We start from the raw sequence: 570,327 nt of genomic DNA, 5'->3' as shown, positions 1-570,327 counted from the left end.
TCCTGTTATTTTATTGCTGAGTAGTTCATTGTATGGTTACACCAGTTAGTCCATCCATTCACCTATTGATGGACATTTAGATTGTTTCATGTTTTCAACTCTTAAGAATTAACCAAAGATGCAACATGATACTCAGAATAGCCAGACATAAAAGACTCCAAGACAAAGTGTTGGCAATGGTGTGAGAAAGCAAAACCTTCATACACTGCTGGTGGGGGTATAAAACAATATGCAACCACTTTGGAAAAGAGGTTGGCAGTTTCTTCAAAAGATTAACAAGAACTGACCACAGGATTCAGCAATTCTCCTCTTAGCTATATGCCCAAGGGAAATGAAAAGTGTCTATAAAAGCTTGTATACCCTGCTCATAAGACCAGTTTGATGAAGGTTTGATTTGTCTCTGCTTCCAATCTCTGTTGTGAAACTATGATCTGAGGGTCATAGAATAGGAAAAAGTCAAAAGGAGAAACCTGAGGGGGTGTATCCATACATTCTTATTCTTAAAAATCTGCTCAGGAGTTTACCTTCATATGACAGAGTCTGGGAACCCATGTGAACATAAGACTTCTGATTTGTCCTTATGTAATCTCTGGGTCACTTAAATTTAAATTGTATGGCAGAAACCAACAAAACATTGTAAAGCAATTTTCTTCCAACTAAAAAGTAAATTAAAAAATTAAGAGCAGGGTGTTTCATTAAATATATGTTATTGTGACCTTCAACCAAACATTTTGGATGAAATAATAGCACTGGATTCCTTGCTATTGTTATCTAGTCGCTAATTCATATCTGACCCTTGCATTGCATGGACTGTAGCCCACCAGGCTCCTCTGCCCATGGGATTTCCCAGGCAAGAACAGTGGAGTGGGTTGCTATTACCAAATAGGAAAAGGAGGACATCAAGGCTGTATACTGTCACCCTGCTTATGGTATGTATAGGCTTTGGATGCCATGATCTTAGTTTTCTGAATGTTGAGCTTTAAGCCAACTTTTTCACTCCCCTCTTTCACTTTCATCAAGAGGCTTTTTGGTTCCTCTTCACTTTCTGCCAAAACGGTGGTGTCATCTGCATTTCTGAGGTTATTGATATTTCTTCTGGCAATCTTGATTGCAGCTTGTGCTTCTTCCAGCCCACCGTTTCTCATGACCTGCATATAGGTTTCTCAAGAGGCAGGTCAGGTGGTCTGTTATGCCCATCTCTTTCAGAATTTTCCACAGGTTATTGTGATCCACAGAGTCAAAGACTTTGGTATAGTCAATAAAGCAGAAATAGATGTTTTTCTGGAACTCTCTTGCTTTATTTAATGATCCAGCAGATGTTGGCAATTTGATCTCTGGTTCCTCTGCCTTTTCTAAAATGAACTTGAACATCTGGAAGTTCACGGTTCACGTATTGCTTAAGCCTGAGTTGGAGAATTTTGAGCATTACTTTACTAGCGTGGGAGATGAGTGCAGTTGTGCAGTAGTTTAAGCATTCTTTGGCATTGCCTTTCTTTGGGATTGGAATGAAAACTGATCTTTTCCTGTCCTGTGGCCACTGCTGAGTTTTCCAAATTTGCTGGCATATTGAGTGCAGCACTTTCACAGCATCATCTTTCAGGATTTGAAATAGCTCCACTGGAATTCCATCACCTCCACTAGCTTTGCTTGTAGTGATGCTTTCTAAGGCCTACTGGACTTTGCATTCCAGACTTATATCTATATCTACTACTATGGGCAGGAATCCCTTAGAAGAAATGGAGTAGCCATCATGGTCAACAAAAGAGTCCAAAATGCAGTACTTGGATGCAATCTCAAAAATGACAGAATGATCTCTGTTCATTTCCAAAGGAAACCATTCAATATCATGGTAATTCAAGCCTACGTCACAACCAGTAATGCTGAAGAAGCTGAAGTTGAATGGTTCTATGAAGACCTACAAGACCTTTTAGAACTAACACCCAAAAAGGATGTCCTTTTCATTATAGGGGACTGGAATGCAAAAGTAGGAAGTCAAGAAACACCCAGAGTAACAGGCAAATTTGGCCTTGGAGTATGGAATGAAGCAGGACAAAGGCTAATAGCGTTTTGCCAAGAAAAGGCAGTGGTCATAGCAAACACCCTCTTCCAACAACACAAGAGAAGACTCAACACATGGACATCACCAGATGGTCAACACCGAAATCAGATTGATTATATGCTTTGCAGCCAAAGATGGAGAAGCTCTATACAGTCAGCACAAATAAGACCAGGAGCTGACTGTGGCTCAGATCGTGAACTCCTTATTGCCAAATTCAGACTTAAATTGAAGAAAATAGGGAAAACCACTAGACCGTTCAGGTATGACTTAAATCAAATCCCTTATGACTATACAGTGCAAGTGAAAAATAGATTCACTGGACTAGATCTGATAGAGTGCCTGATGAACTATGGACGGAGGTTCGTGACATTGTACAGGAGACAGGGATCAAGACCATCCCCATGGAAAAGAAATACAAAAAAGCAACATGTCTATCTAAGGAGGCCTTACAAATAGCTGTGAAAAGAAGAGAAGCACAAAGCAAAGGAGAAAAGGAAAGATATTCCCATTTGAATGCAGAGTTCCAAAGAATAGCAAGGAGAGATAAGAAAGCCTTCCTCAGTGATCAATGCAAAGAAATAGAAGAAAACAACAGAATGGGAAAGACTGGAGGTCTCTTCAGAAAATTAGAGATTCCAAGGGAATATTTCATGCAAAGGTGGGCACAGTAAAAGACAGAAATGGCATGGACCTAACAGAAGCAGACGATATTAAGAAAAGGTGGCAAGAATACACAGAAGAACTGTACAAAAAAGATCTTCATGACCCAGATAATCACGATGGTGTGTTCACTCACCTAGCGCCAGACATCTTGGAATGTGAAGTCAAGTGGGCCTCAGAAAGTATCACTACAAACAAAATACTGTATAATCATAGCTAAATATGAGTGTGTACTGGTTTTGTATATAGCCATGAATTGGGACTTTAAAATTTTTTGCTCCCTGTTTATCATACCTCTTTTCCAATTTTCTTGCTTTTTTGTGGGTTACTTGAACATCCTTTAGAATTCTATTCTTAATTATTGAAAGTATTTTTGAGTGTCTCTTTACAGCTTTTTTTTTTAAGTGCTTTCATTAGATATTATACACCCTATTTAACATAGTCTACTGTTTTTTTTACATTTTCCCATTTGAGTGAAGTGCAAAAACCATACTTCCCTCCCCACTCACTAATATAACTACCTTAAGGGTTTCCTCAACATGCATTGGATTTCCACATCAGATAGTGGTGTAACTTTTTGTTTCAACCATCAAATGTGATTTTAAAAACTCATGAGAATAGTCCATTACGTTTACCCTTACTTCTACCCATTTCACTGTTGTTTTTTCTTTTGAGGCTCTAACCCTCTTCTTGTTACCAGTTCCTTTATAATCATAGAACTTCTTCTAGCTGGTATTTATAGTTAGGCCTTCTGGTGACAAATTCTTCATTTTCCTTCCTCTGAAGGTCTTCATTATCTAGAGGTCTTTATTTCCCCTTCATTTCTAAAGGGAGTTTTTGCTAGATGCAGAATTAGGAGCTTACAGTTTGGGTTTTGTGTTGTTTGTTTGTTTGTTTGTTTTTTCCAGCACTTGAAAATTACTGTGCCATCTCCTTCTGGTCTCTGTGGTTTCAGAGGAGAAATCCATGTTTCAGATGATAAATCCATGTTATTTAATTGTTCCCCTACAAGGAATACACTTTTTTCTCTCTTCAAATTGAATAGTCACAACCGAGTTCCTAGTGAATTTGTATAGAGAATTAGGCCAGATTATTCTAAAGTTTATCCAGAGATACAAACTCATAAGACTAACCTAGAAAAATCAGGAATTCACTCATTATCAGAGAAATGCAAATCAAAACCACAATGAGGTACCATTACACGCCAGTCAGAATGGCTGCTATCCAAAAGTCTACAAGAAATACATGCTGGAGAGGGTGTGGAGAAAAGGGAACCCTCTTACACTGTTGGTGGGAATGCAAACTAGCACAGCTGCTATGGAGAACAGTGTGGAGATTTCTTTAAAAACTGGAAATAGAACTGCCATATGATCCAGCAATCCCACTTCTGGGCATACACACTGAGGAAACCAGATCTGAAAGAGACATGTGCACCCCAATGTTCATCGCAGCACTGTTTATAATAGCCAGGACATGGAAGCAACCTAGATGCCCATCAGCAGACGAATGGATAAGGAAGCTGTGGTACATATACACCATGGAATATTACTCAGCCATTAAAAAGAATTCATTTGAATCAGTTCTAATGAGATGGATGAAACTGGAGCCCATTATACAGAGTGAAGTAAGCCAGAAAGATAAAGACCAATACAGTATACTAATGCATATATATGGAATTTAGAAAGATGGTAACAATAACCCTATATGCAAAACAGAAAAAGAGACACAGATGTACAGAACAGAATTTTGGACTCTGTGGGAGAAGGCAAGGGTGGGATGTTTCAAGAGAACAACATCGAAACATGTATATTATCTAGGGTGAAGCAGATCACAAGCCCAGGCTGGATGCATGAGACAAGTGCTCAGGCCTGGTGCACTGGGAAGACCCAGAGGAATCGGGTGGAGAGGGAGGTGGGAGGGGGGATCAGGACGGGGAATACATGTAAATCCAAGGCTGATTCATGCCAATGTATGACAAAAACCAATACAATGTTGTAAGGTAATTAGCATCCAACTAATAAAAATAAATAGAAAAAAAAAGAAAAATCAGGAAAGAGAGTAAGAGGGGACATGCTCTCCCAAAAAGTTATAGTAATTAAAACAGTATGATATGTATAAGAATAGATGAATAGGTCAGTAGGACAAAACAGAGGAAAGAGACTCAGATGTAAGGGGATTTAGTATTAGAAGAATGTAGGGTATATTTTAAAATTTGGTATGCGGAAACACTTTCTAAATGAGAGGAATTCAAAGGGAATTCAGAAGAGAAAAGACTGATAAATCTGAATGCATAAAGATTTCAAAGTACAGCATGCATGTGTGTACACACACACAAAAAAAAAACACCAAAGGGAAAATACAAGTAGTGATTTGTGTGAATATGCTGTATCTGAAACATACATGTGAATGTTATAAAATCCAACCACCTAAGAACTCCTATGTGTGTGCTCAGTCATGTCTGACCCTTTTTGGATCCATGGATTGTAGCCCACCTGGCTCCTCTGCTATGGAATAGCAGAATATTGGAGTGGGTTGCCACTTCCTGTTCCAACAGATCTGCTGGACCCAGGGATTGAACCTGCATCTTTGCGTCTCCTGCATTGGCAAGTGGATCCTTTACCACTAGCACTGACTGGGGAACCCCAAGAACGGCTGCAAATCAATAATAAAAACAGAGGGATACTAATGGAAAAATAGGCAAAGTACATCAACAGGTATTTCAAAGAAGATAAATAAGAACTAGTCAATAAACAGTTGTTTATTCCCACAAAAAAGTAAATTAAAGCAAGATATTTTAACTCATCATATGAGTATTAAGTTTTGATGATATCCTTTTGCCACTCACTGAGCCCTTACTCTGTGCCAAGCAATATGCTATTAATAGTTATGGGTATAACTCATAGTGCTTGTAGTCTAGTGAGGAAGATAATTACTAACAAAATAATCATAAATACACACAAGTAATTACAAATATAATTGCAAATTATTGTTAATGATAAAGAGAATACATATAGGATCTAAGGAGAGTTTACAATCAAAGGAACCTTATTCAGAGGTCACATTGGGATCAGGGAACACTTCTCTGAGGAAGAGTTTTTTGGGCTGCAATATGAAGCATAAACTTATGAAAGGATAGATAACCTTTTCAGGGATAGAGAAAATTAACGTGCTCAGAGGTCCGGCAACGCATGTCACATAGGAAAAGAGGGTTAGCACATTCAGAGAGGAGGGGACTAAGAAGAGCTTGAAAAGACAGGGGTAAGATCATGCAGACAACTGGACTATGCCAAGGACTATTGTCTTTAGAGCAAGCGAAAGCCATCACATTAGGTGAAACGGAGGAATATATTTTTTAAATTTGTATTTATTTGGCTGCGTAGCATGCGGGAACCTTCGTTGTGGCACAGGGACTCTCTGGGTGTGGTGCATGGTCTCAGCAGTTGTGATGCACGGGCTTAGTTGTCCCACAGCATGTGGGATCTTAGTTCCTTGACAAGAGATCAAACCGGCACCCCTCACATTGCAAGGTGGATTTTTAACTACTGAACCAGCAAGAAAGTCCCCAGAGGAATATATTTGGAATTGCTTTTATAAACATCAGGCTGACTTCTATATGAAGAAAACATTTGGAGGAAATGGATGTGAAGATATAGCAAGGTTGTGGGTGAGAAATAATAGTTTGAACAAGATTAGTAGTTGAGATTAAACATAGACATGTCAATCTCAACATGTCCCCAAACAAATCCATTTCTTCTCTCCTAAATTTGTCTTTTCATGTGTTTATCACCTTTGTAAAATATGATGATTTATTAACAGATCTGAGCAAGTTGTATAAGTGGAAATTGAAGTCATAAGAGTGGATAACAGTGGTAGCAGATGTTTTAAAGAATGAGCTTCTGGAAACATTTCACCCAAGTAAGAAAACTATTTCCTCCATCTCCCCAGACTGCCATGTCCAATTTTTTACCAGGTCCTTTAAGTTCTTCCTTTAAATATTTTCTTGACCTGTTTACCTTAGTCCCCAACTCCTAGTCTCCAGGATACAGAATCATTGCCTTCATTAGTGTTCCTGGATCAAGACATTTTTCTGTGGATACTCAGCACCACACTGTACATGGGATGTAACAGCCTCTTCAGAACTCTTCATTGTCTTCTCATTCACAGCACGCATGTTCCTTCACATGTCCTTGTGAAGGATTAACTTTTTCAGTCTCTTCTTTTTTCATACCATCTCTCCTTTGTCCTCTTTTAAATAGGCCAGTGAATTTCTTTGTTCCTTTTCTCTCTTCCAGTTTTTATACTGGACTGTAACCAAGTAGACCTTATGGGACCTCCCTGGATAGTCCCACTACCATGTTCTTCACTTGCCTCTTGTTTACAGAAAAAATTTAGTCTCAGGCCTTCCCAAAGTTCCAAAGAACAAATTTAATCAGAAAAGTAAGAAAATGCAGAAATGAAAACAAACAAGAAAAAATAATGGTTTTATCCACTAGACAAAGTAAAGGACTTTTAGGTCCTTCTCAGTGCAAAAGTAGGAAGTCAAGAGATACCTGGAGTTACAAGCAAATTTGGCCTTGGAGTACAGAATGAAGCAAGACAAAGGTTAACAGAGTTTTGCCAAGAGAATGCATTCCTCACAGCAAACACCCTCTTCCAACAACACAAGAGAAGACTCTACACATGGACATCACTAGATGGTCAATACTGAAATCAGATTGATTATATTCTTTGCAGCCAAAGATGAAGAAGCTCTATACAGTCAGCACAAACAAGACTGGGAGCTGACTGTGGCTCAGATCCTGAACTCCTTATTGCCAAATTCAGACTTAAATTGAAGAAAGTAGGGAAAACCACTAGACCATTCAGGGATGACCTAAGTAAAATCCCTTACTATTATGCAGTGGAAGTGACAAATAGATTCAAGGGATTAGACCTGATAAAGTACCTGAAGAACTATGGGTGGAGGTTCGTGACATTGTACAGGAGGCAGTGATTAAGACCATCCCCATGGAAAACAAATACAAAAAGACAAAATGGGTGTCTGAGGAGGCCTTACAAATAGCTGAGAAAAGAAGAGATGTGAAAGGCAACGGAGAAAAGGAAAGATGTACCCATTTGAATTCCAAAAACTAGCAAGGAGACATAAGAAAGCCTACCTAAGTGATCAGTGTAAAGAAATAGAGGAAAACAATAGAATGGGAAAGGCTAGAGATCTCTTCAGGAAAATTAGAGATACCAAGGGAACAATTCATGCAAAGATGGGCACAATAAAACACAGAAACAGTATGGACCTAACAAAAGCAGAAGATATTAAGAAGCGGTGGTAAGAATACACAGAACTATACAAAAAATATCTTGATGACCCAGATAACCATGATGGTGTGATCACTCACATAGAGCCAGTACATCCTGGAATGCAAAGTCAAGCGGGCCTTAGGCAGCATCGCTACAAACAAAGCTAGTGGAGGTGATGGAATTCCAGTGGAGCTATTTCAAATCCTAAAAGATGATGCTGTGAAAGTGTGGCACTCAATATGCCAGCAAGTTTGGAAAACTCAGCAGTGACCACAGGACTGGAAAAGGCCAGTTTTCATCCCAATCCCAAAGAAAGGCAATGCCAAAGAATGTTCAAACTACCACACAATTGCACTCATCTCACATACTAGTAAAGTAATGCTCAAAATTCTCCAAGCCAGGCTTCAGCAAAATGTGAACCGTGAACTTCCAGATGTTCAAGCTGAATTTAGAAAAGGCAGAGGAACTAGAGATCAAATTGCCAACATCTGTTGGGTCATTGAAAAAGCAAGAGAGTTCCAGAAAAACATCTATTTCTGCTTTATTGACTATGCCAAAGCCTTTGACTGTGCAGATCACAGCAAACTGTGAAAAATTCTTCAAGAGATGAAAATACCAGACCACCTGACCTGCCTCCTGAGAAATCTGTGTGCAGGTAAAGAAACAACAGTTAGAACTGGACATGGAACAACAGACTGATTCCAAATCGAGAAAGGAGTATGTCAAGGCTGTATACTGTCACCCTGCTTATTTAACTTATATGCAGAGTACATCATGCCAAATGCTGGGCTGCATGAAGCACAAGCTGGAATCAAGATTGCTGGGAGAAATATCAATAACCTCAGATATGCAGATGACACCACCCTTATGGCAGAAAGCAAAGAACTAAAGAACCTCTTGATGAAACTGAACTAGGAGAGTGAAAAAGTAAGCTTAAAACTCAACAGTCAGAAAACTAAGATCATGGCATCTGGTCTCATCACTTCACAGCAAATAGATGGGGAAATAATGGAAAGAGTGACAGACTTTATTTTGGGGGGCTCCAAAATCACTGCAGATGGTGACTGCAGCCATGAAATTAAAAGACACTTGCTCCTTGGAAGAAAAGTTATGACCAACCTAGACAGAATATTAAAAAGCAGAGACATTATTTTGCCAACAAAGTCCTTCTAGTCAAAGCTATGTTTTTTCCAGTAGTCATGTATGGATGTGAGAGTTGGACTATAAAGAAAACTGAGCACCGAAGAATTGATGCTCTTGAACTGTGGTGTTGGAGAAGACTTCCTTGGACCGCAAGGAGATCAAACCAGTCAATACTAAAGGAAATCAATCCTGAATATTCACTGGAAGGACTGATGCTGAAGCTGAAACTGCAATACTTTGGCCACCTGATATGAAGAACTGACTCACTGGAAAAGACCCTGATTCTGGGAAAGACTGAAGGCAAGAGGAGAAGGGGACGACAGAGGATGAGATGGCTGGATGGCATCACTGATTCAATGGACATGAGTTTGAGTAAGCTCTGGGAGTTGGTGATGCACAGGGAAGCCTGGTATGCTACTCTCCATGGGGTTTCAAAGAGTCAGACACAACTGAGCGACTGAACTGAACTGAACAAGGGTTATAGATACTGTTCTGAACCAAGTCCTATGAGCTATTTTGTAGATAGTGAAAACCTCACCAGGTAGAAGAGTTTAACCCTATGTTGCCCACCAGCATGTTAACCCCAGAAGGTTGATGATGTTGACTCCAAATTACCTCACCATCAAACAATCAGAAGAATGTCATGAGCTGATCACGTGCCCCATTAACTTCTCCCTCACGCTGTCTTTAAAAAATCTTTCCCTAAAAGTCTTCAAGAAGTTCAGGCCTTTTAAACGCTAGTTGCACTGTACTCGTTGCTTGCCACCTGAAATTAATGTTGTACTTTCCTTCACCACACCCAGTGTCAATATATTGGCTTTACTGGTCAGGGGCCAGCAGACCCAGGTTTGCTTCACATTCACTTTCACTATGAATCTATGACTAACGAAAAAGATGACTTAACACTCTCTTCAGACTCCAGAGAAAATTGGTTAAGATGAAACTATTTTGAAATACCCAAATTGGTTTTTTGTTTATACATATGAAGTTAGAGAAAGCTGACTTGATAAGATACTGTTTTTTAGAATTCTGGCTCTAAAAGAACAAACACATTCCTAGGAGAAAGTTTGAAATTAACTCATATCATATACTAGAAATATAAAAACAGCCCACTTTGCTTGAGACTTCAGCCTTAGGTTAATTAATAGAACTTCAAACCAAAGGCCTGGGGAGGGGTGCAGGATGGAAAAGAAGCTTTTTAAAACTCAAATAAGTAAATTTATTTTTGGTTTTACATTTGCCAGGTGAATTACCATTACATACAAGGTCATGATTCCTTGTCTTTCTGCTTGTCTGTTGTGTTGTTAAAAAGAGGGATCTTCGTGTGGAAAAATTTAGGAAAAAACTGTTGGACTTCACCCTTTGGTTTTTGTCCTGCAGGAATGCGATTTTGTTCTTTGTGTGTATGTTTGCATTTGTCTTGTGTGTAAGTGTGCTGGCTATGGGAAACTCAAATTCGTTTCCTGAATGCAGCCCCTTGAGGTGCGTTCTCCAGAACTGAACTACTTTTAGTTACAAGCCAATGAAGTATAAAAAGGTGATTTTCCTTTGTAATACAGCTTTGTCATAATACTCCCAAGATTCAAAGTGATCCATTAATGGATCCCTAAATTATGCATCCATGGTGCAATTTGAGTTGTTTTACAATAGAGAGGGGATAAAAGATAAAAATTACAAACTAATTGGGAACTTCCCTGGTGGTCCAGTGCTTAAGAATCTGCCTTACAATACAAGGGACTCAATTTCAATCCCTGGTCGGGGAATTAAGATCCCACATGCCTCAGTTCAGTTCAGTCTCAGTCGTGTCTAACTCTTTGCGACCCCATGAATTGCAGCACACCAGGCCTCCCTGTCCATCACCAACTCCCGGAGTTTACTCAGACTCATGTCCATCGAGACGGTGATGCTGTCAGCCATCTCATTCTCTATTGTCCCTTTCTCCTCCTGCCCCCAATCCCTCCCAGCATCATGGTCTTTTCCCATGAGTCAATACTTGGCATCAGGTGGCCAAAGTATTGGAGTTTCAGCTTCAGCATCAGTCCTTCTGATGAACACCCAGGACTGATCTCCTTTAGGATGGACTGGTTGGATCTCCTTGCAGTCCAAGGGACTCTCAAGAGTCTTCTCCAACACCACAGTTCAAAAGCATCAATTTTTCGGCGCTCAGCTTTCTTCACAGTCCATACATGATCTCTGGAAAAACAATAGCCTTGACTAGACAGACATTTGTTGGCAAAGTAATGTCTCTGCTTTTAAATATGCTATCTAGGTTGATCATAACTTTCCTTTTAAGGAGTAAGCATCTTTTAATTTAGGAACCAGATATCAAATTGCCAACATCCACTGGATCATCGAAAAAGCAAGGGAGTTCCAGAAAAAACATCTATTTCTGCTCTATTGACTATGCCAAAGTCTTTGACTGTGTGAATCACAATAAACTGTGGAAAATTCTGAAAGAGATGGGAATACCAGACCACCTGACCTGCCTCTTGAGAAACCTATATGCAGGTCAGGAAGCAACAGTTAGAACTGGACATGGAACAGCAGACTGGTTCCAAATAGGAAAAGGAGTATCTCAAGGCTGTATATTGTCACCCTGCTTATTTAACTTATATGCAGAGTACATCATGAGAAATGTTGGGCTGGAAGAAGCACAAGCTGGAATCAAGATTGCCAGAAGAAATATCAATAACCTCAGATATGCAGATGACACCACCCTTATGGCAGAAAGTGAAGAGGAACTAAAAAGCCTCTTGATGAAAGTGAAAAGAGGAGAGTGAAAAAGTTGGCTTAAAGCTCAACATTCAGAAAACTAAGATCATGCATCTGGTCCCATCACTTCATGGGAAATAGATGGGGAGACAGTGGAAACAGTGTCAGACTTTATTTTTTTGGGTTCCAAAATCACTGCAGATGGTGATTGCAGCCATGAAATTAAAAGATGCTTACTCCTTGGAAGGAAAGTTATGATCAACCTAGATAGCATATTAAAAAGCAGAGACAAAAAAAAAAAAAGCAGAGACATTACTTTGCCAACAACGGTCCGTCTAGTCAAGGCTATTGTTTTTCCAGTGGTCATGTATAGATGTGAGAGTTGGGCCGTGAAGAAAGCTGAGCGCCGAAAAATTGATGCTTTTGAACTGTGGTGTTGGAGAAGACTCTTGAGAGTCCCTTGGACTGCAAGGAGATCCAACCAGTCCATCCTAAAGGAGATCAGTCCTGGGTGTTCATCAGAAGGACTGATGCTGAAGCTGAAACTCCATACTTTGGCCACCTGATGCCAAGTATTGACTCATGGGAAAAGGCCCTGATGCTGGGAGGGATTGGGGACAGGTGGAGAAAGGGACGACAGAGAATAAGATGGTTGGATGGCATCACCGACTCGATGGACATGAGTTTGAGTAAACTCCGGGAGTTGGTGATGGACAGGGAGGCCTGGCGTGCTGCGATTCATGGGGTCGAAAAGAGTCGGACCCGACTGAGCTACTAAACTGACTGACTGAATCTCTCCTAACCTTCCCATCTCAATACAAAGCTTCTCGCCCTACGTCCCATCCTCTCAGATCGGAGCTCTGTCAGAGCTTAATCCTCAACCCTCTCTATGTGCTCGGAACCGAGCTCTCGGGGTTCCCTCGGGAGTTTCAGGGTCGAAGCCCGGCTGCCGCCTCTGCTCACGCGGACAGCTCGCCAATCCAGGCTCAGCTCGGGGACGGTCGCCGATGGCCGCCCAGGCCGCGGTGGTTGAGCTGCCACACGGGACTCCAAGATTTGGGAGTCAGGGTCCCTCCCGGAGGAGGGTCCTGCCACAGTCGCTGTCTAGGCTGCAAGTCTTGGAAGGAAAGGCAAAGGCTCCAGTCGGTTCTGGGAATAGTAGTTCAAGCGAGGATGGCTTGGACTCAGGCTGAAGCCGCAGTGGACCCTGGGAAGTGTAGTTGTTTGAGGCCCCTTTCACCGTGTGGGCGCGGGGCGTACTGGGAGTTGTCGTCTGGGGGGCTCTCTGCCCGCGAGGCGCGGAGGCCGCGGTGGGTGCTGGGAAGCAGAGCTGTCTGAGGCCCGCGGCCTGGTCGAGGTCGGTGGCTGAGGCTTCGGAAGGCGCAGTTTGCATGACTCTGGCGCGGGGTCCCCGTTGCAGAGACAAGAACTGGCCTGTACTGACCGAGGTAGGAGAAGGGCCCTGCCCGAGCCGGCCCCCGCCGGGGCCGAGGTGACCGAGGGCGGTTGGCCTCATTTTGAGCTGGGAAAGTCGTGGCTCCCCAGCCGGCAGCGCGGAGGAGACCAGCTGCGGCCCCGTTAAAGGCTGCGGAGCTGCGGCCGCGCGTCCGGCCCAGGCTGGGTGCCCCTGCCGCGGCGGGGAGGGAGCTGTCGTGGACGCCCCTGATCCTGCGTGACGAGGGCGGTGGTTGCAGAGCGACTGGCCCCTAGCCCAGCCCGGTTCGCCCGCACGGCCCCGCCGGCAGTGCCTCAGCTCCTTTCTCTCCCTGCCAGCTCCGCCCTCCACGCTGCGTTCTCAGCCGGCCCTGCCCTGAGCCATGTCGCAGGTAAATTGTGTTTCCTTTCTTCTAAGTGCAGCTGTGTTTACACGGGCTTTCCTTCTGTAACCCCCACCCCTGTACCTGCCCTGCCTCCCTCTCTTGTACTTGAGAGGACGGGAGAGGGTTCGCTGGGGGCGCGGCGCTGGGGACGCTGTCCCGATGTGGGCGGGGCCTGAACGTAGACCTGGCTGTCCGGTTCTCTTTTTGCCAAACAAATTGAGTAGAACGAGGAGTGCTTTAGGCCTCGCTCCCGCTGCCGTTCTTTAAGTTATTCGCCCTGTTTTTATTGATTATTTATTATTATTATTTTATTGATTGTTTTCGTTGAGACTAAATACTTGGCAGGCAGTTGTGCTTCAGAGGTGAGGGACAAGAAGGCCAGCAGTTCCAAATTATTCCGTCTGCAGTTTCATTTCTCTGCCCTACTTTTTTTCATGCTTGTCTCCAAATCCAGAGGCTCTCCAACTTTTGCTGGGAATCCAGTTTCCTTCTGTACTGCAGATCCCACTGCAGTATATTATATTAGGACACAGCTTCCTTTATTAGCCAAAAATCTATAACAAGTTATAGGGACTTGAATTGTTTTTTTTTAAACTGTAAAATATAACTCTGTCATACCTCTGGGACTGTTACTAGTTTGGGACTTTTAAAAATCCCGTTCATGCCTAATAGCTATGTGGATCACTCAAGTGCTGCAAAGCAGGAGCTTATTATTCGCCCAACCTGGAGGGGAGAAGCTTTAGGTTCCACTCTGGAAGTTCCTTATACTTTAGTCTTTATTCTCTTGTTCCCTGAGTTTGCTGAAATTGTCTCCAAGTTTCACAGCTATTTCTTCAGAAATGGGGATGCCTGGGATAAACCTGGGTGTGTGTCCCTTAAACAGGTGCTGCTGCTATATGCTACAGCCAGTAGTGACTATGAAGAAATTCTTGTCAAATCATTTTAAAATGTTGTTGTTGGCTTAGTCACTAATGCATGTCCAACTCTATGCAACCTCATGGACTGTAGCCTGCCAGGCTCCTCTGTCCATGGGATTTCCCCAGGCAAGATGAGTGGACTGGGTTGCCATTTCCTCTCCAGGGGATCCTCCCAACCTAGGGACCGAAGCCCTGTGTCCTGTGTCTCCCACATTGGCAGGCGGATTCTTTGCTGCTGAGCAATGGGGGAAGCCCCCACTAAAGTAGGCTGGTATTAAGGAAAATATACATTCCCTATTAAATATAAAGGGATTGTCTTCATTATTCATAAAGTGTTGTGAGATCCTAAGAATGTTTACAACCAAAGCCAGAAATACATGTTGTTCACATGTAGAGTCACAAAATTATAAATTATCTCAGGACAAAGCATTTTTTTTTCTTCAACTATGCAATAAAACAAAACAGCTAAGCTCTTACTTATATTCTTAATAATAACTTAGAATACTGAAAACTGTCATTGCACTATTTATGTACACTGTCCACCCTCCACAGTGGACTCATTTCACTCCTTGATCAGGGCCTTTGGGAACATAGATGCTGGTTGTGCAGATGTATGTATGTCATTTCAGGGATCAGTGACATTCAGAGATGTGTCCATAGACTTCTCCCGGGAGGAGTGGGAATGGCTCCAGCCTGCTCAGAGAGATTTGTACAGAAATGTAATGTTGGAGAACTATGGCCACCTGGTCTCACTGGGTAGGTATTTCCTCTCATCTCATCTCAGGCAGAATTTGACCTTTAGGATGACTGTTGTGAATCTTGATTATCTGACTGAATATTCCCAAGGAAGGAAAGTTTTTTTTGTTTTTGTTTTTTTGCTTTCAAGAGGAGGATTATAACTTCAACTAGTCCTTAGACATCTTTCATACTTATAGCTGGCATTTCTAATAATGGCCTCTTTTTTGGTAAGGGTTCAAGGAGTAATTTTGAATGTATTTCATTTTCCACAAGCAGGTCTTAACATTTCTAAGCCAGATGTGGTTTCCTTATTGGAACAAGGGAAAGAGCCCTGGCTGGGGAATGGAGATGTAAGCAGAGAGCTGTTTCCAGGTGAGTGAGTGAGAAGCTGGTAGTGAAGTTTTTTAAAATAACAACCCAACCAGTCAGTGAGAAAGCGGTACTTTTTAAAATGTTGGATAGAAAGTTTTCCTTTAAAGGTACCAGAGATATGGGAGGGGACTGTGAAGTCTTGCCCATGCAAGGGGATCACTTCACACCTACTTACTTGTCTGCCTTCAGTTCTCTTCTCATCCTTTTCCTCACTTTATTTCTCTTCTTTCTTTTTAAAAATTGACATATGTGCTTCTATTGTCTTAAGTTAAAAGGTGTATATTTTTTTTCTTTATATTGCTGTTCTAACCCTCTTGAGTAATTCATTATGCTTTGGTTAATTAATGGGTTTATTCCTTCACTAATATATTAACAATATTTATTTTTTAATCTCGTTAAGACTTTCTCTTAGGTATATGCCTCAGAGAGTAGAAGGCATGGCATAGTGAGATAGTGGATCTGTAAATAACTTGGTTAGAGGTCCTCAAGTTGGCAGTTCAACAATGAGAAGAAAGGAATTTTCAGTTGGTGTTAGGGTAATTCAAATAGGGATAGTAGTAACAGAAATAGAAAAGACAGAAAAAGGGTCAGTTTTCTAGAAAATGTGGTGAATTAGTTTGAGATATGCATGGTGTGAGTAGAGGATGGTATTTCCGAGAGGTACAACAAACTATTGGAATATGTCTTAGAAAAGAATTCAAGTTAGGAATGTAGAAGTGGGAATTTTGTATTAAGAAGGAAAAAATAGAAGCAATGAGGTTGATTGAGAAGGGCTTTGAAAGTCTTCTTCATGTTAGGTTGAAATAAAATTACTGGTGAAGCTCTTCAAAAATCAATATGGCCATGCTCCACCATTTAAGATTCTTGACACAGAAAACCTTTGGAGCCTAAATTGTATGTATTTATGACAATTTCCATAAGTTCTGTAGTTGATTCTGAAGCAGACCTCTATTGAAAATATACTGGCCTTTAGAGAGTGGTCCTCTTGAGATAACAGGGGAACACTTACGTTTAAAGAGAAGAAGCTAATGGAAGGACTAGTGACAGGACAGAAGATGCCTTGAAAACTGAGTTCTGACTTTGAGAGCAAGACTATCAGGAGTAAGGACGTGGAAAGAGAGTCCTGTATGGTTGAAAGTCACAAGGTGGGACAAGTGCCCAGAGACTTCCTCATCAAAGAATGAGTTGAAGAAAAAGCCTCTATACCACCACTTTAATACTGCTCTTGCAATTTTTGTGTGTTCCTTCCAGTACCCCCTTTTTTTGGTGAGTTAAATTTTGATTGGGGCAAAATGAGCACTGCAGCCTGGGAGACAGCACCTCAGATAGTTCTTAGGAACTGTTCCCCCATAACTTTTTTGAAAGGTGAAATAGCTCACAGAAATAAGGCATAAAACATAAACATGTAGCTTAAATTATTATAAGACACCCATTTCCTGGTGCACTGGGAAGACCCAGAGGGATCGGGTAGAGAGGGAGGTGGGAGGGGGGATCAGGATGGGGAATACATGTAACTCCATGGCCGATTCATGTCAATGTATGACAAAACCCACTACAATATTGTAAAGTGGTTAGCCTCCAACTAATAAAAATAAATGAAAAAAAAATAAGACACCCATGTCACTACCACTCAGGTCAGTAAACACAGAAGTCCTGGGTCCCTAAGAGCTCTTTGGGTGCTCATCCCAGTCACCCTGCACTCCCTGCAAAGTAATTAATTTTCTTTAATGATAGTAAGTTCCTTGGTTTTCTTTATAGCTTTTTCAACTGTTTGTGTCTCTAGTCACTAGTTTACGTCTGTATGTTTGTGAACTTTTTATATAGATAATCATAATGTGTATGTTCTAATTTACTTCTCTCAAAATTATTATAATATTCAGGTATTTTGCATATTGATCTAGGAGTTTGTTTCATTGTACAAGTATATACAACCCAGTTTATCCATTCTGTTATTGACAGCTTCTTGGGTTGTTTGCAGTTTAGGGCTGTTGCAAGCAACATTGCTGTTGTCCTTGGGTCCTGGTACCTCCTGGCACAGGGTTCCTGCGGTTTATATCTAGAACTGGAGCTGCTGAGCCAGAGAATGATGTGCCTCTTTCACATCATTCAGTTCAGTTCAGTCACACCCGACTCTTTGCGACTGCATGAACTGCAGCACGCCAGGCCTCCCTGTCCATCACCTGCCGGGGTCCAGCCCTGGCGGAGTCCAGGGGTTCCCTTCGGATGAGCGGCGTAGGCGAATAAAAGAAAGCGAGTCGAGTCTGGGTTGAGTGCAGGATCAAGACTGCTTTATTTTTTACATCAGTGCGTATATACCCTAAAACCAATAATCCTTTAAAGATGTTTAAGGAGGGGGGAATGGTAAGATTGTACCAGGTGCATAATCATGGGTTACATCATAAATAACTTTCCAGAACAGTCAATATCTACACATAACTTTTAAACAATTCAATGGCAGCAGCTAGTGAACTGTGAAAAGCCATCTACAAACCTTATCTTGGGAAGCTCAGCCCCTGGTGAACTTAGCTCTGGTATGTAATCCTAAGGGTCAGAGGTCTTATGAATTCCCTCCTGATCACACCCTAAGGAATCTTCTCAATCTCCTAATGGACTCTTATCTACTTTTGCTTATGGGATAGATAGGTCTGTTTATTGGGACCCATGTGCCCCCAGGGACTGTGTTGCTGCCATGCAAAGGTTTCAAGGAGGGAATTTAGGTAAGATTCAGACTAGTTTTTAGGGAACATAGAAGAACGCCAAGCATCAGAAGATGAAAGGACGAAGGCCTGGGAGTGGATGGTGGGGCGGTCCCGAGAAACCCCTGGAGGTCTGGACGCCTTTGTGTGTGGAGTGGTCCCAGAGGTCCGGACACCTTTGAGTGCCAGCTCCTTGAACCCAGACCTTGTCATGGGCGGGGTTTCTCTCGCCCACTCCCGACAATCACCAACTCCCGGAGTTTACTCAAACTCATGCCCATCGAGTCGTTAATGCCATCCAGCCATCTCATCTGTCATCCCCTTCTCCTCCTGCCCTCCAATCCCTCCCAGCATCAGGGTCTTTTCCAATGAGTCAACTCTTCGCATGAGGTGGCCAAAGTATTGGAGTTTCAGCATCAGTCCTTCCAATGAACACCCAGGACTGATCTCCTTTAGGATGAACTGGTTGGATCTCCTTGCAGTCCAAGGGACTCTCAAGAGTCTTCTCCAACACCACAGTTCAAAAGCATCAGTTCTTCAGCACTCAGCTTTCTTCACAATCCAAGTCTCACATCCATACGTGACCACTGGAAAAACCATAGCCTTGACTAGATGGACCTTTGTTCACATCATTAGATGATGCCAAAATGTTTTCCAGTGTTTTTACTGACTTGCACTCCCACAGACACCATAAGTGAGTTCCTCTCGCTCCCCATGTTTACCAACACCATGTAATATTAGATATCATAATCTTCATACCTGTCAGGAGATAGCACTCCTCTCAGGAGTGTGCAGTGGGAGCTTAATTTAGTTTAAATGTGCATTTCTACAATTACTGATGAAGTTGAGCACCTTTTCATATGTTTATTGAGTATTTAGATACCCTCATTTATGAAGTGCCTCTTAGTTTTTGCCCATTTATTATATTATTTTCTTTTTCTGTAGGAGTTACAAATTTTGGATACAAATCCTTTGCAATTCTATTCACTTCAAATACCTTCTCTTACATGTGACTGACTTTTCCCCTTAAAACCTTTTTTAGTGAACAGAAATTCTTAATTCTAGTGTGGTCATACTCATCAGTCTTTCCCTTTATGAGTTGTTTTTTTTTTTTTTTTTTGGATGTGTTTAAGAAATATTTCCCTACCATGAGGTCATGATGATGTTTTCCTAGATTTTCTTTTTTAAAAGCCTAGTCATTTTGTCATTCACATTTAGATCCATGGTTTACTTTGGATTTATTTTTTTGTGTCACATGACAGTGGTCAATTTCGGTGTCTTCTTTGTTGACATCCATTTCTCAAGGTACCATTTATTGATATGTCTGTCCTTTCCTTCACTGGTTACTCATAAATTAAGGTTTTGTGTCCTGGGTAGGAAGAGTCATATTGGGAAAATGATTGTACTACCAAATGCAATCTACAGATTCAGTGTGATCCCTATCAAATTATCAATGGCATTTTTCACAGAACTAGAACAAAAAATTTCACAATTCATATGGATACACAAAAGACCCCGAATAGCCAAAGCAATCTTCAGAAAGTTAAGTTTTTGTGTATGTTTCTGGGTTCCCTATTTTTTTTTTCTGTTTTTCTATCTTTTCATAAATCTATACAGTCCATTATGGATTTAATACTGGATAACATTTGATTGTATTTGCCTCACCTCATTCCTTTTTTTGCTGAATAATGTCATTTACAGACATCTTGACACTTCACTATATAGTACTTCATTATCATGTATATAGTGTAGGGATATTTTCTATACAATTGGAATATTTTCATATCAGAATAGCAGTTTTCCCTAATTTTGTTTTAATGCACTATCCATGTATAAATGCTTCATAAATGTGTTTATAACTGGATTGTCTTTTCCCTGTGGGATGGTGAAATATTCCTCTATGTCCTATAACTTTGAGTTGTAACTTTTTAAAAAAATATTAAGACTTTGGGTCTTATTTAAATCCTGTTGAGATACTAACTTTATTTAAGCAGGCTGTCAGTATGGATAAGTTGAGGCCACAAGTTCTAACCTGTTTTCTTTGTATGTGGTTCCAATGACAGTCTGATTTTCAAAGCCTTTGCAGGTCTATTTTATTTGCCCCCATAAGCACGGCTTAGTGGCCTTTCTGGAACTTAGACAGTGGGTTCAGCTTTAGATGTGCTATTTAGGGTCAGATCCATGCATGCACAGCTCAAGGATGAGCCCAGAATTTCATACACAACTTTATGAGATCACTTTCTTGGCTCCCTTTTTCACAATCTCCCCTTTCCTTTTTGGCTCCCAGCGCCCCCTCTTTCAGGTCTTCTGGATAGAAAGGTAGACTTTTAGGTTTCCCTCTGCACTTCTGTAACTTTGTCTGCCTCTGTAGCCATGCAACAAGGAGATGGAAAGAAAAAAGAAGGGTGAGGGGTATTACCCCTGTGCTCTTAGGACCATAGGTTTTTCTGCTGAGGGAGGAAATGTTACCCTGCCTTGGAGTTTTAATTGCCTATAGGAACCAGAGATCAAATTGCCAATACCCGCTGGATCATCAAAACAGCAAGAGAGTTCCAGAAAAACATCTATTTCTGTTTTATTGACTACATCAGAGCCTTCAACTATGTGGATCACAATAAACTGTGGAAAATTCTGAAAGAGATGGGAATACCAGACCACCTGACCTGCCTCTTGAGAAACCTGTATGCAGGTCAGGAAGCAACAGTTAGAACTGGACATGGAACAACAGACTGGTTCCAAATAGGAAAAGGAGTATGTCAAGACTGTATATTGTCACCCTGCTTATTTAACTTATATGCAGAGTACATCATGAGAAACGCTGGGCTGGAAGAAGCACAAGCTGCAATCAAGATTGCCAGAAGAAATATCAAAAACCTCAGATATGCAGATGACACCACCCTTATGGCAGAAAGTGAAGAGGAACTAAAAAGCCTCTTGATGAAAGTGAAAAGAGGAGAGTGAAAAAGTTGGCTTAAAGCTCAACATTCAGAAAACTAAGATCATGGCATCTGGTCCCATCACTTCATGGGAAATAGATGGGGAGACAGTGGAAACAGTGTCAGACTTTATTTTGTGGGCTCCAAAATCACTGCAGATGGTGACTGCAGCCATGAAATTAAAAGACGCTTACTCTTTGGAAGGAAAGTTATGACCAACCTAGCATTTTGAAAAGCAGAGACATTACTTTGCCAACAAAGGTCCATCTGGTCAAGGCTATTGTTTTTCCAGTGGTCATGTATGGATGTGAGAGTTGGGCTGTGAAGAAAGCTGAGCACTGAAAAATTGATGCTTTTGAACTATGGTGTTGGAGAAGACTCTTGAGAGTCCCTTGGACTGCAAGGAGATCCAACCAGTCCATCCTAAAGGAGATAAGTCCTGGGTGTTCATTGGAAGGACTGATGCTGAAGCTGAAACTCCAATACTTTGGCCACCTCATGTGAAGAGTTGACTCATTGGAAAAGACCATGATGCTGGGGGGGATTGGGGGCAGGAGGAGAAGGGGACAACAGAGGATGAGATGGCTGGATGGCATCACCGACTCGATGGACATGAGTTTGAGTAAACTCCGGGAGTTTGTGATGGACAGGGAGGCCTGGCGTGCTGCGACTCACAGGGTCGCAAAGAATCGGACACGATTGAGTGACTGAACTGACTGAACTGAACTGATATGGCCATCACTGCTGCAACATGCTTTGAATTTAGGCAGAAGAGAATGGGAAATGAACAGTAAGGTTTCTCTGTATGGACCCCCTTTCCCATTTATAAGACAGAGATAGAGGCTTCTCTTTGAGCTCTTTACCTGTTGCCCAGTTCTTGCTTTCAGGTTGCATTTGACTTTAGGCCTGGAGAGATTGGAGATGGGGAAAAAAACAAGAAACTCACCACCAGTTGTGTTACTTTGTGTTCTGGCTTCCTTCTTCAGTCAGCTTGCTACCGTTTACCTTTTAGAGTCCTCAGCTAGCTCCTTTATGCACTCTGTTCATGGTTTTCACTTGTACTCAGTGGGAGAACCAGTCAGAGTGTACTTACTCCATATGTACATGCTTGAAGCCATTCATATTTTATTAGTGAAGAAAAAAAAAAACAGTTACAGCATGCGTAAAGATCATGCTAATAAAGTAAGAGGATGAGGTTCAGTTTAGATTGAGCAAAAGTATAAAGTATAGGAGGAAAATGGTGGGAATTAAGGATGGTTATGTAAAGCACTGGTCAGATCATGCAGGTATTTTACAGGCCATATTAATGAACTTAGAGTTCATTCCTAGGCTAATAGGGAGTCATCCAAAGATATTAGGCAGGTGAACACTTTAGTGACATCCTTCTGACTGAAGTTTAGGAAACAGATTTATTGGAAGCAAGCCTAGGAAACAGGATAGTCATTTAAAAGTTGTTTCTGTAACCTAATCTAGATGTAATCATCACCTGAACCATTGGAGGTGTCCAGGGAATGGAAGAAGGTATACAGATGGCAACAAAGTAAGGAAGTGAACTCAGAAAGACCTGGTGATTGACTAGATAAATGACATGAAGATGACTGAGGAATTGTGATTAACATCACTTTTTTTTGCTGGTAAATTATTATTTCTTGGAAGAAAACAAGGATGAGCAAGTTTGAAAGAAGAAAGATTATATCAATTTGTACCTTACTAAATTTTGGGTCTTTGGGATACTCAAGTATATAAATTCAGTAGGCAACTGAATATCATATTCTAGATCTTAAGAGAGAGATCACAGTGCTTCTCAAATTTTAGTCCTCTGGATTGTTTTAAAACATACCTCCTGGCCCTCTCCAGAAATCCTGAGTCATTAGGTTTGGGATAGAACTCAAGAATTTACATTTTTAACAAGCCCCCGTGATGCTGATGCTGAGTTAAAGTACACATTTAGGAGTTAACGGTACAGCTTCTCAAGATTTTGAATTTTCTTTGTAAAATCTCTGTACCCCTGTTGTTGAATTTATTCTTAAGCAATTTTTTTAAGTTTCTTTTCTAAGAAGTTACATTGCTTTTCTATAGGAATGCTAGTGACTTTGTAGATTTATCTCTCTGTCTTTAGCATTTTAATAATATCTTAAACCTTTCCTGCAAATAATATGATTTTTCTATTAATTAATAAACTTTATTTTTTAAAAAAGCAGTCTTAGGTTCACAGCAAAACTGAGTGGAAAGTACAGTGTTCCCCTGCCCATTCCCACCCTTGTCTGGTCTTCCTCACTGACAGTATCCACAGTATTACATTTTTCACAACTGATGAACATACCTTGACATATCATTATCACCCTAAGTCCATAGTTAACCTTAGGTTCTTCCTTAGTTTTGTACATTCTGTGCATTTTGACAAATGTGTAATGACATGTATCCATATGTTAGTATGATACAGAATAGTTTTACTGCCCTAAAAATTCTCCTTCTCTGCCTATTCATCACTCTCTTCCCCTAACCCCTGGCAACCATGGATCTTTTTACTGTTTCCATAGTTTTTCCTTTTCCAGATTATCATACAGTTGAATTCATAGTGTTTAGCTTTTTCAGATTGGCTTTCTTCACTTAATATTACTCATTTAAGGCTTATTCCTTTATACCTTTTCATGGTTTGATAGCTCATTTCTTTTTAGTGCTGAGTAATATCCCATAGTCTGAATGTATCACGGTTTTCCATTCTCTTACCGAAAAACATCTTGTTTCTAAGTTTTGACAGTTATGAATAAAGCTGCTGTAAACTTCCATGTGCAGGTTTTTGTGTGAACATGTTTTAATTATTTGTGTAAATACCAAGGAATGTGATTGCTGAATTGTATGATAAGAGGATGTTCAGTTTTATAGGAAACTAACAAACTGTTTTTCAAAGTGGCTGTACCATTTTTCATTCCCACCAGCAATGAATAAGAGTTCCTGTTGTTCCATATCCTTGTCAGCATATGTTGTTAGAGAATTTTGGCTATTTTGATAGGTGTATAGTGGTGTATCATTTTAATTTACAACTCCCTAATATGACCACCCTAGATAGCATATTAAAAAGCAGAGACATTACTTTGCCAACAAGGGTCTGTTTTGTCAAGGCTATGGTTTTTCCAGTGGTCATGTATGGATGTGAGACTTGGACTGTGAAGAAAGCTGAGTGCCGAAAAATTGATGCTTTTGAACTGTGGTGTTGGAGAAGACTCTTGAGAGTCCCTTGGACTGCAAGGAGATCCAACCAGTTCATCCTAAAGGAGATCAGCCCTGGGTGTTCATTGGAAGGACTGATGCTGAAACTCCAATACTTTGGCCACCTGATGCAAAGTATTGACTCATTGGAAAAGACCCTGATGCTGGGAGGGATTGGGGGGCAGGAGGAGAAGGGGATGACAGATGAGACAGCTGGATAGCATCACCGTTTCGATGGACATGAGTTTGAGTAAACTCCAGGAGTTAGTGATGGACAGGGAGGCCTGGCATGGTGCGATTCATGGGGTCTCAAAGAGTCGGACATGACTGAGCGGCTGAACTGAGCTGAACTGAATGACATATGATTTTGAATATCTTTTTATATTCTTACTTGCCACCTATATATCTTCTTTGGTGAGGTGTCTGTCTGTTCATGACTTTTGCCTATTTTTAAATTGGGTTGTTCATTTTCTTATTATTGAGTTTTAAGAGTTCCTTGTATATTTTGGGTAGTAACTCTTGTCAGATATGTCTTTTTGCAAATATTTTCTCTCTTTTCATCCTGTCTTCTTACTCTCGACATTGGCTATTGCAGAACAGAGGTTTTTAATTTTAGTGATGTCCACCTTATCAATTACTTCTTTCATGGATTGTGCCTTTGATGTTAAATCCAAAAAGTCATCACTATAACTAACATCATCTGTGTTTTCTCCTTTGTTATCTTCTAGAAGTTTTATAGTTTTGTGTTTTACATTTAGTTCTGTAATCCATTTTGAGTTAATTTTTGTTAACAGTGTAATGTCTGTGTCTAGGTTCACTTTTATGCATGTGGATGTCTAGTTGTTCCATTACCATTTTTTGAGAAGACTGTATTTGCTTCTTGTGTTGTCCTTGACAAAGATCAGTTGACTACAATCATGCAGATCTGTTCTGCGTTCTCTGCTCTGTTCCATTTATCTCATCTAGTCCTTCACCAGTGCTGCTCTATCTTGATTACTGTAGCATTACAGATGTCTTGAAGTCAAGAGTCAGTCCTTTGACTGTTGTTCAGTATTGTGTTAGGTATTCTACGTCATTTTCTTTTTTGTATAAACTAAATTTAGAGTCAGTTATTTGAGATCTGTGAAATAACTTGCTGGGATTTTGATTTGAATTTTGTTGAATCTGTATACCAGGTTTGAAATAATTTTAAACTTCCAGAGTTGCAAATGTAATTGTCATTTTCAAGTCATTCTGACAGCAAATAAAGTTTAAATAGAGGTGAGGATGATTAGCCACCTATCCTTTACAATTATTTATCTTCCTAATAGTTTTATTTTTCCCTCACCTTCAATTACTTATTTATAGTCTCCTAATTCATCTACATCTTTCTGTTTAATGTCTTCTGAATTTCTGGATTTCTGGATATATACTGCTCAGATTTCAACAACATGACAACTATAAAAGTCATGCAATGCTAAGATTTTTTTTTCAATGTAATTCTCATTTAAAAATGGAAGAATGGCTTTTATTTTACTCAATACAGAAAATAAAAAAATATTTGCTCTTTTTCAGCTTCAAAGCCAAATGGTGAGATCAAAGAGTTTTCTCCAAAAAATGTCATATTTGAAGATAATTCATCCCAGTATTTGATGATGGAAAGATTTCTAAGCCAAGGCTCTGAGTATTCCGGTTTTAAAGAAGGCTGGAAATGTGAATGTGATACTGAGATTCTGCAGGGAAATCAGGGATGTATCAGGCAAGTGACAGTTTCCCATCAAGAAGCTCTGTCTCAGCATGTGAACGTCAACACTGTGGAGAGACCCTATGGATGCCATGAATGTGGAAAAACTTTCAGTCGGCGCTTTTCCCTCGTGCTACATCAAAGAACTCATACTGGAGAGAAACCATATGTATGTAAGGAATGTGGGAAAACTTTTAGCCAGATCTCAAACCTCGTAAAACATCAGATGATACATACAGGAAAGAAACCCCATGAGTGTAAAGACTGTAATAAAACATTCAGTTACCTTTCTTTCCTCATTGAACACCAGAGAACACATACTGGGGAGAAACCCTATGAGTGTACTGAATGTGGAAAGGCCTTTAGTCGTGCCTCAAACCTCACTCGACATCAGAGAATTCACATAGGAAAGAAACAATATGTATGCAGGAAATGTGGAAAGGCCTTTAGCAGTGGCTCTGAACTCATTCGTCACCAGATTACACACACTGGAGAGAAACCTTATGAATGTATTGAGTGTGGGAAGGCATTTCGCCGTTCTTCACATCTTACCCGACATCAGAGTGTCCATACCTCCAAAACCCCCTATGAATGTAATGAATGCAGTAAAGCTTTCCGTTGCCACTCCTTCCTTATCAAACATCAGAGAATTCATGCTGGAGAAAAGCTCTATGAATGTGATGAATGTGGTAAAGTTTTCACATGGCATGCATCCCTTGCACAACATATGAAAATTCATACTGGAGAAAAACCCTACACATGTACTGAATGTGACAAAACCTTTAGTAGGAGCTTTTCCCTCATTCTACATCAGATAACTCATACTGGGGAGAAGCCCTATGTATGTAAGGTATGCAATAAATCCTTTAGCTGGAGCTCAAACCTTGCTAAACATGAGAGAACACACACTCTAGAGAACCCCTTTGAATATGAAAATTCATTTAATTACCACTCATTCCTTACTGAACACCAGGGAATTCACACAATAGACAAAACCTAAGAATGTATAGATTTTTTTAAAAAGTAGTTAATGCCTTACTTTGACTTCAGTGAACTCTTGAAAGAAGCCTTATGTGAATATGTTGTGATTAAAATGTGGTCTATGCTGTAGTCAGTATTCTGGAGAAAACCCCCAGGAATATTTGGGAAAGCCATTAATAGCTGCTCATTCTCTTTTGTAAGAATAGAAGATGAAATCAATTAGTATTGAGAAGATTCTTCATCTGGTGGTGGTGGTGGTGGTGGTTTAATCACTAAGTCATGTCTAACTCGATCCCATGGACTGTAGCCTGTCAGGGTCCTCTGTCCATGAGATTTCCCAGGAAAGACCACTGGAGTGCTTTGCCATTTCCTTCTCCAGGGGATCTTCCTGACCCAGGGATCAACCCTGCATCTCCTGCATTGCAGGCAGATTCTTTACCGCTGAGTCACCAGGGAAACCTCTACTTTTTCCTGGAGATCAGAAAATTCATAATGAAGAAAAGTCAAACAAACACAATGGGAAATTTTAAAATACTCTTCTAAGGGGGAAAAAGCAACCCTATAAATGAACTTAACATAGGGTGACTTTCTGCAGTATTTCAAACCTACAGAATTATCCTGGGGAAAAACCACCACTGTAACGAGTGTGGCAAAATCTTAGTGTTCTAAGAAGTTATACTGGACAGAATTGATGTGGGAGTTTTTTTCTTAACGGGGATGTTTGTTTTGGCTTTTTTTAAAGCAAATTCATAAAAGCTATGAATAAATCTTTTGATTTATAGTAAATTAAATGTACTGGCTGAGTTTGTTTCTTCACAGCAAGTGTGATTCTGAAAATGCAAATATCACAATATTGACATCAACAAGAGTAGCATGCTTTTGTAAACATTATAAAGACATAATTATAGAAGCATTTTTAGATATTTTATGGTTTTAACTTTGAGTCAGAGTTTGGACCTAAGGTTATGATAATTCATGTTTACCCTTGAATCTGACTAGATGTCTTAGTCAGTCTGAAATAACTGTAAATAAGGCACATCACAGGAAAATGCCAAGGTTGTTTTCCTCTTTTGCTCCAGTTACAGTAAGAACATTTCTTTTGTAATCACATATTTGTCAAATCAGATTATGTTTTCATCTCCACATATACCTGCCCATTCTTTATTCTCCCATTTTAAAGATTACTTATCTTTGAGGCATCTGATTGCCTCCTTTTAAAGAACTTCTCTTGCATTTAGTACACAAAATATGTGATTTAGCACTCTGATAAGTGCTTCATTAATGCACATTTTTTTCATGTCCTTTCACAAGATGAGAGCTAGCATATTTCTTTTCCACTCAATGTAACAACAAAACACATAGCTGCTGTCTAATATTTACTTTTCTAGAACCATTCAAAGCCTCAAACTATTAGAACAACTCCACTCTATAAACCCCCATTTTCCCATAGTGGTGGCCAATATGACCCTTGCACCCTGTGGCAGTCTTTGATGAACAAGAATATATTTGTCATCTCAAATATATTTGTTACATTCAGAGGTATGACCATAGACTTCTCCCAGGAGGAACAGGGCTGATTAAACCCTGCCCCAAATTTTTGTATGGGATGTAATGATGGAGAATTATAGGAATCTGGTCGAAGGTGGGTACTATTCCTCCAAATTCAGGATCTGAATTTAGAAATCTGCCTTCTCCATAGGAAATATCAGGAGGTAAGCTCCAAGTTGCCTGGCTGAGTTTGTAGTCCATGTTCTTGAAGAAATATTTTAAATTGGTACAAGTTGGAAGTGGCATGCATTCTGCTTTGGTTATTTTACTAACAGCTTCTCTTCCCTAGGATCTAGGAAAACCATAATATTTCGAATTACCTGTTTTCTCCTTATAAGCAGGACTTTCTATTTCTAAACCAAATGTGATCTCCTAATTGGAGCAAGAGAGAATGAAGAATGATGGAAAAATGGGAACAGGCCTACACTCAGGTGAGTGAGGGGCACTCAGTAACAGAGTGTCTTTGCAGGTAGTCAGTTCGCCAGATATGTTGCTTGAATAATTTTATAAAAAATAAGAACTTTCCCCTAAAATTTACTTTATGCAGCATCATTCTGAACTACATAACTCATGCAAAGTTCTTCTTGTTCATTTGTGGTAAAATACTTAAGAAAATAAGAACTATGCTATTCTCTTTCATTTAATTAAAGTACAGACAATGTATCAAATACATTAAAATACAGTTAGTTCCTAAATTATACAATAAAAGATATGTCAAAATACTGAAAAGAGAAAGTAAAAGTTTGGATATTTTCATTTATACAATATGCTTTCTTTGTCATAGCAATGCAGTGCTGGTAATGTTGCTTCCACTCAATTTTAGCACAGAATGTGTTACATCTTTCCATGGTTAACATAACAATCTTTTCTTTTTTTAATAAGCTATTGCAGAGGTAGCAGAAGACTAAAAGAAAAGCTTCTTGTTTTTCAAGATGAAATTCAGTAACAATGGCCAGCCAAACACATTAAGATGATGTAAAAGAAAATAGCAGAAATAAAGTATATGATGTACTTTAAATTACTCATATATTATTTCAGTTCCAATTTGTTTGACAAAGAAACAATAGTGACATATAGTGTGACCATCTCAATACATGTGAAACAGTAAACATACAATATGAACAATTTAATCTATGTAGTATAAGGAGTTTGTATCTCAGATACACAAGCATCTTAGGTTTGCATACTCAAATGATGTGAAACACAGGAAGGAAACCATTGTAGCTCTGAAAGTTACAATATTTTTATTACTCTGTTGTCATGATTATCCAATTATCCATACTAAAACAGAGACAGAGGAGAGAGAAGGGAAGAAAGATGAGTGTAAGACACAAACATTTAGGACAAACTCAAAAGTTCTAATACATGTGTAGTTACGGTCTTTTAAGAAGAGAATGACACAGAAGAAATATTTGAGGAATTCTGTCAAGAATTTTATGAAATGATGCAAGATAATCTACAGATTCAAGAAGCTGAGCAAATTCCAAGCAGGCAACTATGCACATTGTAATAAGAAGTAAAACCTAGTTATCAAAAGCTGGTATGGAGTAGGAGAGATTACCCTCAAAGGAGCAACAATAAGACTGAAAGCTTCCTCCTCAAATGAAATGATGGAAGTCAGATGATGATGAAATAATGCCTTTAAAGTGCTGACAAGGAAAAAAAAAAAACAGAGATCAAATTGCCAACATCCGTTGGATCATAGAAAAAGCAAGAGAGTTCCAGAAAAACATCTGCCTTATTGACTACGCCAAAGCCTTTGACTGTGTGGATCACAACAAATTCTGGAAAATTCTTCAAGAGGTGAGAATACCAGACCACCTGACCTGCCTCCTGAGAAATCTGTATGCAGGTTAAGAAGCAACAGTTAGAACTGTACATGGAACGACAGAAAGGAGTAAGTCAAGGCTGTATATTGTCACTCTGCTTATTTAACTTATATGCAAAGTACCTCATGTGAAATGCCAGGCTGGATGAAGCACAAACTGGAATCAAAATTGCTGGGAGAAATACCAGTAACCTCAGATACACAGATGATACCACCCTTACGGCAGAAAGCAAAGAAGAACTAAAGAGCCTCTTAATGAAAGGGAAAGAGGAGAGTGAAAAAGTAGGCTTAAAACTCAACATTCAGAAAACTAAGATCATGGCATCTGGTCCCATTACTTCATAGCAAATAGATGAGGAAACAGTGAAAAGAGTGAGAGACTTTATTTTTGGGGGCTCCAAAATCACTGCAGATGGTGACGCCAGCCATGAAATTAAAAGACACTTACACCTTGGAAGGAAAGTTATAACCAACCTAGACAGCATATTAAAAAGCAGAGACATTACTTTGCCAACAAAGGTCTGTCTAGTCAAAGCTATGGTTTTTCCAGTAGTCGTGTATGGATGTGAGAGTTGGACTATAAAGAAAGCTGAGCGCTGAAGAATTGATGCTTTTGAACTGTGATGTTGGAGAAGACTCTTCAGAGACTGTTGGACTGCAAGAAGATCCAACCAGTCAATCCTAAGGGAAATCAGTCCTGAATATTCATTGAAAGGACTGATGCTGAAGCTGAAACTCCAATACTTTGGCCACCTGACATGAAGAACTGACTCACTGGAAAAGACCCTGTTGCTGGGAAAGATAGAAGGCGGGAGGAGAAGGGGATGACAGAGGATGAGATGGTTGGATGGCATCACCGACTCTATGGACATGAGTTTGAGTAAGTTCCAGGAGTTGGTAATGGAGAGGGAAGCCTGGTGTTCTGCAGTCCACGGGGTCACAAAGAGTTGGACACGACTGAGTTACTGAATTGATACCAATACTGATACTAATCTAGATTTCTATACCAACCAAAAAATCCTTCAAAGTTGAAATAAGGATGTTTCAGATAAACAAAAAAGGGAATCTGTGTAGCACAGCTATGACTAAAAGAAATAATACAATGAGCTCTTCAGGCAATTTGACCTGATCCTAGATGGAAACTTGCAGTACAGAAGTATTAGGAAACTAAGGCCTATGGGCCAAATCAAGGCCTGTGAGTTAAGAATGGTTTATATATTTTAAATGGCTGCTTTACAAGATGAATATGCAATAAATATAAATGAATTTGATAACACAGTAGTTTGTAGTTTAAAATATACATGAAACTAGAGAAGCATGATAATTAACACATGGTAAGAGGGGATGGATGGAGTGTAAGATTCTAGCAGCATTGGGAAAGTGGTAAATGTACTTGTTCAGCTCTCTCTCGATCCAGGGGCCAGTTAATAAGTATATTCTATTTGGGAAAATTCATTAAGCTATACACATTAAGCTATTATGTTTCAGTAAAAAAGTTTTTATAAGTCTCCCAAAAGATTATTAAGCTTCAACTTTAAAACAAGAAGTTACTACCAGAATTCCATATTGTCTTAGAAAGCAGTGACCAATGCTTCAGGGGACTTAAGATAACCACAGAGTTAAGGCTGGGTCAAGTTTTGTTACTGAGAAATGACCTCACAGAATTTTCTACTGAACATTATACAGTACATCTCAGGACAGGAAACTTATTAAATCCTTCAAAGAAATTTCAAAGCAAAAAGGCAGCAGACCTTAGAGATTGGGTGTTAATGACTTGGGAGAAAGAGAGCAAGTCTTCAGTAACACTTTCAAAAAGTCTACCTTTAAAGGGTAGGAGAGAGGAAAGGTAGTAAACAAAAAGGTAAACAAATGTTATACTTTTAAAACTATTTTAAGAAATGAATTTTTTAAAGTATTACATTCTGTATCAGCAATACTCTCAATATCACAGAGGACAACATTATGTATAAAAATGGAAATTGATCAGAAAATAGAAATTTCAGATTCAAGGTGAAATTTTGCTGACTGGTGAAAAATTAATTTTATCTGTTTGCTATGCCTTTCTTAAATTATAGGGCAGTTTATGTCATTACATTTATTAGTCTGTGAATTTCCTACTTATGTTAAATATGTTAATTACTGTCTTAATAGAACTCTTTATGCTAAGAAAATGACAATTTTCTGTAATTCAAATTTCACACATGAACTGCTAAAGTAGACTCCTAGTTTCCCAGGATTTTTACAATAGTCAGTTTAATTTTTTTAAAAAGCAATAATTTCAACCTCTGAGGAAAGATTTCTAAAAAGCTTCTGATAGCTCTTCAAATAAAATATACACTCATGCTGGAGCTGGTATGTGGCCTACATTCCAACCCAGTCTCATATACTCTTCTCTTTACCCCGTTGCCTGTCCATGTTCCAACCACTGACCTATGATTTATTTAAATAAACAAACGAGGACTTTTGTTCTTGCTATTCTACTTATAAAGCTATTCTGTCCCTCCACCTCTCCAATTCCCCATGGATGACTCCTTTCCTTTCCTTCAGGTTTCAGCTTGAATGTCACCTTCTCATGGAAGCCTTTCCTGACTGCCTTATCTAACATATGTTTCCCTATTATAACACCTCATTTGCTTCCCTTATATTATGAATTTTGCCTAGAGGTCAATTTAGATGAAGTCTAAAAAGCCCAGGCCCTACAGCAACATTTTCAAAACGTGCCTTTAAAACACTGTAGACATAAAAGTTGGCTTAAAATATGTTTTAAAAAAATTATCTGTTACTTTTAAATGGCTAGAATCTATACAAACAATGGCCTGAGAAAATCTATTTATAAGTTTGATGATATTAAAATCATGCTTTTGAAAATTATCTAAGTAGTTCATGATGGAATTGTTTACTATTTTAAAAAATACACAACTACACTACTAAAATACACAACTATTTAAAAAAAACACAACTTAGCTCCATTTACTAGGTAACCTAGAAACTGTAACAACAAAGAAGTAAAACAAAAAAATTATGACTCAGAAATAACCACTGATAATATTTTGGAATATATTCTTTTCAATGCACATAAATACACACATATTCACAATATATATTTTAACAAAAACATGGTTATACTAAACTTAAATGCAGAGGACATCATGTGAAATGCCAGGCTGGATGACTCACAAGCTGGAATCAAGATTACTGTTAGAAATAGCAACAACCTCATATACATAGATGATACCACTCTCATGACACAGAGTGAAAACTTTTCACCCTATTAATGAGGGGAAAGGAGAATGAAAAAGCTGGCTTGAAACTCAGCATTAAAAAAACTAAGATCATGGCATCCAGTCCTATCACTTCATGGCAAAGAGAATGGGAAAAAGTGGAAACAGTGACATTTTATTTTCTTCAGCTCCGAAATCACTGAGAATGGTGACCACAGCCATGAAATTAAAAGATGCTTGAATGCTCCTTGAAAGGAAAGCTATGGCAAACCTAGACAGTGTATTAAAGAGCAGAGACATCACTTTGCCGTATAGTCAAAGCTACAGTTTTTCTAGTAGCCATGTATGGATGTGAGAGTTGGATCATAACTCTCAGAGTTATACTCTCAGACCATAACTGCTCAGAGTTGGCTGAACACTGAAGAATTGCTGTTTTGTAGTGCTGGAGAAGACTCTTGAGAGTCCCTTGGACTGCAAGGAGAACAAACCAGTCAATCCTAAAGGAAATCAACCCTGAATATTCATTGGAAGGACTGTTGCTGAAGCTGAAGCCCCAGTACTTTGGCGCCCTGATGCTGGGAAAGACTGAAAGCAAAAGAAGAAGGGGGCAGCAGAGGATGAGATGGATAGATAGCATCACTCACACAATGGTAATAAATTTGAGGAAACTATGGGAGAGAGTGGAGGACAGAGGAACCTGGCGTCCTGCAGTCCATGGGGTTGCAAAGAATTGGACATGACTTAGCAACTGAACAATAGCAACAACTTAAAAATAAAAATACAGTATATTCCCAGTTGTCAATAAATACAGAACATTTTAATGACCACATTATATTCCATTTTATGGAAATACATAATTTTAAAAAAACAATTAGCTGTTATCAGGAATTTAGGAGTTTTAGTTTTTCACTACAGTATGAAACTCAGGTGACTGCTGTTACTTATACATGTTTAAATGAAGGATTCTTCCATAAAAGCTAAGAAAAAATTGCTAGATTAAAGGCTAGGAATATTCTCACTCTGCACATATACTGCTTACCTGTCCCCCAGAAAGGTTTTATGAATTTTTGCTTCCATCAGAAGCCTAAAGAACACAGCACCATCACAGTGTTTGGGTCATTTCACTCCTTTTCTATGAACAGTGACCAAAGTATATGAACTTGAGGATGGAGGAGGCAGGGGGAGAGAACATGAATAATTAAGCTACAGTTCTCTTAACAGTCTTAGTTTCTGCATGCCTGTCAATTGTTGGAATATCTTGCTATGCTGACTGTGACTCTCGTGCTTAAAGAGAAAAGAGAAAAGAAATTTTGATTTCACTCAATTTTTACCTTATACAATCACTTAAAACCCAATTCTTATTTTAAGTTCATCCTCCACTGAAACACTAAGTAAACAGAAGACACATAATTTGGGGGAGGGGGGGAGATACAAATATTTAAAAGAGTACCTATTATGGGCCAAGTACTAGGAATAAAACAATTAACAAGTTAGAGTTCCCATCTTACCAAAGCTTAAAGTTTAGTAAGATATATAATTAAATAGGAAATTCTGTGAAAGTGTGAAAAGTATGTTAGAACAGATATAGGATACAATACCTAAAGGATGAACAGGCCAGGTTAAGGTCCAGAGAGAGTGAAGAGATGGAGTAGCAAGGGATGTGGCCTGAAAAGACAAGTAAAAGTTTGAGCATAAAAGGTCTTGTAAGACATTAAAAAGGAGGGAAAAGACAGTGGAGTATTTAAAAGTGAAAAGTAATACAATCAGATTAGTACCTTACACTAATCACTCTGGGAGCAGTGTGGAGTACAGATGAAAGCAAAATATATTAACAATCTTATTCATGCAGTATTGGTTGTTATTACAAAATATCTGGAAGAGAAAATGGATTAAATGTACATTATAGTATATTCACATAGTCAAATACTAAGCTATTTGAATGAAATAAATGAAAGAATGAAACAGCCTGCCCTGATATAGAAAGATATGCTTTTTAAAAAGATATGAAAGCTATGACTCAATTTTTATAAAAAGAAAAAACCAAGGTGAAATATGCTGGGTGAGACTGGGCCTGAGTCCACAGCTGCTGGTGTACCAAGTTATTGGTGAGCCAAAACTAGTACATAAATTCCAACCCCCATTTAAGCAGACCACAACTCCTTTGCAAACATCATTTAAGAAGATCTCCTCATGCAAGGACCACATGCATTTGGGATTCTTTTCTAACTGCTGCCTGCTACTGTTATACCATGGAGGGCTGCAAATACCTAATGAACAAAAGGAATATTTGGTGCCATAGCATGGCTGCAGGTGCTCCACCTAGAAAGATTAGGTAGGAAGTTAAGCATGAGCAAGCAACAAGGGGTGTCCTAGCCAAAAAGGATGCAAGCTGATTTCTAAACCCCACCCCAGGCATGGCAAGAAGAACTCACAGATAGAAATAAACCACAGCAACATGTGCTGGAGGCACACAGTGGATACAAACTAACCACAGGGGCTTCTCCAACTCCGGCACATGCAGCTGTGTCCTCAAGTAACCTTAGGCAGCTAGGAGCCCATTAAAGACTCATAAATATCCTAAACATACATACATCTGATTATAGCAGACTGAGTTGTGGGAAAGACATGCACAATAGAGTCTTGTTATGTAACCTGCAACTATCAACTGGCCTTGAGTGTATGCCTATTTGCATTCCCTTTCCTGACTGGTGGTGGATATAAGCCCTATTTTGCACAGGGCAGAATCAAGAGGAGGAGATGGGGAGAATAAAAAGGGAAGCCAAGAGTGCTTGTGGCCAATCCTTTGGGGCTGGCCTGCTCTCACATCTAGGAAGTGTACTGTCCTCTGTCTGTTAAATAAAAGATTTGTCTGCTTGAGCTATAACCAGTCTGTTGTCTCAAAGCCTTGCTATGATGAGATAGGAGCCGAGAAATCCTGCCTGAGCTATAATTAGTCCGTCATTCCAAATCTTTGTTGAGACAAGAACCGAAGGAGGGAAATAAACCGACCTGATATTTCCAAGCTACGTGTGAATCCTATTAGAATATCTATCATCTTAGAACCTGCTAGGATTTAATCTAGGCCCCTATAAATTTTGTTTTCATTGGTCACAGCCCAGTAACAGCCTACCCTCAGCTCTGATATTTTGTCTGTATAGACATCATGACAATCTTCTGTATTCCTCATGCCACAGTCATAAACTCCAAATTCCTGCCCTTCTGGAAACTTTCCATGGTGCCCTCTGAGATTTCCCTGAGTGATAAATAAACTCCTTTATTCCTCAATAACTTACCTACAAATTCCCTTCAATTCTTTGCATTAACAAACTTGGCTATCCCCTGGCAAAAACTCTGTGTGCATGCTAAGTTGCTTCAGTGGTGTCTGACTCTTTGAGACCCATGGACTGTAGCCCACCAGGCTCTTCTGTCCATGGGATATTCTCCAGGCAAGAATATAAAGTGGGTTGCCATACCCTCTTCCAGGGGATCTTCCTGACCCAGGGATCAAACCCACATCTCTTACATCTCCTGCATTGGCATTGGCAGGCGGGTTCTTTACTACTGAGCCACCAGGGAAGCCTGGAAAAAACCTACTCAACAACAATCACACCAAAGGGCTATTTATTCCCATGTACTCTGTATCTATAGGCTGCTTCTAATCAATTGCTACCTCTTGTAAAAAACAAAACAAAAACCCCAAAAGCGAAAAACCTCTTTGAGGCTCATACCAGCTAGTTACAACTTTCTCTCTTCTTTGTTGTTATCTTCTATTCAACAGGACTCTCATCATTCACTTAGACTTTCCTATTTGTTTTACTGTCTTCTCCAGGAGAGGCCTACTGGTTACTGGAGCAGGGGTAGGGGGGATCGCTTTCACATACATAGTCTTCTTCTCTAAAGCCTCTGACCAGTCTTCCATTCATTTTACTCTTAGCAGATTATCTTGGCATGAAATCTATAGTCTCATTTCTATATTCTTTCTGTTGGCCAAGAACAGGGGGAATGACTCATCTTGGCCATGGAGCCTGCCTGGGATAAGGAGTTTTGTAACTGGACACATGTTCTATAAGCAAAACTGGGCTACTGTTAGTAAAGGAGAAGGAGGAAACATAGCAATTAGCAGTCATCTGCCACACTGGGCCAGAAAGTAGTTCTTAAGAAACCAAACAAGCTGTATTGTACAGCTCAGATACTCTTAAGACAGCTCTTAGATATAAGTAAATCAAGAGGTAATTAAAATCTTTCCTTTTGAGAGAATGGTAGAAGTATCCCTTCTGGTAGAAAGCATCAATCCTTCTATCTGTGCTCACAGATTCCTCTTTCCACTTCTCAGAACTTAATGGTACTGACAGTCCCTCATCTTATGCTGGCACATTTAATCCCTCCATACTGGATACATGACATTAAGAATTAAACATGTCCTAGTTTTTCATTATTTAAAAAATATTTTCCATTTGAAGAAGGAAAGGAGCTGGTTGCCCTGACTAGACTGACTGCATTTTTAAAAGAAAAGGAACTCCATCTTACACTCTCAGTGAACTTTGGAATGCATACCTGGGAACCCATAGAGATAAAATGCCAACAGCCGAGCAGACCTCCTGGGTGGATAAAAACCAGGCCAGCCTGACCCCATACCTAGACTTTCCAGAGCCAGAAGGAATGGTCCAGGCTAAGCCCCCATGCTCCCAATGCAGGGGGCCTGGGTTCAATCCCTGGTGAGGGAACTAGATCCCACATTCCACAACTAAGAGTTTGCATGCTGATCCCACATGCCACAATTAAAAGATCCTGAGTGCTGCAACTAAGAGCCAGCACAGCCAAAATTAATAAAGTTTTTAAAAAATAAATAAACTGCACTCCACTATCCACGCTGTCCTTCTGATTGAGTTTGCTTCCTGGAACGTTTGGCTATAACACTTTGACCAAATCTCTTTTCAGCAACTTCCCTATCTTTCTCCTACTATCCAAATTTGTCCATGTTTATTCTTTACTTCCTCGTCCTTTATCATTAAACTCATCCCAATCTACCACCCATCCTCAACATACCATTCAGTATTTACACCTAAGATCAACAATAATCTTCATGTTGTTATGTTGTTGTTGTTGTTTAAGAATTCATCTATTTAACCTCATAGTAACATTTAAACAACCAATTTTACCTTCCTTCTTCAAACACTAATTTGTCCTGGTTTAGTAAAACTCTAGTTTTACTTACTTTAGATATAGGTCTCCATGGTTAGCGGTAGACATTCTCTTTTCACACCATCTATTTTCCCTGTGCAATTTTAGTCACCTCCACAAAACCCATTACCCAGTCTATCTCCTGATGTTGCTAAAATTATATCTCCATCCTAGACATCTACTCAGGTCCAGAACAACATATAAGCCTGCTAATCTAATGTCTCATATAATGTAAGCAAGGCTAAAATTGTGACTACTGCTTTTTTTCTTCCATCATAAGTTCCTCTTTCTGTATTTTCTTAATAAATTGGAGCTACTCTGGTCAGTATCTGTAAGACCAAGTAGCAAATCTCAAGGGTTCATTCAGCATTTAAAATTGGTAATGCCCCCTTTACTTGAAGACTCACTGGTTTTCTCATGCTGAAATGTTGGGATTTCCTTCCTGCCTCTCTGACACCTGCTTTCAATGACCTCAGCTCCATCCACTCTACACTAAGCCCCAAAGTTCTATCAACATATCACTTCCACTCCTCCCTTTTCTATGTTCTTATCCAAATTTGTACAGTCAGCATAAAATATTTAACTCTACAAACCTTGTGACCTTTGCCTTTTTTAAAAACAAGGTTACTATATTGACTCTATTCCAATAAGCTTATTTTTCTCATAAAAATATGCCCAAATATAAGCAGTGTAGTGCTGGCACAACTGTTTGAAGATATCTTTGTGAAACCAGGATCTCTCTGACATCATCATTATTTATTCCGTGCTTGTCATCCTCCTGCGTCACAAGATGGCTCATTCAGCTCTATGAGTGCAAACTCCAAAGGGAGAAGACTAGGGAAGACAGAATGATAAACTGCAAAAGGCAAAGAGAAAACACTAGATAGATCTGTCCCCAGTAATACTGTCTATACTTGATTCATCAGGAATGAGGGGAATGGATCCACATGGCAGCAAAGCAGCTGAAAAGAGTTCTGTAATTAGACACATTGATATTATAACCTAAAACAGGATTGCCAGTAGGGAGGGATGAACTGAATATTCATTTGGCTACTAGCAATATCCGTCACACCAGACCAGAAAGCAACTCTCAGGAAAATGCTAGTAAAGTAGCATCATATAGTTCAGATACTTTGAACTTAAATACAGTTAACTTAAAAATCAATAAGGTAACTGCAAACATTAAAAATACATAATTTTAAACAGTTATGGATCAAAAAAGATTTAATGTCATAGTAAACATTAGACAACACTTAGATTTAAAACAAAACAAATTATCATAGACCAAAATGTGTTATATAGCTAAAGGTGTGTTTATAGTACTATTGATAGCCTCAAATGCTTATTGTAAAGAACAAACACTGAAACAATGACTTGAAATCCACCTTAAGACAATGAAAAAGGCAACCTCACATTCATAACTGTTACAGGGTTTCTCTTCCAGTATGAATTCTCTTATGTATAATAAGTGAAGAACTCTGACTGAAGGTTTTTCCACACTGAATACATTCATAGGGTTTCTCTCCAGTGTGAGTTCTCACATGTCTTCTAAGAGAAGAGGAAACACTGAAGGTTTTCCTACATTCCTTACATTCGTAGGGTTTCTCCCCTGTATGAGTTCTCACATGCATTCTAAGAGATGAGAGACCACTAAAAACCTTCCCACAGTCAGTGCATTCATAAAGATTCTCTCCAGTGTGTATTTTCTTGTGAACTTTAAGGTGAGAGCTTGTGTTGAAGGCTTTTCCACAGTCATCACATTCATAGCGTTTCTCCCCACTGTGTATTCTCTTGTGCACTATAAGGTAAGAACTTGTGCCAAAGGATTTTCCACAATGATTACACTCATAAGGCTTCTCTCCAGTGTGAGTTCTCACATGAACCTTAAGAGATGTTTTTTGACTGAAAGCTTTTCCACACTGATTACATCCATAAGGTTTCTCACCAGTGTGAGTTCTTACATGTCTCCTTAGGGTTGAGGAATCATTGAAGACTTTCCCACATTCTTTACATTCATATTGTTTCTCACTCATGTGACTTCTCTTGTGCAAAATAAGATTAGAAATCCTTTTGAAAGTTTTTCCACACTGATTACATTCATGTTTCTCTTCAGTAGGAGTTTGCTCCTGTTGTTCAAGGGATGAATGATAACAAAAGATATTGTTTTTATTACATTCATAGGAATTCTCCATGTGAAAATTGTTGCATAAAGGAAGCATATTATGATGTTTGAAGTGTGTATCACATTTGCAATATGTGTACACTTTCTGTGCTATCTGAGTTCTTTCAAGATGCCACAGAGTTCTGTCATATTTGTGACTTTCACAGACTCTCTCACTTACAGAGATATTTTCATAATTGTTTAGGATTGGATTATGCTTCAAACACTCAATATTTAAGTAACATTTATGGCAATGTTTACTGGTGGAAACTCTCCTTGAAAAAACAAGTGTTGATCTAAGTTTAGAGTTTTCCTCTAATTCATGATAGTCAAAGAATCTCTCCTGAGATGCTGTTTTCTTTTGAGTAAATGTCACTTGCCTCAAAATTCCCTCTGGGATTTTGTGCTGTTTTCTGATTCTACTGCATTCCCAGTCTTCTTTTAATGTACAAGACCAATCATCCATTGTGAATCTTATTATTTTCATGCCACCAGATGATTTTTCACCCAAAATATTCTGATTAGAAGTTGACTCTTTGGTTTTCAATTGAATCTCCCAGTCTGGACAGGTGCCTTGGGGAATTCTGCTTTTCACAGTTCTTATGTCTTCTTGACCCAACAGGGAGATCACAGGCTTGCATAATTGATATTCCACTAAGGTGAGATTTATATAGTTTTCCAGCATCACATCTCTGTACATACTTCTCTGAGCAGAATCCAGCATCATCCACTCCTCCTGGGTGAACTCCACAGCCACATCTTTAAAAGACATTGGTCCCTGTAACCAAGTTGCTGGGAATCCTGGCGCTATCTTTTCCCCCTTAGTATTTCTCATACAGAAACAGGCAGGGTCCTGTGCAGGCAGAGCCCATATTGAGGACAGGTCAGTGGCTGCCATCTTCAGCATTTGAATGTGACATCCACCTGCACAACAGGGCTGAGAGATCTGGATACTTCTTTTTTTGTTTCTCTTGTCCAAGCAGGTCAAGAATGCATTTCACTGGGTGTCCTCCCTGTAGCCAAAGAGGCAGGTTCAGGTAAAAGAAGAAAGGTAAAAACAGGGTTCCATGGGAGGCAAGGTAAAAAAAAAAAAAAAGAAATTGTAGACCCTCCCCTGTACCTTCCACCAAGTCTCATCAGTTTAACACATTTATTGGGATTTGTATTGATATGCAATATAGTCATCTTTGGCCCCTTTCTAGAACTGTCGCCTTGGTTATTTATACTGGCTTCTCCTGTAGACTACTACTCAGTTCTGGATAGAAAAAAAAGCTTTATTTTTAAAAATTGAAGTCAAAGATAATCAGTTTTAAAAGGCACAGTTTCTTGAATGTCATGTATACCTTACTACTTTTTCAGTTCACTTTTTAAAATAAAAAATAATTTTCCTGCTAATCACAACTGTTTTAGGTAAATTTATTTGTTGTATATGTAACTAGGTATTTACCTAAACAACCTCACATATAATTAACAGGACTAATGATTTGGCTGCTACCCTACTTAGGAATTTTACTGGAGTCATTAAAGGTAAATGTGACTTTGAAACAAATGTTCATTTGATTACCTTAAATTTAATCTCTGTCCCCAAAGTCCAGATCTCCTTATGATGATTCATTCTATCTAAAACTTGAATGGGATTAACAAAGAGGCATGAGCTATGCGCTAAGCTTTGAGACTGAGGCCTTTAAATTTCAGATGGTATAATACTTCCTGAATAATTTTTATAATATAAATATTGAAACTGACACATAGTGTGAATACAAATGAGGAATGCTTGGAGACTTTAAGGATCACAACAAATCATGCAATAATGTGTTATGCTAATATTTTTACAAATCTTACTTTTTTAAGGTTAGTTGATAACTTTCAAATATAAGACTTTTATCTCAGTATTGTACTCTAATAGAGTTCAGGTTTAATGGACAAAATTAGAGAACTCGCATTTTTATTTAGACAAAGATCTTCAACAGGTAGATTTTATGCACCTAATCCAGAAGTGTACAGAAGACTGTCATTTTAGAATAAATCATATAGAAATATACATCTGATTTGTTCCTTGCAGGTATCCTGAGTATCCAGAACACTCCCCATCACACATGCCCAGAACTGACTCAATTAAGAACTACAAACTGAAATTAATCACTACCATTTAAAATTGAATCAGAAGCCCAATATCTATCCCAAAAGATTTTGAGCCCAAAACTTTCACAGGAAAAATCATTTTACCAAATAGAAAAAAAAAAAAATCTGTGCTTCTTGAATTACTCATGAGACTAGTAAAATCTTGCAAAGATAGTACAAAAAAAGATTAAAGTGCAATCTTAATTATGAACATTGAAAAAGTTCTAAGTAAAATATTAGTAAATTAAATATGGCTGTGTATTAAAGTAATAATACAATGTCACATTCAAGCAGGGTTTAGCCAGGAATGCAGGAATGGTTGAAAAGCAGAAAAACTATTATTGTTATTATAATGTCAGGGTATAATGAACACTCTTGTATCCATCACTCTTGTTTTGAAGCAAATCTGGGAATGATGTATTACTCATAAATATTTCAGAATTTATCTCTGAAATTAAAAACTCATAACCAAGATATTATTATCACACCTACAAAACTAGTAATAATTCCTTAATGTCAAATACACCAGGCAGTCTTCAAAATTTTCTGTTATCTCATAAATGCTTAACCCCCCTCCCACCTCGTTTATTTGACTCATGGTTGAAATAACGTTCATATGATCTTAAGTTCTTTAATTTAAAGTTTGCCACAGAGAACAATATCTCATTACTGTGATACAGCCCAGTAATGGATTAAGGTGTGTGGACAAAGAATGTCACAACAAAGGATATTGTGGCCTTCAAGATATCAGCCACTACAGCCACCCTAGACTATGTATTCAGAGGGGATTCAGCATGGAGAAATGCAGTATACTGACCCTAGATAGATAAGGTGCATAGCAAAGGAATGATTACAATAAACCCGGACTCTGGCATCTTCCCATACACAAAAAGTGTTAAATTCATTAACCTGAGATATCTAGTTTTCTTTAATTAACAGTATTTTTTGATGTTCCGACTACCAGGTCTTTCTTATAAAAACTCCTATGTATCCTGGCTCCTCCCTTCTCTTTGGATCAATCTCTCAAAGCTATTGAGAAAATCCGCAGAATAAAATATAGTTCTCAACTTTCAGGTTGTGTATTTTTTTTCAGTTAACAGTTCTGGCAACCAATTAAGGGACCCAAAGTTGACTTCTCTCCTTCACATGAACTCTACAATGAGCCAGAGTCTTAGTACAGGCCTCCTGTGCCCATCTGCCTCCTCAAAGAGTTCAAATGAATATGGGTGAATCTCTCTTGGTTCTCCTCGTTCTCCCAACTACTTGTTGATGATCCTGCATTTTATTTGGGGGTGCATAACAGGTACTTGGCTTACCAGGTGAAAGATACTAGGGGCGCTTGGTTGACAGACACTATGAAAAAGTTACCACTGCCACCACCCCACCTGACATCCACAGTTGGAAGATTCTGGGGGACCCAGGATGAAAGACAGTGGGATTTCTTCAATTGAAAGACACTAAAAAAAAACTAAGACACTGAGTAATCTGGGCTGAGTGGTTAGGTAGGAGGTTGACCTGATGTTTTTCCTCAAAAGGCTACCTTAGCAAGAATTTGTCAGAATAAAAGTGAAAACATCACAATAGCTTTCAGCTCTGAAGAAGGGACATCTCACGGTCAGCAATGGCTTTCTCCGGCAACTGAGAAACTTGCAGGAGTGGTAAAGGCAAATCTTCATAGTGTGCAGCTGTCTCTATAGGGAAATCCATTCAATTTAACTTTAAAAACTTGCTCTCCTGGGGACAGAAATAAGAACTAGTCACTCTGTGATCAAAGCACCATGATGGTCTTCTACTACCAGAGGGATAACTGAGACATATTAGAGGAGCAGAGAAGACTCTGGGGTAAAAACCTAGAGGAATTAAGCTCATAAGCAGCACATAGGTCCAACACACAATTTCACTGGTAAATTTTATCCTCAACAAATTCAACTTTAAAATGGAAAATAGATTCTCTCAGATAAGCTAGGGGAATCAGAAAGCCAACCTCCAACTAACACCCTAGCCAGATTTATGTATATAGAGAGTTCATACTTGCAAGAATCTACTTAATTGGGGATTAAAGGAAATCTCATCCTGAAAATGACTACGATGGGGCCCTTTTATTGCATACACAGTTAAGTTAGAGAAAGTTAGTTTGATAAAACATCTTTTCAGAATTCTGACCTTAAAGATAAAAGCCCTTCTAGGGTGAACCTGCATTTCTCCTTCCTGTGTCTTTGAGACTAAACGTTCTACCTGTTCTTCTTGTGTGGTATATGTGTGTGTGACTTGAGAACTTGGTCTCTGCCATCCAAAAGGCACACAAATCATGTTCATTTGGTGACAATCAAATAGACTGGGGTTCTGATCAGTCTTTCGTCTGGCTGTACCAATTGTTAGGGGCTTTTTGCCATCTTAACCTTCATTGTGTCAGTCTGTACAATGAAGACCTTCACTTTCTTAAACTATTTTTGGGAGTAAACCTTCTGGGTCTTGCTTATGTGGCATCCTTTACATCATCTTGTAGGGAAGCCTCTTGCATCTTATTAGTTTAGGTCACTACTATCATATATTTCATTAATGGCCAGATGATGGAGCCATTAAATGGAAGAAACTTCTAAACTGGTAAATTTTTAGAGAGCTCTCATTATAAACAGTTGTTTTATTGGTACTTATGGGGGGAAATAAAACTACATTAAAAGGAGGAAAAATTATAAACTTGTTTATACACACACACACATACACACACACATATATATATAAAATGATTAACCTAAGAACTCCTTTAATTTAAAACAAGCAAAAAACCAGTTTGCGAAGTCTTATTTGTGGCCTCTACTTCCGCTCAACGGATCTTACAGATGCTAATAAAAACAAATTAATGTTAATTAGGTAAATTAACAGGAAATTTTTTAAAACTGAAGGGAAAGTCTACAAACTTTTTCCTAACAAGGTGGAAATTTTAAAGTGACTCATCCCCAAAAAGATAAATCTCTCGATGGTTATTAAGAAATGGGATAAATAAAACATACATTAAGAGAATTAAAAAAAAAAGAGAGAGAAAAAGAGAATTAAAAAGTTTTGATGTGATACTACCTCAGGTTGGATGGGCCAAAGGGACCCCCATTGGTCCCCAACATTAAAGGGCCCCAAACAAGTCCACCTTATTTACCCTGAAGCAGGAGATAGATGGCCCTCAGGGCAAACAATTCATTCTCTGTGGATCCATACTCCAAGACGAAACCAGCAGGCCAACTGAGGAGGCTGGGCCTTGGCCAGACAAAAGATAAGTGACCATTTATTTTTCATTCTTAGAATCAGGAGGATTCCCCAACTACACAAACACAGAAAAGTTCCCTAGGCGACATAAACAAGGGGGCGCCATCCCATAGCAAATGATGCTAACTACCCATAGGCCTCTGCTCTAAAGCACCTATCTTGGCTAAGAGATGCGTGGGAGGATCCTGAGACATACCAAATATGTACTCCAAATCAGGCAAATCAAAAAGGACTGACCAAAGGAAAACCAGAAGAAATGCCCCATGTAAGTGATTTAAACTGCCCCAAGGGTGCAACTCTCTGAGTCCACCCATGTGTCAATACACAAGTAATGGATTCTTTTTTCCTCCTAATAAACACTTGTTTCACTACTTTCCATCTTTGTGGGATTTATTTTCTGCAAAGCTGAAGCACCAGGGCCTTGCCACTAACCACTGGTCTAGTCCCTAGGATTCGGTGCTCTCAGTGCCACAACTCAACCTCAATCTCTGTCTAGGAACTGAAGCTGTTGCAGCCCAAGGCCACTGAGACCAAACCAAATACATACACACACACACACACACACACACACACACACACACAAAGGGCTGGAAAAAATTACACTGAGATAGCTGACCAACAATTACTTGGGGCAACAGGCCAATTAACCAAGTTAAAAGATTGACAGAAAAAGGCCTGAGTCCCTTGGTTCAACCCTTTACTAGGGACCCCAGAGCATTTTATATAAAATAGATAAAAGGTCAGGGGATAAAAGAAGGCAAAGCTTCCATGACTCCTTGTAAGACCAAGACTTGTTGATAGGCTTCCTTTACTGTTGGGGACCAATGGGTACTGTGTCCCCTGCTTGGTATTGTTATTATAAGGCAGCATGTAGATATGCCCCTCAAGAAATATTAATTAAACATACTAAAGGAAACCAATAGAGTCATACAATATAAAGTAAAAACTGGGGCCAATATTCAGGAGCTAATAAAATTAGTAACAGATTTTGTTCTGGGTCTAATCTGTACACTCAGAGGGCCTTTGTTGAATGCCTTACTCAAGACTTTGACAACAGTGAACCCCAAAGTTCTATGAATAGTACACAGAACTCTTAATTTTCAGTTTATATGGAAATCATCTCACCCCAAATCTGATTCATAGCCTACTTAAAGGTTTATTAAAGACAAACAGAAATCTTTAAAACTTTTTCCACAAATAATAAAGCCTAATCATCTAAGCAAGCAAATTTAATTTATTCCCACTGTTAATTATAAACTAAGTTTATATTGTAATATCTGATTCAGAACTAAGTTTTTAAAGTGATGCTATGAGATCTCTAGTTTTGTCTATTTATATGTGTGTGTACACATTATACATATAGATGTCTCTATCTCCAGAAAATATTATCAAAATTAAACTTATAAAGAGTTCTTTTTAATTGGCTTATAAGTAAGCACTTACAAATTAAATGTTTCAAAATATAAAAGAAACTGATCAGAATGAATTCCAGGCTCACGTGATCTAGGGGAAATACTCAATATTAATTAACATCTGGTATTAAAGCTAGCTTAAGCTTGCTGGTTTATAAAATAAGACTTGTCTTATTTTTATTACACCTAGGTTTATTGAAGGTCAATATGTTCATGTTATTTCTGTTGCAGATTTGTCAGCAAAAAATTAACTTGGTAGGACGGTATTTTCATAACTTATAAAATAAAAGCAAATGAGGTAAGAGTTTTCAAGTGAACTCTTTAGGAATAATTATGTATCTAAAATAGTTTCTCCTGATTTTTAGTAACTTGAGTTTTGCTAAGTTCAGTTAAATGATGGGAATTCATTAAATAGCCAGGTCATTTCAGGTTAAGATAAAACACGTGAACATTAATTGCTAAACAGGTCTAAATTTACCTCCTTTTGTCTCCTTATGAGACAGAAACTAAAGATGTTTGGGATTTTTAGACACATGTCTTATAAGACACTGAAGAAAGAAATCAGAAAATACATGTTACTAGGGGTTATGGGAAATTCCAAGTTTGCCAACCAGGAAATGCTGCTATGACAAACAGTTCACAACTATAGGCTGCATGACCGTTTTCCCTAGAGATGAAGGCTTTAAGGGTTAAAACTGAAATATAATTAATAAATATTAAGGAAAGCATTTTAATGTGCAAGGGAATTAGAATGTAAGTTTTCAATAAAAAGAAAGCATGAAGAACAGAAGTGATTTTGTTAGGAAAATAAGGGTGATTTTGTCCTATAGCTGGTTATTTCTTGATTAAAAAAAAAAAATAAGGGACAATCTAATATGGAAACAGAAAGTTTTGGAAAGTTTGTAGAAAAGGAGCCCTGAAAAAGTAGTTTTGTACATATCAAATTCTAACTAAAGTTCTTTAGACCTTTAGCCAACTCTGAGATGCTTCAAAGTCCTGGTATAATGTCACTAGTCATAATTCTAGTTATTAAAATGTTTTATGTCACAGAAATATGCAAGTTTCTTGTCAATTGCCTTGTAATCAGACCTTTGACCATGTCATTCTAAGAAGAATACTTTTGTAAACAGAGATAAAACATTTATCTTTTTCTCTCTACCTGATCCTTCTATAATTTGGCTTCTCCAGTTGACTGACTCCAGATGACTTGGCCTATTATGTCAAGACTACAACTAGTTATACTAACCATTGTTTTAATTTGCTGTCTCTCATTTTCAAATTATTTATGCCTGTGTCTCTCTCTGCTACACTATTAATGTTACCAGTTGTATTATATTGTTTTACAAGACTGTTGTCTCTTGCATTACACAATGTGTTACCAGGCCTCCAACAAAATTAATATCTCAAAACAGTTAATCATATGTATAACTCTACACATAATTAATGTAACAGTACAACTCTAAATACAATTAGAAGCAACAAGGGACAACATCTACTGGATCATAATAAACTAGTAATACAAGCAATCCAGAGAATTTTAGACGATCAACAAGGACTAATCCAAAAAAACATAAAGTGAAAAAGTGAGTCTTAGTCGCTCGGTCCTGTCCCACTCTTTGCAACCCCATGGACTGTAGCCTGCCAGGTTCCTCTGTCTATGGAATTCTCCAGGCAAGAATTTTGGAGTGTGTTGCCATTCCCTTCTCCAGGGGAATCTTCCCAACACAGAGACTGAACCTGGGTCTCCTGCACTGCAGGCATTCTTTACCATCTGAGCCACCAAGGACCAAACAAAAAACCTCAGCTCATCAAATGGCCTATCAACATAATCTTTTCCTGATTTAGGAACGAGAGCCTTCCCACCACAGTGGACAAAACTGGTCATGCAGACTCCCCCAATGATCCAGTGATTAAGACTCTGCATTTCCACTGCAGGGGTTCTATCTCTGGTGTAGAAACTAAGGTTACACAAGCCACAGCATAGTCAAAAACAAAATTGGTCATGAAATGTTATGACCAAGAGGAGGCGCTGTGTTAAAAGAATGTCATCTGCCATATCAGCAAAGAATGCTGCAGCCTTCAGGTGATCTGCCCAGTGCAGATCACCACGCTTGAAGAGATTCAGGATGGAGAAACATAGGATACTGTCCCTGAAGAGTTCAAATCCTTATCAGAGGAATGCTTTCAATAAGCCCAGACTCTTACATCTTCCCATACATAAAAATGTGCTAAGATCATCAACTTGATGTTTGGTTTTCTTTAATTAACGTAATTTCGTTTTATGTTCTAACTACCTGGCTTTTGTCGCAAATCTGTATACCCTGGCTTCCCCCTTACCTCTTGGGAAGGTTCCTCAGAGCTGAGAGGCTGCTCCCTGGTTTAATTTCTCAACAGTACACCCACTAAAAATATATATATAATTCTCAACTTTTAGGTTATGCTTTTCTTTTTTTTTCAGCTGACAGGTGGTAAGACAGACTGAAAAAAAGCATCAGAATAAACTAAGAAGTACAAGCTAGACACCCCTGCTCCTCTCACTCACGGAAGAAAGTCAGACCCTTCCCCAGCGCCTGGTGCTGCTCACCCCCAAACACCGACCCCGAACCTGAGTCTGTCCCAGGAAACCCGGGCCGCAAGAACGCTGCCCCTTACCCACGGCCAACGGCCTGGCGAATCCGGCAGCCCCCTTTCCCCTATCCCTACCGCATCTCCTCCGATGTCCGTGAGCCTACGCGCTCACCTGTCCTCAGGGTTCACGCCTCTCGGGTTGGAACCGTCAGGCCGCGGTGGAAAGGGAGCAGCAAGCACGAGGTGCAGGAACCCGGGCCGATGCTCTCAGCCGGGAGCCGCAGGATAGGGGCGCGCGCTCCCCTGGCCGCGGAGCCAGGGCCAGGACTACATTTCCCATGAGCCCCCGCGCCACCCTGCGGAGCGTCTCTGGGTTTTGCGTTCGGATACGCTTCTCGGCTGGTCGTGAGTGGACGTGGAGCGCGTGCGCGAGGGGCTGGGGCACGGCGTGGGCTGCGGGGGCCGGGGCAGGAGGCCGGGCGGGGCCCGCGCTGCAGCCGCCTGCCCTGTGGATCCGCGAGGCGCGGGAGCCCGGCTGTGGGCTAGCTCGCCGAGCCGCTGCCTTTGTGACGGTTCTTTTGCGCCTGCAGGTGCCGATCGTAGGTATGCACGGGAGGGCTGGACATGGTTTGCTTCCTAGCGGACCGGGCACCGCGGTTTGCTCGCCTCTTCCCTGAGGTGGACGGTCGTTTGACCAACAATGCTTCTTCCCTATGGTCTTCCTGGGCTGAGCTATCCCCGGAGCCTCTTGGATTCGCGCGGTCACGATGGTGGGATTGGACCCTGATGCCCGCTGCGCCGGGCGGTTCTGGGGAGTCCGAGCCACATAGTCTCAGACATGAGAAATAACGATTCTTCTGTTCCTGTTTCCTTTTTCTTCCCAGCTGAGGCCAGAGGTTTAAATTTTTGCATCTAGCCTTTCCAGCGTCTGCTAAACGTGATCTGATCATCTTTTTTTTGTTAGAGCAGGAAATTTCTTAACTGTGAATGTGTTAACGTTCATAAAAGAAATCCAACGTGGTTATATTGGTTTTGAAATATATATATATATATATTACTGTATTCTAGTGGATATTGTAAAAGTTATATGCTGCAAGCATTGATAAAATAGGTCTACTTTTAATAAGTTTCGTAGCAAAAAGAGCTGGGCCGTTTTCTATTTCTTACTCTGAAATATTCATTTAAAAACTTTTTACTTATTGAAATTATTTTTATCATTTATCTTCCTCAGAATTGCGTGTCATATTAGTATTTTCAGTGTTTAAAATCGAACAAGTTTGTGTTGGTCTTTTTTAAAAAAAAAAAAACTGCCTCTCTAGCTCCTTCAGTTGTTGAGTTTTCTCTTTTTGTTGTTTTAATCAGATAGTTTAACTGGAAGTGTTTATGTGTTTAAACTAGTTTTATTTTTCAGACTCATCTCATAATTATTATATTTTTTGTTTTCTCTTGACATTAGAGCACTTAAAGCAGTCAAATTTGTACATAATCTAACATCTGGTATGAATGTCAAAGAAGAGGTTGACATTCCTCAAGGGGTAGACAAAAAGGTTGACATCAAAATTATATAGATCCCACCCAAAGTATATGGGGAAGGTGACAAATATAAGTTCTATCTATACTTCACATACAGAATATACTGTTAAAGAAAAAAAAGAAGTAAAAGGGAAGATAAGTTGTCATCCAGAATGTGTGTATGCTCAGTCGTGTTGTACTCTTTGCAACTACATGGACTGTAGCCTGCCAGGCTCCTCTGCCCATGGAATTTTCCAGGCCAGAATACTGGAGTGGGTTGCTATTTCCTACTCCAGGGGATATTCTGACCCAGGGATCAAACCCATATCTCCTATGTCTCCTGCATTGGCAGGCAAATTCTTTACCCCTTCACCACCTAAGGAAGCCCATCCAGAATGCTAGCTAAAAGAGTGTTAGTCACATTAGGGGTGTCAACTAAAGTTAACTGTCTACTAAGATGATATATAATTTAAAAGATGGTATAACAAGTGTTGGCAAGCATGTGGGGAAGTTGCAACCCTTGTAGTTGCTTGTATGAAAGTAAAATGATGTAGTCACTATGGAAAACAGTTCAGTGGGTCCTCCAAAAGCTAAACATAAAGTTATCATATGAGCCAGCAATTCCACCCTTAGGTATAATCATCAGCAAATGAATGAATAAAATGTGGTGGATCTATACAGAGGAGTATTATTTAGCCATTAAAAAGAGAGAAATGCTGATTCAGGCTACAACTTGCATGAACCAAAATGTCAACTTGAAAAAATGCACAACATGAAAGTTGTGAGTTAAGTTTGGGACAAAACGAGGACTGGAGCCCGGGAGACAGCATCTGAGCTTGCTCTGAGAAACTGTTCCAAAGAAGCACGGGGGAAAGTCAGTATATTTGTGATTTTGGTGAAGGGGGAATGCATGCAATCAAGTACATATCTTCCCAAAGGTTTCTGCTAGTCTGGTGAAGCTTTTGCTAGTCACAAGGAACAATCATCAACATCAACATGAAGGATTTCGGTGCTTTCTAGATATGAAGAGAAACAAGAATTGGGCTCCTTAAATCTGTTCCTGAAAAATAGCTAACTGAAGATGTCTCCTGTCAGTTTTTGCCCCCACCAAGCACAGAGTACCTCATTTCTGCTTTCCACCCTGAACTCCTTTCAAGGGAGTGTTGAAGTTTAGCAGCTGCAGCAGCATATGACTTAATCCTTGTAGAGGTAGATGACAAGTGCCAATTTGTAGTTGACAAAAACATTTTGCTGAGCGAAATAAACCAAACATAGACATATGATTTCAATCAACTATGGTATGATTTCCTTTTAACCTATAAGGGGAAAAAATCTGAAAAAGAATATGTGTGTGTGCGTATAACTAAGTCACTTTGCCATACATCTGAAACTACCACAATGTAGAAAATCAGCTATACGTGAATAATAAAAGAGATTTTTTTTTTTTTTAAGAGAGAGGATTCAGTATAGTATTAGAACCATTCAATTCCAAATAAAATTTAACGCAGATTTCTAGAGATTGTGGAGCAGAGGCAGTCTTTGGAGCTCTTTTCTTCCTACTCCTGGGGGTTTCGGACACTGTACATGTATTTCTGGAACAGTCTGACGTCCACTGTGTGGTGTGTAGGTACATGCAGCTAGTCTGAGGGAATCTAGGCTCTTGATTAACAAGCCCCTGATCACAGCACCTCTCCTCAAGTTTCTTCCTTTCCCACAGCTTCACTTGCTCGATATCTCCTGCTTCTCAGGAAGTTCTGTCAGGAACAAGGAGGGCATGGAGGCTGAGTTGCTAACTGCCCGGTCCCACGTAAGTTGGGCTGCCTTCATTCTTTTTTGTTTTCCAACTGGGAATCCATTTTTGGTTAAGGGTTCTTAAGGGATCCATATGTTAGACACTTCCCCCTGCAGACTGGCACTATTTTGTTTGCTTAATTTATAGTTGTTTTATTTCCTTTCATATCAAAGAAACACAGCTTGAACAGAAATGTGTGGATTATCAAGGATTCTGATGAGATGCTGTTTGTCCATAGTGAGGAACTGAGCACATAGCAAGCTTTCTCCCTCAAAGATGATGACATAACTGGGGATACCGGTGCCTTTTTGAGGGATTCTCTGGTCCCTGGTGGTCTTGGGTGTGGGGCTGGCTTGTTAGTTTCTGCCTGGGGACTGAGTGTTTGGAGGAGCTTGGGGTTAAGTTGTGTAATTATCCAGGAGTAACTAAAACGAAGACAGGAAGAGCCTGGGGGAGGGTGGGTCCTCTGGGGACAGAGTGACTGGATGGGGAACCCTCCTTCAGCCTCTCTCAGCTTTTCCCCTAGATGACACCCTCATGCTTTATGTGTATTGAAAACCCCACGAGAGAACATAGCCTTTGCTTTGGGCTGTCCTACATATTTTGAAGGATTTAAGAAAAGTAGTCTACAGTATTTACCCAGATATTTACTTTTTTTTTTTCTTTTTAATTTGGCCACGCCACATGGCATGTGGGATCTTAGTTCCCTAACCAGGGATGGAACCCACACCCCATGCATTGTAAGCCCAGGGTCTTAATCACTGGACCATCAGGGAAGTCCCCAAACATTTGCTCTTTGTCTTATCTGTCATTCCTGAGATGTAAAATTTCTCTCTTGTATTATTTTCCTTGCCTAAAGAATTACCTTTAGCATACCTTTAGAGCTGGTCTGCTGGTAACAAATCCTGTTTGTTTAACTTTATTTGAGAAGGTATTTGTCATCATTCCTGAAAGATATTTTCACCTAGTATTGAAATTCTTGCATGACAGTTCATTTCTTTCAACATTAAAAAAGCCCATTATTCCACTATATTTTTATCTTTACAGATCTTTGATGAAAAACACTCAGTCATTCAAATTGGTTTTTTTCCTTTTATATGTCATCTACAGTTCTTTTTGATGTGGCTAATAAAAACCTTGCTTCTGTATCTGTTATTTTGTTACTATAAAATATAAGCTCTTTTCCATTTTTTAATGCCTACCAATGTTTAAGAAAAATGTTTTATAAATTATTTGAGGTCATGAAACATGGCTACATTGGTGTCTTAAGCGTTAAGTTGTACTTGAATTCAAGACTGTTTTTCCCTTCTTTTCCTGCCTTGTATTAGGTTCTAATTATTTCACTTAAGTGTAGATTAACTGATTCTCCTTGCTTTAGCTATTTACAACATACTTGATTTAAATGAGAGTGTTTGTAACAGTTTCTTAACCTAAAGTGTAACATGAAGCTGGTTTCTAGACAGTGCATACTTAATACCATTCCATTTAGGGCTTGACCAGAAGTCAACATAAATAGCACTCACTCCTAGAATAAATTCTGTTCTATACTCCTCCCCTACCCAAGGGCTATCTGCCTAATCTTCCTGTTAATATTTGGGAAAGTGGGGCAGCAGAGATATACATCAGGCTCCAATTTGCTTCATGTTGTAGACACTGGTGACCTTCAAGGACATACTTGTGAACTTCACCAGGGAAGAGTGGAAACTGCTGGACACTGCTCAGCAGATCATGTACAAAGATGTGATGCTGGAAAACTACAGAAACCTGGTGTCTTTAGGTGAGACCAACCTCTCTTTGTGCGGTGGATAGGGAATTGTTTTGATTTGTTGAATTTTAAGAAATTGTGTATTTTGTATATAATTATATGTTGTATATTTTAAGAAGTGTATATTTTGCTGCCTCTGTAGCCCTACCTTGTCTATTCTTCAGAGCCCCCACAGGACTGTTGAAGGGTCAGGAGTTGGGCTTGAACTGGGATGTTTCTTTGTGTCTAGCCCAGAACTCCTAACCCTTGCCCAGTAACTTTATCTTTCACTATAAACAGGGCATCAGCTTCCCAAACCAGATGTGATCCTGCGGTTGGAGAAGGGGGAGGAGCCATGGCTGGTGGAGAGAGAGATTCATCAAGAGACCCATCCAGGTAAGGACCAGACCCACTGCTCAGAGCAGGAATCACTGGTGACAGCGGTCACTAGTTTTCCACATTTCAAAGACAAGGACTGAGTTTATTTACCTTCTGTTTCCCCATTGCTCGGCTGCCTTCTTCAATCTTGTCACACTTCAATTTGCATTCATGAAAATTTTCTTTCTGTGGATGTACTTGGTTCCAGCCCTGTTCATAGTGCTTTCTTGATTCTTACCACTAGCTCTAGCATCTGCACCCTCTTGTTTATCATAAAATTACTTCTCATCTTTGACTGTCCTTTCCCTGTCCTGTTTCCCTTCCCATAGCCTTCGTTCTGCTGCTTTGTGTAAGCTCTGCTCTGGGACCTCATCACCCAGTCCTTCTCTGGGTTTGTTTTCTACCAGGTGGAAAAGTGCTACAGACAACTCACCAGTCCTTGTTGACGTAACCCTCCTTCCTTCCCAGACTTGCTGCTCTCAAAACCACCTGTTTTCTCACTGTCATCTAGCTTTATTTAATGTTCTTTTTCAATTTACTCCTATTCATTTTAATCTTAACATCTCCAATTTGCAGACCGTTATGAGGATTCCTAGCATCATTCCTTTACCCAACTTCCCTGTGTAGCACAGATCAGCCTTCTGGGCTAAGAAATAGACGGCAGTCCTCCATCTTCCTCCCGCTCTGTTCCCACTGAGTGATCATTTCCCAGACCTCTGTTTCTAAGCTCGGTGCCCTGACATCTTTCTCCTTGGCCCAGCCATCCTGGTCTGGATCATGCTGCCGATGGCCAACTTCACATGGGGCAGAGCAGCCAGGACACCTGCCAGTGACCCCTCTGCCCTTGTGGGCACCATGGCCCCCTAGGCCCAGTGCAGTCCAGGCACGCTGTAACCCTCCACAGCTGTTTCCCTCTGACACATCCACACATACCAGGCATTCCCTGCATTTCAGGCTTCCTGTGTGATGTAACCAGAGTCTCAGTCATCCTAGAAGTTTCACCTCCTTTTCTTTGTGAAAACTTTTGACTTGTTAAGTACAGGTTCCTTAAGGTTTTCTGAGCTTTCATTTTGTTTATACTTTTTAAAAATTTATTTATTTATTTTTGACTGTGCTAGGTCTTTGTTGCTGTGTTGGCACCAGTTGCAGCTAGTGGGGGCTATTCTCTAGTTGTGGTTCACAGGCATCTCATCACAGTGACTTCTCTTGTTGTAGAGCATGGTCTCCAGGGCACATAGGCTTCAGTAGTTGTGATGCATGGGCTTAGTTGCCCGTGGCATCTGGGATCCTCTCAGATCAGAATTGGACCCATGTCTTCTGCATTGGCAGGTGGATTCTTATCCACTGTGCCACTAGGGAAATCCTGTTTCTACTTTTAAATGTCATAAATTGTTTCTGACCTTTTTTACACTGGGCCTCTTAGGTGACTGTATCAAATACCTGTCTCAGGGAAGGTCTCTTAGACGTTGGAAAGTACTTGATCCCTCAACTGCTTTGGAGCCATGGCAGGAAAAACTGTTCTCTGTTTCCTTTGATTTCCCTATTTTTTCCTGTCTGTATTTTTTCCATTCCTGTGTTGAGTTTAGCAAGCTTTCCTGGATGTCTATCTGTTGACAAGTATCCAAAAATAACTGTATAACCAACAATTTACATTTTGGTGGAAAATTTATTGTCAAAGAAACACTAAAGTTCCATATATGTGCTTAATCACCTGGAATTTGAGGGAATCTACAAGCCATGGGAACTTCATTTTTTTTTTTTTTTTTTTTTTAAATTTTTCAGTGGGTTTTGTCATACATTGATATGAATCAGCCATAGAGTTACACATATTCCCCATCCCGGTCCCCCATCCCACCTCCCTCTCCACCCGATTCCTCTGGGTCTTCCCAGCCCACCAGGCCCGAGCACTTGACTCATGCATCCCATCTGGGCTGGTGGTCTGTTTCACCACAGATAATATACATGCTGTTCTTTCTAAACATCCCACCCTCACCTTCTCCCACAGAGTTCAAAAGTCTGTTCTGTACTTCTGCATCTCTTCTTGGGAACTTCATTATTAAAATGAAAAGTATTATGGGTAATGCCTTTAAAAACTCAGATGAGTTCATTAATAGGTGCTACAGATTTTTAAGATAACTCACCTGGGTTATCTCCCATGTTATAGAATACATGGAATATTTTTAGGACTTTAATACATTTGTATTTTCTGTCACTTTACTCAGACTTGTCCTTCCATGCCCAGCCCCACCCCTCATCATATGTGTTCATTTTAGAATTTTCCAGCTGGCATTTGTAGTCTGAAAAACTTATCCATGGGATTTTGATGCATGGAGTGGAAGAGAGGAAAAAGATGGCATGTGTCTATCAAAACTCATCAAGGTAGAGGTATTTGTAAATGTAATGAACTCTATTGCTGTTTGTTGTTTAGTTGCTAGTCATGTCCAACTCTTTGCAACCTAATGGACTGTAGCCTGCCAGACTCCTCTGTCCATGGGATTTTCCAGGCAAGAAGACTGGAGTGAGTTGCCATTTTCTTCTCCAGATTTATCTTCCTGACCTGGGATCAAACCCAGATTTCCTGCATTGGCAGGCGAATTCTAACCACTGAGCCACAGGGAAGCCCAATGAACTCTGTTGTTTAGCCTTTAAAAAGAAGTAAATAACTGCAGTTTGCTATAATGTGAATGAACTTTGAGGACAGTCTGCTGGGTGAAATAAATAAGTCACAAAAGGACAAATAGTGTATCATTCCACATATATAAGGTACTTGAAATAGCCAAAATCATAAAGACACAGAATATACTGGTAATTGCTGAGCACTGGGTTGAGAGGAGATTGGAGCATTATTATTTAACAGTATAGCGTTTCCATGTTACAAGATGAAAATGGCTGGTGGCGATGGCTGCACAAGATGAAGATACTTAATACTTGAATCATACACTTTAAAATGGTTAAGATGGTGCATTTTTTTAAATTTTTAATTGAAGGATAATTGCTTTACAGAGTTTTGTAGTTTTCTGTAATACATCAATAAGAATCAGCCATAGGTACATTTTATGTTATATGTATTTTTTTAATCACAATTTTTAAAAAAAAAAGAAATCAGGGTGGGGAAGAAACAAATAACTAACAAAGTTGTGATTGAAAATTATGACTGGGAATGGGGATTGGGTTGTACAAAAAAGGCAGTTAGGAGCCTGGCACAGGGATTGTTTACCAGGTGTCTTAGTGTCCTGTGGCAACCAAAACAAAGTTTCACAGACCAGGTGGCTTAAATCAACACGTTTATTTTTCTCAGTTCTAGAGGTCTGAAGTCAAGACGTGGGCAGGGCTGTGTGCCCTGAGGCTTCAGGGGAGGATCCTTCCTTCCTCTCCTAACTTTGGTGCCCCCGGGGCCCTTTGGCTTGTAGACACATCACCTCAAGCTTCACATGGTGACGTCCCCTGTGTGTCTGTCTCTGTGTCTCTTCTCTTCTTGTAAGGACTCCAGTCAGATGGGATTAGGGTCATCCTATTCCAGTAATACTTCATCTTAATTAATTACATTTGCAATGATCCTGTTTCCAAATAAGGTCATAACCTGTAATGTTGGGGGTTAAGACTTCAATAGATCTTCTTTGGGGAACACAATTCACCCCATATGTCAGGTAAGAATAGGTATTGCCCCACTTATATAGGATAGGAAGAGGTGGTGTTGGGTAAGTTGTGGATTTTTCCTAGATTTCAGAAACAAGCATTTTAGCCAAAAGGCATTGAGAAACAAATACAGGCTCTGAACCAGGGAAAGTAGCTTGTAGTAGTATGCATGTGTATAAGCAGAAGGGTGAAAAGTCCAGGAGAATGTGAATTAGGTAGGTTCTGAGTTAATATCCTTTGTTAGTCCTGTCAATTTTAGTGAAGTCTTGATGTCTCAGAACAAAGGAATCAAAACAGAAGGTAGGAATGATGACAACAGTGAGCATTACAAACTGTACTGCTTTGGTGATGAACTCCTACCTTATATGATACTCAGAATAATCTTATAGGTCCTTAGATGACAGATAAGCGATATGATTTTTGAAAAGTTTAGCACCTTGTCTAAATTCACCACTAGTAGTGGGAAAACTTAGGTTAGAAGCTGGGTAACTTCTATGCAGTTGCTCTTCCAGCCTATCACAAAGCCTTTCTGAGAGGTTCACCATGTCAGACCTGTAATTATTCTGCACTGCTTTGGTGATATAGATAAGAACCATTTCCTAAAAAAAAAAAAAAACCATTTCCTGACATACAGCTGCATTCATGGTTTAGGAATGTGAAGAATTCACGTCAGGGGAGGGCTTGGCAGCAAGTAGACACATTAGGTTCCTATATCATTATTAGTTGGATTAGGTAATGACAGTGCAGCCCCTTCTGTGGATTTCCTAAACTGACACCCCAGCACTGAATATCTTGATCCCACATGTCACAGCTAATCCTGTGACTTCTCTTACTCTCTTTGCTCCTTTTATGTGCATATTATAGCCCATCTCATTTCCTGTCAATGAGTCTTCTATCCCTTTTTCTCTATCAAAGTTATAAAACCGTATTTGAAAGCAACACTACGGGACTTAACATACTTTTTTCTACATACATCCTACCATCCTGACCTTAATACTTCTTTTAGTTATATAGGCTTTTCCATTTCTTTCAGATTTGGAAACTCCAGTTGAAATTAAATCAACTTTCAGTAAGAGCATTTCTAAAGATAAATACTCCTGTGATGTTAAAATGGAAAGAATGGCAAAGAGTGATCTCTGGTATTTGTCACTGGAAGAAGTCTGGACATGTGGTGGTCAGTTGGACAGGCCCCAGGACAGCCAGGAGAGACATCTGAGGCAAGTGGCATTCACCCAAAAGAAAGTACTTCCTCAGGAGAGGGTATATGAAAATAAGAAGTACAGGGGAAACTGTCTTCTGCCTGCTCAACTAGTACTGCAAGAGTATTTCTATAAGCATGACTCAAATCCTAAAAATTTGAAACACAGTTTGGTTTTCAGTGGTCATCAGGAAAGCTGTGCAAGCAACAGTAGTGAATCCAGTCAAACTTTCTGTCAAAACATCCACCTTATTCAATTTGCAAGAACTCAAGCAGGAGATAAATCATACAGATGCCCTGATAACAGTTCTCTTACTCATGGTACATCCCTTGGTATATCAAAGGGTACTCATAGAGAAAAACCCTACGAATGTAAGGAATGTGGAAAATTCTTCAGTTGGCGTTCTAATCTTACCAGGCACCGACTTATTCATACTGGAGAAAAACCTTACGAATGTAAAGAATGTGGAAAATCTTTCAGCCGAAGTTCTCACCTCATTGGACATCAAAAGACTCATACCGGTGAAGAACCCTATGAGTGTAAAGAATGTGGAAAATCCTTCAGCTGGTTCTCTCACCTTGTTACCCATCAGAGAACTCATACAGGAGACAAACTGTACACGTGTAATCAATGTGGAAAGTCTTTCGTTCACAGCTCTAGGCTTATTAGGCACCAGAGAACTCACACTGGAGAGAAACCTTATGAATGTCCTGAATGTGGGAAATCTTTCAGACAGAGCACACATCTCATTCTGCATCAGAGAACTCATGTTAGAGTGAGGCCCTATGAATGCAGTGAATGTGGGAAGTCTTACAGCCAGAGATCTCACCTTGTTGTCCATCACAGAACTCACACTGGGCTGAAACCGTTTGAGTGTAAAGACTGTGGAAAATGCTTCAGTCGAAGCTCTCACCTTTTCTCACATCAGAGAACCCATACTGGGGAGAAACCATATGAATGCCATGACTGTGGAAAATCCTTTAGCCAGAGTTCTGCCCTCATTGTACACCAAAGAATTCATACTGGAGAGAAACCGTATGAGTGTTGTCAGTGTGGGAAAGCCTTCATTAGAAAGAATGACCTTATTAAGCATCAGAGGGTTCATGTTGGAGATGAGACCTATAAATGTAATCAGTGTGGAATCATCTTCAGCCAGAACTCTCCACTTATAGTATATCAAATAGCTCACACCGGAGAGCAGTTCCTAACATGTAATCAGTGTGGGACAATGCTTGTTAATACCCCTAATGTTATTAGATACCAGACAAATCTTATTAGGGAAAATGCATATTAATGTCATAAAGACAGACTACTTCCCAAAGAGCAATAACTTTATTTAGCACTTGAGAGCTTCTTTAGGAGAGAAGTTGCTTTCAGTCTTGTTCCTACACTTTTGTGCACTAGAGAATTGGCCCTGGAGGGGGAAAAACACAAAATTTTCACCTTAGTATGTCAAATTGTCTTCTTTCCCCAAATTCCTACATAAGTAATTGGTCTGGGAGCATTCATGGACAAGCCTTAAATGCTAAAATCTGAGAAGGAACCATTAGGTAGGTGAGTTGTTGATAAGCAATCCAGCTTTGTTTCCTTCAAAACATGAGAGCACTACCTCTAAAAGACAAATGAAAACTGTTGCTGAGGAGAATAAAAAATGGATATAGTTATGGTAACAAACAATAGAAAATGATATTCCAGTGAATTAATATCCCATTTTTCACTTGATCACCCCTCTCTCCTGGGACACTTTGTAGAGTTCATTTAGTTTTATGCATCTAATATAAACCATACTTTGGCTAGCAGCAGGGAAGATCTTATAATGAAAAGTGGTGAAGGAAGAACTCGTTTACTACCTGTAGTACCCAGGTTAGATATATTTGCTTGTGGGCAAGAACTGAAAACGTATATATGGATAAATGAACAAAATTGAGTTGTTAGATAATGGAATTATGAATAAGTTTTATAGTCTAGCCAGTGTCACTGTAACAATTTGAAGACACTTTTAAATATTAAAAAAGTATATTGGTTTCTCTGTTCCACTATTAGTGAAGCTTGAGAACCTCCTGCTAGCAAACTTTCCCATCACTTCTAAGTGTGTGTGGAGCCTTAGAATTATGCTTCTTGGGACAAGCTGCCAAAGGCTCCAGGGAGCTTAAACACAATGCTTCTCTGGATGTTGGGACCTAAAAGAGTGGCAAACTTGGGCACACTAGAAAGGGTCTCCATTTGAGCAGGAGCGGGTGCCTGGGCAAAACCTAGCACAAGTATGCTCCTAAAATAAACAGTGTTGCCCAAGGCAACCCTCCTTCCAAAGTAGTCTCATATCTTTATGAAGACAACAGTGGTCAAGAGTGTATATTTGAGCTGGGCTTCCAAGTTGAAATCCCATCTCTGTCCATCACTTGCTGTGTGACCTTGGGCATGCTGCCTGGCCTCTCTGTGTGTGAATTACAGATGTCCTCCTCTGCAGATTAGAGATGACATCACTTACCTCATGGGATTGTGGTGAGTAGTAAATGAGTAACATACAAACAGTGCAGAATATGCCTGACATGTATGAAGTGTTTCATTACATTAGCTGTGATTATTAATATTACTTTATTGTCCCGCTCAAGTGTCTCTCATTTACTTTAAACCTACTCAATTGCTGGCAAGAACTGGCTGAGTTCTCATTTCCCTTCCAGTCACGCATGTCTTCCCTTTTACCCACATTAGAACTTATCACCCAAGGAATCACTCACCCACAGTGGGTGTTTGCATATATTTATGAGAATCAGTAACCAACTTTTAATCTTGTGTGCAAAAGCAGTCTCTTTTATACAGAGGTTTTCCCTTCAGGGAGAGGATCCTAGTCTTCATATTTTCTGTTAAGTCTATAACCCAAAAAAGATTTAGAAAGAGAACCTGTTTTAATTCTCTGTTTCATTCTGGTTCTTGTGTGTGTGTAGGGGGCAGGAGTGGGAGAAGGGACTGACCATCATTTGCCATTTTCTAGCAAATGGTACATATTGGTACATATGTTAGATGCTCAATGATTGCTGAATGATATACTATTGAGAACAACGGGATGATGTCCTTGCTTTCTCTCCCAGGACAAATCTAGAAATGCTCCTTAGACTTGAGAGACCTGAGACTTGCAGGAGTTGAGGAGAAGCAAGTTGGCCCAGCCCTCACATTTTGAGAACCTCCTGGTGCCTCAGTTATGGCTGAGTAACTCCTCAGTGATTACACACCATTCATGTGTTTAATGTAGTTCTACCAAAAATGGTTTTCATTACAAGCAGTGGTTCTCTGTGGGTGTAAAAGAGGAGCCCCTCAGCTGTGCCTCTTAGAATTTCCAATAACCCATGGCTCAATTTTCCTGAACTGTGTAGTGGAGATACTGCTGGTGTCTACCTCTGAAGGAGTTGTGTGAATTAAGTGAAATAATGTGTAAAGTACTTGAAACAGTACCTGGCACATAGGAAGTACTGTATGTGTTTAGCTATTAATAATAATGTTACTGTTATTAACACCCTAAGGAATGTATGTCTGTAGATGATCACTGAAGCATTACTTATAATAGTATAAAATTTGCAATATTAAAACGGTTAATAGAAAAGTTGTTATTTATAGACATTAAACTTTCACAAACAGAAAGTTTGATAACATGGAAAATGTGATGTTATGAAAAAAGCATGATAAATAATTGTCAATATATGGAATAAGCTCAGCTATATACAATAAATGAATTTCAAATAACTGAAATGAATCTCACTCAAAACTTTAAGGAGATTTGTCAAAAGATTAATAGCAGTTAACCTACATATTGGGAGAATTGGTGTTTGCTTCTCTTTTCTCTTTTTTGGTACTTTTCTTTCCAAAATCACTTCAAAAGAATATATATTCCTTTTAGGATCAGGAAAACAGTCTCTTCAGTGATGGAATGTTTTTTCTTCAAAAGTTCTTACCTACAAGTAATCAACTGGAACTTTTAAAAGGGATAATTGGCAAGGTTGCAGGATACTAGATCAATATACAAAAATTGATTTGTACAAGCAGTGAATGGTTTGTAAATGAAATACCATCCTATTTGCAGTGATACAAAAATATGAAATATTTAGGTATATTTAATGAATTGAGTAAGATCTATACAATGAAAGTATAAAACATTGCTGAAAGACATTCAGGAACGCAGAAAACACATAATAAATGTATTATAAGTGGAGAAATACACAGTGGTCAAGGATGGAAAAACTCAATATAGTAGGAGAGTAATTCTCCCCAGGCTAATCTTTAAGTTCAGAGGCATTTCTGTAGAAATTGACAAGTTAATTGAGAATTTGTACAGAAATACAAAGGACCTAGAATAACCAAAGAAATTTTTTAAAGAGAATAAGGTTAAACGGCCTACACTACCTAATTTCAAAGTGTACTATAGAAAAATACTAATAAAATGTTGGCATGAAGGTGGATATAAATCAATAAAACAGGATGGACAATTCAGGAATTGACCTACACAAATACTGTTAATTAATTTTTGACATGAGAACCAAAATAAATGTGGGAAAGATATTCTTTTAAATGAAGGGTGGTGTAACAACTCGATATTTGTGTGGAAAAAACCCTTCTCTTACTTCACATCACATCCAGAAATAACTCAAAATCACAAACTTAAAATGCAAAAGCTAGAACTTTTCAATATCTGGAAGAAAACAAAAGCAAATGTTTATGACCTTTGGCTAAACAAAAATAGAACAAAATGCATGAATCATGAAAGAAAAACTAAATTGGACATACTAAAACTTTAAAACTTCCACTCTTGGAAACACCATTAAGAACATAAAAAGGCAAACCATAGACTAGTGTTAATTAACAATGTATGTATCTGACAAAAACTTGTATCCAGAATACAAAGAACCCTTAAAATTCATAAGTTATATAGTAAGAAGATAAAATGTGCAAAATAATTTGCCAGATGCTTCACAAAGGAATACATACCAGTAGCCAGTAAACCCATGCAAGGACTTCCCTGATGGCTCAAATCAGTAAAGAAAGAAAGTGAAAAGTGTTAGTCACTCAGTCGTGTCCAGCTCTTTGCAACCCCATGCCAGTCTCCTCTGTTTACAGACTTCTCCAGGCAACAATACTGGAGTGGATAGCCATTACCTTCTTCAGGGGATCTTCCCCACCCAGGGGTTGACCTTGGGTCTCTCACATTGTAGGCAGAATCTTTACTTTCTGAGCCACCAGGAAAACCCCAATGCAGGAGACCTGGGTTCTATCTATGGTTTGGGAAGATCCCCTCGAGAAGGAAATGGCAACCCACACCAGTATTCTTGCTTTGGAAATATCCTGGACAGAGGAGCCTGGCAGGCTACAGTCCATGGAATCACAGTCGGACATGACTTGGCACTTAAACCAACCCCATGTAAAGATGCTCAACATCATCAGTCATTAGGGAAATGCAAGTCAAAACCAGGAAGTAGGACTTCACTGCTGGTAGCATGGCTAAGATAGAAAAGATAATGCTAGTTATTGAGAATTGGAGAGATTGGAACATTCATAGGTTGCTGGGGGCATTACAGAATAGTACAGCCACATTGAAGGAGGTTGCCATTATCTTCATTATCTCCACATAGTTTGGCCTCAGGTCATACAACAGGGAGGGAATACAGCCCTGCTCATCAACAGAAAATTAAAGATTTACTGAGCATGGCCCTGCCCATTGGAACAAGACACAGTTTCCCCCTCAGTCAGTCTCTCCCATCAGGAAGCTTCCATAAGCCTCTTATCCTTTTCCATCAGAGGGCAGACAGAATGAAAGCCACAATCACAGAAAACTAACCAATCAGATCGCATGGACCACAGCCTTGTCTAACTCAAAAAAACTATGAGCCATGCCATGTAGGGCCACCTAAGACCGATGGGTGATGGTGAAGAGTTCTGACAAAACGTGGTCCACTGGAGAAGGAAATGGCAAACCACTTCAGTATTCTTGCCTTGAGAACCCCATGAACATTATGAAAAGGCAAAAAGATAGGAAGAGGGTGACAGGCAGGAAGGCCAGGGGTCTCCAAATGGAGGAAGTAGGCTGCAAATGTCAGACATTTTTGTCTCTCTCAAGAGGCAGGAGGAAACAAACTAGTGATATTTTTTTCCTTCTCTGTACAAATTTAAAAGGAAGTTTCTCTTAAAATACTGTGTTGCCATAATGACACCTGGTTTCACCTGAAGCCAACTATTCTCAAACCTTGAGTTAACCAATGCATCTTTCTTATGGAAATGTTTGTCTTAAGCTATATTAATGTACTGTGCATTTACCCCAGACTCTGTCTTCAAGTCAGTTCCGCCAAATGGCTCAAAACCTACTTGACAAACCAGTATGTTATACTCAGATATTGTTCCCCTAATCCATGTAAACAAAACTATTTGTATGGTAATCTGCCCTTCTGCAAGATTCAAGTCAATCGTTTTATGGCCTGGGATGAATCGTCTGGTGCCAAGATTATCACAAAATGCAACTTATGGATGAGGGACCTGGTGCCATATTGAGTTTTAAGGCATTCCTTTCTTTTCATTAACAGACTGCTAGTGACTATATACGGAGAAGGCAAGGGCACCCCACTCCAGTACTCTTGCCTGGAAAATCCCATGGACAGAGGGGCCTGGTAGGCTGCAGTCCATGGGGTCGCTAAGAGTCAAACACGACCAAGCGACTTCACTTTGACTTTTCACTTTCATGCCTTGGAGAGGGAAATGGCAACCCACTCCAGTCTTCTTGCCTGGAGAATCCCAGGGACGGGGGAGCCTGTTGGGCTGCTGTCAGTGGGGTTGCACAGAGTTGGACACGACTGAAGTGACTTAGCAGCAGCAGCAGTGACTATATAACATCCAGCTGAAGGCTAGCAGGGGAGTACTCTTTCTGCCCCCTTCTGACGCCTATGTCAGAAGCTTTCTCTCTATCTCCTTTGGACTTTAATAAAACTTAATTACACAAAAGCTCTGAGCGATCCAGCCTCGTCTCTGGCCCCAGATTGAATTCTTCTCCTCTGGAGGCCAAGAATCCCGGCGTCTTATCGTTCAGCAACAACCTTTCAATAGGAAACTGAAAGATGCACTCCCTGGGTTGGTAGGTGCCCAATATGCTACTGGAGATCATTGGAGAACTAACTCCAGAAAGAATGAAGAGACAGAGCCAAAGCAAAGACAACATCCAGTTGTGAATGTGACTGGTGCTGGAGGTAAAGTCTAATGCTGTAAAGAGCAGTATTGCATAGGAACCTGGAATGTTAGATCCATGAATCAAGGCAAATTGGAAGTGGTCAAAGAGGAGATGACAGTAGTGAGCATGGACATTTTAGGAACCAGAAAACTAGACTAGGATGGGTGAATTTAACTCAGATGACCATTATATCTACTACTGTGGGCAAGAATCCCTTAGAGGAAATGGAGTAGCCATCATGGTCAACAAAAGAGTCTGAAATGCAGAACTTGGATGCAATCTCAAAAAACGACAGAATGATCTCTGTTTGTTTCCAAGGCAAACCGTTCTATATCACAGTAATCCAAGTCTATGCCCCCACCAGTAATGCTGAGGAAGCTGAGGATGAACGGTTCTATGAAGACCTACAAGACCTTCTAGAACTAACACCCAAAAAAGATGTCCTTTTCATTATAGGGGACTGGAATGCAAAAGGCGGACGTCAAGAGACACCTGGAGTAACAGGCAAATTTGGCCTTGGAGTACAAAACTAAGCACGTCAAAGGCTAATAGAGTTTTGCCAAGACAACTCATTGGTCATAGCAAGCACCCTCTTCCAACAACACAAGAGAAGACTCTACACATGGACATCACCAGATGGTCAACACCAAAAGCAGATTGATTATATTCTTTGCAGCCAAAGATGGAGGAGCTCTATATAGTCAGCAAAAACAAGATCGGGGTGAACACCTTACTGCCAAATTCAAACTTAAATTGAATAAAGTAGGGAAAACCACTAGACCATTCAGGTATGACCTAAGTAAAATCCCTTACTATTATACAGTGGAAGTGAAAAATAGATTCAAGGGATTAGATCTGATAGAGTACCTGAAGAACTATGGACAGAGGTTCATGACATTGTACAGGAGGCAGTGATCGAGACCATCCCCAAGAAAAAGAAATGCAAAAAGGCAAAATGACTGTCCGAGGAGGCCTTACAAATAGCTGAGAAAAGAAGAGATGTGGCGGTGGTAGTGCTCGGGCGCCATGTTAGGACCAAGGGGAAGGAGGAGAGGCTCTTAAAGCAGCGGGAGCAGGTGCGGGAGTGGGGTAGGACCCAGGGCTAAGGTAGGCCCCCGCCCCCCTCCCTCCCGCCTCAGTGGATCAGGCCCAGGGCGGCGGCTGGGGGCGGGGGGACAATGACTGGGCGGTGTCGGCGCAGGAGACAATGCCCTTTCCAGTAACAACACAGGGATCACAGCAAACACAGACGCCACAGAGGCACTATGGCATCCCTTCTCCCATCAGCTTAGCAGCCCCCAAGGAGACTGACTGCCTACTCACACAGAAGCTAGTTGAGACTCTGAAGCCCTTTGGGGTTTTTGAAGAGGAACAGGAACTGCAGCGCAGGATTTTAATTTTGGGAAAATTAAATAACCTAGTAAAAGAGTGGATACGAGAAATCAGTGAAAGCAAGAACCTTCCACCATCTGTAATTGAAAATGTTGGTGGGAAAAGTTTTACATTTGGGTCTTATAGGTTAGGAGTATATACAAAAGATGCTGATATTGATGCATTTTGTGTTGCACCAAGACATGTTGATCGAAGTGATTTTTTTCACCTCGTTCTATAAGTTGAAATTACAGGAAGAAGAAAAAGATTTAAGAGCTGTTGAAGAGGCATTTGTACCAGTTATCAATAACCAGATAACAGTTATCACAGTTATCAACTGTGTTTTGATGGGATGGAGATCGATATTTTGTTTGCAAGATTAACTCTGCAGACTATTCCAGAAGACTTGGATTTAAGAGATGACAGTCTGCTTAAAAATTTAAATATAAGATGTATAAGAAGTCTTAACAGTTGCAGGGTAACCGATGAAATTTTACATCTAGTACCAAACATTGACAACTTCAGGTTAACCCTGAGAGCTATCAAACTGTGGGCCAAATGCCACAACATCTATTCCAATATATTAGGTTTCTTTGGTGGTGTTTCCTGGGCTATGCTAGTAGCAAGAACTTGCCAGCTTTATCCAAATGCAATAGCATCAACTTTTGTACATAAATTTTTCTTGGTATTTTCTAAATGGTATGTGTTTAGATTATATTAAAATAAAATTGATTGTAGACACTGAAAAAAAAAAGATGCAAAAGGCAAAGGAGAAAAGGAATGATATACCCATTTGAATTCTGAGTTCCAAAGAATAGCAAGGAGAGATAAGAAAGCCTTTCTCAATCATCAATGCAAAGAAATAGAGGAAAGCAATAGAATGGGAAAGACTAGAGATCTCCTCAAGAAAATTAGAGTTACCAGGGGAACATTTCATGCAAAGATGGGCACAATAAATGACAGAAATGGTACGGATCTAACAGAAGCAGAAGATATTAAGAAGAGGCGGCAAGAATACACAGTAGAACTATACAAAAAAGATCTTCATGACCCAGATAACCAAGATGATATGATCACTCGCCTAGAGCCAGACATCCTGGAATGTGAAGTCAAGTGGGCCTTAGGAAGCATCACTACGAACAAAGCTAGTGGAAGTAATGGAATTCCAGTTGAGTTATTTCAAATCCTAAAAAAATGATGCTGTTAAAGTGCTGCACTCAATATGCCAGCAAATTTGGAAAACTCAGTAGTGGCCACAGGACTGGAAAAGGTTAGTTTTCATTCCAATCCCAAAGAAAGGCAATGCCAAAAAATGCTCAAACTATTGCATAATTGCACTCACCTCACACACTAGCAAAGCAATGCTCAAACTTCTCCAAGCCAGGCTTCAACAGTACATGAACCATGAACTTCCAGATGTTCAAGCTGAATTTAGAAAAGGCAGAGGAATCAGAGATCAAATTGCCCACATCCATTGGATCATTGAAAAAGCAAGAGAGTTCCAGAAAAACATCTACTGTTGCTTTATTGACTATGCCAAAGCCTTTGGCTTTGGCTGTGTGGATCACCACAAACTGTGGAAAATTTTTTTTTTTTTTTGTGGAAAACTCTTAAAGAGATGAGGATACCAGATCACCTGACCTGCCTCCCAATAAATTTGTATGCAGGTCAAGAAGCAGCAGTTAGAACTGGATATGGAACAATAGACTGGTTACAAATCAGGAAAGGAATATGTCAGGCTATATACTGTCACCCTACTTATTTAACTTATATGCAGAGTACATCATGAGAAATGCTGGGCTGGATGAAGCACAAGCCAGAATCAAGATTGTCAGGAGAAATATCAATAACCTCAGATATGCAGATGATATCACCCTTATGGCAGAAAGCAAAGAACTAAAGAACCTCTGATGAAAGTGAAAGAGAAGAGTGAAAAAGTTTACTTAAAACTCACCCTTCTGGGGCTCCTCCGCTCGGCTGGCCCGAGCGCTAGGTGCCCACCAAAAAAAAAAAAAAAAAAAAAAAAAAAAAAAAACTCACCCTTCAGAAAACTAAGATCATGGCATCTAGTCCCATCACTTCATGGCAAATAGATGGCGAAACAGTGGAACAGTGAGAGACTTTATTTTCCTGGGCTCCAAAATCACTGCAGAGGTGACTGCAGTCATGAAGTTAAAAGATGCTTGCTCCTTGGAAGAAAAGCTATGACCAACCTAGACAGCATATTAAAAAGCAGAGACATTACTTTGCCAACAAAGGTCCGTCTAGTCAAGGCTATGGTTTTTCCAGTAGTCATGTATGGATGTGAGAGTTGGACTATAAAGAAAGCAGAGAGCTGAAGAATTGATAGTTTTGAACTGTGGTGTTGGAGAAGACCTGAGAGGCTGTTGGACTGCAAGGAGATCAAACCAGTCCATCCTAAAGGGAATCAGTCCTGAATACTCATTGGAAGAACTGATGTTGAAGCTGAATCTCCAGTACTTTTGCCACCTAATGTGAAGAACTGACTCAGCGGAAAAGACCCTGATGTTGGGAAGATTGAAGGCGGGAGTAGAAGGGGACAACAGAGGGTAAGATGATTGGATGGCATCTCCGAATCTATGGACATGAGTTTGAGTAAGTTCCGGGAGCTGGTAATGGACAGAGAAGCCTGGCATGCTGCAGTCCATGGGGTCACAAAGGGTCGGACACGACTGAGTGACTGAACTGAACTGAACAGCCGCTTTGGAGAACAGTTTGACATGTCTTCCAAATGCTAAACATACAGTTACTATGTGACCCATCAGTTCCACACCTAGGTAAATAATCAGAAGAATTGAAAACCTGTCCATGCCAAAATGTATACCCAAATGCTCAGCATCATAATGGCCTAAAACTGGAAGAAACATGGATACAGTAAACACATGTATAATAATTCACAAGATGTGGGTAGATAAACACATTGTGGTTTAGCCCTGTAAGTCTAAGTGGTTAAACGAATTCAGACACAAAGGAGTACAGTTCATATTATATCACTCCCACCTATAAAATTCTAGAAAGTGTAACATATAAAGGAGAGAGTTAGGTGGTCACCTGTGGCCCAGGTGGGAGAGCAGCAGGCTGCAGACAGGACCACAAGGGAATCCCTAGGAATGACCTGTGTCTTGGCTTTGACAGTGGCTACATGACTGTCTTCATTTGTTAAACTCATTGAACTGGACACTTTAGCTGGATCCAGTTTGTTGTATATAAATTGTATCTCAATAACATTGTTTTAAGGAATTAGAAAACAAAGGATTTCTGGGAAACTAGAAAATCTGCTGCTCCAAGCAAATGCTAATAACAATAAAGGAATGGTTCTTTTTTTCTTTCTTTCTTTCTTTTTTTTTTTGTAACTCATCTTCATTTATAGGGTCTTCCCTATAGCTCAGTTGATAAAGAATCTGCCTGCAATGCAGGAGACCCTGGTTTGATTCCTGGGTCGGGAAGATCTGCTGGAGAAGGGATAGGCTACCCCCTCCAGTATTCTTGGGCTTTCCTTGTGGCTCAGCTGGTAAAGAATCTTCCTGCAATGTGGGAGACCTGGGTTTGATCCCTGGGTTGGGAAGATCCCCTGAAGAAGGGAAAGGCTACTCACTCCAGTATTCTGGCCTGGAGAATTCCATGGATTGTATAGTCCATGGGGTCGCAAAGAGTCAGACACAACTAAGCAACTTTCACTTCACTTCACCTCACTTATAGATAGCTTAATATGAGATAGCCGGTCTGTGAAGTCCTTTAACGCGTTAGATTATTTCTATCCATAACCCTATGAGGAGCATAATATCATTCCCCCTACAGTTAAGGGAACTAGAGTTTGGAAATTTTAAGGAATTTGCCCCAAATCACATAGCTAGTAAATGGCAGAGCTTTGTACAACAGCTATCAAGTATGGCAGGTCTCAGATAAGAAAAAGTCTAACAGGGGAGAAGTTTTTATAAAATCTGTTATTCTAACATAAAAAAATAAACACACACTACTGTTGCTATTTGCTCTTGAGACAAGTTCACTCAGACCTCTGTCAACAACATCCTCTAGAGGTCTCCATCTTTATACTGTCATTGTGTTGGTAACTTGATACTGCTTTTTTGTTTGTTTGTTTTATAGGCTGGGTTGGGTCTCTGTTGTTGCATACAGGCTTTCTCTAGTTGTGGAAGCGGAGGCTACTCTCTAGTTGGGGTGTGTGGGCTTCTCATTGCGGTGGGTTCTTGTTGCAGAGCATGGTCTCTAGGCGCTCAGGCTTCAGTAATTGTGGCACACGGACTTAGTTGTTCTGTGGCATATGGGATCTTCCCTGACCAGGCATTGAACCCATGTCCCCTGTGTTAGCAGGCAGATTCATAACCACTGGACCACAAGGAAAGCCCTGGTTTCTTGGTATCTTAAAATGACACAACTACTAAGTGGAAACTAGGTTCTAACAGGAAGAAAGTGAACTAATCATATTAAAGTATCATGGAGCACATGAGTTACAGCATATTTTGTCTTCACAGCAGTTTGTGTGTCCTTCCTTTTATCTCATGAGTTCAGAGTGGCTTGTCCCCATGGCCCAGTAAGAAGTGGAGACACCCAGATCACTTGGGCTCCAACATGAGCAGGTTTTCTGCTGCACCTTACTGCCTGCCCATCTGGCTGAGGATCCTGGCATGCTCCTCAGGGTAATGGGAAACCAAGTAATCTTAAGAAAGGCCCAGCATCTCAGCCACCAATGCTGTAGGCACATGGGGAATCAGAAAATACTTTCTTTATACTCATCCATTATGGAAGCATACGTTGATTTAATCTGTGAAATGGTTTTCTTGTTACATGGCAAGAAGTGGAAAAAATTGGTTTAGTTAACTTTGTCCTTAAACAAGTTGCAAGCTGGCCATGTGTCTGGTGTCTCAGCAGCTGTATTGGACCTGGTTGAAAAGAAAACAATGGTTTATATAAACAGCTCGTAGTTTAGGTCAGCAAGATGCTCCAATAATGGATAAATTCAGGTGCTAGAAGGGAAAAGGGATTCCACAGATTTGGGGCCTCAGAGGGCTAGAAAAGCCAGCTGCTTTTGGCTCCGTATATTAGGAATTAAGTTTTAGATATTTTTAGTGACAAAGCTCCCTTGTCACACAGCCCTGTGGATGGAGACTGGATTGAATTGTGTCCTCCCAAAATTCATGTGTTGAAGTCATAACCCCCAGTAGCAGAATGTGACCTTACTTGAAGGAAGGGTGTTTATAGAGGTATTCAAGTTATAAGGAATTCACCTTAGGGTGACCCCTGAAGCAGTATCACTAGTGTCCTCAGTTTGAAGAAAAAAAAAAGGGAGTGGGATTTGGGCACAAAGATATAGACAGAGGTAAGATGACAAGAGACACAGGTGACAGAGGGTCCACAAGTCCAGGAGGAAGGCTAAGACAGGCCCTTCCCTCATAGCCCTCAGAAGGAACCCCTCCCAGCCACACCTTGGTTTTGGATTTGCACCATCCAGAACTGGGAGACAGTAGGTTTCTGTTGCTTTAGCTCACAAACCATGGGGCTTTGTTACAGCAGGCCTGAGAAACTAAGATGCTGCTTTATTTAAAAGTGCCACCCTACAGGCACTGCTAATCCCCTTTACCTGATTCGTTTTCATTTTTCCACAGTGCTTGTTACCTTTTAATCTGTCATTCTATCTGCCTACCTGTCTATTTTCTGTCTTCCCTGCCAGCATGAATGCTTCACTTTAATTACTGATGTGCAGCTCAGAATGGGTGTTCAGCAAATATTCATTCAGTTAATTGAATGAATTGATGAAGAATCTAACATATGTCCACTGAACCTGGAAAGGGGGCTGCCGCACATGTATGGCCAGCCTGTACCTGAATGTACACAGTGTTCTTTCAGCTGAGAAGGCAGGAGGAGAGTTGTTGGATAGTGACATGGCTGTGCCTGCCCCATGGAGGTACCTGCTAACAACTGTCACTATTTATTTTGGAGGCTTTACATGGAACTAGGCAAGCAAAGCCTAAAATGTACATGCTAGACCAAAGGAGGAAGAAGAACTGAGGCCCTGTTGAAGAACAACAATAAGAAAGGGGTTTGACCTACTGCTTCTTATGGCTTGCTGTAATGACATAATAACAGGACAATGATAAAGCATAGTGTGGACCAAAAGTTGGCAGATAGCGGACCATAGGTCAAATCTGGCTGCTGTCACAGTTTTTCTGGCACACAGCCATATTCATTTTATGTGGTATCTGTAGCTGCTTTTGTGCCTCAGTGGCAGAATTCAGTAGTTATGATAAACGATGGCCCGCAAAGTCTAAAATACTTACTGATTTTTTTAATTATTTATTTATTTATTTTCACTGCACTGGGTCTTCATTGCTGCTTGTAGGCTTTCTCTAGTTGTGGTGAGCGGGGACTACTCTTCATGGTGGTACACTGGCTTCTCTTGTTGGGGAACATGGGCTCTAGGCTTAAAGGCTTCAGTAGTTGCAGCACGTGGACTCGGTAGTTGTGGCTCAAGGTCTCAATGAGTGCAGGTTCAGTAATTGTGGTGCTTGAGCTTAGCTGCTCCACATCATGTGGCATCTTCCTGGCCCAGGGATCGTACTCATACCCCCTGCATTGACAGATGGATGTTTATCCATGGTACCACCAGGGAAGTCCCCTAACTGATTGTTATTGGCTGAATTGTGTCCCCCCAAAATTCCTGTGTTGAAGTCCTGACCCCCCATAACTCAGAATGTCCCTGCTTAGGATCTTTCAAGTTTAAACTTCTTAAGTCATCAGGTGGATATTAGGTTGGGCCCTAATCCAATATGACTGGTGTCCTTACAAGAAGAGGAGATTAAGACCCAGAAATGCATGAGGGGTGGCCTATGAGGACATGGGGAGAAGTTGGCAGCTACAAGCCAAGGAGAGAAACCTCAGCAAAAATAACTCTGTCAATACCTGTACCACAGTCATTCAGCTCCAGAACTGTAAGAAAATTAATTTCTATTGTTTAAGCTACCCTCTGGTATTTTATTATGGCAGCTCTAGAAAACTAACACACTGGCCTTTTACAGAGAAAGTTTGCAGACCCCCATTAGAGGCAAAATTATCAATGAAACAAAGTAAAGAGACTAAGAAACAGAACAGCAGAGTAGTGGCCCCTGGAAGAAATCCACATCCTGATCCTGGAGCCTATGAATATATTATCTTGCACAGCAAAGGGAAACTAGCCCAGCTAGTTTCAGAGCCTTTGCTCTCAGCTCAGCTTAAAATAGATTATCCTGGGTTGAAAAAAAAAAGATTATCCTGGATGGTTGTGTGTGCCTCATGTAATCACATGAGTCCTTAAAGTGGAAGAGGCAGAAAATGAGCCAGAGTGATGCAGCATGAGGAGGACTCTGTTGCTGGTTCTGAAGATGGAAGACAGGGGCCCTGAGCCAAGAGATACTCAAGGCCTCTAGAACCTGGAAAAGGTAAGAAAAGGATCTTTCCCAAGAGCCTCCAGAAAGGAACACAGCCCTGCTCTTACTGTTAGGTAGGAAATTAGGCATGAGCAACTAGGGGTGGCTAGCCGAAATGGATGCAAGCTGATCTCTAAACCCCACCCCAGGCACGCCCAGGAGCGCTCACAGATACGCTACCAAAATAACCACAGCGACTTTTCCAACTCCTGCACCTGTGCCCTAGGCACACAGTGGATACAAACTAACCACAGGGGCTTCTCCAACTCCGGCACATGCACCCTTGATGCACAACTGTGTCCTCAAGGAACCTTATGCAGCTAGGAGCCCTAAGCATTCATGAATATTCTATACATATATACATCTGATTATTAACAGACTGAATTATGGGAAAGACAAGCACCATAGAGTCTGTTGTTATGTAACTTGCAACTATCAAAACTTTCAGTCCACCCCCAGCTAGATGAAGATGTAAAAACTCTATTTCACGTATGCCCAGACATGCCCCCTTTCCTGATTGACCATACACCCATTATTTGTGTTTTGCACAGGGCAGAACCAAGAGGAGGAGACAGGGAGTATAAAAAGGGAAGCCAAGAGGGACCGTGGCCACTCTTTCATTCTGTCCACTGTTTAATAAAAGATCTATCTGCTTGAACTATAAAGTGAAAGTGAAGTCACTCAGTCATGTCCGACTCTTTGTGACCCCATGGATGGTAGCCTACCAGGCTCCTCTGTCCATAGGATTTTCCAGGCAAGAGTACTGGAGTGGGTTGCCATTTCCTTCTCCAGATCTTTCCAACCCAGGGATCGAACCCAGGTCTCCTGCTTTGTAGGTAGATGCTTTACCATCTGAGCCACCAGGGAAGAGCCTATAACTGAGCTGTAATCAGTCTGTTGTTTTGAATCCTTGCTACAATGAGACAGGGGTCAAAAAATCCTGCCTGAGCTGTAATTAGTCCGTTGTTCCAAATCTTTGTTAGGACAAGACAAGAACCAAGGGAGAGAAATAAACAGACCTGACATTACCAACCAGGGTTTTTCGTCTCTGTAGTCAATAGAAATTGATCAGAGGCCAGGCCAGACAAGGAATTCAGGACTTCGACTGCAACAGGGAGGAGTGAGAACAGGTAATAGATTCCCTTGCTCACTCCCCCGAGGGGGGTATGAGCTGGTTCCTTATGGGGATGAGAGTAGCAGTGTGATCAGGAGTCGGGCGGGAGGGCCGGCTTAGGTGTTTTGCCCACCCCTTAGGTGGTGTTGTGAACAAGGGGCCTGAGCAGTACCCTGCTCTTGCTCCCAGCTCTTCAAAAGTGGCATTTGGGTTTTTTGGTCTCCTTGTATCATTTGTCCAGAATCTGCCCCAACCTCCCAGAAGTGCAGTTGTTTTTAGTCCTGTAGACTTTCTTTGTACCTTGTTGCTTGAGGAGAGGTGTGTCCAGGTGCAAGCATTGCAGTAAAGGGTCCCAGGTCCCAGCCTGTCTCACTGCCAACACTTTGATTTAATCCAAAAGATCTCTGTTGAAACTTTGACCTTCAGAAGTGTAAGATAATAAACGTGTGTAGTTTTAAGGCACCAAGTTTGCAGTGATTTGTTATAGCACAACAGAAAACCAACACAACATGAGAACTTAGTAGATTACAGAGATTGGTTAACAAACAAGTGGGCAAAGGATGCTAACTCCACATTTCAGCATAGTACTTGTTCAGTCACCAAGTCGTGTCTGAGACTTTGCAACCCTATGAACTGCAGCATATCAGTCTTCCCTGTCCTTCACTATCTCCCTTAGTTTACTCAAACTCATGTCCTTCCTTTCCATATTTAATAGTTAAAAAATATTTAAATGTATTGTGAGACAGCAGTCTTTTTTCTATTCTTTTATAGCAATCTCATTGTTCAAAAAGACCAGTTCACTTCTTGATGGAGCAGTGAAAATATTTTTATTAAATGTCAACTCTTGAGACCACATCTTTTTAGTATCTTTGCAACAAATATTCTGTGATGTATCCTGAAATTCAATAGTAGTCTTCAGGAAAATCACCAGTGTGATTATATGAGTTGGGAGCTGAACTTTGAGTGAAAGAAAAACTGAAAGATGAGTCAGACATGGGGATCTCAACAGTCAAACAAGTAAGCTGTCACTTAGAGAGAAATAAAGACAGGATTTTTTTTGCCAACATAAAACTAGCGTTTTCAAGTGAAAATGGAATTTTGGAAATCTTGTATCTGCCACTGTGAACTTCACAGATTCTCAGTACTTTAAGGTCAATGATGATATTGATAAATAGCAGCTTTCATATTGTACAATGAAAGGTGTCAACATCTGGAAGATACGCATTAGTCAATGAACCCATATTTTCCAAATGACCAATGTATGATGTTACAAAATCATGCCTGATAAAACTAGCCATTCAAAGTGCAAGACAGATCAATGAGTTTTGATAAAATAGAGTAGAAAAAGTTTACCTATCTGGTTTTAGATGGTATACTGCAACTGACCTATGCCTGTTCAGCTTTTACTAAGAGGTAAAATTATCTAAGTATATTAAAATACTCTGTCCTTTTCCAACGACATACTTATGTGAGGCCAGATGTTTTAATATACTTCCAAGGACGCAACATAAACAACCAGAATGAGTGCAGAAGCACATACGAGAATCCAGCCGTTTTATATTAAGCCGGACAGTTAAAAGATTCTCCCATCCCCATCCCCAAGGGAAAACAATGCCACTCCTAATTTTTCTGCAAAAAATAAATTTAATTTACATGAAAATGTCCCTTATACAACAGAATGGATCTTTTTGTTATTAAACTTTAAATTAGTACTTCTGCCCTCGGAAAGCAAGAATCTTAAAATATTTTTAAGTCAACGCACACCCCTCCCCACTTTGCGCTATTGCCATCAATTGTTTTAATCCTCTGTATTATTGAAAGCCCCCAAAACGCCCGCCCAAGGATGTGGCCGGAAACTCCGCGATTCGCGACTGCAGCGCCCCCTCCCGGCGGCCCTTGGCTGGAGCCACCCCCCGGAGGAGGGATGACCGCGGAGGCTTCTGGGAGTTGTAGTTTGTCCTGCCCGTGGGTCTCACTGACGCAATTTCTGTGCGTCCCTAGCAGCCGCCATCCACTCGGCACCGGCCGGGGAGAACCCTGTTCGGTGGGCCGAGTCTCATGCCGGTCGCGGTGACCTGGGCTGGTGCCGGCCGACCTCGACTGCCCGAGGGCCGTCGCCGAAGCGCCCAGAGCGGGTGACTCAAAGTCGAGAGGGAGAACGAGCGGATCTGGTTGCAAGATCCAGGAGGTCGGAGGGGAGCGCGTCTCCCCCGCATTCCCGCGCTACCAGTTCAGGGATCGGGGAGCGGTGTGCGCCGATTCCCTCCAAATTCAAAGGGGCGGGACTGTGCAGACTAGTCTGGCCTCCTTTACGCCTGCCCTGGCCCAGTCGCGTGCGTGTAGGTGGGGACGAAGGTGGGGAACGCCTCTGCTGCGTGAGAGGAGGGGCCCCAGCCGTGGGAAGGGAGATGCGCGTCCTCTGGGATCAAGAGGGTCCCGCGTGGGCGCGGGCGCGGGCGCGGCGGAGAGATCTGGCCCCTCACGGTTCTCTTCTCCCGCCACCATCGGGTCCTGCCATTCTCTTGCAGGGAACTCAAAGCTGGCTGTGGGGATGGCCTCAAGGGTCCGGACAGCTGCCATCTGGGTGAGTAGGAATTTTCTTTTGTTTCTGAAAAGCTCCGTAAAGACCGACCTGTGCTCATTCGTCTCTTCCAGGGTTGGCGTTTGCATGGAGTTCCCTCTCCCCACCCCGCTGCCAAATCACTGGGCCGCCTTTAGGTAACGTTAGGCCGTCCAGAAGCGCTTCTTGTCATCAGACTGTTAATTTACTTACTTAAGTCTCTTTTCTGCCAATTCTATGCCTTGAACCTTGAGTTAAACAAGACGTAATCATCCATCTTCCAGTTTCTTCAACACCCATTTTCTTATTTTTTCCCTTCTGTGTTTAAGATTTTGGGACCTCATTTGGGAAATTACGCGTTTATCTCTAGTTATTCAACAGTTTTATTGTCATTTGTTTGCTGGATCCTGGGGCAGTTGCTAAGGGTGCAAAGATAAGTCATTCTTGCCTTGGAAGAGTCATGACCTGGTGGGGTTGGTGGGCAAGAAAATGTACAAGCACAGTGACACCTTAGGGGTCCTCTGAAAGCAAGCTGTGAAAATGTGTGGGGACCTACAGCACAGGGTCAGTTTTGGAAATAAGGACACTCCAAGAAGTACCTCAAGGGTTAATAAGGGAGTCTTAAACTGTGATTTGAAAGGTAAGTGAGGTGAACAAGGGACAGCCTAGGAAAAGGAAGGAGCGTGCAAATTTTAGAGGCTTCAAGTGATCTAATATGTTGGTGAACTTTGAACACTACAGTTGCTGAAATGTAGAGTTTAGGATTTTGCGGGGGATGGTGGTGATGGAGTATAAGAAATGAGGCCAGACCCATAGGTAGAGATTGGATCATAGAGGGCTTTGAGGGTCACATTAAAAACTTGAATTTGGGGACTTCCTTGGCAATTCAGTGATTAGGGCTGAGAACTTTCATCACAGTGACCCCAGGTTCAATCCCTGGTTGAGGAACTGAAATCCCGCAAGCCACATGGTGCTGCCAAAAAAAAAAAAAATCTGGGATTTTATCCTCTAGTGGAGAAAGACTCATTGAAGTGTTTTCCAAAGGAGTTTTGGATGGAACAATCAACATCAGGCAAGTGAGGATGAGGCTTAAGTACACTAGTGGTTTTGAGAAAAGAGCCACAGAGTCCGAAGCAAGTGGACTTGGTAACTAGTTGGATGTTGGTGAGGGAGCAAGAAGAGCCAGGCATCAGTGCTGGAGGTCTACTCTGTGGGCCTGGGTTGGGAGGTTCCATTTCCTGAGTGAGCGAGAACTATCAGAGTTGTTAAGGAGGGCCGGGTGGACATTTCTGTTGGATATGGTGGTACCCTGCAGGTGCTGGTGGGCAGGTGGGTAGGCATGTGTCTCAGTTCAAAGGTCTGGACAGGTTACAATGAGTAGGTCTAGCCAGGTGAGCTCAAAGAGCAATTGTGCCCTGGGAAGAGGACCAAGGGCAGTGTGCAGGTGGTGAACAAGAGAGGGCAGTGGAGGAGGGGCTGAAGGTTGAGGAGCCCATCAGAAATGAGAGAAATGGAGAGATTTGTGTTTCAGAGTCAGAAAAAGAAACCTCAAAAATGGTTACCTATGAGATGGCCCAGAGAGGTTAAGTAATGTTACATCAGAGAAGTTCAGGTTGGATCTGGTGATGATGATAGTGGTGGGTTTTGCTGGTAATATGTCCAGAGTGGAGTGTGAGTATAGATATGTGTTGGGCAGAAGTGGATGGAGTGGCGTGGAGGGAACAGGTTGGTTGCCAAAATGGGACTCATCAGTAGACAGCCAGGTAGACTTAATTAGTGTGTCCTGTGTAGTGGGAAGAGAGGTGGTTTGAGGGAGAAACCAGTGAGGTACCATGGTCCAAAATCAGTCTAAAAATCAGTAGGCTTCCTGTTTATCAGTTAGCTTATTTACAATGGCAATAAAACAGTTGAATTACTATAAACCTAAGCAATGCAGAGTACTTACACAAAGAAAACTTTACAACTTCAGTAATACAGTGTCTGTACTTCCCAGCCATGGGTCTCAGCACTTTACAAGCTAATCCTCACAGCAACCTCATGAGGAAGACAGATGACACATAAATGATGAAGAAACTACTTAACAGGAAATGTCATTGTTATGTTATCCATGGAATTAAAATTGGTTAATGTGAGATTGGGTGCTTGGGAAAGGCCTCATGGAGGAGGTGACATTTGCCAGGTCTGAGATACCAGAGCAGGCCAGCCTTGGGAGGAGCAGGTGAATGAACATGCAGGGTGGGAACAGCCATTGCCAAGGCCATGAGGTGGGGGAGGTTTGGTGCCTTTGTAGCCAGAAATGAAAGTCCCCTGTGGCTATGGTTGTGGGAGAGGGGAGGAGAGGAGACAGACCTAAGGATGTCAGAGGCCCAGTCAGGCTGGGAAGCTGAGGAGTTAAGAAAAGAGCACATCATGACTTAACTTGGGTTTTTCAAAGCCCTTCTGGCTGCTAAGTAAAGTATAGGTGAAGTAGGGCAGAGGTGACAGCAGGGGTCCAAATGAGAGCCGGTGGGTGTGCTGCCTAGGGCAGTAGAAATGGAGAACCTAGACAAAATTGAGGTGTGTTTGAAAGTGGAATCCTCTTTTCTGAGAATCAACTTATGCTTGTCAACTAGTCCGTCGTCCCCCTTTTTTTCTTTTTTTTTAACTGTGTTGTCTTTGTTGCTGCACGTGGGCTTTCTTGAGTCTTGATGAGCAGGGGCTACTCTCTACTTGTGTTTGGGCTTCTCATTGCAGCGGCTTCTCTGGTTGTGGAACATGGGCTCTAGGGCATGTAGCACACAGGCTTAGTTGCCCTGTAGCATGTAGAATCTTCCCCGAGCCCTGATCGAACAGATTGGCAGGCAGATTCTTAACCACTGGACTACCAGGGAAGTCCTAGATGTGTCTCTTTTAAATAGCATCATTCTTTTTTTTTTTTTTTTTAAATAAATCAGTCTGTCAATCCTTGTGCTTAACTGGAACACTTCTTGATCTTGATTATTAATGTAGTTACTGATATGTTTAAATCTACTGTCTTACTATATTTTTTCTGTTTGCTGTACCTGATCTGTTTTTTTGTTTCTTCTCTGTTGCTTTTTTTATACTGATAATTTTTTATTCTTTTTCTCTCTCTAAGCAGTTTGGAAATCAAACACATTATTTCTTTCTTTTTTAGAAAATTGAATGTATTACTTTGTATTCAAGTATAGCTGATAACAATGTTGTGATAGTTTCAGGTGGACAGCAAAGGTTCTCAGCCACACACACACACACACACACACACGTATCCATTCTCCCCTAAACTCCCCGTCCCATCCAGGCTGCATGTAACATTGAACAGAGTTCCCTGTGCTATAGTAGGTTAAACACGTTATTTCTTACTTTAAAGTTTTTTTTAATTTAAGTTTTTATTTTGACATAGTTTTAGATCTTAGAAATGCTGCAAGAATAATATAAAAGTTGTTTTATACCCTTCATTCAGATTCCTCAATACTAAAATTTTACTGGACCTGCTTTATTTTCTCTCGTTCTTCATTCCTGGCTCCTCTCCTCTTTTTCTATCCATGTACATACAGTTTTTTTTTTTTCTTAACTGAAAGTAATTTGCAGGCATGATTTTCCTTTATCTCTAAATACTGCAGTTCTTAACAATGAGTAATATTTTACATAACCACTGATTCAGGATATTGACAATACCATGTTATTATTTCATTTACAGGTATTATTTCGATTTTGCCAATTGTTCTTTGTAGAAATTTTGGGAATACTGTCCTTGATAGGTAAAGAATAACTTAAAGTTTGCATTGCAGTGGGTTGTCCTGAATATTTTGTCTAACCTGGAAATGATATTTTTCAGTGAATGGTGTCGGATTCATGATCTCTGAAGAAGAAGAAGATTTAGCTTTGGGATCAGGGACCAGGCTTGATTACTCAGAGCTTTTGTGTGGCAGTTTTATTATAGTGAAAGGAACAGAGAAAGCTTCTGACGTAGACATCAGGAGGGGGACAGAGAGTGCCCCCCTCACTAATCTTAGCGAGGAGCTATATACTTTTTCAATTGGTTATTACAGTAAATCCAAAAATGTCTCAAGTTTGTAAAGGTCTTACCAGACCCACTCCCACAATTTACATTTTAAGATAATGGGAATAGAACTAACAATAGAAAGATCTTACCAGACCCACTCCCACAACATACAGTTTTATGTGACTAAGATGAAGGAATGTAGAAAAAAGTGTTTGTCCTTTTCTTCTTGAGAGCCCCAGACCCCTTTTTCCTCCCAAAGGACCCCAGACTTCTTATCAACCTACCTAAGAATTAACTCAGAAAGTTCCTCGGTCTTTCTTGTCAAGACATAATGGTTATGGAGTCCAGGGCATTTTGTGGATTATCCCTCAGTTTGGGGTTGCCTGCTGCTGCTTCTGAGGTGATGTATTCTACACTCTGTCGCATCAGGGGCACTGGTGATGCTGGTGTGAACTTGACTCATTTGGGGAAGGTGGTGTCTGTGCTTTCTCCCCTGCAAAGTTACTCTCTCTTCCACTTGTAATTAAGTATCAGTTGGGAGATAATGAGACTAAATAAGCATCTTCTTACTCCTCAAACTTTTACCCACTCATTTAGCCCCCATGCATGATTCTTGTATGAGGTTTTTATTTTTTATTTTTTTTTTAAGAAGAAAAAATAAAACTCTCTTTATTTGCTGATAGTTTGTTGTTATATATAGAAAATCCTAAAGACTCCACCAAAAGTGCTATTTACTAAATAAACAAATTTAGTAAATTCACAGGATACAAAATTAGTATACAAAAATCAGTTGGAGGTTTATACACTGACAATAAAATATCAGAAAAAAAAAATTATAATTTCATCAAAAGAATAAAGTAGGAATAAATTTAACCAGAAATTGAAAGATTTATACACTGAAAATTCTAAGACATTAATAAAAAAGAGAAGGCACAAATAATGGAAATAAATTTACCTTTGAACAACGTGAGTCTGAATTGCAGGGAACACTTATATGTGGATTCTTTTTCAATAAGTACATATGCCAGTACTACCCAGTCTTCAGTTGGTTGAATTTGTGGATGTAGAACTGCAGATACTCTGGGCCAACTGTAATGTTATATGTGTGAATTTTCATCTGCACAGAAGTTGATGCCTCTAACCCCCAAGTTAGTCAAGGGTCAACTACATATTCCATGCTCATTAATTGGAAGAATTAATACTATTAAAATGTCCATACTCCCCAAACAACCTACAGATGCAATGCAGTCCTTATCAAAATTTGTCAAAATAATGACATTTTCACAGAGATATAAAAAATTCCTAGAATCTATTTGGAACCACAAAAGACTACAAGTAGCCAAAGCAATCTTGAGATAGAATAACAAAGGTGGAAGTATCATACTTCCTGATTTTAAACTATATCACAGTGCTATAGTAATCAAAACAGTGTAGTATTGGCATAAAAACAGACACATGGATCAGTATAACAGAGTGTGTATGTGTGCTCAGTTGCTCAGTCATGTCTGACTCTTTGCAGCCCCATGAACTGTAGCTTGCCAGGCTCCTTCTGTCCATGGGATTATCCCAACAATACTGGAGTGGGTTGCCATTTCCTTCTTCAGTATAACAGAATAGATAGTCCAGAAATAAATCTATGCATATATGGTCAGTTTCCTACAGTGGAGCCAAGAATACATAATGAGAAAATAGGTTCTTCAATGAATTGAGTTGGAAAAACTGGACAGCCACATAACATAAACAATGAAACTGGACTCCTGTTTTATACCACAGACAAAAATCAACTCAAAATGCATTGAAGTCTTCAGTATAAGACCTGAAACCGTAAAACTAGAAGAAAAATAGGAATAAGCACCTTGACATTGGTCTTGACAGTATTTTGGATTTGAAACCAAAAGCAAAGTCAACAAAAGCAAACTTAACTAAGTGAATCAGTTCAGTCACTCAGTTGTGTCTGACTCTTTGTGACCCCATGGCTTGCAACACACCAGGCTTCCCTGTCCATCACCAGCTCCTGGAATTTACCCAAACTCATGTCCTTTGAGTCGATGATGCCATCCAACCATCTCATCCTCTGTCGTCCCCTTCTCCCACCCTCAATCTTTCCAAGCATCAGGGTCTTTTCCAATGAGTCAGTTCTTTGTATCAGGTGGCCAAAGTATTGGAATTTCAGCTTCAACATCAGTCCTTCCAATGAACACTCAGGACTGATCTCCTTTAGGATGAACTGGTTGGATCTCCTTGCAGTCCAAGGGACTCTCAAAAGTCTTCTCCAACACCACAGTTAATACATCAAACTAAAAAGCTTCTGCATAGCACAGGAAACCATCATGAAAAGGCAATCAGTAGTGTGCATACATAGAAGGCCACATGAGGACACGGTGAGGAGATAATGACTTTAACAAGCCAAGGAGAAGGGCCTCAGGAGAAACCAAATCTTCTGTCACCTTGAACTTGGACTTCTAGCATTCAGAATATGATATCTGAATTAAGATAAGCTCTTAGAGACTTGGCACTTCTTCAGAGGGCACTGTTTCCACCCCTTGTTGGGGAACTAAGGTCCTGGCAGAAGCACCTCTGCGCTGCTGTCTCCAAGGGCTGTGTCCCACCTTGGCCTAAGCCCAGCAGCCCCATAGTGCCCAGGAAGCCTCAGCAGCAGCCCGTCTCCTCTTGTGTGAGTTTTTTTGTACTAGTTGACAAATGAACTTAATTTCATTATTCTTTTACACTCATTAGATACCTACCTACTGTTGGAAAGTTGTGCCTCCCCTCCTCATTTTTTAATCTGTTCTGCTGTTTCCTTTTAGACTCTAGTGCAGCTTCTGATAGACTTTTCTTGGTCTGTGTGTCCCCTACTTCTCATTTGCCCACCTGTCTCTGCACACTACTTGTAGAGAATTTCTTCCAGTTTTTGTCTTTTCGTTTACTAATTCATCCTAGTCTTAGTTGCTTAGTTGTGTCTGAGTCTTTGCAACCCCAGTGAACTATAGCACACCAGCCTCCTCTGTCCTTGGAATTCTCCATAGTGGGTAGCCACTCCCTTCTCTAGGGGATCTTCCCAACCCAGGGATTGAATCCAGGCCTCCTGCATTGCAGGCAGATTCATTACTGGCTGAGCCCCCAGGGAACCCCAGTTTTTCCTAACTTGCTATTAAACAGATTTTGATTAATGTGCTTTTTTCATTCCTGTAGGTTCTTTTTAGTTCTTTTTCAAATGTGCTTGCTAAGTCATTTGTCCAAACCCTTGCCATGCCATGCAGCTGGGCTTTATGTCTTCAGATAGAATATTTGACTTATAACCAGTGTCCATCAGTGGCACTGTCTGCTGGCCTTGAGGCTTTCTGTTGTTTGTTGGTTCTTGTTCTTGTCATTGTGTCTTCTGAAAGCTTTTCTTGTGAACTGGTCATTTGTTCTTAAAAATATCTTCAAAAGGAAAAATTTAAGATGTGGGATGAGGTTACCTTACTCCAAAATACTCTGAAATATTTTGAAGCAGATTCAGTTATTTTATCTGTATGTACTTCACTAGGCATTAAAAAGCCTATGTTTTCTTAAGTAATTATACTACTACTATTTCACCTAACAAAGTAATTCCCTGGTGTCATGTAATACCTGCTCTTTGTTCAGATTCCCATTTCCCTTTTTAATGTTGGCAGTTTTCCAAATCAAAATCCAAACAAGGTACACACTTCTTACTATTACTTTAAGTCTCTTTTAATCCAGAGTAACCCATCATTCATTCTTTTCTCCCCCCATTGACATTTTAAAGATGCTAAGTAAGCCACTTGTCCCATAGAATGTCCTTCATTTTAGGTTTATCTCTGTTTTCTTGTCGTCACTTTGACATATTTTTTGTCACCAACGTTTCTGGTAAACTGAAATTTAGCTTTAAAGACTTTAGATTCATTTGTTAATGTTTTTGGGCAAGGATTCTTGTTGACGCCTTGTTTTGTCACCTCAGGAAGCACGTTGTCTGGTTGACTTGCTCTTGACGATGCAAAGATTGATTGATGGGGTCAGGGGGTGATGGTGTGGTGGTAGTGTTGGAAAGTGTCCCATCAACCTTTTTTCATAGCTTTCCTCCTTTAATAATGACCTTCCCTAAAGAAAAAAAAAAAAATGACCTTCCCTTCAGCCAGTTGTTTCACAGTATTTCTAGTTGCAGGAAGTGTGGGCTACTCCAGTTGTGGTGTGTGGGCTTCTCATTGTGGAGCATGGGCTCAGTTGTGGCACATGAGCTTAGCTGCCCCGCAGCATGTGAAATCTTCCTGAACTAGGGATGGAACCTCTGTCCTCTGCATTGACAGGAAGATTCTTAACCACTGGACCACCTGGGAAGCCTACTGATTTTCTTTTTTTAATTTGAATATGATTAAGAAACTCATTTATCTTAATACATTCCTTTAGTTTCAGTCAGTTGCAGTCAGTATTTTAGAGGGTTATGTTGTCTCAGCCTTAGCCAAAGGGAACCTTTTCAGCTTGACTCTGAGCCTTTTCTGAAAGACTGTTAGTCTTAGCTGGCTTTCTGGCTTGCTTGATTTGGGGCCCAAGAAGATGCTCAGTGCTCCTTTGAGTATTTCCTGTCCCAGATGTGGAATCAAGCTTTTCTCCAGGAACCTATACCTTTTAGTGGGGAATGTGCTTGGGGACCTCAGTTGATACTGGAGTGTCATTACCTCTAGGCTGTTTCAGTAAGGAGACCTAGGGATCTTTGGAAAGCAAAAAAATTGCAGTTCATATTGATGTTTCCAATTCAAATTATAGAGTTTTCAATTTCTTTTTTTTTAATTACTCCCTTTGGGGTGGAAGTAACCCAGTTGTTCACTGTGAGATGAATGGATAAACAATGGGGTATGTATGTGTATATTCAACCTTAAAAAGAAATTAATTCTGACACATGCTACAATATGGATGAACATTAGGGACATCATTTTCAGTGAAATAAAGCAGTCACAAAAGGGCAGATACTACAAGATTCTACTTACATGAGATTCTGTTACTGAACCAGGTTTGTTCACCTAACATGCAGTGAGCCAAATGCTGGGATGCTGAAGTTTGTAGCAGAGAGAGTTTATTCATGAGCCAACCGAGTGAAGAGATGGAGAACAAATCTCAGATCTCCCTCCTTGAAGGCAAGGAACTTGAGATATTTATGGGATAAGGAACTGGTGGTGGTGGTTTAATTGCTAAGTCGTGTCCAACTCTGCAACCACATGGACTGTAGCCTGCCAGGCTCCTCTGTTCATGGGATTTTCCAGGCAAAAATACTGGAGTGGGTTGCCATTTCCTTCTTCAAGGGATCATCTGGAAGATATAGGGAAAGATGATATTAGAGGTAGGGAGAAGATAGGCAGGCCTATCTCAGTTACATGCTTCTTTATGGAATACATGTTCAAAGATAGAAGCACTTGGCATGATCTGAGGTGGAATTTTTGGCCCTCTGATGTCCGAAGGTCATTCATTGGACATGTGTGCAGGCCCAGTTTTTAGAGCCAGTCTTGGCTGCCTTGAACTGGACGAGAGCTGACTCCAGGTTTCTGAAAAACATCTCAAGAGCTCATTACTATAAGCCATACATCAGAGGTGTTACCTAGGGGGCGATTAGGGAATCAAAAGATACTTAAGGCAAGTTTGGTCAGTGAGGGTGGCTTATAAGTAGAGGGGTTTTTAACAAGCTGTTCCCTTAGCTACTGTTCTGTAAGATAAGCTCAAGAATTTCTGCTAGTCATTTAATCCTTTCTGTTAATCCTATGGGACATGGTTTCAGTTTCTAGAGGAGTCAGAATCAGGACGTATGATCCATATTGGTTGTCAGGGAGCCATGGTAGGAGGAGAATGGGAGGTTGTTCAGAGGATGTAGTTTTGCAGGGTGAAGAGTTCTGAAGGTGAATGTGAATGCTGGTAATGGTTACACAGCACCATGAGTGTACTTCATTTCACTTAACTGTTTACTTAAAAGTGGTTAGGATCATAAGTTTTATATTATGTATTTTATGTTATCACAAGACGAGCTGTGACTCTTACCTCACCCAATACCAAAAAATTTACTCAAAATAGAACATAGACTTAAATGTAAAAGCAAAAGCTATAACGTTTCTAGAAGAAATCACAGAGGAAAATATTCACACCCGTCTCTGAGGCTAAAGTTCTTAGAAAGCTCTTTTATAGACTGCGCTTTTGGAGTTACAAATGGACAACACCAGGATAAAAACTGTAGAACTTCAGAGTCACTATTTAGAAAATGAAAAGATAAGTCACAGACTGGGAGATAGTATTATATTTGCAAATCATGTTCCTAATTACAGATATATCTGGAGTTTATGAAGAGCACTTACAGTTCAATAAGAAGACAGACAACCTAGTTTAAAAAATGGGCAAATGATTTGAAACAGACACATCACCAGAGAAGATGAATAGATGGGAAGCAGCTGGAAAGATGTTTAACTTCATGAGTCATTAACAAACTATTATCATAATGAAGCTCCACTTTATACCCTTGAGAATGGCTGTAACCAAAAAGACAAAGTGTTGACAATGATGCAGAGAAATTGGAACCACTATAGACTGCTGGTGGGAATATAAAATGGTGCAGTCACTTTGTAAAGTTTAAATATAAAGTTAAATATAAACTTACTGTACAATGCAACAGTTTTACTTCTAGGAATTTACCCATGGTAAAGGAAAACATGTTCACACAAAGATTTGTATAATAACTCAGAACTATAATCTGAATGTGGATTAAGTTGTGAATGTACAGACAGAATGGAACACTCTTCAGCAATAAAGGAGCAAACCGCTGGTGTGTCTGTAACATGAATAAACGTCCAGAGCATTGTGCTGAGTGAAAGAAGCCAGGCACAGTATCTAGTGTGGTCCCTGTCATATGAAATGTCCAGAAAATGCAGATCTGTGGACAGAAGCAAGGCAGTGGTTGCCTGGGGATCAGAGGTGAGAATGACCTTGGTTTCAGAGGAATCTTTGAGACAGTAGGAATGCTGCAAACCTGGATTAAAACTTCCATTTATTAAAAATCATTGAATTAAAAAAATACTTTTTTATAGAAGCTTTATTGGGGTATGATTTATATACCATAAAACTCACCCTTTTTTAAAAAATTTAATTTATTTTTATTGGAGGATATTTGATTTACAGAATTTTGCTGTTTTCTGTCAAACCTCAACATGAATAAGCCATAGGTATACATATATCCCCTCCCTTTTGAAACTCCCTCCCATCTCCCTCCCCATCCCACCCCTCTAGGTTGATACAGAACCCCTAAGCCATAGAGCAAATTTCGTTGGCTATCTATTTTACATATGGTAATGTAAGTTTCCATATTACTCTTTCCATACATCTCACCTCTCCTCCCCTCTCTCCCTGTCCATAAGTCTATTCTCTATGTCTGTTTCTCCATTGTTGCCCTGTAAATAAATTCTTGGGTACCATTTTTCTAGATTCCATATATATGTGTTAGAATACGGTATTTATCTTTCTCCTTCTGACTCATTTCACTCTGTGTAATAGGTTCTAGGTTCATCCACCTCATTAGAACTAACACAAATGCATTCATTTTTATGGCTGAAAACTCACCCTTTTAAAGTTTACCTTCATTTTTAGTTGTCACAGCTGTTTAAATATTACCATGTCCAATTCCAAAACATTATCATTACTTCCAAAAGAAACCCTGTCCCCGTTCAAAACCCACTGTCCATCCCCTCCTTCCCCTGTCCCCTTGTCAGCTGTTCAGTCTACTTTGTGTTTTCATGAATTTCCCTTTTCTAGACATTGGTATAAATAGAATCATATCACGTGTGTGGCCTTGTGTATCTGGCTTCTTTCATTTAACACTGTGTTTTCAAGGTGGCTTTGTGTTGGTCTCAGCCTGTCAATAATGATGCTGTGACTAGGAATGCCTGGGGCAGGGGCTCACCTGGGCCCCACTAGTCACAGCCCCTGCAGACATTTCCCTGATGAGCCAGTGCCGTGGTTGGATCTGCCCTCGTGCTTCTTCCTGTGATTACAAGATGCATCTCAGCGACAACCATCAGGAATCTTTAAAGACATAAGGTTTATTATTGAGCACCCTGGGAGTAGGTGGCACACCAGGGCCACACATCAGAGAAAGAGGGAGAATGTGGACCTGGAGTTCTGCCGATATTTGGGTCACTGGGGCTTGCTGGTTCATTATTTATTGGTGAATTTAAAATATAATTAAGAATTATAGACACAGGAAGGGAAGAGCAGGGTCACTCAAATGAGCAGCCATCCAGGTCACCCAGGGCTTTCTATGAGGGGACTGTCAAGGCCGGCAGCGTGGCTCTTTATCTAGTTGTGTGACTGGAAATGAACTTACCCAAGATTGATGCCTCTGAAGTGGTACCTCAGAAATCAGAAGCTTTTGGTACAATCAGGCATTTGCATTATGGTCAAAAAAAGCTAATTGTCAGGTACCTATACAGTGTAGTACAGAAGTTCATCATATAGTAGCATTCTTCAGTGCTTCATTCCTTTTTATGGCTAAATAATGTGTAGATCACATTTGGTTTATCCATTCATCCATTGATAGGTATTTGACTGTTAGAGTCATTAAAAACATTTGTGTGCAAGTATTTCTGTGGACATAGGCTTTTAATTCTCTTGAGTGGATACTTAGGAATGGGATTTCCAGGTAATACCATGATTCTGGGTTTAACACCTTGAGAAACTTCCAAGCTGGGTCCAAAGTGGTTGCTCCATTTTACATCCCCACCAGCTGTGCAGGAAAGTTAAAAACTTTACTCTTGTATCTTTTTGTCATGTGCTAGATATCTTGGGTCATAATAACAGTGATATAACTGTCATGTCCTATAGCAAACATAAGATGGTTTTAAAATAATAACAATTTGTTAACTACTGACAAGGATACTAAGTGAAGTTTAGTAAGTCTTTATACCTCATTTTATCCAAGGAATACATAGTTAAATACCACATATTAAGGTCAGGAAGAAATATGATTGTCTCTTATAGTTTTGTTTCCAGTTGTGTAAACAAATATATTTGTTGACATTTATTTTCCACTTCAGTGATTGCCTTCCCTCCTCCTTTTGATCATGTAAAATATTTACATGATTCAAAACTAGTAATGGAAATAAAAACAAAGGTAAACAAATGGGACTTAATTAAACTTAAAAGCTTTTGCACAGCAAAGGAAAAAATAAACAGATTAAAAGATAAACCTCAGAATGGGAGAAAATAACTGCAAATGAAACAACTGACAAAGGATTAATTTCCAAAATAAACAAGCAGTTTATGCAGCTCAATACCAGAGAAACAAACAACCCAATCAAAAAAATGGATGAAAGACATAAACATTTTATAACATTCCTCCAAAGAAGATATACAGATGGCCAACAAACACATGAAAAGATGCTCACATCACTCTAATGAGAAATGCAAATCAAAACTACGATTAAGTATCACCTCACACTGGTCAGAATGACCATCAATAAAATATCTACGAACAATAAATGCTGGAGAGGATGTAGAGAAAAAGGAACCCTCTTGCACTGTTGGTGGTATGTAAATTGATACACTATGGAGATTCCTTGATAAACTAGGAAGAGAACTACCATATGACCCAGCAGTCCCACCACTGGGCATATACCCTGAAGAAACCAAGAGACACATGCACCCTGGTGTTAATTGCAGCATTTTTTACAATAGCTAGGATATGGAAGCAGTCTAGATGTCCGTTTACAGGTGGATGGATACAGAAGTTACTGTACATACATACAATGGAATATTACTCAGCTATAAAAAGAATGCATTCCAGTCAGTCCTAATGAGGTAGATAAACTTAGAGCCTGTTTAGAGAGTGAAGTAAGTCAGAAAGAGAAAGACAGATATTGTATATTAATGTATGTGTATGGAATTCCTCTTCTTTGGAGGAATGTTTATGTCTTTCGTCCATTGTTTTGGGGTTTTTTTCCATTTATTTTTATTAGTTGGAGGCTAATTACTTTACAATATTGTAGTAGTTTTTGTCATACATTGACATGAATCAGCCATGGAGTTACATGTATTTCCCATCCCGATCCCCCCTCCCACCTCCCTCTCCACCCGATTCCTCTGGGTCTTCCCAGTGCACCAGGCCTGAGCACTTCGTCCGTTGTTTTGATTGGGTTGTTTGTTTTTCTGGTATTGAGCTGCATAAGCTACTTGTTTATTTTGTATATTAATGTATGTGTATGGAATCTAGAAAGATAATACTGATGAAACTGTTATTTGCAGGGCAGCAGTGGAGATGCAGACAGAGAACAGACTTGTGGACACAGTGGGGAAAGGAGAGGGTAGGAGGAATTGAGAGAATAGCATGGAAATATATACATTGCCATATGTAATATAGAAAGAAAGTGGAAATTTGCTTTGTAGACACAGAGAGCTCAGTTTAGTGCTCTGTGACAACCTGGAGTGGTGGGATGGGGTGTGAGATGGGAAAGGGGTTCAGGAGGAAAGGGACATACGTATACCTATGGCTGATTCATGTTGATGTATGGCAGAGGTCAGCACAGTATTATAAAGCAATTATCCTACAATTTTTTTAAAAAGTGTATAAAGTAAAAAGATGGACGCATGCCTGCATCCAGACAAGCTTCCATCTCTCCTGCTCTATCCCTTCCCTCCCCCAAAGGTAACCCAAGTTTCTAGTTCATCTTAGTGATTCTTTTGGAAGTAAACACATACACACCTGATCTGACTCAATACTTAGCCTTGTCAGGAAGCCTTTTTTCTGCCTCTTGCCCTGGATTTCCTAGAACTCAACATGCCCTGTATTCTAACGTGTTTCACCCATTTTTACACCTTTTATTTTCTTCTGGAATTCAGCTTCTGGAATGAGCATCCTCTGGGCCTTTCCCTCTGACTACTTAATGCCTTTCTGCCTTCCCTTTTCTCCCCTTTTCCTCTCTTCCTCTGAATCTCTTTTCTCTTCATCCCTTTCTTTGCCTGAATGTTTTTTTCTTACTTCTGCTGATTAATTTGGTCTCCATTTCTCAGTGAAGACCCAACCTCCTAGGAGGGACTGTTTGCCCATCATTTCTCAGTGACCCCAGCACTGTTAGGTCACTCAGTGACTTTGGGAACATCTTTTTTAGTCACCTGCAGCCCTGTGCCACAGGGGTTCAGATTCCATTCGGGAGGTGCTCTCTCTTGGGGGTGCTCATTTACTGGTGACTTTGGAGATTGGCGCCTGTGGCCCCTGCTCCCCCTAGCAATGCAGTTAGGTTGCATATGCTAGATTCTGAGGTTTGTGAGGAGCCCTGACACCTGGGTCCATTTGTGGATGTCTCTGGCTTCTTTTACTATTCTGATAGTCCTCTTGTTTCTATTGGGAGATTAAAAGACTACACTGCCACCCTGATCTCACCCTACTCTCCATGTTTCACAAAAAGTAAGACTCAATGAGAGAGATTGATTGAATTGTTCATGGACACCCAGATATTGAGAAGAAACTCTACTGAAACACAGACTATTTCATCCAAGATCTATTTCCAGTGTCCATCCAGCTAAAGTGAGTGAAAGTGAAAGTCGCTCAGTTGTGTCCGACTCTTTGCGACACCATGGACTATACATACCGTCCATGGAATTCTCCAGGCCAGAATACTGGAGTGGGTAGCCTTTTCCCTTCTCAGGGGATCTTCCCAACCCAGGAATCGAACCCAGGTCTCCCGCATTGCAGGTGGCTTCTTTACCAGCTGAGCCACAAGGGAAGCCCAAGAATACTGCAGTGGGTAGCCTATCCCTTCTCCAGTGTATCTTCCCAATCCAGGAATCGAACCAGGATCTCCTGCATTGCAGGTGGATTCTTTACCAGCTGAGCTATGAGAGAAGCCCAGAAAGTAGGGTCATTTACTCCTTAGCACCTGGTGTCATATTCTTTTTAAGTGTCTGCCCGAAGTTGTTTAAATCTCAGGGTTGTTGCTGCTCTTTTGGGGTTCCAGGGGGCCTGTGCAGAGTCTGGGTGGGAGGCTATAGTCAGTGTGCTGGATTCCCTAGTTCCATTTCCTCTCACTTCTGTCCTCTCAGCAGCACTGGCCACACTTCGCAGAACCCCAGACACAGCTGGGGTGAGTGCATTAGCCAGCAAAAGAAACCAAGGTTAGAAATGTGCTCTCAAATGTGTGCTTGCTCTTGGGTCAGGTGCCACCTCTCCAGGAACGAGACAGTTCATGCAATGTGAGCAGAAAGCTCCAAAGTGAGAAATCCATCCTGGGTCAAGGGACCCCTGACCAGAGGCCTCTCCCTGGAGGACCCCTGCAGAGGCCCAGGAGACCTGGGACAGCACAGATCCTGGAATGGCTGCTTATTTCCCAGGAACAACCGAAAGCCAAGAAATCCTGGGTGAGTCCTTGTTTGTTTATTTCCACTTCTTTTATTTATTCCTTTTTAATTTTTTTTTATAGGGAGAGGGATGAAGGTCCTTAGATGGGAGGGTTAAATTAACTTTCTCCTTAGGTCGTGGAAGGTCCCTGAAGTCCCTGTTTCCTGGTTTCCACAGACTCAATTTTCAGCTCCTCCACCCTGCAATTTTTTAAAATGCATATTCTTTTTTATGTGTTTACAAAATGTGTATCATTATTGATGTGGATGCGTTTTTAATATATGTTCATGGCATGTACATGTGTATCTCCTGCTCTATTGCTTCTATTTTTCACTAGGCACTTTGTTTCATTAAGCACCATCCTGTTAGATGACCACCAGCAGTGTCTGGGTCTTCCCTTGCCTCACAACTGTTATTCTTTTTAATTTGAGCCATTCTGGTATGGTGGTATCTCTGTATGGGTTTGCTTTGCATTTCCTGCTAGCATGTTTTTTGGATATTTTGTTACCTCATGTGCATGTTTTATGCCTTTTCTTATCCACTAAAAGGCATTCTTTATATTCTGGAAGCTTCTTAAAAATGCTGAGTTTCAGGCCCCACCTCAGTCCTGTAGTATCACACTTTTAACAAGATTCAGTGATTGATGCACATTGACATTTAAAGCAAACTTGACACCAAATCCATATTTATGTTTTACCTGCAGTGCTTCTTTCACCTCCAGTATTTTGTTATGATAATTCTCAAACACAGGGCAAAATTGAAAGCATTTTACAGTGAACATCTGTATACTCATCACCTTGAATTTACCTTTAACATTTTTATTGTATTTGTTGTATCACATTGTCCATCTTTCCATCCCTCTGCATCTCTCATCCTGTCTTATTTTTGATGTATTTCTTAATATGTTTCAGGCATCAGCATGCCTCCCTCTAATTAGGTACTTCAGTTTGCATAGCATTAACTGTTGTTCAGTATTTGTTTACAAGCTGGGTTTTTTTTTTTTATTGTTTTGCCTTTTCATTCTGTTAATGCTGTCTTTTGATGAACAGCTGTTCTAATTTTAACTTAATTTAATTTATATATATTTTTTATTACTAGTGCTTTTTGTGTCCAACCTAAAAACTTTTTTCTTATCCAGAGCTCATGAAGACATCATTCTTTGTTCACATTTATCTTTTCACAGGTAGACTCATAATACATGTAGAATTATTTGTTTGGTGTGAGTAGGAGTCAAGATGTGGTTTTTCCATCATATTGTCTAATTGCCCCAGTCTCACTGAAGTGATTGACCCTGCCTGTGTCTCTGCAGTGCCTCCTTGTTGAATATCAGGAGTCCATGAAAATGGTTTGGTTTCACAACTCATTATTCTGTTCCATTGGCCTACTTTTCTATCCTTAAGCCAGTTTCACACTATGTTTATGATGTCTTGCTATCCAGGTGCTTCCGGTTTTAGGTGGTTATGAATGCTGTCAACATGCATGTGTGGGTTTTTGTGTGAACATGAGTTTTCAGATCAGCTGGGTAAATCTCTAGGAGCTTGACTGCTGGATTGTATGGTGATTCTGTCTAGCTTTATAAGAGACTGTCCTCAGAGTGACTTTTTGCATTCCCATCTGCAGTGACTGAGAGTCCTTGTTCCTCATCCTGCCCAGTACTTGGTATTGTCAAGTTGTTAAACATTTTGCCATTCTAATAGAAGTAAGGTGGTATTTCACTGTGGTTTTAAGTTGCATTTTCCTAATGGCTAGCTAGTATTATTACCTTTTATAAGTGTTTTATTCTTTTTATATCTTTGGTGAAATATCTGCTCAAAGCTTTCCCTCATTTTAATAAAAATGGGTTGTTTTCTTGTCATTGGTTCTTTTAAATGTAATCCTTTTTTTTTTTTTAACTGAAGTATAGTTGATTTAACAATATTTCTGTTTTGTAAATAAGCTCATTTGTACCCTTTTTTTAAGATTCCATATATAATTGATATATATCTCTCCTTCTCTGACTTACTTCACTCAGCATGTCAATCTCTAGGTCCATCCATGTGGCTGTAAATAGCATTATTTTGTTCTTTTTTATGGCTGAGTAATACTCAATTGTGTGTGTGTGTTCAGTCACTCAGTCATGTCTGACTCCTTACTACCCCATGGACTGCAGCACACCAGGCTTCCCTGTCCTTCACTATCTTCTGGAGTTTGCTCAAACTCATGTGCATTGAGTCCATGATGCCATCTAACCACCTCATCCTCTGTCGCCCTCTTCTCCTGCACTCAGTCTTTCTCAGCATCAGGATCTTTTCCAGTGAGTCAGCTCTTCATATCAGGTGGCCAAAGTATTGGAGCTTCAGCTTTAACATCCATCCTTCCAATTAAATATTTGGGGTAGATTTCTTTTAGGGTTGACTGGTTTGATCTCCTTGTCCAAGGAACTCTCAAGATTCTTCTCAAGCACCACAGTTTGAAAGCATTAATTCTTTGCCACTCTGCCTTCTTTATGATACAACTCTCGCATCTGTACATGACTCCTGAAAAAACCATAGCTTTGACTATATGGACCTTTGTCAGCAAAGTGATGTCTCTGCTTTTTAATACCCTGTTTAAGTTTGTCATAGCTTTTCTTCCAAGGAGCAAGTGTCCTTTAATTTCATGGTTGCAGTTAACCTCTCTAAATATGTACATACCACATCTTCTTATCCATTCCTCTGTAGATTGACATTTAGATTGCTTCCATGTCCTGGCTACTGTAAATAATGCTGCAGTGAATATTGGGCTACATGTATCTTTTCAATTTACAGTTTTCTCCAGATATATGCCCAGGAGTTGGATATCTGTGTCATATGGTAATTCTCTTTTTAGTTTTTTAAGGAACCTCCATACTTCTACATAGTGGCTGTACCAATTTACATTCCCAATAACAACACAGAGTTCCCTTTTCCCCACACCCTCTCCAGAATCTAGTGTTTGTGGATTTTTTGATGTTGACCATTCTGACTGCTGTGAGATGGTACCTCATTGTAGTGTTGATTTGCATTTCTCTAACAATTAGTGATGTTGAGCATCTTTTCATGTGCTTTTTGACTATCTCTTGTCATTGATTTTTAAGAGTTCTTTCTTATTCTAGATTTAAATCCTTCATAAGAAAAGTGACTTCCAAATATTTTCTCCCTGTCTCTGGTTTGTCTTTTCATTTCCATGACAACTTTCACAGCAAAATATTTTAATTTTGATAGTCTGTTTTCTAAATTTTAATTTTTTTAAATGGGTTTTGCTTTTGGTATCATATCTAAAATTTCATTGCCCAAAGTGCACAAAGTGAAATTTTTTTCTCTGAAATTTGTATGGTTTTAGTTTTCATATTAAGTCTATGATCCATTAGTTAATGTTCATATGGGGTATGTTTTGAGGTTCATTTCTTATGTCTGTGGATGTACAGTAGTCCAGCACTGTTTGTTGTAAAGATGATCCTTTCTCTGTTGAAATGCTTTTGTGTCATGTTAAACAACAACAACAACAACAAAATCTTCAAGAGACAGTGTTTATGTGGGTCTATTTCTAGGCTTTCTTTTCTGTTCATTGATTTTTTTTTCATTTATTTTTATTAGTTGGAGGCTAATTACTTTACAATGTTCGTTGATTTTTGTGTCTAATTTTTCACTAATATCATGCTATCTAGATTTTATAGGAAGTCTTAAATCAGGCTAGTGACAAATGCTTAACCTTTGTTCCCTCAGAATCATTCTGGCTGTTCTAGTTTTTTGTCTTTTCATATTAATTATGGAAGAGCTTGTGGATAGCTACAGTAAACTTGTTAGTAAATCTACGAATCAATTTAGGGAGAATTTACATCTTAACAATACTGAGTTTTCCAAGCTATGAACACCCTGCATCTTTTCATTTTTTTAGATCTTTGATTTCTTAAAGCACTGTTTGTATTTTAGAGCATACATATTTCTACATACATATTTTATCATCTTAACCATTTTAAGTGACAGTTCAGTGGTATTAAATTTATTCTTTTTATTCATTTTTGGCTGCACTTGGTCTTCGTTGCTTTTGCGAGGGCTTTCTCTAGTTGGGGGCCACTCTTTGTTGTGATGCTCAGGCCTCTCAATGTGGTGGCCTCCTCTGTTGTGGAGCACTGGCTCTAGGCATGGGCTTCAGTAGTTGCAGCGCACTAGCTCAGTAGTTGCAGCTCTCAGGTTCTAGAGTGTGGTGGTCTCAGTAGTTGTGCATGGGCTTAGTTGCTCTGCAACATAGGGCATCTTCCTGGACCAAGGATCGAACCCATGTCTTCTGCATTGGCAGGCATGCTCCTGTCCACTGCCCTACTAGGGAAATCCTTAAATACATTCATAAAATAGGCAATCATAACTATCATCTGTCTCCATAACTCTTCCTCTTGAAAAACTGCAGGTCTATACCATCAAAACCATAACTCCCAACTCCCCCTCTCCATAAGCCCTGGCAAGCACCATTCTACTTTCTGTGTCTATGATTTTGACTACTCTAGTAGCACATACAGTACTTGTAGGTATACAGACATACAGTAATTGTCTTTTTGTGACTGACTTATCTCACTTGACATAATGTTCTCAAGGTTCTCCCTGGTTATGTTGCAGAACTTTCTTCCTTTTTAAGACAGAATAATAATCTGTTGTATGTATATATCACATTTTGTTTATCCATTCATCCATCAATGGACACTTGTATTACTTTCACGTTTGAGCCTCTGTGAATGAAAATGCTGGTATAAGCATGGATATACAGATATCTCCTTAAGACTCTGCTTTCACTTCCTTTGGACATATACCCAGAATTAGAATTCCAGGACCATATGGTAATTCTAATGTTTAATTCTTTGAGGAGTCATCAAACTGTTTTCCACAGCAATTACACCACTTTACATCCCTACCAGCCATGTGCAAGTGTTCCAGTTAATCTGTATCCTTGCCAGCCCTTGTTATTTTCATGGTATTTGAGAGCCATCCTAATGGGTGTAAGACGAATCTTATTAGTTTTGATTTGCATTTTCCTTATGATTAGTGATGTTCACCGTCTTCATGTGTTTATTGGCCATTTGTATCTTCCTTGGGAAAATGTCAATTTATATCTTTTGATCACTTTTGAAGAATTTGTTGTTGTTGTTGAGTTTTAGTTCTTTATGTATTCTGGATATTAACCCCTTATAAAATACATGACTTGCAGATATTTTCTCCCATTTTGGGAGTTGCCTTTTTACAATGTTGATATTGTGTTTTGATGCAAAAAATTTTAAAATTTTCATGAAGTCCAATTGATTGGTGTTTTCTTTTTTTGTTTGTGCCTTTTGTCATATTCAAGAAAGCATTGTCAAATCTAACATCAGGAAGCTTTTGTTGCTGTGTTTTCCTCTGAAGAGTTTTGCATAGTTTTAGGTTTTACATTTAGGTCTTTGATCTATTTTGAGTTTGTTTTTATATATGGTATTAGAGAAGGGTCCAACTTCATTTTTTTCATGTGGATATCCAGTTTTCCCAGCATCATTTAGTGGCATTTAGTGGAAAGACTTTTCTTTCCCCATAAATGGTCTTGGAACCATTGTCAACAATCATTTAACCATATATGCAAGAGTTTGTTTCTGGACTGTCTTCTATTCCATTGTTACCATGTTGTATGTCAGTCTTTCAGTCTTTATGCCAGTATCACATTATTTTGGTTGCTAGTTTTCTACTAAGTTTTGAAATTATGAAGTATGAGTCCTCCAGTTTTGTTCTTCTTCAAGATTGTTTTGGCTATTCAAGGTCCTTTGAGCTTTTTTATACATTTTAGGATGGGGTTTTCTGTTTCTGAAAAAAATAGCATTGAAATTTTATTAGGGATTGCATTGAATATGTAGATCACTTTGGATACTACTAACATATTATTAAGAAACATAAAGTATGTTTCTGTTTATGTCTCGTTTCTTTTAACAAGGTTTTGGTTTTCATTTTGCAAGTCATTTACTTCCTAGGTTGTTATTTCTTCCTTTTTAAAATGTATTTATTTATTTATTTTTGGTTGCACTGGGTCTTTGTCGCTGTGCATGGGCTTTCTCTAGTTGTGGAGAGTGCACAGGCTGCACCTGGTTGCAGTGCATGGGCTTCTCTTTGCTGTGGCTTTTCTTGTTACAGAGCACAGGCTCTAGGTGCATGGCTTCAGCAGTTGCAGTGTGTGGGCTCTAGATTGCGCTGGCTTCAGTAGTTGTGGCACAGGAGCTCATTAGTTACGTCTCGGGCCCTAGAGCACAGACTCATTAGTTGTAGCACGTGGGCTTTAGTTGCCCACAGCATGTGGAATCTTTTCAGACCAGAAATTGAACCAGTGTCCCCTGCACTGAAAGGCAGATTCCTATCCACTGTAACACCAGGGAAGTCCAAATTATTACTTCTTTATGATGCTGTTAAAATTGAATCATTTTTATAATTTGCTTTTCTGATTGATCGTTGTTAGTGCATACAAGCGCAGCTCATTTTGGTGGTTGACTTTGTGTCCTGTTATTTGCTGAATTCATTTATTCTAATGAGGTTTTCTGTGTGTGTGTGTATGTGTGTGGAATCTTTAAGGTTTTCTACGTATAGGATGATATTGTCCATGAACAGAGAAATAATTTTATTCTGTTTCTAATTTGGATCCTTTTCATTTCTTTTTCTTGCCCAGTGGCTCTGACTAGAACTTCCAGTGCTGTGTTGAATAGAAGTGGTGAAAGCAGGCATTGGTTCCTCATTCCTGACCTTAGAGGAAAAGCTTTTTCTTTCACCATTGAGTATGATGTTCACTGTGGGATTTTAAGATATGACTTTTATTATGTTGAAATACTTTCCTTCTGTTCCTACTTCATTGAGTGTTTTTATCATGAAAGAGTGTGGAATTTTGTCAGTGCTTCAACTGAGATAATCTTCTTTGAGATAATCATTTTTTCAACTTCATTCTGTTAATGTGATGTATTACACTGAGCAGTTTTCCAATGTTGAACCATTCTTGCATTCCAAAAATAAATCCCATTTGTCATGGTGTATAATCTTTTTAATAAGCTTCCTAAAGTTATAGCATTCTGATTTGAATTTATGCCAGCTTAACTTCAGCGACATACAAACACCGCTCCTTGACCGCTCTGTCCCAACTCCTTTTGGTTATTGATGTCACATGTTTAACATTGTGTGCCCCAAACCATAAACTAACAAGTATTTCAAATGCATTAGTCACTTATAAGTATATAGAGGACGAAATGTAGAGTTACAAATCAAAGTTAAAATAATACTACTATTAATGGTTACACAGGTATTTACATTTGTTCAGATCTTTATTTCTTCAAAACAGCTTCAAGTTATTGTGTAGTGTGGTTTCATTTCACCTGCAGGACTCCTTTGAACATTTCTTTCCAAACAGGTCTAGTGGTAGCAAACTACCTTTTGTTTTTCTGGAGATGTATTCATTTCTACCTCACTGTAAAGCACAATTTTGTCATGTACAGAATTCTTGACTGATAGTTTTTGTTTGTTTGTTTGTTTTCTTTTAGCTCTTTGAATATATGGGTTCATAGTCTTTTGGTCTCCAAAGGTTCTGATGAGAAATCTGCTTATAATGTTACTGAGGAGCTCTTGTATGAAACAAATCATTTCTTTCTTGATACTTTCAAGGTTCTTTCTGTCTCTGTGTTTATCTGTTGAAAATTTGAGTGTATATGTTTCTTTAAGGTTTCATCATTTTTGGAGTTTGTTGAACTTCTTGGATGTTTATATCCATATCTTTCATCAAATTTAAAATTTCATTTTCAAATTTGTTGTTGCCCATTTTTGAAAATTTTAGCCATTCTAGGTATGTAATGGTCTCTCACTATTTTAATTTGTAGTTCCCTAATGATATATAATGTTGAGCACCTTTTCATGTGCTGCTTTGCCATCTATGTATCATCATGCTCAGATCTGTTGCCCGACAAAGTAGCTGCTACTTACAGCTCTTGCCTTTATTCCACCAAATTTTGACATATCTTTCTTCAGTGGCGGCTCCTTTAGTCCCCTTTCATGGACTCAGCCTAATGTATCCTCCCTTATGCCTGTGTTCTCCACATGTTCTTTTGTCTTAGCATCTTTGATTCCCTATTACATCTTTACATATTTAACCTTTGTTTTTCTCTGCAATGCTGAACACTTCTTGCAGGCAGGACTGCCTTTCCTCCATTTTATATTACCTGCACTAGGTTGAATACCTGACACATGGTGTTCTCTTGTGTTGAATGAAAGGTTAACTGATTTAATGCATATTGATGGGATATTTTCAATAAATTTTGCTTTTCTCCCAAAATATTAAAGAATATAAATAATGGACAGCCTTGGCTGGCTTTTATGACAAACTCAGTAAAATGATTTGAGATTGAAAAGGGATCTGCTATTTCAGGGACATTTGTCACTCATGGATGTGTTTGTGGACTTTACCTGGGAAGAGTGGCAGCTACTGGACTCAGCTCAGAAGCACCTGTACAGGAGTGTGATGTTGGAGAACTATAGAAACCTTGTGTCCCTGGGTACGTACTTCCCCCTTGAAAGGAGTAAATCTCCAGGCTTCCTCTTCTTGGTGGCTGAAAACTGGAGCACTTTTGTAAAATACTGGGTGATTTGGGGCTTATACTTAGAGGCCAGGTTTTCTTATTCTTCTTTTGGCATCAGAATATGCTGGTTGAATGGTGTTTACTTTGCTAGGGTGCAAAAGGGCAGCTTCATCATGTCACATATAAACCAAGTTTTCTCAGTTTTTCCGAATCCCTAGGCAGTCTTGATCCAGATTGTCTATAATTTTCCATTCATAGGATATCAATACACCAAACCCAGTATCATTTTCCAGTTGGAACAAGAAGAGCTGTGGATGATGCACAGCCCAAGTCTGGACCATTCAGGTGAGTGACCAGAACATTTACATCTTTTCCTCCTTACTCAGAATCAGTGTGAGGTCTAACATTATGTTCTTTTGTGTTTGTACTTTTATGTTATTTGTAACCATCTTTTGCTCATTATCTCTTCTCTGGTATTCTCAGCTTCCTTCTTACTTTTCTGAGATAGTAGACTCATCTCATTATTCATTTAAGCACCTTTATCTGTTTATCTCATTTCATGTCACTTTCACACCCTTTCTAAATAAAGTTAATCTTCCTAATATTAGAATTGTTTCAGCTGCAATTTTTAATTAACCTTAAATCAACCTATAAGATGAAGTGATTCATTATCACACATTACAAAATGTCCTAAGGTGGGTCAGCTCTATGGATGACTAAGTGATTGACTCACTAAACTGTCATAGGTCTACCCCTTCCTTGCCATTCTAGCTATGTATTTTCCTCAAATTTCCTCCCTCATAGTCATCAGATGGCTATGACAGTTTCAGGCAATACCTGCAAATGTACCAGTGACCAGTGTAATAAATAAAGACTGTTCCTTCCCACGTGACCCTTTTTATCAGACATTAAAATCTATTTCAGGAAGCCCCAGCAGACTTAACCTTGTTCAGTAGGCTAGATTTTTATCATATACCCTGTGTAAAAAAGATTGACAAGGGAAATGGCAAGCCATCACTGTTGGCTCAGATAAATCATGCTTCTCCTTCGGCAGGGGGTATGGAGATGGGTCTCCAGTTTCCTACCTGAAGCACATGGCCTTATGGATGGAGGTAGAACATAAAATCAGGTTTCTGCCAGCCAAGAGAAGGGCAGCAGAACTGTCAGTTAGGCAGCAGTGTCCACCTTCATCTTCCTTTTTGGTGAGGATGCATCCAGTCATACCCTTCTTTCCACCCATCCATCTTCAAAAATACTCTATCCACCCCTCTTTTCATTCTTACACTATATTAGTGCAAGTCTAGATCCTTGTTTCTAATCAGAGCTGGTAGTGGTTCTTCACGGTCTGGTGATCTCTAATTAAAATTATCAAAAAAAAAAAAAGTATCCACACTCATCTCACACACTAGCAAAGTAATGCTCCAAATTCTCCAAGCTAGGCTTCAACAGTACATAAACTGTGAACTTCCAGATGTTCAAGCTGGATTTAGAAAAGGCAAAGGAGCCAGAGATCAAATTGCCAACATCCGTTGGATCATTGAAAAAGCAAGAGAGTTCCAGAAAAACATCTACTTCTGCCTTATTGACTATGCCAAAGCCTTTGACTGTGTGGATCACAACAAACTATGGAAAATTCTTAAAGAGACGGGAATACCAGACCACCTGACCTACCTCCTGAGAAATCTGTATGCAAGTCAAGAAGCAACAGTTAGAACTGGATATGGAACAACAGACTGGTTCCAAATTGGGAAAGAAGTGCATCAAGGCTGTATATTTTCATGCTGCTTATTTAACTTATATGCAGACTACATCATGCAAAATGTCAGACTGGATGAAGCACAAGCTGGAATCAAGATTGCCGGGAGAAATAGCAATAATCTCAGATTCACAGATGATACCACCCTTATGGCATAAAGTGAAGAACTAAAGAGCCTCTTGATGAAAGTGAAAGAGGAGAGTGAAAAAGTTGGCTTAAAGCTCAACATTCAAAAAACTAAGATCATGACATCCAGTCCCATCACTTCATGGCAAATAGATGGGGAAACAGTGGAAACAGTGACAGACTTTATATTTTTGGGCTTCAAAATCACTGCAGATGGTGAGTGCAGCCATAAAATTAAAAGATGGTTGCTTCTTTGGAGAAAAGCTGTGACAAACTTAGATAGCATATTAAAAACCAGAGATACTTACTTTGCTCACAAAGGTCCATTTAGTCAAAGCTATGGTTTTTCCAGTAGTCATCTATGGATGTGAGAGTTGGACTATAAAGAAGGCTGAGTGCAGAAGAATTGATGCTTTTGGACCGTGTTGTTGGAGGAGACTCTTGAGAGTCCCTTGGACTGCAAGGAGATCCAACCAGTCAATCCTAAAGGAAATCAGTCATGAATATTCATTGGAAGGACTGATGCTGAAGCTGAAACTCCCAATATTTTGGCCACCTAATGCAAAGAACTGACTCATTGGAAAAGACCCTGATGCTGGGAAAGATTGAAGGCAGGAGGAGAAGGGGATGACAGGATGAGATGGTTGGTTGGCATCACCGACTTGATAGACATGAGTTTGAGCAAGCTCTGAGAGTTGGTGATGGACAGGGAAGCCTGCAGTGCTGCAGCTCATGGGATCGCAAAGAATCGGACATGACTGAACTGAACTGCACCAAAAGAATATTTACTTAGACATGTGAAGAAGAGTCTGGGGGGGTAACTTCTAAATTCATGAATGATGACAGAGAAAACTTGGCAGCTAAGTAAAACGACTCAAGAGGAAAAATGATTTATGAACAAAAACTAACCATGGTACGCTTGCATGATTTACCTGTGAATAGAAATTGCATGGTTGTAAAGATGTAAAACCTGAAAACTGATTTAAGCAAAAATATGAAATAGCTTGATTAGGATGGTGCAGGTATGGGAAGAGAGTGTGTACACCATGGGTAATATTAAGGGAGGAGGATGAAAGGAATTAAATCTCTACCCTACACACTGAGTAATTAGGAGAAAACCAAGTAGAACAGAATAGGCTGTTATTTAGAAAATATGGAGGAAAATACCCTAAGAAAGAGCTAAGAGACAAAACTTTTTTCCTCTGAGGAGAATGAAAAACAGAAGGGCAAGGTGAACAGATGCTGTTTAAACATTAACTACCCCCTACCCCCACCAAATTCCAAAAATACAAAATAGATAAAGATCAAGACACAGGTCTGAGTTCTTATACACAATGAGAAATATTTGGAGGTTGAATAGAAGAGAGAATGGGTAGAGTTGACCTGTTAATAGATATACCAGAGTAACATGCTGACCAAGGTGAAGGACAGAGCAGGGCATTGAGAGAACACAACAGAAGGGCAGCTTTGAAGAAGCAACATCACAGGGTCTTAATCCCTCATACCAGGTTTCTCTACATCCTAAATCTGAGCCCTTATTCATTTGTACACAAACCTCCAAATTATAAATGTTCCCAAACATCAATTCCCATTTAGGGCAGTAACTACCCCCATGAGAAATGAAAATTTTAATTTTGCTCATTTTTTTCCTTGTACTTTCTTCCTTTTTCTTTTTTTTAAATTTTGGCTGCACTGCACAAAGAATCTTCATTGTGGCATTCAGTTGGATCACACAGTCTTAGTTGCCCTGCAGTATGTGGGTTCTTAGTTCCGCAACCAAGAATCAAATCAGCATCCCCTGCATTGAAAGATTGATTCTTAACCACTGGGCCACCAGGGAAGTCCCTCCATGTGCTTTCCAAAGAAGCTATTATACAAAATTTTGAAACTCAAAGCTATATTTATTGTCAGATCTCTATGCCTGTTTTCATGTTTTGATTTGTTTTGTTTCTGCAGGTGCCCAGGAGTTTGTGTACATTTACATTTGAGATTTTATTTATATTCAGAACTGATATCGGAAACTAAGAAAAACCTCATGACATGGAATTTTTAAGGCAATTTTATGCTGTACTATGATCATGTCACTATTTATAACATATGAGTATTTTCATTTCTAGACGAAGTCTGGGAAATTGATGGTTGTGTGCAATGGCATCAGGAAAATCAAGGCAAGCTGGGAAGTATGGCAGAAGGCTATCCCTGTACTGCATTTGGAAAACTGTGTCTTATTACTGCAAGTAATGCTTCTTCAAGACAAAGATTTCATAAATGTGTCACAAATGGAAAGAGTTTGAAATGTAATATAGGTTTCAGTAATAATTACGCTGGAAAGAATCCTAAGGACTTACAGGCATTGAGGGAATCATCCTTCCTTTCTAAACATGAACAAGCTGTTATTGGCATAAAATACTGTGAAAGTGATGAATCTGGAAAAACTGCCAACAGAAAGCCACAGCTTATTTGCCAACAAATGCATATGGGAGGAAAATCATTTGAATGCAGTTCCTGTGGGAAGGCCTCCAGCAGCCAGTCGAACCTTGTGGTGCATCAGGAAACTCATGAAGAAGCAAAACCCTACAAGTGTGGTGGATGTGGGAAAGACTTCAGCAGCAAGTCCTACCTCACTGCACATCAGAGAATTCACACAGGAGAGAAACTTCATGAATGCAGTGATTGTCAGAAAACTTTTAGTTTCAATTCACAACTTGTTATACATCAGAGAATTCATACACAGGAGAATTCCTATGAATGCTGTGAATGCGGGAAAGTCTTCACTAGGAGAGACCAGCTTGTTTCCCACCAGAGAACTCATTCAGGACTGAAACCCTATGGATGTCATGAATGTGGGAAAGCTTTTGGTTTGAAATCACAGCTCATTATACATCAAAGAATTCATACTGGAGAGAAACCCTATGAATGCAGTGATTGTCGGAAAGCCTTTAATACAAAGTCTAACCTCATGGTACATCAGAGAACTCACACAGGAGAGAAACCTTATAGTTGTAGTGAATGTGGGAAAGCTTTTACTTTCAAGTCACAGCTCATTGTACATCAGGGAGCACACAGTGGCGTCAAACCCTATGGATGTAATCAATGTGGAAAAGCTTTCAGTTTGAAGTCACAACTCATTGTACATCAGAGAAGTCACACAGAAGTGAAACCCTATGGATGCAATGAATGTGGGAAAGCTTTTAGGAGCAAGTCCTACCTCATTATACATCAGAGAACTCACACAGGAGAGAAACTCCATGAATGCTGTGAATGTGGGAGAGCCTTCAGTTTTAATTCACAACTTGTTATACATCAGAGAATTCACACAGGGGAGAATCCCTATGGATGCAGTGAGTGTGGGAAAGCCTTCAGTCGGAAATACCAGCTCATTTCACACCAGAGAATTCATGCAGGGGAGAAGCCCTATGAATGCAGTGATTGTGGGAAAACTTTTGGTTTGAAATCACAGCTCGCGATACATCAACGAACTCATACAGGAGAGAAGCCCTATGAATGTAGTGAATGTCAGAAAGCCTTTAATACAAAGTCAAACCTTATTGTACATCAGAGAACCCACACAGGAGAAAAACCATATGGTTGTAGTGAATGTGGGAAATCCTTTACCTTTAAATCACAGCTCATTGTACATCAGGGAGCACACACTGGGGTAAAACCCTATGGATGTAATCAGTGTGGAAAAGCCTTCAGTTTGAAGTCACAGCTCATTGTACATCAGAGAAGTCACACAGGATTGAAACCCTATGGGTGCATTGAATGTGGGAAAGCTTTTAGGAGCAAGTCCTACCTCATCATACATACAAGGACTCATACAGGGGAGAAGCCACATGAATGCAGTGAATGTGGTAAATCCTTCAGTTTTAACTCACAACTTATTGTACATCAGAGAATTCATACAGGAGAGAGTCCCTATGCATGCAGTGATTGTGGGAAAGCCTTTAATAGGAAAGACCAGCTCATCTCACATCAGCGAACTCATGCAGGGGAAAAACCTTACGGGTGCAGTGAGTGTGGGAAAGCCTTTAGTAGCAAGTCATATCTCATTATACACATGAGAACTCATTCAGGAGAGAAACCATATGAATGCCACAAATGTAGGAAAGCCTTCATTTGGAAGTCACTACTCATTGTACATGAGCGAACTCATGCAGGGGAAAACCCTTATAAATGCAGTCAGTGTGAGAAATCCTTCAGTGGGAAATTACGGCTCCTTGTACATCAGAGAATGCACATGAGAGAGAAGCCCTATGAATGCAATGAGTGTGAAAAAGCCTTCATTAGGAAGTCTCAGCTCATTGTACATCAGAGGACTCATTCAGGGGAGAAACCCTATGAATGCAGTGAGTGCAGAAAAACTTTCTCTCAGAAATCAATTCTCAGTGCACATCAGAGGACTCATACTGGAGAGAAACCCTGTAAATGCACTGAATGTGGGAAAGCCTTTTGTTGGAAGTCACAACTCATTATGCATCAGAGAACTCATGCAGATGAGAAACATACTGGTGAGTTAAATATAAGAAACTTTCTCTCAAAAGTGAATTCACAGGAATTCCTAGGAAATTCATACAGAAGAGAAACTTTATAAATGGAATCATCTCATTGTACACCATGTATATATGGCATGTGGAAAGGAATCCACAGAAAGCTGTTGTTTATACACACAAAAAAAAAAAATCAGTAAATGTACACAGGAACTGTATTAATTCAGTGAACCCTCTGAAAGTTCTTAGCAGGAAATCGTACCATGTCTTTAAGTTTGTGCAGTTGAGGAACAATATGAATTAAGTGAATATCAGAAACTCATTTCTTTTTTTTTGGGGGGGGGGGGTAGGAAAGATCCTTTTATTCCTTAACATGCTAACATCTGCAAAGAGTTAATTCCATAATGCAAATGACTATAGAATACAGTCCTTTGAAATTCATAATTTATTGGAATTAGGATTTTAATGAGAAAACATGTAAATTGAATGTATTGCAAGCATCAGAAGCTTATATGTTGGAGAAACCACAGTATAAAGTTAGGGAAATTCTTCATCTAGAAATGACAGGCTTCTAATAAAAAAGTAAAAATTTGAATGAATGAAGATCTATGAGTATTTTTTAAGCCTCTACAGGAAGGTTTATTATTTTGACTCATCTGGAGAAAAAATTTCCTTTATAAATTTAGGGTAAATTATGCTCCAAATTATGCTTCTAAACTCTTAGGAAAAACCTCTAAAAAACTATCCAACCATCAATGATCAATATTTTATAGAATATAAAGATTTTCTAACCTGAGTAAATGTAATAATCATGATAACAATAAGGATTACATTAGAAGACCTGCAGTGATGTTTAGGTGTTTTCTTCCTTTCTGTACTATAAAATGTTTTGTGGACTTTGGCATATTCTTACGGATGCCACATTTGATAAATAACTAGATAACAATACTGTTTCCCAGGGATTTATACTCTGCATGGCAACATCTTCTTTAAAATACAACTTGTTACTAGAATAATATGGCATATAAATGCATTTCAGTACTTTTAAACCTTTACTATTGTTTTGTACCCTCTGTAAATGGACCTGAAAGCTCTCTCTTTAGTTATATAATCAGTATAGCTCACGTTTCATGTGGTTGCATATCTGGAATCTGTCCTGCCCTCTTTGATTAGAATACCTTGATTTCCTTTAAGAGAATTGACAGTGTATGCAATGTATGCATGATCAGATCATCATTCAAGGTACCCTGCCAGGAGTTGGCTGAGATGTCTAGAAGTTAAATTTTTAATGGACTCCTTAGTACAGAAAATCAAACTTAGCTTTTGTTCTCAGGTAACATCTTGCTGCAAATATTAATTCGTTCCTTCTATATAGATTACCCAGAATAGCTTTAGTTGTTGTCACTTCTTAATCCTAGTTCACTTCTCTCTTAATTTGAGCTATCTGGTATCCTTCTCAGTACATTTAAATGATACCTTTAAGTTATGCTGCTGAAGTGTGCGTGTATAGCTGTAGATTCAGGGCATGAAAAGTCATTCTACCAGTGGCTTACTTACAAAATCAGTTTTTTTCATAACCTCACCAATTACCTTTTATTTATTAGCATTAATCTGGAAAGAGCTAGAACCCTGAAAATAAGTTTAGGGCTATCTCGGAGGAATATGAGGATTTAAAACTGCAGATACTTCTGAAACAACCACTACTTTGTGCCCTTCGGTGGGGAATCCCATTGCTTACCCAAAGAAACTGGTTCTTCCTTGAAGGATATAGTTACTTGATTTCTGAATGCCTAATCCTTATGTAGGATACAAAGTTAAGAAATTTGGAGTGAAGAGTGATGACTCACAGAAGGGAAGAGAAGGCTTGCATAAGGAAAGAATTTCAGATATTTGCTATCGTCTATCCCCTAAACTTGGAAAATGTCATGAATATGTATTTTGTCATTGATGTTCCAAGGAAGATACATATACATAATAAAGAATAAACATATTCTGTGTCCCACTCTCCAAGGTCTATTAGATTTTAAAGGCCTCTTCGTTTTGTGATTCACATTCACATGCAGCCTCCTCCAGTAGAAGCCAGAGATGTCAATGTAATGTTGGAGATGTAAATCAAGTACTGTGTGAAAGGATATTGGTGGATTGGGTTTGGTCTTAAATGGAAAGTTTTCCAAGTGAATAAAGCTAAGCAAAAATGAACAGATTTTTTGTAAGCAAAAAAGAAGAGTTAAAAATTGAATCTCTGGCTTGAAAATCTACCTAGTTCCTCTAACTCTACCCTAGCCCCAGAAAAGAAAGACGTTCCTGAGACTTTCAGTAATAGTTGATATTTTTCAGGAACATTAAGGGAACGATAATTCTGATGTTTTACAGTGTTCACAGGAATTAGACATTTTGGGGGAAAATGACAAAGTCATTGGTGAACATGTAGTAGATTTTAAAATCCTAAATGGAATTATAGCAAAAATGGATCCAATAATATATAGTTTTTATTTATTACAACAGTATCACTGTATTTTTCATAATGTTAATGTGCCTGGCTACATTTTTCCATTCTCTTTGTAGTTAAGTGTAATCATGCTGCTAATTCTGAATAATGAAATGGAAATAGGAGTTACTGAGGAATAATGTGAAGGTTTTTCTGAAGAAAAACATGTGAGAGAAGCCCCCTAGTGTCCTTTAATCTTTTCTTTTTAATATGCAGTATGCCAGGTGTTGGGAGACTCAGCAGCCATCCTAGAACCTGAATTCCTCTTGAGGATGGAAGCCATCTGCTTGAATGTAGTAGAGAGAGGAGTGATGTGGCTCTCTGGTAATGATGGAGCTGCTGTACCAACCCTAGACTACCAAATCTGGGCATGTTTTTACACAAAAGAAAGGTGAACTGTCTTGTCCAAGTCTTTTTTGTTGTCAGGAGGAGACTTGGTTCTGTTATGTGCACTTGAATCTGATCCTAATTAAAACATATTAGGATGCTTGGAACATTTAATACTAAAAAATCTTTTTGTAAAATTAATCACTACTTGGGGTGGGGAAGCCATGAGTAGTATCTCAGTATGTGTAGATAAATCTGTTGATGGGCTAGAATTCCTATAGATGATTTTAAATTATTATTAAATTAGAGATAGAAGTTAAATCCTTTGCAAGCAGTACGTTCCAAAAACTGACAACTGTCATACTTTATGATAAAACAGTAATTTAAACAGTATAGCTTTAAATTAAATGTTTTATATTAAGAACATTTAAAGCATGCTCATCAATTTTATTGAGCAATCTAATAGCAGTTCTAGTCAATATGTGACAACAAAAAGTTGTAAGGAATTGGGATTTGGGGCAGAAACAAAAATCCAATTGTGTGCAGATGTGATTGACTTATTTAGAAAAACCAAAATAAACTATAGGTAAATACTTAAACTACAGGCTTTAAGGCAAGATGTTTTGTACAGTTGTGAAAGCTGGCAGCTTGACTGTGAGCACAAGCAGACCTTTAAATCTCTGTGCTCAGGTTGATCTGCCCTCAAAATATCTGAGGGCAGTTTTGCAGTAAATCAACCAGAAGCTTCAACAAACCTTAGTTGAAATACAGATCAGATTGAGTCATCCTTACCCTATTTCCCAGTCTAAAAGCTGACACCCTTTTCTGGAAGTAAATATATATTCAGAGCAGAGTAAATATATATTCAGAGCAAAGGAAATTATCAGGAATATATAGATACCTTATATAATGAAAAGTATTATTTTACCAAAAAGATGATTCTACATGTGCAGGCACTTAAAGCATCAAAATCATGCAGAAACAAAGCTTTATATACTCCTACCAGTTTAGTTGGACACTTCAACATTTATTTCTCAGTAGCATAACTTGGAGACCAAAGGTAAACGACTGTGGAAGCACTGGGTAATGCCATCAACAAACTAGACTTGGTAACACATCTAAAACATCTGACAGCAGAACATACATTCTTTCCAATTGCATATGAAGCATTCATCAATACAGACTATATCCTGGGACATTAATTACAAAATTTTTCAAATAATTGAAATCATACAAAATGTCTTCAGACTGTAATGCAACTGTATGAGAAACCAATTGCAAAAAGAACAGGAAAATCCCCAAACACTTAGAAATGAACACAATTACAGTCCTAGATATTTCAAGAAAAATATGGAAAATAAACATATACAAGTTAAAATACAACGTTGATTTTTTTTTTTTTTTTTTTTTTTTTTGAGATGCAGATAAAGCAGTGGCTAGAAAGAATGACAGAATGTGGTCCACTGGAGAAGGGAATGGCAAACCACTTCAGTATTCTTGCCTTGAGAACCCCATGAACAGTATGAAAAGGCAAAATAATAGGATACTGAAAGAGGAACTCCCCAGGTTGGTAGGTGCCCAATATGCTACTGGAGATCAGTGGAGAAATAACTCCAGAAAGAATGAAGGGATGGAGCCAAATCAAAAACAATACCCAGTTGTGGATGGGACTGGTGATAGAAGCATGGTCCGATGCTGTAAAAAGCAATAGTGCATAGGAACCTGTAATGTTAGGTCCATGAATCAAGGCAAATTGGAAGTGGTCAAACAGGAGATGGCAAGAGTGAATGTCGACATTCTAGGAATCAGCGAACTAAAATGGACTGGAATGGGTGAATTTAACTCAGATGACCATTATATCTACGACTGTGGGCAGGAATCCCTTAGAAGAAATGGAGTAGCCATCATGGTCAATGAAAGAGTCCAAAATGCAGTACTTGGAAGCAATCTCAAAAACAACAGAATGATCTCTGTTCATTTCCAAGGAAACCATTCAATATCACGGTAATCCAAGCCTATGCCTCAACCAGTAATGCTGAAGAAGCTGAAGTTGAATGGTTCTATGAAGACCTGCAAGACCTTTTAGAACTAACACCCAAAAAAGATGTCCTTTTCATTATAGGGAACTGGAATGCAAAAGCAGGAAGTGAAGAAACACCTGGAGTAACAGGTAAATTCGGCCTTGGAGTATGAAAGGAAGCAGGGCAAAGGTTAATAGAGTTTTGCCAAGAGAACGCACTGGTCGTAGCAAACACCCTCTTCCAACAACACAAGAGAAGACTCTACACATGGACATCACCAGATGGTCAATACCGAAATCAGATTGATTATATGCTTTGCAGCCAAAGATGGAGAAGCTCTATACAGTCAGCAAAAACAAGACCGGGGGCTGACTGTGGCTCAGATCATGAACTCCTTATTGCCAAATTCAGACTTGACTTGAAGAAAGTAGGGAAAACCACTATATCATTCAGGTATGACCTAAATCAAATCCCTTATGACTATACAGTGGAAATGAGAAATAGACTTAAGGGACTAGATCTGATAGACAGAGTGCCTGATGAACTATGGATGGAGGTTAGTGACACTGTACAGGAGACAGGGATCAAGACCATCTCCATGGAAAAGAAATGCAAAAAGGCAAAATGGTTGTCTGAGGCGGCCTTACAGATAGCTGTGAAAAGAAGAGAAGCCAAAAGCAAAGGAGAAAAGGAAAGATATTCCCATTTGAATGCAGTGTTCCAAAGAATAGCCAGGAGAGATAAGAAAGCCTTCCTCAGCGATCAATGCAAAGAAATAGAGGAAAACAACAGAATGGGAAAGACTAGAGATCTCTTGAAGAAAATTAGAGATACCAAGGGAACATTTCATGCAAAGATGGGTTCGATAAAGGACAGAAGTGGTATGGACCTAACAGAAGCAGAAGATATTAAGAAGAGGTGGCAAGAATACACAGAAGAACTGTACAGAAAAGATCTTCACAACCCAGATAATCACGATGGTGTGGTCACTCACCTACAGCCAGACATCCTGGAATGTGAAGTCAAGTGGACCTTAGAAAGCATCACTACGAACAAAGCTAGTGGAGGTGATGGAATTCCAGTGGAGCTATTTCAAATCCTGAAAGATGATGCTGTGAAAGTGCTGCACTCAATATGCCAGCAAATTTGGAAAACTCAGAAGTGGCCACAGGATTGGAAAAGGTCCATTTTCATTCCAATCCCTAAGAAAGGCAATCCCAAAGAATGCTAAAACTACCACACAATTGCACTCATCTCACACGCTAGTAGAGCAATGCTCAAAATTCTCCAAGCCAGGCTTCAACAATATGTGAACCGTGAACTTCCAGATGTTCAAGCTGGTTTTAGAAAAGGCAGAGGAACCAGAGATCAAATTGCCAACATCGCTGGATCATCAGAAAAGCAAGAGAGTTCCAGAAAAACATATATTTCTGCTTTATTGACTATGCCAAAGCCTTCAACTGTGTGGATCACAATAAACTCTGGAAAATTCTGAAAGAGATGAGCATACCCGACCACCTGACCTGCCTGTTGAGAAACCTGTACACAAGTCAGGAAGCAACAGTTAGAACTGGACATGGAACAACAGACTGGTTCCAAATAGGAAAAGGAGTATGTCAAGGCTGTATATTGTCACCCTGCTTATTTAACTTCTATGCAGACTACATCATGAGAAATGCTGGGCTGGAAGAAGCACAAGCTGGAACTAAGATTGCTGGGAGAAATATCAATAACCTCAGATATGCAGATGACATCACCCTTATGGCAGAAAGTGAAGAGGAACTAAAAAGCCTCTTGATGAAAGTGAAAGAGGAGAGTGAAAAAGTTGGCTTAAAGCTCAACATTCAGAAAATTAATATCATGGCATCTGGTTCCAAAACTTCATGGGAAATAGATGGGAAGACAGCGGAAACAGTGTCAGACTTTATTTGGGGGGGGCTCCAAAATCACTGCAGATGGTGACTGCAGCCATGAAATTAAAAGATGCTTACTCCTTGGAAGGAAAGTTACAACCAACCTAGACAGCATATTAAAAAGCAGAGACAAGCAACTGCTGGTGCATTTCAATTCCTTTATTGAACCAACGATATAAAAAAATAAATTAAATAAATAAATAAATAAAAAGCAGAGACATTACTTTGCCAACAAAGGTCCATCTAGTCAAGGCTATGGTTTTTCCAGTGGTCATGTATGGATGTGAGAGTTGGACTGTGAAGAAAGTTGAGCATCAAAGAACTGATGCTTTTGAACTGTGGTGTTAGAGAAGACTCTTGAGAGTCCCTTGGACTGCAAGGAGATCCAACCAGTCCATCCTAAAGGAGATAAGCCCTGGGTTTCCATTGGAAGGACTGACGCTGAAACTGAAACTCCAATATTTTGGCCACCCCATGCGAAGAGTTGACTCATTGGAAAAGACCCTGATACTGGGAGGGATTGGGGGCAGGAGGAGAAGGGGACGACAGAGGGTGAGATGGCTGGATGGCATCACTGACTCGATGGACATGGGTTTGAGTAAACTCCAGGAGCTGTTGATGGACAGGGAGACCTGGTGTGCTGTAATTCATGGGGTTGCAAAGAGTCTGACTTGACTGAGTGACTGAACCGAGCTGAACTGAACCGAGAGAGAATATCACTAAATGCTTGCATTAAAAAAGAATAAGGGTCTCACATCAGTAAAGTCTCTGCATAATAAACAAGAAAAAAACAAGTAGATCCCAGTGTAAATAGGAATGAAATAGTAAGGATAAGACCAGAGACCAATAGAACAAGCAAACAAAAAGGGAATAAACAACACAAAACACAAATTTGGCAACTTTGATGAAATGGACTAAATTCTTGAAAGATAGAAACTACCAATAAAGCTACCCCAAATAGTGCTACATTAATTAAAGAAATTAAATTCAGTTTAAAATCTCCCAACAAAGAAAAATCCAGGCTTAGATCATTTCAGTGGTCATTGCTATCAAACATTTAAGAAAGAAGTAATACCAATACTATACAAATTCTTCCAGGAAATAGATGACAAATACATCTTAACTCATTTTATGAAGTTAGTATTACTCTGATATTTTTAATAAAAGATACTATAAATATTCTTTATGAACACAGATGTAAAAATCTTCAATTTAGTTAATTTACTCCTGAAATATGTAGAGGGTAATACATGATGATAAATTGGAGTTTATCTTGGGAGTGGAAAGCTGATTCAATTTCAGAATTCAATCACTAATTCATACCTGAATAACAAAAAATCGTATGATCACATCAATAGGTGTAGTAGAAGCATATGTTCAAGTTCCACAGCACCCATTAAAAAAACAAAAGGAAAAAAAAACACCTCAGCAGGACCTCCCTGGTGCAGTGGATGAGAATCTGCCTGTTAGTGCAGGAGACACGGGTTTGATCCCTGGTCCAGGAAGATTCCACATGCTGCAGAGCAGCTGAGCCTGTGTGGCACAACTATTGAGCCCATGCTCTAGAGCCTGTGAGCTGCAACTACTGAGCCCCCATGCTGCAACTACTGAAGCCCATGTGCCTAGAGCTTGTGCTCCACAACAAGAGAAATCACTGCAATGAGAAGCTCTCACACCACAGTGAAGAGTACCCCCGCTCACTGCAACTAGAGAGAGGCTGCACAAAGCAACAAAGACTCAATGCAACCAAAAAAAATCAAAAGTCATTTGGAAATGAGGGCAAAATACCCACCTCACAGAGTCACATATGCTCAGTAAACAGTCCCTGGGCTCCAAGGCTCTGTCCCCACCTCATACCTGACCAACCACCAGTGGGAGAGAAGGGTTGCAGCAGGTGAAGTGGGTCTTATTTGGGCACAGCACCACTGCCCAGCCACCTCTGACCCTGAAGCAAAAGCAAAAATCAGTAGTACTCATCTCATCTTTAAATTTTGTGTGTGTGTTCATTGTGAATTCTCTAGCAAAAAAAAAAAAAAAAAAAATTGTTTTTTAAAAATACTGTGTTAAAATACTATTTATCTTGATGACTAAGTTGTTTGGTTCCTCACTTGCCTCCCCCTGGTGCAGGCCTTATTTGGACAGTAAAGTTCTCCAGCCTGGGCCTTACAGACCCAGACTCCAGGGAGTGTCGGGCACTCACATGCTGGTCCTGGCCCTGAGTGGTGATGCTGGCACCCAGGGTGATGAAGGAGGTGTGCCAGAGGCCCTGCACAGGACCCAGAGGAGGGGGCTCTACAGCTTTGTTCCCTTGAAAGACCTGTAGCTAGAGTGCAACTCATCCAAGCTTGAAGGAGAACAGGGTCTAATCCTTTAGCAGGGCTGGCTGCCTCACCTGCCTCTGGGTCAGGGTGTGCGGTCTTCCTGTTCCCTGCCCCCATGTGCCACTTGCCTTCTTCCAAGAAAGGAAGGACAACTGAGGCACTCTTTGAAGCTCTTGCTTACACTTCCTCTGTCCTTCACAGCATTCTACCCGGGATGCCTGTCTTTCTGTCCAGCATTGCTTTCCCAGGTTGTTCCCCAGACGGCCTGCTCCCTGGAATTCTGTGAACCCAAGGAAGGGCCAAAGAACTGGTCTCCAACAGCCACAAGTACCCAATATGCAGACAGACATTCAACAAATCTGATACCTCCACCCCACCCCCCGGAGGTACTTACCCTAGGACCTTCGAGAAGGCATCCTGGGGCAGTGAACTCCCTCAGGGGAACCCTGGGGATGAAGGTAATTCCCTGGATGGAAGAGAGGGGTTTAGGGTCAAAAGGGGGTTCTTAGGAAGTTGTATCCAGATGGGCTTAAAGTCTTTTGTGGATCAGGAATTTTTTTAATGTGTTCAGTTAATCATTATGAAAGGTCAGAAAATTTCTGAACAGAAGTCATAAAGGAGAAGTTACCTTACCAAATATTGAATGTGTTAAAAATGAAGAGCATAGGTAAGAAACAAAATGATAAAAAAAGAAGATAGCATGTGAAGAGTTATCGACTCATTTAATGATCTCAATCCAGTTGAGGTAGGAGATAGACGGGCTCCAGGTTAGACATTTACAACCGGCCTCCTGTTTGCCTTTCATGGGGCAGAAGAGGGCTTCAGGTTGGATACTTATAACTGTTAGCATTTTCTGAGACAAGAGATGGGTGGGCTCCAGTTGAGGAATTTACAATCAGCCTCCTGCTTGCCCTCCAAAATGGCAGTAACAAGAGAAACAGGGTAGATAGCCAGTCTTTGTCTCTTGTAAACACCTTAAGGTAATAGTCATGGCAACAGTCAAGGTAATAACCATGGCAAGGACAAAGGTGCAAAACCCTGTTTGAATAAAGGATTAAGGGATCTGCACCTGCCCCCCCTCCCACTCTTTTTTGGGACAAGGGAGATACTACACATAGGCAGAAAAGCTCCTTGGGGTCAAAAGTCAGGGGATAACTCCAGGCCATATTGAGTCTTGCTCCTCCCAGAAAACTTCACTTTGAGATCCATCTCGGCTGACAGGTGTATGTGCACCTGAGGGGAGGGTCCTGAGACAAATTAACTGGAGCAAGGGGGGACAAAGCAAGATGACCGACCTGAAGGAAGACAAAAACCTGGAAAACTGCCCCCTTATCAGGGATTTAAACTTTCTAAAGTCAAGATTCTCTCTGTGAACTCACCCATGTACCTTTCCACATGTATTTTTCTTTTCAGTAAACATTTTCCTTTGCAATTTAACTTCTGTCTCCTTGCCTGAATTCATTCTTAAGTCAGGCAAGCACTGGGGACTCTGGCCCTAACTGCTATGGCCCAGTGGTTAGGACTCCTGGTCCGGAAAACTAAGATCTTGCTTCCAGCCACTGCTTGCTGCTAGCAGCTGCTTACTGCTGGACGCATCTGAAATCACAATGAGGAAAGGCCTGTTTTTACAAATAATAAACTTCACCAAAGAGAAGAGAAGGTACAAAGAGGGTCAAAGTCACGGAGCTATTAAACAATTGAACTGGGAGTCCACACCAGGTAGCCTGGGTCCAGAAGAGAACAGAAATTCTGGCAAAAGCAGGTCAGTATGCTTTAGAATGCATTATGTGGTGATGACTGCCTTTCAAACTAGAGAGCATAGAAGAAGGAAGGCAGCATCTATTTACAGTGGGTGTTGGATAACTAAATTTTGGCTTACCTTTTGTTGGAAGGTTAAACCTCTATCAAAAATGAAGTTTATGAAGAGTTTGCCCTGATTTAGAATACTTAAAATTATTATGTGCTTAAGTTAAGAATGTAAGCTTTTGACTCTGACAGTTAACGAAGGCACTTACTAGTAGAAAGTGTTTTAAAACCCACTAGATCTATTCCTTTATTAGTAACAAGGGAACGTAACACTCGCTCAGAGGAGGCTTGGGAGGCTCACATAAGACATTTGTAAACAGTAAACCTTTACCTGGCAGCCAAAAATAGTCACTGACTTTATAGCAACAAATTAGAATCATAGCGTTTGTTAAATTACATTTAATTTTATAACATGGGTACTTGGACATTTGGGGTTCCATTGAGGTTTTAACTTCACTGGTGCTTAATGGGTGGAGAGCAACCAGAAAAGTTGTCACTGAGCTCTCAGCCTGCCCTGGAGAAAGGGCCACATTCCGATAGCAGCGGGGTTTCCCGCAGCAAACCTCTCATTTCCTCTCGGTTCACCCACATCCCCTGGGGGGGCGGGAGGGTGCTTCCTCCAAGCCCGTGGTCTATGGTTTGTTTTTTTCTCTTCTTGAACCTTAAAACAAGAAAAGCCGATTATCTTTTTATAAAAACTAGGAAAGGTGGATAAGCAAAAAAAAAAAAAAAAGAAAGAAAGAAAATTTAAAAGGTAAATAAAAATAATAAATAAAAACAAAATAACAATGTGGTATATATCATTTTATGTCTATCTTTTCAAGTTGGCTCTGTACCACTCACCCTGTCTTTGTAACAGGCTGTTTTCACATTACAATGTGTTACAAGTTGGGTCAGGAAACATCTTTCCCACAACTACTAATTATCCTCCAGAAGCTCATCCTCTTCCTGCAGTGTGATCTATTTAGCAAATCTCCCACCAAATCTTTGGATTGTTTTCAGATTGTCCTGTAAACAGATGCTGAAATGTTTCTCTTTCACCCAAAGTCTTGCATAAGCTTAGGCATGAGCTTTGACCTCAGAGAATTTTTACCTAGAGGATCATTTAAAAACCAATTTGAAGGGGCTTCCCTGGTGGCTCAATGGTTAAGAATCCTCCTACCAATGCAGGAAAGGTGGGTTCAATCCCTGATCAGGGAAGATCCCACATGCCATGAAGCAGCTAAGCCCTCGTGCCTCAGCTGAGCACTGAGCCCACGCTCTGGAGTTAGCCCAGAGCCAACCTGAAGCCCCTGCACCTACAGCCTGTGCTCTGAAGCAAGAGAAATCACTGGAATGAGAAGCCAGGGAACTGCAACTAGAGAGTAGCGTCTCACACACACATATCCCCCTCCCCGCCCTGTCCCTGCCTTCCCCTCCTCTCCCACTAAAGAAAAGCCCCAGCATCAAGAAAGACACACACACAAACACTGTGCACACAGAGCCAAAAATGAATTTATATATAAGGCTTTCCCTAGTGGCTCAGACGGTAAATAATCCGCCTGCAATGCAGAAGACCTGGGTTTGATTCCTAACTGGGGAAGATCCCCTGCAGAAGGGAATGGTGACCCACTCCAGTATCCTTGCCTGGAGAATCCCATGGACAGAGCCTGGCAGGCTACAGTCCATGGGATCACAAAAAGTCCCTGAGCGACTAACACCCCTTCTGGTCTCATCTCTAGGGCACCTTCCACTTGCTGTGCAAAACTCACAGGACTGTAACCTGCACAGTGGAGAGCCCAGAATTGTCAGAGTGGAGGAGGGCAGTTCAGCGGTTTCCCCTGCATGTGAACCAGGGGCTTGGAGAACTCAGGTCCCCAGGCCCCCACCATCACAAAGACCTCTCCACCCGGCGGAGCTGAGCACCCGGGATCCTGCGGGCGTGAGATCCATGGGGGCCTCTGCTGCAGCCTGGGCTCCTTGAAGGCGCTCCCTCCCGCACAGTCCAGGGGGTGCGCATCTACCCAGGCACAAGAGAGGTCAGAGTGTCTGCCCCACGGGCTGTGATCCCAGCAGGGCTTTGTCTCTGCAGAGCCCCAGGGCAGTGTTGTGGGGTCAGTCCAGGATTACAGTTTCCTCCTGCTGCAGAGGTGGGGATCGTGGGACCCTCTCCTCCACCCCAGCCCATGACTCTCAGGCTCCCTTACTTCTGAGGCCCAAGGATACGCAGAGCCAGGCTGGATGGCGCCGCCGCCTCACCACCAACTTCTCAGTTCTCAGGCAGCCCTCCTGAATTCCACGCACGTTCCCTGGAGAACCTCTCGGCTCACCAAGAACCACCAGAACCCCCTGAACCCAAGCGGGCCCCCAAAGCCCCAGGATTTAGGGGGTACAGGCCAGCGTTGTCGGGCCGAGCTAACACACGGATTGACTGAGGCCTCGATACTTCGTAGTGACTGCGCCTGCCCAACTCCTCTCCGGAGGTGCGGCGGGAGCACGCGCAGAGCATGGAGGGGTGCGGGGAGCACAGAAGTTCCGGGACAGGTTCCTGACGGTGAAGGCCTTCCTCCGAGAAGAGGGTGTTGCACTGCCCCACCCTCCGCCCCTGTCCTGTGACAAGGCCAGACTTCTCCCAATAGCTGTGGTGAGTGAGGTGCGGGCGCCTCTGGCCTTTCTGAGTCTGGGGTTTGCACAGAGAGGCACGTGAGCTGCAGAAGAGCCTCCTGGCCGCGGAGTGCCTTCCCCTGGGTTGCAATTGATTGCGCTTGCCCAACAAATGTTCTGTTCGTTTAATGTTCCACGCCGCCCCTCCGTTTACTTAACTACCCTGGACACCCGCCCGTCTCAAACCGGGCCCACATTTCGCTGCCCGAGGGTACTAATCCACGCAACAGGGCCCTGGTGATCGACACTCAAATCCTTTCTAATGGCTCTGTATTATTGGCAGCGTCCTGTGGGCATCTCTGCACTCTGCCCCCTCACCTGGTCGTTTTGCCCCAGAATCGAAGAATTTCCCTGGAAATGGAAGCAGCAGTGTCAGGCGCACAGGCCCTGGGGCTGAGTGGGTTGCAGCTCCCAGCACCCCTAACCCCCTTTGGTGAGGACTTTGACACCCAGGACTGTCACCTCCGGGAATGGGCCCTTGACCCTAGCCTCCCCATCGTGTTGGTCGCCAGAGGTCATACAGCGGGAAACTAAGCCAGGTGTGTGCCCTCGGGGCTCACAGGATAGTGGGAGAGGCAGAGGAATAACAGGGCACTTCCACGTAATTGCTGGAAGGTGGGGTGAAGTAGGGAGCCGCTGAGAACCTAAGACACCTGAAGAGACCCTGGCAACTTTCCCCAGAGGGGGCATCTCAGCCGAGAGCATCTTACTCTACCCCCACAGCCCAAGGGTCCCCAGGCTCACTGGTTCCCCCCTCCCCCCCCACCTCCCGGCAGCCCCATCCCATCCCATCTTCATCCCCAGAACCGCAGGGCCGAGTGTCAGGAGCGACAGACGTGCCACTCATGTGGCCACTAACCTTCTAGGGTCCTAAAACTCAGACCTTTCAGTTTTAAAGCATTTCTTTGTTTTGAAACGATAGAAAATTTACACAAAGTTGAAAATGGTAAACAAAGATCTTTTTGTCCTTGAAAATTTTCAGAACAAGTTAATGACCAGATACTACATCATCCCTTCACTCTGGGTGGAGACCTGGAGCTCAGCCAGGAGGCCCCGCCCCTCGGGGTGTGGCCAAGAGGAGTGACAGGTACACACGCACTGGAAAAGGGTGCGGCCTTTAGGAGGACCATTTGGGTTTGGTGGGGACAGAGAAGGGTGATAACAATGGCTGCAGTCTAGGCACCTTGTTATCTGAGTAACAACAGGCCTCCCTGCGTTAATAGCATAAGATCGTTATCCCAGTGAATTCTCAACAAACAGCCCCGCTGAGCTGAGAAAACAGAGGCTTGGTGATGTCAGCTGGCTGCTCACGGCCATGAGGTCAGAGCTGAGGACCCTCCGGAGTGTGGACTGCTCACCTTTCCCTCTGAGCTTCCTGAGACTTGATCTGCCCCTGACATGGAGGGAGAGAGCTGGGTAAAGCTCGTCCCTTTCCAGTTAGGAGACAGTGAACAGGGCAGATATCCTCAATGGGGATCCTGCTGATTTCAAATAAAGACTTGGATTTTCCTTCATATTGTAGGGAATTTTGAGACTTCCCTTATATAGATCCCAAGTTCAGCAAAAGGACAAAAAAGCAAAGATACACATGGCCCAGTGCTAAGTGAAAACAATTTTTTTTCTCTACTATCCAACAAATTTGTGAAGAGTGACTTTCTACCCTCTGACATTGCTAGTGAGGGAGGAGTGGAAGTCGATTCCCTTGGGAGTGGGACTGAGGGGCACTCTAGTTGGAAAACCCTGGCAGGGCCCTGGGGGACTTCAGATTCAAGATGGGGTTCCAGGCCTGCCCTGGTCATCTCAGGCCCTCCACAACCACTCTCAGATCAGACTGGCCCCAGCGGTTGGTGGCCTGGGACACCTGCCCCATAGCCAGGGCAATGGGGTAGCTGAAGTGTCTACCGGCTCCTCCAGGATCTCCTGGGCTAGGTAGTCAGGCCGGGAGGCATCAGGAGTAACCCTGGCTATCACTACAGGGCGCCTCCACCATAGTTTTGCTCCCCAGGTCAGGCAGAGGACCATCTGCACAGAATCGAGCCAGAGAGGGAACAAGAGGACTCCTCAAGGGTGTGTGGATAACACCAGGGGCAAGGAACTTGGTTCCCAGCGCTGACCTTCCCAGCCTGCCAGCCTTGGCTGGGGATGCTAATGACAGATGAACAGACTTCCAACACCTAACAACCTGCTCCTGCCCCCTCATCTCCTACCTTCCCCCACCTCTCTCTCTCAGACATGCACAGGAACTGACCAGATATGTTGGGCTGCCCATGTGGAGTTACAGCTGTGGCCTGGGAGGCCTGGCCAGGGCTGCCCTGTGTTACCTTCGGAGGCCTCTTGTCAAATGGCCAGAGGCGTTGGAGGTGAGGGCTGACCCCGTCTCTGAAAAGGCCCCCACTCTCAGCTTTCCAGAAGCTGGGGCCTCAGAATGTCAGGCCACAGCATGAGAACAGGACGCTGCATTGAGCACCTCTGGTCACGTGAGCAGGGCTAGCTAGCTGGCTCTAGAATGTGGCTGCTGGGTTACCACATTTCAAGTTCTGTTTTGCTGTGTCACCGAGGAAGTGAGGTCACTTCTTCCTTCATTCAAACCCACTCAAAGCCCCATCTTGACTGCACAGCCCTCCCCACTGCTTCTTGGCAATGGAACCAGGATCCTGCTTTGAGAAGGCAGTCTTCTATCCTGGAAAAGCCTCTCGGGTCCTCCCCAGTCTCCAGACCTGCACAGTGGGAACCAGGCCAGAGTCTACTTCCTGGGGAAACTGTTGGTGGATGTGAAACAATGGCTTCAGCATCTGTGTGCTGGTGTCACGTGTATCTGAGGCGCAGATCATTATTGCAAGAAGGGTTGGACCCTGCAGGGAATACCTCTCGAAGCAGGTCTGGGTTCCAGCCAAGTGATCTTGGAAAAGCCATTGCCCACTGGTCTCATTTTCAGGTCTGCACCTTTAAAGGGTAGAAATCAGAGGAGATTCAGATGTTGTCATCCACTGGCATAAACTTTCCAACCCTCCCTGCTTAGATTCAGGTCCTGTGCTACTTGGTCTGTGTGCTGGGCAGGCTCCACAAAGACTCTCAGTGACAGCTGCCTCCAGGTGTGTACATCCCTATGTGACACGGACATCCTCATGTGAGCAAAAGAATGCAGCCCAGGTGATAGGATGTCACACCTATGACAATAAAAACTCTGCCACTCCCCTCTTACTTGCTCTCGAGTTCTCCCTTTCTCCCTCTGTTCCTCTGTTCCTCTCTCCTTCTCTGTCTCTCTCTCACTCGGTCTTTTTCTGGAAATGGGAGAGCAACCACAGATGTTTTGAGCTGCCCTGTATATGTATGTATGGAGGCCCCATTGGGGAAAGTCGAGGGAGAGTTGCATCCAACAGACAGATAGGAACTAGGCTCTCAGTTCAAACAGAATCCTGACAACACCCATGTGAGTGAACTGGGGAGCAAATCCCCCCAGAAGAGCCTCAGATGACATGGCTGTCCCAGCCTGAGAGGCACTGCAGGTCAGTCAGAAGCACCCAGCTAAGCTGCATCCAGATTCCTGAGTCATGGAAACAATGAGGTGTTGAGCATGTGTTGTCTGAAGATACAAGGTTTGGGAGCAATATTGTTTATGCCTCAGTTTTTCTCTCGGATACTTGGCAATACTAACTCTACCTCCTGCAATGTCAGGGAGAGTATTAAAGAGTGAATGTCTGAAAAATGCTTGGAACACCTGGTACATCTCAAACTCTGTATCTATATGTTACAAATATGTGTTTATCATTATCTAACATTGTCTGCATGCTCTGGAGGGTGGAGACTAGTGCCTGGCTGAATGTAGAAGGCACCATGTAACACAATGGGTACTTGAATGACCGATAGAGTGAAGGCGTGAAGTATCTTATGTCTCACTGGCCTCTCAACACACTTGTGATGAGCCTAGTCAGACCCCAGATCTGGGGGGAGAAGGGGCTTTTCATGGTTTGTAGCCATAAGTCAGTCTTCCTGGGATCTTCTCGGGTAGGGAGGGGACCCCCCCTGGGTGGGAATGGAGGTGGTTTTCTGGGTCATCTGAGCCTCTTCTAGGGGATGGACAGAATCAATGAGCCAAGCACAGACCCTTGCCACAGCCCAAGGCCTGGAAGACAAAAGGAGGAAGGAGACACAACCTACTCGGACAGAACAGCAGGGTCTAGGAGGAGAATCTTAGGGCCTGTTCATGTCTATGTATGGATTGGAAAAGAATTTCCAGACATGGAGTATTTCAGAAGGGAATGAGTTTATTAAGAACAAAGGGCAGAGATAATGAGAGGCACAGCATATATGAGGAAGAATGAGAAGAAAATAGAATTTGTTAGAGTAGAAAATGCTGTTAAAACAACAGACCTGCTCAAGGAGAGCCAAATCCTCTTGTGGGCTAGTAGCCAATTTTTATAGCTTCAAGACAAAGAAAATTCCTGCTAGAAGTGTAGCATTAGGTGATTGGTCAGGATGCTATAGGGTGTATATTTCACCTAATATGGAGTCGAAGAAGGTCAGTTTAGGTTAGGGGAGCTCATGGCAACAGTGGTTATGGGACTTAGTCAGTTCTGGATAATTTTGTCCTGTGAGCCTGTGACCTTGGTATAGGAGTCCAGTGGGTTCATTTCGCCAACTGCTTGGAAGGCTATAGACTCAGAACTTTGAATGATTCCTTTTGACTTTGAAAATTCAACTTTCCTCTTTTTCTGAATTATCTGTGTACATATGTCTTAAAAGAGTTTCTTAAAAGAAACTTTCTTAAAAGTTGTCTTAAAAGAAGGTTTCTTCTTGTAGAGTGTGAGCTGTAGGCCTCAACAGGACCATGAGAAGGACCTCATCTCCTGGGTGCAGCTGGAGGACTGTTCCTGGTTCCAAGACCACCATGGTCCTTGAATGCTGGGAATCAGCCACCCCTAGGGGAGAGAGGCTCAGACTGGGGGAGGTGAAGAGAGGGAGGGAGGGAGCTGTCAGCCGCTTTCCTCTCCCCTACACCAACTATCTGCTGCCAGAATATTTTTCAGCCTTAAAGAGGAAGGAATTTTTGACATACATTAAAATATGGATGAACTTGAAGACATTATGCTCAGTGAAATAAGTCAGACATGAAAGAATAAATACTGTATGATTACATTTATATGAGGTTCCCTAGAGGAGTGAAACTCCTAGAGAAATGGTAGAATGGTGAGTGCCAGGGGCTGGGGGAGGGGGAATCGAGATTGAGTGTTTAATGAGGACAACATTTCAGTTCTGCAAGATAAAAAGAGTTCTGGAGACGGTGGTCGTCAAGGTTGCAAAACAATATGAGTATGCTGAATACCACTGAACAGAACACTTAAAAATGATTAAAGCAGGACTTTCCTGGTGGTGCAGTGGATAAGAATTCAGCTGCCAATGCAGGGTTTGATCCCTGGTGCAGGGAGATTCTGCAGGCCTCGGGGCAACTAAGCCTGTGTACTGCAACTTCTGAGCTCATGCTCTAGGGCCACATGCTGCAACTACTGAATCTCTGGTGTCTAGGGATCATGCTCCTCAACAAGAGAAGCCACACAATGAGAAGCCTGCACACTGCAACTAGAGAGTGGCCTCTGCTTCCCACAACTAGAGAAAACCTGCACAGCAACGAAATCCAGCACAACCTAAACAAATAAATAAATTTTTTAAATATTAAAAAAAAAAGAACCCCTCCCACCGAAACATTTCTGCTCTGTCCTGCACCATCTTCTTCAATTCTGTTCAGGACTCACTGGGGCTTCTTGGACCCTACTACCCAGCACACTGAAGATTTTCTCCTCTTCTGTGAGCATACCCCAGTCCTTGTGCTGTTTCCTGCAGCTCACAGAGTCTGCACCCTGGTCCTTTCTTTTACCTGAGGGACAACTGGGCAGACATGGAGGATGAGCCATGGAGAAAATGTTTCCCTGGCCTGTGGCAGGAAGGAGAGAGAAGTGACAGAGTGTGATGTTGGGAAAATTCTCCCGGTGCTATCAGAGTGGTGGAGCCAGGGGATTTGTCAGCAAGGACTAGTCTGGTTGGTGGGCTTGGTGGTTAACTAGGAGGAAGGCCAGCATAATACAGTCGATGTGCTGGTCATACAATCAGAGTCAACCTAATGAAGCCCAAATTAACACCATCTGTCCTCTGACTGATTCACTAATAACGATGTTTGTATCCTATCATCCCGATTTCATTTATTGGCTACAGTTATTATTCTTTACATATCTTGTAAGTTTTACATAGTAAAGATGAAGTGGTTTTTTTTAAGTGATTTTTTAAAATGACCCTCCTTCAAAAGTTTCTCAAGTGTATTGAATTAATAGCAGAAGTCAATGAGCAGGAAATTCCCCCTAAAATTATCCTTAGTCTCTGGTTTTGACTCATCATAATTGGTAAACTATCTTGACTTCTGACTTCTTTCTTGAGATTATTCGGGTTAAGACTGTAGGAGTGCAGCCTCAAGGCATTTTAGACATAGTGGTGGGAACAATGTTTGGTTTAGAATTGGTTTAGAAAGTGTGGGTGTGTGTGTGTGTGTGTGTGTGTGTGAGAGAGAGAGAGAGAGAGAGAGAGAGTCTGCTACATCTTGGGTGAGGTTGAGGTAGATAGACTCCTTCCCATGGGAAGAGCTTTGCTGAGCTCTTTCTGTGGACTTTATTTTCTCTCATGGCTTGAACCAGCACTGTCCAACAATAGCTTTAAGCACTTTATATTTTTAGTAGCCACATCTTAACAAGTAAAAACAAACAAGTGAAATTATTTCAACTGTATATTTTAACCCATTACAGCTAAAGATATTTTCATTTGTGAATGCAATCAATGTAAAAATTAATAATGACATATTTTACTTTTCAGTATTGAGTTCCTGAAATTTATTTTGTGCTTTTCACTTGCAGCACAATTCCAATTTTTGAGACTTCATTTATCCAACATACCTATTCTATATTTAGCTATTGTAAGGTTCACAGCTATAAAATGAGATTCACGTGTTTAAATTGTTCCAAAGATACTTAAACATTTTGCACTTAAGGACCATGTTGGATGAACAATGAAAAGCTCCATGCTTGTCCTGGTAACAAAGTGGTCATTGTGACCTGACCAAGGGAAGCCCCCATAGAATGGTGAAGTCAGACGGTAGTGTGAGGAGGTCTGAGGAGTTGGTTGGAGGTGAGAGACACGTGATGTAGATCACCCTTCTCAATGGTTCATGGCTAATGGGCAGTAGTAGAAAGACTGTGGTTCAGGAGGTTCCTGGGAAGACTAGGTGAAGGCTTTCTGTGTAGTTTAGAGAGATTTGTAGGTACTTAAATGCTGAAGGAAGGATTCGGTGGAAAAGGAGAGGCTGAAAGTAAAGAGGGATATATTGGGATCATGAACTTACTAAGAAGGAAGAAGAAATGAGGATCAGCATTGGAAGATAAAAGATGCTTCTTTAAATATAATTAAAGGAACTTTGAAAACAATGGAATCTTAGAGATATTTGCAAATTTGGGAATTACCATGATAAAATTTCATTGTAGTAGTTAACAGCTTCTTTGTGAAATATCAGGCAAGTTAAGGGACATGGGATGTGTGTGAAGGAGAAAGGAAAGTGGAGAAAACCTGAAACAGACTTTGGGGAAAATCCAAAAGTAAATATGCCAACACATAAAAAGAAAATGAAATTTCCAGGCATTATGAATGCTTTCCAGTGTATGCAGATGATTTTGGACTTGCAGCGGTAGTAAAATATCATGTTGTGTGCTTTTCTTAGCAGTTACCATAAGACCAGCAGTAGCTATGGTATGTAAGGCAGTCAAGTGCCAGGTTTGAAGTTGTTTTTTTTTTTTTTTTTTGCAAGACAGATGTGATGAACAGTAAGGAATTTTGGATTATTCCAAGAGAATTACTGAGATCACAGTCCATAGAACCCAGGATTGATATGACTAGAAGGCAAGAAATTAAGATGAAGGTATGGTGATCTGGTATAACAGGATCTTGAGGAGCAGGTATCTGTTGTAGGAGTCTTGGAAAAAATCACGGACCAGAAATTAGTAGTGAGTTAGTAAGTTTTCTGATGTATTTATTTAGAACATGACCAATTTGCTGGATGTAAACATCAGGGATATGGATGAGTTGCTAAGGGTGGGACAGTTGTTAATGTCACTATATTCTTAAGCTCTAAAGCAGCTATGAACAAGTGTCAGTGGGTTAACCAAATGAAGTCACATGACATTGAAGCATTTGGGATTTAGAAAAAGACTGAAGACCATGTGACATAAGCTACCCGTACTTGTGCAGTTGAGAGTGATGAGGACAAAAAAGAATATAGTCATACTCATAAAGGAAGGGGTTTTACAAACTGGTGAAGGAAGAATGAGCTGGGGTAACCCTGAGTTTTGACCTTGAGCTTTCTGTTCTTGACTCAGATCTGCTTGATAATGTTCGATCTAACCCTGGAGGGATAAAGAGAGGCCGAGAGTACAAAAGAGCCAAAATAATGGTCCAAGAAGGCAGATTTCATTTATCATTTGGATCCAATTTCATGGTTTATTTTCATAGGGTACAAGGACAAGAAGTATGATGGTGAAGACTTCACAGAGGAAGCATTGTGACTGTGGAAAACTATCCGAACCAAAGCCTGGTTTAAACATCTCAATCCCTTTGAGGATGTCCAGTTACATATTCAAGAGACCAGTGACTAGAATCACATCCCATCCCAGCAATGAGGTCAGATGTTATCCCTGGGAGGAAACATTGGACAACCCCCAACAGCTGTATTGGCAGAAGAGACTGCAAGGACTCCAGGCTTGCAGCAGTGCAGGAGAACTGTTAAGTCCTCTGGATCTAGCCAAAGTCTTGCAAAAAATTGCACCAAGTTGCCCAGGTGAGTCCCTTCCACGGGTACATGCAGGTGGTCCAAACTCCAACCCCATGGCCGCCCCTGCCTGGTCTTCAGATTTCTCGCAGACCATTCCAGGAACTGGTTCCAGCACCCCACAACTCCTCTGCAAACAGTGTCTGGTAACTGAGGAGGATATCAGGAATCAGGAAAGGAGAGTGAAGACAGCAAGAGAGAGACTGGCAATAGCACTGGTTGCCGACAGACTGGCTGGTGAGGCAGAGAAAGTATGGGACCAAGAAGGATGCCCTGGGCCAATGCTGTGAAGAAGAAAAGATGATGCACATGAAGTTTCACACAATACTTTATTAACATCTCTTTGCAGTGTTCTTGCTTTGAGTTCTTGAAACTTAAGATATACTAATACTTTCCTTCATTGTAAATTCTGTGTGACAGAAAATATAGACAGGGATTTCCTTTTGAGGTGGGAAGTTGAGTTCTCTCATTTTTAATTGCTATGTATGTTATTTGTATTTTAAAGTTAACAGAGTTATCAAAGTCATGAGATTACTCAAGGTTTTGCTCTCACAGTTACAAACTCCCTAGCCTGAATTACGTTTTTTGTGTGTATTTGTAATATTTCCCAATAGATTCCCAAACATCATCTCATTAAAAGAATTTTACATCTATATTCTCAAATAAGATATCTTTCTATTTTTCTGAGTTTTGTTGCATATGAATTCAGAAGTGCACGTAATGAAATACCAGACTTTCCCTTGTTTTCTAGACCTACTTGTGTTTGAAATTTTATTCGTGCAAATTGACATGTCATTTGGGAGAATGATGCTATCAAGAGGGACTGTTTTCAGCATCATCAACCTAATAAGCCTGGACTTGTATATATATATGTCTATTTGTCTGACCATATGTGCTGTACTATTCAAAGTCTTTTCATCATTACTTACTTTTTCCTAGTGGATTTATCAGTTTCTGAGAGAGAGAGAGATTTTTTAAAAAATAGAGTATATGTATTTATATCTTCCCTAAAAATTAGACATTTTTAAATTGAATCTTCTCTGTCATGTGGCAATCATCTGGAACTTTAGTTAGAATGCCCTATTTTAAAACCAGTAATGATTTATGGTTTTATGTTTTTGACTCTTTTTATGTTTTGGGGGGTTCACATTTCATCATCATGATGTACATTCTTTACTGGTTCTTTCACAGGTGGCCCTAGGGAGATCAACTTTAGGTCTGCCAGTATGTTGGAAAATGCCTTATTTCTTTCTCTGACAGTTTGGCTGAGTGTTTAATTCATGTTCTAAGTAATTTTTTCCCTTCCTCATCAAATTAATATCTCCTTCCATATCTCTAGCTATAAAATGGAAATAAAGCCTCATGGGTGATGAGCATAACTGAAATGATGCAGGCAGATTTTACCCATCATGCTACTTAGCAGGTACCAAGCGTCAGCAATGATAGCTGTTATCATCATTGTTGCCATCTTCAGAGAATGACTGCTTAAGAATGAGCAGCAGAAGTTCATGCCTAAAAAGGCAGAATGGGTGACATTAGTGTAATTTTAATTGTTAGTCCTTGGGCATCTTCAGCTTTGGTTGTCAGCATAAGGTGTAGAGATAGTGCCGTCTCTTCCAGTAAACTCAAGGCAAAACAGTACAGCTTGCTTTATGTCTGGCATGCTTGTACTACTTGTAGAAGAGCCTCTGCTTTAACTGTCTAAATGGATTCTGTGTGGAAGAAATGAAGAAAGACTGCTATGTTTTCCCCTCAGATTTTCCTCCCTGAGTTTATTCATCTTTACATCCAAAACAGACACTGTTTTTATAGCCTTGGTGCTACCCTGGGACTCATGCTTCCCAAAGACCTAGTCATTCCAGTTTCAAGTCCCAATAAGTAGGGTGATTGCCTCCATATTCATGACTCGCTCCTCCTTTTCTGGCTGTTTCCCATCTTGAAGGACCCAGGAGCGGAGAGGAGGCACCAAGGCAGATGGATCTGGAATCTCTCTTAGGCAGCTTGAGACTGTTGGGGCTTTGGGGTGGAAGTGTGGAGGAACAGAGATGCAGGTCACGGCTGGCATAGCGTCCAGGGACACATGTGCTCCAAGGATTCCTGGGAGGGGAGATGATCCTGCCTTGAGGTCACATTTCAATTTCATTTGAGGCCGTGTCTGGGCCTGTTTCACCAATCCTGATATCCCTGAGGGATGACATGGCATGAATCCACAAGACCCAGGTCACAGTTTCCTTGAGGATTTAATGGAAGGTATAATATTTATATGGATCCCTGTGAACTAGACAGGAGCCAGGTCAAGAAGGACCGAGAAACTGTGTCCAACTCCTCTGCTTTATTCTGTTCCAGCCAAGCCCTTTGAACCCTGGATGGGAGTAAAGGGGCCTCGGGGAGAGCTCTTCTAGGTAACAGACCCAGGCGTTGTGGCTGAGCCTCCTACATCTGGCACTTGCTCATACAGGGTGTTTCTAGGACGTGATGTTCAAAATGCTAGATGGGGTGGGTATCAGCTCATGGGGTGGGTATTCAGGTGAGCTTGGAGCAGTGTTGTTTACCACCCATATTGGAAGCATTCTGTATTTTTAATCATCAGTGCTGTGTCTATGCATATCTTCAGTTTGGTGGCGTTTCCCCTGTTGGACCTTCACATGCTTCCCTCTCATGCCTCCTCTTTCAAAGGTCCAATAAGAAAGGTCCACACCACCCTGACATAACCACAGCACAAGACTGTGGAAAAGCACACAGTCATCCCAGGGACGGGGGTGCAGGGGGGTGCTATAAGCTCATGGGCTTGGGCCCAGCTTCCCCATTAGGACCCATTAGCAACAACATGACTAAGTATGTAAAGTAGCAATCATCCCAGATCATAGGCCTCAGGACCACAGGGTCCCAGAAGACCCACTGGACAGCAAGGAAAGTATGGGATCGTACACTGGCCAGGATTTCAGTCAGTTATCCGTATGAAGTAGAGCTCAACAGGAGCCACCAGGACCAGCCAGGGAGAAGTGACCGTGACATAGCTGATCGGTTGGCAAACCTTCAGGGAGCTTCTGCCCTAAAGGGGATTGTAGAACAGAAGTGCGAGGATGCTGGAAATCCTAGGTCACGGGGAACTGTGATGTTTATGTAATGAGGTCCAGCTGTAGCCTCAAAAGCTGCATCATAAATCTTTACCCCTGAAGAGAAAATCATTGGGAAAAGGAATTCTGAGGTCATGGACAGGATCTCAGGAGGACTCAAATCTAGGCCTAGAAGGGCCAGAGGATGGAGAGTTCTACTGCCCTTAGTTTTTCTACAAATGACCTTCCTCTGGCCTCATCCTATCTACTTGCACATCTTGATTTCTTTGCATGTTTACCTCACTTAGAGCAATGCAATTCAAGATATTAAACCAGAAAACTATAAATTCCTCATATTTGATCAAAAGAAACCTCCACAAGAGAAGCAGGAAGTGTCTCCTCTTCCCACAGAGCTGTCAGATGATGGCCACTGTCCAGGTGCAGGACCCAGACCCAGGAGGTGTTATTTAAACACACAAACATTTCAGGGGTTCTTGTGCGATCTGTGAAAGTTTAAGGGGCAGCCTCTGCTCTTGGCCCAGCTGAATAACATGAAATGAACCTGCCCTCTGAGGAGGGAGACTTGGGGCTTCCTTCATCAGCCAGAGAGCTGGCCCTTCTCCCTTCACCCACAACAAGCTGATGAACCTGCAAGAGTTCTTAATTAAAAGAAGAATGTCAAAGTCTGCACATCATTTCAATGGGCGCAGAATGGTGAAAGAACCAAATCACAACTCCAGGCTGTGAAAGAAACAGGATGTTAATATAATATTCAAACCTAGTATATACTATTTACAACAAATAATATTACCCTTCCCCAATCAGTAAGTAGGTGTAGGGGTAGAAATGTCAGGAAGGTGGGGTGGGAAGGTGTCCTCCCTCTTGGTCTTCAAGGAGCCCCATCCGAGTGGGAGGTCTGGCCTAGTGCACCCCGAGTAACCAGCTCTGTCACCACCACTGACAATGCTGCTCCACTCGAACTGGTTTTGGGAGTGTGATTTGCCAGTGGAACTGGGCTGTGTGCTGGGGACTATTGCTGAGTAGAGGAGACATATAACTTGTGGAGGCCTCCCCAGAACCACAGCTCCCCTGCCTGCTCTGCACTCTATGCTCCAAGCCCTTGCTGAATGCTCGGCCAGTACCACCCCAGTTGCTCCTGCCATCCAGCATCCAGCCACCATCACTTGTTTCAAAGGAGAAAACCAAGTCCCAGAGAGCTGAGCAAGTCTCCCCATGGCAGGACTGATCAGCAGTGGAGTTGGGACCACAGTGCTGGCTGTTGAACTCCCCAGGTCGACACTCAGCCTGAAGCGTTACCGAGGCCCTGGGTGCAGCTGCTGCCGGCCCAGATGCTCACTCCCCACTGAGATGTTCAGCTCAGTTCAGTTGCTTAGTCGTGTCCTACTACTCTTTGTAACCCCATGGACTGCAGCACCCCAGGCTTCCCTGTCCATCACCAACTCTCGGAGCTTACTCAAACTCATGTCCATCAAGTCAGTGATGCCATCCAACCATCTCATCTGTCGTCGCCTTCTCTTCCCACCTTCAGTCTTTCCCAGCATCAGGGTCTTTTCAAGTGAGTCAGTTCTTCACATCAGGTGGCCAAAGTATTGGCGTTTCTAGCTTCAGTATCAGTCCTTCCAATGAATATTCACGACTGATTTCCTTTAGGATGTACTGGTTGGATCTCCTTGCTGTCCAGGGGACTCTCAAAAGTCTTCTGCAACACCACAGTTCAAAAGCATCAATTCTTTGGCACTCAACTTTCTTTATAGTCCAACTCTCACATCCATATATGACTACTGGGAAAACCATAGCTTTGACTAAATGGACCTTTTTTGGCAAAGTAATGTCTCTGCTTCTTAATATGCTCTCTAGGTTGGTCATAACTTTTCTTCCAAGGAGCAAGCGTCCTTTAATTTCATGGCTGCAGTCCCCATCTGCACTGATTTTGGAGCCCAAAAAAATAAAGTCTGTCACTGTTTCCATTGTTTTCCCATCTATTTCCCATGAAGTGATGGGACCAGATGCCATGATCTTAGTTTTTTGAAAGCTAAGTTTTTAAGTCAACTTTATCACTCTCCTTTTTCACTTTTATTAAGAGGCTCCTTAGTTCTTCTCACTTTCTGCCATAAGTGTGGTGTCATCTGCATATCTGAGGTTATTGATATTTCTCCTGGAAATCTTGGTTCCAGCTTGTGCTTCATCCAGCCCAGCATTTCTGCATATAAGTTAAATAAAGCATATAAGTTAAGTAAGCAGGGTGACAATATACAGCCTTGACGTACTCCTTCTCTTATTTGGAACTAGTCTGTTGTTCCATATCCAGTTCTAACTGTTGCTTCTTGACCTGAATACAAGAAGGGGTGGGGGGTGGGGTGGGGAAATATATATATATATATATTAAATTGACTATAATTTCTTGGTATGTTAAGTTGCACAGAAAGCATTGTCAAATTATTGATAAATCTCCTCAAATTATACAATATGAATAAATGTTATTAATATATACACTAGAAATTGTTTAAAATTCCTGACATTTGTATATATCCTGGTATAATGTTATAACTTTAGTTGTTATCTTAAAATGTCACATGTCACAACTTGGATAATCTTCTTTGCCAAGAAGAATTGTAATCAGATCTTAACCTTTGCCTTTTTAAGACTTTTATCATCCATAAGCAGCTAAGCTGATGCTTTGCAAAACTGCCGTATCTTCAAAAAGAGTCACAGAGGACTTCACTTCCTGGCCAGTAAATAAGAATCCGCTTACTAATACAGGGTTATAGGTTTGATTCCTGGTTCAAGAAGATTCCACATGAGGTAGACCAACTAAGCCCATGTGCCCCAACTACTCAGCCCACATACCTAGAACCTGTGCTCTGCAACAAGAGAAGCCACCAGAACCAGAGAAAGCATAGCAATTAAAACCCCGTGCAGCCAAAAATAAATAAATAAGCAAATAAATTTTTTAAAAAGAAGAGTCATTGAAAGGATGTTTCTGATAACTTTTAAATCATACTGCTAAACTAGGTAAGATATTTTTAAAGTCTAATGGAAACTGATTTCATAAAACTGTCCAAAAAAAAAAATACTAATTATATAGGGCTAAGTAAGCTGATAAATATAGTTGATTTTTTTTAATTTTGCCTAAAACATTACTGATTTTTAATCTGTGCTTATGAAGACTTGTTGACAAAACTCAGCCTTTGTTCACTGGAGCCAAATGGAAACAAGAGAGAGTTTTGGGTGAAGCTGAAAAAAGTAGCTTCTATTTTTGAGGCAAAGGAGGCCACAGCAGGCTAATGACCTCAAGACTGTGTGATTGACCGGGAGGGGCTAGTGAGGAGTTTCATAGTGTTCACAGAGCCCGGCATAAGCAACCCATGTTCAATTCTGGGATTGGTTGGCATCAAGGTAAAGTTTGAAGCATCATCAACCTTCCGGTTTCAACCTCTCTAGGTTTACAGTGTTGCGGTCAGGAGAGAGTCTGCTTCCTGTAAAAACAACTTGGGCATGTGTGTCAGGCCTTTATCTGTATCTTTTAAGGAACTTGGAGTTGGGTAATTCTATGTGGTGGAATTATAGTCTAAATTGTTACCAGTTCCACAGCTCAACAGCTGTTCTTTGTTTCCATATCTTCACATTTCCCACTTGTTAACTCTTGAATCAGCCTTTTACTTCAAAAAACAAGAAAATGGGGCTTGTACGGGGTTTCACTCCTCCCTGATAGGGAAGACTGCTGCCCTGTCCTGCCTGCCTTCTACCAAACATTGTGGGGTGTTGCTCCAGGGCTTCACTTCACACATGTAAGATCTTCCATCCATTAAACCAGTGATGTCTCTGTGGCCATCTCTGACTCCAGGCTTTTTCTCTTGTCTTGAAGCTGGACAAGCACAGGGCATGCAGACCTGCAGGTGCAGCCCTGACAATTTGTTTACCAAACACTTGCTTTTCCATCTGCATGTGAATTGCCTTCCTCCCCTTTGAGGTCCCAAACCACCATCCCCCACACCTCCTCTTTTGTCTTTAGCTGAAGGTGATGTTTGAGGGGAAGGTCTGAGCCACCACTGTCTCTGCCACTGCTGCACCTGCTGCTGGAGATCAGGAGAGTTGTGTTTGTGCATGTATTTCATCAAGTACCTTTCCAACACAGAGGGTGCAGATAGTGCACCTTGGCCTACCTCACTGTGTGTGTGGACAGGTGCCCCTCCAGTGAGGTTGCGACTGTGTACTCCTGGTGACTATTGTGGCTCCTGAGGGGTTTATCTTTGTTGTGCTCCAGCCTGCGGGCCTGCAGGTTGGAGTTGTGTGAGGCTTTCTCACAGCCTGGGTGTGCACATTAGTACGGCTTGTCCCTGGTGTGGATTTGGGTGTGCTGCTGGAGGTGAGAGAGCTGGCAGGAGGATTTCCCACAGAAATTATAACCGTAGGGCTTGGCCCCTGAGTGGATACAGATGAGCTGGGCTGGTTGGGAGCTATTGGCAAAGGTCTTGGAACAGGGTGGGCACTTGTGGGGCTTGGCCCCAGTGTGTGACTTGGAGTGAATCTGCATCTCTGACCTGAGTAGAAAGTCAGGGAGCACATCCAGCACCTGGAGGTCTTGCTGTCTTTCTGATGACCATCCTCATCCTTAGGGGAAGGACATACGGGTCATTCATCTTAAGCAGCCCTGATTCCAGCGCCTGATTCTTCTTTCAGCCCCAGAGGCAGCCACGGTGCCAGCTCCACCACTGCCTCCTTCCTCTGCTGGGGTCAACGCTACCTTCTTGGAGAAGTCAGGGATTACCAGCAGGGCTTGTGAGCTGGGGAAAGAGCTAAGACAGTCATGAGAGCCAAAATGGGGAAGGTCTGAGTCAACGAGGCTGTGGTCACAAGGGAGCCTGAGAGAGACGTGATAACCAAACCAGGATGCTTGATTGACTCACTTCTCTTCTCCACCCCTGAGAACAGGAGACTCCAGCGATCATCAGATCTGTTGATGGCACAGGGACCACCGTAATGTTCTCTGTAATGGACACTTGGCTGGTCTGTCTTCAATTCTGTGGCATCAGCTGGTCTGACTTGGATTCTGTATCCATGCTGATGCCCAAGAGCAGGGACACCAAGGCAGACACTGTCAGCAAGGTGGGGCGAGGGGGTAGAGACAGCTCACAAGCCTTCTCTGGCAACAGCTGATCCTTCATCTTGTTAATGAAGAGCATGTTCTCTGTCTGCCCTGAGGCCCATGGCAGGCCCCCCAGGCTTCACAGCTGCCACAGCAGCAGTAGCCACAGTCACCAAACTAACAGTCCCCTGGGGCAGTCTTGCAAGGTGGGGATGTGGGGACAGCGACCCCAACACTCCATCCCAGTGTTCCTTTGACCTAAACCCCTATAAGATGATGGAACATCATAAGGACGTCTGCCTCTCTGTCACCTGAAGCCCCACCCAGGTGGCACACCTGGCCAGCTTATAGAGACCTGTGCTGCTGTCCACTGGGAAGAAGGGGAGGAAGTCCTGGTCCCTTCTTTCCCCAACTCCTCTTGGTGGAAAAGTCCTCTTCTTGACAGACCACGGCTCCATCTCCCTGGGCTTCAGGCACAGCCTTGGTTCACAGGATACCATCCTTCTTCCCAACTCCTCTTTGGAAGGAACGTCAGCCCTCCTGATGGGCAGCGTTCTGAGCTGGTGTTGTAATCCAGGAGCCTCCCCACCTAAACAAAGGTTTTAAAATTGGGGGCTGGTGCTCAGGGAAGAGGTTTGCTAATGACCTCACAGAGACATTTCAAGCATAGGCACTAACTCTCTCCTTACCCTCATAAAGCTCCAAACTCGGGCTGAGAAAGGACTAGAGGCTGGTCCTCCGAGATGTCAGAGAAGAGGCAGCCCTAAATGCAAGCGGCCTCCTGTTCGATTCTTGCTGGCAAAAGAATAGAGGTTCCTCCTGTACCCCCATCCCTGGGGGCCATTGTCCTCCCCTCATGATCTCACTTCACTTCCTACCTAATGCTGGAAGGAGATGGGGAGTCAGATGCCCTTTATCTGTAAAGGGGCAAGGGCTTAAACGTGATTTCCAAGGGGCAGGAGATCCCCAAAGTGGTCGAGTGGGCTTAGAAGTGTGGGTTATGGTTTTCCTTGCAGCCTCTCCCCTTCTCTGCCACCTGAGGCCCTGTACTCTATCTCCCCATTCCCAATCCAAGGAGCTGTGGGTTCTTTGTGAAACCACACAACAGAGGGGCTGAAGAAAAGGGGGAGTTTAGGACAAATGCGATGACTGGACTTACCTTCCTAAGCCCCACAGTCAGTTGCCAGACACAGATTTATATACAAAAATTCATATATGTATATATACCCACTCATCTGGCCATCTTTGTTGTAACCATTTCTGTGTTTACAAATGCATTATCTCTGAAAAAAAAGAAAAGGTGAGGTTTTAGAGCATTTTGGAGAGTTACACAGTTTTCTTGGGTCTCTCCCAAGTATATCTGTTATTAAACCTTTGTGTGACCATCTCCTGTTAATCTGTTTTCATATCAACTTAAATCTAAGACCAGCCAGAAGAACTTCGAAGGGCATAGGGAAATTCCTTCCTCCACATCAGCCAAACTTCCAAACTCTTCCTTAGCTCTCTGATCTACAAGCTCTTCTCCCACCACCGGAATCCCTGTGTCTCCCTCGCCTCTCCTGCAGTCCCCTTTAATCTTTGTTCTCAGAAGCAACCCTCCATGAAACCATGTCCCCTAAAACTGAGCTTCCTTGCCAAGTTTATGACTAATCTCTCTCTCTAAAACTTCACTGCCTTTCTTGTCCCCTCTGACCTCAACCCTGTGCCACTGAACACTCACCCCAGGGTCGGATGACTAGCTTTGCTGTTGTAGGTGTCATCATTAGAATACAAAGTCGGGTTGTTTCTCCAGAGCAGGGTGAGCTCACCTACGCCCGAGCCATGGGCCACTTGGCTGGAGGATTGCAAACCCAGAGACATTCTGACCTTCAAAACTATGTTTAAGAAATATCACAAGATAACAATTAACTCCAACCTCTCCATCTCCTGTCTGCTAGCTGTTTTGCCTCAGATGACATAGAAATCAGTGAAACACACAAAGATTAAAAATCAACTATGAGGGCTGTTTCCTCTAAGACCATCTGGGTCTGCTTTTCCTTTCTGTCTGCATTCTCTCTCTTTCCTAACTGGAAACTACATGTGTCTGCTCTTTGGAACTCAGGAAAAGCCAAGGAGAAGAAACCTTTTTCTACAAACAAGAAATGGGGGACATGGAGGGTCTTTTGTACCTGGGAGGGCCCCTGCAGAGTCTTGTTTGGTTTCAACCTCCCCTCCCCTTTTCTTTGATCCTTCTCAGTCCTGAGGGAAGCACAGATGGGACAAGAAAAGGAAAAAGAAAGGATAGAAAGACGGGTCATAAACTCAGCAGGGAACTCAGTTGGGATGCCCAGTTTCAGAAGCTTGATTTAATCACATTGCCTTCCTACCACGAGTGCAGGGCTGAACCAGGGACAGGAGGGGACAGCAGAATATTGCCTCCTCCCCAAAACTATCAACTTTCTGGAGACTCTCAGACACGTGATTCCCAGAGAACAGATACTACAGGAAGGAAGCAGATGACTACACTGTGATTTGAATATTAGAGCTACAGAAACAGAAAAGGGAGTGGTCAGGATTGACGGGAGCAGTCAGGAAAGGCTTCAACACACAGCAGGAAAACTGACAAACGACCTCACCCCGGTGCCCGAAGTTAACATCGGCAGTGATAAGAGTCTTGAGAGCCTGCTCCCTTGACATAAAGTGGTGAGGAAGCCCTTGACCTCTGTGATCTGTTTCCACAAAACCCATGACCAGTTTAGTCATGAGAGAAACTCCAAGTAAATCTCAGTATGGGACAGCCTCAAAGGACCTGCCCAGTCCTCCTCCACTGGGTCATGGCCATCGAAACAAAGGGAGTCTCAAAAACTGTACAAGCCCAGAAAAGCCTGAACAGACATGATGACCACACGTCATATGGTGCCCTGGATGGGATCCTGGAACACAAAAAGGTAGAAGGAAGGGAATTCGAATAAAATATGGATTACAGTTCAAAATAATGTATCAGTATACGCTCATCAACTGTGACAATTCTGTAGAAAACCAGAAAGAGAAGAAAAATGAAAGTCAAATAAGAGAAATCCACTGCTTCAAGTTGGAAACCTAGACGATTATGATAGTTTACTCATAAAAACAATGGTTTTCTGGTAAAAACACACATTAACAAAGTAGACCTAAAAATAAGGACAGTGTAAGCAGACCACACGAATGAAGCGACAGGGCACACATGCACAAATAGATCAATTAGTACAGAAAAGCTTGGAATGGTGCTTAGAAACCTTCCACTGGAAAAGACCCCGGACCACTTGGGTTCACAGATAATAGCTGAGCGTTAAGTGACCTTTAACAAATTCTGAGTGTAATAGCAAAGCTTGATAAGCTTATATATTTCATTTAGAGTAGGACATCCATGTTTACAAAACAGACTCACTTTATGTAGTATTATAAGTATACTGTCTATTAAACTGTGACTTTCACAACAAAAAGAAAAGTTGTTAATGAGTTTACTTCCATTAAAACCAGGAAAAAAATTTAATATATTCTCACTTTGGTGTAAAACCTGCATTTAAACTTAAATAATATTGTGAGTTTTAACACATACTTTTCAACAGCATCAACATGAGAATACTCCTTCAAGCAAGAACACAGGGGCACTGGCCCGCAGGTGGCTGTGGGACTGGCCTGTCTCCGTGTGCATGCGCAGTTCTGTAGGAGGACAGTTGTGATGGCTTCTGTAAGAAGCACCACTCTGCGCCCTGAGGAAGAACACCTTAACCAGGGATGCTTTTGTAAAATACTGTTGACCCTTGAAAACATAGGTTTGAACTGCTCGGATCTACTCACATGCAGATTTTTTCCAATAGGAAATAGTGCAGAACTACACAATGCTGGGAAAGGTTGAGGCAGGAGGAGAAGGGGATGACAGAGGATGAGACGGTTGGATGACATCACTGACTCAGTGGACATAGGTTTGGGTGGACTCCGGGAGTTGGTGATGGACAGGGAGGCCTGGCGTGCTGTGGTTCATGGGGTCGCAAAGAGTCAGACATGACTGAGCGACTGAACTGATACTGATACACAATGCAAGTTGGTTGGATCCACCAAGGCGAAACCAGGAGCAGGAGGGCGACCATAAATCATCACTCCCTTACGACCACAGAGTGTGGTTGCCCAATCCCCTGACTCAAGGGTCGCCTGTCGTCCTTCTGAAATTCTAGTGAGAAAGTAAAGAGAAGCCTGGGGCAAAACCCAAGGATGAAGGTCCCATGCCCGCATCTTATACCACGCACCTGCAATCTGCCCTCCCACCTGTGTCCCTGAACTTGGGCTGGGACAGCACAGCTGTCGGAGGGTAGCATCCTGCTCAGGTGATGACATGGAGGTGCCTTAGGGCCCACGTGTGGGGGGCATGGCTCACCACAGCCACAACCACAAAGCTTTGGGTGGCTTCTCACTTGGGCACCACCAAGGTCCAAGCACGCTTCCCTCGTAGCTCAGATGGTAAAAGCATCTGCTTGCAATGCAGGAGACCCGGGTTCGATCCCTGGGTTGGGAAGATCCTCTGGGGAAGGAAATGGCAACCCACTTCAGTACTCGTGCCTGGAAAATTCCATGGATGGGGGAGCCTTTTAGGCTACAGTCCATGGAGTCACAGAGTTGGACGTGACTGAGAGACTTCGCTTTCACTTTTCAAGGTCCAAGCATGTGAGTCCAATGAACACAATCCCGGCCACACAGAAGAGGCTTCCCAGTGGTCTAACCCTGCGGGGGTCCAGACTCACTTGAAGCCCCGCATATAGACACACTGACCTGGGGCTCCCCAGGGGTGGCTCTAATAGGTGACTCCATGCTAGTGTGTTTATACTGGGTTAGAGCTGAGGGTGTCTGCACCTCACTTCCGGCCATACCCTCCACTCTCTATAGGTACAAAGGACATGGTCTGGGCCCTCTGGCCGCACCAACATGGATGCAGCTCTGCTGATGCTCCCACCACACCCCAGGGCCTGTACATGGGAAGGGCCGCCTATCTGAGATGGAAGGAGGAGCTTTCCCCTCCTTTTCCCTTGGGGGCTAGAGCTGCAAGTGCTTTCTGTCCAGGTCACAGGGGACCCTGAAGCCCCCGTAGAGGTGCCCTCTGGCTCAGCATCTTCAATACTTCAGCATCTCCAACCCCAGAACAGTCTCCTTCCAGCCCTCACTGGGCAGAGGATCCCAGCCCCAGATCCAAGTCCTGCAGCCAGGAGGGGTGGGGTCTTCTGCTTGGAGCCCTCAGTAAGGCTGATGGGGTTGCTCCAGGAAGGGTCATGGCATCTTGGGCCAGCAGGGAGAAAGAAGTTGCTGGCAGAGACAGAAACACTGTTATAGGTTGAATGATGAACCCCAGAAATGCATGTGTTGAAGTCCTAACCCCAGTACCTATGACTATGACATTATATGGAAATGAGTCAAGATGAAGTCATTCAAGTTGGCTCTAACCCTAGGGGTATTGGTATAAAAAGGGGGAATTTGGACACACATACACACATGGAAAATGTCTTGTGAGGACTGGAGTTATGCTGTCCTATGACAAGAACTCTAAGAAGCTGAGAGCCCTGAATCAGATCCTCCCTTGGTGCCCTCAGGCCTTGCCAACACCTAGATTGACATCCAGCCTCCAGGACCGTGAGACCAAAAATTCCTGTTGTTCTAAGTCACCAAAATTGTGGAACTTTGGGAGTTTTTGTTTGTTTTGGCTGCATCACATGGCTTGTGGGATCTTAGTTCCCCACCCAGGGACTGAACTTGCATCCTAGGCAGTGAGAGCTCAGAGTCCTACCCACTGCACCACCAGTGAATTAATTCCTTGCAGTACTTTGTTTCAGCAGCTGTAAGGGATGGACACCAGCACTCTCTGCTCTGTTCCTTTCTCTCCAGACCAGGGTGGGTGGTGGGAGAGGCAGGCCCATTGTTGAGTGGGCCCTCTGGCCCTGACTCACTGGGAGCTCTGGACACAGCTCTTTGCCTCCAGGGGCCATGGGAGGATGAGGATAAGAAGGAACAGGGGTGGCACCCTGGAGCTTGGCACTGCACCCTGCACCCCATCCCCACACTCCTGGAGCTCTGCATGTTCAGGAGTAGCCAACTCCACTCTTCACCTCCCTCCAATCCTCTCCCGCTGCCATCAGCAGTTTGGAACGACCACTGTGTCTTGATCTCAGTAGGGGAGATGCAGACAGAGGACACTCCACCTGGTCATGGCGTCTCACTGGTATCCAAGGTCTTTTATAGACAGGCTGGCAGGACAGACTGTGGGGCCAACACTCCTCTTCTCAGAGGGGCCTGTGGTCAAGCCAGAAAGCAGACAGGGAAGTGGTGGGCAGGCAGCCTGATTGGCAGGACCCTGAGGGCAGAGCCCCGTCCCTCCAGGTGCTGAGTGGAGGAGGGTAGAGGGAGAAGCCTCCTGCCTCCACCCACAGATCTGACCCCACATAGGCAACCCTCTTCAGGACGTCCAGTCTGTCAAGGGTCAGCTCTAGACACTTTGGTCCATTTTCTCCAAAACAGACGTGATGCAGCTGCCGAGTCAGGGCTCTAGGACTTTCAGGATAGAGCCCACTGTCTGCAAAGGTGGGAAGGAGAAAAATGCCGTGGAGGTCCTCATGCAACCTGTTCACCACGGTCCTGCCTCTAATCTGACCAGCTGCCACATAGGTACCTCCTTCCCGGGCATCCAGGCTCCGCTGGCAACAGGAGAGACCCAGACAGGCCCAGAACTCTGCGTGTTTCCTGGGAAGGTTGAGGGGTGGCACATCCCTTATCAGCCCAGGGTACCTGAACCCTAACCCTAACTGTGCTGCCCTTTTGTGCAGAATTTGGATGAATGAGGGTGAGTGAATCTAAAGAGTGTGCTTCATGTGGGAACAGCCGGTGTGGATAAGAGCAGGTTAATGATGAGTGTGGAACTGTTATTTACACCAACAACCATGGGGTGAAGGGTAAACCATAAAGTTGAAGAGTGACTCTTGGTGATGGGGTGAACACTGTATGGGCATGTGGGGACAAGTTGGTGATGTTTGAGATCCTAGAACTGGGAAATGAGGAGAGTGCTCATGAATTCTGAGAGTTAGGTAAGCAGATTAGGGAGACTAGTGAATTAGTTAATACAAACTTTGATGAGAAACAGGATATTTGCATAGCTTCAAAGCACCACCCCCTAAAATACTTACACAAAGAGAAAAGGAGTGACTTTATAGTGGAGAAGCTTGGCTGGGAACACCCAAACCAAGTGACGGAGATGAACACCAGCAGAGACAGGGTGAGTGAGATTCACGTGAGGCCCAGAGGATACAGTAAGGACCAAGCATCACTTCTAGGACATCCCTTCCAAATGCATACCCCAAATTCCATGGCCCCTTTGGGGGACATTCTGCACAGAAACTGGTCTGTAATCCCCAAGTCAAGGTCCCAGAAGTCCAGGAGAAACCAGGGACTGTTCCAGGAGGGAGGGCATTGAGAAACTTGCTGAGTAAATGCAGCACGTGTTGTGGAGTGGATGTGCATTCTTTCATTCAAGGCAATATTGGGACAACTAACTGGACTTCCTCCGGATCTAGCAATTAGGACTGACTTCCAGATTTCAATGGAGGAGCTGTGGACATGCAGAAGGCCTTATCAGAGGGGAACACATAGAAGCATTAGGGGGATGATGGGCATCTGGCCATCATCTGGCCACTTATTCTCAAATGGTTCAAAGAAAACAAGATACCTGTTTTCCATTTTCAAGTTTTTGACTGTTTCCAAATAAATGCTTTAAAACTGAAAGGCCCTAGTTTTAGGGACCTAGAAGGTGAGTGGCTGTCTGAGCTGCACATCTGTCACTCCTGACACTCAGCCCTGCGGTTCTGGGGATGAAGATGGGATGGGATGGGGCTACGGGGGAAGCAGTGAGCGTGGGGGCCCTTGGGCTGTGGGGGCTGAGCACAGGCAGTCTCAGCTGAGACGTCCCCTTCAGGGAAGCTCATAGGGTCTCTTCAAGTGTCCTGGGTTCTCAGCTGTTCCCCACTTCACCCCACCTTCCAGCAACTACCTAGAAGTGCCCCCTTTATTCCTCTGCCTCCCCCACTATCCTGTGAGCCCCAAGGGCACAAACCTGACTCTATTACCTATTATATTACCTCTGTCAACCAACACGATGGGAAGGCAAGGGTGGGTCAAGGGCCCGTTTCTGGAGGTGACAGTCCTAGGTGTCAAAGTTCCCAAACGTATCACGGGAGGACAAGAGCTGCAGCCAGCTCAGCCCTGGGGCCTGTGCTTCCCTGCCCACTGCTTCCATCTCTGGGGCAATTTCTCATTCCCGGGGCACAACACCAGGTGAGGGGCAGAGGGCAGAGATGCCCATGTGACACTGCTGATAAAACAGAGCCATTTGAAAGGATCTGAATGTCCATCACCAGCGTCCTGATGCATGGATTAGTGCCCTCACACTGTGAAATGTGGGCCCGGCCTGAGAGGGGCAGGTGTCCAGGACAGTTAAGTGAATGGAGGGCAGAGAGTCAGAACAGTAAACTTTAATTGAACAGAACATTTGCTGGGCAAACACACTGAATCACAACCCTGGGCAAGGCGCCCCCCCAAGCCTGGCAGGCTCTTCCCCAGTGCCTCTGTGCAAACCCCCGACTCAGAGATGCCAGAGGTTGCCCACACCTCTCTCACCACATCTACTGGGAGGAGAAGTCTGGCCTTGTCACAGGACAGGTGGGAGGCCCGAAGGGCAACATCCCCGCTCTGAGAAAGGCCTTCACTGCCCGGAACCCACCCTGGAACCTGACTGCAATCCGCTGCTGCCTGCATAGAACAGACCCATCTTTGACTTCTCACTTCAGGAATGTTTCTCAGACGCTTCTTCCAATACAGGAAATTGACAACCAAACTATTCAAACAGGACATGGGGGGCTCAGCTGAACCCCCAGGGAACTCTGGGGACCTCCTTCTTCAGTAGGGATAACGCTCTGTTACTCGAGTTGCTGGATGTCCACAGCTGCTCCCCTGGAGCACTGGCCAGGCTCCCAAGGGGCAGCTCAGTCCAGGCTACCCCCTGAAAGCTCCAGGAGCATCCTGGCTCCCCAGAAGGCGTCGCTGGAGGTCTGCCCGTCAGACCACTGCACCTGGGAAGCCAACACAGTGTCACACACGGAGACGCCTTCTGCCGGCTCTGCCCTCCCACTTGGCACTCCCAACCCTGGGACTCACCCCTCTGGACTCAGTAGGAAACCCTGCCCCAGGACACTTGCTTCCCAGCTCCCCTTCCATTGAAGTCCGGCCTCCAGACGTCCCTGGCTCATTTTCAGCTCTGCCCACTTTAGTCACTCTGAAGTCCCAAGCTGGGGACCCAGGAGTCAGGAAGGAAGCCCACAGTGCTTGTAGGAGGGTCTCACCTGGCTGGAGGGAGGGGGCTGGCTCAGCTCCACGGCAGACATGGGCTCAGGGAAGCCTGATGGGGCCGGTGTCAGGTCTGAGGGGCTGGAAAAGGGACGGTGTCAGGACAGGCCCTCTGCCAGGCCCTATTTGAGGGCCACGCTGTCCACCATGAGCCCCATACTCGGAGAGCTTTCTACCTGTCTGAAGCCCTTCCAGGTGACAGGCTCTCCGGGAACAGCCTCCTCCTGCAGGGCACTCAGGTGGGCAGGATGCTGGAGGGGCCTCAGGACACCTCAAGCAGGGGGCTCAGGTAGTCAGGGAGCGAGCACACCAGGGCAGGCTCACAGAAGATGGGGTGGTGAGCGGAGCCGGAAAGGAAGCGAGGGTCACAAAGGGACAGGCCTGAGGCACGCAGAGGTCAAAAGGCCCTTAGAACCAAATCAAGGAGAGCAGCAAGGGGGAGCAGGGCATGGACAGGTGCAGCCACTCAGGACAACAGTCACGCAGGCCCTTGAAGTCACACCACATCCACCCTGTGACCTAGTCACCCCACTGCTGGGTGAATACACCCCAGGGACACGAAGGCAAATGTGCAGGCCACTGTGTGTGCAGCAAGGCTGACAGCAGCCCCAAACCAGCAGCTCCCAAATGCCTCTAGCAGGTGATGTCAATCCATACCAAGACTAGGACTCAGCAAGAAAGAGGAAGGGGTACTGATACACACACCAGAAGGGATGCGGATACACACAGGAGGAGGGGTGTTGATACACACAAGAAGAGGGGTGTTGATATATACAGGCGGAAGGCTGTTGATACACACAGGAGGAAGGATGCTGATACACACAGGAGGAGGGGTGTTGATATACACAGGAGGAGGGGTGTTGATACACACAGGAGGAAGGGTGTTGATACACACAGGAGGAAGGGTGTTGATACACACAGGAGGAGGGGTGTTGATACACACAAGAAGAGGGGTGTTGATATACACAGGAGGAAGGGTGTTGATACACACAGGAGGAAGGATGCTGATACACACAGGAGGAGTGGTGTTGATATACACAGGAGGAGGGGTGTTGATACACACAGGAGGAAGGGTATTGATACACAGAGGAGGAGGGATGCTGATGCACACAGGAGGGGTGTTGATACACACAGAAGGAAGGGTATTGATACACACAGGAAGGAGGGTGTTAATACACACAGGAGGAGGGATGCTGATACACACAGGAGGAGGGGTGTTGATATACACAGGAGGAAGGGTGTTGATACACACAAGAAGAGGAGTGTTGATATACACAGGAGGAAGGGTGTTGATACACACAGGAGGAGGGATGCTGATACACACATGGGGAGGGGTGTTGATATACACAGGAGGGGTGTTAACACACACAAGAGAAAGGGTATTGATACACACAGGAGGAAGGGTATTGATACACACAGGAGGAAGGGTGTTAATACACACAAGAGGAGGGGTGCTGATACACACAAAAGGAGGGGTGTTGATACACACAAGAGGAGGGATATTGATATACACAGCAGTAGGGACAGGTCTCAAGCAGTCAGGCTGAGTGAAGGAAGCCATACAATAAAAAAAGGGTAGATGCTGTATGATTTCACTCATATGAAATTCTTAGAAAATGCAGCTAAAGAAAGCAGGCCCTTGGTCCTGGGGAGGTGGAGGTGAGGGGTGGAGGCAGATGGAAACAGCTCTGTGGCCCATGACCTAAAGCATAGTTATGGTTTGTGATGAATACATGTCACACTCAGAAAACTGTCATTTGTACCATCTTAACATGTTTGTACTTTACGCCCCAGCGAAGATGTTTTTAAACAAGGAATCAAGGTTATCAGATCAGATCAAGGATGAGCTGGAGCACAGGAATCCAAAGGTGAGAAAACCAATGGAGAGGCGACCAAGCAGGCCCAAGGTGGCCCTGTGGCTGCTCCACTCCATCCGTCTTCTGTTCATAAACCCACATGGTCTGACTGTTTCCACAACCAAAGCCTGTTTCCTCAGGAGGTTGCCCCCCTCCTCTCGCATGTCCCCCAGTAATTCTGCCCTCACTGGGCACCTGATCTTCAGCTCCTAGATTTGGGAGACCCCAAACCCTGGGGACCCTGTCCTGTGACCCTCTATCATGGGCTCCCCCTCCACCAGAGGCCCAGCACTCTCCTCCTGTGAAATCTGAACCACTGTCACGCCCCCATGCCGCAGTGTGCAGCACATCCCCTACTCACAGCCCTCCCAAGCACCTTTAAAATTATAATTCGGAGTATAAAAGCAGGCTCTTGATGCTGTCCAGAAACTGAAACTATCTTTGGGGAAAAGAGGATGCCTGAAAGAGGCTGCTGGAGCCCAGGGAGACCTCTGGGGAAGCCCCATCCACGTGCCTGTATCTGCTCCTGTGCTTCCAGGTGTTCTTTTGTCCGAGGGAAAAACTATGATCATGTAGGATGGGGGAAATGTTGAGGTTTCCAGAAATCCATAGGTAAAGGACCTCATCTGCCCCGTGGGAGATGGTGAGTCTCCCAACCAGGCACCACCCCATGCGTGGCCCGTAGGAAGTGTCACCTGAAGCCTGTAGCTCGGCACTTACTTCTGGGTGAGGATGAAGCTGGGAGCCTGTGCCGGGGGCTGGGTCACCAGGAGGTTGCCCGCCTGTCGTTCTGCTTGGTTACCGCAGGAACCTGGATCCTCCTCCAGGTATGTGCCCTGGGGGTTGACGCTGGGAGGGTCAGCGAATCCTGCAGGGGAGGAAACCCCACAACCCAGAGCTGGGAGACGGAAGCACAGTCCGCATGCAGCCCAACACAGAGGTCCGCCAAGAGGCAGTGTCCAGTCTGCCAGCTCCCCCCACCCCCCGCCTCAGCTCTGCGTTGAGGAAAGAGAAGCCACTTCTGTCCATCTCAGTGGCTTTTTCAGGCTTCCAGAGACCAAAACAATGTCAAATTTCACTGGCTTCAAGTTTTGTCATTCTAGACCTCAAACCAGCCCAACAAAGACTCAGCATCCCAATCTGCCCACATTCACCGCTGCCGTATGAGGACAGACTCCTCGGTGCCTCCCTGCTTCACGACAGGCTGAGCCCAGCCACCCGCCGCTTCCCTCCCCTTTTTCCTTGGGTTCCACCTTGACTTCACGGCAGTGCAAGGTGTTACTCCCTTGCCCCACCCTTTCTCTTTACTTAAAATGTTGTAGAAAATCTCTCAGGGTGACTTTCACTCTAAAAAGGAAAGCCACATGGACTCAGTCCGTTCCGGGCTGACATTGAGGAGCAAAGTAAGCTAAGAAGGGAGGTCCATTTGTGCCCTAAGTCCATCCGGGCAATAAAACTAGCAAGCGTCCTGATCTCAGACCCCAAACAACAGTCCTTCCTCCTGTCTGCCATAGCAACCATCTAAACTGTCAGCTGCTCAGACCTGCCGAACCGTTTGGTGTATGACTACCTCCACCTCTGCTGTGTCTTCTTCCCACAGAACTTCAAAGATACTCTGAGGTCCACGAAATATGGTTAAGTGCAAATTTGAACATTTCAATTCACACAGAATAGATCAATGGGTTATAGCTTCTTCCTCTAAGAGTAAGGGAAATAAAAAGCCCCAAACCTAGGACAAAGGGAGTGTCATGGGAAAGGCAATTAGCAGGTGGGAGGTGTCCGTGTTCAGCAGATGCAGTGCACACGTCCAAGGCCATGGTGGTGAGTGGGGTGTCTGAAGGGAAGCCAGGGCGTAAGCAGCGGTCAAGGACCCTGAGGAGTTTGCAGAAAGGGAAGGAGTTCAGGTGGTCAGCAGGGAGATCCCCTCTTCCCAGTATGAGGCTGGCCATTGCCTGTCCTGACTGCAGCCTTGTTAGTACACATGGACAGGAAAAGGTCTCTGAAATGAAAGACAATCCATTCAGATGGAAAAACTGCCTCAGAGAAATAAGTCTCCAGGCTCTTCCACTTTAAGGCCCCACCTCTTCCTGTTTCCAAGGAAGGACCTGAATCCACCATCTTCACATTTCCTCCTTCAGGCAACAAAACATATTTACTGAAGCTTGTAAGCAGGATACTCAGAGAGGTATAGATATTGCATCTATAAAAATAACACAATCTATGAAGAAAGGAAAATCAGAATTAAGAAAAGAGAGCTTAGAGTTCTCTTAAAATACATAACTGTCATAATATCAGAAGATAGGACTTCCCTGGTGGTCTGGTGGTTAAGAATCCACCTGCCAATGCAGGAGACATGGGTTTGATTTCTGGTCCGGGAATTTTCCACATGCCAACTAAACCCATGAGTCACAACTACTGAATCCCACGTGCGCCTATGGCCCGTGCTCTGCAACAAGAGAAGCCACCACAATGAGAAGCCTTTGCACTGCAACTAGAGAGTAGCCCCTGCTCACTGCAACAAGAGAAAGCCTGCACACAGCAACCAAGACCCAGTGCAGCAACAATAAGTAAATAAATGTTTTTTTAAGAAACTTAGAAGATAGAGTTTAAGACAAAAGCACATACAATAAAAAGCAACTTTTTTAAAGGTAAGCATTTTGGGAGATTGGCCCAGGATTTCCAACATCCAAATAACATTTGTGCTGTAAAGAGAGAACTAGAAGGAGGAAATCATCAGGAAACTATCAAAGAAAGTTACAGAAAATGCCTGGAGCTTAAAGAAGACCTTGCTCTCTCTTTAAATTGAAAGTTTAACAACAAAGTGATTTTAAAAGACTCACACCTAGGACCATTACTGTGAAATGTCAGAACACCAAGATTTAAAAGATAAAAAGATTCAAGAAAGGAAAAATATGTAAAACATGTAAAAATCAGAATGACATCTGACTTAAAATGACAACATTGGATGCTGTAATGATATGCTGCTTTCAAATTTCTAAGGGAAAAAAGTTTGTTTTGAGCTCAGAATTTCGTCCCTAACAAATCGCAAATCAAGCATGAGGGAAGATTAAAGACAATTTCAGAAGATGCAAGGAATCAGAAAATTTACCTTGCAGTCACTCTTTCTTGTAAAGTTAAAGACAAGTTCTAACAACAAGAGTCAAGAAAGAAAGAACAAGACTTGCAATTAAGGAAATACTGAAGTGTAATTTCCCTGGTGGTCCAATGGTTAAGATTTCACCTTCCAACGCAGGGGACATGGGTTTGATCCCTGGTCGGAGAACTAAGATTCAACACTGAAGCAAACCCAGGTGTTCTCAGGATGATGGCTCCATCCCAGGCCTAGGGAGGCTGCACTTGGATGGGGACAGTGAGAAGGAGGCTCCCAGCAACACGTCTTCAGAGGTGATGCTTGAAACACTGGGAGAAGCTAAGGACGTGATAAAAGCAGACAATGTAAGAAAAAAGAAAGGCAACGAGAAACTATTAAGACATTACATATATATATATATATATATATATACACACATAACCACAGAAGAGGGCTTCCCGAGTGGTGCTAGTGGTAAAGACTGCCGATGCAGGTAGACATAAGAGATGTGGGTTTGATCCCTGGGTCACGAAGATCCCCTGGAGGAGGGCTCGGCAACCCACTCCAGTATTGCCTGGGAAATTGCAAGGATAGGGGAGCCTGGCGGGCTACAGTCCATAGGGTCACAAAGAGTCAGACATGACTGAAGCGACTCAGCACGCATGCATAACCACAGAAGACTAAGAAATTTAGGTGACAGGCTGAATTCAGTGCCAATATCCTCCTTATATGCTTGGATGTCACAAGGTGCTATCATGTTTGGTGCACAAAATATATACCTGACTACATTTTTGTTAAGGGTATGTATAGCTACAATTACAACTAAGAAAGAAACCCGGACAAGAGGGTAGAAGTCCGAGCAGCTCAGCCCTCCTCTGTGCTAGCAGACATGGACAAGCTAGTCACGGGGACTGGATGCAGGGTTGGCAGCCATTCCACTTCATTTCAACTCTTTCCTCACTATCCTATTTTTTTAGTCACGTGCGCATTTTACTTTGAAAACAAAAATAAATGAAAAAAACATCCAGCTGTTCGTGGGAAGAGCCTGTTCCAACTGCACTGATTTGTGGGTCTAATAAAATACATGGGATTCAAGCAGAAAGTCCTCGCCCCTCAAAATCCTGCCCCTTCAAATGAGACACATGCCGTCAAAGTATCTGATGTAGAAACACGTGGTCTGTCTAGAGTGGACTCACCTGAGGGGCTGGGCTCCCTGAGGGTGGCAAGGGACACAGCCAGAGCAGCGTCTGTAGGGCGCATGGTGAGGTTCAGCCCATGACTGTGGATCAGCTGCCCAGTCTGGGAGGAAGCTTCCTTGGGGGATGCCAGAGCAAGAGACATCAGCCATGACTCAGGGGCAGCCAGAGAAGGGTCCAGCATATCGTTGGCAGCAGCCAGAGGACAGAGACCAGGGCCAGAGCAGACAGCGGAGAGAGTGGCTGGGTCACGGTTAGGCCCCTCCTGGTACATCTCACCACCCTGCAGAGACCTGGGGGGACACAGGGAACACCACCCCTTGGTGGGCAGAGGGTCCCCCAGGCCGGGGTAGGGGGGCCTGGGAGGACATTCCAGCTCAGTCTGGGAATCTGGGCTTGGATGGCTGTGGGGCCCACCACATTCCCAGTCATGCTGCCTTCACCATCCTCCCTGGGGCTGCAAGAGTAAAAAATATTACTGCTAGAAACCTAAGATACATTAGCAGTTTATTTACAAGTGCTTTCAATGAAGCATGGTTCTGCAATACTGAAAGCTGAAAATGATTAGGAACAACCTCACGTTTGAGTGACTATATGAAGGTGAATCTTAAAGGACTATTAGGCAGAAATTAGTAATTCAAAGAATTAACGTTCCACCAATGCTCACTGTGTCTCAGATGATGCTTCTGGTCTTTGGTTAACAATCCCCCACCTCTATCATCTGTGTGACGAGCTGCATGGCAGGGCTTATCACTGTTCCCATTTCACAGATGAGAAAAGTGAGACACCAAGAGGTCATGGGAACTTGCCTAAGGCCACATGGGTAGTGCTGGCCTGAATGTGAGGTGCCAGCCCAGGTGATGTCATGCGAGATGCTAATAACATAAGGGTAACAGGGAAAAGTGGGCACAGCTTGATGGTTTACATAGCATGGACATGACCCCTCACTTAGACTCAGTCCCCCTGCTGGCCAGCACACCCGCTGGCTCACAGCAGTCTGAGCAGCGTCACAGGAGTGGCAAGATAAAAGTGAGACGCTGCCTGAGCTGTGGGAGGAACTTACTAACTTAGGGGTTACTAACTTAGAGATATACCAACCACACCAAATGTTAGAGATAAACAAACCAAGAGGACGGCCATTTGCCTTTAGGAGATAGGTCTGCATGTTTTTCTGTTTCCCCATTCTCCAAAATTTACATGAAGTCAGGCTGTGAGTCAGGCTCCAGGAAGCAAGTGTGCTGCATATGAGGTGGGTTCCTTGCCCGTGGCTCCCCCTCCTACCTGGGGTCACAGCCGTCTCTGCCCTCAGCCATCACAGACTTGGTCCCAGGGTCTGGCTGGCGTTCCTACGCCCACCCCAGTCCTGGTCTCCCACTGAGGGTGGGGAACTGAACAGGGAGACAGTCTCCTGGCCTATGTGCATGCAGTACCTGGGAGCCAGTGACTTGGGCACAGTCTCGCCTCCAGAGAAGTCTGGGGTCAGAGCCAGCGGCTCCCACGGCCCTTGGGTGGTCTCCAGGGTCTGTAGAGGCCCACTTTCCTCAGGTCCTGCTAAAAGTCAATCAAACGGGAGGGGAGGCTGGGTGATGCTTGGAGTCCCAGCCTCTTTCCCAGCAGATTGAGAGCAGTCATGCTGGTTGCCTGGTGCTCTTTGTTTGACCCTTCATCTGTCTTTGTTCTGAACTGAAACCCATGATTATGAACCCAGGACACCCCAGTTCTGGTGCTTGGCTCACCTCCCCAACTCCTGGGCCTGACCTCACAGTAATCTCTTAACGCAAAATGCTGCTGCAGCCCACCCAGGCCACCCTGAGCCCAACCTGACTCTTAGCATCAGTGATCTCACTTCCCACAGGGTGAGGTGCTGAACATGCAGACTGGAGCTGGAGGAGGGGGCCTGGCTGGTCCTGGATACCGGTTTTGTCAGAGGGGCCACTCACTCGACCACTGAGGCCTGTCCACAAGCCCAGAGCCAAGGTGGGGGTGGCCTGTTGGCTGCGGGGGGCGGTGCCGACTCGCCTCCCCCGACGTGAGGTCTTCTCCTGAGTCTGGGGCTGGCGCCGCACGCTGCATCAGGGCCTTCTGGCGCCGCCGGTAATTGGCAAACCAGTTGTAGACTTGCTCCGTGGTCAGGCGCATCTGAGAGGCCAGGTCCTCCTGCCCCAAAACAACCCGCCACTAGCCCAGCCCACTCCCAAGCCGAGAGGCTGGGGCACCAAGAGGGCAAGCCACCACCCAGCCAGCAGCCACTCACAGCCAGGGGGGCTCCGAGCAGCTGGCAAACCAGATCCTCCCGAGGTGCCACCCAATCACTCACCCTCCGCCCGCCCGTGCCAGAGCGTATTGGCCACGACCAGCCCTGTGACCAGGCACCTCTCAGATGTGAACTGGAACCACTGGCCACAGTGCCCTGCTCTGGGGGAGCCCAGTTGACTGGACGCGGGGAGGAGGGAGCAAGCCAACTTTCCGAGCAGCAGAATCTGAGGGGGCAGACTCTTGCCCTCTCCACCCCTCCTGCTGGAGCCCCGGCCTCAGCGAGTGCTCAGTGAGTGTCTCCTGAAGTCACACCGACTGACTGGGCATTAAGATGCCTGTATTGAAACTCACTCCCCAGCCTGTGCAGGGTAGACACGCAAGGGCTGCCGGCCAAAGGGCGCCATCCCCAAGGGAGTTCAGGGTGGTCAGAGCCCACCACCTCCCTGGCAGATAGGCCACTAGGGAGGGTGTGGATCTCCCCCCAAGGGTGGCAGGCCCCCAAGGGTGTTAGTCCCCCACCTAACAGTGGGGGTGAGTCACCCAAGGGTGGGCGTCCCCTAAGGATAGGGAGTGCTGGTGAAGGGGAGGGTGCCTGGCCACGCTCATATCTGCTCTTACCCGCTCAGCCTTGCTGGGGTTGGTGCTCACGCCCGAGGCAAAGTCCTGCAGCTTCTGGCGAACTTCTCTGGGGAAGTTCCGGCTCTTGAGGCCGTCGGGGCAGAGGGAGGCGGGTGGTGGGTTCCTAGAGGAGGACACTGAGGAGGTGGTAACAGACCCCTGCTCCTCTGGATGCACCTGTTTTGTCCCCCTGGACTCTGCTCCTTTCACCAGCCACCCTCCTCCCCAGAGTGTGCTGCAGGCCCTGGATCCAAGCCCTGAGCAGGGAGGGGCCTGGTGGTGCCTGGGCCCACACTCCACACTCTCATCAGGGTTCCCAGCACCCCTCACTGACCAGTGGCCCTGACTGCTGAAGCTGGATGATGAAGACATTGAGGTGGGTTATGCTATCCGCTTTACTGACTGTACAATGGAAATTTTTTGCAAAAGGAAAAATGACAGGGGGCTTCCCTGGTGGCTCAGTGGTAAAGAATCTGCCTGCCAATTCAGGAGACGGATTTGATCCCTGGTCTGGGAAGAACGCACATGCCACGGAGCAACCTAGCTCAGGTACCACAACTACTGAGCCTGTGCTCTAGAGCCTGGGAGCCACAACTACTGAGGCCCAAGTACCCTAAAGTCTGTGCTCTGCAACGAGAAGCCACAATGAGGAGCCTGCAGAACACAACCAGAGAGTAGCCCCCACTCACTACAATTAAGGCTTCCCTGATAGTTCACTTGGTAAGGAATCCGCCTGCAATGTAGGAGACCCTGGTTCGATTCCTGGGTCGGGAAGTTCCCCTGGATGAGGGCTAGACTACCCACTCCAGTATTCTTGGGCTTCCCTCATGGTTCAGCCGTCAAGAATCCGCCTGCAATGCGGGAGACCTGGGTTAGATCCCTGGGTTGGGAAGATCCCCCCGGAGAAGGGAATGGCTGGCTACCCACTGCAGTATTCTAGCCTGAAGAACTCCATGGGCTGCATGGGGTCACAAAGAGTTGGGCATGACTGAACGACTTTCACTTTCACTGCAACTAAAGAGAAGCCCGAATAGGAACAAAGACCCAGCAGAGCCAAAAATAATTTTAAAAAAAAAAATGTCATATAAGTAAACAACACCGGTTTTCTACAAGATTTGATATCCAAATACCAATTGAAAAATCCCCATGAATCACCCCATACATCCCAGTGAAGCTCCTTCTCACATCTATCCCCAGCCTGTCTTGCCCATCCCAGTGAGAGACCACCATGTCCCGGCCAATCAGGCCAAGAGCCTGGGTTTATTATCTTACCTTCTACAATTCGTCCAACCTATCAGCAAATCCTCCTGAGTCCATCCTGACACAACCCATTCCCAGCCACGGCCCCTCTCAGAACCTCCAAGCACCTCCTGTCTGTCCCCGCGCTGACCACCAGCTGTGAAGTGTATCACCCTCCTCATGCCCAGGGAGCACCGTCCCTGTGCTCAGGCCTCACCCAGGATCTGTGGCCCTGTGCTGCAGCCCCCACAACAGAGGACCACCGACCCACAGCCCTCTACTGAGCTTGTCCTGTCGCATTCCTCGCTCTGTGTTAGGGGATCTGCTTTGTTTCCCAGTCTCCTGTCCGTCACCCACATCCAGGTGCAGCTCCAGGAGAGCCCCAGGGGCCTCTTCACAAACACAGCAAGCTGCTCCCCAAGTCCCTTTGCTGAACCACCCTCAGGCAGGCCCTAAAAACCTACAGGGAGGGGACGGACAGCAACCCTTGACAACCTCCAGGCCGATTAACTTCTGGGTTCTGAGGACGTATCTGGTGGGCACTGTGAGAAAAATTCTGTCTGATCCAAAAGGAATCCATCCATCTCTTCCTCCATCAACCAGGCTCTTGGCTCAGCAACTCCTGTCACTTCGGCCTTCAGGAGCTCAGAGCGAGACCTGCAGCCTCTTCTGGCCGGTGGAGAACACCCAAATAAAGAACAAAGGCTCTGCAGCCTCAACGTCTAAGCTGGAATCCTGCCTTTGCGTCTCTCCAGCATGTGACCAGGTGAGTCACTAATTTCTCTGTGCCTCGGTGTCCTCACCCATGAATGGTGATGCTGGTGATGGTTATAACTGGTAGCCATAATGTTTACTTAGTGCTGACTATGGTCATGGTGGTGATTGTTATTAACATCTGTTCAGTAGCTATCATGTGGCAGACTGTCTTCTAACCAGGGGTCCCCATGTCTGATGATCTGGGATCTAGTGTCTGATGATCTGACGTAAAGCTGATGTAATAATAGAAGTAAAGTGCACAATAACTGTAATATACTTGAATCATCCCGAAACCATCCCCCTTACCCCTGCACATGCACTGGTCCCCGGAAAAATTGTCTTCCACAAAACCTGCCGCTGGTGCCAAAAAGATTGGGGACCACTATTCTAAGCATTACATGCATCTCACATGGTGCTTACAGCACCCGCATCTCCATCTGTCTTTAAAAGGTCCTGCAGCCCTGAGGAGCTGCTCGGAAATCCCAGCCAGGCGATGGGCAGAGCCTGACCGTGGGGACTAGCTGACATGAGGGGCATCCCTCCCACAGGAGGAAAGTGAGGTCAGGGTGCCCACCTACTGACTCCCTCCCTGCAAGGTCCTCACTGATGGCAGCGGCTCCTGGCCTGGGTCCTGGGAACGGCTGTCCAGCCTGCCCTGTGGGACAGAGTTCCCACAGCCGAGCAGGCGGCGAGGAGGCTCAGTGTCGGGCACTGACATCACTGTTTCATCTTGCCTCCCTCCCTCTACTTCGCCTCAGCCCTTCTGTGGTTCTGGAAGGGAAATCCCTCGGGAGCCCCCAGGAATAAGTGCCAAGACCAATGCATACCTCTTCCGGCACCGGAACTTCTGCACCGGCGTCAGTGTGGACACGCCGAGCCTCTTCATGGCCAGACTGTAGTGGATGTCATTCCAGAGCTGCACCAGCTTGGAGCTGCCACCCGGCACCTGACACCCCTGTGGACAAGAGCCTCCTGAGACCCGCACCCTCCCCTGCCCTGGAGCCCCATCATCCAGTTAGTTACCTGAGCCTAAGACCAGCCTCCCACTGGCGCCCAATAGTGAGAGCATAAGCGCCATGGCTGGGCTCCCCACAAGGATTTCGGGGAACCCCCGGGGGGCACAGTTCTCCTCCACCCTCACAGATGAGGGGCAGGCAAGGAGAAGGCCACCTCTGGGCTGTGGCCACAGCATAAAGGAGGCAGAGCTGTGCTAAGGACTATATATGAAGGATCAGATTTGAGGGGCCTGAGGTGTGACCCCCGTCTTGTATGAGAGGTCTTTCCCACCAGCTGGGTGGGTCCCTGGGTCTCAGAGAGCACATTCTGAGCTGAAGGGGATAAAGGGGTCATGATCATGCCACTGATGGCATCCCCAGTGTGACATGGTCATGTGACCAGACTTTTGGAATGGCCAAAGATCCTGAGGACAGGCCTCCCCTAGACACAGCCCCTGTGCTTTAACCCCAGTGTTCTCAGGACCATTTTGGTAAGGGAGGTGCTCAGAATTGCTTGGCTTTCTCTCCACAGCAACAGAAAAAGCCCATTTTGCTGGGTCGAAATCTGCAGTCTCCTGCCAGGATAAAGGAGCATACCCAGGGCACAACCTATGGGCAGAGAAACCACCTGGGGCCTCCCCATCTGCAGGAGTGGCCCTTGGCAGGAAACACCCTTTTCTGAGGTGGTGGTCCCATGGCTTCTCTCAGGTCTCGAGACATGTTACTTCTAGACAATCCCGAGTGAGTTATGGTCCCTCTCCTGGGAGTTTTTCATCACATTTCATCCTTGACTGCCTAACAGCAGCTATGACAACTCTATGTGTTCATTCATTTCATCTGGCATCGCTGGAAGTATGAGTTCTCTTATGTTTCAGGTGTTGGGGATCCTTTAAGGAGCAGAACTGATGCGCCCCCTGCTCCTGGGGCCTGTGGTGCAGGAGGGGAGGCAGACAAAACACAGGTTGAAAAATAAACAGGTTTCTACTTATGAGCTGAGGAAGGAGCCATAGAGGGGGAGGAGGGCTCCTTTATATCCTTGACAATAAAGGAAGCACTAGCTATACAGGGTGACATTTAAAGCAGAAACCAGACACGTAGGAAAGCTCCAGCCACACAGAATGGGGCTCCATTTCCTCTGGCAGAGGAAATGACACCTGCAAAATTCAAAAGAAGAGGCTCTCAGGAGTTCCAGAAACATCAAGAAAGCCAGCATGACAAAAGGGGGGCAGGAAGGGACCAAAGACTGGAGAGCAAGTCAGCACTGAGCACACACCATGGTCCCATCTGCAGTTTTAAAACTCCCTCTAGCTGCTAGGTGAGGAACAGATGGAGGGGGCAGGAGAGAACATGGTGGGGGGCTGGCGGGAGAGGGAGCCAGGTGGATGCCGCAGGGCTTGGGGGAGAGGGAGCAGAAACAGAAAGAACTGGAAAGAACTGAGTATCTTGAAAGTAAACACAGCATGAATTATGCATAGATGTACATGCATACATGTATATGGAGTGAAAAAGAGAAGCACTGGCCCCCAAATCTCTTATTAAAACATTTTGAGCCACACATAGTTTGGAATTCAGAACTTCACACATTTTAGGAAGTAACACAAGTATACACTACAGAATTTGCACCACTCCAGTATGATCTGGGGCAGGCAGCATCGTGCAACCAAACATACCACCATTTGGATAGTAAAACGTACCGCAGTAACATAAAGTGGATAAAGACATCAAGAGCTTCATGTGGACATAGCTCAGGTTTTCATGCCAATTGACTTGAGGTTCAAAGTGCCACCAGAGGACTAACAAACATACTTTTGATTTCAGAGTTCCCGAATGCAGACCCACAGCCAGGGGACTGAGAGACTGGGTCTGTTTGCTTGTCTCACTAACTGGGATGCCAGCTTTTCAAGCCAGGACCACGAAGATTCCAAAACTGGACAGTCTCATCTTCAGTTACTAGGCAACTTAAAACTTAGTAGAGAGAGAGAGTGGGCCATCCCGGCTTGGTTTATGGCACCTCTCCACAAGCTCCTGCTGACTCTGGGCATTTCTGTGGTGTTTAGGATGGTGATGGCTGCTTCCCCTCTCTTCAACCCCCACATCCCCCCAACTCCCATCTCTACCTCCAGCAGCCGGCAGGCGGCCTGGTGCTGCTCCTGCTGGGCCAGCACGCTGGCACACACCAGGGCCACATCCGCATTGTCCAAGAGGTACAGGCGGAGTTGGCTGTCCAGCACAGCCGTGACCAAGGGCTGCACCTGGGTGGGGTCGTCCTGGACCTCACGGCACAGCCTGCCTGCGAGGGTCACCAGCTCCGGCAGGGGCAGGCTGGGGCTCCCGTTTCCCCTCAGCAGTTGCAGGAAGCTCTGCATCGCCAGGCGGGTTGGGCCCCTCTGCAAACAAGACGGCAAGTCAGGACCACGGCCTGCCCATGCTGATCAGCTGGCCGCACATCTATATTCGGCCAAGTCTGCCAGGCCTCTCCTGCCATAGGTACTTGTGGCGACAGCAAGAGAAGGCAGGGGCAGCGGGGACTGGCAGAGTTTCCCATGAGTCTCCACAACAGTCCAGATCCTGGCTGCGTGTTGTGGCTGCAAGACTCCTCCTCACTCCTCACTCCTGGAATCTCTGTTCCCTTCGTGCCCCTTGCCCACATTACCACCTCTCTGTTTCTCATATTTTAAAACTACAATCTGACTATGTATATACTACACCAAATGGAGAGAGCCTCCTTAAGCCTTACGGCAATACTTAAGTCTGGAAGCACTGCAGGAAGGACCCCTAGTCTCCACTGGGTTCTGAAAAGGACCCGGTGGAAGGAGGAGCTGTAACCACCTCCCCAGCCCCACACTAGTAAGCACTTTCTCAAACGTAAGGTCCAGACCTGTGTTCCAACTACCTGAGGGCTATGGAACAGGCTGCTGGCAGCCAAATTAAAGGTGTACTTAGCAGATGCTACCAAACCACTTTCCACACCCGATGTGAGAATCTGAACAGACTTGCCACGCTCCCTGGCAAAGGGTCTGGCCTGTTTCCACCTCTTGCCCCCCTGTACCACCTACAGGAACGCGCGCGCGAAAGGGACGCAGGACGCGCCCTCGTCGCCGCTCCCGGACCTCGGCGCCTTGAGACGGGCTCCTGTCTCAGGACCCCACCTTTCTTCCCGGCACGACGGGCAGGGGTCCGAGATCTCGCATCCTTCGAGAGACCCAGGTTTCCTCTCGGGCAGACTGCCCCATCCCACCCCCCACCGTGCTGCAGGAAGGGCAGGGAGCAGGCTAAGGGCCAACCTCACACGAAGAGAACCCTGGAGCTGGGGAGAGAAATGCGTTGGGGAGGGGCACCCGGAACACTGAGAGCACCCGGCTCCGCGGGGATAGACGGCTCTACCGCGCCGGCCTGCCTGAATACTCTCTGCCTGGCTGTGGCCCTGCGCCGCCCCACCTCTCCGGGTGCCCCGCTCCCTGTGGGGGCCAAGAGGCCTCCCTGGCCCCCCACCAGGACTTGAACTCAGTCACAGTACCCCATAAACCCCCCGGACGGCCCCCATTCACCCACCTTCATCCAGACGCCCCCAACTCACCCCCCTTAGCCAGGCACTGGCTCCCAGAGTTCAGGCTCAGCACGCAAATCCCCGGAGGCGGTTCGGAGGTGCGGTAGCTACAAAGTATCGAGGACTTGGCCAATCCCTGAGTACCTGGCCGGGCGACCCTGGCCTCGCCCTCTCCTCCTAAATCCAGGGGGCCTGGGGATCAGCCTTGGTGCGGGGGGTTCTAGTGGTTCTGGCAGTTGTTATTGAGTCGAGGGGTTCTTGAGGGTCCGTGGGATTAGGGGGCGGGGGGTTGCACGGAAGCCAAGACCTTGAGGGGCTGGCGTCGGAGGCTCCAACTAGTCTGGCCCTTAGGCCCTTAGGCCCTTAGGCTGGGTTGGAGGAGAGGGTGTCACGACCCCCAACCCCTGCAGCAGGAGGAAGCTGTGACCCTGGGCTGACCCCAAGCAACCCGTGAAGCTCTGCGGAGCCAAAGCCCCGCTGAGGTCGCAGCCGGTGGGGCAGACACTCCCCACCTGCCCCTCGTGCAGGAGGGATCCGCACCCCAGCCTGGGCCGCGCGGGAGGGGGTCCCTTCAAGGAGCCGGGATCGTAGGGGAGGCCCCAGTAGATCCCACCTCCTGTGATCCTGGGGGTGCATCTCTGCGCCGTGAAGAGGCCTTCACACGGTGTGGGACTCAGGACCCGAGTTCTCCACGCCCCTGGTCCACACGCAGGGGAAATCACTGAACTGCCGCCATCCTTGCTGAGACACATCTGGTACAGGTTACAGTCTTGTGAATTTTGCACAAGCTGAAAGGCACCCTAGAGATGAGGCCAGGAAGACTTCAAGCTGATTTTTCTTTCTTTTTCCAGTTTTAAAGTCTTCAGTGCATTTGTTATAATATTCTGTTTTAAATTTTAAGTTCTTTAAGTTTTGTTTCTGTTAAGTTCTGTTTTAAGTTTTGCTTCTGTTTTGAGTTTTGGTTTTTTCGCCTTCCAAGGCCGGTGAGATCTTAGCTCCCCGACCAGGGACTTGACTGCACACCCTGCATTAGAAGGCAAAGTCTTAACCACTGGACTGACTGACAGGGAAGCCCCGCGAGTTTGTTTGTGTTTGTTTGTTTGTTTTTAATATTAATTTTTATTTATTGGCGAACGAATTCTCTCATTGTGACACCAGGGCTTCAGAGAGTGTTGCAGGCTCCAGAGCAGGTGGGCTGAGTAGTTGCTGAGGGCAGGCTTAGTTGCTTTTTGACATGTGGGATCTAAGTTCTCCAACCAGGAATAGAACCCGTGTCCCCTGCATTGCAAAGCGGATTCTTAACCACTGGACCAATAGATAAGTCCTGTAAGTTGGTTTTTAAATGGAGGTGGAGGCAAAAATTCTCTGACACCAGAGCTTCCACCTAAGCCTTATGGGCAAGAGTTTGGCAGAAAGAGAAACATTTCAGTGTTTGTTCACAATCTAGAAACAATCCAAGATCTGGTGGAAATTTCTGGTAAATACATCAAACTTCAGAAAGGTGGGCTCAGGAAGGTTAATTAGTAGTTGTGCAGAGAAAGAGTGCCTCCTGACCCCTACTAGTGATACATTGTTTCTCAAAAACTACCTGTTACAAAACAAGGTGAGTGCTATGAGCCAGTCTGAAAAGTACAGACATGAAATGATACATGCCACATTGGTAAACACTGTTGCCACTGGGTGACAAATTATTTATCATTTTTATTTGGCTTTTAAATTTTCTTCTTTTTGCTTATTCATGTTTTCTACTTTTTATAAAAAGATAATTGGTTTTTCTCCTTTTAAGGTTCTTTTCAAGAAGTGAAAGAAAAAACACAGACAACAGGGCTGGAAGAAGCAATCCCCACCTCCACCCCCCAGTATCCTATAGCAGACATGGGTGATCAGAGGCAATGAGAGCTTTGCTGCAGGAAACCCTGCCGCTGTGGGAATGCGTTCCCAGGTCCTTTCTCCAGGGCCAGCTGGGAGCTCAGTGACAACATTCCTGGTTGCCGTCCACCCATTAAGCACCAGTGAAGTTAAAATGTCAGTGGAACCCAAAATGTCCACGTACCTACATTATAAAATTAAATTTAAATGTAATTCAACAAATGTTATGATTCTAATTCGTTTCTATAAAGTCAGTTGTTTTTGTTGTTGTTGTTGGCTGCCAGATAAGAAGTTACTATTTATAAACATTGTCTTATTTGAGCCTCCCAACCCCCCTCTGGGTGAGAGTTATGTTCTCTCATTATGTTCTCTTAGTATGGGTCCAGTGAATTTTAAAATTGTTTCCACCTATAAGTGACCTCCTTTAAATGTAAGACTCAAAAGCTTACATTCTTAACATAAGCACATACTCTTTCTTGCTGCTTCTTGACCAGAAGTGAGTTTTACTAATCAAAGGATCAACTTTCAGTACTATTTTTCTCTTCTACATTGGTTTTTATTGGAATAAAATTGCTTTACAATGTTGTGTTAATATCTGCCGTACAGTGAAGTGGTCAGCCATATGCATACATCTATCTCCTCTCTCTCTGGACCTCTTTTCCACACCCCACCCATCTAGGTCATCACAGAGCACTGAGCTGAGCTTCCTGTGCTTTGTAGCAGGTTCCCACTAGCTATCTACTTTACACACGCTAGTGTATAATATCATGCTTCTCAGGTAGCTCAGCTGGTAAAGAACCCGCCTTCAATGCAGGAGACGTTGGTTCAGTTCCTGGGTCAGGAAGTTCCCCTGGAGAAGGGATAGGTCACCCAGTCCAGTGTTCTTGGGCTTCCCTGGTGGCTCAGATGGTAAAGAACCCACCTGCAATGTGGGAGACCTGGGTTCGATCCCTGGGTTCGGAAGATCCCCTGGAGAAGAACATGGCAACCCACTCCAGTATTCTTGCCTGGAGAATCCCCATGGACAGAGGAGCCTGGAGGGCTACAGTCCATAGGGTCGCAAAGAGTCAGACATGACTGAGCAACTAAGCATCGCATAGCACAGTGTATATATCAACCCTAATCTCCCCATTATTCCCATACTCCCCTTCCTCCCCTGAGTCCACATGTCCATTCTCTACATCTGTCTCTATTCCTGACTTGGAAATAGGTTCATCTGTACCATTTTTCTAGATTTCACATATATGCATTGTTACATGATATCTATTTTTCTCTTTCTGGCTTACTTTACTCTGTATGACAGACTCTAGGTCCATCCACAGCTCTACAAATGACCCTGTTTCATTCCATTTAGTGGCTAAGTAACAATCCATTGTATATATGTACCACATCTTCTTTATCCATTCATCTACCATTGGACATTTAGATTGTTTCTGTGTCCTGGTTACTGTAAATAGTGCTGCAGTGAACATTGGGATACATGTGTCCCTTTGAATTATGGTTTTCTCAGGGTATATGCCCAGTAGTGAGATTACTGGATCATATGGTAGTTCTATTAGCTTCCTCAGGAACCTCCATATTGTTCTCCATTGTAGCTGTATCAATTTATAATCTCACCAACAATGCATAGTTTCCCTTTTCTCCACACTCTCTCCAGCATTTATTATTTGTAGATTTTTTGATGATGGCCATTCTGACCTGTGTGAGGTGATACCTCATTACAGTTTTGATTTGCATTTCTCTAATAATTATAATTAGTATAATACTAATTACAGTAAAATAATAGAAATATAAGATAGAAATATAATGATCATAATTAGTGATGTTCAGTATCTTTTCATGTGTCTTTTGGCTATTTGTATGTCTTTTGGGGGGAGATGCCTATTTAGGTCTTCCATCTATTTTTTTTGTTTGTTTGTTTGATATTGAACTCCATGAGCTCTTTGTATATTTTAGAAATTAATCCTTTCTCCATTGCTTCATTTGCAAATATTTTCTCCCAGTCTGAGGGTGGTCTTTTAGTCTTATTTATGGTTTCCTTTGCTGTGCAAAAGCTTTTAAGCTTAATTAGGTCCCATTTGTTTAGATTTTATTTCATCACTCTTGGAAGTGGGTCAAAAAAGATCTTACTGTGGTTTATGTCAGAGTGTTTTTCCTATGTTTTCCTCTAAGAGTTTTTATAGTGACCAGTCTTATTACATTTAGATCTTTAATCCATTTTGAGTTTACTTTTGTATATGATGTTAGTGTTCTAAATTCATTCTTTTAGATGTAGCTGTCCAGCTTTCCCAGAACCATTTATTGAAGAGGCTGTCTTTTTTCCATTGTATATTCTTGCCTCCTTTGTCATATATTAGGTGACCATAGGCATGTAGGTTTATCTCTGGGCTTTCTATCCCATACCATTGGTGTATATTTCTGTTTTTGTACCAGTAGCATACTGTCATTACTGTAAATTTGTAGTATAAATTCAGGAAGCCTGATTCCTCCAACTTTGGTTTCTCTTTCTCAAAATTACTCTGGGTATTTGGAGTCTTTTGTGTTTCCATACAAATTGTAAGATTTTTGTTCTAATTCTGTGAAGAATACCACTGGTATTTTGATAGCAATTGCATTGAATATTTGGGTAGTATATTCATTTTCACAACATTGATTCTTCTAATCTAAGAACATGGTATATATCTCCATCTGTTTGTGTCATCTTTGATTTTTTTCATCAGTGTTTTATAGTTTTCTAGTGCATGTCTTTTGCCTCCTTATGTAAGTTTATTCCCAGGAATTTTCTTCTTTTTGTTGCAATAGTAAATGGGATTGTTTCATTAATTTCAATTCCTGTTCTTTGTTGTTGGTATATAGGCATGCAAGAGACTTCTCTGCATTAATTTTGTATCCTGCAACGTTACCAAATTCATTGATTAGCTCTAGTAGTATTCTGGTGGCATCTTTAGGATTTCTATGTATAGTATCATATCATCTGCAGTGACAGTTTTACTTCTTCTTTTGCAGTTGTATTCCTTTTCTTTTTTCTCTCTGATTGATGTGGCTACAACTTCCAAAACTATATTAAATAAGAGTGGCAAGAATGGACATCCTTGTCTTTGTTCTGATGTTAGAGGAAATGCTTTCAGCTTTGAGAATGATGTTTGCTAGAGAATGATGTTTGCTGCGGGTTTGTCATATATGGCCTTTATTGTGTTAAGGTAGGTTCCCTCTGTGCACACTTTTTCAAAAATAGGTGTTGAATTTTGTCAAAAGATTTTTCTGCATCTATTGAGATGAACATATTGGTTTTATTTTTTGTTACTATGGTGTATCACATTGATTGATTTGCATATATTGAAGAACCTTTGCATTCCTGGTATAAAACCCACTTGATCATGGTGTAGGATGCTTTTAATGTGTTTTCTTTGCTAATTTAATGGATTCTCTTTGCTAATACTTTGTCGAGAATTTTTGATTGTGTTCATCAGTGATATTGATCTATAATTTTCTTTTTTTGTTTTATCTTTGTGTGGTTTTGTTATCAGGATGATGGTGGCCTCATAGAACAAATTTGGGAGTGTTCCTCCCTCCACAATTTTTTGAAAAATTTGTGGAGGATCAGTGTTAGCTCTCCTCTAAATGTTTAATAGAATGCACATGTGAAGTCATTTGGTTCTGGATTGTTGTTTGTTGGAGGACTTTCAATTACAGTTTCAATTTCATTACTTAGGATTGGTCTGTTTATATTTCCTAGTTTTTCCTGATTCAGTCTTAGAAAGTTGTACCTTTCCAAGAATCTGTCAATATCTTCCAGGTGGTCCATTTTATTGGCTATAGTTGCTTATAGTAGTCTCTTAAGTGTTCTGCCCGTAGTCTGAGTCCCCGGTCGGGAAAGAAGACTCCTCGAAACAATGCAACTTGCTATAGGGGAATTTATTACTGACTTGAGCCAGGGCCTCCCGCCCTCACCAAGGGTGTGAGGACGAAAAGGTCCGGAGCCCCAGTTCTCTCGGGTATTTATTAGGTCAGAAAAAGCAGCAGGTAGTTGGCGCAAGCGGATTGGTTACACAGTTGCAAGGCAATTTTTGTTGGCCCAGCGTGGGGCTTTCAGCTTTCCCCTGATAGGTTCCCTTTCTTCTGGCTAGGCATATGTTGATTGGCTAACTCCAGGAGGCCTGATAATTATGTTACCCCAGGAAACCAGGCCTACTTCTAATCTAAGCTGCCTGTCATGGCGTTAGCTGTGACAGTCTCACATTAAGATCCTTCATATTTCTGTTGTGTCAGTTGTAATTTCTCCTTTTAGGAATTTTCCCTTTATTAGAAATTTTCCATTCCTAATTTTATCAATTTGAGTCCTCTTCCTCTTTCTGGATAGCCTGGCTAAATAAAGATTCATCAATTTTGTTTATCTTCTCAAAGAAGCAACTTTTACTTTTGTTGATCTTTGTTATTGTTTTCTTCATTTCTGTTTCATTTATTTCTGCTCTGATCTTTATGATTTATTTCATTCTACTAACTTTGGGTTTTCTTCATGCTTCTTTCTTTAGTTGATTTAGGTGAAGATTACATTGTTTGAAATATTTTTTGCTTCTTGAGATTAGACTGAATTACTATAAACTTCTTAGAACTGCTTTTGCTGTGGTCCATTGGTTTTGGGTTGTTATGTTTTTGTTGTCATCTGTTTCTAGGTATTTTTTATTTCCTGTTTAATTTCTTCAGTGATTACTTAGCAGCACACTGTTTAGTCTCCATGTGTTTGCATTTTTACAGTTCTTTTTCCCCCTGTAATTGATTTCTAATTTCATAGTGTTGTATTGTGGTCAGGAAAGATGATTGACATAAGTTCAGTTTTCTTAAATTTTACAAGGCATGTTTTGTGACCCAAAATGTGGTCTATCCTAGAGGATGTTCCATGTGCAATTGAGAAAAAAGGGTATTCTGCCATTTTTGGGTAGAATATACTATAAATATCAGCTAAGTGTATCTGATCTATTTGGTCATTTAAAGCTGGTGTTTTCTTATTTATTTGATACTCTGTCCACTGATGAGAGTGGGGTGTGGAGGTCCCCACTATTATTGTATTACTGTCCATTTCCCCTTTTATGGTTGTTAGCATTTGCCTTATGTATTGAGGTGCTACTACGTTGGGTCCATATTGGCTGTGCTCAGTTGCATCTGACTCTTAGCATCCCAATGGACTGTAGCCTGCCAGGCTCCTCTGTCCTTGGAATTTTCCAGGCAAGAATACTGGAGTGGGTTGCTATTTCCTTCTCCAGGGGATCCTCCTGACCCAGGGATCAACCTGCATCTCTTGCATCTTCTGCACTGGCAGGCGGATTCTTCACCACTAGTGCCACCTTGGGTGTGTAAATGTTTATATCAATAATTGTTACATCTTCTTTCTGGAGTAATCCCTTGATCATTATATAGTCCTTACTTATCTCTTGTAACAGTATTTCTTTTCAAATCAATTTTATCTGATACAAGTATTGCTACTGCAGCTTTTTTAAAATTTCCATTTACATGGAATATCTGTACATCCCCTCATTTCGAGTCTGTTTGTATCCCTAGGTCTAAAGTCTCTTGTAGACAATATACATACAGATCTTGTTTTTGTATCCATTCAACCAGTCTGTCTGTTGGGGCATTTCATCTATTTACATTTAAGGTAGTTATTGATATGAATGTTCCTATCACCATTTTCTTAATTGTTTTGGGTTTGTTTTTGTGTATCTCTTTCTTGTTTTCTGCCTAGAGAATTTCCTTTAGCTTTTGTTGTAAAGCTGGCTTGTTAGTGCTGAATTCTCTTTTTTGCTTGTCTGTAAAACTTTTGGTTTTTTGGTCAAGTCTGAAGGACTGATGCTGAAACTGAAGCTCCAATACTTTGTCCACCTGATGTGAAGAGTCAACTCATTAGAAACGACTGATGCTGGGAAAGACTGAAGGAGGGAGAAGGGGATGGCAAAGGATGAGATGGTTGGATGGCATCACCAACTCAATGGACATGAGTTTTAACAAGCTCCAGGACATGGTGAAGGACAGGGAAGCCTGGTGTGCTGCAGTCCATTGGGCCACAAAGAGTTGGCCACCACTGACTGATGGAACAACAACAGTTAAAGTAGTCTCCTTTGGTTTCCTCCTAATAATCAATGGCAATCTATTACTTCCCCCAACCCTTCTCTCTCCTCTTTCTAAGCTTAACTCATGTTCTTGCTTTATCAGAAAATATCTTTATATAGTATTTTTCCATCTTTGCTGGATGAGCTGGTTGGATCACATCACCAACTCAATGGACATGAGTTTGAGCAAACTCTAGGGGATAGTGAAGGATAGGGAAGCCTGGCATGCTGCAGTCCATGGAGTTGCAAATATTCACACATGACTTAGTGACTGAACAGCAACAATCTTTGTTCAACCCTCATTTTAGTCCTAATCAGCCCTTTAGCTGGATGCTCAACTTCTACATTTTTGTACAGTATACACCAAGACACATATTTTTCTCAAATAGATGTGAAAATGTGTCTGCACCATTTTTTGAGAAAAAAAAAAAAAAACTATCCATTTTCCAAATAACTGATTTTATAATAATGACCAAAATCAATTCACTATGTAGTGTGTAATTTTATTCAGGATTCTCTTGTTTCACTAATGTTCTGTCCTTTCAGAAGACCACACTGTCTTAGCTACCGCAGCTTAATGATAGGCCTAGAAATCAAATAGTACAAGTCTTGCAAATATTCTTCCTGTTCAAAATTATGAGTATTCTAGTTCCTTTGCTATTCCACATAAACTTCAAGATCAGTTTGTCTATTTTTACAGAAAATCTTCCTGGGAATTTGATTGGAAAGAGATTCAATCTAAAATTCAGTGTGGAGAACGCTGAAACTTTAACAACATTGAACCTTCCAATTCTTTAACAGGGCATAGCCTCCCAATATCTAGGTCATCATTATTCCCCTCTTCATTGTTGTTCCTAGCATGTATTTCATTTGACTTACATTTAATGATTCCATGGTAGTTTGCTGGTTTGTTTTTTGGTGTTATCATAAATAACGGTGCATTTTAACCCAGATTTCCCATTGAATCCTGGAAGTGTGAAAGTGTTAGTTGTTCAGTCGTGTCCAACTCTTTGTGACCCCATGGACTGTGGCCTGCCAGGCTCCCATGTCCATGGAATTTTCCAGGCAAGAATACTGGAGCAGGTAGCCATTTCCTTCTCTAGGAGGCCTTCCCAACCCAGAGATCAAATCTGGGTCTCCCGCATTGCAGGCAGATTCTTTACCATCTGAGCCACCAAGGAAGCTGTTGAATATGTAAAAAAGAACTGATTTGTGAATGTTGATTTGATATTTTGCTATCTTGTTGAATTGACTTGTGACTTAAAAATTTTTTTTCTGTTGGAGCATACTTGACTTACAATGTTGTGTTAGTTTCTGCTATTGTACAGCAAAGTGAGTTACTTATAAATACACATATATCCACTCAGATTCAGTCCCCATATAGATCATTGCAGAGCACAGTTTCCTGAGCTATATAGTAGATCCTTTTCAGCTACCTATTTTATATATAGCACCGTATATATGTCAAGCCCAATTTCCCAATTTATTCCCTCTCCACATTGGTGCCGCTTTTTTGGGGGGGTAGTTTTAAGAGGAGTTTCAGTGAAAGCAATCATGCTGTCTCTGAACACAGTTGTCATCTTCCTTTCCAATCTGTATCTTGTTTTATTCTTCCTCTTCTTTTTTTAAATTTTTGGCCATGCCACATGGATTGTAGGATCTTAATTCCCCAACAAGGGAAACTATAGATGGAAGAAATTTTGTATGCTTTTAATTATTTATAAAATTTTAAGATTAGTGATCTGGGACATGACCTGTATTGGTGAATGTTTCATATGTAATTGAAAAGAACATGTATTCTGCTGTTGGATGTTCTAGATATGTCTACCAGGTCTAGTTTGGTGTCATTATTAAGTCCTTCTATAGCCTTCCTGATATTTGATCTTCAAGTTATGTTACTGAGAAATAAATGCTGAAGTAAAATGGTAGAGTATATTTCTTCTTTCAGCTCTTTTTTGCATGATTTGAAACTTTCTTGTTAAGTACACACATTTAGGATTTTTTTTTTGTAAAATGATGCTTTTCCTTATATAACACTCCTATATATTCCTGATAATTTTCTTTGAGCTTAATATATATTTACTTTCATAAAAGGGCACATATTTTCCAATGTGAGCTCTTAGGCTGGGAGATAAGGTACAGATAAATCAATCTGATCTGTATTTCAGTTGTCTGACGTTTGCTGAAGCTTTTGGCTGATTAGTACAAAACTGTCTACAGATATTTCAAGGGCAGTCCAGGATGAATCTGAGTGTGGAAACGTTGAAGAGATCTGATTGTGTTCACAGCCAAGCTGCCTGGTTTCAGAGTTTTGTAAAACATCACCCTGCCTTACAGCCTGCAGTTTATTTTGGTTTTCCTAATAGACAATCACATCCACAAACAACAGGATTTTTGCCTCAGCCCTAAATCCCAATTCCTTACAACTTTTTGTTCTCACATATTGGCTAGAATTGCCATTGTTGTTATTGTTGTTTAGCCACACAGTTGTGTCCAACTCTTTGCAACCCCATGGATTTCCTCTGTCTATGGGAAATCCCAGGCAAGAATACTGGAGAGGGTTTTGCCATTTCCTTCTCTAAGGGATCTTCAAACCCAAGTCTCCTGCTTGGCAGTTGGGTTCTTTACCACTGAGCTACCTGGAGCCCTTAGAACTGCCATTACCTTGCTATAATTAAAGGGGTGTAAAATTCTTTAACTTGATAGTTTGATTAAAAAGTGATAATAATTTAAGCTATTCTGGGTAACCTAGTAGAAGGAACTAATTAATAATTGCAGCAAACTACACAAAGCATATTTTACAGTACAGAGAGAAAGATCCTAAACATCCAAGGGTTTATGATGCAATCCTTACTGTTATATTGGTTATTACATTCAATCATACACTTTAAAAAGTCTTTATGTTGTATTATGAACATGTATATCACTGATAGTTATATACTTTCTCCAATCTTTTCCTAAAATTTTGGGACATCTTTATAACCTTAAAGTCCTTTCTAAAGGAAATTATTTTGTCCAAGTGAACCAAAATAATAGTGAAGTAGGGACTTCCCTGTTGGTCCACTGGTTAAGAATTTGCCTTGCAATACAGGGGATGCAGGTTTGATCCTTGGTTGGGGAAGTAATATCCCACACGCTGTAGAGCAACTAAGTCTGTAAGCCACAACTACTGAACCCACACACTCGGGAGCCTATTAAGCAGAACTAGAGAGCCTGCCTGCTACAACTACTGAAGTCTGGGTATTCTGGAGCCCTCACACCACAACTACTAAACTTTATGTCACAACTAGCAAGTCCTGGCACCACAATGAAAGATCCTGCATGATGCAAAAAAGATCCTACATGCTGCAACTAAGTCCCGATGCAGCCAAATAAATAAATGAATAAACACATTTTTATTTATTTTTAAATAAATATATATATTATATGATAAAATAATAAATTTATAATAAAATAATATATATTTATTAAAATATAAATTTATTTTATTTATTTATTTATTTATTTATTTTTTGTTCAAAAGCATTTATTGCGATGTGGGCCTCGCTCCACGCCAGACCTAGGGGGGAACACATGAGTCGACAGAGGCAGGGGTGACAGCCCACGCTCTCGGACAGGGACCCTCCCGTCCTCCAGCTTCGCCCCCACCAGGCGAGGTGACCCGGGAACACGGAGGAGCCGGAGGACAGAGCGAAACGGCAGTGAGACGGGCGGCTCTGAAACCGAAGAAGGGCGGACTCCAGGCGTAAAACCAGATGCAACGGCCTCCAGCTCCGAGCGTCAGAAACAGCCGCTGTTTCTGGGGGCGGAGCGTCTGGCTGGTGGCGCCTCCCGTCCGAGGGGAAGGCCAACACGTGTGCGCAGAGAAAGCAGAGGCCAGAGCAGAGGAAACTCGGAAAACGTGGCCCCAGCGCGCAGGGGGCGTCCCAGTGTGGGTCGAGGGGCACGTGGGCAACGACCCTCAGCCGAGTGGGGAGACGCCCTCTCAGATGAGAGCAGTCCTAGTTCAGACACACACCTCCGGTGAAAAAGGCAAGCGGTCAGGCCTTCCTCACACACAGCGTCACGTTACCCTGCAGGTGGCGTCACAGACCAGCCTCCGGATCACACGCCTCTTCTCTTCCAGGCCAGGTCAGCAAGCAGATGACCGGGAGCCGAGTGCCTGGGGAGTGTCTCCCCACGGTGAAGGCGGGCACCCTAACTCTCGTTTTTCTAGTCCTCTGCCATTCCTCCCTGCATCCTGAGTGCCTGCCAGTGCTGGCGAGAAGCCCCTGCCTTTCACATTTGCATGGAGGACGAACGTACACGCAGGACAGACACACACAGAAGCATTTACAGCCGCGTGGCGAGTGATGGAGCCCTCGGCCGACCGGGACTGACCGCGCCAGTCACAGACCTCAGGCCTTCACTGGCCGAGATGCAAACTCCCATCACCCTCCCCCCCCTCCACCCCACTCAGGTTTTAAAGTTTTTACTAATTTAGGAGACTAGCAGTCTCCTTCATAATTTCCATGTGGGGGCTTTTGAATAAACTCGAGTTAGAAAATTCTAAGCCTTCTTCCCCTAAACCCCCGGCCCACCCCATCCCCAAGAGCATTATTCACAGAATTCACTTTAAAACTTCTGGCAAATATTGAACTACAACTTATCACTAAATTCATTAATTTATATTTATTAAAATATAAATTTATTTTTATTTATTTATTTTTAAAAATAGTGACGCAAACATTTCTACTGAGGCTTTACCTCATCCGAACAAAAACAATCATAAATCATCTTTTCTTTTCTTTTGTTTTGGCTTGGTTTCTCCCAAGTGTAAGTTTCTGATATCTACAATTCATTCATTTTATATTTTCTCTCACTAAAATCCTAATTATTAATAAATTATGAATTTTAAAGGATTTTATTCTATATTCATTTGCATTATGGAATTTCCTTTCCATGAATGCTACCATATTAAAAATTATTTTCTGACATTTATTTCATTCATATTGTTCCTCACCTGAACAAACTTAAAGAAATGGTACAATTTCCTGCTGAGAACTTTTATAGAGTTCACTGAATTCATAGGGGTCCTACGTTTACTTATTTTTAGTGTGTGTATAAAAAACAGCTTTCTGTGGATATCCTTCAACATGCCATACATACATGGTACACAATGAAATGATTTACAGAGTTCCTCTCCTGCATGAATTTTCTGGGAATTCCTGGAAATTCACTTTACAGAGAAAGCTTCTTACATATAATTCATTGGTAAATTTCTCATCTGCATGAGTTCTCTGATGTACAGTGAACTGTGATCCAACAAAAGGCTTTCCCCCATTCATTGCATTTATAGGGTTTCTCTCTTGTATGAGTCCTCTGATGTGCATTGAGAATTGATTTCTGAGAGAAGGTTTTTCCACACTCACTGCATCAATAGGGTTTCTCCCCTGAATGAGTCCTCTGATGTACAATGAGCTTAGATTTTCTAATGAAGGCTTTTTCACATCATTGCAGTCATAGGGCTTCTCTCTTGTTTCCATCCTCTGATATACAAGGAGCCAGAATTTTACACTGAAAGATTTTTTCACATTGACTATATTCATAAGGGTTTTCCCCTGCATGGGTTCACTCATGTACAATGAGTAGTGATTTCCAAATAAAGGCTTTCTCACATTTGTGACACTCATATGGTTTCTTTCCTGAATGAGTTCTCATGTTTATAATGAAGTTTGACTTGCTACTAAATGTCTTCACACACTCATTGCACCCATAAGATTTTTCCCCAGTGTGAGTTCACTGATGTGAGATGAGCTGATCTTCTCTATTAAAGGCCTTTTCACATTCATTCCACACATAGAGATTTTCTCCTGTGTGAATTCTCTGACATACAACAAGTTGTGAATTAAAACTGAAAGATTCCCTTCATTCTCTGCATTCATGTGGTTTCTCTCCTGTGAGTCCTCGTATGTATAATGAGGTAGGGCTTCCTCCTTTAAAAAGCTTTCCCATATTCATTGCATCCATAGAGTTTCAATCCTGTCTGACTTCTTTCATGTACAACGAGGTATGAATTCAAACTGAAAGCCTTTCCACATTGATTACATTGATAGGTTTTACCCCAGTGTGTGCTCCCTGATGTACAATGAGCTATAACTTGAAAGTAAAAGATTTCCCACATACAGTACAACCATAAGGTTTCTCTCCTGTGTGAGTTTTGTGATGTACAATGAGGTTTGACTTTGTATTGAAGGCTTTTCAACTTTCACTGTATGCATAGGGTTTCTCTCCTGTATGAGTTCTCTGATGTGAAATGAGATGGTATTTCTATCTGAAGGCTTTCTCACAGTGACTACAACCATAGGGTTTCTCTCCTGTGTGGGTTTTATGATGTGAAATGAGATGGTAGTTCCAACTGAAGGCTTTCCCACGTTCATTACAACTATAGGGTTTCTCTCTTGTGTGGGTTTTCCAACGTATAATAAGGTTAGACTTTGTTTTAAAGGCTTTCCAACATTCACTACATTCATGGGTTTTCTCTCCTGTATGAATTCTCTGATATATCACGAGTTGTGAGTTCAAGCAAAAAGTTTTCCCACAGTCACTGCATTCATAGGGCTTCTCCCCTGTGTGAATTCTCTGATGTATAACGAGTTGTGAATTCAAACTGAAGGCTCTCCCACATTCACACCATTCATGGTGTTTCTCTCCTGTGTGAGTCCTCTGATGTAAAACGAGGTAGGACTTCATTCTAAAAGCTTTCCCACACTCACTGCATCCATAGGGATTCACTCCTGTGTGACTGAAAGGTTGTTGCTGAACCACAAAAAAACGCCAGGATTCTTGGCCTCCAGAGGAGAAGAATTCAATCCAGGGCCAGAGACGAGGCTTGATTGCTCAGAGCTTTTGTGTAATAAAGTTTTATTAAAGTATAAAGGAGATAGAGAAAGCTTCTGACATTGGCATCAGAAAGGAGCAGAAAGAGTACCACTCTGCTAGTCTTATATAGCTGGATGTTATACAGTCACCAGCAGCTGTTAATGAAAGAAAGGAATGTCTTAAAACTCAGAATGACACCAGGCCCCACATCCATAAAATGTATTTTGGGATAATCTTGGCAACAAATGAGTCATCCCGGGCCATAAAATAATTGACTTGAATCTTGTAGAAGGGCGGAGTACCACACAAATAGTTTTGTTTACATAGATTAGGGGAACAATGTCTGAGTATAACATAATGGTTGTCAAGTAAGTTCTGAGCCATTAGGCAGAACCGACTTGAAGACAGAGTCTGGGGTAAGTGCATAGTACATTAACATAGCTTAAGACAAACATTTCCATAAGAAAAATGCATTGGTTAACTCAAGGTTTGAGAATAGTTAACTTCAGGTGGAACCAGGTGTCATTACAGCAACACAGTATTTTAAGAGAAACCTTTTTAAATTTGTATAGAGAAGGGAAAAAGTAAATATATATATATATCACTAGTTTGTTTCCTCCTGCTGCTTAGGAGAGAGATAAAAATGTCTGACACTTGCAGCCTATTTCCTCCGTTTGGAGACCCCTGGCCTTCCTGCCTGTCACCCTCTCATGACTTATGAGTTGTGACTTCAAACTAAAGGCTTTTCCGCACTGATTACATCCATTGGGTTTAACCCCACTGTGTGCTCTCTGACGTACAATGAGCTGTGACTCACTGGAGAATCTCCCACATTCACAACAACCATAGGTTTCTCCCCCATGTGGGTTCTCTGATGTACCATGAATTAAGACTGTATTAAAGGCTTTCTGACAATCAATGCCTTCATAGGGTTTCTCTCCTGTATGAATGCTTTGGTGTATAAAGAGTTGTGATTTCAAATCAAAAGTTTTTTCAAATGCACAACACTTGCAGGGTTTCTGTCCTGAATGAGTTATCTGGTGGGAAACAAGCTGGTCTACTCTACTGAAAACTTTTCTACATTCACAACATGCAGGGATTCTCCCGTGTGTGAATTCTCTGATGTATATAACAAGTTGTGAATTGAAACTAAAAGTTTCCTGACAGTCACTGTATTCATGTAGCTTCTCTACTGTGTGAGTTCTCTGATGTGCAATGAGGTAGGACTTGCTGCTGAGGTCTTTCCCATATCCATCACCTTTGTAAGGCTTTTCTTCTGCATGAGTTTCCTCAGGCACCCCAAGGTATGACTTGCTGCTGAAGGCCTTCCCACGGGAACTGTAGTCAAAGGGCTCTCCTCCTATATGCATTTGTTGGCAAATGAGCTATAACTTTCTGTTGGCAGTTTTCCCAGGTTCAATACTTCCACAGTGTTTTATGCCAATAATAGCTTGTTCATGTTTAGAATGGAAGGGTGATTCTCTCTGTACACGTAACCCATTAGGATTCTTTCCAGCATGATTGCTACTAAAATCTATATTATATTTCAAATTCTTTCCATTTGTGACACATTTATGAAGTCTTTGTCTTGAAGAAATATAATCTTCACTAAGAAAATAGTTTTCCAAATGCAGTACAGGGACAGTCTTCTGCCTTAATTTTCCTGATGCCATTCCATACAATCATTAATTTCCCAGACTTTATCTAGAAATGAAAATACTCATGTTGTGAATAGTAATATGATCTTGGTATAGCATAAAATTACCTTAAAAATGCCATGTCATGAGGTTTTTCTTAGTTTCTGATATCAGTTCTGAACATAAATAAAATCTCAAGAGTTAAGGTACCTGGACACTGGACACTGGACTCCAGTGTCTGGAGTCCTGGACAACTCCTGGACACTGAGGAAAACAAAGCAACTCAAAACATGAACATAGGCATAGGGAACTGCCAATAAAGAGAGTCTTGAGTTTCAAATTTTTGTACTATACCTTTTTTAGAAAGCACAAGGTAAAATGAGGAAAACACAAAGTGGGAAAGATCTCTAAGCACTAGCATTATTTAACAAATAATTGTTAAATACCTATTATATGCCAAACATTGTTAAGCTCAGGAGAAAGAGCAGAACCATTGCAGATTGGTTTACACTCCTCTTGGGAATAAAGGTCCACTGAATACCCAAATAGATGAAAATAAACTCACAAGAAACATCATCATGATGTTTCAGAACACTGTTAAGCAGCAGCCAGTAAAACTTCCAGAGAAACCAAAAACGTTTCATATAATAAATCAAAATTTACAATGGATCTAACTTCTCACTAGCATCAGTAGAATAAAAAAAAAAAAAACAGAACACTCAGGAGTAAAGTATAAACATTTTCAGAGGTGCAGGTCCAACATTTATATCAAATGCACCCTTTCACAGGAAGCTACTGTGAGAGGTGTTCCAACAAAACAAATCTAGAAAAAAGAGGACACACACCATAAAAAAAAAACAAAAACAGAAAATTTGAAAGGAGATTCCAGGATAAAAACTGTACAACCAGGTGATGAGAAAAGTTAGGTTACACCAGAGGAAGTCACAAGACCTGAGAGTGATGTCATCAGGAAGATGAAATTGACAGAATCACTAATTTAGCTGAATGTACCAAAAGAATATTTAGACACGTGAAGAAGAATCTGGGGATAAATTAATTAAAAATATGAGCAATAACAGAGAAAACTGGAAAGGCAAGTAAAACAACTCAACAGAAAAAGTGATTTATGAATGAAAACCAACAACTGTACACTTGTATGATTTGCCTGTGAATGGAAATTACATAGTCATGAAGATACAAAAACTGAAGACTGTTCTAAGCAAAAGCATGAAGTAGTTTTATTAGGATCATGTGGGTATGAGAAGACAGTGTATATACCATGGGGAATATGAGGGGAGGAGGATGAAAGAGAATTAAATCTATCCTTCACACTGAGTAATTAGGAGAAAATCTAGGTACAATAGAATAAGCACTGGTTATTCAGAAATCATGGAGGAAAATTCACTAAGAAAGGGCTAAGAGGTGAAATTGTTTTTTTCCAAGAGGAATGAAAAACAGAAGGGCATGATGAACAGACACTGGTTAAACATTAACCACCCTGCACTGCTGCCAAATTCCAAATATACAAAATAAATAAAGAGCAAAACACAGGACTAAGTCCTCAGGCACAATGACAAATATTTGGAGGCTGAAGAGAAGAGAGAATGGGTAGGGTGGACCTAGGTATCTCAAAGTAACATGCTGACCAAAGTGATGGACAGAACAGGGTATTGAGAGAAGACAGAAGCAGGTCAGGTTTGAAAACTGCAATATCACAGAATCTTAATACCTCATTTCAGGTTCCTCTAAAGCCTAAACTTGAACTCTCTTACTCATTTTGTACACAATGTCCAAGTTATATGTTCCTAAACACCGATTGCCAGCTGGGACAATATCCATTCCCATGTACTGAGAAATGAATATGAGCATGTTTGTCTATTACAATGGCTTTGAAGTGAGTATTACTGTCAATTAAATGGTCTTAAAGTCACAAATGTTTCCATCAGGAAAAACCAGGCCAGTGAGTAATTAATCTTTGCCTTTGAATCAGATTTGCTCACGTTTGGCTGTCAGTGATGTTACTATAGAATTCAAAGTTCATGGATACTGAATCTGTCAATTTCTATACTTTACCTTTCCAATCTTTCTGTTGCTAGCACCACACTCCTTGTTTTTCCTTGGTTCTCACATCTCTGGTTTTCTTCATTTTGTTTCCCAGGAAATCTAATGAATTTGCTATTGAGCATTTTTTTCAACAATAATTCCAGAAAATCAGATCATTGCTGGTATCTCAAGGGATAGCACAAAGAATTCAAGAAATTAACACAGAATACCAGAGTCAGTGAGTAGAAGACAGGAATTCACAAGACTGAAAACTGTTTAAACATGATTCAAGACTGTAATAAACATGATTACTGGCTGTGGCTCATCTTGAGTTTAGCTACAGAAGACAAAGGAAGAGGAACTCAGGCTAAGAGAGAAGAACCCGGGGCTCAGCAGGCCACAGCCGTGGCAGAAGCGCTGGAACAGCCTACGCAGCCCAGTTCCAATGCACTGTAACCAGCGGCTTCCCTGCGGTGCCGCTGCTGCTCTCCCAGAACAAGGTTCCGCACGTCTCTCTACCACTCAGCCTGTCTGGCTAGTTGTATGTGGATAACTTATCTTTAATTATAGATCACCAGACCAGGAAGACACACCACCAGGTCTAATTAGAAACAATAATCCTAGACTTGTACTAATATGGTTAAGAATGGAAAGAGGTGGTATAGAATATTTTTGGAGGTGGATGGATGGAAAGAAGGATGGGACTGGATGCTCCCTCACCAAAGAGGAAGATGAAAATGTACAGTGCTGCCTACCTGACAGTTCTGCTGTCCTTCTCCTGGCTGGTAGAGATCTGATTTTACATCCTACCTCCATCCGTAAGGCCATGTGCTTCAGTTAGGAAACTGGAGACCCATCTCCATACCCCCTGCCAAAGGGGAAGCATGATTTATCTGAGCCAACAGTGATGGTTTCATTTCCCTTGCCTGAGTCTTCTTTAGACAGGGTAGGTGATAAAAATCTAGCCTATCAAACATGGTAAGTCGGCTAGGGTTTCCTGAAATAGATTTTAATATCTAATAAAAAAGGGCCACATGGGAAGGAACAGTCTTTCTTGTCCCACTGGCCACTGGTATATCTGCAGGTGTCAGGTGGAACTGTAATGATCTGATGACCATGAGGGAATTAATCTGAGGAAAATACTGACATAGTTATAATGGCAAGGAAGAGACAGACATTCGGGGATTAAGTGAGGCAATGACTAAGAATTTAGTCATCCTTAGAGCTGCTCCATGTCAGGACATTTTGTGATGTGTAGTAATAAATCACTTCTGCTTAAACAGGTTCATTCAGGATTAATAAAAAATTGCAGGTGAAACAATCCTAATAATACAAAGACTTACTGTTGATTTACCCAGCCACGTTTATTAAAAAATACATAGGTGCTTAGGGAAACATATCTGACAGTCACATCAGGACAAACTAATAGTACAAAAAGAGTATAAGCTATAAATTTGGCTGGTAAGTAGAACAAGTGAGAAATGAAATAATACTAGCCTTGTTGGGGGTAACGATTGAAAAGATGGTGCTTTAAAAGACTTATTTTTAAAGGAGTAAAATACGGCAGATTATAACAAGACTAGTGAAGACAACTGCATATAAAGGAGTTTTAAGCTCACTCCCCAGTGTCAGGAAAAAGAATTCAGAGCACAGCAGAACTAACAATTAGGAAAGAAAGAAGACATTATCATACAGCCATGGGGCAGGGAAGAGACATTTCAATTCCAGTTTCTGAAAAATTAGACAATGGAGTGGCCCATGTAGGGAAGACACCCTGTGAACCAGTTAAACTCAGTACCAAAGGGCAGATGAAAGGTAGACAGGACTGCCAGTCACAAACAGAGAAAGGAAGAGCTCAAACCTTCAGGGTGGGAGTCTGCTAAAACTGAAAACATATGACAAAAGTAGGGAATATAGAAAAGACCCCTCTGGACTCAAGAGAGGAGAGCACGTGGGTCAGTAAGGCATAAGGAGAATAAGCACTCTGCCATGCAGTGTGAGAGGGTGTTCAGTGGAGTGTCACCTGAGTATGGAGAGAGGGAAAGGCTTCAGGAAAGATAACTAGTATCATCAAATGAGGCAGGAATAACCTCAGAAAGAACAGTGGTGACAGAGTGACAAGCAAGGAGAAACAGAGGGGTAGAATCTCCTAACAGGTTTCAAGGAGAAGGAAACTGGACCTGTGGTTGTTAAATATGAATGTGAATAATTTTAAAAAAGAGAAAGAAAGTAGAAGAGGTGTGAAAGTCACATCCAGTGAAGTAAAGAGGAAAAGCTGCTTAAATGCAGGATGAAATGAGTCTATCACCACGGGAAAGTATGACGGAAGCTGACAATGCCAGAAAAGAGAGCATGAAGAGAAAATGGTCACAAATAACACAAAAACACAAACAAAAAGGAAACATCACATAAGAACTCACAGCAATTCTGAGGAAGGAGGAAAAGATCTAAATGTCCTGGTCACTCACCTGGATGGCCCTGACTCAGGATTTGCATCATTCATAGCTCTTCTTGTTCCAACTGGAAAATGATACTGGGTTTGGTGTGTTGATACCCTGTGAATGAAAAATCACAGACAACCTGGACCAAGGCTGCCTGGGACTCAGGGATTCAGAAGAACAGAGAAGACTCAGTTTAGAGGTGGCATGATAAAGCTGCTCTTTTGCATTTGGCAAAGTAAACACCATTCAACCAGTGTATTCTGATGTCAAAGGGAGAATAAGAAAATCTGACCTCTAAATATAAGCCCCAAATCATCAAGTATTTTACAAAAGTGCCCCAGCTTTCAGCTACCAAGAAGGGGAAGCTACAGATTATACATACTCCTTTCAGGGAGGCATTACCCACCCAGGGACACCAGGTTGCTGTAGTTTTCCAACATCACACTCCTGCACAGGCGCTTCTCAGCTGGGACCAGCAGCTGCCACTCTTCCCAAGTAAAGTCCACAAACACATCCATGAATGACAATGGTCCCTGAAAACGCATATCTCCATTCAATCTCAAATCATTTTACTGAGTTTGGAGTAAACAAACGGCTGCCAAGAGAGCCAATTATTTACATTCTGCTTTGGGAAAAAGCAAACATTCATTGAAAATATCTCATCAATATGCATTAAATCAGTTAACTTTTCATTAAACATATAATAGCATGTGCCCGGTGTCGACTGCAAATTGGCACTTACCAAGAGCGTTGCCAAAGACTGAACAACAAAGGCATTTGAAACCTGCCTCTACAGAGACTGCTATAGCTGTTGACCTTCAACAACCCCCGAGGGAGTTCAGGATGGAGTGAGGCACTCTGCTCAAGGGAATCTGGTGGGACAGGTCTTTAGATAGTTGGATGTTTTTAGAAACAGATTTTATGATCTCAGTCCTTGCATCTCCTCGTATCTAGAGAAGCAATAAATCCCTTCATGGTGACATCAGACCCTCATGACTAACAAAAAACCTTTTGTAAATTGAGTGCTTCATGGTATTGAACTCTCCCTTCACCAAAACCTTATATACTGATTGACTTTCCCCCACTGCCACTTTGGAGCAGTCTCTCAGAGCCACCTGAGATGCTGCCTCCCAGGCTGCAGTCCTCATTTTGCCCCAAATAAAGCTTAACTCACAATTCTCAAGTTGTAGATCTTTTTTTTAGTCGACACAGGTATTCAACTATGTGTAGGTAATATAAAATGGATGAAAGACAGTCTTGCCTAAAAGAAGTGTTCAGCATTGCAGAGAAAAGCAAAGGTTAAATACATAAAATGTAATAGGGGGTCCTTTGCTATATGACACAAGGACCCTAAAGCTGGTGCTCTGTGATAACCTAGAGGGATGGGAGGCAAAAGGAGGTGGGAGGGAGGTTTAAGAGGAAGGGGACATATGTATACCTATAGCAGATTCATGTTGATGTATGGCAGAAGTCATCACAATATTATAAAGTAATTACCCTCCAATTAAAAAAAAAAAAAAGAATAGCAGTAGTTGGTAGAGAATGTGAGGCAAGTGGACACCCAGACATTCCTTATGGCCATATAAGAGGATGGTGCTTAGTGAAACAAAGTTCTTAACAAAAAATATAAGCAATAGAGCAGGAGACACATGTGTACATGCCATGAACATAAATTAAAAATGCATTCACACCAACAACAATACACATTTTGTAAACACATAAAAAGAACAATATGCATTTTAAAATTGTGGGGGTGGAGAAGGAGCTAAAAATCAAGTCTGGGGAAACCAGGAAACAGGGACCTCAGGGACCTTCCACGACCTAAGGAGAAGTTAACTAAATGCTCCCATCTAAGGACCTCTCCCCACCAAAAAAATTAAAAAGGAATAAAGAAAAGAAGTGGAAATAAACAAGGACTCACCCAGGATTTCTTGACTTTAGGCTGCCTCTGGGAAATAAGCAGACACTCCAGGACCTGCGCTGTCCCAGGTCTCCTGGGCCTCTGCCGGGGTCCTCCAGGGAGAGGCCTCTGGTCAGGGGTCCCTTGACCCAAGGTGGATTCTTCACCTTGAGGCTTTCTGCTTGCATTGCATGAGCTGTCCTGCTCCTGGAGAGGTGGCATCTGTAGAGCAAGCACACAATTGAGAGCACATATCTAACCTTGGTCTCTTTTGCTGGTGACTGCACTCACCCCAACTGCGCCAGGGGTTCCCCAGACTGTGGTCAGTGCTGCTGGGGGGCAGAAGTGAGAGGAAATGGAATTAGGGAGCCCAGCACACTGACTACAGCTCCCACACAGACTCTGCACAGGCCCCCAGGAACCCCGAAAGAGCAGCAACCACACTGAGCTTTAAACAGTTTCAGGCAGACAGTTATGAAGAACATGATGCCAGGTGCTAAGGAGTAAATGACCCTGCTTTAGGTGGGTGCACACCAGAAGTAGATCTTGGATGAAATAATCTGTGTTTCAGTAGAGTTTCTTCTCTCAATATCTGGATATCCATGAACAACTCATTTAATCTCTCTCACTGAGTCTTACTGTTTGTTGTGAAACGTTGAGGGTAGGATGAGATCAGGGTGGCAGTGTAGTCTTTTCATGCCCCAATAAAAACAAGAGGGCTACAGGAATAGTAAAAGAAGTCAGAGATGTCCACAGCCAGAAAAACAGACCCAAGTGACAGGGCTCCCCACAAACTTCGGAATCTAGGCAGATGCAACCTAACAGTACAACTGCGGGAGTAGGGGCCACAGGCTGCTGACCTCCAAAGCCACCAGTTAATGAGCATCCCCAAGAGGTGAGCACCTCCCAAGTGGAATCTGAGCCTATCAGGCTCAGGGCTGCAGGTGATGAAAAAAGATGTTCCCAAAGTTGCTAAATGATCTAACAGTGCTGTGGCCATCTAGGAACACAACGTTCTGAGAAATAATGGGCAAACAGTCCCTCATAGGAGGTTGGGTCTTCCCTGAGAGGGAAAGCTGCTGGAAATGAAGCCCAAAGTGATCAGCACGAGAAGTGAGAAAACAAGATTTGGGCACAGAGAGAAACAACAGAAAGGAGCTTCAGAGGGTTAGAGGGAGAGGGGAGAAAAGGGAGGAGGGAAAGGCATTAGGCAGTCAGAGCAAAGGATCCAGAGGCATTCATTTCAGAAGTTACTTTAACAACAAAATACATGGCGCAAAAATGAGTGAAACACGGCATATTGAGCTCTGGGAAACCCAAGGTGAGAGGCAGAAAAAAGGCTTCCTGACAAGGCTTAGCGTTGAGTCTGATCAGCTATGTCTCTGTGTGTATCTTTACTTCCAAAAGAATCACTGTGAAGATGAACTAGAAACTTAGGTTACCTTGGGAGGAGGGGAGGAGGAGAGATGGAGGCTTGTCTGAATGCACCATTATACACTTTCTACTTTTGAATCACTAAATACGCTACATGATCAAAAGGAGGAGGGAGGGCAATCCCTAAAGTTGAAAATAAATGTCAACAAATACATTTTTGTTTATGCAATTGGAAACAAAACTACAAGAGACAATCAGTTTTCTACCTGACCTTAACATGTGGTATTTAACTATGTATTCTTTGGATAAAATGAGGTATAAAGACTAACTGAACTTCATTTAGTATCCTAGTTAACAGTAACAAATTGCTATTATTTTAAAACCATCCTTGCAATGTTGTGAAGTAATTAGCCTCCAACTAATAAAAAAAAATTTTTTTAATAAAAAAAAAAATCTTATGTTTGCTATAGGACATGACAGTTATATCACTGTTATTAAGGACCAAGATATCTAGCACATGACAAAAAGATGCAAGAGTAAAGTTTTTCACCTTCCTGCACAGCTGGTAGGGATATAAAATGGAGCAACCACTTTGGACCTAGCTTGGCAGTTCCTCAAGGTGTTAAACCCAGAATCACTGTATTACCTGGCAATCCCATTCCGAGGTATACACTCAAGAGAATTAAAAGCCTGTGTCCATAGAAATGATTGCACACAAATGTTTTTAATGACTTGACTGCTAACAGCCAAATAAGCATCAATGGATGAATGGATAAGCCAAAAGTGATCTATACATGCAAAGGTACATTGTTTAGTCATAAAAAGGAAGGAAGCACTGAAGAATACTACTACATGATGAACTTCTGTACTACATTATATGGGTATCCGACAATTACCTTTTTTTGACCATAATGCAAATACCTGATTGTACTGAAAGCTTCTGATTTCTGAGGCACGACTAAACATCAATCTTGGGTAAGTTCATTTCTAGCCACACAATTAGATAAACAGCCAGGATGGGACCCCCCCCCCACCTCCGCCCAATGGTCTCCTCATAGCAAGCCCTGGGCGACTTGAATGACTGCTCCCTGAAGTGAACCCTGCTCTTCCCTTCCTGTGCCTTAATTCTCAGCTTTATATCTTAAATTCATCAATAAATAATGAACCTGTAAGCCCCTGTGATCCAAATATGGGCAGAACTCCCAGTCTACGTTCTCATTCTCTCTCTGCTGTATGGCCCTGGTGTGTCCCTACTCCCCAGGATCCTCAGTAATAAACCTTATGTTTTCGAAGATCCCTGATGGTTGTTGCTGAGATGCATCTTGCAATCACAGTAAGAACCATAAGGATGGGTCCAGCCATGGCAATGGATCATTGGTGAAATGTCTGTGGGGGCTGTGACTAGGAGCGGCCCAGGTAAGCCCCCGTCTCAGATATTCCTAGTCACAGCATCATTATTGACAGGCTGAGACCAACACAAAGTCACTATGAAAACACTGTGCTAAATGAAAGAAGCCAGATATACATGTCCATAGGTGATATGATTCTATTTGTATAAATGTCTTCCCAGGTGGTGCTAGTGGTAAAGAACCATCTACCAATGCAAGAGATGCCAGAGACACAGTTTCAATCCCTGGGTAAGGAAGATTTCCTAGAGTAGGAAATGGCAACCCACTCCAGTATACTTGTCGGGAAAATTCTAAGGACAGAGGAGCCTTTCTTGATTGGAAAATTCCACAGACAGAGGAGCCTGGTGGGGTACAGTCCTTAGGGCGGCAAAGACTCGGACATGGCTGAGTAAAGCACATATAAATATCTAGAATGGGGAAATTCATGAAAACACAGTAGATTAAATGGCAGTCAAGGGGACAGGGGAAGGAGGGGATGGAGAGTGGCTTGTGAATGGGGAAAGGGTTTCTTTTGGAAGGAATGATAATGTTCTGGAACTGGACATGGTAATATGTAGACAAGTCTGAGAATACTAAAAATGACTGAAGTTACACTTTAAAAGGGTGAGTTTTATGGTATATAAATCATACCTCAATAAAGCTTCTATTAAAAGCAATTTTTAAATTCAATTATTTTTCATAAAGGAAGTTTTGCAACAGTTGTCTCATCCATGTTTGCAGCATGCCTACTGTCTCAGAGATCCTCTGAAGCCAAGATCCAATCTCATCTCTGACCCCTAGACAATCTTTATTCTGATTCTCTCCATAGACCTGCCTTTTCTGGACATTTTATATGATGGGGACCATAATAGATACTGTTCCTGGCTTCTTTTGCTCAGCACAATGCTCTGAAGATTTATTCATGTTACAGACACACCACTGGTTTGCCCCTTTATTGCTGAATACTGTTCCATTTTGTCTATACATTCACCACTAAGTCCACATTTATTATATATTTTTTAGCTTTTTATTTTATATTGGAGTATAGCCAGTTAACAATATTGTGACAGTTTCAGATGCACAGTTGAGTGTCTCAGCGATATATATATATGCATCCATTCTCCTCCAAACTCCCCTCCCAGGCAGGCTGCCACAAAACATTGAGTAGTGTTCCTTGTGCTATACAGTAGACACTTCTAGTTATCCAATTTGAACACAGCAGTGTGTACATGTTGATCTCAGACTCCCTAACCATCCCTTCCCCTCATCCTTCCCTGCAACCATAAGTTTGTTCTCCAAGTGTGTGAGTCTGATTCTCTTGTGTAAATAAGCTCATTGGGGACTTCATGCTGGTCCAGTGGTTGACAGTCTGCATGCCCATGCAGTGAACATGAATTTGATCCCTGGTCCAGTAGATTTCACATGCCTTGGGGCACCACAACTACTAAGCCCATGTTCTAGAGCCCAGGAGGTGCAAATACTGAAGCCCAAGCACTCCAGAGCCTGTACTCTCCAAAAAGAGATGCCACTTCAAAGAGAAACTCATGCACCACAACTAGAGAGTAGCCCCTCATTGCCACAACTAGAAAAAGCCCAAGAGCAACAACAAAGATCCAGTGCAACCAAAAATAAATACTTTTTTAAAATTTCATTTATATCATTTCTTTTTAGATTGCACATATAAGGGATGTCATATGATATTTCTTTTTCTCTGTATGACTTCACTCAATATGACAGTCTCTAGGTCCATCCATGTTACTGCAAATGGCATTATTTTATTCTTTTTTAATAGCTGGGTAACATTCCATTGTATGTATGTGCCACATCTTCCTTATTCATTCCTCTGTTGATGGGTATTTAGGTTGCTTCCATGCCTTGGCTACTGTAAATAGCGCTGCAATGAACAGTGGGGCTCATGTATCACTTCAGATCATGTTTTTCTCCAGATATATGCCCAGAAGTGGGATTGTAGAGTCATATGCTAGTTCTAATTTTAGTTTTTTAAGGAACCTCTGTACTCTTCTCCATAGTGGCTGCACCAGTTTATACTCTCATCAACAGGGCAGGAGGGTTCCCTTCTCTCCACACCCTCTCCATTATTGTTTGTGAATTTTTTGATGATAGCCATTTTGACTGGTGTGAAGTGATACCTCATTGTCATTTTGACTTGCATTTTAGCATTTTTGAACATCTTTTCATGTGCCTCTTGGCAATCTGTATGTCTCCTTTGGAGAAATGTTTCTTTAGGTCTCTCACCATTTTTTTGATTGGATTGTCTTGATGATATTAAGTCTCATGAGCTGTTTATAGATTTTCAAGATTAATCCCCTGTTGGTTATATCATTTGCAAATATTTTCTCCAATCTGTAAGCTGTCTTTTCATTTTGTTTATTTTTTCCTTTACTGTGCAAAAGCTTTTAAGTTTAATTAGGTCCCGTCTATTTATTTTTGGTTTTATTTCTGGGAGATAAATCAGAAAAGATATTGCTGCAATTTATGTCAAGAGTGTTCTGCCTAAGTTTTCTGTAGGGATTTTACAGTGTTCGGTCTCACATTTAGGTCTTTAATTCATTTTGAGCTTATTTTTGTATATGCTGTTACAGGACAATCATCTTGTTTATTACATGCTTTCCAATTTTCTCAGGACCATTTGTTGAAGAGACGGTCTTTCTACCACTGTGTAGTCATGCCTCACTTGTCACAGATTAATTGATCACAGGTGCATGAGTTTATTTTATCCTGTTCCATTGATACATGCCCTTATTTTTTGTGCCTGTACCATCCTGTTTTGGTGACTGTAGCTTTGTATTATAGTCTGAAGTCGTGAAGCCTGATTCTTCCAGCTCTGCTTTTCTTCCTCATGACTGCTTTGTCTATTCAGGGTGCTTTGTGTCTCCATATAGATTTTAAGATTTTTGTTTCATTTCTGTGAAAAATGCCCTTAGTAATTTGATAGGGATTGCATTGAGTTTACAGATTGCCTTGAGTAACTATAGTCATTCTCAAGGCACTTGTTGGTGCCCAGAGTAATATAGTTATTCAAACATGGTATATCTTTCCATCTGTTTGTCTTCTTCAAGTTCATCAGCATCTGTCCTTTTTGTAATACAGGTCTTTTGTCTCCTTGGGTAGGTTTATTCCTAGTTATTTTATTCTTATAGGATGGTAGATGGGATTGTTTCTTGAATACCTATTTTTGATCTTTCATTGTTAGTGTATAGAAACAGAATAGATTTTTATGGATTAATTTTGTAACCTATAACTTTTCCAAATTCATTGATGAGTTCTAGTAGTTTCCTGGTAGCATCTTTAGTATCTTCTCTGTATAGTATCATGTCAACTGCAAATAGTGACTGTTTAACATCTTTTGCATTTTGGGTTTCCTTTACTTCTTTTCTTCTCTCATTTCCATGGGTAGGACTTCCCATGGAACATTCAAAACTATGTTGAATAAGAGTGGATATTCTTGCCTTGGTCCTGAAATCAGAAGGAATGCTTTCAGCTTTCCACAGTTGAGTATGTTAGCTATATCTTTGTCATATATGGCTTTAACTATGTTGAGGTATGTTCCCTCTACCTCCCTTTTCTGGAGAGGTTTTTTTTTTTTTTTATCATAAATGGGTGAATTTTATCAAAAGTTTTTTCTGTATCTATTGAAACGTTGTTCAGTCACTCTGTCATGTCTGACTCTTTGCAACCCCATGGATTGCATCATGCCAGTCCATTGAGATGCTCATGTGTCTTTTATTCTTCAATTTGTACGTGATATAACTCAGTGATTGATTTGCAGATATTGAAAACTCCATGCATCCTTGAGATAAATCCAACCTGATCAGAGTGTATGGCATTTTTAATATATTGTTGGATTCAGATTGCTAGTATTTTGACAAGGAATTTTGGGTCTATGTTCATCAGTGATTGCTGTTCAGTCACTCAGTCATGTCCAGCTTTTTGTGACCCCATGGACTGAAGCACACCAGGCTATCCTGTCCTTCACTATCTCCTGGAGTGTGCTCAAATTCATATCCATTGAATCAGTGATGCCATCCAACCATCTAATCCTCTGTTGTCCCCTTCTCCTCTTGCTTTCAATCTTTCCCAGCATCAGGGTCTTTTCCAGTGAGTCAACTTTTTGCATCAGGTGGCCAAAGTATTGGAGATTCAGCTTCAGTAACAATCCTTCCAATGAATATTCAAAGTTGATTTCCTTTAGGATTGACTAGCTTGATCTCCTTGCTGTCCAAAGGACTCTCAAGACTCCTCTCCAGCACCACAGTTTAAAAGCATCAATTCCTTGGCACCCAGCCTTCTTCATGGTCCAACTCTCATATCCATACATGATTAGTGGAAAAACCATAGCTTTGACTATATGGACATTTGTCAGCAAAGTAAAGTCTCTGCTTTTAAATATGCTGTCTAGGTTTGTCACAGCTTTTCTTCCAATGAGCAAACATCTTTTAATTTCATGGCTGTAGTTACTGTCTGCAGTGATTTTGGAGCCCAAGAAAATAAAGTCTGTCACTACTTCAATTGTTTCCCCATATATTTGCCATGAAGTGATGGAACCAGATGCCATGATCATAGTTTTTTGAATGTTGAGTTTTAAACCTGCTTTTCACTCTCCTCTCTAACTTTTTCATTAAGAGGCTCTTTAGTTCCTTTTTGTTCTCTGCCATAAGGGAGGTATCATCTGCATATCAGAGGTTATTGATATTTCTCCTGGACACCTCAATTCCAACTAGAGCTTCACCCAGCCTGGCATTTCACATGATGTACTCTGCATATAAGTTAAATAAGCAGTGTGACAATATACAGCCTTGATGTACTCCTTTTCCCTATTTGGAAACAGTCCATTGTTCCATGGAGAAGGAAATGGCAACCCACTCCAATATTCTTGCCTGGAGAATCCCATGGACAGAGGAGCCTGGCAGGCTACAGTCCATGGGGTCATAAGAATCGGACACAACTTAGCAACTAAACCACCACCACCATTGTTCCATGTCCAGTTCTAACTGTTGCTTCTTGACCTGCATACAGATTTCTCAGGAGGCAGGTAAGGTGGTCTGGTTTTCCTATCTCTTTAAGAATTTTCCACAGTTTGTTGTGATCCACACAGAGAAAGGCTTTGGCGTACTTTATTAAGTAGAAGTAGATGTTTCTCTGGAATTCCCTTGTTTTTTCTATGATCCAATGGATGTTGGCAATTTACCTCTGGTTCATCTGTCTTTTCTAAAACCAGCTTGAACATCTGGAAGTTCTTGGCTCACGTACCGCTGAAGTCTAGCTTGAAGAATTTTGAGCATTACCTTGCTAGCATGTGAAATGAGTGCAATTGCGTGTTAGTTTGAACATTCTCTGGCATTGTCCTTCTTTGGGATTGGAATGAAAACTGACCTTTTCCAGGCCTGTGGCCACTGCTGAGTTTTCCAAATTTGCTAGCATATTGAGTGCAGCACTCTCACAGCATCATCTTGCAGGATTTGAAATAGCTCAGCTGGAATTCCATCACCTCCACTAGCTTTGTTCATAGTGAAGGCCCACTTGACTTCGCATTCCAAGATGTCTGGCTCTAGGTGAGTGATCACACCATCGTGGTTATCTGGGTCATGAAGATCTTTTTTGTATAGTTCTTCTGTGTATTCTTGCCACCTCTTCTTAATATCTTCTGCTTCTGTTAGGTCCATAACATTTCTGTCCTTTATTGGGCCCGTCTTTGCATGAAATGTTCCCTTAACAGCTCTTATTTTCTTGAAGAGATCTCTAGTCTTTCCCATTCTGTTGTTTTCCTTTATTTCTTTGCATTGATCACTTAGGAAGGCTTTCTTATCTCTCTTTGCTATTCTTTGGAACTATGCAATCAGATGGGTATATCTTTCCTTATCTCCTTTGCCTTTTACTTCTCTTTTCTCAGCTATTTGTAAGGATTCCTCAGACAACCTTTTTTGCATTTCTTTTTCTCAAGGATGGTTTTGATCACCACCTCCTATACAATGTTATGAACCTCTGTCCATAGTTTTTTTGACACTGTATCAGATCTATCCCTTGAATTTGATTGTCACTTCCACTGTATAATCATAAGGGATTTGATTTAGGTCATATCTGAATGGCCTAGTGGTTTTCTCTACTTTCTTCAATTTAAGTCTGAATTTCGCAATAAGGAGTTCATGAACTGAGCTTACAGTCAGTTCCCAGTCTTGTTTTTGCTGACTGTATACATCTTCTCCATCTTCTGGCCGATAATTTTCTTTTTTTTCTTCAATATCTTTGTCTGGTTTTGGTATCAGTATGATGGTGGCTTCATAGAATGAGTATGGGAGTTTTCATTCCTCTGCAGTTTTTTGAAACGGTTTCAGAAGGATATGTGTTAGCTCTTCTCTAAATGTTTAATAGAGTTTGCCTGTGAAGTCATCAGGTCCTGGACTTTTGTTTGTTGGGAGTTTGTTTTTTTTAACTTTTTATTTTGTATTTGTGTATAGTCGATTAACAATATTGTGAGAATTTCAGGAGAACAGTGAAGGGACTCAGTCATACATACATATACACACACATGCGTGCACACACACACACGCACACACACATACACACAGAGGCTCCCTTGGTGGCTTAGTGGTACGAAACCTGCCTGAAATGCAGGAGATGCATGAGACACTGGTTCAATCCCTGGGTTGGAAAGATCCCCTGGAGGAGGGCATGGCAACCCATTCCAGTATTCTTGCCTGCAGAATCCCATGGACAGAGAAGCCTGGCAGGCTACAGTCCATAGGGTCACAAAGAGTTGAACACAACTGAAGCAACTGGGCACGCATGCACACACACATACATTCTCTCCCAAACTCCACTCCCATCCAGGCTACCACATAACATTGAGCAGAGTTCCATGTGCTATACAGTAGGTCCTTGTTGGTTATCCATTTTACATAAAGCAGTGTGTACATGTCCATTCCAAACTCCCTAACTACCCCTTTCTCCCAGCAACCATAAGTTTGTTTTCTAAGCCTGTGAGTCTATTTCTGTTTTGTAAGTAAGTTCATTTTTATCATTTCTTTTTAGGTTCCACATGTAAAGGGATATCATGCAATATTTCTCCTTCTCTGTCTGACTTATTTCACTCAATATGACAATCTCCAGGTCCATCCATGTCACTGCAAATGGCATTATTTCATGTTTTTAATGGCTGAGAAATATTCCACTGTGTATGTTTACCACAGCTTCTTTATCCATTCCTCTGTCAACGAACATTTAGGTTTCTTCCATGTCTGGGCTATTGCAAACAGTGCTGCAATGAATATTGGGATGCATGTATCATTTGAGGTCATGTTTTTCTCCAGATAAATGCCCAGGATTGGAATTTCAGGATCATATGGTAGCTCTACATTTAACTTTTTAAGGAACCTCCATACTGCTCTCCTGCACTTCCCTGGTGGCTCAGTCGTAAAGAATCTGTCTGCAATGCAGAAGACCCGGGTTCAACCCCTGAGTCAGGAAGATCCCATGGAGCAGGGCATGGCAACACACTCCAGTACCCTTGCCTGGAGAATTCCATGGACAGAGGAGGCTGGCGGGCTATAGTCCACAGGGTCGCACAGAGTCAGACACGACTGAAGTGACTAAGCAGTAATACTATTCTCCATAGTGATTGCACCAGTTTACATTCCACCCACAGTGTAGGAGGATTCCCTTCTCTCCACACCCTCTCCAGCATTTATGTTTGTGGGTTTTTTGATGGTAGTTATTTTGACTGATGTGAGGTGATATCTCATTGTAGTTTGAGAAGGATAGGAGTTAGTTCTTGTCTAAATATTTGATAGAATTTGCCTGTGAAGTCCCCAGGTCCTGAACTTTTGTTTGGAATTTTTTCATCACAGTTTCAATTTCAGTGTTTGATTGGTCTAGTCATATTTTCTACTTCTTCCTGGTTCAGTCTTGGCAATCTGTACCTAAGAATTTGTCCATTTCTTCCAGGTTGTCCATTTTATTGGCATACATTTGCTCATAGTAGTCTCTTATGATCTTTTGGATTTCTGTGGTGTCAATTGTAACTTCTTTTTTCTTTCTAATTTTATGCATTTGGGTTCTCTCCTTTTTATTTTTGATGAGTCTGGCTAAAGCTTTATCAATTTTGTTTATCTTTTCAAAGAACCAGATTTTAGTTTTGCTATTTTTGCTATTGCTTTCTTTGTCTCTATTTCATTGATTTCTGCTCTTATCCCTATGATCTCTCCTAACTTCAGGCTTTGTTTGTTCTTCTTTCTCTGGGTGCTTTATGTGTAAGGCTAGTTGTTTATTTGAGATTTTTATTGTTTCCCGAGGTAAGAACATATTGCTAATCTTCCCTGTTAGAACTGCTTTTGCTTCATCCTATAGGTTTTGGATTGTTTCATTTTCATTTGTCTCTAGGTATTTTTATTTCATCTTTAATTTCTTCAGTGATCCATTGGCTGTTTAGTAGCATGTTTTTTAGCCTCTGTGTGTTTGTGTTTTATAGTTTTTTTCTTGTAGTTTATTCCTAATCTCATAATGTTATGATCAGAAAAATGCTTGATATGCTCGCATTTTTCTAAAATTTACCAAGAATCACATTATGGCCCAGCATGAGATCAATCCTGGAGAATGTTTTGTGTGCACTTGAGAATGTGTATTCTGCTGCCTTTATGGAATGTCTTATAAAGATCAATTAAGACCATCTGGTCCACCATCTTGTCCAATGTGTCATTGGAAGCCGGTGCTTTCTTACTGTTTTGTCTGGAGGATCGGTCCATTGAAAGGTGGGTGTTGAAATCTGCCACTATTATTGTGTTACTGTCAATTTCTCCTTTTATGGCTGTTAGTATTTGCCTTATATATTGACATGCTCCTATGCTCAGTGCATATATATTTACAATTGTTATATCTTCTCCTTGGATTGATCCCTTGATCATTATATAGTATTCTTTTTTGGCTCTTATAACAGTCTTTTTAAAGTTTATTTTGTCTCATGTAAGTATTGCTATTCCAGCTTTCTTTTGATTTTCATTTGGGTTGAATACCTTCTTCCATGCCCTCACTTTCAGTCTGTATGTGTACCTTGGTCTTTGGTGGGTCTCTTGTAGACAGGATGTGTGTGTGTGTGTGTGTGTGTGTGTGTGTGTGTGAGAGAGAGAGAGAGAGAGAGAGAGAGAGAGGGTGCGCACGTGCACGTATGTGCATGCGCTCAGTTGCTCAGTCACATTTGACTCTTTGCAATCCCATGATTCTAGTTTACCAGGCTCCTTTGTCCATAGGATTATTCCAGCAAGAATACTGGAGCAGGTTGCCATTTCCTCCTCCAAGGGATCTTCCCAACCCAGGGATAAAATCCACATCTCCTGAACCTCCTGCATTGGCAGGATTCTTTACCACTGAGCTACCTGGGAAGCCCAGGATATATACAGGTCTTGATTTTGCATACACTCAGTTAGTCTATGTCTTTTCATAGGCCTATTTAATCTATTCACATTTAAGGTAATTATCAATACATGCATTCCTACTACCATTTTCTTAAATGTTTTCCGTTTGTGTTTGTAGGTCTGTTTCCATCCCTTCCTCTTTTATTCTCCCCTCTTGCAGTTAAATGACCCTCTTTAGTGTTCTTGCCTGGAGAGTCCCAGGGACAGGGGAGCCTGGTGGGCTACCGTCTATGGGGTGGCACAGAGTCGGACATGACTAAAGCGATTTAGCGGCAGCGGCAGTGTTGTGTCTGGGTTGCTTTTTCGCTTTTGTGTGTGTATCTATTGCAGTTCGGGGGCTTGCTTTTCCCATGAGGTTTTCATACAGCCGTCTATATATGCACAATGTTCTCTTTTGTTGCAGTTGCTAGTCTCTCTCCCACCTAGAGGACTTCCTTTAGCATTTGTTGCAAAGTTGGTCTGGTGTTGCTGAGTTCTCTCAGCTTTCACTTGTCTGTAAAGCTTGTCACTTTTTTTCTATCAAATCTGAACGAGAGTCTTGCTGGGTAGAGTACTCTTGGTGATAGGTTCTTCCTGTTCATCAATTTAAATATAGTCTGTCACTCCTTTCTGGCTTGCAGAGTTTCTGTTGAGAAATCAGCTGATATCTTTATGGCAGTTCCCTTGTATATTGTCATTTTTCCCTTGTTACTTTTGACTTTTTTCCTTGAAGTTTTGTCAATTTGATTACTATGTGTCTCAGAGAGTTCCTCCTTGTTTGTCCTGCCTGGTATCCTGGACTTGACTGTTTCCTTTCCGGTGTTACAGAACTTTTTAGTTATTATGTTAATATTTAGTTATTCGTTAATAGTAGTTAATATTTTCTCAGGCCCTTTCTTTCTCTGGCCTCCTTCTGGAACTCTTATAATGTGAATGTTGGCGTATTTAACATTGTCTCAGAGGTTTCCTAGGCTGTCTTCATTTCTTTTCATTCTTTTCTCTTTATTCTGTTCCATGGTAGTGATTTCCATTCTGCTTCCAGGTCACTTATCCATTCTTTTGCCTGAGTTATTCTGCTACAGATTCCTTCTGTTTTCATTTCACTTCTTATATTGTTCATCTTTGTTTGGTTGTTCTTTAGTTCTTCTGTCTTTGTTAAACATTTCTTTCTCCTTCTCAGTCTTGGCCTCCACTATCTTTCTGAGATCCTGAATTATCTTCAGTATCATTATTCTGATTTCTTTTTCTGGAAGGTTGCCTTCATTTAGTGGTTTTTCTGAGGTTTTATCTTATTTATTCAGCTGGGACATAAGCCTCTGCCTTTGGAACATTTTGTCTAACTTTCTGTGATTGTGGTTTTCATTCTTCAGGTTGTAGGGTTGTTGTTCTTCTTGCTTTTAATCCACATTTAGATTACTTATATTTTTGAGTTATTATACAAGTCTTTGTGTGAACATGTTTTGCTTTATCATGGGTAAATTCCTAGAAGTAAAATTGCTGCACTGTACAGTAAGTTTGTATTTAACTTTATATTTAACCTTCAAAGAAGCTGCCAAAATCTTTACAAAATGACTGCACCATTTTATATTCCCACCAGCAGTCTACAGTGGTTCCAATTTCTCTACACCCTTGTCAACATTTTCTTTTTGGTTATAGCTATTCTACTGGGTATAAAGTAGGACTTCATTATGACATTAATTTGTATTTCCCTAATGACTCATGATGTTAATCATCTTTTTAAGGTGCTCACTTGCCATCTATCCGTCTTCTTTTATGAACTGTCTGTTCAAATCCTTTTCCCATTTTTAAAATTAGGTTGTCTTTTTACTGAGCTGTAAGCTTTCTTCATAAGCTCTGGATATATCCATTATTAGGTATATGATTTGTGAATACTGTCTCCCAGTCTGTGACATCTCTCTTCATTCTCTGAATGGTGATTTTGAAGTTGAAAAGATTTTATCTTAATGCAGTCCAATTTCTAACTCTAAAAGCACAATCTATAAAAGAGCTTTCTAAGAACTTTAGACTCAGAGAAGGTCATGAATATTTTCTTCTGTGATTTCTTCTAGAAATTTTATAGCTCTTCCTCTTTAAGTCTATGTTCTATTTTGAGTAAATTTTTTGTTATGGGTGACATAAGAGTCACAAATCATCTTGTGATAACACAAAATACATAATGTAAATCTTATGATCTTAACCATTTTTAAGTGGACAACTAACTGCAATTAAGTACATTCACAGTGTTGTGTAACCATTACCCGCATTCATATTTGTGTCCAGAATTCTTCATCTTGCAAAACTGAAACTCTACATCCTCTGACAAAACTGAAACTCTACACCCAGACAGCTGTTGTCCAGACCCTGATGGCCATCCCCACGGCCAGCTTGGAGCTTCCTGCGGAGGGGTTACAGGACCGGATGGATGGCCGCGGGAGGAGAGAACCTTGAGGACACCAGGCTCCGTGCCGCGTCCATGCCCACGCGGGACCCCTCTACCACCCAGAGAACCCGCACCTCCCTTCTCTCAGGCAGCCGCGGGGTTCCCCACCTCTGTCTCCCCATCTCTGTCCTCCCACCTACACAAATGCAATTGGGTCAGGGCAGGCGCGAAGGAGGCCAGACTGGTCTGCACTGTCCTGCTGCCTGGACGCGGGAGGGAATTGGCACACGGGGCTCCTCCGAGGGATTTTGAGGGAGCGCGGGAATTTGGAGGGAGACCGGCTCGGAGCCGACCTCCCGGATCTGCACGCAGATCCCGTCGGTCCTCGCTCTCGACTTTGCCTCTCCCCCTCTGGGGTGCTTCAGGTGAAGAAGGAATTCATAGGGCCTGGACTCCATCTCAGGCCTGTCCGTGCTGATCGTGCTCGGCTGCCTCTCCAGTGGACTCTGAACTCTCTGCTTAGTGCCTGTGGGAACGACAATGGAAGGATAAGACCCCCTCCGGACAGGGGAACCTTGAAGATCATATCCAGGTTACTCATCGCCTAAGAGAAAAGAGACACTAATCACCCCTGCCTCCGGACACTATCTATCAGAATGTAAGCACAGGCTTATCGGTTATTAACTGTTTGGAATGTAACTGCGGGCTGATTGATTATTGACTGTTTGAACACATAACACGGGAATGATGGGGTTATTGTAGTTGTATTTACCCTGCCTTTGTTTATGTAAGTCTCAAGGGAATTGAGGTGGTGGGTTTGGACACGTACACATGGGGTATAAAAGATTTTCACAAATGCTGGACGGGGTCCTTGGCTAAGAGGTGACTCTGCCTTGGGCCCGCCGGTGTAATAAACTGCACTCCACTATCTGCATTGTCCTTCTGAGTGAGTCTGTTTCCCGGAAAGCGTGGCTATAACACAGGGACGGCCTTCTGGCAGACGAGGTGGGCCCGCTCAAACTCAGGTCATCGCCTGGGATCAGGGACGCCGCAGGCCGACAGAGCTCTCCCAGCAGGTGCCGAGTAGACGACTGCCGCTAGGGATGTACATGAAATGCGTCAGCGCAACCAGGGGCAGGACAAACCACAACTCTTAGGAGCCTCCGCGGTCGTTCCTCCTGCCCCTGCATTTCTGACAGAGGACCACCCAAACTGGGCGCGGCAGCCTAGAGGCGCAGACCAGTGAAGCAGCAACCTTGGGCGGGGGAAGGCGGGCTTTTAAGAATAAGGAGTATTAAAACAGTTGACATCAGTAACACAAAGGCGGGAGGGGTCTAAGTTGAGTTTAAAGTGTTCTAAGGTTTCTGCTTTTCTGAATGGTAATGAAAGGTTGTTGCTGAAGGATGAGATGCGGGATTCTTGGCCTCCAGAGGAGATGAATTCAATCCAGGGGCCAGAGACGAGGCTGGATCGCTCAGAGCTTTTGTGTAATAAAGTTTTATTAAAGTATAAAGGAGATAGAGAAAGCTTCTGACATAGGCATCAGAAGGGGGCAAAAGAGTACCCCCCTCCTAGTCTTTAGCTGTAAGTTATATAGTCAGTCACAGTCAGTTAATGAAAAGAAAGGAATGTCTTAGAATTTAGAATGGCACCAGATAATTTATCCCTGGCCATAAAACGATTGACTTGAATCTTGTAGAAGGGCAGATTACCAACAAATAGTTTCATTTACATAGATTAGGGGAACAATATCTGAGTAAGTAGGTTAGGCCGTTTGGCGGAACTTACAGAGTCGGGGGTAACTTAACATGTCTTAAGACAAACATTTCCATAAAAAAAATGTATTGGTTAACTCAAGGTTTGAGAGTAGTTAGCTTCAGGTGAAACCAGGTGTCATGGCAACACAGCATTTTAAGAGAAACCTCCTTTTAAATTTGTACAGAGAAGAAAAAATATCGCTGGTTTGTTTCCTCCTGCCGCTTAAGAGAGATAAAAATGTCTGGCACTTGCAGCCTATTTCCTCCGTTTGGAGACCCCTGGCCTTCCTGCCTGTTACCCTCTCAGTAAGAGCCCTAATTTATACTTTAATAACGAAAAGATTCCTTCTGTTGTATAAGTGAATTTTTTAAATTAATCTTTAATTGAAAGATAATTGCTTTACAGTATTGTGTTGGTTTCTACCAAACATCAACATGTGTCAGCCATAAGTTAACCCATGTTCCCTCCCTGAGTGAAATTTTTATGAAAATTAATTTTCCAGAAACTTGGGAGTGGCAGTTTTTCCTTTGGGGATGGGGATGGGGGAATCTTTTAAATGTCTAGCTTAATGTAAAACAGCTGGATTCTCATATGTGCTTCTGGAAGTATATAAACAAATCTGGCTTCACATAGGTATGTCCTTGGAAAAGGACAGAATACTTTAATATACTTAAATGATTGTGCATATTCTTCTCAGAAAAAGGTAGACAAGGAATAGGTCAGTTGCAGTGTACCATTTGTAACCAGTTAGGTGAACTTTTTCTACTCTATTATATTAAAACTCATTGGTCTGGTTTGCTCTTTCAATGGATAATTTTATTAAGCATGACTTTGTAATATCATGCATTGGTCATTTGGAAAATATCCTTTCACTTTCTAATGCAGATCTTCCAAATGTTGACACTTTCATTGTACAGTATGAAAGCTGGTGGATACTGGTGAAAGCTGGTAAATATCATCATTAAGTGTTGGGAATCTGTGAAGTTCACAGTAACAGATAACAAGATTTCCAAAATTCTGTTTTCATTTGAACACTCTAGTTTTATGTTGGCAAAAAATGTCGTTCCTTGTTTCTTTTGAATGACAACTCACTTGGTTGATTGTTGAGATGTCTACCACATCCCCATGTCTTATCTTTCAGTTCTTCTTTCATGCAGAGTTCAGCTCCCAACTCAAATAATCACACCAGTGCTTTTTGGGGAGACAACTATGGAACTTCAGGATGCAGCACAGGATATTTGTTAAAAAGATACTAAAAAGATATGAACTCAAGATTTGAGATTTTTATAATAAAAAAGTATTTTTCACTGCTCCATCAAGGACATCCAGAAGTGAAATTTGTTCTTTTCCTTTTTTTAACTGTGAGTGTAGTGATGAAGAATACGATGGCAACTAATGAACAGACTTTGGTGCCACATCCTCGATGTGCGCTGAGTGCCCACAATTGTATCCCTATTTCTTTAGCACCATTGGTACAAGTTCAACACACTGGGTAAAATCTTAAGTTTGGAATGTCAGTGCTCACTATAAAATTCTCTCAACTTTTCTGTATGCTTGAAAATTTTCATAATAAAATATTGGAGGAAAATACTGTGGAAGAGAAACTTCTCAATAAATTGTGTAGTAACAGTCAGATAGCTATACAAGAATAGAAAAAAAGATTGCTGTCACACAGTATATTTAAAATAAATTCTAAATTGATTATTAAACATAGAAAGGAAGACTCTAGAAGTTTTACACTGAAGTGTAGAGTTAGCATCCTTTGCCCACTGGTTTGTTAACCGATCTGTTACCTACTAAGTTCTCATGTTGTGTTAGTTTTCTGTGCTGCTGTAACAAATTACTACAAGCTTGGTGGCTTAAAACCACACACATTTATTATCTTACACTTCTGAAGGTCAGAGGTCCAACAGAGGTCTTCCTGGGCTAAATCAAGGTGCTGGCAGTAAGATAGGCTGGGACCTGAGACTTCACTACAATGCTGCAATGCTTGCACTTGGACACACCTCTGCTGGAGCAACAAGCTACAAAGAAAGTATATAAGATTAAAAATAACTACATGCATGTGCAGTTGTAGCAAATTCTGGACAAAAGATAGAGAGACCAATGCCACTTTTAAAGAGCCAAGAGCAAAAGCAGGGTGCTGCACATGTCCCCTGTACACACCACCACCTACGCAAAACACCTAAGCTGCTCCTGGAGCTAGCTATTTCTGAATGTAAAGAATAAGGGACATAACATGGCTACAGAAAGTTGCAGGTTTGTGAAAGAGGAACACTGAGAAAAGAATTTTGTATGTGGTTAGAGCTTTCTAAAGTTGGGTTAAATTTAATTAGGTAAATGAATTTTATTAAACATAGGTTTATTCAAGACTGTAATTGGTTTCTCTCTCTCATAAAAGAACAAGTTTTCCTGGAATGCTGCTCCAGATAACAGGTCATGAGTTCTTGTACATTTAAGTGATCTACATTTACTTTTTTTTTTTTTACATTTACATTTGATTTTTCAGAAGGAAAGGCTGTATGGTGAAGCTGTAAATTATGATAAGGTCTGAAAAGTTATATAGGAAAAGATGAAAATCTGGCAGTTTTTCTAAGTGGGGTGACAGATGCATTCAGGAAGGGCACCAATACAACCCCGGAGCCTGCAGAAAGGAGGACACTACTGGCCATGAATTTTACCACCAAGGCAACTCCTGCTACCTGGAGAAAATTACAAAAGCTTGAGGCTGGATCACAAACCCAGTTGTCAACCTTGGTAGAGGAAGCTTTCAAGGTCTGTAACAACCAAGACTGAGTGGAGAAGGCCAATAAAGATAAGAGGCTAATAAATAAAACCCAGCTTTTTTATAAAACCCACCCACCACCTCAGGGGTAACCTGGAGGGCCAAGAAGGCTGTACAGACCACCAAGAAGTTACCTGGGCATGAACCAGTATGTCTTTCGTTGGAAGGCAGGTTGCTGGCAGGGCGATATCCTGAGCACTATCTTGCGGGACCCCTGAGGGCAACCCCCAGCCAGCCCCGGTTCCTTGCAAATCTCTTTGCAAATGAGAGGTTATTGCACACCAGCTGACGGGACCCAATCGCCTGCCTGGCTTCAGATCCCATTCACTCCATCCTTATCACCCCAGCAGACCTTCAGGCCACCCTTGATGTGGCAAGCAGGGAACTAAATTTCCTATAGACACTGGAGCCATCTGCCCTGTTCTGTCCTGGCCGGCTGGCCCCCTCTCCACCCATGACTGTACTGTGATGGGAGTTGATGGAAAGGCAAAGGTATGAGGATTTATGTCTCCCCTTGCCTCTGGAATTTGCTCCATTATTACTATTCATTCCTTTTGGTATATGCCACAATGCTCTGTCCCCCTTCTCAGGAGAGATTAGCATAATAACCTCAGATATGCAGATGATACCACTCTAATGGCAGAAAGTGAAGAGGAACTAAAGAACTTCTTGATGAGGGTGAAAGAGGAGAGTGAAAAAAAACTGGCTTGAAACTCAACATTCAAAGAACTAAGACCATGTCAACCAGTCCCATCACTTCATGGCAAATACAAGAGGAAAAAGTGGAAGCAGTGACAGATTTTCTTTCCTTGGACTCCAAAATCACTGTGGATGGTAACTGCAGTCATGAAATTAAAAGACACGTGCTCTTTGGAAGGAAAACTATGACAAACCTAGACAGCCGATTAAAAAGCAGAGACTTTTTAAAAAAAGCAGAGACCTTTGCTGACAAAGGTCTGTATAGTCAAAGCTATGGTTTTTCTAGTAGCCATGTACCAGATGTGATAGTTGGACCATAAAGAAGGATGAGCACTGAAGAACTGATGCTTTCAACTTGTGGTGCTGGAGAAGACTCTTGAGAGGCTGCTGGACTGCAAGGAGATCAAATCAATCAATCCTAAAGGAAATCGGTACTGAATATTCATTGGAAGGACTATTACTGAAGCTGAAGCTCCAATACTTTGGCTACCTGATGCAAAGAGCCAACTTAGTGGAAAAGACCCTAATGCTGGGAAAGACTGAACACAGGAGGAGAAGGGGGCAACAGAGGATGAGACGGTTGGATAGCATCACAGACTCAATGGACATGAGTTTGAGCAAACTCCAGAAGATAGTAGAGGACAGGGGAGTCTGGTATGCTGCAGTCCATGGGGTCACAAAGTTGGGCATGACTTAGCAACTGAACAACAATGACAAAAAGCATATTCTTAGGATAGGGTCAAGTCCAAGGAAGTAAAAAATCTAAACAGAGAATACATCTGTTAGTAGTCCCAGATCACCCACCTGCAGATCATCAAAATATTCCCCAAGACATCCCCTAAGAAATTAGAAAACAAATAAATCCTGCAGTTTGGGATACCTCAGTGCCAGGAAGGGAAAATGTGTTCCCCAAATAAAAATAAGATTAAGGCCTGGGGGAAAATACCCCTGGAAGAGACAGTATCCTTTGAAGCCTGAGGCCCTGAAGGGAACCCAACCACTGCTCAGCAAAGTTCTAAAACATGGACCCATTAGGCCTTGCCAATCCCCTTGAAGCATCCCAATCCTCCCTGTTCAGAACCCTAACAGGGAGTATCAGTTGGTGTAAGACTTATGAGCAATGAATGGGGCAGTCATCCCTATTCACCCACTGGTATCAAATCCAAGTGCCAGGGAACACTATTTGTTTTGAACCTCAAAGATGCATTTTTCTGTATTCCCCTGCATCCAGACTCTCAATACCTTTTGCCTTTGAATGGAGGGACCCTGATACCTGTAACTCCAATACTTCGGCTGCCTGATGCAAAGAACTGATGCATTTGAAAAGACCCTGATGCTAGGAAAGATTGAAGGCAGGAGGAGAAGGGGATGACAGAGGATGAGATGGTTGGATGGCATCACCAACTTGATGGACTGAGTAAGCTCCAGGAGTTGGTGATGGACAGGGAAGCCTGGCGTGCTGCAGTCCATGGTGTTGCAAAGAGTCGGACATGACTGAGTGACTCAACTGACACCCTGTAGATTACTCAATACACATGGACAGTGTTGTAGGGTATTCAGGTCAGCCCCCATTGTTTTGGAAACGTGTTAACAAGGGAGCTGAAGGAACTGAGCCTGAAGAAGGGAACTCTGCTACAACATGTTGATGATTTATTGATAAGTCTGTCAAACCAAGGCTCAGATCTCACAGCAATAGGTTGAATATTTAGGAATTTTTCCCCAGGGGCACAAGCCCTGGCCATAGATTGAAAACCAGCAATTAGCACATTACCATCTCCAGCCACAAAGAGGCAACTCTGAGGTTTTCTTGGGATGGCTGGGTTCTATTGTATCTGGATTCCAAATTATGGCCTTATAGAAAAACCCCTATGTGAGGCTCTAAGGGGAGAAGAAAGGGAGTCCTTTCATTGGAATAGGGACCACCTACAGGCCTCTGAAATTTCTGAGACTGAGTTGAGTAGAACACCAGCACTGGGGCTTCCAAATTTGGCCAAGCTCTTCACCCTATATGTTCACCAGAGGTCAGAGGTAGCACTAGGAGTCTTGACCCAAAAGCTGGGACTGAGTTAGAGACCAGTGGCTTACTTTTCAAAATAATTTGGATCCAGTGGCCCCGGGATGGCCAAGCAGCCTGCAGGCAGTAGCAACCAGAGCCCTGTTGGTCATGATGCGACCAAGCTCATCCTGGGACAACACTTGGATATGTTAACCCTTCACTGACAGCTTACGGTGAACAATGTCAGATTCGTGATCTCCAAAGATGATTTAGCTTCAGGATCAAGGGCCAGGCTGATCACTCAGAGTTTTTGTGTGGCAGAAGTTTTATTACAGCGAAAAAGGATGGAGAAAGTTTTGGACATAGACAAAAAAAGGGGGGATGGAGAAAGCCCCACTTGCTAGGACTTATATACTTTTACCAGACCCATTCCCACAACATACATCTTAAACTAACAAGATTAGAACTAACAATAGAAAGGTCTTACCAGACCCCCTCCCACAACATACATTTAAGATAACAAGATTAAGCAGAAGGTTCTTGTTAAGAAGGAAAAACATACCCTTGACCAAGATGAGTTATTTTGTTGTGTAATCATTAGCTCTGGGCTTAAAGAAGTTTAGTGTTAAAGACCGTTGTCATAAAAACCCAGTTTAAGAAAAAACATCTTACATGACTAAGACAAAGCAATGCAGAAAAAAACTGTTTGTTCCTTTCTCCTCCTTGAGAGCCCCAGACCCCTTTCTCCACCTCAAGGGCCCTGGATTTCTTCCTCCTTGAGGGTCCTGGACACCTTATCAACCTACCTAAGAATCAGCTCTCTCATCATCTGGTGCAATCTGTGCTGGAGATCAAAGGACATCACTGGTTAACTGGAGGAAGGTTAACAAAATATTACCTTACAGGTGTGCTGAACCCTGAACCCAGCAACTCTGCCCAATGGTTGAGAGTGGAGGCTTAGTGTATCAACATATAGAGACCATAGAACAAACTAACTCCAGGAGCTCTGATCTTCTAGATGAGCCTCTTGACAGCCCTGGGGTCAAATGGTTTACTGATGAGAGCAGTAAAACTAGATATGGGAACCCAAAAGGCAGGTATTCCATAGTTAGTCCAGATGAATTCATAGAAGCCAAGGTCCTGCCAGCCCAGACATCAGCCCAGAAGGCTGAACAAACTGTATTAATGACAGTTTTGCAATTAGGGAAGAATAAGAAATTAAATATTTTTGCTGACTCTAAACATGGATTCCATGTGCTATATGCCCATGCTGCCATTTGGAAGAAAGAGGAATGTTAACCACTAGAAATTCTGCCATAAAACATGGAAGTTAGATTCTGGTTCTTCTAGAAGCAGTGCAGCTTCCGACACAGGTAGCATGCACTGTAGGGGCCATCAGAGGGATGGATCGTTTGTGAGCCAAGGGAACAGGAAAGCTGATCAAATCATAAAACAGGCAGCTGAACAAGGTATGGCTCTAGTGACTGGTCCCCCTGAACTTTCTATTCTAGCCTTCCCAGTGTTCCCCATCAGTCATTTCAGTTGCTCACTCATGTCCAACTCTTTGTCACCCCACAGACTGCAGCACACCAGGCTTCCCTGTCCATCACCAACTCCCAGAGCTCGCTCATGTCCATTGACTTGGCGATGCCAGTCATCTCATCCTCTGTCATCCCCTTCTCCTCCTGCCTTCAACCTTTTCCAGTGAGTCAGTTCTTCACATCAGGTGGCCAAAGTATTGGAGCTTCAGCTTCAGCATCAGTCCTTCCAATGAATATTCAGGACTGATCTCCTTTAGGAAGGACTGGTTGGATCTCCTTGCAGACCAAGGAACTCTCAAGTGCCTTCTCCAACACCACAGTTCAAAAGTATCAATTCTTTGGCCCTCAGCTTTGTTCAGTGTTCCCCATCAGTTCAGTTCAGTGGCTCAGTTGTGTCCGACTCTTTGTGACCCCATGGACTGCAGCACACTAGCCCTCCCTGTCCATCACCAACTCCCAGACTTTACCCAGAATCATGTCTATTGAGTCGATGAGCCCATCCAACCTTCTCATCCTCTTGTCATCCCCTTCTCCTCCTGCCCTCAATCTTTCCCAGCATCAGGGTCTTTTCCAATGAGTCAGCACTTTGCATGAGGTGGCCAAAGTATTAGAGTTTCAGCTTCAGCATCAGTCCTTCCAATGAACACCCAGGACTGATCTCCTTTAGGATGGACTGGTTGGATCTTCTTGCAGTCCAAGGGACTCTCAAGAGTTTTCTCCAACACCACAATTCAAAAGCATCAAATCCTTGGTGCTCAGCTTTCTTTATAGTCCAACTCTCATAAACATAGATGACTACTGGAAAAACCATAGCCTTGACTAGATGGACCTGTGTTGACAAAGTAACATCTCTGCTTTTTAATATGCTGTCTAGGTTGGTCATAACTTTTCTTCCAAGGAATAAGCATCTTTTAATTTCATGGCTGCAGTCCCCATCTGCAGTGTTTTTGGAGCCCCTAAAAATAAAGTCTCTCACTGTTTCCTCTGTTTCCCCATCTGTTTGCCATGAAGTGATGGGATCAGATGCCATGATCTTAGTTTTCTGATTGGTGAGTTTTTTTCACTCTTCTCTTTTCACTTTCATCAAGGGGCTCTTTAGCTCTTCTTTGCTTTCTGCCATAAGGGTGGTGTCATCTGCATCTGAGGTTATTGATATTTCTCCTGGCAATCTTGATTCCAGCTTGTGCTTCATCCAGCCCAGCGTTTCTCATGATGTACTCTGCATATAAGTTAAATAAGCAAGCTGACAATGTACAGCCTTGACATACTCCTTTCCCGATTTGGAACCAGTCTGTTGTTCCATGTCCAATTCTAACTGTTGCTTCTTGACCTGCGTACAGGTTTCTCAGGAGTCAGTGTTCCCCATAGGAATAAGAAAATGCTGAGAAATGGGGCTATGCAAAAGGAAACACAGGCTGATATAAAAAGGGGGATAAGCTTCTAATCCCTGAGGCCCAACAATGGAAACTCACTAAGAGCTACATGATGCCACCCACTATGGGAGGGATGCACTATGAGACTTGATGCAAAAGGCTCTTTCAGGGAAGGGAGTTAAAATAACAGCAAAACAAGTAACACCTGCCTAGGATTTATGTGCCCATAATAACCCACATACTAAGTCATTTCAGTCATGTCTTCGCCCCCTTAGTTACTCAGGTCAATCCAATGCTGAGGGACATATCCAGGGGGAGACTGGCAATTAGATTTCACCTGAATATCCCGACGATCAGATATCTGCTGGTGTTTGTTGATACTTTCACAGGATGGGTTGCAGCCACCCTCACCCAATCTGAAAAGGCTATGGACATCTGTAAGCCCCTCCACCTCGACTTTTTTCTCTTTTTTAAAAAAGTATTGTTATTTTTAATTGATGATTGGTTTACAATATCGGTTTGATTTCTGTCATACACCAACATGAATTAACCACAGGTATTCCTTGGTTTGGACTTCCAAAATTCCTCCAGAGCAACCAAGGACCTTTTCTTTAGCCAGAATCACACAAGGGCTCACAATGGCCCTAGACTACAAGCAACACACCTCTAGGCACCTCCAGTCTTCAGGAAAGGCAGAGAAAATGAACCATATTTTAAAAGAAAACTTTAGCAAGGCTGTGAAGAAACTCATGAACCCTGAACCAACTTGCTTCCTATTGCACTACTCAGGGTCTGTATAGCCCCCCAGGAGTGGTCTGAGGCTTAGCCCATTTGAAATGACCTATGGGAGGCCTTTTCTGACTTCTGACACTCAGCTGGATGAGGACCTGAGCCAGACCCTGAGGTACAGCATAAATCTAGGACGAGTTCAGAAGGCAATCCAGGGCTATAACCACAAGGCACTGCCAGCTCCCACTAAAACTGCAGAGCAAGGAGCAATTCCTTCACAAATAAACCCAGGGACCAAGTTCTTCTCAAAACCCGGAAAGAGGGGCGCCCCAGAGACCAAGTATTGCCAAAATGAAAGGGCCTCTATAAAATAGTTTTAACCACTCCCAGTGCTGTCAAACTGCAAGGGATATCCAGTTCCCTTTCTCCAGACTAAAGTTTTTACCTCCAGAAATCCCACAGGTCACAACAGAAAAACACATCTGTGAGCCGGTGGAAGATCTGAGATACCTTCTCATAAAACAGACATCATCAACAGTTAAGTAAAATGATGTAGTGGACTGGCCCCTATTTGAAGCCTTAATGGGACTTGGGACCTCTCGTTTCCTTGGCTAATGTGGTTCTTAGCGACTGTCTGGCCCTTGATTGCCTTCTGGCAGAACAAAGCAGAGTGGCTTCATAATTTTGGCAGGAGCAATATCACTTCCTTTGTCTGGTTAACAGTTAAGGAAGCCCAAATTAACCCTGGTTCCTTCCCTTTCTAGGCCCTTTAATGGCTATTGCTCTTATTCTCCTTTTTAGCCTTTGTGTGTCTAACCTTTTGATTAAGTCTGTGTCTTTTAGGCTCCAACAGTTTGAAGTAAGGCACATGATGGCTCAAGGAATGCAGCTCATTCCAGTGCAAAGTGGGCCAGGTGCCTACAGTCCTTGGAACAGTCAGCGAGGGACGTCTACATCTCTAGGATAGGCTAGGGTCTGTAGCTCCTGCCCAGCAGGAAGAAGTTTCAGCAGAAGAGACCTTCAGTTCCTTACCCCTTAAGAATAAGGGTGTGGAGTCACTCAGTGGGGAATGAGACAGGTTGGGACCTGGGGAACCTTTACTGCAATGCTTGCACATGGACACACCTCTCCTCAAGCAACAGAATAAAGAAACTGTATGGGGCTAAAAATAATTGCATGCATGAACAGCTGGGCCAAATTCTGGACAAAAACATACAAATAGACCAAAAACACCAAACTGCCACTTTTGAAGATCCTGGACTCCAAACAGGGTACCGTGCAGGCCTCCTGCACACACCACCACCTCGGGGGAGACAAAACACCTAAGCCACTCCTCTGGCTCCAGCCCTGGGCATGCCCCTACCCTCACCTTACATAACAGGGATCCCCAACCCTGGGGCCACAGATCACTCCGTGGCCTGTTAGGAAACTGAGCCACACAGCAGGTGAGCAGCAAGGGAGCCAGCAAAGCTTCATCTGTATTTCAAGCTGTTTCCCATCACTCCCATTACCACTTGACCTCCACCTCCTATCAGATCAGCAAGGGCATTAGATTCTCAAAGGAATGCAAATGCCGCTGTGAACTGGGGCTGTGAGAGATCTAGGTTGCGGGCTTCTTATGAGAATCAGCCCAAAACCATGCCCCAGCCCCATCCTGCCCTTGTCCGTGGAAAAACTGTCCTCCACAAAATCAGTCCCCTGCTGCCAAAAAGGCTGTGGACTACTGCCATAAAAGGAACAAACTCACCCTGGAACCTTGCTCAAGGAACAAGCAAGGGAAACTGTTGTTTGTTTTTGCTCCATCCTGCTACAGCAGGAGTCCCAATAAAGCCTTGCCTCAATTTCCTATCTGGCTGCTAGTCAATTTCTATTGATTGGGGAAGGCCACAAACCTTGGTCAGTGACAATATGAGTTACTTTTTCTCTTACCTTCCTACTATTTGCAAATGAGACCCATAACTGGCCAATAGAGCTCACCTCTCTGACACCCCAGTCCCCATCCTGCAAGCCTAAGGCATCTCATTACAGAAAGCAGGTTTCTATTACTGAGCGTAAGCCCATTTAAATTATAACCTATAGGAATGCACTTCCTTCCCAAGAACATCAGTTTAGTTCAGTCACTCAGTCATGTCCAACTCTTTGCAACCCCATGGACTGTAGCACGTCAGGCTTCCCTGTCCATCACCAGCTCCTGGAGCTTACTCAAAGTCATGTCCATAGAGTTGGTGATGCCATCCAACCATCTCGTCTTCTGTCATCCCCTTCTCCTCCCTCCTTCAATCTTTCCCAGCATCGGGGTCTTTTCAAACGAGTCAGTTCTTTGCATCAGGTGGCCAAAATATTAGAGTTTCAACTTCAGCATCAGTCCTTCCAATGAACATTCAGGACTGATTTCCTTTAGGATTGCCTGGTTTGATATCCTTGCAGTCCAACAGCCTCTCAAGAGTCTTCTCCAACACCACAATTCAAAAGCATCAATTCTTCAGCACTCAGCTTTCTTTATGGTCCAACTCTCATATCCAAGCATGACTACTGGAAAAACCATAGCCTTGACTAGACGGACCTTTGTTGGCAAAGGGTCATAGCTCTTCCAAGGAGCAAGCATCTTTTAATTTCATGACTGCAGTCCCCATCTGCAGTGATTTTGCAGCCCAAAAAAATAAAGTCTGTCACTGTTTCCACTGTTTCCCCATCTATTTGCCATGAAGTGATGGGACCAGATGCCATGATCTTAGTTTTCTGAATGCTGCGTTTTAAGCCAGCTTTTTCATTATCCTCTTTCACTTTCATCAAGAGGCTTTTTAGTTCCTCTTCACTTTTTGCCATAAGGGTGGTGTCATCTGTATATCAGAGGTTTTTGGTATTTCTCCTGGCAATCTTGATTCCAGCTTGTGCTTCATCCAGCCCAGCATTTCACATGATGTACTCTGCATATAAGTTAAATAGGCAGGGTGACAATATAAAGCCTTGATATACTCCTTTCCCGATTTGGAACCAGTGCATTGTTCCATGTCCGGTTCTAACTGTTGCTTCTTGAGCTGCATACAGATTTCTCAGGAGGCAGGTCAGGTGGTCTGGTTCTCCCATCTCTTGAAGAATTTTCCACAGTTTGTTGTGATGCACACAGTCAAAGGCTTTGGCACAGTCAATAAAGTAGATGTTTTTCTGGAACTCTTATTTTTTCTATGATCCAACAGATGTTGGCAAATTGATCTCTGGTTCCTCTGACTTTTCTAAATCCAGCTTGAACATCTGAAAGTTCATGGTTCACATACTGTTGAAGCCTTGCTTGGAGAATTTTGAGCACCACTTTGCTAGCGTGTGAGACGAGTGCAATTGTGCAGTAGTTTGAGCATTCTCTGGCATTGCCTTTCTTTGGTATTGGAATGAAAACTGACCTTTTCCAGTCCTGTGGCCACTGATGAGTTTTCCATATTTGCTGGCATATTGAGTGCAGCACTTTCACAGCATCATCTTTTAGATTTGAAATAGCTCAACTGGAATTCCATCACCTCCACTAGCTTTGTTCATAGTGATGCTTCCTAAGGCCCACTTGACTTTGCATTCCAGGATGCCTGGCTCTGGGTGAGTGATCACGCCATCGTGGCTATCTGGTAAATTAAGATCTCTTTTTTATAGTTCTTCTGCATATTCTTGCCACCTCTTCTTAATCTCTTCTGCTCCTGTTAGGTTCATACTGTTTCTGTCCTTTATTGTACCAAGAACGTAAAAGTCAAATTAAAGCATAAATAAGAGCACTGATTTCAGTGTTCCTCTGAAGTCGCTGTTGCTGCCTTCTCGGTGCAGGGATCCTTTGGCAACCCAGCCCTGCTGGCTCTTCCTGTACACGCTCAGGTCAGGATGAGGGTGGTCTGGGGCACAAAGGCCACCGAACTGACAGCAGTACATGAGCGTGGCTGAACAACACTGCAAGCCTAGAAGGCTTAGGAAGGCAAGCAAAACTTAAATCTGGCTCACAGAATATTTTCTTCCCCTTTATAAATGTTCAGCTAGTGCCTTCTGGGATCCATCTTTCACAAGCGCGTTATACAGAGATCACTTTCAGCTTAGTTACTTATCGCTTACGTTTTCCATTGACCAGGGCGCCCATGCCCCACTGCCGCAAGACTCCATTGGCTAAAATCGTTGCAAGTCCGTTGGCCAATTTCCGGCCGCTGCGTTGCCTGGAGACAGCATCCTGCCTAGCAACAGGAGGTTCACGGTCGCCATGGGCAGTGATTCTCATTAAATTTTTCCTCAGAAGAAAAAGTATTTTCCCTCAGTCACCTCTCTCACGTTGCAAGTCTTGTACTTGAGCGAATTTTAATGTCTCCCTTTACCTTTAAAATAATTCTTGTTTCTGTGTCTTAGTTTTCATCCTGAAGCATTTTTTGTTTCTTAGACTGTCAGATATTAGTCACCAGAAGCATGGTTTCAAAGGCCCAGTCTAACCTAATGTAGAGATTGGCATCTGGACGGCTGCCAGATATTCTAGAAATGACCAGTCAGTGACAGAACGTGTGTTTGGCCCACATCTCCAAGAGCCACTGTTTCCTTTCAGACAGTGTATGCTTCCCATCCATGCTGAATGCGTTCAGCTATTTTCCAATGGTCCTCAGCGGCCTGAGAATTTACTAATGAAACACCAGATTCATTAGTATGTAAATTATGTGTTCATTTGTATGCCCTATTATAAACTGGTTTATAAATTCATAAGCTTAATTCTATTTTTGAAAGCTATTATTTTTGTCAAGAAAGTTAAAAGCTCTTACAGATTTTTTCAGATTTTTTTCAACTGCATTTTTTAAACATTTTATTTTTGGCTGCTCTGGGTCTTCATCACTCTGCACAAGATTTCTCTAGTTGCACTAGATGGCTACTCTCTAGTTACAGTGGGCCAGCTTCTACTTGCAGTGACTTCTCTTGTGGCGAAGCATGGGTTTTAGGCATGTAGGCTCAGTAACTATGGGGCAAGGGCTTAATTGCCCTGCAGCATGTGGAATCTTCCTGGACCAGGGATTAAACCCCTGTCCCCTGTATCAGTAGGTGGATTCTTAACCACAGGACCACCAGGGAAGTGCTCTACTGCTTTGTGATCTATAAGTGGTACACAACTATTGAATTTATGTTAAACCCACAATTTGTTAAATTTTACATGTGTATATTCCCATTAAAATATTTTTTACTCAAGACAGTAAACATCAAGCACCTCTGTAATATATTCTTCTCGTTTTCCTTGCCCCCCACCACACACTCCCACCACATCCCTAGGCAACTGGCAATCTGCTTTCTACCAATAACATTTAATATTTATCATACAGATTTTTAATACATGGAATCATACACTAGATAACTTCTCTTTTCCTTTTCTGGACTGTCACTCAAAATAATCATTTTGGGATTCATCCATGGTGTTGTATTAATTTGTTCCTTTTTATTGCTGGGTTGTATTCTGTTTGTTAATCTATTACCTGGACATGTGCCACCTGTTAATTCATTATCTTGGAAAACAGACATGGAAAATGACTGTTCTAATTAGAGGTGCCCAAATCCACAATTTCTAACACTGCCCAACAACTACAAAATACAAAGTTGCTAACTTCTTTTTTTTTTTTTTTTTTGCTGTTCCAAGTTGCTTGTGGGATCTCAGTTTCCCAACCAGGAATTGAACCCAGGCCTTCGGCAGTGAAAGGGCAAAGTCCTAATCACTGGACTGCCAGGGAATTCCCCAGATCTTTCTAGAAGCAGTAAAATCCACTGGAGATTTTTCAAGGGCATGGTGGCTAATTTAAGATTTCTATAGATGATATTTTGTGTCTGCTGTACTGAACATCTCCAGACCTCCTGTTATTTCACACATGGCTATTTCAGCTAGTTAATATTCTTCCTGTCAATTTTCGACCTGGACCTGACTTTTAAGAACAGTCAAGGAACATATCCATATGGCAGCCTCCCTGGGGTTTATTTCTGTTGCCATTTTTTCTCATAGTTATTCCAGATGTGAGTGTATTAAATTAATGTGCACGGACTGAGTCACAGAGAAGCAAGAAGTTTTACAGTCGTGACCTTTTACTTTATTACTAACATGACTATGAATTAATCCTTGAAAATGAAGTTAACCATATAAAATAATCTAGTTTAATCTTTTTAAGCAGACAACTCAGTGCACAAGACAATGTCAATTGATGCACTCTCAAAGAGAAAACATCAATTTAAAAATATTTTCTAACAAAAATGAACTATTTTGTTAGGCAGGTACTCTTCTAAACTGTTAGTGGAATTGTGAATTCTTACAGCCATCCTGAAAGGCAGTTTCACAACATGTATCTAGCGCCTTAACAATATTCATATTGTTTTACTACGTAAAATTCCACTTCCAGAAATCTATCCTAAAGATTTAAGGAGGAGTGCATTCAGAGACTTGATATAAGAATTGTAATGAAACAGTATTTATGAAACTGGAAATGTGGTGTTTGATCTATAGTAAGGAAACTATTCAATCATTATATATCTTTACAGTGGAATATTGGACTGCTCCTAAAATGTATGCTTCAAAGACATTTAAGGATATGGAAAAGGCTCATGAACTAATGTTAAGTAGAAAAAGAGTGAAAACCAGGAGTTTCTCTACAGCATCCTTGAAACTACAGAGAAAGAAAAATTGCTGCAGGAAAATTTTTATCCACAGAAGGTGGAAAATAGATGGGGAAACAATACCAACAGTGAGAGACTTTATTTTGGGGGGCTCCAAAATCACTGCAGATGGTGACTGCAGCCATGAAATTAAAAGACGCTTGCTCCTTGGAAGAAAAGCTATGACCAACCTAGATAGCATATTAAAAAGCAGAGACATTACTTTGCCAACAAAGGTCCATTCTAGTCAAAGGTAAGGTTTTTCCAGTAGTCATGTATGGATGTGAGAGTTGGACTGTGAAGAAAGCTGAGCGCCAAAGAATTGATGCTTCTGAACTGTGGTGTTGGAGAAGACTCTTGAGAGGTTATTGGACTGCAAAGAGATCCAACCAGTCCATCCTAGAGGAAATCAGTCCTGAATATTCATTGGAAGGACTGATGCTGAAGTTGACACTCCGATACTTTGGCCACCTGATGCAAAGAACTGACTCATTTGAAAAGACCCTGATGCTGGGAAAGATTGAAGGAGGGAGGAGAAGGGGATGACAGAGGATGATATCGTTGAATGGCATCACCAACTCTATGGACATGAATTTGAGTAAGCTCCAGGAGTTGGTGATGGACAGGGAAGCCTGGAGTGCTGCAGTCCATGGGGTCGCAGAGTCGAACAAAACTGAGCGACTGAACTGAACTGAACTCACTCTTAGAGACAGTGAAATGACTTCTGACTCCAGGCAAAAGCAGCGTCTTTTGTTCATGAGCTCTGCATACACCCACATTTCCCCCTCCCCACCAGGTGCTCCTTCTGGAGCCAGGTCAACACAGAACACCAAGGCAAACAGAGCAGCTGGGAAAGAGCAAGCACTGCCGATTTTCCATCTCATTTCTCCTGTTGGAACATCCAGGCCCAGCTCTGACTTTCATGGAGCCAGTGGCTGTGTGTTCTGAGCATGCCCTCAACTGTGGTGCACAGCTCTTGGGAGCTATGTTCACTTTCAGTTGCCTGCTGGTCACTCCACCCCAATGGCCCCTGCTTTGGGGGTTAGATGCAGTGGAATAGAGGAAGCCAGCTGTCTCAAGAGCAAGAATGGAAGGTTTGAGGAACAGCCATGATTTTCCAGGCTGGACCTTCCTATATGCACTTTCCTACAACATTAAAAGACGTGTTCCCCCAGATCTGAAAGAGACACGTGTACCGCAATGTTCATCGCAGCACTGTTTATAAAAGCCAGGGCATGGAAGCAACCAAGATGCCCATCAGCAGACGAATGGATAAGGAAGCTATGGTACATATACAGTATGGAGTATTACTCAGCCATTAAAAAGAATTCATTTGAATCAGTTCTAATGAGATGGATGAAACTGGAGCCCATTATACACAGTGAAGTAAGCCAGAAAGATAAAGACCAATACAGTATACTAACACATATATATGGAATTTAAAAAGATGGTAACGATAACCCTATATGCAAAGCAGAAAAAAAGACAGAGATGTACGGAATAGACTTTTGGACTCTGTAGGAGAAGGCGAGGATGGGATGTTCTGAGAGAATAGCATTGAAACAAGTATACTATCAAGGGTGAAACAGATCACCAGCCCAGGTTGGATGCATGAGACAAGTGCTCAGGGCTGGTGCACTGGGAAGACCCAGAGGGATGGGATGGAGAGGGAGGTGGGAGGGGGGATTGGGATGGAGAACACATGTAAATCCATGGCTGATTCATGTCAATGTATGGCAAAAATCACTACAATATTGTAAAGTAATTAGCCTCTAACTAATAAAAATAAATGGAAAAAATAAATAAAAGACGTGTTTCCTTACTGCAATTATATTCCTTTATTATGTTTTTATAATACATAAAATATATAAATAAATATATATATATATAATATGTAAAAAACTTTTATACAAGCTTTTTGGGTTGGCCTCAACATTACTTATGGCACCACTTATAACATTTGAAAAAAGAAATATGTTCCAGATGATGAGAAGCTTTTATTTTATGTGGTGTTTAAAGATGGTCCTTACTGGATGATACTATGATATAATCAGAGATCTTTCCTAGGAACCATAGGGGTTCGGGAAGCGTATTTTGCCCTCTCCAGAAGATATGAGCTGACTCTTTTGTTGCTGCTTCTATTCTGAGTAGCAGCACCGCACTCTTCAGCTTGGAAAGGGCCCATCCACTGTGGGGAGGTTTTGATACCACTGTAACTTTTATTTTTGAACTCTAAATCCTTCTTTTAACCTATTTGTATTGTTAAAGAAAGAAAGAACAAGCCTGAAATGGAGTCAGCTGTGCTAAGCCCCAGGTCAGCAAAGCAAGACTTAATACCTAGCCCAATTGCAGTTCAGCCATTCCCAGGAATGTGGCTTTTAACCAGTCAAAATGAAATTTCTTGGCAAGCACCAGGGAGGTAATCTGCCTCCCTGCCTTCCCTCCAAGGAAGGTGATGTTGCCTGAAATAACCCTTCCTTTTGTTTATGACTTTCTTGTCCCACTCCCTTTCTGCCTTTAAAAACTTTCCATTTGTACAGTACCTTGGAGCTCCATCCTAGTTGCTAGATGGGATGCTGTCCCATTTGTGAATTGTTGAATAAAGTCAACTAGATCTTCAAATTTACTCAGCTGAATTTTGTTTTTTTAACAATATATATACTAATGAAGCAAAGAAACATGTTAAATAAGTCAATACAATTTTCTCTGGTAAAGCAAATGAATTAAAGATTTAAAAAAATAATCCTTCATTTTCCTGGGTTATATTCTCAAAAACAGAAGTAAATTCAATGAGTACTCATTACTGACCTCAGTATGCTTTGTGTAAGATAACATCAAAACAGCTGAAGAAATTAAAGTCCTGGTGTCAGAACTCAAAGTATGTGTGCTCTGTTGGAGTCAGAAAGAAATCAGAGGGTCAAGAATCAAGATGGACATCTCATCACTTAAGGCATACATACATCCAGGCATTGATCTCATGCCTGCATTTTATCTTTTTGGTTGTTTGTTTATTCATTTATTTTTTTTGGCTGTACGTTCTTTGTTGCCACGTGGGTTTTTCTCTAGTTGTAGAGAGCAGGGACTACTCTGTAGTTGCAGTGGGTGGGCTTCTCATTGCGGCGACTTGTGTTGCAGAGCACAGGCTCTAGGGCACATGAGCCTCAGTACTTGAGGTGTGAGGACGCAGTAGTTGCAATTCCCAGGCTCTAGAGCACAGGCTCAATAGTTGTGGTGCACAGATCTAGTTGCTCCATGGTATGTAGGATCTTCCCAGACCAGGGATGCAAGTCGTGTCTCCTGCATTGGCAGGCAGATTCTTTACCACTGAGTCACCAGAAAAGCCCTCATAGCTGTATTTTTAAAACTTAGTTATGAATAAGATATTATAATCTAAAACTCGCTAGTTTATAACAGCTGAAATAAGTTTAAAAAGACCTCTTCCCCCATTTTTTCCTCTAAGTCCTGCTGCTGCTGCTAAGTTGCTTCAGTCGTGTCTGACTCTGTGTGACCCCATAGACGGAAGCCCACCAGGCTCCCCCGTCCCTGGGATTCTCCAGGCAAGAACACTGGAGTTGGTTGCCATTTCCTTCTCCAATGCAGGAAAGTGAAAAGTGAAAGTGAAGTCGCTCAGTTGTGTCCCACTCTTCGTGACCACATGGACTGCAGCCCATCCATGGGATTTGCCAGCAAGAGGACTGGAGCGGGTTGCCACTGCCTCCTCTGAGTACAGTGTTGCTAGTGAAATCCTAAAACATGTATTGTTTCCATCCTACATACAGATGTTGGAAAAGGAAAAATCTACAGAATGTGTGATGGATGACACACACTCAAGATTATACAAGTTTGGCTGCAAAAACCCTCACAAAATGTACTTTATATGCACTAAGTATATCGTTGTTATATGCATTACGTATGAGACTGTGTTAGATTATATGACTCAGTTAAAGACAGGCTCCTGTAGTGAAAGCATATAGTGTGGATGTGTCATGGCATATGATGGCCAAATTTCATTGTGTAGTAGACACTGGAACTGAATCAAAACACCATTTAAAAGGACTCAGTTGGTGAATAATATTATTGGTTATAATGATTTATCAAGGTAATTCTTCCCATGGCCCACAGACATCTGTCTCAGCACCTTTATATCCCAATGGGTTGATAGGAGGAAGGATATTTGAAGGAGAATTCTCTGCTGGTAATCACCTGTGTGATTGGGAATCTTTCCTGTACAACAGAACAAACACCACAGCAGCAGAGAGCCTTTCCCTCCTGAGGGGCTCTCCTGATTCAGTCCTCAATAGAGCTATTTCTCCTTCTGTTGAGTTCTGACATTCTTTCTTTCAAGGAACTGGTCTACTTCATCTAGGTCTTCAATTCTGTAGGCATAGGGATGTTCATATTATTCCTAATTCTTTTACTGTCCATAAGATGAGTAGTGATGGCTCTTCTTTCCTGATTGTTAGTAATTTCTAGCTTTTTTTTTCTTCCTTACACCCTATTTAGACATTTTATCTTTCCAAAGAACAACTGTTGGTTTCATTGATTTTGTCTATTGTTTTCCTGTTCTCAATTTCATTCACTTCAAATCTAATTTTAATTCATTTCCTTCATCTTTCTGTGTTTGTTTTTGTGTTTAGTTTTCTAGTTACCTATATTAGGGATTCCCTGGTAGCTCAGATGGTAAAGAATCTGCCTGCAATACAGGAGACCCAGGTTTAAGCCCTGGGTTGAGAAGATTCCCTGGAGAAGGGAATGGCAACCCACTCCAATATTCTTGCCTGGAGAATCCTATGGACAGAGGAACCTGGTAGGCTACAGTCCCTGGGTTCCCAAAGAGTTGGACACAACTGATGATAACACTTTCACACTTTTACTTTCAAGGTGGTATATTAATGATTTTAGTTCTTTTTTCTAGTATATTCATTCAATATTATAAATTTCTTTCTAAACACTGCTTTCACTGCATCTCATGAATTTTGATAAGCTGTATTTTCACTTTCAGTTTGAAATATTTAAAAAATATTTCTGGAGAGAGTTCTTCTTTAACCCATTTGTTATTTAGAAGTGTGTTCATATTTCCAAGTATTTGGGGATTTTCCAACTATCTACTGATTTCTAGCTCAATTCCATTGTAGTCTGAGAACATATTTTGCATGATTTACTTTCATTTAACTATGTTCAAGTGTGTTTCATTGCCCAGAATGTGGTGTATCTTGGTGAATGTTCCCTACAAACTTGAGAAGAATGTGATTTCTGCCCTTGTTGGATGATGTAGTCTGTAAACGTCTGTTAAGTCCAGCTGATTGACGGTGCTGTTCAGTTCAACTATGCCTTTCCTGGATTTGCCCATTACTGATAGTCGTTGGAAAAGACCCTGATGCTAGGAGGGATTGGGGGCAGGAGAAGGGGACGACAGAGGATGAGATGACTGGATGGCATCACTGACTCGATGGGCATGAGTCTGAGTAAACTCCGATAGTTTGTGATGGACAGGGAGGCCTGGCGTGCTGCGATTCATGGGGTCGCAAAGTCGGACACGACTGAGCGACTGAACTGAACTGATAGTGTTGAAATCTCCAAATATAATAGTGGATTAATCTACTTCTCCTTGCAACTCTATCAGTTGTTCCCTCACATATTTTGATGTTGTTGTTAGTATATATACCTTAATACCTCTGATAATTTAATTTGCTCTGAAGTCTTGGTATGAAATTAATATAACTACTCATTTCTTTTTGATTAGTGTTAATGTAGTATATCTTTCTCCATTCATTTACCATTAATGTATCTGTGTCTTAATAATAAATGGTTTCTTGCAGTCATCAGTTAGGTCTTGATTTAACTCACAAGGATAGTCTCTTTTAATTGATGACAATTAACAAGTTAGACAATAGATTATTGATATAGCTGGGTTAATATATACCATTTGTTTTCTATGCACTGTTCTGTTTTTTCCTTATCATATTCTTTTTCTACCATCTTTATTTTAATAGAGGATTCTATAAGATTATTCTCCTCTCAGCATATTATACTTAAATCTTCTTATACTGATTGCCCTAGAGTTTGCTACAAGTACTTATAACTAATCAAGTTCATTTTCAAATAACACTGTACTGCCTTATGGTAACACAAGAATCTTAAAATACTCCCAATTCCTTCTTCCTAGCTTCTATTACAGCTATGATTACTAACTACATTGTTGCTATTATTTTAAACAAACTGTTATCTCTTTGAAGAATAGGAAAAAAAATGGTTTTCATTTTACTTTCACTTATTTCTTCTCTAATAATCTTCATTTAGATCTGAGTTCCTAACCTTTATCATTTTCTTTCTCTCTAAAAAACTTTTGATATTTCTCACAAGGCAGGATGATTGGCAACAAATCCTCTCAATTTTTGCCTGAAAAAGTATTTACTTCTCCTTCACTTTGTTTTGGCTGCACTGGGTCTTAGTCATCGCATATAGGATCTAGTTCCCTGACCAGGGATTGAACCCTAGTCCTCTGCATTGGGAGCATGGTCTTAGCCACTGAACCATCAGGGAAGTCCCTCTCCTTCACTTTTTTTTTTTTTTAACAGTTTAGTGTAATTTATTTTATTTAACAATTTAGGAAGTTCACAGCCATCAGCAGTTATAGTGCAATTTCAGGTGCAACTGGGAATTCAGGAATCTCCCTGGAGCTGTTAGTGTAGTGAACCTTGTATCTCCTTCACTTTTGAAGGATAACTTTTCAGGGTACAGGATTCTAATTTGGTGGGGCTTTTTTTTTTTCTTCCTTTCAATGCTTTAAATATTTCACTCCATTCTCTTCTTCCTTCTGTGGTTTTTGAAGAGAAATCTGAAGCAATTCTTGTGCTGATTCTCAATAGGTAAGATTTTTGTTTTCTTACTTGCCTCAGGGTTTTCTCTAATTTTTGTTCTCTTTATATATGTCTCGTGATTTGGAGGGTATTTATTCTGCTTGGTGTTTTTTGAGATTCCTGTGGTTTGGTGTCATTATTTTGGAAAGTCTCAGCCATCATTATTTCAAATATTTTTTGTTCTTTTCTCTTTCCCCTCCTGTTGGTGTTTCCTTTACATGTATGCTACACCTGTTATTTCATCAAGGTTCTTTGATAGTCTCTTTCATTTAAAACATTTTTCTCTTTTCATTTCTGCTTTGGAAATTCCTTTTGGCATATTTTTACAAGTGCATTGATTCTCTCCTCCGATGTATACAGTCTGTTGATGAGCCCATCAAAGGCATCCTTGATCTCTGGTTTTTGTTTTGTTTTTACATTTAGCACTTCATTTTCTTTCTTACAACTTCCACTTCTTTGTTTATATTACCCATTTAAGAACTTGCCTGCCACTGCAGGAGATGTAAGAGACGGAAGATCAATCCCTGGGTCAGTAAGATCCCCTGGAGGAGGGCATGACAACCCACTCCAGTATTCTTACCTGGAGAATCCCATGGACAGAGGAGCCTGATGGGCTATAGTCCATAGGGTCGCAAAAAATCAGATACAACTGAAGCAACTTAGCATGTATGTTGTCCACTTTTTCCATTAGAGCCCTTGTACTTCCAAAATCTACGCCATGTCCAAGTATGAACCTGATGCTTACCCTGTCTCTTCAACCCGTTTTTGTCTTTTAGTCTTCCTTGTAGATTTTTGGTTGAAAGTGGAACATGACATATTGGGTAAAAGAAATTGAGGTAAATAGGCTTTTAGTGTGAGGTTTTATGTTTATCTGGTTAGAAGGTACTTACTTACTGTTTGCTATAGGTGTAGGTAATAGAGGCTAAAATTTTCTCTCTGGTGTATTCATTACTGTTTCCCCTTTTGTCCTTGGGTTTCCCTAGAGACTAGTTCTTAAGGTCTGAGCTCTGCAGTTCTTGCAACTATAATCCCCTCTTATGATACAGGGTCCCTAATGGAGTGTAGTTAATGTGTGGGGCTGGGGAGGCACTCTATACAACTTATGACTAAGTCTCAGTATTTAATTGAGTCTGTATTCCTGGGCTATGATCTTACAAGTGTTTCTCAAGTTTTGTTCTATTCCTTGCTCCCCTACCTCAGGTGAGATAGGCAGGCTAGAGAAGACTAGAATTGGGTGTTTCCCTTCCCATGTGTGCCAGGCAGGCTGGAGGAGGTTGAAATTGGGGTTTTTCCTTCCCCTATGTCATGTAGGTACCAGTAAACCGCAGTAGGTTAAATTCTAGTAGAACAGTTTCCCTTGGAGGGCAGACTTTTGTTAAGGAGAACAGAATACTCAGGGTGTATTCAAAATGGTTACTTTTCTCCTACCCCTACAAGGAGCACATGGAGCGCTTTGGTCACTGGGCGTAAAATTCATGAGTGTAAAGGCGCCTCTAAACCTGGCACTCTCTGGAGTTGTTAACTTTCAAGCTTGTCTACACTGAGCCTCCAGAAATTTTCCAATTAAATTGTAGTTTTAATATTCTGGTACTGCCTCCAGTTCCTTGGTCAGGAAGATCCCCTGGAGGAGGGCACAGCAACTCATTTCAGTATTCTTGCCTGGAAAATCCCCTGGACAGAGGAGCCTGGCAGGCTACAGTCCAGAGGGTCGCAAAGAATAGGACACATCTGAAGCAACCTAGCAGGCACACAGGCACTGCCTCCAGTGGTGGCTTCTGCACCAGAAAGTTTTGATTCCCTTTATTTGCCTGTCTCTACAATTTTAGGATCGATTATCTATTAGATCTGAGAAGAACGGTTGATTCCCAGCTTCTTCAGCTTTTTTCTTGTTGTGAGGCTGGGAGAGGCAACTTGAAACTCATTACACATTGCCTGGAATCTGGAAATCAGTTTTTCTGCTTTTATTCATTTATTTATTTTTCCATTTATTTTTATTCATTGGAGGCTAATTACTTTACAATATTGTAGTGGTATTTGCCATACATTGACATGAATCAGCCAAGTTTTTCTGCTTTTAAAGGATATGGGTGAACATGACAAATTTGCCTGCAGGTCAGATTGCCAGCTACAGCTATTGAATCAGTGCTGAATGAGGGGGACAAAGAGAACACTGGCTACCTCCATTAACTCCCTGGACCTCCCAGGACATAAGGGTCATCCTGCTCCAAATTACCAACACTGCTGCTCTCTCTTCAGTGTATTCCAATTCAGAAGTTATATCTTTATCTTTCCAACAATTAACTCAATTTCACACCCAGGCTTTTCATATAAAGTCGTGGACTGAGACAAAAGCATTTTTACAAAAATTTCAGAGACTCACCGTATCTCCTACTTTCACCTATGTGGCGGGCCACTGAAGGGGGAGTGAGAAAGCAGTGCACTTAATCAAGTGATAATTATTCTCATGATTCAAGACTGTCTTACTCCAACAAGAAAATTCAGCTGAACAAAGCAGAATTACACTTTGTTTTCATCCCTTAGGATTCTTTCTGGACAGCCACCTGGAAGGGATAACACTCAGGCCTGCTTATTGTTGCTCATCAGTCAAACAAGGAAGCATCATTCCAGGGAATGGTTAGGGTGGAAACCTAGAAAATAGTCTGTATAATCTCACATATTTCCCTACCACTTTTTTCTCTTTTTTTTTAACTTTATTTACTTATTTTTGTCCATGCTGGGTCTTCGCAGCTGTACTCGGGTTTTCTCTAGTTGCAGCAAGCAAGGGATATTCTTTGTTGTGGTGTGAGGGCTTCTCATTGTGGTGGCCTCTCTTATTGCAGAGCACAGGCTCTAGGGCACGAAGGCTTCAGTAGTCGTGGCTTATAAACTCTAGAGCATGGGCTCAGTTGCCCCCACAGCACGTGGAATCTTCCCAGACCAGGGACTGAACCCATGTCTCCTGCACTGGCAGGCAGATTCTTAACCACTGGTCCACAAGGCAAGTTCCCTACCATTTTTTCTTAAGTATTATTCAGGAGTCAGGCAAGTAGAGATTTAAAAACAGCAGAGTTTGGAAACTGGGGTAGGCAGAATAGTGACCTCCAACTATGTCCACTTCCTATTCTCTGTGAATATGTTCCATTACACAGCAAAAGTAACTCTTTATGTGATGAAATTATGAACCTTTAGATAGGGAGAGTACTCTGGATTATCCAGGTGGGTACTATTTAATCACAAGTGTCCTTATAGGTGAAAGATAGAGGTATTTGTCAGAAACAGAGACATAGCATATTGAAAAACACTTAGCTGGGCAATGCTGGCTTTGAAGATGGAGGAAGAAGCCATGGGCCAAGGAATGCTGGAAAAGACAAGGAAACACATTCTCCCCTAGAAACTTCAGAAGGAACACATTCTGCCAATACCTTGATTTTAGCCCAATGAGACTCATTTTGGACTTCTAACCTCAAAAACTGTTAAATTTGTATTATTCTAAGCCACGAATTTGCAATAATTAGTTACAGCAGTAATGGGAAATTAATACAGTAACCAAACAATCCAATTTAGGTGAGTAGAAGAGGAAACGATGAAGGAGTTTGGTAGGTCCCTTGAATACCTTGACTATCAGTCATTGTTGTATAAACTTTGTTACAAAAAATGGATCATTGTTAGATGGCAAATGGGCCAATCAAAAACACGTGTTCACGTGCACCCCAATGTTCATCGCAGCACTGTTTATAATAGCCAGGGCATGGAAGCAACCTAGATGCCCATAGGCAGATGAATGGATAAGGAAGCTGTGGTACATATACACCATGGAATATTACTCAGCCATTAAAAAGAATTCATTTGAATCAGTTCTAATGAGATACTGGAGCCCATTATAAGAGTGAAGTAAGCCAGAAAGATAAAGACCATTACAGTATACTAACACATATATATGGAATTTAGAAAGATGGTAATGATAACCCTATATGCAAAACAGAAAAAGAGACACAGATGTACAGAACAGACTTTTGGACTATGTGGGAGAAGGTGAGGGTGGGATGTTTCGAGAGAACAGCATCGAAACATGTATATTATCTATGGTGAAACAGATCACCAGTCCAGGTTGGATGCATGAGACAAGTGCTCGGGCCTGGTGCACTGGGAGGACCCAGAGGGATCGGGTGGAGAGGGAGGTGGGAGGGGGATCGGGATGGGGAATACATGTAAATCCATGGCTGATTCATGTCAATGTATGACAAAAACCACTACAATATTGTAAAGTAATTAGCCTCCAACTAATAAAAATAAATGAAAAAACAACAACAAAAATGTGTTCAGTTTCATTTCAAAGGCCAAGTTAATGTGTCCAGAATTGGCTGATCAGATGAAAAACCACCTTCTTCTGAAAAAATGTCAACAGTGGTGAGACATCACTGGCAGCCCTGAGAAGGGGTCAAAGGGCAGATTGTTTCCCAGGAATAGGGAAGTCAGCACCCCAAGTTATGTGTCCTCTTTTAACACAAAATCAGTGGGGCAACTTTTGCCAGGAGATACAAGTCCCCCTCAACAGAACAAAGCATAAGCTTTGCCACCTCCCAAGTTACCTGCTGGCTTCTACATCAGGAACATAAAATCCTTTACGTCTGCCAGCCTTTGATGGGGGGTACCCTGGAATTTCGAGGGTGATTTCTATTGCAGGTGGTAGTCAGTGATCAGGAAGGGGCAGGCGTGAGAGCTTAATTCTGTTTGTTGTCATAAAAAATGGTGGTTTAGCCGCTAAGTTGTGTCCGACTCTTGCGACCCCATGGACTGTGCCCTGCCAGGTTCCTCTGTCCCTAGGATTTTCCAGGAAAGAATACTGGAGTGTGTTGCCATGCCCTTCTCCAGAGGATCTTCCCAGCACAGGGATTGAGCCCAGGTCTCCTGTGCTGCAAGCAGATTCTTTACCAATTGAGCTACCAGGGAAGCCCAATACATCTATAACTGATCTAGACAGTCTGAAGCTGTGCTGTGCTTAGTCGCTCAGTTGTCTCGGATTCTTTGCAACCCCATGGACTGTAGCCCACCAGGCTCCTCTGCCCATGGGGATTCTCCAGGCAAGAATACTGGAGTGGGTTGCCATGCCCTTTGCCAGGGAATCTTCCCAACACAGGGATCGAGCCCAGGTCTCCTGCACTGCAGGTAGATTCTTTACCATCTGAGCCACCAGGAAAGCCCAAGAACACTGAAGTGGGTAGCCTATCCCTTCTCCAGGGGATCTTCCCAATCCAAGAATTGAAACTGGGTCTCCTGCATTGCAGGCAGATTCTTCACCAGCTGAGCTATCAGGGAAGCCCCAGACAGTATGATAAGCTGCCACCATTTGTAATAGACTGCAGCCCCAAAGACTAATGTCCTTAATCTGTCGGTCTACTCTTCAAAGTGACAGATCAGACAACTACACCACTGGCAACAATTTGAGGATCAAAAAAATCAAGGTGAAAAAAAAAATCAAAGTGAGTATTGGCCAGAGCTCTAAGAACAGTCTTCAGTTCTGGCCATTAAGTAGAGTATGACTGCTTTCGTTATCTACATAGCTGGTGAGCCACTAGGACCTGCTCAACACCAAAACCAAACCATGAGTGAGTTAAGTCCAGACTTTAAGAGAATGTCTGTGAATCAAGGACCCTATTGACCCAGTGAATTTGCTTGAGGTGAAAGGGGTTGGGGGTGGGGCGGGGGGGAAGAGCAGAGAGGATAAGGTTTCAACCTGACAGCAGCTGCCAGTTCTTGTAAAGCCAAGTTGCTGCTGGAGCTAGACCAGCCATGTTATGGAGTATGGTATTTTCACTTGAACAAAAAGGCCTGATTAGCCTCTCAATAGTGTCTCCAATACCCCAAATGTCCAATAGGGTGCTGTGATCTGATTCTCTTCCATCTAAAAGAGGAATTTTCAATTCTGGCCTTTCCTACGTACTGAATCTGAGACTAACAGGAGAGATGCACTTTTTTTTACCACTAGCTGCCATGGGACTTTAGCCTGAGTTGGCTCACTGTCCCCGAGGTTCACAAAACTGTCACCCATGAAGAGTGGGTTTTTCCTTTGGCTCAGCTTCATCCCGGTTCTATGAAAGGTCTGCCTTGTGTAGACTGAAAAAAGCCCTCAAAGAACTCCCGATGCCAGGCTAAGCCCTGGTTCAGAGAACGAGTGCAGTAGCCTAAGTCCCCCCCCAAATAATACTGAGAAACAGTCTCAGAGAAAAAATATTTGCATTTTCTTATTTGAAGGGGAAAATGTAATGAACGAAAACGGTAAAAACTACAAATGATGTAAGATGGCTCCCTCACTCCCGTGACTGCTCCTCTTTCTTCACAAGGCATTTCCTGTCCTTTCACATTGTTTTTGTGAGCCTATGGACCCATTTATTCTTACACAAACGGGTGGCTACTTCCCTGTAGACGTCCTGGTCGGTCAGACGTGGCCTCGCTGCTCTGAACCACTCGGCCCGAGACCGCACGGTCGGCTCCCAGGACTCGGCACCTTCACTCTCACGCGCCCAGCACGGACGATCCCGGGTCATTCTCCTTTGGAACACTCACCGCAGCGCCACCAGATCCCAAAAGGCGGAATCGCCCGAGTCCAGGAAACGTCCGTTTAAAACGGAAAGACAGTATCACCGCCTCCAAGAGGTGCCGACCAATGCGGAGATGCTCGCGCTTTCCAGAGCTCTCCCAGGGTACTATCAACTTTCCGATCGCCGGAAACCTGGCTTTGGAAGATTTCAACTTGCATGTACCTCGTCAGATGTAAGGCAGACCGTCGCTTCGCACTTCTAAAAGCCATCTACACTTCCAACGCAGCTTTGGGAATTTGCTTCGATGCCCAATGTTCGTTACTCTGTCCCTTTTGCGCGGACTTAACATGAGGCTGACCTCAGCTACTTCCGAGATCCGCGAACACCAAGTCATCCCGGCCAGCCTCAAAGATGGCATCCAAGCCCACAGCCTATCCTCTGCGCACGCTCGGCTAGCCTCCACGTGTCCACTCTCGATGCCCGTCCCCTAGGTTCCACTCTAGCCGCCGTGTTCAGTGGTTGCCACTGCCCGCCAATCGCAGGGCAAGGACGCCGCCGGCCCCGCCCAGTGGATCAGCTGAGGGATCTGCGATGTCTGTTGACAGCAGCGGTGGCTGCGCGGCCGGTTCCGGGTTCGGCGCGGGGCGGGGGGTAAGCTGGCGACGGGCGCGGGCGTCCGGCGGGACGCTGGGGAGGCTCGCGGCGCGGGCCGCAGCGGCGGGGCGCGGGCGCCGAGGAGGAGCGGCAGGCCGCAGCCTCTGCCCTTGCGGTCCGGGTCTCACCCGACGTTTCCGGGTCTCGTCAGATGTGAATCCGATGGAGCGGCCGGGGGAAGGCGAGCAGCCGCCCCAGCAGCAGCCTTGGGGGAGGCTTCTTCGCCTGGGCGCCGAGGAGGGCGAGCCGCACGTCCTCCTGAGGAAACGGGAGTGGACCATCGGGCGAAGAAGAGGTGCGCGGCGGCGAGCGGGCATGGGAAACGTGGGACGGGCGGGGGACAAGCCTGGGGATGGGTCGGCACGGGGGCGGGGACCAGGGACCCGGGATGGGGGTGGGGGACGGGGACCGAAGGACAGAACCCGGGGGCTGAGAGCGGAAGCCTGGTGATAGGAGCAGGGCGAGACCGGGCCCACCAGGCTATGGGAGGCCCCTGGGCGGGGCGCATTCTGCCGTCCAGTTTTTCCAGTGGAATGGGCTTTCGTGTAACAGCTGCCGTGTATTCACTTAATGGTCTGCCCAGTCACTTCTGAGTGCTTCATTCAGGTTATTTAATCCTCCCTACAAATTTATGAAGTAGATATAATAATTTATCCCCGGGAATGCAATCTTCTCAAGTTTATTACTCAAGTTTATTACCAAAGCATCTTCTCTAACCTTAATAGAAACGAAATTAGAAAGCAAAGCAGAAGGAGCGCTGGAAAATCCACAGATATGTGGAAATTAAATAACATTCTTAAAGAAGGGTCTAAGAAGAAATCAAAAGGGAAATTAGAAAATATTTTGACGTAAGTAAAAATATCATATGTGAAAATCGCTCAGTCGTGTCCAACTCTTTGCGACCCCATGGACTATATGCATGCATGCTAAGTTGCCTCAGTCGTGTCCGACTCTGTGCGACCCTATGGACAGCAGCCCACCAGGCTCCTCCATCTACAGGATTCTCCAGGCAAGAATAATGGAGTGGGTAGCCTTTCCCTTCTCCAAGGGATCTTCCCAACCCAGGGATCAAACCCAGATCTCCCGCATTGCAGGAGGATTCTTTACCAGCTGAGCTATCAGGGAAGCCCCAAACTATAATGTACCAAAACTTAGGGGATGCAGATAAGCAGTGCTTATCTGTAAACCACTGTGCATAGCTCTAAACCACTACATTAAAAAGGACCTCAAGACCCAGCTCTTAGAACAGAGTTGCTCAATTATTTGTTGACTTAATGAAAGGGGAAGCTAAGGACTTGAAGAAAGTCACACAGGTAGTGAGAGGAAGAGCCCTCACCCTCGATGCTTACTGCCTCTAGACCTCTGATAAGTTAACCTCCCTTGTAGCTTTCATACTAAGAGTGCAGTGCACCGAGGTCAACAAAAATATTTTGGTTTTATGCAAGTTAATAAATTGTGACTCTGGGACTTCCCTGGTGGTGCAGCATCTGAGACTCCGCACTCCCAATGCAGGGAAACCGGAGTTCCATCCCTTGTCAGGGAGCTAGATCCCACATGCCGCAACTAAGAGTTCACATGATGCAACTTAGACCTGATGCAACCAAATAAATAAATATTTTTTAAAATGAAAATAATACATTGTTATTCTGACTTTATACTTTCAACAAGAGAGAATGAGAAAGATTACTACTTAAAAGCAAGTATTTTTTGGCTTCATTTTACCCATTACGATGTACCTGTACCTGTTTTTCTGTTGGGGTCTTTTGGGAAACAGTCTTAAACTCCAGCATCAAGTTATTTTTTTTTACAACTTTAAAAATATTTATGCATTATTAGAAACTTTTCAAAATGCATTAATTGGTGTAAATGGATGTTTGATGAAAAGCAGGAGCCCTGGAGACCGCCACCTCCAGGCCCACCATGACACCAGCAGAAGCAGGAGCACCACCAGCACAGCACAACTTATTCTGGGTTAAAAATTTACATTTCAGTGCCTTTGTACCTACTTCATAGGGTCACTGTGAGGATTAAAGAAGCCTGGCTAAGAGTTAGCACTTGATGTTAGCCATTGTTATTATAACACAACACTATAGTATCACTTTACATGTTAATACAAGGAAGCTCCAATACTTTGGCCACCTGATGCGAACAATCACCTACTCATTGGAAAAGACCCTGATGATGGGAGAGATTGAAGGCAAAAGGAAAAGAGGGCAACAGAGGGTGAGATGGTTGGATAGCATCACTGATTCAATGGACATGAACTTGGGCAAACTCCGGGAGATAGTGAGGGACAAGGAGGCCTGGTGTGCTGCAGTCCATGGGGTCGCAAAGAGTTGGACATGACTTAGTGACCGAACAACAACAGCAAGGAACATAAATATGTAGTTGAGCTGATTCTATTGAAAGTCGTTTCCTTAAATGTGTTAACCTTTCCAGCAAAATGTAGAGTTTAAAAGTCTGCCCAGGCCTCCATAACAAAATACCACAGATCAGGAAGCTTAAACAACAGAAATTTATTTCTTACACTTCTAGAGTCTAAGAAGTCCAAGATCAAGGTGCCAGTCAATTTGTTTCCTGATGAGAACTCTTCTTCCTGGATCCCAGAGAGCTGCCTTCTCTTTCTGTCCGCTCATACTGGACCATGAGACCTGTGGTGTCTCCCTCTTATAAGTACCTCAACCCTCTCAAATTAAGGCCCCACCCTAATGATCTTATTTATCATCCACAGTCACTCTCTCTAGATACACTCACTTTAGGGGATAGAGTTTCAGTGTATAATTTTAGGGGGCACACAGGTTATAGAACTTGATTATTTTAAAACTGTTACACACCTGCTATGTACAAGGCATTATTTTGAGAAAAAGGGAGAGCTGAGTTGATGTGTAAGGGGGAGTGGGAGTCCTCGCCTTCCCAAAGAGCTCCCCATTCTTGGGGAGTGACAGAAATGCATACCAGCCATGGAGAGATTAACCAACTGAAAGACAAACGCACAATATTCCAGTTCTCAATTGGAATGCTGATGTTCTAGGACGGAGAAGCCTATTAAAACCCCACTCCAGTGCCACAGTGACCAGCCTGGCTCTGGGGCTGTGAGAACATCCTGGTGGTTTTGCCCAGTGTAATAGGACAGTCTTGAGCACAGGTCAAATTCACCTCAGATAAATGTAACAAAGTACTTCCCATAATGTGGAGTGTTTGGGCAAATAAGATTTAAGGTTTATGGAAGCATAGTTCACACTTAGTCAGATTTGCCCCTTTTAGGTGGTCAGTGAGTTTTGAGAAATGGAGGCACCAGTACCATCAAGATACAGAACATTTCTATCACCTCAGAAAGTTCCTGGTGGTCTTTTGGAGTCTGTCCCTGCCCCTGCAACCTCAAATCCTGATACCCACCTATCTGATTTCTCTCCCTGTAGTTCGGCCTTTTCCAGAAGACCATCTAAAGCCATCTAAGGGAAATCACACATTATCGCAACACTGTCTTTGGGTCCAGCTTCTTTCTCTTGGCTGGTGCTTTTGAGGTTCATCCTTGGCAGTTATGTGTATCAAGTGTGTTCCTTCTTGTTGCTGGGTGGTGTTCTGCAGTGTGTGTATTAATTCATCACCAGTTGATGGATACTTGTACTGTACTGCTTCCCGTGCTTGGTTATTAAAAATAAAGCTACTGTAGGGAATTCCCTAGCTGTTCAGTGGTTAGGACTGTGCTTTGACCACTGAAGGTGCAGATTCAATCCCTGGTTGAGGAACTAAGATCCTACAAATTGCAGGGCATGGCCCCAAAAACAATAAAATAAAGCTACTATAAACCTTAGTAGCTATGGTGCAAACCTATCATAGGTAGATTAGTGACTTGGTATTAAAACACTCCTGAAAGCATTTATTCTTTTGATTTTAGGAGAGAACAAAGTATTTGAGGGTTTCCCCCTTGGATTTAACGAGAATACAGTGATTGTATTCAGCTATAGATACATCCGCGTTTTGTTTTAAATTTTCTTAAACATGTACGTGTGCCTGTGATAACTCACTCAGTCATATTTTTTGTGACTCTGTCACTGCTTCAATTTTGTGACCATTTATGAAACCTTAGATTACACAGAAGAAATTCAGGACTACAATACTGAAGATATTTAATAAGCCCTTTAGGTTTTTCTTAAAGTTCTATAATACTTATCAGGTTGTCTGCATACATGTGCATATTGTAAAAACATCACCATGAACTACTGCTTCATGTGTAGCTAGAGTTGTTGATGGGGTATATCCTCTGGGTAATGAGGAAGCAGAAAGGTTCGAGACATAGGCCCTTTTCCCTTTGGATTAACACTTAAATGTTTTGTGGGTCTTGACTTAGTGGGTCTCGACTTCTGGTCGTATGATATCACTAAACCAAGTGTAGTGTTTTGCCCAGTACCCACAGTTGTATTCCCCTTCTCTGCACATCTCCCTCTCTGTTTTAGGATGTGACCTTTCATTCCCTGGCAATAAATTGGTCTCTGGAGATCACTGTAAAATTACAGTGGATGAAAAATCTGGTCAGGTATCACTGGAAGATACCAGGTAAGCTCTTTCTCAACTTCTTTCCTATTTCCTCTTGTAGCTTCAGGAAGGCAACTTAGCCAGTGACTGCAGAGAAGAGATATAGACCCACTTTCTATAGCTCAGAAGTCTGCTCGGGTCTCTGGGTATTGGGAGATATATTTTCTGTTTTCTAGGATGGGCTACTTAGTGACACTGGTACCTGTGACAGTTCTTGAATATTTTCAGATTAAAGCAAAAATGTCTCAGAAATAAGACTTAAAAGGGAGTGATACATTTTGGGTGTTTACAAACATATGCAAGTTAGACTTCCCCAAATCAAGAAGTTTTTGAATCAGTTCTATTGAGATGGATGAAACTGGAGCCCATTATACAGAGTGAAGTATCCCTTTCTTTTTTTACTATTACACCACATAAGTAGTGTGTGAAAGTGAAAAGCTTTCCAAATTGCACTCACCCACTGAAGATGTATACATATTTATTTTGTATTAATGGGATTATGCTATTATACTGTTGTAATAACCAAAAGCTCAGTAGCTGAAAACAACAGAAATCTGGGATCTTATAGGCCTGGTGGCCCAAAGTCCACCTCAGGTCTCATTGGTGTCAGCTCTTTCTGGAGGCTGTAGAGGGAAGCTGTGTTCTGTCCCGGCTTCCAGAAGCCACTGGTGGCCGAGGTGGCTGAGGTGGCTTCTGTTCCATGCAGAAGGAACAGCAGCTGCAGAGGCCCAGAAGCACCAGCAGGAAGACCCCGATGTCCATGCTAGAGAGACCAGACGTTAGCCTGAGAACAGTAAGGAGTCACTAAGGGGTTTAAGCACCCCTTGGAGAAGGAAATGGCAACCCACTCCAGTATTCTTGCCTGGAAAATCTCACGGACCGAGGAGCCTGTAGGCTACAGTCCATGGGGTCGCCGAGTCGGACACGACTGAGTGACTTCCCTTTCACTTTTTAAGCAGAAAAGTGAAATCAGGCTTTTGGGTTAGAAGGAGCTTGAGGATGGATCTTGAGAAGAGCCTGGCAGCAGAGCCGTGGCCGTGCTGAGACAGCTTTGCCGGTCTCTGTAAGTGGGCTTTTAGTGGGAAGGCAGCCCAGCCTTCCGGGGACCCTGCCAGCTGCTGAGGACTCAGAAGAGAGATGGTGTGACAGCGCCGCCCGCACTGTTTACTGCCTGGCCCTAAACAGAAATCTAGGGTAGTGGAAGCCTGCTCAGAGGCCAGGCTAGAGCCTCTTCCTCCCTGGGGGCCTTAAGAGTGCAGCCATGGAGTGAGTGCCCACAATTGGCTAAGGGGGAGGAGGCAGCTCAGGGGTGCTCTTCCCCTCGGTGGCAGTCTAGCCTCTGTCCTCTCAGGAGGCCCTCCTCAGGGAGGCCCCGTCTGTCCCATCTGACTCGGGCTTCTGTCTCTCCCAGTAGTACCCGCTGCCCTTCCACCCAGCAGAGTGGTCTCTGATTTTATTTTTTAATATTTATTCGCTTATTTTAGACTCTGCTGGGTCTTCGTTTCTGTACCAGGCTTCCTCTACTTGTGGCGAGTGGGGACTACTCTTCCTTACTGTGTGTGGGCTTCTCGTTGCAGTGGCTTCTCTTGTTGTGGAGCATGGGGCTCCTCCGCTTCTATAGTTGCGGCACACAGACTCTAGAGACCGGGCGCAGTAGTTGTGGTACACAGGCTTAGTTGCCCCGTGGCACGCGGAACCTTCCCGGACCAGGGATACACTCTGTGTCCCCTGCATTCACAGGCGGACTCTCAACCCCAGACCACCAGGGAAGGCCCATGGTCCCCGATTAACTGGAGTGGCCTCCCGAGTGCAGGAACCACACGTCGTCCCGTCGTCGGTAGTTGTGTGTTGATTTGCTTCTGCCCAGAGCCTGTCTCAGGGCTTCCCAGGTGACTAGTGGTAAAGAACCTGCCTGCCAGTGCAGGAGACATAAGCGATATGAGTTTGATCCCTGAGTCATGAAGGTCCCCTGGAGGAGGGCATGGCAACCCACTCCAGTATTCTTGCCTGGGAAATCCCATGGACAGAGGAGCCTGGCAGGCTGCAGTCTACAAGGTTGTACAGAGTCGGACACAACTGAAGCGACTTAGCATGCAGAGCTTGTCTCATGGTGGGCATCGGTGCTCATGTGAGGAATGAACTGAGAGGGGCTGAGGCTGCTGGAGGGAGGGGTAGGTCTGTGGACGGAGTCTGGTGCGGAAGCAGAAGAGAAGCTGGAAGTCAAAGCACATGCTGCTGGTGGGTTCTAGGGCTTCACCAGGAGGAGAACTTGAGTCTGGAACAGTAGAGACGTTCAAACACTTGACGACAACATTTGGCTGTGAGTGACAGAGCAACAGGCAAGGTTTTTCTTGAGAGAACTGTAAGGTGGCACAAATGTTTATATTATTCCTATGAGTATTTATCATTTTCAAAGTGGTAGGGACTTCCCTGGTGGTCCAGTGATTAAGACTCCACACTTCTGGTGGCAGGGGTGTCAGTTCAGTCCCTGGTTAGGGAATGAGATCCCATGTGCTGTGCGCTACCGCCAAAAACTTATTGAAATTAAAAAAAGAAAAAAAAGGTAATATTGAACTGCTTTCCTACTGGTTGTAGAAAAGGAAACTTTTAACTCCAAGTTATTTTAAGTAGGATAAATTCCATCTTGTTGCCCTTACAGTGCCAATGGAACTGTCATTAACAAGCTGAAGGTTGTTAAGAAGCAAACTTGCCCTTTACAGACTGGGGATGTCATCTACTTGGTGTACAGGAAGAATGAGCCAGAACACAGTAAGAGGGGGGTTTTCTGGGCTGGACCCACAGGTGAGGTGTGGCCGGGGAACCTGCGACAGCCAGAAAGCACTGTGGGAAGAGGCTTATTGAAGCCAGTATTTCCTGAAGGAATGTTAGCTTCCCTTCATCCCTTTTGTGTTTATGTGGATTCTTGGTATGGGTAGTGTCTGTTGAAGAATGAGAGTGTTGGCCTTGCATTTTCTGAGCCCCAGCCATTCTTCAGAAATGCCACCATGGTCATGAGCCACGGGTCTCAAAATGGTAGCCAAGGAGAAGTGAGTGAATGGGGAGAGGTGAGCTGGCAGAAAAAGACCCCTAAATTGAGAACAAGACCTAGAATGGGGCCTGGAGGCCACAGATGGCTCTACTTTGGGACACTTGATAGTAGACAGCAGAGGTCAGAAAGGATTCTACTGTAGCTTGTCCTGATCTGAGCACCCACGTTTGTGTTTGTGGAAGAAGAATGATGCAGGACAGAATTAGGGAAGTCCTTCACATGGTGCCCCCAAAATAGGAGGAAGGGGGCGGGTGTTCCCCAGGTTGTCCTCAGCATAGTCAAACCCACCTGTGGCCACACAGAAGGATATCGTGTCTGCTTCTGGTGGTTTGAAATAAGCGAGGCATAGACTCATCCCTCCTTGCTGCTCTGCTTCCCTTAGTCAGCCTCTTCATGCCAGATGAGTTTCTTAAGGCTTGTTTATTTTGGCTTTGGTTCAGATGTTTGGGATCACTTGCTTTAAATTCCCTTAAACTGGCAGCTGTGGTTACTAGCTGAGAAGTCAAAATAGTCGACAAGGACAAAGTGACTGTGAGGTAATGAGAGGGAACAGAAGAGAAATGTGAGTTCTCACCTGGCATATGACTGACAGTGCTCTGATTTGGTTAATTTCTTTTAGACGTGGCATACCTCTACGAATCTCTAAATGAAAAGCAAGGTGTAACACAAGACTCCTTTGGTGAGTGGGATTTTCCAAGAGGAGTGGGTGTGTGTAAAGTGGGTCCGTGTGTTGACTGTCTCCGTCAACAGGAATAGCTTGCCTGAGGCGGTGGTGCCCATCTGTGCCCTGACTGTATTTTCCTCTTGCTCCTTCTGTGCTCACAGAAGCTAATAAAGAAAATGTGTTCCACGTGACCAAAGATACCTCAGGTGCAGCGCGAGGTGACGATCCTCAGGATCCCCAGGTCCTGCTGTCGTCGCCCGCCACTCAGGTGTGCTTTGAGGAACCACAGCCATCAACGTCCACGTCGGACCTCTTCCCCACGGCCTCTACCTCTTCCATGGAGCCCACCTCTGCAGGCCGAGGGCCTCCCTCCAGCTCCAGTGAGAATGGGGGTCTCGGCGCGGTAGCTACAGTGCTTTCTATTCACTAGTCCTGCCCTGTGCTGTTACAGAGACAGACAAGCCTCTGAGGAGTTCAGAGGTGGTGTCAGGCATCAGACTGTCAGTAGTAAGGTTTCTCTAGCAGTTGCTGTCTTGCTCCATCCTCAAGAGAAAGCCTAGGGATAGGGGACTATAGCAGTGTGGTATTTTTTACAGGTTATGTAATTCATATACTGTAAAAATCTCATAGAATGAACCCTTTCAGTTTTCTGGTTTTTTAACAGCATCTTGTGTCACCTGTGCCTCGTTCGAATCAGTGACACTTCGATCTGCTGTCTCTTCTTCTGAGGCAGGTGAATCAGACTTTCTTGTTTGTCCCTCTCACAGGCTCCAGAGGTGCAGACGTCTCTCCAAAGGGGTGTGGTCCATCTGTGACAAGTGATGAAATCTCCAGCTTCCCTTCGACTCTCCCAGACAGAGAGGGGGCTTCCTTTTCTCTTTCGGAACCCCAGGATCAGGAGAATTTGGAGCCCGTTAAGAAGAGAGTAAAAGCAGGTCAGAATCTTGAGGTTTCATGTAACCTCAGGGCCCCAGCAGGACCATCTGATCTGCACCTGTTGGGGCCCCACCGTCTGCCAAAGCCTGAGGATGCTGTCTTAGGCTGACAGCAGATGGCAGCCTGGGCCCTTTGTTTCCTGTTTGTACCATTGGGATTGAATTGTGTTTACTGTCAGGGTATGCTATCAGTCTGCAAACGGCATACTTTTTTTTTCCCCGCTGTGCTGAGTCTTCGTTGCTGCACAGGCTTTTCTCTAGTTACAGCAAGCAGGGCTACTCTCTAGTGACATGTGTGGGCTTCTCACTGTGGTGGCTTCTCATTGCCTAGCTCAGCCTCTGGGGCTTGAGTGCTTCAGGCACTGTGGCTCTGAGGCTCCAGAGCATAGGCTCGGTAGTTGTGTTGCATGGGCTTAGCTGTTATGTGATATGAGGGGTCTTCCCAGATCAGGAACTGAACCCATGTCTCCTGCATTAGCAGGCGGATTTTTTACCACTGAGTTACCAGCGAAGCCCCTGGAAACTGTATTCTTGAGTTGCGACTCTGTCCTGATACAACAGCCAATTTTTAAGAGTATGTTATCTTTAAGTGATAGTTTGAAACTTCACATTAAAGACAGTTTAGAGAAAAATCTATGCTTTAAAAGCCAAAGTTAAAAAGATTGTAAAAAATGTTTGGGAATGTAGTTGGTAAGACAGTAGTTGTAAGTCAGACCTGAGGGCTGCCCGTGAATTGGAGCAGTGTGATGGGAAGGAGGATGCGCCTTAGAAAGAAACTGTATTGTCTAGTGTATTGAGTGGAAAATGAGTTGATTGGCCTGGGAAGGTGTGGGATGAATTGGCAACAGATACATTCAATTCAGTTCAGTTCAGTCACTCAGTCATGTCTGACTCTTTGCAACCCCCTGGATTGCAGCATACCAGGCTTCACTGTCCATCACCAGCTCCCAGAGTTTACTCAAATTCATGTCCATTGAGTCAGTGATGCCATCCAACCATCTTATCCTCTATCGTCCTCTCCTCCTCCCACCTTCGATCTTTCCCAGCATCACAATCTTTTCAGATGAGTCAGTTCTTCACATCAAGTGGCCGAAGTATTGAAGTTTCAGCTTCAGTATCAGTCCTTCCAATGAATATTCAGGACTGATTTCCTTTAGGATGGACTGGATGGATCTCCTTGCAGTCCAAGCGACTCTCAAGTCTTCTCCAACACCACAGTTCAAAACAATCAATTCTTTGGTGCTCAGCTTTCTTTTTAGTCCAACTGTCACATCCATACATGACTACTGGAAAATCCATAGCTTTGACTAGATGGACCTTTGCTGGCAAAGTAATGTCTTTGCTTTTTAATATGCTGTCTAGGTTGGTCATAACTTTCCTTCCAAAGAGTAAGCATCTGTTAATTTCATGGCTGCAGTCACAATCTGCAGTGATTTTGGAGCCCCCCCCAAAGATGTCTCTCACTGTTTCCCCGTCTGTTTCCCATGAAGTGATGGAACCAGATGCCATGATCTCAGTTTTCTGAATGTTGACTTTTAAGTCAACTTGTTCAGTCTCCTCTTTCACTTTCATCAAGAGGCTCTTTAGTTCTTCATTACTTTCTGCCATAAGACTGGTGTCATCTGCATATCTGAGATTATTGATATTTCTCCCGGCAATCTTGATTCCAGCTTGTGCTTCATCCAGCCCAGCAATTCTCACGATGTACTCTGCATATAAGTTAAATAAGCAGCATGACAATGTACAACCTTGATGTACTCCTTTCGTGATTTGGAACCAATCTGTTGTTCCATGTCCAATTCTAACTACTGCTTCCTAACCTGCATATAGATTTCTCAAGAGGCAGGTCAGGTGGTCTGGTATTCCCATCTCTTTAAGAATTTTCCACAGTTTGTTGTCATCCACATGGTCAAAGGCTTTGGCATAGTCAATAAAGCAGAAATAGATGTTTTTCTAGAACTCCCTTGCTTTTTCGATGATCCAACGGATGTTGGCAATTTGATTTCTGGTTCCTCTGCCTTTTCTAAATCAAGCTTGAACATCTGGAAGTTCACGGTTCACGTGCTGTTGAAGCCTGGCTTGGAGAATTTTGAGCATTACTTTGCTAGCATGTGCGATGAGTGCAATTGTGCGGTAGTTTGAACATTCTTTGGCATTGCCTTTCTTTGGAATTAGAATGAAAACTGACCTTTTCCAGGCCTGTGCCCACTGCTGAGTTTTCCAAATTTGCTGGCACATTGAGTGCAGCACTTTCACAGCATCATCTTTCAGGATTTGAAATAGCTCAACTGGAATTCCATCACCTCCACTAGCTTTGTTCATAGTGATGCTTTCTAAGGCCCACTTGACTTTGCATTCCAGGATGTCTGGCTCTAAGTGAGTGATCATATCATCGTGGTTATCTGGGTTATTAAGATCTTTTTTATATAGTTCTTCTGTGTATTCTTGCCACCTCTTCTTAATATTTTCTGCTTCTGTTAGGTCCAAACCATTTCTGTCCTTTATTATGCCCATCTTTGCATGAAATGTTCCCTTGGTATCTCTAATTTTCTTGAAGAAATCTCTGGTCTTTCCCATTCTATTTTTTCCTCTATTTCTTTGCACTGATCACTGAGGAAGGCTTTCTCATCTCTCCTTGCTCTTCTCTGGAACTCTGCATTCAGATGGACATATCTCTCCTTTTCTCCTTTGCTTTTGGCTTCTCTTCTTTTCACAGCTTTTTGTAAGGCCTCCTCAGACAGCCATTCTGCTGTTTTGCATTTCTTTTTTGGGGGGATTGTCTTGATCCCTGCCTCCTGTACATTGTCACTAACCTCCATCCATAGTTCTTCAGGCACCCTGCCTATCAGATCTAATCCCTTGAATTTATTTGTCACTTCTACTGTATAATCCTAAGGGATTTGATTTAGGTCATACCTACCTGAATAGTCTGGTGGTTTTCCCTGCTTTCTTCAATGTAAGTCTGAATTTGGCAATAAGGAGATCATGATCTGAGCCACAGTCAGCTCCTGGTCTTGTGTTTGCTGACACTATAGAGCTTCTCCATCTTTGGCTGCAAAGAATATAATCAGTCTGATTTCGGTGTTGACCATCTGTTGATGTCCATGTGTAGAGTCTTCTCTTGTGGTGTTGGAAGAGGGTGTTTGCTATGACCAGTGCGTTCTCTTGGCAAAACTCTTATTAGTCTTTGCCCTGCTTCCTTCTGTACTCCAAGGCCAAATTTGCCTGTTACTCCAGGTGTTTCCTGACTTCCTACTTTTGCATTCCAATTCCCTATCATGAAAAGGACATCTTTTTGGGTGTTAGTTCTAAACGATCTTGTAGGTCTTCATAGAACCGTTCAATTTCAGCTTCTTCAGCATTACTGGTCAAGGCATAGTCTTGGATTACTGTGATATCAATGGTTTGCCTTGGAATTGAACAGAGATCCTTCTGTCGTTTTTGAGATTGCATCCACGTACTGCATTTTGGACTCTCTTGTTGACTATGATGGCTACTCCATTTCATCTAAGGGATTCTTGCCCGCAGAATCCAGTCCAACAGTTGGCAACAGATACATAAACAAGTATGTAAAAATGAAGCCATTTTTAATTATCAGAAATGAAAAATTATATAAGAAAGAAAATTCTAATATGCTGTTTGACTGAACAGACTATTTAAGCATAATAATATACATACAATATACTGAGCCAATAATTGTGTTAGAATAATATTGGGAAGGCTACTCAGAGGGCAAAATCCTTCTCTGTTTTAATGGATATCAGGAGATGATACCTAAAATCTTCAGCCTAAATGTAGCATGACAATCCAGAAACACAGAGGCTGGGACCAGAAGAAACAGCTAAAAGTCACTATTAGGAAGAAAGAAAGCCCTTTCCTCAGAGGAGGTGGGGATGGTGAAGGTGAACAGAGGCTGGGGTAGAGGGCTGCTGTTTTTGTTTTCTTTTAAATATTTGACTTTTTAAATTATGTTTCTCTAATAAATTAAAAATTATTCTGTGATATAGAAAAATTAACACATACCAGCAAAAAAAAAATAAAAAGATTTTAAGCTCCTGGTAACATTTTAAAAATTTAGTTATTTTTTAATTGGAGTATGGTTGCTTTACATTATGTTGGTATCTGCTATGCAGCAATGTGAATCGGCTATATATATACATATATCCCATCTCTCTTGAGCCTCCTTCTCACTCACCCCCCACCCCGTCCCACCCATCTGGGTCACCACTGAAGCACCCAGCTGAGCTCCCCGTGCTACATAGCAGCTTCCCATTAGCTATTTATTTTATATATGGTAACATGTAAAATACGTCAATGCCACTCTCCCAGTTCGCCCTACCTCTCCTTCCCCAACTGTGTCCACAAGTCTCTCTAGGCCTCTGTCTCTTTTCCTGCCCTGCAAATAGGTTTATCAGTGCTCTTGGTAACATCTGATGGTCTGTATTCTCCAGCACTTTGCTGTATGCGTATGAGTCACATTTTTTTATTGAAGCAAAAATGACTTCATACACAAATGCTATTTGACAACTGGCCTTTTCTCTTACCTCTGTATCCTGAGTGTCTTCTTATGCTATTAACTGTTGTAAAACAAAACTTAAATATACCAAATTATGAGACTTATTTTGAACCTTCTTAAAAATGCCCTTTGAAGTACATGGAGGACGGGGTCTTCTGTCCACAATTTAAGACATCTGTAAATCCAAGAGACATGTTGCCTCCATGGTCATGACGGTCAGAATGTGTCCCTTCCCTTGCAGATGGGGAGCCAGACCTTAACCTGCCCATACTGGTCACAGACCCAGGCAGAGACCCTCCCTCTGCCCTCGACATCAGAGCTGAGGCCATGAAGCCAGACAGGATGGAGGAGACACTCACGTGCATCATCTGCCAGGACCTGCTGCATGACTGTGTGAGGTGCGCCCAAGTGGGGTCCTGTGGGAAGCCAAGGGTGGGGCGGACCTTAGGGTCAGGTCAGGGACTGCACCCCCTGAGGGTGCCATAGCCATTTTCCTTGTATGGCCAACAAGCCAGAAACTGGGCCATTGACTGAAGCTACAGAGGAGCCTGAGAGACTGAGGTCTGGTGGCTCTGACCTCGGGTTGGCCTCAGGAGGAGCAGGAGAGCTGCACCGAGGGCTCGGTATCTCCTGGCAAAGGAAGCTTGGCGGTTAGCATGGAGCAAGCCTCCCAGAATGGAGATCACTCCTTGCTTCTCTGTGGGAACTTGGAATTAATCTGTCTGAAGTTCAGCTGAAATGCGTTCCTTTCCACCCACACCCCGTGTCTCTGCTCTTCCTCCCTGGTCCTCCCTAGGGTGCCATGTGACCTCTAGTTTCTTTTTTTTTTCTCTAGCTTCTTGTAGTTGACAGGCACAGAGTTAGAGCAGTTGAGGTGGGTGCCATGTTCTTGCACAGGGACTGTTTCTCCAGCGGGTTTTGGAAGGCAGGTGACTTCCCCCAGCATCAGCTGAGGATGCAGACCCCCCAGCAGCAGACCTCACACATGGTGTGGGTGGAATGCCCAGGAAGCACAGCCTCGAGGCCCTGCTGAGACAAAAGAGCATGGGGGCTGGGGCTGGGCAGTTGGCTCATTTTTCTGTTTTGCACCGAACCTCAGTCTGAGCAGGGCCATTTCCTCCTCTGAGGAAAGAGGCAGCATGACCCTGGGTCCTTGCTCCTCACGCCCCAGGCCAGCCGTGCCCCTGGGGCCCTGGTATCCAAGGGACTGCTGTACTTGCTGGGGAGACGCTTCGCCCACGGTTGCCCCCAGGCCTCTGAAACCCATTGTGTGCCCTTAGCCTGCAGCCCTGTATGCACACCTTCTGCGCTGCCTGCTACTCGGGCTGGATGGAGCGCTCTGCCCTGTGCCCCACCTGCCGCTGTCCGGTCGAGCGCATCTGTAAAAACCACATCCTCAACAACCTGGTGGAGGCGTACCTGCTGCAGCACCCAGACAAGAGGCGCAGCGAGGAGGACCTGCGCAGCATGGCCGCCAGGAACAAGATCACGCAGGACATGCTGCAGCCCAAGGTCAGGAGGGCCTTCTCTGACGAGGAGGGCAGCTCCGAGGACCTGCTGGAGCTGTCGGACGTGGACAGTGAGTCCTCGGACGTTAGGTGAGCCCTTTGGGCCTGGAGCGGGGTGGGCGGCCCCAGTCTGACCGCCCCCCAGGACCTGCTGGTCCGGGCCACTGCCGAGGCAATTGTGATGCCTGCCTTGTGCCAAGCATGCCACTCATTCAGGTGACCGTGATGAGGCTTGCTCACTGCCCTGCCTCCTGTGATAGCCTCTTTTTTCTCTTTTGTTATGCAGTGGAACATTTATTCTATTTTTTTGTCGTTCATCTGTATTGTTTTCCAGTTTTTTAAGATGTAGCTGACATACAGCCTTATAGAAGTTCAGGGTGTGTAGCATAAGGCTTGGGCTTAATTATTGTGAGAGACTGACCACAGGAAATGATACTCTTTCATTTGCTGAGTCCTCAAGTGCCTTGATTCACCAGCTAATATAAATACCACATAAGCACACTCACTCTCCACAGCTTACTTAGTGAACACACATCCTAGAGTTTCACTTGCGTTACTTATCATCTGTCAGGGTACTATTGCAGAAAAGCCACAGCCACCTGGTAGACAGGATGCAGCCCTAGGAGACCTTATTTTATCGGCTGATGTCTCCTGACTTAGAAGTCCAGGGTGTGAATTTTTGTGTTGAGGCCATAATATTTAAAAAGACAAACCCAAAAAAAAAAAAAAGACAAACCCCCACCCCCAGTTTGTCTCTTTTCACAAAATTTAGCACATAATGTTCAAGCAAAAAGAAAACCAAAAATCACTTTAGTGTGAAGTTTTTATTATATATTCATCCAGTCATACACATGTGTAGCCATACATACTTAATTTTTTTCTGTTTTTTTTTTTTTTTACCATTTAAGGCTTTTTTTTTTTAAGGCATTTTTTGGTAATATTTTTTTGAATCCTGGGACAAAGCCGCAATGCACATTCTGTGTTTACAGCTTAGTGCACATGTCAAGTTATTTCTTGGAGACAAGCATGCGCAAGTAGGATATTCGTGTCAGGAGTCTCAGTGAGAGGATACCTTGCTGTACTTCTGACGTCTGTCATCAAATGCCCGCTGTTGAGTGCGGGTGGCGGCACTCCCCGGGGTGTGCAGAGGGACAGCAATGATCCCTGAGACACTCGGGGTATTGGGACAGGCAGGTAACTTATTCCCTTTTACATGTTTTTCTTACAAACACGGCTGAGCATCTTTCCCGCATTTCTGCCTTTTCTAGTCGTGTCTTGCCTGTCCTTCCCATGGGTGGCAGATTTGGGCAGGTATCCTCTGACTGAGACCAGAGAGGAGTCCACATGTGCCTTTCCTGAGGATTGTGTTTTACCGTCTGCAGGTTTGAAGGCTCAGCTGAGGAGCATACAGCTGAAAGCCCCTGTGGACAGCGGCCTCCAGCCCTGGCACATTCTCAGATTTTAATGAGGGGAATGGTGTGCACTGGGTGGCGTCAGGCCTGCGAGAGGGCATCCTGCCCAGTGTGGGGACAGGACGGCTTCACCCCAGGGGATGGCTCAGGGGGCGAGGGGCAGGCAGGAGATGTCTCCAGACCCCAGGAGTATCTGAGGGAGAGAGCGCTGGAGAAGTACGGGAAGAGAGGGGCTGGGAGGTGGCAGGGAGCAGAGCCTTCGACTGCTGCTCTGCAGGGTGAGTGTAGGGGGTGCCAGTGCCAGACGAGGGCAGCTGTCCTTGCCCTTTGCACACACCAGGCCCAGCAGCTGATGCAGAGCTGAGACATGGAGGGGGGACGAGGCCAGTGAGCTGGGGTCTGGGTCTTGGCTTGTCATTAGGGCTGGGGCTGTTGTCACTGCCCTCAGCCTCACACACCAACCAGAGCGGCTGTCGTCTCAACCCCCCGAGCTCTGTGCTTTTCTTGCAGCCAGCCGTCCATCGTTTGCAGACAGTGCCCTGAGTACCGCAGACAGGCGGGGCAGCCCCTTCCCTACCCAGGGCCCGGCAGCGAGCCAGGGGCACCGCAGGCCCCCGGGGATGCACCGTCCACATCCGCCAACGTCACGGCAGGTGAGACGGCCACTCCCTCCTTGCTGTCCTGACCGTTCCGGTTGTAGGTGGTGCTTCTGCTGGCTCTTCTCTGCTCAGATAACTCGTTGCTTTTCATGACGTTTTGAGCTAAGAAATCAGATAATCAGCTCTATTTTTGGATCTCTGCTCTTGACCACACAGTCCTAATTCTGACACTTACCCTTCCCCACCCCTCCCCGCTACTGCCTTGGGGCAGTCAGCATGCCCTGGGATGCTTGCCAAAGCCAAAGTGACCATCACACATGGGCCCCTCCAGTGAGGGACTGGCCTCTTTCCAGCAACAGGACGTGATGTTACCAGAGCTGCCCTGAATTGTCTGTTCACTGTCCATTTCAGTGGGTGAGTTCCTAGGTGTCATTAAGAAAGGGAGAGTGAACGTGTGGACTGTGGTTTGTGGCCCCACACTGAAGGGCCTGGCCTCCTTGTCGCTGTCAGCCTGAGCCTGTCTAGAGGCCACTGACCTCAGGGTTGTGACCCAGAGCCACATTCTTAGCTATCTGCCATGTGTGCTGTGCCATGGCTCTCGGGGGTGTCCTTGTAGGCCCCTACAGGTGAGGATGGCCAGGGCGATGCATGGAAGGCCCCATTGTGACCATGGCGAGTGCATAGACAGAGCCTCAGGTGGTGCGTGAGTGACCAGGGGCCAGGCCACATTGACACAGCTCCTGGTGCAGAGTTAGCCAGCAGAGACTAGAGAAATCACTTTACTGTTTTATGATCTGTCCTTCTTTTATAGGAAATACTAGAAAACCTTCAAGTGGCCTTTGAAATCTTGCTCCAACTACTGAACCAAAAGATAGCTTCGGTCATTTTTCCATCGTTAAACCTTTTAGTTGGAGTGGTAGACCGTTACTTGGCTGTTAGGAAAATTGGCCTGAGACCTGTCCAGGCTTTCTTGTAGGTCTGTGTCCTCTCGTGTGTCCTGTAGCTGCCCCTCCAGGTGTGACTGAACCGTTCGTGCTGCTGCTCCAGTGCTGGCAGCACCAGCCTGAGCGGCCTGTCTGTCCCACAGCCCAGGACTACGTGTGCGCCCTGCAAGGAAGCCACGCCATATGCACCTGCTGCTTCCAGCCCATGCCCGACCGGAGGGCGGAGCGCGAGCGGGACCCCCGCATCGCCCCCCAGCAGTGTGAGTGAGGGTGTGGGGGTGTGTGTACACCGTCTGCCTGGGGCCCCTCCCCACCTCAGAGCCACTCCAATATGTTCTTCCAGCCTGGTTTTCAAAGTGTCATGGACTTTTGTGTGTGATTTGAGCTAAAGATACAGTTCTGTGTTTCCACCTGTGTCATCACGTATCCCTGCAGGACTGTGTTGATAATCTTATCTTTGGTCACCAGTTGATACCCACCCCTGTCATACACACAGGGGACTCTCTTTCTAGATCCTGTATCTGACACGCCACCCCAGTAGTTCTCTAGTGTCTCATTTTCTTCTATTCTGTTGGCTGCACAGTTTGTTGGATCTCAGTTCCCCCGAGCAAGGATTGAACCTGGTCCAAGGTGTCATTTTAAAATCTAACAGCTGAACTATATGGCACATTAACAGTTTCCAGATGATGGTGAAAGTCGAGCGTGTCGTTTATTTAATGGTTACATGAACTTCCTCCTCGCCATGTGGCGTGACTGGTGCATGTGCTCTGTGTCCACAGGTGCCATCTGCCTGCAGCCCTTCTGCCACCTCTACTGGGGCTGCGCCCGGACTGGCTGCCTCGGCTGCCTGGCCCCGTTCTGCGGTAATGCCGGCCCCACCACCGATCACCACCACCTTTCCTTGTTCGCTTGGCGCACTTGAGGCCAGTGGTGGGCTGGCCGTGTGCCTGAGCAGGCAAAGGCCACACTGGTCGCCATGAATTAGCTACCTTTTTCTGGAGGTCTGTATAGGTTTGCAAGTGTCAGTGAGTGTTGACTCCAAGCTAGCAGTAACAACAACAGGGGAACTCTGAGCCGTGCACAAGGACCACCCCCACTAAAAACATACGTCTGGACTTCACAACTCCAGACCAGGGACTGTGCAGACTGGACCATTTCTGCGGGGAGTGGAATAGAATGCCTTTTACTTTTTCTCTGTTTGAAATTATATTTCATCATAGAACTTTTTTATTAAACTTTCTATTTCATTATGGGATATAGCTGATTAACAAACAATGTGATAGTTTCAGATGAACAGCAAAGGAACTCAGCCATACACATACATGTATCCTTTCTCCCCCAAATTCCTCTCTCATCCAGGCTGCCGTATAACATTGAGCAGAGTTCCCTGTGCTATACTATAGGTCCTTGTTGGTTATCCATTTTAAATACAGCAGTGTGTACGTGTCCATCCCAAACTCCTTAACTACCACCTCCCCCATCCTCCCCCCCCCCCAGGCCATGACCATAATGTCACATAACTTTTCATTCTTCATATAATCCATAATGAGTGAAATTTGGTTATCCTGTCAGGTGAACAGGTGCTTTCATAAAGTGTATATGAAATGGGTAATGCTGCTTCCCTCCATCCCAACAGAACTCAACCTGGGTGACCGGTGTCTGGATGGGGTGCTGAGCAACAACAACTACGAGTCAGACGTCTTGAAGGTACAGGCCAGATGGAGGCCAGTGGGAGGCCTCCCAGGACTGTCCAGTGTTGTGACTCTGCATGTCTGTTGTGACTCTGCATGTCTGTTTATCCCTGTATCCCCTCAGATAGGTATTCCTCCCTGCCCTTCACACTGAGAAGCCACAGGAATTGTGTTACACAGTTCCAGCTCCTGCTCAGCCTGCTCGAGGCAAGCAGGGGGAGCGGCTGGCCTTTGGGTGGAACCAGGACTGCCCTCTGGCCCTCTTCATGCATTTCAGGAGGCAGCTGGCTCTTAGAACTTTAGGGTTTAACATGCACATGCGTCACTTGCCAGGGGTCTTCCCTTCACCTCAGTTATGTGCGGTATGACACCCCCACGGCAAGGCCCTTCTCATCTGAGCAGCACCTCCTCCACCCCACTGCTCTCTGGCTAGGTGTTCACAGGCATGCTCTTGTAGGTTTACACAGACAGAACCAAGCAGCTCCTTGTGTCTTGAGGGCAGAGCCCACCCAGATGTAGACCCTGGCTTCCTTGTCATGTGATCATGGGCCTGTCACCACACTGTGGCCGCTCTGGCTAAGATTAGGTCTCACTGCTCCTATGCTATAGGAATGTCTTTGCAGAATTTCAGAAAGAGAGTGCCAACTCTTACACTGGAGGTTCTAAAGCTAGCCTGCCCTTTGAGACTGAGAAGAAGCTCCTTGGTCAAAAAGTGTGTGCCTCCGTGTGTGGGTGTGATACCATGTCTGTCCCAGGCCTCCTGTTCCAACAGGTCATCCAGGCCGCCCAGCTGAGCTCCTGGAAGCAGGTCCCCTAACTTCATGCAACACTCACCCTCTGCAAGTGGCTCTACCCACCTTCCAGGGCCTTTTATGAAATGTCAGTCCTCTTTGCCGTTTGTTTTTGTTCTTGGTTTTTTGTGGGGTTTTTTTTTTTTTTTTTAATATTTATTTATTGGCCGTGCTGGGTCTTCATTGCTACTCAGGCTTTTCTCTGGTTGCAGAGACTAAGGGTTACTCTCTAGTTGCACTACATGGGCTTCCTGTTGCCATGGCTTCTCATTGCAGATCACGGGGTGTGGAGCGTGGGGGCTTCAGTAGTTGCAGCACATGGGCTCCGTAGTTGTGGCCCTATGGGCTCAGCTGACACGCAGCATGCGGGACCTTCCCAGACCAGAGATCAAACCAGTGTCCCCCGACATTGCAAGGCGAACTCTCAGTCACTGGACCACCAGAGAAGCTCCCTCTTTGCCATTTTAATGTTTACTTCTCCAAGCTCATGTTTCTTCTTTTGCCCATTTCCCTGTTACAGAATTACCTGGCCACCAGGGGTTTGACATGGAAAAACATGTTGATTGAGAGCCTTGGGGCTCTGCAGAGGGGAGTATTCCTGCTGTCTGGTAAGCCTTGTGCCTGCATGCCCCCCACTGATGGTGGTGTTTTCCAGGGGCACCTCTGCCTCTGGCCAAGCGGTCCCTCCTGCCTGTCCACACACTGGCAGCACTGCTTGTTGGCTTTCCCACATTCACTCCTACAACCTCTGCCCACCCTGGCAGAGACAGACAGAAAGGTCCTCTGGACATGACATGTTCCAGAGTCTTTTCTTGCACAGGGGAGGGAAGGGGCACAGCTGGCGAGGTGCTGGCCCCACCACTGGTCAGCATTGACATTCTAGGGCTGGTTGTCAGGGTCTTTGCTGGCCTTTCCCTCAGTGCATCAAGTGACTCAGTGAAGGCTCCCCCCCCCTCTCCCAGGGACACCTAGTGCTTTGTGAAATGTGAACTTTTGTCACTAATGGAGGGTGCAGAAAAATCAGTGAGTGATTTTTTTTTCCCTAACGCATAAATTATTATCAAAGACTTGAAAGGTACTAAGTTATTTTATCTCACAGACACATTATAGTGTCTTGAGTTTTCTCTGTTGGGACAGCTCTATGTGGTTGGGTCTTAACTTCTTTTGCTTTTCAATGGCTATTTTTGTAAGAATGATGTGGTTCACAAAGAAAATGTAAGTGGTACAAGAAAGTCTGAAGGATAAAGTGAAAATCATTGGAAATCCCACCACCTAAAATATACCCAGTCATAATACTTTGACAGCCACCCTTCTAAGTGCATGTACCCATGTTTGTGCATCATTTTCATAAATGAGATCCTGCCAGATATACTTTTAATAACCTATTCACTCAACAGTATGTCTCAGACTCTTCCTACGTCAACAGATCTAGGCCTTGATTTTTTTTGTTATCACTTAGCATTCTGATACCGTCGTTCATTTGGCCAGTTTGTTACTAAAGGATATTTAAGTTCTTTCCAGCTTTTCACTGTTTGAACCACCATTGACGCTGTCGAGCATGCAGTCCTGTAGGTTTCACAATCAGTCCCCGTCCCCACCCCCCACCCCTAAAAAAAACACAGTTGTCCCCTTAGAATAATAGACAGGACTACTGTCACTGGCTTGCTCAGTTGAGACATGCCCTGGGGCCTGAGTGCCAGCATCCCCTAAGCCCATCAGCTGAATGTTTGCCCTCTAGGTCTTGTAAATATGAAAGAGGCAAATGGTGGGATATTTTATCTGCCCATGTTTGATGATTAATGACATTGAAAATCTTTTTCTTATATGGGACATATATATGCTTGTCTGTGTCCTTGGTTCATTTTTGGACTTGGGAGGTTATTTGTGTGATATCTTTGTTAAGTAAAGGTACAACACATTGTCATTTGTGTTAAAAGTGACATCAGTCATTTCTACTATTTCATTACTGTTTCATTAGTATTTCTCCTTTGTTATATGTGTTTCCATTGTGATGTGTAAACTGGAGGCAGTCTCATTTACAAATCCCTTCCTTTGTGCCATTTTGTTTTCATGTCATAGTTAGAAATAGCTCAAGAGAAGAATATTCATTCCTCTTAGTACTTTTTTAGATTGTTCTAAATATTTAAATTTTTTATCTAGATGGAATGATTTTGCTATAAGGAAATAAGTTGGCATCTAGGTTGGTTTTGCTCTTGTTTTCCAAATGCCCAGCCCTCTGTCTCCACCCTGTCTATGGATCAGTGCATTAGTTCCCCAGCAGCGTGCAAGCCACGTCTGTTCTGCTGTGCTCCCCACATGATGCTACCCACTGGCGGGCTGCGCCTGTAAGAGGCTGTGTTCCTTCCAGATTACAGAATCACCGGGAACACCGTGCTGTGCTACTGCTGCGGCCTGCGGAGCTTCCGCGAGCTCACCTACCAGTACCGGCAGAACATTCCTGCTTCTGAGCTCCCAGGTGAGGAGCCACCTGGCCCCTTCCAGGCCCACAGTTCAGTTCTGCTTGCTTGGGCTCCCACACTCTTTTGCGGTAGCTCAATACCCTGTGTGGGCCTTTGCTCTGAGTTCACAGCAGGGCCAGGGACACAGCCTGGTGGGTGGGGGCACGAAGGCCACGCTTTACTCAAGCGCCCCTGCCTGGTGCCTGCACAGGCTCTGAATTGGTGAGGCGGGTTCCTGAAACATGATGGCAACTGGCATCATCTCATTTCTAAACTGGATTTTCGATTAAGGATTTTTTTCCTTTCCTGGAGAACAAGGAAGCAGGCTATGAAGTGGGACAAAGCGGTGTGTGTCTCAGCTGCAGTGTCTCTTTGTTTCTCAGCTTAAATTCACTAGGCCAAGTCTGTAGACATGTGCATGACGTGTGTTCGTTTTTTTCTCTTCCCAGTGTCCGTCACATCCCGTCCTGATTGCTATTGGGGCCGCAACTGCCGCACTCAGGTGAAGGCCCACCACGCAATGTGAGTGTGCATGCAGAGTGGGGGCTGGGCCGGGCTGGAGTAGTGAGTGCAGAAAGGCAGACAAACCTGCGGTTTCCTAACAGGAACTGCTTTTCTTTAAATCTTTTGGCCATGTTGATTTTGAAGCTTTTAGGGATGTTCATGAAGTAGTCAGTTCTCTACTTAAAAATATACTAATTCATTAATAGTTGTCATGCTTTTATAAAGTCATGTAGTATATAAAAAAGTCATCATCACTTAGAAATTCTGCTCTTCCATTATGTCATTTCATGAAATGTTTGCCCACACACATTCATCTCCTTCTCCACCTCCATGTCCCCAGCCCACATGTTCAGGGCTGAGGGCTTTACGAATCCATGGCTGTGGTCCCTGAGAACCATTTCCCAAGTCACAGCCATGTGCACGTCACCATGCACCTGGATCTACCTGTGGTGATGCGATGGCTAGAGCTCTCCCTAGGAATTTCCCACGGGGTCTTTAGAGGCTGTTCATGTTGACATTCACGTCACCACGTGCGGTCGCCCATAGGAGTAGATCGGCCTCTGCTTTGAAACCATGAGGAAAGTGATCGCATAAGTCAGTTTCGTGGATTGATGCTGTTTGCGGAGACTGTGATCCCAAACAGCCATTTGAGATTCAAATTAAAGGAATTGGTTCAGGAGTCATCATGAGGACTCAGGTAAAGGCAGCCGCCCCTGAGAGAGTGATTCTGTAGAATAAAAATCTTGGTTTGTATTTGAGCATAATCTGTGTGGAAGAGATCATTCTATTCTAAGAAAGAGATTTCACCAGTAACAGGCTAGCCTGTCTCTATTAAAGCGTGGGGAAGGGGGGCAGCAAAGGCACCGTGGTCTTCTCAGAGAGGAGGTCACCCATGGTACCGTGGGGATGCTCACGAGGCACAGGTCTGAGTTTCTGGAAATTACCCAAATGTTCCACTTACATTTTGCATTTAGAAAGGAGGGGTCACAAAGGAGTCAGACATAGACTAAACAACAACAAAGAAGGTTGCATTTGGGGTTAGTGTCTTTGACTATGAGAAACATGCCCTTGCAAACCCCCAAGCACAGGGTCACTGTCTCCTGTGGTGCCTTTGGGTGCAAGCACAGAATTCCTTTACTGAATGCATCTGTGATGCCCTTTCGTATGATTTGACTGTTTTTTCCCCACAGGAAATTCAATCACATCTGTGAACAGACGAGGTTCAAGAACTGAGCATCCAAGGAGGCACCATGATGGCCCAGGAGTGTTGGCAGTCAGTGACACGTGTCTCAGAAAATACTGAAACAGACATTTTAAGGGCATTTCACAGTCCCCTCCCTCAGGGGGCACTGGGGTCTCGGCTTAGGGCACTCTGGCGTGACCTTTCTTTTGTGGAGTGAGACCCTCTTGGCGAGAACCCCCACCTGTGGCACCCAGAGCCCTGGGGCTGGAACAAGAGCCATCAGCCGTCCCCTGTGTATCTGTCCCACAACCACAGTTAAAGCAGAAATCTCTCTTCAAGAAGAGTGTCCTGGGAGAGGAAGGGGAGTTTGTCGGAAACACTGTGCCGTGAGGAAAGGGAGCACAATTTTCCAGCCACAGGACGCACAGCAGCTCACGTGTGTGTTTTCATAGCTTCGGTGCTCATCTCCTAATGAGACTTAAATATCACGAACTGTAGCACAAATGATATAATTTATATTTACAAATTGACTAAAATTGGAGACACTGATATTTGAAAGAATAAGCATATGTTTCTGTTTATGAAAAAAAATCATCAGACGTCCAGGGCCAAGGGCGTGTTTGGGTCACTAACACACAGGACTCCTCCTTGGCACAACTGCAGCCCACCGAGCTGTCCGCCTTCTCTTCTCCCAGCCTTGGGGCTGGGGTGGCCTGGGGCCAGGCTGCAGGTTGTCCCTGGTGACGCCCCAGCCCACCCGGAGCAGCCCCTTCCTGCCAATAGCTTCTGTGAGTCCTTAGCCTTTCCTCCTGTGTTGGGTTTGCCGTGTCATCTGGAATAATACTTGAAATTTTGTTGTTTAAAAAAAAAAAATTTTTTTTTTTTTATCATTTGTTAAAGCCACCCATTTGTTTGCAAAATTGTACCTTTTTTGCTTCTTCTCAGGAATACGATTTTCAACTTTGTCTTGCTCTTGATATAGACTCTGAGAAGCAGTGCTCTGGGGAAGAAGGCCTCCTTCCCGCATTCTAATAAACACGCTGTGTCTGTTTCTCTCCCTGGCACCTTCATCTGTGTTGATTGTGATACGTTCCTTTGGTAGGACCGCCTGTGGAGGTCACTGGTAACCTGCTTAACAGAGTGTACCCCCGTTGTGGAGGGGGAGGGGGTCGGTGCACTCATTAGCCTTGCTTCCTGCCTCCCGGAGTGGGTGACCTGGGGGTGGGACCAGGTCTGAACAATTGGGAAAAGGCATGTCTTCCCTGGGATCCACCAGCCCAAGCCTTAGCCTATTGGTCCCTGGTTAAAGCCACAACTTTGTGTCTAAGCTCTGGCTCAGTTCAGGCAGGCACGAGGCTGCACTCCAAGCTTAGGACCTTAGCACATCACCCCCTTCACTTCGGACCCGGACCTCTCCTCCCGAAGTAAGAACAGAGATGCAGGACCCTTAGCAGATGTAGCAGCTTTTTTGGCTGAGGCCTAAACATGCAACCTTTTCTGAACTACACTGGATCTGTAGGTGAAGGGAAGGGCCCACACCACCTCAGACAGCTGGTCCATGGTGCGTGCCAACTGCAGTGGAACTCAGATTCCCTGTTTCTGATGAGCCACATGGGGTCAGAACAGAGCTTGTCAGCCCTAACCTGAAGAGGAGCCGCTGGACCCAGGCTTGCTGACCAGCTCATTTATAGGCTGGGCACCATGTGGTGTTTTTTTTATCACTTTGTGTACTTCCTGTTCCTTGACACCCTCCCCGACCACCACCACCACCCCTCCAGCATCCAGCCCACAGTGACTTGGAGCCTGCTGTGTGCGCCTATCCTGGTGGTTTGGCTGGCACTGGGCGACTCCTGTGTCCTTGGGCCCAGCTCGTGTCCTCTCACAGCCTTGCTACCCAAGACCCAAGTCCCTCTTGGGCTCCGGTGTCTATGTCAAGAGAGGCTGGCCCTGCCCACACCGCCCATCTGCTGGGCCTCTTAGGGCTGCACACCAGCCCTTTCTGGCCTGGGTCCTGGCTCCCAGATGACCAAATGGATTCCTCTTTGGGCCAGCGACCAGGAACCCAGTAGGTCATCCTAATACCACATAGCTAACAGGACTGGGGGCTTCCCTGGTGGCTCAGTGGTGAAGAATTCACCTGCCAGTACATGAGACATGGGTTCAATGTCTGGCTTAGGAAGATCCCCTAGAGAGGGAACTAGCAACTGACTCTAGTATTCTTGCCTGGAGAATCCTATGTACAGAGGACCCTGATGGGCTACAGTCCATGGGGTCAAAAAGAGTTGGACATGATTTTTCAGCTAAACAACAATAGGATTGGGATTACGGGCCCAGGTCTAAGAGTCCCAGCGTGACATTGGTGGATCTTGCCCCAGGGGAAGTACCCCACGGAAAGAGCGGTGTAGCCAGGCCTCTACCAGTGGAGGCCCTGCAGCCAGACCAGTTCTCACACCGCAGGCAGAGAAGAAACCCAACAAAGCCCAGGTTCTGAATCAGGATTGCTGCTGTGGAGCGCACCAGACAACTGACCTGTGCTCTGGAGAAAGGAAGAGAAAGGGGGGGTGGATTGGGTTTAGAAAGCCCGGGGTGGCTGGATGCAGGATCCTTCTCTTCCTCTGTATGGTGACAGCTTCCCAGACCTCAGGTTCCCTCCTAGCAGATACAGGTGAACTGGTGGTTTCTTCACCAGTTCAATTAGAAGGCTATCCCTGACCCCAAAGCTGACGACCTGGCAGACCCAAGCTTTCCACCACCTTCCGGCTACTAGCACCCGGGAAGCAGGTGGGGCTGGGGAAGGCAGGCTTCAGTGTCACCATCAAGAAAGCGGACTGGCTGCTGTGGGCCAGACAGCCCGCCAGAGCTCAGCCCATCCTCATTTCAGGCCTGCTCTCCCAGGCCTGACCCTAACGGGAATGTGCCACTGGGTCTCAGCTACTCTCCCTGAAAGTGCCAGCCTGGGATGGCATTTGTAGTTTCAGCAGAAGTAAGTCGAAGGCCCAGTCTGGCCTGCGTGGCTGTGTCTACTCATTCCCACCCTTTCCTGGCCCCTCTGTGAGATGAAGCCATGCAGAACTCACTGTGAGGGGTATTGAGGAGCGAGGCCAAGGCCAAGCTGGCGATTGCCCAGCCTCCCAGCCAAGCCACCCAGCACTTGCTCGGCTGTGCCACCTGCTGGCTCATTTCTCTGTCTCAAGTGGACATCCTTTCCATCCTGTCCATCGGGACGTGAGCAAATAGAATGCAACAGAGACGAGCTGTGCGCGTTCCCTCCCACTCTCAGCTGCCACCCCAGGCCCCGGAGAACCTGGAAGGAGGCCCAGCCCCACGGATCACTGGCTGAAAGTCCTGACCTGCAGATGAGCCACCCAGCCAGCAACCAGGAAACAAATGTCACCGTCCCAGGAATGACTCCAACCAGTAACTTAGATACAACTGTCGTAAAAACTGTATAAACTTGGAACTCCCCAATTATAATTAAAGGTAATGAGCACTCAGGACTCAGCCCTTCTTGATGAAGCTTGCATCTGACTGCTCCTCCGCTCCCACAGGCGTCTACCTGTCTGGACTTACAGGTTCTCTGCAGTGCTGCCTTTGGTTTGGTCTGTGGACCTCACCTTTGGCAGCTTGACACCCGCCACACTATGAATATTCACAACATGGAAACTGATAAATGCTGCAAATAGGGTCATTTTTTTTTTCTTTTTCTGGAGAGGAGGTTGTTAAACACTGTTTCTCTGACATTGAAACAAAGAAGGTTGCATTTGGGCTTAATGTCTTTGACTATGAGAAACATGCCCTTGCAAAGCCCCCGCCCCTCCTTGAGCAACCCGCCCTTCCCACTCACCCCACCCCAGGGCCTCCCGAAGCTCCACTCAAAGCTGGGCCCTCGCCTGCTTCTGCAGTCGTGGCCAGGCCTCTGCCCCACTCTGGGCTCACCTCAGACCTGCTCCTGGAGGGCGCCTCCCAACCAGCCTTCTAGCACCAGACTGGCTTTCTTCCTGGTGCTGACCAATCATTTGAAAGGACACATATCCTGACTGTTTTTCTCCCCTTCAGAATTCCAGAACAGGGCCCCTCCTGGCTTGCTCACTGGCAGAAATGTCTGACAATCACTGGCTGACTGGTCCTCGCAAAGACCCTGCTGAGACACCCCTCGGCTGGGTCTCTTCCCCGAGGCACAGGCGATGGCTCTTTCCCCTGTCTCTGTCGAGTGAATGCGTCCTCTTCTTTTGTTTTCTGCATGTTTTCTTCTGAAGATGGTGAGCCTGGAACACACCCTTATCTTTGGTGCTCCTGTGCCCACATGGAGCAGCCTGGCATGAAAGTGTGGGAAGCCGGTTTTGTGCTGACGGGACCTTCTCCAGGTTATCTTCCTGTCCCGAGGACTGAACCCGGGTCTCCTCCATTGTATGCACATTCTTTATAGGATGTGGGGTTTGCCAAAAAAAAAAAAAAATCTGATTTTATAAAACCCTGTGGTGCTTGATGTCTGAGGACAAAGGGTTGTGACCTGAACTGTGTGTGTCCCTTCCCAAATTCACATGTTGAAGCTCTGACCCAGAGGACCTCAGAATGTGACTGTGTGTGGAAACAGGGCCTTTAAGTGGTGATTGAGGTAAAAGGAGGCTGTATGCGTGGACCCCAACCCAGTGGACTGGTGTCCTTATAAGAGGAGGAGATGAGGACCCAGGCACACAGGGATGACCATGTGAGGGCATGGGGAGGAGACAGCTGTCTGCATGCCAAGGAGAGAGGCCTCAGGGGGAACTAGCCCTGTGATACCTTGCCTCCAGAACTGCGGGACTGTAAATGTTTGTTGCTTCAGCCTCCTCACCTGAGTGCTACGCAAGCTCCAGAACCAGCACACAGAACCACTACTGAGAGCAACCCCCGTCACAGCACAGCATACAGCCATGTAACCCCTGGTCCCATTTTGTTGTTGTTTAGTCTAAGTCATGTCTGACTCCTTTGTGACCCCTCCTTTCTAAATGCAAAATGTAAGTGGAACATTTGGGTAATTTCCAGAAACTCAGACCTGTGCCTCATGAGCATCCCCACGGTACCATGGGTGACCTCCTCTCTGAGAAGACCACGGTGCCTTTGCTGCCCCCCTTCCCCACGCTTTAATAGAGACAGGCTAGCCTTACTAGTGAAATCTCTTTCTTAGAATAAAGTGATCTCTTCCACACAGATTATGCTCAAATACAAACCAAGATTTTTATTCTACAGAATCACTCTCTCAGGGGCGGCTGCCTTTACCTGAGTCCTCATGATGACTCCTGAACCAATTCCTTTAATTTGAATCTCAAATGGCTGTTTGGGATCACAGTCTCCGCAAACAGCATCAATCCATGAAACTGACTTATGCGATCACTTTCCTCATGGTTTCAAAGCAGAGGCCGATCTACTCCTATGGGCGACCGCACGTGGTGACGTGAATGTCAACATGAACAGCCTCTAAAGACCCCGTGGGAAACTCCCAGGGAGAGCTCTAGCCATCGCATCACCACAGGTAGATCCAGGTGCATGGCAACAAGCACATGGCTGTGACTTGGGAAATGGTTCTCAGTGACCACAGCCACGGATTCGTAAAGCCCTCAGCCCTGAACATGTGGGCTGGGGACATGGAGGTGGAGTGTCAGACATAAATTAGCAACTAAACAACAACATTTTATATACTATTAACAGCCTGTGGCAGGCTGAATAATGCTCTCTGCCCTTGTACCCAAAGAAGTCCATGTCCTGACCCCTGGAATCTGTGAATGTCACCTTATCTAGCAAAAGGGATTTGCAGGAGGTAAAAACCATCCTGGACTGTTCAGTGGGTCCTCAGTGAAATTGCAAGGGTCCTAATAAATGGGGGACAAGAAGGTCAGGCAGAAAAAGATGTGAGAGTACTAGAGGCTGAAGTGATGCCTTAGAAGTTGGAGGAAGGAACCACGAGCCAAGAGATGCACTAGAGACTGGAAAAGGCAAAGGAAACAGCTCCTTCGAGAGCCTGGAGAAGAAACATGGCCCGGTGACACCTGGATTTTGGACATCTGACCTCCAGAAGCATGAGAGAATGAATCCGTGATGTTTTAAGCTACTAAATTTGTGCAACTTGTTACAGTGGCCACAAGAAGCTAAGACACACCCCACCCTCTTCTCCTTTGGTTTTTAGTCTTTAGGAAGGGGCCAATGTTTTCTGTAGGAAGAGGTGAAGAATTCTCTCTCCCTTGAGCCCCCATGGATGCCTTAGCTAGTTGATCCATTGGCAGGGTGTGGCTGAGCCTGTGCTCTAGTCATGAGGGCTGCCAGTCTCAAGCTGTCCACAACCCAAGTCCACATGGCACCTGAGCCATCTCTTCTAACACCAGGCAGATGATGTCACCCCTCGCTTGAAATCTGCCAGTGACCCCACCGCAGCAACAGACCCTGTGTGGTGTGCCCTCTCTGCATCATCTCAGACCCCTCCCACTCCTTTCCTTGTAAAACTCCTCCATAGACCTGCACGTGCCTGCCTCCTTATCATGCAAGGTCAACTCAAGTGTGACTTCCTCAAGGAAACTTTTGAAGTTTGGGATCAACATATATACACCAGGGACTTCCCTGGTGGCCCAGTGGCTAAGACCACATGCTCCCAGTGCAGGGGGCTGGGTTCGATCCCTGGTCAAGGTACTACATTCCACAAGCCTCGTGAAAGATCAAAGATTCTGCCTGTCGTAACTAAGATCTGGCGCAACCAAGTAAATACATAACACACAAAAAATACACATTAGAGAAGGAAATGGCAACCCACTCTAATATTCTTGCCTGGAAAATTCCCTGGTCCGTGGAGTTGCAAAGAGTCGGACACAACTGAGCACCAAAGAAAAAAACATATACACACCAGTGATATATATAAAACAGATAAACAACAAGGACCTATGCATAGCAAAGGGAACTATATTGAGTATCTTGTAATAAGCTATAATGGAAAAGAATCTGAAAAGAATATATTAATATATATATGTATAACTGAATCATTTTGGTGTATACCTAAAACTAACACATTGTAAATTAGGTACATTTCAATTTTTTAAATTAAAAATAAAGTTAAAAAACAAAAATCCCAAGCACATGGTTCTCTTTGCTGTCCCACAATTACCCTCATGAACTTTTTTCTTACTTTCTTCATGTTTTTGAGCAACTCAGCTTAGAGGGCCTCCCTAAGCTGCTATCTAAAATAGCAGCATGCAGCTCCACCCTTCTCTTCACCCTGCCCTTTTCTCTTCTCAACTCAGTTCTTCCTGTCCTATATTTCTGTGCTCATTGTCTGGTCCTGCGACAGAATGTAAGCCCCATGACAGCAAGGATTGTGTATGGCATCTAGCACGGTATACTTGGCATATAGTAGACCACAATGAAAGAAGGAGGGAAGGATGACGCAGTGGACGCGGCAGTCTGTCCCACCCTAACACACTGCCAGTTTTGTGAGTTATCACTCTAAAGGTCTGCTCTTCTCCACACAAAGGAAACTGGATCAGAGCAGGGATCGTGTGTCTCCTGTACCCCTCATGTAAAACCCCACCTGAGAACACTGACCAGCACATTTGAGGCACTTGAATGGGTCCATCCATGGATTAATGCATCATAAAATGGTGTATATCCAGACAGTTGAATTACATAGCCATAAAAGTCGCAAAGTTCTGATACACATCAAGCATGGATGTATCTAAAAACATTATGCTAATTAAAAGAGAAGGCAGTCACAAAAGACTGCATAGTGTGTGAAACTTTTTATATGAAATATCCAGAATAGGCCAACCCATAGAGAAAGATGGTAGGTTAGTGGTTCTCAGGGGCTGGGAGAAGGAGGAACAGGCAGTGACTGCATGTATATGGATTAGAGGGATCCTTTGGGGTTTATCAGAATGTCCTGAAACAATTTGTAGTAAATCTCGTGTACTTACTAAATGTGATGCACCCAGTTTTATCTACTAAAATTTAGTGAGTATAACTGAATTTATCAATATTAAAAATCACTGAAGTGCACACAGAGTACAAACAATGTATATGGTATGTAAATAATACTTTAATAAAACTTTTATAATGTATTAGATTAGGGTTTTTTTCTTGTGTGTGGATATTCTATCAATTTAATATATAATTAGCCTCATTTGTTTCTGTTTGTTTTTAAATTCAGTGTTTGTCATACCCTAATTGCTAATTTAATTATTTCCTCAGTTTCCCCCACTGGTTGTGTCATACGTGGCTGTGGTACTACATCAAAACCAGGAAACTGGGACTTCCCTAGTGTCTCAGTGGTAAACAATCCGTCTGCCAGTGGGTTCCATCCCTGATCTGGAAGGACTCCATGTGCCACAGAGCAGCTAAGACCACGTGCTACAACTATTGAAGCCTGCGTGCCCTAGAACCCATGCTCTGCAACAGGAAAAGTCACCACAATGAGAAGCCCAAGAACCACAACTAGAGAGTGGCCTCCACTCGCCACATCCAGAGAAAAACCCATACAGCAATGAAGATCCAGCACAGCCAAAAATAAAAACTAAATTTTTTTAAAAATAGGAAACTGACATTGGTCCAGAGTGCAGGCACAGCCCTCTGTCCTTTTATCCCATGTGCAGTTTCGTGAACTCACCGCTACAGTTAAGGTGCTGAACTGCTTCATCATCATAGGGACCTCCTTCACCCTACCCCTCTAGTCACAGTCACCCCCACTATTCCTTGGCAAGCACTAATCTCTTTTCCATCTCTGTACTTTTGTCACTTCAAGAATGTTTTATGTGTGAGATCCTATCATACAATATATTCCTTTGGATATTTGTTTCCTTCCTCAGCTTAATGTTGATGAGATGCCTATGAGATTCATCCAAGTTGCTGCATGTATCAAAAAAGTCTCTGACATATGAATCTTCAAGTTGCAAACTTCCAAATATGCAAACATGTGTTCACATATCCAACCACAGAAGTTAATCCCATGTCTGGCATGTATTGTCTCGTGTTTGCATCCTCTACAAGTGGTTGTGCTCGTGTGTACTTCACCATACAGCACTGTATAGAGTACAGTAGTGCATTATCTTTATTTCAAGCCCAGGATGTCCAGAAGCAAGCATAAAAGCTATGGTAATGTAGTCAGTACTGGTAAGAAGCACCAAGCAACAACGATGGAAACAAGAGGTGAAAACAGTTGGGAGAGTGGAGCTAGGCAAAATGATGGTGGACTTCGCTCATTCTTATAACATTAATCATTTAACCACTGGCACAATTCTAAAGAACAAGGACAAGATCACAGAACAGGTGAAGTCTGCTGTGTCAACGACATCGAAAATAATATCAAAGAATCATGGAAAAATAATGGAGGAGATGGAGAAACTTCTCGGTGTGCCGGAAATGGCAAGAGGGTTTTCTTTATTTGAGGAGGTGCCGTTAGTTGTTGAGACACTGGACTCAAACATAGAACAGTGCACGAAGGTTGCAGCCACCGTTCAGAATGCAATCTAGTGCTACTGTGCCATCTATGACAAGAAAAAAAGGACTACTACCCAGACATCACTGCATCATTTTTTTTTCAAGGAGGGTAGATAGAATTGAATGAATCCTGCAAAGAACCAGAACCTGTGCTTCAGCGTCAGGTGTCACTGAAATTGCAGGTTGCCCTTCAACTCTACCTCCTCTTCCTCCTCCAGTCAGTAGCTCTTCTTGTCTGTTTACTTGATGCCAACCCCTGTCTGTCAGCCATTGTACTGTACTACTGTACTTTTAAAGGTACTTTATTGTAAAATTTTAAATATTTTCTTATTTTTTTGTGTTTGCTTTTTTATGTATTATTTGTGTAAAGAAATGAAAGTGAGAGAAAGTGAAGTTGCTCAGTCATGTCTGACTCTTTGCAACCCCATGGACTGTAGCCTGCCAGGCTCCTCCACCCATTGGATTTTCCAGGCAAGAGTACTAGAGCGGGTAGCCATTTCCTTCTCTAGGGGATCTTCCTGACCCAGGGATTGAACCCAGGTCTCCTGAATTACAGGCAGACTACCATCTGAGCCACAGAGAAAGATTATTATTTGTGTAATCAATATTATAAACCAATTACAGGACAGTACTATATGGCTGATTGTGTTAATTAGGTACCTAGCCTAACTTTGTCAAACTCACAAATAAAGTGAACTTACAAACAAAACTTGTTGTATGTAGGGGACTTACACTATACTGACAATGAACATGTGGAAAGCAAAATTTAAAACAAAATATCATTTATAACCACTCCAAAGAAAATGAAATACTTAAGTACAAACTTTGGGCTTCCCTGGTGGCTCAGATAGTAAAGAATCTGCCTGTAATTTGGGAGATCTGGGTTTGATCCCTGGGTTGGGAAGATCCCCTGGAGGAGGGCATGGCTACCCACTCCAGTATTCTTGCCTGGAGAATCCCCATGGACAGAGGAGCCTGTTGGGCTACAGTCCACGGGGTTGAAAAGAGTTGGACACGACTGAGCGACTAAGCACAACAAGGTATAAACTTTAACAAAACAAGTTTAGGACATGTACGCTGAAAATTATAAAATACTGATGAAAGAAATCAAAGATCTAAATAAAAGGAGAGACATACCATGTCCATGGGCTGAAAGACTCAACATAGTAAAGATGTCGATTCTCCACAAATTGATTTATTATAGTTTAAATGCAATTCCTGTCAAAATCCCAGGAAGGATTTTTGTAGAGACAGACAATTTTTGTAGAGATAGAGTTTCTTCTAAAATTTATATGAAAGAACATGGGCCCTAGAATAGCTAGAACAGTCACAAAAAAGTAAAGTGGGAGGAATCATCTCCCCCATATTATGGCCTGTTGTAAAGCTACCATGGTGGAGACTGTGGTATTGGTGGAGAGAGAGGCATGTCAACCAATGCAACAGGGCAGAGAACCCTGATAGAGCCAACAAGAATCCAAATGACTTTTGACAATGTGCTAAAGCAAGTTAATGGGGGAAGGATAGACTTCTCAATGAACAGTCTGAAACAATTTGATTGTTGTTGTTGTTGTTTGTTGTTCAATCACTAAGTCATGTCTGACTCTTTGCAACACCATGGACTGCAGCACGTCAGACTTTCTTGTTCTTCACTATCTTCTGGAGTTTGCTCAAATTCATGTCCACTGAGTCAGTGATACTATCTAACCGTCTCATTCTCTGTTGCCCTCTTCTCCTTTTGTCTTCAATCTTTCCCAGAATTAGGGTCCTTTCCAATAAATTGGCTCTTTATAGCAGGAGGCCAAAGCATTGGAGCTTTAGCAACAGCATCAGCCCTTCTGATGAATATTCAGGGTTGATCCCCTTTAGGATTTACAGATTTGCTCTCCTTGCAATCCAAGGGACTCTCAAGAGTCTTCTTTAGCAATACAATTTGAAAGCATCAATTCTTTGGTGCTGAGCCTTCTTTACGGTCCAACTCTCACATCCATACATAACTAGTGGAAAAGCCATAGCTTTGACTATGCGGACCTTTGTCAGCAAACTGATGGTTCTGCTTTTTGATACACTGTCTAGGTTTGTCATAGCTTTCCTTTCAAGGAACAGGGGTCTTTTAATTTCATGATTATAGTCACCATCCTCAGTGATTTCGAAGCCTCCAAAAATAAAATCTGTCACTGTTTCCACTTTTCCCCCTTCTTTTTGCCATTAAGTGATGTGAGTAGATGCTATGATCCTTGTTTTTTGAATGTTGAGTTTTAAACCAACTTTTTACTCTCCTCTTTCGTTCTCATCAAGAGGCTCTTTATTTCCTCTTCCTTTTCTGCCATTAGAGTTGTATCATCTGCGTATCTGAGGTTGTTGATATTTCTCTCATCAATCTTGATTCCAGTTTGTAATTGATCCTGCCTGGCATTTCATATGATGTACTCTTTGTGTAAGTTAAATAAACAAGGTGGCAGTATGTGGCCTTGTCATATTCCTTCCCGGTTTTGAACAGTTCATTGTTCCATGTCCCAACTGCTGATTCTTGATATGCATACAGGCTTCCTAGGAGACAGGTAAGGTTGTCTGGTATTCCCATTTCTTTAAGAATTTTCCACATTTTCTATGATCCACATAGTCAAAGGTTTTCATGCAGTCATTGAAGCAGAAATAGATGTTTTACTAGAATTCCCTTGTTTTCTCTATGATTCAACAAACATTGACAATTTGATCTCTGGTTCCTCTGCCTTTCCTAACCCAGCTTGTACATCTAGAAGCTCTCAGTTCAGATACTGCTGAAGCCTAACTTGAAAGATTTTGTTGTTGTTTTAACTTGAAAGATTTTGAGCATAACCTTACCAGCATGAGAAATGAGTGTAATTGTACAATAGTTTGAACATTCTTTGGGATTCGAATGAAAACTGACCTTTTGCAGTCCTGTGACCACTGCTGAATTTTCCATATTTGCTGACATATTGAGTGCAGCTATTTTATATCCATGGACAAAAAAAAGAAAGGAAAGAACCTTCACCTCATGCCCTATGCCAACAATTCTTTCTTTCTTTCTTCCTTTTTACTTTGACTGCTTTGGGTCTTTGTTAGGCTTCCCTGGTGGCTCAGACAGTTAAGAATCTGTCTGCCATGCAGGAGACTCAGGTTCAATCCCTGGGTCAGGAAGATCCCCTGGCAAACAGAATGGTTACCTACTCTAGTATTCTTGCCTGGAGAATTCCATGGACAGAGGAACCTAGCAGGCTACAGTCCATAGGGTAGCAAAGAGTTGGACAGAACTGAGCGAATGTTTCAGTCAATGAGTCTTTGTTGCAGCAGATGGCCTCTTCTTTGCGGTGCACAGGCTTTCTCTAGCTGCGGCAAGCAGAGCCACTCTCTAGATGTGGCTTTCAGACTTCTCTTGTTGCTGAGGGAGGGCTCAGTAGGTGTTGGGGGCGGGGAGGGAGTTGTTTCACTGCACACGTGAGATCTTAGTCCCTCAACCAGGGATGGGATCTGCTGCCCCCTACATTGCAAGGGAAGAGTCTTAACCACCGGAACTCTGGGAAAGTCCCCGAGTCTCTTGCATTTGTACCTGAAAGATAAGGACTAGCTTTGTGGAGGGTTTAGAAGAGGGACAGCCGCCAGCACCACCACCTCCACCCACATTGACCCAGGCCCACCAGGGTGCTTACGAGCAATGCAGCCAATAAGGTAGAGGCGGGGCCAGAACGACCATGCCCACACACTGATAGCTGGGGCGGAGCGGGGCGGGGGCGGAACCGGAGCTTGGCTACGCCACTTCCGCCGGATGCTTAGCTGCCCGGCTTCCTGTTGGGGTTGGTCCGGTAAGTCTGGGAGCTGCGTTTCTGAAAAGGAAAGGCGCCCCAGATTTACTTTCTGAAATCCTTATTGGACCACTTTTGAGTGGGCTCTATCCAGACCTTGAGGTTGAAGCAGTCCCCACCCGTGGGCGGCTGCGGGCTAGCAAAAAGGCACCTTCTGTCTTGCGGAACGGAGGCACTGCGTACACGCTGTTTCCGGGGGGGCCCAGATTACGTCGTTGCTCCGCGCTCCGCCCCTCTAGGGGCCACGTCTCCACCAGAGCTGCCGGGCCGGGCGTTCGCCGCGGCTTACGCACCACCGGGGTGAGGGTCGCGGGGTGGTGCCTGGGTAGGAGCGCTGGTCGCGAAAGGCGCGAGAATCCAGGGAACCGCAGCACAGTCGGGGTATGGGCTGGGAGAAGGGCGGCGGGGCCCGAGCGGACGGGGAGGCCGACCGCAACTCTGTTTTGAGCGGCAACGCCCCGCGTTAGTCTGGCTCCTCACTGTTGGTAGCCTCCGGGCCTGGAAGCTGGCTTGTGCAGCTGTTAGGGAACTGGGTTCATAAATATACATTCGAGCCCTTCTGGAGCTCTGTCTACCCGTGCCAGGGAGAGATATGTTCAGGGGTACCCGCAGCTGCTGTTGGAGCTGCTGAGAAACAGCTCTTGTCCTTTTGCAGAAGTTATGTCAAGATGACATGCGTGATATCCTGTCGGGTGGTTAGTGTGAAGCCTGGTTTAAAGAACGCGTGTGATCTCAGCGTCTCAGTCCACCTCGATTCCATCTCGATCCTGGGTGCTTAGAGGCGTTTCACCGGTGCAGTAATGCTTTTCCAGAGGTAGTGAGGCCAGGCGTTGTCACTAGTGTGCAGGTGTTGCGTGAACAGCTCCGCCTTCATTCAACAACTGTTGGTCGTGTGATGGGCAGCATTCATTGTAGGTCCTGGAATCCAGAGCTGAAATCGTGTCAGCATCCCTGCTATCACTGAGCTTACGTCGTAGTGGAGGATAAAGGAGACATTGTTGAAAGAGTATTAGTTGGTACTTGGGGTGGGTCTGTAGGAAAGCCTGTCCGCGAAGGTGACTTTTGAGCTAAGGCTTCTATGACAAGAAATTGGCCATGAAAAACGGTGGGATAAGAGTGTTTCAAGCAGAATGAACAAGTGTGAAGACCCCGAGGGAGGAGTAAGTCTGATGTTCTTCGAGAAGTATGGCAAATGTTTAATGGAAAAGGAAGAAAGTGATAAGGGACAAGGATGCAGTGTGGGGAGGGGCCAGATGATATGCAGTTTCCTAGTTCAGGGTAGATTTTATTGTCAGTGTGATTGGAAACCACTGGGACATTGTAAGCTGTTTACAGGTGACTCATGGGTTTGTTTTTTTACTTTTTAAATTGTCCTTTAAATATTGCAAACATAACTTTTTATTGGAGTGATGGCCTTCAGTTACAATGGACCTTGAATGGCAAGAAAAGGAAATAAAAATCATCTGACATTACTCAGATTCTAAAGTAGCCTTTTTTTTTAAGCCCATTGCCTTAAGCAGCAGTATAGTTTTTTAACTTTTAAGTATAGTTAACTTACAATCTTATGTTAGTTTCAGGTGTATAACATAGTAATTTGATGGTTTTTTTTTTTTTAATTTTCTTGTTTTTTTGGGTCACACCCTGAGGCATGCATGTGAGATCCCCAACCAGGGATCGAATCCATGCCTCCTGCAGTGGAAGCATGAGTCATAACCACTGGATGACCAGGGTCCTGATGTTTTTGTAGATTACACTCTACATTCCATACAAAGTTATTATAAAATACTGCCTGTATTCTCTGTGCTGTACATTGCATCCTTGTATACCTAGTGTCTCTTAATCCCCTTTATCTACTTTGCCCATCTCCCTTCTCTTCTCCTCTCTGGTGACCAGTAGTTCGTATCTCCGAGTCTCTTTCTTTTTTGTTTTATTTGTTCTGTTTTTTAGACTCCACAAGTGATAATATACAGTGTTTGACTTTTTCTGTCTGACTTCTTTCACTGAGCATAATGCTCTTCACGTGTATCTATGTTGTCACAAGTGGCAAAATTTTGTTCTTTTTTATGGCTGAGTAATATTACAGAGTGTGTGTCTGTGTGTGTGTACACCGTATCTTCTTTATCCAAGCAGTATACTTTCTTGAATGAGAGTATCTTCAGTTGACTTTTACCTGTTGATTTTGACGAGCAATAATTGAAGGAAAAGGTAACGCTAATAATAACAGCTGTCTTTTATTGAAGTCATGGGGCGTGTGCCTTGTTGCACTTAATCCTGGCACAGGTTTTTTGGTCTTTTTCTCATCATCTTACTGATGGGATCAGCGTCTAAGAGTGGTTAAGAAATCTGCCCATGATCTCACAGCTGAGTGTGGAGGACTCAGGGCCTAAAGCCAAGATGTCTGATGCCTGAGTCTATTCTTTACATTACACTGCTCTGCAGTGACATGAGGCTTTCTGGGTTTTCACTTTGGCCGTGCTCTGTTGTTTTTTGTTTGTTTGTTTGTTTGGGACGTGCTGCATGGCTTGCGGGATCTTAGTTCCCCAGCCAGGGATCAAACCTATGACCTCGGCAATGAAAGAGCAGAGTCCTAACCACTGGACCGCCGTGGAATTCCCATGCTCTGATGTTTCTAAATTGCCAGTAGGAACATCTTAAGATGGAGTAGATGGACCTGTTGATGTGATTATACCAGATCTAAGTAATCTGCTGTCTGGGGGAAGATGAAGATCACATAGTTTCCTGAGATGGTAGTTTCTCAATCTGAAGTCTCTTAATGTCAGACAGCAGTGAACCTAGAGTTACTTACTTTTTGAAGTTCTAAGTGATACCTTTGCTTATCTCTTCCCTCCGGGAAACACAGAATGCAGGTGGTCAGAAATGATACTGTGATTAGACTGATCTCTGTTTTTTTAAATCACAAAATGGAGTGCGTGTTACTAATAACAGCTTCCTTGTGATGTACTCCCAGCTGTCTAACCCTCCTTGTCCTGTTTTTGTCAGCAGTCTGAAATAATGAGGCCTGGATGACTGAGTCATGCTAAGTAAAATTCACATGAGGCTGAGGATACGTGGAGAATGCCAGTGTATTATGGATAGGGAGACATGTCCCGTCCCCAGAGACTGCTTCTGGTGTTCTGTGAATCCCGTCTCTTGTCTGGCTTCTGGCAGAGCTGCATGTGAACAGGAGCCACCTTCATAAGTTACCAGAACAAGTCACAGTCACAGGATCTCCAGGGCTGCACCACTCATCTCAAGGGGTGGGGCTGGGGGGGTGGGCAGTTAGGGCTCCTTGGGAATCAGAAGACTTCTTGTTTAGCAAGAAATCCAAATAAAGGCAAGCAAATGCACAGACTGTGCATTGGTATTAGGCTCAAACAGCCTGACACATTTCTCTCTGTCTTTGGTGTACCTTCCTCAGTGGACACAAACATCTCGGCCAGTGCTCTTTCCTGCATAGTGTCAGGGTCAGGTGTTGTCACTGCTTGCCTCAGTAACATTCCCTGTGGCTCCTTAGATGCTTCTCTGACCTGTGGCCATTTACATGCTGCTCTCCCAGTTTGTAGCTCCCAGGTGTTCTTTACCCTCCCTGAACTGTGACTCCCAACTGCGTTGAGTAGTAGAGTTATTCTATATTTGACAAAGCATTGTGGATATTCAAGGATGCAAATACTGTATCATTTTGTTTTTGAACCTTAACTTGGTTGCTAAGGGCTAGGACTTGGTGGAGGCAAGTGACTTATTGGTGGTGGAGGCAGAGACTTATTTGTCAGTAGCCTGCATTGATCACCACTCTGTGTAGGTGATGTTCGAGGGGGTAGGGGCAGACCTGGAATGGTGATTTCTGTGTCTAGGATCTTACAGGATGATGGAAGAGATAGGCACACACGCAATTGTGGAGTGATATTTACTGACTCAATGGACATGAGTTTGGGTAAACTCCAGGAGTTGGTGATGGACAGGGAGGCCTGCCGTGCTGCGGTTCATGGGGTCACAAAGAGTCGGACACGACTGAGCAACTGAACTGAACTGATGCGTGCAGGGGTATCATGATGGCAGGGAGGAGTGCTTTACCTGAGACCCAGGAGACTTGAGAGCAGTGCCTAATGGCAGACATGGAAGGATCCAGGGGGATTTGCCTGCTGGTCAAAGGGAAAAGGGCATTGGCAACAAAGGGACCAACTCTGAAAAGCACTTATCTGTTGTTGTTACCCTCTCAGGCAGGCATCTTAGGGAGCATGTGATGATGTAAGCAGCTTCACCCCACCCCCACAAGACAGAAACAAAGACATCTCAAAGCAAAATGCAAATGTCTTCCTTTGTTACGGAGCATCTCAGGATGGCCAGCACAGACCGTACACCATGGGCAGGGACAGTTGATTCCACAGCCCGCTGTGTGTGCCCCAGCCCGCCCCTCTGTAGTCAGCTGTGTGAAGGGAAGCCTGCGGTAGGGGACAGCCTGGGTGCGCCCTTGGCTGGCCTGGCGGGCATCACCTCCTCTGTGGTGGCCCTCTGGCCAGCTCACCACCAGCTCTGCCCACGGAGTGAGGGCAGGCCCAGCAGGTGCCACAGTGCTGTCATGTGCAGCCAGGTCCCTGTGAGATGGTGATTTTCAGAGGGACCTGTGGACTGGCCTGTTTGTCTACCCGCCCTCCAACCTGGAAAGTGTCTCTGTGGATGAAAGAGGTTACCGAATATTGTAGAGACAGAGCTAAGTTGAGACCTCATTGCACATAGGATCATGTTTGGTTGACCTTGGTACCTCCCTTCAGACATCATTTCAGTCCTCAAATATTTCCTCGCACCAGGCACCATGAGCCAGCAGCACCCGGTGCTTATTGATTAACTACATTGGATTGTAGCTACTCATGTTTTCACGCAATTCTGTCTGTGGTCCTTTCAAGTACAGTCTTAGTACTAGCTCTGCACTTAATAGTAGACATAGGACATCCCCCAGCAGTCCACTGGTTAGGCCTGCATACTTTCAGTGCTGAGGGCCTGGGTTCAATCCCTGGTTGGGGAACTAAGATCCTGCAAGCCATGATGCCACCAAAAAGTCGGCATAGCCTTTTTATATTCATAACAACACTTATTAATCCATGATGTTGCTGGCCTGTCAGGTGCTAGACAGCAGAGGAAAATGTGTGGATGATTGAAGCTGCAGGCCAAACACTGCTGGGTTCCCATCACTAGGTGTTCACATGTTGTGCCAGCCACTAAGGGCTGCCTGTTCATGGGTGACAGGGAGACAGAACTGTGGAGAAACAGGATCATCCAGTGAGAGTCCAGCTGTTGCTTAGGCTCTTTTCAAAAACATCTATGTGGCATTTGGAAGCTGCGGAGAAAAGTCCCATAAATTTTTGTCCTGGAACCTGTGAAACACCAAACAGTACATAGGATAATATGAAGTCTTATCTTCAAGGAAGTAAATGCTACCATTTCTGCAGAATAACGGCAGCACCATATCTGTTGAGGAGGAAATGAGGTGATAATATCCTTATTACACTTCAAAAGCAGTAACCAGTTGCCAGGCTTTGGGCTCCCTTCAATTCAGCTTAGCAGAACAAGCTAAAAGATAGCAGATCTTGTGAGAAATGAAGAATGTGTCTGGTCACCTGCGTAAGGTCCTGTCTCTGCCCCCCATACCCCAGTGGCTGTTTTCCCTGTGTCCTCGTCCCCCCATGCTTCCTCCGTTAGTGTCCAGTTTACCATGCTCCATGCTGTTCGGTCTTCCTTGTTGACCTCTGGTTCTGAGGCATGGCCTGGGCTCTGACATGCCGGGTCTCCTGGGAGAGGAGCTCACCCTTTGACCCCTGTGAGCACGTGGGCCTCTGTGTCCAATACTAAAGCCACTGGCCACATGTGCTGTTTACCTACAAGTCAGTTAAGTTTAAATAAATAAAGACTCGGCTCCTCAGTCATCCAAGCCCCACTCCCAGCTCTGCGGATTACATTGTTGATGGAGGAGCTTCTCATCCTGGTGGGGGATAGTTTTCAGCAGTCATCAGTGCAGATGGCTTTCAGGGATGGGACAAATGGGTTTGGGTCAGTTTTTTATCCTCAAAAAATAGGATGCTGTAGGTGCTCAAAGATTATTTGTTGTATGAATATATTTATTATACAGATGCATGTTGGGAACCAAATGTTAGTCTTGGACTTGTTACTTCAAATCTGACAAATGAAGTTTCATAATACCTCCTTTCTCTTTTTGTTCCTATCAGGTATTATGCATGATATCACCCGGTTTGATTTCAGGCCATCTGTGAGACTATAAATCTCTTCTCCAAAATGCCAAACCTAGTGTGGTCCGTCCCAGGAGCTTTTGGCCGTTGCTGATGGCAGAAACTGAACTCGCTCCCAGTTCACTTGTAGCCTCTGAGTGTCAGCCCAGCCTGTGTTGCCCTGACCATGGACGGTGCGGCGGCTGTGCGGGAGGGCCTGGTGGAGGACAGATCCGGCAGTGGCACCTCGGGTCAACCTGAGGGCCCCCCAAAGCCCCCTGGCTCACTGTCGCCGCTGGATCAGTGGGACGAAGCCCAGTGTAAGTTGCCAGTTACTCTGTGTTCTGCTCACACCTTACCTTTAAACAGGAGAACAGGTCGTCTTGCTTTTGGAAGAAGACAGTGGCGTCTAAGAGCTTAATGAACTTTATAATTCATTCAGAGTGTATTCTTATGTATTTTTTTTAGTTGAGGCCAACCTTGATTCAAACACCATGCGTGTTAAATGAAATGGGAACTTTCTGGGGCTTTCTGCTCCAGAGGTACGGAGCAGCATGGTTTACCCATAAGGCTTATGCAGATCTTCACTGACACGTCACTGTCCCCTGCCTAACATTCTACCTTTTTGGTTGGTTGGTTGTCAGATTTCTGCTAACTGGAAAGTGTGCCACTAGTGATCTGAGGATTACGGGATCACATTTCCATGTTAGCTAGTGGGTTATTCGTGTGTTGGAAGCACAGAATAAATGACTGCTTCCTCATGCCCCTTCTTGGGCAGTGTGTGCTTTAACATTGTAACATGTGTATGCACTGATTTACTAGCAGAAACTGCGTTTCCCTTCTGGGAAAACAGTGCTCAGGCACCTAAAATGGCTTTGCTGCTTCCTGTTCCTTAAGTGCCAGGTGAGGCTGATGCGGCTTGGCCCAGGATCAAGGGTTCTGCAATTGGAACAACTCCTAGGTCTGCCGCTAACAGGAATGAGCCCTTAACCACAATCCTTAATTTATTTCCGCCTCACTCTCTTACTGGGAAAATGGAAAGATGAATGGTCCCTGCATCTTGTGTGTGTCAGTCAGTCAGTCATGTCCGACTCTGTGACCCCATAGACTGTAGCGCTCCAGGCTCCTGTGTCCAGGGGATTCTCCAGGCAAGAGTATTGGAGTAGGTTGCCGTTTTCTTCTCCACCCTGCTTCTTAGAGTGGTGGTGAAGGCCCATGTGAAATGTAAGCACTTGGGAAGCACCCAGGAGGTGGAGCTGGCCAGTTTTTATGTCATCATTATTTGTTTATCCATAATGAGACTTGTGTTTGGAAACAATCAAGTCTTATTATTTATTAGGCCTTCTTTTAGATTTTTTTTAAAGTGCAGTGTGACAGTCAAATAATTGCTTTTGTATGTAAGCAGGATGCTTTAGAGACTCTCCCAGATTTGATAAGCCCATCAGGAAATGATATTGACCTGATTAACTTGCATCTGAAATGCACGATTTCCTCCCCACTCCCACCCCCCCCCTCACCTCAGCTGTTTGTGTAAGAGAACAGATGGTTGTGTCAGAGCTGTGGTGGGGTCCTCCCACTCTGTTTTATGTCTGCCCCCTTCCCCCTACTTTATATTCTAGTTTTCCTTTCAGGGAGGCCTGACAGTAAGTGGCTGTGTTAGTTGGGACTCACATTTCAAGTGACAGAAACCCATTTTCAGTTTGCTTGGGTACAGAGGGAATTTCCTAGTTGCATACTGGGTACATCATGAGATCCAAGTGGTGCTAATCTTATGGAGACCTGGGGCACTGCAGTGCTTGGGAGCCCCCGGAATGTGCCTGGGAGCCCCTCCATGTATCTCCTTCACTTGTTGGCTGCCAACTGGCTGCCCATCGGGGGAGAGCACTTTCCTTCTGATACAGGTTTCAGTTAGTGTGTAAGTAACTTGCAGTAATGTTAGTAGAGGAGACTGAGCTTGATATGCAGGTGAATAGTCATCACTGGTGAACTTGGGTTTTTACCCGTTAGGTGTTTGTCAGTCAGAAGCATAGACTCTGGGTTCTGTCCTCAGCTTTGGGGTAATCGTTCTCATCAGCTGTTCTAACTCTTCACCTTTGATATCTCATTTTGGATGATAAACTTATGCCTTGAAATAACTTTGGAATCAGCCCTTTGTAAATGTGAGGCTGTGACACTGGTTAGTACTGCTGTTAAGAATGCTCATTAGAAACATTGTTGGCCACGTTTTAAGGATTTATGGAGGGTTTTTTTTTTGCTATTTTTTTAAAAACAGAGTTTCTTAAGATTTCTTACTGGTCTTGTTTAAATGAAAAGGAAACATGACTACTGAAATTCTACAGCTGTAGTGGGGAAGGTGAGGCGGGGGTCCTGCAGGTGAGGGTATTACTCTGCGAGGTTGAGTCACTTGTCCCACATCACCTGCCCTTTGGAAGGACAGGCTTGCTGTCCTCAAAGAGTGAGCAGGTCCCTGGGATGTGGAGAGTGCTCCCATGTCTAGATTCCCTCTTGTCCTATTTTAGTTGTTAAAACACACCCTCTTTTCCAGGTGCCAGTGCCAAGGTAAACAGAATTTCAGATGAAGGACACCAGGGGGACACCTGTCTGAATGGGCCGACACCACAGTTCCCAGAGCCTCCCTCGCCAGCGAGTCCTGATGCGTCTCCAGGTGTGGCTGGTTTCCATGACAACCTAAGGAAGTCTCAGGGGACTAGTGCTGAGGGCATTGTTAGAAAAGAAGCTTTGCAGTCCCTCAGACTCAGTCTTCCTATGCAAGAAACGCAACTGTGTAAGCATCTTCCTGCCCGGCTCTCCCCCACCCCCTCATCCCGCATCCCACCCCCCGGGCCCCTGTCACTCACCGTCCTTGGTAGGCATAGGCCCTGAAGGGCTCGCCTCTCCGCCTTTGCTGTTTTATCACTGTGGTGGGTTGTGCGTTTAACAAATAGCTCCATTTCAGAGGGAAGATACGCTTTGTCACAGCCTGATGGTGACAGCAGCACTTGAGGCCCAAGTTTGAAGGGCCTGTGCGTGCATGTCTTCCGTCACCAGGGATGGTGAGCAAGCAGCAGTGGGGATTTGATCTTAACAGTTACAGCTTGAAGGCTTTCTTTTATGAGTTACTTTAATCAGCCTTTATTTTGTGCTAATCCCTGGGGATTCAGGGGCGAACAAGTTGCGAACTGTCAGCCTGAGAGCCCTGAAGCCTCCAGGCCTTTCTAACATGCAAGTTTTCACACACAGACTTGTGTAATCTTACCTAATGGGGTCAGTTCACAGCTGCTGCTGTTACACCCTGTCCCCGCTTCAGTACTTCCTCCCCTCTGGGTCAGCCACCTTCTGACATGGTCCCTTACAGGCCTCTGAAAAGAGCCAGGTTTGGACGATCATTGTTCTTAAAGTGGGCTCGTGTCCTTCACATCGCTGCGTGCTCTTCTCACCCAGCGCTGTCGCCTGGCAATTGCCTCGCGTCAGCTGGTGCAGCTCCATGTCCATTCTTTAAAGGCTGGAGGAGCCCCGAGTGTGGCCGGGTCAGGGCCAGGGGACCAGTGCTGCAGTGAGCATCTCCCCATGCATGTTGCAGCACTGGTGTTTTCATTTCTATGCCCTGCATCCCAGGGGCAGAACTCTTGGTCAGAAGCAGTGGGTGTGTCTATCTCCATCGTGGGTGGTCACATTTTAAGGGCGCTGATGCCCTGTGAGAGGACAAAGATGCTGTTTCCTTTTGGTCTTCACCAGTCTGCTGGGTGTGTAGCAATGCCGCCTTGATGCTTTCATTTGCAACTTGTACACTCATGCTCACTAGAGGGTGTTCACAGGAATAATTTCATTATGCTGTTAGGGTCATAGTATACTTTAAACATTTCTGTAAACAAACTGTTAACATGTCAGCGGATGCTGTGTGAAATCCTGGGTCCTGACCTGAGGGGTTTGTGAGCTCTGGCACCAGGTTCTCCTGCTTTTCCCCTGCCCGCCCCTCCCAGGAATGTGCCCAGCCCTGAGGCCATGCCTCTGGTGGTCTCTGCCATCTGGACCACTTAGTGATGTGAAAAGTATGTAAGCTCTTTCATATGAAACTTATATGAAGAGTATGAGTGCACAGTCAGTAACAGCGCTGGTGAATTCCTAGTGAAATTCTTGGTGACTGCTCAGGTTTTAGGGATTATTTAAAACAACAGCAGCTTCCCTCCCAGAATTCATAATTGAGGATGGTGCTGCCCAGGAAGGGGCTCAGTTACGGCATTTCTCTGCTCTCAGCAGCCCCTTGGCCCTGAGCTGGGAGACCTGGGTCTTGCCTACCTTTCACTCACTGTTCAGCTTTTTTTATACCCAAAGTGAAAGTTTGCGTTTTAGGTATTTTAAATTTTGTCATTTGCCCGAAAGTTGTCAGAGTAGTCCCCCTCTTGTCCTTGAGCGTGGCCTCTGGACTGGAGTCACCTCGGGTAGAAAACTGAGGTAATCTGCTGGGATGTTACTGGGTAAAGAAGGCGAGTTTGGTAGCATGTTCCTGTTCGCCGCTGCTGCCTGTCATTCCATCAGGATTGCTGTTCATGTTCCTCTGTAATGTAAGGAAGCAGAGTTAGAGTTTGGTGGGAGCCTCAGAACACTCACACTGGCACCAACTTCAAGTTCAGTTCTTTAATTACTAAAAGGCGCACGTTGCGCGGGTTCTGTTTTACTGGCGGGATGCCCATAGGTGGCAGTGCGCTGCTGGCGGAGGCACCACCCCTGTGCTGGGCCATTGTGTCTGCCCTCAGGTGGGTCCTGTCTGTGGTCACTGTCCAAGGCTTACAGTTCTCTCTCCATCTGCAAACAGTTCTTTCAAACTAGACAGCCATGTGTTATTTAAAGCTAAATCATATCGGTAATAAAACTCAAGACAGCCAAGCTGCTGTTCTGATTTGTCTTCTGTCCGCTATTGTGTTGTGAGTTTCTAAATGACCGTTTCCCCACCTCAGGCTCAACAGAGGCTTCGCTACCCCTGGAGAAGGAGGAGCAGGTCCGACTGCAGGCTCGGAAGCGGCTGGAAGAACAGCTCAAACAGTACAGGGTGAAACGCCAGCAGGAAAGAGTGAGTCTCCCTCTTTCGAACCAGCTAATGGAAAAAACAGCAGACAGTCAGACATAATTCTAGGATCTGCTGTTTATTTCTCTTTGCTGGGATGGGCTTGTGTGTGTCTCTACAAAGATCATCTTTCTCATATAGTTCCCACCCTTTGAGGAGATTCCACGGGCTCTGGTTCCCACCCTTCTGGTCCTTCTTCTCTCCAGACAGGCATGTTTTATGTCTAAATCTGCCATTAGAAAAGCAGAGGCAGCGAACATGTGGGTGTAACTGCTCTCTGTACTTGTGCAGCCGGTCTTGGGTTTGACTTGTTTATTGTGTAAGTGATAGAGTTTCTGCTGAGCTTTGCTGTACTGTATTAGACTGTGTGGCATGTCACACACATGATAAGTATGTGCATGTGTGTTAGTCACTCAGTCATGTCCAACTCTTTGTGACTGCATGGACTCCTCTGTCCATAGGATTCTCAAAGCAATAATACTGGAGTGAATTGCCATTTCCTTTTCCAAAGTATATGCATGTTGCTGGTGCTGCTAAGTCGCTTCAGTAGTGTCTGACTCTGTGCGACCCCATGGACGGCAGCCCACCAGGCTCCTCTGTCCATGGGATTTTCCAGGCAAGAGTACTGGAGTGGGTTGCCATTGCCTTCTCCGAAGTATGTACATAAGCTTTGCTAAAATTGGTTTTATTCAGTTATGAAACCCTCATTAGGATACTAATGAAAACAGTATTTTTAATCAGTCAAGTGAATCTAGGAAAGGCATGTGTGAGGGTTCACTTCAGTCTTAATCCAAGTTTATTGTGAACTTGAGAAATTTCAAATTAAAGGAATTTGAAACTAAATGAACTAACAAAACACATGTTTTAGAAAAACACTTTCAGTGAATGATTTAGTTGTGACAAGTCCTCATCAGGGTTGACCATTTGTTTTCCCAAGAGAGGACCTTGTCTCTTCAAGTGTCACTGCTCTGAAGCCAATGTAAACAGACTGGAAGAGCCAGCACCAGGCTCTGAACTGACTGAGGCTCCCACCCAGTCAGGGGCATTCAGGCATCTGTCCAGATGGCCTGTCAGAAAACCTTACAGTGACAGTCAGTAGTCAGGAGTTACGTGCACCAGGCAATGTTAATTTCCCCACAGATTTTTAGTGAGACTCGGCAGGTAAGGAACTTGCCAGAGGTTACTTAGCAGTAAAGTAGCAGAACCAAGATGCAGACCAGCCAGTGTACATATGCCCCGTCCTGTCCACAACCTGCTTCTCAGGTTTGCACCGCCAGTCCGAGCTCTGCCTGGGTCCTCCAACATTAAGCAATTAATGTGTCAGGAGTTCAGGGTGAAATTTAACATCATTTCCCATCTTTAAAAATTATATGTACATGGGATTTCCCTGGTGGTCTGGTGGTTTAGAATCCACCTTGCAGTGCGGAGGACGTAGGTTTGATCCCTGTTCAGGCAACTAAGATCCTATGTGCTTTCAGGCAACTAAGCCCCTGAGCTGCAACTATAGAGCCCACGTACCACAGCTAGAGAGTCTGTGCACTGCAACAAAAGTCCCGCAGGATGCGACCAAAGATCTCATGTGCCACTAAGACCCAATGCAGCAAATTAAAAAACAAAACAAGCAAGCAAAAACAGTTACACTAAAAATGTGCTTAGTCGATCAGTCATGTCTGACTCTTTACACAGCCATGGACTGTAGCCCACCAAGCGTCTCTGTTCATGGGGATTCCCCAGGCAAGAATACTGGTGTGGGTTGCCATGTCCTCCTCCAGGGGATCTTCCCAACCCAGGGATCAAACCCAGGTCTCCCGCATTGCAGGAGGATTCTTTACCGTCTGAGCCACCAGGGAAGCCCAAACTAAGAATAGGAGTGTAGTTCATACTTCATGTTTAAAGGGCAGAGAGGATGAGTGAAAGTCCCCCTGTTTTGTAGTCTGGTAGATACTTTGAGAGCATCACCACAAGGGTCCTTCATGTAGCGGCAAAGATTGTATGCAGGGGGAGCACCCTTTCTGTGCTGTTCTTCACGGGACCTTTCTCACGTAGCTGTCCTGCCTCAGCACAGTAGAGACCCTCCTCATCCTTTGTAACCATGCGTACATACCAGCATTGCATTAACCAGCCCGAATTAATCAACATGTTAGGTTGCTTCTAATTTTTTGAAATTGCAAACAATGCTGCAGTGAATGTTTTGTGTCTTGGTATACTTTTGTGGGTAAATCCTTAACTGTTGAATTATTGGGTAAAAGGTTTTATGTATTTATTAGTTGATAAGGACTGGTTTACATTCCATTTAACAGTCTATAAGACTGCTAGACTTCTCATCTTTGGGAGCATTAGAAATAATAAAAACTGAATCTTTGTTCTCTGATAGCTGAGAAAAAAAGTGCTTCCTAATAATAAGTACCTTTTTACACATTGACTGTCTGAGTGTCTTTGTCAGCCTTTGTCTGTTTTTCAGTTTGTCTTTTTGCTATGTTGGTACTATATGTGAGGAAATTATTCCCTTTTAGTATTTTTGCAAATAATTTTTTCTTAATTTTCCATGACTTCTTTTCTGGTATATTTTTTGCTGCACATCACCTTTTTGTTTTTGTTCATTTTGGCTAGGCTGCTTGGCTGGCAGAATCTTAAGGGATTGAACCTGAGCCCCCTGCAGTGGAAGCTCAGAGTCCTAACCTCTGGACCACCAGGGAAGACCCTGCACATCAGATTTGAATGTTTACAGTCAGAACTTTCAGTCTTTGCTGTTAACTTCTTTTAGGGTTTATGTCATATTTAAGATCTCCCCATTTGAAGGACATAAATTCACCTCTTTTTTTTTTTATACTAAAAGTAAGAGATAATCTAAAAAGTTTCTGTAAGTTACGTTTTTTATTTTATTATGTAGATATAATCCACTTGCTTGGATGGAGGCGAGAGGTAGAAATGAGCCTCTTTGTGGACTGCTGGTCAGTTATCTCAGATTGCTTATTTTGTAGTCTGTCTTTTCCCTTCTTGGCCTTCTCCCTTAATATCTATAGATGCCACCAATACTTGGGCCCGTTCTTGGGCTGTGTTCTGTGTCATCAGTCCGTCTGCTGCTTTTCGTGGTCTCTGTGACTCTAATTATGGCAGCTTTGTAGTTCGTGTAACTGTCTGGGAGGCCTGGCCAGTCTGTCGCCCCACATCCCTTACTCTTCCTCGCTGCTCTGACCCACTTATCCTTGCTGCTGTGTCCTAATATCGTTCCGAGATGATCCTCACCCACCTTGTCCCTCATCACTTTGGGACTGCACTGACTTTATAGAATAACATGAGCTGAACGTTAATTTGTAGAAGAAAGTCATGTTGATTTAGCATCATGGAATGTCATCTTCCCACATCCTCAGCTTCATTCAAGGCTAGTTGGGAAGTTCTAGCTAACACAATGATATAAGAAAAAGAAATGAGAGCTATAAGTATTAAAAAAAGAGGAGAGGGCTTTCCTGGTGCTCAGTGGTGAAGAATTCTGCCTGCCAGTGTGGGAGACATGGGTCCAATCCCTGGTCTAGGAAGATCCCACGTGCTGTGGAGCACCTAAGCCCATGTGCCACAACTGTCGAGCTCGTGCTCTAGAGCCCAAGAGCTGCAACTCCTGAGCCCACATGCTGCACCTGCTGAAGCCCGCATGCCCCAGAGCCTGTGTTCAGCAACAGGAGAAGCCATCACAGTGAGAAACCCCTACTTGCCTCAACTAGAGAAAAGCCTGTGTAGCAACAAAGACCCAGTGCAGCAAAAAATATAAACAAAATTATTTTTTAGAAAAAGAAAAAAATAGAGAAATGACATTGTTTTTTGCAGGTGTTGGTGACACCTTAGAAAAATGCTGGCGAATCAACTGAAAATTGTTATTATTATAAATTTATAAAAATACTATAAAATAATTGGGGTTCAGAAATTGTCAGTTTAAAATACAGATATGAAAAGTAGTTATCCTAGTATGACCAGTTATAAAATTAGAGCGAAAAAATAATATTTACAGTATCAACAAAATAATTTCTAAGTATCAAAATGGCAACAAAAGTGGTTTAAAATCTAGATAAAACACTACATAGGTTTCTCTGTTGAGGATCATGCAAATAGATATGAATAAATGGAGAAAAACTGGTCATTATCCCATAAGTAATTATAAATTTATGGTAATTCTAATTCAACAGAACTAATATTTTAACTGAAGAAAAATTTCAAAGTTTATCTAAAAGAATAAATGAGAGAATAGGCAGGGAGATTCTGTGAAGGAAGTGTAATGAGGAAGGACTTGCTCTAGTAGGTGTTCTAAGATGTCATCAGGTCACAGTCATGACAGGCCTGCGCTTGGACCTTCCCTGGGATGGACATGGAGGAGTGAAGTTAAGAATGAAAGGCCCGTGACATGGGAGCATGCGGGAGGGTGCTCTGTTTATATAAGGTATGGCCTTTCTGGGTGGCGATTTTTGAATGCTGCTTGTCAATTTTAAACATAATTTTTGTACTTTTTTTTCCTCCTCAGTCCAGTCAACCTGTAACTAAAACGAGACTTTTTAGCACACTTGATCCTGAACTCATGTTGAACCCAGAAACCTTACCGCGGGCCAGTGCCGTGGCTATGACAAAAGAATATTCCTTCCTGCGCACCAGTGTCCCTCGGGGGCCGAAGGTGGGCAGCTTAGGGCTCCTGGCACATCCTAAGGAGAAAAAAAGTTCCAAATCAAGCAAAATTCGGTCTCTGGCTGATTACAGAACTGAAGATTCAGACGTTCGGAATTCTGGTGGAAATGTTCCAGTTCCGGACTCTACCAGGGGCTCCCTGAAGCAGAACCGAGGCAGCGGGACATCAGTGGTGTCTGAGGTTAGTCTGAGCCCCGAGGCCGACGACCGCCTGGAGAATGCATCCCTGACTGGAGACAACGTGTCCGAGGCTGACGGAACGGAGAGCGATAGCTCCTCCTACAGCAGCATCTCCACCCGCGGGACACCAGGCGTCCCAGGGAACATGGGGAGTGCGCGTGAGGCCCCCTATGTGGTCAGTGGCAGGGAGATCGCTGTTGGAGCCCTGGGCCAGTTCCCCTCCATCTCAGATGTCCTGCAGGCTGCAGCAGCCGAGCACCAAGAGCACAGGCAGGAGGTCAACGGGGAGACGCGGAGCCGGACCAATAGCATTTGCAGCAGGTGGGTGACGCTGGAGCCCACGAGACACCAGCTTCCCCTCAGAGTTCCACACTCAGTCCTTAACATTTCATTTATACGCTCTCTGTTGCTTTGTTAGAAAAGGAACTGGATCTGATGAGTGCTCACTTGCAATGTTAAGGTATCTGCTTTCCAGGATTTGTTGCATTGATGTGACATGGACTCACGTCTCCATAAAGGTGTTCTGGCCCTGTGCTAGCTGTAAAGGCCCTACTGTGGGCAAGAGTTTGAGCTTTAACTGTCTACCTAAATCTTTTTACTTAGCTGTTTTTAAAAAAAATTAGGGAAAGGGCTTAAACCTAAGGACTTGACCTAATTTTAAAGATTAGAAAAGATGGTTAAGAATTCATGTTCCAAAGCAGGGGATACAGGTTTGATCCCTGGCAGGGAACTAAGGTCACATATGCCTCGGGCAACTAAGCCCAAGTGCTGCAACTAGAGAGAAGCCTGTACCACAAGGAAAAAAAATTTTTTTTAATTAGGGGAGAGTAGCCAGAGGGGTGTGAAATTTGGAGTGTATGGACAGCATAAAGGAAGATAATGATCAATTATATTCCCAATACCTGATCCTTTTGTCTTTATCCTCTAGTGTGTCCATGGAAAGTTCTGTTGCTGAAACTCATGATGAAATGTTGCAGGTTCTTAAAGAAAAAATGAGACTCGAAGGACAGCTGGAAGCTTTATCATTAGAAGCTAGTCAGGTAATTGAAATTGGATGGATGTATTAATGTGCCATGTCTTTGGAAAGAATGTGCAATTTCCTGTTCACTACACACCAAGTTTTACACATGTCTTTAAGAAGAAGCTTTATTATCATTAGCAGCCTTGTCCTCTGTAACCATTTATTTTTCTCTGTTCTATTTGTCAGCCTTGGAAAGAGGTATGCTAGTTTCCCACTCTGACTGTGGGATTTCTCCCTGTATCTCTGTCAGGATCTGCCTTGAACACCTCCTAGCTCTGCTATTAGAGACCCACCAGTCCATAACAGTTCAATCTTTGGAGTGGATTTCACCTTTTTCTGGCCCAGTGAAATTGTCATCTTTGTCCCTTTAGTAGTTTTTGCTTTTTCTGATACGAATTTTGCTTTATCTGGTTAGCATATGCCTGAAAGATCATTTTCCATCCCTTAATTTTCAGCATTCCTATCAACAATCAGAGTAAATCAGTTCAGCTGCCTTTGACCCTCTGCCCTTGGCAGGGAGACGGCAAGGGCCTGGGGAGGTATCCGGTCAAGGCAGTGGGGTAGGGGGTGGGGGCTGTCTCCTCAGTAACCTGTGCTGTGGGGATGCGGGGAGGGCACCCACACTAGAATGCTTGCTCTGCTGCATAAACTCCAGACTGAAGAGGTGATTACTGAGGTTTCAAGGTTCCTTTTGGTTGTACATGGTTTTCACTTTGTCCTCCTGTGGAACATAAGTGATACCTGGAGTAGTAGGCAAGTTTGGCCTTGGAGTACAAAATTAAGCAGGGCAAAGGCTAACAGAGTTTTGCCAAGAGAACACACTTGTCATAGCAAACACCCTCTTTCAACAACACAAGAGAAGACTACACATGGACATCACCAGATGGTCAATACCAAAATCAGATTGATTTATGTTCTTTGCAGCCAAGGATGGAGAAACTCTATATAGTCAGCAGAAACAAGACTAGGAGCTGACTGTGGCTCAGATCATGAACTCCTTATTGCAAAATTTAGTCTTAAATTGAAGAAAGTAGGGAAAACCACTAGACCATTCAGGTATGACCTAAATCAAATCCCTCATGATTGTACAGTGGAAGTGACAAATAGATTCAAGTGACAAGTAGACAGAGTGCCTGAAGAACTATGGATGGAGATTTGAGACATTGTACAGGAAGCAGTGATGAAGGCCATCCCCAAGAAAAAGAAATGCAAAAAGGCAAAATGACTGTCTGAGGAGGCCTTACACATAGCTGAGAAAAGAGAAGCTAAAGGCAAAGGAGAAAAGGAAAGATATACCCATCTGAATGCAGACTTCCAAAGAATAGCAAGGAGAGATAAGAAAGCCTTCCTAAGTGATCAATGCAAAGAAATAGAGGAAAACAATATAATGGGAAAGACTGGAGATCTCTTCAAGAAAATCAGAAAGATCTTTATGACCCAGATAACCATGATGGTGTGACACTCACCTAGAGTTAGACATCCTGGAAAGTGATGTCAAGTGGGCCTTAGCAAGCATCACTATGAACAAAGCTAGTGGAGGTGATGGAATTCTAGCTGAACTATTTCAGATCCTATAAGATGATGGTGTGAAAGTGCTGCACTCAATATGCCAGCAAATATGGAAAACTCAGCAGTGGCCACAGGACTGGAAAAGGTCAGTTTTCATTCCAATACAAAAGAATGTTCAAACGACCACACAATTATACTCATCTCACATGCTAGCAAAGTAATGCTCAAAATTCTCCAAGCGAGTCTTCACCAGTACATGAATAGAGAACTTCCATGTTCAAGCTGGATTTAGAAAAGGCAGAGGAGCCAGAGATCAAATTGTCAACATCTGTTGGATCATCAAAAAAGCAAGAGAGTTCCAGAAAAACATCTACTTCTGCTTTATTGACTATGCCAAAGCCTTTGACTGTAGATCACAACAAACTGTGGAAAATTCTTTAAGAGATGGGAATGAATACCAGACCACCTTACCTGCCTCCTGAGAAATCTGTACGCAGGTTAAGAAGCAGCATTTAGAACCAGACATGGAACAATTGACTGGTTCCAAATTGGGAAAGGAGTACTTGAAGGCTGTATATTGTCACCCTCTTTATTTGACTTATATGCAGAGTACATCATGCAAAATGCTGGGCTGGATGAAGCACAAGCTGGAATCAAGATTGCCAGGAGAAATATCAGTAACCTCAAATATGTAGATGACACCACCCTTATGGCAGAAAGTGAAGAGGAACTAAAGAGCCTCTTGATGAAAGTGAAAGAAGAGAGTGAAAAAGCTGCCTTAAACCTTAACATTCAAAAAATGAAGATCATGGCATCCAGTCCCATCACGTCATGTCAAATAGATGGGAAAACAATGGTAACAGTGATAGACTCCCAAATCACTGCAGATGGTGACTGCAGCCTTGAAATTAAAAGACACTTGTTCCTTGGAAGAAAAGCTATGACCAACCTAGACAGTATATTAAAAAGCAGAGGCGTTAATTTACCAAAAAAAGTCCATCTATTCAAAGCTATGGTTTTTCCAGTAGTCATGTATGGATGTGAGAGTTGGACTATAAAGAAAGCTGAGTGCTGAAGAATTGATGCTTTTGAACTGTTGTGTTGAAGACTCTTGAGAGGCCCTTGGACTACAAGGAGATCAAACCAACCCATCCTAAAGGAAATCAGTCCTGATATTCATTGGAAGGACTGATGCAGAAGCTGAAGCTCCAGTATTTTGGCCACCTGATGTGAATAACTGACTCACTAGATAAGACCCTTACGCTAGGAAAGATTGAAGGCAGGAGGAGAAGGGGATGGCAGAGGTTGGATGAGATGGTTGGATGGCATCACCGACTCAATGGACATGAGTTTGAGCAATCTCTGGAAGTTGGTGATGGACAGGGAAGCCTCATGTGCCATAGTCCATGGGTCACAAAGAGTTGGACACAACTGAGCGACTGAACTGAAGTGATCCTCCTGGAATTTGGTTTGCTCTTCGGCTGTGTCCAAGCCAAGATCTTTGTGGATTGTTAGGGGTGCAAAACTTGCTGGCATTTCTGTGAAGACACTGATTATGCTTTTACTACAAAATCTTACTGCATCTGCTCAGTTAGCTTTTCTTTGGGTATTTGTTCTTCTGTTTGTTGTATCTGTTGTTTGTCTTGGCAAAGTTGTTTTTCTCCTGTTGTATGTGGAGGTACAGCTGTCTGCTCCTTTTTGCATTTTGAAATTGCTGTACATGCACGTCCTGATAGGCTGACTTCAGGGTGGGTGAGAGATGCTGATGGGCAGGGCCTGTGCCCTTTGTTCCCTGTCTCTTCTCTGGTGCTCCAGGCTCCTGGACCTTCTGCTGGCCCCACCTTTCCTGTCACTTCCTGCCGTGTCCATCAGACAGGGGTCCCTGTGGTCCTGCCACCTAGCACAGATGGTGCCTCAGGCTGCTCTGTGCCCCTGACTGCAGCCCTCAAGGCCTCATGTAATGGTACCCTTTCCCCGCTGATGTGTTCTGTGGTTTTGGTTTTTCCCAAACTTGAATCTGGCTGCTCTTCATCTATTAGAGATCCCTCAGCTCTCAGGTATTCTGTGTGTGTGTGTGTGTGTGTGTGTGTGTGTGTGTGTACATGCTTGTGTGCTTTTTTCTTTTTTGAACAAACATGTTTTCCAACATTCTTGTGGGTGAGAAGGTGATCGCAGAGCCTTCCCCCCCACGCTGGCCTGCTCAGGTGCTGCCATGCAGAAAACAAGCACATTCTGTCTTCATCCCACCTACCTGCCTGCTGGGCCTGGTTGGAGAAACCCCTTCTTTGGGGATAGCTGTAATGCTGGAGTTCCTGAATATTTTGTACAGTGTGGTGCTTTCCTGTAAAGGCCACCTGTTGGACACCTTTCTTTGTCTCACTGGCTGAGTTTTGGCAGCCGTCTTATTAGGCAGGGCGGAAGTGACTTATTTTTCCGAGAGTCAGTGTGGCTGTTTGTGGGTCTCTCCAGGCACTTAAAGAGAAGGCCGAGCTGCAGGCGCAGCTGGCCGCTCTGCACACGAGGCTGCAGGCACAGCTGGAGCACAGCCACAGCAGCCAGCAGAGGCAAGACTCGCTCAGCTCAGAGGTGGACACCTTGAAGCAGTCCTGCTGGGACCTTGAGCAAGCAATGACTGACCTGCAGAACATGCTGGAAGCCAAAAATGCCAGCCTGGCATCCTCTAACAGTGACCTACGGGTGGCAGAGGAGCAATATCAGAGACTAATGGCCAAAGTGGAAGAGATGCAGAGAAGCATCCTCAGTAAGGACAACACAGGTGAGCGGTCCCGCGTCTGCCCCTTAGTTGTATGCAGGTGCCCAGGGGCTATGCCGCTGGAGGTTTCGTCTCATCTGCTCTGGTTGTTGTTCAGTTGCTCAGTCGTGTCTGACTCTTTGCGACCCCATGGACTGCAGCACGCCAGGCTTCCCTGTCCTTCACCATCTCCCAGAGCTTGCTCACACTCACGTCCATTGAGTTGGTGATGCCATCCAACTATCTCATCCTCTGTCATCCCCTTCTCCCTGTCTGCTCTGGGGACTGACCTACTGTCACATCAATGTGCTGAGGGGTTATTGTCCCTTCTAATTTGTACATGAAGTGTCCACTTGCCTAATGAAGTGTTACCTTTGGTTGAACTTGTGGACTTCTGCATGTTTTTGCATGTGCATCAAGGCATGGCTTAGGTCTTAGAAATGGACTTTGGACCCTTGATGGTTAGATGTAATTGTTTCCACTCATTCTGCCTCCACGGTTGTTTGTTGCTTGGGGGGCTAGATCTGCCTGCTTATTCCAGCATTGCAGATGCTGTTTGGAATATTTAAAAGCAACACTGAGACCAGTGACTAGTAAATATTTCTTTTTCCTCCGTAAGTTCAGATTTTGGGTCTAGCTGGGTCCCTAGGGGAGCCCCCTTTGGAATGATAGACAAATGAAACAGTGGAGTCGGGGAGCCTTAGTGGTAAGTGGAGGACTTGTGTGATCCTTCCCTCATGCTCTCTGCTCACCCTGGGGACGCACACTCCATTCCCAGAGTCCATGAGCCACACACGTCCAGGCACCAAGAACCTGGTCTGTGGGCTCAACATCTCCCTGTGCACTGCGGGCAGGAGAAGGGTGAGGGGTTGGGGATGCAGAGAAAGGCACTCAGAGCCCAGGGGCTTGTCAGCCCAGATCCTGGTCCTCCAGAAGCCTGGATAGATAACACCCTCATCCTTGAGCTCTGGGAGCCTGAGGATGGGGAGTGGTGCAGCGGGGTGGCTGTGAGGGACCAGGTCTGCCCACGTGGAGTCTTGGTCGTAAGACTTGTGAGACTAGGTTTCGGATCTAATGACATAAAAGAAAGAGTGACAAACTGCTGTCACAAGAGCTTTATCCTGATACTGGGGGATCAGGGGAGAGGCGGGGAGCACCAGCTGAGAAATATAACAGCCGACTGTTTTTAGTTTCTGGACATCTTATGATACCCAATCCCTTAAGAAAATTATTAATATAATGTTCAAAAGGTTCTGTATTGCTTGGGTTGCAAGGTCTGGCCTGACCAGAGCAGGTCAACAGTGGCCTGCACCCAGTGCAGCACCAGCTGGGTGGGGGATTTGGGGTGCAGGGGGAAATGCTCCAGTTGCCTTCCTAAAGCCCTGCCATGCTGAACTTTGAGGCACATCCGTTCCCAAGGATTTCAAGAACAGAGGTTGGATTTCCCAAGGTTAGGGGTCATGAATCCTGTCATTTTTTTTGTTTCATCTTAAATTTTTAGAATTTAAAATTTAAGTTTTTTCTTAAGTGTTTGGTGAAATTTATTTTTTAAATATTTGACTGGTTTTGTTTGGACTATGATTTGGGTTTGTGCTGTGATTTCCTGTCTGCTCCCCCTGCCATCATCCATGTTAAGAGTTGACCATATCAGCAAACCAGTGGAGTTTCTTGTGGATACCGTTCCTGAGTTTGCTGATGACTCACAGACTTCATCAGGCCAAAGTCTCAAGCCAGAAAGCTCCCAGACACACAGTCGCTCTCCCTGTTTGCAGATTCCCTAGTTGTGAATTCACCGACTCACTGAATTTATACTCAGAGCTCTTTCCGGTTGTTTACAGACAGGTGCAGAGCAGAGAACCATGGGGGTTGCCTGATGTACGAGGCTCAGTTTGCCCAGTTCACTTCTTGTTCCCCAAGTGCCCTTTTGTGGTCAATTTAGTGCCATTTTTTGTTTGTTTGTTTTTGCATGTTTGTGCTTTTGGGGGTGGTTTTGCTATTTACAATAAACCCCAACACTGTCTGGTGTTCCTAAGTGCAGGATGGTTTTGGTGCACTTTTCAGAGAAAATCCTTATGTTAGACAGGCTTCATCCAGGCAGAGGTTGGGTGCTGTCAGCTGTCAGTTCAGTGTTAATGAATCCACAGAAAGTGAAGTCAGGTGTCTTTCAACAGAAGCCCATGTAAAACAAGGTTTTGTGTTATTAGTTGATGAGAACTGAGCAGACCCCAACCTGGATGGCCCTGCCCCAGGATTAAGTGCCCTCGCTTGCACTTAAGACGTCGCTGCTGAAGAGGAGAACCAGCGGGTCCCCGCTCTCTGCGAAGGCTGGGCTCCCCAGGCCGTGCGGCGGCCTGAGTACTGTGCTTGCCTGTTTCAGTGCATGACCTGCGGCAGCAGATGACAGCCTTGCAGAGCCAGCTGCAGCAGGTGCAGCTGGAGCGCGCCACCCTCACCAGCAAGCTGAAGGCGTCCCAGGCCGAGATCGCGTCCCTGCAGAGTGTCCGGCAGTGGTACCAGCAGCAGCTCGCCCTGGCCCAGGAGGCCCGGGTCAGGCTGCAGGGCGAGATGGCCCACATCCAGGTACGGCCCCCACCGTGGTCAGAGCGCCACACTGCATGACCCACGTGGAACACTTGCTTTTCCTCCATATTGAAAAGACTTCTGAGTTTATATTTCACAGAGAGGTTTTGTTAAAATCTGCTGACCACCCATGTAGCTCACACCCCATGACGTGTAGTCACTGCCTTCTGTGATCTTCTGACACAGCTTCTGCTAGAGCATTTTAAACTGTAAAGTCCCCCTCTCTGGGACATCCTGTGTTCCTGGCTCTGACTAGTCCATCCCATCCCCTCTCTGGGGGGGCGCCTGGTGTCTGAACCCAGCTGTCAAATCCATGCCTGCTGGGGTCCTGGACCTCTTATACCCTGGCTCTCTCATCTATCACTAGGTGTTTCTCATGTGCAGAGAGCACGGTACATGCTGCTTCCCAGCAGAGCTGCTCCTCATTTCAGCTGCGTGATCACCAGATCCTTCCAGAAAACATTCATTTCCCGGACCCCAGAGGAAACACTTCCCACTCTTGTCTTTCCATGTTGTTAGGGTGTAAGCATGTTGGCCCCTGATTCTGTATCAGCGGGAGCAGGTGTGGGTCGAGGTCTGCAAGGTGCTCTGGACGCACTCGGGAGTAGTAGCAAATTGCTATAATACACTTTGCCCCGAATCTCAGGGTTTGGACCAATTGTGAAAGTTCTGATGGTGCCCTGGTCAGCCTGTCTTCTCTTTGAATTTTGCTGTGGGTTTTATAGCCTCCCCTTTTTTGGGGGGTTCAGATTAAATATTGTAATTTAACTTGTTAAAATATTTATAACATTGAAACTTTATTTCTTAGGTGGAGGATGTGAAGTACTTACTCCTCCAAAAACTCCTTTTTAAAAAAATCTGTAATCTACAAATATAAAATCGGTTTTTTAAAATTTATGTTTTTTTGGCAGTACCCTTTCGGGTCATTTTTATTTTCATAAGTTTTCTAACACAAAAATTAATTTTTAATCAGAAAAAGTTATCAAAATATATTGCTAAATGAGAACAATTACAAAACAGTAGCACAGAATGTGATTCAACATGTGCTGTTTAAAAGAGGACCATATAGATAAGCATTTGTTTACGTACAGTGTAGGTGAAAATAAATCATTGCAAATCAATGCAATTTTTAAGCTATTGTGGATTTTTTGATGCATAAAAAAATTTAAAGAAGCCAGATTTATGTGTCCTGACATAAGTCAGAAATGGCAGCCATTTTTGACATTTTTGGAAGACAGAAAAGGAAGATTCCAAGGGAATGGCTGTTTGAGAACCATAGCTGCTTTATTCAAATACCTTTGGCACCCAAGTTCAGTATTCCTTAATTAGGGTGTGTAATAAGTTTTTGCCCTCTTTTCCCAGTAGCATAAATGTGTCCCAGGAATGCTCAGGCGAATGATGCTTTCCCTTGCTCTGGGCACCTTCCATTTTAGACCCTGAAGCTCACAATGTCTGGACACACCTGGCACTTTACAAGTCTTGGAGTTGGAGTGTTCACGTTGGCTTTGGAAGGGTTGTGCTTGAAGTTCTGGGTCAGACACAGCGGATTGCCAATGCCTCTTGCTGGGAATGGCCAGGGTCAGCCTGATATGTCCAGGATAGTCAGACATTGAGAGGGCAGGGCCCAAGATGTGTCTCCCCATAGGTCAGTTCATTTGATGAGTAGATCCTTGGCTGTCCCTGCTGCCCTGATGAGGCCCCTCACCTGAGGGGCTCAGGGATGCACCTTCAGTGGAAACAGTTGTGCAGGTCTTGCAACAGACTGCACCGTCATGGGGTGATGAACACTGAGTCTGGGCTGCCGGCTAGCCCCTCTTAAGCACACAGAAGCCGGATGGCCCAAGGGTCACAGTGGCTGCCAGCAGCGAGGCCCTGCATGGAGGGGTCCTGGGGAACGGCCCTCCTGGGTGCCAGCACTGGGCAGAGACCCTGAGGCCACCAGAGTGAGGGGCCGGACTGGGCTGGTCTTGTGTTTGGAGTCTAGCAACCTGAAACTTTGTGTTGTTTTTCTTTGAAGGTTGGACAGATGAGCCAGGCGGGTCTTCTGGAGCACCTGAAGCTTGAGAACGTGTCCCTGTCCCACCAGCTGACGGAAACCCAGCAGAGGTCCATCAAGGAGAAGGAGCGCATTGCTGCCCAGCTCCAGGGCATTGAGGTGGGCCAAGCTGCTTCTGGGTCAATGTTGTCTTGGGGTTTGGGTATTTTTCCTTTACGTTGATCAAGAAAATAAAACAATACACACACATATATGTAAACATTAGTACTATATATGTATGTATGTCCATATATCTTTTAAAATGTCCTTTTTGAACCATCTGCAGTGATCTAAGTTTTCGGGATTCTGTCCCTCATGTTCGCTCTATGCCCATCCCGTCTCTTGTCTCTTGAGTTGTTAGTGGTAACCTGTGGCCCTTCTCTGAACCGCCATCCAGGCCAGCCTAGTTCAGCCCTCAGCTTGCATTAACATTTCACTCTCCAGCAGCCACGAGGAGTAGTTAGGACCATGTTCAGACATCTCCTGGAAGGATTACTTCCAGGGAAGGAGATGCAATGTCAAAGAACTGAGAAGATTTTAAGTTATAAGCTCTTGTTTTTTTCCCTAAGAAAACACCCAGGTGTGCAGTCTTATCTACATAGTCGTGATGAATGCCGTATTTGCCCCATTGGCCCTGATCTCTAGTTTTACCAAGTGGAATCAGGAAATAATCTTGTGGAAGAAAGTGTGCCATGTATCACACTCCAAAGTGGGGACGTGCTGTACAGCCTGTCTTCACACAAGTGGTCGTCATGGCAGTTTTATTCATCACCTTATCCTAGTTCTTAAAACCGGGTGGACTGCTTGCTTCTCTCTTCAGCCGGGTCAGGGCAAGTGTCAGCAGGGGAATTGTAGGTAGAGGAGTAAACAGTTAGCCTGTCTCGTGGGCAGCGGGAGGGCACCAGCTTTCTGCCCTCTTGTCACTTTTGGGCCCTCTGTCTGTGGGTCATGGACAGGTTGGTGATGGAGACCAGAGCTTCTCTCCAGGATGGTTGGTTTGTCTGCTGAATCTGTAGCCATCAGGTTATCTTGCTTTTTAAAAAATACTTCTTTATTTTGACCGTGCTGGGTTTTCCTTGGTACACGTAGGCTTTCTCTAGCTGTGGGAAGTGGGGGCTGCTCTTTGTTGCAGTGCACTAGCTTCTCATTGCCGTGGCTTCTCTTGTGAGGCACGGGCCCTGGGATGCACTGGCTTCAGTAGTTGCAGTTCCTGGGCTTCAGAGCACAGCCTCAGTAGTTGTGGCACACGGGCTCAGCTGCTCTGAGGCATATGGAATCTTCCAGGCCCAGAGATCAAACCTATGTCCCCTACATTCGCAGGTGGATTCTTTACCACTGGACCACCAGGGAAGTCCAAGTCCTTCTTTTTAAGAAATGCTCTTTCTTCTGGGCCCAGGCTGACATGTTGGACCAGGAAGCTGCCTTTGTGCAGATTCAAGAGGCGAAGACGATGGTGGAGGAGGACCTGCAGAGGAGGCTGGAGGAGTTTGAAGATGAGAAGGAGCGACTGCAAAAGATGGTGGCCTCGGCAGCGGTGCTGGAGCAGCAACTAGAGCAGGCAAGCACCCACTGGGGCTCTCGTCACTGCCCCGGTGCCACGGCAGGCCTCATGGTGCTCATTTGTGCTAGTCTGTCCATCTTCTACTCATGTTCTGTGCCACAGCTTTACACAGAAGGCTGCCTCCAGAGCATCCATTCAGATTGTTTAAAACCTGAGCACAGAAAAAGTAAACTCTTGGAGCACTCAATGTTTTTGTGTGCTCAAGAGCAGTCACATTGACTTTGGTTCCTTTTCAGGTGAAGTTGACTTTGCATCAACGAGACCAGCAGCTGGAGGCTTTGCGGCAGGAGCACCTGGACCTGTTGAAGCAGTTCACCTCAACGCAGGAGACTCTGCAGACCAGGGAGCAGTCCCTCGGGGACCTGCAGGTGCGCTGCGATGAGCTGCAGGCCAGGCTGGGCGAGCTGCAGGGGGAGGCTGCCTCCAGAGAAGACGCCTTCCAGGCCCTGCAGAACGAGAAGATCGTCTTGGAGGTGGCTCTGCAGGCAGCCCAGAGCAGCAGGGAGGAATTCGATAGAGGGGCGAAGCGCCTGGAAGAGGGAGCCCAGGACACGTCGGACACTCTAGAGCAGTTGAGACAAGAATTAGCCATCAAGTCCAGCCAGGTAACGCAGTTTGTTGTCAGTTTGTTATGAATGGAAATCATGCATACGATTTTTATTTGTTTGGTCCTGTTTTGGAACACCTTGCTTTGTAAACATGGAGGAACACTTGCAGGGCAGGGCCCAGGGCTCAGTGGGGAAAGGGTCCATAGCCTCTAGTGTGGTGCTTCCAGTCCTGGGTCAGCGGCTGGGTGTGGAGATGGCTGAGAACTAGAAAACTGAGTTGTTTGAGGCTTCGAAAGTAATCTGCCAAGAAATGGTGGTTTCAGTCTTATCTACAATGAGGAGCTCAGACCTGGGAAAAGCCACATAGAACTTCGATTTTTTTTCCTTCCTGGCTGCTTGACTTTAGTGTGACCTCCAGGACACATCGACAGAGTGGGTGAGGGTGGGGAGATGGCCTGACGGTCCCACACCTGGGAGCTGCCGTGCTGTGATGCAAGCAACCAGTAAACAAATAGCGAACAAGAGAGCTGTAGGGTGTGGAGGAAGCAGAATTAGTGTCGGGAACAACGTTGTCTTCAAATCCTGTTTCATGAGCATCAAAAGGAAGTCAGTGGCATGTTTTCTCTCCAGGGAGTAGGTGCACTTCTTCTGTAGACACTGACTGGCTGTTACCTTCTAGGACAGGATGCTCGGAGGCAAGTTGTCGAGGCCTCTGTGCACATGTGTCCCCCAAGACACAGGGCCCTCCTAGAGCCGTCAGAGTAACATCTGCACTCATGTCCCTCAGGTGGAGCACCTGCAGCAGGAAGCTGGCGCTCTGAAAAAGCAGACGCAGAAAGTAAAAGAGCAGTTTCTTCAACAAAAGGTAAGAACGCCTGCTTAGTTTTCTTGCCACGAAACAAGTGCGTGAAGAAAATCCTATATGTTTAATCTTTTCACTGGAAAGAAATCACTCAAGAGGAATGTAACATCTTGGCTCCAGGGTTTTTAAGGCACTTCACTGATTCTAAAACATGGATCTCACCCCTCCCATTTTTATATCTCTGAAGTCAGGTGCATTTTCAGGGTGGACTTGGCATCTGTATCTCACGGATCGTGTACCCTACCATCACGTAGCATGAGCACATGTTGCTTCCAAAGAGCCCCAAGCGTCCTGTTCAACGTGTCTTTGATAACAATCACACTACAGTCTAGCATTGAAATAAGGTGTTACATGTTAGTGAAGCCACTTCTGCTCTGGAGGAGTGAACACAGAGTGTCACCAAGGGTCTGAGGAAGGGCGACTGAGAATGTTATAAGTGGTGGGGGATTTTATCACTGAGATGCAAGCGGGGGTGCCTTAAGAAGTCAGGCAGGGCAAGTAGAGGGAAAAGGAATGGCCATATTCCCCCAAGAAGGTGATATGGTCAGGACCCCCAGCGGCTGGCGTAGTTGCTATGTGACTCACCCAGATCTGTTGAGGAGTGTAAAATTGTGACGTCTCAGTGGGTGGTATCTTGCACTTGGTGAAATACATTATCTTTATCTCCCCAAAAGTGTTGTAGATGTAAGTCGTGAGTGTTTTTGTTTACACCATTCCACCCCTCGGAAGCGCCACCCCCCTGGCTGCAGCTTCTGTCTCGTTGGGCAGGTGATGGTGGAGGCCTACCGCCGCGATGCCACGTCCAAAGACCAGCTCATCAGTGAGCTGAAGGCCACGAAGAAGAGGCTTGACTCGGAGGTGAAGGAGTTGCGGCAGGAGCTGATGAAACTTCAAGGGGAGAAGAAGTCTGTGGAGGTGGAGCATTCACGCCTGCAGAAGGAGATGTTGCAGGTCCGGCAGCAGGTGGTGGATCTCGAAGGGCACCTGCAGTCTGCACAGAGGGAGCGTGATGAGATGGAGACACAGTTACAGGTTTGGGGCGTCTTGACGTGTGAGGGTTCAGCTGAACGTGCCTGGGGCTGTATGGTGGGTGGGCAGGGACACGTGGACAGGTTTTTAGAAAAGTAGCCTGGAAAAGGTTCTCCTGGAGCTCAGATGCTGGGGGGTTGGGAGGGGTGGTCCAGGCAGAGATACAGCTGTGACGGAGCTACTGAGACAGGCCTGGAACCAGTGTCTGAGAGCTGGAGAGTCAGCAGAAAGCCAGGGAGCTGCTGGGTGTGGGGTGGCAGAGAGTTCTGTGCGGGTGGCAGGGTGCGTGAGGAATACGCTGGTTTGTGCTCTGGGTTTTAAGTGTGGTGCAGCCGGATTTGCTGTGCGTGTCCGAAGGCACCTGTGGTTGAGGAGAGGCAAGCGTGGAGGCGGGAGCCCATGAGAGATGGTGGTGGCAGTGTCAGAGAGGGTCTCTGCAACGGGATGGGGAGAGGGAGACCTCAGGCCAGATTCCTGCAGCTGAGGAGCATGTCAAGTGTGAGAAACTGAGGCAGACAGTAGACCTGGGGAGAGCAGTGGGCAAGGAGTCAAACCAAGGGCTTGGTCTTACATGTGATGTGTCAGAAATCCCACAAGCAGGCCAGGCAGGGTCTAGGGCGGCAGGTGGGCCAGAGGCCACAGCTGAGAGCTGTGAGGGTGCTGGCAGGACAAGAGAGCTGGGAGCTATGGGAGCGCGGGGCTCACTGGGGGCTCGGTCTGTGAGGGCCGAGCTGGGCCTGGGGGCTGGTGCTCACTCTACAGGAGGAGACAGGGCAGTGGGTGAGGCCAGGAGGGGGCACAAGTCCACGAGAGTGCTGGGAGAAACCAGGGAGGGGCCTGGGGGCTCTGTCAGGGGGTCCAGTGCGGCCCCCAGGTGGGGTCTGGAGGCCAGAGGTTTTCCCCCTGGCCAGTTCTCACTTGTTTCCACCACATTCCTTGGCACAGACAACTCAGGGTGCTCCTAACCTTTGTTAAAGTGGTCACTTACCTCAGGACCCTCTGTCCAAATCTTCCTTAAAACCCATGTCCTGTAAGGCAGCCCTGAGAGGGCACCATTTACCCGTGAGGAAGCCAGTCCCAACATTGGGGCTTCCGGTGGAGGGCCTGACGCTCCTCATTTTGTCTTTTCCTGTCTTTATTTGAAGTCTTTGCAGTTTGATAAAGAGCAGATGGTTGCTCTGACGGAGGCCAACGAGGTACTCAAGAAACAGATAGAAGAGCTGCAGCAAGAAGCCACGAAGTATGCGGGCGGGGTGTGTGCTGGGGGAGGCCGGGCGGGGTTATGAGCCATGCAGGGGACCCCAGCACTCTGTGTCCAGCCCTCGCTGGTCTACCCCGGGAGGCCTAGATGTCAGAGTGCAGATTTAAAGCTGCAAAAGTGATTCCGTCCAGACCTGACAGTTACACATGGATGTGCTAACATATCCTTTCCCAAACACTCCTGTTTTTGTTTTTGTTACTTTTCTGTGTCAAGAACTTGTTGCAGTGCCTTTCCTGCCCCAGCTCCCTGCCCAGGGTGGATGCTTGTGTTGGTCCCCCTCAGCCCACGCCAGGCCCTTCCACTCCCAAGGCATGTCCCACAGCGCTCTGCTCTGGTCAGCCGCTGCTTTACTGTGAGCCTGAATGTTGAGTTTCTTGCTGCTGATCAGGAGGATTGCTGGAAGCCTTTCTTTTTGGTAGGAGAGGACTCTTTCTGCCTCCACCAAATCATTTAAACAGCTCCAAAAGGGGAGCGGGGCAGTTGAAATGTAGTGCTGGGCTCCTCAGGGGCACCCACCAGCCACGTCCCAGGGAGGTAGATCTGGACAGGGTGGAGCCGAGACAGTCTCCCTGCAGAGCCCTGGAGGAGGAGGAATGGGGCTTGGATGCACATGTGCTCACGCTTGCTTGGTGTGGCATGTGAGTTCAGAGGTGAGCTGAGACCTCCTTCCGTCTGCCCGCCCCAGGGCCATCACTGAGCAGAAACAGAGGATGAAGCGCCTGGGTTCGGACCTGACCAGCGCACAGAAGGAGATGAAGACCAAGCACAAGGCCTATGAGAACGCAGTGGGCATCCTCAGCCGCCGCCTGCAGGAGGCGCTCACGGCCAAGGAGGCGGCCGAGGCCGAGCTCAGCCAGCTGAGAGCCCAGGCAGCCCCCGGCGGCAGCGACCTCACCTTGCATGTGAGTAACTCGTTTGCTTCGGCCACTTGCAGAGACTTGGTGTAGGGACATGACATTTATAGGCAACTCCCCTCCTAAACCCTCTTAAGAGGGTCTAGAAAAGCGGTGTGGGGCAAGCATGCGGGCAGTGTTTTTCTAACATAGCTTGTGGTCGAGAAATGACCAGGGACCCTGATGAAGCGAGTGGAGTGCCCCATGCTCGCTCCAGTCCTCCTCTGCCTCATTGTGGGGAAGAGGCTCTGTAAGTAGGTAAAGTTCTGTGAGCGCATGAGTATGGCATGCGAGGGTTCAGGGTGAGGGTTGGGGAGTCCAGAAAAGCTTTTGGGAAAGGTGACATCTGAACTCGTCTTCAGTGAAAGGGGGCATCTCAGCAGAGGGGTGCTCCTGTGCTGTGCGCTGGGTCTGGGGGGCTGGGTGGGTGTCTGGCTCTAGGGCTAGTTTGGACTGGCTCTTACATGAGACAGAGCTGGCTGAGACCTGACCACTGCCCTGTCGGAAAGCCCCAGGTGGGGGCGGCGGCGGGCAGGGGTAGTAACGGTACCTGAGGTGCTGGAGCTGAGTGGAGGTGGCAGGATGGCAACAGGAGGAGCTGATGGGGAGGCCTCGCGGAGGCCAGCCCCAGGGGGATGGGGGTGGGAGTGGTGCTGGAGACAAGCCCATGGGACAGATAGCATGTGCAGCGTAGTGGATGGAAGTGGCTATGAAACGCTTGGGGTCAGAAGGAGCAGGGAATGTGCACATGGCAAGGGTCGAGGGCTGAGTCCTCTGGAACCTCTCTTCCTACTCCAGCGTCCTGAGGGAGAGCCTTTAGGGTGGAGGACAGGGCAGCAGGGCAGGTGTGCTTGTCGTGTGTGTGTGTGTGTGTGTGTGTGTGTGTGTGTGTGTGTGTGTGTGTAGGGGGTGTGTTCACACGTGAAGGCTCTCGGGTTTCCCTTGGATGCTGCACTGTCAGTCACAAGTGCCCTGGTTCCCCAGATCCCGGCAGTGTGAGCCTACCACCTCCCTTCACACCCGCTCGTAGTATGAAACTCTGCCTCAGCTAATTTGCATTTCATTTATTACCCACAGATTTGAGTCATTTCACTTAAGCTTAGTAATTGTATTTTTTTTTCTCATATTTTATTTTTCTCGTCTCTCAGTTTGAGAAATCCTGAGTTGGAGGACACTGTAGCATAGTGTGTTATTCTCTTGCCAAAATACATAAATTCAGTATTCCCTCTCACATGTTTACTTTATACAGTATCAGGAGGAGAACTTACTTGCAGTTTCTTTTTTGTTTTAAAGTATCTGTCTGTTTAATCTACTCACTTATTTGCCAAAGACAATAACTTATAGCTGTTACTTTTCTGTATTTTCAAAGCATTAACTTAAAAAGTTAGTTTATGAGTCATTACTATGTGACACCTGGTACTTGATTGTGTCTCTTGAAGGAGAGGGAAGGCTATAGAGAGCCTATTGCCTGTCTCATGTGGTTGGCAGGCTCACGCCGTTGGTGGGAAGCTGGACTACATGGGGGGCTTTGGTGAAACCCTGACCAAACGCACCTTCCGTCCCGGCTATCAGGAGCGGGTCCAGGCACTGGAGGCGGAGCTGCAGGCTGTCGGCCACAGCAAGATGATGCTGGAGAGGGAGCTGCAGGAGGTCATCTCACTGACCGGCCAGGAGCTGGAAGAGCAGCGGGAGAAGGTGCTGGAGCTGGAGGATGAGGTAGGCCAAGCCCTGCTGTTGCACTGCCCAGGGACGAGCGCCACCCTATGTGCAGGGTCGGGGCGTAGCCTAGCCTGAGTGCTTGGCCTCCACTCTGTGCTTCTGGGGGCTGTCGAACCACTCCCCTGGGTCTGACCACCTGCACTGCTGGACACCCTGCATGCAGTTCAGTGAGGCCTGCTGTGCCTGCTCTCGCTGCAGTGTGGCAGATAAGAAACCCAGCCTGGAAGATCTCCATATAACCCTCAGACTCAGAGACAGTTGTGGCTTCAGGTGATACCACACACTGCAGCATGGTAATGTCCCCTGGGTTCTGCACAGAGTCCTAAGGTGACTGTCAGGAGCTGCAGGCTGCGTACGCAGTTCATGGTCATCTCTGTCACACTCAGCTCCGGGCCCGCCTGGGCTCCAACCTAGATGTGCTTATCCAGAAGTCCACAGGAGAGGACTGGCTGTCGGCTGTGGGTCTAGGAGAGAAGCAGGCATGGCCACGGCAGCCTTGCCAGCTGTGGAGCGAGGGTCCGCTGCATCTGGTCCTCAGCTGTGTGTTGTTGCATTGTGGTATTAATCATTCTGTGCCTGGAGTGCAGTGGCTCCACAAACTGGCAACTTTGATTTGTTTCAGCTTCAAGAGTCCAGAGGCTTCAGGAGGAAGATAAAGCGCCTTGAGGAGTCAAATAAGAAGCTAGCTTTGGAACTGGAGCACGAGAGAGGGAAGCTCACGGGCCTTGGGCAGTCCAATGCGGCCTTGAGGGAGCACAACAGCATCTTAGAGACAGCATTAGCCAAGAGGGAAGCAGACCTAGTTCAGCTGAACCTTCAGGTATTGGAACTCATTTGCCAGAAGCAGGAGGAGACCTGCTGCAGGCCAGGCAGACTCTCAGGGCCTTGGCTGCATCGTCTGTGCTTCATCACAGACACCTGCAGAGTAGAGGCGTGGAGACGGAGGCCCAGAGGATCTGCTGGAGCCTCAGCCCCTCTGCCTGTCTTGAGGTGGGGGTGGAGCAGGGGAGCTGAGCTGTAAAGGAACTAGACTCAGTCCCTAAGGTTCACTGGGGGTGGGCGACTCTGGGGGTGCAGAGGAGACCCGTTCCTAGCTCCGACCTGAGGGCCTCCTGTGATTCAGCACTGGGCTTCGAACTGTGGTGGATGTCACCCTACAGACGCCACTGTCAGCTCCTCAGCTCTGCAGCCCCTCTGGGTTTTTTACCGGCCCAGCCCAGCCCCGCCCCTGCCTTGAATAATCCAGACTTTAAAGAGTTTCCAGATTTTCCTGTGTGCTAGTACCCACCATCTGAGTTACGTGCCTCGCCATGAAGACAACTGCATTGATAACCCCTGATTTATATGCATCTTTTGGGCTCCTAACTCTATGTTTGAATATGATCATATGATTGTGCTCATGTGATCTGAGATTTCAGTTTTGAGAACAGTGTTCTCCAGAAGTAGAAATCTCACTCCTTTCCTGGCTTGTGCCTTTGTTGATAACATGTCATGATGTCTTGTTGCCACGTGATGCTTGATTCCCTCACGTGACCCTGATCAGAGTGGCCTGTGCTTTCTCCCAGGGCTCTTCATGCTTTGGAAATTTGATGTCCTTCCTTCCTTACCCCTCTTGGAATGTGCTGTAGGTGCAGGCAGTTTTGCAGCGCAAGGAAGAAGAGGACCGCCAGATGAAGCAGCTTGTCCAGGCCTTGCAGGCCGCACTACAGAAGGAAAAGGTGATGGTGCACAGCCTCGAGGAGCAGGTGTGTGGCTTCCAGCTGGTATCAGACTGCAGCCTCCCAGCGCCTTCTGGAATGTAACTTGTAAATGTCTAAAAACTCATTAGTACCCTTGACCCAGCAGTTCCCTTCCAGGAGCTTCTCTGTGAATACCTTGGCTAATGAGTCCAAGGACTGGGTGTCGTCATAGGGTTGGTGACAGAGCCTGAAGGGAGTCTCCATACTCATCAGTGGAAGAAAGGGCTTAGATTAAGGAGCAGGCGTGCGGGTCTAAGATGTGTGCACAGAGCTCAACAGCTGTGTCTTTGCTGGGAAAATGCCCTGCATATGGTGTGGAGCTGAAAAGCAAACAGAAGAACAGTATATGATGACCCCATTTGTGTTGAAGAAGCATCCAAGAACAGTGGTTCTGGAGATGCGTGCCATTCTCGACATCTCGAGCAGTTTTCCTGGCTGCCGCCTTCCACGCTCAGATGTTCACTGCATCAGGTGGCTCGACCCAAAGATAGGCCTGCCCCAGCCACCCGACAAGCAGAGTGGATCTCAGGCTGTAGACTTAGTTTTACCATCATGATGCGTCATCTGTGGTTTCTGTGTAGCTCTTTCCTCATGAGAACATCAGCATCCTGGGACAGGGTCTGTGGCTTGTTGGCTGTCGTGTCCCCAGCGCCTTCTCAGAACAGATGGCAGAAAACGTTTGTCGTGGGCACACTCCTGCGTGTGTAGGTGCATGTCACCTGGGCTTTGCCACTTTCTTTTACATTTCTCCATGATAATGTACTGGAGATAGAAGGAAATAGCTTTTTTTATTTCATGAGTGAGACAGTAAGACATTCTTTTATTTTTTTATAAAATATTTTTTGGCTGCACTGCACAGCATGTGGGATCTAGTTCCCCAAGTAGGGATCTGAACCCATGCCGCCTGCATTGGAAGTACAGGGTCTTAACCATTGGATTGCCAAGGAAGTCCCCAGACATCCTTTTCAAGTATTACTATTTTTAAGATACATTAAGAATATTGTAATGTGATCAATTATTAGCTTCTTCTTGACCCACATGTGCCTCGTTTGCCATATTTAATCCTTGCTTGCAGTTGCTACACATCTGGTGGTTCTAAACTGAATCAGCAACACTCCCTGCTTTTCTGTCCCTCACCTTCCTGTCTTTTGATCTGTACTCAGGTATCACTTAATAGTTTTATTCTCATCTTAAAGAAGTTGTAACTAGGCAATTTTTAACTGGAATTGCTGGGGGGATGATGTGTACTTGACTTTGATTTCTTTTTTTAAGGGGAGTAATTGTAAATGATGCCTATTTATTTTTCCAAGTACATTTGGTCTGATAGTCCTCATTGTAAAAATAGTACATACTAGCAAAAATTTTTAGTGTGTGTGGAGATTAAAGTATCTTGAATCTCTACCTAGTGACAACCACTGCTAATACCCTCTACTGGAGTTTTTTCCAGGTATATATGAGTTCTTTCTATATTCATTTGTCATATACTATAAATATTTTTATTAAACTTCTTTTACATGAAGTACTTGCTAGTGTAGTTAGACAAGAAAACTAAAATATTGGAAAGGCAAATGAAAAATGTTGTTATATTCTGAGAATTTGCTTATCTTCTCAGAAACCTTGAGATAAAATGTTGGTAACCATGAAAAAGCTAGTTACATCATAAAAGGAAAATGAGCAGTAGCATTATTACACTTAGAAGGTCTGATGGAAAAGTAGATTCTTCCTCAATACATGAATTACGAACAAAAGTAACAAGAAATAACCAGATACACTTGAGAAAGACTGTAAGAACCACTGAGGCCAAGAAAGTTGAACTTAACTGTTTGCTCAGCAGGTGCTGCTGCCATGTTGCATGCTTTCAGGCCAAGTGTGTGTTCAGTACTTTCATCCTTGACAGGCACCTTGAAAAGCTGTGGAAAGAAGGCCTGCAGGAGCGGCTAGGAGGTGGGCGGTTGGGGCAACTGCCTCCAAACGTGCTGCGAGGTTCTGCCTCTGTCCTTGACAATGCTAATGTTTTTTGTTTTAGGTTGCTGCAGCCAAGGCAGAAGCGGGCCACAACCGCCGCCACTTTAAGGCTGCCACCTTAGAGCTGAGCGAGGTGAAGAAGGAGCTGCAGGCCAAGGAGCAGGAGGTGCAGAGGCTACAGGCAGAGGCCGACGGGCTCCAGTAAGTGGGAGTGGGTGCCGCCACCATCTCATCTCCAGTTAGCACCTTCGACACACCAGGGTCCCCTCCGTTCGAGCAAATTGCTGGGCAGATCTCTGGAGGTAGATCTAAGGAGGAGAAACACATCCAATTGCTATTTCAGAATGCCTGCAGCTTAACACTGAGACTTTGGCCCTGATGCTGTGTGCTCCCACTCTCTGCCTTGCTGGTCCTTCTGTGAGGACAGAGAGCCCTGGGGGCTGTGCCCACCATCGATGCTCACTGTGGGCTCCCACTGGGGGGCCTCGGCTCGAACATGTGTAAGCGCACATGTGTTGGGCAGTGCACATGCATTGAACTCTGAGACACTTTCCCTCCCGTTGTAATCTATGATTGGGCGCTCATGGAGAAGCCCTCCCAGGGGTTGTGAGCGTTAGTTGAGTGAGTGCATTCACAACTCCTTGAACAGTCCCCATCCAGGGGGTGCAATATGCGAGTTTTGTCCTTATGAATGTCACCTAGGACATCTAACAGTCAACTGAAAGCATTTTTGAGTGGGAAGGTCATTGGAAGAACAGTGTAATTTTACTCCTTCTTGTTTTTTGTGCTAGAATCCAGGAGGGGAAGCACTCGCAGGAAATAGCAGAATTCCAGGCGGAGCTGGCAGAGGCCCGGACCCAGCTCCAGCTGCTGCAGAAACAGCTGGATGAGCAGCTGAGCAAAGAGCCCGTAGGAAACCAAGAGGTGACTCACTGGGCAGCTTTCCCTCCCCAGTTAACAGGGCTTACAGAACAAGACTCTTGCTTGATACGTTCCCTGTCTTCTTGGAGAGGGAATTTTTTTTTTTCTAAGTGTATTAAATGATATGAAGAGATAGAGTTACAGCAATTTTATAATGCAAGAAAGCCATTTTAAAATTCTTTGGGTCATGTGATGATTTTCTGTCTCTAGATGGAAAATCTCAAATGGGAGGTGGATCAGAAAGAGAGAGAAATCCAGTCCTTGAAGCAGCAGCTGGACTTGAACGAACACCAGAGTAAACAGGAGTTGGATGGAATACAGCAGTCGTTGCAGGTACAGTTCATGTCAGGGCCCCAGCAGCACTCCCCCAGCTCTTCCCAGTACCGTGCCACGCACCATGCTACATGCACAGTAAGAGTTTTTGATGGATTGAGTCGTCTCACCAGATCGTTCATGTTTCAGAAAGCAGCCCAGAGCAGGCAGCTGAGGGACACGGGGCAGAGACCAGAGCCCCTGGGCTGAGCTGTGCAATTGTCCCAGGAATGAGATCTCATTGAGTCCAGTATATGAGAGTGCCATTCACCAGTGTGTGATGAGCTTCTCTGAGAAGAAGCCTATGTACAATATACTCTTGACTGCTCGAGGATGGGATCGGGGTAGTGGGGTGGGGGGTGACTCTGAGATTCCTACATGTGGATGGACAGCTTGAGTAATCATCAGAACTGCCTTGTCTTCTGTCCCGGGAACAGTTAAGCTTATTCTAGTAGCTGACCTTGGAATTTAAACAAGGATTGGGTTCATTGTCAAATGTGGTTGTGGGAATATTACTGGTTCCTTGACAGAAGCTCCGAAGTTTGCATGGGAAGGTTGAGGACAGAATTGTAACTGGATTCTCTTCAGTGTAGACTCCTAGAGAGGAGTGTTGGTGGGAGGGGAGTGTCACGTGAAAGCTTTGGTGTACAAAGCCAGGCTAGTAGCCCCAGCCCCTTAGAATTGTGACATACAAACTAAGATTTGTGCAGGGTGCTTAATATCTTTCAGTTTTTGAGAATCTATGACTCCACTTTCTTTAGAATATTAAATCTGAGCTGGAGATGGTGCGGGAAGACCTGTCCATGACCCAGAAAGATAAATTTATGCTTCAAGCTAAAGTGTCAGAACTGAAGAACAACATGAAGACACTGCTCCAGCAAAACCAGCAGCTCAAGCTGGACCTGCGGCGAGGAGCAGCTAAGACGGTATGAGGCCGCCCGGGCCATCAGCAGGCCGTTGTAGATGTGTTGGCTGATGGTCGGCAGGCATCCAGTCATAAAGTTACATTCAACCAGCGTTGGGCTACTACCATGTGAGGTGATGATGGCATATTCTTTCTGGATCACTGGCCAAATCTTTTTAATTTAGTGCTTTTTCTAACAGAAGGTTGGCCTCTTTCTATGAATTCAGATGCCATTTTATTGTAATATGCTTTACAAACCAAATGAGGGCATGGTTTGCTTGTGTTAACAAGAGTCCCAGGCCTTCTAGGTGAGCCCAGCTGGGACACACAGCTGCCAGAACAGGATCGGGGGCCCAGGAACCCCTGAAACTGCTGTCATGAGCTCTTTTAAGTTATCTGTTTACTCACAATTTGTTTTTTTCCTCAACCTATGTAAATACTTAGCTGGTACAAAGAAGTCACTCAGATTCAGAGGTTTATTTAGCATGGTTTGGTTATCTGTGGAAAAAGTTGGGAGTCCAAGGAAGAGGAGTCTTACGAGTTAGAAAATTGACTTAATTTCTCAGGGAAACTCAGAGTCAAGGCCTTGGTCACTCTGGAAAGCCCCACCTGTGAGCTGTCATTAGGGGCCTTCCGGTCAGGTCCATGCCCCTGAAGAGGCAGGACCGTAGTATTTGTTACATGGTTAGGAAGAAGATTTTCTATTCAGCAGACATTTCCTGAGCCCCCCGTGTGATGGCAGGGACTCTTGGGGAATGGGTGGGGAGGTAAGCCTCCAAGTGGGAAACTAGCCATGTGCTTTGAAAAACAGAGAAAGGAGCCAAAAGGAGAAGCCAGCTCTTCCAGCCCCGTGACACCGGTGAAGATCCCTGACTGCCCTGTTCCGGCCTCGCTGCTGGAGGAGCTGTTGCGGCCCCCACCTGCCGTGAGCAAGGAACCCCTCAAGAACCTCAACAGCTGCCTCCAGCAGCTCAAGTACGACCCACACTGGGCTCCGCGGCTTAGTCTTTACAGATAAACTGCTTAACTTGGAAGAATCTTTCCTGTTACAGCACCCCTTGTCCAGCAGAGGCTGAGCAGCTCTGGGGATGGGGGGTGGGAGGGGAACATGGGGTCTCTAAGGTGGGAGCTGTCCTGAGCTAAATGACCCTCAGTGGCCAGGCAGCAGGAAGCCCGTGTCTGGAGAGTGTGGGCAGGTATTGTTTTTGACCCCGAAGAAGCCAGGAAGGACAGACTCAGCTCTGTCTTCCCCACATTCTCCCCGAGCAGCGGCCAATGTGTGCAGAGCTGCCTGGCCTGTGGGCGGAGGAAAATGCCCAGAGTCCCTTTTGTTCTGTGACCCAATCAGTTTGCTGGTCCCAGTAGAGAGGTTCAATGAGTCCTGAGTGTGAGCACCTGCCATCCAGTTGAGGCTCGTTAGGGCTGAGTCCCAGGTGATGGGCTGTCTCTAAGGGAGCAGCAGCGCCCTCCCTGGCTCTCCTTTGACCGCGTCCCTTCCTTTCCCTCCCCTGTCTCCCCAGGCAGGAGATGGACAGCCTGCAGCGCCAGATGGAGGCACACGCAGTCACTGTGCATGAGTCGCTGTCCTCATGGACTCAGGGGGACCCTGCCAGCCCCTCACTGCCGGGAGATCACGCCAACCCTAGAGGAGACACAGAGCGGCATGGTCAGGGCAGGGCCCCGCGAGAAGGGCTTGGAACAGTGACCGCCGAGCATCCCCACCCCGAGTGTTTGTAACTACCGTGAGGAGTGTTCTCTCATCAATGTTATTTATTTGTGTGCTCTTATGTTTTTCTAAGAGGTGAAGTTTAAGTTTTGCATTTGCCTTTTCAAGGAGTAAAATAACAAAACAGGAGCCAAGGATTGAGAAATAATCATTTGCAGATCACAACCAGCTTTTCCCATGAAGTGACCAAATCTTAAAAACCTAATTTAGGTCTCAGTGAGACATTTTTGGATGTGTCTGAGGCATATGTGTAGAAGGAGGTATCTTAGGCACGACCATAGACGCTGCTCTCGGATGGTCGCTGGTAGAGACGTTGCACAGCTGAGTCCAATTTCTCACTCCCCTGCCTGATTCAGTCAGTTTTACTACCCTGCAGGAGTGAGGCTTCATTTGCACCTTTGGTTTTTATTTTATTTTATTTTGAGTTCAAAAGCCATCTCTCCATAGGATGTGTATATAAATACTGAAAATCATAATCTAAACTTTAAAAAGTATATCCTTATATTATTTAAGAATGATTCGAATTGTCTTTTTATTGATTGCCTTTTGAAAATCTGCTGTTAGGAAATAATGTACATGTAGGATTTAGGAATGTCAGAAAATTATATTTTAAGAAATGTATTTACCTTCCAAAGCCAAATATTCTTAGACAGAAGTTCTTTGTTATTTTAGTTTCACTTTATTTTGAGGGTCTTTCCTTGTCATGAGTGCACAACGCTCACCTGTTCGAGCCCTGATCCTGCATGGCCTCGCTCACCCCAGCCAACCCCTGGGCAGGCCTGATGACCACCAGGATGCCACACAGACACCACGGTCAGCAGGTGCTGGGGAGGTGCATGAGGTGTGGGGAGGGGCAGGGGCTTCAGGAGAAGAGAGGAGGGGAGGCGAGGAGAAGAAGGTAGGGCTGCCTGCAGGCTCCCAAAATGGGAGCAAGGCGTCCCCAGGCCTCCCACTTTGCCTTTGTGTGGAAGTGTCCATCAGTACCTGTGTGGTCATCAAGAGATTTGCCAGCCTCTGTGTGTGACAGTCTTCAGAAGGGCCTTCCCCTCTCATCTACGGAGCAGCAAGGTTTCTGAAAGGGGCAGGTCAGCACAAGAGGGTCTCTGGAGCCTCCCATGTGGGACGCCTTATTGGAAACCAGACACCCCAAGTGTGTGAGGTCCCACCTAGAATGACTGAGACTCGAGGTTTGAAAGTCTGTCACTAGTTTGCTAAGATGATGTCAAATAATGTTTATTGTTCCAAGCGGAGAGAGAGAGATTGGGTATGTGTGCCCCCCATGCAGGGCGACTGGTCTGAAGATGAAGCCTGCGGTGTTACTGATCAGGCCAGACACGCTCATGTGACCTCATCACCTGGGTCTCTTGTGGAGAAAACAGCGTGGTGTTTTTAAGCTGCTTGCATTCTCTCACAATATGCTGTTAGAAGGTTAACCAGTAAGGTTAAAATAGCACTAACCAGAAAGGTGTTGAGCATTTTAAAAAGTTCTCCAGCAAGTATTGGAACTTCTAAAATACGTATATCATTTGTACAGGGTTATTCTTGGAAATTATACTTGAAACTTCATTATAAATATATTCTACTTTTCCTTCTAAGTTGGAAATCATTTTTGAAAAAGCTGTTTTTGTACCATTGGAAAAGAAAAATGGTAATTTACGTTCTTATTTATTTTGACTGCGTTATCCTTTAATTTTAGAGCCAAGAAGTCACTTAGCCTCACTTTGTAGCTGCTTTCTCGCTCCTTGCTAAGGTTTTCTAGAAAATCGTGCATCATCTTCCTTAGGAAACGATGAGCGAATCTTGAGTGTGTCTGTCAAGAGAAAGCCAGTGTCTGTCTTTCACCCCTTTTCCTTTGTGGATTCACCCTTTTCAGCAGCAGCACCTCCTTGGGGCTCCTGCCAACCTCCTGCACCAGCCCCGTCCGTGGTTCCGTGCCAGCCTGGCCTGCCTCTGGCCCCAGCGCTCTGGCTGCCCCCGCCCCCTGCCCGTCCTGTGTGCCCCTTGTGCCGTCGTGTCTGGCCTGCAGTTCCCGAGCTGGGGCCCTTGTGTCCAGGCTTCCTTAACAGATCATCCTGAAGGAGGCAGTTGGACTGAAGTCACCTGCTCTTGGTTTGTTAAGGCTTTTTTTTCCTCTGAGGGACTTTACTGGCACTCCTGCCTCCCAGCATTTGAAATCTTCTTCCATGGGCAGAAGTGGGAATTAGGAATTTCCTCATGGAAAGCAACAGTCAACTCTGGAGTACTTGTAGAAACACATTCGTCGTCACGTTGCATTTGTGTATGTTGTTAATCTTGTACCTCGTGTCCTCACTAGAGGGCGTGTCAGCTTGGACACTTCATGATGTTATGACTTGATTTTCTTATGTTCCAAAAATAACTCATCGCAAGGTGGTTATCATTGATTTTTCCACGGTACCCATCACATAGATGCCACGGATTTACATGCCTTTGTTCTACTATTCGGGAGGTGTAACAGGCATTGTTTTTGGTAGGATGTGAAACTGGCTCATTCTCTGGCCTGGGGTCCAGGTACCAAGATGGGCCTTGAAGAAGACAGCCCGTGGAAGGCTGTGTTAGGAAGATTCTCATTAAACTCTTCCTCAGTTTAAAGACTTTTCTTGGTCTTAAGGATACTGCTAAAGCCATGGGCCTGCAGAGTCATCAGGACATATAATCCTATGAGTATTTTTTTAACAAAAATTAAATGTCATGTAAAGACTGCTAGTAGTGAAAGGGACCAGCGGATCTGAAAGAGAAACGTCTCGGAGCCTCCCCAAGGGCCCATGACGTGCATAGTGCGGGGACATGTGAGACACTCTGAGCCTTTACTCAAACAAGTCACTTACTCCCATGCCAGGCGATTCTCAGCATATGGTGGTCTCAGGTTATGATCGGATCCTTGAGGGTCATGTTTCAGAGGATCTAGAAAACTCGGTGGTGTTAAGTTATTCATGTCTATTAAAAATTTTCTCATTAAAAGGGAGTCCTCAAGTTGGGGCTGTTCAGGGGAAAGGTGTCACCATGCACAACAAATTGTAACTTTAAAAAGCATGTTGATTTTTTTATAAATTTAAGTGTGCTTGGGAATTCCTTGAATTTTGTGCAATAAACTATTTTTTGTTAAAGATTTTTATATTTCATTGGGGGTGGCTATACATTTTGTCATATCTGGGAGTAACTTTTACCTCATTTTATTAACCAACTCTGTTCAAACACTTAAAAAAATTGTATTCTGCCAAAGCTTCAGATGGCTGTGAAATCTAGCTTCTTGTGACTGCTTTTGACCAAGCAGAAGAGCAGCACCTGGCCCGTATCTCTTCCTTCTTTTTGTAGCTTCACTCATCTCCATGTGCTAGTGATCATAGAGGTGGGACGTGTTCACAGAGTAACACTCCTTCACAGGGGAGACACTTCTGAATAAACCACTCTTAAGGCTGCTGACGTGCCGCACATGTGCTTCCTGGCCTGGAGTGTTGTCCAGCCCCGGCCTCCGCTGACCATCCCTTGCCCACCGCAGTCAGCCTTGTGGGTCCCCAGTCTCACCCGTCTTTTTCATTCACACTTTGTTTTCAATCAATGAGAGTAAACCGGATGTAGATTCTTCACTTAAATGTTATCATTCTTCAGTTAAATGTTATCATATCAGCATGGTAAAAAATGTACAGAAAATCAGAAGTTAATCAGTGATCACAGAATTTGATTTTGTGATGGGACAGATAAATGTTTTCTTGTGCCTCTGCCTCATTAGTGTCTATAAGCAATTCAGGGTCAGGCATTCTGTGTACCACCCAGACCTAAATGAAACTGCTCTGACTGCCTCCTTTTGTGACCTTAACTTCCTGAAACATTGAGATGCAAATTCTCATCTTTACAATAGTCATGAAGGGGGTGATCATAGGTATCAACTTTTTCCTTTTCCTATAAAGCTGCTACACATTTGCAGACCCTGAACAAATGAGTTGATGGATTATTTTTAAGCTGTATCTCTTCGTCACACAGAGGTTCTGTGCTGTACCCTCCTAACAGTCGTACAGTGGGTGTTACAGGAGTGGTCCAAGTGAAGATTTAAGGGCAGCTGCTTCCTGGCTCCAGGGGGGGCCTGAGTACCAGCAGAAACACGTGCTGAGTCCTCCAGATCACGCAGGCTTCTCTGTCGTCAGGCAGACTAGGTTGGGAGTAGAGAGAGGATTACTGATGCCATGGTGCCCAGTGTCATGGGTAAGCATGATAGCTGTTGGAAGAGTCTCCAAGCCTTCCCCTTAGATGAGGCGGAGTTCTTAAGTCAGCAGCAGTGGCCCAAACCAGAAGCAGCATTTATTGGAATTCTGCTTGCCTTTATGCCTGTTTCACTTAAGGAAGAATGTTGCAGCTTCTGGTAAAAAAAAAAAAAAAGTTATCTTTGGCAGTGCCTTTTTCCTGGAAACAAAGGAGGTGTTAAACTGTATTGCTGATCCTTTTGTCTGCCTGTTGGGGGGGCGGGGGCTGCACACCTATGCCAGGCCTCTTCTCCCATCCCAGCCCGTCCGTGTGCTGAGTGGGCGCCTCCAGGAGCTCAGAGCAGCCTCTGCCCCAAGCAGCATGCTTCTGGGCCGGGTTGGAATTGGAAACATGTGGATCACTGTGGCATCTGGAGGTGCAAGCACCTAGAAGTTCTCATCGAGTCAGCCTTCCTTCACCTGGTCTGGGAGTTGCGGGAGGAAGTGACCCACGGGGTTTTTACACATAATCTGCAGGGAACATTTCTGGGCTCGTGAGTTCTCACAGGACCTTCATTTTGTTTGTGAGCTTTCAGTGTGCATTTCTAAATACCTGATGGACACTTCAAGGTGATTTTCCTATACTTCAGCCTTGGTGTGTTGAAAGCCAAAGGGCTCGCCTTCATCCAGAAAATGGCCCCTTCCCTTGACTGACTGACTTACAGTGATAGAGTCCCCCTGACCTCCTAACCCTCAGGGTCTCATCGCTGGTCTGGCCCAGCCCACAGCTCTTTCACAGCCCAGGTCTCTGCTTCATGCCCCCTTCCTTCTCCGCATCAGCTTGGAATCTGGCTTACCTATAGACCCAGCCCTGTGACGGTGTCCAGGCCTTCAGAGGCATCCTCCTCGCTCTGCTGCCCGGAACACATGCTTGCTGGTCCTGCAGGTGGCCTGCTGCCCTGCAGGACTAAGTTCTATACACATGACCCTGATTGGCCTCTCTCACTTCTCGGTGGAGCTTTGTTTGACCAAACTTCAGAGCCTTCACCAGTGCTGTTCTCTGCCTCCCTAGACACACACGGCAAGTTGGCAGGCTCAGCTCCCTGAGCCGGAGAGAGGGTGCACAGCATTGGCCACCTGCTGCAAATCTTTCCCCAAGGTGACAGCCTCATCCTTGGGTGGTACTCCCAGTCAGCGTGAACACCTGAGTGACGGTGCCAGCAGCTGACCCACAATGGGTGGCAGGTGGCAGCAACAGTGAACCTGTTCTCTCAAGCCCCTGGAGACTGGGGGTGACATGACCCAGCCTGTCCTGGCCAGTCCGAGTGCCCACAACAGGCCAGAGTGCCCTGGGCCTTGCTTGGACAACTCGCCCTCTCCCTTTGTAGCCAACTGCCGACGCCTTGCCTTTTGATCAGTAACCACAGGTCAGGCTGGGCAGTCACCCACTTCCCAGAGCTATTCAAAACCAGCTCTGCAGGAGGAAGAAACCTGATGCCTATCATCTGATGAGGTGTAAGAACCCCACTGGGGCAGATGGGACACGACCACTGGGAAGTCACTGGAGCTGGGGAGGGTTGTGGGCGGTCACGGGAGACTGGCACACCAGGCTGTCCCCTCGTGATGGGACAGGTAAGCAGAAAATAGACCTGGGTCACCTTTTGTAAAACCTTCCCGGGGGGGGGGGGGGTTGTCAGTGGTAAAGAGTTCACTTGCCAATGCAGGAGGCACAGGTTTGATCTCTGGTCCAGGTCCTAGGTGCTATGAAACAACTAAGCCCTTGCACCACAACTTTTGAGCCTGTGCTCTTAGACCCCAGGAACTGCAACTGCTGAGGCCATGCACTGCAACTCCTAAAGCCCAAGTGCCTAGAGCCCATGCTCACAAGAGAAGCCACGGCAATGAGAAGTCTGAGCACCGCAACTAGAGAAAAGTCCACGCAGCAACGAACACCCAGCACAGCCAAAAACAAAATAAATAAATCTTTTTTAAAAAAAGAAAAATGGAGGTAGGGATCAGGGTAGGAGACAAACTGCAATCATGAATTAGATTAAACCAGCTTCTTTCCCAAAAGACCATCAAGTTTCTTAAACTTAATTTTCTCTTCATTTGTAGAAGTCCACTTCTACCTACAGGGATTTACATCTCAAATTCATTTCTACCTCAAAGGTGAATAGTGGCCAATACAGTGTTGGCTTCTTTTAACAGTGGAATTGTGCATCACCACCACCGCCCCCACACCATCCCAGTGTTGTTTAATGGATCGTAGACTGCATTAGATGGCAGTTAGGAGGATTCAGCCATAATAGGATTCCTATTGTTAGCTGGATTCCATAGAAAATCCTGGTATTAAGATACTTGTTAGGCTGGTAAAGCTGCTATGAGACCCTGAAATTTAGTGGCTTAAATGAGAGAAGTTTCTCTTTCATGAAACAGCCCGAGCAGTAAAACAGAACTCATAAGGGCAGCTTCTAGTGCCTTCTAATCTCCCACCTGTGGCCTAGGATAGCTGCTCCAGGTCCCACTTCCTGTCTGCATTTCTCAAAAGGAAGACATGTTGCATACCCTCATCCAAGGGTACCGCTCCCTAGCAGTGTACACTGTCTGTTGCCTCCACTTAGTCATTGGGCCACAGGATGTGTGTTTAGCTGGACAACAGTGTGTCCAGCTCCAGCTGGGACTTCTGTTATTAAAAGAATGGATGCTACTGGCAACAGCCTCTATCACCATATACAATCTCTCAGATCAGTTCTCTCCGCTCTGATTCACTGGGATTTATGATTACTATAACAAAATCCCTCACAAAGGAGGCTGATGCTGCTACTGCTTGTGTGCATGCTCAGTTGCTCAGTCATGTCCAACTCTTTCTGACCCCATGGACTGGCTCTTCTGTCCATGGGATTTTTCAGGCAAGAATACTGGAGTGGGTTGCCAATTCCTTCTCCAGGGGATCATCCCTACCCAGGGTTCAAACCCTTGGTCTCATGCCTCCTGCGTTGCAAGTAGATTCTTTACCACTTAGTCATTGGGGAAGCCCTTAAAGTCGTATATATAACTTTTATAATTTTTAAAAACTATAGAAGTGGTAGTAACAGCTAATGTTTATAAAGTCTTGCACTGTAGCAAGAGCCTGGCACATATTAATCTTCATCTCTGAGACAGTGCAATTATCATTCTATTTTATCCCTGAAAAAAAAAAACACAACACAGGGAAATTAAAGAATTCATCTAAAGTTACCTGACAGGCAAGGGCGGTCTGATCCAGTGCTTGGAGCTCTCATCACTGAACAATGGCACAGACTCAGAAATGTCAAGTCTGAGGAGAGGCTGGGGATAGAGATCCATCCTCAAGTACTTAGAAATTAAAGAGAATATAAGATAAGATCTCATCTAACAGGATGCTCTTTATCCCTTTTCAAATGTGGTTATTTTATTGTCTTCACCCTGTGGCATGTGGAATCCTAGTTCCCTTCAGTTCAGTTCAGTTCAGTTGCTCAGTCGTGTCCGACTCTTTGCGACCCCATGAATCGCAGCAAGCCAGGCCTCCCTGTCCATCACCAACTCCTGGAGTTTACTCAAAATCATGCCCATCAGGTCGGTGATGCCATCCAGCCATCTCATCCTCTGTCGTCCCCTTCTCCTGCCCCCAATCCTCCCAGCATCAGGGTCTTTTCCAACGAGTCAACTCTTCGAATGAAGTGGCCAAAGTACTGGATGGAGTTTCAGCTTCAGCATCAGTCCTTCCAATGAACACACAGGACTGATCTCCTTTAGGATGGACTGATTGGATCTCCTTGCAGTCCAAGGGACTCTCAAGAGTCTTCTCCAACACCACAGTTCAAAAGCATCAATTTTTCGGCGCTCAGCTTTCTTCACAGTCCAACTCTCACATCCATACATGACCAGTGGAAAAACCATAGCCTTGACCAGACGGACCTTTGTTGGCGAAGTAATGTCTCTGCTTTTTAATATGCTATCTAGGTTGGTCATCACTTTCCTTCCTAGTTCCCTTACTAGGGATCAAACCAGCACTCTGCAGTAGAAGCACAGAGTCTTAACTACTGAACCACCAGGGAAGTCCCTATTCCTTTTTAAATGTAGACAAAACATATGCTAAAATAGGCATAGATTTTAAGTGTATATTTTGGTGAGTTTTGACAAATGTCAATCGAATGTGTACTGGTATTCCTATCAACGCAAGTAAGATGCAGAGCGCTTCACTCAGTGGAAGTCCCTCATGTCCCTCCCAGTTCACCACCCCACTCAGAGGCAACCCCTGGTCCGACTTCTATCACCAGAAACTTTGCCTTGAGCTTGAGCCTCTTATAAATGAAATTATGCAGTATTGTTTTTGTGTGGCGTTCTCAGCAAGGTTTTGATTCAGCCACCTTGTAGCTAATAAACCTCTGTGCAGGATTATCATATGACGATTCTAAATTTGTTTATCCGTTCTTCTGGGGTTTACCCAAACAACCTGGGTGTTTCTTGCTTGGCTATTCTGAATAAAGCTGCTGTGAACATTCTGAGAACTTTCATTTTTCACACCCAGGCCCGCACTGCTGAACCACAGGGAGGCATACATTTAACTTCACTAGAAACTGCTTCGTGTTTTTCAAAAAAGTGGTTGATTCATTTTACACTCCTACCAGCAGTGTATGAGAATTCTAACACAGCCCTACATCCTCACAAACATTTGATACTGTCAGTCTTCTAATTTTAACCATTCCTGCTGGGTAGAAAGCAATATCATTGTGGGTTTGATTTGGACTTCATACATTCTCAAATTCACTGACTCTTTAATTGTTTTGCTCAATTGACTGTTCAGTTCAGTTCAGTCCAGTCGCTCAGTCGTGTCCGACTTTTTGTGACCCCATGAATCGTAGCACGCCAGGCCTCCCTGTCCATCACCAACTCCCAGAGTTTATTCAAACTCATGTTCATCGAGTCGATGATGCCATCCAGCCATCTCATCCTCTGTCGTCCCCTTCTCCTGCCCCCAATCCTCCCAGCATCAGGGTCTTTTCCAACGAGTCAACTCTTCGAATGAAGTGGCCAAAGTACTGGATGGAGTTTCAGCTTCAGCATCAGTCCTTCCAATGAACACACAGGACTGATCTCCTTTAGGATGGACTGATTGGATCTCCTTGCAGTCCAAGGGACTCTCAAGAGTCTTCTCCAACACCACAGTTCAAAAGCATCAATTTTTCGGCGCTCAGCTTTCTTCACAGTCCAACTCTCACATCCATACATGACCAGTGGAAAAACCATAGCCTTGACCAGACGGACCTTTGTTGGCGAAGTAATGTCTCTGCTTTTTAATATGCTATCTAGGTTGGTCATCACTTTCCTTCCTAGTTCCCTTACTAGGGATCAAACCAGCACTCTGCAGTAGAAGCACAGAGTCTTAACTACTGAACCACCAGGGAAGTCCCTATTCCTTTTTAAATGTAGACAAAACATATGCTAAAATAGGCATAGATTTTAAGTGTATATTTTGGTGAGTTTTGACAAATGTCAATCGAATGTGTACTGGTATTCCTATCAACGCAAGTAAGATGCAGAGCGCTTCACTCAGTGGAAGTCCCTCATGTCCCTCCCAGTTCACCACCCCACTCAGAGGCAACCCCTGGTCCGACTTCTATCACCAGAAACTTTGCCTTGAGCTTGAGCCTCTTATAAATGAAATTATGCAGTATTGTTTTTGTGTGGCGTTCTCAGCAAGGTTTTGATTCAGCCACCTTGTAGCTAATAAACCTCTGTGCAGGATTATCATATGACGATTCTAAATTTGTTTATCCGTTCTTCTGGGGTTTACCCAAACAACCTGGGTGTTTCTTGCTTGGCTATTCTGAATAAAGCTGCTGTGAACATTCTGAGAACTTTCATTTTTCACACCCAGGCCCGCACTGCTGAACCACAGGGAGGCATACATTTAACTTCACTAGAAACTGCTTCGTGTTTTTCAAAAAAGTGGTTGATTCATTTTACACTCCTACCAGCAGTGTATGAGAATTCTAACACAGCCCTACATCCTCACAAACATTTGATACTGTCAGTCTTCTAATTTTAACCATTCCTGCTGGGTAGAAAGCAATATCATTGTGGGTTTGATTTGGACTTCATACATTCTCAAATTCACTGACTCTTTAATTGTTTTGCTCAATTGACTGTTCAGTTCAGTTCAGTCCAGTCGCTCAGTCGTGTCCGACTTTTTGTGACCCCATGAATCGTAGCACGCCAGGCCTCCCTGTCCATCACCAACTCCCAGAGTTTATTCAAACTCATGTTCATCGAGTCGATGATGCCATCCAGCCATCTCATCCTCTGTCGTCCCCTTCTCCTTCTGCCCCCAACCCCTCCCAGCATCAGGGTCTTTTCCAATGAGTCAACCCTTCGAATGAGGTGGCCAAAGTACTGGAGGTTCAGCTTCAGCATCAGACCTTCCAATGAAAACCCAGGACTGATCTCCTTTAGGATGGACTGGTGGATCTCCTTGCAGTCCAAGGGACTCTCAAGAGTCTTCTCCAACACCACAGTTCAAAAGCATCAATTTTTCGGCGCTCAGCTTTCTTCACAGTCCAACTCTCACATCCATACATGACCAGTGGAAAAACCATAGCCTTGACCAGACGGACCTTTGTTGGCAAAGTAATGTCTCTGCTTTTTAATATGCCATCTAGGTTGGTCATAACTTTCCTTCCAAGGAGTAAGCATCTTTTAATTTCATGGCTGCAATCACCATCTGCAGTGATTTTGGAGCCCCCAAAATAAAGCCTGACAGTGTTTCCACTGTTTCCCATCTACTTCCCATGAAGTGATGAGACCAGATGCCATGATCTTAGTTTTCTGAATGTTGAGCTTTAAGCCAATTTTTTCACTCTCCTCTTTCACTTTCATCAAGAGGCTTTTTAGTTCCTCTTCAGATGGGCAGAGTCAGATTATCTGCCTGACCTGTGAAGAGGAACTAAAAAGCCACTTGATGAAAGTGAAAGAGGAATTGACTATTAGTACTGTCCAATTAATTTTTTTAACCAAGGAAGTCAATTTTATTTCTTTAGGGTTTTTTTCTATTTAAAAAGTAAATGTATACACAGTAAAATTCGCCTTTGTATTGTACATGCCTGAGAGTTTTGACAAGAGTAGTTGTGTGACCCCATCACTATTAAGATAGATGCTTCCACCAGTCGCTAAAATTGCCTAAGCCACTGTATAGTCAGCCCTTCCCCTGCCTGCAGCAATCACTTCCCTGCCTGTCCATCTACGTGGAAGTCCAGTGAATGGGGTCATCTGGTCACCTTAGGTACATCTGTCCACTGTGTCTGGGAAGCCATGGGTGTCTCCAGGGATAGGATGGTGAGAAAGTAACATACACTGGCTAAGAAAGTAAGGCGAGTCAGATAAGCTAGATAAGCCAAATGCAGACATGAGTCTGCTGCCAAGTTAAAAGGAATTGTTGCACAGAAGAACCAATTCTGACTCCACGCTGGAACTGTTTCTTTGACTTGTTTTTCGTTGCTGTTATTATAATCATACATAAATGGCACGCCTCAAAGGACCCTGCTCCTCTGCCTGACTGTTAAAGTGGGTTTGTTCAGCTCATAGAGAGATAATCTGACCCTGCCCACCTGCGCATGGCTGCAAGAGAGATTAACACATCCCTTCCAAAGACTGGCCATTTCCAGAGATGTTTTGCAAGACTGATGGCCCTTTTTACTTCCTAATCATCTCTCCCTCTCTATTCTGCCTTTCGACTTTGGTTCCTCGTTAATTCTGTCTGTCTATATAAAAAAAAACATGTCATCCTGAGACTTTTAGTCTGCCATCTTCTCAGTCAGACAGCTCTCCAAATAAATTCTTATTCCTTGCCACTACACCTCGTCTCTTGGACTCATCGGGCCCGCCTTGCGCGAGCACAGCAAGCTTCAACTCGGTAACAGTCATGCTGCAGCTAGAAAGTGCACGGAGAAACTTGTCTTCTAGAATCACAAGCTGTCAGAAACCTTGTTTGAAAGTATGTCCGTAAGTAAAATACTAGGTGCTGGCCTGTAGGAGTTTGGTCGCTCTGAACCGCAAAGCAGCCGCGTTTCCACCTAGCGCAACAGAGAAACCAAAGCGGTTCATTTGTGGTTCCACCGCGACTGGAACCCGGGCCTGGCCTGAACCCCCAGCACAACCTCCTCCCAGACCCCAGGGACTCTCTCGGAGACCCGCCCGCGCCTGGACATCCTCTTTCTAAGGCTCCAGGCCCGGCCTCAAGGATCTGTGGCTCTGCCTTCGGACCCGCCCCTGGGGGCCGTCTGCCTGCCCGAGGACCCCGCGCGCCGGCTGCCCGCGCCACTGCCCGACCACGCCGTCACGCGCCCTGAGCCTGAAGGCGCGCCGGCAGCGGCCGCGCTCCCTTGTAGGGCCGCCGGGCGCCGTCGTGGGATCGAGCGCCCTGCCTCGCGCGTGCGGATCCGGCCCCGCCCCGGCTGCCCCCGGGCGCGGCGCCGTCAGGCAGTAGTGCAGGCAGCCTGGCGCGCGGGGTCCTCGGGAGAGTGGGCCTCGGCGGCGGCGGCGGCGGCGGCGGCAACCGGGCGAGTTGTGGCGATGCTGTGGCCGCGGCTGGCGGCGACTGAGTGGGCGGCGTTGGCCTGGGAGCTGCTGGGCGCCTCGGTGCTGCTGATCGCGGTGCGCTGGCTGGTGCGGCGGTTGGACAGGCGGCCGCGGGGCCTGGGTCAGAGCGGTCCACCCGCCCCGCCGCCCCGCGCGGCCGCGGGCCCAGCCGCCGATCCAGGTAAGACCGGTTCGCGGGTGGGCCCGCTCCCTTGCCCGGGCCTGGGTCTTCCTTCCCTTCTTCTCCCACCCGCCTCCCCGGCTCGGGTCCCCCCGAGCTTCTCCTCTCCGGGCTTGGATCCTCTTCCCCGGCCTGAGTCGGTGTTCTGGGAAGAGACTTGAAGTAAAACGCGCGAGTCCTTGCCTTGCAGACGGTGAGAGCGCCGCAATGCTGGATGCCCGGGGGCACGTTTGTGCCCAGTTTTGTGGGTTTGAGCCCCCCGATTTGACCGAGAGGGCAGTGTGCACTCTGCGTGCATCCCAGGTCCTCCTTCGTTTAGTTTTCTTTCACCGCGTTGCCCGCAAGTCTGGTTTCTTCCTGGAGGATAAACAACAGTTTCTCAAATACCCTGATAAGGGGATAGAATTTTATTACCAGAAAGCTAATTTTATTAGCATCAACACGTTGATGACCCTATCTAGACATCTCGGGGCTGCAGCGGTCCTTACAGATGACTTAATTTTTACAGCTGAGGGAGCAGGCCTCAGGAAGGTCCCGCTCCGCGGGGACGACAAGTCCGAGGCAGAAGCCGTGTGGAGATGCAGGCCTGTTGACACGAGGTCCAGCTTGCCCTGCAACCTGTTGGGTTTCTGGTTGTTTACCTTCTCTCATCCCCTTCAGAAAGTTTCAGGTGACATTTTTAGTAAATCGCGTGCTGCTGTGTCCAGGTACACTGTCAGCACTGTGTCAGAAAACCCACTGTGACAGAAAACCCTGTCAGAAAACAGGACGTCCCAGGAAAGGCTATGCAAACACTAAGACTGAAGACGGCTGGGGCCAGTGGTGTCTGAAAAGTGATGGGAAAGCCGCTGTCAGTCTCTTTCCAACCTGATGGACTGTAGCCCGCCAGGCTCCTCTGTCCACGGGATTCTCCAAGCAAGAATACTGGAGTGGGTTGCCCTTCCCTTCTCCAGGGGAATCTTCCTGACCCAGGCAAGGAACCCAGGTCTCTTGCACTGCAGGCAGATTCTTTAGGGTCTGAGCCACCAGAGGCTAAGAAATTACAGTTTGGAGTGTCTTATTTATTAAGTTCTTTCTAAATTTTCAACTTATATTTCTAAGTCACTTCAGACAAAATATTACAAAAATGGTACGGAAGAAATAAACACATGTGAAAAGATGTTCAACATCACTAGCCAGTCATGAAATTGCAAATTAAACTTACAATGAGATATCACTACATATCACTACACACCTATGAGAACATCTAAAATAAAAAATACCAATGACATTTAGTAATGCTAGTGGAAACGCTGAGAAACTGGGTCTCATTTACTGCTGGTAGAAATTTTTTTTTTAAATTTATTGCTGGTAAAAAAAATTTTTTTTTTTAATTGCTGGTAAAAGTTTTAAAGGTGCAGTCATTCTGAAGTCAAACTCCCCATTTCTCAAATAGTTGAACCTGTACTTCACTCTTGGGCATTTATCCTAGAGGGTCGAAAACTTATTTTCACACGAAAACCCTTATGCAAATGTTTATAACTTCATTTGTAATTGCCAAAAACTGGAACAGCCCAGATGTGTCTGAAGGATAAAACTGGCACCTTCATGCTGTGGAATGCTGCTCAGCAGTGAGGCCAAACTGTTGATCCCTCAGCAACTCGGATGGATCTCAAGGGCATTACACTGAGTGAGAAAAGCCAACCTCAAAAGGTCTATAATGTATAATTCCATTTATATAACGTGAAGTAAAGGTATTACAACAATGGGGGACACCTCATTGGTTTTCATGGGTAGGGGACAGTGGAGGAAGTTGGATATGACAGTCAAGGGTTGGCAGAAAGATCTTTGTGGTGACGGAACAGTTCAGTAATTTAGCATGTCTGTGTGAAGCTGTTTGTGTGATAAATGATCATATGGTAAATGATCACAGAGTTACACACAAAGACACAAGAGGAGAGTGACTGCAGAACCTGGTGAGGGTGCGGTTAGGTCAGTGTGCAGTGCTAGGGTCGGCTGCCTGGGTTGGATGCAGTGTTTCAGGTGTCCAACTGAGGGAAGCCACATGGTGACTCCACAAGACTTCTCTGTACGATTTTTCACCTCCTTGTGTTTATCATTAAAATATAAAATAAAGAGTTAAAGAAACCCTGTATACATCTACATAGATTCCCAAATGTTAGGATCTTGTATAATCATACTGCTAGTGATAAAGTCAGGAAGTATTATATAGTCTGCAGACCTGCCTCAGTTTCTTAATCTGTGTCTTTATGTCTCTATCAAATGAATGGACATGTTGCAGATACTTCTAACTCTAGCCCAAGGGTCAGCAAACTATGGCCCACAGGCCAAATCTGGCTCCCACCTGTTTTTGGAAGACAGCCATCTTTCATCTATAGCTCTTGAGTGTTTGCAGGTTCTTTGGCTCATCAGTTCAGTTCAGTTCAGTCGCTCAGTCGTGTCCGACTCTTTGCGACCCCATGAACTGCAGCACGCCAGGCCTCCCTGTCCATCACCAACTCCTGGAGTTTACTCAAACTCATGCCCATCCAGTCAGTGGTATCATCCAGCCATCTCATCCTCTGTCGTCCCCTTCCCCTCCCAGCATCAGGGTCTTTTCCAATGAGTCAACTCTTCACATGAGGTGGCCAAAGTATTGGAGTTTCAGCTTCAGCATCAGTCCTTCCAGTGAAAACCCACGAATTATCTCCTTCAGGATGGACTGGTTGGATCTCCTTGCAGTCCAAGGGACTCTCAAGAGTCTTCTCCAACACCACAGTTCAAAAGCATCAATTTTTCGGTGCTCAGCTTTCTTCCCAGTCCAACTCTCACATCCATACATGACCACTGAAAAAACCATAGCCTTGACCAGACGGACCTTTGTTGGCAAAGTAATGTCTCTGCTTTTTAATATGCTATCTAGGTTGGTCATAACTTTCCTTCCAAGGAGTAAGCATCTTTTAAATTCATGGCTGCAGTCACCATCTGCAGTGATTTTGGAGCCCCCAAAAATAAAGTCTGACACTGTTTCCACTGTCTCCCCATCTATTTCCTATGAAGTGATGGGACCAGATGCCATGATCTTAGTTTTCTGAATGTTGAGCTTTAAGCCAACTTTTTCACTCTCCTCTTTCACTTTCATCAAGTGGCTTTTTAGTTCCTCTTCACTTTCTGCCATAAGGGTGGTGTAATCTGCATATCTGAGGTCATTGATATTTCTCCCGGCAATCTTAATTCCAGCTTGTGCTTCTTCCAGCCCAGCATTTCTCATGATGTACTCTGCATATAAGTTAAATAAGCAGGGTGACAATATACAGCCTTGATGGACTCCTTTTCCTATTTGGAACCAGTCTGTTATTCCATGTCCAGTTCTAACTGTTGCTTCCTGACCTGCATATAGGTTTCTCAAGAGGCAGGTCAGGTGATCTAGTATTCCCATCTCCTTCAGAATTTTCCACAGTTTATTGTGATTCACACAGTCGAAGGCTTTGGCGTAGTCAATAAAGCAGAAATAGATGTTTTTCTGGAACTCTCTTGCTTTTTCGATGATCCAGTGGATGTTGGCAATTTGATCTCTGGTTCCTCTGCCTTTTCTAAAACCAGCTTGAACATCTGAAAGTTCTCAGTTCATGTATTGCTGAAGCCTGGCTTGGAGAATTTTGATCATTACCTTACTAGCGTGTGAGATGAGTGCAATTGTGCGGTAGTTTGAGCATTCTTTGGGATTGCCTTTCTTAGGGATTGGAATGAAAACTGACCGTTTCCAGTCCTGTGGCCACTACTGAGTTTTCCAAATTTGCTGGCATATTGAGTGCAGCACTTTCACAGCATCATCTTTCAGGATTTGAAATAGCTCCACTGGAATTCCATCACCTCCACTAGCTTTGTTCGTAGTGATGCTTCCTAAGGCCCACTTGACTTCACATTCCGGGATGTCTGGCTCTAGGTGAGTGATCACACCATTGTGATTATCTGGGTCATGAAGATCTTTTTTGTACGGTTCTTCTGTGTATTCTTGACACCTCTTAATATCTTCTGCTTCTGTTAGGTCCATACCATTTCTGTCCTTTATTGAGCCCGTTTTTGCATGAAATGTTCCCTTGGTATCTCTAATTTTCTTCAAGAGATCTCTAGTCTTTCCCCTTCTGTTGTTTTCCTCTATTTCTTTGCATTGAACCCTGAGGAAGGCTTTCTCATCTCTCCTGGCTATTCTTTGGAACTCTGCATTCAAATGGGAATATCTTTCCTTTTCTCCCTTGCTTTTCACTTCTCTTCGTTTCACAGCTATTTGTAAGGCCTCCTCACACAACCACTTTGCCTTTTTGCATTTCTTTTCCATGGGGACGGAAAATTGAGCCTCAAAATTTACTCTCGGCCCTTTACAGAAATTTTCTGAGGCCTGTTGTAGCCTCTCCCTTCTCTGTCAGTGAGGAGTCTGGGTCTCAGCAGCCATAATATATCCAATTATTTGCTAATACCTAGAGGACACACAAAAAGCTTCAGAATCGCTAACCTATACCACTGTGAAAACCCACCTTCCAGCTAGAATGTTTGTGTACTTTTCCTGTCTTTAGAGGAGAGTAGCACATGTTATTTTTCAGTGGCTACATTCCTTCTCCCATTTGTTATGTTACTCACTTGTAATACTGATGAGCACATTTGTTTTGGTTTGTAGTCCACTTGGAGGTCTCTCCTATCTGTTTATTTACATGATTTTTGTGTATGTGAATCACAGACATTACTAAAAGTCAGAACATATAAAATCATTCAGAAGTGTCCTCTCCCCTGCCCTCTGGCCTTGCTGTCTGTTTCCCACCCTCCCCTGTAGCTAACTAGTCTCATTATTTCCTGCTTTATCTTTTCTTTCCCACACATGAGCAAATATTTGTGTATTAAGAATATCAGTAACAGAGGATATATGTTTGTCTTTATTCAAGTTGACTTTCTAGCATACTGTGTATTCTGCAAGGCTAATAAGCTTGTATTACTTAGTAATAACTTCATATCCCTGACATTTATGGATACTTTGTCAATGTCAAACACATGCATTATTTTATCTAATTCTTGTTAAGAAGTGGAGCTATTATGTCTGTTTTATAGATGAGGAAACTGAGGCTTAGAGTTTACATAACTTACTCAGTGTCACACAGTTAGTGATATAATGTAATTGTTCTCTTCGTGGCTTACTTGGTTACAAGGACAAAAGCCCCTTCAGATTAGCCTACATTAAAAAGATAGCTTTAACTGTTTATAATAGCCAGAACATGGAGGAAACCTAGATATCCATTGACAGATGAATGGATAAAGAAGTTGTGTGTGTGTGTGTGTGTGTGTACACACAATGAAATATTGCTTAGCTATAAAAAGGAGCAAGTTTGAGTCAGGTCTAGTGAGGTGGATGAACCTAGAACCTATTATACAGAGTGAAGTTTGAGTCAGAAAGAGAAAAATATCGTATATTAGCACATATATATGGAATCTAGAAAAATTGTACTGATGACCCTATTTGCAGGGCAGCAGTAGTGACACAGATGTAGGTAACAGACTTGTGGACACAGCAAGGAAGCAGGGGTCGGGAGGAATTGAGAGAGTAGCGTTGAAACATATATTACCATATGTAAAATAGATAGAAATTTGCTATATGATGTAGGGAGCTCTACTCAGTACTCTGTGACAACCTAGAGGGATAGGAGGTGGGAGGGGTGTTCAAGAGGGGAGGGGATATATGTATACCTATGGCTGATTCATGTTGATGTATAACAGAAATCTTTACATTATAAAGCAATTATCCTCCAATTAAAAATATTAGCTTGGTGTAAAAGTAATTGCGGTTTTGCATTGTGAAACTTTGCCATTTGATATTGGAATATATTCTTAAATACATGTGGTTATGTTATCATTTTAATGTGTGTTTCTCGCTTTTTTTTTTTGCTGATTGCTTACTACTTGCCGTTAATTTTATATTCATTTTAGACTATAGAAATGATGTTAAACAAAAAGCAGATTTGAGCGATTTTTTTTTTTATTCGAGTTCAAAATGAGCCGTAAAGCATTGAGACAACTTGAAACATCAATGCATTTGGCCCAGGAATTGCTAATGAACATACAATGCAGTGGTGGTTCGAGAAGTTTTGCAAACGAGACGAGAGCCTTGAAGATGAGGTGCTTAGTGGCTGGCCATTAGAAGTTGACAGCAACCAGTTGAGAGCAATCACTGAAGCTTATCCTCTTACAGCTACATGAGAAGTTGCCGAAGAACTCAACATCGACCATTCTGTGGTCATTTGGCATTTGAAGCAAATTGGAATGATGAAAAAGCTTGTTAAGTGGGTACTGCATGTACTGACTGAAAATAATAAAAGAAAAATCGTTGTTTTGGAGTGTCGTCAGTTTTTATTCTACTCAACAACAACGAACCATTTCTTGATCAGATTGTGACATGCAGCAAAAAGTGGATTGTATACAACAGCTGGTGCAGTGGTTGGACCGAGAAGAAGTTCCAAGAAGGATAACTTCCCAGAGCCAAACTTGCAGCAAAAAAAGGTCTTGGTCACTGTTGGTGCTTTGCTGCTGGACTGATACACTACAGCTTTCTGAATCTTGGCAAAACCATTACATCTGAGAAGTATGCTCAGCAAATTGCTGAGATGCACTGAAAACTGCAGCGCCTGCAGCTGGCATTGATCAACAGAACGGGCCGAGTTCTCCACAATACCTGGCTGCACGTTGCACAATCAACCCTTCAAAAGTTGAATGAATTAGGCTACGAAGTTTTGCCTCATCCACCATATTCACCTGACCTCTCACCAACTAACTACCACTTCTTCAAGCATCTCAACAACTTTTTGCAGGGAAAGCACTTCCACAGGAGGCAGAAAATGCTTTCCTCAAGTTCGTCGAGTCTTGAAGCATGGATTTTTTTTTCTCATTGGAAAAACAATGTGTTGATTGTAATGGTTCCTATTTTGATTAATAAAGATGTGTTTGAGCCTAGTTATAGTGATTTAAAATTCACTGTCAGAAACTGCAATTACTTTTTCATCAATCTAATAAATTTTTTTAAAAGGTAGCTTTAGAATCAGGACACAAGGATGGTATATGCAAAAGAGAATATTATCAGGATCAGGTGGCATTTCTCTCCACTTGTTCATAACATCTGCCCCAGTCCTCCCCACCTCTGTTTTGCCTTGCGTGTGGCTTCAGCCTGTCCTGTACTTCTCATACCACTCCTTATCACACCTGTTGACCTTATGCCTAATGTTCAGACCCCTTAGGGGCTCTCCCTGAGTGGGCTCCTGTTGTCAGTTGGCCTTGTTTTCTTTGGCAGCTCTAGAGGGGGCTGTGCAATACACTGATTGTTTAAGATAAGATTTTTGAAAAAAAAAAAAAAAGATTTTTGAAGTCTTGGAGTGTGTGAGTGGGGGGAAGGGTGGTATAAAAATTTATTAAAAAGAAAAATTATTCAGCTGTTACTGAGTCCAGGCTTACTTTGCTCGCTGCATGACAGGCTAATGAATTGGAGACAAGGTGTTGAGGCAAGGATTAAGCACTCATTTATGTACCCTTGACACCCAGCTCTGTTTTTCTCACTCTGAACATCTTCTGAATCTCAGACTTGAAAATCAAAATGGCTACTTGATGTGCAGTGGGTGTCTCTTATGCTCAATTCCTAAATCCCCATTTGCATCTTTCATATTCTCTGCCTTAGGGGGAATCGCTTTCTAGGCATCTAGACTGGAAATCTAGGTATTACTATAGGCCCACTACAGTCCTTCTAGACCCCACTCCTGGCATCTGATCTGTGGTCAAGACACCCTGTTTCTCTAGTCTGAGCCCTCACCTCCAGCCCCAGTAACTGCAGCAGTGATCCGTGCTCTGTCCTTTCTTACCTTCTCCCAGTTCTAGCTGACGGTACTTAAACCTGTACCATAGATTTAACTGCTCTTTCTCTAAATGTATTGATGAAACCTCCAGCTCCAGTTCACATCCATTTGATTGGTGACTGTATAACTTGAACAAGTCACTTAGCTTCTCTGATTTAGGATTTCCATCTCTGAAGCAGGGGTGAGCAATGGCAATAAACTTTCTTGGGGAGTTACTGTGAATTTTAAATAACTTAGTGCAGACAGAGTGCTTAGGATAGAACCAGGCACTTGGGAATCCCCCCACATGTTAAACATCAGCTATTTGTCATCAGTATTAGCAAAATGACTTCCAGAGCTATCTGTGTGGCTCTTCTGTATAAATCTTTGCATAATTTCTCATCATGTATGGAATAAAGTACAGATATATCTATAGGATAAATTTCTGGAATTGGAGTTTTGATGAACATTGTCCAGTTGCTTTCCTGGGGATTTCTTTTTAATTATTCTGCAACTGGGCTTCCCAGGTGGCCCTAGTGGGTAAAGAGCCTGCCTGTCAATGCAGGAGACTGAAGAGACACAGATTTGATCCCTGGGTTGGAAAGATTCCCCTGGAGGTGCATGGCAACCCACTCCAGTATTCTTGCCTGGAGAATTCCATGGACATTGGAGCCTGGTGGGCTACAGTCCATGGGGTCACAAAGAATTGGACATGACTGCAGCGACTTAGCACACATGTATGCATACTGCAACTGGTGACAAGTGATGTACCTGTTTCTCCAGCATGCTGGCCTCGCTAGAATGTTGGTGTGATCAGATTGTATCATAGACTCCAAAGAATATGGGGAAATAATGGATTGAGATGAAACTTTGAAGTCAACGTTGTTTTTTTTCCTTTGGTCATAGTGTGTTGCTTTCAGGATCTTAGTTCCCCAATCAAGGGTCAAGCCCTCTGCAATGAAGCATGGAGTCCTAACCAGGGAATTCCCTGAAGCCAGCTCTTTTGCCACTTTTTAAAAAAAAAAATGGAAGTATAGTTGAATTACAATATCATATTAGTTTCAGGTTACAGCATAGTGATTCAGTATTTTTACATATTGTACTCCATTAAAAGTTACTACAAGATAATGGTTATAATTCCTCTAATGTAAACCTATCCTTATTCCTTGTCTATTTTATACATAGTAGTTTGCATCTCTTAAATCCCATACCAGATCTTGCCCTTCCCTTTCCTCCCCACCAGTAGCCACTAGTTCTCTTTATCTGTGAGTCTATTTCTTTTTTGTTGTATTAACTAGTTTTATTTTTTAGATTCCTCATACACATGACTACACATAGTATTTGTCTTTCTGTCTGACTTCTTTCACTAAGCATAATACCCTCTAAGCCCTTCCATGTTGTTGCAAATGTCAAAATTTCATTTTTTTTGTAGCTTGGCTATTGTGAATAATGCTGCTATGAACTTTGGGGTGCTCATATCTTTTCAGATTAGTATTTTTGTTTCCTTTGGGTGTGTGTGTACAGATAGATAGGTATATCCCAAAAGTGGAATTGCTGGATCATATGGTAGTTGTGTTTTTAGTTTTTTGAGGAACCTCCATACTGTTTTTCCATAGTGTCTATACCATTTTGCAGTCTCATCAACAGTGTACAAGAGTTCGCTTTTCTCCACATCTTCTCCAGCCTTTTATATTTGTACACTTTCTGATGATAACTATTCTGACCAGTGTTAGGTGATATCTCATTGTGATTTTGTCTTGAATTTCTCTAATAATTAGTGATGTTGAGTACCTTTTATATCCCTGTTGGCCATCTGTATATCTTTGGAGAAATGTCTGTCTTTACAGGTCTTCAGGTCTTCACCTCTGTAGTTAAGTTTACTTCTAGACATTTTATTCTTTTTGATGTGATTTTAAACAGGATTTGTTACTTTCTCTTTCTGGTTGTTCATTATTAATGTATAAAAAAGCAGCAGATTTCTGTACATGAATCTTGTATCCTGCAACTTTGCTGAATTTGTTTAAAAGAAGACGTACTTACAGCCATCAAATTGATTTTCGTTCTTTTGGGCCTAGGTGAAATGACAATGGATACCATCTTGGCGCGATTGAAGCTCCTAAATCCAGATGAACTTAGAGAAGAGATTGTTAAAGCTGGATTGAAATGTGGACCCATTACATCAACAACAAGGTTCATTTTTGAGAAAAAATTGGCTCAGGCTTTGTTAGAGCATGGTACACTGCCTTCACACCTGCCCGACCTTGGTGCCGCAGATGCCCCGTCCCTGGGCCAGGACACACAAAGGATTGTGAAGTCTGCAGTAGGGAGCCCAGCTGAGCAGGTCAGCTTTTCTGAAGACAGAGACTTTGGTTATAGTGTGGGCTTGAATCCTCCGGAGGAAGACGCCATGACATCTAAGACCTGTTCAGCGCCTTTCAGTGCCTCGGGCGGCGTCAACAGCCAGAAAGCCGTGCTGAGAGCCTCCGCAGAGGCGCCTCTGTACTATGGGGTGTGCCCAGCCTTCGAGGACACCCCGGCAAGAAATGGTAATGTGACCAGTAGGGTGTCTGTTACACAGGTGGTTCATTTACATCAGGGGAGAGGGAGTTTGAAAAATCACAAACTACAGAAGAGAAGAAAGACTTTAATCACCATACTCTCATTCCTCCAAATTAACCGTTGTTCACATCTTTATATAGAATGCTCCTGAATTTTTTGTAAATCTATATAGGAATTTTTAGAAATTAAGGAAATTGGATTCTATGGAGATATAGTTCACTTATAAATATTTATGGACTGGCTCCATTTTCTGATTAATCATCTCCCTCACTTTTTTTTAATTCTCTGTAACCTGACCACCTTTTATATTAATGAATGCAAATGGCCAGTGAAGTTATAATTTTCAACATTAAAGAATTGTAATTTTAAATAAGACTAAAATAACATTGGAAAGAAGTAATGAAAGCTTGGTCACAACGAAGTTACTTTTTGTAAAACAGTGTACATAATATATACATTTTATATATGTGTGTGTAGTCTATAAAGATGAAATTTATTCCTCCCCAGCCAAATCTTACTGTGTATCATTCATTCCTGACCCTGCTTACTATGTTTTATTTGTGTATTTGAATTTTAATTACTTTTATATTTTTAATATATTTTAATTTACATTTAACATATATATGTATGTATGTACATTATTTTTATCTTTATAAAATTGGTAAGAGTGTCAGGTCAAAAGTTTTTTGGTATTTTTTTTCAGTATGCATTTTTAAAACTGAAAGCTATGGTCCTCCAAAAGATACCACTATTTGCTATGGATGAGTGATTTTTAGCCTCTCTATAGTATGAATGTACATTTTTGTCTAATACTGCATGTTATTAAACTTCCCTTTTGGTCTTTTCAAATAAGGGAAACCTGTCATATTTTTATATCTAGTACCCTTTTTTTGTGTGTGTATTTTCTATTTATTTATTTATGGTGGTGCTGGGTCTTTGTTGTTACACTTGGGCTTTCTCTAGTTGCAGTACATGGGCTTCTCATTGCTGTGGCTTCTCTTGTTGCAGAGCACAGGCTCTAGGGCAAGGGCTCAGTAGTTGCCTTACCTCGTGGCATGTGGAAATCTTCCCAAAGCAGGAATTGAACCCATGTTTTGTGCATTGGCAGGCAGATTCTTAACCACTGGACCACCAGGGAAGTCCAATAGTCATAGATTTTTGACTTACTTTTAAAATTATTTAGATCATTGGCCTATAAATTTTATTTTTATGTCCTTAGTAAAAACTGCATGTGTAGATATAAAATATTTATCATTTATATCCATGCATATTCATATGATCAAACTTACTGTGTTCTTTTTGCTAACTGAAGCCCTTTTTTGGTGAAGATTAAAAATCTGAAATATTAATGAGAGAAAGGATCACAATTGTTAATTAACAAACCCAGGGCTTCAAGTGTGAATTAGGTGACAAGGGCTCCAGTTAATTGTCTCTGATTTTCCTTTGTCGCTTTTTCCATACAGAAAGGATTCACGTTTATGAAGATAAAAAGGAAGCCTTACAAGCTGTCAAGATGAACAAAGGATCCCGATTTAAAGCTTTTACAAACCGAGAAGATGCTGAGAAATTTGCCAGAGGAATTTGTGATTATTTCCCTTCTCCAAGCAAAACCTCTTTACCACTTTCTCCTGTGAAAACGGCACCACTCTTTAACAGTGGTGGGTTAAAAGGTCATTTATATAGCAGTTCATACCTGGCATTACTATCATATTTACTCCTGGGTGTTTTATACCCTCTTTCTTGGTAACTAGTTTTCTCTGCCTTTGAGAGAAGTTCAGTGTGCTGGGAGCAGAGGACTGAGGCCCAGGCCACGGAGCAGCTGGAGGAGGATGGGTCAGCTGGTCTGGGTTGAGGCAACAGGAGCTGAGTGGACCAGGCCGCTCTTGGGCCCCAAAGCTGACAGGGCCGTGGGAGGAGCCGCGAAAGGGCCTCCATTACCCTGTGTTCTGTCCCTCTTGTGGCACTTTCTCTCCTGCAGCCTGTTGGGTTCTTGGCGTTTTTAGATGCTGAGACCTGTCTACTTCCGCCCTGAAGCTACACCTTCTAAGACTCACGGTACTTGCTTGTACCTGTACTTGTGAAAGCACTTTGTTGTGCATGTGCTCAGTCAGTCATGTCCGACTCTTTGTGACCCCATGGACCCCAGAGGACCACCAGGCTCCTCTTTCCATGGAATATTTCAAGCAGAGATACTGGAGTGGGTTGCCATTTCCTTCTCCAGGGGATCTTCCCACCCGAGGGTCAAACCTGCATTGTCTTACATCTCCTGCATTGGTAGAAGGATTCTTTACCTCTGCACCACCAGGGAAGCCCAAGTGGTACTTGCTCGACCTCAGACAGTTCTCCAGTAGTTGAGCTTGCCTGCGGGAGCCGTCCAGCTGGAAACCTGGCCACTGCCACTCCCAGCTCAGGACCAGGGTCTTGTGAGGGGCCTTTGCTGTCAGCATCATACAAAACCCCAGTGGACTAGCCTCATTCTGGCCCTTCTGTGAGCTCACAGCAGCCCTGCTTCCCAGGCTGGCTGGGGTTCCTGAGGAAGCAAGCGGCTCTCCTTGCAGGCAGTTGGCCTTGGATCAAGAGTGCGGTGTGCCTCCTCTTCTATCACTTCATGGAGGCGCTTCCTCCGTGGAACCCAGGATGATTCCCAACACTTACAGGTTTCCCTGTTCACGTTTGGTGACAGTTCCTCACATGGCTTTCACACACCCACAAGTGTTGTGATTCAGCCAGTAGACCCTCCTCTTGACTCACTGCCTTGCTGGGGATGCTCCTTGCTCTTGGAAGGTCCCATGCAGGAGTGGATCGTATCCCTGGCTGTGTGCCCATATCCCCCTGCTGAGCTTCACAGCCTGTCCTTCACTGCCCGAGGCTGGGACACGCGTCTGTCTGCTGCAAGTAGGTCATCAGCGTCTATGGGAAAGATTTTTCTTACCCTCAGTGAAGCACATAGTGGATGATGAAAAAATGTTTGTGAAATTCAATGTTCTTCAATTGTCTCTTCGTGACAGATGGGTTGTACTTGTCTGAGTCAGAAACAGCAAGCAAAGAGCGAGCAAACAGCTATAAAAATCCGCGCACACAAGACCTGACTGCCAAACTTCGGAAAGCCGTGGAGAAGGGAGACGAAGACACCTTTTCCGACCTCATTTGGAGTAATCCCCGGTATCTGATTGGTTCGGGGGACAACCCAACCATTGTACAGGTAAATCTGCTTCTAGCGTCATTATCATCAAGACTGCAGGTGATGAAAGCGAAGCTCAGAGTCTGCCGTTTTCTTTCAGGAGGGGTGTCGGTACAATGTCATGCATGTGGCTGCCAAAGAGAACCAGGCTGCTGTGTGCCAGCTCACCCTGGAGACGCTGGAGAACCCCGAGTTCATGCGGCTCATGTACCCGGATGACGAGCCGCACATGTTGGAGAAGCGCATCTGCTACGTGGTGGACCTGTACCTCAACACACCAGACAGAGTGGTATGCCTCGTAGCCATCCTGTTGTGGAAACAGTATTTGGGTGTTTATTTACTGCATCCTTGCGCTGCATCAGCTCAGAGGAGAGGCTTGAGCTTAGAAAGATGTGTTTTGAAACAGACCCGCTCACACTTGAGAAGAGCCCCCTGCTGGCCTACATACCTGGGTCTCAGTTGGGGTGGAGCCGCCCCCAGGGCACTTCCCTCATGGCCTTTGTTCAGAGAGGCTTGAGCTGAAAGGAGGGGGAGTGAATGCCCCAAAGCTAAAGAGAGAAGTAAAAAGATTTTGGTGCCTTACAGTCTAGTGTCCTATGTATGTCTGTTTTTTCCATTTAACATTATGTGAAGAATATTTCCTGTAGGGTTAAAGTGTTCAGTGGGGTGATTTTTTTTTTGTTCTTAAATATTTCATTCAGGTATTTTTGGCTATGTTGGGTCTTCATTGCTGCTCAGGCTTTTTTCTCTAGTTGTGGAGAACAGAGTCTCCTCTCTAGTTGTAGTGCGCAAGCTTCTCATTGCAGTGGCTTCTCGTTGCAGAGTGCAGGCTCTAGGTGTGCGTGCTTCTAGTTGCAGCATGCAGCCTCAGTAGTTGCAGCTCACAGGCCCAAGAGCGTGGGTTCAGTCGTTGTGGTGCACAGGCTTAGTTGCCCTGCGGCACGTGGGCTTCTCCCCACCCAGGGATTGAACCTGATTCTCCTGCATTGGCAGGCAGATTGTTCACCACTGACCCACCAGGGAGCCCCCCAGTGGGGTGATTTTTAATGGTGCATAAGGCTTAAGTAAGGATTCTTGAAACAGAAGAGTTTTACATATTTATATAAGGGAGAACCCAATGATGGCTGAGAGCCAAGGGCTGTAAATTCTGAGCGAAACCTAGGAGTTTGAGAACTCGTGGTTGGCAGGAGAGGAAATAAAGAAAGCCTAGTGGATTATTTTGTAACATATTGAATATGATACATTGAACTGCAGAACTGGAAGCAAGAATAACTTTTCTCACAAGAGAGAAAAGGACAAAGAGAAAAATTTTGGCCATGCTGGCAAAATTAAAGAGAAGCATAAAAGAGAAAACAGTGGTTACATGAAAGCAGTAGTAAGTGTGGAATAGGACAGAGAGAATAAAATCATAGTACATTAGACTAAGAGGGAACAAACTGAATCAGGGTGTGTGACAGTGCAGTTGGTAAATGTGACTTCTTGATGCGATACAGGCCTGTGTGCCCCGCCGGAAGTATAATGCAGTGTTTTTCATGCCTGTGTAGCGCTCATTGAAAACTTGCGTGTGTGTCCACAGAGACCACTGGATAAGTTCTTGATATTAGGTGTTACAGATCCCATTCTTTGACCACAAAGCACTGAGAGTAGGAATTGCTTAAAGTGTTGACCTCCAAGCTCAGGGGCTCAGCAGAGGGTATAGTGTGAAGGGGAGGCTGGATCAGCCAGGAGTGGCTAGAGGACCCAGAGCCCCCAGCTGTGCAGGAATGAAGGTAGCTGGCAGGAGTGAGGGGCGTGGCTGGGGTCAAGCTGCTAAAGCACCGAGCAGGTTAGGGAAGGATGTTCTGTGCTTGAGGAAGAGGGGTAGCCAGAAGGAAGGGGAGTGTGGAGGGCACTTTGCACTCTGATATCTTGAACACTGAGTGGACACAGCTGGCCCTGATGTGCAGCGGCCCCGGCCCCCGGGGCCTGGCTGGGAGCTGTGCTGATGCTGCAGCCTTGGCCACGGGGCTGGAGGCGGCTCAGGTAGATGGTGGACCAGGAGGGCCTGGTTGGGAGAAGGCAGTCAAGCCAGGGCTGGCAAGGGGCAGCCTGTCCCATTCAGTCAGTATAGCTTTACTGGAGCCCAGCTCAGATCCTTCTGTGTGTCTACAGCTGTGGTGGGTGGGGCGGGTGTGTGTGGTGGAGCCTAGTCTTCGGAGCTGGCTGTTAGCTGTGTGGGAAAGCCACGGGCGGTGTCAGCAGCTCCTGGAGACCTGGAAGGTGCACGGTGGGGAGGGGGCGGGGGTGGAGCTGCCCTGAGGGTATTTGCTTGCACAGGGGTCTTGGGCCACCTTGGAGAAGGGGGACTGGAACTGGGGGTGTGGGTGCGGGTAGCAGGGCCCTTGTGACTCTAGATAACTGGGAGAGAAGCTCTAAGCACAAAGCATGACATGTAGAGGGAGGAACCCAAGGGCTGGAACGTGTGGTGGTTGCAGGTGGACCTGAGCAGATTCTGTTTTGGCCGAACGGCCTCCTAGTCTGCGGCCATCCCCCGGGTGTGGTAGCTCCACAGCTCAGGTGCCTGCTGGTCTGCAGGGAGACTGGGGAGGGGTTGAATTGAAAAACCTGTGAAATCAGAAGGGAAGAGTTTCATTTACTGCAATACTAGCCATTGGAGAGAGTTCTGAGTATAGACCAAATCATGGGCTTTGCTGAATTCTAGATCTTGTTTTTATCTATTTGTTATACCTTATGAGCATTGATTTTAAGACATTGTACTGGGCCCTGAATTGTTAAAGCTGCTGTTTGCTGACGAGGTGTTACACCCTAGCTCTGTTGTGAGCTCCCCCAGCCACACAGGAACGAAGCGTTATGCTGGACTAACGCCCTGGCATAAAGTGGGTGTATGCTAGTGTGCCAATTACTTTTCAGCTATAAAGACACTGCCTTTTTTTTTTTTTTTTCCTAATTTTATTTTATTAGTTGGAGGCCAATTACTTTACAACATTTCAGTGGGTTTTGTCATACATTGACACGAATCAGCCATAGAGTTACACGTATTCCCCATCCCGATCCCCCCTCCCACCTCCCTCTCCACCCGACTCCTCTGGGTCCTCCCAGTGCACCAGGCCCGAGCACTCGTCTCATGCATCTCACCTGGGCTAGTGATCTGTTTCACCATAGATAATATACATGCTGTTCTTTCGAAACATCCCACCCTCACCTTCTCCCACAGAGTTCAAAAGTCTGTTCTGTACTTCTGTGTCTCTTTTTCTGTTTTGCATATAGGGTTATCATTACCATCTTTCTAAATTCCATATATATGTGTTAGTATGCTGTAATGTTCTTTATCTTTCTGGCTTACTTCACTCTGTATAATGGGCTCCAGTTTCATCCATCTCATTAGAACTGATTCAAATGAATTCTTTTTAACAGCTGAGTAATATTCCATGGTGTATATGTACCACAGCTTCCTTATCCATTCATCTGCTGATGGGCATCTAGGTTGCTTCCATGTCCTGGCTATTATAAACAGTGCTGCGATGAACTTTGGGGTGCACGTTTCTCTTTCGGATCTGGATTCCTCAGTGTGTATGCCCAGAAGTGGTATTGCTGGGTCATATGGCAGTTCTATTTCCAGTTTTTTAAGAAATCTCCACACTGTTTCCACACACTTTTTATAGTCTTTTTTTAAGGGTTTTGTTTGTTTTACTACTTATTTTTAGTAACTTGAAGGAACTTTATGAACCAAAAAGTGTATAGAAGTGTTCTTCTTTTGCATCTCTCCCAGGGCTATGACACACCATTGCATTTTGCTTGTAAGTTTGGAAACGTAGATGTGGTCAATGTGCTTTCTTCACACCCTTTGATTGTAAAAAACCCAAGGAATAAATATGATAAAACACCTGAAGACGTAAGTACCTTTTAAAATCTTATTACATAGTTTTAGAAATGAATATGTATAAAATTACAAGGTCTGCAACCACAGCTACTGTGAAGACACAAGTAACTGTGTGCATGTGTTTACCTTATGGCAACAGAACCTTGATTGTCAAGTAAGATGTGCTCTGAAGAAGACGCTTCTATAGAGCCAGGAGAGAGTGAACTGCCCTAGTTTGCAGATTTTATTTTCCTGAAATGGATGGTCAAGCTGTCCTCAGTGGGTCACTGTGTTTTGACAAGTTCCCTCTGCATCCTTCAGCTCACCAGAGTCAGAGAACATAGGAGGTGGTGCTTGTGCTGCTGATGGTGGTGGTCATGGATGATGGAGATGGTGAGGATGGAGTCAGTTATGATGGTGGTGGTGGTAATGTGATACGGTGGTGAGGATGATGGTAACTGGTGAGGGATAATGGAGGTAGTGATGATGGTGGTGAGGATGTGATGATGAAGATGATGCTGCTCGTGTTTTCAGCCCAGTGTGCACCAGGAGCTGTCCTATGCCTCTTCTGTATTCTCACCTGGCCCGCACAAGCCTTAGGAACAGGTCTTATCAGGATGTATGTCAGCAGTTGAGCAAAACGTGCTTTAGAGAAGGCAGCAGTGCCTCTGTGCAGTGAGGTAGAGAGGAAAGTGGACCTGAAAGAACTGGAAGAGGAGTTAATTTGTAACATGCATGGGAGCTGTTGGCTGGCTTGGACCTGCCAACCCTGTGGAAATAGAATTTGTAAGATCCTGTTCTGGCAGTGTCACCTCCTTTTCATTTGCTGTGATTATATAAGTTGCACCCACTTCTGTAGCAAGTTTAGAATTCACATAAAAAGAATAAAATTTACCAGCCAATTCTGCAACTCAGAAATTACCATTATTTTGGATAAATCTGACTCAACTTTCTGTGTGCATGTGTGTGTGTTTTCTCAATATAAGATGGTGACACATTTTTGCTTCACTTTTTATTTTGTTTCATGCTGATAGCCTTGATAGTTTTAGGTGAACTGGCTGAGGGACTTAGCCATACATGCACATGTATCCATTCTCCAAGCTCACCTCCCATCTAGGCTGCCACATAGTATGAGCAGAGTTCCATGTGCTATACAGTAGGTGGTGACAGGTCTTTAAAGCATTGGACATCTCTTACAATCAGTTACAGAGTTTAAAAGGAAATGTTGCACTACTTGAAGGGTTCACTGTGCAGTGGTAGTTTGTTTTTCTCACAGGTTGGCAGGAACGGTGATTTTATGGTTCCTTCCTTTTTATTTTAAGGTTATTGGTCTTTTATTGTTTGTAGCTAAAATGTTCACAGTTCTCTAATGTCTGAGAACATTGATTCCTGTAGTCGTAAAAATGAAACATTTGTGTCCCTGTTCAATAGAAGTTGTAGTTCAGTCCAGCCAAACCATAGAAGACAGGCTCCCAGACAGTGAAGTGTATAGCCCTGAGGTGTGGACATGTCTGCTCTGACCTGATGGTTCACCTTAAGGTTTCCTTTCCTTGCAGAAAATTAGGAAATGTAGACAGCCTGAAGAAAGAAGGTAAAATTTACCTGTAATCTCAGAGTTTGTTCTCCTTGTCCTGGCCCCTTGGAGCTTTTACAAAACATTGAAGAAGGAAGATTGCACTGTTAAACATTTTTTATTGTGGGCTTTATGAAATACTCAGGTGTTAGGATCTATCTATCCTTGTTCTCTTGACTTTAATATTTGCTTCTGCAATATCATTTTCATGATAAGAAAATAGGATAAATTTGATTCAGAGTGTTCACTTTTTATTTATTTTTTTTGAATAGGTTATTTGTGAAAGAAGCAAAAACAAATCTGTGGAACTGAAGGAGCGGATTCGAGACTACCTAAAGGGTAAGGAGGGGAGTGGGCGCCCAGAGTGAGGAGGCCCTCCACGGTGAAGGCCCTGGCAGCGTCTAGGCTGCCTTATGTGTGGGAGTGAAGCCAGGGGGCTGTTGGGACCCCCTCAGAGGTACCCTGAGTTCCACCTCCCTTTTCGGGGAGACCAAGTTGTCTGTCACTTGACTGTTGCTTGCGGCCTCACCCCTTGACCTCTGCAGCCTCTTGGACAGCAGGTGCCTCCGGCCCCTCTTCTTTGGCCACAGCCTGCAGGGCAGCCAGAAGGCAGGAGAGGCCTGCCTGGATCCCCTATGTCAGTCTGGTGGCTCCCTGTCCTCCACCGCCCTCTGCCCAGGCTATCCCCATCTCTGCTTCTGTGACCTCCCAGCCCTGGATCACCACTCTCCAGGCCAAGGGCTTCTCAGACCATGGCCCGTGGGCCAGTCCTTCCTGCTTGGTTTCCGGGGGCCTCCAGCCTCTGGTGCAGAGCTCCCAGACTGTGTCCCAGCCAGCCTGCAGGCTTTAGAGCATCTGGTGGTGGAAAGCCCCCCTTCTTACCCCCTTTCTCCTTTGGGTTGTTTCCAGGGAGTTTGAGCAGTTGGCAGCAGCTCGCTCAGTGGCCTTGCTGCAGATACTGGAAGCTCTCTGCTTCCCCTGTGTGCTCGTCTTTATCTGCTTCTCTCTGGTTTCCGTTCCTGCCCAGATCCCTGGTGGTTTCTTTCGAGCAGCGCTCGGTGAGGCCTGGTGGTGTGGAGTCTCACGCGCCCCCAGCAGCCACCACACGGCGCGCGTGGTGTCCTTGCTGCTTTCCTGCCACACTGTCCCTGTGGCTTCAGCCTGTGTCCTTCCCAGGTTCGGTACCAAAGTGTGTCATTCCAGGTCTGCTTGGAGATGTGTGTTCAGTGGTAACAAAATTGTAATATAACAGGATAGGAGTTGGGGGAGGATGGAGGTTGAAATGCATCTTCTCTGTAAGGTTTCTCCAGCTCCTCTTCAGCTGCTCTGGTTCACAGGTCCCACCTCTCGGTCCTCCTACGAACCTGGGAACGAGCATGTGTTTGCTGCTCCCCTTTCCTTTTTTCTCCTCCTCCTTATTTCTCTGCAGAGGAAGAGCGTGGGGCTCATTCGGTACAGGAGTCTGGCGCAGACCGACCTCTCTTCAGGTGCTCTGGCTCCAGAGCTTTCTCAGCCCTTTTACTGTTAGCATCTTTGACTGGCATGCAGAGCCTGTGGGGTAATAACCCAGCTGATTCTCAGGCTGATGCCCAGGGCCTAACAGCCACTGTGGTGCAGGCTCCACACACGTCGCTTAGCCCCGTGTGTTTTCTCCTCCCAGGTCACTACTATGTGCCCCTCCTGAGGGCCGAGGACACGTCTTCTCCTGTGATCGGGGAGCTGTGGTCTTCAGACCAGACCGGCGAGGTCTCTCACATTGGCCACACTGGATGCTTCCCCAAAGACCCTGTTCTAACCCTTCGAGCCTTCGCAGGGCCCCTGAGTCCATCCAAGGTGAGCATCTGTGGAAGGTCTGGAACAATTCTTGGCTGTTCCCACCAGGAATGCTGGGTTTTTCCAGTCTTCTGCTTTGTGCTTGGTCCTGGAGACCAGATCTCATGAAACTCCAATGAGTTGTCAGTGAGGCTTCAGAGCTTTCCTGGAGGAACAAGAGTGTCTTGACCCTATTATTGTTAGCCAGGGTAGGTATGTGACAAGAGGTGCTCCCAAGAAATGAGGTTTACCTGGGCTTACTCTCCTCATGCTGGCATTACCTGCGCCCCCCCCCATCCGTGCCTATGGTCCTTGCACAGCATATGCCCATTCCATTGTCCTTGGATTTGTGCTGTCAGTAGGAAACTTCCACTTGCAGACTCTAAAGTTTACCTTCCAGATGGAGGTACTTGATATACTGACCTGTATGCACTCTTTCCTCTTGGTAAAAGGAAGCTGTAGTTAGTTACCTTAAACTAAAAAATGCTAGGAATAGATTTAGCTGCGTGAAACATAAAAAGCACACACATTTACTGGGCAGCAGGTCTGTAGGGTCTCCCTCAAAGCCTCCTGGTTCACTTCTGACCCTGAACGCAGCCCAGGCCTTGCCGGGGCCCCTCCTGGCTCTGCTGTGATGCAGCTGAGGTTCCTTAGCTACAGGGCAGGGGGCACGTTGCCTGCACCGTGTCTGGGGTTGGGGGGGCACCGCCTGGCGACGCGGGCGCACAGCATATCTCAGCACACTTTCTGCTCCAGGCAGAGGATTTTCGCCGACTCTGGAAAACCCCGCCTCGAGAGAAAGCCGGCTTCTTCCACAGCGTCAGGAAATCTGATCCCGAAAGAGGCATTGAGAGAGTGGGAAGGTACTTAGAGGGGCCGAGGGACAAGGGCCGGGTGGGGGGTCTGGGGTGCTGTGTGCTGGTGTGCTGGCTGGGACTTTGAAATCAGTGATTCCCAGAAGTGTTTACTGCTTGACTTTAAAGCCTTTTTACTGAGGTCTAATTTGCAGAGGTGTACCTGCAGCCTGTGCAGCAAGGCTCCATGAAAACAGTCCCTCCTGGCAGTCAGGCGGGGTGTCCCAGGGGCGTGAGGGTGTGTGGGGAAAGGAGCCACACGAGGAAGGAGAAAATAAAATACCAGAGGAGGACGTGGCCAGGAACTGCTATGAGAGACGTCCCTGAAAAGTGTTTTCCACAATCAAGCTAATTTACAGCCTATCAAATAATGCTTAACTGGATGGTTTTAGAACTTTTTCTCAAAATATGTGCCCAGCTTTAAGTTCACAACTTGAAAAGGACCTCTAAACATTTATGTCTAGCTCAAGCCAGAATTGTCTTCAACTTGGTACCATTGTTTTATGAAAACCAGAATGTTCTTTGTTAGTGGAGTTTTACAGTTTGCCCTTTTTTATCTCTTATGAGTGAGTGTTGGTGTGAGTGGAACGGTTTGTTTGTAAGTGGTACCTTTCTCACCTGTGACCTTGACTCATTCCGTAGCACAGTCTTACCCTGTGAGGGGGGCGCTGCTTTAGGAAATTAAGCGTACTCTTTTAGCCCCAAATTTAGGATAAAAAGAAACCAAGGTTGCAGGTGCAGTTTGAGTACTTCCAGCATAAAGTGACTCTTTTCTGTGTAGTAGGTTCTGTGAGTTTTTCTTCTGCTCTCAAAGCTGGTTAATTTGCTTTATTCTTACAGGGAGCTGGCTCATGAACTGGGGTATCCCTGGGTCGAATACTGGGACTTTCTGGGCTGTTTTGTTGATCTGTCTTCCCAGGCAGGCCTGCAAAAGCTAGAAGAATACCTTACTCAGCAGGAAGTAGGCAAAAAACACCTGCAAGACATGGGAGAAAATGCAGCATGTCGCCAGGAGGACGCTTCAACCCTAGGTAAGGATATGCAGTGCGTCCAGGACTGGTGAGACTGGCAGCCTGTCCTGTGTCCAGGTCTATGGGAACCTGTGGCTTCTCATTTTCCTCCAGCTGGGTCTGGAGCCTGTAATTCTGTCTGCAAGGTCCTGCTTGACTTTTTCCAAGGTTTTCTGTCTTAAACAATGAGGAGGAGGCTTTGAATACGGGAGTGACTTGTCACAGGGTTTGTACTATGTGCGGTGACATCCCGAAGTCCTCTTGTCAACACCTCTGAAAGCTGCTTTCTCCCTCACAGGCCGTCACAGGAAGTGCAGCAATTCCATCTCTGTGAGGGCGTTTCTAGATGAAGATGATGACATGAGCTTGGAAGAGATAAAAAATCGGCAAAATACAGCTCGAAACAACACCCCGCCCAGGGCAGCTACTTTTGGAGACTTGGGGTGTGACATCCTCCCCTTGGAGCAGACAGAACTTATCGAAGCCTCAGCCCCGACTAGTCCCCACAGCAGCAGAAATGGGTTTTGCAGCCCCCTGAGGGATGGCAAGACCCTGGGTGGGAAGAGGCCCAAGGCCCAGAGTGGGGAGGAAGACTTCCTGTCACCAGTCTCCGGCTTGACTGTTGAGTTTGATAAATTGAATTTGCAGAATCTAGAAAGTAGCTTTTCTAAGACAGCAAATCAAAGAGTGAAAACTAGAGATAAGAAGATCCTGACATCAAGAGTGAACGCAGGAGGAAGTGACGTGTTAGAACCTCTTTCCGCTGATAGACTTGGAAATAACCAGGGAAGGACAGAAAATGAGATGTCTGCTGGAATTGCTAACATGTGCCTGAATCCGGACAGTTCCATGCACGAGCCCCGCTATGGCAATGGCTCGGAGCCCTCGGAGGTCCCCGCCTCGAAGGACCCTGTCCAGAGGCTCTTCCTTTCTGGGTATGAGTTGGGAAGCATGCATGTTTGTTGGGGGGTGGTGGACACAGGTGCCAGTATGATTCTTGGACACTTCCCTCCACCCCAGCCAGCCTGACAGGCACTTGTTCCATCTGTCTCACGAGTTGGTGGCTTTCTATCCATCCTCATTGGTCCTCCAAGCCAGCGGGAGACAGCATTTTCCTTCCTGGCTCCTCCTTGTGTCCACTGTATTTCCCACCGTGACTGAGCTGTCCTATGAGTTTTAGGAAGAAAGGCCATCTTGGGGTCAGTCTCAGTTGTCCAGCTGATGGCCTGTTCCCCCTTCTGCTCTGTCTTCCTGGAGGTGGTGATACGCAGAGCGCATCTTGCCAGCAGGGCTGTGGCCGGGGTCTCCCCCCTGTGGGCAGCACGTTCTCTCTGCCATCCCCACCTTCACCCTCACCCCCGACCTGGATTGTAGCCTGCAGATAGTGCCTGTGGTGGTGGTAATGGACAGTGGTAATTTAAGTGGTGCTGAATTTCTGGGTGTAATCATGGAGGTTTCTGCTCCTTCTCGTGCCTTCTAGAGAAGAGCCATCAAAACTGGATCGGGATGTTCTGGCAGCCCTGGAGTGCACGGACGTGGACCCTCGCCAGTACCCGGCCATACACAGGTGGAGGAGCGCTGTCCTTTGCTACTCACCTTCGGACAGACAGAGGTACCCACAGACCCAGGGGGCAGAGTCGCTAGATTCGTGGGGAAGTTCACACAGTAAGATCCGTTAGCCAAGCTGGTGGGGAGTCCCCTGATGTATGGCCGCGGGTGATAAAGTTGAAGGATGCTGCTGACAAGTGGGTATGGGATGGAAGTACCCCAGATTCCTGCTCAGGGTCACATGCCACTCGTGTGGCCCTTTCAGTCTTCAGGGCCCACGGCTCCCAGGCTTGCAGCGCCTCTGCAGGTGTTCTCTCGGGGGCAGGGGCCCAGATCCTGTCTGTGGCCTCCACTTGCCCCATCCCATCCAGCCGTCCATGCTGACTGCCCGTTCTTGGTTTCCTCAGCTGGTCCAGCCCCTCACTGAAAGGGAAGTTGAAGTCTCAGCTCCTGGACATCAGTGGCCCTCCTAGCGGCAGCCCTGGGAGAAGCAGCCCTGCAGGCGGCAGCCCTGGGAAGCCTGGCTCCACACCTCACGTCTCCGGCCTGGGCAGCCCCGGGCGCTACAGCCCCGCCAACGGGGGCCACCTCCGCCGGATGGCGCGCCTGGCCCAGCTTGCCACCTTGTAGGGCCCATGCACACTGCTGGGGTTCTTGGTTTGTTCTTCGTTGTTTTGTTTGTTTTTTAAGAAAAGTAATGTGTTTATTGCTGAAATTTCACATGCCAAAATAATATTCTGATTAATTTATCAGTCCTTATTTAGAGAGTAAAAGAATTTTAGAAATTGCAAATATTCTGTATAAAATTTAGCTTTCTGTTATTTGGCGAGAAGGTGAACGCAAACTCATGGAGATTTTTTGAAAACCCTCCGTGTGGTTACAGACAGGCTCTGTTAGCCGCCCCAGGTGCACACGTAACGGAAGAGGGCGCCAGAGAGGCCGGGGTGCCCCACAGGCGGCAGCCCCGCTCCTCCCTCGACAGTGCTGCGCTCCCTTCTGCTCTTTTCCTGAAACACAGGTGAAAGTTTGTGCCTCTGCCTTTTCTGGGGAGGGTCTTTGATTTTCTAGTTCATGACAGAAAATCCTCTCTGCTTTGCCAGTCAACCATTGATTAGATGCTGACGAGGTGGGCATCTGGGAGTAAAGGAGCCTTGCATGTGTCGGACACTTGCAGCGACACTTACAGTTGGGAGTCCCTGAAGATATTTAAGTGAGTGACCAGAAGATGAAAGTAGCTTTTTTCTAGAGGAAAAATGGTAGCTGCTGGGAGTCATGTGAATAGTCTCACACAGGACTCACTCACCAGTGGTCCTTGGAGGGTGTGTCCTTTCTCACCAGCACTTGGCCTTTCACAGTGCACCTTATGTAGCTGCAAGTGCAGTGTAATAAAGTAACCTGAATGTTGTTCCCTGGTTTTGAGGTGTACCCCGTATTTTAGAATGCATTTCAGTTGGACTTGCTTTATGAAAGAGCATCACGTTTTAGTAGAGACAAAAGGTTTGCTTTGGAGGAAATACCTGATCCCAGTTCTGTCCTTTCAGTGTCGTTGGTCTTCCCTCCCCCTGGGCCGTACCTGCTGGAGGGTTTCCGCACACAGAGCTCTGCATCGCGGAGGGCCTGGGACATTGCAGCCACGCTGAGGGCTGTTTCTCCCGTGTTAGCAGTGGCCACTCACAGCAGGGTTCTGGGGGCATTGCCAGTGTTTGATCAAAAGTGAGAACTGCCAATGCGTCTTTTGTCCAGTGCCTTTTGTAAACCACTTTTGATTCTCCTCTGCTTACTCTTTGAGACTATACAGTGATAGGAGGTAGACATAAGTGAGATTCTTTTTTATTTGTAAAGATTCTGAATTGAAACATGTTAAAAAAAAAAAAAAAAGTTTATTTCTTTCACACAGTAACAAGAGACAGGTCAGGAATATCGGGACCTGAGATTAAGGTTTTAAAATTCAAAAGGGTGTTCTCACTTGTGTAGCAGATGACGTAGACATAAGAGAAAAATACATTCTGTTCTACAAACCAAATGGCGTTTTTAAAAGACATCTCTATTCTCAAATAGGAACACAGATGTAGTCATAGTGATGATCTGTTTTCTCTAAAATTTGACCATGCTGTCCTGTATATTGTTATAAATATTCAGATGGAAATTAAAGTAGGGATGTGCCCTAACTTTACAGACTGCTGTTCCTGTTTTCTCAAGTTTAGACCTTTGATTATTTCTCCATTTGTTTACATAAGTTGGCCCTGGTTCCACTGAATGCATTATCATGTGTCCCGCGGTGATTTTACTATTTTTTAAAACTACTTAATGGAATAAATTATTTTTAAAACCATGTGGTAATCATTCTAAGCTTTCAGAAAGACCTCTCTCAACTGTACCCAGGAAAAGTGCCCTTTTTAGCAAACTCTTAAGCAGTGTTTGGGTTAAACAGAACATCAATCCGAGAGCAGTTTATTTGCTGTCTGGGGCCCTTTCGTTCCTAACACAGTTGTGAAAAGCCTTGGCATCAGTTAAACTAGCAAATAGTTCCTAAGTGTCCTATGAAACAGGGAGCCTTTTCCTGTGATGTTGACAATCAGTATGTAATGTCTTAGGTTGAAAAGAGGTGATGGGAACCCCATCATGGTGGGTGGTGGCTGAGCCGTGGGCTGCAGTACAGGGGGCTTCAGAGGGCCCTCTGCTCCTGGGGGAGAGCAGGCACCACATGTGGTAACCAGATCTTTTGGGGTAGTTTTTGGATGTTTCCAGAAGCATTTACAGCTCAGAGGGGATGGTTGTAGGGTGATTGTCTTGTTGGGTACAGTTGCCAGTCACTGGGCACATCGCTATCCCATCCCCAAGTCAGGTGTGCTCAGGCAGTTGGAGGCATGTGTTTCTCATTGTGTGTGGAGACCCGCAGGCAGCTCTGGGTCACATGTGCCCTCAGGTTCCTTCCTCAACTGTCTCGAGATATTTTGGAACAAACAGCAATGCAGCCAGTGGGAACCACCTTCATTCCCGCTGCAGTCAGTTCAAGATCCGTCCTGACGCACAGGCTCTCGGGGTGGGTTTTTATGTCGGTCACAGCTGGGAGGTCTTTCCTGATGTTTCATAAGTCCTCGGTCATATGTCCCACCTCAGGGTGATTTCCTGGGCCCTTGTGAGTGACCCCATCCAAACACCCTTGTCCTGCTCCTGGGCTCACTTCCTGTTTCTGAAACGTTGCCCTGGTCCTCCGCGCTAAGTACAGAGGGTGGACATGCCACTGAAGACAGGTCTGCAGACGGGACAGTATGTGACCATACAAACCCAGGGAGACAAGGAGGACCTGCAAGTGCTGAGGGTCCAGGTGCCCAGGGCTCGACTACGGGACCTCACAGCACCCGAGGCCAGACACCTGGTGCTGTCTGACGCTTTTCTGGTCTTAGACGTTGGCACAGCCCCTGGCTAACTTGTCAAAACTATTTCTACAGAATGGTGCATGGTTGTTGCTTTTAGAAAACCACTTGAGCTCACTGTCCTGGGGCAGGGCCTCTCACTGAGGCCCCTGTTGGGCAGATGCCCTGCGAAACTTCAGCCCAGGGTACACTAGTTCCTGGGGAAAGGGCTTTCTGCTAAGACTTTCTCAGCTAGTTGGGGCTGCTGTTTGTCATGCAAAGGCTGCTTGTTTTAAAACATTCACAATTAGTACTTTGAAAAACCAGTAAAATAAAATTTTATTTTGTAGTTATTTCCAAAATTGACAGAAACATCAAATACTCCAATTAGTTGCACTGATTACAGAAAATGTTCATAACCACTCAATAAAAATTGTACTTTCTCCCTAAAATAACAGAAATTTGGGATGGACACACTAAATATTTTAATCCATAAGCATAAAAGATTAACAGCCAGAGGCAAACAAGGACTGAACTGTCAGTTGGACGTCTTACTGAAACGGGCCGCTCCTGGGGCATTCATCACTGCCTCTGGTGAGGCCAGCAGCTCAAGTCACCTCCCTCACTGGCCAAGGTGCTCCTCCTGTGTGTCCAGAAAGGCCTCACGACACAAAAGTTCAGATCCCACAGCATCAGGGAGGTGTGACTTTGGAGTGAGAAACTGGTTTTCAAAGCAAGAACCAGGTGAGAAAAATCTTTATGTAAGTGACAAGTTTTAGGAAACGAATGTACAAAGCAGAATAAGTTACAAACAGAAGAAGCGCTGCGCCCTCCTCCTCTTCCTCCTGCCTGACGGGCTCTGCTGGCGGACAGCCTGCTGCGGAGTCTGCCTGGTCCCTACAGTCATGGCATCTGGGGGGCCTCATCCAGTCCCTCAAACAGGCCTGCCTGGACCCTTCCGGTTCGTCCTGGATGAGAGGGAGGTAGACACCCTGCGAAAGAGATGAAGCTGGTCTGACCTGAGTGCTTCCCTTTTCCATCCTGGACCTTGAGTTGAGAACTCTGTGTTGTAGATCCTTTTGCTTTCCCGCCACCTAGAGGTGGCCATCCCCGCTGCGCAGCCTGTGGGGGGACACGGGGGAACCTGCGGTCTTGGCGGCACGCACACCAGGCCGGCGGCGGGCTGAGGAGGACGCAAGGCCTCAAAGCGGCCCTCAGGAACGGGAGATCTTGTCAGGAGGCATGAACCCTGTGTCCCCGAGGGCCCTGAGAGCCACTCGGCCATCGGGCCGGACCACCAGGTGGGTAATGCTGCCATTGTTGAGGGAAAGGCGGAGCCAGCCTTCTGGAGGGAACTGCAGCGCCCTGAGGAGAAGAGAGAATGTGCTAGAAACAGGCCAGGTCTCAACAAAGCTGAGGGTCCCCCCACCCCAGATGAGAAGCCCCTGGGCAAACTTCCAGGGGCTGGGTCCAGCATCTCTAAGTCCCTCTTGCTTTCAGATGGGGTTTCTCAGAGGAAGGAGCTGCCGGGCAGATGTCAACCCAACAGCCCAACAAGGGGTTGGGGAGAATCCAGTCCCTCTGGGATGGGGATCAAGCGCGCTCGAGGCCTGCAGGTGAGTCACAAGCACACTGGTAAACAAATGCATGCAACTTAATCTGCTTTCCCAGTGTAACCAGAAGGGGGCAGAGGGCAGCCAGATGGTGCAGCAGGTGCAGCCACGACCCCTGGAGCGTTTTCATGCTCTTAAAAGTGCTTTTCAAGCACAGTTAGTATTTGCTGAAGGGCACAGCATGACTACGGCCTCTGTCCATGTCACCAGACACTCATCCTGCCCTAGAACTTTGGGGTCGACAAGCGGCAGCCCCGTGGCTTGTCTCACCACCACTCTGTCAAGAGTTTTGCTGACTTGAAGGAGTAACTACCTACACACTGCTTTTTAAAGTCTCAACGTCACATTCACCACTTTCAGAAACTGTCCTAAGTTAGGGGGCAGGTCGTCCTCCCATTTCCTGGGGCAGAGGCCCTGGCTCCCAGCAGCCCTGTCTTTAGCACAGGTACCACTGCTCCAAGCCTGGTCATTTCTGGCCCGTTTTCAGCAGGTTTGCCTCCTAGTGATGCTGGGTCAGTGTTGTCCTGGGATATGGAAGGATGTGTGTTTACACAGCCCAGAAGTCAAAGCCCAGGCTGCTGGCTTCTTGGTGTTAAAAGCAACACACAGGCTCAAGCTACAAGCCTGCAGCCCAGCCCTTCCTCCCAGCAGCACTCAACCTGGCCTGGACCACGCTACCCCGGCATGGCACTTCTCGCCTGGAGCCGTGTGTGACATCTGGACAAGTGGGCCCATGTGAGAAGGGGGATCCCCTCAGCTCCTGAAGCACCTGCCAAACAGCTTCTAATGGATCTGGGGGAGGCAGGGTTACAGTTATTTAACATCTGGCTCTATGTGGGATTTGATCAAATGCATGAGCACCCTGCTGGCTTTTCCAGGTCCAGGCCCTCTGTGACTCAGGATGTGGCTCAGGGCAGGCATCACTGCGAAGGCCTGGAACTCGGTGGGGCCAGGACACAGGGAAGTGGTTGGCTGGCTCCAACGACACAGGAGCCCCTGGAGAAGCTCCTGACTTCCTACAATGGGTCAGCTGAAGCAGGGAAGTGACTAACATACTCAGGCTATAACCCTGCACAAGCAGGTCTGTGAGTCCATAACTGCAAAAAATTTCCAGTTAATAAGCTAAGGGAAATAAGAAACTATGAGGCAAACATTGAGTAACCACAGTGGCATGATCCAGCGACAGGTGCTAAACCAGTCACTGCATGTCAGGGAAATGGGGCGTTGGCATATAAACTATGACTTCGCAATGTGAGCAGCCGGCACAGAGCACCTGAACCAAGCAACCACAACATCACCCAGGAAAGACTGCCAACGGAGGACACTTGGTCTGGTCTGTTCCCACCAAAAACACACAGTCATGAGAAAACTGGACTGAAAGCCACTCTACCAGACCACCAGCTGGACCTGGAGGAAACTCTGGAGGCACAGGCGGGCAGGAGGGGGAGCAGGGCCAAGGGCACCCAGCAGGACCCCTCACCGGCACACGATGTAGCGGATGACGTTGGCATGGCAGATGAAGATCTCATAGCTGTCCTCCTGCTGCTTGGCGTCTGCCCGGTGGATGTAGTTCCGGAAGGCGGCCTCGATCCGCGCTCCATCTTCATAATACTGCTAGGGGCAGAAGAAGGAATCGTGCATATGGAGGCAGCATGGGTCACGCTGCCACCAGGAGCCCGAGGGCAGAGTGGAGGTTGCTCCCCATAGGAGGCTGCCCCGGGAGGATTTTTTTTACCACAGCCTCTGGCTTCCAGTGAGACACAGGGGGGTCAGGCTCGATGGGGGCGCCTTCCCTCAGCAGGTCTGTGCTGACCTTGCAGACGCCTGTAGAAAAGCACAGGATTCAGTCCCTTTAGGAGCAGCCACCCCTCCCTCCCTGCTGCTGGGCACCTGGGGTGCCTGGCACTCACCTGGCAGGTGTTTACTGATGATGTCAGTGGTTTCTACCGCACGGGTCATGGAGGAATGGACGATTTTATTAAACTTCAACCCCAAGCTTGCAAGTCGCAGACCAGTTAGTTCAGCCTGCTCACGACCTTGAAGGTGGAATACACTGGAGAATTACAGGTGGTGGGAGACCCTGCTTGTTTCTACTTCACAAATACTTCAGTCCTTACCAAGCACCATTAGGGCTGGGGGACAAGATGGGCAGCCCCTCCTGGGTCTCAGGCCTAAGGAAGAGGTCAGGCTTTCAACAGGTAAAGTCAGTGAGACAGACCAGCCACCTTCAGCCCCATACAGAAAAAGCATCAAAAACAATGGCCATAAGGACTTCCCTGGTGGTACAGTGGATAAGAACCCACCTGCCAATGCAGGGACATGGGTTTGATCCCTAGTCCAGGAAGCTCCCACATGCTGCAAAGCAACTAAGTCTGTGCACCACAACTACTGAGCCCATGCTCCTCAACAAGAGAAGTCACTGCAGTGAGAAGCCTGTGCACCGTAATGAAGAACAGCCCCCGCTCACCACTAGAGAAAAGCCCACACGCAGCAACAAAGACCCAGAGCATCCATATAGAAAACAATCTTAAAAAAAAACAAACACCACCCAGCCATGGTTGAGGGTGGCTGAAGTTTGGGTGGAGTCCTCTTTACTATTTCTGGGTCCGTTTCACTATCCTTACTCAACTTTATCCAAAGATTGGATTTTAATGCTCCAGTGACCAGCCATGCAATCACTACAGATGTCAATATGTAAGGATGGACAACCAGCACTGCTGAGGTCTGGGTGCAAATACAAATGGTTTTCCTCTAATGTATCTTAGAATCCAGTAGAAACGCCCTTGGAGAGTCAGTTTTAGCTGGACATGTGACACCACAGATGCGGCTTTACTTCTATCTGAGCCTGAGGACAGGCCACCAGCCCCTTCACACAAAAGGGTACCATCTCACTCAACAAAAATATTTGTAGAAATGTAAACTCCACCTCCAAACACCCTGTGTTTCCTGTCTGAGGGAATTCTCCTGTGGATACAGGCACACAAAGGCCAAAGTGAGAGGATGTGCCCAGCAGCACCATTCACAGCAGCAAGAAACTGCCACAGATGCCAGCACTGGGCAGGGCCCCGAGACACGCCACTGTTTATAAGGCAGCCTCTGAAGCTCTTCAGCAACTAAGTCAAGCCATGGGGCACCAGGCGGAGCCACTGCAGAGCACCTGCAGGCAGAATCCATGGTAATATTCTTAAAGTTGAGGGGCCTCCCTGGTCGTTTAGTGGCAAAGAGTCTGCCTGCCAATGCAGGAGACACAGATTCAATCCCTGATCCAGGAAGATCCCACATGCTGTGGAAGAACTAAGCCCATGTGCCACAAGTACTGAGCCTGTGCTCTAGAGCCCGGGGAACCGCAACTACTGAGCTCACATGCCAGAACTACTGAAACCCACATGACCTAGAGCCCTTGTTCTACAAGAGAAGCCACTGCAAAGAGAAGGCCGCACACCACATCTACAGAGCAGCCCCCACTCACCACAACTGGAGACAAGCCTTCACAGCAACAAAGACCCAGCACAGCCAAAAATGACAAATTTCTAAAAACTTATTTAAAAAAAAGGTTGAGGACACTTGCAAAGTCTGTCTTGAGTCAGATTAAGCTGATTATTACTATTAATGACAAAGCTCACATCTGGGCCAAGAATGCCTGACACAGGTCCAAGGAGGCCTGCCTCACGGATCAGCAGACAGCCCAGCCACATACCCAGGGGTGTCAGCGTGCGGTCCTTCTCCAGGGAGGCGTCCACGTGGTACTGGGAGTGCCTGATGAGGAAGATGTGCCGTGTGGCCTTGGCCTTGCAGTGGTCCAGCCTGGATGTCAGCTCCTCTTCTCCAGGCTCTAGGCTCCTCTTCCGCAGGTTGACCAAGGACAGTGGTTCTCTCCTGATGTTGAAACACAAGACGGTGCGCTCTGTGCCCCTGCTCACAAGTCACCCCTAGTCTTTCTGACAGAGGGGCTTCCTGTGTTGGGAGGTGTAGGGGAGAAGCCAACGTCCTCTGTTCTCGTTGCTAGGCCTGCCCTGGGCGGCTAGATGGTGGACAGACAGATAAGCAAAGCCTCTGTGCTGTTCATGTCCTCATGAGAAGACAGTCACACCAAGGGGACCAGTGATGCAGAGAAGAGGAAGGAGTGGTTGTGGGAGGGCAGGTGGGAAATGCCCACAGGGTGGCCTCGCTGACAGGGATGCTGTGCTGCCCCTTAGTAGCCACTGATCGTATGGCTACTTACACTCAAAATCATAAAAATTAGGTACAATTAAAACTCCCATTTCCTCAGTCACACAAAGCACATTTTCAAAGCTCAGCAGCAAGTGGGACAGTGGCCATCACACCAGACAGGGAGAAGAATGTCCCCATTATCACGGGAACCTCCCTGGTTGGCCCTGCCGGGTGCTGGGAAAGGGCTGATTGCAGGGGGAGGGGCCTGGGAGGGCGCAGCAGTAGCAAAGATGCTGAGAAACGATGTCTGGTGAAGACAGGCTCTGTTAGCTCATGGACCGGAAGTCAGTAGAAGTTAAATGCCTGTGAGACTGGCAGAGCTGGGAAAGAATGTACTCTGCTGAGACAGTGCTGGAAGAATAAGTTTTGAGGGAAGTCATTGTGAATTCAAGGGTTCTGCTTGGGCCATGTGAACCTGGGGTACCCATATACAACCAGGCTGAGACGCCACACTGGCAGTCATGGGGGAGCTGGGGCTTAGCCAGAGAAGACCTCTGGTACCGCAGGCACAGATGCAAGTTTGGCTCCTCAGAAAGAGGCTGGAAATTTCATTGAATGAGGCTCTTTCTAGCATGGATACCACTCTCCTTACTCCCTCATAAATCTAGACTTGGCGAGCAAATATAGCATGTCAGCTTCAAAGAAAGCTGAAGTCTGGCTCTCCAAGTAAGTCCTTTAACGTCAGAATGACTGTTTCCTTGGAAAGGCACAAGAAATTAAGAAGACTGTACTGATGTTTAGAAGAGAATATGGCCCCAGCCTAATCATGAGAAAAACAGACAAATCCCAACTGAAGGACATTGTACAAAATACCTGATCACCACTCTTCAGAACTGTCAAGGTCATCACAAGTTAAGTCTGAGAAACTGTCAAAGCCTGACTGTCATATGGGATCCTGGGAGAGACAATGGACTACAAGTAAAAACTGAGGAAATCTCAATAAAGTATGGACATCAGTTAATAATATTGTACCTACACTGGTTCACTGATTCTAACAAATACCCTATGTTAGAGTAAGGTGTTAACAATAGAGGAAGTTAGGTGTGGAACTCTAGCAAAATAGAAACTCTATTGTCTTTGCAATTTTTCTGTAAATAGAAGACTATTTTAAAATAAATTTATCTTTAAAAGTTAAAGGTTAAAAAGAATGCCTCTGAAGTTCCCTATACAAGGAAGCTAACAATAAATATTAGTTCTGTGCCCCACACTCAAAGTGTTAAGCAGGAAAGAGCTGGGACTGGGTAAACCATCCCACAATCCAGAGCAGTGCCATCCAATAGAAATAGAACACCGGCAACGTATGTTATTTAAAATTTCCAAGTAGCCACATTTACAAAGTAGGAAGAAACAGGGGAAATTCCAGTAACTCACTTTATTCACTCCAGCATATCAAAGGTACTATCGTTTCAAAACAATATTGTAAGATCTGCACTGCTTTGGTTTTTAAATTTAAGTTAACATTAAGTAAGGCTAAAAACTGCTTCAGCATTTCCAAGCGCTAGGTAGAATACTGACAGCGCGTGGCCGGGGTGCCTGGGACCCCTGGACCTCATGCTCCTACTCAGTGTGTCAGCTGGCCCTGGCCCTGCGCGGCCTCCTCGCAGAGGCCCCCTTCCAGGACCCACCTCCACCTGGCCCTCTCGGCAGTATCCCAAATATGGGATTAGCATGCCGTCACCCAATCTGAATATTCATAAGTTGAGAGACAGAAACAGGGACAAGGGCCCTATTAAGGTCCAACTCCTCCGTTGGGACTGAAAACGACCACTCCAGGCATCCCGGTACTCCTTCCTCAAAACGACCCCCAGGGCAGACAAGGAAACTGGTGCTCAGAAGAAGGGTCGAGGGACGCCTCACGTCCAAAGCCAGCCTCGTGGCCAGAACCGAAAGAGAAACCAGCAAGCAAACCTGCCCCGCCCGCCCCTCCGTGGGACCCACCACACCGACCAGACGGGACGGCTAGGACCTGGGAAGGGGTACCGCCGCTGGCCCCGCACCTGTCCCAGTTGGGGTCCCAGACGCCGGGCCCGGGGCGCGCGGCCCCCGCCCACGCCGGGGGCTCGACCACGCGCGGCTCCGCGTCCCCGCCCGCGCGGGGCTTCCCCACTGCCACTGCCGAGAAGAGCACCGCGGCCGAGCCCCCGGCCAGGCCGCAGGCCGCCAGCTGTAGCGCCTGCCGGAACGCCATGCCGGTCAAGTCCCGCGTCGACCCCACGCGGGCTCCGCGCAGGCGCGCTCGGGTGTGGACGGCGGGCGACGAGGGACACGCTTCGTCGGGCGTACGCTTCCGGCCGACGGGCTGCGCGGGAGCCGCCGCGATCGTCTTGTCCGCCGCGGTGACTTCCGGGGATAAAGGCGGAGCCGGGTGGTAGGCGGTTGGTCTGAGACCTTAGGTCGGCCCGGTGCCGTAGGCCTGCTATGCGAGTCGTTTCTGCCGTTGAGCGAGGGCTCAGACGGCCCCCTACACCTGCACTTGCGGAAAGAGCCCAGGGGGAACCCTCGGATAACTTGAGGTTCTGGTTCAGATGAACCAGGAAACTCCAGCAGGGTTTGCTGGTTGCTTTGTTTTTACGGGGGCAAAATACACGTACTGCAGAATTTACCTCCGTAACCGCTTTTAGGTGTACAGTTCAGGGATATTAAGCACGTTCTCTTTGTTGTGCGAGTATCACCAGAATCCATCTCCAGAACTTCCTCATCGTCCCAACTAAAATTCTGTGCCTGTTAAAACACTAAACTCCTCACCCGCTTCCCTCAGCCCTTGGCATCCGCCATCTTGCTTCCTGTCTCAGTTCGACTGCTCCAGGAATCCCAAAGAGAGAGAGTCAAAAAACAGTATTTGTCCTTTGGAGCTGGATTATGTCACTTAACAATGTCCTCAGGGTTCATCCGAGTCATCTGTCAGAATGTCCTTCCTTTTAAAGGGTGAATAATATTCCATTGTATTGACGGACAACATTTTCTCTCTTCATTCATCAATGAACATTTGGGTTGTTTCCCCATTTTAGCTATTGAGAATAATGCTGCTGTGAACATGATACACAAAGGTCTCTTCAAGTCCCTGCTTTCTGCTCTCCCGGGTGTGTACCACTAAGGGGAACTGCGGGGTCATCTTGGCAGCCTTAAATGGGGAAGTGATATGATCTGATTTACATTTTACATTTCAAAATCACCCTGGATTTTGAAGAATGAATGTATTCCAAAGAAATACCCAGACCTCTGCATAAACATGGTGTCTTAAACCCATATATTTATGTCTGCTTCCAGAAGGTCACTTATTAAAAATGATAGCCAAAAAAAAAATTTTTTTACGGACAAATTAAAAAAGTAATAATAAATAAAAAGGACAAATTCAAAAAGATGTACTTGAAACAGAAGAAACCAAGCAAAGAGATCAGCTGACAAAATGTTGAAAGCTGGAAATCAGGTTGTTATTGATCTGAGAAGATGGAATATCAATTGCCTTCACTGAGGGAAGCCAAGAAGCAAGCTCATCCAGTCCTGTGAGTCTGGAAGAGCCAGATGAGTTACAGGTACTAGCCCCAACAAAACTGGGTTCCTGCTTGGCCAGCCCACTGCCAAGGATGGTGTCACAACTGCAGCCGGTGTACACAAATCTTCTGAAGAATGTCTGAGTATCTTTGACTCTTTTAACAATGATACACATCCAAGTATCTACAGACATTTCAGGAAATCCTGATAGGGTAAAACAAAGATCAAATCAACCCTGAATATTCACTGGAATGACTGGATAGAGCTGACTCATTGAAAAAGACCCTGATGCTGGGAAAGACTGAAGGCAAAAGGAGAAGGGGGGACAGAGGATGAGATGGTTGGATGGCATCACTGACTCGATGGACATAAATTTGAGCAAACTCTGGAAGATATTAAGGACGGGGGAACCTGGCATGTTGCAGTTCATGGGGTCGCAGAGTTGGACATGAATTAGTGACTGAACAACAACAACAAAGATCAAATAGAAAAAGAAAAAAAAAAAACCCTGTGAAAACAGAAAACAGCACACAAGACAGAAGAAAATTTTAAAATATATACAATTGAGATCCCAAGGGATATTGTGTCCATGAAATAAGGATGGGAGACTATCAGGAAGGAATATTCTAAGAATGAAAAAGCAGGGAAGGAGGGCCAATGTAAATGAGCAACAGGAGAGTAGACCCAGTGGAAAGGGTGGTATACAGGGCCTTTCAGAAGGTGAGGGAAAGTCTTGGTCTAAGGGGCCCTTGCCCTATGGGGCCAAGTAGCTAAACAGTTGTATTGTGATATATTTTACCACAAATTTTTAAACATTTAAAAAATTCCAAGAGCAGTCCTCTGATCAGTCATTTCTATCAGAGCAACAGCAATTATTCTGAGAAATTAAAATCACCACTGAAAATGCTACATTATAGTTTATTGTGACCCTAATTCAATCCAAGGTGACAGGTAAAATCATCTCTGCTATATTTATGTTTCTAGAGCAGCACCACCTGAGGACAGCGATTGCCTTTTTAAAACACGATTCTGACATTAAAAGATTTCTGTTTCTCCGTCTGTCATGTTCGAGTCATCTTGAATCTCATGATCTAGAGCCAGGCTGGCTTATTTCCGTTCTGTCACCCCACCCCAGCCATCAGTGTGTCTGACACCCTCTCCGGGTCATCTTCACTTCCCCAGAGAGGCCAGGTAGGCGTACCAGAACAGGGCCACCAAGTTTGCAAAAAGCACCCGGAACTGCCAGAGAGAACAGATGGTAGGGTATGAAGTAAGAGGAAGGCCCTGGGCACACTCATCAAGCGCGAGGCCCCCAGGACAGCGCTCACCCACTGGTCAGCCCATCCACCCACTGCTGGATTTACTGAGTCTTTACTTTGCATGAGGCACTGTGCTTGGGCTCCCGCAGAGAGGAGTGAGGCGGACAGTCCCCCTGCCTGATGACGTTAACCAGACAGTAGGGAAAACACTCCTTCACCGGTCACTTCAGCTCCTGGTAGGCCTCTCACCCCAGGACCAGACATCATGCGGGTAGCTTCACTTGGCTCTTCCCTGACAACTCCATGACCAGTTCACTCAGACCCATCCTGTTGCCACTATCTGCTTCAGTGATCCGACAGACGTACTCCCACCTAAAATCACCTTTAGTCAATTACTGAGTCTCCGCAGCACACAATCTCCAAGAAAGTAGCAGTCTGACCTATCTCATTAATCGCTCTAGACCAGAGTCTACAGCCACAGGGCATACAGCAGGTGCTCAATATATATGTGTTGAATAAAATCCCTGCCCCTTAAGCACTCACCTGCAACCACCTTTTAGGGAGCTCTCTGACCCCACGCTTGCAGTACTGCCCCTAAGCTACTCAGAAGGATTCTATTTTCCAGCCTCTCTACTCTCACCCACAGGCCCCTTCACGTCCTCAGCCGTTCTGTTTTCTCATGTCTTTATTTCATTCTCTATATGCCTTAGAACCTATGGTCCATATGCCCAGTTTTCTTCCCTTCCTGTTCCTCAGTTGTACTCTCTTGAAAAACCCCAATCCTCCCTGCTTCTCACCTGCCCCAGGCCCCTGCACAAAAGGGTCATTAGCTTCTCTTGCCTCCCCCATCTCCAATCAGCTTCCTCTCCTATCTTTCACAATGCCAAGCTGACCACAACTTTATTCCCCTCAAAATACCCATCAGCTTCCCCTGCCCTACCCGCCTCCCTCCCAGAGGAAACAGAAGGTGTGGCCAGGAGTCCCCAGTAAAAGTGACCTCCTCTCTCTTCTCTGCTCAACAGGAAGAAGTGTCTCTCTGCTTATGTGCCATTCCTACCCCCACCCCTCTCACTGGGGCAGCCTGAGGTGCCACATGCATGTCACATGGCCACTCTTCTAGCTGCCAAACCTTCTCCTTCCCTGGACCACTGCTAACTACTGTTTTCCCCCTGTGCGTCACAAACTTGTAGTTTTCACAAACTTGTAGTTAAACTTTGTAGTTTATCTTCTACTTCTCCACCCACTCAGTCCTCAACAATCTGGCTTCAGCCCCATGGAGCCACTGAGATTGCTCTTGGAAAGGTCATTTTTAAAGCTAATGGAGACTTACCAATTTTTATTTTGCTTTAACTTCCAACAACATTAGCTACTGCTGTCTATCACTGCCTCTGGTTTTCTGCTATCCTTGGTGTGTGTAGTGTGTGATTACTAAGCCCACCTTCTCCCTCCTCCCACCCTTTCAAAGTAGCTCTTTCCCAAGGGGGCTCTTGCCCTGGGTCTCTTTCCTCTATCTAAAGCAGGGTGGAAACCAGCTTTTATGAGCTAATTTCAGGTAGATTACTTAAATAGTGTGCAGAAAAACGGTAACACAGCAGGCTGAGGCCTGGGAATTTCTGGAAAGGCCTCTTTGAGAGGTTGGTGTCTGGGAACTTAGATGTGGGTTCCCACCTTTCTCCAACTGATGAGAATGGCTCCCTGGGCCTTGAGTGCCTACAAAATCAGTGTGGCTGAAGCTGAGTGCCTGCTCTCCTCCCTGGGGTCTGGAACTCTGGTGCAGGGAGCAGTGTCCATGTGCCAGCCCCAAGTAAAACCGTGGGCAGAAATATTGCTGTGGCTGACTCTGTGGGTAAATGATCACTTGCTCCCAGTATCCCTCAGGGCAGGGAGCATGGGGCGCCTGCAACGGCTTCCGAGGACCCACTCGTACATCCCTTCTGCGTGGCCCTAATAAATCTAAGCCGTGAGCCTGTCCACCTGGCAGTGGTCTTGGGACCCAGTCACAGATGAGCTATACTGGGTGTGAAGACAGTGGACAATGGCAGGGCCTTCAACCAACCGGAGGGTGGCCCCTCAGCTGCCTGCCTAGGGCCAGCGGCCAGAGGTCAGTGAACTGGCTCACGCCCAGATGCTCTGCCCCTTACCACTCAGAGCCCGCCCCTGCCTCACTCAGGTTTGGCTCTGACGTCCCTGCGGGTGAGGCTGCCTTGGGTTGCAATCCGTGAAGCCCTGGAGGTGGGGGATGGGGGTGGGCATCCAACCCTAGAAACCTGAGCACAGCCTGGGATGCAGGGGCACAGTGTGGACCCAGCTTGGGCCCCCCATGTCGCTTTGCCTCCTCAAATCCAGTAATGGTAACAACTCGGGGCAGAGAGAAAAGCCTCGGGAGGAATCTGCAAACTGGGATGATCCCAAGGCTTGGGAGGAAGGCTGGGCTCTAGGGGAGCTTGAAGGCCCCTGTGGCTCCACGCTGGCTGGCCTCACCTGCACAGGGATATAGTTGATGTTAATAAACTGCACAGGTGTCCAGACTCTCCAGTTCATCCACAGTGCCGGCCAGAACCCACTCTTCATCTTGGCAGCGAAAGCGGCGGTGTCCTGCCCCTGCAAGGGCGGGGAAACGCAGACCGTGAGCAATACTGGTCTTCCAGGCAAAGAACCTCAAAGCCTAACTCAATGATTTCTTTGAAACTGCATGTTTTATTCCGTTTATTTGGACATAGCACATGCGTGTGCTTGATCAGTGATACAGCCGGATGAACTAACAATCCAGTAGGAAGATCATCAGAACAGTGCTCTCATTGTGTGTGACCTTTGCCCGCGAACCCTGAGAGCTAAGTTGATGATAGTGTGATTCACACTGCTAACCTGGGCACCAGAATTACAGCTGCTGATGGCTCAGCTGTCAGTTCTTTCCAGAATAACCTCCAAAGCTGATGCATTTCATATCAAAACTTGTCAGGAGTTCTTTTTAAAAAATAGTAAATGATTCTAAATGTCACCTGGAAGGATAGATGCATAAGGATACCCATCTTGAAAAAGAGTAAGAAAGGAAGGCTTGCTTTACTAGAGATTTTTAAAATTCTGTGCAGTTAGGGCAATTAAAAAGTCTGGTGGTGGCAGTAGTGGTTTCGTCGTTAAGCTGCATTGAGACTCCATGGACTGTAGCCCACCAGGCTCCTCTGTCCATGGGATTTCCCAGGCAAGAATACTGGAGAGGGTTGCCATTTCCTTCTCCAGAGGATCTTCCCCACCCAGGGACTGAATCCACATCTCCTGCATTGACAGGTGGATTCTTCACCGCTGAGCCACCCAGGAAGTCCATAGACCAAAGTATACCTCACACTATATTAAAAACAAACACATAATACTACAGGAAAGCATAGGAGAATATTTCTATTATCTTTGGGCCTATCAAAATGTACAAAATAAAATCATAAGAGTAGAAGAAGAAAATATAGGAAAATATTTCCAGTATCTTCCTTTAAAGAAGCCTATGAAGGAAAAGACTGGAAGATTTGAATACATGACTTTTTAAGCTTTTGTATGGAGAACGACACTATAAGATATTTTATATAACTTACACAAACATTTTTATGAAGTTAAACACCTAAAAATGGGGAAAATATCCATAACTTTTATTTGGCAAAGGATGGATATCCTTAACATGTACGAACATACAAATAAGAAAGAAAAAATGCAAACAAACATTCTAAGAAAAAATGAGCAGACTTAGTGGAAGAAATACAGATAAGCGTATAAAAAGATACCCAACCTCATAAAGGTACAGAAAATATTTTTCACCTGACTTCCCTGGTTGGGCAGTGGTTAAGAATCTGCCTCCCAGTGCAAGGGAAACGGGTTTGGTCCCTGGTCGGGGAAGCTCCCACATGCTGCTCAGCAACTGAGTCTGGCACGACTACTACTGAGCCCACATTCTAGAGCCGGAGAGCTGCAACTACTGACCCTGTGTGCCTAGAGCTTGAGCTCCACAACAAGAGTTGAAAGGTCTCTGGGGTCACAAAACTTGTGTCTGAATCCTGACTCAATGACTCACAGTTACAGCACCTTAGGCCAGTGTTTACCCCTAAATAACTGAAGGCCTCAGCTTCCTCAGCTGTCAAGTGGACGGATGTTAGGCTCAAAGGTCTGAAGCACTGGATGCCGAGCTCAGTGCTCAATAGTTGTGAGCTGATGCTATCACACTAGTAAAGTGTGATAAATTTTAAGCTGATGCTTAAAATTCTCCAAGCCAGGCGTCAGCAATACGTGACCTGTGAACTTCCAGATGTTCAAGCTGGTTTTAGAAAGGCAGAGGAACAAGAGATCAAATTGCCAACATCTGCTGGATCACCGAAAAAGCAAAAGCGTTCCAGAAAAACATCTATTTCTGCTTTATTGACTATGCCAAAGCCTTTGACTGTGTGGATCACAATAAACTGTGGAAAATTCTGAAAGAGATGGGAATACCAGACCACCTGACCTGCCTCTTAAGAAACCTGTATGCAGGTCAGGAAGCAACAGTTAGAACTGGACATGGAACAACAGACTGGTTCCAAATAGGAAAAGGAGTCCGTCAAGGCTGTACATTGTCACCCTGCTTATTTAACTTATATGCAGAGTACATCATGAGAAACGCTGGGCTGGAGGAAGCACAAGCTGGAATCAAGATTGCCGGGGGGAAATATCAATAACCTCAGACATGCAGATGACACCACACTTATGGCAGAAAGTGAAGAAGAACTAAAGAGCCTCTTGATGAAAGTGAAAGAGGAGAGTGAAAAAGTTGGCTTAAAGCTCAACATTCAGAAAACTAAGATCATGGCATCCAGTCCCATCACTTCATGGCAAATAGATGGGGAAACAGTGGAAACAGTGGCTGACTTTATTTTTCTGGGCTCCACAATCACTGTAGATGGTGATTGCAGACATGAAATTAAAAGACACTTACACCTTGGAAGGAAAGTTATAACCAACCTAGACAGCATATTAAAAAGCAGAGACATTACTTTGTCAACAAAGGTCCGTCTGTCTAGTCAAGGTTTTGGTTTTTCCAGTGGTCATGTATGGATGTGAGAGTTGGACTATAAAGAAAGCTGAGCGCCGAAGAATTGATGCTTTTGAACTGTGGTGTTGGAGAAGATTCTTGAGAGTCTCTTGGACTGCAAAGAGATCCAACCAGTCCATCCTAAAGGAGATCAGTCCTGGGTGTTCACTGGAAGGACTGATGCTGAAGCTGAAACTCCAATCCTTTGGCCACCTGATGCAAAGTGCCGACTCACTTGAAAAGACCCTGATGCTGGGAAAAATTGAGGGCAGAAGGAGAAGGGGACGATAGAGGATTAGATGGTTGGATGGCATCACTGACTCAATGGACATGGGTTTGGGTGGACTCCAGGAGTTGGTGATGGACACAGGGGCCTGGCGTGCTGCAGTTCATGGGGTCACAAAGAGTCAGACATGACTGAGTGACTGAACTGAACTGATGCTATCATTCTGCACCACTGTAGGGAGGACAGACAAGGACAGCCTTTTTGGATAATAATTCTAGGAACTGACCAAGCAGGAATCCCTATACAACAGGGACAGGCATATGGTTTGTAACACGATGTCTGGATCACAGAATGCCGGATGTGGAAGCAGCTTGTAGTGTGTGTGCCGTATGGAGAGTGTGGTCCCACATGTGTCATTATGTGGTGGGAACTTTATGCGCCTTGGTAACATTTGCCTTATCCATGCAGGGTATTTGTTTTTTAATGAAAATATACTCACTTCCGATTTGGAAGGAAAAAATAGGGAGAAACTGCTGTGGTACCCTCAATCCTAACATAGGCACCCTTTCACTTTCTCCCATCTGATTTCCTAAGGACTTCCCAAATATTTCTTTTTACTATCAGAGACTCATTAGGAATCACAGGGAAGTTTAAACATCTTTCCTACCTCCCACCAGGGTCACTTTAGACAGCAATGGGTGTTCTCCTTACTAACAAGAACTTGAGATGTGGTTTCAAAATAAAACCCAAAAAAAAAAAAAAAAAAAAACCCAAGTGAGAAGTGTTTACTTGCTGTGACTGGCTGAAATAAATCACTTCCAGGGCAGACCGTGACACATCTCAGCACACAGAGGATGGAAAGGAGATGGTGAGGGTGGTAGGTAGTGGGAATGAGGTTGGGTGAACACACCTCTCAAGTTTTCCATTGCAACGTTAAGTCTATACTGATAAGTTAACCTCTTCAGAGCACTTGTGATGTCCAGACTCCGAGTGAACACAGGGTTCTGCAAGGTCCATGGACCCCTCTGGTGTCTGGTGAAGCCCATGCACCCACTTCCCAGAATCGTGTTTTGAAATGTATAAAATAAAATATGTGGGAGTACAAAGAAGTCAATTATACTCAAGTATGGGAGTTGGTGATAGACAGGGAGGCCTGGCATGTTGCAGCCCATGGGATCACAAGGAGTCAGACACAACTGAGCGACTGAACTGAACTGAACAGCTATTGAAACATTCAGAAAACATTCTTATAAACCAGTATATGTGCTTCTTCACTAACATATTCAGTAATAAGACCTGCCGAAAGGTGTAAGGAGTGATGAGCATAAACGATACTCCGGGGTAACTATGACAATGGACGTGGACAGCCCACTACCTAGGACGCTTACATCGGGCCAACAGGTGCTGCTAATATGACTGTGCTTTGCTTCTGATATTTCATAGAAAACAATGTGAAACTTCAACTTGAGTGAAAAGTTCAGAGACCCTCTGAATTCCACCAAAGCATCCTTATGCCAACGAACAGCTGGCGTGCACAAGTGCTAGAGACCAACCTCTAGGAAGTTCATGACAAGGAAGAACAATGACAGGAAGGCGGGTGCGAAGAGAAGGCGGTCCAGGAGGAGCCTCTTGATGCCTGCCAAGGGGACCTCGGAAGGGATCCAGCGCTCCATCAAGAGGTAGAAGAAGTGACCCAGCGGCCCTGTAAAAAAAAACCTGAGGCCCGCGGTGGGGGTGAGTTGGACACACCCTTCACACTCAAACCCCAGATCCTAAAACCTGCCTCGCTGGAGTCCCTCAGCACTGACCACAGAGGTCTGTGTGGCCCTTCTAAAAAACATGCTTTTAATGCATCTGCTCCAGGCATTCATTTTTGCCTCTGACAGACCAGGCTTGTTCCTGCTTTGCAGCCCCTTGTCATCACATGGCTGGCTCCTTCTCAACACTGCTGGCTTGGAGAGCTCCTTCCAATTGTCCTAAATAACGAACTTACCACTGTCCCACTCTCTATTCCAGGTCCTGTCTGTTTTCTTCAAAGCCTTTATCACTGGATGTCATGGTCTCATTTGTTTATACAGTGCCCTCTCTTCACCCTTAGAAGGTAAATGCCACAAGACAGGATCGTGTCTATCTGTTCACTGCTCTGTCTGGAACAGGGCCTGGCTCAGAGAAGGTGCTCGTTAAATAAACAGAGGCATCCCGGGTGTCAGAGCTTTTTATCAAACTCTCTCTGATCATTATCAGGGCTGAGATCTGGTGCTGTGCGCTGGCTTGTCTGTATTATTTTTCATTCCAAACAGCACAGTGTACTCAGGAAGAAAACTGAACCCTGCCACCACGTCTACTGGGTCAACAGATCTGAGACTCCATGAAATCCAGAATCAAAAGATGAGCAGGGGCCCAGGGGCCTTCCAGCTCCACAGTGCCAAGCCTTTAAACAAGTGGTTTTCCCTCATCTTTCTCCACCCTTTCACAGAATGTTAACTGGCCCAGAGCAGGGCTTCTCAGGAGGAAGAGAAACAGGAAGACTTGAGGATGGAAAACTGTGACTAGATATGGGGAATGCATCTGAATCACTCCCAGGTGGAGGGATTATCACCCCCTCTTTGGAGGGATTAGGACTTTAAATACATTATGGGAAAAGCTGTGATGACTCAAGTTAGCATGCTTACAATACAAAAATGCTATTTGTGAATTTTGAATTGAAAAAAATCAATCCTATTGCAAAAGATTTCTAAATAATCCATCTATACAAACACTGTTGTTGGCCAGAGAACTTGGGGTGGATTTACTAGATAAAACTTCTGAATCTCTGTGCTTTTGCGATTAAAAAGTAGTTCAGAAATGACAATTTTCAGGATACCTAAGGATTTCTTTTCTGAATGGTTATGCTCTGAACTTAACAACAGAAACTAACTGGTCATATTTGAGTCTGTTTTCCTCTTTCAGAGTCTTTGGGTCTTGAAGTCTGATTTCAGGTTTAAGCGCCCTCAGGTCTCTCAGCTCAATTACTATGGCCACCCTCACCCATGCAATTCAAAATAAAAACCAAATAAAACTACAAAATAAGCGAAGCTAATGTTATCCATCATTCTGATTTTTCTCCCATGATGATTTCAATGCTTTTTTAAAAATTACTTTTCCGAATTGGGTAATTCCAGGTGTTGATATCCTAGCTTTATTGCACTTAGCCTGCTACTGAGTAAACCAGTCCCTTTATGGAACTCACCCATAGATGGCATATCTGAGAGGCCCGCTGACATCGAGCTTTTGAGAGCAGTTTTCTTTTTTCTGCTTCTTCTCAATCAACTGGGCCAGGAAGTTCCCAAGTGCTGACAAAATGCCGCTGTGGAGAGAGGGGTATTCAGAAAACAGAAGTGAACTACCGGGGCTGGGGGGGGGGGCATCTATTCCTGCACATAATTAGCACAGTGGTTCAAAGAACATGCTGGGGATGGGTGGAGATGAACCCTTACCAAAGCAGCGAAATGTAAGTTCCCTGCATGAAAAGGTGGAGACGGCAGAACTTAATACACACACAGAAGCATGTTAAGATTTCCAATCGGTGGGTTGCATAAGTGTCATATCTGGATTGTGATGCTATCCTATAACTTTGGAAAAAGTTACCCTGTGTAGTTATAAAAGGGCAATGCAAGGGATCCTTATGACAAAAGCTTTCTGTATTTTGACTCCGGTGGTAGACACACAAACCTATACATGTGACAAAACTACATAGAACTTAACACCTACAGTCACGGAGGAGTACAAGAAAAGCTGGGGAAATCTGAATATGTTCTATGGTCTATTATCTATGCAGTGTCCTGGTTGTGATACTACAGGTTTACAGAATGTTGCCAATGGGGGAAATTGGGGGAAGTATACAAGGGATCTCCCTGTATTGTTTCTTACAACTACATGTGAATCTGAGCTTCCCAAGTGGCGCTAGTGGTAAGGAACCCACCATGCAGGAGACGCAAGAGACATGGGTTCGATCCCTGGATCGGGAAGATCTCCTGGAGGAGGGACTGGCAACCTACTCCAGTTATTCTTGCCTGGAGAATACCATGGACAGAGGAGCCGGGTGGGCTACAGTCCACAGGGTCGCAAAGAGTCAAACATGACTGAAACAACCTGGCACACATGCACATGTAAATCTACCATCATCACAATAAAACTTTCAAATAGAAAGGTGGAGACAGGCCCAGCTACTAAATAATTGGTCTACAACTGCACTCTAAGAAGCTTTCTAAGCTATAAAGTCCAAAATTCCTGGACAAGACAAGGAGCCTCTTGATCTGATCTTTCACTACTTCTTCCTCATCCTCTTCCTTGGTTGTTATTCATTTTCTCCAGGAACACAGGCCCAACTTCCACTCCACCACGATTAGATTGCTCCTCCCTCAGGACCTTTGCTCCGGCTGTGCCCTCTGCCCTCTGATTCCCTCTGTTGCACGGTCTGTTCCTTCTTCAGGCTTCTATTTAAGTGTCACCTCCTCAAATAAAATTTCCCTGACCACTTTATCTGTGTTATACACTTATCTACTTTTTGACTAGTTCTTTACTAGAATGGAAGATCCGTGAGGGTAGGGACAGGACCTACTTATCTTAATCATTGCTAATGCTCCCCAGACAGGAAGCAGCTGTACACATGTATGAAAGGTTGTGTTAATAAAAGGGGACAAACGTGTAAAACGGATTAATTAAAAGGAAGGGGGGATGTCTCATAAAATGTTTAGTACTCCAAATCAAAGGGCCCACCTAACTGCAGCATGAAGGGCACCATGTCAGCTTTCTCCCAAATGCAAAGCTGCTGAAGCATGTCTTAACACCTCCCACCAGGTCTAGCCTTCCTCTTCCTAAAGGCGTTCACCTCAACCCATTTAGTGCATCCTGTGGTGGTTGTGGTTTAGTTGGGAAGTCCTGTGCGACTCTTGCGACCCCAGGGCCTGTAGCCCTAGCCCGCCAGGCTCCTCTGTCCATGGGATTTCCCAGGCAAGAACACTGGAACAGGCTGCCATTTCCTTCTTCGGGGGCTCTTCCTGACAAAGGAATGGAACCCAGGTCTTTCGCATTGCAGGCAGATTCTTTAAGACTGAGCCACCAGAGAATTCCTAGCCTATCCTGGACTCAAAACAAGAGCAGGTACTAGGGAAGCTCCAGTCTAACCTAGCCTCAAAACAAGAGCTGGTACTAACGAGCCGGAAGGTAGCAGCAGAACCCGCGCAGAGCCAAGCGGGTGACAGATGTTTCCCCCGTCCCCATTTACCCCGGACGACCACTACCTCCGGGGTAGAGGGGCCAGAAGCCCCAAGGTCTGCAGCAAGTCCTTCAGCTCGTGCACTCCTTTAGTCTGGTCCCTGGGTCCACATTTTAGGGTGTTTACGAGTTACAGCTCGGAACCGAATAGACAGAACCGCACGTGCTAAGAGTTCTAGTTAATTTAAGGCATCTGGAGGGCCATTTTGACACACCGGGATTTTGTCTTCCACATTCAAACCCCCACGTTGGATGCACTTATGGGGCTGGGTCACCGGCCGACCGAGCTCTGGCCAGCGCCCCCACCCCGTCCCGTCCCGTCCCGTCCCGTCCCGTCCCGTCCCGTCCCCTCCGCCGCTCCGCGCAGACCTGGTGGCCGCTTTGGTGAGTACTGGGTAGAGCCGCAAGAGGCGCAGGTACTGGGAGAGTGCCCGCCGCGGTAGCGGCCCTAGTCCAGCCTCCGTCCGCAGCTTCGACGCCGCCGGCGCCATAGCCTTCCCCGGGCCACGCCCACCGGGGATACCGACCCCACTCCGGGCCTGCCGGGCGCTGGGCCCAGGGCGCGGGGCGGGGACGGCCGGACATTTCCCGCCCCGCCGCGTCCCGCAGTGCCGCCTGGTACAGACCCCTGGATACGCGACGCGCACCTCCGCGCACTTTTCCCGGACTCCCTAACGGGCCACCTCCCCCTCGGGCGCCGGCGGCGATTGGAGCTTTGCGGGGCGGGGTGCGACGAGCCTCCTGATTGGGCGGTGGGGCGCTTCCGGCCTCTCGCGAGAGTTATTATAAGCGCGCCAAATTTCTACAGGGAAGCCGCGGCGGTGACTGCAGCGCTATGGTTCTGAGGAATACCGGGCGACTGCGCGCGGAGCCGGGCGCGGACGGGGAGCCCAGCCGGTGAGACAGGTGGCAGGCGGGCGCCGAGGACATTCCTTTCGGCCTGGCGGCGCAGGAGCGCCCCCTCCTTAGCGCGCGCGCGCGTCATCCGTGAGCAGCGGCGAGAGCGCCTGGGGCGCTCCACTCGGCCGCCCGACGTGGGCTCGCGGTTGAGAGTCCGGCAGCTCTCCGAAGCTGCTCCCTTGTTGGCGCGGTGTCCGAGGTCCTCCGCCTTCGGCCTGGCGGCAGCGCCACGGAAAAGGGGCGGCTCTAGGACGGGGGTGGGGAGGGAGAACGCGCCGCAGCCTGACTCCTGCTGCTGCTGCGCTGCCCACGAGTTCTCAGGGTAGTAAGTAGCTGAGGGTGTCCGGTTATGCTAGGAGCGCGCGGAGGCCTTGCAGCCTAACCTTCGGTCGGCGCCGCAGGCCCGCGGTCGGCGCGTCTTGTACTGGAGTGAGGGCGGGGGGGCCGCAAGGCTCCCGGCCTCTCGGGTCCAGCCCCACTGCCTCCCGCGGTCGGGGCGTCCCTGACCGCGGTGCCGGCAAGGCTGCGGAGTAAGAAGAGCAGCTTCTGACTTAGTTCTAAGGTCAGAAGTCCTAAAAATTAAGATGTGACAGGGGTTTGTTCGTTCTGAAAGCTTTAGGGGAGAATCTCTTTTCTTGGCCTTTGTAGCTTGTAGAGGCGTCTTCCTCTTTTCAAAAACAACACTGTCACATTTCCAGCCTCACTCTCCTCTCTGTCTCTAATTTCTGGCTTTTATAAAGAACCTTATGATTACAGTGGGTCCACCCAGATAATCCCCATTTCAAAATACTTAAAGTCATGACACCTGCAAACTCCCTTTGGTCGTGTAAGATAACAGGTTCCTTGGATTAGGACACAGACATCTTTGGTGTGGGGGCTGTCAATTATTCTCTCTACAGCAGGTGGCTATAATTTTTTGTGAAAAATAAGGGTCCTCATCTTGAAATAGGTCATTCTGTTCTTCACGTGTAGGTGACCCAAAGAATATCTTCAGGCAAAAGAGTTTTTCTTAAGCAAAATTCTCTGACCACTTATGTTTATAAATTAATAACTAATGAATCATGTTACAGTAATTAAAGACATGAGTTCTACACAGGCTTGGTTCAGATTTTTTTTTTCTCTAACTAGTCTCTGTTTTGTATATTTAGCTTTCTTAGACTGTTTCCTTTCTTAGACTGCACCGTTCTAGACACATACATATTTTTTTCTCTGCTTATTTATTTATAATAAAGTAGCTCATTTATTTACATTAAGACAAAAAGTCATGGAATATGGATTCTTAGCTGTACATTTTTGAGGAGTGGGGAATATAGTTGGCTTAACTAATAAAGAGGCCTTCAGCCCAAAATATACAGGGGCCAGAATCTCAGAACTGCAGTTTAAAGAAGAAACTATTAATAGCATTTGCTTTTTAAGTTGGAATGCTAATATGGTAATTATTCTGTTTTGAAGATGAATAAGCCATAATTATCGTATTCTATCTAGATGGGATCACACCTGTGAAATTAAAAGATTGTGAACAATTTGGGATTATTTTATTTTATTTTATTTTGGGGGAATTGTTTTAATCTCTGGAATCAAAATAGGTTTGGATAGTTCTGTTGATGGAAAGTCTTTGTCAAGTACTTAATTTAAGGTTTATGATAAAAATCTATATGAACAGTTATTTAACCCTAAGCTGAGAAAGGCTTGGGAGGGTTGAGGCAGATGTAACTGAGCTGGGAAGTGATTTCCCTTGTCAGTTGAGATAGTTCCTCTCACACTGAACAATGTTATATCCCCATTTTTATCCACATATGGTTCTTCCAACATCTAGACTCAGGTATCCCAGAAGGTATATCATACTTTTAAGGTACAGTTTATTCTACCACAACAGGTATTTCTGTAACCCTAGTTTGCTCACATGTAGTTTGGTAAACAGGAGAATATCAGTAAAATGTGGAGATTGTATTGGTTCATTTGCAGTTTTCCCTAGGCAAGGGGGTCAGAATCGAGTAGAATTAATCTTCAGTAGAGAAGGAAAGAGCCCTTGGCTGGAGTGTGGCACAGATGTGTGCCCTGTTGGCTCTGTTTGAAAAAAATTTTATCTGAGTGCCTGTACCAGTGCCTCCCTCCAATCTCAGGTGGCAGGCTACACTTTTCTCCTGTACTCAATAGTCATAAACCACGACCTTGCCTCTCTTGTTATGGATTTAAAGAAACAACTCTGTAGAAACATGGTTATTGACTTTGTTGTATAGAAATTAAAGCCATCTTTCAGTGTTATAAGCCAGCTAAAAGAGAAAATGGCTTAGCATGGAACACTGCTGTCTCCTGTGCACTCAGACACTGAACTGCGCAGCCCAGCACACTGCAGCCATCCTTGTTTCACTTTCCTAGCACGAGATACACTTCCCCAGATGTGCTTCAGCCGCCTGGTGGTTGTATGAGTGCTGTGTTCATTTACATGTGCCTTGAAAAGTGTTCAGTAAGTATTTTTCCAACTGAAATTACATGACTTGAAAACACAAATGAATTAATTCATTCAAGTTATCTCAAATAACTCTGACGTTACAGAATTTTTATGTTGAAGACAACAAAAAGTGAGTATTTCTCTCTGTTTCTGTTGGTCTTCAATAAATATCACAAATGCTATTTATCAAGCATGCACTCTACAAAAAATTCTGTCTGCACATCATATGTATCATGTGATTTAATCATTACTGTTGCTTTTTGGTAGAAGTAGTCTCCAACTTGGTCATTCTTTATTTTTTTAAAAATTATTTATTTATTTATTGGCTGTGCTGGGTCTTCATTGCTGCAGGAGCTTCCCTCTACTTGCAGAGAATCAGCGAGCCATGGCTACTGTCTAGTTACAGTGAGCAGGCTTTCTCGTTGCCGTGGCTTCTCTCGCTGCAGAACATGGGCTCTAGGTGCCCCGGCTTTAGTAGTTGCAGCACATGGGCTCCCGGGCTCTGAAGCACAGGCTGGGTGGTTGTGGTGCGCCACGGCATGTGGGGTCTTCCCGGACCATGGATCAAACCCAAGTTCTGAAAATCCTGTGTGGTCGAATATGGTTAATTGCATTTTTTGCAAGAAACAAACTAATAATAAATTTGGGTACCATCATTTTAAAAATAGAGAAAACTTTTTGAGATGATTGTAGGTTCTTAGCAGTTGTAAGAAATTACACAGAGGGAAGACCCAGAGGGATGGGATGGAGAGGGAAGCGGGAGGGGAACACATGTAAATCCATGGCTGACTCATGTCAAAGTATGGCAAAAACCACTACAATAATGTAAAGTAATTAGCCTCCAACTAATAAAAATAAATGGAAAAAAAAATTAAAGAAAAAAAAAGAAATTACACAGAGATCCCTTAACCTAGTTTCCCCCAGTGGTAACAGCTGACATAACTAGAGTGCAGTGTCACAACCAGGAAATTGACATGATACAACAATGCATGAACACTCATTTACATGTGTGTAGATTTAGTTCTGTGCACTTTCTGTGTTCATGACCACCACCACAGTTAAGTCACAGAACAGTTCTGACCCAAGGGTCCCTTATGCTACCTTTTTATAGCCACAGCCATCTCCCTTCCTCCATTAATGGCTAATCTGTTCTCCATCTCTAAAGAATGCTGTATAAGTGGAATAAAGTATGTAATTTGGGGGAGTTGGTTTTTTCACTCAGTCTAATTCCTTTGAAACCATTCTAGGTTATTGAATGTATCAATAAGTTTGTTACTGATGAATTGTATTCCATGGGAAGAATATAACACAGGTTAACTATTCACCTGTTGAAGAGTATCTGGGTTGTTTCCACTTCTTGTCTATAATGAAAAAATTGCAGTGAATGTGCACATGCAAGTTTTTTGTGTGAACATGAGTTTTCTTTTGTCTGGGATAACTGCTCAGGATTGCAATACTGGACTTTATGCATTTTTTTTAACTACCCCATGAGGCAGCATGTCCAGCCAAGATTGTTTTTATTAGTGTTCTAGTTACATAGTTAAACAAGTTTTGACATCAGTATGATGTCAAACAATATGACGTCCCAGTCATATTTTTCCTATGAGTCCTGTTTTCTTAATGAGCATTTTTTAGGGATGCTCCTAACATGTCATATCTGAAATGCTTACACTGGGTGGGCTGAGGGTTGTGGGTGTAGAGTGTCATGATCAATGGAGACTGGATTTCCCTCCTTTCACTCAGGGATGATGGCCCCTCTTCCTCTGTCTCCGCACTCAAGCGCCTGGAGCGCAGTCAGTGGACAGATAAGATGGATCTGCGGTTTGGTTTTGAGAGACTCAAGGAGCCGGGTGAGAAGACAGGCTGGCTCATCAACATGCACCCTGTAAGCTCCTGTGCTTTTCCTCCATCTTCCTCCTCCCATTCAGGAGGGCAGCACAGTCCTTATCTGAAGAGTAGGTGACACCTGACGGGAAAATGTTGTGGACCATCCAGGTAGAGATGGGATTGTTTGCAGCTCTCCTGCTTTCCTCTTTAACTTGTCTGGGTCTTCTCCGGGTCATTAAGAGGTCACTGGAATAACAAAGGAGGGGCATCCCTGTTACCCATAAGAATAAAGCTTTCAAAGATGAGACCTATTCCCATCTGGATGCTGTTATGACATGATTCTCATGAATGGGTCTGGTAGAGTTATGCAAAGGTGGAGAAAGATTTTGTTTTTTAAAGTACTCAATTTCCCAGAGAAGGAAGAAAAGGCTGTTTTACTTTGTAAAGGAAAACTTTGTGCTCTTGTTGACTGACTCTCTTGCAGACTGAGATTTTAGATGAAGATAAACGCTTAGTTAGTGCTGTGGATTACTACTTTATTCAAGACGATGGGAGCAGATTTAAGGTAAGGCCCTTGAACCCCAAGAAGCTAAAAACCACTCAGTGATAAGGCATAACTGGGCCCAAAATGATATGTGTCCTTTTAGCTCTGCAGCTGTGAGGAGAGAGGGATTATGGGAGACTTGTAGCAGGCAGCTGCCTGAAGCTCTTCAGGAACATGGGCCCCATGGAGCCACACTAGTCTCCACTTAAGATGTCCCAAGAGAAGCTAGCTCAGGAAGACTGAAAGATGAGCAGTATTGTGTCTCTTAGACTCTTGCCCTTGTGATATGTGCACGTCTAATTTTCTATTGTATCATCTCTCTTAAGATATGTCCAGGTCAATGATGCATTGAATCTAGGCTGCTCACAGGTATAATAAAAACAGCCTATCTTCATTTTTCTCCTTTTTTTCTTTGTCATCACCCCAAATGGGCTGTGATTCTTGCAGGTGGCCTTGCCCTACAAGCCATATTTCTACATTGCAACCAAAAAGGTAGGTCTGTAGTTTATGGCATTAGGTCAAATGACCTGAGCCTCATCTTGTGGGAGAGTCAAAACTGGAAATAAAGAGGCTTCTAGAGAAACAGGCAAGAAAGGAAATAGATTTTACTAATGGGACGTCTTTTCATTCTGCTCCTGATTTAGGGTTGTGAGCGAGAAGTTTCGTCTTTTCTTTCTAAGAAGTTTCAGGGTAAAATTGCCAAAGTAGAGACTGTCCCTAAGGAGGATCTGGACTTGGTGAGTATCACCCAGCCCTTCCTGGATAAATTAGGCTGGATCTGCTCTGCCCATGGGGTGAGATGGGGGAGGACATGTTTGTTACCTCTGGGGCAGTATAGATGATGGACCTTCATGACTGTCCCTACCTCCTCCTCAAAAACTCTAGTGGCTTTGTTGGTGCCACGTGCAGAGTTGAACAAGTTGCTTTGGAGTTGCAACTCTTCACCTCATTTATGTACCTTTGACTCATTCTCCCCTTATTTTCTCTCTCCAACGTAGTATTTTTTTCTCTTGAACTCATGAACACCATCTCTTCACTCTGTAGCCAAATCACTTGGTTGGTTTGAAACGAAATTATGTTAAGCTGTCCTTCAACACCGTGGAGGACCTCGTCAAAGTGAGGAAGGAGATCTCCCCAGCTGTGAAGAAAAACCGGGATCAGGGTCATGCCAGTGATGCCTACACAACTATGCTCTCCAGGTAAGCTTCGTTCACATAAGCAAAGCATCCAGTTGGTTCATAGGACTGTTTCCCATTTATCCTAAGTTTACAAGATGAACAGGACATGGGAAAACTCAGCAATAAAGTTACCTTAATGATTGGCTTTGTTCAATGCGAAACACTTATGAGCAATTAGTTAGACTTTCTTATATGTTCCCTTTGTGTTAAATTAATGGTGGACTCCCAGGTTGTAGTTCAGCTGTCCCTCCTTTCTTACATGGGGATAGATTTGGCTTCAAACTGAGTTTCTGTAACAATAAAGACATTTTTAGATTTGTAATCCCACCACAACAGAGTCTGTTTTCATGGTTTTTAGAAAGCATTAAGATGTCTGCAAATTTTATTAAATATCTAGATTTATGTAGCACATCCTCTCCAGAGAACCCTGGTTATTATACAGAGAAACTTAAAGGACAACAAACACAGTTCATTAAACATTTACACATCAACAGCAATAAGAAACAGGGTAAGTAATTAAGAAGAAATCTTGGCTAATTAAAAGTTATGATGACTTCAACATACCAGGTGGCCAACAGGCACGTGAAGAGATGCATAACATCTCTAAATGTTAGAGAAATGCAAATTGGAACTATAATGCGGTACCACCTCATGCTGGTCGTCGTTAAAAAGTCTGCAAATGACAAACACTAGAGAAGGTGCGAGAAAAGGCCACGCTCTTAAGTTACTGGCAGGAGTGTAAATTGATCCAGCCACTTTGGAGAACAGCACAGAGGTTCCTCCAAAAACTAACAATAGAGTTGCCATATGACCCAGCAGTCCTACACCTGGGCATATATCCAGGTAAAACTATAATTCAAAAAGACACATTCACCCCTGTGTTCATAGCAGCACTGCTCACAGTAACTGAGACATGGAAGCAATCTAAATGTCCATGAATGGATGAGTGGATAAAGCTGTGGTTCATATATACAGTGGAATACTACTCAGCCATAAAAAAGAATGGAATAATGCCATTTGCAGCAACATGGTTAGACTTGGAGATTATCATACTAAGTGAAGTAAATCAGAAAGAGAAAGACAAATATCATGTGATAACACTTAATATGTGGAATCTAAAATTTGACAAATGAACTTATCTATGAAACAAAAATAACCTCACAGACATAGAAAACAGACTTGTGGTTCCACAGGGTAGGAGTGGATTGGGAGTTTGGGGTAGCAGATGCTAGCTATTATATATAGGATGCATAAACAACAAGGTCCTACTGTAACACAGGAAACTGTATTCAACATCCTGTGATAAATGATAATATGGAAAACAATTTTTAAAATAATCTGTTTATGTATATAACTGAATCATTTTGCTGTGTAGCAGTAATTAATACAACGTTGTAAATCAACTAAAAAAAGACATGCAGAAATTTATGATGATTTCGGAAAAGAGCTAATTGTATCCTCTGGCAAAAGTAGATCAGTTTGGGACCCTGGATGTTTCTGCACCAGCACCGCCTGCCCAGTGGCTCATTAATGACTTTTCAGAATACTGCAAGTTGTATCTAGAGACTGAGTCCCCAGAGGCCTGAGCCTTCTCTAAAACTCAGTGCCTTTTTCTTCCCCTTAATAGTCCATTCAGTATTTGGAAGCTAGTGGACTAATATTGGAGTGAATATTCTAGTGACAGTGATTCCCACTTAGATATGATAAGAATAATTATGACACAGAAATAGATACTGTTTACCAGTCACTTCACCATGCTAAGAGCTTGTGAGCATGTTACCTTACGACGCTCATGGTGGATGGGCCTGTTCCTGTCGTCTTTGTTTTCTTGATGAAGAAATAACCTCAGTGAAGGTGGGTCACATCTGTAGACATGCCTTACGAGTAATAGTCTCCTTTATTCTTTGCTGTTTTAATTGGGGTGGAATTTACATCCAATAAAATGCATGTCCTAAGTGTACTGAACTTCCGTGTGTCTGTGGCGTGCAGCTTGGTCAGATGGGGGTCATCCAAGGTCATTCCTTAAGAAGGCCCTGTCCTGATCATCTCAGCCACCTTATAAACCTTTGTGTTTACATTGTGTGGACTCTGGCCTTTCCCCGCTTCAATCCCTAGCAGAATATAGTTGAAAAAGTTGGTCTCTTTATTTTGCAGTGTTCTGCAAGGAAGCAGTGTAATTATTGATGAAGAGGAAACCTCTAAGAAGATTGCCGACCAGATGGACAACATTGTGGACATGCGAGAGTACGATGTACCTTACCACATCCGTCTCTCCATCGACCTGAAGATCCACGTGGTAAGTGGTCTGTTGCATGGGGGTAGTTACTGACAGCCAGGAGGTGATATTGAAGGATAGATCCATAGAGTAGACTTCCCTGGACAGGTGTAGAAATCTTTGGTTAATGCACCACATGTCCTTCAGGCTCACTGGTACAATGTCCGGTACCGAGGAAGTGCGTTTCCAGTGGAAATTGCCCGCCGCGATGACCTCGTTGAACGACCAGTAAGTACTGCTTGCATTTCCTCCATCCTAAACTTTTCAATTGTTTCTGGTGAGAAAGGTGAAAGGTGAATTTGATTTCGAGATTGGTTTGCTTCTTTTTCCTCAAATACTTTCTTAAAAGAATTTTGAAATAATTGGTATTTTTTATCAGTTTCTGACCTTGCACATATATATATCATCGTGTGCTGTCAGTATTCGAGCTAGGCTGGATTTGAACATTTGAGGGAAAGCTCTGACTTCCATTTTTGATGGTTAAGAGCAAAGTGTTATGTTGAAAATTGGATTCAAAACTGGTTCAGGAACAACTTTGTGATCTTGGGATAGTTTATACTCTGTTTTCTCACATCTAAGATGAGATTGTCAGTTCTGTATCACAGTCTCCTGTCAAAATTGTCATAAAGGTCAAAATGAGGTGATTCATTTTAAAGTGTCTTGAGACTCAAATGTTCTGTAATTCTAGACTTTTCCTGTGAACAGTGGCTCCAGCCTTATCTTGTATGTTCTAGTTTTCATATCATCATGGTAGATCAGTCCACCCCAAGATGCCTGTCCCGTTTTTTCCTGGACCTTTCCCCACAGCAGCTCAACTCTTGCTTTCAGTAACTGGCAGTAGGGGTGGAGGTGTCATGGGTGTCAAGAGAACCACCAGGGTCTCCAGAGCTCAGCTTGGTTCTTGGTCAACTTAATGCTACATTTTGTCCCTTCAGGACCCTGTGGTTTTAGCATTTGACATTGAGACAACCAAACTGCCCCTCAAGTTTCCAGATGCTGAGATCGACCAGATTATGATGATTTCCTATATGATTGATGGTCAGGTGAGTGGGTGCCTTCTGGAATGTGAGCTCTCTGTGAACCGGGACCAAGTCTTATCTCCAAACCTGGTGTACACCCGTGGTTCGTATTTGTTTGGTGACTAATGAGTGAATGGAGCCCACACAAGTGAACAAGCAAGCTATTCTGGCATCTAGCCACTCTCTGTCTTCCAGGCAAATCTTAGGATTAAGTAGCCTGTCTTTTTGGGGAAAGCCATGGTGTTTCAAGTTGCTGCAAAGGTTTTGTAGCAAGAGTCTCCAGGCTGCATGTGGGAGGTGTGTCTTAGTCTTTGTTTCTGTAACTCGCACTGACTGCTAATGAACTTCCCAGGGCTACCTCATCACCAACAGGGAGATTGTCTCAGAAGATATAGAAGATTTCGAGTTCACTCCTAAGCCAGAATATGAAGGACCCTTCTGTGTCTTCAATGAGCCTGATGAGGTAGAGATGCCACTTGGGACAGTGCCTGATGTTTGGGAATAGTAAGAGGAGGCAGGCATGGTGACCCTCTCAGACCTCAGCATTAGTTTAATCATAATAGCAGCTGGGTTCAATCCCCAGTGATTGGTCCTTATTCACGTAAGTTTAGGGTGGAAATAAAGGGGTCATGTGAAGTGTTACTCCTCAGCTTTGGAGAGGTGTTAAAATCACTTGAGGAAGAGTAAAGTAACCCCTTGACTGCCAAAATTTGTTAAATTCAGGTTCATCTAATCCAAAGATGGTTTGAACACATCCAGGAGGCCAAACCAACCGTCATGGTCACCTATAATGGGGACTTTTTTGACTGGTGAGTCAGAAAAGGGGAGGGAGCGATGGGGAAGCACCACTTGGTAGCATGGGTGAGCTGCTCACCCTGTTTAAGAGGAGATGGTGTGAGGTGTCCCCTGGGGCAGTCTTCCTGGCCCCTGTGGAAATTAGAGACTCACTGTCCCATGTGCTTGTCTGTCCTCTTGTCCTTAGGCCGTTTGTGGAGGCCAGAGCAGCGGTCCATGGACTGAGCATGTACCAGGAGATAGGGTTCCAGAAAGACAGCCAGGGGGAGTACAAATCACCCCAGTGTATCCACATGGACTGTCTCAGGTAGGCCCTGCAGCTCACGTGGTGGCTCATCGCAGTGTCTCATGAGGGCTTTCTGTAAGTGAGACTCCCTTATACACACTGGTCCTTCCCACACCTTCTTACAGAAGCTGCCGAGAAGTAGCTCCTGTCCCCTGAGAGGACAGTGGCTGCTGGCTGGTCCCCAGGGTACAGAAACCAGACCAGAAAGAAGGACCTGGTAGAGTGAGGTCTGGTGCTGTGGGAGGTCACAGAGGGACCTTGGCTTCCCTGCATTAGGTTGGGATGTGGCAACCAGGCTCTCTTGAAGGACAAGTACGGTGTCCAGCTAGGCTAGGGTGTACAGACTCAGGACAAGTGTGCGAGGTGGCCCAGAGAGCTGAGAAGGAAGGCTGGAGAGAAGGGTCTTGTGGGCTTCCTGTGCCCAGTGAAGAGGTTGGTTTTATTTTGGTGGCATGGGGAGCCACTGACAAATTTAAAGCTTGATGAATTTTCTCCTTACCCCTGGTGTTATGGTGCATGGATTGAAGGAGCAGGTGGGTTGCAACATGAACAGGAGTGAAGAGAAGGCTGGTTTTGAGATAATCTGAGAGTCGAGGACTTGGGGATCTGTAGATTTGGGGACAGGTGCAAGAGGCATTAGGAAACTCTGGTTCTCAGGGCTTAGGCTGGGCTCCTGGGGATATAGGGCAGAGCTCAGGTTCAGAATAAAAGCAGACTTGGGAGCCCCATCCACATGGAGGATCTGGAGACTGTGGGGCTCGGTGATTAGACCAAAAAACTTGATAGTTGATGGATTCTCAAGAAGAGAAATAGGGACTTTCCTGGTGGTTCAGTGGCTAAGAATCTGCCTGCCAATGCAAGCCACATGGGTTTGATCCCTGCTCTGGGAAGATTCTACATGCCAAGGGGCAAGTAAGCCCATACTCCACAACTACTCAGCCTGCAGACTTGGAGACCATGCTCCATAGCAAGAGAAGCCACCGCAGTGAAGAGTAACCCTTGCTCGCCACAACTAGAGAAAGTTCACGCGCAACACCAAAGACCCAGTGCAGCCAGAAAAATGAATTTTTTAAAAAAGGTCCCACTACTACAACGAAGATCGAAGATCCCTCATGGCTGCAGCTAAGACTCTGCACAGTCAAATAAATAAATATTTTTTTTCAAAGTAAGAGAAGTGAAAGAGAGGTGGGGTTCTTCAGTGGAGGCAGCAATACTGGGGATCCTTCAGTGGGGCATTTCTCAGGGGGAGGATGACCCACAAGGCAGAGGCCACAGAAGGTGAGATTGGACGCTGCCAGTAGGAAGTTGTGAGTCCTAGAGATATAGTGGTGTCTGTCTTGGGGCTGAGTTGTGAGGAAGGAAGAGGTGGAGATGGGCACAAGGGGGTCTTGAGTGTTTTTATACAGAAGGGATCGTGTTAGAGGAGGACGGGAGTTTGGCAGCAGGGTGTGAGGGGCAGGGAGAGCAGGGCAGAGCCTGGCAGCACCTGTAGCAGATAAGCTGTGGAGGAATCTAGAAGTTCAGACAGCAGGTTCCTGCCTGGTCCCCTTTGTATTTCTCTGTGAGGGTGAGAGGAAGGCCTTGCAAGGACTAGAAGGACCGGCTGTGTCGTCTCCTTGTGTTTGTGAGTTTGTCTGTGAAGTTGACTGGGTCCAGGTGAAAGCTTTTCACAAGGGGCGTACACCACGTGAGGTCTTGGTGATCTTTTGGGGTACCTCTCAGGACCCTGCATCTTCCTGTAGAGTGTCCAGCTTTGCCATGTCTTGTAGGTTCCTAGGGTTTGTCTCAGAATTATCTCTGGCTTTTGCTTTCCTTCTCCTTTCCAGGTGGGTGAAGAGGGACAGTTACCTGCCAGTGGGCAGCCACAACCTCAAGGCGGCAGCCAAAGCCAAGCTGGGCTACGACCCTGTGGAACTGGACCCTGAAGACATGTGCCGGATGGCTACTGAGCAGCCCCAGGCACGTGTGCTGCCTCGCTGAGTCGCCGTCTGGAGGGGGGTGGCGGCCACTGGATCCCTCACTGACCTTACTGTCTGATGTCCTCTCTTCAGACTCTGGCCACCTACTCGGTCTCGGATGCAGTGGCCACATACTACCTGTACATGAAGTATGTCCACCCGTTTATATTCGCCCTGTGTACCATCATCCCCATGGAGCCCGATGAGGTCAGTGCCTCTCCTGGCCCACTGCCTGACAGGGTGGTCCCAGGCAGCTGGTGTGGGTGCAGCTGTTGGATTTCGGTGTTTGGCTCACAGCCTGGTGTTTCCCGGTAGGTGCTGCGGAAAGGCTCTGGGACGCTGTGCGAGGCCTTGCTGATGGTGCAGGCCTTCCATGCCAACATCGTCTTCCCCAACAAGCAGGAGCAGGAGTTCAACAAGCTGACAGATGACGGCCACGTGCTGGATGCTGAGACCTACGTGGGTGGCCACGTGGAAGCCCTGGAGTCGGGCGTGTTCCGCAGCGACATCCCCTGCCGGTTCCGGATGGTGCGCCCCTCCTGAGGCTGGGCCTCGTCCCGCCAGTGCTGTGGGAGGACCCAGGAGGGACCCAGCCACAAGGGCTGAAATAAAGTCCTTGCCCCCTTTTCACCTGTGGACTCCTCACCAGTTGTCCTTTGTCTGGCCTGCCCTTTAGGGTGCCGCTCCTTCTGGAGTGTTCTCTTGGTAGAGTCCCACCTGAGGTATAGGTTATGTGGTGTGGGGCCATTTTCCTGTCTTTCTCACATCCTCTCTTGATTGTTTGTGTTAGAATCCTGCTGCCTTTGACTTCCTGCTGCAGCGGGTGGAGAAAACCATGCGTCACGCCATCGAGGAAGAGGAGAAGGTGCCCATGGAGCAGGTCATCAACTTCCAAGAGGTGATGCACAGGCTCAGGGAAGTGATGTGGGGAGAACAGTCTCTTTACATGCCCTGCCTTGCAGAGTGGCTTCTTTCAGTGGCCTATTCATTGTGCACCTACTGTGTGATAGTGCTTGGTCGCTGAGACAGGACATGGGGCCTGGTCTGGTGTAGTCAGGACAGGACAGCGTAGTGTTCACAGTGAGGGACTCGACTTTGTGAACAGGAGACTTTCACAGAGGAGGCGATGGCTTTCAGAACAAAGTGGTAGGCCGATGTGGGAGAGGGAGGTAGGTGAAGGGTAGATACAACTATGTCTTGTAGGCGGCACGGAGCCATTGGAGGTTTTTACTTTTTTTCTGTCTATAAACTTTAAAAATGATGATAGGAATTCCTACAAATTACAGGGTAAAGTATCGTAACTACAAAGTCCTTCACATAGTAGTTAGAAAGTGCCATTTGCAAAGTGTGTTACATGACCAGAGGCACCAGGCACCGCCTGCTTTGCTGGTCCTGTTCCCTTGGATGTGACGCATCTTGGGTCTCTATCAGAGGCCCTGCTTCAGCATATTCAGCTACTCGAATGGTTTGCAGTTCTTAACAGTTCTAGGATTGATTTCAAGAAGCATAACATATTCACCAGGCAAAGTTCAAGCAAGAATGTGTGCACGTGCTCTGCATAGTACAAAGTTCTGTGCAGCTCTTGTCAGCTACAGCTGTAATATGCTTTGGGAACTTTCCATGAACCAACTTGGGAAGAAGAGAATGTAGGCTGAATGACAAATAGGAGTTAAAGAGCAACTTGAACAAAACAAAGATACTGCTTTTTTGGCCTTGACATGAGGCCTGTGGGATCTTAGTTCCCCACCAGAGATTGGACCCAGGCCCCTGGCACTGAGAGCTCTGAGTTGTAACCCCTAGGCCACAAAGGAATTCCCCAAAGATATTACTTTCAAGTCTATGAACCAATGAAATGAATGAGGAATGGGCTGAAGGTGTGCTAATTGGAGGGACCCCAGACACCTTAGTGAATTTGGACGTGGACTTTTTCTAGATGACAGATGGTCATCCAAAGTCCCTGAAATTGTTCTCTGTAGGGTGGCCTAGGGTCTTTAGGGATAGGGTGGCAGGTTCACCTTTGTGTTCCTGAGTGACCATCTCGGCAGTGGTGTGGTGACAGCTGGTGGGAGGTGTCAGCTGGGGGCACACAGCGGCGTCTGGCCTGTCCAGGTGTCATCCTAGCCTTCCCACTACTGTTGTCTCATCTTCCCTCTCCGAGCAGCATTTCAGAGCATGCCCTAGCACAGAAGGATGGGGGAATTATTCTCTGAATGGTTCATTTGCTTAAAATTCAGTTAGAAACAGTAAGTATTATGTTTATGGTATTTCCTGTTCTACTTGATAGATACTCCTTTTTTCTTCCGGTTGATTTTTGTGTAATTTAGATGTTTTCCAACTTATACTTTGACTGTCCAGAGGTTGGCAAGCTATAATACAGAAGGGCTGTTTTTGTATGGTCAGCAAGCTAAGAATGGTTTCCATATTTTTAAAATATTTTAAAAGAAAAAGTAGACTGTAGCCACAAAATCTGAAATATTTATTATCTGGTCCTTCACAGAAGTTTGCTGATCCCAGATCTAAAGGTGTTTTTGTTTTTGTTTTTTTTTTTAAAGTCAGCTTTTCTCAGAATAACTCCTAAGTACAGTAGTTCTCAAGTTTTAATGTTGCATTTCTTGTTGTTGCATAAGTTTTGGACAAAATGAACTTAAGTACATATCTAATGTTCTGATTTAGGTGTTACATTAGGGAGAGAAAATAAAAGTATATGACTAACAGAAGCTTGTTTAGTCTTTTAGTTTCAGTGACTGTGTTTGTGTTTTAGGACAATATTTTTATTTCTAGAAGCTCTCTGTTGGTTTTTTTTTCAAATGTGCTTTATTTATTTCTTTATAGTGGACTTTCTCTTCCTGTGTTTTATTTTTTTAAACTTTTTATTGAAGTATACTGATTTATAATGTTTCAGGTATACAGCAAAGTGATTCAGGTTTTTAACACACACACACACACACACACACACACACACACACACACACACACACACACTCTTTTTTTTTTCTCCCTTTTTTTTTGACTGTGCCACATAGCTTGTAGGATCTTAGTTCCCTAGCCAGGGATCGAGTGCATACCCCCTACAGTGAAACACAGAGTCCTAACCACTGGGCCACCAGGGAATTCCATGTATCTGTATTATTGTTGCTGTTGTTTAGTCACTAAGTCATGTCCGACTCTTCATACCCCATGGACTTGTAGCCTGCCTGGCTCCTCTGTCCATGAGATTTCCCAGGTGAGAATATTGGAGTTGGGTTGCCATTTCCTTCTCCAGGGGATCTTCCTGACCTAGGGATCAGGAAGTATTTCTTGTGTCTCCTGAATTGGCAGGTAAATTCAAGAACCACCAGGGAAGCCCGTGTGTGTGTGTGTACACATGTATTCTTTTTCAGATTCTTTCACATTATAGGTTATTACAAGGACTGAATATAATTCTCTGTGCTATACAGTAGGCCCTTGTTGTTTCTCTTCTTGTGTTTTAGATTTTATCTATTCACTTATCTTTAACTAGCCTTATTTTACCATGTTTATTCCAGGAGGTTTATTCTCTGATGTTCTTAGGGTTCTCTTCCCACCGTGTCTGCTCTCAGTCATGGTGGGGTTTTTTTTTCCCCATGCTTTTACAATTTTGAGACATTTTTTCCCTTGCTGGATGTGCCACGTGGCCTGTGGAAGCTTAGTTCCCTAATCAGGGATCGAACCTGCACCACCCCCTGCATTGGAAGCGCAGAGTCTTAACCACTGGGCATCTAGGGAAGTCCAGTCGCTCTGCAGTTTTGGAATCTGAACTCCTCTTCAGAGGAGGGCTGTTAGTAGTTTGACAGTTTCTTCTGGGTTCCCCAAAAGTAACATGGGCCCGATGCCCCTTCTTACCTGGTTCTTTGGCTGGAGAGTCCAGAGCCAGTGGAGACCTGTTAGTGCCTGTTATGATAAATGCTCAGGGAAGATGTTTTCTTTGCCTAGAGTCCAAAATAGACATGGTGAGCAGACTTGTTGTAGTTTATTCTTTTATGGAGGTGGCTTTTGACAGTCCTGCCTTTTTTAGGGCTGTGCATTTTGTCTCCCTTTTGTTGTGTGTAGCTTGCCCCTCCTTGAGGCAGCATGAGAAATGTGAGGTAAAGAGCTCACAGAACAGGCCTCAGGCCGTGAACCTCAGAAAGGCCTGCTGCATGGCTGCCCTCAGCCAGTGTCCAGGAACTCGGGCTTCAAGAGGTTTCTCACCTTCCTCTAATAAGAATGTCTCACTAACACGTGCTCAGGTTGTTTGTGCAAACAGTGTGGTTTGTGCTAAGCACCTGCTTTCCTTCCGGGAGTCTGGGTTTTGGTTCAGGCAGGCAGAGTTGCCTATGTGATCAGCCCCCTGTAAGAACTCTGGGCACTGGGTCTCCATGAGCTTCCCTGGGGGATAGTACTTTTCACAGCACTTCTCATGTGTTATCACAGCTTGTTGCTAGAAGAATGGAGCTCATCCCAGCTTGAACCTGGGCTCCTCCCAACTTTCCCCCAAGCGCCTTTGCCCTTTGTCTATTGAGCTCTGTGTCTTCCCCTGTGGGTCACCAAATCTAGGGGTGGTCTTGGGGATCCCAACACAGGGCCCGGCCTCTGCCAGACACCAGAGTCAACTCACTGCTCTGATGCTGAATCTCCTCATCACATTTGTTCTCTGGGGATAACTTAGAAGCTCACATCTGCATTTACAGGGATAGTTTTCATATTTCACTTAGAATTTCTATGTGTTTGGTGTCAGGAGGGTTTTTAGGCTCAGAGCCTTGGCTAGAAACAGAATCTGATTCATTGGTTTATAAAGTAATGCCGGAAGCCATCTAGTATCACAGTTGAGAGCATGGTGTTTGGTCTCAGAGGGCTCGTTCTTGAGTCCATACTAACTTGAAACTTCTCATACGTTAGATGAGGAATTGCAGGGACATTGACGGTGTGTCACTCGCCTGCACTGTGGGGGCACTCGGGGCACCCAGGAAGTGTGGCTGTTGGTAATCTAGCGGGTCCCCCTACTCGCTAGCAGACGGGCTGTGCCATATGAGGCCACGTATTACACATTTCTCTCCCGACTCCAGAGTTCCCTTGGGGTGGAGACTGCTGCTTCCCGTGCTGCGGTGCTCTGTCCTGTACCTCCAGGGTCTGGTGTGTTGGTGCCTGTTATCTGTCATCCATTTGGGACGCATGGTGTTTTCCCTGGTACTCTGTACAGTCTCCAGTTTCCATCTTGGTCACCAGCCTTCACTTCTTTCCACTTTCTCTGTAGGTGTGTGATCAGATTAAGACCAAGCTCACCTCCCTGAAAGATGTTCCTAACCGAATTGAGTGTCCCCTCATCTACCACCTGGATGTGGGGGCCATGTACCCCAACATCATCTTGACGAACCGCCTGCAGGTGAGACACATTCTCATATCAGAATCAAGTTCTTTCTGCCTAAACCCTAATGACTCTCTTCCTGTCCCCTCACAGCCCTCAGCCATGGTGGACGAGGCCACCTGTGCAGCCTGCGACTTCAACAAGCCTGGAGCGAACTGCCAGAGGAAGATGGCCTGGCAGTGGAGGGGCGAGTTCAGTGAGTGTCGGCCCTGGGGGGCTGCTCAGCATGAAGCAGGTGGGCGGGTCTCTGTCACATCCTCTCTTCCAACACTCTTTATAGTGCCAGCCAGTCGCAGTGAGTATCATCGGATCCAGCACCAACTGGAGTCAGAGAAGTTCCCTCCCTTGACCCCCGAGGGCCCAGCCCGGGCCTTTCACGAGCTGTCCCGTGAGGAGCAGGCTAAATACGAGAAGCGGAGGCTGGCAGGTGAGCAGTTGGGCCATGTTGGTGTGTCACACCTTGAGGTCAGTCAAACCAGTTGTTGAAGTAGATGAGACCACTGTGAACTAGTTCGTCCTATAGACTTCCTTTTGTCATTTGTCCTTCTGCGAGTTTCCGGCTCCCAAACCCTCCTTCCTATAGTATTTGTGTGTTTGGTCTGTTCACACAAGGCTGCCCGTTGATGTGATTCATTAGCAGCTTGTCTTTCTGAGTTTTCTGCTCCTTTGAGTTAACCCCAAAAACCCATATTTGTTGGCATTCACTCCCTAGCTTTCTTTGGCTGTGTCCAGGAGGCCTGTCCCCCATGTGGAGTCTCATGTGCCCCCCATTCTCAATTGTGCTTCAGATTACTGCCGGAAGGCATACAAGAAAATCCACGTGACCAAGGTGGAAGAGCGTCTCACCACCATCTGCCAGCGGGAGAACTCCTTCTATGTGGACACTGTACGCGCTTTTCGGGACAGGCGCTACGAGTTCAAAGGTCTCCATAAGGTGAGCCGACCTTTGTGAGGTTGGAGCAGGATCTAGTTTCTGAGGTGAAAATCCTTGCTCAGCACTCTCTGGATGTGTTACTCCCTATCTCTGGGTCCAGTGCATGCACTCAGACAATAAACATGCAGTTGTTTGTTTTTAACTTTGAAGAATTAAGGGCCTGGGGCCTCGAAGCTATTCTGAATGACTGCTTTTAAAGTAATTATTTAGAGCAAGGGTCAGCAAACTACAGCTGGGCTGGCCATGTTTATAAATAAGTTTTCCTGGATCTGAGCTGTGTTTGCCCGCAGCAGGCAGGGAGCAGCAGAGGCTGAGGGTGTGCACTGTACGTGTGTGGTCCATTACTTTGTGTGTACAGGTGTGGCCCTTTACTTTGCCAGCCTCTGACTGGGGTGAGGGGAGTGTGTTTACTGACATGTTTCACCAGTAGGACTAGGGAAATACATAGCAGTACCTCAGTTGTAATATCAACAGGTAATTGTTTTATATTTAAGTATATTGAGTTTTTTCCTGAGAGACCCTCCTTCACCGCTAGACTCATTCTTCACATCCTGAACTGCCCTGATAGACTGTCATCATCAGGCTTTGATATTTATTATCTTTGTTAACTTTGTATTTTTACTATGGTAAAATATGCACAACATGAAATTTAACATTTTTAAGTGTACAGATCAGTGGCATTAAGTACATTCACATTGCAATTATCATTACCATCCATCTCCAGAACTCTTTATCTTGCAACACTGAAACTGCACTCCCTTAACAGTGATCCTCCATTCTGGTTTCTGTGGACTATGAGTCTGGGAACCTCATGTAAGTGGAATCATACAATATTTGTCCTTTTGTGACTAGGTTATTTCTCTTAGCCTAATGCCCTCAAGGTTCATTCGTGGTAGCATGTATCAGAATTTCCTTTTTAAGGCTGAATAATACTCCATCGTATGGACATTTTATTTATACATTCACCCATTGATGGATAGTTGGGTTGCTTCCATGTTTTAGGTATTTTGAATAATTCTGCTGTGAGCATGGGTATGCAGACATCTCTTTGAGATCCTACTTTTAGTTCTTTTGGGTATATACACAGAAGTAAAATTGCTGAATCATATGGTAATTGTATTTTTAATCTTTAGAGGAATCGTCATACTGCCTCAGTATCTTAATTAAACTGTTGAGTTAAGTGTTCATCTATCTTCCTCATCAGATGAGTGTTGAGACTGTCCATCTTATGTTTTAGAATTTAACACAGTGCCTGGCACATAGTAGGCACTCGATAAATATCTTGTGGGGTTTTTTGTTGTTGCTGTTGTTCTTTAAATTCCAAACCTTTAAAAAATTTTTTCTTCTCACATTGGAAGGGGAATTTGCTGAAATATATATGGCCGTCCCTGCATTTCTTTATCAGTCACTTTTACTAGGGCCCTCCTAAGTAGCTCTTGTTCCCCTAAGTTACTAAGACACAGACGGGCCTGACCCCTCATCCTGGGACACTTCTGCACGGCCATTCACATCTTGGAAGCTGTCAGTGCACTGTCACAAGCCCGCCCCACAGTTCCTATTAGCTGAGACTCGCTTTGTCATGGTGAAGCAGAAGGAGCTAACCTGCCAAATGCAAGCCTCGCAGCATGCTGGGAGCTGAGCTGTCCACTGGCCTCTTAGAAGCTCAGCATCCTAGGAGGTGCAGCTTGTGTGGATGCGAGAGACGGGTGTCACCATGTTGTGCCTCCCGCCCTCACCCCAGCCCTGACTGGCCCTGGGCATTGCTGGGGTCCTGCACGCCCCTTCCCCACTCCCCTCAGCAGTAACAGTCTGATGTCTTCCAGTGTGATACAAATTTTGTATCACTCAGCACGTTGGGTGAGCACCTGTTCTGTGCCAGACGCTCTTCTAGGTACTGAAGAGACATCAGGTGGGGGAGTAACAGTGGAACGTGCTGAGATGAAGGAGAATGTCCATTGTTTGACCACTGTGACAGCAGCTAGCCTAGCAAACAGAAAGAAACGCCACTCAGGCCAGAAGCTAGTTCAGAGACCCCTGAGTCACATCCCTGCCTCTCACCCTCCCTGGTGGTAACCGTGTCTACTTTATTGAGGTAAAATTGATGTGGGCTAAGTCTGACCCCTTCAGGTGGGCAGTTCTGCAGATTTGACAAATGCATACACCTGTGTAACCACCACCACAGTGACGAGAACATTTCCTTCGCACCCATTTACAATAGCACACAACCCTTGTTAGCACAGCTGTGTCCATCTTCCAGCGGTTGGTATAGTACCTGATAAACAGTTGTTGGTCCATAAGTATTGGCTAAGGAGTAAATTGTTATTCTCAGATGTTGCCTCTAAGAATGTGCACTTTGCTATCAGCCTGTCAGTGGTTTCTGAGTTCTGTTGTTTGAGAAACCCTATAACTCAGCCCATCGAGTGCATTAATAAGAGAATAAGTTAAGTAACTTAACTTATTGGATTGGGAGTCCCCGGGCCTCTGGTGGGGTGAAGCCCCTGCCTCTGTCACTGGTCTTGAGGTGTAGATTTCATCTGCTTCTCCACTTAGCTGCCAGGTTCTGGATTCTGTTCTGTGGGGGTTGAAATTGCCCCAAGTCTGAGGTGTCGAAGTGGGCTGTTGCTATCACACAGTATTTTCTCCTAGTCCTTAGTTTCACAAGTAATAAAAATGTAATACTGATATGTTTCTTTGTGTTCATAAGTCCTTTCAGGATGTCTGTCTTACGTGGGGCAGTTCTAGATTGAGAGTGTTTCAGGGTAGGTGAACACTAAGCATGCAGACACTATGGGGAATAAGCTTATATATCCATGTTAAATTTCTCAGGTGTAGTATAGTGTTGAGGTTATATAGAATGTCCTTGTTCCTGGAAATTTTTTGCTAAAGTATTTGGGGGGAGTCAGGTCATGATAGCTTCAACTTGCCTTTGGTTGTGCCAATAGAGTTTCTCTCTAGAGAAAATAAAGGAAATATGGCAAAAAGTATCAACAGTGACCTCTTTGATATATGGTCTTTGTTGTACTTTTTTTGTGTGTGTGAAGTTTTCTATAGATTTGAAATTTCCAAAATATCACAACCTTGGGCCTATGTACAGAATGTGAGGTGGAAGAGCCTAGGAGGTGATCAGTCTTTGTGTGGATCGCAGGTGTGGAAAAAGAAGCTGTCCGCAGCCGTGGAGGTGGGGGACGCGGCGGAGGTGAAGCGCTGCAGGAACATGGAGGTCCTATACGACTCCCTGCAGCTGGCGCACAAGTGCATCCTCAACTCCTTCTATGGCTACGTCATGCGCAAGGGGTAGGCGCCTGCCTGCTGGGGCCTGCGGGCCTGGGCGAGTGGGGCGGGGCAGGGCCTTGTTCAAGGGGTGCAGGAGAGGGCGGGTGGTGGGGGTTGAGGTCACACTGACTCAGGGTTCTGGGCATCTGGGGCGTCAGCATTCCTGGACATGTTCTTCGGAGCATCCCGGGCTGCAGAGCGGTTTGGTAGTCTCTGGCATACGACTAGTACGCGTGTGCTCAGTCACGTCCAACTCTTTGTGACTCCGTGGACTGTAGCCCGCCAGACTCCTCTGTCCACGGGATTATCCTGGCAAGAGTACTGGAGTGGTTTGCCACTTCCTACTCCAGGGCATATGACTAGTGAGGGGTGTAACGTCTTCTGAGAAGTCAAGAAAGCGAGGAATGGAGGAGGTCTTAAAGCCAAAATGGAGTATGTTCCCAGGGCAGGGTGCCAAAGGAGGATGAGGCAAGGTGGGGCCTGAGTGTGTCCAGTGAACCAGCAGCCAGGTGGGTGGGGGCCTCAGCAGAGCAGGTCATTGAAGGTGAGGCCTAGCTGTTGTGGGTGGAACCCAGGAGGGTCAACATGGGTGGCCCTGAAGGAGCAAGGTGGTGGTGGGGCCAGGGATTGGTTTGAGGGAAAGTGGTTTTGTTTATTTGTTGTTGCTTTTTAATGGCAGAGAGGGAGGGGCTGAGAGCAGGCTAGCACCTGAGCAGAGTTCCCTGGGGCAGGAGGGCCTGGCCTCGGGTAACTTGACACCTGTGAGACCAGATGTGAGTACTGAGCCAGGTGGGCTGGTGTTTTGCCTGAGAAGTCAAGAGGATGAGTGTGGGGTTTGGGAGAACAAGGAAGGCATGAGGTGGTGCCTGGGAGAGTGGGAGAACTTGAGGGGGCTCTCTCAGCCACTGCCCTGGAGAGTCCTGCTGAGCTGAGGTCATGAGCTATTGCCGTGGCAGTATGCTGCATCCTTTCAGAACTTTCCTGAGCTGAGCACTGCTTTGAAGTAGGAACAGAGGAGTATCCTCAGCACAGAACTAGATCCCACCCTAGTTCTCCTTCCCTGCTTCAGATGTCCACTCCTCCCAACCCTAACTCCTCTAACGTCCTTCTCGAGGGTGCCCCTCCCGCCCCTCAGCTGTGACTGTCCCCCCAGGGCGCGCTGGTACTCCATGGAGATGGCTGGCATCGTCTGCTTCACAGGGGCCAACATCATCACCCAGGCGCGGGAGCTGATCGAGCAAATCGGGTGAGTGCTGCACTTGGCCACCAGCTACTGGGATTTGAGGGGTATGGCCTGAGATGAGGAGGCTGGATGCAGGGGCTGAGAAGGAGCAAGCTGGTGACAATAGAGCTGGAGATGCCGGAGATGGGAAGGTGTTGCATTTTGTGGGTTCCCAACCAGGAGGAACCTTGTCCACTGTCAGGCATTGACACAGGGTTCTTGCTCTGTAGACATCCATGCCCACCATTCATGTGGTCTCATTTTTCTATTTCTCTGAAGGAGGCCCTTAGAGCTGGACACAGATGGAATATGGTGTGTCCTGCCCAACAGCTTCCCCGAAAACTTTGTCATCAAGACCACCAATGTGAAAAAGCCCAAGGTGACCATCTCTTACCCTGGGGCTATGTTAAACATCATGGTCAAGGTGAGCCTGCATCTCTAGCAAAGACCTATTGTCTGGGCTGGGGTTTCTCTTGCCACCTCCCTGATAGGAGTGTGGGAAAGGGGAAAGCATTGGGCCTTACACTGAGGCCCTCCCCTTTCTGAATGGGTGCTCCCATTTCTGAATGTCACTGACTTTCAGATTATCTTTCTCTAGCCTGAACATCTTTTCCAGAGATGTTGTGTTCAAAAATTACCCGTGTCTCTGTTCCTATTTAGCATAGTAACCAGACTTACAGCAAAATTAGAAAAATAGAACAAAAATTCCTGTATATCCTTTAGCCTGCTTCTCTTTATTTTTTTGTTTGGCTGTGATGGGTCTTTGTGGCATTTGGGATCTCCGTTGCATCATCTGAGGTCTTTTGTTGTGGTGCATGGGCTTTGGAGCTCACAGGCTCAGTAGTTTGTGGCACACAGGCTTAGCTACTCTGTGGCACATGGGCTCTTTCCAAACCAGGGATTTGACCCACGTCCCCTGCATTGCAAGGCAGATTCCTAACCACTAGACCACCGGGGAAGTCCTGCCTGCTTCTCTTTATCTTTTATAAACCGCAGTGTAATTGTCAGAACTGAGAAGTCACGCCAGCACCATATTGTAACTCAACTATAGCTTTGTTTGCATTTCCCGGCTTTTCCAGGACCACGCCCTGCATTTGGCCAACCTGTCTCCTTAGTCCCCTCCTACCTGGCAGTCCTCTTGGTCTCTCCAGTCTGTTATGACCCAGACACTTTGGTGAATACTGGTCAGGTGCTTTGCAGACTGAGCCCCCGTTTGAATTTGTCCCTTGTTCTTCGTTACTAGACTGAGGTTATTTGGGTTTTTTGGAGGAAAAAACGAGAGATACATGCTTCCTGTTGGCATTCTTTCAGGGCACTGAGTCAGGATCAGCACTCCTGCTGGCTTCCCAACTATCCCATTATAGGAACAAGTCCACGAGTCCACACTCCCAGGAGGAGTGGCAGACCCCAGCCACATAGCAAAGCCACCCCAGTCATTAGTAAAGACTGTGGAGGAGATACTCTCCTCTACACTGAGACTCTGCAGATGTGCTATTTCACTCTGAACCTTTGCCCTCTGGTTTTGGCGCTGGCGGTGTCGTGTTACAGTGGGGATCAGCTGCCCAAGGTAACTCCATATTTCCCTCGTTCTTTGTACATTATTAACTGGAACCTTTTGTAAGGAAGAGTTGTCACACTTCTCTCCTACTTTTGTTGTTTAGTCACTCAGTCGTGTCCAGCTCCTTTGTGACCCCACATGCTGTAGCCCTCCAGGCTCCTTTGTCCATGGAATTCTCCAGACAAGAATAATGGAGTGGGTTGCCATTCCTTTCTCCAGGGAATCTTCCCGACCCAGGGGTCGAACCTAAGTCTCATGCTTGGAAGGTGGATTCTTTCCCACTGGACCACTTCCTCTTACCTCCTGGGAAGCCCCTCTCTCCTCTTAGTCCCTCACTTATCACTTGATTGAGTCCTTTGTTAGCTCAGTGTGGACGTGTGGATGTGTGGAGGTGTGCTGTGTGTGGTAACAGCCCAGTTCCATCCTGGTTTGTTGTGTTGCTCAGCTTATTCTGCTTTGGCCGCTAGGGGCTCCTTCACATTAGCCCCCTGTGTCCTTGAGACACACCCTGTTCTGTGGCTTGGATTTGGGTTTTTGGGAAGTGCTTTACTTCCTGGGATTACAAGACACTCCAGCCTCATCTTGTGTTTCCCCTGTCCCACCTTGGAATCAGCCATTTCTCCAAGGAGGCCAAGTTCCTTTTATTAGGAAGTGGTGGTAGAAACCAAGGTGGAGTGTCTCAGCTGCTCACAGCAGATTGGCTAGGAAGTTGTGTGTGTGTGTGTGTGTAAAAACCCACACATGTGTGTCTATATATTTATTTCTCTGTTTATCTGCATAGTTATTTAAATAGCTATAACATGAGCATATTGATATATCCGGCTCCAGTCTATTCTCCTTTCCTTATTAGTGACTCCTTTGTCCTATCTCTGATTTTCCCAGTGTGTGTATTTATTTGTTCAACCCTAGTGTTTGTGTAAAGTAGGTTCAGAGTCTTGTGTCTGTGAGCAGTAAGCCCACCAGCTGCAGTACAGTGTTCAGTCTTTAATCTTACACCACCCTCACCATATGAAATTTGCCAAAGTTACTTAAACCAGCCCTCTGGCAGGGTTCTGTCAAGCAATGATAATGCAGTTGAGTTCATTTGTTTCAGTCTGCAGGCTTTCTTGGGGTCACCCTAGATCCTGGTTGAATGTTGTTTAATTTGCTTCCGGTAAAATTCATGCTTTTGTTGTTGTTGTTATTTATTTACTTTTGGGTCTTTGTTGCTGGGCATGGGCTTCTCATTGCAATGACTTCTTTTGTTGTGGAGCACGAGCTCTAGGGTGAATGGGCTTCAGTAGTTGCAGCACGCGGGCTCAGTAGTTGTGGCACACAGACTTAGTTGCCCCTCAGCGTGTGGAATCTTTCTGGGCCAGGGATCGAACCTGTGTCTCTGCATTGACAGGCAGATTGTTATCCACTGTACCACCAGGGAAGTCCAAAATTCATGCTTTACAGGGAGCACTTCTATGGGTTTTGACCCAGACATAGAGGCATGTATCCGCCGTCACAGAGCAGCACAGAACAGCCTACCGCCCCGGAGGTTCCCGGGTGCTGCCCCTTTGTTGTCAGCCCTTCTCGTTCCCTGGTTCCCCTGTGTGTTCTTTTGTGCGACAGTTTTGCCTTTTCCAGCGTGTCCTGTGGATTGAAACATGCTGTGTAAAGTTGGTAGACAACACAGGAAGCACTTTGGTTCGTCCGCGTTGGACATATGTCAGAACTTGACCTCTTTCCCTTGCCAAGTGGTGTCCGTTGTATGGAAGAGCCCCAGCTTGCTGATCCATCCACCCCTTGGAGAGCAGCTGGTCGTCTCCAGGTTTGGGTGATGATGAGTGAGACCGACCCCCTCTTCACTCTTGCTGGGCAGGAAGGCTTCACCAATGATCAGTACCAGGAGCTGGCTGAGCCTTCTTCACTCACCTACGTCACTCGCTCAGAGAACAGCATCTTTTTCGAGGTTGATGGGCCCTACCTTGCCATGATCCTTCCAGCCTCCAAGGAAGAAGGCAAGAAACTGAAGAAGAGGTAGGAATCCCACAGTCTTTATGCTTGGGAAAGGTCTAACAACTCCTCTAGTAAATGGACCAGGACCCACAATGGGAACAGACCTCGATTCTGGTTTCTTGAGTTTTTGATTCAATTTGGAAAGCTTTTCTTGACACCCACAAACTCTGTTCTCCACCTGTTATATTCTGGTTCTACAGATTGCAGGCCCTAAGTCATTTTCATTTTGGAGATCAGAGTAGAGAGATGTTTGCTGCCTGATGGATCCTAGAAGGGAGGATGAGAAAGTGAAGGAAAAAGGCAGAGGGGTGATGAGAAACAACTAGCATCCCAGACTCTCTCCTCTGCTCTCTTTGCCTATGTTTCTAGGTATGCTGTGTTCAATGAGGATGGTTCCCTGGCTGAGCTTAAGGGCTTTGAGGTCAAACGCCGTGGGGAGCTGCAGCTGATTAAAATCTTCCAGTCCTCAGTGTTTGAGGCCTTTCTTAAGGGCAACACCTTAGAAGAAGTGTATGGCTCTGTCGCCAAGGTGGCTGATTACTGGCTGGACGTACTATACAGCAAGGTAAGGCTCCTCTCCTGGCCCTGAGGGTCCTGGAGTCAGATTCCTGGTAAACAAGGTGACAGATGAACTCAAGGCTAATTCTGATGAAATCCCATAACTTCCTTAGTGCCAGGGCTACCCCGAATCCCCCTTAACTTTTGTGTCCAGTGACAGAATTCTGTGAAGGAAACAAGTATTAGCATGATAATGAGCCAGTTGTAAGCTATTGACCTCAGACAGGCCCCTTGGGCTCCTCATCGTTGAAGAAAGCAGCTGGTTCCTCGGTTGGTCCATCTGCTGTCCAACCTGCCCATGTCTGTCTTCTTTTCTCCCTCCTGGTTCCTCCTTTCCTTGTCTTTCTATTCCTTTTAGGACAAAAATCAATTATTTGTCTTTCCTATTATTCTGCAGTCTTGGTACTAAAAGCTCAATAAATGTTTCATGATATTTTCCTGCACAGTTTAATAAAGTTAAGGTTTTGTGTGTGGTGTGTTGCTGTGCAGTGGTATGAGACACTCATCACTGCCTTCAGCTCATCAGGCTAGATAAACGCAGTTTCACATGGAGAAAGTCTTGGGTGAGCTCAGGCTGGTGCTCCCTTTCTCTGTATGATATTTTTACCCGTTGCCTCTCTCTCTAGGCAGCTAACATGCCTGATTCCGAACTGTTCGAGCTGATCTCTGAGAACCGTTCCATGTCTCGGAAGCTGGAAGATTATGGGGAGCAGAAGTCGACATCCATCAGCACTGCCAAGCGCCTGGCTGAGTTCCTGGGAGATCAGATGGTGAAGGATGCAGGGCTGAGCTGCCGCTACATCATCTCCCGGAAGCCTGAGGGGTCTCCAGTCACAGAGAGGTAAGGGTTTCCAGCTTGAAGAAAGGAATTCCTTAAGGGTCTTGGTTGCTGTCTGAAAACCGGCATCTTCTGTAAAGCCTCTGTCCCTCCATAGAGAGATGAGCTTCCTTAAACAGGGCAGGGGTAGTCAGGACTCAGAAGAGGGAGGAACCAGGCTTTGAACTTCCTGCAGAGCAGATGCCTGGAAGGCTGCTGGGGCCCTGGTGGGAATCCTGAGAGGGTGTAGTGAGCTTGTCCCCTTGGAGCCCATAGAATCTGGGTTCTTGGGTGGCCAGACTGAGAGTACCCTCTCAGTCAGGCCTAGGGCAGTGGGGATGTCTTGGAGGGTCTGCTTCAATGAGCCATAACACAAGGTCCAATTCAGGTTTAGGGCAGACTGATGCTGCACTTCTCGAGTTGGGATTATTGAACCACAGCTACATGCTACCACACTGACAGCAAGAAAAGCAGGGTGATACATGAAGGCAGAGTGTACTTCTGTCTATTTAAGTTTACACATGGGGAAGTACAATAGGAGTACTATAAGAGCATGTAGGGGACTGATAAGCACCAAGATGAACATTGTCTTTACTTCTGTATTAGGAGGGTCAACAGAGCTACATAGGGGACTTCATTGTCATCTTTATTTTTCATCCATGACATGAAAATGGGATGGCTGGTTTGATAGAACTAGGTGGTGGGTGCACAGGTTTCTGTTCTTTCTACGTTTCTTTATGATATTTCAAAATAACAAGGGGGGTAGTGACAGTTGCCGTGTTACTTTGCTAGTGATATGAAAACTGGTTTCATTTTCAGGCAAGCATGTGGGCCCTGTCTATATTTTACCCAATGAATAACATTTTTAATGTTTAATTATATACATGCACATGAATATATAATTTATGTAAAGACATCTGTAAATAGCTCTGATAACAGTGGTCAGACATACACCAGATGGCCAGTGGTGAGGGGTTGTGCATGAAATCATGACATTTTAATATGAAGTATTAATATTTATTAAGTATGATAAATATCAGATACAGGTATAGTTTATACAAAATAGCTACATGAACTAAAAACAGGTTACAAAGTAGGTCATAAGTACTTATTTCCATGTAAACTACAGGAGATTTTCACATTTGTGAGTTTTGTATCTTTTCTCGACCAGGGCCATTCCACTGGCCATTTTCCAGGCAGAGCCCACAGTGAGGAAGCACTTTCTCCGGAAATGGCTGAAGAGTTCTTCCCTTCAGGACTTTGATATTCGGACAGTGAGTGCTGATTTTTTTTCCTACTCTTAGAAATTGAGGAGGAAAACTAGACCAGGGCAGAGAATCCCAGACTCGGGTCATGTTTTTGTCTGGGGACTTCACTCTTGATTTCCTCTTTTCTATTATGGAATGAATGAAGAAATAGTTACACTTTAGGAAAAACCTGGAAAAACTAGATGCTGGGGAGGCCTTTTTAACTGTTCTCTGGGATGAACTAAAGCTTGGGGTCTGGCACAGTGTTCTACTGCTGGCTCCTTTACTTGCTCTGATCCTGGGGGATCATTTATGCTCTCCACTTCCATCTCCTCCTCTGTGAAATGGGGCCTTTCAGCCTAGAATTTCTAAGAGGATTAAATAAGACACATGAAGCACCCATTCAGCACAGTGCTTGGCTTGGCGTGCCGCTGCTCTGCTGCTTTTCTCTCATGCACCCATTGCCGGTTTCCTGCACGCTCAGATTCTGGATTGGGACTACTACATCGAGCGGCTGGGGAGTGCCATACAGAAGATCATCACGATCCCTGCGGCCCTGCAGCAGGTGAGGCTGAGACCAGCAGAAACAGAGCCCAGTGTGAAACATGGACCTGACTAAACTAACAGAGTCAGACAAGTGATCAGTATCGCCTTCATGTAGGTGAAGAACCCAGTACCACGTGTCAAACACCCTGACTGGCTGCACAAAAAGCTGCTAGAGAAGAATGACGTCTATAAGCAGAAGAAGATCAGTGAGCTCTTCGTCCTTGAGGGCAAGAGACAGGTAATGGGGCCTGGCCCAGGACGCTGAGGCTGTGATAGTCAGGCTGGGCAGGGTCCTGTGGGCACCAGTCTCCATACTGCTGCCCATCATTTTGTATGCTTCCATTCAAGCATCTGGAATGTTTTTTTCTTTCTAAAAATACATATCTTGATACTTAACCCTTTAGTTCTTCTCTGTGTTCTTCTGTGATAGGAAGCTTTGTAATGCATCACTTTAGGACGAAAAACTATCTAAATATATGATGTACTAAATAATTAGACTCAGTAACTTGGAATGCATCACTGCATGCACCTTGAAACTTCAGTTTTCTAAACTATAAAAAAATCTGTTAGAAACACCAAAAAATACTAAAGACCAGTGTAATGAAAAGCATAGCTAAAATCAGAAGAGCAAGAAGAAAATTCTCAGATGCTGAAAATGGAAACTGAGCTTTAAACCAGAGCAGTATACAAGCTCACCTGCTAAAAACCAGATCCTCAGATTGAATTTTAAAATCTAACTACCTTATTTATGAGTTATACCTAAAAGGGCTCAAAAAAATTAGAAGGATGCAAAAACATATATATCAAGTAAATATTAACCCAGGCAAAGCTGATGTAGCTATATTAATGCAAGACCAAAAAAAAATTTAAGTTAAAAAGTATTAGTAGGGACTTCCCTGGTGGTCCAGTGGCTAAGACTCCGTGCTCCCAATACAGGGATCCTGGGTTCGATCCCTGGTCAGGGAACTAAAAGATCCCACGTGCCACAAGTAAGAGTTTGCTTACTGCAACTAAATACCCAAGTGCAACAACTAAGACCCAGCACAGTCAGATAAATAAATAAATATTTTTTTAAAAGTATTAGTAATGATAATGATGGTATTAAATACTACTAAAAGTCAAATTTCACTAGAAGTATTTAGTAATTCTAATAGTTTAGCTTCAAATTAAATAATGTGAAAATTTACTTAACTATTAGAAAAAAATTGACATCTAATCAGTTTAGGATTTTAACACATTTCTCAATTGATAGATCAAGCAGACCAAAAACTAGTAAAAACATGTAAGGTTAGAATGACAGAATTGCTAACTAGATTTAGTTAACAAATAGAACTTTGCACTCAGTAATTGAAGAATACACATTCTTTTTAAGAACACCTAAAATAAGACTGAATGCTGCAAAGCAACTTGTAACAGATTCCAAATAATTTATATATGTATAGATCATGTTGTTTGAAAACTATTAAGAAATATATTTATATATAACTCATGGATCAAGAAGTCACAATGGAAATTAGAAATACTGAATGAAAATACTATTAAAATTTGTAGTTTGCAACTAAAGAAGACTATAAATAGCACATAATCTATTAATATATAGAAAAGAAAAACCAACAGAAAATTAAGTAACTTCCAACTGAAAAATTCAGAAACAGTAGAAACCAAGAAAGTAGGAAGAAGTTATAAAGGCAAGAGAGCAATGAATGAAACAATAAAGCCAAAACCTTTATCTTTGAAAAGACTTATGAAATAGATAAATCTTTGTCAAGATAGATATTTTAGGTTTTGTGTTAATGAAAACAGATTATCAATGCAGCTATTGTAAAGTCTAAGAAAAATAAAGACTGAATTATCTTTCCTAAACAATTGAAAAACTTAGATGGAATAGACAGTATCCTAGAATTATTATTCAAATTAGCCTAAGAAACAATAGAAAAACTGAATAGAACTTCAAGCATTAAAAAGAAACAAATACTGGGCCCAGGTGGTTTCTCAGAGGGATTTTATCAAACTTAAAAAATTTTTGGTAGTGCTGGATCTTCATTGCCATGTTTGGACTTTCTCTAGTTGTGGCAAGTGGTGGAGGGCTACTCTTCATTGTGGTGTGTAGGCTTCTCATTGCAGTGGCTTCTCTAGTTGCAGAGCATGGCCTCTAGGTACATGGGCTCAGTATTTGGGGCTCCTGGGACCTAGAGTGCCACTAGTTGTGGTACAGGAGTCTAACTGTTTCACAGCATGTGGGATCCTCCCAGACCAGGCATCAAACCTGTGTCCTCTGCATTGACAGGCAGATTCTTCACCACTGAGCCACCAGGGAATCCCCTTACCAAACTTTTTAAAGAAATGATTCCAGAGAATAAAAAAAAGAGGGTCCTTAGCTCATTTGGTAATCTTTATAACTTTTGTTACCCTGGTAGCAAGCTAACAAACCAGGAAAAGGAAGGCCATTTGCAGATAGAACAATAGGTATAAAAATAGTAACAAATTAAATTTTGCACTGTGTAAAGACAGTAACATTGTGTCCAAGTATGATTTATGCAAGGAATGGCAGGTGTTAACTTCAGAAGTCTGCTAATTTAGTTCTTTTTAGGAAAAATCGATTCATCATGAAGAGAAGACTTCTGGTGTCATTTTCAATAGAGTCAAGAAAGAACATTTGATAAACTTTAATGTCTATTCATGATAAAACTGAACAGTCAAAATCAGAAAAGATGATATATTTCTCTGATAAAGTCCATCTGTTGAAACTCAATAGCACACATCATATTTAAAGGCACAACATTTGAATCATTGAAGTGAAGAAGAGGAAATGGATGCCTGTTACCACCACTTCTGTTCAAAATTGTTTGAAAGTCCTGGCTGGCATAATTCAACAAGAAAAAGAAGCTAAATTTTAAGGATAGAAAGATATAAAATATCATTTGTAGGTAAATATAACTGTTAACACAGAAAATGTAAGGAAACCCCAAAATTATTTTAACTAAGACATTTCAACAAGGTCATTAGATACAAAGCTTGTATATAAAAACCCATAGCTTTCTTTTATATTAGAGACAATTAGGAATTTTTAAAAATTGATTAATTTTTTTTATTTTGGCTGCGTGGCATGCAGGATCTTTGTTTCCCAACCAGGTATTGAACCTGCACCCACTGCAAAGGAAGCACAGAGTTTTAACCACTGGACCAGTAGAGAATTCCTTAGAAAGTATTGTTTGAAAGGTACTGTTTATAATGATGGCAAATAATATACCAAGGAATAAATCATAGTAACAAAATGTGTGGGAAACTTTTATGGAAAAAAATTATACAACTTTACTGAAGAGTAGAGAAATTCACCTAAATAAATAAGGAGATATACCATGTTCATGAATGAAAAGATTCAATATTAGAATCCTTGGGGTGATTTGTCCCAAGGTAATTTGTAAAATTCAGTGTAATTTCAGTTAAAATATCTGCAAAAACGCTTTTGATGGAACGTGACAATCCTAAAATTCATGTGAAGAATAACGATAAGAAAAACGAAAACAATTTTGAAGATTAAAAACGGGAGGTTTATCTTAATGTGTAATAAAACTCACTCTTATTAAGGCAAGACCATGTAACAGTGGAACTAATAATAGGGACCCTAGAAACTATCCCAATGCACCTGGGAGCTTGGTCTATCACAGAGGTAATGTTATACACTATTAGGGAGAATAGAGTGCTTATTCAATAAATAATGCTGGGGGAAATGTTTTTTCATATTTTAAGAAAGTAGCTATCTCACACTGAGTATGAAGACAAATTCCAAATAAAGACATAAGCTGAAAAAAGAGAATTCTTTGGGGAAAAAGCACAGGAGGCTATCTTTATGATGCTGGGGTAGAAAGGGCTTCTTAAGTCATACCTAAAAAACACACATCGAAAAAGGAAAGACCAATAAATTCAATTAATTAAAATGTAAATTTTCTGTAGTCTGAAACAAGAAAGGCAAAATGTTGGTATTTATTGAATTTGTGTTATAAGAACATGGGTGTTCGTTACTTTTGTAATTAAAAATCAAACTTTTTCTAGCACAGAAGTCACCATAAAACAAAGAGAAAAGTCACAATTCAAAGAAGATATTTGAAATGTACAAAGTTAGAAATGGTCCATAAACATATGTTATTTTGCTATTTACTGTGTAGCAAGTGATCCCAGAACCTGGCAACTTAAATATCATGGGATTATTATTATCTTGCACTTCTTGAGCCCTGTGGGTCTGAAATCTGGGCACAGCTTATCCAGGTCCCCTGGCCCAGGGTCTTCCGCAGACAGCAGTCAGGTGTCAGCCGGGGCTGTGCTCCCACATGAAGACCTCCCCAGCAGGTGGTGAGGGATGTGCTCCCAAGCTCACTCTGGTCGAGCCATCCTCGTTCCTGGCTCCACTGACCTCTCCACAGGACAGCTCACAGCCTAACGGCTGACTCCAGAGCAGGCCCTAGGTACCAGCCAGAGAGGGTGCCTGCAGTGCAGAGGTCACTGTATTTTATAATCTAGTCTCAGAATGGCATCCTGTCACTTTTGTTGTAATCTCTTCATTAGAGGCAGGTCAGTCACTGGGTCCAGCCCATACTCAGGAGAGAGTCATACAGGGCATGAACACCTGGAGTTGGGGTTGTTTTAGAAGACTATCTACCCCAGGGTCAACCCCACTGTCGATTAGGTAAACACAAAATCAAATATTTAGATACCACATCACAGCAAAAAAAAAAGAGTGTGGTGACATTAAGTGTTAACACGTGGGGAAGTAGGAGCTTGTCTGTATTTCTGGTGGGCGTGTGAGCACAAGATCTTCAGGCAGCATGTGAAAGATGGTTGTTGAACCCAGTTTCTGGTTCTGAAAGAGTGGAAATGAACCATTCTTCATTTTAGAATGTCATGGATAGATCAGTTGGTTTATATGCATAATAGAGTATTCTACAGTTAGAATGAATGTACAGTGTCAACATGTATCAACAGGGATCAATCTCAAAAATGTATCATTGAGTAAAGAAAGGAAATCACAGTATGTGTACCATGTGCCTCTATTCATATAAAACTACAGCTTAAAGGAACAGTTTATGGGTTTATAGCTTCGGAGTAAAAGTACAAAATGTGCGGGGAGTGATAGACACTTGGGGGCTGGGCTTGAGAAAGAGGGGTCCTTTACCTATGTTTTACAATATTTCTTTTATTTGTTTATTTTTTCACAATATTTCTTTATAAAAAGGAGATGGTTCTGGAGCAAACACAGAAAAATATAACATTCACTTCGTAATGGTGGTACCCGAGTGACCTTTTCTTTCTGACCTTTTCACTGTTATAAGTTTATAAATAGATTAGTTTGGGACTTCCCTGGTGTTCCAGTGGCTAAGACTCTGTGCTCCCAATGCAGGGGGCCCGGATTCCATCCCCGGTCAGGAAATTAGATCCCACATGCCACAACTAAAAGTTTGCATGCTGCAACTAAAAAGATCACATATGCCACAACTAAGACCTGGCATAGCCAAATAAATGGATTTTTTAAAATATTAAAAGAATAGGTTAGTCTGTAAATGAATGTGTTCAAGTATTTTACCTTATTTAGGAGTTCACTTTTGGTGGGTTTCTGGAAGGGAAATTTATCAAGAGAGAGCTATTTTAAGGCTCCTTTGGATCTTTGCAGGTGGGCATGGCCCAAGCTTCAGAAGGTACCCAAAGCCTTGGCTCCCCCGACATGGAGGACTTTGGCCTCACGAAGCCACTGCACTCGGCAGTGCCCATTGCTACCAAGAGAAAGCGTATCCACTGTGAGAGGCAAGAGGGGTCGCAGGACCTGGAGCTGACGATGCCCTGGCAGGAAGTTTTGGGGCAGCCTCCGGCACTTGGAACCACCCAGGCAAGAATTCTCAGGGAGTCTGGAGTGGCTGGTGGGAGAGGGGAGCAAGGATGCTGGTCAGGCCTGACCTGTGACAAGCCATCTCCCTGGGGGGTCTGCCGAGTAGTGTGGGGGCCTGAGGAAGTTGGTGTGATGTGCCCGGATCTGACAGAGCCTGGGAGCTGTGAGGTTTGGTTGCTGTGGAAGGATGTTTCTGTTTTACTGTGTGCTCAGCTCTGTTTTCCGTCTCCTCCTCTTGACCTGTCCCAGGAAGAGTGGCTGGTCTGGCTCCAGTTCCACAAGAAGAAGTGGCGGCTGCAGGCTCAACAGCGCCTTGCTCACAAGAAGAGGCGGCATCTGGAGGGGGCAGAGGGAGCACCAAGACCTGGGGCCATCCGAGAGGGGCCCTCCACAGGACTGGGGGGCTTCTTTAGAAGAACAGCTCGCAGCATTCTGGACCTTCCGTGGCAGATTGTGCAGGTGCAGACAGTGATCAGAGGGAGGGCAGGACACCCCTGAGGGCAGGAGCATGGCTGATGGGAAGGGGTATTTGACCAGCTCACGATCCTGGGGACCTGGTTTGGAATGGGGCAGAAGGGGCGGGGCTTTACCTGTGTGCCTCTGTAAAGGAGCTGGTGCTGGAGGCCACCTGGGAGATGGCCTGTGCACAGGTATTGAGTGCTTTCTGTGACAGGGTGAGACATGGAGTGCTATACGATCTGTGTTTCCTTTCAGATCAGTGAGACCAGTCAGGCTGGCTTGTTCAGGGTATGGGCTGTCATCGGCAGTGACCTGTACTGCATCAAGCTGAACATTCCCCGGGTGTTCTACGTGAACCAGCGAGTGGCCAAAGTGGAGGAGGGACCTTCCTATCGGAAGGTATGGGGGGCAGCTCTTGTTTCTGGTCACTGAGGTTAGCTGCCTGCTCAGCCTCTGAGATTGCCTCCACTATGGCAGAGGCCACATACTGATTCAGGCTTTGCAGATACAAAGACCACGTGAGCTTTGTGACCTTGAGCAAGGTGTTCTGGTGCCTCCATCTCTCCTGAGAACCTTCTTGGGATGCTTCAAAAATTAGTTGCAATGACGCTGTGAAGCGCTGAGTGAATGCTCAGTGAGGCAGCTGCGGGCATCATTGTCCTGGTGGACCGTCTCTTGCATCTGTCGTCCATGTAACAGGGAATGGACTAGGTGGACATTTGTCAGAAGCTGCAGGCTCTGTCTCCGTAACTGCTTCTGATGTGAACGGCTTTATTAGGGTATAATTCACGTGCCATACAGCTCACTCAAAGTATACGACTCTGGCTTTTAGTGTATTCACAGAGTTATGCAGCCATCTCCCCTGTCAACCTTAAAACGTTTTCATCACCCCACTAAGAAACCCCAGCCCCTTAGCAGCCTTTCCCCTCTCCCAGCCCTCAGTAAGCACTGGTCCACATTCTGCCTCTAGGTTAGCCTGTCGTGGACATTTCACATGTGTGGAATCCTACAGCAGGTAGTCCTCCTTTCAGCTGGGGTGTCCTCTGAGGCTCTTGCCCGATGTCTCCATCCACGCTCCCAGTTAGCTCTGCCCAGGGATCATTTACTGAGCAAATGAGCACATTTCTTGGCTGGTACTGAAATTCGATGAACAGGGTGACATCTAATTGAGGAGATGAGACTAGAGTATTTGTAACTGGCAGCTGGACAGAGGATGCTTCTGGAAGAGGTGAAATCCAGTTCCGATCAGAAGATTCAGCAGAATGTGGATCCTGGAAGAGGACAGGGAAGGAGTGGGCAACAGAACAGATGATCTGGGATTCTATAACTTTCTTAGATGTGTGTAATATAAGTGAGTAGGAGAACATCCTTCCTTTTCAGGTGTTTTCCCCTTGGGGCACCCCTCTCCTGCTCCCTCCTCGCCAAGTACTCACACTCTGGCTGGACAGGGGTTCCATTCCTAGTCTTCTGTCCCGGAAAACATAGTTTCTCTCTGGATTTTTGCTTCCTGCACCCTTAGGTTACACCCAGGAGAGAACAGAGGAAAATGTAGCAGGAGTACCTGCCCCTCACAGTCTGGGAACTTGTCTACTTTTTAGAAGCCTCAAGCGGGTTCTTAAAGCTAGGCCCAGACCTTTTAATTTTACTGAGAGGGAGAAATGGGCTATAGGACTTTACTCTATGGTTGTGTGCAGACATCCTAGGACTGTTTAAACAATGCATGTATGTGTGTAAGAGTGTGGGCACGTGTGTTTGCCTGTGCATTGTAACAAACGTTACCACTTAGCTCACTTGTGGGGTGAGGTCACTGTCACATGGTGTCACCAGGTGAATCGAGTCCTCCCTCGCTCCAACATGGTCTACAACCTCTACGAGTACTCGGTGCCAGAGGACATGTACCAAGAACATATCAACGAGATCAACACTGAGCTGGCGGCGCCAGATATCGAAGGCGTGTATGAGACTCAGGTGATTATTTTCCCAGCTGAATGGTGCCAGGATCCACCTAAATGGAATAGAGGGAAACAAACCCAATTGAGGCATGGACAGGCCGGCAGCAGCAGCTGGGCCTCTGCCTTCCCCCGTCGGCCTTCACACAGCCCCGTCTGCCCCTCTTCCAGGTTCCGTTAGTCTTTCGGGCCCTGGTGCAGCTGGGCTGCGTGTGTGTGGTCAATAAACAGCTGGTGAGGCACCTTTCAGGCTGGGAAGCAGAAACCTTCACTCTTGAGCAGCTGGAAATGCGCTCCCTGGCCCAGTTCAGCTATCTGGAACCAGGTATGGCATGTGCCGGCCGCCCTCGCTTGGCCCTACCTCCTGCACGTCCCAGGGTGACGGGCCATGTCCTCCTGCAGGGAGCATCCGCCACATCTACCTGTACCACCACGCGCAGGGCCACAAGGCTCTCTTCGGCATCTTCGTGCCCTCACAGCGCAAGGCGGCTGTGTTTGTGCTGGATACCGTGAGTCCCGGGCCAGGCCATGGGACAGCCTCACTGGGGGAGGCATAGAGCCCAGGCAGGAAGCTCCCACTCCCCCTTCCCTCCCACCACTGCCTTGTTCTTGCGAGAGTGACAAGTAGATCTGCAGAGGTAGCCCTGCTGCCTGTGTCCACTCGCAGGGCTGCCCCTGCTTCCCCGCGGGAAGACAGCTGACCCAGCCCTTGTTTGTCTAGGTGCGAAGCAACCAGATGCCCAGCCTCAACGCCCTGTACTCAGCCGAGCACAGCCTCCTGCTGGAAAAAGTGGGCCCCGAGCTCCTGCCCCCAGAAAAACACGCTTTTGAAGTTCGTGCTGAAACAGACTTAAAGACTGTCTGCAGAGCCATCCAACGCTTCCTGTTGACCTACAAAGTGAGTGCCATTGTGGTCCTATGCTGTGAAAGCCCCCTCCCCAGGGCCTGGTCCCCCTCACTGCTTCCTTCCCTGTACTTAGGAGGAGCGCCGTGGGCCGACTCTCATTGCTGTTCAGTCTAACTGGGAGCTGAAGAGGCTGGCTGGCGAGATCCCTGTCCTGGAGGAATTCCCGCTGGTGCCTGTCCGCGTGGCTGACAAAATCAGCTACGGGGTCCTGGACTGGCAGCGCCATGGAGCCCGGCGCATGATCCGCCACTACCTCAACCTGGACACATGTCTGTCACAGGCCTTCGAGATGAGCAGGTGGGCCAAGGGGAGGGGTGCTTCTGGCCATCTTGGTTGTCGCTGGCCTCACTGGTCTCTGGGGGCAAGAAGGCATTCCCCAGTCATTTTCAAGTCCTGGGGTTGACCTCGTGCCCCTGCAGGTACTTCCACGTCCCCGTTGGGAATCTGCCTGAGGACATCTCTACCTTTGGCTCCGACCTCTTCTTTGCCCGCCACCTCCAGCGCCACAACCACCTGCTCTGGCTGTCTCCTACGTCACGCCCTGACCTGGGTGGGAAGGAGGCTGACGACAACAGGCTTGTCATGGAGTTCGATGATCAAGCCCCTGTGGAGATCAACAGTTCCGGCTGTTACTCCACAGGTGGGTGGGCAGGGCACACCGGGGAGTGCTGTTCCTGCTATTTGTTGCCATTCTGGGCTGGTGGGAGCACTCAGGTGTATTGAGCTGGGAGCTGAGCCTGCAGGGGCCTCTAGGTGTGGGCTGTGCAATCAGCTGCCTCAAGCAGCAGTAATTTTTCTGAGATGGTGCTTGCTGGGATCGGGCTCCACACCCAGGAGGGGTCAGTGCACAAGCGGTGATGTTTATGTGTAGTGTGCGTGGAACTGGATATTCAGAACCTGGCCGTCAACACCATCCTGCAGTCTCACCACGTCAATGATATGGAGGGGGCCGACAGCATTGGCATCAGCTTCGATGTGATCCAGCAGGCCTCCCTGGAAGACATGATCACGGGCAATCAGGCCGCCAGCGCCCCTGCCAGCTACGATGAGACGGCCCTCTGCTCCAACACCTTTAGGTACCCAGGAGCTTGCCACCCTGAGAATATCACCTGCCCTTTTGTTCTTGTACCCTCGGCTCTCCAAAGGCAGAACAACAGTTTGCCTCTAGAGGGAGCAATAGAAATCCCTTTATCCTCTGTCGTTTTGGAAACTGAGAGCTAAGTCAGTGTCAGTGGGGCTTCCCTCTGCCCGGTCAGAAACCAGCACAGGGCCAGGCTCCTTCCTTCACTCACAGCCGGCACTCACAAGTGCCTCCCTCCACGTACCAGTGACAGTTCCATGTGCTGCCTTCTGGCCCGCTTCCTATGGCCGGAGGTGTGCCTGCAGGAAGTCGCCAATTTACTTGAGTGTGGGTGTTCGCCGAGCACCTGCTGTGGGGTGCACAGCCGGACATGAACATGGGTAAAGCCACACAGAAAGTGGTGCGAGTTGCAGGGCAGGGGTATCGGGAGAGAACTGCAGTGGTGGCACGGGCAGGGAGCATGTGCTCTCATAGCCCCACTAGGCAGGATGGCTGTCGCCCATTGTAGAGATGAGGAAACTGAGGCCCAGGCTTGTCATCATGGTGCAGCTGAGGGGAATGGTTGGTGTTCAAGAGCAAGTCTTGTGGTTCCAAAACTGTTTTCTACAACTGCCACCCTGTTGCCTTCTCACAGAAAGAGGACAGAACTGGAGGGAGGGGGCTTCAGGCCAGGGGACTTGTGGAAAGAAAGCCTCAGCAGCCAAAATGCACATGGTGTGGTCAGGGCCAAGGGTTGTTTGGGCAAAGAAGCAGCCAGTTCAGTCCTGAAAGGTGGTGTGGTCAGACTGTGGGTGACAGAACTATCACACTGGCTTTGTGATGCTGTTCGCAGAGCCATCTGGGGCGATTTAACCAGGAGCAGTTGTGATGAAGCTGTTCATTAGGACCCAGACTGGCACAAGGGAGAGGGGGCCCTTGAGGTCTCAGCTGTGAGTCTCTTCCTGGTTCTCGCAGCAATGAGGTGCCTCCTTGAAGGGCACCCGCATCTTCTTAGCTCTGTCCTGGCTCTGTTGGAAAAGCCAGAAAGGTGGTGTTGAGTCAGGGGTGTGGATGAGTTACAGAGGGGCGAGGAATGGAGTCTGGTCAGTGAGAAGGAGGGTGCAGAGGCGACAGCAGAATGGTGAGGAGCTGGTGCCAGCGACAGTGGGGGGCACCCTCTGAACCCCTCCTGCAGGATCCTGAAGAGCATGGTGGTGGGCTGGGTGAAGGAGATCACGCAGTACCGCAACGTCTACGCTGACAACCAGGTGATGCACTTCTACCGCTGGCTCCGGTCGCCATCCTCACTGCTGCACGACCCCGCCCTGCACCGCACGCTGCACAGCATGATGAAGAAGCTCTTCCTGCAGTGAGTGCCGCCAGTGGCTTTCTCCCGGCTTGCTGATCCCTTGGTCCCCAAACCAGAAAGATGGCTAGTCAGCACCTCCGGATCAAGAGCCCACTTCTAGGCTAGTGGTCCATAGCAATCAGATGGGGCCCAGGAAGAGCTTAGCTGCCATCGCAGCTTCCAGAGACACTCTGTATGGTGCAGAGTCTCTGCTGCTTTTTTGTAAGTCATTACACACTGTGCCTATCATTCTGCACCTTGCTTGCCTTCGTTAACAATAGGTCTTGAAGAGCTATGTGTGGATGTACCACACTAATGGATGTTTCGGCTGCTTCCATAACTTTTGTTGTCACAGTAACCAACCAAGGAATGGTCTTGTGCATTAGGTCATGCAAACATGTCTAGAATAATCTCCAGGAAGTAACACTGCTGCAAGTCTGATGGATATTTTCAGATAAATCGAGAGTGGTAAATGCTAATTTGAATCAATGTTGTCAGCTCCCTGTAGAGGTTGTACAGTTGGTTGTACTCCCAGCGCTTGGGAACCAGATTGGGAATGCGTGTCCCCATGCCAAGCCCCACCAACAACCTGATGGGATAAAATGCTCTCTCGTTATACCATTAATTTGCAGTCCTAATTATGAATGAATTTGGACTTCCTTTGACCATTTTTCCGTAGTTTTGTTTTGTGTTTTTCTCATTGATCTGTATGAGTTCTTTCTAGATAAAAGGTAACCATTTTTCTGTGATATAAGTTCCAGATTTTTTCCTATCTTTATCTATGGTTTTGTCTATGGTAGGGTTTGGCCATGCAGACCGCTTTGTTCTTTGTTGCTTCTGGGTTCTAGGTATATGTTCTGCTTCGGGACCATTAACTGTTTTCTCTGTGGTGTCTTGGCCTTTGATTCTGAACTTGGTCTGCAGGCTCATTGCTGAGTTCAAGCGCCTGGGGTCATCGGTCGTCTATGCCAACTTCAACCGCATCATCCTCTGCACCAAGAAGCGGCGGGTGGAGGACGCCCTGGCCTACGTGGAGTACATCACCAACAGGTGTCAGCGTTCCTGCCCCTCCGTTTGCCCGTGTTCTCATCTGCTCCATTTACCTGCTGCTAACAGGCTTCCTTAACATATCTTGTAGTGTGACTCTGTTGGTAACAAATTCTTTCTGCCTTTGGGTATCTGAAAATGCCTTTATTTCACCTTTGCTTTTGAAAGATACTTTTGCTGGGCATAGAATTGCAGATGGATATATATATATATATATGATTTTATTTTTATTTATTTATTTTGGCTGTGCTGGGTCTTCATTGCTGCTCGGACTCTTCTCTAGTTGCAGAGAGGGGCATTACTCTCTGGTTGTGGTGCACCGGCTTCTCATTGCAGTGGCTTCTTTTGTTGTGGAGCAGGCTCTAGGGTGCACCAGCTTCAGTAGTTGTGGCTCATGGGCTCAGTAGTTGTGGCTCTCAGGTTCTAAACCACAGGCTCAGTAGTTGTGGTACATGGGCCTAGTTGCTCTGCAGCGTGTGGGATCTTACTGACCAGGGATGGAACCCACGTCTCCTGTGTTGTCTGACAAATTCCTTACCACTGAGCTGCCAGGGAAGCCCCTAGCTAGATATTTTTTGGAAGTCCTTTTTTCCTCTTTGTGTTTCTTTTTAGATAAGTTTCTGTTGTTATATCTTTAAGTTCACTGATCTTCTAGTGTTTTATCTGCCATTAATCCCATCCAGTATATTTTCATTTCAGACACAACAGTTTTCATCTCTAGAAGCTTGATTTGGGTCTCCTACATTTCTAGAGTCTGCTTAACATGTTCAGTCTTCCTTCTAGCTTTTTTTTAACACATGAAATGCAGTTGTAATAACTGTACAATTATAACTGTTTTAATGTCCTTTTCTGCTCATTATAATATCTATGTCAACTCTGATTCGTTTTTAGCTGATAGATTCTTCCCATTTGTTGTGTTTCTCTGCTTCTTCGCACACCTGGTGGTACAGGACTGGAGACCAGATGTTAGAATCGTGGCTTGTCTGTTGGCTACTTTTGCATTCCTGTAGATATTCTTGAGCTTCATGTCACTTGAAAACAGTTTGATCCTTTTGGGCATTTATTGAGATTTATAGTCAGAGTCAGAGCAATGTTTAGTCTTCGGCTCATTATTACCTCTGTTGAAGCAAGACTTCGGTGAGCACAGCCCCATATGCCCCTGTGTATGAGGCTCTGACACTGGTAGGAGCAGGTACACGAGGCTGGTGTGATTTTCTCACACATGAGTGTGATCTGTGCTCTGCTAAGTGCTGGAGGACGAGCTCAGTACTCCCTGGGGTTCCCTCTGCGGAACTGAGAACTCCCAGGGGTTCTCACCTGTCGTTCTCTCAGTACTGGTCCCTGTTTCCCCCTCCTGGTTAACTCAGATGTCTCCTTAATACTATGTTTATCATTTTCCCTAGGAAGCTTGAGGGATAATAAAATGCGAATCCACTTTAAATTCATTTTTAAATAAGTAGAGAGTAAACAGATAATAAAAAAAAGGAAAGTAGAGTAAAAGGGGAAGACTCTTGGTTTCATTTAAGCAATTTCTCTCTCTTGTTTCTTTTTAGCATCCACTCTAAAGAGATCTTCCATTCTTTGACAATTTCCTTTTCTCGATGCTGGGAATTTCTTCTCTGGATGGATCCCTGTAATTACGGTGGAATCAAAGGAACTGTTCCATCTAGGATTCACTGTGGACAGGTAAGAGGTAACCAGTCTTGGCGAGCTGAGGGTGGAATCTGAAGCAACCTGAAGGGTCCACGTTGTCCCTTCAGTGCACACTTGATGGTCACAAGCCGAATTCCAGGCACGGTTCTTGACCCCAGTCATGCAGCAGTAAACATCATGAAGTCTGTGAGGGAAAGGATCACGAACAAGCAGACAAGTAGATACATACAGCAGTGTTGACAACAGTAAAGGCTCAGAGTAGACAGAGCTGGTAGGGGCAGAGAGTGAGCCCTAGGGTAGGCACCAATGTGAATTGGGGGTCTAGGAGTCCTCCGAGGAGGTGAAGGGACTGAGATGTGAAGCTGCCTTGAGTTATGGTCCAGGCAGGGACAGTGGTCACAGATGTGGACAAAGAGCTGGCTGGGACCAGGCCACTTGGGCCTGAGGGCTGTGATGGAGACTTGGCTTTTATTGATGGGGAGATTCTGAAGGGGCAAGTGTCAGGGCCTGACTTCCACTTGGGTCCTGAGTGGACATTACTGCAGGAGGTCAAGGTCTGAGTGGAGCCCAGTTAGTGTCGGCCCAGAGGAGGATGCAGGGTAAGGTAGAGTCAGGGAGAAGGACTCAGGTGGGTATTGAAGGAAGTGTAGACAGGCCAGTGGGCTGATGCTTGGGACACAGGTGTGTGTAGGTTGGGTGTAAGGGAGCTGTGCCTGGATATGTGAACCCCAATGGACGGGGCAAGAGAGCAAGTGTGGGAAGAAGGGAGCTGTGCTTATCTGGGGCACGTGGTGTTTGCTGCCCCTATTGTTTGCTTAATATGCACAGGTGGAGCTGCAAGGGTCGTGTAGTGACTGTGCATCTTGGGAGGGGGGTGAAACTTGGGGTCATCTGTGAGCCTGGCAATTGGGGCTGATGAGATCACCTGGGGGTAAGTATGAGTTGAGAGGACAACTCCCCCAGGACAGGTACCCATGGAGAAGCTACCAGTGGGTGGGGGAGCTGAGGGGGGTGGGGCCTCAGGTGTCAAAAGAAGAGCACCCCCAGAAGGAAGTTGCCGTCTGCTGAGAGCAGTCCAGAAACAAAGGCTGCCCATGGTGCTGGGGTTGGGAGGGTCACTGAGACCACGTGCAAGGGAAGGAAGTGCAGGTCATGTAGACGAATGGGGGAAGGCAGGAGTGGTTGCCGCTCTTAATAAGGATGGTGGCTGTCAGAGTTCAGGTGTTGAAATGAAAGGTGCTGTATAGAAAGGGGACCTTAGTCGGGAGATGGGGGGGACATCCACCAGAACTAGATCTTTGGTAGAACTAATAGCTTACGATGTCAGATTCGTGATCTCCAAGGAAGAACATTTAGTTTCAGAACCAGAGACTAGGCTTGATCACTCAAGAGCTTTTGTGTAACAGTTTTATTAAAGTGAAAAAGGGACAGAGAAAGCTTCTGACATAGACATCAGAAGGGGAGTGGAGAGTGCCCCCCTCGCTATGCTTAGCAAGGGAGCTATATACTTTATTACAGTCAAGGATCTTACCAGACCCATTCCCTCAGTAGAAGATAATAGGATTAGAGCTAACAATAGAGAGGTCTTACCAGACCCACTCCCATAACACATGTCTTAAGATAACAAGGTTAGTCAGAAGGCTCTTGTTAAGGAACAAGATACATTGTTATATTGACTAAGACAAAGCAGTGTAGAAAAAATTGTTTGTCCTTTGCTTCTCCTTGAGAGCCACAGACCCCTTTCTCCTACTTGAGGGTCCTGGACTCTTTATCAGCCTACCTAAGGCTTAGTACTAACAACTGTGGCCGTCCCAGGAAGAGATCCGGAACTCAACAAGAGAGGTGGGCACCCAGGAAGCACCCTTGATTCTTCCCTTCCTGAGAAGTGGGAATTGAATAATTTTAAAGTGAATCCTGTGAAACAGCAAATGAAAGTAACAGTCAGTGGTGTACTGAGTGTGTCTTCACACCAGGCACATTCTGTACATGACCTTGTTTTTGCAGCCATCCTGCAGGAATCTCTTGGGCTCGGGGGCTAGAACGACTAGATGAACAGGACATAAGACAGACCCAGGCTCCACTGGGACACTCCCCACCATGCGATGCCGCTGTGGGCAGACGTTACTGGGATTGTCTTTGTGTCAAAGCAGGACTCCCCAGAAGAGGGCAGAGCAGACCGGGGGGATCCTGAGGAGGAGGAGGATGAGGACGAGGAGGAGAAGGAGGATGAGGGAGGCGCACAGGAGCTGGATGTTGAGGACTTGCTGGAAAACAACTGGAACATCCTGCAGTTCCTGCCCCAGGCAGCCTCCTGCCAGAGCTACTTCCTCATGATTGTTTCAGGTGAGTGGTCCACACTCACCATCACATCTGAGTTGTGCAGTGGGAATAATGTGGCCCTGCTGGGAGCATGCCCAGTGTGCATGCCCTGGCTACACAGCACCGTGAGAGGCAGAAAGAAGACCCTCGGGCTCTGCCCAGGCGCCAGACCTCTCACTGAGCCCCACGGTGAGGAAGGCTGTCCTGGGGCATCACAAAAGCTTCATAGTCCTGCCCCCGAGGTTGTGCATGATACACTTAGAGTGACTAAAGGAGATCCCATGTAGAGGAGTTTAGATACTTCCTAAATCAACTGCCCCACTGGCTGGTCTCTGAGGCTCAACTTCTAGTGTGAGAAACCCCTTATATTTCATTTGAGGCTAAAGGCATTAATGGTCATTAGTAACACCACATGGTAAATCAACTATACTCCAATCAAAATTTTAAAAAAGAAATAGAAGTTTAGTGTTTGCAAACCAAGTTAGGTTGATGTGAAAAAGAAATGAGAAGTTAAGCACCCATTGTAATTTAGAACTAATCATTAGAACAGTTGATGAAGAGCCTCATAAATTGTCAGCAGACATAGATACAGGTACATCTATGTATGTAGCAACAGAGGGAGTTCTGTTTATGATTACTTTATCCCCTGTCAATTTATATTTGAGTTCTTCACCTTCTCAAGTTCTCTTTTGGAACGAGTGGACCCATGGAGTTTTTGGAGAAGTGTGCTGACCCCAAGTGGCGAGGCGAGCCCTCTTTTGCACCAGTTGGTGTGAAGGTTGGTGCTCACTGCCTCAGCTGTGCAACAGTCTCTCTAAGCATGAACCTGGGCATCAGCGAGTGCCCTGCTTGTTCCCATTTCTCTAATTGACTCTGGCTCATCTCAGTGCAGCAAATAGAATCATCACCAGTAATGACATTTCGGCCTCGTCTGGCTGGCAGCAGGACCAGCCACAGGGTACCCCCGGATTCTGGGATGTGCAAGGCATCGCCGCCTCTCGTGGCCTGTGGCCTGAGCCTGCCCTCTCTCTGCAGCATACATCGTGGCTGTGTACCACAGCATGAAGGAGGAACTGAGGCGCAGCACCCCAGGGAGCACCCCCGTGAGGAGGAGGGGAGCCAGCCAGCTCTCCCAGGAGGCCCAGGGGGAGGCCGGAGCCCTTCCCGGTGAGCGCCCTTGCTGTGTGAGGCCGCCAGTGTGTGCTTCTCGGGGTCCCCATCTCCTTCCCTGGGTGTCCTTGTCACCGGGTGAGGTAGGGAGCAGGCGCCACGTTGCTTCTCTTCCCAGGAATGATCACCTTCTCACAAGATTATGTGGCAAACGAACTCACTCAGAACTTCTTCACCATCACGCAGAAGATTCAGAAGAAAGTCACAGGCTCTCGGAACTCTACTGAGCTCTCGGAAATGTTTCCTGTCCTCCCCGGTTCTCACCTGCTGCTCAATAACCCTGCTCTGGAGTTCATCAAATATGTGTGCAAGGTGAGGACACTCACTGACGTGTGTGCAAGTCACTCTATTCCACAAACACCCACTGCACCCAGTCTGTGCGACTGCTGTGGGAAAGACCCCTGTCCTCACGGAGCTCACACTCCCCTGGAGGGCACAGGTGAGCTCAGAGAGCACAGGTGCCGAGAGGGGGGTTCAGGGCGGGGGCAGGTGAGGGAGGACCTCTGATGGGTCGTGGGCTGGCATGCGAGGACCGAGAGGGCCTGGCAGTGGGTGGATCTGACGGAAGAATGACGTCCGGGCAGAGGGGATACAGAGCCCCTGGGAGGAGGGGTGACAGGGCGGTGCTGGTGAAAGGTGGGCAGGTGAGCAGCGGGATGGCAGAGCCAGCTCATAGGTCATGTGAGGCTGGTGGGTCAGACAAGGAACTGGACAGGGCACCCAGTGTCCAGGCTGCTGTGGAACCTAAGAGGAGAGCTTGCTCGGACGCTGAATGCCTTTCTGGGAAAGGTAGGCTGGTTCAAACGAGGCATAGTGTTACCAGATAAGGACCTGGCAGGCGTCGTCCCTTACAGAGCACTTTACTGTCCATTTAGTTACCTCCCAGCACTGTGTTTCACAGTGATCAAGTGACTTCTCATGGTGGTGAAGAAATGGTTTAATATACCACTTTAACTTCTTGGTAGGCTTCAGAATTTTTAAGTTCTTTTTTTAACTAAAGTATAATTTACATACAGTGAAATTCACCATTTTTAGAGTGCATTCCATGGGGCAGCCAGTCATGTATTCACCAGCACAGTCAGGATACAGAGTCGTACATCACCCTCCAGAGTTCCTCACCCGTGGTACATGCTGATCTGTCTTGTCTCTGTTTTTTATTTTTAAAATTTTATGTATTATGGCTGTGTTGGGTCTTCATTGCTCTTTGGGATTTCTCTAGTTGAGGTGAGCAGGGGCTATTCTTCATTGCAGTGCAAAGGCTTCTCTTTACGGTGGTTTCTCTTGTTGCAGAACACAGGCTCTGGAGTGCACAGGCTTCAGTACTTGTGGCCCGAGGGCTCAGTAGTTGTAGTTTCCGGGCTGTGGAGCACAGGCTCACTAGCTGTGGCTCATGGGCTTACTGCTCTTCAGCATGTGGGATCATGCCAGATCAGGGATTGAACTGGTGTGTACTGCATTGGCAGGCAGATTCTCCCATCCAAGTACTAACCAGGCCAGACCCTGATTAGCTTCTGAGATCAGACGAGATTGGGCGCTTTCAGGGTGGTATGGCCGCAGACTGGCAGGCAGGTTCTTTACCACTGAGCCACCAGGGAAGCCCTAATGTCCCTACATTTATTTACTTTTTAAATTTTTCTCTGTGAAGTGCAGTTGTTTGTGTTTTCACATGTGGATATGTGAACTGGCCACCAACAGCAAGGTACAGAACATTCTCCACCCCTGAGAGTTTCCCCATGCTTCCCCTTGGGACTCAACCTCTCCTCTCGCCTGCATCCCTGGAACCACCAGTCTGTCTTCTGTCCCTGCGTTGAAACCTCTTCCAGAATGTCACATGAGTGGAGTGACTGGTCATGTAGTCTTTTAGGTCTGACTTCCTTCACTGAGCAGAATGCACCTGGGGTTCCTCCATGTTGTTGCTTGTTCCTTTCCATTGCTGACTAGTGCTCCATAGTATGGGAGAACCATAGCTCCCAGATTAAAGGGCATTCAGATTGTTTGCACTTATGGGTGATTGCCAATAAATCCACTGTAAACATTCTCATATAGGTTTTTGTGTGAACCTAAGTTTCATTTTTCTTAAGTAAAAACCCAGCAGGGGGGGATTGCTGGGTCATATCGTGTTTGTTTGTAAAGTGGCTCTGTTTTGCATTCTCATTGGTGGTGAGTGACTATAGTACCAACTGCTCCACACCCTACTGGAACTTGGCATTGTTAATTTTCAAAGTTTATCTGTCCAAATAGATGTGTAGTGGTATATCATCATGTTTTAAACTTGGGTTTCCCTAATACTACTTGGGCTTCCCTGATAGCTCAGTTGGTAAAGCATCTGCCTGCAATGCAGGAGACCCTGGTTCGATTCCTGGGTTGGGAAGATCTGCTGGAGAAGGGATAGGCTACCTACTCCAGTGTTCTTGGGCTTCTCTTGTGGCTCAGCTAGTAAAAAATCCACCTGCAACATGGGAGACCTGGGTTTGACCCCTGGGTTGGGAAGATCCCCTGGAGAAGGGAAAGGCTACCCACTCCATTATTCTGGCTTGGAGAATTCCATGCACTGTATAGTCTGTGGGGTCCCAAAGAGTTGGACACGACCAAGTCACTCTCACTTTCCACAGTACTAATGACGTGGGGATTTTATTCCTGTGTGTGTTTGCTCTGTGTCTTTGGTGAAATGTTCAGATCTTTTGCCCATTATTTTCCTTTTTTAATAATTTTTATTGGAGCACAGTTGGTTTACAATGTTGTGTTGCTTTCAGGTGTACAGCAAAGTGAACCAGTTATTAGGTTATTTTTCTTATTGTTGAGTTTTGAGAGTTCTTCATATTTCTGGATATAAGTCGTTTGTCAAATGTGTGATTTCCAAATATTTCTTCCCAAACTTTGGCTTGCCTTTTCAAAATTTCTTTGACAGTATTTTTGAATGAGCAGTGGATCTTAACTTTGATTTAATCATTCACTTTTTAAGCGTTGAGCTTTTGATGTCATATCTAAGAAATCTTTGTTTTAACCAAGGTCACAACGCTTTTCTCTTAGGTTTTCTTCTAGAAGTTCTATCGCTTTAGGTTTTGAGTTAATTTTTATACAATGTGTATGTTATAAATTGAGGCTTCCCTAGTGACTCAGACAGTAAAGAGTCTGCCTGCAATGCAGGAGACCTATGTTCAATCCCTGGGTTGGGAAGATCCCCTGGAGAAGGGAAATAGCAACCCACTCCAGTATTCTTGCCTGGAGAAATCCACGTACTAAGGAGCCTGGCAGGCAGCAGTCCATGGGGTCACAAAGAGTCACTCACAACTGAGTGACTAGCACTTTCATATTTATGCATAAGCATATCCAATTATTCTAGCACTATATGTTAAAAAAATTAGACTTTCTCCATCTAATTATGTTTGTGCTTTTTTTTCAAAATTTAACTGGCTATGTATGTATATGGGTCTGTTTCTGGGTTTCCATCAGTCTAAATGTCTGTCTATTCTAAAACACCACACTGTCTTAATTTCTATAACTTTATCAATAAGTTTTGAAACCAGGTAGTGTGAATGCTTTATCTTTATTCTTCTTTTTTCCAAATTATTTTGACTTAATTTGCCTTTCCTTACAAATTTCAAATCAGCATATCAGTTTGCATTAAAAAAAATCCTCTGTAGATTGTTGAGAGGACACCCTGCAGCAGATTAAGGAAGTTCCTTGGTGCCTTGATAACTGTCATTTCCTGAGAGTGAGTTTGTTTTTCGGCCGCATCTTGCAGCATGTGGTACTTAGTTCCCCAACCAGGGATCCAATCTGTGTCCGCTGCAGTGGAAGCAGTCTTTTTCTTTTTTGTGGATTTTTAAAAATTTTTAATTTATTTTTTAATTGAAGGATAATTGCTTTACAGAGTTTTGTTATTTTTCTGTCAAACCTCAGCATGAATCAGCCAGAGGTATACATATGTCCCCTCCATCTTGAGCCTCCCTCCCATCTCCCTCCCTACCCCACCCCTCTAGGTTGATACAGAGCCCCTGTTGGAGTTCCCTGAGCCATACAGCAAATTCCCATTGGTTATCTATTCTACATACGGTGATGTAAGTTTCCATGTCACTCTCTCCATACATCTCACCCTCTCCTCCCCTCTCCACGTGTTCATAATTCTGTTCTCTATGTCTATTTCTCCATTGCTGCCCTGCAGAGAAATTCTTCAGAACCATCTTTTTAGATTCTGTATATATGCATTAGTATACTATATTTATCTTCCTCTTTCTGACTTACTTCACTCTGTGTAATAGACTCTAGGTTCATCCACCTTATTAAAACTGACTTAAATGCGTTCCTTTTTATGGCTGAGTAATATTCCATTGTGCACATGTACCACAACTTCTTTATCCATTCGTCTGTCGTTGGACATCTAGGTTGCTTCCATGTTCTAGCTATTGTAAATAGTGCTGCAATGAACATTGGGGTACATGTGTCTTTTTCAATTTTGGTTTCCTCAGGGTGTATATCTAGGAGTGGAATTGCTGGGTCATCTGGTTGTTTTATTTCTGTTTTGTTTTTTTTAAGGAATCTCCATACCATCTTCCATAGTGACTGTATCAATTTACATTCCCACCGGTAGTGCAAGAGGGTTCCCTTTTGTCCATACCCTCTCCAGCATTTATTGTTTGTAGACTTTTTGATGATGGCCATTCTAACCAATGTGAGGTGATTGTAGTTTTGATTTGCATCCTCTAATAATGAGTGATGGTGAGCATCTTTTCATGTGTTTATTAGCCATCTGTATGTCTTTGGAGAAATGTCTCTTTAGGTCTTTTTCCCACTTTTCAGTTGGGTTGTTTGTTTTTCTGGTATTGAGTTCTATAAGCTGCTTGTATATTTTGGAAATTAATCTTTTGTCAATTGTTTCATTTGCTATTATTTTCTCCTATTCTGAGTGTTGTCTTTTCACCTTGTTTATACTTTCCTTTGCTTTGCAAAAGCTTTTAAGTTTAATTAGGTCCCACTAGGTTTACTTTTGTTTTTATTTCCATTACTCTAGGAGGTGGGTCATAGAGGATCCTGCTTTGATTTATGTCATCAAGTGTTCTGCCTATGTTTTCCTCTAAGAGTTTTATAGTTTCTGGTCTTATATGTAGGTGTTTCATCCATTTTGAGTTTACCTTTGTGTATGGTGTTAGGAAGTGTTCTAATTTCATTCTTTTACATGTATCTGCCCAGTTTTCCCAGTACCACTTATTGAAGAGACTGTCTTTGCCCCCATTGTATATTCTTGCCTCCTTTGTCAAAAAATAAGGTACCTAGAGGTGCATGGGTTTATTTTTGGACTTCCTATCTTGTTTCATTGGTCTATATTTCTGTTTTTGGAACCACAGAGTGTTAACCACTAGACCCTCAAGGAAGTCCCATCCTGAGAGTTTTAATCATGGATGGGTGTTGAATTGTGTTAAGGACTTTTTCTCCCTCAGTTGAAATGATCATATTGGTTTTTATTCGTTAGTCTGTTGATTTGGTGAATTGCACTGATTTTCTAGTGTTGATCCAGCCTTGCATTCCGGGGGTAAATCCCACTTGGTCAAAACATCAGTGGGTTCAATTTGCCTGTCTTTTGTTGAGGATACTTGAGCCTCTACACATGACAGTCATTAGTTATCTTACACGGTCTCTGTCTGGTGTTGGTACCTGCGTGATGCTGGCCTCACAAGTGAAGTTAGACGTGTTCTCCCTCTTGTGTTTTCTGGAAGATGCTATGTATAGAACAGTATTACTTCTTCCTTCATGTTTGGTAAATTCACTTTCACTTTTTTCTGTCTCTTTTAATTAAGTCCAGTGTTCTCCCTATGTAAGGGACGTGTATAATGTATATATATTTTAAACAATAGTTCCCAATAGGCCACCGATCCTCATTGTAAATATACTTTCTAATTCACCCACTTTGCTTCACATTGACCATAAACACTGCCCTCAGAGACATTTCCTAAGTGGTGTTTGGTTCTGTGCTCTTGATGTTGTGCTAGGACAGGAGCTTTAGGGCTGGGAGAGACCTGGGGAAGATGTCGGTCCTGTCCTCTCATTTACAGACAGGAAGCTTGATGACTCCCTATGGCTCTGCCGGCACCACGGTGGGAGTCGGACCTCCCATGTCCACACCATGGGCTGTAACATACACGTATGCTCCAGGGACTTCTCTGGGCTGGCCTGGAAATCCCTCCACCATGGAAGGTTGAAGTCAGCCCCTTTGTATTTGAGATGGTAAAGCTCTGGTGGACTTGGGGCTGCCTGTCATTGAGGAAGAAGGAGTCCCTAAGGGTGACAGGTAGAGCATGCTTTGCTGTGTCCCAGACACCCCGAGGCCTGGGGCAGTGCCTCCATGCCTGTGACCCTAACTTGGGGAATCACTGATGGGCAAAAGGCACTTCTTACCTCTGATGCTTCTAACAGGAAAAGGAAGAGTTGAGATGCTTCTGAGAAACTGTAGCTTAAAGAACTGGCTGCGGGGTTTTCTGGTCCAGACAGCCGCAGCGAGGGCTGGGAGCCGTCCCTGATATGGGCTCTGTTCTCTGCAGGTCCTGTCTCTGGACACCAACATCACAAACCAGGTGAACAAGCTAAACCGAGATCTGCTGCGCCTGGTAGATGTAGGCGAGTTCTCAGAGGAGGCCCAGTTCCGAGACCCCTGCCGTTCCTACGTGCTCCCTGAGGTCATCTGCCACAACTGTAACTTCTGCCGGGATCTGGACCTGTGCAAAGACCCCTCCTTCTCTCAGGTGGGCCGACTCCCTCAGGCCCCTTGCTGGTACAGTCAGAATATCCAGGCCTCAGCGGATCGGGGGTTCCTGCAGGGCCCCCAACCGACTCTGATGTGAGTTAGAAACAAGCACCCTTTTTCAGGCCACTCAGCTGCCACATGCCAGAACCTTTTCCTGGTAATCACATGGGTGATGACAGTGGAGATGTGAGTGTGCCCTGGAGCTGTGAGCGCGGTGGCACACTTCTCATCGAGAATCCCTTCGTCCCTTCTCAGCACTGGGGACCAGGGAAGGTGACCTGTCCCTTTCCCCGTCTGTCCAGGATGGGACCGTGCTGCCTCAGTGGCTCTGCTCCAACTGTCAGGTTGCCTACGACTCATCAGTCATTGAGATGGCCCTGGTGGAAGCCCTACAGAAGAAGCTGATGGCCTTTACCCTGCAGGACCTGGTGAGCAGCGGGCCTAGTGCTGGGTCTGCAACCAGTCTGACCACCCCTCCAGTAGGGGGAAGCCTCATCAGTAAGCAGTTTGCACCCACAGGAAATGAGAGGTGTGCGCAAGTCTCAAGTTGTAACCTGATCCTCCCAGGTGACACCTCTTGGGTCAGCCTCGTCCACGGGCCCAGCTGACTCTTTCAGCGTCTGTTGGGCACCACAGGGGCCGATTGCTGGCTTCATGGACCTTATTCTAGTTGAGGGAGACAGACAGTAAACAAGACAAGAAAGTGATGGTCAGAGTAAAGAACTGACAGGCAGTGTGTGTGTGAAAGAGGGAAGCTTTCAGCCTTTGATGGGGGAGTGAAGACCCAGGGAGGTGTTGGGGTTCAGGCAGGGACCAGCTGGTGCCTGGTGTGATGGGTAGGGGACCGCAGACTCAAGGGAGGTGTCCCCAGGGAGGGTGTGGGAAGCAGTTGGCATGTTTGGATAAAGCCCATATGACGTCTCAGATTTTATTTGTAATTGAGGTGAAAAGCCTGTCTGGTGCCAAGCGACTGGCTGGCTCTGGCCTGGGCGGGGAGGCTCTGACCCAGGCTGCTTCTCCTTGCAGGTCTGCCTGAAGTGCCGGGGTGTGAAGGAGACCAACATGGCCGTGTACTGCAGCTGTGCGGGGGGCTTCTCCCTCACCATCCACACTAAGGTGGGGGCTCCCATGGACAGCCGACCCTGCCACCCTCGCCTCTCCTCCCTCCCCCACCCGGGCCATTTGTCCTCTCTGAGCCTTGCCCTTGCCTCCCTGTGCCTCCTTTGGGACTAGGTCTCACTATGACTGGTCATTTCTGTAGGTCTTCATGGAACAGATCGGAATCTTCCGGAACATCGCCCAGCACTATGGCATGTCGTACCTCAAGGAGACCCTGGATTGGCTGCAGCTTCAGAACCCCCAAGTGGGCCATTAGCAGTCTGGGCAGTGTCCCCGTTCTCTGCTCCCATGTCCCACACCCAAGATAGGCACCCTGGCGGACTGCCCTTGGGGAGCAGGTCACACAGCCCAGAAGAAGCGTGAACCAGTCAGCGCAAGAAGTGGCTTCACTTCCCAGCTCTCTGGGGTTCCCTGCCTTGAGCAGGGCAGCCCTCTTTAGGCCCAGGAAGTGTCTCCAACAAGGAGGCTCCAGGGCTGGTTTCTCACTGGACAAACACACTCTGCTGCTGCTGCTCGGCCCTTCCTGTAGCCCCAGCCCTTCCTGCCCCCGCCTTTGCTGCCCAGAGCTGCCCTCGGAGGTCCTCTGTTTGAGCTGAGATCCTGAAGAGGGCTGGGAGCCAGACCCAGGGTGAAGGGGCGCCTGAGCGGAGTGTGCAGCCCCGGCTTCCAGGAGTAGTGCTGTTCTACACTCCGCGCTGGAAGCCTGTGGGCTGCATCCCGGGATCCTGACTGAACCCGCGGTCACCCTGGAGTTTCTCATACACTGAGTTCCGGGGCTTGGGTTCCTCTGTCTGTAGAGATTCAGGGTCAGAATGAGGTCTGCTAGACTGTTTGTATATGGCGCAGTCACCCCATCAACAGCAGCGAGACTGGGCTGGGGGCAGGAAGGCTGAGTAGGGGGCGGGGCTCAGACTGGGGCTCAGCCACAGAGGGGCCCGGCACCTCTCCCTCTGCACCCGCTGTGGGGGGACCGCCGCAGCAGGAGGCCTGGGGCCGCAGGGGGGCTGAGGCACACCGTTATCGCAGACTTTGACATCATATGTCAGCACCTGGATTCTTGAAAAGCATTTCTTCATGTGCAACACTAGGTTCTTTCCTTCAGCTCTGAGCGGTGCTGGTGTTACCAGGACTGAGGCCATTGTGTTGTTCTTCTCAGCCTTGGATCAGTCCAAGACCTCTGACCCCAAGGGCCTGCCCAGCCTCTGACTGCCTGAGGCAAAGAGGGTCGTTGGCCTGTGCCGCCTTTAAAAGGTGATACCACCAGCTTGTTCAGGGCCTTGTTGTTGCACAGAGATGTGGGCCGTGCTCTTTTTCCCTCCAGGATGGAGCTGGGTTGGAGAGTCTGCCTGCCAGCATCCCGGGCAACCCTCTGCTGAGCCGGAGTTGCTCCCTCTGTTCCTCCAGCAACTCCAGAACATAAGACTGACTGCCTGTACCTCATTTTTAACTAAATGCGACTGAAAACAGAAGAAAACCAGTCAGATTGGCAAGGCCGCAAGCACATTAAATGTAAATCATAAACTCAGAAACCCAAACGGGTGGGCAGTGGAAGTCACACTGTTGGCTCTGGAGCCTGATTTAGATTTGTCCCTGTTACCTAATTTACATTTTGACTTCTACGTTTCCTATAGTCTTTACTGTGTGTGTGTGCTCACGCCTGGGTCTCTGGAAGGAAGGAGGAAAGAAGACTTAGTAGCTGACATCTGTCCGGCTAGGTTTGTTGGCTGGGTATTGCTACTGCCCAGTGGCACGTCCAGGTCCAGTGACTGCAGGAAACTTGACTCTGCTTGGAAGGTGATGGCGCCCGGCAGCCCCCAGATGGAGAGCAAATCAAATTAGGGCTGGGTGGGGGAGGAGGAAGACTCACCAGCCTTCCTGGAAACGGAGCCAGAGAAGTCCCAGGGGAGCACAGAGGCGTGAGGAGCTGGGGCTGTGTGGCTCACCCCCACCCTGTGCCCCCTGCAGCAGGGCAGGGGCACCACAGCTCCCAGAGGTCCCCTCAGAGGCCAGCTTTGGGGCTGGGGGTATTTGGGGGTGGTGGAGGTCCCAGGGTCACTCATGCTGGGGGATGGGAAACCTGAGCCCCTGACCCAAATTCTTGAGCTACAGCCCAGCCCCAACTGGAAAAGCCAGTTTCTCTAAAACTAGAGCTGGAGCTCTGAGCACCTCAGTGGCCCATGGAGCTGACATCACAGGCACAGGAGGATCTGCAAGGGTGAGGGGGGCTTCTTGGGGGGAGGTGGTGCTGAGTCCAGTGAGTGGTACTGGTCCAGTCAGGAGGTGGGAAGACCAGCTCTGACCCTGCTTGTGACGGTCACGGTGAAACGATCTGTGGGAGGCACCATGCCTCCTCAGACCTGTGCACTGGTCATTGCTGTTGCTGGGGAAACTGAAACCACCATCCGGCCAAGTTGTGTCAGAGCTGCTGAGCGGAGTGACCACTGTAGCATCCAAGGACACAACCAGATTATCCGTAGGCCTGATGCGGCTAGTGCCGGCTGCTCCAACCTCCCCTGCCGCTGTGTCCACTCCTGTTCTCCAGCACCCAGTTCCTTCCCTGGCCCCCACCCCCATGTTAAATGGGGTTCTGGGTGGGCATTTTGGTGTCAGCCTAAGCTGTTGTCTTCCTTGGGTACAGTTCTCATTGCCCGCCTCCTGACTTCCTTCCTCTAGACAAACCACCCTTTTCCCCCTATTTTGAGGTTTGGGGTCTGGGATGATGCCTACAGGAAGCTGAAGGACAGATGTTGGGATGCACTCAGCCTGTGTGTCCCCCACACTGATCCCCCCCATGAGACCGGATTGTAACCTGACTGGATTTGGGGGCAGCAGAAGCATCTACACACTGTGCCCAGGCAGGCTAGGGGAAGATGAGGACCAGGCATACCCACCACCCGCCGTGTGCAAAGACCTGCCATGATGTGTTTGTCAAGAGGCTCAAGATGCTTCTCCCCCAAAGATGAGGCTAGAAGGTTCTGGTCACAGTTTTATTGGACAGTAGATGTGTGATTTCTTAGCTATGAGGCAAGCAGAGGGTCTGGGTAGGACTGGGTGGGTAGGCAGAAGCAAAGAGCCTGGGAGGCAGGCAGCTAGGGAGGAGGTGGGGACTTGGCCTTTACAAACCCCTGAGCAGTTGGGGGCTAAGATGGAGCAGGAGGTCATCCCATTCATGTCACCCCACGACCTAGCTGCACGGAGACCCTTTGGCTGCTGGTTTTGCTGAGGTGTGTGGGCGGGGCCCGTGTCCATGGTCCCAGCTGTGCTGCCCTGGAGAGCATGGGGCTGTCCTGGGGCCTCAGACGTCAGGGGTCCCTGACACGCCCAGGGCCTTAAGTGCAGTGTGGCAGAAGGTGGAAGTAGGCTCAGAGCTGGGCCAAACCTCGGGCATCTGTGAGCACGCGGTCCTGTTGGGAAGGCTCGGAAGCGCAAAGCCCTGGTCCCGCACCCCGCTCGGGAGCATCCACCATCTGCTCAGATGGGGCAGAGGTGGAGCAAGGCCATGGGGGTGGGACAGCCCGGGCCTGACTCTGCCCCTCACCCTGTAGTTGGCCAGCCTGGCCTGGGTCTGTAGAGCAGGGATAGAGTGGGGGAGGGGCCTGGCCCAAGACAAGGGCCAGGGTCACAGGCCAGCTGCCTGAGGAGTGCCTTGGAGTACACACCTTGTCAAATTTCTTATGGCTGTAGACCTTGTTTTTGTTCATGAATGTTAGCAAGATCCAGTCGCACAGGAAGGAGCCCTGAGGCCAGCAAGACAGATGCATGAGGGCCTGGCACCTGCCCCCATCTCGCCCCCACACACCCATCCCCGACCCTAGTGTGTTTTTCTTACCACCCCGATGGAGGTCAGCGCTGTGGCCAGGTTAATGATGGTGGGAATCAGGCTGAACTTCCCCGCCTGGGGGCAAAGGCACTACCTTAGATAGGATTGGGCCCAAGGGAGGCGTGGGGTGTGGTAGGGGAGACCAAGACTGGGTCAGCCCGGATCCCATGTGAGCAGGGTGGGCTGACCTACCTGTCCGTGCACGATGACATCAACGCGGATCCCGTAGGCTTTGATGAGTGTGCGGGTGATGCTGTCATTTATTTTGTAGTACTTGGCAAACCTAGGGCAGGATGACCCAGAAGCACATCAGTACCTGAGATGGGATGACCTGGGCGCAAGAGCCCTGGGAAGCATGACAGTGGGGTGCACCCATTGCCCAATGGGGTGGCTCCAAGACCACCAACTACTGGCGTCCCTGGGCTTTGGGGGACCTGCCCTGTTGGTTCTTGAACATCCACAGCCAGGGCAGACCAGGACCTAGCATCTGAAAGCCAAAGTACCTGAAGTTGTAGCCGGATGAGGCTGGGATGTGCTTGGGGTCCAGCCTCCGGAAGGAGTATTTGGGGTTGCACTCTGACGCTGAAAGGTCCAGGTCACAGTCCCAGTTGATAATGACCCCAATGACACCACCCTGCCCAGAAGTGGACACAGACAGGTCAGGACGGGCTCACAGGGGACCTTCAACAGCCCTGGGGCCCTACTGAGGTTGCCCATGGGGTGCATACTTGGGCAGCCCAGGGCAGCTCACTGGGGAAGGGGGCTTGTTGAGTGCCCTGCTACCAAGGCACGATGGGTGCCAGCAGCCAACTGTGTGACCAGCAGTCAATAATTTAGCAGCAGCCACACACCCAGATGGGTCAGCCGATCTTGTTTCTCTTTCCTCTGCCCGAGCAGGGCCAGGGCTGGCCAAAACTGAAAAGGGACTGGGCTGTAACGAGACCCTTTGTATGCAGGTGACAGCCAGCACCTGGCCAGACGATTGTCCTGCCCACTCTCGGGCACCCTCACCGTGTGTGCCAGCTCTGTGAAGTTTTCCCCTGCCTGCTCCACGATGTAGCCCAGCTTGAAAATGGGGCAGTAGAGGTCAGAGACCTCATGGAATGTGCAGTGCTTCAGGTAGCCATCCTTCCGGTTCTCGATGTTGCCCCTAAGGACAAGGCCCAGTGGCATCAGATGCTGAGAAGCCATGCTCCCCCAAACAACACATTCCAAGAGGCAACTCCCACCCCAGCCCATCCCTTGTCACCACACCCTAATGGTTCTTACTTGGAGAACTGGAATTTGGGGTAGTGGATGCTGTTCTTGATGAGGATGGTGAAATTGGGGGCCATCGTACCGAGAAATTGGCTGAGGAGGCAGACTGGGCGTGTTTAGTCTCCCTTCCCTTCCAAAGCCTCTCCCAGCCTCCCAGCTGCTCTGTCCTTCCCTTCCCCCTCCCCCAATACATCCCGACTCCCGGTGGGTGAGAAGAAAGGAGCGAAGCAGTTTGGTCCCAGGTGGGTGGGGTCACCGGGCGCGCACACCTGACTGAGGCCCCGTCTTCCACCGGGCACCAGCCCGACACCTCGCAGGTCTTGGAGGACCCGTGGTAATAAGGTACGCAGCGCCCGGTCCGCACGCCTGCGGGCAGACGCGCGCTCAGGTGGCGAGGGGCGCGGCCCGCCTCCACCCTCAGTTGGCGCACACTGACCGTTTCCCAGCATGTCCAGCTGCCCAGCCACACAGTCTTCGTCCGAGTCGCAGGTGGCGTTGCTGACCTTCATACTCTAGGGAGGACACCGCTTGCTCAGGAGCCGGACAGGCGCAGCTGACCAGGCAGGGCCCCTCCCTCCCATCCCAGCTCTGCTTTCGACGCAGCCTCACCTCGGCGCATGTTCCGAGGGTCTGGAAGGGGGTGACCTCAATCCTGGTGATGATGCTGAACACGCTGCCCCCCTGGGCTCAGAAAGAAGGGACGGTCGGCCGGCGGGGGGCAGCTAGGCCACCGATCAGTCCCACCCTCGGGGTGCGCGGGGTGCAGGGCGGGGCCCGGGTTGCGCACCTCCGGGGGTTTCACGTACTCCTCCACGTCCCACACTTTGTGCTCGGACAAGGTGATGCCCTTGACCTTGGTGATGACGGAGCTCTCGGGGCCCGTTTCGCTGTCCTGGTAGCTCTTCTGCACGATGAACACGTACCTGTGCGGACGGGCAGGGCCGACTCTCTGGACGATCCTGGGACAGGCCTGGGACCTCTCCCATGCCGAATAAGCTCGACTCCGGCGGGAACGAGGCTGCGTCACCGCCTCTCGAGGGCCGGGTAGGATCTGCACGAGCCCGAGGGGCCAGCCCGGCAGTCGCCCGCGTTCTCCATCCACTGCGACCCGTTCTCCCTGCTCACAGTCCAGTGCTGCCCCTCCAACCTGGGACGTCCAAGCAGCCCTAGCCGCTAGCACTCCCCACCCTCGTGAACCCGCCAGACATCCCCTCCCGCCGGACGCCCCACGCGCCCCTCCCCGCGCCCGGCCCCGTGCGCACCCACCACACGAAGTAGAGGAGGATGAGCAGCTGCACCGCGCGGTACACGATGCCCAGGCGCCGGTTCTTCACCACGATCACCTTGGGCGTCTCGTAGTCCCAGAACGCGGACCAGCAGCTCCTGGCCAGGCGTCCGGCCGCGGCCGCCCCCGCGGGGGGCTTGGGCTCGGCGGCCGCCATGGCCCTGAGCTCGGTACGGCTGGGAGCAAGGGCTGGGGGCTCCCGCGCGCCGCCTCCTGGGCGTGGCCTCGCGCGCCCCGCCCTATCCCGCCTCTCCCGGCCCCAGATCAGTCCCCTAGCAGCCGGGGCGCGGGGCGGAGACGCCCAGCGCTCCTGGCAGGTGTCACCAGATGGGACCCCGAGCCGAGAGAGCCGGGGTCGCGGCAGCCTTCGGCCCCAGCCCGCTCAGGGAGGGCGTGGAGACGGACCAAACCCTCGCGTCCCTCGGAGATTAGACACTTAAGACGCCCGAGCACGGCCCGCCTCCTCGGCTTCTCCACTGGTGTCGAATGCGCAGCGCGCATTAAGTCCGAATAGCAATTTCTTTAAAAATAAATATATGTATATTTCCCCCAATATTATTGAGATACAATCGGCACGTGAAGTAAAGTTTAAGGTGTACAAGGAGATGATTTCCCAAGGGCAACCCTTGATTCACGCTCGCGGTTCTCCGCAGCTCGGCAAAGACACCCCTGCCTCCAGGGTTCACACAAAAATCTGGATTTCTTTCTTTCCCCAGTCTTCTTGCTTTTATCTACAGACACACCTCAGCGCTGTTCGGTTCTAGCCTCTTCCTCCACTCAAGCGCCCAGCCTCGTTTCTCACATGGATTCCGGCAATAACTTGACACTCCAGGTTTCTATCGATTTCCGACACTGTTGTGGTTTGTTGTTGTTTTTACTTTTTTTTGTTTTGTTTTGTTTTTGTTTTTACTTTTTGTATCTCTACTCTCACTTCATTAGTTTGGAACAAATCTCAGCTGTCATAGTGTTTCACAAATGATAAATGTCACATTTGAGATGAAATTCACGCAGCATTCAATTAACCATTTTAATGAACAACTTGTTGAAATTTAGTCCATTCACAATAGTTTGCAACTACCATCATCTACTTCCAAAACATTTTCATTATCACCAAATAAAACTCATGCTTAACAAGAACTTCCTATTCCCCTCTCCTCTCACATACTGGCAACCACCAATCTACCTTCTCTCTCTAGGATTTACTTATTTTGGAAATTTCAAGTAATGGACTTATAATATTTGCCTTTTTTGTGTCTGACTTTTTTCATTAGCATAATTATTTCAAAGTGCATCTGGGTTGTAGCATGTGCTAGTACTCCATTCCCTTTTATTACGAAATAATATTGTATTGTATGGATATTCCACAATTTATCTATTCACCCACTGATCGAGGTTTGAGTTTTTGTATTTATATTCTGTCTAGTGTGACTAGTGCTGCTATGAACATCTGTGTACAAGTATTTGAACACCTACATTCAATTTTTTGGCATATATACCTAGGAATGGAATTTCTGGGTTTCTCATGGTAATTCTGTTCTGTATTTAATCTTTTAAAAGAACTACCAAAATGTCTCCCAAGCAGCTGGGCCATTTTACATTCCAGTTAGCAATATACAAGGATTCCAATTTCTGCACATTCTTGTAAACACTTGTTATTTTCCACTCACTTTGAATTGCCACCCTACTGGGTGAAATTATATAATTTATTTGGATTAATGTCTGTTCAAGTCCCTTGCCCATTTTTCAGTTGGATTGCCTTTTCATTATTCAGTTGTAAGAATTCTTTATGTATTCTGGATAGTAGACCCCTATCAGATATATGATTTTTCAAATATTTTCTCCCATTATGAATTGTCTTTTCACTTTATTGATGATGACCTTTGATGCACAAAAGTCTTTAATTTTGATGAAGTCCAATTTATCCTTTTTTTTCCCTTTTGTTTCTTCTGCTTTTGAAGTCATTTCTAAGAATCCATTGCCAAATGCATGGTCATGAAATTTTGCCCCTCTTTTCTTCTAAGTTTTATGATTTTAGACATTATATTTAGGTTATTGATCCATTATATTTAGGTTATTTGAGTTAACTTTTGCATGTGATGTGAGGTAGAGGCTCCAACTTCATTCTTCTGCATGTGAATATCCAGTTGTTCCTGCACCATTTGTTAAAGAAACTATTCTTTACCCACTGAGAGTCTAGCACCTGTGTGGAAAATCAATTGTCTATAGACGGAGACAATTGATTGAAGACAGGAGGATTGAAGACAACAATTGAAGGCAGGAGAAGAAGGGGATGACAGAGGATGAGATGCTTGGATGGCATCACTGACTCAATGGACAAGAGTTTGAGCAAGTTCCAAGAGTTGGTGATGGACAGGGAAGACTGATGTGCTGCAGTCCGTGGGATAACAAAGAGTGGGACATGACTGAGCGACTGAACTGAACTGACAGGCACAGAGTTTATTTCCGGTCTTTCTGTCTATTCTATTCCATTGTTCTATCTGTATGTCCTTATGCCAGCACCACATTGTTTTGATAACTATAGCTTTATAGGAAAATTAGAAAATGTGAATCCTCCAACTTGTTCTTCTTTCTCAATATTGTTTTGGTTATTCAGTGCCCCTTACAATCCCATATGGATTTAAGGATCAGTAGTACCATTTCTACAGAAAAGGCCATTGTAATCTTGATAGCGATTGCATTGAATCTAGTTTGCTCTGAGTAGTATAGTCATCTTAGCAATATTAAGTTTTCCAATACATGAACATGGGATGTCATTCCATTTATCTACATCTTCTTTCATTCCTTTAAGCAATATTTTGTCGTTTTTATTATACAACTCTTTCACTTCCTTGGTTAAATCTATTCCTGTGTAATTTTTTGGGATGCTACTTTAAGAGAATGATTTTCTTAATTTCTTAATTATTCCTTGATGGTGTGTAGAACCACAACTGATTTTTGTGGGTTGATCTTCTATCCTGAAAATTTGCTGAACACATTTATTAGTTCTAGTAGCTTTCTTGTGGATTCTTTGGGATTTTCTGTATATAAGATCCTATCTTAAAATGGATAACCAACAAGGACCAACTGTATAGCACAGGGAACTCTGCTCAATGTGATGTGGCAGCCTGGATGGGGGCGGAGTTTAGGGGAGGATGGATCCTGAGTCCCTTTGCTGGTCACCTGAAACTATCACAACATTGGTAATTGGTTATACCCCAATACACAATAAAAAGTTGAAAAAAAGACCCTATCATCTACAAACAGACTTTTCTTCTTTTCTGACTTGGAGACCTTTTATTGTCTGATCTTTCAGGCTAGAACTTCCAACACAGTGTGGATGGCAGTGGTGATAGCAGGCCATCCTGTCTTCTTCCTGATGCAAGGGGGAAAACTTTCACTCTTTCACCATTGAGTGTGATGTTAGGTGTGGCTTCTTCATAAATGCCTTTTATCATGTTGGGAAAGTTCCTGCCTTTTACTACTTCTCTGATTGTTATCATGAATGAATATTGGATTTTGTAAGAAATTTTTTTTCTGCATCAATTGAGATAAGCATGCACTCTTTACCCTTGATGCTATTAACGTGGTACATTGTGCTGACTAATTTTCATTGTCGAATTACTCTTGCAATTTTAGAAAAATTCCCACTTGGTCATGATGTATGATCCTTATAATATGCTGTTGGATTTAGTTTTCTGGTATTTAATTGAGGATTTTTGCATCTATATCCATGAGGAATATTGGTCTGTAGTTTTCTTTTCTAGTAGTGTCTTTGGTATCAGTATAATACTGGCCTCATAGAATGAATTAGAATGTGTTCCTTCCCCCTCAATTTCTTTAGAAAAGGTTAAGAAGGATTGGCGTTAATTCTTCTTTAAATGTTAACTTTTAAAAGTTAGAAAAGGAAGGAACAGGTCCCAACTCATCCTACAAAGCTAGTATTACCCTGTGGGAAAAAAAGAAAGACATGACAAGAACAGACTAATTCCTTAAAACATAGATGCAAAAATTCTCAAAAACTAGTAAATCAATAGTTAATTTAATATCCAAAATTTAATAATGTCTTTATTATGTAAAGGTAGATTCCCTCTATGCCCATTTTATGGAGGTTTTTTTAATCATAAATGGGTGTTGAATTTTATCAAAAGCTTTTTCTGCAGCTACTGAAATGATCATATGATTTTTATTCTTCAATTTGTTGATGTGGTGGATCACATTGATTGATTTGTGTATATTGAGAAATCTGCATCCCTGGGGTAAATCCCACTTGATGGTGGTATAAAATCCTTTTAATGTGTTGTTGGATTCTGTTTGCTAGTATTTTGCTGAGGATTTTTGCATATATGTTAATCAGAGATATTGGCCTATAATTTTTTTTGTTTGTTTGTTTTTTGGTGATATCTTTGTCTGATTTTGATTTCAGGGTGATGGTAGCCTCATAGAATGAACTTAGGAGTGTCCCTCCCTCTGCAATTTTTTGAGTTTGAGAAAAATAGATGTTAGCTCATCTCTGTGAGGCTATCAAGCCCTGGAAGATTTTAATCACTAGTTGTGATTAAATAATTCACAAGTTTTAATTTTTTTCCCTGTGATCTGTCTGTTCATATTTTCTATTTCTTCCTGATTAAGTTTTGAAAAGTTGTACTTTGCTAAGAATTTGTCGAATGCTTCCAGGTTGTCCATTTTATTGGTGTGTAATTGCTTGTAGTATTCTTTTATGATCCATTGTATTTCTGCAGTGTCAGTTTAACTTCTTTTTCATTTCTAATATTATTGATTTGAGTCCTCTCTCTTTTTTCTTGATGAGTCTAACTAAAAGTTTATCAATTTTGTTTATCTTCTCAATAAACAAGCTTTTATTTTATTTGATTTTTTCTATCATTTTATTTCTATTCCATTTATTTTTGCTCTGATCTTTATGATTTATTTCCTTCTACTAGCTTTGGGTTTTGTTTGTTCTTTGTCTTGTTGCTTTAGGTATAAGAGTAGTTTGTTTGAGATTTTTCTTTTTCCTTGAAGCAGGGCTGTATTGCTATAAACATTTTACTTAGAAATGTTTTGCTGCATCCCATAGGTTAGCTGCATTCCATAAATTTAAAGTAGTTGCGGCTGATATAAGCTAGTCTAAACTGAACTAAACTGATCTAAGCCAGGTCAAACCAGCCTAAAATCAAAATTGGTCTAAATCAGATCAAACCAGCCTAAACCACATCAGACCAGCCCAATCCAGATCAAACCAGTCTAAACTGGACCAGACTGGTATAAGTCAGTTCAGACTGGTCTAAACCAGTCCAAACAGATCTCCCCCTGGGACTCCGGTTGATATGTGTTTGCTTCAGTCAACAATAGTGTCAATTTTTCCCTTGACAGAGGGGCTACCCATGCTGCCCTGGTCAGCTTCCCCTCACAGACAGCTTCCTGTCATTTCATCCTTGACTCTGCATGTTCCCTGGCCTCACTGAGATGTCCAACATGTCACAGTCACTGTTCCTCACCCCGAAGTGGACAACTTCTTCCTGGCAGTGAGAATCTCTAGAGGGGTGAGTTGTGTGGACAGCTCCAACCTTAACACCGCAGCAATGAGCAGGACTTGGCCAGCACTGCCATGTAATCAGGGTGGGCAGAGTGGGTGAAGATATTTGAGACCAGGAAAGTTGTGCACAGTACAGCCAGAAGATGAGGGGACCGTGAGGTTCCCTAGGGGTCCAACATCCCGAGAGAAGGCTGTAGCATTGGAGAAGGCAGAGACTTTGAAGCAGATGGAGAGAAATGTGAAAAGTGGGTCTTGAGTGTGAATCAAGCGTAGTGAAAGCCATCTAAGAGGAAAGCAAGTTCAGGAAAGAAGAGCAACACACAGAAGTTGGAAAATACAAACAAAACACCTCGGGGTGCCTGTGGAAGGGGTCACATCAGAGAGAGGCTAGAGGTGAAGAGGACAGAAGAGGGAACACCATGACAACAGAGCTATTTCCAGGTTCCCAGCTGAGGAAGCCACAGCTTCATCTAGTCTGCCACCTGGTGGGTAATAAAGGATAAGTTAGTTGCATGTGTATGCTAAGTCGCTTCAGTTGTGTCCCACTCTTTGCGACCCTATGGGGTCTGTAGCCTGACAGGCTCCCCTATCCAGGGGATTATCCAGGCAAGAATACTGGAGTGGGTTGCCACACCCTCCTCCAGGGGATCTTTCCAAACCAGGGATCAAGCGCATATCTATTACATCTCCTGCATTGGCAGGTGGGTTCTTTACCACTAGCACCACCTGGGAAGCCCAAGATGGTTGTATACCAAGGCACTATATAATTTAATAATACTTAATCCTTGACTGGGGCTTCCCTGGTGTCTCAAATGGTAAAGGACCCACCTGCAATGCAGGAGACCTGGGTTCCATCCCTGGGTCACAAAAATCCCCTGGAGAAGGGAATGGCAACTCACCCCAGTATTCTTGCCTAGAGAATTCCATGGACAGAGGGACTTGGAGGGCTATAGTCCATGGGGTTACATAAAGTCAGACACAACTGAGGGACTAACACACACACACATTCTTTGATTAATAAAATTATCAAATAAGTCCACTGCTTTAAAATTCCATAGAGTACTTACAGTCAGATGTTTCTTTTTTGTCCAAAGACCTGATCATTGATTGACCTTGTGTTCCATCTGGTAATGCAGTGTAGAACTAAAGACAGACAGGGCTTTGCTGATGGCCCAGTTGTGAAGCCAATGCAGGAGACACGGGTTTGATCCCTGGTCCAAGAAGATTCCACATGCTGTGGAGCAACTAAGCCAGCACACCACAGCTACCGAGCTTGTGCTCTAGATCCCTGGAGCCACAGCTATTGACCCCATGCTCGGTGACAAGAGAAGACACTGCGATGAGAAGCCCTACCTCCACAACTAGATAGTAGCTCTCATTTGCGGCAACTAGAGAAAACCCCATGCAGCAAAGAAGACCCAGCACAGCAAAAAATAATTAAAAAAAAAAAAGACAGAGATAGTTTTGAATCTCAGCTCTACCTCATGGTTGATATGACTTACGGCATGTCCCTTACTCCACCTAAGCCTCAATTTCCTTTTTTTTTTCTTAATGAGGCATGATAATATTGTAAATTGCTTATGAAATTATATAGTGCTAGGGCATGATCGGCTTGCAGTGTTATCATACTTAATATTATTTTGCATTTTCAGTGTGAATTCAGAGATACCTCTCACAAAGGGCATTGTGGGAACTGCACTGGGCACAAAATTGGATTTTCTTTACAACCAGCAGCCTAATCAATCTTAATTCTTCTCCACTTTGGCCTGCATTCTTGGCTTCTCTAGTTCCCCCTCTCCTCCTTATTTCCTGCCTCTGATGTTGTCAGTGTTGGTCTCTCTCCATTGTTGAGTTTTGTCCCCTGTTGTGGCTACTTTGAAATGTCAGTCGTCTACTAGTGGGAACGCCTGACCAAGATTCACTAAGAAAGATGATTAGCTGCCTCATAAAAAGGGGGATTCAGAGCTCATTTCAGTGCTACTTTCTATCTGCTGGCTGTAGCTTTCTCATCCTTCCCCAAGAGATCAGTGATCACAACCCCTTTCTATCCACAGACTTTGCTAAGCCCTTATTCGTGTAAAGTCTGAATGTCCTTCAACCCTATTGAAGGATTTAACATGTGGCTATTTTACAGATCTTTTCTCATATGGACTAATGTAAACTGATGCACCATACCTTGGTATAGCATTGGAATTTCATCAGAGGTAACTAATCAGGAGATTCAGTTACTAAAATGAAAGAAATTATCCTTCAGATTGTAGGCTTTTAAAATTGGTGGATCATTGACAGCAAATATTAAATCAAACTTCTTATTTCGCAATTTTCTTCTGAAAGATCTCGAAATGTTTTTGGTTGACCTGTAAGCTATGTCATTGATGTCATCTCTGTTTCACACCACAGCCCAGCAGCCCTTGCTCCAGTGTATACACTCTCAGAGATCTGTGGCCTCCAGTCCATTTAACAGAGTGAGTAACATGCTTAGACTAACCCCATACCTGGCACAACAGCCCACTTGGCATAAAATACCAGCTCACGGAAACCAGAGTAAAAAGCTCATCCTCTTATAACTGACAAACCCCTGAGAGTCTCAAACTAAGCAATTCTTGGTCATAGCTTCTGACTGTTTTTGATCTTGAACATCAGGTTTTGCTGGTTCAAAGTATTTTCTGTGCTGAAGTGACCCTTAATTGTTCTATCACGTGTATTCCATAGAGTACAGGATTTCTGCTTTAGCCTTGTCATAATGATTAAGAACAAGAAGATTAAGCAAATGTATTAAAGATGAAAGCTATACAAAGTTTTCTTATTAAATTTTAGTAACATGACTAAATAAATAAATAAAACATTCCTGGACTTCCTTCATGGTCCAGGGGTTAAGAATCTGCCTTGCAACACAGGGGACACAGGTTTGATCCCCGGTCGGGGAACTAAGATCCAAATTCTGCAAGACAACGAAGCCCATGTGCCAGAGCTAGTGAGTCCTTGAGCCACAACTAGAGTCTCCACACCAGAGGGAAAGATCCTGTATGATACACCTAAGATTGGAGGCAGTCAAATAAAAATTTAAATAAATAAATATTAAAATATTCCTCTGGCATTAAAATATTCCTCACTGTTCTATTTTTATAAATTTAACATAAAATGGGATGAGAGTTTCCTTTTCAGCACAAGCCATAATTTTTTAATATTTATGTGTTTACTTTATATTTTGGTTATGGTAGGTCTTTATTGCTCTTTGGGGGCTTTTTCTAGTTGCAGAGAGTGGGGGCTATTCTCTAGTGTGTGGGCTTTTCATTGCAGTGACTTCTCTTGTTGCAGAGCTTGGGCTCTAGGCTCTTGGGCTCAGTAGTTGCAGCTTTCAGGGTTAGTTGCTCCATGGCATGTGGGATCTTCTCAGAGCAAGAATCAAACCCATGTCCCCTGCATTGGCAGGCAGATTCTTAACCACTGAATTACCAGGGAAGCCTACATGTCATAATTCACATGTCTATTGCTATGGTCATGTGCTTTTAGGGCTCTTTCTACTACAAGGGGCACAATTGGAGGCTGGTCTTTTAGAAAAAAGAAAGGAATACTTGTGATGATGAAAACTCATAAGTTTTCTATGGCAGGATAATCTAACCAAGACAGAAAGAAAAAAAATAAATGACATTCCCACTTTGTGGTAGACCGTTCTCAATGGGCAGTGTGCATCCACATTATGTATTAACCAGACCTCTTCAAAGCCGGAGGAGGAAATCAACCTTTGAGAAAAGTTGGTCTCCTTCTTCAGATGATCGTACTGTGATTCTAAGATTAATACTCCTTTTTCATCTTGTAAATGGATCTTTCATCTTTTTCAAGGGGTCACATTGACCAAAAGCTTTTTCTGTACATGTATAAATGACTAAAACAAAACTGAAAAAAAAAACTTTGATGAACTGTGCACAGTTCCTTGTCTTAAAATATATCTATAACTCTTGATCAATGGAGCAGTTCTTGGAGCTTCGGATGTTCCCTAGGTTATGATCTCCAGTTTGGCTTGAATAAAATTCTCTTTTCTTTCTCTTTAGCTTGATTGTTACTTGATTCTCTTTGACACTTGTTATCCTATACGTGAATTCCACCTGTTCTGGCAAAATCTAATCTCCCTTTGTGACTGGTTTCATGTCATTTGCATGGGTTTAGTGTAATATCAGCCTGCTACCAGTAGGCAGATTCATTTTTTGTGTATTGTCAAATGAGGCTGTTTTAAGTGTGTGGTTGTGCTTAGTCACGGAGTCGTGTCCAACTCTTTGTGACCCCAAGAACAGTAGCCCACCAGGCACCTCTGTCCATGGGATTCTCCAGGCAAGAATACCATTTCTTTCTCCATCTAAGTGTGTAAGACTGATCAATCCCATTGTTAATTCCTCAATTAAATGGATGCCAACTTATAGGTCTTCTTGGGTCACAGCCAGCTACACCGGATCCATTGTTGGTGCAGAGTACTTTTCTATGACATGGAAATAAAGCAATTGGAGTGATGACCTTTACAAAGTCAATTCCAAGAAGAACAGAAGGTGGAATGTGTGCACACCCATAGCACTTAGGACATGGGACATTAGAAAATGAGCAAGCATTAAATGAGCCAAAAGTCCCCCTAGCTGACAGAATGTGGACAAGCTTTATTTATTATTCATTTTGAATTACCATGTTTATCAGAATTGTTGGCTTAATGCATGATTTGCAATTAAGCAGAAGGTCCCCACTCCAGAAGGAGGACCAAGTAGCATCCTAGAAGGAGCTTTGCCAGAAATAAAATGGTATCTTGCTCACTCTCTGACTTTTACTCCTAGTTCTCAGTTTGGTTGGCCCCTAAATATAAGAAGGGATAGTGGTTATCCCACACACTGGGACCCTTCTGGTGAGCTTGATCCTATTCTACCTAAGTAAAACGCTGTATTTGGAGATTACCTTTGTTGTGAGTGCATGCTCAGCCACTCGGTCGTGTCCAACTCTTTGTGACCCCAAGGACTATAGCCCTCCAGGCTTCTCCTGTCCGTGGGATTCTCCAGGCAAGAATACGAGAAGGTTGCCATTTCCTTCTCTAGGGAGTCTTCCTGACCCAGCTTATCAAAACTGTGTCTCCAGCAGCTCCTGAATTGGCAGGCAGATTCTTTACCACAGAGCCACCTAGGAAGCCCTACCTTTGTGTGGACCCCTTTTATTTTTCATACATAGGGTGGTAGGCAAATATAGTGAAATATCATACAAAACTTTTGTTTTTCTTACTATTATTTTCTTCATATGATCCTTCCTCTGGTTGGTAAGAGGCATCTGTGTTGTCTTGAAGAGACAGACTGTTAGTGTTTCAGGTTGTTTTCTGCATCAGTCTTTGGTCTTTTCTCTGACTCTACAGACACTTTATCTTCTGCCTCTCTTTTCCTGAGATTTGTCTGTTATAGTGAATCTTCCTGAATATATGTACGCAGCAAAATTCCTAAATGTTTGTGTTTGCAGTTCTGTGCCAGTTCATTTATTAACTTAAAAGCTAATCCATTCCGACTGACATCATCTAATCTGGCTTGATTTAAATTTCAAGTCCTGGTGCTCAAAAGAGACAAATGAGCCTGCAGCTCAGATGTGTCCCAGCACAGATTCCCTGGAGAAGGCTGTGATAACCACCATCCCTTCTTTAAGTTAGGGGCCAACCTGACTGAAACTAGGAATAAGAGAGAGTGAGCAAGATACCCATTTTACTTCTGGCGAAGCTAATTTCTAGGATGCTGCTTGGTCCTCCTTATGGAGTGGAGACTTTCTGCTATCTCCCCACTGAAGTGGACGGACTCACCCACTCACCTACAGAGCTAACTAGAGGATCATAGGTTGTGAAGGCTCCAGATAAGCGGACAGCGTAAGGTAGACAGAGTGAATAGTAGGCTGGCCAGGTTGAGGGGGAGAGCCCAGGGTGTGGGTCCCTTAAGGGTTGTGGCTGACACCAACACCCACCCTTGCCCTGAGGCCAGTGGATGCAAGTCTCCCCTCAGCACTGGTTGTTTAGTAGCATATTGTCTAGCATGGACACATGATTGTGTTTTTTTGCAGTTTTTTTCCTTGTAGTTGATTTCTAGCCTCTCTGTCTCTCTCTTTATATATAAATATATAGTGGTGGGTGGTTTAGTTGCTAAATTGTGTCTGACTCTTGCGACCCCATGGACTGTAGCCCGCTAGGCTCTTCTGTCCATGGAATTTTCCAGGCAAGAAATTGGAGTGGGTTGCCATTTCCTTCTCCAGGGGATCTTCCCAACCCAGGGATTGAACCTGTGTCTCCTGCACTGTAGGCAGATCCTTTACTGCTGAGCCACCAGAGATTCCTGTAAATAATCACTTTGTTGTACACCAGAAAATAACACAACATTGTAAATCAACTATACTTCAATTTTAAAAGATGGTTAAAAAATAATAAGTTAACTAAATTAGTCTAGGAGGATTGAGTCCTATAAAGGTTTTCTTGTTTGTTTTTTTTTACTTAAAAAGTCATTTTACAAGTGAAAAAAATCAAGTTACACAATTGAATTCTAAAACCTTTGGTTAAAAGGAAATGCTACTCTCTGATAAGAATAAAAGTAAAGTAAGAATAGAATTTTTAAAATGTATAAAACTATCAAGTTATAAGTAAAAGTTCAAATAAATTTCCTTTCCTAAATAGCTTTATTGAGATAAAAGTCACAGGTTATACAATTCACCATTTAGAGTGTATAATTCATTGTTTTTAGTATATTACAGAGATCTGTTTTAGACTCTTTCTCACCCCTGTAAGAAACCACATCCCGTAGCCAGCGGCCCCTCCTCACCCTCTGCGACCTCCCTGAGGGATAGTGTCTACTCCTGCGTTTCAGCCCTGGGAGGATCACTCCATCTCCTACGCTGACCAGGCATCTCCGGGGGTGGTGCTGGCTCCCGGCCTGGGTCCTCCTGGGACTGTGTTGGAGGAAGCCGTGTGGGGGAGGCGCCCCAGCCGGTCCAGCTCCAGCTACCTCGGTGGAAGAGGCTTCATTTCAGGTCACTTCACCAGCCTGGCGCAATCTGACTGCCCTTTGGTGTGTGAGTCCCGGTGAGAACCTCCCTGTGGAGCCCCGTCAATCCACAGGACCAGAGAGGCAGTCACAGACTGCTCTTTGGGCCACTGAGCTTTGGGGGGCTTGCTGGCAGTGGTGGGCCCTTGAAATGCAGTGCAGAACAGAGCCCCTCACAGCCCCACCCCTAGCACCTGGAGTTGCCCTGGGTCCCTGACGCCCTCACCTCCCACACACGGTCAGCACCCAGCCCCAGTTCTTTCTTTTCTGGCTGTGCCGGTCTCCGCTGTAGCGCAGGCTTCTCCTGCTGCGGAGCACGCGCTCAGCGGCATGTGGGATCTTATTTCCTCCACCAGGGATCGAACCCACATCCCCGGCACTGGAAGGCCGGTTGTTAACCACTGGACCGCCAGGGAAGTCCTCCAGTCCTGGTTCTTGCAGCTGCCTGCTCCTCAGCGCCCACTGACGCCGAGGTTCGGCAGTGCCATCTCGTCCTGTCCCGCGTGGTGCCCGAGCTTTCTGAGACGCTGTCTGTCCCCTGACGGTTCTCGCGCCGGCTCTCCAGGCCCCACCCTCTCACCCACCCTCAAACCCAGGCGGAGCCTCTTCGCAGCCCATCCCCCTGCTCTGCCGGGACCTCCGTCCTGCCTCCCGCCACCTAGGGAACCCCACCTGGAGAACCCCAGTACTCCCTCCCGGCATCCCCACTGCTCCCCTAAAGGCTCTAGGTAGTCTGTGCACAGGTCTCTTCCCCGCAATAAGCCCAGAACTCCTTTCCGGGTGAGAAGGCAGATGCTGACCGGCTTCTTCCCAGAGCTGGGCATGGAGCCAAAGGTAAATGTCACTCAATGTTAATTGAATGAACACTGTGTTCACACCACCCACATGAGAACAAACATGGCCTGGAATCGGCAGCACCCCAGGCAGGCAGCTAGGGACCCTGAGGGTGAAAAAGGTGGACTCCAGGGACCCTGAGGGTGCTGGTGGGGAGGGCAGGGCGGCTGATCTGAAGCGGGGTGTCCCAGGTGACGGGCTGGGGGCTGGTCCTGAGTGGAGGCGGGCAGACCCGGGGAGGCAGCGGTTACTGGCCGGCGGCCGCCGTTGCAGAGGCTGCGGCTGGTTTCTGGCGTTCTTGTGTGCTGGTTTCTGGCGTTCTTGTGTGGGCCCGCGTTCTGCTTTCCTGAGTGCCCTGGCTCCCGGCCACTGTGCATCTGGTCTCTCCTGAACAAGGAAGAGACTTCTCCTGGAGAGCAGAGACGGGGACACGGTGGGAGCAGAGGAGGGGCTGGGGGCCGCTCCAGTGATTCTGAGCAGCTCTCTTGGGAGAGGCTCTGCTTCTGGGCTGGGCGTCTTTTCTGTGGCCACAGCCTGGCCAGTGTCACTTCCGCACAAAGGAGCAAGTGGGCCCCAAGATTTAAAGGTAGGATCGCTGTGAACTTGATCCATTATCAGCTGGCTACCAGAGGGCATTTTTCCCACAGGAAATGCCCAGTCTCACATGGTGATTGGCGAGTCTTACTCTTCTGTGTGTGAATGTGCCAGGCGACCTGCCTGCGACCCCTCATCTGGGCTGCATCTTTGGGTCACCTTTCTCATGGGCACCAGAGGCTAGGCTGCCTCCCTGTGCAGAGACTGAAACAAGCAGCGTGGGTATGGCTCCGGCACAAGGGGTTTATGCTGTAAATACAGTAACTGTAGTTTGATCATATAATTTAAATTATTCAGATTTGTAAGGTTTTGGGCAAGGTTTGGCATCAGGCTTTTATTGGGCAGATTGAGATATCATGGAATCATACCTGATGTTGGTGTTTGGAAGGCAAACCTGTGCAAAGATGCCTGATTTGAGAGATGTATAAACGAATATTCAAGAAAACAGATTCTCTGCAAAGAATATTTCAAAATAACTAGAGGCAGCAAATATGAGATAACTATGCCTCCAGGGCCCTGAGTTTAATCCTGGTAAAATACATACAATATAGAATTTACCATATTAACCATTTTTAGGTGCACAGTTTAGAGCGATTAAGTGCATTTTCATTGTTGTGCAACCTTCCCCCCATCTCTCTCCAGGACTCCTTCATCTTCCCAAAGGGAAACACTCTCCCCATAAAATAATAACCCCTCTGCTAGATCCCTCTCTGCAGATGTGACTCCTCTCCTAGGGCGGATCATAAAGGTAGATCATACAGAATTTGTCCCTTGGTGTCTGTCTTATTTCACTGAGTGTGATGTCCTCCAGGTTATTCTATGTTGTAGCCGGCATCAGAGTCTCCATGCTTTTTAAGGAGAGTAATATTCTATTATGTGGACAGACCTCATTTTGTTTGCCCATCATCCACTGATGGACCAACCCTTGGGCAGCTCCCCTGTCTTGGTTGTTGTGAGTGATAGGCTGTGAGCACAGGTGGACTGTGACCCTCCATGAACTAGGCTTTCTTGAGGGTGGGGGGGAGCAGTGCCCAGTGCTTCTGTGTTGTGGGGACTGTTTGATTGGCCAGGCACAACGTACCCAATTTTGTAAACTGGGCCTGCATACTTTTCATGGGTCTAAGAAAAAATATGAGACCAGAAAAAAATTTTCCCCTGGTTTAAAATACAAAAGGAACACTATAGGGTTTCCCCCATGGTCAGTGGTTAAGTCTTTGCCCTCCAATGCAGGGGGCATGGGTTTGATCCCTGGTTGGGGAACTAAGATCCCACATGCCATGCCAAGTAGTATGACCGAAATTTTTTAAAAATAAAATAAAGTATGTTTCAGTTTAGTTCAGTCGCTCAGTCGTGTCCGACTCTTTGCAACCCCATGGACTGCAGCACGCCAGGCCTCCCTGTACATCACCATCACCAACTCACGTCCATTGAGTCGGTGATGCCATCCGACCATCTCATCCTCTGTCGTCCCCTTCTCCTCCTGCCCTCAATCTTTCCCAGCATCAGGGTCTTTTAAAATGAGTCAGTTCTTCACATCAGGTGGCCAAAGTATTGGAGTTTCAGCTTCAGCATCAGTCCTTCCAATGCATATTCAGGACTGATTTCCTTTAGGATGGACTGGTTGGATCTCCTTGCAGTCCAAGGAATTATCAAGAGTCTCCTCCAACACCACAGTTCAAAAACATCAATTCTTCGGTGTTCAGCTTTCTTTATAGTCCAACTCTCACATCCATACATGACTACTGGAAAAACCATAGCCTTGACTAGACAGACCTTTGTGGACAAAGTAATGTCTCTGCTTTTTAATATGCTATCTAGGTTGGTCATAACTTTTCTTCCAAGGAGCAAGTGTCTTTTGATTTCATGGCTGCAGTCACCATCTGCAGTGATTTTGGAGCCCAAGAAAATAAAGTCTGTCACTATTTCCATTGCTTCCCCATGTATTTGCCATGAAGTGATAAGACCAGATGCCATGATCTTAGTTTACTGACTGTGGAGACTTGAGCCAAATTTTCACTCTCTTCTTTCACTTTCATCAAGAAGCTCTTTAGTTCTTCTTTGCTTTCTGCCATAAGGGTAGTGTCATCTGAGGTTATTGATATTTCTCCTAGCAATCTTGATTCCAGCTTGGGCTTCATCTAGCCCAGCATTTCTCATGATGTACTCTGCATATAAGTTAAATAAGCAGGGTGACAATATACAGCCTTGACATACTCCTTTGCCGATTTGGAACCAGTCTCTTGTTCCATGCCCAGTTCTACTTTGGAACTTCCCAGGTGTTCCAGTGGCTAAGACTCCTCACTCCCAATGCTGGGGGCCTGGGTTCGATCCCTGGTCAGGGAACCAGGTCCCACATGCAGCAACTGAGAAACTGTGCAGCCAAACAAATCAATAAAATAATAATAAAAGAATTTGTTTAGAAAAATCTTCTCCATAATATAAAAAAAAGAACACTGCAGGTTTGAAATGTTAAAATGTTCAAGTTGTGATTGAAATTTAGCTCTTATTCAGTTTGGAAATAATGATTGTATTTTATACATTTGACATGGGAGGGAAACAGAGTGTACAAAGTTCAAACAGTGATTGTGGGGCTGCCATTTATCTTGGAACATGTTTATAGGACTCAACTGTCTGGTGTCATTTTCCTCAAATCATGTGATGTGTGTGCAGCATCCGAGACCTTTGACCTGCCGTGAAGGAAACGGAGTTCTTGCACCCTTTCTGCCGAAGGCCCTCACAGATCAGCAGGAAGGCAGAAGGGTGGTGGTCAGCTGCAGGGAGGAGGCTGCAGTCAGGGACGAGGGGCAGCTGATCCAGAGCTTTCCCAGCATGTGGGCTGGTCCATCCCTGCACCAGACCTGAAGACAGGTGGTGGGCAGACACTGACGGCTGGAAAGATCGGCTCCAGTGCACGCAAGGGGAGGATGTCGGTGAGGGAGGTGGGGCGACTGACTAGACGTGGGGTGTTGTTATGGCCTGAACTGTGTCCTCCCAAATCCTACCCCAGGACCTCAGGATGTGACTGTCTGTGGAGACAGGACCTTTAAAGAGGTGACTGAGGTAGAATGAGGTCTAAAGGGTGGGCCCTCATCCCATAGGACTGGTGTCCTTATAAGAGGAGATCAGAACACACTTACACAGTGATGGCCATGTGGGGACATGGGGAGGAGATGCCAAGGAGAGAGGCCTCAGAGGGAACCAGCCCTGCCCACACCTTGATCTGGGCCTGTCAGCCTTCAGGATGCCAGACCATCCTTGTCTGTGGTGTTTGTTACACAGCCTAGCAGACTGATATGGGCGTCCCGTGTGATGGGTTAGGGGGCACATTTGGCTTCTCAGGCTGGTCCTGAGTTGGTAGAGGGGCACAACCACGGTGGACATCTGGGGTCACTGAGAGGTTTGACCGGCTCCCCTGACTGGCTGCTCTAGGCTGTGGGTCTGTCTGTAGGTTCAGTCTCCCAGGACCAGGAACTGTGTCTTGGGTTCCATCATGGAAACACTTATCTTCTTCCCAAGGGCCACTTTGGAGTAGAGGGTCAGGAGTCTGGGTGGGAAGACTGGGAGGTGCATGGGTTCCCAGTGAGGCCCCAGAGCTCAGAACAGCCTGCTCACACCTGCAGAGCCGCAGTGAGGTGCTAGGAGACCTGCACACACCCCTGGACATCTGTCAACATGTAGGATGCTCATGTGATAAAGGTGTGTCCCAGCCTTACAGGTGCTTTTCTTTTTTTCTGAGGGGAAGAGTTTAGAACGCTGTTGTCACATGTTGAAATAGACTTTGAAGGTGCTTTTTTTTTAAAAAAAAAATCATTTATTTGTTAGGTCTTTGTTGTGCTTCACAGAATCTCTAGTTGTGGTGCACGGGCTCCGTAGTTGCTGGGCAAGGGCTTAGTTGCCCCTCTGCATACGGGATCTTAGTTCCCCAACCAGGGATCACACACATCCCCTGCATTGCAAGGTGAATTCTTAGCTCCTGAACCACTGGGGAAATCCTTGACTTGCTTTTTTAAAGGCAGGATTTAAAAGAGAAATGGTATCGTTGTCACTAAGACCAGCCTCCTCTGGTCTCTTTTTTCTTCATCTTTATCACTTTTCAGTGACAAATAGCTCCAAACAGGGCTCTGAGTTCATGCTATTGTGTCTCTTCTGAAGCAATGAGCAAAGCTTCTGAGTGACATGCATATGCTTTTTGTGGCTCATGAGCGATGGTTTACTGCCAATACATTTAAATCTAAAATTACCGAAAACCAAAACTCAGGGCAGTGACGCATCCTGTGACTTATTTTTTATATGATTTTTATTTGTTTATTTATTTTTGGCTGGACTAGGTCTTTGTTACTGTGTGGCCTCTTCTCTAGTTGCGGTGAGCGGGGGCTACTTTCTAGTTGCTGCCAGTGGGGGCTACTCTTTGTGGAAGTGTGTGGTCTTCTTATTGAAGTGACTTCTCTTATTGTGGAGCACGGGCTCTAGGCCCTTGGGCTTCAGTAGTTGCAACATGTAGCCTCAATAGTTGTGGTGCACGTAGTTTCAGTAGTTGGTCTGAGGCATGTAGGATCTTCCTGGGCCAAGGATCGAATTTGAGTCTCCTGCATTGGCAGGTGAATTCTTTACCACTGAGCTACCAGGTAAGCCCTGATTTGTTATTTCCATTGACAAAAACATATAAATGAGGCTAAACACCTTTTGCCTTTCTGAGATGTTTTGTGTTGCACAGTTCTGTCCTTACGGGAGGCACAGGGTTATTTCTCAGTATTTGTATGGGGCCAAAAGAATCTGTGCTGACAGTAATGGCTCCGGAGTAAATACCAGCCTCGCTCGTTTGGATCAGGTGCCCCTGTGTGAGGTGAGAGGAGCAGGAAAAAAGCCAGACCCCTGCCCGCCCACCCCCACATCCCCAGTGCTGTCCCACTCCCCACCAACACCACTGCCCAAAACTTAACTTTCCTGATCGGCTTGTCTGGGTGGGAAGGAACCACTCCCCCTCACGCACCACCGCCCCCGTCTGTGCTCCTCCCCAGTTCTGTTCTCCCAAAGGCTCTGAATTCCTAGCATGGGGCCCAGACGAGGCAGCCAGATGGGGGAGGCCGAGGATGGGGAGGATTCAACCTGGAGAGCTGGGCGTGTTCCTGGGCTTGGAGCCTCAACATTTCAGGGAGTATAAAAAGCAGATTTCCACTGTGCTTTGGAAGGCAGATGACATCGTGACTTCACGGAATCATCTGAAAACCATCGGTTGAAAGGGAGCCCACCCCTCACTTCACAGAGAGGGAAACCAGACCCCCCAAAGACCCAGTGGTCTCCCCAAGGCCCCACAACAAATAGAGTGACCTGGGAGAGTCTGGGGGGGCCGCTGTGGTCCCTGAGGACACTGTTCCTGTCACATCACAGGGTCCTGAGCTGCAGACCACAGGGCCAGTGACAAGGTGGGGCTGAAAGACAGCCAGGAGAGATTGTGGAACATGGGATGGAGGCAGGGAGGGGAGCAGGGGACTCGGCAGCATGGGGAACCCCTCCCCGCTCACCCCCGACCTTCCCAGGGCTTCTGGGCTTCTCCCCTGTGCTCGGCAGAACTCGGAAGGACTCGGAAGGACTCGGCAGAACTCGGCAGAACTCGGAAGGACGGTGTTCGGATCACTTCCGCTCCCCGCGGGGCTCTGTGCAAGTGGCTCTGCTGATGGGCCCCGGCTGTGGTGGATAACAGAATATTCTAGATCAGTGACCCCCCAACCTTTTTGGCACCAGAGATCAGTTTCATGGAAGACAGTTTTTCCAGGGCTGGGGGGTGGGGATGGTTTCAGGATGATTCTCATAAGAAGCACCCAACCTAGATCCCCCGCATGCGAGTTCACAGAAGGGTTGGCGCTCCTGTGTGAATCCAATCCCGCCGCTGAGCTGACAGGAGACGGAGCTGAGGCTACGGTAAAGTGAGCATGTGAGCGACGGGGAGCGGCTGTAGCTACAGATGAAGCGTCCCTGCTCAGTTGCCGTCTCCCCCTGCTGTGCAGCCTGGTTCCTGACAGCCCCAGGGATTGAGGACTCCTGTTCTAGATGGAGCTGGTGGTTACACAACATTAAAAATGCTTGAAATGCCACTGAATTGTCCACTTCCGAGTGGCTAATTTTATGCTGTTTGAATATCATCTCCATTGAAAAAAAAATTAGGACTAAATTGGAAACCAAATTGCTGGCTCTATGAACAGCCAGGAAACCAACACATAGCCCCAGTGGGTCGGAGCAGCTCAGGCTGGGAGTCTGGAGGGCCTCTGCAGAGGGACTTGGAGGCGCGGGAGGAAGCAGGCTGCAGAGGGTAGACCCCCTGGGCACACACTGACCTCAGAGACATTCTCCGCTGAAGCAAAAAAGGGCTTGATCCTTCTCCAGAGAAAAGTACTGTTGAAAATCTATTTTCCACTCAGTAATAAAGAGAAATTTGCTACCAAGCCCTAAAGAGACACGGAGGGCCCTCAGGTGTGTATCAGGAAGGGGAAAAGTCTCCTGAAAGGCCACACAGTGCACAATTCAACCCCGGGATGCTCTGGAAAAGGCACAGCCGTGGGGACAGTAAAGGGGTGGGGTGGGCGGTGCCAGGGGTGGGGGGTGAACAGGCAGAGCGCAGAGGGTTCTCCAGGCAGTGAGATGACCCTGTATGATCCTCAATCACAGGTACACATCATACATTTGTCCAAACCCATGGCAGGTACAACACCAAGACTGAGCCCTCATGAGAGTCGGCTTAAGTTTACAATAATGTGTCAGTGTCGGCTGATGAGTCGCAGCAAATGCATCCAACTAAGAAGTTAACAATGGAGGCGGAGGTGGGGGGGTGGGCCAAGGACGGGAATTCTCTGCACATCCTACACGATTTTGTAAACAAAGCCCTTCTAAGAAAATCACATCTATTCATTATTTTTTTTAACATCCTGCCGTTTTGCCCCTACTACTGTTTGTTTATATATTTGGCTGCATCAGTTCTCACTATGGCACATGGAATCTTTTTTTTCTTTGTGGCTCGAGGGCTTCTTTCCAGTTGTGTCTTGTGGACTCCAGAGCTAGTGAGCTTATTTGCTGCACTGGCTGTGGGATCTTGGCGTCTCAGTGGTAGAGAGTCTTCCTGCCAATCCAGGAGACATGGGTTCAATCCCTGAGTTGGGAAGATCCCCTGGAGGAGGGTATGGCAACCCACTCCAGTGTTCTTGCCTGGAGAATCCCATGGAGAGAGGAGCCTGGTGGGCTGCAGTCCATGGGGTCTCAAAGAGTCAGACACGACTGAAGTGATTGAGCTCACAGCACACACTTGGATCATAGTTTCCTGGCCAGGGATCGAACCCATACCCCCTGCATTGCAAGCTGGATTCTTAACCACTGGACAGCCAGGGAAGTCCCTGTCTATTCATTTTTGAAAATCCATGTTGATGGAGAAGGATTGGGAAGGCAGGAGGGAGGGGAGGGGGAGCCTCGTGGGCAGGCATCCATGCCCTCTGGCACCAACAGGTCGAGCGATGGCCAGAGCTGGGCGTCTGCTGCTGCTACTACTGTGCTTGCTACCCGTGGCCCCGGTGCTGACAATCAAGAAGTACCAGCAGGTGTCCCATAAGGTAAGCGCCACGTCCCTGTCTCTGTAGGGCCCAGGGCTAACTCTCGCCAGACCCACCCCAGGGCACCTGGGCTCCCAGCCCCCTTTCCTGCCAGGTGCTTTGCGCTTTCTCTCCTGCCCCACCCCCACTTCATGAATGCATCTGCCTCCCAAGGCTCTCAGGTCCCCAGGATGACTGACTCCTGGTGTACACCCAGATCCCCGATGCCAGGTCCCAAGTTGAGGGACCCCGCACGGGATTGGGGAGTGTGTGCAGAAGAGACAGTATGGGAGGAGGTGGGGCAGGGAGTGGTCTGGTAGGGTGATGTGACCAGCTTGTGTGCGTCGTGGAGCGACAGCAAAGACAACACAGTCTGTCAGTCCTAGGGGCCGTGTGTCAACCCCTGATCCCCACGTCCTGCCTGGTCCGAGGTGCCCCTGTGCAGGACACAGGAGGGAGGGTACCGCGCTGTGTGGCCGCTGCTTCCCAGATGCAGCTCCCGCCTCTGTCCCTCCCGCTCACCCGCTGGGTTTCTGGCCTCCAGTTCATGAGCCCAGATGGTTTTTATCTCAGCCAAGAAGAGGTAAAATTACCCAATAGTAAACCCGCAATGACATCTCTTTGCAGCCTCCAGTAATTTTGCATTTGTAAAGGAGTTTCCAGACGTTGAGAACCAAGTCAAGGGCCCCTCCTCGCAGGAGGTGGGCAGGCAGCAGGACTGGGCTTCCGCTCCAACTCCTAGTTGGCTGTGTGACCTGGGCAAGTGGCTTACCCTCTCTGAGCCGTGACATCTCACCTATAAAATGTGAGAGCACGTGGAGGAGGCCAGGTGAGCTTCTTCTGCTCACCAGCACCCTTCATCCTTTGGGCCTGGCTCCCTTAGCCTTCCGGAACAGTGTTGGGCAGGCGAGCTAAGTTTGCCGGGCTGGACAACAGTCTTGCAGGAACACTGGGTCTGTGGGGGCGCACGTAAAGGAGCCCCACCTTTGCAGAGCATCGGAGAGCCCTGTGAGATGCACAGTGAGTGCCAGAGCGACTGCTGTGTCACCAACAGCCTGAACCCTCAGAAGTTCTGCACCGCCCAGACCGCGTTCCAACAGTGCCTGTCCTGGAAGAAGGTGTGTCCTGCCCGGGCGGGTGAGAGGTGGGGGGCAAGGGGCTGGGGAGGGCAGCCCCTGAAAGGAGGGCCGGGGGCCTGGCAGAAAGGACCGCTCTTCTTTTGCTGCAGCCAAATGGGTACACCTGCAAGGGCCACTTGGAGTGCCAGAGCAAGTGCTGTGCCAGCAGCGACTACGGGGTGAACATGTACTGCAAAGCCAAGACCATCTTCCTGCAGTGCCTGCCCTGGCGCAAGGTGAGGCCAGGGGCCACGGGGCTCGAGGGGGGTGCCCGCCAGCTCTGACCTCTGACCTCTGTCCCCAGCCCAACTGGGACTACTGCGACTACCACAGAGAGTGTCGCAGCAAGTGCTGCATCCGGCTGAACGAGCTCAGCCCCAGCCGCTGCGTCCCCCAGAGCGGCATCCTGCTCCAGTGCCTGCCCTGGGTGAGTCCTGGAACCCAGTCCGGCCCACCTGGGGGGCTCAATCCCACGACTGGCCTGAGGGCAGGCGGGCAGTGACCTGGAAGGCGGTGTGTCCATGTGTGTGGCTGGGCGTCCCCTCCAGGAGAGGCCGCCAGTTGTTTCTGCCAGTTGACCTCCTGTTGCTGCATCTTGCAGCGGGAGCGCGGCTGAGGCATCGGAAAAGGACACAGGCTGTGGGCAGTGGGTTCTCAGGCCCACCGGGGTGGCAGCAGGGCTGGTGAAGGGCCAGCACGGGGGTAGGTGGTGGGCCCGCAAGACCCGGCAGCACCGGGGCCTGACTCCTGTGGGGCTGGACCCCCGGCTGGACGAAGGGGAGGGCCCCCTCTCAGGAGTTGCCTCCTCTTCCCTCCCTCCCATCTCCACTGGAGACTTTCACTGGCTGAACTGGAAACCCAGAAGGAAAGGGTTCAGTGAGGCAGCCCGCAGAGGTCAGCCCCCAGAACACAGAACCTGAAGACACCGTGGAGAACAGTTGGGGGCAGAGAGGGGTGGGGGCACAGTGATGAGGTTGGAGAGGATGCTCTGGTGTTTGAGCTTGGATGCCGGGATCCAGGACTACAGTCTGATTATAAAGGTGTGTCTGAGCCCAGAGGTTGAGAACCAGACCTTTCTGAGCATCCTCACCTGCTGGCCGTGGTCCATCAGCACCCAGAACAACAGTGGGTGCAGCAGGTGCCACAACAGTGAGTCCACGGGTGTCCCCAGGGTGTCCAAGCGACCCAGGCAGCACCATCAGTGGCTTCGCCCGGAGGTGCAGACTGTCAGTGCCGAGGAGAGTGTCTGGCCATTATCCAACGGGCCCTGGAGGCCAACTCCTTTCTGCCTCGTGGGCTGTGTCTCCCTGTGTGTTTCCTAATTGTGCTGTGTCTTCCAGTGACGTGGGCCCAGTCTGTGCCCTGGAGACCACCCTACACACTGAGTCCTGTGTGTCTTCATGGGACCATGAAGGCCTGCAGGTATTACATGTCTAACCGTGAACTCCCAAGACCATCCATGTCCGTGCAAGCCAGGGGCAGCTCCTGGAACCTCAGTGTGAAGACTTAGCATGAATAAACCTCCTGACTGAGTGAGCATGTTTCTGTGGGTGTGGAGACCTGGGTCTCAGCTCGGCACCGTCTTGAGGAACCCCCTCAACCAGAGACCAAGTCTCCCCAGAGGAAAGGGCAGGTGTAGACGCGCCGCTCCCCTGCAGGCACATGACTGTGGCTTGTTGTCACAGGTAAAAGTTGGAAGGAGCCCCTGACCTTGTGGATGGTGCAGTGAGGGCGATGAAGCCTGCTGAAGACCCCCTGGGGGGAGGGGCCACCCACTGGCCCCTCCTCCTGCTCCCTTGGCCCCCAGGGTCCCCACTTCCCCCAAGAGCTGACGTCCTGGCTGATCTAGAAACTGTTCCCTCTTGTGGCTTCAGGGGCAAACAGCACAACTGGCTCCTCTGCTTCCAGAGTGCCAGAAATTTTACTGTCACCTTCCTCTGCCCTCACCGTCTTGCAGATACCAGGACGCTTTTTGGGGCTCTGTTAAAACAAAATTCCCCTCCCTCTCCCTCCTTTCCTTCTCCTCCCATGTCCCCCATTACTCCCCCTCCTCCTCCCACTGCCCCCCTCCTCCCCCCTCCGACCCCCTCCTTCTCCTGCCTCTCCCCTTCCTCCCCCTCCTCTCTCCCTACCCTCTCTTCCCCCCTTGTCTTCCTCCCCCTCTCCTGGGCTGGAGCTGATTATGACAGTCCTTGCAGAGGAAGTCATGAGATGCCATTCTGTTCAGTTCAGTCGCTCAGTTGTGTCTGACTCTTTGCGACCCCATGGACTGCAGCATGCCAGGCCTCCCTGTCCATCACCAACTCCCAGAGTTGACCCAAACTCATGTCCATTGAGTCGGTGATGCCATCCAGCCATCTCATCCTATGTTGTCCCTTTCTCCTCCCACCTTCAATCTTTCCCAGCATCAGGGTCTTTTCAAGTGAGTCAGTTCTTCGCATCAGGTAGCCAAAGTATTGGAGTTTCAGCTTCAACATCAGTCCTTCCAATGAATATTTAGGACTGATTTCCTTTAGGATGGACTGGTTGGATCTCCTTGCAGTCCAAGGGACTCTCAAGAGTCTCCCACTTTAATAATGAGAATAAGCCAGTTAAGCCACACACACACACACACACACACACACACACAAAGAATAGACTTAAATATAAAATATAATACTATAAAACATAATATATGAAAAAAAATAGAAGAATATTTTCATGATCTTGGATTAGACAAAGATATCTTAGTCATGACCACATTCCACCGAAAACAGAAAAAGTAGATAAACTGAATTTCATTAAAATGAAAAACTTTTGTTCCATGATTGACACTGTTAAGTTAATGAAAAGACAAGCCATGGATGAGAAGAAAGGACATATCTGACAAAAGACTTGAATCCAGACTAGGGGACTTCCCCGGTGGTCCAGTGGCTGGGACTCCATGCTTCCGATGCAGGGGCCCCGGGTTTAATCTCTGGTCAAGGAACTAGAGTCCACATCTCACACCTAAGAGTTCACATGCGACAGCTAGAGATCCCGCGTGCTGCAGTGAAGATGGAAGAGCCTGTGTGCCCCAACTCAAGACCTGGTGCAGCCAAATAAAGAAATAAATATTTAAAAAAAAAAAGACAAAAGATTTGATTAGGCATTCCACCAAAACAATATACAGATGGCCCAGAAGCACGGGAAAGCATGTCCACCATCAAGAGCACTGAGGGAAGCACAGAGCAGGCTGGGGTCTAGCCTGAGATTAGAGGGACCACAGACTGGGATGCTGAGAGCCTCGGGCACCTGCTGTGACCCTAACCCAGGTGGCCTTATGAGCAGAAGGTGGCAGCCAGGCGAACACTCACTCAGGTGCACCAAGAACTTGTATCCCACAGAAATCTGCTCAGATCTATCCAGCATCACTGGACAGATGACCCAATGCATCCCCAGGAAGGAGGTTGAGCCGCCCAAGGAGGAGCAGACTCAGAGACCACATCCACTGGGTCCCATCCACGTGATTCTCCAGAAAAGACCCAACTGGGCCAAGACAGCTGAGTGGCTGCGCGGCTGGGGTGGGGATGGACTCACACGGCAGGGCTTCTGGGGGGTGAGGAGATGCGAAGGGTCCTGGTTGTGTTGGGAGCAAATGGATCAGTGGCTTTTCTCACAGCTCATCTGTTTTGGGGGGTGATCTTTAATATCATACCTGTGAGACAGACATGAAACAAGGCCTTGGGAGCGCTGATGTTTTTGACTTTGTGTGGTAGGGAGGCAGGACAGACTTGAGGAAAACAGGGAGCCACCACGAGCTGAGGACGCTCAACTCCCACCCCGCACCGAGGCTGGCCTCCTGGCCTGCGGGACTCTCAGGAAGATGGGGTAGGAGTGACCACCCCTGGGCGGCATGGGGTCGCCCGTGGGCCGAGGTTCACTGCAGGGCGCTCTCCTTCCCCGAAAGTCCTGTGGAGGCAAGGTGAGTCTGCAGGAGGCCAGAGAGGCCTGCAGGCTCCACCCCAGCTTCGGTCTCGCCCCTCCCCTCTCCTCTTCCCATCCCCTCCTCCTCCTCCCTCATCCTTCCCCCTCCCGGCTCCCTCCTCTCCCCTCCCTCTTCCCTTCCTCGCCACACCCCTCGCTCCCCACTTCCCAGGCCACCACTAGTCCACTTTCTGTCTCTGCGAATTTGCCTGCTCTGGATACTCCGAGTAGACAAACTCGCCCAATCCGTGGCCACAGTGGCTTCCTTCACTGAACGTGATGCTCTCAAGGCTCATCCACATTGTGGCAGGACTTTGTTCCCTTTTGTTCCACTTGAGTTTGTACATGTTGTTTGTCCAGCATCGGTGGGTGGACATCTGAATTGTTTCTCTTTTACTACGAGTAAAGCTACTGCGCACATTCCTATGCATGTTCTCTGTTGACACGGGTTTTTAATCCACTGGGCGTGAATCAGGAGTGGCATGCTGGCTCTGAGGATTTCTCTCTGTTTCACCTTTTAGGAAACTGCCAGATGACTTTCCCGCACACCTGCGCCTTTTCACACTCCCAGGGCCTGTGTGAGGCCTCCAAACTGTCCACACTCTGGACAACGCCTGCTACCATCTGTCTTCTTGGTCCTGGCCAACCCAGGGGGCAGGAAGTGGACCCCAGAGTGACTGCAGTTCATTCTTTAAGAACAAAGCTGGGCTTCCCAGGTGGTCCAGTGGTTAGGACTTTACTTTCACTGCAGGAGACACTGGTTCAATCCCTGGTTGGGGAACTAAGATCCTACAAGCCACGGGGGCAAAAATAAAAACAACAAAACCAGAAGGATCCCTTGCCTTAGCTCAGAATGTTCTTGAGACGCTAGGAGTAGAGGCCAGAGCTTTGCTGTGGCCAGGGTCCTCCCCACTGCCCAGGGAGCGGAGTGGGAAGGACTGTCCCCACGTCCTGCCCCACCCACCCCCTCGCTCCGCTCTTCTGGGGCCGGTCTCCCGCCGCAGGGATTTCTCAGGATCCGCCCCAGAGTCTCGCGGCGCCCCCTACTCTCCGTACTCAAACACCCGGTTCTCAGCGGTATCCCGGCCACGCTAGTTCCAGCCCCTTCTTGTCTCCTCGGGCGTCGGGACCTCCCGGGGATCCGGACATTTTGCCTGTTTATCTCTCTGATGCACCCACAGTAGCCCCTGTCTGCGCCCCGCCAGCGGAAGGAAGGTTCGGAGGAACGTTGATGTAACTGCGCCGGCACCACCCGAGGCCGCCAGGGGGCGCTGTGGGCCGCCAGTCGGCCAGGCTCCCCGGCAGCCTGCAGGTGCTTCCTCCTCCGGGGATGCGGACAGACCCTGACATTTTCCCTTTTCATCGGGAAAACAGCAGTTTGCCCACTGCCTCGTTCAGGTTAACGCGGGGGGAGCACCTGCGTGCGAGGAGATTCCTGGCGGCCACCCCGGGGTCCCCGGGACCTGAGAGCCTCCCAGTGCGGCCTCGATCTGGCGGCTGTTCCCCAGGAAACGGCGGCGACCCGGTTCCTCGGCCTCCAGGAAAGCCTGGTCCCCTCGAGGCCGGCGCTTCTCGGCGAATGTGGAGAATGTGGTGTCCGGAGCCTGAGCGGCCCCCGCATGGCTGACAGAGCCTTGTATTGGGGTGCGGGGCGTGGACGCTCTCTCCTCAGGTCCCCACGCGGTCATCCCATGTCTGTGTCCTGATCTTATAAGGACACCAGAACTGTGGGATTAGCCCCACCCTATGACCTCATTTGAACTCAGTCACCCCTTTAAAGTTTCCTTCTTCACATACTCAAATCCTGAGGCCCTGGGGGTCAGGGCTTCAACATCTGGATTTCAGTTCAGTTCAGTCGATCCGTCGTGTCCGACTCTTTGCGACCCCATGGACTGCAGCATGCCAGGCCTCCCTGTCCATGACCAACTCGGGGAGCCTACTCAAACTCATGTCCATCGAGTCGGTGATGCCATCCAACCATCTCATCCTCGTTTGTCCCCTTCTCCTCCCGCCCTCAATCTTTCCCAGCATCATGGTCTTTTCAAGTAAGTCAGTTCTTCACATCAGGTGGCCAAAATATTGAAGTTTCAGCTTCAGCATCAGTCCCTCCAATGAATATTCAGGACTGATTTCCTTTAGGATGGACTGGTTGGATCTTCTCACAATCCAAGGGACTCTCAAGAGTCTTTTCCAACACCACAGTTCAAAAGTATCAATTCTTCTGGGCTCAGCTTTCTTTTTTTTTAATTTTTATTTTTTTTTATTAGTTGGAGGCTAATTACTTCACAACATTTCAGTGGGTTTTGTCATACATTGATATGAATCAGCCATGGAGTTACATGTATTCCCCATCCCCAGGCTCAGCTTTCTTTATAGTCCAACTCTCACATCCATACATGACCACTGGAAAAACCATAGCTTTGACTAGACGGACCATCTGGATTTGGGGGGACAAAATTCAGCCCACAACACCTTCCAAGACATTCTGGAAACATGTTAGATGGGAGGAAAGAGCTGCCAGGTCCAAGGCCCTGGGGAGAGAAGGAGAGGAAAAGGAGCAACCACGTGGGATTTCTCCTGTCTGTTCCCTTGAAGGTCCCGCACCCCCGCTGGCCTCCTCACCATCCTGGTGGCCGGGTTTGGTGACAGAGAACTCCTGGGAGGAGGGACCCGGGGATGCACCTCTGGTCCAGGGCTGGGCAGAGGGGAGGAGGGGATCTGCAGGGGAGTTGGTGACAGGTGATCCGAGGGCCACCTTCCACAGGGGCTGAAAGGCGGCACTCGCTGGTGGTGGCCCTGCTCACAGCCCTGTCTCTGAGGCCCGACAGCTGGGTGACAAAGGGGACTTTGCTGGGGTGGGTAAGACACAGCCTGGGATATCTCCCTGCAGAAGGAACTCGGGTGATTCTTTGTTCAAAGCAAGTCACCCAAGGGCTCCTACGTCACGGGTAGGGCAGGACGACCTCCTCTGAGAAGTGAGAACATCATGCCTCCCCCTGAGGCATCATTGCCCCCCAGAGTTCACATGCAAAATGTGCCCACCTGTGGTATGGGGGAGTGGGGCTACAGTTTTCCTGGCTTCTTTCCCTCAAAACGTTTTTTTGTGTGTGTGAGCCCACAGTTCTTTCGTTTGTTTAATTGTATTTATTTTTGGCTGTGCTGAGTCTTGGTTGCTGCCTGCGGGCTTTTCTCTAGTTGCAGCGAGTGGGGGTTAATCTCTAGCTGTGGTGCACGGGCTTCTCTTGTTGTGGAGCACAGGCTCTAGAGCTCATTCTCAGCAGCTGCGGGCTCCCGGGCTTAGCTGCTCCGTGGCATGTGGAATCTCCCTGGACCAGGGATCAAACCCATATCTCTTGCATTGACAGATAGATTCTTTACCACTGGACCACCAGGGAAATCCTCCCCAAACTTTTTATTCTATAGTCATGGAATGCAACTTTTTTTAAATTGTGGTAAAATACACTTGACATAAAAATTTCCTTCGTAACCATTTTAAGTGAACAGTTCTCAAGGCACAGTACTTAAGGCATAGGGGCCTTAAGTACATTCACACTGAGAGACCATCCCACCACCATCTCCACTTTTTGCAGGCTTCCAGCATCAAGAAGGGCCAAGCCCGAGGCTCCCCTGCCTGTGAATCATTGGCACCAGCGCCATCTCTTTGAAAAGTGTGAGGGATGAAGGCGCCCCCTCGGTATGGGATCCGCCTGGTGGTCACTGCACAGCACAACCTCTTTCTGCACTAAGCAGTTTTGGTTTAAAGCTGCTTTAAACTAATTCTCCAGGATGTGGAGCCACGATGGGGGAGATGGCCGGGGGAGGGGTGCCCTGACTCCTGCTACGTGTAATGGGGACACGTGCAGGGGAGGTGCACAGACTTACTCCATGTGGTCTCCCCACAAACTCTGATAAGAAATAACAAAAGGTGTTAGTTCCCCAGGGTAGGGTTTTTAGATAGTCTCTAGGCGGTTAATCTCTGAGGTTCCGAGGCTTGGGGGCAACCACACCCCTGGAAGTACTTTGTGGCTTCAATGACATGGTGGAAAGAAAGCAGGTGCTTTGTGGTATTTATACCCTGAGTGATGAATGTGGCAATTAGAGCCTGCAGTCCGTGTGGGCCCTGTGGGAGGTTTGCTGGGGAGCAGGTGGGGGAGGGGAATGATACATCCCAGGGGGTGGGGTGAAGGGTATGGGAGGGGGAGAAGACCCAGAGGTTTGGATTTTGCAAAATAAAATAAAATGGACAAAACTCTGAGAGTCTGATAGACAAAAGGGGAAACACCAATGAGCCTGAGGAATGTGAAAGGTAACAGAGTCTCAGAGGAAAGACAGTTTGAAAGAAGGTAAGAAGTGTGTGGTGTGGACTCCACACTGAGGTGCCCATGTTCCTCAGAGAGCAGATCCATTCCTAGGAAGATAAAATGAAATGTTAGTTGCTCAGTCGTGTCCTACTCTTTGCAACCCCATGGATTAGAGCCCTCCGTGGAATTCTCTGTCCATGGAATTCTCCAGGCAAGAATACTGGAGTGGGTTGCCATTTCCTTCTCCAGAGGATCTTCCCAACCCAGGGATCGAACCCAGGTCTCCTGCATTGCAGGCAGATTCTTTACCTTCTGAGTCACCAAGGAAGCCCTCACAAAGATAAAAATTGCCTAAATTGTCTCTAAAACCACAGATTAATGCTGAAGATCAGAAAGGGTCAGTGTCCTGGCCGGGAGCAGACTTGCCAGGACATCCTGGTGGGACAGATGAGGTCACAGACAAACAGGACATCCTCAGAAAGATGTTGGCAAGGTTGCCAGGCAACATGTTAAATAGCCACAGATGCACAGGAAACTACGTCTCAACTTTCCCCCTTCAGGACTCAGGGAAGTAGAATAAAATTTGGTCACCAAAGAGCCATTGGATTAAAAGTGGTCAAGGGTGCAACTTACAAAATTACTTTAAAACTAAGAGTGCCTGGTCTTCCCCGGTGGTGCAGTGGCTAAGAATCCTCCTGCCAATGCAGGGGAGACGGGTTCAATCCCTGATCTAGGAAGATCCCACATGCTGTGGAGTAACTAAGCCCCAGTACCACAACTATTGAGCCTGTGTTCCACAGCCCACGTGTCACAAGTACTGATTGAAGCCCTAGAGCCTAGAGCCTGTGTTCTGCAACAAGAGAAGCCCGTACAGCAGAACAAAAGAGTAGCTCCCACTCGCCACAACTAGAGCTGCAAAGGAGACCCATTGCAATTAAAAAAAAATTATCAATATAATAAATTAAAATTGTATATTGAAAAAGAAAAAAAAAACTAAGAGTGCCTGACTCAAGGCAGTGATGGTCATGCAGAAGCATGGGTTCGCGTGGTCAAACTTGGCCTTTTCACAAGAACTCAAGCAAGTCAGCACAAAGGTGGTTCAGTGTTAGGACAGCTGCTTGTGTGATGTGTGACATGAGCAGACTCAAGGAGAAAATCCACATGGCCAACTGATAGATAATGAGACCTGTGTCTCATTTAAAAATTAAAAAGTGAGCTAACCAAGAGGAAAACCTGGCAACCAAACATCAAAGTCCCCGCTGTATTTGTATGGCATGTATCATGCTGGAACAATGGGCCTCCGCTGGGAAGTCCCAGCTCAGGGGCCGCCCAAGGGGTCAGTGAGAAGATGCTGAAGGACAGCCAGACTGTTCCTTCTTGGCATTGACCTCCCAGTCTACCTGGAGACTAAGAGAATCAACAGAAAGACTACTGGAACCAGTAGGAGGATTCGGTCGGCCCCTAGCCCAGAGAGGTCAGGTTGTGCTGCTTTGGTGACAGCTGCAGGTCTCAGGGCTCTGGTCTGTGCCCCTCCACCAAGAGCCAGGCCCACAGAGCAGCCCCCTTGGGAGCAGTCCTAGTTCTGAGGCCCTCGGGGTGCCAGACCAGCAATCAGATGCCCCCCTGCTAAGAAGCAGTTTATGGCCCTTCCATGGATGACCACTGACCAGGGTGAGTCCCCCAGCCCCACCCACCACAAAAGGCCTGTGGTACAGTCCTCCCGCCTGGTTACCCTTGGTAACCAGCACTGAAGCCACAGGAAGGGCTCAGATACACAACAGATAAGCGAACCAGGAGCTCTTCTGCACAGCTGTCACAGCCAGCGAGGACACACAGCTTTACTGAAAGCATAAGTGAAGTGAAGTGAAAGTTGCTCAATCGTGTCTGACTCTGTGACCCCATGGACAGTCCATGGAATTCTCCAGGCCAGAATACAGGAGTGGGTAGCCTTTCCCTTCTCCAGGGGAATCTTCCCAACCCAGGGATCGAACCCAGGTATCCTGCATTGCAGGTGGATTCTTTACCAGCTGAGCCACAAGGGAAGCCCAAGAATACTGGAGTGCATAGCCTATCCCTTCTCCAGCAGGTCTTCCCTACCTAGGAATCAAACTGGGGTCTCTTGCATTGCAGGTGGATTCTTTACCAACTGAGCTATCAGGGAAGCCCAGTGAAAGCATACGACACCTAAGAATACACATAAGCTGTGAGACAGCTGAAGGGAATTAAAACCTTTACCAAGAGAAAAGAAAACAAATACATTAGTGAGAGTTCTGTGATGGACCAGGAAGGATCAACATTGGAAAGGTGTCAGTTCCTCCCAAATTTATCTATAAATCCAATGCTATCCCAACATAATGGCCAGAGGACAAAACTAGCAGAATTTGATAAGCTAATTCTAAAGTTCACATGGAGAAAACCTGCAAGACTGGTGGCAACAGCCTCCCTAGAGGCCTCTTTCCTGGGTCCTAAGGGCGTCCTCCTGGGCACCCCATTTCTCTTGGTTTACACCCTTATTTTACGGCAGTATGTCCTCCAGAAGCGCCGAAAGAAAAGATGCAGTGAATTAATATATGTCTGAATCCTCACGTCTGAAATGTCTTTTTGGCTGGTATTTGACCGGGATGTTGTAAAATCACTACTTTAAGCTGTCCCACTCCACTTAGCTTTTATTCTTCCCCAAATTCTATTAGTTGGAGGCTGGACATCCTGGGAGGTTGTTCAGCTTTTCTCACATTTTCAACTCACTGTCTTTTTAACTTTCTAGGCGATTTTACAAATTCTATCTTTTAATGCTTTTATTGAAACATTTTATTTGACAATCATTTAACTTCATAGACGTTTTCCTGGAGATGGCGCTGCAGTGTGGACTGTGGGTTCCCGGAGGCTGGTGCTGCCTGACAGACCACGGTCCCTATGGGCCACTATCGTAGGTTACTGTTGTTCAGAAACATGTCGATATGGAGGGCGCCCCCCAGCGGGCAGAACTCCACTGTGATTTTGTTCCATGAAAAATCATGCCCTTTGGGAAGACATTCCGTTAGAGAACGTGATCCCTTGAAAACAAGATCCCTTAGAGATGGCCTGCCCCAGGGCAGATACCAACCCTACTCTGCAGGTGACGTGCTGCCAGGGGCCCTCCTCTGAAACCGGGCAAGCACAGGCCTCCTCCCCGTGTCCCTGTGGTTCAATGCAGACTGTGTCATTTGGCTTTAACTCATTTAATCCCTTCATGTGATATCCCTTGACTCCCAAGTGGTCTTGGTCAAGGGCAGACCCTGAATGGCATCCATCTTCCAACTACACCTACGCCTGGGGCCCCAGGGCCCTGGGTGCCGAGCTGGCTGGGCCTCTGCTTCTCAGGGTCTGCTCCATGGGGACCCTGCAGCGCTGTGGGGTGTGGCCCGGGTGACCAGGCGGAGCAGCCCAGGGTGAGTGTGGTCACCAGCCTCCCACAGCCCGTCAGCAGAGCCCGGTGACAGGTCGCTCCTGACACTCTGCTGTGGAGGCTACCGGCGAGACAAAGGAAAACCAAGCCGTGCAGGAGGGAGGCACCATGGCCGGCTGGGGCTGGTCCCTGGGAACCAAACTCCTGTGGAGGCGGCCCTGGAGGGTGCTCTGGCCGCAAGTGACCAGGAGCGTCTCCCTGGGGATGAAGGGCACGCTCCCCCCCCTCCTCCGCCAGCTCTCCATGGGGACTCCAAGGGGCTTAGGTTCCAGGCAGTTCTGAGCCAGGCTCCTCACCCTAGGAAGCCAATCCAACTGGGGTGCAACGCCAGGGCCCCATTTCCAAACCATGCCAGGGTAGGGGTACAGGCCCAGTGCTGAGCACAAGCAGCTGAGGTCCCCACTGAGGGCGGGCACCCCCACGCCTGTGTCCTCCAGCAGGTCAGGGCAGCAGCTCTGCCCCGGCGCCCCTCCTTGCTGAGATCTCCCCTGTCCAGCAATGGTCACCTGCTCTGCTGGGGGAGCAGGGGGCGAGGCCAGTCCTCCCAAGGACGTGCACCCTGGTCCCCAGTGCACAGAGAAAAACCACCCAGAGGACAAGTTCGGGGCTGGGGTGATGTGGCAGGTGACAGGGTGGGGACTGTGGGACCAAAGCAGCTGAAGGCAAGATGGAGATGCCAGCAAAGGTCAGAGGGAGGAGCTCTGGCAGCGGGAACTGCTTTGGGGAGCGAGCCCAGGGGAAGCAGGGCAGACCTGGAGGGCAGGAGCCAGGGGCTGGGGGAAGTAACTGGGGGCGGGTACATTACCCCACCTGCCACAAAGCCCCACAAAACACTCAACCACCTTTTCATCCAAAATCAAGGCTGTATTTACCTTCATTGGTTGATGTGAGAACAGATTGTTTAAAATAACTGGGGTCTACTGTGAAAACACGGGGTTGAAAGTACAGAACGGAATAAAGCAAACAGCCAAGGAAGGCCAAACCGAGGCTCCAATGCTCAGGACACAGGTGTGGACGTCAGAAAAAAAGGGATACTGACGACAGGGCACGGTGACATTCACGGGGCTATGAAAGTAAGACTGAAACCGAAAGGAAATCATGCCAAAGCCTTGGCAGGTAGGAGAACATGAGACCAATGTCTTCTGACGGCCTCCGTGGAGAAGAAACACAGGTTATTTCTTTTGTGATCAGCCTTGAGCCTCTTTACCTCCCAATCCCTACTCATCTAGGGTGGATCCCCAGGCCACCGCATAGCCAGCCCGAGGTGCACGCACGTCCCAGGGCCGCTCTGCGGTCCCCCAGCGGCCTGGCCGCTCAAGCGCTTGCATAGTTGAAGGATGTTGCTGCCATTAAACGTCTGAGGGCAGTTCCAACTGACAGCGGGTGGGTTGTTGTGACCACCTTAAACAAATAACCAGAGAAATTTCTAGAAACTGTTTTTATAAAGTCTACCTAGGTTAAGAATTTAATAACATCATATATTTATATTAACAGACTATTTACAGTTTCATTTTTCTTTTTAAAAAAACAAACCGAAAAAGAAACCCTTTTACACTTCTGCATAATAAGGCAAAAAAAGCTTTGTACATTATTATCTTAATATATATCTGTAACTTCGGTTCCAAGTACCAAGGGAGGGCCAGGGCCGGGCCTGAGTGGGGGCCTCACAGTGCATTGGACAAAGTGACCGGTTTTTTTTTTTCTCCATAAATAAGACAAAAAAACCCCAGGGGTTCTGGAGACGGATCTGAGGCCATTAAATCGCAAAACCAAACTAAAAGTAAAAAAGCAAAAGTGTCTTTCGTTTCTCTTAAGTGTCTAAAGAGCACAAAGTTGAAAAAAATACAAATCTATTAAAAATGCTTCTCACCTGTGGGAAAAAGGTACAAACTTGAATTTTTTTTTTTTCCAGTAGCCTAATCTCAAGCTCGGAAAACAAAAGATCACCCCCAGAAAAGCTGTGTGTGACACCCCCGACGCTGCGAGTGGAAAAGTGAGCGTCGCCACCCCAGGGCCGATGGAACTGTGCTTAAGTTCTAGAAACAGAGGTTTAGAAAAGTGGACAGCAGTGCGTTCCTGGCGGGAGCGGCCCCGCGGCCACTACCGCGCCTCCACCTCCTGGGGGTTGCGGGAAGGGGAGTAGTCGCGGGCCTCGCCCGGCGCGCGGGCCCCCAGCGGCGTAGTCCTGCTCCGCGGCTGCCCGGGGGGCGTGGGGGGCCCGCCTGCAGCCACCAGCGGAGGCGGTGCGCCGAGCGCGGCGGCGGAGGCGGCGGGCGGGGTCCGCGCCAGGAGACTGTTGTGCAGCGCGGCGGTGGCGGGCGCAAGGCGCGGGTAGTGCAGGGCGCCCAGCGCCGGCAGCAGCGCTGCGCCGTCCAGGTGAGCGGCCCGGGCGCGCTCCAGCTCGTCGCGGCGCGCCTCCCGCAGGCGCTCCGGGCTGTAGTCGTGCGGTTCGCGGTCCCGGTAGGGGCGCTCGGGCGGCTCGAGGGCGGCAGGGCCCGGGCCTGGCGGGGCGCGGCGGGGCAGCTCCGGGCCGCGGTAGGCGTCGCGCGGCGGCTCCCACGCGAAGGCTGGGCGCTCGCGGCCCGCGGGGCCCGGGCCGGGCTGTGGGGGCGCATCGCCGTCCTCCCCTCGCTCTTCCTTGACCTTCACGTCGCTCTGGGACCGCTCGGCCAGCGCCTCGTGCGGCTTCCCGGGCTCACGGCCCAGGAGACCGGCCAGGCGCAGGCCTTCCCCCAGGGCCATCTTGCTGGGCTTGGGGCCGTCCTCCCTGGCCGGGGAGCGGCTCTCCTTGATGCGGAGCTCAGCCTCGCGTTCGGTGGGGATCCCGGGCCGGCCCGGATCGCCCTGGCCCCGGAGCAGGAGGCCACTGACGGGGTGGCCCACGGGCGCCGCCGGAGAGGCCCGGCTCAGCAGGCGTGTCTTTTCCAGGAGGTCCCTGGGAGTGACAATACAGACACCCCCGCTCAGCCTGACGCGACACCCTGCAGTGAGCTCCTCTGCCAAGGTCCCACCTCAACGCGCACCGGCACTGTCCACTGCAGCGACCTCAGGCTCCTTGTGTGTGGGTGTGTCCACTTAGCAGCCTAGGCTCCTGTGCGATTACTGCTAGTGGCACCCATCAACACACACATGGTGATCATAGCCCACACACCCCCAAGGGCACCCCCATACCTGCCTCCCCGCCCACATGCAACTTTGGAGCCCAACTTTGCAGCAGCAGCACAGACTTCTCCACCAGAACCCAGGCCACTGAGCCCCTGAGCCAGGAGAAGCCCTTCAATGAGGGGCGGGGGAAGCTCCATGCCCCCTCAGACCCACTGATCCTCTAGAAGGACGGGGCTCTGAAACCCTCTTCTGGTGGGTGTGTGTGGCCTGGCTGGGGTTCACAGAGTTCCGCCTGCCCCATCCCAGTCGGGTTCTCACCCATGAGGCGCCACTCTACATTTTAGCCCTTTGGCCCCGAGACTGGGAGCAAGGTGGGCATGGCCTCCACCCTGATGAGGGGCTGGGATGGCAGCTGAGCTTAAGCGCATCAGGTGCCCAGGTCCCCTTCCAACACTGCTGCACCTGGCCACTTGCAGCTGTACTTGCAGCCCGCCCTCTTGACCCTGATGTCCCCACGGGGGGCTGCAGTTCCCTGGGCTGCTCCCCAGCACCCTTCCTGGGGCCTGTGACAAATGTCCCTGTCGTCTTCTAGGCCACCGCCTCCCTCACTGTGCTCTCAGGCTTTGCCCAACACCTAGCTTGCAGCAATGCTCGGACCTGGCCGGAAGGGCTGGCCAGAGGGCCTCCCCCTGCTCCTGTCTGCATGCTGGCCCATGACTCAAATCCCGGACTCTGACACTCACCTGTTAATGCAGGCTCCCTCCTGCCCTGCCCTGGCCTAGCTCTGCTGCCCGTGGGGTGAGGGGTGGGAACACACAACCTCAGCTCCCATCCTCCAGCCCAGGGAGCTCCCCACAGGTGTACCTCCCAGACCTGGCACCCCCTGGTGGTTCAGCAGTCCACCTCCAGACCCCACTGTGGTCCAGAAGCCCACCGTCCCTGCCAGGGCCTTGGAAGAAGTAACCCTCATCCTGGATGGCACCTGCCCAGACCGTGCCCCAGCAAGTCTTCTGTGGAAACAAGGTGGACAGTGTGTGGACTCGGGGGTCCCCTTCCCCTGGTCTTTCTGCAGTCTTTGTGTCCTCCCACAGAAGGAGATTTCAGTTTGCGCCCTTGGGTTCAGCAGAGGTGGCTGGGGGCTGCAGGTGCTGGGTGGGGGTGGGGGCCAAAGTGGGGGGGGACAGGGAGCTGGCAGAACGAGCAAGTGGAGGGGCCCCTACTCACCGGTCCCGCTCCTCCTTGCCCTTGTCCAGCTCTCGGTCGTGGTTGGTCAGGGCTGAGACCCGCTCGGTGTCTACAGGCTTGGGCCACGGGGGTGGCGTGGGGAAGGAGGGTGGCGCTCGGTGCAGCCGGTTCCAGGCCTCGTGGGGGCTGGGCAGGCCATGCAGCGTGGGGCCCTCCTTGGGGGCAAAGATGCCACCGCCACCGGGAGCTGGAGTGGGGGTGGTGGCAGAGGGTGAGGCCGGGGTGCCAGAGAGGAGCACACACAGGGAGATGCCCAATCCCAGGCCTGCATGTGCCCCGAGGAGACGAGGGGTGACAGTCCACCCGGTGTCACTGTAGCCCTGATGTACACCCATGCCCGCATGAGGGGAGAGCAGGTGGCAGGGTCACTCACTCAGCGCGTGGCTGCCGAGGCCTCCAAAGGCGTTGCTGCCCAGGCTCCCCAGGCCCCCAAAGGTGCTTGATCTGCTGAAAGGGTCTGTGGGGACAACAAACACTCAGGGATTTCTGTGTGCACCGGGACCTCCCCCACCCCGGGGGTCCAAAACCTGGCAGGTACCACCTGCGCAATCTGAGGGTGCCCTGGTTCTTGGGGGTCAGCACAGGCCAGCCAGACTGCACAGACCTCAGGGGACACCTACCTGTCAAATGACCAGCGGGCAGGAAGCTGCCAGGATGCGCTGAGGGTCCGAACGGGTTGGCAGCGGGATGGGTGGCACCTGGAGAGGGGGGAGGCTGTTGGAGGCCCGGGTGCACCCACCTCCCCTTCCAAACTCAGGACCAGCTGGGAGGTAGGCTCTCATCTCCCCGAGTCTGGAGAACCAGGACGCAGGGGAGCAGGGAGGGAGGTGCTGATGGCAGTGAAGGCCCCAGAGGAAATAGGGCAGAGAAGGGCCTGAGGCTGAGCCGTGAGGCACTGCTCCCCCAGCCAGCTACCCTCGGAGGGCCCAACCAGAGCTAACAAACAATCCTGGTCGTGTGACAGTGAGTGTGGCCTGGTGCAGATGGACCACGGCCCGAAGACGGCAGCCCCTCCGGTGGTGTCCCCTGGCTGCAGGCCGCAGCCCACAAGCATCGGTGCGGCGTCAGCCCCGCTCTCCCGACGCCCCTCAGAACCCAATCTGGAGGGCCCGGTCCTGAGAAAGGGCTGCTGCGTCAAGGGCCGACTCTGCCACTTAGGGCGTCCCACCTTCTGTCTAGAGGTGAATTTCTGGTGAGACCTGTGAGAGGGGTGCCCTCTCCCGTCTCTCCAGCTCCCTCCACCTGTGGGGACCCCAACAATGGAGTGCTCCTGTCTGCCTGCCGTGGGAGTCACAGGCGGGCTCTTCCACCCAGACAAATGAAGGATTAGTTCCCAGAGAGCTTCCACCTAGAAACGTGATCTCATTTCTAAGTGACCTTATGAAAAAATCAAACCAGAAGTTAGGAAACAGCTGGTCCAGTGCTGAAGAGGATGCTATGAGAGCATGTGGAGGGCAGTCAGGGAAACGTGCTGCCTTAAAAAACTACACCCTGAGGAAAGGCCAACGAACCGATACTCCCTGGGGAAGAGGATGGAAGAAACACACATGCCAGATTGGGGGGGGGGGGGCGACCAGGCGTCAGGCGGGGACAGCAGGGCCCTGGTCTGGATGGGGCATGTGCTGGGGGAAGTGGGCACACAGCAGGACGAGGCCATGGGTGGAGGGAAGCACAGAGGGGCCCAGGCCACAGTCTGTAGGCTATGGCCTAAGAAGTCTGCTGGCCGCCAGGGCTGAGGCCCAGATGGGAGGCGCTCTGCTTTCTGAGGGACCCTGACACCTGGGAGATGTCTCTGCCCTGGCTGGGGACTGGAGGCCATGAGGGTGGTGGAGTGGGGGCTGGGAAGAGCCGCCCAGCTCACGGGCCAGCCAGCATGACCCCATCATACCGGTGCGCTAACAGGCTGTCTGCAGGGACTGACATGACAGGAAGCGGGCATGAGCTTGCACCAGAATGTGAACATTTGAACACGGTGGATGTGAAGAGTGGTCAGGGAAGGTTCTCTGAGGAGGTGACATCCTTCAAGGGCCTGACGGCTGGGGAGGAGGGAGCAGGTGCCCTGGGGCCTCCAGACCGTCACTCTGAGGCCTGCTGCACGGCTGCCCTGGGCCGGCATCTGGGAACTCGGGTTTCAGGAGGTTTCTCACCTTCCTCTGATAGGAATGCCTCACTCACATGTGTTCAGGTTGTGCAGTGTGGTTTGTGCACTTTCCTTTCGGGAGTCTGAGTTTTGGTCCAGGCACACACAGGTGCCTACGTGACTGGCCCCCAGTAAGAAGCCAGGACTCTGGGTCCCCACAAGCTTCCCTGGGAGACAGCCTCTCACCCTGTTGTCAGGGCTCCTTTCTGGGGAATAAAGTGCGTCCTGGGGCTCCTCGGGCAGTGCTCAGGGGACACCCACTTCCACCCTCCCCCCCATTCCTTGCTGACAGATGTAGGTCCCTTGTCTACAGTGCATATAGCTGGTGGGGTGTGAGACGTAGGCTGAGTCCCGGCGGCGCTGCAAGCCCAGCGACGGTCCTAGGGACCCGGACACAGTGAGGCTGTGGTGTGGCTGCTGTGGAGCACGGAACAGAGGCTCTGGAGCAGTTTCCCACCGTTCGGACAACAGCCGAACCCTTCCTGGGAGGGAAGCCCCAGAGAGGAGCGCGTCCTGGGCCGGAGCATGGGTGGGGTCAGGTCAGCGGTGGGGACACCTCTAGGGGTATGGAAGGAGAAGCCTGAGGCGGGCAGGACTGCCAGACCCCACCTGCTACAGCTGGAGAAACAAAAGCACTGCCCACACAAGCCAGAGGAGAAAGGCGAGAGCGCAGCTGCCAGGCCACCCCCGGGCCTGCACGGTGGCCGGGCCGCCAGCCCCCCTGGGCCAGGCCGCCTTACCCGAGCTGGAGAAGAGGGGCCGGGCCAGGTCCTGCGGGCAGTGGAGTCCGGCGAACACGCCCGGGGCGGGGGGTCTGCTGAACAAGTCCAGCTTGGTGCCCACGTCCAGCTTGTGGGGCTCCAGCTGCATCTGCCGGGACAGAGCGTGTATAGGGGCCGGAGGCCGGGCCTCTGTCCTGCTCGCCACCAGGCTGCCGATGAGCTGGACAAGGTGTGATGCCCCCGGCTCCGCTGGCCTCGCTCAGTGGGCGGAGAGACAGGTAAGAGCCATCCTGACCACGTGTCAGCGATGCGGGGAAACCGAAACGTCGTCACGTGTGGTCGATATAGGAGGTTCCCGATTGCGGCGTTTCGCTCCTGTTTATATGATCTTTGAAAGCTGGTGTTTTACACTTAAAACTCATCTCAATTTGGATGCTACATTTTCATTAGAAATACTCTGTTTAGATTTTGTAAGGCTGAGTTGGAAAAGTACATGCGCATACCCGAGTCTTTCCAGTTTTCCAATGGCTAAATTTACCATGAGTATTAAAATTTAAATGTATTAAATAAAACTAAGATGCCAGTCCCTGGGTCACTAGGGCCATGGGAGGCACGGGGCGGGCCAAGTCTGTCCCAGTTCTTCCTGCTGTGGTGACAACAGAGGGGGGCCCCCACCCTGCCTCCTCCACTGCACCTTCCAGGCACTCTGCCTGAGTGTCTGCATGTTAATCCGTCATAAATCCCTTTCTGTGACTTGTCCTTTGTAACCCACTTAGAGCGTGATGATTTAAAAATACCTTGAGTAAGGGTAACGTGTTACCTGAGATGACAGACAAAAGTGTGGAGACCCTTCTGTGATACAGGGTGCGGGATCCCATCCTGGCCTCCCTCAGCACCCCAGCCCACTCTCCCTGGCTGCAAGTCCCCAGGCTTCCCAGGGCTGCCTCTTCCCTGCATCGCTCAGCCAAGGCATCTGGCATCACCCACTGGGGGGAGGACGGCCTCAAGCTGGGTTCCTCTTCACCACCTGTCCCCCCCAGGAGCACGGAGGCTCCGTGAGCACTTATGTTCAACTTTGTCCACTGCCCACAGCAGACACTTAATGAACACTTGGGGGAAAGGGGGGGCCGGGCCAAATGCTCCCTGGGAGAGCTCTGACTGACAGCAGGGAGGCCCAGCAGGATAACCCTGCCTGGGTCATCCCAGGTGACCAGCTGGGATGTGACTTTGAGATCCCCATACACTTTTGTCCTGCTCCCCAGATCCGACCCCTGCTGGCTCGGCCCAGCGCTGGGGCAAGGGGCACATGCGCACACGTGTGGACGCTGGGGAGGGCCTGGCCCAAGAGAGGCGCCCTCTGAACCGCAGGCCTGGCTGGCAGGACGAGCAGTCCAGCTCACCTTTATCTTCTGCTGATGGTGGTAGATCTGCCAGGCGATCTGCACGTGCACAGCGCACCACTTCCCCGGCTTCTGCGACGGGGGGATGGGCTCAGCCTCGCGGCCAGAACCGTCTCCTCACGCCCCACCCCCAGATCCCTGCGGTCACAGGGCACCCCTGGGCCACCCCAGGGAGTCCTCCCTGGCCTCAGACCCTCCCCGAGGTCCCGCCAGGCCCCTTCCTCCCAAGGTGAGACACACACAGGCACACACACACACCTTACACATGCAAGCACGCACACACTCACCCTGATTGCTGTCCGGTACGGGTCGGACACCTGCTGTTGACAGAGGAGAAGTGTTAGACCCAGGCTCTGCAAGTAGTCAAGCCCAGAGGAGTTGGGGAGGGGGACTACGTGAGCCTCGTGGAGCCATGCTGGCTGGAGGCCCACCCGGGAAGGAGAAGGCAAGAACACCGCTGCCACCTACCCCGGGGGCTTTCTGCAGGAGGGTGTGAACCACACTGGCCCGGCCTGTTAACTCGAGTGGGTTTGAAGTCTGAGGGGAGAGAGGGACACCGCACGAGACCACTTTGCAGGCTCCGTGCCCAGGTGGCACCAAACCCCCCCCCTCGGGGCACCGGTGTCCGCCTTGCCCTCCTTGTGGGGCCCTGCACGCTGTCACCCGGGATGGTCTGGCTTCCCACCACACCCTCCGTCCGGAGGTTTCTGAAAAGGCGGCAGGAGAAGGCTCTGATCACTGTGCCGGGTGAAGGCAGCCCCGCTGCAGGGAAGGTGAGCGGAGCAAGCCCGGTCCTTGGTGCCTAGGCCTCCTGCAGTGTGGATGACCTTGGGCGGCTGCTATCCACACTCCACCTCTGCTCCTCTGCACTGCTCCTCCCACCCTCCAACCCTGAGTGCTCCCAGCTGAGGAGCCAACAAGTGAAGCAAGGCTCTCCTGGCCCCGAAGGTCAGGATATCCTGCACTGAGGTGAAAGCCCTTCAGGTGCCACCCGGGATCATGACTGCCCTGAGAGATGCTGGATTGAGGGGGGGGGCGGTCCTGCAGTCCCTGCCCACCATACCCACCCCCTCCCGGGAGCAGCTGGTACCTTGGGCTGAAAAGCACCCTGCAGGGATCCAAAGGGGCCTGGGTGTGGGAGCAGGGCGGGCAGTCCTGGGACGGCCGGAGGGAAGGGCGGGAAAAACTGCAAGAGAAGGCGGGAGGGGTGTTCCAGGGGCCTTGCCGGGCACTCGGACATCCTGGGTAGGGGCGCGGGGCCTGGCCCTCTGGTCCCCACCCTGCCACGCCTGCACTAGCAGGGAAGCTACTCGGACAAGGCAGAGTCCGACCTCCACACCCCCACCCTGCCTGGCGATCCCAGAGCACACAGGGACACTCACGTTGGAATGTCGGAAGTAGGGGCTGTCCAGCTTGGGCGTGTACTTGTCAAACTGGAAGGGAAGGAGGCAGAGAGTGAGGCCTCCTAACCTTGCCGATGCCCTCCATTGGCCAAGCTCCCACCCATACCGTCAGGCCAGGCAGCGGCCAGAATGAGGCTGGCGGCCTCCAGCCAGCTGTCCTCCAGGCTCCCCGAGGGTGCTGGCCCATGGCCCTTCCCCGTTCTAGTGACCTCAGCATAGGAGGTACAGACTCGCCCACCTGGGTGTCTGCAGCCATGACTGGGAGGGCAGGGCATGGAGCCCAGGGCTGGTGGTTAAGCTGCAGGGGCACCCTGAGGCCACTGCTAACTGGTCAGTGCCAAAGCAAAGCTGGGAGGGGACTCTGCCCACAGCAGCTGGCTTGGGGATGAGATCGTGAAGCTCAGGAACATGGGAACAGTCCTGATCTGCATGGCCCCTAGTCCTTGTCCTCCTGACCTGCTGCCTTGCTGCCAACTGAGACACTGAGGACCTGACATGCGTACAACTGGCCCCACAGTCATGTGGACGGGGGTGTTCACCCGAGCCCAAGAGAATGGCCCAGGGCAGGGAGCTTCATGGGATGACCTGGGAGTGGGGGACGGGGGAAACCAGAGGAGGGGCTGGACGGACAGGCGGACCGAGCGGACGGTGTCAGCCTGCATGCGTGCAGAGAGCGTCTGCGTGTGCCTGCTGCGTGTCCCACGCCCGGGCCACCCCCTCCCGCCTGCCGGCACGCAGCCTACGCACCGGCGGGGGTGCGGCGGGTGGCAGGAGCGGCGTCGGGGGCGGCCCGGCAGGGAAGGGGGCGAATGTGTGTTGGTGCTGGTGTGTGTGCTGGTGTGTGTGTTGGTGCTGGTGGAACTCCGCCCGCAGCAGAGCTCCCGGGCCCAGGGGGGCGCTCTGGACCAGAAAACGCGCGTTCAGCTCTTGCCTGAGCAGCTCGTGATCTACAAGAGAAAAAGAGAGAGACAGAGAGGCACGTCGGCCACGGGCTCCCGGCGGGGCGAGGCGGATAGTCACCTGGCACTCCCGGTTTCGGCAGGCCAAGCCGTGGTGGCCGCTCGCTACGTGCGGGCCCCAGGGTGGAGGTAAGAGAGGTGCCTGTGACCAAGTACCAATCAGAATCCCCGAATGAGGCTGGCAATACATGATTGGCTGGCTGAATGAGATCAACAGGCTGGCATCTAAAGGCAAGAGAGAACACGGTGAGCCACCCCGGGAGCCCGAGACAGCCCTGTCGGGGAGCCCTGCCCGTCCCCGCCTCCCCCGACCGTTGTCTTGGTCCCAGCCTGGGGCACTGAGGTGCCCCCAACTGAGCTGGGCTCAGACTTTTAGAAAAGAATTGAAGACCCATGAAAAATCCTTAGTGACCTAAGATTCGGTCATGAGGGGGGCACTTGCTGGAATCAAGCAGTGAGGGAGAGGTCAGGCTAGCTGCAGTTCATCTGGGGCCCCGCTACCCCACAATTCAGCCCTATCCACCCCTGCTCCCACAGCAGCCTAGGGATGGAGGGATGGGAAGAGACACACAGCAGGCCCTGGGAGCCCTCATCACAGTGACAACTGAGCGGCTCCAAGTTATACCAACTCCTGGCTCCCAACTGCCCTACTAGGCTTGGCAAGGGTTCAGAATGGAGCAGGGAGCGTGTGTCCGTGTACACGTGTGTGCACGCATTAATCTGTGTGTGTGCACAACCGAGGCCCTGGCAGGAAGTGTCCTTTGCCCTGCACTGATGGTCTGGAGGAGCAGGTAGGAGAGAAGTCTGTCTCTCCGAGGCCAGCCCCCGCTTCCCAGGAGCCACGTCCCTCCCTGCCCAGGGGTGAGGAGCCCAGAGTGGAAAGGGAACAGGCAGTGACCCTGGCCCCACCGACGGCACCCAGACCTACCGGCGGGGTGTCCTGGGATGACCAGGCTGTTGGCCGGCAGCGCCGGGGGCGGGGGCAGTGTCGGGGGCGCGGCGAACATGGCCGCCGCGTGGTGCTGGTGCTGGGCCTGCGAGCGGAGCGCCAAGTGTGAGGTAGAGAGGTGGGGGCCCGGCCCGTGAGGCGACAGGGACGCGTGCTTGGCGAGCCCCAGGCTGGCACCGCTGCTGGCACTGCTGCTCCTGCTGCAGGGAGGGGCGCTCAGTGCCCGGCCGCGCGCCCCATCTCCGCGCCACCCCGCGCCCGCCTGAGGCTGCGCAGGCTCGGCCCCGCGCCCACCTGAGGCTGTGCCCACCTGAGGCTGTGCAGGCCGTTGTGCGCGGCCGGGCCGGGGCCTGGGAAGGCGCCCGGAGGGAGAGGCACGTGCGTCAGGAGCGGGGCCCGGGGCTGCGAGGGTGCAGGTGGCAGCTGCGGAGCGAGGCGCGGCAGTGCCGGGGCTTCCTTCTTGACCAGCGGGCTGGCCACGGTGCTGGCGGAGGGCAGGACTGGCGCAGGGCTGCGCACGGGGGCCAGGAAGGGCGGCTCGGTGCTCAGCTCGCGGCTGCGCTCCAGACCCGAGACCTTGGGCGCTGCCCCGGTCTTGGCCTCGGACTTCTCGCCCAGCGTGGGGCCTGCGGAGAGAGCGGCGGGGGTGAGTCTGGGGTTCAGGATCATTTCCAAAGGGGAACTAGGTGGCGCAGAGCCCCTGCCCACAACACCTTGGTATAGCCCGCCCCTTGCTCCCCAGGGAGGCTACCTGTCTGGAGGGCCAACCACCAAGGTGTGTCCTGCACCTCCTGCTCATGGCCATCTCAGTGCAGGGGCTCTTATGGCCCTGTTTTATGGAGGGAGACTCAAATGCGTGAGAAAGCCGGCTCAGTCTGGGCACTGGGCTCCAAGGTCTGCCACCCTATCTCCCACCACGGTAGCCTCACTTGAGTGAGTGGCTGCTCTTTCTTGACCCACCCGACTGACCCAGGGCCTAAGCTCTTTTTGGGTCCTCACCCTGGGGGAGACTTTCTCGATGACCAGCCTTGTCTAGTCTGTTGCAAGAAAGTGGCTGCCTCAACTCATCACCACCCAGAGCCTCTCCTCCCCTCTGAGCTCCAGGCCTGCCTTTGGGCCTTCAGCAAGCCCGCTTGCTCATTCCAAGCCCTCCTTTTGAAGCTGCTCCAAGTGAGGTCTCAGGTCATGTGCCCAGGGGCCAGGTGGAAAGCATGTGTCCAGGTCAGGGGAGGCACCACCACCCATCTGAAAAGCTCTGCCTTCAGGGGATGACATCCCAGTTTTCCAGGAGGAATGGAAATTCAGGTTACTGAATGTGGTTGCTTCATCTGGCCTGTTGGTTGACTCCACTTCCTCCTCCAGGCCCAGGGGCCCATGCAGATGGCAGCCACGCAGAGTGACACGCTGGCCACAACCTCCCCTGTGGCTGCAGGGCAGTGTAACCCATAACCCAGGCTGGCAGAGAGATGTCTCCACTGCTAGGGTGACACCTCCCTGCCTTGGGCCTGTTTGCTTAAGAACAGACCTGAGGAGGAGGCCACTGCCACCACTCCTGCAAGGAGGACAGGAAGCTGTCAGCCCACGTGCTCACAGCACTTCTCCACGTCTCTCACTTCTCCACACGCAAGGCTCTCGCAAAGTGAGAGCAGCCATCAGAACGGAAAGAGGCAGGCACGGGCCAAGCAGACCTGGACGTGACCCCAGGCCTGCCCCCAGTGCTCCAGCCCTGCTGGAGAGTCCTGGAATCTCTAGAGCCTCCTGCCACTGACAAAACCGTGAGTGCTGCTATTGATCACCTCCCTCCAGCTATGCACCTCTCTGGACACCTCAAAGCCTTGCTCAGTTCCCTAAACTCTGCTGAATCATAAACCTCCAGAACCTGGCACTGTGACCTTATTTGGAAAAAGGGTCTTGGTAGCCATAATCAAGCTAAGAATCTGCAGATGAGATCAGCTGGGAATCGGGGGCTGAGGGTGCCTAAATCCAGTGACAGTGTCCTTAGAAGAGACAAGAAGAGGAAGGGGCCACATGAAGACAGAGGCAGAGATGGCAAGGATGCAGCCAGAAGCCCGGGGATGCCCACATTTGCAGGCTGTATTAGGAGCTGTAAGAGGCAGCAGGGACTCCTCCCCTGGAGCCTCTAGAGAGAGCACAACCCTGCACACACCTGACTCCAGACTTCTGGTCTCCGGAACTATGAGCCTGTTGTTTCAAGCCACATGGTTTGTGGTCATTTGTTGAAAGTGATAACACCCTACGTTAATTCTGTCTGAAATGTCAGCTGAGCATGCCTGGCTCCAAGGAGCCTCTGGTGGGCCTCCTTGTCCGGACTCTTCAGCAGGCATCGGCTCTGCTGCAATGCCTGACTTGAGGAAAGGGATTCCTGAGCTGAAGGCACGTATAGGCCATGCCCAGCTACCAGGCCAGCAGGACCTGTGGTGCACTTGGTACCCTAAGGCCTGTCCTGTGTAGTCATGTCTTAAGGGAGCCTCCCAAGCAAAAAGACTCCTTCTCTGTGCTGGGTCCAATGACACCCGTTCTGGGCCACAGCCACGACCAACAGGCTGGGCTACAAAGGGCTATCCTGGCCTTGATGGGATGGTGCCAGCCAGAAGAGCTTTCTGTGAGGATGGGATGCAAGGCACCTGTGCCGTCCCACTCGGGATTCACTGGCTAGGGCCCGGGTGTGGCTGAGGAATGAGTCTAGTCTGTCTCATGTTAATATAAACAGCCACACGTGTGGTGGTGGCCATGGGGGCCAGTCCACACTGGCAGGGATGCTTCACGAGCCGGGAGCTGCTGTCCATCCCTAGAGCATGGGACTCCATGCACCTGGGAAGGGCCTGGCAAAGTACATTCCTAATGGTCCCCAGGGGGTATAGGGGACCCCCCCCCAACTTTGGGAACCACCACTCCAGATCTGTGTGGCTCTGGCTGAGACACTGGTCCTCCTCCCAGCTCCCCCTGTTTCCTTGTGGTTGTTTCTGGGGGTGTGGTTTGCATCCCTCAGTAAATGGGAACACCTAATTCTGGCCTCAGGGTCTGCACCTAAAATTCAAGACAGAGCTAACTTGGGGCCTCCAGCTCATTTCAGGAGTATGTCCTATGCTTTTCTAGGGGCCTGGAGTCCAGGGACACACTTACCTTTATCGGCTGCTGGGGCAAAGAGTTTCTCGGAGCCCACAGATGCCTGGAAAAAAGAGAGGAGGGTCAGGTCAAAGCGACCTACAAGGCTGGGGTGAACCTGGCCCTTACCCCCTGCCCCTAGCACCCAGAGAACAGGTTTGGGCAGGCTCAGTGCACATGAGGGCTGCCCAGCCTGGCAGAACATGTCTTTCTGTGCCCACTGCCCCCATGTAGGAGAGTGACCACACCCAGGTCCAGTAGACTTGTACACAGATCACTCGGCCTGTGATCAGGGACCCAAGGTTCCACCCCTCAGCAGGGATGTGGGGGCTCAGTGGCCCTGCTGGGTGGGGAGCCAGGATTGGGGAATCTGGGTGCCTCCCTGCAGAGCCAGCATCAGGAACCTGAAGGCACCCCTGGGCCTGGCACTGGAGGCAGCGGGGTGGGGGGAACAGAGTGGGGATGCCCCCCGCCCCGAGGCTGCAGGCCACCACCTGCCAGGCCTCAGCCAGCGTGAGTCACAGGTCTGGGGACCACAGCCGCCGAAAGGCACTGAGAGTCCAAGGTGGAGTGGGCCCCTCTGAGTGGGGGCCAGCCTGCTTCAGGGAGGAACGTGGCAGTTTCTGGTGGGCCCCCTGACCACGCTCAGCCTCTCCCCTCCTGGGGAGAGGCCCGTGTGTGCACAGGACCTTGGTGAGGACAGTCAGGATGAGGACGTGGCCCTCACGCTGGTTCACAGGCAGAAGCCCGTAAGGCTGTTCTTAGCAGATCTTGTCTCCCTAGTTGGTGGTGTTTTAAAACAGTTTTACTGGGATGTGATTCACACACCATACAACATACCCACTGAAAAGTACAGAGCTGTGAGCAACCCTCACCACAACCTGTTATAGAAGACTTGCTGCACCCCAAAAATAAACCACATGCTCTTCCACTTTCACCCCAATCCTCGCATCTCCCCAAGCCCTGGGCACTGCTACTCTGCTCCCAGTATCTGTGGATGCCCCGTCCTTGACATCCAGGGGGAGAAGGCAGCCAGTGGTTGCTATTAGGGGTGGGGTGACTGAGTACCGAGGCGCATGAGACCCCCCTGTGCCCCATAATGGCCACCATCAGAAAAGACAGAAAACGGCTGGGCTTGGTGAGGGTGCGGAGAAACTGGAAGCCTTGTGCACTGCTGGTGGGAATGGAAAATGGTGCAGCTGCCATGGCAAGCAGTATGGAGGTTCCTCAGAAAACTAACCACAGAACTACCATGTGATACAGCAATCCCACTTATGGGCATCTGTCCAAAGAATTGAAAGCAAGAACAGACGTGACAGGTGAACAAACAGATACAAGAGTCCAGACAGAGGGAGGCCCTGCGCGGGCTGGAGCCCAGGTCTGCAGGGAAAGGGCGGGAGCTGCTCAAAGCAGCTCCCTGGGCCAGAGTCTCACCAGACCTGCTGATGGAAATATGCAGAGCGAACCGTGACACCTTCACATGAACACGGTGCCCCTCACACCTCGTGCTAGGGTGGGGTCACCTTCCTAACCCCGCCCGGAAACCCACATCTGAAAGAAAACAGGTGGCAAACAGCCCGAAACAGGCTCCCTGAGCCTCAGGCTGGATGGGCACTGGACCAGAGGGGAGACTGCCAGCCTGCTCCCCCCTACCCCCCGGGAGGCCCCAGCGTGGAGGGTGGTGGCCAGGGTGCTCCTCCCCCACTGGGGCTTGGGGGCATCAGGGAGGCTGTGGCTGTGACTTCTTCCCATGGGTTCCCAAGGCACCCTGCGTGGTGAGCAGCAGCTGTCAGAATGCCTGGATCACTCAAGGAGACCCCAAGGGGTGAGTGGTCCACCTGAGCAGGGGGTCTGAGGGGCAGGATGGCGAGGTCAGCAGTGCTGCCCACCCACCCCTCAGGGCCTGGGTGCAGACACCTCATGCCCGCTCGCTTGGCACCAGGTGTGGCCCCAGCTCTGCTGGGAGCTATGACCGCGTGTCCAGGCGTGAGGTCAGATGCCCCCGGAGCCCTGTACCCTCCTGTGAAGGCCAATGAGTCACCTACCCTCCTGCACTCCCAGGGCCTATCCAAAGACCCCCCCAGGGCCTCAGCCTCAGAGGACTGGACCCTCACCATGACCCCAGGAGGGGGTCCCGATGTCACCCACACTTGAGGCCATACAGCTAGCTGCTATAATTATTATTAATAGCTGGTCTCATTAATAGTCTCACAAATTAGTTCTCCATATAGCAGCTGAGAGTATCTTTCAAAACTAAAGCAGAACAAGTCACCCCAGGACTGAAAACAGTCCAGCGCCTTCCTATGGCCCCAAACGGCAGTGTGCATTTCTCCCCCAGCCCCCCAAAACTGTGACCAGCTGGCCTGCCTGGGCCCTGACCCAGGAACTTCGGGTGAGTCCCCCAGGCATTCCCAGACCCCCTCAGTCTGAGGGTGCCTCCCTCACTGGTGCAGGTTTAAATCCTCTCTGCTTACTGCCCTGCACCAGCGGGCACTCGGCACCCCCTAGATAAGAGGAACGGGAGCAGGGGCTGCCACTGGCCTCTGCTGAGGATGTCCTCGTGAAGGTCTTTGTCACCTGTGGCCCTGACAGCCCCTCTGAGCCTGGCCCCGTGCAAGCAGCCCACGGGGGTCCCCAACACCTCCTGGAGTGCCTGATCACATGCCCTCAGCAGGTGAAACAAATGAGCTAAGGGCTGAGTCTCAAAGCTATCATTACATTCCAGGGGTGTGGTCGCCGGGCCACCAGGATGCGGAAAGGCGGCCACCTCCTGGCAGGTGGTGCCTCAGCTGCACCCTCTGTGCCAGCCCTCCCTGAAACCCCCTCCTCCGATATAGCAAGGCATCTCCATCGCACCCAGGCCGATAGTATGGGAAGGAAACAGCAGAGGCATCACTCTGAGAAAACAAGTTTGTTTCCGTGGGGCACGACTGTCCTAGGTCCCAGATTAGGGGTGAAAGGGTGAGCAGCAAGTTCAGTTAAGGCTGCAGGTGCCCTTGCCCAGCCCAGGAGGAGGCCCAGCCAGGCCAGTTCCGGTTCACTTCAAGGCCCCAGGCTGGAGCACTGGCTTCCAGAGCCAGGAGGTGGCGCCCCAGACCCTGGGAAAGTCATGGGAGCAGAAGCGGGGGAGAGAAGGAGGGGGCGAGCAGCAATGGGGGAGGGTCTTCCCTAGCCCTGGAGACCCCTGGGATGCTGCCTAGGCAAAGGCAGGAGGCAGTGGGCCTGCCACTCTCCCCTCCCTATCCGGTCCCCACACCACACTGCTCAAGTTAAAGTTTGCTCAGGGAAGTTGAGGGATCCAAGTCCCCACAGGGGTCACAGGCAGGGACCTGGCAGGCTTCCACCACATGGCAAGGGCCTGGACACCTGGCTAGACACAACCGTGCCCATTGGAAAAGGCTCTCAACAAACAGGAATCCTCAGGTCCCAGGATTTCTGGGGCCGCGGCCCAGGCTATAGCCCCCTTGCCAGCACAGGTACAAAGCCAGCCCTTGCTGGGACATGTCCCAGGTCGAGGTCCTTCGGTGATTTTCCTTCCAGGACAAGGGAGCCGGCTAGCTGACCCAAGGCGGGGGAGCAGTCCCAGCGCAACCACTACACCCGTGCTAATAACTTCCCGAGGATTATCTACTGGGACATGACCCAGGCAGCGCGGGTATCCTCCCGCCCTAGCACTGAGCCCATGTAGTGGTGGAAGGAAAGGGTCACTCCAGCCAGAGTACAGGTTAGAGGTCCCCGTGGAAAGGGCAGGTTCGGTACCAACAGCGTCAGGGCCAGCACTCACTCCCCAGAGATAGGCAATCCCAGCTGCGGGCGGAGGTCAAAGCACGCTTTGTCTGCGAGGACCCAACCTGTGGGGCAGCCTCGCCCCAGACACGCGGCACAACCTCCTCCGGTCGCGCCCCGCCCCAGACAAAGAGCTCCAACTCCGGGCAGGTGAGCGCGACGGGCGCCGGGAACCCGAGCCCGCGCCGGGGCGCAGACAAAGGCGCGCGCCCCCCCACCTGCCCAACGCCCTACCCAGCCTACGACCCGAGCCCCTCTGCGCCCTGACCGAGGCCCGGGACCCTCTGCGGGTCTGCCACCACGTGCGCCCCAGGGGCGCAGGCGGAGGTACTTGGGGTCTCCGCGCGCCCGGCTCCTGAGAGTCCTAATGGGCAGAGCGCCGGGGGCCTCTCTAGGTTCTCTAGAGGGAGTGGCGGCTCTCTCAATCCCGGCTTCCAAAGTCCCGAGTGCCTCCCCGGAGTCACCAGCTCTCACTCACCGCGCGCGCGCCCTGGGTCCCGCGCGCTCTGCTGACGATCGCCGCTAGTCCTCGGACCAGAGCCAGAGACGAAGCTCGGCGGCATGGACGCCGGCGGCCGAGCGCGGGCCCCTGCCAGCCTTAGACCGTCGAGGTGGCCCCTCTCCCGTCGTGCCCTGCCTAGCCCGAACCCAGGCCGGGGGCGCACTGGCCACGCATGACCCCCACGCCGACTTGGCGTGCTCCGGGATGCTCGCAGCGCGCACTGGGGTCCCGGGCGCCGTGAGGCGCGGCACGGGGACCGGAGACGGCGGCGGCGGCGGGCGCACTGCTGGCGGGCGCGCAGGCGGCGGCCAGGGAGCGCGGCGGGGCGGGGCGGGGGCGGGGGCGGGGCACGGGCAGGCCCGACTAATCCAGCCCCGAGGCGTGGATCTGCCCGCGCCAGGCAGCAGGTTTGGGTTCAAGCAATCGCCGTGCCATCCCCGCCACCAGGTCAGGGCGCAGTGCCAGTTATACCGAACTATGTAAGGGCTACCTTCTCCGATGCTCACAGCAACGAATGTGGACGGTTCCTACGCCCAGTTTACAGAGGAGAAAACTCAGAGTCGCCGAGGTCGAGCAGCTGAGACTTGAAGGAAGGACACCAGAGCCCCCACATCTGTCTGATGTAGGCTCTGCCCTCGGTTTCACCATCGGCGAAGTGGGGATGCAAAGTGGGAGAAGAGGTCCCAGTAGTTATTGGAATTGCAAAATGCACAGCATACGCCAACCCTGACCACTATTCCGGAGCCATCTAGCCACTGCGTGGACCAAAAGAATTGAGATCCAAGGGGAACAACTGCCCCTTTAGAAAGTCAAGTACACGTGTGTTAGTCACGCAGTCCTGTGCAACTGTTTGCGACCCCATGGACTATATGTAGCCCGCCAGGCCCCTCTGTCCATGGACTTTTCCAGACAAGAACACTGGAATGGGCTGCCATTCCCTGGTGGCTCAGTGGTAAAGAATCCACCTGCCAAGGCAGGAGACAAGAGATTCACAGGTCCATCCCTAGGTCAGAAAGATCCCCTGCGGAAGGAAATAGCAATCCATGCCAGTATTCTTGCCTGGGAAATGCCATGGATAAAGCAGCCTGGAGGGTGACAGTCCATGGGGTCACAAGTCAGACACGACTTAAGCAACTAAACAACAAAACAATGCCCCATATGGATCCAAGTGCATGGGGCAGCATCTTCCACTCCACAGCACACAGATGCAACACCTGGATGCCAGCAGCACAACTCCCAATCAAGAAACTTGCTGTAAAAACAAACCAACCAACCTATGGAGAGTAATGGGATGGAATGGTTGTGGAAGGAGTTTGAGAGCCCGACCTCTAAGCTGCTGTGGGACTGGGGACACTAGGGTGCCAGTTCTGGTGAGGCATCCAGGGACCCACAGCTCAGAGCCCAGATTCAGGGCCTGCATATACCTGCCCCAGGCTGTACGATCAGAGGTGGGTCCTTTCAGGAGGGAAGAGCTCAGCCATTCAGTTGGGACCGTTGGAACCAGTTCCAGAGCTGTGAGGGCTGGGCCAGCGCCCCCTTTTTCAAAAGGCGGCAAGACGTTGGCAAACACATGCACTTGAACAGCCTACAAGAAATCTCCAACCTTACGGAACAAATGGCTAATGGTGCCAGCCTCTAGGTGGGGCTTTTAAGTCCTTTTGCTCTACTGAATTACTTACTATTTACATGTATCAATTTACCCCTTACCCTGCCCCCTAAAACACCATCCCTCCAAACTCAGTTTCTTGCCATAAAAATAGCATGTATGTGGCCCTTGCTGTGTGTCAAGCAGCACTGTGCTAAGTGGCTTCTAACCGTGAAATCACTGGGCCCTCATGCTTATCTTTGAGGACATATTACAGACATCTCCATTTTGTTGATGAGGAAACAAGAGACGTGAGGTGACTTGCTGGAGGTCATAGAGCTGGTATGTAGCAAAATTGGGATCTGAGCCCCGGCAGTCTGACCAAAACATGCTCTGCCTCCAGGAAGGCAACAGAGGCTGGACCTAGGACTTGGGATTCTGGTGGAAGAATCCTGACTCTCAGGCTGGAGGTTGGGGGCTCTGCGGGCCTGTGTGCTCCTGAGCCCACTGCACCATGACTCTGCTGGGCTCTAGTACTCAGCCCAGCTCCAAGGCCTCTGGTAGCAAAGGGGAAGATATTCATGCAGTGGGGTGTCCCTACGTACCTCTCTGGGGTCAGCAGCAAAAGGGCCTAAAGCCTGGAAATCTGTGAACCTTACACAGCAAAGTGGAATTGAGGCTGGTCATTCATTAACTGTGAGATGGGGAGATGACCCCATGCTGGTTTTGTTCAGCCGCTAAGTCGTGTCTGACTCTTTGTGACCCCATGGCCAGGCTTCCCTGTCCTTCACTATCTCTTGGGAGTTTGCTTACACTCATGTCTATTGAGTCAGTGGACATGCAACCATCTCATTCTTTGTCGCCCCCTTCTCCTGCCCTCAATCTTTCCCAACATCAGGGTCTTTCCCAATGAGTCAGCTCTTCACATCAGGTGGCCAAAGAATTGGAGTTTCAGCTTCAGCATAAGTCTTTCCAATGAATATTCAGGGTTGATTTCCTTTAGGATTGACTGGTTTCATCTCCTTGCTGTCCAGGGGACTCTCAAGAGTCTTCTCCAGCACCACAGTCCAAAAGCATCAATTCTTCAGCACTCAGTCTTCGTTATGGTCCAACATTCACACCCGTAATGATGACCTCATGAGCACAGGTTAATCACAGGGTTGTTACTAGTGGGAGGGGGAGGTGGGAAGACGCTGCCCTGCTGGCTGTGAAGATGAAAGGGGCCAGGAGTGTGGGCCCCTCTCTAAGTTCCGAAACACCACAGACGGATTGTCCTGGAGCTGCAGAGGGACCAGCCCAGTCCACTTGACTTCCACAGACTGAGAGAGAACAGTGTAGTACTCAGTCAGCCAAGTTCGTGATAATCTGTCACAGCAGCTATCCTCACATTGAGGACCCTGATGAGGGGATGGTATGCAGAAGAACAAGCCTTTGGGCCTCCAGAGCTGCGCAGATGCGCCATCAGCAGGCCTGAGTCAGCCTCAGCTTAGTGGGGGCGATGGGCAATACGCCGGGAAACAGGCAATGAGTCAGACAGGGTGGGCAGGCAGTAAAGGGTGACATGAGCTGAATGGCAGCTGGGGGAGACTTCCCATGAGGGGCATTTGAGCTGACACCTGAAAGAGAAGGGCCAAGCTGAGGGAAGGTCTGTGGAAGAGTCCTCTGGGGCGGCCACAGCCAGTGCAAAAGTCCCTGAGGCAGGAACAACCTGGCAGGGCCTTCCATAGAGGTGGGGTGGGGGCACAGGGCCTCGAGGCCATGATGGAGCTCGGGCACTTGTGCTGAGTGACAAGAAGAGGTGTGTGTGGAGTCTGAGGAAGACAGAGATGATGAGGTCATTAAGAAGGCCCTGCTGTAGGAGCCACCACAGGGCTGGGGGTGGGGGGGGGGGGTGCAAGAAGCTGGGCTAGGAGCTGCTGTGACAAACAGGTGTGGGGATGAAAGGGAGTGGGGCCCCTCCAGACTTGGGGACAGGGACTGTTCCATGGGAGACGTCAGTCAGCAGCTGGTGACAGAGCTTAGAACTCCGAGGTGGTGACTTTGGTCCACCAGGTCAGGCGCCGTCCCAGTTGAGCAACTGAATCCTCTGGGCCCCCAAAGGTGTTCTGTTGTCATGTGTCCTACAGATGAGCAGCCAGGCTGCACCCAGCCTCTCCAGCTACCTGGAGACCCCACCCCTGGCTGAAACAGGTTTCAGGAGCCAGGGTGGGGGTTGGGAGAGCAGGTGGGAATGGAGGGCTAGGCTGGTGCTAGGAACCAGCGGGAGCAGCTAAGAGACTCGCCAGCCCTAGCCCGGCCTCATCACCTGGTAGAACAAGCTTCTGAGTCTGACCAAGGTCTCAATGTCCCCCCTTGGCTCCTGTCTTGGGGCCTCTCCTACTGCTGCCTCAGACCCTGGAGGAGATCCCATCTTCCTGTAATGATACAGCTTCATGTCGAACATCATTCTTAAGTCCAACGTGGGCACTGAGTCCTTGGAAAGGCTGCAATCCTGGCCCCACCCTCTGGTTTGGGAGGAAAACCAGACTTTAGGCAGGACCATCATAAGTCCTTTTAGAAAGGAGAGTGGTGTGATCTGAGAAGACCTAATGAGGATAGAAATCTAGAAAGAAATAGAGTGGGACTAGATTATCAGGAAGAATGAAGGCAGTCGTTGGAGACCACAGGGACGTCTCTCAGACCTTCAGGCCAGACAGATGTAATCCACTCGCGGCCTGTGGTCAGCAGCATGGTTACCCGGAGTTCCAGGGTCAGCAACCAATGTTCTGTGTCTGTTGTCCTTACGCAGAGCAGGGGAGGCATTGTCACAGGGTCCATGCAGGGTGCTCCACCCACAACCAGGAGGCACTAGGAGTACTTACCCCATTGCCACTCAGTCAGTGGCTGGGCTTCCCTCTGCTAGGCTAAGATGGTGACAGCCAGCCGGCTCCCTCTCAGAGGGGCAAGTGGATGCAAGGGGCTACAGATGAAGGCCGATGGGCCATATGACAGGAGCTCCTGCCAAGACAGGGTGCTGGGTATGTGAGGAGGCCAGTGTGGCTCGGGGGTTGGAGGGAGGGGGGACAGGCTTCCTGGGCCTAGCTTCTCTGCCTTGGTTAGTTCTTGCCAAGGGGCTGTGTGGCCTCACACAGAGTGAGCTCATGGGCATGGACTGGAACCCAGGTCCTCTCAGCCAGGCTGGCAGGCTCAGCTGAGGGGAGGGCATGGGGGGTGGGGCAGAGTGCTGAGGGCCCGCACTAGCATCCAGTGTTGGGAAAGAGGCAAAAGCCAGAAAAATCTACAAATGCTCACTGAGAGGAACCAGAGATCAAATTGTCAGCATTTTCTGGATCACCGAAAAGCAAAGGAAAAAAAAAAAAAGAAAAAGCAAAGGAGTTCCAGAAAAACATCGACTTCTGCTTCATTGACTATGCTAAAGCCTCCTACTGTGTGGATCACAACAAACTGTCGAAAATTCTTAAGAGATGGGAATACCAGACCACCTTACCTGCCTCCTGAAACCTGTATGCGGGTGAAGACTTAACAGTTAGAACCAGACATGGAACAACTGACTCGCTCAAAACTGGGAAAGGAATATGTCAGGGTTGTATACTGTCACCCTGCTTATTTAACTTCCATGCAGAGTACATCATGGGAAATGTGAGTTGGGTGAATCACAAGCTGGAGTCAAGATTGTCGGGAGAAAAAACAATCTCAGATATGCAGATGATTGCACTCTAATGGCAGAAAATGAAGAGGAACTAAAGAGCCTCTTGATGAAGCTAAAAAGAGGAGAGTGAAAAAGCTGGCTTGAAACTCAACATTAAAAAAACAAAGATCATGGTGTCCAGTCCCATCATTTCACGGCAAATAGAAGGGGGAAAAGTGAAAGCAGTGACAGACTTTATTTTCTTGGGCCTCAAAATCACTGTGGACCGTGACTCTAGCCATGAAATTAAAAGAAGCCTGCTCCATGGAAGGAAAGCTATGACAGACCTATAAAACGTATGAACAAGCAAAGACGTCACTTTGCCGACAAAGGTGCGTATAGTCAAAGCTATGGTTTTTCCAGTAATGTATAGATGTGAGAGTTGGACCATAAAGAAGGCTGAGTGCCGAAGAATTGATGCTTTTAAACTGTGATGCTGGAAAAGACTCTTGAGAGTCCCTTGGATAGCAAGATCAAGCCAGTCGATCCTAAAGGAAATCAACCCTGAATATTCATTGGAAGGACTGATGCTGGGAAAGACTGAGGGCAAAAGGAGAAGGGGGCGGCAGAGGATGAGATGGTTAGATAGCATCACTGACACAATGGACGTGAACTTGAGCAAATTCCAGGAGATTGTGGAGGTCAGGGAAGTCTGGTGGGCTACAGTCCATAGGGTCACAAAGAGTTGGACACGACATAATGACTGAACAACGGAAGGTCACTAAGAGGGCTGGCTTGCCCTCCTCACTGACCAGAAAAAGGAAATCTAGTGCAAAACAGCTACAAGGGTGTAAATGTAGATTGTGCCAGAGATGTGAGATTTCATGCAATTGAGAAGACCCTTCGGAAAGTCTTGGAGGAGGGAGCTTGGTGATGGGCTTGGGAGTACAGTTGAGGGGATGCAGAACAGAGCTTTTAAGGCAGCGGCCCCTCTGCCATCCTCGGCACTGTGGCTACAACAGCCCTCTGCAGTTTGTGCTGTCCACGAGGTAGCTGTGGGCAGGACAGGGCAGCCTGCCTTGGGCTGAGTGTGGCCCCCAGAGCCATGCACAGCCAGGACCTCAGAATGGGGCCATATTTGGAATGAGGGTCTTGGCAGGTGGGATCCAGGATCTCCAGGTGAGCATCCTAGACTGGGCGCCCAAGTCCTATGACTGCGTTCTTCTGCACAGAGACACAGTCACGGGGGTGCGGGGGGCCGCATGACCACAGGCGCGGAGACAGAAGCCATTCCACCAGCTTGGGAAGCCTGAGGCCACCAGAGGCAGGAAGCCTCCTCCGGAGGGAGCACAGCCCTGCCCACACCTTGATTCTAGGCCCTGGGTCACCGCAACCCTGAAGAGTGTAACTTGCTGTGGGTTGAGCCGCCCAGTGTGTGGTGCTCGAGTCCAGTGAGCATGAGGTGGGCACCCCAACCAGCCCATCCCTGAGGAGCCATGAGCTCTGGGTATCAGGAGGGAGTGCTAGAGGCGGGAGGCAGGCTTGGCTCTTTTCAGTCAGAACAACTACAAAGCCCTTTCTCTCGGGAATGGGGACTGGGCTCTGGTCTGCAGGTCCCTTAGTGGGGTGGTAGGCATCGAGTGGGACGATGCCTCTGTTCCTACCAAGGGTGGAGGTGGGATGGGGGTAGGGAATGGGACTCACAGGGCGGAGCCCTCTCATGGATGCTAATCCAACTCTCCGCTGTGGCAGGGCTGGGGCATGCAGGGAAAAGCCTCAAGTCTGGGGTGATGGGCTGGGCTGTCTCTAACCCCTGCCCCATCCACCCTATTTGTTCTCAAGCTCTGACTATGTCCAAAAGCATCCACTTGTTTTGTGAGCTTGGTCTTTGCCTGTGTCCTGATGAATCCCATGGTTCCCACCAGCCTCCCCACCTGCCCCAAGGTTGAGACCACCCACCTTGCACGCCTGCACCCTGGGTGCCCCCAGCCCAGTGAGGCCTCCTCCAAGGCTAGCAGGACAGGTGCAGCAATCTGAAGGGACCCGGGTCTCTGGATTTTAGCCTAAGGAGACGCATTTTGGACTTCTGACCTCCTGAACTACAAACCTGAGCTGCTTTAGGTCATCGGTGGTTTGTTATAACAGCTATAGGACACGAGGACCACCCCCACCCCTGCATCTCTAGCCCAGGCCTCGCCATCGCCAGCTAGGATTCTTGCAGTAGCCTGACTCTCCCTGGGGACTCCAGTCCTGGCAGATCCTCGCTCAGTCCCTCAGGCTCCTGGCTGTGGGCTGGGCTGCAGGACAGCCGTCACTTCAGAGGGTTAGCTGGGGCAGAATGACCGATGTGGGCAGAGCCCAGGAGGTATGAGCTACATCTCAGTCACCAGATCAGAGTCCTTGCTGGGATCTATGCATCACCCCCAATGCTTGCCCAAGACCCTCAGAGAGCAAACTGCAAAGGCTCTTCCTTGGGCAGACCCGTGGGAAGACTCTCTGGGCAGAGCAGCCCTAGGTCACAGTGCAAGCCCCTCCCAATCCTTGTGAGGACACCCCTGTGAGGTCGCCCTGCTTCTCTGAGAAGCGGGTGGGGGTGCTGAGGTGAGGGTACCTGGGGAGCACCAGCTTTGGGTGCTTCTGTCCCCACAGCATCCGGCCTGGGAGGGGGGCAGCGGCTGGGAGAGAGGAGGGTGGGTGAGCCTCCTATGGACTCCAGCAGGTGTCCTCGGGAGTGGGGCCAGGCCAGGCACATGGAGGAAAACCTCTGTGAGCAGGGGCGCTCAGAGGGCAAGCAGGGGTGTCCCGTGGGAACTGGGGGCTGAGCATTTCTGAGGGTGTTAGCCGGGGACGGCCGTGGTGGTGGTGGCAGGGCCAGAGGGGCAGTGCCCCTTGATGGCAGTGGGGACGCATGCCAGGCGCTGTCTGAGCTGCTGTCTGTCAGTCTGTGTGCCCTTTGCTTGTCGTCACAGGAGACCTAAGGGGTAGACCTGCTAAGCCTCATTTCAGAGATGAAAACATGGGGGTTCAGAGAAGGCTGAGCCTGGACTGGGGTCTGTGCTCACTGTGGACTGAGGGCCTAGAAGCAGCCACGCTGACCTGGGGCTTTGGATGTGCTGGGTTGGGAGAGGGGGTGGGGGTTAAAGTGGGGTGAGAGCGGGGCTGGGGCTGAGAAGCTGGCCAGATCACCTCAGCAGCCAGCACCAATCCCTGGAATCCCTGCCTCCACCCCAGGCTGCAGGAACTACCATGACTCCCAGTTCACAACATTTAGCAAAGAGCCAAGGCTCAGAGGATGGAGGGCTGGCTGTGGGAGTCTGGCCCTCAGAGGGCCCCATGCCCTCCAGCCAGCTGCCTGACCGCCCCCTCCCAGGCCCTGTTCCTGCAGCCCAGCATGGGGAGCATGTCCTGGTGGAGTTGGGGAGGAGGGGGCTGAGCCTGGCAGACAGGCCAGACAGACAGACAGCCCTCCAGAGAGAGCTGGGTGCTGGCCGGCCAGCCATCTTGCTGGGCCGCTCAGGCAGACGGCAGTTGGCCAGGCCAGCGGGTTGCCTAATGAGCCCCACACAATTTTTCACCCCATATTTTTCCAATAAAAAAGCAGTTAGACTCCAACCACAGCCATCTGGCCGCCGGGCTCCGGAGCCTCCTGGCAGCACGGCCACCTTCCCCGCCAGCAGTCGGGTGCCCAGAGCAGGACTTGGGGGCAGCGTGGGGAAGCATGTGGGGGATTATGTGTGGGGGAGCCACATGTTTTGGGGTGGTGAGGGGGACCTGCGGCCCAGGACATGGGCTGCCCCCAGGGCAGGGCCTGATCCCTCAGAAGGAAAGGTGGTGGAGAGGCTTTCCATCCGTCTGTCTGTCTGGGTCTCTGACTGTATCTGGGAGGCACAATGTCCTCACTATGTTTGCACCTGGAGCCAGAGGCAGACCCAAGGCTGGCGAGGAGGGGCAGGTGGACTGGCAGGAGCCCAGGGTGGGGGCAAGGTGGGAGGGGCAGGTCCATCTGGCTTCACATACTGGAGCAAACTGGCCAGGAGAGATGGGCCTGGACCTTCCTTCCCACCCTCTCTGCCTGCCACGGCATTGCCAGCACCCAGCACGTGGGTGACCCAGCTTGGACAGACCCCATCGGCTGCAGCCTCTCACTCTCCCGCACCACCTGCAGGCCCAGCTTGCTCCTCCTTCACTGACCTCTCCTCCCAGGGCAGCCCAGGTGGCTTCCAACTGGCTGCTTCAAATCTGCTCTGTGCCAAGGAAAGTAACAGGTTAAGCTTGTTCCAACTTGTCCTGGGAGGCACCTCCGTGGGTGCGTAGGAGTTGCCCCCTGGCCCGTTGGCTGCCAGGCTCTGGGGGAGGCCAGGGCGCTGCTATAAGTGGACGCTGTCGTCCGTCCCGCCCATGCTCTTGCGGTCTCCTAAAGGCAGGACTTTGGCCATCCTGGACACCCTATGGAGACACTTGGCCTTCCTCCTGTCCAGCTCCTACTGGCTCTGCTCCTGGAGAAAGACAGTTGGAGCACTGCCGGGGGCAGAGGCCTTCTCTCTGCTCTCAGGAGGGGGCCCTGACACAGGCCAGCCAAACTGGGGTGGGGAGGCGGATGGTCACTTTGGCTGAGGTCCCGGGTGAGTGTCTGCCAGGGCCCTCTGACCTGTGCCTGCTTTTTGATGGGCCCAGAGGAAGTTACTCAGCGTCCAGAAATCCAGCTGGGGCAAAGGACAGAAGGCACTCAGGTCTCTCTGGTTATCCAAACTCTCCATACCCACCACCTCAACTCAGAACCAAACAGCCTTGAGTAACCAGATGTCCCTGCCACAGAGGAAACCAAGAAGTCTGAACCACAGTTGATACCCTTGGTGCAAAATTAGTGTCCCCAGGGGGCACTGCCAGGGTAAGGCTGTGCAGTAGGGACCTCCCAGGATGGTGGTTCCCCACTGGGCTTGAAACAAAAGCTGAACTTCTTGCCATGATTCGTGACCCCTCTGAGCTCATCCCCTCCCCCTCCCTCCTTCTGCTTCAGCTCCACTGGACACTCTGCACTAACATCATCCCTGCCTCACCACATAGGTGATCAGTCACTCTGTAAGATCAATGGTGTGAGAAGAGGGAATGCAGATGAAATGGCTGGTGTTAGAACTGCCCCTGGAGATTAAGTGGTCACTATGAGGAAGGGCTTCCCTACTGGCTCAGATGGTAAAGTATCTGCCTGCAATGCAGGAGACCTGGGTTCAACAATCCCTGGGTCAGGAAGATCCTCTGGAGAAAGGAATGGCAACCCACTCCAGTACTGTTGCCTGGAGAATTCCATGGACAGAGGAGTCTGGTGGGCTACAGTCCATGGGGTTGCAAAGAGTCAGACATGACTGATTGACTAACACTTTCACGAGGAAGAAGCCATTTGCCAAGAATGGCCAAGCAGAAAGAGGAACCTGATGACTGCAGATGGGCCATGCCAGCCTAGAAGGCTGACATCCAGGCCTTTAGGTGAGAAAATGAAACTACTAAGCCACTGTTGAGCCCAGTTTCCATTAGAGAAGTAAACGCATTTCCTAACTGGTCTGGGGCCCAGTCAGTTCTGACCATGCACCATCCCCGTCCCAGTGGCAGAAATACCAAGATTCAACCAGGGTGAATACCCTGGGGCCCTAGAGTGAGCCCCTGTCCTAGGGGACTGCTCTGCGAAGCCCCACGACCTCCCCTCCATCAGGCAACTCATGTGGTTCCGTCCAGGACCCCTCCTGTCTAGGCTGAGTGGCAACGCTGTCAGCTGCATGGAATCTCAGCCCTGGCCTCTGGCCTCCATCTCAAGCTGCCCAGGGACACAACTGAGTGTCACAGGACACCCACATGCTCACAGAGAAGGCAAACTTGGGTGACCTGGGAGGAAACCTGTAACTTTCCCTGGCTTACCAGTCAAGGGGCTTTCTAAAGCATGACTTGGCTCTGTCCACGTCTGCGGACGCGTCTCCTTACAAACAAACAGCAGCAGACAGGCTTATTCACTCTGTGCTAACTCGCTCACTGTAGCCCCCATCAGTCATGGAGTAGGTGGGGACACCGGGGCATGGAGAGTAGGCGGCTTCTCTCTCCCTCCTCTGACCTTGGATGGCCCTGCAAGAGCCGGGGGCTGTCGCACGTGGGACTGGGTGTGTCCCCACATCACCCGGGCAGCCCACTCAGGGCCCACCACCGCGGCCCCGGCCCAGTCAGTGTGAGGAAGACTGGACTCAGCCCTTCCTCCTCAGGAACCCCTGAGGCCCCAACACAGCACCCAGCCAGTTCCTTCCAGCAGAGGGCTCTGGGACTTGGACCCTAGACTTCTCAAAGACCCTCCAGAGTGGAGTTCTTCCCTCAGGTTGCACGGGGAATTGCCAGAAAGAATCACAGGTTCCAGACCACCCCCAGACTTGGCCAGAGTGAGTTTCTGGGCCAGCTCGAGGGTGTGTGTGAGTGTAGAGGAAGCCAAAGCCACAGCGCCCCCGAGCGCCCTCGGTCACAGCCCGCCAGCCCTGATGCTCAAGAGTTGATGGCCCCGTACAGTTCTCGGTGTGTGCGCTCGGGGCGGCCATGTGCGGCTGGGCTCTGGCTCTGCCCTTCCAGCCCCTGGTCTCCACTCCCAGGGTCCTGCCTCCTGCAGGACGGTGGACCCAAGGGTGCAGGGCCAGCGCTGACCAGGTGGCTCTGGAAAGAGCATTCAGGAGCCTCAGGGTCTCAGAAACCCCTTCAGAGCAGCCCTCGGCTTCAGAGCACTTTTCCTGCAAGTTGGTTTTAAATGAAAGGAGGCGCTGAGGGCCACGGGCCAGGACAGCCCTCTCCCAGGTGCTATGATCTAATTCACTAAAGCCATCAGGAGCGACAGCGCCTAAACGCGGCACCCGGCCTGGGGCTCACCTCGCCAGCGCCCACCATGCCCTGGACACCACACACAGGACAGCTGAGGGGAGGGCACCCAGGACCAGAGACACTTCCCAGCTGCCCTGCCCTCTCACCACCTTCCGAGGATGGTCTAGACCACAGCGACCCCACAGAGTTGGCAAAGTGGGCCAACTCACTTTGGACAGCACATCCTTGACCTCCCCATGCCCACACCCACACCTCCTCTATCCACCATGTGACTCCCATCGCTACCTCCACCTCCCCGCCCCTTGGAATAAACACTCACCTGGCCCAGATCAGTACCCCTGCCATGAGGCTTGTCATCTGGACCCCAGGTGTGCTCTACCGGCCTGCCGTGACCCTGCTCATCTGCCAGCCAGGCTCTGAGTTCTTTCCACACTTCCTCACCTGCTTACAGGCTGAGCTGTGCTAAAGCGTGAAGCCTGCAGGAGAGGGGCTGGCAATCTGTCCATCCACAGCTCCTGTCCAGGCAGGCCAGGAGGCACCAGGGAGGTGGCAACTGATGACCACACACCTCACAGACCTCCTGATGGAACCACGCTCCAGTTCACAAAACCTTGCTCAAACAATAGCGCTCAGCAGCCCTTCCGCCCACCTCTCACAAAGTGCCCTTACGTGCACTGTCCTTACTGCCTGGACACTCGTCCTCCAGTGCCGAGTGCCAGCCCCCAGGGCCCCACCCTGAGGACCAGGGGCTCCATCGCAACGGTGTGGTCACCTTCTGCCAGTCTCGCCACCTAAGATTCTTCAGGTGGGCTGTTCACTTGTTCACCAAAGATGGTGAAGCCAGACTGCCTGGTTTCCAGCTGTGTGACCTTGGGCAGGTTCCTTACGCTCTCTGTGCCTCAGTCGCCACATCTACATCGGGTAGTGGCAGGTCCTGCCCCATGGTGCTTTGGGACAAGCAGATAAGTGAGTGCTAGGTGCGTGCACCCATTGAGTCTCATGCCTGTTGCTGCTTTTCCAAGTTGAGAGCCAGTCCCAAGTGGTGCCGCCAACTGTATCCCTGCCCACAGAGCTCAGCACACAGTAGGTGCTCTGCAAACAGCTGCTGAGCCAAGAGCTCTTCCCCCGTCCCCTTGGACATACAGGGACTGACAGATAACCAGGAGGAAGGACTCCCAAATCACATGGGCCAAGGGAAGAGCTGTGGAAAGGAATGCAGAAGGGTGCTGGCACTGTGGGAGGACCCCTCACTGTCCCTGTGCTAACTCCCCACTGCATAAACCTCAAGACAGTGGAAATTTCACTGTTCCTGAAAATGGGGGGCTGGGGGGATTGCGAGGGACCAGGTGCTGCTGCTATTAGCAGAAGTGTCTGTTTGCGGGTGATGTTTGTAATCCCCAGCCTGGAAACACTGGGGGCTACACTTGGCCCAACAGACTGTGGCCCCTGCTCTGCCCACGGTGCCCCGATCCCAGGGAACCCTGGACTGATGGCTGCAGACAGGCCAAGAACTGGGGTACAGTCCTGCAGTCCCAGGGAGCCTGGGCAGCACCCCAGCATGGACATCCTTGGCATCCTCAGCCAGGCCAGGCTGGCGCCTCCACACCTGGGAAGCCACCCCCACCCCCCGCACACCCCACAGGAGAACCACGACCTTTCTGCCTGGTCTCCCGGGGCCCAGCCTGCCAGGGCCCAGGTCAGAAGCAAGGGCAGGTGAAGTGTGTGTGGGGGGCTTACCTTGTCATCCCCGTCGCTCTCGCTGTCGCACTGCAGAGGGGAGAGAGAGAGAGAGAGGGGAGTCAGTGTCCCACAGGCAAGCCAGCTGCTAGTAGGTGAGAAGGTGAGTGTGGGCTGGGGGCAGGGAGGGCCAGAGGCGGCTCTGGCAGAACCCCACCCTGACCTGGGGCTTCAGGTCGGGGATGGGGCTGTCCAGGAGCTGGGAGGGATCTGGGGGCCCCTGGCAAGCTCTGGGTCAGAGCTCCACTGAGACCCTGTTGCGGGGGCAGGGCACGGGTGCAGGCGAGGCAGAGGTGAGACAGAGGAGGACACGTGACCGGGGAGCCACAGACCAGCCACCGCCCGAGGCCCAAGTGGGCCCAGAGCCACCAGGTAACCCCAGGAAACACACGGAGACCCCACTCCCCTCTGGTCCCCTCCCAGGTGCTGAGCTCCCTGCGTGGTGGGGGGTGGTGAGATGCGAGGGGCTCCTGAGTGGTTATGTGGCCCATGGACAAGGGCTCAGGGGAGGGAGACGCAAAAGCCCAGCCTCGGGGCAACACGAGGGAAGGGTCAGGGTGGGGGCGCCCAGGACGCCTGCTCCCACTGCACGGCCCCTGCAGACGCCCCAGGAGAAACCACTACACACGTGAGGGAAGCTGGTTAACGAAAGACTGTGACAATCGTGTAAACACATCTTTGTTTTCAATTCTCAGTAAGCACAGAGCTCTAAAAAGAAAGGCTGCTCTAGAAACCACAGCAATTTTCCCCCAAAAGAATATAAAGGAAAAAGAAGCTCTTCCCACAGCTGTAATTGTGACATGTTTGTGTCAAGTGAATTATACTGCTGAAAGTAAATCTCCCTGGAACTCACAGGAGGCTGATGGGACCCTGGCAGACATGTGGGGGGTGCTCCCCAGACACATGCTGCTTCTGGGAGGGGGGGTCTACCCCAGACACACTCAGCAATGCCCGGGGCTAAGGGCTAGAGTGGTACAGTTAGAGTTCACAGAGTTGTGTCAGCCTGCCTTGGGCTTCAATGTGGTGGGAAAGTGACCCTGGGGACAGTGGGGACCCCAACCTGTGGCAGCAGGGATAGGCATCTGGGGGGATCTTCCTGAAGCTGAGAGCAGCTGCATGGACCCTCTGCCCCCCAGGCTTGACGTGCACCCTGCAGGGCCTGATCCGAGAACTCTGGGGGTTGGGGGTCCCTTCACAAAAGGCAGAAGGGGCTGTGGGCCCAGCTTCCTGACTGGACAACCATGGCAAGGGGCCCCTGCCCCTCAGGGCTGGCCGCTAGAACGGGGTGGCTGACACCTGGGAGGCAGAGCAGGAAGGTGAGCGGCCTGAACATGCAGTTTCACATGCAGAGCCCAGACTGCGTGCAATCATGTGACCGGCACTTCAGGAAACCAGGGTGAAGGGACTAAAGGGTCGTTGCCTGTGGGGATCGGAGCCTGGAGAAGGGCTGGCATGAACCATCTCTGATCCTGCAGAAATAGCGGAGCTGCCGGAGACCCCCCAATCAGGCCTCTTTATGCTTAATTAGCGGCACGGAGCCCCTGAGGTGGAAACTGCAATCCCATCAAGCTGTCAGGAGGCTGGGTCTAGGGCACAGCACACCTGTCCCTCGGCCCCCTGGGAAGCACCCCCAGGCCCGGGTTCACAGCCTTCCTGCACCTTCGGATGGGGCCACTGTGACAGCTAAATGATCTGACATTGAGGAGGGGGTGACACTGCCTTCCAGCGAGCGCACGGAGCCTATAATTAACCAAACAGCTCACCGTTCTCAGCCAGCACAGGCTGCGTCGTAAATGAATTCACGTTATTAAGTCCTACTGAATTAATGTTTAACTGCAATAGAGTCGGAATTGAATGAGGCAATTAATCAGGACAAGGAGGGAAAGAGCCGCATCTGTCTTGCGGGAACTGCCTGAGCGAGGCGACCTTCACGGGGCCGGGCTGGGCGGCCCTGGAAACTGCCACCCTGGTGTGGGTTTGGGTCCAGGCAGGGAGCCCACAGAGCAGGGGCCAGACCCTAGCCAAGTGCTGGTTGTGCAGGCAGTGCAAGACACCGGCTGTGGGGCAGATGCCTGCTCTGAGCTGTGCAGCCCTGGGCAAGTGCCATGACCTCTCTCTGCCTCGGGTATGTGTCTGTAAAACAGAAAACTGCCCACCTACAGGACTGCTCTATGGCTTATATGAGTGAATATGTGCAAAGCTCTAGGGCTGGGCACATACTCATTACCATATACAGTGAGATGGTATTTTCACCACCACCACCATTCAATGTAATTACTGTTGTCTTCCAAGAAGGATGAGAATGAGGGCTTCCCTCCCCTTTGGAATGGCTGATGGCCCTAACCCAGGGAGTTTCAAGGAGGTGTCTCCCAGCCCTGCAAGTGCTGGCTCGTATCCCTCACCATAATGGCTGCTGGCTAGATGGGGAGCCCTATTTGGCCCAGATGAGAGCCCAACGTCAACCCCAACCTTCCCTGCCTGCCCTTAACTCCAATCCCACTCAGCAGGAACCACACCCCTCTACTGGTCTACCAGTTCCTCCCAGCGTAGTCAAGCCAGCAAACAACGAAGCAGTAGGATCACTCGTCCAGGGCCATCCCCTCTGCCCATCTGTCAGTCAGCCCAGGGTTAGTCCCGAGTGCACCTCAGCTCACCTGAGAGACCTCAGGCTATGCCAGCCTGAATGCCTGGGACCCAGGTGATCTAAAGAGTGACTGGGGGGAGCTCAAGACCACCCAGCATAGGTCAGACACATATGTGAGCTCAGGGTCCTGCATCACAGAGCCCCCGAGCTCAGCTCCTCCACGTCCCAGGCCACCGTGATACTCTGCTAACAGATGGAACCTGCGATGTCTGAGGTTGCTGTGTGTCACCCATGCTGACGGAAGTGATGTAACAAGGGACACGTGGTACTTCCCAAGCTTAACTGATGGCAATCCCTGATCCCCATCCACGGGTGGACAGGCCTTGAGACAAAGCTTAAGAAGCCAAAAGCTAAATGAGGTTTCCACTGTCCTAATGGTTAAAAAAGAATCGCTGCCAACATTTAAAAATCTGGAGATTCCTCACTAAATCCTGCCTCTTACTGGGAATGGGGAGCCACATGCCCAGATGACAGCTCTGCCCAGCACTAGCAGGCCTCCCTGGGGGCTCCACTGTTACCCCACCCTGCCTCTCCTGACGCCGAGGGCCAGAGTGCTGGTCCTTGTTACAGGCTGGGAACATGGCCACACAGAGGCTTCTGGAGCCTGACCCCGGGGCTCTGTCCTCACTCCTCCACTTACGGTGATGTTGACCACTCATTTCACTTCTTGGAGCCTCAGTCTCCTCATCTGTAGAGACAGGGCTGAGGGGTTCCACAGTGGGGTGAGCTTGGGGTTCAACAAGTCACTGCAGTGGAGTGCTCAGAACAGCAGCTGACTGGCAGACTGGGCTCTGAAACTGTGAGCTGCTGCCATAGCCATCACCTCCTTCGTTGTCACTGAATGAGCTTCACCTTCATCACCTTTATCAGTGCGTCACCATCGCCACGGTCACTTTCACCGTCGCTGTTGTCTCCATCATCACCCTTGTCACCTTCGCCATCACCACGATCTGCCCCAGCCCCTTCCTGCATGTTATCCGACCAGCACTTAGAGGCACCTGAGTCCTCCTCCAGGCTTGCTCCCCTAGGGCACCTGCACAGGAGGTCAGCGGGGCTCAGCCCCATCACCGAGTCTCTTCCAGAAATCTGGGCAGTTATCTGCATGGGGTGAGCGCCGCTCATCACCCCCCACCAACTGACATGGTCGTTCAGCAGCCACAGAGACAGGCCTTGTTCTCTCAGCGTGAACATTAATTACCGTGTCACAACAGCGCTGAGGAAGGCTGCCGGTCTCCCACTCCTCAAACAAAGGCATAAAAAATTCATGGGCAGGGAGACCTCGCTGTTGAGCCTGTGCTCCCAGCAGACATTCTAGAATCCAGGGCTGGCCCAGAGTCACCTGTGGGGACAACTAGGGTCCCTCCATGTGCAATGGAGACAGAGGATCTGCCCTGGGGGGAGGGTGTTTAAGACCACCCCTAACTCAGCCTCCATCCAGGGGTCAGAGAGGGCAGAGGGGCAGCGTGGCCTGGCGCTTGGGGAGGAGGGGGAGATGGGTCAGGTCCCTGTCCCAGCAGCAGGACCTATGCTGTGCAAAGGCCCTGGAGGCCCTGCCTGCAGACCTGCCAGGGGGCGGAGGGGGCCGCCCCCCCCGCCAGCCTGGGCTTGGCTCGCTGTGGGCACTGTCACCTGCAAAGGCCTGAGCAGCTGCCAACTGGAAGTCGGCAGGATCCATGGTCTGCGTGTGAGTAGAAGGCGACAGGACCTTCTGTCCAGCCCACCTGGGTATGAAGGGAAAAAGATCTGAGCCGCTGGGCAGTGGTGTTGACCCCTGCCCTGGGCCGCAGCCGTAAGGCTGGAGGTGTGCTGCGGGGCACCTGGGGAAGCTCAGGGGACACTGGTCCTTGGTGCAGGTAGTGCTCACTGGGCGTGTTCTTGTGTGTGTGCTGAGACATGGGGAGTCGCACTCTGAGGCTTCTCAGACATGAGCACCTGGCATCCAGTCCAATGGGCGCTCTACCTGACGTTGTCTCGCCAGGTGCCCCAGCGAATGCGTGGCACCTGAAGAGTCAGACCTGCCGTGGGGCCACATGGTGCCACCACCAGGAGTGGTGTCCATGTGGGCAGTACACATCTGTCCTCATGGTTCCCAGCCTCCTGTGGCTCCATATATCGGCCCCAGCTTATTAAACATCCTGCTTGTTGGAGCCGCCTTGGAAGAACTGGGAGAGAAGAGCGGAAATCCATCCTTCTCTGCTGATAAAGGCGGAGGTGTCACCTTCATGTTTGTTGCAAACGCTCCATGGGGAGGCAGAACACATTCCAGTTAAGCGCTCCAGCAATACGGAGCAGATGAGGAGCGTGAACCCCAGGCGGGCAGCAGCCTGGGAGGAGGCTGCGCTGTCTGGTTACCACCCCGAGTGGACTGCCAGTCTGCTGTTCATCCTGTATGCCCACCTCCACCTTGGGAGTGAGCACCGCAGCTGATGGTTTCAGCCAGGCTCCCTGGCTCTGTCAGAAGGAGACCCCGGGGGTTCTCGGGGGTGGGGGTGGCCAGGAGGGCAGTGCTGGGGCCTTCGTAGTCCCATCTGTGGACCGGGGCAGCTGTGGTCATTGGGTGGTCAGGTCTGAAGTGTGGGGCGGTAAAGCAGCGGGAGTCGGGCACATGGCTGGAGAAGACTGCAGCCACCCATGCCTGCTGTGGCATAGGCCCACTTCATGAGGTGAGAAGGAAGAAGCTCAAAGGGTAAAGGGATTTACTTCCGGCCACGTGGCCAGTGAGCAGGGGCCTGAGCTGGGTCCAAGCCTCAAAAGGCCCTGTGCCACTATCCACCCTCCCCAGAACCACAGGCGAGCCCTGGGGCTATGAGGTTGACAGGAGAAAGGCAGGAGCCTAGAAGACCACAGGGTGTGGACTGATGCTGTGTTTGCTCACTGGGGTTGCTTCTCCACACTTCTCGAGTCCCCACCACAGATCCATCTGCTTACGGATGGGGAAACTGAGGGTGACTGGAAGCCCTCCCAGGGCATAGCTGGAGGGTGGGTGAGCAGGCTCCTAAAGCCATGCTCTTAACCTGGCCCATGTGGTCAGGGTCCCATGCCAGTAACTCCCTCGTGGCAGCTGAGACTAGATGGAGGTCCCAGTCCTGCCTCTGGCCACCTCAGCCCAGGAACTCCTGATCAATTAGGCAGGAGACCTGGATGGTGGATCCTGAAAACCCTATTCTTATTTACTCAGCTAATTCACTTTTTACGACTGTTTAGGCTTCAAAGCAAAACAAAGCACTAACTACCCAATTAATGAGCAATTAAGTTACTGCATCCTAAAGGCCAGGGAGCAGCTTCCTCTGTGAGCAGAGAAGGTGGGGAGACCACCGAGCAGGGACACATCGGGGGAAATGCCATCCACCACAGGTGGGGGCGGCAAGGACAGAGGGGCCCGAATCTGCCCGGGGCAGGTGCCCCTTTCACACTGCCTGCCCCATGGCCCCTCTGGGCCAGGAGAGCAAGCCCCACTAACCCATCCGTCCAGCTGTGCCTCGGCTGGTGGGGAGCTCATGGAGGGCAGTAGCAGAGTTCTGGGGCCACAGAGGCCGCCAAGCCTGGCTGAGAAGAGATGGCCACCAGGGCAGTGGGTTTCATAGGGCCTGAGGGACAAGAGGCTGGGGACCCTGCTCCCGCCTCCAGGGTCTCTTCTTGCACGTTCAGATGTGGCTGACAGCAGCCTCGGAGGGAAGCCCACAGAGACAGTACAAGGCTTGGTGGAAGCCTGGAAGTGTCTCAGACCCCGAGCCTAGGATGTTGCTGTGGACAACGTGGCTGCTGAGTGGCCAGTGTGTGGCTTGTCCTCAGAGGGCAGAGTCTGAGTGTAGCTGGCGCCTGATGAGAGGGGAGGACGACACAGAAGAAGCCAATCCCTCCAACCTGGAAGAGAACTCTGGGCTTTCTCAGGCCTGGCTGTTTGTGACCCGCCGGCTGCCTCACCTCCATCCCTGCCAGGCTGCCTTCCTCAGCCTTCCCTGAGCTGTGTGTGGAGCAGCACCCCACACGGCGCTAGTCAGCGCCTGGAACTCACCCTGCAGCCAATCTTCAACTAGTTGCTAATTTATTTAACATCAGCCTCCTTCTACTAAAACCCAAGTTCCCTTAGAACAAAGAGCTCATTCCTGCAGTCCAGAGCAGGTTGGGAGGCAGCGACTGAATGAGCGACTAAGGTGGCTACACACAGACCCCAGATACTGGGGGCAGGGAATGAATGCATCAATGGCTCAGGTGGGTACATACAGACCCTGGACAGCGGAGGCAGGGAATGAATGAAGGAATACATGGATGATTCTTGCTCTGACCACTGACCAGTTCCACTCTCCTCCTCCCCTCATGGGGTCTCCAGGGGTTGGAACCCAGAGGGGGCTTTGGGTGTCACACAGAGTGGGGTTGCTGCCTGTGGTAGGGGCCAGCCCCACAACACTGCCTTGGATCTCACACAATTCCAGAATGTTTTATCAGACAAAGTTCCTGAAGCTGAAGACCTGCTTTTTATCACTGGAGCCTTGACCATAACTGCTATGAAAAACACAAAGTTATGCTTCATTTTCTCTGGGTGCAGTTCCCACAGACACCAAGGAGAACCGGGGCATGGTCCTGCGGGTGACTTTGCCAAGAACACGCGCCTGGAGCCCTCCACGGCCTCTGCTCTGAGGATCCACGCTGGAAACCAGGCCTGGCACTCACAGCGTGAATGAGTCATTTTGCCCCATAAACTTCTCTCCCATGACTGCTCAGTGCTGTGGCCAACAACCCCCTCATTCCTAGGGCAAACATGTATCCAAATCTCCACAGGCCTCAAGGGCCACAACCTGCTCCTGCAACTGGCCGGCCACATTGTAATTACACCTGCACACAAGCACACGCACTCACAGTGCCATGTACACGCACACGCCGACTCACACTCACTGACACACACTCACTCACATGATGGGCAGGGTCTGGTGCATGCTGTTTCCCTGAGGAATGCCCATCCCCCAGGGAGCCCCTGGTTTGGGCCTCCCCTCAGATGGCACCCCTGGACCCTGAGCCTCAGGGGGCCACCTCCACATCCTCTCCCCTACTCTGTCATCCCCTTTGTGCACCCACTTCTCCTCTTGCCCATCAGCCCCTCCCTCCACAGCACCCATGAGAGCGGGCATCTCTTCAATCCTCTGACCTTGGGGCCTGGAGTGGCAGGTGGCCCACAGTGAGGGGGCCACAAAGACTTGGGGCCAGCCAATAGTCGCCACCTTAGGATCTACTTTCCAACCACTCCCAGCCCTGCCCGAGCTGCACGGGGACAGATGGCGCCCCTCAGAAGACCCCGTGGCCCTGGGCCCCACCTCAGGGGCCTTTCCAGGGCCTGGGTCCAGTCCTTCCTGCACACCGTGGACGGTGTGTGACACCAAGCCAGCTCTCCCTTTCTCATCAGCCCTCGCTGGGCTGGAATAATGAACAAGCCCCTGTCAGGAATGAATAAAAGATGGCCCCCGGCCCTGCCGCCCGCCGCTGACCTTTCTGGAGTCGACTGTATTAATATATTCTCCTGTTGTCAGACTCAAAGCGCTAACTGCCTTATGAATTATTTATCAACACAAAAAGTCTTAACCAGAACGGTGTTAACATGAATCCCTAACCTTCTGGGTCCCAGCAGCCCCGCCTGTTCTGCATAATTGAATTTCAGCTCCCAGCGGCCTGGCCAGGCTCATCACCCACTTGCTCCCCAAAATGACTGTCCCTCCAGCCATGGTTCCTGACACATGTGGCCGCAGCCTTGAGGGGTCCCGCAGGCTTGTCCAGAGTGTCTGTGTCCAGCCTCCTGGGACAGGCCCTGACTGGACTGGAGTTCTTCAGGTCGTGCTATCTGAAGGAGTGAGAGAGGCTGGGGCCTCCAGGGGACCTGAACTGCTCTGTGCTAATCTGAGGGGCTGGGGTCTGCCTGCACCCCAGGTTGGGCCAGGAGAGGAATGTACTCGCCCCACTGGCAGCTGCTCTGGAGGGTGGCAGCAGCCGAGAGAGGTGGGAGGGGTGAGTCCAGGAGCAGAAGCTGTCTCCTACTGGAGGGTCGGGAAGGAAGCTGGAGAAGACCCAGCATGGCTAAGGGGGCTGTGATGGCCCCCACAAGTTCTCCCAGAGTTCACTGTAGAGTAACCATGCTGTCCACAGCTCGGCCTCCTACTCCCTAACAGGCTGCTCTCTAGAGAATTCCAGAGCCACGTGCTCCTGGACGCCTGGCCCTCAGAAACTGTTACGGTGAATGTGGGTGTCCTAAGTAACTAAGTCAGTGCAATTGGCCACTTAGCAACTGATGGTCAACCCAGCCTGAAGCTTCAGGCCCCCAGCTTGAGCAGAGGGCCTCCCAGCTCCAGTCTGCCCGGTTGACTGCTCTCCAAAGCTTCGATGGGGTGGCTTGCACAGAGGAGTGCCAATGTCAGACGGTTTGGGTGGTTGGGACCAGCCTGCTGAAGCTGTGGGTTGGCAGGCCCCTCCCCTTCTCCTCTCAGGGCCCTGGCACACCTGCACCCCACCACGCATTTGCCCTTGGCCTGACTTCCCTGCTGCCCCTGACCACTGGCACAGTTTTCCCCAGAAATCCTGCAGTGCCCAGCACTCTTGAGAAGCACCCACCGCATCCACCAACTCCCCATCAGGGCAGGGACCCCAGGACTTGTTCTGCTGTGCCCCCAGTGGAACAGAGGCCGCAGGCCTCAGTGATGCCCTGGACAGACACGTGGAGCGTGACAGTGTCCTGCCCCACAGTGCAGAGAGTAACAGCGGGAGCCTGGCAGGCTTGCTTCTTCTCCCCAGTCCTGTGGGTTGGGTACCGTGGCTCCTCCCTCTTACAGATGAGACGACTGGGGCACCGAGTGGCACCCAGCCTGGCGGCTTCCCCTCATCTCCTGATGCAAGCCGAGACTCTGCTCAGCCCTGCCCGGTGGGCCCCTCATCCCCTGGGACTTTGTAGAGCCTTGGACCTGTGGTACAGCTGCCCAGTGGGCAGCGGCCAGCTAGTGCCTCTGACTCTGCCATCCCTGCTCCTCCCCTGCTCATGTGACACCTGGGGGCCACGCAAGATCTTCAGAGGCTCTGGGGTGTTCCTGACAGAGCAGAGTCAGGAGTCAGAAGATTCACTAACCCACAGGGCCAAGTGGGCCTGCTGGGACAAGCACCTGGAGCCCAAGGGCCTGGGTGCCCAGGGCTCCCAGGGGCAAGTGGCTGTCCAGGTCTGTGTCAACCCAACCTATGACCTGCGTGGGCACTTGGACGGCCTCCCCCCAGCCCATGCTGGGGCGCTGTCTCATGAGAGGGCAAGTGGAACACAGCAGCGGGGCAGGGACCCCCAGGGAGCACAGGACACCTCCTTCTCCCACACCAGCGTCCAGTAGGACAGAAGGTAGCCACGAGAAGTTTCCTGGCCCCTGGAGGAGCTCAGATGCTAGAGCCTTGAGGGGGATGGTGTCCTGCCCTAGCCAGGCTGACCTCTATGTGGGACAGCAGAGGAAGTGCCAAGGACCCAGATGCCTACAGAAGATGGCCACAGAGGGGCCCAGAGCATGCAGACACGACGGCCCTGGCAGGCAGAGCTGTTGGACAACTGCAGCACCACTTGGAACCACTCACACCAAATCCCGAGTCCTTGAGTTCTTCTCCCTCTTTACCAGCACCCTCACTAAGTCTAGCATCCATCCCTCCACACCAGCACCCCTCTGCCTGCACCACCACCGTCTACAGCACTGTGCAGGTCACCTGCTTACCTTCTGTTCTTCAGTCACTAAGTCGTGTCTGACTCTTTGCTACACCATGGACTGCAGCATGTTAGGTTTCTCTGTCTTCCACTATCTCCCATGCTTAAATTCATGTCCACTGAGTTGGTGATGCTATCTAACCATCTCATCCTCTGTTGCCCCCTTCTCCTGCCCTAAGTCTTTCCCAGCATTAGGGTCTTTTCCAATGAGTTGGCTTGTCACATCAGGTGGCCAAAGTATCAGTGCTTCAGCTTGAGCATCAGTCCTTCCCACTGAAGATTCGGGGTTGATTTCCTTTGGGACTGACTGTTTTGATCTTGCAGGTCTGTTTATCTTATTCTCCCTTTAGGAAGAACCTGCTGTCCAGTTGCTTGGAGAGCCCCCCACTGCCCAGAGCCTGCCCACAGGAAGCTGAACAGAGGCCCCCAAAGCTATGCCCTTCCTGCTGCCACAGGAATAGACAGATGGGTGGGTGGGTGGGTGGACGGTGGCTCCCCTGACAAGAGGCAGGTCAGACACGGGCTGGGGATGCACCACAGGTAAGGACACTGCTCACCCCACTCCTGCTGTCCCTGGTGACCCCTGAGCAGCGGCCACTTCCCAGCAGCAGCTGAAGGGCTGTCCCGTGCTCAGAGGCGAGAGGAGCATTCAGCTCCTGATTCCAGGGAGAGCCTGACGGACTTTTATTGCTTTTGTACAAATTACGGCTGCTCGGAAGTGGCCCAAGGAGCAGGGTAATGGATGTCATAAACCTGCCTCGTAAAGACGGAGCCTGCGCTGCATGGCTGTGTGCGGGGTGGGTTAGGGGAGGCCCTCGCTGGCCAGAGCAAGCAGATGGCTCTGTCAAGGGGGCTGAACTGCTCCTAGGTGGGCATGGGGCAGGCAGGTCTCAAGGTGGCTCAGGGGCTCCCTGGGCACATGTCCACCAGCCTTCTTGCCCTTGGACTCTCACTAGGGTCGAGTTCCTCACCACGTGCTGTACCTCCTCTTCAACCACAATTGTCCCTGGCTCACGGAGCAAAGCTGGCTAGTGACCCACATGTGGCTGCCCAGGTACCCCCATCCCCAGGAGTCTCTCTGCCTGCCCTCCCGAGCTCCAGGCCCACAGTTCCCAGAAGGCAAGACTGTGCCCCTTGTATCAGTGGATGAGGGTGGCGGGGTGAGAAACCTGAGTGCAGAGCCAAGAGCCACAGCTACCATTTCCAGTGCACGCACACACGTGTCACACACAGGCACTCAGAGCCCATGGGACACATGGCCCTGCTGTTGTGGTGAGAGCCTGACTGGCTTCGTTCATCACCACACTGGACAGGGCCTGGCCACCGCAGGTACTCGGCAGATGTGTGCGGGCTGCTGTTAGCTGCTACACACAGGTGTGCATGCTTGTCTTCCCCAGTAGAAGCTGTTGTGCCCCACCGAGTGTGACAGGCCCTGTCAGGATGGGTAGGGGCTCCGGGTGGTGACCTGTACTTCCTCAGGCTGCCATGCACCTGTACCCCTCTCACGAGTTGCTGACACACCTCTTACAGAGAGGAGGGGTCCACAGCCTCTCCCCATGAAGAGGCGGGGAGGCTGTGATAACAGAGCATCAGGAAGCTAGGCCACACCACTGCTACTGCTTCCTCCTGGCTCTCGGGACCCTGGTAACCCGCCGCCATGCTGTAAGGAAGCCCAACCAGCTCATGGAGGTAGGCCCCATGTCGGGGGAACAGAGGCCGCCAACCATGAGCTGGCATCAAGCTCCAGACATCAAGAGCCTTTCATGACCCTACCCCCCAGATGTCTAGGTGTTTCCGAAATGAGCCCCCGCCCCCCCAGGCTTCCTCAGCAACTGCTTGTCTGGCACGGCAGCAGCCTGGGCCCTGCCAGCCCTCACGTCAGCTTTGCCCGGGCCACACCAGCAGCTAGCTTCCACTCTGTCCAACGGCCCAGGCTCCCAGGGGAAGGGACGGGCCAGGGGCGTGCTAGAGGCTGCATCCGGCCCTCACGGCCCCGAGGAAGGTGACCCTCACCTGTGCCAAGAGCCCAGAGTGTGCCTGCCTGAGAACGGGGACGGGAGGCGCTGCGGGGGAGGTAATGGGAGATTCGCAGGCTCTCTGAGAAATCAGCTGTCAGCAGCCCAACCAACGAGCCAAAATTCATTTCCAGAAATCCCCTGAAGGCAATCAAGCCAATCAGCTAATTATGCCTCCTGCGTATGTATGTGTGTGGGCGGGGGCTACCCTGGCGATTTGGCAGGTGGGGCCCCACTTGACTCTGGTGAGCACCCCCGGCCCTCTGCACCTGGTGTGGAGGCTGCCTGGCCGGGGTACAGGCAGGCGCTCCCTTCTCCCGATCCCACCACAGCTCTGCTGGGAACCCAGAGTTAGAGTCTCACCTCCCAGCCCGCCTGCCTGCTGTTCTCGACGGTGGTGCCCCCTCCCACCGCAGGGCCTTTGCGTGGCTGCTCCCCAGCCCCGTGTCAGGGAGGGGTTGGGAGGTCTTCTCGCCAGGCTACTCAAGTATCTCCACAGCACTTACCACCTCCCCAGGGGCAGGGACACTGGCTGTTTGGTTCCTTCCAATGGCGGTGATACTCAATAAGTGCCCGTTGAGGGGAGGAGGGACCTGGAGGTGAGAGCTGTACCCTAGCCCAGGGAGGGTGGGAGGACGGAGGCTCGGGCTGAGATCCAGCTAGTGAGAGTGGGAGAGGTACCTGGAGGCCAGCAGCCGGCTGGGTTCTCGTGCCGCGGGCTGGGGCGGGCAGGCTTCCTTCAGAGGGTGACAACGAGGGGCCTGGCGCATGGACTGGATGGGAGGGGTTGGTGGGGAAAGCCTGGGTGAGCCTGGAGTGGGTAGTGGGTCTGACCTCGGAGTGTGGCCCTGAGCGGAGGCCCCTCCCGACAGTGGGGGCTGCAAGGGGTTCTCTGCCCCCTCCCTGACCACACCCACCCTGAGGACACCTGCCCGGACACTGGATCACCTGTGTCCTCGGCCCTATCCCCAGGCCACACACTCAGGGTGGGGGCACGGCAGCCTCCTACTGTGAGGCGTCTAGGTCCTCATTTCTCTTTAATAAAGGAAACTCCCAAGTCCCCTGCTTCGGCAGGAGATGGATCCTTGTGTCCTTGGTTGCAAGCAGTCAAATTAAGAAAATTACTTTCTAACTAATTTTATGGCACTAACGAACCTCTGGCGGCGTGCTGGGGAGCTTTCGGGACATACGATGTTGAGAACGGGCAGTAATTGGGGATTTGCTGGGGATAAATCTTGACAAATTAATCCAGGTCAGACAACAAATACCCTGTGTCACCTAGCAAGGGGATGTTGTGGGGAGAGGCAAGGACAAGCGTGACCCCTCCTGAGCCTGAGGCCCTAAATGCTGGCACACAAATGGCAAGGTGTGTGCAAACGTACACACCTACGCACAATGCCACATGGCCACAGGTCACACACACACACCGCACAACCAGTCATATATATATAGACACATTGGTGCCATGTCCAGACACGGGCTCCCAGATGGACACTTACACGCAGTGTGGCACACACACCCCCACCTGCTGCATCCACAGACACACACGGGTACCTCCAGACAGACAGTTAAGAGGACAAAACACAGACCCACACATAAATGGCCACAGAGAAACATGGAATGCTTCTGGGTGCAGGTGTGCAGCCCCGCCACGGCCACACAGAGACACCGCCTTGTAGGCACATAGGAGAGATAGACACATGTGAACATACAAGGTTACACAACACACACTTCCCTTGCACTGAGAGTCCTACACAAACAGGGCCCTCAGCCTGAGTGTCTCACCCTCGTGCCTGACAGCTCCATGGTGAACTCTGGATCTAAAAGCAGGGTCCTAGCCGGCCTCCAAGCCTCATTTCTTGGCTCCTGGCAGGGTCACCCTGCCGGGCAAGGGTCCTCTGGGTCCCCGCCCACTCCTCCAGCCCCAGGGGAGGTTGCCACCAAGCCAAATGGACAAGAGGGCCAGCAGGGTTGACCATACAAGCCCTGCAGTGCTGCCCAGCACATGCCGGGGACCTGCGGGCACACCTGCTCACACCAGGGCCTGGTGCACACACACACCAGTGTGTCTGCAGACGTGGTTTGGGAACCGCCAGGGCTGAGCAGCAGGCTGGGCTGCTGCCCCCACCATCTGTCTGTCACTCACGTGCAGCCGCAGTGGGGGCTAAGCTGAAAGCAGCTGGCATGTGAATTACAACTTCTTCTCCAGGAAACATTCAAAGCAGCATTTTGCGGAGAAGACCACGAATGACACACAGTGGTTTGGAAGCAAAGGGCTGCCCAGAGGCTCTGGCAGGGAGACCCCAGCTGCCCCAGGCGTCTCAGGAGGCTCCACATGGGGTGTCTCTGGGCCCAGCCTCTCGGGACTCCCAGACCCTCCAGGACAGGTGCAGGCTAGTGGGTGTTCTGAGTCTTGCCCCCAAAATTCCCCATCACTGCCCCAGTTTGCCCTAGTGCCAACCTGGACCACATGGCGCCTCCCAAAGCACAGGTCCTGTCCAGGCCTGGCCCAACCACCCCCGTCAACATAGTCAGGAGCGGCTGGCACATCAGGACCACCCAGCCCCATGGGAGGAAGAGGCAGCCTGGGGCCGCCTACCATGACCGCGACAACAGATGAGAGCACAGGGGCTGCCCGAGAAGGGCGGAGGCCTTCCCAGGAAAGCACACCTTGGGAGCCACCTGGGGCCACTGCCCAGAAGCGTACAGCGCCCCCGGTCAAGGCTCAAAGATGCTACAGCCTGGCTCTGGATTTGAGGCAGAAGGCAGAGTTGCCTGGGCTGGCAGACCCTGGGGGTCGAGGAGCTGCGGGAGGGGAGGGCCAGGGACCCATGGCTGTCCCTGCCACCCGGGGAATTAATGGGTTAATTACACAGCCTATAAAAAGCCGCTGTGATTTAGAGAGCCTGCCTGTCAGACCCTGGAACTCTGGAACTCGCAGTTAATCAGGCGCTGTGGGATGAGGCAGGCGGAGCCCAGGCCCCTGCCCTCCAATGAGCTGAAACGGCCATAAATCTGCAGAAACGGCTTTTATGGAGCTCTGGGTTTTATGGTGTCATTAACGGGCCTCCTGATACTTAAGGGGAAATGAAATAAAGTCGTGGGGAGGGGGATGGGGGACAGGGAGGGTGGCCCCCGCCATGGCCGGAGTATCAAGCAGCAGTAGGCCAGTCCCCCCTCCCGCCCCTGAGCCCCTGATGACAGCTAAGAGTGGGGGCCTCACACCCTGTCCAGCCTCTTTGGCCGGGCCAAGCACAGCTGGGGAGAAGGTGTCAGGGCACGTGGGTAGGGGGCAGGGCGGGGAGGGCATACGCTGCAATTGCTCCATGTGCAGCAACCCCGACACCAAACGCTGCCCCACAGGACCCAGGGTGTCCAGCCCACTGCCCACTCCTTTGCAGGGCAGGACCCAGAGTCCCGCTCCCTCTGAATCTCTGCCCACTCTGGCCCATCCCCATCCTGTACAAACTCCATTTCCAGCCTAGGGGCAGCGTTCAGTACAGTCAGGGCTCCCGTGGGTCGAGGGTCAGGGTTAGAGTGAGGGGAGCAGACAGCAGGAGGGTGGGAGACTTACGGAGTAACCTCTGCCTGAGACTGCCTGCGCCGAACTCTGCAGGGAAGGAAGAAGGACAGTCAGGAACTGGTTGCAGCCCGTGATGGTCACCCTCTCCCTTAGGGACCTGAGCAGGCAGAGCCCATCCTGGGTCTTTGCTGGAACTCCGGGCTGGGGCCACACTCATCAGCCTGCGGCAGGGCCCGAGGACCCACAGAGGAACCTTCCATCCCCAGACCTGGAGGTATGGTCCAGCCCAGAGGAATCTCCAGGCGGAGAGGTGGCAAAGCCCCCACATTCTCCAGGGGTGGGCTCAGCCCCTCCCAGAGGACGTGCCCCACCTCTCCACGTGGGGTTCTGGGTCAGGGACTGACCCCACTCTGTGCTCAGGTCGGCTTTTCCCTCACCACCCACCAGCCTCCCAGGGTCACGGGGTCCAATGGGAAAGCCTGGGAAGGTTTCCTGGAGAAGGAGCTAAGCAGGTAATCCTGAGGCCTCAGATGTCAGATGGGGGCAGGGGGGTCAGCTGTGGCCTAGAGGCCAACAGTCACCCCAGAGGTCCTGTGAGGGTGACCCCGACTATGCTTGATGGAGCGCCCTCTGGCTCAAATGGGTACTTAAGATCTAACGGGAGAAACCAGTTAGGTTCATTTCACCAGCTCCCCAGGGCAGGCGGTGGTCACCAGGGTTGAGCCCCGAGGCCCAGGAAGACAGGATGTGATGATCCGGCAGGTGGGTGGGTGGCATTCACACAGCCGGTGAGGGCAAGCTTGTCTGAAGTGTGTGGGACTCACAGACCTGGGGCCAGACCACACTGAGGTCCAGATGCCAAGATTCTTCTGGGAGGATGTGTGACCACTGCAGCCTGGACCACTCTGCTCAGCTCAGCTGGGGCCAGGGGACCCTCCCCTCCCCAGGCAGACCCTGGCCAGGCCCCAGGCCAGTTCCTGGGGGTCTGCCAGGCCAAGCTCACCCCAGTGTGTGTGTGGGGGGCCGCTCACTCCCGGGGTAGCTCAGGCCCCAGGCCCTGCCACTGGGGGGGGGGGTGGGCAGGTGCCATAATTGCCCCCAAGCTTGCACACTCACGCTGCCTGTGCTGTGCCTACAATCTGCCTGCTCCCATCCTGGCCGGCAATTAGAGGAGTTCGAACTAGGGCAGCCCCCGCGGCCCCAGACAATTACCAGCCTATTTTCCCATCTTGTGGCAACAAGATCGGAGCCGGGCAATTAGGCCCTCCTCCTGGCCTCCCGCACCAGCCCTCCCCCAGCCCCCATTTAAATGATAATGAGAGACAACTCGTTCCATTTAGCCCTACAGAAAACCCATCTCCGCTAGGCCGCCACTCCTGCAGCTGGGGGTCAAGAAGACAAAGGCCTCTTCCAGGAGCACTGCCCCCCCTGGGGGGCTCTTCCGCCTGAGTCCTCACGCACCCCCAACCCAGGGCCCCTCAACCCCCACTCCCTGCCCTTGTAACACCTGCCCCATCCCCCTTCTTCAAGGTCTAGGGAGACCCAGCAGCCCTGGAGGAATACCCTGCACCCCCATTGCTGGCCACATCCCACTGGGAGCCCTCGTGTGTTGCCTGCGTCATCTCCAAACTGGGTCCTAAGACCCCCTCTCCCCCGCCCCCTGGGACCTGAGCTCAGGGACCTTTTCGACAGGACACACCGAAGGGCGTCCCCAGACCCCGGCCAGCTTGTGCCTCAGAGGGGCACCCTCCCCTCCGCGTGGCCCCCAGTGGCAGAGACCTGGATGCTGGATGCCCCGTGCTGCTGCCAGCCTGATCCGCCTGGGCAGGCAGGAGTGTTTGCAGCTCATTGGTCCAGAAACGCACCCCCTGCCTCCACCCTTCTTTAGACACATCTGTAGGAGCTGTCTGGCATCCACAGCTCTGCCCGCCGCCAGCTGGGCACCGACCCCGAGCCTACCCCCCGCTGGAGAGAGGGACTGCACCCCAGCACGGTCGCCTCTACTTGCCCTGCTGTGCCTAATGGTTGGTCCTCATTTAAATCCCTCCTAGTGGGGAGGCCCCAGTTAGTAGACAGTCATGCTTTAAAGAAGGCAAATGCTAATTGTGAGCACAAAACCCTGGACTCAGACTCCGGGCCCCTAAACAAATGGCTTGCAGTGTCCGCTGAAGGTTGAAGGCTGGCCGGGCAGTCACCCCAGGGACTCGGAAGTGTTCCCGCGAGCAGCTAGGGTACTCACATCACTGAGTTGGTCCCGAGAACTGCTCCTCCGGGAGCTGGTGGCTTCTCGGAAGCTGTCGCCGTCACTGTTGTGGTCGCCCCCTCTGGACACTGCAACCTTCATCTGGGGACAGGGAGAGATGAGAGACGGGCTCAGCACACACACCCTGCAGGGTGGGGCTGGGGCACAGCCAGGCTCAGGCTCCTCCCTCACCCCACCCGGTCCCTCTGGGCTGAAACCCGGGGAGGGGGGCGGCAGGGCAGAGCCAACCACTGACAACCCAGAAAATACTGCCCATTCCTACCCAGAATGGGAAAGAAGAGCCCAGAGAGCAAAGGGTGGGCACTCAGTGGCATAAACTACTCTCAGTTCTGTCCTTTCCTCTGGCCGGCGGGCGACTGAAGACTCCTGGATGGGGAGCGGGCTGGTGGGTGGCTCCGGTCTTTTCCAGTCCGCCAGGGGCCCATGATCACGTGTCAAGACAGGCCTGCCTGTGGCAATTCATCTCTGCTCCCTGCAGGCACACCACTCCTGGGCCCCCTTCAGCCCTCACCACAAGCCAGGTCAGGGCTGTGAGGTCTGCAGAGTTGGGTGTGGACCAGCCACTCCCCTCACTGTGTCCTAGGGCCACTACTCAACCTCTCTGTGCCTCCATTCTGTCATCTGCAGCACGAAGCAAGTAATACCCACTGGGACAGCTGCTGCTGGGTCAAGTATCTGCCGGAATCTCTGTAGACAGCAGGCCCTCAGCTCCTTGCTCCTCACACAGAAGCCCTAGTTGGCTGCTCTGTGCCCACTTTACAGAGGAAGAAATCAAGGAGGGAGTTGATTAACGACTAGGGAGGTTAAGTGACAGTGTGGAAAGTGGATCCAGAAACCTGCCTGCGTTCTTTTCACTTGGAAATAGTTTCAAACCTCACCAAGCTGCAGGGCAGGGACACACATCACAGCCCCTGACCCTTGACCTCCGGGCCCAGGAAGTCACCACCCCGAACATGCCAGCCTCCATCCAGGTCTTGTCAGCTCCCAGCTGCCCTCCTGGACTCCCTGGCAGGACCCACTGAGCTTGGCTGTCCCACCACCTCCAGGTGGCTCCAGCTTCCTGGTTCTGGAACATTCCCACGGCTTTGTCTGGACATGCACCGACAGCCCAAACCTTCGACTGTCTGTCTGAGGTTTTCAAGCAACAGACCAAGGCCAGGGCTCCCAGCCAGCACACTGCCTAGCACCCAATGGCCCCTGCTCCAGGTGCTGCCGATGTGCCTGCAGGGCAGCATGTGGCCTCTTGTCCACCCCCAGACCTCCGCGCCCAGAGCATATGCTCTCAGCTCAGGCATGCCGAGAACCTGCGCCACAACCAGGGGCAGGGAGGCCCAGTCCTTCGCATCCAGCCATTTTTGTCGTAAGCATCCTTCAGCCCTTGAGACCTCAGTTAAGGTGGAAAGTCACAACAGGTCAGCCAGGTGCACCAGCTGTGCTCTGGGATATTCTCGAGTGTCCAGGAAACCCTCTCAAGACCTGAGCCCTTCTTCCTGCAGACCCATGGTGGGCTCGCTCTCTCGAGACTGCCCCTCAGAGCCCCTGCTCCCCAGGGCCAACCTAAGCCCTAGATGGGGTACGAGCTCCCATAGCGACAGGCCCCTGCATGGTGTGGCTAGCAGAGTGTAATCACAAAACATAACTGGCACTCATCCACAGCCCGGGCCTGGGTGCAAGGACCCAGGGGAGGGCCCCCGTTCTGGGGAAGCAGGAACGGCGAGGGGGAAGCCCAGCCCTCAGTACCACTCTCCCATCCTATGGCAGGCCCAGGGAGGGGGCCCAGTCTCATGACAGGCAGAACACCCCCACTGTGAGCCCAGGGGTCCCCAGCCTCACTAGCTCCACCCTGCACAGCCGAGTGGTGAGTGCACAGACCCGGGGCCAGTGCTGGCTCTCTGACTGTCCTTCAGCCTCAGTTTCCTCATCTGTGAAGTGGGGGTGTCGACAGGGCCCTTCACAGGCTCTATGGGGGTAAGAAGTTCTGTTTGTGAGTCTGAACCCTTCTCTAGCACCGATAAGCCACCAGGTGTCGCTGTTGTCACCAACTGGAGACAGGTCTTTCTTGCTTCTGGACTCCATGACAGGTCTCCCCAAAAGGAGTGAATATGGGGACTGGGGGAACTTCCTCACTGCCTTGCTGTCAAGGAGCCTCTGCAAGAAAACAAATGCCCTCATCCAGCAGTTTTCAAAGCGGGGTCCCTGGACATGCAGCGTCAGCACCTGGGAGCTTGGCAGGAATGCAAATAAGCACTTCCGGGCCCCACTACAGACTCGCTGTGTATCAGGTCCTCTGGGGGATCCTGGTAGGGCTCCAGTTGAGACTCTTGGTTCTGACCTTTAGTAACCACCCCCATGAACCCACCTTCACTACTGGGGGCAGTATTTCAGCTGGGCTCGGAGCAGGGTCCCTGCCCAAGAAGGCTGGACCCAGAGAACGCTGGAAGGACAGGACAGGCCCGGCAGAGTTGGGCGGGCTGCTCACGGTACAAAGACACCAGCCAAGGGGGAGGGGAAGTGGAGGCTGAAGAACAGCCCACACAGCTGAAAGGCGAGAAGGCAGGACGCCACACTCCACTTCACTCAGTTATACAAGTGATCTTCTCTCCAAGCTGGACCCCAGAGAGGATTCCGAACCTTGACTCTTTGGGGATGCCCCACAGGAGGAGGAGAGGCTGGGGTCTGTCATCCTTCCTCAGGCAGTGGGTTTTAGCTCTGAAAGCCCCATTTCCCAGAAAATCCCATAAAACTGAGTACTGTGCCCTGGGAACCATCCCAACCCTGGATGTACTGGGATGGCTGGTCACCTTCTCTTCCTTGGCCAGGCCCAAGCTGGACTCTGGCTGTCCTGTAGCCCCACCTGCTTCCCAGCGGCTCAGAAATGCTGCTGGCCAGCTCTGCCAGAAGGCCAGGGATGCCATGCCTCCATTTTTAGCTGGAGGGATCAGATTCTGATCTGGGCCCTGATTGTCCTGGGAGGGCAACTGGGAGCCCCTGTGCCTGGGCCTACCCCTGGGCCTTGTGGTCTATCCCTATGCCCACCAAACATCCTTTATCCATCCATTCATCCTTTACCCAACCATTCATCCTTTATCCATCCATCCACCCTTCCACCCATATACTTGTCCACTTAACCATCTGCCCACCATCCATCCATTCATCCATCCATCCACCTATCCATCTATACATGGGAAGACAGACCACTCACCACCCACCATCCACCTACCCACCCAAGGCTTACTGAGTGCCTGCGTATGAACCAGCCCTATTCTGGGCAAGGAATATAAACAGACCCAAGTCCCCACCCTCCCGAAGTCTACAAAGGCCAGCACATGGAGCACGTGGTCGGCAGATGTTCACAGGAGCTCTGGAAGGACAACAGCAGAGAAGAGCAAAGAAGGGGTCACCAGGAAGGGCCTCACTGAGAAGACGACACTTCTGAAAGGTGATGAGGCAGGTCATGAGGCTATTGGGAAGGGTTGGGAGATGGCACTGCCACAGCAATGCAACTCCCTGGAGGAGAGGAGAGCCCTAATGAGCACTGGCAGTTTCTATAAGTTGTGCAGAATTCCTGAACACGTAAGGCTTGTGCAAGGCGGCATACCACAAAAACATGTCCTCAGACTGGCAGGGGCAGGACTCCCGTTGAGACTGGTAGAAATGTGGAAATAGGGCCCTGTTCTCCACCAGGCAGGGTCAGAACACAGCCCTCAGAAGGGCAGGGAGAGGCCCTCCTCCCCTCAGATCAGCATGGCTGGGGCACTGCCATCAGAGCAAAGGTGAGGGACATCACCCTCAGACCGAGGCACCCCGGGAGCACCTGGGGCCCTACACTTCCTGGCAGTAACAGAGAACCCCCTCATGTGACCCTCCCTGGGCAAGGCAACTCCCTAACCAGGTTCTGCAGCAATTCCGAGAGGAAGTGTCGCCTCCCAGGCGGGCTGCCAAGTGCCCTGGGCCACACACAGGCAGCACGCGGTTCCACTTGATGCTCAGACCCACAGGGTGTGGGTGGTGGCGGTCAGTCCAGGAGGCGTGGCTGGGAAGGGGTCCAAGAGGTGGGACCTGGCAGTGTCCCCAGGCTATGTCACCAGGTGCCTTCCCCCTACGGGGGACAGGAAACTCCCTATGCCTGGGACACCCCAGGGCTCACTCGGGGGCCCCAGCATCCCTCACTCTATCAGCAAGAAGACTCACTGGGACTCCTGACCCTTCACAGACCAGCTCCCACCAAGACACAGAAACAAAGGAGCACCAAGAGTCCCTGGATGGCCCCGCATGCCCTCAACAAGGCTTCTTCTGCCCACATCCCAACACAGCGCCTGCCTGCTCCTGAGAGCTGTCTGATGCTCTGTGCGTTCACCACCTTACCGAGACTCATGCCTGAAGCAGGATGCAGAGGCCCTCCCCCTCCACGCCTACCTAGAGCCCTGCCTCACAGATGGAGCAGAGATGCCCTCTGCAACATGCTCAACTGCTGCACACGTGCAGATGCACATGCCATCCATCAATGGCGAGAGTGGGAGTGGTGGCCCTAGAGTTTTGCAGTGTGCAACCTGAACAGCCATATGTGGCGGCCCCTGCAGGAGATCATGCCCCACCAGATGGCTTCACCCCCAGACAAGTGTCATCCTATGAAGCTCTCAGGAGTGTACACGAGCACACACACACATTCTCAGGAGCTTTGGCTCCGTCCCATACCTCTCCCACCTTCCCCCCAACACCACCCCAGCCCAGGGGTGGGAGGTGCCCTCTGACCCATGGCTGGTCTGCACCGGTCTCCAGGATGAGGAGAGGCCCACTTAGCCTCCACACCTACAGGCCTGGGAGGGGAAGGGGTGGGGATGGACTCGCTACAGACCCTGGGAAACCCTGAGAAGAGGGCTGTGGCTGAGGCCACCCATGGTCTCCTTCAAATCCGTGAGAGGACATGACCTGGGGGGTGAAGCGAGGGTCAGGCACCCACTAAGCATCAGTAACCACCCCTCAGCCCCTAGTCAGCCAGGCCACTATCCCAGGGAGAAAGAAGTCATGAGAGTGCCCTCATGACATCCTTACATAAACAGACCACAGGCTCCTGACAGCCGAGGCACCCCATTCCATGTCTACTCACAGACACCCACAAACACGCATGTGCACACGTCTGGCCTCCCAGCCCCAGGGGCCACATGGCAACCCAGGTGGGGGCAGAGACCCCTCCCCCTTCACCCCAATCTTCTTTCAGGGACTCCTGCACAAATAATGCCCCCACTGGGGAGCTTTAAAACCACTGGGCCTCCGAGGGATCAAACATTGTGGGTCTGGGTCTCAGAGACCTTTCTGGGCCCCCCAGGTGACTCCTGAGTGCACCTCAAGGGCAAGTAGGCAGCCACAGGTCAAGTCCATGGCCCCCACTGGGCCCCTGCTGACTGGGCTGGGAGGATGAGCTGTGTTCGTCCATGAGAACCGTGTTAGTCTTCTCGACCCCACTCTGGTCCCTGCTCATTCCAGCTGATTCCTGGCGTCGAGTGTGTTCTACAGGCTCCAAAATGAGAGCCTGTTCCGTCTACCCGAAGCCCCGACTGAAGCAGGGCCTGAGGCCCCCTTCCCCCTTGGGTGCCCCAGCCTCTGGCCCCTGTCACCCTGGTACCTCAATGCCCCAGGGCTATAAATGAGGCTCTGACCCGGAAGCCCCTTGCTGTCCAGCTACTTGCTCTGTCCACCAACATTCCCTGATGCTCAGTGGGGCCTCATGACCCCACTGAACCTGCACCTCCGCCCCATCTCACACATGCCACCTCCCCGCCCCCAGCACATGACAGCAGTGAGGTCAGCCCGTACTTTATTCTGTTCAACAGAACCCCACCCTCTGAGCTCCAGGTCTATGCTCTGCCTCCAGCTCTGCGGGGAACCTGGGTTTTAGGAGAGGGTCACAGAGCACGGCTGGCCCAGGGAGGGGAACCTTCACGCAGATCATGCAAACATACTCATGAGGAGGGCTGGTGGGCAGGTGAGATGCTGGGGTGTGCAAGGAAGGCCAGGGCCCCCTCCCCACCTGATGAGGCCACCTGTAAGGCCTCTCCTTTGCACGCTCGAAGCACACCGCTCCAGGTCAGTGTGGAGGGTGGTGCCCAAGCGCAGCACTGCAGACCAGCGTCCCCCAGCCGACAGCAGCACCTGCTGGTGACGTGTGGTGCTGCAGCCGCCGCGTGACCCGAGGGCGAGAGGGAGGGTTCAGGGCTGAGTCTGGGTGGAGGCTCCAGAAGGATGGAGTCCACTGTAAGGAGACCCTGGCTCTGGGCACAGCCCCGCTTCTCCCAGGAATCCTTTCCCCAGGAATCCTTTCCGACGCTCCCTCTACTCCCACAACAATCAGGCCAGGCGAGGCCCCTCAGGCTCCCGTGGCTCCAGGTGTCCCTGAGTGAAGCAGGGTCACTGGACGGCAAGTGCCCAGTAGGCAGGGGCTATCCTTTGTCCCCACTACCTGGCAGGGGCCTGCCACCATGAGGAGGGGCCCCAGAGCTGGCACAGGGTCAGGAAGCAAGCTGCTGCCCTCGGAGGCTGGCCCTCCCCTCCCACTGTTCCACATCCTTCCCCCGGGACTCAGCCGAGTGGACAGCTGGGTGAGTGAAGCACAGAGCCGGACGGGGGATGGAGATGCACAACAGATTGTACAGAGGACACTGGCTGAGTGCAGGCCGCAACCCAAGGAGACACACAGCCAGCAGGCTCTGGGGACGTGAGCCGTTTGTGAGCAAGTGCCATGTGAGTGTGTGGTCCCTCTTGCTGCGGGGCGGGGCAGGGCACCAGGTCCTGCCCCCACAGTCAGGCCAGTGCACTCTGGGGGTGTGGGCCATCAGAGCAGGGTCCTCTGGGCTCCATCTGGCCTCTACTCTCTGGCTGAGCCACTCAGCTTGCGCCACTGCTGTCCCCACCTGTCCCCATCTGTCCAGCTGATTCAAGCCACAAGCACCTCCCTGCAGCTGCCCAGCCCCCCTCCAGCACAAGCTTTGAAAAAAATACCTCAGCTCAAGTCACTGCGCAGCCTAAACCCCCCCCCCCCCCCCCCGTGGCCACTCTGTGAGTGAGTGGTGTCCACACTCACCCAGGCCCCATGCCATCCCCATCCCGGGGTTCTGGTCAGCTGACTCCTTGTCAGCTGTCCTTAGGCCTCAGGCTGGGTCACCTCCTAGATGAGGTCTCCCTGATCCGCTAGTCTAAAGCAGCCCCATTTGTTTCCAGGCAGGTCTGTTGTCACCCCAAATCCCCCCACTCATGTCATGTCTGGAATTCCAGCAGGTGTCTTAGTCACCGAGCCCAGACAGGGACCAAAGACAAAGCCCAAAGAAGTATCCACCGAATGGGCTATACCCTTGGCACCCACTCCCCTCTACCCTTCTCCCAACAGGGCCTCCCAGCAAGTCCCCCATGTTCGTGAGGTTTCCGTGAGGGCCACATCTGAGAGCGGGGGTCTGGCTGTGCCAAAGCCAGGGAATGGCCAAGCACTCTGCCCACGGGTCCTGCCAGGATGGCTGCACCCAAGGGGATCAGGTGAGCCCGCCAAGGAGGCCGACGACGAGACTCGCCTGTCCAGGCCTTGCCCAGGAGGCGGGAGAAACCATTCTATGAGGAATAATGATAAAGCAGTAACCGCGGTAACAACGGCATACGTGCCTATCTAGCAGGAACTGTGCACGTCAACTCAGTTTTCATCTCTACAACCCGAAACGCGTGCAGTATCGACAACTCTACTTTACAGATGAGGAAAGAGGCCCAGAAAGGACTCACCTGCCTGGGGCCACCACAGAGCCCAGGCCTCTAACCATGGAACCACATCTCCGTGTATGTGGTCACAGGCGGGCTGGCACAGAGCCAACAGTGACCTCATGATGAGGTGGGGTAAGGATGCAGAGCATCCCACGGAAGCCCACCTCGGCAGCCCCCGCAAGCTACAGCCCAGGCCTCAGAAGAGCGGGAAGTGGGAGAAACCATCTGTGATAATGGGAGCCAGGCACTGTGGTGGCTAGCTAGGACCCAGAGGGGTTCAAACTTTAACTGACTCACATAAAACTCTTGAGGGAGTGCCACTGTCCCACTGTCCAGAGGAGAAAACTGAGGCACTGAGGGGCAGTCACCTGCTCAAGGCCACACAGCTAGCAGATGTCAAAGCTTATTCCCCACCACGACATTCATCTTCCAGAGGGCGAGAGAATATTCTGGAAGGACTCTACCAAGCCCAGTATGAAACCTTGTGATTAGAAAACCCCTACACTGGCAAATATGGGCCCGGCAGACCGACATGATGGTGAGCAGCACAGACAGGCCATGTGGATTGCGTCCAGAACTCTGCCCCGCTCTCACTCCCTGTGTTGACAAGCGTTTGGGGCCCAGCCCTCTGCCAGGCTCGGGGTTACCAGGCCTGCTCGGGGGTGCAGATAAGAAACAGGCAATCACCACATCGCAGAGGGGTGAGCCCAAGAGAGGGGCATGGGAGCAGAGGAGGGGCGGTTAATGAGCCAGAAGGCAAGCAGGTCGGGGAGGAGGGAGAACTCAGACCACAAAGGCCCTTGTGGGGCACGTCCAGGAACCAAGACTTCCTGAAGGTGGAGGGGAACTTCCAGGGTGCTTTCAGCAAGGGAAGGGCGTGCTCTAATGGGCCCCTTAGAGGAACCTCACCACCTGCAGACGGGCAGGAAGACTGGAGCTGGCTGTCTTCCAGAGAAAGGTCAGGGTCAAGGGCACAAATTCTGGAGCTGAGCCACCTGGTTTGAACCCTGGCTCCATCACTTTCCCTGCTTGTCTCGCACAAGTTGCTCAGATGCTTTTTTTCTTTGGCTTCAGTATCCTCTTCTGAAAAATGGTACTAGCAATACACTGCCTCACAGGTGTGGTCACTGGGGACAGTGCCTGGGCCGGCTGTGAAAGGTCAGCTTTTCTTTGCTGGTAAGAGGTGGTGGGCTGGCAGTGAGGGGTAGACACGGACATCCAGTTTACAAAGTCAGTTTCTTTAACAAACACATGACTATTCAGATCATCTATTTCATCTTAGGGCTTCCCTGGGGACTCAGTGGTAAAGAGTATGACAGGGCTGTATACTGTTTCTCTGCTTATTTAACTTCTATGCAGAGTACACCATGCGAAATGCCGGGCTTGATGAATCACAAGCTGGAATGAAGCTGGGAGAAATATCAACAACCTAAGATATGCAGATGATACCAGTCTAGTGGCAGAAAGTGAAGAGGAACTAAAGAGCCTCTTGATGAGAGTGAAAGAGGAGAGTGGCTTGAAACTCAATGTTCAAAAAACTAAGATCATGGCATCCGGTCCCATCACTTCATGGCAAATAGAAGGGAAAAAAGTGGAAGCAGAGATTTTATGTTCTTGGTCTCCAAAATCACTGTGGATGGTGACTACAGCCATGAAATTTAAAGATGCTTCCTCCTAGCTATGCTATGACAAACCTAGACTGTATTAAAAAGCAGAGACATCATTTTGTCAACAAAGGTCCATATAATCAAAGCTACGGTTTTCCAGTAGTCCTGTATGGATGTGAGAATTGTAACACAAAGAAGGCTGAGCACTGAAGAACTGATGCTTTCAGACTGTGGTGCTGGAAAAGACTCAAGAGTCCCTTGGACTGCAGGGAGATCAAACCAGTCAATCCTAAAGGAAATCAACCCCGAATATTCATTGGAAGGACTGATGCTGAAGCTCCAATACTTTGGCCACCTAATGTGAAGAGCCAACTCATGGGAAAAGACCCTGATGCTGGGAAAGGCTGAAGGCAGGAGGAGGGGGATGGCAGAGTATGAGACGGTTAGACAGCATCACTAACTCAACGGACATAAATTTGCGCAAACTCTGGGAGACAGTGTAGAACAGAGGAGCCTGGTGAGTTACAGTTCATGGGGTCGCAAAGAGTCAGATAGGACCCAACGAGGGAATGATGGGACATTTCATCTTAAGTCTTGTTTTGGTAAGTTGTATTTTTTAAAAACTTTGTTCATTTCAGCTAAGTTTTTCAATTACTGGGATAAAACTGTTTATGTCCCATTCTTTCAATGCCTGTAGCACCTGCAGTGGTATTTCCATTTTAGTTTCTGATGTTGGTAATCCACGTTCCTTTTTGCTTGATCAATCTAAGTATGGGGGAGTTCTCAATTTTGTTGATGCTTTCCAGGAAACAATTTCTGGTTTTGTTCATTTTCTCTATTGCTTGCTTTCTTGATCATTAATTATGCTCTTGTTCGGACTCCTCCCTTTCTTCCATATGACACTCTTGCTCTTGTAGCTTCTTCAGGTCACTCATCTTGAACTCGTCTTCTTTTCCAACATAAGCACCAAAGCTAGAGGTCTCACTATGAACACTGCTTTGGTTGCACCCTATTAGGTGCATTCTATATGGTGAATTCTTATTTCCACTTTAATTTTCTAATGAAATCCTGTTCAGAAGGAGAGTTAGGAAGTAGAAGCAAAGGGCTGGCCTGGGTGGGGAAGTGGGCAGTGGAAGATGGCTCCCTGTTCCTGGCCCAATCCCTGGAGCAGATGCCGAGCTCCCCACTGAAGTGAAGGAAGCTCTGGAGCTGTTCTTGCTCGTGCTAGCTCAGTGAGGAGGCTGTGGCTTCTGGGGTGGAGGGTATTGGCCCTGGATACACAGACCTGATACTCACAGGGGAGATTTTAGGCTGACAGGTGCTTGGCTTTGCGGCTCAGTGGTGGGGGTTCAAACCAAGGGCTGGCTGAGTGCAAGAATGAGAAAACCAACAAGAGTGGCAAGTGTGAGGAGACAGTGAACTTGGGAAAGACACCTTTCTGCCTCTGAGCCACACTGGGCCAGTTTGAGGCCAACTGAGAAAGGGCTGCATGAGGAAGAAATGCGCTGCCTTTCCAAGACTTGGTACAAAAATAAAGTAGAATATTCCACTGTTAATTTTCATACTGACTACATATTGAAATGATACTACTTAGAATACAGTCGTCCTTTGGTGTCCATGGGAGGTTGATTCCAGGCACATTTTTCACCGCTGAGCCACTGGCGAAGTCCCCCAGGAGCCCCCTACAGATACCAGAACCCCATAGATGCTCAAGTCCTTTATATAAAATGATGCAGCCCCAGTCAGCCCTCTGCCTCCGTGGATACACAGTGCTGACGGTATACGGAGTTAAAATATGTTAGGGTTAATTTTGTTTCTTTTTTAGTGTGGCTTCCATCACAGTCCCAGCAAAGGGAGCTGCTCTAAGCTTCTGCAGAGTCAGAACCTGCCTTTTATCAAGGCATCTGGGACCACCCCCCAGGAGTCTGGGTGGCACCCCCTCAGTCTCAAGCCCCTCTAGTCCCACCCCCAGAACAGGCTTCATGTCAGGCCCCTCAGGCAAGGGCAGGTGGCTAGACATGGACATCATCTTCCTCAGACGCCCCAGCTCCCGCCCTGGTGAGCCGCTAGGGATGTTCTGTGGTCCGTGTAGCCTCTGGATGGAGGAGGCGGGCCACCAGCTCCCCTGCCCAGCCAAGTGTCTCAGCATGATACATTAAAGGACTGCATCACATTCCCTGTCTGCCTGATCACAAGCTCCCTGGGGCAGAGTGATCTGCCTTGGTCAAGATGCATCATGTGCCTGGAGCCTTAGGTGCTGACAAAGTCCTTGTGCAGTGACTGGCTGGTCCAGGGGCCCATCCTCCCCAGGGCGTCCCCCACGTGAAAGACCAGAACTCATGGGGAATGACTAGGCGCTCACCTGGGGAGCACCTCTGTGCTCAAGAGAGCTGTGCACGCACACACAGGGAAGCCCTATCCACGGCAGCCGACAAGCAATCTCCTCCAGGAAACCGCCAGCCTGGACCAGGTCTCCCAGGTGGATGCTGGAGGTGGCGTGCGATCCCCTTCAAGGGCTGGGACCCTGCGAACTCATCGGGGTTACCCGTGCTCATGCCCCTCCCCACCCACTGCGTGGATCCCAAGGGGTCTTGTTTAGTAGGTTTCATCTCTGTTGCTTTTGGACAAACCACCCCTTACTCAACCTGACAGTAAAACCACAACCGCCATCACACATCACAGGATTAATGGTGACCAGGCGTCGCATCATCGCATCAGGGGCTCCCGTACAGAAGGCACATGTCCCTGCCCCACGGCCCAGTCTGCAGAAGGGGAGGTGGGCCGCACGGTCCACAGGAGAGGCCCCAGTAGAGCACTGTGCTCAGGCTCCAGTCTCCATCCGAGGGCTCCCTGGGGCAGCACAGGGCCTCCCCTAGACCCCCGAGGCAGCACCCCCCTCAAAGACTCCAACTCCACCCTTCAGGCCAGGCTGCCCCATTCTCCCCACGACGAGGTAGGCCACATCGCACACCCTTGGCTTCAGGGCCAGGACAACTGCCAGGGCCCAAACCTCTGCCAGCAGGCCATGCAGAGCCCACACAGCTGTACCCTTTGGCCAGCAAGATGAGTCATCAAATTAGAATTAGCCACCAATGTTTGAAAAAAACCACTGAATCCACAGAAAAACCCAGGTTTCCCGTTGTTCTCAGAAAGACAGATCTGGCCACACTGGACCACCTATATTTTTTCATGGCAACATGGGTTCCCCAGGACACGACGCATGTGATCCAGTCCCCTCTATGGCCAGTGGATGGCTCACCCAAATGCATATCCCTCAGGGTCCTGGCACTTTGAATCTGAGGCCAGCGGTGACCACAGTCAGGTGGGGGTTAGAGAGCCCCGCTAGGTCTGGATGGAACCCAAGTCCCTTCTTCAGCAGTGATCACACAAGGGACAGCCCCCACCCCCACCCACCATGGAGTTCACCCACGGTGGGGTGGCCTCAGCCCTCTTTCCCACCCCTCTCCTGCCATCAGAGATGGTGCCCCCAAGAGATGTGTTTCAGCCACTAAGTGGCACCTAAGTACTGCAGCCAACATTCCCAGAGCACAAAGGCCTAGAAAGGTGGCGACCAACTGTCCACTCCTGGCCTGCCCCGCCCGAGACACGCCCAGACAAGAGCAGGCACAGGGCCTGGAGGCAGAGATGCTCAGACTGCACCTGGGTTGAAAGTTCAGGGCAGCGGGAGGGTGGCAAGGCCACCCTCTGTGAACAACGGGATAGTGGGAGTTGATGACAAGATCTCAGAAGCACCTTCAGTGGCATGGAGAAAAAGACCCCGCTGGGGCTTCAAGAAACAGGACAGGAGGATCTGGTCCAGTAAGTAGGGTACCAGGAGGGCGTGGAGGGTCATTACGGCGAGCTGCAGCCCCCAGGCCCACACCACATGGCATGGTGAGCCACGTCCAGGCCAGGCGTCCCCTGCCTGGGCACCCCCTCCCCTGGCTGCTCTCCTGCAGCTCAGCTGAAATGGAATAAACAAGAGGCAAGTCCAGATGTGCAGAAAACCACTTGTTGGAATAAATCAGTTTCAATATGACACATACTATGTTAAATTACAAACACTGATGCTATTATAAAAATAATGGCACAGCACTTTTTATTTTCTTTAATCAGAAAAATATGTCCCATGTTTCTGGGAGGGAGACCAGGTATCTGCAGGCCCTGCTCTGGGTGTCAGGGTCTTCACGACCAAGCAGGGAGGAAGGCTTGGGCCTGGAAACCGGGGTAGGGTGGGGTGTGAGGGGCAGGGTGTGTGTCTGTGGCCTCCAGGAACCAGGTCACTGCTACAAGTGGCCATCACAGCCGGGTGAGACGGGCGCACACAGCACTGAGCCCTCGTGGCCGACGCTGTGGTGACCTGTGCCGGGACTCCAGGGGCAAAGGGTGGGTGACCCTTGAGTGCAGACGTGGGTCCGGTGGCGGGGTGGGGGTGTGGCAGAGAAAGCCTTGTAGTGTGAGGTCCTGACGGGGGACGTCCTGGGGGCCGGGAGCCAGTAAGCTGTAGGGGACCAGTGGGAGGCTGGGAGCAGACATTCTGGAAATGGCCTTGGCCCTGCAGGCTTTCTTGGCCCAAAGCTGGGGGAGGTGGGTGGGAGATTCTGACCTCCGCCTCACTGCCCAGCCACCAGGGTGGAAACAGACTCTCGAGGCGACCCTCCTTGGCACCAGCAGACCCTACTCAACTGTGGACGGCCCTGAGCATCCTTCAGGCCCCCTCTCCACGTCACAGGACCCTGGAGCTGGACAAACACGACCCTTGGCCAGAGGGCAGGCAAGCAAGGGCCCAGGCCTGGCTGTTTGTGCCCACTTAGTGCCTGGTGAGGGGCGTGGGGAATGCACACTGGCCAGATGGAGCGGGGCCCAAGGAGGGCAAGCCCTACAGCTGGCACACCTCCCAAAATCTCACACACAGACACACTCTCTCTCTCCACGGACATGCACACACTTGCAGACCACACACCCCATACATGCACACATACACTCACTCTCTGAACAGTACACCTGGGCATGGAACTCCAACACTGAAAGACACGTGGGCACTTTAGAGGCACAGAGAGATGCTGAAGGATCGCCCCCCCCCAACCCCAAGCCTGAACCCTTGGGGGTAGCTGTGTTCCCTCTCCTGGAGGCGTGCATGTCACAACGCAGTGGGCACAGTGGGGGTGAGAATGTGGGAGGTGGGAAGGTGCTGAGGTACTCTCCTCTCTTCCTGGCGCAGGGGGGCCTCAGATTGGTGGCGGCCCTGAAAGGGATTCCCGCCTCTGCTGAGCCTTAGCTTCCAACCACAAACAGCCTGGCCTGTCTGGAGAAGGCCTCTGACCAGTCTGACAACACATCTCAGGCTGCAGGGTAAGGGGGGCCTTGGCCCGGCTCAGCAGAGCCACACCTGGGGTGGTCTGGGAAAACAGGCGTCAGGCTCCAGGACTCACAGACGGGGCCTGGCGGGCCACCGCAGGGGTGGAGGATCGAGTCCGTCGTGACCTCAGGGGCTGGCAGGGTTGGCCCGGGGCCAGGAGGGAGAGCTGGGGCTGATGGGCCTGCACCAAGTTCAGCAGGGACTGCCGTGGCTGGCTCAGGGGCCCCAGGAGAGGCCGGCGGGGTGGAGCTGGCCGACCCAGAAGTGAGGGGCGCTCAGGTAAGGGGAGTAACGGCTGGGGCTTGCAGGGCTGGCTCGGGCCCAAAAGTGACCGCAGGGGCTGGCAGGGCTGTTCTGGGCCCAAGAGTGGCCGCTTTCGTCGGCAGGGCTGTTCTGGGCCCAAGAGTGGCCGCTTGGGCAGGTGAGGCTGTTCTGGGTCCATGAGTGGCCGCTTTTGTTGGCAGGGCTGTCCAGGGCCCAGCAGTGAAGGTTTGGGGGGGCCAAGCTGCTCTGGGGCTTCAACTAACTGCTGGGGCTGATTGAGACCAAGCAGTGACCGCCGGGGGCGGCTGGGCTGGCCCAGGAGGGATCTTCGGGGCTGGCATGGGGCTAGGAACGCCCGCCGGGGGCAGCAGCACTGGCCTGAGTGTGAGCTGGTGGGCCGGCGACGTGGACGCAGCATGAGGAGCGACTGGGGGGGCTGACACCGCTGACACTGGGCTAGCAGTGATCGAAGGGGCCGGCACCGCTGTCCTGAGGATGCCCTGTTGGGCTGGCCGCGGAAACACGGGCCCACCCCTGACCGCATGGGCCAACAGCGGTGCCAGAGGGCCAGCAGGGACCGACAGACGTGGCATGGGACCAGGATGGATCGCAGGGGCCGGCAGCGGTGCCACGGGGCCAGGATGGACCGTAGGGGTCGACAGAGGTAACACGGGGCCAGGATAGACCGTAGGGGCCGGTAGCGCTGCCATGGGGCCAGGAGGGAGCGCAGGCGCCGGAAACGCTGCCTGGGGGCTAGTGCCCAACGCGGCTGGTGGGGCTGAGCTGGGAGTGACCGCTGGGGCCGGCAGGGCTGATCTGGGGCTGGAAGCAGCTGCTGGGGCCGGCAGGGCTGACCTGGGCCCAGAAGTGACCGCCGGGGCTGGCAGGGCTGTCTTGGGCCCAGAAGTGACCGCTGGGGCCAGCTGCGCTGACCCGTGAGTGGCCGCTGGGGCTGGCAGGGCTGCCCGGGGTCCGGGGAAGCCCGACGGGGCTGGCAGCGCTGACACGGGGCTGGGAGTGACCCCTGGGGCTGGCTGGGCTGGAGCTGCTGCTGGCGCTGGGCCGGGCCGTTCTGGTCCCAGTGGTTGGCTGGGAGCGGCCCCCCTTCTGGGGAGCACACCTGCATGGAAGAAAGAGCACGTGTCCACCTGGGCAGGTGTGTCTGCAGACCCCCCATCCAGCCCGGGTCCCTGAGACATGCTGCCCCTCACCAGCATTCCAATCCCCAAGGGAGTTGAAAAGTGAAGTGTGAAACACCAAGAAGAACCCCCTCTCTGAAAAGAAGGCGCAAACCAGTGAGTCCCTGAAGAGGAAAGCAGCTGCAGTGCTGAGCCGACACCTAGGACAGAACCCTGCACTCTGGGAGATAAGCCCCTGGCCCCAGTCTCCCTGCCCCATGTCAGCTGGGCTCTGGGTAACAGCAAGGATCACCACCCACTGAGGGTCCGCTCCCAGCGGGGCTGCTCCTTGCGCCTGGACCACCAAACAGAAGTGATGTGACTGCCCTCGTCTTGCAGACACTGCGCTTCGTATAAGTTTAGCACATGGAGAGCACCCAGCAATGAGCCTGGACCCCACGCGTTACAGACACGCTGGACACCCTGTAGTCGGCGGAGCCTGACAGACGCAATGGGGAAACGGGGCCAGCCTATCAGCAGTGCACCCTCCCGCCCCGCCTGAGCCAAGACTCCCCCAGACCCCAGTTCCTGGCCTGGTGTGGCCTCTCTCTGGCTGTGACCCACCCGAGGTGTCTCTTGCCTCTATTCAGGACCCTTAGACTTCCGGCGGATGGGCGCCCCTGGCCCTAGTCCACATGTGCCCCATACCCCACCCCCGACAACGACGGAGCACGTTGCCAGGGAGGCCCAACTGCCGATGGGTGGTGTCCAGGTGCTGGTGTGGCCCCGAGGCTGCCCAGAGGCAGAGGGCACAGAGCCCATGGCTCTGAGTGGGAGGGGCCCAGGGCTCACCTGCTTGGTGGGCTGCAGAGGGACCTTCTTCTTCCCTCGGTCACAGGGGGTCTCCAGGTCCTGCTCAGAGCTGCCTGCCTCCAGGGGCCGCCCGTTCTCACTTGGCTCTGCAGATGGGCAGTTCTCTGCCTCCCGGGGCTTCTTGACAAGGCGACGTTCCCACTTCTCCTTCCGCTCATGTGGCTTCAGGGCCATGTCCTTCTGCGGGGTGAGGAAGAACAAAGCCAGTTAACTGGTGGTGACACATGGTTCCGAGTGTAGCTATCCCACCTGTGACACCACAAGAGACTGTGCTGTGCCAAAGGTGGGGCCCTGGGCACGTGACAGCACCCACCTGGAGGGGCTGCAACCCACGCCGCCCTCACAGCGGGCTGTCAGGCTACCACTCTGAGCTTGCGAAGGAGCCTCCCACCCTGGGAGGGCCGCGTGAGGGGAGTGCAGGGAGATGGAGGGACGGGTAGGGCACAGATGGGTCAGATGAGTATGGGCGGGCCTGTCAGGACTGGGGGTTTGGGGAGGAAGACTGGGGTGTTTCCCAAGGAGCCCAGCCAGTAATAGCGTGCCTTGATCCTCGGCCTGGTGTGAAGTCTCGACCAAGCTCACAGGAAGCAGGCACTGAGCCTGGTGGCTGTGCTGGCCTCTGTGAGACATGGCCCATCCTGGGAGTAACCCTTGGATTCCCAGTCTGAGCCCTGGGCTGGGGGCCATTACCACAGTAGCTGGCCAAAGGCAGCTGACCAGCTGCCACCTCCTCTGGTCCTGAGCCACCCGTGGGTCTATCAGCCCAAAATCCCTGCAGCCTGGCATCCTGACCGGATGGGAGCTGACCTGGGAAAGCAGTCTCCATCTCAGCCAGGCGTGCAGGGCTTCAGTGAGTGACCCCAGATCCAGCCCTAGAGCAGAGAGGTGGGCCAGCCCTGCTCACAGCTGTACCCAGTGCCTGGAACTGAGCCTGACACACAGTGGGTGTTTAACAAGCATGTGCTACACTGATGCTGATGACAGTGTGGTCTCCCATCCCATCAAGCCTCTGCACTGCCTGCACAGCTCCTGCTATGCAGAGGTCTAGACGCCCTGCCCTGCCCCGCGCCCCCCCCCCCCCAACAAACACAGCCCTGCCCACGTGCCCAGAACCCAAGAGGGCCTGGCACTGACATGTACTAGCAGGTGAGATGCCTCTTGCTGGCACCCAGAGAGAGGCTGGAGACGGCTGTAGCACCACTGGGCTGCTGAAGAGAGAGGCAAGGAAAAGCCAACAAGGGGCTCAGCGCTCCAAGAGCATTTGTCCAGGGTGGAGGGGGGGAGGAAAGCCTGAATGAGCGCAATGGTGACTTTATCCCACAGCCCTGCAAGAAGTGTCCCCAGGCAGGTAAGCGGGTGGCAGGAAGGACAAGGTCCCAGTCTGCTCTGGTCCCCTGGACTGGAGGCAGGAAACTGGAGGTGTGCTTGCCGGGTGGGGTCCTCCAATTCAGGGTCCGCAGCCACCTCAAGAAGACTCCCCATGTCCCTCTTCCCACCCAGTGACCAGGACCCACACTTTCCAGAATTCACCAGGGGCGTCGATGAGGCCAACCAGACTGGAGCTGTCCCTCCAGACACAGAAGCACCCTGACTGCACTGTCCGATGTGGCCCATGGCCCGGCCAGGAGCAACCATGTCCAACTTCAGCCTGACTGACCACCCAGTTCCGCGGCTGCACACTGCGGCAGTAGCAGATCCCTCCTCTCTCTCAGGCCCAAACCCACAGGCACACAGACTTGGAGCTCGAGCAGGATGTGGGGAGTGAAATGCCATTCATAGCCTCTCAAGAGGAAGCATACTGCACACTGTGACGCCTGCCCCCTCACCAAGCGCTGGCACACTCACCTTCCTGCACGCCCCTGCCCTATCCTCAATGTCAACTCAGGGGTATCAGGAAGAGAGAGGGATGGTGTCCCAGTGGGGATGGGGGCTCCTAAAGGTCAGCTGAGCCGTGGGGCCACAGGTGGGGCACTTGTCCTGGGACATCCATGAGGTCAGACACCATGCCACACAGCAGTCCTATCAGCCTGGAACTCAGGTCCCCAATGATGACCTGCCAGGCCCACAGTTGTGGTTCTGACCAAAGTTCCAAAGGCAGATTCTGCCTGAGGGGCAAGGGGGACCCAGACTTGCTGGGTGCAGAACAGCCCCCTTCCCATGCTCACACTCTGGGCTATCAGACCCCAGAGACACCCACATGTCACCTGCACTTTTGCAGCTGCCTCTGGAACCCCCCAGGGCACCAGCTTGTCTCAGTTGGAAGGGGCTACTGCCCACCTCATGCCCTGCTGACAAGAGTTCCTGCTGATCCCAGGACTTCCCATGCCTGCCCCTCCCATAGGAATCAGGACAACTCATTACAGTGGCAGTGAGCGCCAACTGTATGCCAGCTTGGCTCCAGGCACCTAGGGTCAGATCAGGAGCGAGCCGGCCCATCAGGCGAGTTGTCACGACTTCCAAAAGGAGAGAAGGCTAAGGCAGACAAGGAAGTGGAAGGGAAGGAGCCGCTTCAGAGGTGCATGCCTGTCTCCTGGGGACAGGAGGGAGGCCAAGAGGAAGGCTCTGACATCTGACAGCAGTCAGCAGCTGGCCCTGCATATGGCCACGGGCTTCCCTGGGGAACAACACTGATGCTGGGCCTCCACTGACAGAAAGCACTGGTAAACACAACAGCTCGCTTCCCACACACAGGGTACTCAATACATATGGACTCCTGGTGTGCCCGTGACACATGAATGCCAACTCCTTTACAGACAGAGGCCAAGGCCCAGAGAAGTCCAGAGAGATTCCTGGTCACCCAACTGTTCCCACCCAGACCCTGGAAAGCAGCGAGGCCCCCAGAACCCCCACCTGTCCACCGGCGCCAGGCTGCAGGTCTGTCCCCTCAGAACCTCACTGACCACCCGTGAGTCTCCACCTCCCCACAGCCTCCCATCTGAAGGTGGAAAAGGCCATAACCCCACTCAGAAGGCTTCCTCAGGGCAGGGCGGGGCTTTTGTCCCACGTAGGTCTTCAGCAGACGGGACTGGGCTGGCCCACATGCAGGGAGACGCCTGCCACACTCAGCCTACAGATGGAAATGCAACCTCGTCCACACACCCTCCCGTCTGACGGAGCACCTGTGGCCAGGCTGACACAGCACTCGACAACACAGGAGGCATGGGCAGACACCACCTAAAGGGCCCACAGGTATGGGGAGGTGGGGCTTTGAGGCCTCTCCCCCACCCCCCCACAGGTGTGCACATGCACACCCAGATCCCACAGCGGGGACAGGAGGCTGGGGCGGAGTCCCCACGCAGGACACTGCAGCTGCGCTGAGCGGGCCCCTGGGCCCAATCTGCCATCCCTTGGAGCCCCGCCCCTTCCCAACATGGGCGCTGTGACTTTCTTGTTGACACAGAAAGTGGCAAGCTTTCTCTCCCTACCCTCCCGTGGACCACTTCATTCTGGAAAGAGTAAGCTTCCTGCCCGTGTGGCCTAATCTTGAGGTGTGCACCTCATGCGTCACTGTGGGCTGAGCTCTCACAGGGAAGAAGGAGCAAGCTCCCACCTCAGAGCCTACTTAGGGCCATCCAAGGCCACTTTTGACCTACATGGCTGAAGTTACAAAGGCTGTTTCTGGTCCAGGGGATAACCTCTGAGCTCTCACGTTTGAGCCCCAGAGAGAGAACAGGGCTGCCTGTGACAGAAGTCTGAGCGAAGGGAGAGAATGTGTGAACGGTCCACCACCAACCATGAAACCTGCAGAGGCAACCTGCCCTAAGGGGTCACACTGGGGGGGGGGGGGGGAATCTGTCTTTCTAACAAGCATTTGTGAACCAAGGAGACAAAATGGGCTGGACAGACAGGGAAGTGAAGCAAGCATGGGGGTGATTTTATGCAGTGGGCGCTGCAGATAGAACCTCCTTTGGGACCCCACCCTCTCCGGGCCGGGACCCCTCCCTCCCCCTGCCACTAGCCCCAGAGCCTCAGCAGGCTCTGGAAGGGCCTCGGTAAAACTCTAGGTCATCTCTCCAGACATATCGGGCCACCGCATCGTTCACGTGGTAAAAAGGACACATCTGTCAACCACGAATTGTTCTAACTTGTCACTTTTTCTATAGTTTTTTCTTTAAAAAACAACAACTAGATTGTCAGAAAACTGGAAACACCAGTGCCTCTCTCCCCCGGACTGGACTCAGTCCAGCTCCAACCCGGCCACAGCCAACAGTGGCACGTGGGGCCCCAGGACAGGACCTTCTGCGTCTGGAAGGAGTGGGGGAGCGGGAAAGCCGCCTGCCCTGACCAAGTTGCCATGCACCCGGCTTCCACAGGCAGGAGGCCTCGTGCCACACACGTCCTGGCTCCAAGAGAGGCCCACGGCATTTCCCACCTGAAAGTTTGAGAGGATGAACTCTAAAGCCAACGGCCCTGCCAGTTTCCTCTCCTGGAAGGAAATTTGCTATCTCAGCAGGACTTCTCTGGAGCAGGGCTCACCGGGGGCCAGACACCGCTCCCACAGCGAGTCACTGCCCTGAGCATGCTCCCAGAGCTCCCCGGGCTTCTGTTCTATGCGTGCAGCTGGTGTGCACGAGCCAGCCCTGCCACTGGTGCCAAGGGCTGGGGCCGCCCTCGCCTGTGAGGCCCCAGTCCTGCGGTGGAGGGGGGTTGCCTGGGCCCCTTTAAAAGGCTTAGCCATGCCTGGGCACACACAGGGTCACTGCCCTGCCGGCCTCAATTTCCTTCTCTGGAGATTGGAGCGGCAGCTGTGCCCAGGCCTGCAGGGGTTTTACCCACAGCTGCTTCTGGAGCCACACTGCAGGCCCACAATGCTTGTACTACAAGTGCTTCCAAGTACAAACGGGGCAATGAGGCACTGCCAAGGTTGTGACAATGCAGGGTGAGCCAGGATGAACTCCAGTGCTCCAGGGTCTGGGGTCACGTCCACCAGCAACCCAGGAGCCTTCAGCCAGCCCCGGGGAGTGGCCAGCTCTTACCATCACCAGAGGTGACAAGTGAGGTGACCCAGGGTGGGGTGTCCAAGTAGCCCTCAGTCAGCATGGAGGCTCCGGGCTGCACCTGCGAGCACACATGGGCAGATGCGGCCATGTAGATGCCGGCACGCTCACCCGCACGCAGGGGGCCCTCAGAGCAGGTGCTGCTGGGCACGGAAGTGTACAACCCCTGGCCGCCTGAGGCAATGGCCTGGCAGTGAAGTCCCTGATTGACCAGGCCCTTAGACCCTCCCTAGACCACTGGGGTGGGGGGCGAGCTGCTATGAAATCACAGATTAGATTTTCTTATAGCAATTTCATGTGACTATTTTTAACTCCCCTAAACATTAATACTATGCAGCACCAATAAAATTTCAAACCGTGCTTCAGTAAACCAATCATGGAGAGATAAAAGTAATTAAAACTGGCAAACACAGACTCTGAATTGTTCCCCTCGCTGGGGGCCGAGGCTGCCTGCTCCCACGTGGATCAGGCCCTTCCAGGCCGCAGACTCTGCAGGCAAAGGCGTGGCCACCTCTCTCCCCCTTCCACACTCTGTGAACCACCTTGGGGTCTGTTCCCCAATACCTGGGCCCCAACTCCACAGAGCTCACCCCTCCTCAACGAACGTGGACAACTCTCGCTGCCCCCTCAGCAGGGCGAGAGTGCAAACGGCCCCCATGGACGGCCCACCTGAGGCCTCACCTCTGCCTCCCGCCCCACCTGCCCCTTAACTTCCTGGAGGGAGGCCCTGTGGGATGGCCATGTCACCCTGGGACAGGGCCAGGGGACTGGGGTGGCTGAAGTTGCCTGTCTCCCAGAACCTCCTGGACTTGAGGGCCCCAGCAGCGCTCCCCGACTCCTGTTTCAGGCACCTGCTCTCCGTGGGTCCAGGAGTTGGGGTCAAATCCCACCTGCCTGCAGTCTGAGTGTGGGCCCCACCCATCCTACCTTCAGAGCCTCACCCCGGCTCACCTGGCAGGCTGCCATCTCCCATCAGAGCTCGTCTGCCCCAGGGCCTTGGCCCAGCTGCTTCCTGTGCCCTGGCATGCACATGGCTCACTGCCCCTCACCCGCAAGTTTCGGCTCAACACTCCGGCACCCGCTTACCTCAGTCACATCGCAGCCTCTCCACCCTGCTCCTCTAGGCTGTGGTTCACACCCTGGGGCAGAGACTCCACGTGCAGCTGCTTCCTCCCAGCGACTGGGGGAGCCCGTGGCTTACTGCCAGGGTCTTTCCCCAGAAGGTAACCCCTACCCCGCCCCCCAGCCAGAAAGCAGTTAGCTTCTGCACTGCCCACCAGCATCTGATGCCCCCAACCCCCAAGTGACCAACTCTCCATGTCTGCCTGGGACTAAGAGGGTTCTGGAGCCACGGGACTTAAGTGCCAAAGTCAGGAAATTCCTAGAGAGACAGGGCAGGAAAGCCTTGTGAACCATGACAAGAAGATCTGCCTCCATTTAGACAGGCTTTGCTAGAGCCCCTCCCCGCCCACACAGGGAGCAGGGGACCAAATGGGGGACTGAGAGGGTCCTCCACCTGCCCTAACCCCCGCCCCAGGCCCTGCTCCAGGTGCCGGAAGGCCACAGGCACTTCGGGCCCCGGCCGGGGACCTGTCTGGGCTCAGGCGCTGCACTTGGAACTGGCTCGGCTGTTCTGTGGGGCCAGGTCCAGTCTCCCCTCCAGCTGCGCCACCCGGTCAGAACTTCCTCCCTGACCCGTCCCCCGCCTATGTCACACCCACACCGCCCCAGCCCCACACCCAGTATGCTGACTCTCTAGGCAAGGCATCCCTGAGGGCCCCCTTGCCCTTGAGGGCTGTTTCCTGAAGACCTCACTGACACCTCCGCTGCTCTGGAAGCTTCCAGGACCTGCCTCGTTGCATCCTGGTCCCACTGTGCTGCTCCTCAGGGCCCTACCCTGAGCACCCGCCCACAGTGAGCGCGGGGCACTGAGCACCTGGTGACGTGGGCTTGGCTGGAGGGCAAATGGTCAAGGGCAGGGAGTCAGGAGCCCAGCTCCAGCAGCCTCAGCCAGTGCCTCCCAGGCCCAGCTCCTGGCACATGAGCAGGGAGCCCCTCCCAGGCCCTGTGAAGGTACCCATCTCTTCCCATATCCACTGACTGAGTCCCTGCCGTCAAGACAGAGAAGAGTCACCTGGAAACAGAACATGCAAACCCACCCACCCTGTGGCTGAAGACCAGCCAGAGAGATGACTGACGACGCAGACAAAGGTCTGGGGAAACTGGAAGCACCTGGTAGATGAGGTGGCGTGGAGGTGGACAAAGACAGTCACCTGCCCAGATCTGCGCCCAGTGGTTCTGCTTAAGCCACCACCCAACACCATGTCCATGCGTGGGTCCCCCCACCCCGGGACCGGGTCCGACCCTCTGACCTGCACTATGCTGGGATTTGACGGTCACTAACCACCGTTCTGACAATGACAGAAGGTTAGTCTCTGCTCAGGAACCCTCAGGCCATGAGCCCCGCCCCCGGAGGCTCAGCACCCGCTCCTCCACAGCCAGACAGTGCATCCCATGCTCAACCAGGACTGCCCCAGCTCCTCTCAAGCTCGTGGTCCTGGGAGCTCCCCCTCTGGCCCTGGAATCTGCACAGCTGCAGCCCAGCCCAGCGGGGGAGCGGCCAGGGCGGCTGCTGCTGAACCATCTCATGCTCGTGTTCTGTGTGGGTGGGGATGAAGAAAAACAAGCTCAGAGAAGAGATAGGGAGGTACAGGACGGCTAGTAGGTACTTCCACCCTATCTTCCCTAGATGAGGAGAGTGAGGCCCAGAGCAGGGCTGATAGGAGGGCCTCAGAAGAAGCATCCCGAGCTTGCCCCAGGGAGATGAAGAGAGCTGGGCAGGGTCCCGCAGCAGCGCTCCTTGGGTGCAGGGCCCGAGGTGAGGAGGGAGGCAGGGCCAGGCCTTGAGGGGAACATGGGTTCATTCCATGGACAGCAGACAGGGGACCCCTGGGGAATCTGGGTCAGGCAGAGATGTGATCTCAGGAGTCAGGGGCCCTTGGCTTTATCCAGATGAGTCTATGAGCATTCCTGTCTGACAAATCCTCACTGGGGCTGCAGGTGGAGCCAAGACTGAGGTGAGGGCAGGCTGAGTGGAACGTGAGAAAAGCATTGGCCAGGGGCCTGCCAGGGTCTGAGGATCAGCACACAGCGCCGAGCTTGGGGGCCAGAGGGGATAGCTGTGGTACGTGAGGGCAAGTAAGAGATGGGATCATGGCAAAGCCCATGGGTCCCTGTGGGGACTGGCTCTCATGTGAGGCGGGAGACCTGGGGCCAGGACCAGGAACACCCCAGCCCTCCCCCAAGGCTGGAGAGTGTCTGCAGGCAGAGTGGCAGCTGCCGGGCACCCAAGGTGGCAGAATACGTCAAATTTGGGGCAACCAGTGGGACAGGGAAGAGAGAGAGGATTCAGAACATGGCTGATGGCCACACAGGGCCGGAGCTCCTATGGGGGCTGGTCTGGAAGTCCCACCAGGAACCTGATCCCCACAGGCCCAACTCTTGACTCAGTGTGAAATTGTGAAAGCCCTCCCTCCAGAGGACAGGAAAGGCAGGGTGGTCAGACATGCAGCCCTGGGCCAGAGCGGTGAAGCCCAGGCTGGACAGGTGGGAGCCCTGCCGCTCTCTGGCTACAGGGCCTCCACCCCCAGCCCCCTGCCCCTCCGTGTTACAGCACAGACCCAGGTCCTGTGCCTGGCTCCCATCCTGCTCTGCTACTTGCCAGCCATGCAGATTCAAGAAATGACTTAACTCGCGAGTTTTCAGAGGGGAAAACTGAGAAGAAAATGGGAACAGCATGCACCTGCTGTAGGGGATGCTGGGAGGGTGAGGTGAACCGAGGCCCTGACTGCTGTCGTTCCTGTTGCTGTGATTTTCGGCATCACCACTGACTGGGCCGTGCTCTGGGCCCCCAGTACTCCCCTGGCAATGGCACGTAAATGGGGGCCCCCTGACAGGGTCACACAGGTGCCGTGCACAGATGCCTGCTCTGCTCCCCACAGCACAAGCTGCCAGGTCAACATGTGCAGCTCCGTGCAGAGTCCAGAGGGCAGTGACCGCCCTAAACATCTGTTCCAAGGAAGAAGCAGAGCCGGGGCCACTGGAGACGCTCCCCCAGGTCAAGGTCCCTCCCACATACACACACGCACAGCGGGCCACCCCACACCCCAGCCCCACGTGCACACCAGGATCCAAACCAGCTTTCCTCCCACACATACATGAAGTCCTGGTGAGCTGAACAAAACGGGAAACTCAGTGAGATTTCTTTCCAGAACTACTGTGGCAAATCAGGGTCCTAGAAGATTCTCCACAATGAACTGGAACCAAATACCACATTTGTCCTAATTCCCCAAAGCACTTGATTCCACGAAGGTCTCAGATTCCAGCTCCCGGAAGGAGAAAGCGTCTCAGATGACCTCGGTGACCGGTCACCGCGCACGCACCTCCTGGCTTCACAGACCTTCCACAGCCTCTCAACCTGCAAGCCCCACCCGCCCCAGCTCCTCCCCAGCACCTGCCTTGCCTTTATGGCAGATGCTGTCATCACAGGCCGTTACCTCCTTCCAGTCTCCTGCGAGTCTAGTTACCTGTCCGCCTCCTCTGCCTGGAGCCAAGCCCACAGCTGGCGCGGGGCACAAGACACAGCCAGTGCTCAACGAGTCAGGAGGGCAGGACAGGTCAGAGCCCTCCCTGCTGGCCAGCAGTCGCTTCCAGAGGCCTGGGAGACCCACTCGAGCCTTGCGAGGCCTGCCTCGGGGCCACCACTGCCTGGGTCCCAGTGACTGAGAGCAGCGAGAGACCATCCCAAGCAACAGTCCAGGCAAGAGGGGTTGCCAAGGGCTGGGTGAGGGAGGCCATGGTTCAGTGATGCGACCCACAGTGTTGGAAACCTCTGAACCGGCAGTGGCCTGGCTCCCTAGAGGCCTCATGGAGACCACACCTGGGGATGTGTCCTCGGGGCAGCAGGTTCCCGGTCACCGAAGGTGCACAGAAAGGGGCTCCTGGCAGAGAGGTGCAGGCAGGGAGCACGGCCCGGGAAGTGTGACCACAGCAGGCACCTGGGCCTGGCCCCCGTCCAGCTGGACTTCTGCCCCAGATGAGAGGCGAGGTGAATGCTTCAGTCTCCCCACGTGCGGAGGGCCCCCAAGTCCCAGGGCTCCTCACCGAGGGCGTGAACCATACGGCTCAGGGTGTCTCAGCATGTGCCGCTGCTCTCACTCGGCTGCCCCCAGCTCGGTGACCCCCACGCCCACAGTGGGGGTGGCTTCCAGACTCCAGCACCCTTCCTCCAGAAGGCAGCGAACTGCCCACCTGAACAGAATTCGCTGCGTACACATACCTGGGCTGCGGACCCGACCCTCCCAACAGCGCAAACGTGCACACACGGCCCAGAAACCAGAACAAGGGCAGAGAGAAAGCCTCTGCAGCTGCCACGGAGAAGCCCCCCACAACCCAGGCTACCGCCCCTCCCGGGCAAACTTGACTAGTGGTAAGGGAAGGCACCAGGCCATGGAACCCTTTCTCTGCCACGCTCTCCCCCAGGCACAGCATAGCCTCCAGGTGCTCAGGAGAGGGTGGGAGTGGTGACAGGTGCCCACCACCCTCTCCGTCATCAGGTCCACGTGGCCTTCACTGGGGCTGGGCACAGTGTAGGTGAGACAGACAGGGAAGCCCCAGAGGCACTGAGGCCACAAGTGCCATGCACACAAGCCCCAGTCACGGGGGAACAAGGGAGTAAGCCGGCATAAGGGAGCTCGGGAAACGGCCCGGCCCCACGGGGGGCTCAAGACCCTCACCTGTGCTCGGGGGCAGGTGAAGGTAACATGCTGACCAGCAGAGACAAGGCCACCGTCCATCAGGACTTTGGCTGCCACCATTGCTGTGTCACCAGTGTTCCCCTGTGACCTTACTTCCCGAGATGGACATGGTGATACTGGGGGACGCAGCTGAGCCCTCGAAGCCCGGTGCCGCCTTAGGCTCTGCGGTCCGGCGCCGATCCCCACGGTGCTCAGGGGGGGTCAGCCCTTCCGCAGAGGTCAGCCGACCCTGGCCACAGCATCGCTCCTGCAGCCCACGAAAAGGCTGACCCTTCAGGTGTTGGGCAGGACCACCCTCTGCTTAAGCTCGACTTCTTCCCAAAGAGTGTCTGAAAAATGCAGCCAAGTTCAGGGGAAGATCTGTGATTTCTGTGGCCTGGGACGGTGGCGGGCAGATCCTGGGCAAGGATTTGGCCTCCCCGGGCCTCAGCTGCTTCTCTACAAAGTGGGTGTGTGAGGACAGGGAAGTCCTCAAGACAGGCGCTCAGCAGCTGCTATTGTCAAAACTGCTCCCACAAAGCTTGTCTCCCCCACGACAGGAGATGGTGATGGTGCAGAGATGCCAGGCCTGACTGAGGCTGGGCCCAGAGCCCCTCCCACCCCATGATTAGCAAAACCAGTGCTGCCCTGGGCTGGTGGACACCCAGGTGGGCCGAGGGGCCATGTGGTGGCTTTGCTTTCCCTGGCTACCAGAGTTCCCCTTGGAGGCTGTGCACCTCACAACGAGCTGTGGGCCCTTGCGGGGCGGGGGCAGGGGCAGCAGCTAACACATCCTAGGCAGGTTCCAAGCTCGGCACCACATCTCCGGCCTATGACTGCAGGCAAAGCCCCCCGCTCTCCCCAACAGGCCTCAGATTCCCCATCTGAAGAGCAAAAGGCAGCCTGAAGGAGGTGCTCTGGCCGGGAGACTTGGATGTTTTCCATGCTGAAGGCTTCTCTGGCTGCTGGCTCTCCTCACAGCGCCCAATCATCTGTGTATTCTCAGCCCTGACTACCCCCGTCTGAGAGCCAGGCTGGGCACATGGCCCCCCCAGGTTAACCAACAGCATGGGCTTCTGTCCATGGGCTGTGGGGGCTACATCCCAGTTCCCCACACGCCTGGCCTTGAGCACCAAGCCAGCACAGACCACGAGCTCTCTGCCCCAAGGGGGGACTGAACCTGACTCACAGAGGGATCACCACCACTGACCCTCCCCAATGTGGCCCAGGAAAGGGGGTGTCTTGGCAACCTTCACTGACTCCCCCACCCCCATGGGTTCATGTCCAGGCCTGAACTCACCCCTCAGTGGCATAAGGCCCATATCCCAAGCTGGGAAGGGTTCCATTATTTTCAGGGGAAACACACAGTGAGCCCCTAGACGGCTCCAAAGGCTGGGAGCAGTGGAGCCAGGCCAGGATCAGCTGCCCACACACCACTGTCCACCTGCCGATGTGTCAGAGGCAGGAGCAGGGTTTCTCAAGCACAACTCTATGTGGAGCAGGACACGAACGGCTTCAGGGTGTATGTTTTGTGGATTATAAAAGCTACACATGTGGATCAAAACGTAAGAAACAGAGAATTAGAGAAAGGAAGTCGCCTGTGACCACAGCTATAACTTTGGGTGTTTTCCTTTCCATCTCTATTCCCAGGTACACACGTCCCAGACATATGTACTGATGTGGCAGATAACCTTTTCCTTCTGCAAAAAGGAGTCACAAGACTACAAGTGTGTAGCTGCATAACATACTCTGAAAAGGCCAGGAGCTGGGGACAGGAGTTACTGAAGAAGACTGAGTCTGGTGCTAACTTTTTTCAAAATATACCTTTTCATAAAAATTTACTTGAACCAGGTAAAAGTGTTTTGCTATTTGAAAAGCAAACGAACAAAGAATCATATGAATGCCAAACCAGAAGAGTGGTTCTAGTGCCAAACGCTCTCTCCAGACCTCAAGAACACGGAGGAACACGGAGGGCAAGGGCCGGCTGCCCTGAGGGAAAGCCCTGGGAAAAAGATTCCTGTGCTGCCCCAACCACAGGGCCCCTATCCCATGGCAACCTGCTCACTGTCCCCACCTGGATAAATGGAAAACCGGAAAGCTGATAGGGGACGAGGGCTTAGGTGTGCGACCCCGTGCCCAGACCATGACTTCTGCACACTCTCAGCTCAGACACTGGATTCCAGTGGAGATAACCCTGCTCCCAAGACTGTGTCCATGTCCTGAGCCAGACAGACTCGGGGCCCCTCCTCAGTGGACAACACCCCTGCCACATTATGGAGCACCTGCTGGGTCCACAGCACTTAACAGAGGTGGCCAGTGATCTTCTCAGCTGCCCGAGGCAGGCACCTGTGTCAGCCTTCCTCTGGAGCAGACACAGGGACACAGGGTTGAGGGTGAGGGGGCCTAGGACCTGCCCAGGACACAGGGTGGAGGGGGCCTTCCCAGGACATAGACGGATAGGGAACCTGGAGGGACTGGGGGTGGGGGCCTGCATCCTCAGGACAAAGATAAGGAGGCCCCGAGGGACACTGGCACTCTGCACAGGCCCCCACACCTGACATTAGGTTATGCTCCAAGGGTGGCAGCTTGCATCCACATAGAGGCCAAGACAGACTCGCGAGGGCTTGGCAGAACTCCGAGACGGGGCACACCGAGGTCCTGACACGGCAGGCGACGGGCCTCAGTGTCCCCATGTGTGCAGTGGGGACAAGCAGGTTCAGAACAGCACCTGGTAGAGGGAGTACTCATTTGCTCTGTGCTGTGACTATCAGCCTCATTATGAATTATCTGAACTCTGGGGGAAAACCACTACACTTTAGCAAGAAATGAGGCCAAACAAGTGGGCTGATCTAGAAGTTCTGACTTGTTCAGAAGCCCCGTACTTTCCAAGACAGGCAGACCCCTCCCTGGCTCAGAAGGGCAGAGAAAGGTGTGTGGAGCGGCCCGGCGTGATGCGGCTGCATGAATGCCAAGCAGAAAGCAAGCTCAGTCTCACCATGACCTGGCTGGGGCTGGTCTGAGCCGGCAGAAGTCCCCTCACACTGTGTGTCCCCTGAGGCAGGAGGGGTACAGCCAGGGGTGTACCCTGAGGTGCAGGGAGTGCAGGCAGTGTATGGGGTACTGAGTAGGTGCAGCCTCCCTGAGCCTCAGTTTCTCCTCTCACTGGTTCACTCCAAGAACATGGGGGCACGAGGACCCTCAGCGGAAACACACAGGCTCGGTGCCTGCCCTCCTTCAGCTACAAGTTCTGGAGCGTCAAAACAGCAGACAGCTTCAGAAAGAGTGGGAACTGGCGGCAAAGACAGTGTGTGAAATAACAAGCGGAGATGCACAGCTTGGGGGGAAGGAATGTTGCTTCAGGCCATGCCCAGAGACAGCCTCTCTGAGTGCCATTTGCACTGAGACAGGAAGGCGCCAAAGAGCCCAGAGAGAGGGAACAGCAAGTTCAGAGGCCCTGAGGCAGAACCTGCAAGGGGCTGACACGCTGGTGTGAGAGGATGTCAGGTGGCAGAGGCCAGCTGATGGGGTGCAGGGCCCTGGAGGCAATAGTAAGCGTTTTTGTCTTTACCCCACCTGACAGGGCGGTTCCGCATCTGGAAGGTGGGTGGTGTATCCAATCTCAGAGGCCGCAGGGCAGGACCTGGCTTGAAAACTCAGCCCTGGGGCCTCCATTCCCCAGGACAAAGCCTAGGCCTGCACCACCACACCCCGACAGAGGGTGTTAGCTGAGGACCCCTAGGCCCAGGAGCCATCCCAGGTTTCCCAGATGAGCACAACAGGGGACCTGGGGCGGTGTTAGCACAGGCTCTGACACAAGTGCATCCATGAGTCCAGACAAAAAGTGGCAAACCTGTTCCCGGGCCACCTGTCCCTGGCTGCCAGCACCTGACCCTGAGGCTCTCTACAGAGGCGGGGCAACCCTGGAAAGGGGACCACTGCAGAGACCTGCAGTGTGGGAACTTCCTCTCCCCCAATGCTTAGCTTCTGAGACTGGGGAGCACTAGGCCACTGGCCCCCAACTCCTCAGAAAAGAGGAACTGTTAACTAAGCATTTCCTGGGACCCCAAACCCCACAGACGCTGGTCCCCCGAAATAAGTGCTGTCTAGGGCCCCTGGAGGGTAAAGTGGCTGGCTAGCTGATTGGGGCTCACAGGACTCCCAGGCCAGGCAGCATTCCTACCCAGGCCAGTTCTAGGAGACAAGAGCTCCCGACCAGTGCACTTGCCAGCTCTGACAGCATTCATTTCCTTCTCCACTCACTTGGTTTCAGGCGAGAAGGGACGTTATTTGCTCAACAAATATTGTCCACAATAACTCAACCAGACAAGCAATATTTTCTGCCATCCTAATAACCACGCAGCACACAGCGGTGGCAGAGAGAAGGGGCTAAAATATGACCCTCCCTCTCCGCGTGTGAACAGAAACCTCGAGGAGAGGGAGGAGGAGAACAGGAAGAACCCTCAAGTATCCATTTTATCACGGCCTCCATGCAAGTTCAGCAGTGCTCACCTCCCTAGCACATCCTGAACCGAATCAAGTGATATTTTGGCAACATAAACACAATTGAAAAAAGATTGAGTAGCCAGGCAGTCCCCAGTCTGGACAGAATAATTTAGAGATTTTTTTCTCCCCAGCTCCTTAAAACACCAACAGGCCCGCACCCCACGCAGGGGGCCGGGTCCTCCCGGAGCAACCCTCTAGGCGCTTGGGGCCCATGCAGCCCTAGGAGAACTAAGAGGGTGGGTGTGCCCATGCCCCAGGGGTTTCTCTCTCGCGACTCCGCGGCAACATGCTCACGGGGGCCCACCTACCTCCAAGGCCTCCAGCGTGCTGAAGCTGGCGATGGCGAAGCCGTCGATGACCTCTTCCTCCTGCGAGCTGGACTCGCGGCGGCGGCGGCGCGGGGGGCGCGCGGCGGCGGCGCGGGGCGGGGGCGCGCGGGGCAGGCCCGTGTTCTCCTTGCCGGGCCCGGGCTCAGGCTCATCCCCCGACGACGCGCTCTGGTCGCGGGCGTCGCGGGCCGCCTCCCGGCGCCGGCCACGGTCTCGCTGCGCGCGCGAGCGCCGGCTCTGGCGGACCTTGGCCTCCATGGCGCGCGGTGACCTTGCGGCCGCGCCGTCGGGCTCCCGCTCCGCTGCCGCTGCGCTACTCGGCCCCGCCGGGCTTGTTGCGGTCCGCGCGGACTCGGGCCCTGGGCGGCGGCGGGCGGCGGGTCGGGCCGGACATGCCGCGCGGGTAGCCTCAGCCCCGGGCCCTGCGCGGCCTGGGCGCCCCGGCGCGGGAGGCCGCGCGCATCGGCGGGGCGGCCGGCGCTCAGCGGCCCTTGGCCGCGGCCCCGAGGGCACGCCCCATGCGCGACTGGCGGCGGGCGAAGGCTGGGCTGAGGCCCGACAAGCGGGCAGGCGGGCGGGGCGCTGACCGGGGCTGAGGCGCCGGGGCTCGTGAGGCGGCGGTGGCAGCGGCGCCCCGAGCGGATAACAACTGACGTACTTCCGTCAAGCAGCCGGCGCCAGAGGAAGTGGGCGCTTCAGCGGAGCCGACGCGAGCCCCGCCCCGCCCCGGGCCCGCCCCCTCCTGGCCTCGCCCAGGCCGCGCTCTGCCTCTTCAGCCTGGCCCCACCGCCCCGCCTCCGGCCCCGCCCCACAGGCCCGCCCCGCCCTTACCCCGCCCCTTGGGGGAGGGAGCTGGGAGGCCGCGCCCCTCCCCGCCCCTCCGCGAGCACCTGGGCGGGCGTCCTTGCACGTGGGAGGTGTAGGGAGGTGAGGTGCTGCCCTGGCTTTCTGTTTGCCTGTTTTGGGAGGGGCGGGGTGTGCGTCACTGCGCCTCCCCAGCCGCGGCCTCATTCTGATAGAATCTATCAATGGGAGCTCATAAGCGGAAGAATGGGGGGCCTCTCCAGCCAAGCGGGACATATGCGCGGAGGGGCACGCTCACCGTCACCGCCGTTCCCCGCCCCCGCAGCTGGGGGAGGGTGAACACAGTTGGGGAGTCCAGGTTCCCACCCGCGATGGGAGGCCCAAGGGTGGGTAGTCCTCGACGTCCTTTCAGATACAGGGCCGGGTAAGGGATTTACTCGGTTCGCAGAGGGGGACAGACCACCTCAGCCGAGAGTCTGGGCATGTGAAAGATGAGGGTTTTTCATTCCCTCACTATCCTGCACCCCAGTCTAGGACTTCTTCACGTGTCTCCTGCCTCTCGTTAAGGGGTCTTCCTGCAGGCTGGTCTTGTCCTTCCATGGTTCCCTGTGCTCTCCACCGCCCCCTGCCCAGGCACCCGACCTCTGGGCTCTAATATGGGGAGGGAGAAGTTCTACACGAAGTGCGTTCCCCTCTACCTTTTCCTGGGTCAAGTTCCCCACCTCACCCCCCTGGATGGGAGGCCCCCGGGGATGCCTCGTTTGCATAGAGACAGCAATTGGGGCTGCGGGGGCTGCTTACCTTCCAGGGCAGCTTGGTGGCAGGAACGGATGAGGGGGCAGCTGGAGAGTTGAAAGATATAAGGAGGAACTTCCTCTTTCACCCATGGGAGACTGCGGTTAAGGACCCACTGTGGGTGGGGAGGGACCTCTGTCTTCCTCAAATCTTAATATCATTAATTCATTTGACACCTATTTACAGTGCCCAACACAATGTTTGTGTTGCAGTAATGGATGGGACAGATGGCCCTTTCAGAAGTAAGCGAGAACCTGAACACAGAGCCAACTAACATAATGTTGAAGGGTAGCTTGAAGATGACTGAAGAGGGAGTTGTCATAGGAAGTGGGCATGGGGTGGTCCCGGAAGCCTCTCAGAGGAGTCGTAATTTGAGCTGAGACCTGCCAGATGAGAAGCCAGCTAGCCTGGGGCCACAGTGTGTGCAGGGCAGGGAGACGTGTGGTCTGGGTTGTCACAGGCTGTTGACAGGGTTGTCCCTGGGGACAGCGGGGAAGGCAGTACTCCAAACATCCTGATACAGGGGGTGGGGAGCCCAAGCCTCCAAAGCTGCCAGCCTCCAGTTCACCCAGGCCCATCCTGCCCAGCTCTCTCTGCTCTGGGCCCTCCTTCCACTGACTCCTAGCCTCCTTGGGGGTGGGAGCAGAGTCCCCTTCTCTGTTTCCCTTTCCAGATTTTGTTATCACTGACTTTCCCAGCAGCATCCTCTTTGATTTTTAAGAGCCTTGTTTAAAAAGGCTGAAACTTCTCTGCAGTCCTTCTACCCTAATTCTCCTCTGAGGACGGAAGACCTGAAAATTTGTTTTTACAGGGGCAGGAGGCAGGGGTGGTCCCAGGGGTAATACTTAAGGATTTTGTTTGGGAAACAGGCCCTTGGGCCTGCCTGCCCATCCCCAGTGGGACTTCCGAGCCCCACACTTGTTCCAGAGGCCTGGAGTCCTCAGAGACCTGTGGCCTGGGCTGCTGAGCTGATCTTGGGGACTGCAGGGGGCTTCCTTTCTTGTCACCCCTTCCCTACCTTCTAGGACAATGCTTGGGAAGGCCCAGGTTTGGTGTTGAGGTTTTCAAGTGTAAGAATGACTGTCTGTCATCTCCCCTTGAAGACACTTGGATGTGTTCAGGGTGAAGGACGGGAATCACGTAGACCCCCTGTGGGTTCTCCTCTCTGGGTTTCTTAGCTCGTACGGGGAGAAGCCCCGCGAGTATTTTCCCTCCTTCAATTCATTTCCAGGTGACTGGCCAGTACCTTAGGGACCAGCCAACATCTCCTCAGGATCCTGGGCACAGGAAACCTCCCTTCAGGGGAGAGGCAGGGTGGGGTGGAAGGAGGCCGAAGCCTACTTGCCTGCCTTGTGCTCATTCCCCACCCCACCCCACCCCCACTTATGCACATCATAGGGGCTCAAACGGTAAAAACCTGTGGAAGACCTGGGTTCAGTCCCTGAGTTGGGAAGATCCCCTGGAGCAAGGCATGATGAACCACTCCAGTATTCTTGCCAGGAGAATTCCATGGACAGAGGAGCCTGGCGGGCTAGAGTCCATGGGGTACCTCTCCCAGGGCTCCAAACCTGCTCCTCAGGGTTTGCAGGAGCCTGCAGAGCTAAGCGCTGATGCCTCCACTCCCTGCTGGTATAAGGGGTGGCAGGGCTGCTGTTCTGCTCACTTTCCGTGTGAACTTGCACACACATTTGCCTTCTTCCTGAAGGGGGTTGGGGGGGCTTCGGAGTGCAGACATGGCTAAGGGGTAGCTTCAAGACCATACTAGTGGTATTTTCTAGATCTATGCCATCCAGCCCAGAAATCACCAGCTTGAGATGTGGCTCATGCAACTAGAAAACTCAACTATGCGTTTTATTTATTAACTTCAATCTGAAATGAAATAACCCCTGTGACTGGTGGCTACTATTCTGGCCAGAGCAGTTAAAGAACCTAGGCTCTAACCTCAGCTCCTCTCTTTGAACTGTGAGCAGATGGTCTAATTTCTCTGCCTCAGTTCTCCCTTCCATAAACCCGGAGTGGGGTGGAGTGGGGTGGTGATGACTTGCTTCCTGTGGTGGGTGGTCTGAACATTCACCTAGAATCGCACAGGGGCTGGAGACTTGTTAACATTCCAGAGACTCTTCCTGTCCTGGTCCTACTTGGGGTTTGAGATTTGCATTTCCAACAAGCTGGGGCTGTGAGTCTGGAGACCACAGGTTATGAGGCCCTCTTGTTTGCCTGTAGATACCAGTGTCCCAGAGAAGGGGCACCTTCGCCCCTTGCTCCGCCTCTCCAGAGAGGTACTCACCTTTCTGGACCTGGGTCCTGATGAATTAGGTTTCCTCTCTCCTCTCTGCCTTCCCACTAGCTCCCTTGGGGCGCTTGGGGCTCAGCTGCAGTCAGCCCAGGTCTTTCCTTCCACCTCATCCCATCCCTGAAGACTCATCCTTCCTCCAGTACAGTAGGGGAAATGGGTCCTTTCCACAGGTTAGACACTGCCAACGAGAAACCTTGCCCCATCCCCAGCCTGCTGGCCCAGTGCTGTGTGATTTCAATCCAAGGCTTCACCAGATCCCACCCCCATAGCCAAGTCCTCACCTGGTCACCACAGGTAGCAGAGCACCCTCCCCATCAGAATTCTGAGAGGCATTGATGAAAATTATTTGCTTCCAGGGTGGCCTGGAGCTCAACCCCATCAGTCTTTGCCATTTGGCTTTGCTTTAGAGTCACTGCTTTTTCTGTCGGGCTCTGAGCAATGTTAATTGACATGGAATTGTATTCAAAATTCAATTTGCCCTCACAGATCCATTCAGGCCCTATAAATCATCAGAGTCAGCTGCTCCTTCGGGGTTCAAACACACTTTCTGCTTGTCGGGTGACAGGCCAGAAAATGAGTTCTGGCTCACAGGCCAGCCCCTAGTGCCACATCTGTGAACAGCTGTTTGCTCCACCATGGTGAGAAATGTTGGTTTCAGCCTTTACAGTATCCATGCAACCTCCTTCTGGCAGCAGCGCCTCAATGTACTTTGGACACTTAGCCTATTTCGGTGGATGTGGTCTGGGAGGGGCAGACAGCTCACTGAAAGCTTCTCCCTCTCCTAACCAAAGAAGAGGCAGGTGTCCTAGTTTCCACAACAATGCTGTGTGACAAACAGCCCTAGAATGGCTGTGACTTAGAACATGAACTATTTCTTTTTTGCTGATGAGGCTGCAGGTTCTTGGAAGGGCTCTACTTCAGATTGTGGATTAGGTTGAGGTCTGTTCCAAGGGTCTCTCTCTGGGACCCAGGCTGCAAGAGGTGAGCTACTTGAGGGATTTTCTTTGCAAAACTCACAGGGGCAAGCCATACTTCAAGGCACAGTGGAAGTCTGTGCTTTAAGCCTATTGTGTCTGCTTGCATCCTGTCCAAAGCAAGTCACTCGGCCAAGACCGTCACCCATGGGGAAGGAAGTTGATGCCTTCCAGTCCATTGTGGGGAAGGTGGGAGGGTGGCATTGTAATCACATGGCAGGGGGTGGGTGTGGAGTCTTGCTACAGAGAGGAGGTAAAGATTTGGGGACTATATTCCCATTTGTCACAATAGAGGGCCCACATACCAATTCAATGTCCTGTGCCGAAATTAGAATCCCTTTTTTTTTTTGGCCACGCTGCTCAGCTTGTGTGATCTTGGTTCCCCTACCAGGGATCGAACCTGTGCCCCCTGCAGTGGAAGTGTGGAGTCCTAACCATTGGACTGCCAGGAGATTCCCTAGAACCTGTTTTAAGCTGGGTATCCAAGGAATTGAAATTTGGGGTATACTCATTCCAAGTGTGCCCCCCTAATTCTTGCACCTCAGGATCTTCTCTGTGCTGGAGCTTTGAGCCCCCTGCTGCTCCAGGGGCTGACCCCCATCTGTCCTGCTCTATCCACTTCCCCTCTCTTCATCAGCCCTAACTCAGATGTCTCTTCTCTTCAAAGTCCAGTTGGCGGCTCCGTGTTGGGTTGACTCAGCTGAGTGGGAACATTTCTCAGAATTCCCCTCGTGTGACTGGTCAGGATGGCCCACGTGAGAATTCGTGCACTCTGGCAGGCAGAAGTGACAGTGAGAGCGCTCAGTTCTCCTCTGGAGCCCCTAAAGGTGCCTGGTCTGCCACCATCCCTCATGCATGGATTGGAATCCATCATTCCCTATCTCCAGAGGCTCAGACAGCTCCTTCTGCAGCCCTGGGGGCTTCCTGCATCTCCTGCCGCTCGCTTGAGTCCTGAGGAAGGGTTGGCTTTGTGGGAGGTCCCTCTGGAGCTCAGGTTTGTCCAGGCTCTGCATCTTTAGAGCTGCCACCCGGCCTTCTGACCACTCTAGAGACACACAGACAGCGCCCGGTAGGGCTGTCTCTGCCAACCCATCTGCCCATCATGGAAGGCTCTGTGGGCCTGAGGCCTCTCCAGGCATAGGTGCCCTCTTGGTCTTCTCTCCTTCATGGGCACATCAGTTCTGGGAGAGCAGCTGTGGGTCTAACTCAGTGACGGCATGCAGTGGGCCCCTGAGTGTCCTTTGTCTGAGGTGCCCAGGAGTCCTGGCTTCCTGAGTCTCCTTAGAGGTCTTCCAACAGGTCCAGCCTTCGAGGAGGAGTGGGAGGCCTGTGCAAGAAAGGGACATTTGCAAGGCAGTGAGGTCCTGTCTGAGTGGTCCCTGTGTCCCCAACCTGGCCTTGAGTGGTGTGCACAGCAGGTGAGGGGACATGGGAGGAAGGACAGGGCCACAGGGGCCACTGGACTTTTCTATTTGAAGGAAACAGAAACCCAAACCTGGACTGGCTTCCTCTGCTGTGGAACTTCAGATATGCTCCTGGGCCTCAGATCAGACTGGACTCAGGCTGGCTTCACTTAGGGAAGAGAGGGGTGCAGCAGCCTCCTGCTACTAAGTTCAGGTCAACAGCAAAGAGGCAATCTTTTCAGAGCCTTCAGAGGGAGCAGTTCAGCCAACTTGCAAACACATAAACCATAAATACTTATTGTCCAAAGAAGCTGGGATCCTGGGTCTGTGTGTTACTCAACACTAGCTGATTGATGCAGATAAGGATGAGGAGGGTGGAATCTGCAGCCAGGCTCAGAAAAGACCTCACATAGCTCCTCAGCCACAGCCGGGTGCTGCAGGCATGAACTGTGATGAACCCAGCAGTCAGGGAAATGTTTCTGCTCTCCCAGCCTGTGGGAACCAGCTGTTGGTTCTGCAGTGACTGTCAGGACTACTACAGTTGTGCAGCAGAGGCAGATGACTTTGAGAGGCACAGCCCTCGTCTGCTGGGGCCTGCAGTCAGCAGTGGAGGTGGTTAGTTAGGAAGTCATTACACCTCAGGTTACCAGGTTCTGCCATAGCTAGTTGGCTGTGGGTGTGGGGTTAGGAAGCATAGGCACCTCTTTCAATAAGTGTGACAGTGAAGGGGGACATGGGGTGGGACCATACCTAGAGAGGAAGGTGGGGCCAAAAGAAGTTCCCCATGGAGGAAGCAGCATGCGGTGGTGCAGCAGTAGTGATGGTGATGAGGACACTAAGAACCATTGCTTTTGGAAAACTTATATATCAGATGTGGTTCCAAATACTTTTCCTGTGTTAACTTATTTAATCTCTTAGCTGAGCTAACACAAGATTCTTAGTTGGTAGGTGTTCTTATTACAGGTTTCCAGTTCTTAATTGCAATTCTTAATTGTCCCCAGCCAGAAAAGCGCAGGGAATTCTTACAAAGTGTTATGTGTTCTGTGTTACTTGTGTAACAGTCAAGAAATGGAATATTATTCATAGCATTGGCTTTTATTTCTCTTACTTGATGTTTTATTGATAGGGAGTTGGTGATGGACAGGGAGGCCTGGAGTGCTGCAGTTCATGGGGTCACAAAGAGTTGGACACAACTGAGCGACTGAACTGAACTGATTGATACAATATGCTTGCTGCAGCTCCAGCCATCATGCCCTCACTTCAGTACTCCATGAGGAGAGGAAAACAACAGTGGTACCAATCCCTGGAGTTCTCATTATCAGAATGGTGTTTCATAGTCATTAATTGTTATAAAGGAGGCTGGGAAAGTGAAAATCTGGGAAAGAGGGTGGATTTATTAATAACTTTCTGTGACCAAATAGGATTCATTATAAGGTTGGGTTAGGGGGTGGACTTTCCTGTGGTCCCAGGGTTTCTGCTTCTTATGGAACAAAGTAGGGCTCTGTGAGCTGGGAAGAGGGCCGTGGATGGCTATTTGGTGGACAGTGAGCACAGTCCATCATACATTGTCTATCATGTCTTTGGTAATAGCACCCTGATTTTCCTCTGGGAAATCCCTAATCTTCTATACTCAGTCCATGAAATTAAGGAGGTGTTAACTCCATCTCTGACTCCAGATGTGAGTGTATTACTCAAGTTTTGCAGTTGGAACAACCCATTTCTGTCCTCAGTGATTGGTCTAGGAGTGGGCATATGACCCAGTGCCTTGGTGGTAACCATGGAAGGGAGGTTCCCTCTTTCCCTCAGGTCTCAGGGGCAGGCAGGTGTCAGCTGGAGTCTCACCATCCAAGGGGAGTGCCTGCCAGAGAATGGATCCCATATGGAGGACAGAGGAGCCAGGAGACTGAGGGGACTATGACCTAATGACATTTTTAACTTCAGAGCCAGCTGTACCTGAAGCAGTTTCTGTGCATGGACTTCACATAAACATGATTCAATATATTCCTTTTTTGCTTAATCCAGTTGTGGTTCTGCCACAACCACATCTTACTGAAAGGGCCTATCTGAAATGACCTCGTTACCTGTCAAAAACCCATGAAGGGACTTGCCCAGTGGTCCAGTGTTTAACAATCTGCCTGCCAATGCAGGGGACACAGGTTCGATCCTTGGTCCAGGAAGATTCCACATGCTTTGGGGCAACTAAAGGCCTTGTGCCACCACTACTGAGCCCACGTGCCCCTCAGTCAGGGCTGATGCCAGCCCCTACCTCCTCAGGTAGGAAGTGGCCCCTGAGGTGTCTCTTCTCACTAGCTCTCAGACACCATGCTGCCCTTGGCTTCTTTGTTTATCCAGCAAACATTTCCTGAGCTCCTTGGAACTCTAGAGAACCCACTTCACAGGTCGTACTAGTGGTAAAGAACCCACAAACTAGTGTAGGAGACGTAAAGAACATGGGTACGATCATTGGGTTGGGAAGATCTCTCGGAGGAGGAAATAGCAAAACCCTCTCTAGTGTTCTTGCATGGAGAATCCCATGGATGGAGGAGCCTGGTGGGCCACAGTCCATGGGGTCGCAAAGAGTCAGACATGACTGAAGCAACTTAGCACACATGCCTGGAGAACCCAGAGATGAGCAGGACAACGTTGGATTTGTCAGATTTTCATTGGCTGTTGTTGCAAGTGGCAGACACCCAAGTTCAGCTTCCACTGACTTGGGCAGGAGGAGTGTGTGGAGGACACGGCAGGGGTAGCAGGGTGCTCAGGAGCCTCTGGAATGGGGAATCAGGCACACATCCATGCTCCTAGGGGTGGCGGCTGCTCTGAGAGCTGCTTCCCTCTCTACTACCTCATGCTCTTTGTAAACACTAAACCTTAGTCACGACAGGCTAGGTTACACTGTAAGATGAGCTCTGGAAGTACAGTGCTTACCACCATATCTTTTTAAAAAAAAAATTATGTATTTATTTATTTTTGGCTGCGATGGGTCTTTGTTGTTGCGTGTGGGCTTTCTCTAGTTGCAGCAAGCGGAGGCTACTCTTTGTTGCAATGCACGGGTGGGGTACAGGCTCTAGGCATGCAGGCTCAGTAGCTGTGGCACACGGGCTCAGTTGCCCTGCAGCATGTGGGATCTTCCCGGACCAGGGGTTGAACCCGTGTTGCCTGAATTTGCTGGTGGGTTCTTAACCACTGGACCACCAGGGATGTCCACACTATATCATTGTATTCCTGCTGCATGTGATCATTCAGGGACTAATGCCGGTGGAGGGTCTGCTGCCCGGAACACTGTTGGTTGCCCCAGTCATGTAAGAGAGCTGAGAGGGAATGCCAATTCGTCATGTGGTGGCCCTAAAGTCACATAGGGCAGACAGGCACTTGGGTCCCCAAAACACAAAAGGGGGCTGGAGGTGAGAGGGTCTCATAGGTATTTATAAGCAGTAGATGTTTCTCCAACAGTTTTTATGAGCACTGGAGTATAGACAGGAGTCACTATGCACCAGCTGTTATAACTCTCTGGACTCACATGCAGAAGCCCTATTTTCTGGTCCTTCATAGATCACAAGAGGTCTGGAGTCTCAGGTTAACCCAGGTCAGCATTATTACTGAGCACCCACTCTGCGCCAGGCTCTCTGTGGGAGACATAAGACACCATGCCTGCTTGAGGCACAGCGTCTCTGTTTCAAAGATTCCAAACTTGATCTGAATTCTGTTGTGGGCTCACTTTTTTTGGCAGGTGGAAGGTCGAGGCAGGAGGAAGCAGAGTCCAAGCTTCCCCTGCTACAATCCCCACCATTCCCTATTCCCTTCTGCCCACATGCCTCACCCATCTGGTTCCTGCCTGTCTCCACAGATATTTGTTGCCCTGGATTTCCTTATCTGCTTGTTCGGGTTACTCTTTAAGCCTAGTGTCAGATAGTTCCAGAGAATTGATGACTTGGCCTGACTTTGGCTGACCTTTAGAAATTCAGGTTGAAAAATTTCACTCCAAATACAGACTGGAAAGCCTGCGTGCTGAAGGTTGGCATCTCCTGGAGCTGTGCAGTGTACAACCTGTATGGATGTACACAGAGACTCTGGTCTGTGGGATGGGAACAGACTGAGATAGGCCTATTCTGGAACTTGGCCACCATGCTGTGAGGAAGCTCAAGCCACTGCCCATGGCCAGGTCTTCTTTTCCCTCCTTCTCTCACTCTTCAGACCTTGCATGGCTCATCCTTCACTTGCCACTGCCTTTGGGGCTCTGCAGAGACTCACAGAATCCATTGGAGCTCTTTCTGTTGTGAAGAACCTAAACCCAACCCAACTGGCATTCATAGAAAGAAAGGACTTTATTCCTGTAGCTGAAAAGGACAGATACAGCTTGACCTAGGATTTCAGATAATCTGCCAGGACTCCACCTCCCACCATCAGCTCTGCTGTCCCCCTGTGTTGGCCCTGTTCTTGGCCAGGCTCACGCCCTAGGGGGCAGGATGGGGAGCAAAATGGCTTGAAACCAAAGCTGCTTGATCACACTCTACCAGGGCAGTGCCCCCAGTGAGACGGTCCTTGTAAAATCCTAGGATTCATTTTGATTGGACTCACTTGGGTTATTTGCCTATCCTTGATCAAACACTGTCACTAGGGGGATGGTGACAATGACAATGATAGTTAGCAGTTATTGAGTGCTCATCAACAGCCAGAGTGAAAGTGAAAGTTGCTCAGTTGTGTCCAACTCTTTGCAACCCCATGGACTATACAGCCCATGGAATTCTCCAGGCCAGATTACTGGAATGGGTAGCCTTTCCCTTCTCCAGGGAGTCTTCCCAAATCAGGGATCGAACCCAGATCTCCCACATTGTAGGCAGATTCTTTACCAGCTAAGCCACAGGGAAGCCCAAGAATACTAGAGTGGGTAGCCTATCCCTTCTCCAACGAATCTTCCCAACCCAGGAATTGAACCAGGGTCTTCTGCATTGCAGGCAGATTCTTTACCAACTCAACTATGAAGGAAGCCCTGAACCAGGTATTATAGACCCCAGATCACCACCATCACCTTCATCATCACCATCGTCATCACCTTCACCTTTTCATCACCTATTTCACCATCTTCCTCCTCCTCTTCCTTGTCATCACTGTCACCATCACCATCATCAACACCCCAATACAGAAAGTGGAGATGGAGGTGGTGACAGTGGTGAGGGATGCAGGGAAGAGTTCTCTGGCCACCAGGGTCTCCAGCCCAGATGTCAGGCAAGAGTAGGGAGTGACTGCATGGGGAGAGTCAGGGGAGCACATTGGAAACATCAGAGCCAGTACCAGCCTTTACTGAAGGATATACTGGCTTCAGGCTCACCTTCTCTGCAGGGTCTCTTCTCACAGATGCAGTGTGCTGGGGAGGACTTGAGGACTTGCCTACAGTTGGGATAAGTTGTGAAATTTTCCTACAAGAAGGTAGAGTTGGATGTGAGGGTGTGTGATGTGAGGGTAACCTCTTCCCAGTCCCTCAAGTCCCTCTTGGAACACCCACACCAGGCCTTATAGGAAGTTTTGAGAGCCATGTGTTCCTATCCAGGGTGATGGACACAGTCTCCCACCCAAGGCTCGCTCTGGTTGAGCCCAGGTAGAAGCCAGCCTACGAG

General features: G+C 47.3%; 14 protein-coding genes, 1 non-coding gene and 3 pseudogenes across 57 annotated transcripts; 10 read left to right on the top strand and 8 right to left on the bottom strand.

Annotated features, from left to right (window-relative positions):
• Window positions 1-13,134: 13,134 nt before the first annotated feature.
• Window positions 13,135-27,787, top strand: ZNF140 (zinc finger protein 140). Of its 6 annotated transcripts, XM_065904066.1 has the most exons (5): window positions 13,177-13,317; window positions 13,643-13,695; window positions 15,236-15,362; window positions 15,618-15,716; window positions 26,113-27,787. In XM_065904066.1, exons 2-5 carry the CDS (start codon window positions 13,687-13,689, stop codon window positions 27,279-27,281), a joined length of 1,404 nt encoding a protein of 467 aa, XP_065760138.1. In that variant the 5' UTR covers window positions 13,177-13,317; window positions 13,643-13,686; the 3' UTR covers window positions 27,282-27,787. The 6 variants fall into 6 exon arrangements, with proteins under 6 accessions (XP_065760137.1, XP_065760136.1, XP_065760138.1 ...); XM_065904065.1 differs by lacking the exon at window positions 13,643-13,695 and having other exon boundaries at window positions 13,135-13,317; window positions 15,621-15,716; XM_065904064.1 differs by lacking the exon at window positions 13,643-13,695 and having other exon boundaries at window positions 13,135-13,317.
• Window positions 27,788-27,815: 28 nt separating this feature from the next.
• ZNF891 (zinc finger protein 891) lies at window positions 27,816-42,157 on the bottom strand. Its single transcript, XM_065904063.1, has one exon. The coding sequence runs from the start codon at window positions 42,106-42,108 to the stop codon at window positions 40,465-40,467; it is 1,644 nt and encodes a 547-aa protein (XP_065760135.1). The 5' UTR covers window positions 42,109-42,157; the 3' UTR covers window positions 27,816-40,464.
• A 27,072-nt stretch (window positions 42,158-69,229) lies between these two features.
• LOC136145419 (poly(A) polymerase alpha-like) lies at window positions 69,230-70,114 on the top strand (annotated as a pseudogene).
• Window positions 70,115-79,961: 9,847 nt separating this feature from the next.
• Window positions 79,962-112,392, top strand: ZNF268 (zinc finger protein 268). Of its 3 annotated transcripts, none has more exons than XM_065904038.1 (6): window positions 79,962-80,134; window positions 80,475-80,530; window positions 96,687-96,887; window positions 105,271-105,397; window positions 105,680-105,766; window positions 109,421-112,392. In XM_065904038.1, exons 2-6 carry the CDS (start codon window positions 80,498-80,500, stop codon window positions 111,895-111,897), a joined length of 2,925 nt encoding a protein of 974 aa, XP_065760110.1. In that variant the 5' UTR covers window positions 79,962-80,134; window positions 80,475-80,497; the 3' UTR covers window positions 111,898-112,392. The 3 variants fall into 3 exon arrangements, with proteins under 3 accessions (XP_065760110.1, XP_065760112.1, XP_065760109.1); XM_065904040.1 differs by adding an exon at window positions 80,602-80,664 and having other exon boundaries at window positions 79,962-80,530; XM_065904037.1 differs by having other exon boundaries at window positions 79,962-80,530.
• Window positions 112,393-133,874: 21,482 nt separating this feature from the next.
• On the top strand, window positions 133,875-134,459 carry MBD3L1 (methyl-CpG binding domain protein 3 like 1). The gene has a single exon (XM_065903845.1). The coding sequence runs from the start codon at window positions 133,875-133,877 to the stop codon at window positions 134,457-134,459; it is 585 nt and encodes a 194-aa protein (XP_065759917.1).
• A 1,574-nt stretch (window positions 134,460-136,033) lies between these two features.
• On the bottom strand, window positions 136,034-145,059 carry LOC136145474 (zinc finger protein 384-like; annotated as a pseudogene).
• A 1,544-nt stretch (window positions 145,060-146,603) lies between these two features.
• On the bottom strand, window positions 146,604-559,079 carry FBRSL1 (fibrosin like 1). Of its 24 annotated transcripts, none has more exons than XM_065904953.1 (20): window positions 558,420-559,079; window positions 542,796-542,996; window positions 525,832-525,936; window positions 523,644-523,679; window positions 507,700-507,729; window positions 489,640-489,685; window positions 486,806-487,121; window positions 486,475-486,695; window positions 485,703-485,771; window positions 485,335-485,534; window positions 484,567-484,617; window positions 484,275-484,370; window positions 483,653-483,721; window positions 483,472-483,504; window positions 483,185-483,256; window positions 481,803-481,932; window positions 479,543-479,620; window positions 479,296-479,379; window positions 478,902-479,109; window positions 476,098-477,507 (listed from the first exon to the last, which is right to left on the bottom strand). In XM_065904953.1, exons 1-20 carry the CDS (start codon window positions 558,696-558,698, stop codon window positions 476,673-476,675), a joined length of 3,159 nt encoding a protein of 1,052 aa, XP_065761025.1. In that variant the 5' UTR covers window positions 558,699-559,079; the 3' UTR covers window positions 476,098-476,672. The 24 variants fall into 24 exon arrangements, 23 of the variants coding, with proteins under 23 accessions (XP_065761025.1, XP_065761027.1, XP_065761026.1 ...); XM_065904955.1 differs by having other exon boundaries at window positions 483,185-483,253; XM_065904954.1 differs by having other exon boundaries at window positions 483,472-483,501.
• Window positions 151,365-166,098, bottom strand: ANHX (anomalous homeobox). Its single transcript, XM_065903796.1, has 9 exons — window positions 165,850-166,098; window positions 163,565-163,692; window positions 160,743-160,866; window positions 159,809-160,025; window positions 159,299-159,419; window positions 157,869-158,161; window positions 154,302-154,449; window positions 151,722-151,806; window positions 151,365-151,451 (listed from the first exon to the last, which is right to left on the bottom strand). The coding sequence occupies exons 1-9, from the start codon at window positions 166,096-166,098 to the stop codon at window positions 151,365-151,367; spliced, it is 1,452 nt and encodes a 483-aa protein (XP_065759868.1).
• LOC136146028 (zinc finger protein 268-like) lies at window positions 183,660-190,356 on the bottom strand (annotated as a pseudogene).
• On the top strand, window positions 236,148-262,095 carry CHFR (checkpoint with forkhead and ring finger domains). Of its 4 annotated transcripts, XM_065904287.1 has the most exons (17): window positions 236,171-236,244; window positions 236,399-236,542; window positions 240,705-240,804; window positions 243,443-243,552; window positions 244,452-244,511; window positions 244,658-244,876; window positions 245,264-245,431; window positions 250,189-250,345; window positions 251,228-251,545; window positions 253,378-253,520; window positions 254,554-254,670; window positions 255,190-255,273; window positions 256,047-256,117; window positions 257,413-257,500; window positions 259,261-259,368; window positions 259,801-259,873; window positions 261,046-262,095. In XM_065904287.1, the coding sequence occupies exons 2-17, from the start codon at window positions 236,410-236,412 to the stop codon at window positions 261,086-261,088; spliced, it is 1,992 nt and encodes a 663-aa protein (XP_065760359.1). In that variant the 5' UTR covers window positions 236,171-236,244; window positions 236,399-236,409; the 3' UTR covers window positions 261,089-262,095. The 4 variants fall into 4 exon arrangements, with proteins under 4 accessions (XP_065760357.1, XP_065760358.1, XP_065760356.1 ...); XM_065904284.1 differs by having other exon boundaries at window positions 236,152-236,542; XM_065904285.1 differs by lacking the exon at window positions 254,554-254,670 and having other exon boundaries at window positions 236,148-236,542.
• On the top strand, window positions 274,295-318,902 carry GOLGA3 (golgin A3). Of its 5 annotated transcripts, none has more exons than XM_065904095.1 (24): window positions 274,295-274,312; window positions 280,531-280,850; window positions 283,076-283,315; window positions 285,486-285,598; window positions 290,103-290,761; window positions 291,369-291,480; window positions 295,440-295,746; window positions 298,100-298,302; window positions 300,320-300,457; window positions 301,734-301,895; window positions 302,135-302,503; window positions 303,234-303,311; window positions 304,077-304,340; window positions 305,483-305,577; window positions 306,284-306,500; window positions 308,064-308,207; window positions 308,833-309,030; window positions 309,839-309,955; window positions 311,976-312,115; window positions 312,706-312,838; window positions 313,046-313,168; window positions 313,909-314,073; window positions 314,863-315,026; window positions 315,572-318,902. In XM_065904095.1, exons 2-24 carry the CDS (start codon window positions 280,718-280,720, stop codon window positions 315,786-315,788), a joined length of 4,491 nt encoding a protein of 1,496 aa, XP_065760167.1. In that variant the 5' UTR covers window positions 274,295-274,312; window positions 280,531-280,717; the 3' UTR covers window positions 315,789-318,902. The 5 variants fall into 5 exon arrangements, with proteins under 5 accessions (XP_065760167.1, XP_065760168.1, XP_065760163.1 ...); XM_065904096.1 differs by lacking the exon at window positions 274,295-274,312 and adding an exon at window positions 274,319-274,612 and having other exon boundaries at window positions 283,076-283,195; XM_065904091.1 differs by lacking the exon at window positions 274,295-274,312 and adding an exon at window positions 274,319-274,612.
• Window positions 328,515-355,154, top strand: ANKLE2 (ankyrin repeat and LEM domain containing 2). Of its 2 annotated transcripts, none has more exons than XM_065904851.1 (13): window positions 328,515-328,749; window positions 338,666-339,136; window positions 340,613-340,807; window positions 342,158-342,351; window positions 342,431-342,619; window positions 346,100-346,222; window positions 348,035-348,101; window positions 349,423-349,595; window positions 350,331-350,437; window positions 351,269-351,459; window positions 351,737-352,373; window positions 352,919-353,050; window positions 353,394-355,154. In XM_065904851.1, exons 1-13 carry the CDS (start codon window positions 328,563-328,565, stop codon window positions 353,614-353,616), a joined length of 2,889 nt encoding a protein of 962 aa, XP_065760923.1. In that variant the 5' UTR covers window positions 328,515-328,562; the 3' UTR covers window positions 353,617-355,154. The 2 variants fall into 2 exon arrangements, with proteins under 2 accessions (XP_065760923.1, XP_065760922.1); XM_065904850.1 differs by having other exon boundaries at window positions 340,613-340,819.
• On the bottom strand, window positions 356,657-364,418 carry PGAM5 (PGAM family member 5, mitochondrial serine/threonine protein phosphatase). 2 transcript variants are annotated; one of them, XM_065904852.1, is made up of 6 exons: window positions 364,165-364,418; window positions 361,653-361,831; window positions 359,866-359,991; window positions 359,691-359,779; window positions 359,436-359,569; window positions 356,657-357,707 (listed from the first exon to the last, which is right to left on the bottom strand). In XM_065904852.1, the coding sequence occupies exons 1-6, from the start codon at window positions 364,353-364,355 to the stop codon at window positions 357,557-357,559; spliced, it is 870 nt and encodes a 289-aa protein (XP_065760924.1). In that variant the 5' UTR covers window positions 364,356-364,418; the 3' UTR covers window positions 356,657-357,556. The 2 variants fall into 2 exon arrangements, with proteins under 2 accessions (XP_065760924.1, XP_065760925.1); XM_065904853.1 differs by having other exon boundaries at window positions 359,436-359,566.
• On the bottom strand, window positions 366,564-378,107 carry PXMP2 (peroxisomal membrane protein 2). Its single transcript, XM_065904854.1, has 5 exons — window positions 377,814-378,107; window positions 375,418-375,534; window positions 373,742-373,904; window positions 369,400-369,519; window positions 366,564-366,898 (listed from the first exon to the last, which is right to left on the bottom strand). Exons 1-5 carry the CDS (start codon window positions 377,933-377,935, stop codon window positions 366,830-366,832), a joined length of 591 nt encoding a protein of 196 aa, XP_065760926.1. The 5' UTR covers window positions 377,936-378,107; the 3' UTR covers window positions 366,564-366,829.
• Window positions 378,244-435,448, top strand: POLE (DNA polymerase epsilon, catalytic subunit). Of its 3 annotated transcripts, none has more exons than XM_065904779.1 (49): window positions 378,244-378,341; window positions 382,540-382,681; window positions 383,108-383,188; window positions 383,615-383,659; window positions 383,812-383,904; window positions 384,212-384,366; window positions 386,500-386,641; window positions 386,768-386,848; window positions 387,556-387,663; window positions 387,992-388,102; window positions 388,363-388,448; window positions 388,622-388,741; window positions 390,547-390,679; window positions 390,772-390,885; window positions 390,994-391,206; window positions 391,469-391,576; window positions 395,930-396,058; window positions 396,134-396,236; window positions 396,321-396,467; window positions 396,829-396,974; window positions 400,120-400,268; window positions 401,401-401,493; window positions 401,749-401,893; window positions 404,877-405,034; window positions 405,383-405,578; window positions 406,198-406,412; window positions 407,560-407,662; window positions 408,120-408,200; window positions 408,297-408,419; window positions 413,847-414,059; window positions 414,309-414,518; window positions 414,774-414,917; window positions 416,346-416,486; window positions 416,639-416,792; window positions 416,870-416,976; window positions 417,189-417,365; window positions 417,448-417,671; window positions 417,794-418,014; window positions 418,246-418,450; window positions 419,630-419,803; window positions 420,707-420,832; window positions 422,383-422,515; window positions 424,633-424,825; window positions 425,837-425,968; window positions 426,090-426,283; window positions 432,508-432,708; window positions 433,013-433,138; window positions 433,737-433,826; window positions 433,972-435,448. In XM_065904779.1, exons 1-49 carry the CDS (start codon window positions 378,280-378,282, stop codon window positions 434,083-434,085), a joined length of 6,861 nt encoding a protein of 2,286 aa, XP_065760851.1. In that variant the 5' UTR covers window positions 378,244-378,279; the 3' UTR covers window positions 434,086-435,448. The 3 variants fall into 3 exon arrangements, with proteins under 3 accessions (XP_065760851.1, XP_065760850.1, XP_065760852.1); XM_065904778.1 differs by having other exon boundaries at window positions 424,630-424,825; XM_065904780.1 differs by lacking the exon at window positions 414,774-414,917 and having other exon boundaries at window positions 424,630-424,825.
• TRNAC-GCA (transfer RNA cysteine (anticodon GCA)) lies at window positions 428,271-428,342 on the top strand. The gene has a single exon. It is a non-coding gene; the product is annotated as a tRNA-Cys (tRNA).
• Window positions 437,192-440,348, bottom strand: P2RX2 (purinergic receptor P2X 2). 2 transcript variants are annotated; one of them, XM_065904423.1, is made up of 12 exons: window positions 440,173-440,348; window positions 439,694-439,829; window positions 439,516-439,587; window positions 439,343-439,418; window positions 439,176-439,272; window positions 438,919-438,999; window positions 438,661-438,799; window positions 438,153-438,283; window positions 437,842-437,932; window positions 437,659-437,724; window positions 437,489-437,566; window positions 437,192-437,296 (listed from the first exon to the last, which is right to left on the bottom strand). In XM_065904423.1, the coding sequence occupies exons 1-12, from the start codon at window positions 440,346-440,348 to the stop codon at window positions 437,192-437,194; spliced, it is 1,248 nt and encodes a 415-aa protein (XP_065760495.1). The 2 variants fall into 2 exon arrangements, with proteins under 2 accessions (XP_065760495.1, XP_065760496.1); XM_065904424.1 differs by lacking the exons at window positions 437,192-437,296; window positions 437,489-437,566 and having other exon boundaries at window positions 437,690-437,743.
• Window positions 461,689-463,497, top strand: LRCOL1 (leucine rich colipase like 1). The gene is made up of 5 exons (XM_065903795.1): window positions 461,689-461,784; window positions 462,756-462,881; window positions 462,992-463,117; window positions 463,186-463,308; window positions 463,483-463,497. The coding sequence occupies exons 1-5, from the start codon at window positions 461,689-461,691 to the stop codon at window positions 463,495-463,497; spliced, it is 486 nt and encodes a 161-aa protein (XP_065759867.1).
• Window positions 559,080-570,327: the final 11,248 nt, after the last annotated feature.

The sequence above is a fragment of the Muntiacus reevesi genome, chromosome 13, assembly GCF_963930625.1.
Source record: "Muntiacus reevesi chromosome 13, mMunRee1.1, whole genome shotgun sequence".
NCBI lineage: Eukaryota > Metazoa > Chordata > Mammalia > Artiodactyla > Cervidae > Muntiacus > Muntiacus reevesi.
Note: the sequence above shows the minus strand (reverse complement) of the source record. Positions and strands in the feature narration are given on the sequence as shown.

Bases quoted from the DNA above. Each gene is read 5' to 3' on its own strand.
- ZNF140 (XM_065904064.1), top strand. From the start codon at position 13,261: ATGACTCTGGCGCGGGGTCCCCGTTGCAGAGACAAGAACTGGCCTGTA. The intron at 13,318-15,235 runs GTAGGAGAAGGG...ATGTCATTTCAG, and splicing joins ACTGGCCTGTACTGACCGAG to GGATCAGTGACATTCAGAGA. The intron at 15,717-26,112 runs GTGAGTGAGTGA...GCTCTTTTTCAG, and splicing joins AAGCAGAGAGCTGTTTCCAG to CTTCAAAGCCAAATGGTGAG.
- ZNF891 (XM_065904063.1), bottom strand. From the start codon at position 42,108: ATGCTGAAGATGGCAGCCACTGACCTGTCCTCAATATGGGCTCTGCCT.
- ZNF268 (XM_065904038.1), top strand. From the start codon at position 80,498: ATGGCCTCAAGGGTCCGGACAGCTGCCATCTGG. The intron at 80,531-96,686 runs GTGAGTAGGAAT...CTCTTGGGTCAG, and splicing joins TCCGGACAGCTGCCATCTGG to GTGCCACCTCTCCAGGAACG. The intron at 96,888-105,270 runs GTGAGTCCTTGT...CTGCTATTTCAG, and splicing joins CGAAAGCCAAGAAATCCTGG to GGACATTTGTCACTCATGGA.
- MBD3L1 (XM_065903845.1), top strand. From the start codon at position 133,875: ATGGTGAAGACTTCACAGAGGAAGCATTGTGACTGTGGAAAACTATCC.
- ANHX (XM_065903796.1), bottom strand. From the start codon at position 166,098: ATGCAGAGCTTCCTGCAACTGCTGAGGGGAAACGGGAGCCCCAGCCTG. The intron at 154,450-157,868 runs GTGAGTCCACTC...CCTCCCCTGCAG, and splicing joins CAGGGAGCCCAGCCCCTCAG to GATTCGCTGACCCTCCCAGC. The intron at 151,452-151,721 runs GTGAGACCCTCC...TTGGCTTCCCAG, and splicing joins AGCCCCCTCCCTCCAGCCAG to GTGCAGTGGTCTGACGGGCA.
- CHFR (XM_065904284.1), top strand. From the start codon at position 236,185: ATGTCTGTTGACAGCAGCGGTGGCTGCGCGGCCGGTTCCGGGTTCGGC. The intron at 244,877-245,263 runs GTGAGAATGGGG...TCCCTCTCACAG, and splicing joins AGGGCCTCCCTCCAGCTCCA to GCTCCAGAGGTGCAGACGTC. The intron at 257,501-259,260 runs GTAAGCCTTGTG...TGTTCCTTCCAG, and splicing joins GGGAGTATTCCTGCTGTCTG to ATTACAGAATCACCGGGAAC.
- GOLGA3 (XM_065904095.1), top strand. From the start codon at position 280,718: ATGGACGGTGCGGCGGCTGTGCGGGAGGGCCTGGTGGAGGACAGATCC. The intron at 306,501-308,063 runs GTGAGTAACTCG...CCCGGCTATCAG, and splicing joins GCAGCGACCTCACCTTGCAT to GAGCGGGTCCAGGCACTGGA. The intron at 309,031-309,838 runs GTATTGGAACTC...AATGTGCTGTAG, and splicing joins TAGTTCAGCTGAACCTTCAG to GTGCAGGCAGTTTTGCAGCG.
- ANKLE2 (XM_065904850.1), top strand. From the start codon at position 328,563: ATGCTGTGGCCGCGGCTGGCGGCGACTGAGTGGGCGGCGTTGGCCTGG. The intron at 350,438-351,268 runs GTACTTAGAGGG...TTATTCTTACAG, and splicing joins GGCATTGAGAGAGTGGGAAG to GGAGCTGGCTCATGAACTGG. The intron at 353,051-353,393 runs GTACCCACAGAC...TGGTTTCCTCAG, and splicing joins TCACCTTCGGACAGACAGAG to CTGGTCCAGCCCCTCACTGA.
- PGAM5 (XM_065904852.1), bottom strand. From the start codon at position 364,355: ATGGCGTTCCGGCAGGCGCTACAGCTGGCGGCCTGCGGCCTGGCCGGG. The intron at 359,992-361,652 runs GTATGTGGCTGG...TCCACCTTCAAG, and splicing joins CCGCACGCTGACACCCCTGG to GTCGTGAGCAGGCTGAACTA. The intron at 359,570-359,690 runs GTAAAAAAAATC...TTCTGCCCCTAG, and splicing joins ACTGGAAGCCAGAGGCTGTG to CAGTATTATGAAGATGGAGC.
- PXMP2 (XM_065904854.1), bottom strand. From the start codon at position 377,935: ATGGCGCCGGCGGCGTCGAAGCTGCGGACGGAGGCTGGACTAGGGCCG. The intron at 375,535-377,813 runs GTCTGCGCGGAG...CTCTCTCCACAG, and splicing joins CTCACCAAAGCGGCCACCAG to CGGCATTTTGTCAGCACTTG. The intron at 373,905-375,417 runs GTGAGTTCCATA...CGCGGGCCTCAG, and splicing joins CTCAGATATGCCATCTATGG to GTTTTTTTTTACAGGGCCGC.
- POLE (XM_065904778.1), top strand. From the start codon at position 378,280: ATGGTTCTGAGGAATACCGGGCGACTGCGCGCGGAGCCGGGCGCGGAC. The intron at 401,894-404,876 runs GTGAGCCTGCAT...CTTGCTGGGCAG, and splicing joins TGTTAAACATCATGGTCAAG to GAAGGCTTCACCAATGATCA. The intron at 417,672-417,793 runs GTGGGCCAAGGG...GTGCCCCTGCAG, and splicing joins CAGGCCTTCGAGATGAGCAG to GTACTTCCACGTCCCCGTTG.
- P2RX2 (XM_065904423.1), bottom strand. From the start codon at position 440,348: ATGGCGGCCGCCGAGCCCAAGCCCCCCGCGGGGGCGGCCGCGGCCGGA. The intron at 439,830-440,172 runs GTGGGTGCGCAC...CCGTCCGCACAG, and splicing joins ATCCTCCTCTACTTCGTGTG to GTACGTGTTCATCGTGCAGA. The intron at 439,419-439,515 runs GTGAGGCTGCGT...TGTCCTCCCTAG, and splicing joins CCCTCGGAACATGCGCCGAG to AGTATGAAGGTCAGCAACGC.
- LRCOL1 (XM_065903795.1), top strand. From the start codon at position 461,689: ATGGCCAGAGCTGGGCGTCTGCTGCTGCTACTACTGTGCTTGCTACCC. The intron at 461,785-462,755 runs GTAAGCGCCACG...CCACCTTTGCAG, and splicing joins ACCAGCAGGTGTCCCATAAG to AGCATCGGAGAGCCCTGTGA. The intron at 463,118-463,185 runs GTGAGGCCAGGG...CTCTGTCCCCAG, and splicing joins AGTGCCTGCCCTGGCGCAAG to CCCAACTGGGACTACTGCGA.
- FBRSL1 (XM_065904953.1), bottom strand. From the start codon at position 558,698: ATGGAGGCCAAGGTCCGCCAGAGCCGGCGCTCGCGCGCGCAGCGAGAC. The intron at 523,680-525,831 runs GTGAGTACCCTA...CCTTCCCTGCAG, and splicing joins CTCGGGACCAACTCAGTGAT to AGTTCGGCGCAGGCAGTCTC. The intron at 477,508-478,901 runs GTGAGTAGGGGC...TGTCACTCCCAG, and splicing joins GGCAAGGAGGAGCGGGACCG to GGACCTCCTGGAAAAGACAC.